This window comes from Podarcis gaigeae (assembly GCF_964106915.1).
Source record: "Podarcis gaigeae genome assembly, chromosome: 13".
NCBI classification, from domain to species: Eukaryota; Metazoa; Chordata; class Lepidosauria; order Squamata; family Lacertidae; genus Podarcis; species Podarcis gaigeae.
The window spans coordinates 44098255-44669349 of NC_139689.1; the positions used below are offsets into that span (position 1 = coordinate 44098255).

At 46.5% G+C, this 571095-nt stretch overlaps 16 protein-coding genes and 2 long non-coding RNA genes across 40 annotated transcripts; 13 read left to right on the forward strand and 5 right to left on the reverse strand.

Annotated features, from left to right (window-relative positions):
- The first annotated feature begins 14533 nt into the window (after positions 1–14533).
- Positions 14534–21162, forward strand: LOC310830080 (glucose-6-phosphatase catalytic subunit 1-like). 2 transcript variants are annotated; one of them, XM_083709617.1, is made up of 5 exons: positions 14534–14896; positions 15911–16020; positions 16997–17102; positions 18638–18753; positions 19785–21162. In XM_083709617.1, exons 1-5 carry the CDS (start codon positions 14595–14597, stop codon positions 20294–20296), a joined length of 1146 nt encoding a protein of 381 aa, XP_083565743.1. In that variant the 5' UTR covers positions 14534–14594; the 3' UTR covers positions 20297–21162. The 2 variants fall into 2 exon arrangements, with proteins under 2 accessions (XP_083565743.1, XP_083565742.1); XM_083709616.1 differs by having other exon boundaries at positions 14588–14896; positions 18638–18778; positions 19754–21162.
- A 16773-nt stretch (positions 21163–37935) lies between these two features.
- On the forward strand, positions 37936–47588 carry LOC310830135 (glucose-6-phosphatase catalytic subunit 1-like). 3 transcript variants are annotated; one of them, XM_083709780.1, is made up of 6 exons: positions 37949–38234; positions 39850–39878; positions 40668–40777; positions 40872–40977; positions 43636–43751; positions 46032–47588. In XM_083709780.1, the coding sequence occupies exons 2-6, from the start codon at positions 39865–39867 to the stop codon at positions 46538–46540; spliced, it is 855 nt and encodes a 284-aa protein (XP_083565906.1). In that variant the 5' UTR covers positions 37949–38234; positions 39850–39864; the 3' UTR covers positions 46541–47588. The 3 variants fall into 3 exon arrangements, with proteins under 3 accessions (XP_083565904.1, XP_083565906.1, XP_083565905.1); XM_083709778.1 differs by lacking the exon at positions 39850–39878 and having other exon boundaries at positions 37936–38234; XM_083709779.1 differs by lacking the exon at positions 37949–38234 and having other exon boundaries at positions 39850–39938.
- Positions 47589–48607: 1019 nt separating this feature from the next.
- On the reverse strand, positions 48608–328826 carry LOC310830103 (putative protein PTGES3L). 6 transcript variants are annotated; one of them, XM_083709675.1, is made up of 17 exons: positions 328786–328826; positions 81387–81500; positions 80755–80821; positions 79331–79429; positions 78062–78151; positions 75240–75293; positions 62717–62845; positions 61666–61825; positions 61506–61563; positions 59207–59363; positions 59019–59135; positions 56557–56687; positions 53440–53506; positions 52853–52944; positions 52070–52124; positions 49990–50084; positions 48608–48831 (listed from the first exon to the last, which is right to left on the reverse strand). In XM_083709675.1, the coding sequence occupies exons 1-17, from the start codon at positions 328815–328817 to the stop codon at positions 48696–48698; spliced, it is 1653 nt and encodes a 550-aa protein (XP_083565801.1). In that variant the 5' UTR covers positions 328818–328826; the 3' UTR covers positions 48608–48695. The 6 variants fall into 6 exon arrangements, with proteins under 6 accessions (XP_083565801.1, XP_083565796.1, XP_083565797.1 ...); XM_083709670.1 differs by lacking the exons at positions 75240–75293; positions 78062–78151; positions 79331–79429; ... (1 more) ...; positions 81387–81500; positions 328786–328826 and adding an exon at positions 65715–65871; XM_083709671.1 differs by lacking the exons at positions 48608–48831; positions 49990–50084; positions 52070–52124; ... (6 more) ...; positions 61666–61825; positions 62717–62845 and adding exons at positions 72933–73295; positions 75011–75040.
- Positions 86105–95186, forward strand: RUNDC1 (RUN domain containing 1). Its single transcript, XM_083709476.1, has 5 exons — positions 86105–86525; positions 89910–90068; positions 90194–90392; positions 91720–91833; positions 92585–95186. Exons 1-5 carry the CDS (start codon positions 86184–86186, stop codon positions 93454–93456), a joined length of 1686 nt encoding a protein of 561 aa, XP_083565602.1. The 5' UTR covers positions 86105–86183; the 3' UTR covers positions 93457–95186.
- Positions 98319–102760, forward strand: RPL27 (ribosomal protein L27). 4 transcript variants are annotated; one of them, XR_014557662.1, is made up of 6 exons: positions 98319–98427; positions 100083–100165; positions 100853–101022; positions 101212–101367; positions 101657–102001; positions 102036–102760. XR_014557662.1 is itself a non-coding variant. In XM_083710438.1 (5 exons), exons 2-4 carry the CDS (start codon positions 100085–100087, stop codon positions 101324–101326), a joined length of 366 nt encoding a protein of 121 aa, XP_083566564.1. In that variant the 5' UTR covers positions 98319–98427; positions 100083–100084; the 3' UTR covers positions 101327–101367; positions 101657–102760. The 4 variants fall into 4 exon arrangements, 3 of the variants coding, with proteins under 3 accessions (XP_083566564.1, XP_083566562.1, XP_083566563.1); XM_083710438.1 differs by having other exon boundaries at positions 101657–102760; XM_083710436.1 differs by lacking the exon at positions 101657–102001 and having other exon boundaries at positions 101212–101322; positions 102672–102760.
- IFI35 (interferon induced protein 35) lies at positions 105952–127064 on the forward strand. The gene is made up of 10 exons (XM_083709706.1): positions 105952–106063; positions 106757–106784; positions 111128–111214; positions 112303–112461; positions 114204–114320; positions 117743–117896; positions 119689–119798; positions 122630–122819; positions 124568–124674; positions 126365–127064. Exons 2-10 carry the CDS (start codon positions 106770–106772, stop codon positions 126566–126568), a joined length of 1143 nt encoding a protein of 380 aa, XP_083565832.1. The 5' UTR covers positions 105952–106063; positions 106757–106769; the 3' UTR covers positions 126569–127064.
- On the forward strand, positions 129151–158217 carry LOC310829944 (uncharacterized protein). Of its 3 annotated transcripts, XM_083709136.1 has the most exons (7): positions 129392–129456; positions 130270–130386; positions 135550–135740; positions 138236–138339; positions 145890–148409; positions 151755–151963; positions 153781–158217. In XM_083709136.1, coding segments are annotated over exons 2-7 (3096 nt in total). In that variant the 5' UTR covers positions 129392–129456; positions 130270–130384; the 3' UTR covers positions 153851–158217. The 3 variants fall into 3 exon arrangements, with proteins under 3 accessions (XP_083565263.1, XP_083565262.1, XP_083565264.1); XM_083709137.1 differs by lacking the exon at positions 130270–130386 and having other exon boundaries at positions 129151–129456; XM_083709138.1 differs by lacking the exons at positions 129392–129456; positions 130270–130386; positions 135550–135740; positions 138236–138339 and adding an exon at positions 141990–142047 and having other exon boundaries at positions 145871–148409.
- On the reverse strand, positions 158503–195355 carry VAT1 (vesicle amine transport 1). 3 transcript variants are annotated; one of them, XR_014557476.1, is made up of 8 exons: positions 194662–195355; positions 172363–172570; positions 171201–171371; positions 170370–170459; positions 166987–167228; positions 161068–162781; positions 160601–161017; positions 158503–160303 (listed from the first exon to the last, which is right to left on the reverse strand). XR_014557476.1 is itself a non-coding variant. In XM_083709669.1 (6 exons), the coding sequence occupies exons 1-6, from the start codon at positions 195079–195081 to the stop codon at positions 162677–162679; spliced, it is 1236 nt and encodes a 411-aa protein (XP_083565795.1). In that variant the 5' UTR covers positions 195082–195355; the 3' UTR covers positions 158503–162676. The 3 variants fall into 3 exon arrangements, 1 of the variants encoding a protein (XP_083565795.1); XR_014557477.1 differs by having other exon boundaries at positions 160601–162781; XM_083709669.1 differs by having other exon boundaries at positions 158503–162781.
- On the forward strand, positions 229230–270056 carry RND2 (Rho family GTPase 2). The gene is made up of 5 exons (XM_083709925.1): positions 229230–229485; positions 230978–231065; positions 260787–260896; positions 263681–263815; positions 266160–270056. The coding sequence occupies exons 1-5, from the start codon at positions 229384–229386 to the stop codon at positions 266406–266408; spliced, it is 684 nt and encodes a 227-aa protein (XP_083566051.1). The 5' UTR covers positions 229230–229383; the 3' UTR covers positions 266409–270056.
- On the reverse strand, positions 299724–354250 carry BRCA1 (BRCA1 DNA repair associated). The gene is made up of 21 exons (XM_083708953.1): positions 354065–354250; positions 352094–352187; positions 346523–346576; positions 345645–345722; positions 344844–344932; positions 343461–343606; positions 340480–340573; positions 339554–339602; positions 334063–334190; positions 330523–333702; positions 329433–329521; positions 326224–326383; positions 314393–314724; positions 312224–312311; positions 310298–310375; positions 308114–308154; positions 306045–306128; positions 304884–304938; positions 303308–303381; positions 302354–302414; positions 299724–300993 (listed from the first exon to the last, which is right to left on the reverse strand). Exons 2-21 carry the CDS (start codon positions 352171–352173, stop codon positions 300884–300886), a joined length of 5070 nt encoding a protein of 1689 aa, XP_083565079.1. The 5' UTR covers positions 352174–352187; positions 354065–354250; the 3' UTR covers positions 299724–300883.
- Positions 354251–356235: 1985 nt separating this feature from the next.
- Positions 356236–383390, forward strand: NBR1 (NBR1 autophagy cargo receptor). Its single transcript, XM_083709199.1, has 21 exons — positions 356236–356408; positions 358599–358709; positions 361293–361355; positions 362472–362490; positions 364099–364121; positions 365642–365845; positions 366345–366401; positions 367127–367335; positions 368281–368442; positions 369367–369573; positions 370750–370906; positions 372091–372378; positions 373845–373997; positions 374229–374304; positions 375654–375815; positions 375917–376057; positions 377021–377351; positions 377639–377733; positions 377980–378058; positions 379576–379681; positions 381425–383390. Exons 2-21 carry the CDS (start codon positions 358608–358610, stop codon positions 381602–381604), a joined length of 2814 nt encoding a protein of 937 aa, XP_083565325.1. The 5' UTR covers positions 356236–356408; positions 358599–358607; the 3' UTR covers positions 381605–383390.
- Positions 377180–387289, reverse strand: LOC310830284. Its single transcript, XR_014557538.1, has 4 exons — positions 386762–387289; positions 384742–384916; positions 383759–383862; positions 377180–380534 (listed from the first exon to the last, which is right to left on the reverse strand). It is a non-coding gene; the product is annotated as an uncharacterized lncRNA (long non-coding RNA).
- On the forward strand, positions 386273–403090 carry TMEM106A (transmembrane protein 106A). 4 transcript variants are annotated; one of them, XM_083709871.1, is made up of 10 exons: positions 386273–386670; positions 390750–390829; positions 392438–392600; positions 395813–396066; positions 396434–396497; positions 396634–396793; positions 398564–398704; positions 398789–398832; positions 400146–400199; positions 402179–403090. In XM_083709871.1, the coding sequence occupies exons 4-10, from the start codon at positions 395829–395831 to the stop codon at positions 402300–402302; spliced, it is 825 nt and encodes a 274-aa protein (XP_083565997.1). In that variant the 5' UTR covers positions 386273–386670; positions 390750–390829; positions 392438–392600; positions 395813–395828; the 3' UTR covers positions 402303–403090. The 4 variants fall into 4 exon arrangements, with proteins under 4 accessions (XP_083565997.1, XP_083565996.1, XP_083565995.1 ...); XM_083709870.1 differs by having other exon boundaries at positions 386273–386623; XM_083709869.1 differs by having other exon boundaries at positions 386640–386658.
- Positions 403091–406545: 3455 nt separating this feature from the next.
- On the reverse strand, positions 406546–415908 carry CCDC200 (coiled-coil domain containing 200; the record flags this gene model as incomplete). The annotated part of the gene is made up of 5 exons (XM_083710706.1): positions 406546–406687; positions 407573–407649; positions 410864–410975; positions 414463–414786; positions 415627–415908. 5 exons carry the CDS (start codon positions 415906–415908, stop codon positions 406661–406663), a joined length of 822 nt encoding a protein of 273 aa, XP_083566832.1. The 3' UTR covers positions 406546–406660.
- On the forward strand, positions 415775–419337 carry ARL4D (ARF like GTPase 4D). 2 transcript variants are annotated; one of them, XM_083709962.1, is made up of 2 exons: positions 415775–416005; positions 417882–419337. In XM_083709962.1, the coding sequence occupies exon 2, from the start codon at positions 417958–417960 to the stop codon at positions 418549–418551; it is 594 nt and encodes a 197-aa protein (XP_083566088.1). In that variant the 5' UTR covers positions 415775–416005; positions 417882–417957; the 3' UTR covers positions 418552–419337. The 2 variants fall into 2 exon arrangements, with proteins under 2 accessions (XP_083566088.1, XP_083566087.1); XM_083709961.1 differs by having other exon boundaries at positions 415777–415913.
- A 59851-nt stretch (positions 419338–479188) lies between these two features.
- Positions 479189–505853, forward strand: LOC310830185 (uncharacterized protein). Its single transcript, XM_083709898.1, has 4 exons — positions 479189–479426; positions 504980–505275; positions 505374–505450; positions 505535–505853. Exons 1-4 carry the CDS (start codon positions 479419–479421, stop codon positions 505589–505591), a joined length of 438 nt encoding a protein of 145 aa, XP_083566024.1. The 5' UTR covers positions 479189–479418; the 3' UTR covers positions 505592–505853.
- On the forward strand, positions 497319–499839 carry LOC310830305. Of its 2 annotated transcripts, none has more exons than XR_014557564.1 (2): positions 497319–497898; positions 499624–499839. It is a non-coding gene; the product is annotated as an uncharacterized lncRNA (long non-coding RNA). The 2 variants fall into 2 exon arrangements; XR_014557565.1 differs by lacking the exon at positions 497319–497898 and adding an exon at positions 498804–498831.
- Positions 505854–532283: 26430 nt separating the features above from the next.
- PLEKHH3 (pleckstrin homology, MyTH4 and FERM domain containing H3) lies at positions 532284–570264 on the forward strand. Of its 3 annotated transcripts, XM_083709449.1 has the most exons (13): positions 532284–532831; positions 533678–533793; positions 550155–550213; positions 555476–555564; positions 556165–556359; positions 558624–558781; positions 562465–562573; positions 563985–564282; positions 566038–566245; positions 567363–567499; positions 568428–568548; positions 568833–569068; positions 569692–570264. In XM_083709449.1, exons 1-12 carry the CDS (start codon positions 532777–532779, stop codon positions 569046–569048), a joined length of 1761 nt encoding a protein of 586 aa, XP_083565575.1. In that variant the 5' UTR covers positions 532284–532776; the 3' UTR covers positions 569049–569068; positions 569692–570264. The 3 variants fall into 3 exon arrangements, with proteins under 3 accessions (XP_083565575.1, XP_083565576.1, XP_083565577.1); XM_083709450.1 differs by lacking the exons at positions 532284–532831; positions 533678–533793 and adding an exon at positions 534224–534601; XM_083709451.1 differs by lacking the exons at positions 532284–532831; positions 533678–533793 and adding an exon at positions 542501–542717.
- Positions 570265–571095: the final 831 nt, after the last annotated feature.

Below are 571095 nucleotides of genomic sequence, written 5' to 3' on the forward strand. Positions count from 1 at the left end.
ATCTGGCGACTGGAAGCACCCTGGGGTTCCCTGCAAAGAGACACTTCAAATGGGCCTTTGGAATAATACTTTTCTACAGAGTAGACACCGTACATTTAAAGTTGTTGTTGTTTAGTCATTTAGTCGTGTCCGACTCTTCATGACCCCCTGGACCAGAGCACGCCAGGCACTCCTGTCTTCCACTGCCTCCCGCAGTTTGGTCAAATTCAATCTGGTAGCTTCGAGAACACTGTCCAACCATCTCGTCCTCTGTCGTCCCCTTCTCCTTGCGCCCTCCATCTTTCCCAACATCAGGGTCTTTTCCAGGGAGTCTTCTCTTCTCATGAGGTGGCCAAAGTATTAGAGCCTCCGCTTCAGGATCTGTCCTTCCAGTGAGCACTCAGGGCTCATTTCCCTAAGAATGGAGAGGTTTGATCTTCTTGCAGTCCATGGGACTCTCAAGAGTCTCCTCCAACACCATAATTCAAAAGCATCAATTCTTCAGTGATCAGCCTTCTTTATGATCCAGCTCTCACTTCCATACATCACTACTGGGAAAACCATATCTTTTACTATACAGAGCTTTGTTGGCAAGGTGATGTCTCTGCTTTTTAAGATGCTGTCTAGAGCATCTTAGAGCAGTGCAAGGTTTCAGGGGTCCCTGGCACTTAGCTAGGATTTGTGTTTCCTGTGGAATGAGGGACAGTGGAAACTGCGGTCTTTATATGGTTTATTTACACAGTGGGTGGCGCTGTGGTCTAAACCACAGAGCCTAGGGCTTGCCAATCGGAAGGTCAGCAGTTCGAATCCCTGCGACGGGGTGAGCTCCCGTTGCTCGGTCGCTGCTCCTGCCAACCTAGCAGTTCAAAAGCACACCAGTGCAAGTAGATAAATAGGTACCGCTCCGGCAGGAAGGTAAACGGCATTTCTGTGCACTGCTCTGGTTCGCCAGAAGTGGCTTAGTCATGCTGGCCACATGACCCGGAAGCTGTCTGTGGGCAAACGCCGGCTCCCTCGGCCTATAGAGCGAGATGAGCGCACAACCCCAGAGTCGTCTGTGACTGGACCTAACGGTCAGGGGTCCCTTTACCTTTACCTTTACAACTTGAGCCTATGATGGAGAGGTTCACGGCATTAACACCCCAAAAGGGTTTTGCTTCTGCCATAGCTACAGCCTTGGATTCAAGCAGAAATCAGGCATGCCTCTGTCTCCCAGCTGCCTAACCTGCCAGCTTCTCACTTCTAGCTCACATAACTCAGATCCATCTCCCAACTCTGGCCTTTGTCCAACGAGCTGAAAGAGGGGGCCCCATCCAGTTGTCATCCAGCACAGAACCACTTCCCTTCTTCCCTTAATTGCCCATACTTAGAGGGCCATAACGGGACGCGGGTGGCACTGTGGGTTAAACCACAGAGCCTAGGACTTGTCAATCAAAAGGTCAACGGTTCGAATCCCTGTGACGAGGTGAGCTCCCGTTGCTCGGTCCCTGCTCCTGCCAACCTAGCAGTTCGAAAGCACGTCAAAGTGCAAGTAGATAAATAGGTACCGCTCCGGAAGCTGTACGCCGGCTCCCTCGGCCAGTAAAGCGAGATGAGCACCGCAACCCCAGAATCGGCCACAACTGGACCTAATGGTCAGGGGTCCCTTTTCCTTTACCTTTAGAGGGCCATAACCTCACCAGGAAGCTAGCCTGACTATTTCAGGAATCGAATCTGTATTGGTTCCAGGAATTAGAAGGGACTCAGGTATACAGCCTACCCAGTCCCCCCCCCCCCAATTTATAACAGTGCCAAATAAGTTAGGTATCTTATTGGATGTTGCCTTGGGCACATTTTTATGGAAAGATGGGGATTTAAACAAATGATGCCATTTCGTAGGTTTTTTGTAAACTAAATTTACACGGTTGGTTATCGTTTGTCCTAAATCTAACAAAAAAAAGCACAAACGGTGCTATTTTTAAAAGTGTTATTTGCCGGTCTCCGTCTTGCAATGTGGAGTATGCCATGGGCAGGAGACTCCATTATTATTATTATTATTATTATTATTATTATTATTATTATTATTATTTAGGTCAAACAGTTCTCTGCAAGAGAAGGAGATTTAGAAAGAGTCGGGTCATTTGGTGATGAACAGGGAACCTCCAGGAAAGAGGCACTTGGTTGAGGGGTGACCTTATATTGAATGGCATGTGGGGTGTTGTGTGTTTTAAATGCTCTATTGCTGTTCCTTTAAGCAAACAAGAACAGAAAGCAAGCAACAAATGGCCTTTGGGGGCAGTGAGTGCCTGAGGATGAGGGACGCCACGTGCACTGGGATTTTTCCTGCAAATGTTCAGTGAACTCAGACCTCCGAAAGAAAGACATTGCCAAGTGAAAAGAGCAGAGTTAATGTGTAACAGCTGGTTTGAATTACGGGTTTTAAGGTGAGGGAGGGAGGCTGCATTGATTGTCCTTGGCTTCAGGAACCCCTTGTCTCGTCACTAGGCCTCCCTGGCACAGGTCTGGCTCATGATCAGGGGTCAACAATACTCCTTCTGTACATGAGCATCTGTGAGGCAGGCGTCAGCAAACTTTTTTAGCAAGGGGCCGGTCCACTGTCCCTCAGACCTCGTGGGGGGCCAGACTATATTTTGAAAAATAAATAAATGAATGAATTCCTATGCCCCACAAATATGCATTTTAAATATAAGGGCACATTCTACTCATGTAAAAACACGCTGCTTCCCGGAATCAGAAGGCGATTGGGCCAGATCCAGCCTCCAGGCCTTAGTTTTCCTACCCATGTGTTAAGGTGTTGTTGTTTTTAATTTATTTATTTGGTTTTTCAGATTAAAGTTTTACAATCATATCTCCCACACACAACATAAAAACAAGATTCCAAAGAACCTCCTAGACTTCCCTCCTCCTCTTTGTGGGTTCCTAGTGTTAATCCTTTCCTCCGGCATCTTTTATGATAATCCAGATCTTTTATGTCACCATTATGTCCGAAATTCACCATTAAGGTACAAGTGTTATTCCAATCCTACTAACAATTTTAGCTGTTTACAATGGTTTTTAAGATAAATTATAAATCTCCCCCATTCCTTATTAAAATTTTGGGCTCCCTGATTTCTGACTCTTCTAGCCATTTCGGCATAGTCCATCAACTTGATCTGTCATTCTTCTCTCGCAGGGACTTCATCTTCTTTCCATCTCTAGGCCAATAACATCCACACAGCTACACAGTCTTTCTGCTCCCTTGGGATTTCGGCACCTAGAATTCCTAAAAGAAAGGCTTTGGAGTTTTTAAATAAAAAGTTATTTTCAACATTTTTTTCCATCTCATTATATATCAGGAGTGATGAGAATGAAGCCTGTTAAGTTTCTAACAGAGATCTCCCTTATAAAACCACTCCAGAGTCTGGGGCCTCAGTGGGGCCCTGATCCTGCTTGAGCCTCTGCTCCCCAAAACCAGGGCATGAGAGCTCCTTGTTGCTTTCGCCCTAATTCCGATACAAGCCATACTGGACCCCAAGCACACTTCTCTCAGGCTGTCGCCAGCCTTGCCTCTCTTCCCACCACCAGCATTTTATTTTTATGCTGCCTTTCCATAGTTAAAGCCATGCTTGCAACATGAGAAGGCTTACAGAACTGCAAACACAGCAAAAGCAGCTGTAAACAGCAAGTTGTTGTTGTTGTTGTTTAGTCATTTAGTCATGTCCGACTCTTCGTGACCCCATGGACCAGAGCACGCCAGGCACTCCTGTCTTCCACTGCCTCCCGCAGTTTGGTCAAACTCACGTTAGTAGCTTTGAGAACACTGTCCAACCATCTCGTCCTCTGTCATCCCCTTCTCCTTGTGCCTTCCATCTTTCCCAACATCAGGGTCTTTTCCAGGCAGTCTTCTCTTCTCATGAGGTGGCCAAAGTATTGGAGCCTCAGCTTCAGGATCTGTCCTTCCAGTGAGCACTCAGGGCTGATTTCCTGCAGAATGGATCGGTTTGATCTTCTTGCAGTCCACGGGACTCCTAAGAGTCTCCTCCATAATTCAAAAGCATCAATTCTTCGGCAATCAGCTTTCTTTATGCTCTCTCTTCCATACATCACTACTGGGAAAACCATAGCTTTAACTATACGGACATTTGTTGGCAAGGTGACTTCTCTGCTTTTTAACATGACCCGGAAGCTGTACGCCGGCTCCCTCAGCCAATAAAGCGAGATGAGCGCTGCAACCCCAGTCAGTCACGACTGGACCTAATGGCAGGGGTCCCTTTACATCATCATCATTATTATTATTATTATTATTATTATTATTATTATTATTTTATTATTATTATTACACCCAACAATGGGTGGGAGAGGCATTGTGCATGGTTCCCCTCCCAAAAGTGCATTTCCGGGCATGGCACGGCACCCAAAAAATGTTTGGGGTATCGTGTGAGAGTGCAGCCCCCCAAAAAGTGTTTTCCCCCCACAGGGAAATTGCACCACAAAGATGGCATCCCGGATTTGGGCTACCAAGTGTTGTATGCTCTTTGGTAAGAAATGAGTTTCTTAAAATCTCAGGGCCAAGCTATGTGTCACTTGGAAGCGTGTCAGGGATTGTGACATTTCAATAGGATCGTAGGTGGGGAGAGAAGGGTTAAGCCTCCCTGGCCTGTGGCACAATCCAAATTTCCCCTTGCCCTCCCTGCGCTTACTATCAAGTGAAAACAACAAACCCCTGACGTGTTTTCGGAGATGCGTTCAGTCCATGTGCCGTTTGACCCTCAGCGTCTCCTCTGCTCATGTGCAAAGCCATGTGGCCTGAATGCTGAGCAGGGGAAGTAGGCCTGGCGGCTGCTGGGTCTCTCTTTCTCTCCTGTTCCTTTGTCCACCTCCCCACCCCCCACCGTGTCCGTCCGTCCCTTTCAGATTAATTATTTGAGTAACTGTGTGGGGATGAAGTCAGGATTTGGTGTCAGATGATAAGCAGAGAGGCCCTGGGAAAGAAACAGGGAACATGCTCTCCTGCGTTGCTGAAATCTGGCCGGGCGTGTTAGTGGGACAAAGGTTGGCCAAAGAGAAAGGGGGAGCGTGGTGGGGCCTGCAGTTTTTTCTTGCATGCCCGTTTCCTAGGAAAGGTGCTGTATAAATAGTCCAAGGACGCCATTTTAGAAGCTCCTCTCAAAAACACAGAGGATTCCTTCTTGGCCCGTTTCTCTCCACGCAGCAGCCTGGTGCCACCCACCAAGTGAGGGGGGCAGCGGAAGGAATGGCACCGGGGAGGGAAAGAACTGCCATTTGGGCGCAGTTCTTGAAGCTGCAGCGCAGGGCACAGCAAAACAAAATGCCTCTTTTTGCATGCTGGCTGTAGCAGGAAACCCCCCCCCCCCAAAAAAAAATTCAGTTTGTACAAACTTCACACACACTCACACTCACACACTACATACGCTACGCTTCTGCTATAAATTCATAGAAAATCAACCATACATCGGATTTGCACTGTTCCACTTTTATTTTACTCCATGAAGGAAGGACTACAAAATGGGGAAGGTTTGATACAGGCCAGCCATAATCCCTTCACCATCCCAGCACATCCACAGGAGCCCTGCCCAGTTGCTATGCCAACCCTGATGGTCCTAGACAGAAGACAATCAAGATCACAAAGAACTTGCATATGGGAGTGGATTCAACACGGACTATAACAAAAGAACAGTGATTGGATTCCCCCTCAGGGGGCAGGAAACTGCGACTACCTTTTGTCTTCTGAAAATGACTCATGGGGAGGGGGGAGAAGGGAATCAGCCAGGTGACAGGACACTCAGGTTACCACCACAACTCCTCCCTCAACCCCTCCTTTCTGTAATGTATGCATGATGTTTCTGGGGGTGGGCTTGACCTACAGGATGGGAATTTCAAAAGTTTTTATAAGGTCTTGCACACCATTTTTCTGTGTCTTTCCTCTCACCTGCAAGTGAGGGGAGCACCCTATTGCAACAGTCAATAAAGGCCAAGCCTACAGGCTGCTGATTTGCTCCAATTTACTCTGGTTGGTGTCTTTACTTTTTGTCCAAGGGAGCCCTTGGATTTTTCCGGTAACATGGCAAACCTGGCAAAGTGCTTCAATCCACAGAAAAAACAAAACAGAAGGAAACCTGTCAAAGGCACTGGGGGAAATGGTGGTTTATGAAATTTGTTTAGAAATTTAACCAATGCAATTGGGGGTGAGGATCAGGAGCTATGAAACCGTCTCCATACTGTAATGGCATGAAGATCCTATCGGTATATACAGTGGTACCTCAGGTTACATACACTTCAGGTTACATACGCTTCAGGTTACATACGCTTCAGGATTCAGACTCCGCTAACCCAGAAATAGTACCTCGGGTTAAGAACTTTGCTTCAGGATGAGAACAGAAATTGTGCTCCGGCGGTGCGGCGGCAGCGGGAGGCCCCATTAGCTAAAGTGGTGCTTCAGGTTAAGACCAGTTTCCCTATACATGGCTGCCTTCAGACTCCATACTCTCCAGCATTTCTCTGATGAAAATAGGGACCTCCTACCATACCCGTATTGGGACGCGGGTGGCGCTGTGGGCAAAAGCCTCAGCGCCTAGGGCTTGCCAATCGAAAGGTCGGCGGTTCGAATCCCCGCGGCGGGGTGCGCTCCCGCTGCTCGGTCCCAGTGCCTGCCAACCTAGCAGTTCGAAAGCACCCTCAGGTGCAAGTAGATAAATAGGGACCGCTTTCTAGCAGGAAGGTAAACGGTGTTTCCGTGTGCAGCTCTGGCTCACCAGAGCAGCGATGTCACACTGGCCATGTGACCCGGAAGTGTCTTCAGACAGCGCTGGCCCCTGGCCTCTTGAGTGAGATGGGCGCACAACCCCAGAGTCTGGCAAGACTGGCCTGTACGGGCAGGGGTACCTTTACCTTTACCTTTACCATACCCTACCACATTTCTCCAGAGAAAATAGGGATGTCCTAAGGAAAAGCGAGACATTATGGGATCAAATCAGAAACCGGGGTGGCTTCTGTAAGAATGGGATTGTCCCTGGAAAATTGGGATGTGTATTGCAAACTGATGCGGAAATGTGGAAAACTGTATTTAGGTTTGGAAAAGTAAAAAACAGAGAGAAACTGAAATAGTCACACACACACACACACACACAAACTGAAATATACTCGGAGTCGAGTGTGAATTTCATGCTCTTTATTCAGCTTGTAGTAGCAATGAATGAAACTTTCCTCAAAACGTCTCGCTATGCATACATTATTTTCACAATGCGCCCTGCGTGAGTGGCTAATTTTGGGATACTCCTGCAGGCCAATCAGGTTGCAGATTCACTTCCTCCAGAGGTCTGATTGGCTGCTCCTGCAGGCCAATCAGGTCACTGATTCACTTCTACCTGGAGCTGGATTGGGTGGCTCCTGCCGTCAATCAGACTGCTGCATTCTGGATCTTATTGATGTAGGATTCAGCTCAGTAACACAATGTAGGATTCAGCTCATAACACAAACGCTGCAGTCAATACCTATTTTGGGCAGGGGGATTTGACACTGTACCTGTTTTTAAAAATGAGAAGCTATAGGAATTATCTGCCCACTGTGACAGTTTATTTTCCCCCTGTAGATATTAAATTGCTAACCACAATAATGCTGTACCCCAATGAACACCAAAGCATGCAATAATCTTTTATCCCGGCAGCTGCTGTGAATTTTCGAAAATTCAAAAAGCAACTCACAGCTTTCTAGGGAAAACAAAATGGCAGCCACTCCAATTCCCTCTGCGCACCAAGGAATTTCATGCTACCCCTGAAATATTGCTGAAACAAAACAGCCGGTTTTGATGCGGGTGACGCTGCTGGAAAATGACCTTTTATGCATGGCCTTGTCATTTTCCCAGGGCTTGAACAGATATTCCCAGTGGAGTATGCCAAAAATACACTAAATTAAAGAGGGATTAAGAGCCAGACTAGATGAGGCATGGGGCAGTTGGGGAATGCAAAGAAATGTAACTTCCGCTGTGATTAGAGTCTCCCACAATTTTTACTTTGTTAATTAACAGCTTAATGGGGCTGGTATGTAAAATTGAGGATGTGGTGATTTGGATGATGGCGTTTAATCTTTTCTTTCCATGCCCTTTGCCTGATTTAAAGCACCCCATACTCTCAAAGCTGCTATTTGCTTGTTTTTAAATACTTGTGTCCCCTCCCCCATGTTTCCAGCAATTCTTACTTTTATCTGTAAGCCACTTTGAGTCCCGTCAGGGGAAAAGGCGGGATTTAAATAAATAAAAAAAATGTAATTAGCAATGTTTTTCTTACAGTTGTAAATCATTGTGCTTTTGCTGTGTGTGTTTTCCATCGAATAAACCACTTTAACCCTCATGTGCCATTGTGGGGTTTTTTAATAACAATTTTCATGAAGTTTTCAATTTTGCATTTCAAAATAAACCTTTTACAAACTTGAAAATATCCAGTGACTTCCCTTCTTCCCCTTCCATGGTTCATTTTACATATCATACATTCCCGCTTATTTTAACTGTAAGCAGTTTCCCACTTTTACATCGATCAAATGTTATTGACACTGCTGAATTTATCTTAATACTGCCAGCGTTTTCAGCTGTGCAGTTATTTTCCGTACGTTCCATAAATGTTTCCCACTCTCCTTTAAATATATGTTCTTCTTGCTCTCTCATTCTATGTGTTAAATCTGCAAGTTCTGCATATTCTGTCAACTTAAGTTGCCAATTCTTTTAGTTGTGTGCCATTGTAATGGATTCCTTTGAAGTCATTTCTGCACCAGGTAAAGTACCGCATTTTTCGCTCTATAAGACGCACCAGACCACAAGACGCACCTAGTTTTTGGAGGAGGAAAACAAGAAAAAATATATTCTGAATCTCAGAAGCCAGAACAGCAAGAGGGTTCGCTGCGCAGTGAAAGCAGCAATCCCTCTTGCTGTTCTGGCTTCTGGGATAGCTGCGCAGCCTGCATTCGCTCCATAAGACGCACAAACATTTCCCCTTACTTTTTAGGAGGGAAAAAGTGAGTCTTATAGAGCAAAAAATACGGTAATTTTTAGCCCCCCAATTCCCACCCACCCTGACGTGTCCCGTATTTTGCCTGACCACAGGTGACAACCCAAGCCCAACAAGAGAAAGACTTTTGCCAGACTTTTGTCTCCCTAACAGGGGGCAGGGGTCATTTCAGGGAAAGAGAATCAAACGATTAGGACATATTGCAACATGTTTGTTTGTGGCCCCAGTATCTTTATTTTTTTAATCTTTATTGCAAAACATACAACACAAACAGACAAAAACAATACCACAATGACAACTAAACTTTAATTGACTACACATCATCTAACATCACATATATTTTTGATTCCGAATCACCTCATTGTGCTTACTAAATATTCTTAACCTATACGCACTTCCTGTTACTGTATATCTATTATATATCAAGAATTTTTTTTACGTTTATAATTTTCTTTAATATTCAAGATGCAATCTATATCTGTCAGCAGATCTGCATTTTCACAATATTGTTATTTTTTTTAACTTTTCAGATTTAGACATTTCACTGATTTTACAATCATTTTGACATTTTAAAGCTTCCTTTTTCTGTGATTCCTTAAATTTATGTTTAATATCTTCTGAATATCCTAATTAACTTTATTTGCTCATTTACTCATCTTCTTTAAATATATACTCATATGTAATAACTGCAGGTTATTGCAATAATCCTGTCAATGTTTTTATCTGTTTATTTTTTTTTAAGAAATATTCTTTATTGATTAAAAAAATTGCATGTCTATACAAATATTATGTACTGTCTCTTAACAGGCAGAAGAAAGAAAATTATATAAAATAGAAAATTTATAAAGAAATAAAAAATAAAGAAGTAACAAAGAAGAAAAAAACAAAAGAAGAAATGTTTTTATCTGTTTAACATTTATCTGTCATTATTCAATAAACCATTTCCATTCTTCTATGGAAAGTTTGATATCTTGATTTCTTATTCTCCTGATAAGTTTAGCCATTTCTGCATAGGCCATAAGTTTTTGTATCCGTTCTTCCTTTGCTGAGACTTCTGCTTCTTTCCATTTTGGGGCGAGTAACATTCTTGCCGCTGTAGTCTCATACATGAACAAGTTTCTATACAGTTTGGGTAGTTCTGTCCCTAGAGAAAAGCTTCTGGTTTGCTTGTTTTACAAACGTTATTTTAAACATCCTTTTCATTTCATTATATGCCATAAATGGGAAATGTGGCCCCAATACCTGGCCTGGTTAAAGTTTGCAACCATTTCTTTCCATGGGTTACAGAGACATCTCTGTTTCTAACAGCTGTTGCATGTTGCGCAGGAACATGCACAGGGCCGTCTTACTCATGGGCACTAGGGGTGCGGGGCAACCGGGGGCTCTCAGGGGCGCCAGGCCGAGAGTCTAGGGTCCGAGAGTTGAGTCCGGGGAAGAGCCCACCCATTGGTTGGAGCGCCATGGCGGGCTCTTCTGCTGCGGGTGGGTCTGCGCTGTGAGTTCGGGGGCAACTGAACCTGCGAGAGGCTGAGGCAGACGCCCAGTTCCGCCCTCCTGCACACCTGGGACTGGGCAACTGGGGGGGCGCTGGGCGGATCTTTACACCCTGGCGTCACATATGCTTTTTTCCCCCAAATTTTTTTTTATTGGTTTTCCACATTTATAACAGATATAACATATAAAACACACAAAAGAAAACACACTACAATACTAAAAAAAACAACAACAAAAATATAAACATTTGTTGCTTCTAAAACACTTTCGTTGTTAACTGACTTCCTCAAATCTCCCCTAACTGAATTTCATTGTATCACCTTGTAACAGTTCTCCAAAATCTTCTTTCTAATAAAATTAACTCCTTCAATTTACTATCTTCTTCTCTTTTCTTAGTAATCAAAATCCATAATGCTGTACAATTCGTTCTTATTTTAATCCTAAGCCTATTTGGTACTTTCAAGTGACTTCTAATTATCTTATATTACAATATTTGGCTAAATAATCTTTGAATTTCTTCCAAACTTCTTTCTGATCGCGGATTCTTCCAGTCAGGTCGGCCAGCTCCAAAAAGTCCAACATCTTCATCTGCCATTCTTCTACTGTTGGTATTTCTTGAGATTTGCAGTTTTTAGCTAATAGCAGTCTTTCTGCTGTAGTGGCATACAAAAACAATCTAACATCTTTTTTGGGCAAGGCGCCAGCATATGCTTAAGACAGCCCTGAACACACAAGTCAGGGGATGGCTGATTTTGGACTCTCCTGAAATTCTAGTTCCACGTCTTCACTGGCCTGCCCTCCAGGCCCATGGCCACTGCCTGCGCAGATTGTCGCGGGTCAAGGGCCCTGAGCCTGGACTTTCGTTGGTGAGTGGAGATAAAGGAGACATTTTCACTGGCCGGCCAGCAATCATTAACCCTGCTCTTCCTGATGGCCCCGAGTGTGGACATCATCGTGATTTGGAGGAGAGCTTGCTTTGTGCTTAGTGTTTCCAGGAACACAAGAAGAACAAACTGCACCGCTGGTAAACAGGAAAACGTGTCTGATTTCCCCCAGTTGGGGAGATGAAAGGCATGGCGTGTCTTCTGTTAACCTAAGGTTTGTTGGCAGGGCGGGGGAAAATAATTTCCTTTTCAACTCTTGGCTCCCAAGTTTCTATTCTACACATTTATATCCCACTCTTCAATACAGATATTTCCAAGACAGGCTAATGGCCACTATCAAAATAAAACAATAGAAGCAATAATAATAAAAAAACAGATGAAAAGAACTTGCAGATGCTAACACACATACATCCTGCTCTGGGCTTGTTCCATAATTTTCTCTGGGTGATTTCCTGCCCCTTCATATGACATTTTCTTGCTCTGCACTTGCGGGCAACTAAAGGCTAAACTACACGTGCTTTCACAAAATGCATGCTTAAAGAGGCAACTTTCATTTTAATGGAAATGCAGCAATTATTTAGGGCGGCCATATTCCTGGAAGTGAAAATCTGGACCAAGTTTGTTGTTTGGGGACTTTTATGGAGTTTTTAAAAGCATTTTTTTAAAAAATAAAATCTGACCTGCTTGTCATATGTCCAGGTTTTCACAGACATTTTTCCGTTTCAGCAAAAATCCGCCATTTTGCAGGCTGATTCCTGAGAAAACCTGGGCGTTTGGCAGCCCTAAATTATTGCCACTGTCAGGTAAGACCTTTCCCATTGAAAGACTCACTTTCAAGGGAATGAAATGCTAAATGTTAATTCTATTACCATCTGATGGTAGAAAAGCAATGCTAAACTCCCCTGACTTCAGAATAGGTAAAGGTAAAGGTACCCCTGCCCGTACGGGCCAGTCGTGACCGACTCTAGGGTTGTGCGCTCATCTCACTCAAGAGGCCGGGAGCCAGCACCGTCCGAAGACACTTCCGGGTCACGTGGCCAGCGTGACGAAGCTGCACTGGTGAGCCAGCACCAGCGCAGCACACGGAAACGCCGTTTACCTTCCCGCTATAAAGCGGTACCTATTTATCTACTTGCACTTTGACGTGCTTTCGAACTGCTAGGTTGGCAGGAGCAGGGACCGAGCAACGGGAGCTCACCCCGTCACAGGGATTCGAACCGTTGACCTTTTGATTGACAAGTCCTAGGCTCTGTGGTTTAACCCACAGTGCCACCCGCGTCCCGTTATGGCCCTCTAAGTATGGGCAATTAAGGGAAGAAGAAGCAACGGGAGCTCACCCCGCCGCGGGGATTCGAACCACCGACCTTGCGATCAGCAAGTCCTAGGCACTGAGGTTTTACCCACAGCGCCACCCGCGTCCCTTAGACTTCAGAATAGGGCGGACCTAAATCTTGAGACTTTTGCAGAGCTGTGCTCATAACCTCCTGCGCTCCTGCCTAATTGGCGATGACAAAAAATGCATTTTCAAAATCGGCACTTCACGTACGCAAAAGAAATAGAAAAGCAAAACATGCTTAGTTAAGTGTTAGAATTTGTACGGCGTGTTCGTTTGTTGGCGTGAGCACAGTGCCCAGCTCTTAAATAGCCTTTATTGAGTGGTTCAGCAGATCACACCAGCTGAGAGAGTCCGAATCTGGCACTTTGCATCGGGAACACAGCGTGACGGCCAAAGTGTCAGGCATTTGAACTGGCTAGTGTCAGCATTCCCTCTTTGCTGTTCACTGCTGCCTAAGATGAACTGCAAGAGAGCCTACAAGGTGGACCCTATTTCAAGAGAAAGGCAAATCCCAGCTGAAGAAATAGGAACCAGAAGAGGCCTCGTGCCCAAAATATTTATTGTCTGTTTAGTTTATTTAGTGCATCTGCATGCACCGCTCTTCAGCCCAAAAGACTCCTGGAGTGGCTTACAGACAAGACAGTCCCTATCTGTAGCCTTACAATCTGGGGGGAAACCAAACAAACCACAACACACAAGAGAAAAGGGATAGAGAGGGAATAAAAGGCTGGCTGTGGAAGCATTGCAGTTAAATAATTTAAAATGGATTGGTGACGTTTTCCTTCAAAATTATAGGATGGGCTTTGTACCCCAGCTTCACCCTTTCCTTCATGCAATGCAGTTATTTTATGTTCAGTATAAACAGGGCTGTTTTTACACCTACACACACCACTTTTAATTGTTCTCCAATACATGGAGGGGATGAAAATGGGAAACAGGGGCATTCTGGATTCAAATCAGAAACCAGGATGGCTTCTGTAATTCTGGGGCTGTCCCTGGAAAATCAGGGCACTTGGAGGGTATGCATTAAGTCTCAGCTTTGCTTCTAAATAAACATGCATAGGATCCAGCCTGCATATAACCTGAAACACTTACTGTACACATGGTTTCTACTTATGCTTATTGCATTATTAGCCATCACGACTGTAAGCATTAAAGGGGTGGCTCAAAGGTGTTGTGGAGTAGCTCATGTGCATTAATTGAGATTAATTGTGTGCATTAATTGAGATTAATTGAGATGCAGCATCCTGAGACAACAGATTTAGGGAGGACTTTGGAGCTGTGATAGGTATGGTCAAAGAAACTTCTAGAATCACTACTGCAAAGTGTGTGCTGCAGTTGGAGAACAGAAGAGGCAAGGATTCTGATGACTGCGCCGTAACAAGTGAGCGAACAAAACATAGCAATTCCACACTAAATGCCTAGTGTGGAAGAACCCTGTGTCTATCTGGTCTCTCTTAAATTTCATTGATTTTTAAAGGCAGAGTTGCTGCAGTTGCCTATTATTGGGGTTTTTTATGCAGGGGGAGGAGTGGGATAATATAAAATGACCTGTCAGGAACCCCTCAGTCAGCAGTACTAAAACCTGGAAAATTTGAACCCAGGGATTCCTGGCAAATTTCCTCCATCCACCCAGAGCTAGGATGCAGGAGAAGCTGTGCCCGAACCAGAGACGCTTCCCTTTACCCAGGGGGACGGGATGAAGATTTAATGTGGCCCTGGAAAGAGTTAACATTTTGGAGTTAACTGTTTTGGAGGGCTTGTTTGTTCCTCTTACATAAGTTTCTCTAAACTTGTTTGTCCCAAGCTAGAGGGGGAAGCACCTTTGATCGGGAAGGTGTTTTTGTACCAAAGTGATTTTAAGTCCAAAGCTCAATCTGCTGCACACGGAGAAGATAAAAGGCGATGAGAGCCGCCCAAGGGTGTAGTGCGGCTTCAGCACGGACCGAAATAGCTGGTCGCTCAACTATCAGCAGAATGGAAGCGGGCATGGACTTTCTCCATCACTCAGGCATCCAAGCCACACACTACCTCCAAACTAGCTACCCGGCAGCCCAGGATTGGTTCCTCTTTGTTTCTTTTGCTGCCGACCTCCGAAACACGTTCTTTGTCTTCTTCCCCATCTGGTTCCACCTCTGCGAAGCAGTGGGGATCAAACTCATCTGGGTGGCTGTGATTGGCGACTGGCTGAACCTCGTCTTCAAGTGGTAAGTGTCCTGCCTACTCTAAGGTGGTCGCCTGAACTCAGGCTTTCTTCATCTGGGCATGTAATGTGGTTAAGTAAAGGTAAAGGGACCCCTGACCGTTAGGTTCAGTTATGGCCGACTCTGGGTTGCAGCATTCATCTCGCTTTATTGGCCGAGGGAGCCGGCGTACAGCTTCCGGGTCATGTGGCCAGCATGACTAAGCCGCTTCTGGTGAACCAGAGCAGCACATGGAAACACCGTTTACCTTCCCGCCGGAGCGGTACCTATTTATCTACTTGCACTTTGACGTGCTTTTGAACTGCTAGGTTGGCAGGAGCAGGGACTGAGCAACGAGAGCTCACCCCGCCGCGGGGATTCGAACTGCCGACCTTCTGATCGGCAAGCCCTAGGCTCTGTGGTTTAACCCACAGCGCCACCTGCATACTTGTTAAGTAGGCACCAAGAATATCCACAGCTAGCTAAATTTGGAATGGGAAGACTTCCTGGCAAGTCCAAACCCCGGCAGCAAACCATTCTGCCCATTCCAGCTGCTCTCTGCTATTCTGTGAAACCAGCTGTTAGGATGGCCTCAATGGAACAAGTCCCTTCCATCTCCCTTCCACTCTTTCTTTCCCTTTCACCAGGTCCTCTCTGCAAGTTCCATGCCAATCTGGCAAGTTATTTTTTTTCTGTTACTCGTGGAATGGGAGGAAATTATTTGGTTGCCCTTGGTTGACATTAATGAGTTGTGTGCATGGCCTATTACTGCCTTTGGTGTTAGCATCTAGGATAAATAGCTATTTGCCATGTGGATGGGCCCAGCCCCCCAGATCTGTTTCTTTCCAGCACCAGACTCCAAAATACTCCACAAAAACATGGGACCCTTCTGGTCTGCTTGCATTGTGATCCTTAACACTCAGGAATTTGTGTGGGCGTCGCAACTCTCTTTCCTTTCGGCCCTAGCTGGTTCTGTTGTCGGCAATCCCTTCCTACAGCAGAGACTCACAGTGCCTCTCATGTTCCTTTTCTCTACAGGATCCTGTTTGGGCAGAGACCTTACTGGTGGGTACGTGAGGCCAGTTTCTACCACAACACCTCGGCCCCTGCAATCCAGCAGTTCCCTGCTACATGTGAAACTGGCCCAGGTGAGATGCCGAAGGAAAGGGTGGCCATGTAACCGGAGGCAGGGCAGGAAGCAAAAGAGGGAATGCATTAACACCAAAAAATATAATCATAAAGACAGTTATTCTGTGAACTGCCCCAAAATCATATGATGATATAAATCTAATAAATAAAATAATAATACAGTGGTACCTCGGGTTAAGTACTTAATTAGTTTCAGAGATCCATACTTAACCTGAAACTGTTCTTAACCTGAAGGACCACTTTAGCTAATGGGGTCTCCTGCTGCTGCTGCGCTGCCGGAGCACCATTTCTGTTCTCATCCTGAAGCAAAGTTCTTAACCTGAAGCACTATTTCTGGGTTAGTGGAGTCTGTAACCTGAAGTGTATGTAACCTGAAGCGTATGTAACCCGAGGTACCACTGTAAACAGGTTTGATAAATCTAGGCCGTGTCTTGAGGTAATCACAATTCCATATGTTTTGTGAGCACCTGCATTTTCTGTACTTTCTTGTACTGGAACACGATATAGCCTTGCAAGATTTAATTTCCTCACCCATGTCTGAAGCTTAATGAAAGATACTTTTTAAGAGCCAAATGGGTTAAGTTAAATGCTAAAAATGAAGTAAATGGTCAATGAAGATCTGCCTTAAACTCCCACCACCAAAACATGGTTCAGTCTCAGATCAAAATCCAGGCTCTCTCTGAATCCGTGTTTATCTCTGGAAAACAGAAAGAGACGCCAACCACAGGACTTGCTCAGCTGTTGCAGAATATGTTGCTTGGGCTCTGAGTGGTGAGCCTTGAAGGGGGCGGGAAATCAATACCTGAAGAGTGGTATTTGGGTATATAAGGCCTGCATCTGATTTTGGATTTTATTTCCCCTCTGCAAAGGTGATGGGTAATATAGATGGCCTGAAAGGGTTTTGTCTTTCGGGCAAGGCTGAGGGTGATACGGAGGTTTTGGAGCCAAGGCATCTGACTTTCCTTTTCACTTTAGGGAGTCCCTCTGGTCACGCGATGGGTTCAGCCGGCGTGTACTATGTGATGGTTACAGCCATTCTCTCCATTGCATTGAAAAAGAAGCAGCCATCTTGGAAACACCGGTAAGCAGCGCCAGCAATATTAACAAAAGGCACTCTATCTGAGCAAGGGAGAGTGCTGGGATGTATTTTCTGCTTCAAGGAGAATTAATATTACAACATGCAACAATGCTTCCGTTGTGGAAGGGAAAATTGGAGGTCCTGCATTTTATCCCTTTGGCAGTAACCTTTTACAAAAGGTACAAAAATACACTTTACAATAAGCCAGAGGTTTGATGCTGATAAGGAAAAGAGACACCAGGAGAGAACAATATTTTCCCTGTGGATATCTTAGGGATGGGTGGATCTGTTAATTTCAGTCCTCTAAGTTTCTCATTTCTCCAATCTTAGCATTCCCAGTTCTCCACATTTCTGCATTAAAAAAAAAAAATCCTCATGAATAGTTGACAGCATTTTAATGCGAATTTCTCCCAATAAGCACATTTTGCTATGGCTATCTGGCTAATTTTTGCAAGCAATTTCCCCAATTATCATGCATGTTAATGGTTCTGTGTACATTCCCCCCCTGCTATTGCATGGGGAACTGCATCACAAAATTCAGAGGAGGACAAATTTTGCAGGATAGCTGCGCTCACACAATGTTCGCACGTTGGTTCGAGAAGTGCAAGTTAGTTAGTTTCTCACTGAATTGCAATGAAGATCAAATTGCCCCTTCACCCCTAGAAGATGTTGTCATTAAAATTGTCTGTAGCAACTGGAAAAGTGAATTATTCTCATTGGGAACCAGGAGAAGGCATATACAATATTTCAAAGTGCAGCAGGGCTACACTGGAAATTCCTTCACTGCGATCAGTACAAGTGCTCCTCTCTCAGCTCATGCTTTGGAAAATACATTCCTGCATGTCTGAACCAGAAGCCAGATGATTGTGCGGATTGACTGCCCCAAGGTGTTGCCAAGGGATTTCTCAATCATCAGACAATGACAGCCTGCCTGAAATCTGTAGGGACAGCATTTGGCAGCTGAGCAGGATTTTGATTGGCTTGTTTGCTCATCTGTCATTTCACTTGTGAAGCCAGAAGGAAATCAGGCTCACACTGCAATCGAACAACCTGTTGTGACCTCTGCTTTCACATTACACCGGTCTTCCCCTGGTGACAGAGGCTGGCCAATGCAAAAAGTGCACAGGAACCCAAAGTCTTTGTTATGTACTGAAGTTCTCACCCTGGGCCAGCAGGGGGATACTGTAGATAGTTATGCAAATGAAGGATTGAAAGTGATGTTCAGTGATTGGATAGTTTTAGAAAGTTGTTACAGTAACGTGGTACTGGAGCTCTATATAAGCAGGCTGACTGAGCCCTTCAGTTCAGTTCTGTTCTGGCCTCTGAATAAACAAGAGCTGTTTGAAGAATCGCTGTGTCGTCTGATACGTTTACCCACAACTTAACAGTCTTAATTCTCCGGAGCTCTTACATTTTTCCTGACAGTGGGTGGGAAAGGATCTGTATAGCATGCAAGTGAGCTCAGGAGATACCCCAGAAAAGTCTGGCTTGCCAGTGTTCACCTCTATTCTCTTCTCATCTCTTGTCTCCTTTTGCAGTTTCTTGCAGGCAGTTCTCTGGGCGGCTTTTGCCATCGTCCAAGTCTGCGTCTGTCTCTCCCGTGTCTTCATCGCTGCCCATTTCCCCCACCAAGTTGTCGCTGGTGTCTTCTCAGGTCAGTGCAGGTTACTCACCGCCTGGTATGATATATTGAGATGTACGGCAAGGCTGCAGCTATGGAATACAGTAGAATTCGTTGCCGTGGACTCAGCGACAGATTCTAATACGCAGAATCCACAGAACAAAATTAGTGTGCTCCCCGAAATGAGGTCTTTTAAAATAATAATCAATTTTATTAAAGGTTTTCAACCTAATATAGCATAATTTTTTTAAAAAATGTATCAAACAGAAGAAAGAGAAAAAGAAAGATACATTAATAATATTTCTCATAAGTAAAGGTAAAGGGACCCTTGACCGTTAGGTCCAGTCGTGACCGACTCTGGGGTTGCGGCGCTCATCTCGCTTTATTGGCCGAGAGAGCTGGCGTACAGCTTCCGGGTCATGTGGCCAGCATGACTAAGCCGCTTTTGGCGAACCAGAGCAGCGCACGGAAATGCTGTTTACCTTCCCACTGGAGCAGTACCTATTTATCTACTTGCACTTTGACGTGCTTTCGAACTGCTAGGTTGGCAGGAGTAGGGACCGAGCAATGGCAGCTCACCCTGTCGTGGGGATTCGAACCGCCGACCTTCTGATCGGCAAGCCCTAGGCTCTGTGGTTTAACCCACAGTGCCACTTGTGTCCCTAATATTTCTCATATGATCCTCATTTTTAAAAAAACTAAGTTATAAATATATCTGTGCAGCCCTCGGCCACCAGTTTATCTTAACCTTCATACATACGGAGAACTGAATTTCCCTCCTCCCACGTGGGAGAGCTTCCCCTTCCACCCTGAGAAAAGCCACTCTGACCTGCCAAAATGAGGTCTTGATGAGGCTGTGAGATACCCATAAAAAAGAATAATTTGTCTTTGAGGTTGTGATGGCAATCCAGGTGTTCCACCTTGTTTAGTTTTCTAAAGACCTGAGTCGCTTTGCCAAGCATACTGCAAAAGATGTCGCTTCATAGCCTTAAGATTGCTTCCAAAAGTTTGGGGGTCTCTGTGTCCTGACCAGCGATGTATCCTTTCCCCCCCCCCCAATCCAGGCATGGTGGTTGCCGAATCTTTCCAGCACATACGCTCCATCTACAACCCCAGCCTGCGGAAGTATGTGGGCACCACCCTGTTCCTCTTCTCCTTCGCTCTGGGCTTCTACCTGCTGCTCAAGGTGCTGGGCGTGGACCTCCTGTGGACTTTGGAAAAGGCCAAGCGGTGGTGCGAAAACCCAGAGTGGGTCCACCTGGACACCACGCCCTTTGCCGGCCTCCTGCGCAACCTGGGGGTCCTCTTTGGGCTGGGACTGGCCCTCAACTCCCCAATGTACGTGGAAAGCTGCAAAGGGAAACAAGGGCAGCAGCTGGCCTTCCGGTTGGCCTCCATCGGCGCTTCGCTCCTCGTCCTGCACCTCTTTGATTCTTTCAAGCCCCCTGCTAAAGTGGAGATGCTCTTCTACCTCCTGTCTTTCTGCAAGAGTGCCGCCGTGCCACTGGCAGCGGTTGCCCTCATCCCATATTGCGTCTCCCAGCTCCTTACCCAACAAGACAAGAAAACTGTGTAGTCGCCATGCCGGTTTTATTTTCTATGAACTTGAGCAGGTGAAGAGCTACGATGCAAGGCCTCAAGGGCAAAAAGGGACAGCGTTCTTGGCGGTCCTCTTAACTGTGTTCTGGGCTCCCGCTGGAGCCAGGATACGGCCGACCCATCTGCCTCCCTAAAATACCAGCCGGGGTCTCCATCCAGTGCTGTCCATAGGTCGTAATTCCAGTGGCGCAGTTGGGTAATTCTTAGATTGTGGACATTATGGTTGAAAGGTAATGTGCGCCGTTCCTCTTATTTCAAAATGTTGCTGATATGCCAGCGCTCCTGCATCTGGGGCCCCTCCAGACCCTAAAGTCTTGGCCCCGGATGCCGTTGCTACGTGAGTCTTCCAGTGCAAGACATTTCTCCAGAAAAGTGTTACCTGCAATTTTGGCCGCCACCAGCAAATACAGTTACCTGCCCAGCCGAGATGACGGGGAAAAACTGGTATCAGCAAGGCGGGGAATGGGGAGAAAGCAGGGGGATTCACTTGGCATAGTTGGGGCAGAAGAGGAATAGAATATATATTTCCACCATTGCTTGTCTTGTGGCAGGAGAGGCAATCTGTCCATCCATGACACCCACCAGCATTGTTCATACTTCAAGGGAGACGCTCCCTAGTGAGCCTGGCTGGTGTTATGAGGTCAAGCAATGAACCCCTGTGTGTGCTACGGGGGGATTTCACATCACTGACGGTCATTTTTGGGATGGGGAGGAAGAAAAGATGGCAAACCCACCCGCGGCCTACCGCAGCCTAGAGATGGCTTTTGTAGATGTCTGCACGCCATATTTCTATATTTGTACCTACACCTTTTTGTTATGAATAAAGCATGTTTTGTTAGCAAATGAATGGTCAGCTTTCTTTTGGGAAAATATTTGAAAACTGAAGTATTAAATGTTGTTTCAAAGCTCCCCGTATCAATTCCCTCTGCCAGTTAACTATAAATGAACTCCTAGCCTTGATTTAGTGATGCAGGTTACAGTACTCCGACAGTGTTGTGCCAGAGCGCTAAACTTCGAGATGAAAATAATAATAATCTGCAGTCATTCTCTAAAGCTCTTCTCCAGTCTCTGCCAGCCCACTTTTTCACCTCTTTTAACTGCTGAAGAATTATTATCCAGTGTTTACGCAGTGGGTGGGCTACTCTGTGCCAAAAAATGATATCCTGAGACTTTGGTGGTGGTTTCTTCACCTGTTGACAGGTAGGAGAAGCAATGTTTGCTGTGCTTAATTTATAAAATGAAGCTGGGGATCTAGCCAGCTTTAGAGTACTGGAACTTCAGACCTGAAATCACTTGCTCCTAATCAAAGCAGGCTACAGTACTCATTGGTGAAAGAAAGGCATTCTGCACGTGGTCAGAGGCACTGTCTCCTCTTATTCACATATTTCAGAACTGAGTCTTGATTTGTTCCAGAGCTAATCCTTGGGGCAAGCTAAACCCTGTTTGCTTCCCTGTCATGCTAAAGACTGTGTCAACAGTTCATTAAACAGAGACTGCAAGGGGAAAGCTGGAGGAAAGGTTAGTGGGTGGGGCACACTGACTGAGCCACACAGCGCCAGTATATGAAGTAACTTAGAGTTCATCTCCATTTATTTTTGTTTGCTGTGTAAACCAACAACAAATGGTGATTACCGCAGACCCTGTTTTCCGGGGACGTCCCTGATTTAGAGAAACCATCCCAGTTTCTGATTTGACCCCAGAATGTCCAAGTTTTCCTTAGGATGTCCCTATTTTCATCGGAGAAATGTTGGAGGGTATGGAATTATCCTGAGCCATCAGAAGGCAAGTTTTTAAAAATGAAATGCTTAATTTTTTTTTAATATGTTGGAAGTTGCCAGAGTGGCTGGGGCAACCCAATAAGATGTGTGGTGTATAAATATTGAAATTATCATTATGGAATGGGACATCCCTATTTTCATCAGAAGAATGTTGGTGGGTATGGTAGGCGGTAGGACCACATGGCTTGCATTTTTTAAAAAAGAAGATTTCAAGTTGATATTCCTCATTACAGATAGCAAGGCTGAGGGAATGACCCTCCATTCTGGGCCAAGGGGGGTGGGATTCACTGCCTGACACACGCCACAGTCACAGTGGATAGATGAACCAATTGTATTAACAAGTTGGCTCGTAATAAAATTTGACGTATTTGCCGGTGGTGCATTTCGGGGGATCAAAATGGTGGGCATTGGGAGAAGCGGTACCGCCATAGGCAGGGGATAAAGAAACGAGTAACGTACAAATGAAGTCACTGCCATGACAGTAAACTTAACACACTCAAATCAACAAAATCCTACCACCAGGAGAAATCCAGAATTTAGAATATCTGTGACTGGGCAGCAGCAATCCACCCACAATGAACAAAGAATGACCAGTAGCAGAAGTTCGTCCTCTTTCTAACTTGGGTCTTATTTTATATGGAAAATGTGATTTATCTCAAATTTGTAAATGTTGTGACGTGGGGTTTGTGATTTCAGCTCTCTTGACATAATATGCTGGAGACAGTTCTCTAATAACACTTCTTTATTAAAGCAAACAAGACTGAGACTTGAGGAGGGGAGAGCTACATTTATAGGGACAGGGAACAAGCTAGAAAGGATACATTTTGGAGGGAACAATATCAGGCAATCACAGTCCTGCCTTTTGGAGGAAACCAATAAGACAGAGGATCCAAATACAGCAGCTTAAATGAACCAATAGTAGCTGTACCCTCTGGAACCAAAAGGCAGTTACTTTACCCTAATGCAATACAGACAATAATAATACAGATATAAAATCCTTTGACTCAATACACAACACCCCTCCCCCCCCCAGTGAGCACAGCAGACGTAATCTCTCACATACTGTGGGGGTCCTACAACTTCTACTTGATCTCCTGACAACAGGTGTTGCCGGTTCTGGATTGGGTGTCACCTGTGGTAGGGGGGGCTGCTATGGGGTTTCGTCAGGAACAGATGGAGTCCCAGACATCTCAGGGTCCCCTACCTGTACCTCGTCATCCTGAGGACCAGCAGACCCTGGTTCATTTGCTGAAGCCCCTCGTGACTGCACCTCTGGGCCATTTTCACCCTGGTCTTGTAGCTCTGCGTCGTTAGCCAGGGATGAATTATCAGACTCCTCTCTGCTGAGCGCCCGGCGCCTCAGCTGATCTATATGTCTCTTCCAAACGTGCCCATTTTCCAAGGTCACATAATAGAACACAGGTTCACTAGCCCGGGTGACCACACCAGCCACCCACCGCGAACCTCGTGAATAGTTCCTCACCCAGACCAGATCTTCAGGGGCGAGATACCTTGTTGTGTCAGTCTCAGCCTGGGGGGTTGCTCTTGCATTACGGTTTGGCATTTTATCCGGGTGGACATAATCCAGCACCGTTACCAGTCTTCTACCCAAGAGCAGCTCAGCTGGCGACTTGCCCGTTGCAGTACACGGCGTCGCATGCTGCAAAAATAACACTCGCGCGATGCGAGCTGACCAGTTACCCTCCATTAAGCGCGCAATGGATTCTTTGGCTGTTCTTACCATGCGCTCCGCCTGCCCATTGGAGGATGGGTGAAAGGGCGCGGATGTGACCCCTCTTATGAAGTTATCAGCCAAGAATGCCCTGAATTCTTGGGATACAAAAGCTGCCCCATTATCTGATACAATGGTCTCAGGTAACCCGTGGGTTGCAAACAGCTGCCTCAACACCTTGATTACGGCAGCTGATGCCATGCTAGGGACCATCGCCACTTCTAACCATTTGGAATATGCATCGACGATAACCAAAAAGACCTTCCCCTGGAATGGCCCAGCAAAATCTAAGTGCAGCCGGCTCCAGGGAGATCTGGACTGCTCCCACCAGTGAACTGGAGCTCTGGCCACTTCTGGCCGCACCTCTTGGCATGCCTTGCATGTTCGTACCCATTGTTCTATGTTCTGGTCCATTCCAGGCCACCACACATAACATCGGGCTAGCGACTTCATCCTGACCATTCCCGGGTGTCCCATGTGAAGCGTCTCAAGAACCCTGTTTCTCAGTGGTGCTGGGATGATCACCCTATCTCCCCACAGGAGACAACCCTTATGCATGGACAACTCGTGCTGCCTTGTCGCATAAGGCCTGAATTTGTCTTCATGCGGACCACCTGGCCACAGCCTCCCCACCCAAGTGAGCACACGGGAGAGAACAGCATCTTTCCTTGTTTTCTCAGCTATATCAGTAGCCGTTACAGGAGCCCCCGGAAGTGTTTCCAGCATCATTATGTGCTCCGCTGGGGCAGGATCCTCATTGCTCCCGCCAGGAAGGGGCAATCGACTCAGCGCATCAGCGTGGCACAACCGCTTCCCCGGCACATGGGTCAAGGTGTACTGGAACCCGTTCAGGAATATAGACCAACGCAACATTCTGGGGGAGAGAATTTGTGGCGTTTGTTTGTTCGGGTTGAACAACCCCAACAGTGGTTTGTGGTCCGTTTCAATGGAGAAATGGCGACCGTACACATAATCATGGAACTTTTTGATTCCTGCCACAATTGCAAGTGCCTCTTTGTCAATTTGAGCATAGTTGCGCTCCGTGGCCGACAACGTACGGGAATAGAAAGAGATGGGCTTTTCCGACCCATCCGGTTCCCTATGACTCAGCACCGCCCCCAGACCGTATTGAGAGGCATCACATGCCAGGACCAGCGACTTCGACTCATCATAATGAGCAAGGACGCTCCTGCTACTCAGCATTCCTCGCAAGGAGTCAAAAGCCTTCTGCTGCTCCTGCCCCCATCGCCACACATTCTTTTTCTGCAACAGTCTATGTAATGGTTCAGCTACCGAAGCTTTCTGGGGTAAGAACGAATGATAAAAGTTAATAAGTCCCAGGAATGACTGCAACTCCGTCTTGTTCTGTGGTCGTGGTGCCTCGATGATGGCCTTAACCTTAGCATCTGTGGGGTGGATGCCTGATGCATCAATTTTAAACCCCAAGAAATCCACAGTTGGCACCCCAAAACTGCATTTTTCCTTTTTTAGTTGCAATCCCACCTCCTTGAACTTGAGCAACACTGCACGGACACGCGCAACCAGTTCCTGTGGGTCTTTTCCAGCAATCAAAACGTCATCAAAAAATGGCAAGACCCCCGGCAGACCTCTTAACAGGCGTTCCATGAGCCCTTGAAAAATCCCTGGGGCCACACAAACTCCAAATTGTAATCTGTTAACTCTGAACGCCCCTTTATGTGTGACAATAGTCTGTGCTTCCGCTGATTGTGGGGTTACTGGCAGCTGTTGGTAAGCTTGTGCCAGGTCAATTTTGGCAAACACCTTGCCCCCAGCCAGTTTAGCCAACAGATGTGATACGACTGGAATGGGGTATGAGTTTCCCCTGAGTGCCTTATTGATAGTACATTTGTAATCAGCACAGATCCTGACTTCCCCATTTGCTTTAAGGGGCGTGACGATTGGAGTCTCCCACTTAGCAGAGTCCACGGGTGAGAGAACTCCCTGCTCGACCAATTTATCCAGCTCTGCTTCGATCTTGGGTTGCAGTGCAAATGGCACTCGCCTTGGTTTGAGTCGGATTGGGGCCACCCCAGGGTCCAATTCGAAGTCAACTGGGGGCCCTTTATAACAACCCAGTTTTCCATTAAAGAGACCAGCAAATTCTTTGCATAATGCCTCGCTCATCTCAGGGCAGGTTTGGATTGAATTAAGCCCTGATATACTCAGTCCCAGGACGGGGAACCAGTCAGTGCCCAGGAGACTGGGGCGACTGCCCTTCGCAATCACCAGTTTGAGTACCGCCTGTTTGTCCTGGAACTGTACTCTCACGGCACACATTCCCATGACATGGATGCGGCCCGCTGAGTATGACTGCAAAGTTGCTGGGAAGGGCTCCAGAGGGGGCAACGTACCCCTGGGGAAGAATGTCCTCGCGGTCTGGTCCGACACGATAGTGAATCCAGATCTGGAGTCCACCTCCATGTTGCACAGCTGACCCTCAATCTTCACCTTGACGTGTGCCTTGCCTTGCGCTGGAAACTGCACGACCCTCCCATTGATCTCCGTTACATAGTGGCAGTCCTGTAGAACGTGGGTTGCTGTGGGCGGTCTGCGATGCTCCAGTCTAGGTGCTCCTGTCACTCCCAATGCCGCCGATCTACAGACCCTGGCGATGTGACCTGTCTTCCCGCACGTCCGGCACATAGCATCCCGGAAACGACAACTCTTCCGCTCATGGTTTCTGCCACAACCAGGGCACCTGCCTTGGTGATCTTTGTGCACTGTGCAGGCCTGACGCACTGACTCGACCCCACGGACTGGGCTCTGGCTCGAAGTAGCCTCTAGCTCGTCCATGGCATGCGCAACTTCTATCTGTGGCTTAGGGACCCTGCGACTGGCATCAAGCTCCTCTCTTTCATAATTCTCCGTGGCGGTGGCCTCCTTCAATGCTGAAGCAAGGGTAACCTCTTCTTTAGCCACGATGCGTCTTCTGGCTTTCTTGCTGCTCAGACCACCGATAAAACGATCCAGGAGAGTCTCTTCCAGATCTTGGAAGTCGCAGTGCTGAGCGAGCTTCCGCAGTTCAGCTAGAAATGCAGATACAGACTCCCCAGCACGCTGCTGCCTCTTATGAAACTCCATCCGCCGGGCCATCTTGGTCTCAGTAGGCGCCAAATGGCTTGTTAGGCAGGCAAGAATATCTTTGAGAGATGTCTCACTTAGCTTCGCTGGAGCAAGCAATGCCTTGGCCAGCGTGAAGATCTCAGGCCCACAGTAGCTCAGGAATGTGGCCCTTCTTTTGCTGGCATTGGTGATCCCTTGAGCCACTGCGAAGAACTCGAAGCATTCGACGTAGTCTTCCCACGTGTGGGGCTCTGATGGCTGGAAGGGCTCCAATACCCTTGGACTCTCCATTGTCCTGTGGGCAGGGTCGTCTTCTCAGCTGGCCAGTGACTCTTGTTTTAGCTTCAATCCGGACTCTGAGGCAGGGCTGCGTTAACCGCTCCTCAGCATTCCGAATCCCATCCTCGTCGCCAGTTGTTGTGACGTGGGGTTTGTGATTTCAGCTCTCTTGACATAATATGCTGGAGACAGTTCTCTAATAACACTTCTTTATTAAAGCAAACAAGACTGAGACTTGAGGAGGGGAGAGCTACATTTATAGGGACAGGGAACAAGCTAGAAAGGATACATTTTGGAGGGAACAATATCAGGCAATCACAGTCCTGCCTTTTGGAGGAAACCAATAAGACAGAGGATCCAAATACAGCAGCTTAAATGAACCAATAGTAGCTGTACCCTCTGGAACCAAAAGGCAGTTACTTTACCCTAATGCAATACACACAATAATAATACAGATATAAAATCCTTTGACTCAATACACAACAGTAAACATGGGGGGGAAATTGCCTTGCCAGTTCTTATATTGCAATAGCAGAAGGTGGGGTCACTCGGATAGCCCTGCAATAGAATAATCCTTTGCAAATACCGTATTTTTTGCTCTATAAGACTCAATTTTTCCCTCCTAAAAAGTAAGGGGAAATGTGTGTGCGTTTTATGGAGCGAATGCAGGCTGCACAGCTATCCCAGAAGCCAGAACAGCAAGAGGGATTGCTGCTTTCGCTGCACAGTGATCCCTCTTGCTGTTCTGGATTCTGGGATTCAGAATATTTTTTTTCTTGTTTTCCTCCTCCAAAAACTAGGCGCGTCTTGTGCATCTTATAGAGCGAAAAATATGGTACTTTACGTTGGGGGTGGGTGGGTTTAGACTGACTTGTTTTCTTTTCAGGGAGAACGTTCCCCGTATAAAACAGCTGGCAGTAAACGTCCGTCTGCTAAAAGCTGCCACATTAGACTCAAGTCCCAGGTCTCCCCGAATTGAACACGGTGTCTGAGTTGCATGTGGAAGCATTGTAAGCAGAGATGTAGCACATAAAAAACAACAACACTGCCCCCCCAAATCCCCCGCCTAAAGTAAGGCTTGAGTTAGAGTATGTAGGACGGTCTTTGCAGCTACTCCTTTTGTGGTGTGCATGTCTGTAAGATCACTGCGAAATCCAGCTAAAATCCCAGAATTCTCCACATTTTTTTTCCCTGTGGCAAGCTATCCCAGCCATCCCAGGGGAGATGTGAAAAATGGAGGAGGCAGCAGAGCAAATACCACAATAAGCAGGGACATGGAGTTCCCAAGAAGGAGGGAGGCAATGTCACAGAGAGGATTTTCAAGACCCAGACGAGGACGTATGTGAGGAAAAATGCATTGCGTCCAGTCTCAGTCCCGTAGCCGGGGAATGCCTTAAAAAGCAGTTGCCGTTGGTGCACAGTCAATATAAATATACTAACTCCCCCCCCCCTTGATTGCCAGAAACATAATAGGTCTTATAAAATGATCAAGCTGAAGGTCAGCAATCCTCATAACTTGCCAAATATACAATGTATTCTTGACCATTTTCAAAACAGGAAAGTGATGTAGGGGTGGAGCAGGGACTATATTTGAAATATTGTAGCACCCTGCTTGTGGTTAACGCTTAGCTGGAATGAAATATTCAACGCAGCAATAGAGAAATTAAAATAATAATTTATTTGTCAGACAAATAAATGAGAGGCTCAGTGGTATATGGTTACCAAGCTCTGGCCTGGCCTCTTGCCATCCTGGCCAGCACTTATATTCCCTTAATCCAGCCCCCTTTGCTCCTCCTGTGGCTGCCTCTGTCCAATCAGCCTGGTTGAAATTCCTATTGGCTGTTTGGTAGAACCAATCACAAAAGATACACCCACAAAAGATACACCCACTTCCTTGCCCTTATAAGGGAGACAAAGAGCTATATATGTGACAAATAAGTAATAATATATCTTACATGGAATCTTAATTACCAGCTCACCTCTTGCCCTCCTTGCCCTATTGCCTTCTAAAACAAATGTTTAATCTTACATTTTTATGTTCAACAGATGTCAAGGATCTTGAGTTTCACATCAATATTGAAAGATTTCCTTCATTTGAAAGTTTCTAAACAAATGCCTGACAACCATATATATCAAGAGTGCTTGGATGGCGTCTTCTGTCTAGCAGGGGGGCTAGGCTGGTGGCTGACTTAATTTCAGGATAAATACAACTCTTACAACCATATGAAATAAGAATCTAGCATTCCTTAAATCCTTTGCATAATTACATTTAAGCCAATATATTTAAGCTAATATATTTCATTCACTTATCATAGGTAGCCTTTTAAAAGAATAAAGCCTTTGTAAAGTAAAAAGGAACTCAGTAAAAAACAGCTTTTAAAAAGAAGCCTCTTCAGTTTACACCTCCCCCCTTTCCCCCTCCTTTCCCAGCCAGCTAGATGCTTCTCCCATTAGCTCTTCCCAACAGCTTAGAAAATTTCCCAAAAATGCTCTCTTTTCTTCTAGCCAAGCCAGTTGCCTTTTTCACTGCTCTTGGCCTTTCAACCTTGGAAAGAAGATCTGGCTCATTTTACTGAGAGGCACATTGGTATTATTTTACTATTTACCCTTGCCTTTAATTGTGTTTTTTCAGCCTTGGGGCAGCATATGTAATTCTCCCTTTTTTATGACTTTGAGAATTGTTTTTCTACTATAAATCAATGGGGCCCCCTTGTCTTAGGAGAAAAACCTCTTGCCAAGGTTCTTTCTGCCTGGCATGAAACATTTGAAAATCCTTTTTTTTTTTAAGCTCATTTTTAAATACAAGCCTTGATTGCAATATATAAGCTTTGATAAAAAATGCAGGCTTATGATTAGATGCCTCAATATAGGAGCCATCTCACCACCCAATAAAATAATTGAAGACACTAGTGTGTGTGTCTTGCACCATGTGATTGATTATGTGGGGCAGGGCCTACCTATTCCCCTCCCAATATTTTATTCAAGTTGGCACCCCGTTTTGAAATCTGAACCGGGCAGCGTCCCCTCACAGGCAATATGTCAGAAGATGCATGCTGGTGGTAGGTATGGCCGAAGCCAGGGGTGAGTTGCAGGGTGCAGCCCTACTATGAGGCAGAGTGAGGCAGCTGCCTCGGGTGGCAAATATTCAAGGGCAACAAGTAGAGTGGGGTTCAGTGTGTGCTATGCAAACTGCCTGGCACCCTCAGGATGTAGTGAAGGATGAGGAAATAAGATTCAATGGGTCTGTTGAACTGTTTGCACCTGGAACGGGACTAGGAGGCGGTGGCGACTTTTCGCTCTTTGCTTCAGGCGGCAAAATGCCTTGGCCCAGCCATAGGTGGGTGGGCCTACCCAAATTGGATGAGGTACCCTTTACCTCTGCCTCTTCTTAAAGCGGGACAGTTGAGGGGTACGAACTCCTTTCCGCCATGTTTCACTTGCATCCAAAGGAGGCTGAAGGCCACAATAAATTAGGGTTCTGTACCTGTGATTCGCGCATCTACTTTTGCACACCAAAGGACACTGTTGCGCTCAGCAACTGAAAATCACTGGGCTGGGCCTTTACCAGCACTTTGCAAGAAAACTCTACTAGGAAATCGATTACATTTCCAGGTCCAAGGGCTGTAAAAACTTCAGATACCATAAACGCTGACACAGGTGTCACCTCAGGTCTCCTCAGGGAGAGGTGGGCAGATGTCAGGGTTGCGAAGATATATTTCGTTTGTGATTGGAAGCCCGACACCCAAATGCAAAAGTAAAGATTTCTGAGTCTAGGAATTTGAATTAAAGACTTCTGAGTCTCGGAATTTGGGTGCCAGAAATGAATGGAGGTCCTCAACCCTCCTGGCGTTGCGGAGCAAAGGAAATTAGAAGCAAAAGTTCCTCGTTTGCTGAATTCTGACTTCATGTTCCTTGAAAGTCCTAAGGACACACATGTTAGATTTCAGCTTGGTTCTTCACCCCTTTCATTACAGAAAAAGGTCAGCAAGTACTGCAAGTTAATGCTTAACTCTATTGTCTTCAACATTTATCTTTTTGCTAGCTACTGAATCAGCTTCAACCACTCCCATTAACTGATGTGTCCTATCGTTACACAATGAAAATATTGCTGACCTGCATTTATTTATGCAGCACTCGATTTTTCCCTCCTTGGTGGTGTCATGTGGTGTGTATTATTCCCGTTTCAGGCAAGGAGGGGCCATGTTATGTAACTCAGGGCTGCCTACAGCAATAATTTTGACGGTTTCAGCCTTGCAGTGATCCCAGTGTGATGCAGTGACTAGGGCACTTCCAGATTGTCATTATTTTGGGTGTTATGATTCATTTCCATACAGGCAAATTCAGGTCTGACAATTAAAGTGTGTACGCTCCAACGTTTCTCCGATGAAAATAGGGACGTCCCATTCCATAAGGATAATTTTTACTATTTATACCCCACGCATCTTTCTGGGTTGCCCCAGCCACTCTAGGCAGTGTCCAACATATATAAAAACATAATAAACATTAAACTTTTTTTTTAAAAAAAACCTTCCCTATACAGGATTGCCTTCAGAAGGCTCAGGGGTCGGATAACTCCATACCCTCCAATGGGACATTCTGAGATCAGATCAGAAACTTCTGTCAATCTGGGACTGTCCCTGGAAAATAGGGGTTCTTGGAGGGTCTGGAATAGTCAACAAACAACCCTCCTTGAAAACTGTGCACAGATGAATCAGGATGTTTCAATGAATAATCAAGGACTAGGAGGACTGAGGAGAACAATATCCCTATAAGGGAAAGGTATCTATCATCTATCTATCATCTATCATCTATCTATCTATCTATCTATCTATCTATCTATCTATCATCTATCTATCATCTCTATCTATCTATCTATCATCTATCTATCTATCTATCTATCTATCTATCTATCTATCTATCATCTATCTATCTCATCTCTATATCTATCTATCTATCTATCTATCTATCTATCTATCTATCTATCCAACTATATATATATACATTGCCTTTTAGGTTTTAAACAGGCCCCCAAAGCAGCATACAAAATTATGGAATACAAATACAATAGGAGAGTTTTAAAATGGAGCCATTAAGCGTTTAGAACAGAACACTTATTTTAAAAATCCCCATAAAAATAATCTGAAGGGCCTCAAGATAAACCAAATGTCTGGCAAAAAAAATAAAAAATCATAGAGTTGTAGAGTCGGAAGGGACCTCAAGGGTCATTTAGTCCAACCCCCTGCAATGTAGGAATCTCAGCTAAAGCATCCATGACTCTTTATTTAGTGGCAGGCAACCAAATCTCTGTAAGGCAGGCATGTCCAAAGTCCGTTTTGGGGGCCTAATCTGACCCACCGGTCGATTTAATCCGGCCCCGTGGCAGTATATGTCCTGTCCTGTGGTAAAATCCTTTACTTTGGGGTAAAATTGTAAAAAAAAAGCCCAACAACTTTGGCCGGCCCTCACACATGTTCACTTCAGCAAATCTGGCCCTGTTTGAAAAAAGTTTGGGCACCCCTGTAAGGAAATTGTTCCACAGCCTGGGTGCCACAACAACAAAGGCTCTGTTTGTCCTTCCCTCCCTGTATTTTTTATCAATGGCTACTGGCAGATGGTGCGAATGCTCTTTCAGTGGAGGGTGGGAAGGCACTGGAAGCATAGCTGTCAACGTTTCCCATTTTTTAAGGGAAATTCCCTTATTCCGAATAGGATTCCTCACAAGAAAAGGGGAAAGTTGACAGCTATGATTGGAAGTGCAACGCAGCAGAGCATCACCAAACAAACTGCCTTCACTCAGACCACAATTCCCATTAGGTAGGTCAGTAACTTGCTGCCGGCTGATATGTAAAAGGCTACTCAGTGCACAACAGGTATTTAAAAATAAGGTGGCAGGGGGAGAGGGACGACAGAAAACACTGGAATGCAATTATTTAGCCATGGTGTTTTCTGAATTAACCATAATAACTGAGTGAACAGAGCATCGCAATTCCAGAAAATAGCCGTATCCTCCATCAATTTATCTAGCCCCTTTTTAAAACTGTTCAAACTGTTGACCATAGATACATGTTTTGGTAGCAAACAAATGGTCAAGGTGCTGTCTGACTACAACTGCTTTTTAAAAGCATGCTTTTAACCCTCTTGGGAGAAGAAAGAAGCCACTGGGTCTCTGATCTAGCTTTGTACTCCTGGTCCAGCTGAGGCCTTTTTTTTCTGTTGAAAATTCCCACCGCAACCACGAACCGAGGGTTTGCCTGGGAGTCCTCCTATTTACCGTATTTTTCGCCCTATAGGACGCACTTTTTCCCCTCCAAAAATGAAGGGGAAATCCGTGTGTGTCCTATGGGGCGAATACAGGCTTTCGCTGAAGCTTGGAGAGCGAGAGGGGTCAGTGCGCACCGAACCCTCTCGCTCTCCAGGCTTCAGGAAGCTAGCAGCAAGCCTGGGGAGCCCACGGGAGTTTCCGCAGGGCTTCCTAGGCTGCAGATAGCAGCCTGCCGCCCTGTGCGCGGGGCGCCCTGAAGCAGAGTGCCCCTCGCGCCAGGCAGACATCCGCAGCCTGGGGAGCCCTGCGGGAACTCCCTGAAGCAGAGCGCCCCTCACGCCGGGCAGATATCCGCAGCCTGGGGAGCCCTGCGGGAGTTCCCGCAGGGCTCCCTAGGCTGCAGATAGCAGCCTGCTGCACGGAGTGCAGGGCATGCTGAAGCAGAGCGCCCCACGCTTCGGGCAGACATTGGCCAGCCCCACAAGCTCAGGGGACAGCAGGGAGGTGCAGCGCCGCCATCCCGCTGTTCCCCGACCTGGTTTGGTTTCCCTGACCTGGTTTTGGGGGGGAAATAAAGGGGGGGAAATTTCCTTTATTTCCCCCCCAAAAAACTAGGTGTGTCCTATGGGACGGAGCGTCCTATGGGACGAAAAATACGGTAATCTTCAGGTGGAGGTGCCTGTCAGAGGAGGGAGATCTTGCTCACCCAAGCTTCCACGCTAGAGGTCACAGCCCTCTTGCAAAGCAGAACACCCTGTTCTCTGTCCGGAAGAACATAGGTGAGCGTACAGGCAGGGGTGAGCTCGAACTCTGACCCCTCTTATTTATCTGCCTTCTCTTCCTGCCTGCCACCTTCCACCTTTCCCAGGAGTTCCATCCTTGACCCCAGCATGCCTATCTGCCAGCTATTGAGCTGTTTTCCCACCACGTGGGATTTCTGGGGTGCCCCCATTCTCAAAACCTACCCCCTGCTTCTTCCAGGACACTTTGGTGTGCCTGTAACAAACCTCCACCACCAGCTGCCTTACCCTCTGTGGCTGATTTCTTTCTCCATGTGGGCCCATTAATACAGTTGTTTGCTTTCTTTTATCACATAATTTGGGAAGCTGCACTTTGGATCTCGTTCACTCAGAAGCTGCGTGCCTTTCTGCTATGTGTTCCTCAAACTCCATGTATGCAAGATCATGCCCTTTGAGTCTTGATTAATTAATTAATTGCCCTGGAAAGATTACTTATCAACTCTTCAGTTTCTGAGCTGGGACAAAAATATATGTATGCTGCGGTGCCCTAGAGATATTGCCCCCAGTTGATATGGGGGAAAGACCGTCAGTGCAGAGTTGTCCAGTGGATCCAACTCTGATCCAATGGATCCAGTAATCTGATTCAGCTTCTTTTGTTCTTATGTACTTGGGGGGACGCGGGTGGCGCTGTGGGTAAAACCACAGAGCCTAGGACTTGCCGATCAGAAAGTCGGTGGTTCGAATCCCTGTGATGGGGTGAGCTCCTGTTGCTCAGTCCTTGCTCCTGCCAACCTAGCAATTCAAAAGAACGTCAAAGTGCAAGTAGATAAATAGGTACCGCTCCGGCGGGAAGGTAAACAGCGTTTCCGTGCACTTTTCTGGTTCTCCAGAAGCGGCTTAGTCATGCTGGCCACATGACCCGGAAGCTGTCAGGCCAGTAAAGCGAGATGAGCGCCGCAACCCCAGAGTTGGCCATGGCTGGACCTAATGGTCAGGGGTCCCTTTACTTTACCTTACCCTGTGCTTTTAAAAAAGAAACCCAACTTCCACCTGAAACACAGCTAAATTCAGCATGCTGCACGAATCATATAAACTCAGTGCTTGTCAGTCTGCATTCTTATTTGGCACATTTTATTATGCTTCCTCACTGAGCCTAGGGCTTGCCAATTGGAAGGTTGGGTTAGGGTTAGCTCCCATTGCTTGGTCCCTGCTCCTGCCAACCTAGCAGTTCGAAAGCACGTCAAAAGTGCAAGTAGATAAATAGGTACCGCTCCAGCAGGAAGGTAAACGGCGTTTCCATGCGCTGCTCTGGTTTCGCCAGAAGCAGCTTAGTCATGCTGGTCACATGACCTGGAAAACCTGTCTGCAGACAAACGTCGGCCTCTTTGGCCAGTAAAGTGAGATGAGCACCGCAACCCCAGAGTAGTTCGCAACTGGACTTAACTTCCAGGGGTCCCTTTACCTTTACCTTTATTATGCTTCCTCTAGAGATGGAGTGGTGTAGTGTAGGGCACACTAGGCAGAAGACTGAAGCCTTGGTCACTACAAAGACCCTATCTGCCTGCGGACTGTCTCACCAGAGTGGTGCATGCTCTGGCTATCTCTCGCTTGGACTACTGCAATGCACTCTATGTGGGGCTACCTTTGAAGGTGACCCGGAAACTACAAGTAATCCAGAATGCGGCAGCTAGACTGGTGACTGGGAGCGGCCGCCGAGACCACATAACACCGGTCAATAATAGTAATAATAATAATAATAATAATAATAATAATAATAATTTATTATTTATACCCCGCCCATCTGGCTGGGTTTCCCCAGCCACTCTGGATGGCTTCCAACAAAATATTAAAATACAGTAATGCATCAAACATTAAAAGCTTCCCTAAACAGGGCTGCCTTCAGATGTCTTCATGAAAGACCTCCACTGGCTCCCAGTACGTTTCCAAGCACAATTCAATGTGTTGGTGCTGACCTTTAAAGCCCTAAACAGCCTCAGCCCAGTATACCTGAAGGAGCTTCTCCATCTCCATCGTTCTACCCGGACACTGAGGTCCAGCGCGGAGGGCCTTCTGGTGTTACCCTCGCTGCGAGAAGCCAAGTTACAGGGAACCAGACAGAGGGCCTTCTTGGTAGTGGCGCCCTCCCTGTGGAACGCCCTCCCACCAGATGTAAAAGAAACAACTACCAGACTTTTAGAAGACAGATGGGCAGGGTATAAATAATAAATTATTATTATTATTATTATTATTATTATTATTATTATTATTATTAAATGCCTCCACACACCACGGATTTCTGAGATCTCATCTTGTATCCCCACATGCTTCCAAACTGGCCCAGTGCACATCTTTACTGGCTCAACACTTACTTTTTCATAAAATGAAAGCAGTGTATCCTCCCAACCTTCTATGGGAAAATTGAGACACGCCTCATATCGCTCTTCCCTGACAAGGCTTCCTGCTTCATCCCATCATATCATTGCGGAAAGATCTGCCCTTCCTCCTGGTAGTCTCATTTATTTATTTCTCCATCTATAATTAAAGAAAGAGAGCTGGGTAAACAGATGAAGAGGAAGATTCCCTGCTTGAAAAAGGGGGCTCACTTTTTTGCAGTTTGGAAGTGGAGAGAGCTGTGAACAACAGCAAAATTCTGCCCATCTTATGAGTGACCACTATGGTAGAGAAGGTGGGATCTATAGGTGGAGAAGTTACTTCATTGTTCGGATGCTGGGCAGCTGCTGCAATAGGGCTCCTTGCTGATTCCTTGCTCTTGTGCTCAACATGCATTCAGGGCAAGCACCACCCCACTCCATCCATTGCCCACCCAAAACGAGGGAAGTATGACAGAGAAAGCATTGCCCTCACTCCGAATCATCTTTATTTACTCTCACTCTGAATGAACTTTATTCACCCTCACTCTGAACTGGCTTTGCCCCAGTGTCAAATCTTGGTCTTGTAACATTGTCAGTGTGAGCAGCTGGGATAATGTTGTGATGAAAAGCCACCGTTGGAAAACAACGATCGCACAGAAGCAGCTAAACAGGCACAAACAGCAAGCTCTCAAGGGTCTTCCGAGCAAAATTTCAACCCTTGCAAAGCTCACCTTTGTGCCAAAAATGTCCACCCATGAAGCCCTTTTATGGACTCAACAAAGAGCAGAGACCTTCGGGCCAACCTACATTACAAACTTAGATTGGTTTTTAAATTGTTATTATTCGTATCATCATCTCCTGTAGGTAGCTGATGGTTTAGACCAGTGATGGCCAAACTTGGCCCTCCAGCTGTTTTGGGACTACAGTTCCCATCATCCCTGACCACCAGTCCTGTTAGCTAGGGATGATGGGAACTGTAGTCGAAAAAAACAGCTGGAGGGCTGAGTTTGGCCATCACTGGCTTAGACCCATGCATTGCACAGAAACTCTACGGCAGTTAAGGTGATTTGTCGGCTCTCGCTGTCTTGCTAATTTCTCCAGAAAGAGACATTATTATATTTAACTGTCATGGCTTTCCCCCCAAAGTCCTGTGAATTGTAATTCAGTGAGTACGCTGAGAATACTATTAAATAAAACTTGGGTTCCAGAGGAAATGACATTTAAGTAGTTCTGAGTGAGTGGTGCAGCAATGCCCTCTAAAACAGGAGCACTGACTCGTGCAAACAAACACACACTTTGCTTCATGTTGCAGCCTCTGTCAATATTTTTTTGGAGAGGGGAGGCAGTTAAGGATCAAAGATCAGGGGTTTCGGATACAATAAAGGCTCAGTGGCTAGGGAAACGAGCAAGAGCGAAGGTGGGAGAAGACAATCCCTGCTGAAGTTGCACCATGGACCTTCTGCACAGCGCAGGGGTCCAGGCCACCAGCTACCTCCAGGAGAACTTCATGGGCTACCAGGACTGGTTTATCTTCATCTCCACAGTCGCTGACCTCAAAACTACTTTCTTTGTCTTCTTCCCCATCTGGTTCCAGCTGAAGGAGGAAGTGGGAATCCGACTCATCTGGGTGGCTGTGATCGGCGATTGGTTGAACCTGGTTTTCAAGTGGTGAGCGCGGAGTCTAAGAATCCTGATCACCCCATTTGGGGGTCAGGAACAAGTTCTCCTCTCAGTCATATTGCCCAGAGACCACAGTTGCTCCCCTCCCCATTCCCGGGTAGTCCTAGTTCTTAACCTGAGCCAGCACTCTGTCCTGGACACTGTTTTCCAGGACTATGCAAAGTAGCAATTTAGGTTTGGTCTGAACATAATGTCAAAGCTTGGCTTGATATTATAAAAAGAACCCCGTTGTCCAGATTTTGACGCTGTTTTTCAGGGCCAGAGCAAACCATAGTTTACTGGTTCAGATGTGATGGCAAACTATGGTTTGACCCAAACTAAGAAGGAGGAAATTAAGCTGAGCTTGTGTGGAAAGGGAAGGGGTAGGAGCAAGCATGCAGGTCTCTTTCCAGACGCATTCTTGTAGTGCTAAATCACAGCTTTGCATTTCATATGAATCCTCTCCCAAAGAATGCCTTTGAGCACTTACAGAATGAATTCCCTGCATTGCTTCCACCCACAGCTATCCCCTGGGGTGTGAGGAGTCATGAAGGAGATAGTCGAATCCTGAAGAGGATTGGGAGGGGCTTGGAGAGTTAGAGCTGGACGACGCCGGGGTGCAGGAGGTAGATTTGGGATCCCGAAAAGTGTATGAGGCTGAGGAGCAGGCTAGCAGTCAAGTGTGTAGAGAGCTAGATCTGGAGAAACTGGAGTCAAGGAGGTTGGCAAAGGAGTGTTCTGCCCTTGTGGCATCAGAAACCGCAAGTCTCACACCTCTATTGACTCCTCCTGTTAGTAAGGAGATTCTGGGGAGGAAACTGAGGGTAAATTGGGTGCTCAGTTGCTTCTGACAAAACCTCTGTCTCCAAGGACACAGAGACGCTGGCATGGGTGTGAACAGACTTCGCAAACTCAACCCATTCCATGCCCATTTGCTTGCCATTCCTAGGACTCCGACTGCTTGCTTCACCAATGCTGTGCCCTTCCTGCTATTCAAAAGGAAGATGCAGGGGGCATCTCGCTTGTTGGATCAACATGTCAACATATTAGCTTGGGTTTAGCCGTCTATCTAGAGCAGGGGTAGGCAACCTAAGGCCCGGGGGCCAGATGCGGCCCAATCGCCTTCTCAATCCGGCCCGTGGATGGTCCGGGCATCAGCGTGTTTTTACATGAGTAGAATGTGTCCTTTTATTTAGGATGCATCTCTGGGTTATTTGTGGGGCCTGCCTGGTGTTTTTACATGAGTAGGATGTGTGCTTTTATTTAAAATGCATCTCTGGGCTAGTTTTGGGGCATAGGAATTTGTTCATTTCCCCCCCAAAAATATAGTCCACCTCCCAAGGTCTGAGGGACGGTGGACCGGCCCATGGCTGAAAAAGGTTCCTGACCCCTGATCTAGAGTTCTTATGTACCTGCTGCATCTTATAAGCTGTGCCTTGCCTAGTTACCGATCTGTTTTATGTTTTAAAACTTTGGTCGGAATCTAGACTGGGAGTTTGACTTCTCCGTCCGGCAGCAAGGGCCAGGCCAGTTGTGGGGGGGCAACCAACCTTTCCTTTTTGGAAAGGAAGCCCTCCTTGGTTCAGTTGCTTGAGTAATATGGAATAATTTATTTGTTCTGTAGGTGCTTTCCCATGGCATGGCCTGGACATTGTAAATGTCTCTGGGGAGAAGTTTTGCCTTTGTGTCAGGAAGGACACTGAATTATCTTTGGTACTTTCAAACACGGTGATTCTATGAATCCTCCATTTCCAGAATTTGCCCTAAAAAAGCAAATCATGGGATTGTGATTAACTTAAGAAGTAGCCAAATGTACATAATTTTATTTGATTTTCCTCCTTTTTCCCTCTCCCTCCCTCCCTCCCTTTTTCTTCCTTTTGCAAAATGTAGTTTTATTTTGTAGAATTAAATGAAAATTGCTTCATCATAGATTGGCGATTCAGATTTCTGATATTTGTTTGATGGTTTTTAAACATGGATAGGCTACCTTTCTATTAAAATACTATTCAAAGGGCTTTCAAAAAAATTAAACAACCATCTAAGGTCAACAAAGAGACGCACAGGCAACTCATAGTAAGGGTATTTTTTAAATTTAAAAGAGCTCAATAAATAAAATCAGGAATTAAAAACTGTAGCAAGGAATTAGAAATGAAAGCAATATTAATTAAATGTGAATGGTTATAAGAGGAAGAGGGAGGGAAAGGAAATGTGGCTGGGAACTAGAAGTCTTGAGTACAAAATAATCACACCAGTCTTTTCCAGTTCCTGAAGCCTTTAACAGTAGGATTCCCTGCAAGTTTGTTATTACTCTGAAAACATGGAGGGCTAGGTTTTTCTTTTTCTTCTGAGATGGATTTACTGAGGCAACTGGAATAGGCAGTGGCTTACATCTTCCGGTTTCTGGGGGCCCAACCACCACTCCTTAATCTTCCCTCCTTACAGGATCCTGTTTGGACAGAGACCCTACTGGTGGGTACACGAGACCGATTACTATGGCACCGCAACACGCCCTGTGATCCAGCAGTTTCCCATCACCTGCGAAACTGGCCCAGGTGAGGTTGAAGCTGCCCCCTCTTCTCCCTGTGCTTTCTTTAAGTGGCTGTAAGACCTCCCCCTTTCATTTACACTTGTGTCTCTCCCCTCCAGGCAGCCCCTCTGGTCACGCCATGGGGTCTTCTGGGGTCTACTATGTCATGGTGACAGCCCTGCTGTCGCAGCTCTTGCCGCTGCAGAAAGAGACCTTGGCTGCCAGGTGAGGCCCCTGCTCTCAACCTGCACCATCACCATCACTCTATAAGACGCACCAGACCACAAGAGACACCTAGGTTTTGGAGGAGAAAAACAAGAATATATTCTGAATCTCAGAAGCCAGAACAGCAAGAGGGATTGCTGCGCAGTGAAAGCAGCAATCCCTCTTGCTGTTCTGGCTTCTGGGATAGCTGCGCAGCATGCATTCGCTCCATAAGACGCACACACATTTCCCCTTACTTTTTAGGAGGGAAAAAGTGAGTCTTATGGAGCAAAAAATACGGTATTTTATTTTTTGTTTTGACTACGACAGACCAACACGGCTACCTACCTGCAACTAGAACCATCAGTATTTGTATTAGTATACCACCCTATACATGCAGGTCTCAGAGGTTCAGAGCAGCTGGGACCTTACTTTTAGGAAGACAATGTCGTGCTATCTCAACAGGAGAGCATCTCAGAACAACTTTGCTCCTCTGTCTCCATACTTCCAAGGAGACAAGAACTGATGCCCCTGGGGTGTAATGACAATCTAGTGCAAATACTGTTAACAGGTGGTTCCCTAGACCAGATGGATGGGAGGTTGCCTGCTCTTGAAGGGGTTACGCTCCCTCTGAAGGAGTGGGTACACAGTTTGGAGATGCTTCTGGAGCCTCTGCTGTCACTTGAGGCTCAGGTGGACTTAGTGGCTCGGAGTGCCTTCCATCAGCTTTGGCTGGTGGCCCAGCTATGCTCCACCTGGACAGGGATAACGTAACGTCTGTGGTCTACGCTCTCGTAACATCAAGGTTAGATTACTGCAAGACGTTATATGCAAGGCTGCCTTTGAAGACGACTCGGAAACTTCAGCTGGTGCAGAATTCAGCAACCAGGTTGCTCACCAAGGCAAGACAGTTTGAGTATATTACACAGATCCTAGGTGGACTGTACTGAATGCCTATTAGTTTCAATTCAAAGTGCTGGTTTTGACCGATAAAGCCTTAAACGGATCAGGACCACAATACCTCAAGGACTGCCTCTCTCCATATGAACCTACCCAGACCTTGAGATCATAATCTTAGGCCCTTGTACATGTGCCTCCTCCATGAGAGATCTAGAGAATGGCAATATGAGAGCAGGACCTTTTCAGTGGTAGCTCCCCATTTGTGGAATGCTCTCCCCTGGGCGGCTCACCTGGTGCCTTCATTACATATCTTTAGCAACCAGGCAAAAAACATCCCTTTAACCCCAATTGAACAATCTATGGCATTTTAAATGTGTTTATGGGAAAGGGGGGGGGGTTGTTGGCTTGTTATTGTTTATATTATGTGTTATGTGTTTTATATTGTATTTGTATGCTGTGAACCACCCTGAGATCTGCGGATTAAGGGTGATATACAAATTTAATCAATAATAACAATAATGTTAATAGCAATACAATATAGAAAAATGGAAAGATATGAAGGCTGTCAGTCTGCCACAGGCTGAATTGGTCAGAGTCCTGATAAGTTAGCATTTAAGACAATTGCAATTAAACATGCCTCAGCAAAAGTAGGGGGATATTTCTTTTTTAATAGCCTCTACATTGCCTTTCTATGCAACATCTCGCTTCAACATGTCTTTGAATTTCAACTTACTGAAATTCTGTCCAGTTTTGGAATATTGGGAATATTTATTGCTGTACCTCTCCTCCCATGAGCTACAGCCAGCATGGACAATGGTGAGGGATGCTGTAGTCCAGCTACATAGAGAGCAATAAGGTCCCCTATACCTGCAGATCATCTTGAAACCATCACATGGTAAATTCACAAATTGTGGGATGCAGCCTTTGACTGCAGTGGTTTTGGAAGACAAGTTCACTGTCAGGGGCTGGACTGGGGAGAAGTGGTGAGGGCTGCCCCCCTTCTCCTGAACCTCCCTGAGAACAGGAGGACAGTATAGATTTAGAACAGTGGTTTGCAGAAGGTCACAGTTCAGAGGCTGCAGAGAGGAGAAGATGGGAAATATTGGGGGAGCAGCAGGAAGCAGCAGCACCAGGGGAGAGACAGCTGACAGACTCAGTGTCCTTGGAAAGCATTCCTGACCCCCCCCCCTCCCGGAACCAGACGAGCATTGAGGGTAGTAGAACAAAAAGCTCAGACGCAGAAAGCTATTAGCCGGCACGGGGTGACGTAGAATAGGAGAGACGTAGGGGGTGGGACTTTACTTGGAGCAATGCCATTATCTAGGGGAGACCGCATTCCTTCGTCTCTCTCTGCGACTTTTGAATATATTACTTGGTAAGAACTCCTGATTTCTCTGCTTCTTGGCTGCCACTGGGGGAGGGACAGAGTTCCCTGAAGCCTGACATTCGCTGACTCTTGCCATTGGGCTGTGGCTACAGAACTGGCTTTCTCAAGCAAGGCAATATTTTCGTCAGCAAGAGAGAGAGAGAGAGAGAGAGGAATCATGGCTCTAGATCTCAAAGATTTAGATCAGCCTTTCTCAACCTGTGGGTCCCCAGATGTTGTTGAACTACAACTCCCACCACCCCTAGCTAGCAAGGCCAGAGCTCAGGGATGATGGGAGCTGTAGTCCAACAACATCTGGGGACCCACAGGTTGAGAACCGCTGATTTAGATGGTGGTGTGGTAAGATAATTCCTGCTTTTGCTCTGGTCTGAACAAGTCCCCCTCACTCCCAGGTGTCTGCGTGGTCTCCTCTGGGCGGGATTCTGGACTGTGCAGGTCTGCGTCTGCTTATCTAGAGTCTTCCTCGCTGCACACTTCCCACACCAAGTAATCTCAGGTGTGATCTCGGGTGAGTTTTTCCTAGGCTTTTAGCTGCACAACGAAATTTCTGTGCACCAGCGAAAAGGCCTTTATTCACTAGAAACAGAAGACGGTTAGGTGGTGTGTGTGTGTGTACTGGCCTCAGTCCAGTATACCTGAAGGAGGATCTCCACCCCCATTGTTCTGAGGTCCAGCACCGAGGGCTTTCTGGCGGTTCCCTCACTGCGAGAAGCCAAGTTATAGGGAACCAGGCAGAGGGCCTTCTCAGTAGTGGCACCTGCCCTGTGGAACGCCCCCCCCCCCACCAGATGTCAAAGAGAACAACAACCAGACTTTAAGAAGACATCTGAAGGCAGCCCTGTTTAGGGAAGCTTTTAATGTTTAACAGACTATTGTATTTTAATATTTTGTTGGAAGCCGCACAGAGTGGCTGGGGAAACTCAGCCGGATGGGCGGGGTATAAATAATAAATTATTATTATTATATTATTATAGAGTCAAACGATATGCAAAGGAGTCGAATGCCCAGCAATGCACGTATATGCAGTTGTCCCATCTGGGGATTGAACCAGAAACCTTGGATCCAGGTTGATCTTTGACTGGAGTCAGGAGGAAATAATTTTGCCCCAGCCAAATTGAATATTGTTGTTGGTGACTTGTAACCTTGCTCTCTGCTGTGATATGTGTGGCATGCTTTGCTTGTAGGAATAATCCGCAACCACTGCTGTATAATGCTCTCCCCAGGGACACCTGCCTGGCGCCATTCCTTTGGCACCACACAAATTATTTTTGTTTTCCTGGGAATTTGGGCAGTGCCAATTACATCACATTGTACTGATAAACCAGCTCTTTATAATGTTTATGTGATTTTATTGTTTTATTGTGTGGTTTTTTCCTTTTGGCAGTAAATTGCCGATAAAGCAAGCCTAACCTTAGTGCAACTGAGTTGGATGTTCCAATATAAAAGGGGCACCAGGTGGGCTATCTTGCCTTGTGACAGGAGTTTGGGTTAAACTCTCCCAACAAAATGAGTCTCTGAAGAGGAATATCCAGTATGGTGATATTCTGGTTAAAAGGATGGCTTATGTGGCAGCCTTGGTGGGCTCTGGCCTCAAGTGCATTGTCAGGGAACCTGGCTAGTGGCTGGGAAGAAAGGGACTTGGTGGAGGCTGGCCAATCTGGGGAATGGGGCACTGGCCCACCCACCTCAGGCTGGCACCAGTCAGCTGCCACGGCCACCCCATCACCTTTCTTCCTTATTGCCAATCCTGGTGTCGGCTGGGGCAGCTTCCTTGGTCTCAGTAATGTGATTGTAGAAGTCATAGAAATGTAGAATTGGAAGGGGACCCGAGGGTCATCTAATCCAACCCCCTGCAACGCAAGAATCTTTCGCCCAATGTGGGGCTTGAACCCACTTCAGGGGTCTCATGCTCTACCAACTGAGCTATGATGAATGTTAGCCAGGAGGAGGAGGTTTGAGGCAAAACTAGAATTAGAGGGCTCTGTCTGCCATTTGGCTCTGGCTACTGTTGGTCTTCCTGACCTCAGGCCTACCAGTACGAGTGGGCACCAGCTAACACTGCTACGGCTGCCCTGGTGTGTGTGTGTGTGTGTGTGTGTGTGTGTGTGTGTGAATATGGACAAGAGAGAAAAAGTAAAACGAGAGGAAGTGAAGTTCTGCTTTTTGATTTATAGAGGAGAGATAGGACCCTTATGGGCACCTCATGTGGGTCGCGGGTGGCGCTGTGGGTTAAACCACAGAGCCTAGGATTTGCCGATCAGAAGGTCGGCAGTTCGAATCCCTGTGACAGGGTGAGCTCCCGTTGCTCGGTCCCTGCTCCTGCCAACCTAGGAGTTCGAAAGCACGTCAAAGTGCAAGTAGATAAATAGGTACCGCTCCGACGGGAAGGTAAACGGCGTTTCCGGGCGCTGCTCTGGTTCGCCAGAAGCGGCTTAGTCATGCTGGCCACATGACCCGGAAGCTGTACGCCGGCTCCCTCGGCCAATAAAGCAAGATGAGTGCCACAACCCCAGAGTCGGCCACGGCTGGACCTAATGGTCAGGGGTCCCTTTACCTTTTTAGGACCTTGTGTGCACCTTGTGTCCAGGTTCAAGGAGACACAGATGGGCCACGCATAGGGTTTGATAACCAGTGCTTTGATGCACTAAATGGCTGACTGCTTATTCTCTAAAGTTCAACTCCCAAACCCTCTCACTCAGCCCTGCGTCAACAACACTGAAGGGAGAGGCGTTGCGTGGATGTGTTTGTGGATATTCCAGCTAAACAGAACGGTTTCCCCCCTCCTCAGGGATGCTGGTGGCAGTGTTCTTTGAGCACGTCCGCTCCATCTACAACGCCAGCCTGAGGAGATACGTGGGCACCACTTTCTTCCTCTTTGGCTTTGCCCTGGGCTTCTACCTGCTGCTCAAGATGCTGGGGGTGGACCTCCTGTGGACGCTGGAGAAGGCCCACAAGTGGTGTGAGCGGCCAGAGTGGGTCCATATCGACACGACGCCCTTTGCCAGCCTGCTTCGCAACCTGGGCATCCTGCTGGGCCTGGGGCTGGGCCTCAACTCTCCAATGTACGCGCAGAGCTGCAAAGGGAAGCAAAGGCCGCAGCTGGCCTTCCGCCTCAGCTGCATCGTTTGCTCCCTGTCCGTCCTGCACCTGTTTGATTCCTTCGAGCTGCCCACCGACAGGGAGATCCTCTTCTACATCCTCTCCTTCTGCAGGAACACCTGCGCTCACATCTGTGCTGTGGCCCTGATCCCCTACTGCATCTCCTGGCTCTTCTGGCAGACAAAGAAAGACGCATAGGGGGGCAGAAAGTTTGGAACACAGCTACCTTGGACGTGGTTCTCCTGTTCCAGCTCTTGCAAGGGCGCTCGGGACTCAGGACTAAAGCTTTACAAAACCTAGGAACATTGCCGACTCTTTTGTGGGAGATGGAACTGAGCTCCTCTGCACATTGATGAATACGAACTTCCCCCAGGTTAGCATCAATAGCATTCTGACATCCAATCAAGAACAGCGGCAAGGACAGGTACAGTGGTACCTCGGGTTACATACGCTTCAGGTTACATACGCTTCAGGTTACAGACTCCACTAACCCAGAAATAATACCTTGGGTTAAGAACTTTGCTTCAGGATGAGAAAAGAAATCGTGCTCCGGCGGCACGGCGGCAGCAGGAGGCCCCATTAGCTAAAGTGGTGCTTCAGGTTAAGAACAGTTTCAGGTTAAGAACGGACCTCCGAAATGAATTAAGTACTTAACCCGAGGTACCACTGTACATAGGAAGCTGCCTTACATCAAACCATACTGTTGGTCTGTCTAGACTGGCAGCGGATCTCCAGGATAACAGGCAAGGTTCTCTCCCAGCCCTACGGTGACAAGTGTAAATGTGTGTTGTGAAAAAAAAAAATCTTCAGAGTCCAAACTTGAACAGAAAGATAGATGAAGTTCCTTTCCGTTTTAAAGCGAGCTGGGGGTATCTTGGGCATTCAATAGTAGTTTTTGCTGCAACCAATTGCTCTTTCTGATCTCCGTTCAGGTGCCTTCTCCTGGTTTCTTCCTGTCTCTCACTATGAATGTATACACGCTTCTCCTTATTTGTCTCCATTCCTCTACCAGCCACAACTCAGTCTTTCCTCTTTGTCATCTCACTTCAGTCTTGGATATCTGCATTTTGCCCTCTGTTCCAATTTAGTCTTGTGGGTTTTGTGGATGATTATTCCTAACATGCCTTCCTTTGGCACAATATAGGTAGAAGACCCAAGTCTCTCTGGTAATGGTGGGTGTGTGGCTTTCTTATGTTAAAGGATGTCTTTTACTAGCAATACAACCCTAAGCAAACTTTCCAGGAAATGAATCAGTGCACTGTCATATTGCTCAAGAAACAAAGTCACGTACAGTGGTACCTCGGATTACAGGCGCTTCAGGTTACAGACTCCGCTAACCCAGAAATAGTACTTTGGGTTAAAAGCTTTGCTTCAGGATGAGAACAGAAATTGTGCAGCGGTGGCGGGAGGCCCCATTAGCTAAAGTGGTACCTCAGGTTCAGAACAGTTTCAGGTTAAGAACGGACCTCCGGAACGAATTAAGTACTTAACCCGAGGTACCACTGTATTCAACAACTTCTAGGTTAGCAAGAAAACTCTGGCGGACAGTGGTAAAGGTAAAGGTAAAGGTAAAGGGACCCTTGACCATTAGGTCCAGTCGTGACCGACTCTGGGGTTGCGGCACTCATCTTGCTTTACTGGCCGAGGGTACAGCTTCCGGGTCATGTGGCCAGCAGGACTAAGCCGCTTCTGGCGAACCAGAGCAGCACATGGAAACGCCATTTACCTTCCCGTCGGAGTGGTACCTATTTATCTACTTGCACTCTGACGTGCTTTCAAATTGCTAGGTTGGCAGGAGCAGGGACCGAGCTGTGCTTAATGCCCAAACATATCTGACTCCCTCCTGACAGTGGGGCAGTCCTTGGTGAGGCTTACTCCTCCATAAGCACATTTTAAGATACAAACATTTAGCAATATCTGCCTTTGGAGCACCTTGGCTGTAGTGTGCAGGGAGTCTCCAGAGGCCCAGCTGAAGTGGTCAAAAAGAGAGAGAAAAGAAGTAGCAAACACCTGCGGGGCTTGATTTGGGATTGAGACCGATTTGGGGACGTGCAAAAATCAGTGCAAGGGCTCAGAGGGACTCTCCAGCATTAACAGGGGGGAGGTTCCTTCTAGGAAAGACAGCATTGGCTTCCAGGAATGCTTTCCCTATCCACCCCTCACTTTTACCCCCCCCCCTTGAAATCTCTCACTTCACTGCTGTTTCCAAATCAGACCCCCGGTCTCCTTTGTTGACACTGCCACACTGAAAGTAAGAACCTAAAGGGGGAGAAATCCTTAGTTTATTACTTTACAGTCCTTAAGAACGGTTGTCATATTCACAGTGCGCCATTTATTCCCGTTGTCTATCCCATCACTGCTCTGTGCTCCGTTCGCTGACAAATGTCCGGAGGAGCGCTTCCACCTCTGGCCGCCGGCTCATCCGCATGGCTTTGCCCTGGTAGCGGCCCCGCTTCCCAGCCCCTTTTCCTTCCAGCAGTTCAGCCACCCTTGGGGGAAGAACAGCAACAAGGTCAGACTAGCTTCTCCTCGCGCCACATTTGCTTGGTTGGTCAATGGGCTCTCATAGAGTACAATGGTACTTCAGGTTACAGACGCTTCAGGTTAAATACACTTCAGGTTACAGACTCTGCTAACCCAGAAATAGTGCTTCAGGTTAAGAACTTTGCTTCAGGATGAGAACAGAAATCGTGCAGCAGCAGCATGGCGGCAGTGGGAGGCCCCATTAGCTAAAGTGGTGCTTCAGGTTAAGAACAGTTTCAGGTTAAGAACGGACCTCCAGAACGAATTAAGTTCTTAGCCAGAGGTACCACTGTACAGTCGTACCTTGGCTGCCAAAAACGCCTTGGTACTCGTGAATTTTGGCTCCCGAACGCCGCAAACCCAGAAGTGAGTGTTCCGGTTTGCGAACGTTCTTTGGAATCCAAACATCCGATGCGGCTTCCGACTGAGTGCAGGAAGCTCCTGCAGCCAATTGGAAGCTGCACCTTGGTTTTCGAACATTTTTGGAAGTCAAACGAATTTCTGGAATATATTCCAAGAGCCACGCCCGGGGCTGGGCAATCTCTGGTTTTCAACATTGCGCTATATCACAAGCTCAGCATTGCGATATAACAAAAGAGCACAATGTTTGAAATAGGGATGGAACTATGTAGAGCAGGCATAGGCAAACTCGGCCCTCCAGATGTTTTTGGGACTACAACTCCCATCACCCCTAGCTAACAGGACCAGTGGTCAGGGATGATGGGAATTGTAGTCTCAAAACATCTAGAGGGCCGAGTTTGCCTACGCCTGATGTGGAGGCATTGGCTGGCTTCATGGTTTTACCCACACTGTGAATTTTGCATAGCAAACACACACACAGACGATTCATGATATATTGCCAGGTCAACAATGATGAAGCCAATATCGTGATATGGCCTTCAAATCTGATATATCGCCCAGCCCTAGCCATGTCCTAGCCTGGCTGATTTGTTTCAGCCCTGCAACTGCTGCATGAATTTGCTTGTCTCTGTCTCTTCTTTCAAAGACCCCCAGAAACCTGTGATTCTTTTCTTCCTGACCGGCCAAAATGAACATCCATGCTCCCTCCCCAACACACACACCAATCCAGGCCTGAATTTATCCAGCTGGCTTGAATGACTCACCTGGGGCCCAGTTTCTCCACAGCGTCTGGGGGTCCCGCGAGGAGAAAAAGCCCAGCTGCTTTTTCATCTCCCACAGATAGGAAAAGGAGGGTTTCCTGCTAGAAGAAGGTTGTTTACAACAACAAAATATTCAACGAAGAACACACACACTTTGCGTGGCGATTCCCGCCTCCTCCCACAGATGGAGTAAATAAAGACACCAGAATTAATGTTAATGGGCGAAAATGGCCACAACTTTATTGATTACAGGTAAGAGGGGTATTGGCTTTAGGCATTGGCCCTAACATACTATCCGGTCTAACCGGGAAGGGTTAAGCACCAACAGGGGGAGCCCCCGAGATGCTCATCCCTAGGCGCTCCCCCAGGGGGTTACCGCTCGGGGGCGCGCTTTAGGCCCTAGCCTCCGTAGGTTTCGGATGAGGCGACGCCCCCCGGAGTCCTTTAACGAACTACCCTTCAAGATGTGGGGGAGGTGATGGCGTTCCTCCCCCCTGACCTCATTTGCATAACATTACCCCTGCCAATGCCTAACCACGAAAACCAGGAGTTGTGACGTTTTGCTACAAGGTAAGCGAAAAAAACCAAATGGCTTTCAAAAACAATGCCAATTAGCCAAGTGGAAAAACTCCTACCAGGCCCCTTGCGGCGACCAGCCGAAGCCCATAACAAAGTCTGGATGCAACCTAGAGGGAGGTTGGGTGGGAAACCGCTGCTGCCGTAGAGAAGAAAAGGGGGCGAGCCAGGGCTGCCTTGACCTTAAGAGCACCTAGGTAAGCCCTGCCCCTACCGCCAGCTGATTGGCTGGCCCGAGGGTGATGAATACTAATGAGACTGGGGAATCCCTGAGTCCCACGGGGCTGCCGCCAGCCCCGCGAGAATGTAGACGGGGGCGTGAGCCTGCAACACACACACCCCGTCCTTAGGTCGGGAGTGGCTTTATAATAATCTGATGCAGAGAGTCAGAATAAAACATAACATATGGAGGTCCACAGGTAAACAGACCGTGCCATAAATGGAAATGTCACCAAGCTAATGAATAAACCTTTTAATCTTTCGGGGTATAAGCAGTAGTCATGGATGCAAGAATCAAACCAAATTTAGCTTATCTGGGGCAGTCAGAATCCTGGGAACTGTAGGTCTGTGGAGGTACACTATGGTTCTCAGGATTCTTTGTGAAAAGTCATCAGCTCTAAATGTATGGTGTGGATTCAGTAATATTTTATAAATTTTGCTGTGATCTCTTTATTCCTAATTGGTATTTGGTAGCGTCACATTAAATAGCAGTATTTTAACCACAAAAGTTAGAACAAAATAGTTTCTATTTTCTAATAGCAGGTGCTCATTGAATCAATTCTATCTCGTCTATATCACATTAGATTTTATAGCTATGCTGCACACTGTGAGCTGCTACTTCTGTAACCAGCTGTCCTAATTTTAATTTCACTTTTGATTTGTCAGCTGCATAATCTGTAAAAACAATTACCATATTTTTCGCCCTATAGGATGCACTTTTCCCCCTCCAAAAATGAAGGGAAATCTGTGTGCGTCCTATGGGGCGAATACAGGCTTTCGCTGAAGCGTAGAGAGCGAGAGGCGTCGGTGCGCACCGACCCCTCTCGCTCTCCAGGCTTTAGGAAGCTATCAGCAAGCCTGGGGAGCCCGAGGGAGTTCCCGCAGGGCTCCCTAGGCTGCGGATAGCAGCCTGCTGCACGGAGCGCGGGGCGCGCTGAAGCAGAGCGCCCCACACTTCGGGCAGACATCGGCCAGCCCCACAAGCTTGGGGGACAGCGGGGAGGCACAGCGCCACCATCCCGCTGTTCCCCGACCTGGTTTTGGGGGGGAAATAAAGGGGGGGAATTTCCTTTATTTCCCCCCCCAAAAAACTAGGTGCGTTCTATGGGACGGAGCGTCCTATGGGACGAAAAATACGGTAAGTTTTTAAAGGCCTGGTTGGATCGGATTTGTGTTGATACGCTGGAGGTGGGAACCTTTCCAGCTCAAAGTAGGGAGCCTTCAGCACCTCTCAAAACCCCACTATATCTGGTGCCAAAGCTCAGAGAAACAAGAGAGAGATACTCACCCCAGCGCCAATCTCATTCGCAATGATGTTCATGAACTCAGAATCACCGTCTTTCCTGCAAGAGAGGGAAAATGAGAACAATCCAGATTGAGGGAGTGAGCCAAGAGGAAGACCTCCGTCTCGTGCCTCCATTTAAATGGGTCCCGGCCATGCCCCCAACAGCCAGCTGAAGTGGAGCAAACTTCCCTATCCCCATCCCAAGTCCTGAGAAAGCAGGATTGAAAATTCCACCTCTGCCGCACCTTTCCCTACAATAGGTCCACCAGCCCTGCGAGAAAGAAACCAGTAATGACTAGACTGACTTAAGCAAAAAAAAAGTATTAATAATTCATTTAGGTTGCATTGATCCACATTGTGTGTGGGTTTTTTTTTTTTAATTAAGAAATATATAACACACAATTTTGCTTTGACGGGCCTCAAAAACCTGTACAGTGGTACCTCGGGTTACATACGCTTCAGGTTACAGACTCCCCTAACCCAGAAACAGTACCTCGGGTTAAGAACTTTGCTTCAGGATGAGAACAGAAATCATGCTCCAGCAGCAGTGGTGCTTCAGGTTAAGAACAGTTTCAGGTTAAGAATGGACCTCCGGAACGAATTAAGTACTTAACCCGAGGTACAGCTGTATAGGTAAGGTGAGTGAGAACAGCAGTTTCTAAATGGGGGTTAAAAATCAGCAGTACCTTTCAAGTGGCAAAGTAGATAGCATCCAGAATTTTCCTATTTTTTCTGGGTATTTAAAACAGTCACCCCATGCAAACCCAACACGACCTTTCCCCTCACCTGTGCAACACCAGAACAGGTTCCTGATCCAGGTTGTTTTTTAAGCTCTGAGCTGTGAGGACGGCTAAATCCCTCAGTAGGTTCAAGTTGCTCTGAAAGAGAAGTAGACGTCGGAAAGTGGACATAGCAGTTGTGCGTGTTTTCATGGTGCCAGGGCAGGGGGAGCCTGTGTGTGCTGGGGCGCGGGGGTGAACAGAGCCTGCCACATGCCGGCCCAGCCCTCGCCGCTGGCAAAACTGGAGTGACACCAGCCCTGAGCTACTTTGCGAGGTGGGATCTGTTCAGATCCTAGCCTCACAAAGTGGGACAGGGCTGACTTGGGGAGGGGGGTGTCCCCTGGAAAAATGTGCCTGGGACAATCACCCTGGCAGCCCACCACCCCTCTGTTCCAATACTCAAGCAAGAGTGGAGGAAGTGCTGCTTCCCACGATCTTTGGAGGCTCCCTGCAATCCAGCTGCCCTTCCACCTCTCGCCTCTGAGCTGATGGCAGTTCCCTGACACCGCCTTTGACCTTTCGGGGACCTGGGATTCCCCGCCATGGCTCCAGAAAAGTTCACGGAGGAAGGTGGCCATTGCTCAACTGTACCTTTTGGAGCAGCTTCAGAGAGTTCTGTAGCCTCTTAACAGCTTCCACGTGCTCTTCAGGGCCAGTCCTAAAACGGGAAGGGTAACAAGAGGCCTTCAGGGAGGGTTGGTACATCATCTAATAAGAGTACAAGCTTGGGGATGAGGGAGGAAAAGGTGGTGGTGGGGAGTGAAACAGCTTGTGTTCAGTGGAGATGCACAACTGAACTGAGGGCCAATACCAACAGCTGTATGGTTTAGAATAGATAAAGGGACCCCTGACCATTAGGTCCAGTCGTGGCCGACTCTGGGGTTGTGGCGCTCATCTCACTTTATTGGCCGAGGGAGCCAGTGTACAGCTTCCGGGTCATGTGGCCAGCATGACTAAGCCGCTTCTGGCAAACCAGAGCAGCGCATGGAAACGCTGTTTACCTTCCCGCCAGAGTGGTACCTATTTATCTACTTGTACTTTGACGTGCTTTCGAACTGCTAGGTTGGCAGGAGCAGGGACCGAGCAACGGGAGCTCACCCCGTCAAGGGGATTCGAACCGCCGACCTTCTGATCGGCAAGTCCTAGGCTCTGTGGTTTAACTCACAGCACCACCCGCATCCCTATAATTGTTTAGAATAGGCATTCCCAAACTCGGCCCTCCCGATGTTTTGGGACTACAGTTCCCACCATCCCTGACCACTGTGTCAGGAACTCGTCCTACACTCGAGTAGGACCCACGCCTGACTGGCATGGGTCTCTCCCTCCTCGTCGATCATTCGGGAGCTTCAAAAGCTTTCTTCAGCCCGAATATCACAGCGACCGATGCCAACAGACATCGGCACACTTAGGGATCTGCAGAGTGTTCACAGTTTGCTTCACAGACCTCCTCAGCAACTCAGCCTTTTGGCTAATCTACTTTATTTACATATATAAACACACACGGAGCACTGCAACATGGCTCCCTCTCTCTCTAGCATCAGACAACAAAGAGAAAGAACAAAGGACAATAGTCCCACTTCATGGAACACAGTAACACAAACATCCTCTCTCCGTCACTTCCCACTCTGTGGAGTCAAAACATACACCATCATGTGAGAAACAACAATCCTATGACTGCAATCACAGAGCAGGAATTCTAACACACTGGTCCTATTAGCTAGGGATGATGGGAGTTGTAGTCCCGAAACATCTGGAGTGCCGAGTTTGGGGGTGCCTGGTTTAGAACATAAGATAGGCCCGCTGGATCAGGCCAATGGCCCACCTAGTCCAAGATCCTCACAGCAGCCACCCAGATGCCTGTGGGAAGCTCTCATGCAGTACGTTTCTGAGCACAATTCAAAGTGTTGGGGCCGACCTTTAAAGCCCTAAATGGTCTCGGTTCTGTATACCTGAAGGAGCGTCTCCACTCCCATCATTCAGCCCGGACACTGAGGTCCAGCTCCGAGGGCCTTTTGGCGGCTCCCTCAATGTGGGACATGAAGTTACAGTGGTGCCCCGCAAGACAAATGCCTCACAAGACGGAAAACCCGCTAGATGAAAGGGTTTTCCGTTTTGGAGGCGCTTCGCAAAACGAATTTCCCTATGGGGTTGCTTCCCAAGACGAAAAAATCTTGCGAGTTCCTGCGGGTTTTTCCCCGCTCCCCCCCCCCTTTCCTAAGCCGCTAAGCCGCTGGAAGCCGCTAGACCGCTGTAGCGCTAATCCACTAAGCTGTCAATGGGCTTGCTTCGCAAGACGAAAAAACGCTAGACGAAGAGAATCGCGGAACGGATTCTTTTCGTCTTGCAAGGCACCACTGTACAGAGAATGAAGCAGAGGATCTTCTGTTATTATTATTATTACAGTGGAACTTTGGTTGTCAAACACCTTGGATGCCGAATGTTTTTGCTTTCAGACGCCAACAACCCAGAAGCGAATGCTTCTGTTTTCGAATGCGCCCCTGAGGTCGAACGGCTTTGGAGGTACATTTCTCCATTTTTCCAATGGATTTTGCTGACCGGCCACTGCGCCTTGGTTGTCAAACGTTTCGTAAGTCGAACAGTCTTCCGGAACGGATTACGTTCGACAACCAAGGTTCCACTGTATTATTATTATTATTATTATTATTATTATTATTATTATTATTATTTGTATACTGCCCTTCATCTGTAGATCTCAGGGCAGTTCCCAACATAAAAACACAATATAAAAAACAGAAAATGCATAATAAAAATACTGAGTGGTCTCCCGCCCTATGGAACGCCCTTCCATCAGATGTCAAGGACATAAACAACTACAGTGGTACCTCTGGATGCGAATGGGATCCGTTCTGGAGCCCCGTTCGCATCCTGAAGTGAACGTAACATGTGACTGCGCGTGCGTGGGTCGCGTTTCGCTGCTTCCGCGCATGCACGTGACGTCATTTTGAGCGTCTGCGCATTCACGAGCGGCGAAACTCGGAAGTAACACGCTTCCACGGAGCGCAACTCGGAAATATTCATCCCGAAGCTACTTCAACTGGAGGTATGACTGTATCCGACTTTTAGAAGATACCTGAAGGCAGCCCTGTATAGAGAAGTTTTTAATGGTTTTAAACATTTAATCTTTTAATGTTTAATGTGTTCTAATGGAAGCTTCCCAGAATGGCTGGGGCAACCCAGTCAAGTGGGTAGCTTATAAATTTATTATTATTATTATTATTATTATTATTATTATTATTATTATTATGGCCCAAGCATAAGAACATTTTCTCCTCCTGTGGTTTCCAGCAACTGGTATTCAGACACAGTGCTGACTTCAGACTGTGCAGGCAGAGCACAGCCCTTGTGGCTTGTAGCCACTGAAAAATTTATCTTCCATGAACTTGTCCCATCCCCTTTTAAAACCATTGTTTGGGAACAGTTATCTTTAAATCCATTTACGGTATGGCTGTTGAAACCCTTCCGCTACTCATCCCGAGCCCTAAGATCAGACCAGAAATAACTGGCCCAACTTCCATAAACAACCGATTTGCCTATACAACTCACAATATCTTGCCTTGAGGGAAAATCCCCACCTTTGTGTGCTTTTCCTTTTGAGAGTTCAAATGAAATGTGAAGGCCGGTGGGTTTCCAGTCACCCTTCTGAGACTTTTGTTTCATTCTCTGGGACAGGGGAATAAAAATACTTGCTTAAGCAGTGATGTGAAGGACTTCTCGGTTGTGTGGCTTCGCTCCAACGTTTTCAGCACTCGGTTCCCAGCGAGGAAAACTAAGTTGGTCTTGTTCTTCTTCCCTTTTTCGGTGCCCAAGAGCTTAACCATCTTCAGAAGACAAACACATTTGTCTTGAGTGGTAAAATACTACATCTGCACACACCTATCCTGTCCCTTATATTGAAAGTGGGAAAAGGTCCAAGCTCAGTAGTAGAACATCTGCCTTGCAAGGTCCCAGATCCATACCCTGGAATCTACCGTAGTTTTCGCTCTATAGGACGCCCTTTTTCCCCTCCAAGAATGAAGGGGAAATGTGTGTGCATCCTATGGAGCGAATGCAGGGGGGAGGCAGGCAGGAAAAGCCCCCAAAAGCGGCATACAAGCTCCGCGCGGCTCTTGTGGGCTTTTCCTCAGGAGGGAGAAGGGACTGATGCGGCCAGTCAGTTCCTTCTCCCTCCTCGTAGAAAAGCCCACAGGAGCAGCGCGCTCCTTAAAGCCCACAGGCCATAGCCGCGTGCTGCCTCTCCCTGCCGGGAGAGGGTGCGCGGGGCTAAAGAAGCCATAGCTCCGGGCTTCCCCGGCAGCCTCGAGAAGCTTGCAGAGCAGCAGGAAGGCTTCGTGCCTTTCCGCTGCTCCCCGACCTGCTCTTTGGGGCTGGTGGTGGGCTTCCCCCCGCCAGCCCCAAAGAGCAGGTAGAAAGGAACCCGAAGCCTGGAGAGCGAGAGGGGTCGGTGCGCACCGACCCCTCTCGCTCTCCAGGCTTCCAAGGTAGCCGCCTGAAGGCGACTGAACGCACCTTGAATGGCACCTTGTTTTAGAGGGGGAGAACGGGGGGGGGGAATTCTCCCCCTCTGCGCAGCGCCTCCTGCCGCTTCACTGAAGGGGGGGCGCTGGGCAGAGAGTGGGAGAATTTTTTTTTCTTGTTCTCCCCCTCTAAAACAAGGTGCGTCCTATGGTCCGGTGCATCCTATAGAGCGAAAAATACGGTATCTCCAGGTGAAGATTTCCACCAGAAACCCTGCAGAGCCTGTGCTGGGCAGTGAAAATAATCCACTGTTTACACATTGGTCTGATCTGGCGAAGAAAACTTCCTATAGTTCTACGCGTCCAGGCGTTTGTTAGAAAAGCACAGGCAGGTAATTTAAAAGAAGGATGGTTCTCCCAATTACTTCACTATCCGAAGGAAGGAATCACTTGTAAAATTTCTGGCTGACTACTGACAAGCAGCAGAGAAGCCTTGTCAGAAAAAAATGGTGTCCAAATTAAGAAGGAGATCTGCTTTGCAATCCCTGGTATTGCTGGGTAGGGCCAGGAGAGAGATCCCTGCCTGAAATCCTGGACACTGAGCTACCTAGACCAATGGTATAGATCACATAGAGAGAATCTTTATTTGCATCAGCCACTAGCCATAGCAATAAAATAGAATGTACTAAAGATAGAGGTAAAAACATAACTATACAAAATACATTTTGGGGGGTTTACATCAATAATCAAATAAAAGATCTTATTCTAATTGCCCCCGCTAAAAACCTTGCAGTTTTTGCTGTCACCTGATCATCTTGAACTACTAAAAGGACTCTGTAGCAATGTTTGAGCAACCCGGCGTGGACAGTATTGGAGGGGTAATAACCTCACTCCTCAAATCTTTATAAAGAGTGCAAGCCAGAAACACATTAGCCGCTGACTCAATACTGTCATCTCCACAGGGACATAACCATTTTCCAGTGGAATGTTTTGAAATCAACCCTGGAATTGTTAAATTTTTCAAATAGGGTGCCAAAGTGTCAAAACGATTAGGTGGAAAATAATCGTACCATGGACAAAATTTCCTTACTGTGGCCAGACTATCCTGTCGCTCAATATCATATAGTAAAGGTAAAGGGACCCCTGACCATTAGGTCCAGTCGTGACCGACTCTGGGGTTGCAGCGCTCATCTCGCTTTATTGGCCGAGGGAGCCGGAGTACAGCTTCCGGGTCATGTGGCCAGCATGACTAAGCCACTTCTGGCAAGTCAGAGCAGCACACGGAAATGCCGTTTACCTTCCTGCTGGAGCGGTCCCTATTTATCTACTTGCACTTTGACGTGCTTTCGAACTGCTAGGTTGGCAGGATCAGGGACCAAACAACGGGAGCTCACCCCATCACGGAGATTCGAACCGCCGACCTTCTGATCGGCAAGTCCTAGGCTCTGTGGTTTAACCCACAGCGCCACCCGCGTCCCCAATATCATATAAGGCGCTGTCTAATTAAATTATTTGCTTTACTGAAGCTCAGAGTTACACCAATGGCAGCTTCTCATGTGTCACGAAGGGGCAGAATGTGTTCTCACAACAGATGTGAGTGGCAAGGCAATCCTGTGCTCATTTGTGAGGGGGTCCAACCTGGCAAAGACCTTGATCCTGGTGCTGCAAGCCACCCCCTGCCCCCATGACTCTCACCTGCAGGTCACCGAGGTTGGAGATGTGTGTGCCACAACACATATTGGCATCGACACCCTCAATGCTTATAATCCGCACGGGCCCCGTATGGTCGTCCGGCAATCCACGGCTCCTCACCTGCAATGCAGTACAAGGTTAAGAAAACCACATGTCGCAGACCTCTCTCCCTCTTCTTGCCTCTTGCTTACCAGCTCAACTTCAGGGTCGCCCACTGCCAGCTCTCGCACCACCACAGGGATCCTGGCTCGGATTCTGTCATTCACGCTCTGCTCAAGGGCTGCCACCTGATCTGCTGTCATTGAGGGGGTGTCCAGCTCTATAGTGCTTCGCTGGCGACCCAGCTCCCTGCCGAGGGTGGGAGAGAGGCAAACAACGTGTTCCCCAAGTCACACCGGAGATAGCTCTGGGTGCACAAGAGAGCTCCCTCTGTCCCCACAGCCCTCCAGCATCATCCTCTGAGGAAGGGTTACTGCACAGAAACTAGGCTAAGCCTGCCATCCTCTGTGTGTTTTCCCTGGGAACAAAGCCCTATTCAAGATACAGTGGTACCTCGGGTTACATACGCTTCAGGTTACAGACTCCGCTAACCCAGAAATAGTACCTCGGGTTAAAAACAGGAATTGTGCAGTGGTGGTGCAGTGGTAGCAGGAAGCCCAATTAGCTAAAGTGGTGCTTCAGGTTAAGAACAGTTTCAGGTTAAGAACAGACCTCCAGAACGAATTAAGTTCTTAACCCAAGGTACCACTGTATCTCCCCAGACTACACATCTTCATGACTACACAATGATTTAATTTTAACCTTTGCTTCTGGGTTAAAGTGACAACAAAATATTCCTTGTCAGTTAACAATATTAAGTCTGTAGGAGATTTGCAGGTGTAGGAAATTGTGGAAGTGACTTCTCAATAGGACTCTGTGGGGAAAGGAACACCAGTGTGGTGTAGTGGTTAAGAGTGGTAGTCTCGTAATCTGGGGAACCGGGTTCACTTCCCTGCTCCTCCACCTGCAGCTGCTGGGTGACCTTGAGCCAGTCACACTTCTCTGAAGTCTCTCAGCCCCACTCACCTCACAGAGTGTTTGTTGTGGGGGAGGAAGGGAAAGGAGATTGTGAGCCGCTTTGAGACTCCTTCGGGTAATGATAAAACGGGATATCAAATCTAAACTCTTCTTCTTCTCTCTCCTTGTAACCTACAAACTCTACCCAGGAAATGTTAAGCTACAGAAACATGCACAGTGCCCATTCATATTCCAATGGCAACTGCTATTGCTGTGTGGAGTACTGGTGATCCGTCTGCATCAGTTTCATTACCGATTAATAACCTAGATATTGTTGTAGGCATCCGCCTGTCTCGAGAGACAATGGAGTGCATCTCTGGGAGAAGTCAAACTGCTACGTTAGCAGCACCTAAGTGACCACCCTGGGCAGTGTGTAGGCAGGTCCTTGGCTGCCCAAACGACAAGACCCCCCTCTCCACCTCGCTGACGTGGTCCAAAGGAAAACAGAGCAAGACATTGGGCGCCAGTTTGGTTGCCGGAGTTGCCAGGAGACAGCCTTCCAACTGTCTTAGGAACTTCACTCTGGATTTGAGTAGGGTTTACAGTGGTACCTCGGGTTACATACGCTTCAGGTTACATACGCTTCAGGTTACACACTCCGCTAACCCAGAAATAGTGCTTCAGGTTAAGAACTTTGCTTCAGGATAAGAACAGAAATTGTGCTCTGGCGGCGCGGCAGCAGGAGGAAGCCCCATTAGCTAAAGCGGTGCTCCAGGTTAAGAACAATTTCAGGTTAAGTACGGACCTCCGGAACGAATTAAGTACTTAACCCGAGGTACCACTGTACTCCTTAGCCCTTACTTCTTGCCAAGACATCCCACAAGGCAGTGGAAGTTAAGGATCAGCTTTCCTTCTCCTAGATGGTCAGGTTGACAAGCCCCAACTGCCCCTCACTTCCCTCTGCAGCATGTACAGAAACCGCCTTCTTGACCGTTGAACTCACTACTGGCCTTGTCAGTCCACCAGAGCCTGTCTTCACATGCAGGGGGAATCCCTAACCCAGTTAATTCTCACATTAAGTATTAGCAAATAGGAAAGGAACTCTGGTCCAAGGTTGATTACAGATCTGTCCTCCTTCCAAGCAGTTCATGAAGTTATTACTACCGTATTTTTCTGTCTATAAGACGCCCCCATGTATAAGACGCCCCCTATTTTTAGGGACTCCAATTTAAGAAAATAGGGGGGAGATTGCCCCGTGTATAAGATGACCCACAGTTTTCCACATAATTTTAAAGTAAAAAAAAAAGTAGTCTTATACACAGAAAAGTACGGTAAATACGGCAATGGTGATCTATGCAGATTCTTGCCACTCTGGGTGCCCCGATTTCTCTTGAGGTTTTGTAGCGCCCCCCCCCCTCTGTCTCTCTCTCTCACACACACACAAATGCTCAAGCAGGGAGAAAAGGAATTAGCCAGAGAGCGTGCCTTGCTCACCATGACGTCGTCTTGAATCCAAACATCAGATCCGCAATAGCTGTGATGAGATGCTGCCCTAAAAGAGACGATTATAAGTGACAGTTTCTCCTTCTCACTAGGAGATTTAAATATATATATATTAAAAATGTGTGGGTATCTCGTTCCATCGGTTTCTTACCTGAATGCTGCTGCATGTGGTCAAAGCGCCGGTCCCAATCCAGCACCAGCTGCACCTCGCTCCCTGGCTCAAGGGGTGTCTGGACGAAGTGTAGAGCATCTGGACCTTGTCGGGTGACCCTTAGTACTGGGATGTCATTAATGAGCCCCCGGTCATCGGGCTGGAAAAAAGAAGTTAAAGTCACCAGCCCAGCTTTGGGGGAATATTCTCCTGCTGCAGCAGACAAAAGCATGTGTAAAATAGCAATGGCTGTGGGTTGTGAAGCTGAGCAAATGCTATACCACCCTCTTTTTAAAAAAAACAACACAAATTTGATTAATGAAGCAATTGCTGTGCAGAGGTTCTCTGAATTATCTTCACAATATTAATTAGCCCAAGTAAAAGTTTTGATTGTTATTATAGAATTTTTTTTTGCATTTTAAATTGCTTTATTGAAATTGTATACAAAAAACAAGAAAACAACATGTAATGAAATATAAAGAATAAAAAATAAAAATATATACTTATTACATTGTATCACATTCTTCTCAGAGGTTTGACTTCCCGTCAACCCCTCGTGCTTCTAAACATTATTTAACCTATCGCACATTTTACTCATTATGTTCATATATATTCTCTTTCCTGATACTCATTGATACGTTAATTGATTGTTATTATAGAGATTATAGGTATAAGGTAACAATCACACACTGAATAAACCCACTGCAATCAATGCACTTCAGTTACCCAAGTCCACTGATTTCAACTCCTCTGAACTTTGACTGAAATAAAAGCCCTGGTAATAAGATTTTATTTGGAAGTAAACTGACGTTTATTCCCCCAGTGTGTTTAGGATTGCAGGCTTAAACATATAAAAGAAGCACAGACAAGATCTGGATTTAAGAGCAAACAGGAGATCACACATTTCTAGTAATTCCGTGGAACAATTCGAGTCTTAGTTTCAAGAAATAGGCCAACAGTAAATCCCTAGTAGCATATTAAGATGTATACAATATGTTAGAACCCCCAAAACAGGTTCCACTTTCTGACCAAGAACCACCATTGTTGGTACCTGCCCTCCACCCTCTGGGAAAAGAATAGTGTCTTCCAAGATGACATGGAATCCCTGAAGTGTCTCCTTCTTTCCACCATTTTCTGTGGACAATTTTGCAGGGCAGCAGGAGACCACCTGCGTGGTGAACTGGGGAGGAAGAAGAAAGGGGGAATATGCATGACTATAGCTTCACTAAAGATCTGGAAGTCTTTAGGTTCAGAGGTAATGAAAGGTATGCACTAAACTTAAGAGATGGAATCTAAAGATGCTGACCAGATGCTTCAGCATGTCTAAAGCCAACGATTTCTAGCAACAGTTTTCTTCAGGGCAAATTCCCTTATGTACTGGGAAGCAGAGCATAGTTTACTATCTTCTAGCTGGCTTTTGCATGAATTTTGTCACAACAATAGGTGATAACCAAAGTTAGTCACATTCAGACTCACTGAAATTAGTGGAGATGACTAACTTAGGTCCACTAATTTCAAGTAGAACATACAATTAGTATTTTCAGTAACTTTAGATTATCTCTTTATTGTATTTATTATTTCTATCTCACCTTATAACATAAATGCTTCCAAATCAACTTAAGCAAAATGGAGTAATTCTTCACTTTTAATACATATTATAAAACATTTTACTAAAGCAATTCAAAAGCGAAACAACTGTAGAAGCATACTTTCAATTCAATCCCAAAATGCCTCACAGAATACTTTCACTTATCTTCAACATTAGACAAGGAACAAGAGACAGTCCCTGCAAGGCTTCTGTTGTAGATGCCAGAGTCACAACTACAAGGCTGTGTTCTTAGCAGAAGTGGGGTTTTTTTGCAATTCATAATCCCCCTTTGCTGGAGCTTCCTTCCTCTCCTGTTGATTTAAGATATGCTGTACCTGTTTTTTTGTATGATGACTTTATTGCACTCTGCAAGAAGCTTTGAGCATCCATTGTACTGTATCAGATTCTGTGAAGCCACATTGAATGACAGCCAATTGCTTGGTCCACTGATGTGCTATGCGCTAGGCAAAACACAGAAATGCAGCCATTCCAGCCCCAGTGGCATGCAACTAGGCTTAAAACTGCAAAATCATCGGGTTGGAAGGAACAACTACCACAAAAGGTCATCAACTCATGGCTGATGCAGAAAAACCCGGTGCTACACCATCTCTTACTGGCAGACATTCAGCCTCATAAGTGTTTAGTCCATGGAAGAACTGTGTGTGGCATAATCAGGGCCGGATTTAGGTTTGATGAGGCCCTAAGCTACTGAAGGTAATGAGGCCCTTTATATGTCCAGCTCTCCTTTGTCAACAAGAAATTGTTGCTGTTTTTTGTGTTGAATACATGCTATATGGTAATTTATGGACCTAATAGATATCTAAAGCCATTTGCACATAACAAAATATGTACTTTATCAGAGTAACTGTTGAAATGAAATACAATTAAGAAGTATATTAATAGTGAAATACAATTAAGAAGAAGTATATTAATAGTGAAATAATTATTAAGCTCTAACTTAAAATGATTTTTTATTCATTACAAACTTAATAATGCAAACACATTTGCATTTGGCAATAACAAAAGTTCCTTTATAAACACAATTTACAAAGTCTCATAATCTAGTCTCTAGAAACTTGCTATAACATGAAATAATAATATGTGTAAATATAACATGAAATAATAATATGTGTAAATATATGATGCAAACTATTTATAAATAAACTAATTATAAATAGCAGAATGTAGGCACCCTACATATAGAAATGAGCAAACTAGTGATATTTTAGGGAGCAGGCTCCATTACTTACATCATAGGAGGCTACACAAACAAAACATGGTTGCTATATGTATGTTTTTTATCTTATATTTTGGAAATGTACATCCAGTTTTTTTCTTTAAATTTTTTTGGGGGCACAAGAGAGTGGAGGCCGTAAGTGGCTGTTGTTTGTGTATCAGAGACTAAAGCCAGTGAGGTGAATCATGGCTATAATACTGGACCAGCAAAGTGTTCAAATTCTCATTCAGCCATGAACCTCACTTAGTGATCTTGGGACAGTAACTGTCTCTCAGCCTAACCTACCCCACAGGGTCATTGCTGAAGAGAAAACAGAGGAAGGGTATGTATGCCACTTTGGAGCTCCTTGCAGGAAAGGTGGGATATAAATATAATAATAAAAAATAACGTCTTTCCTTCTGCAGTGTTGGATGGCAGGTTGAGAGGAGTTCCTTATCAGGACAGAATTTGCTTGAGTGTGCTCAAGACATTGATTCCATAAAACATATTTGCTGCACTGTGCAAAATATGAGCAAGCCAGGGCTGAACTGATATTACCCTTGCTGGTACCTATACCGGGAAAATCAGAGGCTCACTATGTCAAGTTCCTATTGGAAGACCGGACCAACACTAGAACATTAGCAGTGGCGAAGTTTTTTATCGGTGGTTGCAAGAACCAATGACCCCTATCTTTAAGTCTGAACAAAATGCTTGCTTAACCTGGAGGTAGGCTGTCTGAATTGTGCATTGCTTTGTAACAATTTGTTGGGTCTCTGGACCGTAATAAAGATCAATTGATTGATTGAATAAAAAATAAGAATGCTAGGACCTGTAAATAGGGCTACAGAAGAGGAGCGAATCAATTCGATTTGGGCTGGAGGAAAGCACCTTATATGAAGCAAATTTTCTCTTATTATTATTATTATTATTATTATTATTAGCAGTAGTAGTATAGATCTCGGGGCGATTCACAACATAAACATACAATATAAAAAACACAAAATAAAAATACTGATTGATCTCCCATTAAAAGCTTATTGGTGGTTTACTCTGCTGCCAAAGGAGTAAGGAACCATTTTTTCAACCAATGTCTGCACGTCTTCATGGGCAACCTTACAGGAACCAACAATGCGAATTTGCTCTCATCCGCAATGATGCAAATTGGCACGAACTGTAACGGTATATATGCAGTTAACGGAAACGAGCGCCACCCCGCATCCCAAATTCCCTCGGTTCCTTTCACACCTGCCGGACCCAGCTGTCCCGCTGGCACATGAACGCCATGGAGCCACCAGCAGCGTCGGACCCCAGCGACCTCGGAACACGTTGGTCGGCACCTTTAGGCTTCAGTCGCAGCGAAAGAGCAGCTGTGACGGGTCACTTCCGCCCGGCCTAAGGCGAGCGGCGAAGGACAGAACTAGCCCCAAGTTTCCCTTGCGCTTAGCTGACGAAAGGAAAGGGGCGGGGCCTCGGTCTCCTCAGCCTGCCTTTTGCGCTCTTCTGTGAGGGAAAGCGGACCTCGGGGCGGGGCCTTTGCTGGTGCAGCAGAAAAAGACGCCCCCCACCTTGTTGTTGTCTAGTCGTTTAGTCATGTCCGACCCTTCGTGACCCCCTGGAGCAGAGCACGCCAGGCACTCCTGTCTTCCACTGCCTTCTGCAGTTTGGTCAAACTCATGCTGGCAGCTTTGACAACACTGTCCAACCATCTCGTCCTCTGTCGTCCCCTTCTACTTGCGCCCTCCATCTTTCCCAACATCAGGGTCTTTTCCAGGGAGTCTTCTCTTCTCATGAGGTGGCCAAAGTATTGGAGCCTCAGCTTCAGGATCTGGCCTTCCAGTGAGCACTCAGGGCTGATTTCCTACAGAATGGAGAGGTTTGATCTTCTTGCAGTCCATGGGACTCTCCAGAGTCTCCTCCAGCACCATAATTCAAAAGCATCAATTCTTTGGAGATCAGCCTTCTTTATGGTCCAGCTCTCACTTCCATACATCACTACCGGGAAAAGCATGGCTTTAACTATATGGACTTTTGTTGGCAAAGTGCTGTCTCTGCTTTTTAAGATGCTTGCTCTTCTCCCAAGGAGCAGGCGTCTTTTAATTTCGTGACTGCTGTCACCATCTGCAGTGATCATGGAGCCAAAGAAAGTAAAATCTCTCACTGCCTCCATTTCTTCCCCTTCTATTTGCCAGGAGGTGATGGGCCCAGTGGCCATGATCTTCGTGTTTTTTTCTTCGTCTCCCCCCCCCCCGAAAAACAAAAACAAACAAACAAAAACAAAGCCCCCCCTACATTGGTTCAAATGGGCTTATATTTCTGTGTCAAACGAATCCCGAAGCGCCTTACTGGACAATAAAATAAACAATAGACATAACAAGAGCATAACCAAGTTACAAGCAAAAGCCATTCTTTGTTTATTTCTCAAAATTTAGACACCACTTGCTCATAGCTGTCAACTTTCCCCTTTTTTAAAGGGAAATTCCCTTATTCTGAATAGGATTCCTCGCAAGAAAAGGGAAAAGTTGACAGCTATGCATTTGCTTCCCAAAAAAAGAAAAGAACTCTCAAAGCGGTTTACAAAAATATAAAACCGAGAAAAATTCACAAACCCTACTCTACAAAACATGCAAAAGTTTAACCCCCCAAAAAAATGGGATAAAATGACCTCAGCTTTCTAAGCATTTGGGCAGGCTGCTTGTCCAAACAATAATGTTTTATGATCTATAAAAACTATTAGCAAAACAGCAACTGTCGGTTTTTTGGCAGCCGTAGAATAACAGAAAATGTGTATTTTCCAAGCCAATGTAGGAGAGTGTTTGGTAGTTGTTAAAATGTTCCATCTGGAGGTACAGAGCAGGGAAGGCCCTTACATGTTTGTGAAAAGGGATTTTCCTCAGCTGATGCTATTCAAGATGTTCAAACCTTTTCTCACGGAGCCGGCCCCCCCATGAGGGAAGATGATGTGATTGCCTCAGGCAACAGGATCCGCAGAGGCAGCAGATCCCAATGTAGGATCTTTATTCCCCTTCCCCCTTGTTCCTGATGTAGATCTTCATTCACCCCTATTTCCCTGGCTGGGAGGAGGGGGCGCCATTTTGTTGTTGTTCGCCTCAGTTGCCAAAATATCTTGGGCCGGCCCTGCTCTCTCACCATCACCACACAATACGCACACATAAACATCCCTTGGGCAAACCTTTGATCGACTGGGGAGGGGGGGGGTTATTACAGTTGCCGCTGCTCCTTGCAATGGGAAGGCGTGGGGAGGGGGAGCGCCAGTGCTAATTTGCGCATGCTAGTTAACAATGTGGCGGAATTAAAGAACCTTTTAATGAGGGTGAAAGAGGAGAGCGCAAAATATGGTCTGAAGCTCAACATCAAAAAAATGAAGATTATGGCCACTGGTCCCATCACCTCCTGGCAAACAGAAGGGGAAGAAATGGAGACAGTGAGAGGTTTTACTTTCTTGGGCTCCATGATCACTGCAGATGGTGACAGCAGTCATGAAATTAACAGTCGCCTGCTTCTTGGGAGAAAAGCAATGACAAACCTAGACAGCATCTTAAAAAGCAGAGACATCACCTTGCCAACAAAAGTCCGTATAGTTCAAGCTATGGTTTTCCCAGTAGTGATGTATGGAAGTGAGAGCTGGACCATAAAGAAGGCTGATCGCCGAAGAATTGATGCTTTTGAATTATGGTGCTGGTGGAGACTCTTGAGAGTCCCATGGACTGCAAGAAGATCAAACCTCTCCATTCTTAGGGAAATGAGCCCTGAGTGCTCACTGGAAGGACAGATCCGCTGAGGCTCCAATACTTTGGCCACCTCGTGAGAAGAGAAGACTCCCTGGAAAAGACCCTGATGTTGGGAAAGATGGAGGGCGCAAGGAGAAGGGGACGACAGAGGACAAAATGGTTGGATAGTGTTTTCGAAGCTACCAGCATGAGTTTGCCCAAACTGCAGGAGGCAGTGGAAGACAGGAGTGTCTGGTGTGCTCTGGTCCATGGAGTCACGAAGAGTCGGACACGACTAAACGGCTCAACAACAACTACAACAACAACAATTAACAGTGTTACCAAAATTGCTGTTCTTTTGGAAGGAAGCAGGTCTGGAAAAAAGGGGGTGATTGCAGTGTGATCTGAAATTGTTCAGCTGCTGCTGCTGCGAATGAGTAGAGCGATTTGGCGCAAGCAGGGCTGCAAAGCGTTTTGTAATGTGAAAACTAAAAGCAGCAGTGTTGGACCGTAGGAAAAAAACCCCCATATTTGGGCAGTACTTTTATCAGGCCAACCAAATTAGCGTGCAAGCATGGAAGCCGTCAGGCTGCAATGGTAAACAAAGCAAGGGAACGGAAGTGAGTTGGAAGAATGTGTGTGTGTGTGTGTGTGTGTGTGTGTGTGTGTGTGTGTGTTTGGCTGATAGTAAAGCCATTTAGGTCTACATCTGGCAGGAGTCTGAAGCTGGTTTGGAGGGGAAGTTAGCAGATGTTGAAAGAAGGCTCTGCAGGTTTCAGGTTGCACCAGGGCTTACTTGGGAGTTGGAAGCTGATTGGGAAGAAAAAACATAATGCATTTGTAACAGCTGGTTTTTGTACATTCATTGCTAGGCGTTGCATGTTCCTTTTTCCTGATAAGCCTTGACTTCAGCACTAGCCAAATATTGCCGTATTTTTCTGTCCCTCCCCCTTGCTTTTATTTTCAACCTCTAGCCTGATGAAGAGAACTCAAAAGCTCTGTGCACTATTTTGTAATATTTTGGTGAGCCTAATCAAGATACAGATTTTGGAGATTTTGTAATATGGAAGATGCCTTAACAATAATATATCAAATGCCAACAGTGTCCTTCAGCTCTCTATATTGGACAAACAGGCCAGACCTTACGCCAAAGAATAAACGGACATAAATCGGACATCAGGAATCACAAGACAGAGAAACCAGTAGGAGAACACTTCAATCTCCCAGGACATTCTATACAAGATCTCAAAGTAGCTGTTTTACTACAAAGGAATTTCAGAAATAGACTGGAAAGAGAAGCTGCTGAATTACAACTTGTCACCAAACTTAAAACCATGGAGAAACCTGGCCTGAACAAAGACCTTGGATTCTTATCTCATTATACATGACAAAGCCATTTTTCACCTTTTCACCCCTTGCTTCTTCCTGTAAGACCTATTGCAGTCGTTAAGAGTCGTCAACAGGCTCATCACAGCTATTTGCCAATCACCCATTCCCACCACCCTTCTGAGTAATACCCCTCCCCACCTTCTCACTATATAGAAGGGTCTGGAAACTTCTGTTTCAGTGTATCTGAAGAAGTGTGCATGCACACGAAAGCTCATACCAAGAACTGACTTAGTTGGTCTTTAAGGTGCTACTGGAAGGAATTTTTTTTTGTTTTGACTATGGCAGACCAACACGGCTACCTATCTGTAATAATATTTCTGTTCGTGATGAAAAACATGGTTTTCCTAATGTGTAGCTATTGTTTAAATTAAAGGGAAGGCAGCAGGGTAGGATAGACTTGATTTCTCCAAACCCAACCCAGGACAGCATACTGCCGATCTGTTGAGGCATAGCCCACCTGGCAAGATTTCTCTCTCTCTCTCTCTCTCTCTCTCTCTCTCTCTCTCTCTCTCTCTCTTTATTCTTGATCTGCGTGATCACATTTAGAAACCCCTTTTGAATCAAAAGACTCACCTTAAGATGACGATCAGCTATTCAGTTCAGTGACTAAACTGTTGCTTGGAGACTCTGCACTGTGCGTGGCTCATGGTTCCCTCAAGGAATAAATATTACCAGCTAGCAGCAAGGATCCCTAGTGCTGGTAGCTACAGTGGCTTCAGTTTTCTAAAGCTTTGGGTTAACCACACAATGGGCCTCCTATGAAATTCTGGACAGAATATAAAGTACCGGTACTTCTTTGAGCATTCTCATCGTTAAAACTATGGAACTTGTTTCTGCAGGAGACAATGATGGCCACCAACTTGAGCAACTGTAAAAGAGGATAAGAAGTTCATCCATGGCGTCTACCAATGGTGGAAGCTATATTCTGCCTTCATGGTCAGAGGCAGTCATGCTTCTGAACACCAGTTGCTGGAAACTGCGTGAGGGGAGACTGCTGTTGAGCTCAAGACAGGTTTCCCAAAGGCACCTGGTTGTGGTTGCCATTGGCCTGGTTCTTACATTCTCAGATGAGGTGTTCCATTTTTGCCAGCTTCAGGGTGGTGATGACTCTTACTGAAGCAGATACCAACATATGAAGCAAGAAGCCCATCCTGATTGTTGACATTCTATTTGGCTCATGATGGTCTTTTGAAACAGATTGCCAGTGCAATCCTGCATAGAACTACAGTGGTACCTTGGGTTACAGACGCTTCAGGTTACAGACTCTGCTAACCCAGAAATAGTACCTCGGGTTAAGAACTTTGCTTCACGATGAAAACAGAAATCGTGCGGCAGCAGCGGGAGGCCCCATTAGCTAAAGTGGTACCTCAGCTTAAGAACAGTTTCAGGTTAAGAACGAACCTCTGGAACGAATTAAGTTCTTAACTTGAGGTACCACTGTACTTACAATTAAGCCCCATTATAGTTCGAATGGGACTTACCTCCAGGTCAGTGGGCATATACACACACACCTTGTTAAGTTATTAGCCGCTTCATTTCCCCAAGGCCATGTTTAGTGAACTCTTGCAAACTTTGGGCGTGTCATGCTAACTGCATACCTCATTAACTTTCAAATATTACAGTCCTTGCATTTAATAAACAGGTACTTTTGAGCTAGTCGGTGTCATTCTACCTGATTAGGCACCTGATCCCTCCTTTTTAGACTGTATAGTATATTTTATTATTGTTTTTCATAGTGGATCATGCTTTGCTTCTTGGTACTTATGGAACCCCCTTCATGGATCACTGCCTTGCCGTGGCGAAGGGGCTTGAAGAACTCAGAGAAGCTATGAACTATGCCGAGCAGGGCACCCAAGATGAACAGGTCATAGTGGAGAGTTTTGACCAAACGTGATCCACCTGGAGGAGGAACCGGCAAGCCACTCCAGTATCCCTGCCAAGAAAACTCCATGGACAAAGACAACAGGCATATAAAAGATATGACGCTGGAAGATGAGCCCCTCAGGTCGGAAGGCGTCCAACATGCTACTGGGGAAGAGCGGAGGGCAAGTACAAGTAGATCCAGAGCTGATGAAGCGGCTGGGCCAAAGCCGAAAGGACGCTCAGTTGCGGATATGCCTGGAAGCGAAAGGAAAGTCCAATGCTGTAAAGAAAAATATTGCATAGACTCTTGAGAGTCCCATGGACTGCAAGAAGATCAAACCTCTCCATACTGAAGGAAATCAACCCTGAGTGCTCACTGGAAGGACAGATTGTGAAGCTGAGGCTCCAGTACTTTGGCCACCTCATGAGAAGAGAAGACTCCCTGGAGAAGACCCTGATGTTGGGAAAGATGGAGGGCACAAGGAGAAGGGGATGACAGAGGATGAGATGGTGGGACAGTGTTTTCGAGGTTACCAGCATGAGTTTGACCAAACTGCGGGAGGCAGTGGAGGACAGAGGTGCCTGGCGTTCTCTGGTCCATGGGGTCACGAAGAGTCGGACACGACTAAACGACTAAACAACAACAACAACTTATGGAACAGCATGCTTCCAGCTTTTGTATGGTGCATAAGAAGTAACCTGGTGGGGAGGGGCAAGAGCATGGGCAAGAGCATGGGCAGACAATCTGACCTGAAACCCAATTCTTCCATAGTGAACTTGCAATCCTAACCCCATTCAAGCCCTAACTGAATTCAATTACACTTACTTCTTAGTAGACATGGTTAGGCTTGTGTTGTAGGTTCCAAGCTTTTTGTATGTATGCCTACCCCATTTTGCCCACATTTACCAAATTAACAACATGAAATAAGCCTTGGAGATTTGAAATAATGACGGGAATTCTTTCTTTACCTCCCTCTCTTGGCCTTTCACTGCAGACTGTCAGCTTGGTAGACCTACTGTGAGTTTAGCAGTGCTTGGTTTATGCTTGTTTCTGGTGGCTGAGATTGTAGCTGGAAGGATCTAGGCTCAAGTGTTGGGAGACTTTGGTCCTCCAGGCATCCTTGGACTCCAAAACCCATTACCCCTGTCCTCTGGCCAAGTTTGCTGGGGTTGATGGGAGTTGTAGTTCAGCAACATCTGGCAGGCCAAAGGTTCCCCACATTCCATCTAACTTATATTTTTAATCCTTATCTGCAGTCAGGAATTCTGCAGCCACAGTAACCTAGATTTACAGGGAAGAAGACAAATCAAAAGTAGCCTTTCCTATCTGAGGGTACCAGTTCAGCAATTGGCATCTTTTGAGCTTCTTTGCTAGTGTACCTGGCCAAGCATGTTGGATCTCTCCTTCGCAGCCCGGCAACACTCAAGACTAAACAAAAACCATTCCCTCCGCTGCAGCAATGGGTGACGGCCAACAAAAAGCTCAGAACTGTTACCAGTGTTTATTGGCAGAGATTTGAATAGCTTCGAACCTTTATATACAACATTCTTAAGGAACAAAAAACTCTACAGAGAGAAGCTGAGGACATGAGAAAGGGATGGAGGGAGCTGTAGGTCAGAGAGGCTGGAGAGAAAAGCAGAAACAAGGAGGTGTGGTATTGCCCATCTATTAATGAGAGTCTTGGAGGAGAGAGTCCCAGTCTATGGTTCGCAGCTGTCATGCAATCTCTTGGAGCAAAAGTGAAAAGAATGAAAATCCGGGGGAATGAGAGTCCATCAGTGCAGAGTTGCTCCACAACATTGTCTCTCGCTTACCTCTTGTTCAATCCCAGCACTGCTTTTGTACCTGGTGGTGGTGGGGAGAATAATCACAGAATTCACAACATCTCACAAATGGGATGAAGGCGAAGAAGGGATGAGGAATTGTGCATCACAGCAAACAGAGGCTCTTCAGAGCCATCTCCACTTCCAGATGTTCGGGGCTCAAGGCGAGTGTGTCAAGGGCTGGCACATTCCTGGGCACCTGCCCAGGCCCACTGCCAGCCTGCAGGTGTGTTCCTCTTCCTCCCTGACCTGTCAGCATGCTCCCTTGCCCTCCCCCAAGGCATAGCTTGAGAAAGGAGCAGGAGGCTATAATTGTCTTGTTCTCTCCTTCTGGGCTGTGGAGTGTGGACAGTGACAGGTAGGAGGGGGTCCAACTCAGGGTGGAGGGCCCATCAAAGGTCTTTAGGTCAAGGGCTCCATAAAGCTTGGGAACAGATACTATCAGAGCTGGGTGGAGATTCTTTTGACTGCAAAATGGTAAAGGTAAGGTAAAGGTAAAGGACTCCTGGACAGTTAAGTCCAGTCAAAGGCAACTATGGGGTTGCGGCGCTCATCTCGCTTTCAGGTTGAGGGAGCCAGCGTTTGTCTACAGCTTTCCGGGTCATGTGGCCAGCAGGACTAAACCACTTCTGGCGCAACGGAACACCGTGACGGAAACCAGAGTGCACGGAAAACCGTTTACCTTCCCACCGCAGTGGTACCTATTTATCTACTTGCACTGGCGTGCTTTCGAACTGCTAGGTTGGCAGGAGCTGGGACAGAGCAACGGGAGCTCACCCCATCAAGGGGATTCCCATGGCAGAGCAAAGGACTCTTTGTTAGGATTCTGGCTTAAGATTTCGAATTTAGTACACATTTAAAGCAGTATTATACCGCTTTTAACAGTCACGGCTTTCACCAAAGAATCATGGGAAATGTAGTTGGTTAGGGCCACTGAGAGTTGTTAGGAGACCCCTGTTCACCTCACAGAGTGACAATTCCCAGAGTTCCCTGGGAAGAGGGTTGTAACCACTCTGAGAATTGCAACCCTGCGAGAATCAAGGTCTCCTAGCGACTCCCAACACCCTTTAAAGATAAAAAGGTAAAGGACCCCTGACAGTTAAGTCCACTTGCAGACGACTCTGGGGTTGCGGCGCTCATCTCGCTTTACTGGCCGAGGGAGCCGGCGTTTGTCCGCAGACAGCTTCCGGGTCATGTGGCCAGCATGACTAAGCCGCTCCTGGCGAACCAGAGCAGCGCACAGAAACACCGTTTACCCGCTGGAGTGGTACCTATTTATCTACTTGCACTTTGACGTGCTTTCGAACTGCTAGGTTGGCAGGAGCAGGGACCGAGCAACGGGAGCTCACCCCGTCGCGGGGATTCAAACTGCCAACCTTCGATCGGCAAGCCCTAGGCTCTGTGGTTTAGACCACAGCGCCACCAGTGTAATTGTAGTTACAAAACTACAATTCCCAGGATGGGCGAAGCTATATGATACTGATTTAAATTTTAGTGCAGATGGGGCCTTCCATTGAGATGCTGCCCTGACAGTTTAAGATTGGCCTGGAAGCTCAAAGAAAACTGCAGTAGTCTGACATTCTTTTGTGATAGCTATTTCAGAGTTGCCAAGGCGTTTGCTTGTCTGCTTCCATGCCCCAACCCCTTAGGCAACACCCTCCTCTCCCCTTTTTAGGTCCCGCCAGGTGCTTGTCTGCCCACCCCTTCAGACATGGAGAGGGATGCCTTGATGATTACCTTCGAGTCTTGCGCTTTTCAGATGTCGTCCTAGGAAAGATCAGGACAGACAGGGAAAGATCAGTATCTTTGGGGCCCAAAGCATATGCCCTCCCAAGCTTGAAGAGGGGGCACCGTCTGGTAAAGAGAGCCAGTCTGGCGTGGACCTGACAGAGCTGAAAGGGGTTATAGAGATGAGATCTGAACCACATGGCTCTCACTTTCCTGTCATTCCCCCCAAAATACTTACATCAAGGTCATCCATGGCAGGAGGAGGGCCTTTCTTGGTGACCTTCTGCATGAGCTGGACGGAGAGAGGAAAGGAAACGTGAGGACTTCAGCACCGATTTTTGAGAACAAGGAGATTTGCATCTTCTTCTCCTTGCTCCACAGTGACGCACCTCAGCCGCCCTGAGCCCGGTCTCGGTCGGGGAGGGCAGGATACAAATAAAAGTTTGTTATTTTTATTATTTATTTTTAAATTTCTATCCAGTGGTACCTCGGGTTAAGTACTTAATTCGTTCTGGAGGTCCGTTCTTAACCTGAAACAGTTCTTAACCTGAGGTACCACTTTAGCTAATGGGGCCTCCTGCTGCCGCTGTGCCGCCACCGTGCAATTTCTGTTCTCATCCTGAAATAAAGTTCTTAACCCGAGGTACAGTGGTGCCTCGCAAGACGAAAATAATCCGTTCCGCGAGTCTCTTCATCTAGCGGTTTTTTCGTCTTGCGAATCAACCTTATTAGCGGCTTAGCGGATTAGCGCTATTAGCGGCTTAGCGGCTATTAAGGGCTTAGCGGCTTAGAAAAGGGGGGGGGAGACGTTTTCGTCTTGCGAAGCAAGCCCATAGGGAAATTTGTCGTGCGAAGCACATCGAAAAACGGAAAACCCTTTTGTCTAGCGGGTTTTTCGTCTTGCGGGGCACCACTGTACTATTTCTGGGTTAGCGGAGTCTGTAACCTGAAGCGTATGTAACCTGAGGTACCACAGTACTGCTTTATATTTTTAATAACATTCTCAAAGTGGTTTACAGCATATTCAGTCAATAAATCAATAAAACAATAGCCGGGCAATGTTCCTCCAGCCTCAGGAGGAGCTTCTTTTGTAGGGCTGGTTGAGTGTGGGCCCAGCCCCCTAGGCCAGGTGGTAAGGGCCTTGCGGAGAGCAGCCTCCATGCCTCACAGCTGGGCAATGTTCCTCCGGCCTCATGAAGAGCCTCTTCAGTAGAGATGTTGAGCAATGGGGAATGGCTTGGCTTTGTGCTCTGGGCTTATTCACCCCTCTGTTGGCATGTTGTATTGAAATATACTTGGAGTTGAGTGTGGATTTCATGCTCTTTATTCAGCTCAGTAGTGAGGAATGAAAGTTTCCCCAAAATATCTGCTTTATATACATTATTTACACAATGTGTCGCACGTGATTGGCTAATTCTGGGATTCTCCTGTAGGCCAATCAGGTTGCGGATTCGCTTCCACCTGGAGCTGGATTGGTTGGCTCCTGCAGACCAATCATACTGCTGCATTGTTCTAGGACCAATCAGATTGCTGCATTCTGGACCCTATTGTTCTAGGACCAATCAGACTGCTGCTTTTTGGATCCTATTCAACTCAGTACATAACATGTATTATTATTATCATCATCATCATCATCATCATTATGTTTTAACCATTGAAGAGGCAAAATGAAAGCTTGAAAGTACTTGCCCAATGGCTGATTACATCTTGGAAACCAAGAGTTGGTTGGTATGGTTTCTGCTGGTTTGAAAGTGGAGCTTAAGGGCATAAGAAAAGCCTTGCCAAAGGTCCAGCTAATTCGGCATCTTACAATGGACAACTAGGTTTCTGGAAAGCCCACAAGCATAGTTCAATCACTTTAATAGCTCCTTGCCTCTTTCTGTAACAGATAATGTCTGCAGACCGTCAAACTGTATGTACATGATAGGCCAGATGATAGAAAACATTTTGTGCCATGGAATTTTTTTAATGCAACTTATCCAGCATTTGTGCCCCTCCCTCAGCCTGCCTCTTAGCAATTAATGCGAGGACAAATAAGCATTGTGAAACATTTCACTCCCTGAGAAGGAACGGCTATATGTGATGCCTAATAATAATAATAATAATAATACTTTATTATTTATACGCCACCCATCTGGCTGGGTTTCCTCAGCCACTCTGGGCGGCTTCCAACAAAATATTAAAATACAATAGTCTGTTAAACATTAAAAGCATCCCTAAACAGGGCTGCCTTCGGATGTCTTCTAAAAGCCTACGTAATTGTAGCATAATTGTAATGGCAGAAGGTGCATTGGCTATAAAATTGCCAGCTGTTAAGTTGTGGGTGAACATATCAGACGACACATCGATTCTTCAAACAGCTCTTGTTTATTCACAGGCCAGAACAGAACTGAATTGAAGGGTTCAGTCAGCCTGCTTATATAGAGCTCCAGTACAACGTAACTGTAACAATTTTCTAAAACTATCCAATCACTTTTGATCCCTTATTTGCATAACTACAGTATCCCCCTGCTGGCCCAGGGTGAGAACTTCAGTACATAACACCAGCCACATTAACTGCGCTTTGCAGTCCACATCACAGGCTGCCTGGGTGAAAGGGTCTTGCTGTTCCTGCTGTCGTTGCTGGACAAGGAATCCAGACTTGCCACTGACCTACCGCTTGCCCCCCGGGGAAACCCAATCTTTACCACTAAATTGGACAAACCAGGTTTTCACCGGATTGACATTTGCCCTGCATTGCAGGGGGTTGGACTAGATGACCCTGGGGTCCCTTCCACTCTACAGTTCTATGAATCTAATTTTATCATGAAAGATCAAGTTTTCCTGGGGAAAGCAGTGAGGCAAGGACAAAACTGCTCAGACTCGTGCTTTCAAGGCACGTGACAAGTGGGAAAGCCCAAAAATCATAGGACACACAGCCAGCCACTATTGTCTCCTCAGGGTATAGGGCGTTATATAAAATCAATAAATAATAATAATCCTATAAGACGCAGCACTGCTGATCTGACTTGAAGAGAGCTCAAGACTCTGCTTTTTGGTCCCATAGCTGGACAGACTCACCTCCGCATAGTGCTCAACCATGGCCGCCTCCACTTCCTCATCCCCTTCCCAGTCGCGCCAGTTATCGAAGTCCACTGAGAGCCATGCTGGCTGCAAGTAAGATGAAGATTCACAGATTAACCCAGACTCCCTGCTTCTGCTTTTTCACCTGGCTGGAGGAGAAGCTTTGGGGGAACAGCTGGTCACTGAGCCAATCTGACTTCTGGATTTTATCCCTTTTCAACAATAAGACAGAATTGGCCTCTGCCAGAGTCTATTTTGTCCCCAGGTATTTCTTTTTCCAGGGACGCGGGTGGCGCTGTGGGTTAAACCACAGAGCCTAGGACTTGCCGATCAGAAGGCTTGCCAATTTTGGATGTACATTTCCAAAATAAAAGATAAAAAACAAATAAAATAAAACCTACATACAGCAACAGTGTTTTGTGTTGTGTAGGCTCCTACGATGTACGTAATGGGCCCCGCCTGCTAGCCTGCTCCCTAAAATATCACTGGTTTTCTCATTTCTATATATAGGGTAGGGATGCGGTTGGCACTGTGGGTTAAACCACAGAGCCTAGGACTTGCCGATCAGAAGGTCGGTGGTTCGAATCCCTGCAACGGGGTGAGCTTCCGTTGCTCGGTCCCTGCTCCTGCCAACCTAGCAGTTCATAGGCACATCAAAGTGCAAGTAGATAAATAGGTACCACTCTGGCAGGAAGGTAAATGGCGTCTCCGTGTGCTGCTCTGGTTCACCAGAAGTGGTTTAGTCGTGCTGGCCACATGACCCGGAAGCTGTACACCGGCTCCCTCGGCCAATAAAGCGAGATGAGCGCCACAACCCCAGAGTCGGCCACGAGTGGACCTAATGGTCAGGGGGTCCTTTACCTTTACCTTTATTTCTTTTTCCAATGTTTCGATAGCATAATAGGGCCAGATACTAGCCACAGCTGAGAATTCTGGTTTTTCTGACCCCTTTCCAGCAACTCAGTATCTGTTTGGGGGTGGCTGTTATGGGAATCCCTATTAACCAAAAGCTCACTCGTGTGTGTGTGTTTCCACAAACCCTTTTCAGCATGTGGCAAATGCAACTCAGCCTTATTGAGTTCCCTTCTTGAGCTCAGAGAATAGATAGCACTGCACCAAAGATTTCACTCAAAAAAAAGACGCCCCCCCAAGTGAGTCCTTTCAAGGGGTTGGACTAGATGATCCTTGTGGCCCCTTCCAACTCTACAGTTTTATGATCTATGACCTCAGCTCTGTATGGAAAAGAGAACAAGCCACGGGCCCTACCTTAAAGTCCTCCTTGGTGAGACGTGGCCAAGCCACTTTTTCCTTCCACTTGCGTGCAAAGAGGGTGATGGACCTGCCCGACCGTTTGTTCTGGGAATCCTGAAAGCGATGATGTTGGGAGAGAAATATCAGGCATCCAAAGAGGCTAATCTGAACCAGAACCAAGCTTGGGAGAATGTTCTGTACGTTTTATGAAGCAATGAGGGCTGAGCCCAGGTGCACTGGTCTGCAGCAATGACTAGATTATGGGTTTTGGAAACACATATTCCATTTTTTCATGTAATTCCAGGTCAACCAGCAACAAAAATAAGCAGGTAATTAGAACTGATTGCCTTAATCAATTATCTTCATACCAGCCAGATCCCTCCAAGCCAGAATAACTAACACTCAGAACCTACGGTGGGGCTCCTCAATAACACGTTCAGTCCTCTGTGGTTGTGGTCATTTGCAATCTGCAAATTTTCCCAGCAGCCACCTTGCCACCACTGAATTAATCATGGACACCAATAAATAATTGTTAATAATTGGACAAACAGATCAAAAATTAATTGAAGAATGGGACTGTGTAAAGGAGTACATGAAAAAACATTGTTCCGTGACAAATATATTGATATGCAATGAATAAAGTTCACAGGGTAGAAATATTGTGGAAACGGATGGAAGTGGAACAAAAACAATGTAATATTAATAACACAACGAATAAAAGAAGTTTAAGGGAAGGAGGTCAAACATGGGTGGAGGGAAGTCTATGTTTTTATGTGTTTTTTGGTGGTTCTTTTTCTTTTTTTCTTTTGTGTAATTTGTTTTTTTTTCTTTTGATATGGTTTCGTTTTTGTTACTGCAATTCAATAAAGTTAAATAATTTTTTTTGAAAAATTAATAACCCTTGGGGATACAAAGTGTGGCTATTCCACAATAACTGCCGAGTGAGGAAGCATCCCAATTTGTTGACACCGCAAACATGCTACAAATAAGCAGGCACAGAATGAATGAAGTTGATAGGTATGTGTGTTCTGTCAAATGTAATGAAAAAGCCTTGTGCCAACCTGTCTGTTGCCTCCACTTGCTGGAAGCCTCTAAAATTCAGAAGATGGAGTGAGGAGAAGGTCCTGCACAGCTTTTTGGACCTTGCCCTTGATAAGAGCTAAAGCAGTGGCAGCAGAAACTGCTCCTTGGTCATTTTTCAAAAGCGTGCACCATTTAGTCTCTGTGCAGAAGCAGCCACTTTTAACTGGTGGCAGGAGTGCCAATGGCAGCCATCCAAGGGCTCTATATCTACCAGCTGAACGAGACAAAACTTTGCATTATTGTTCATTCTGCTAGTGAAGAGTTCCGTGGCAAGGAGTAAAGGTTGAGGGCAGTTTTGCCCCTGGCAGTTGTAGCACACTCCTTCCAAAATGGCACACCCTTGTTTTGCTGCTCACCTTAGAATTAACCCGGGCATAAAAGGTAATCTCGTTGTACAACTCCACACCATCTGCGTTCTTGCAACTGTGGAAAGACAAAAAGATTACGGTGGGGTTCCTGAGGAGCTATGAAAAACAACTTCTGAATAACGTCCTGTGGTTTTATCAGCGATGAAGCTGCAACCATGATTAATCAGCACTGCAGTTGGCCCAAAAAGAAGTCAAAGGCCAGGCCTTGCTTGCGATCTTCGCAGCAATTGATTGCACAAAATTTGCTCACAGCTAGACGTTTGAAATTATGAAACATGTTTTATCTAAAATGTTCTCCTCACCACAGCAGCTGACCAAGAGATTTCAAAACAATTGGCCCGTCTGTTGGATCTTCATATTGTTTAGGGCAGGGATGGGAACCTTGTGGCTTTCCAGATGTTGCAGGACCAAAACTCCCATCATCTCTGAACAATGGCTTTGCAGGTTGGGATGAATGGGATTAAAATCCAAGAGCATCTGGAAGGCCACAGGTTTCTCGATTCCCCCACTCTTCACCAAATGGTCCAGGGTGAGTTATATAAAATTAAAATAACAACAACCAGCGGCAAAGTAACAAAACAGCAGGACAGAGCAGCCGTGCTAGAAAGGCAACCCCTTACCTGAACACAACTTTGTAATCGTCAAGATCTACTTTCACGTCTGTGCTGTCCTCCACACAGAACTCCAGGAATATCCATCGTGGGCGGTCGTACCACAGAGTTTTGGCTGGTTGCCTTAGGAAACATGCAGAAGATATTAGGATGGCGAAGATACAAGTGCCATTGCCAGTGGAATGAAGGGGGCAGGAGTGATCTCAGCCTACAGTGAGGACCCATTAGCAGTGCTACACATTTTAAACACGGTTGACACTTTAAATGTTTGTGGCTTCTTACCCATAATTAGAACAGCATGCATCCATCTTCCCTCTCAGGTTTATGTGTGGAGGGTTTGCTTGCCTGCACTTAGGACCTTGGCACGGCAAACCATAACTCTGTGATTATTAGTGAACCCACTTTAAAGCAGTGTGATACGTGGTTTCGGAGACAGAGCAACATTTTGGGTAGCCAGGTGCAAAAGAAGACAGGCTCCCAAACTTCTTTTTTGGTATATAATTTTTATAAAGTTTTCTGTTTTACAATTAAAAATACTCATTTTAAATCCACAATGATATCAATAACTTCCCTTCTTCTCTCTCTTTCCATGGTTCATTTTACATATCATAAATCCCTGAATATTTTACAGAAACTATACCATCGAGTATTCCGTTACTCCAGCCATCAAAACTTATTTACACTGTTGAATTGATCTTAATGCTGCCAGCATTTTCAGCTGTACACAATTATTTCCCATATATTCAATAAATGTTTTCCAGTCTTCTTTAAACGTATATTCTTCTCATTCTCTTATTGTAGATGTTAAGTCTGCGAGTTGTACGTATTCCGTCAGCTTAAGTTGACATTCTTCTTTGGTTGGGGCCTCGCTCATTTTCCATTTGGGGGCTAACAAAACACGGGCCGCAGTGGTAGCATACATAAATAACCTTTTTTGACACCTGGGAATTTCAGTCTGGATTATCCCCAACAGATAGGACTTTGGGGGTTTTTTGGGGGAAAGTACTTTTGAACATTTTTTTCAATTCATTATGAATCATATCCCAATACTCTTTTACCCTTTTACAAGTCCACCACATATGAAAGAACATTCTCAGGCTCCCAAACTTTTAATAGTTGGGTAGAAGCAACACAAACCTACGCTGGGCGAATTTTCCTCTTGTGCACAATTGATTAGAGGTCCCCAGGACCCTGTTTCCTTTTCCATCTGGCTTTCCAATCAAAAGTGGCCCTGCTTGGTGTTTGTGCAGCGCTAGCCCAAGACATTTTACTGCCTGTGGAAAGGGACACAGGAGAAAGCTGCCTTCTGCTGAGTCCGACCATTGGTCCATTCAGTGGCGTAGCATGGATTGTCAGCACCCGGGGCAAGGGAAGTAATTTGTACCCCCTAACCCGTGGATTTGCACCCCCTAACCCGTGGATTTGCGCCCCCTAACCCGTGGATTTGCGCCCCCTAACCCTAACCCCCAGATGTTGCGCCCGGTGCGGCCGGCCCCCCCTGTACCCCCCACGCTATGCCACTGGGTCCATTTAGTGCAGCATCATCTAAACTGACTGGCATCAACTCTTGAGGGTTTCAGACAGTCCCTGAAGGTGATGAACCTGGTGCTCCACTGCTGAGCTACGAGCCTTCCCTTTCCCTGACCCATGTACGGAATCTGGCAGGTCTGCCAGTTGACTCTCTTCACCTGGGATGCGACAGCATCGTCTGCTGCAACTTGAGGCCAGCAGGCTAGTTTAGAGGGTCCAGCATAGGAATGTAGCTGCATAGCTCCCTCTGACCTCCCAAGAGAGAGTAAAGGAATGGCTCCGAGCCTTATAAGCAACAGCCTGGGAGCAGCAACGGAGCCATCACTGCCCCCCAGTACCTGCTGCTTGGGATGGTCACCTCCTTTGCCTAAGGATAGGGCTGGCCCTGAGCACACACACCCTCGCTTTGCCTAAAGACTGCACTCTAATGGGGGCACTGTACAACCCTTTCATTGGGCAATCTTTCTAAGATCAGCTGTATTTCTGAGACCCCATAGTCGCCTTTGACATCCAGGGGTCCTTTACCTTTACCATTAGCTATTTCTGAGAGATTTCCTGTGTAGAGCAGGGAGTCCCCATATTTAAGGAGAAGTAAGGACTGTGCTAAGGGACGTGGGTGCTAAGGGACGTGGGTGGCACTGTGGGTTAAACCACAGAGCCTAGGACTTGCTGATCAGAAGGTCGGCGGTTTGAATCCCCGTGTCGGGGTGAGCTCCTGTTGCTCGGTCCCTGCTCCTGCCAACCTAGCAGTTCGAAAGCACGTCAGAGTGCAAGTAGATAAATAGGTACCGCTCCGGTGGGAAGGTAAACGGCATTTCCGGGCGCTGCTCTGGTTCGCCAGAAGCGGCTTAGTCATGCTGGCCACATGACCCAGAAGCTGTATGCCGGCTCCCTCGGCCAATAAAACGAGATGAGCACCGCAACCCCAGAGTTGGCCACGACTGGACCTAATGCTCAGGGGTCCCTTTACCTTTACCTTTTAAGGACTGTGCTAGGGACGCGAGTGATGCTGTGGGTTAAACCACAGAGTCTACGACTTGCCGATCAGAAGGTCGGCGATTCAAATCCCCACGAAGGGGTGAGCTCCTGTTGCTCGGTCCCTGCTCCTGCCAACCTAGCAATTTGAAAGCACGTCAGAGTGCAAGTAGATAAATAGGTACCTCTCTGGCGGGAAGGTAAACGGCATTTCCGGGTGCTGCTCTGGTTTGCCAGAAGCAGCTTAGTCATGCTGGCCACATGACCCAGAAGCTGTATGCCGGCTCCCTCGGCCAATAAAACGAGATGAGCACCGCAACCCCAGAGTCCGCCATGACTGGACCTAATGGTCAAGGGTCCCTTTACCTTTATTTACCTTTAAGGACCGTGCTTCTTTCCTGAAAAGGGGGGGGGGGGTTCTGTATTTCTAGACCAATCTGGAAGCCACCATCCTTCAAACGGGGGGGGGGGCAGAGAGAGACTGCCCCTAATCCCAATTTTAGGAGAGCTATTTGTGGCTGTTCATATGCAGTCACACAACATTAAAACCGATGAGTTGTTGAGCTCTGAGCCTGACACAGAGCATGGCTTCTTTCTAAGGGGGGGGGGGACGACCTCTGGCCAGGAAGGGATATTATTGTTCTATTTCCAGGGAATCCCGGGAATCAAACGATCGTTAGCAGTTGTAGAGGGACACCCACCTTGCCATGGCTTTCTTCCTGATTGCGTCTCAATCCCCGCAGCGTCCAGCCGGGCAGCCTTATTTTGAGTCCCCCTCCGGCCAGGCGGAGCCAAACCCCGAGCCTCCCCCTGCCCCGCTGCCGCTGTCCATCACTGTTCACCTCTTCCCCCATGGGACTGGAAACCAAAACGTTCCCGGTGAGCATTCCCAGGAAAGTCTCTGCAAAAGGTAAAAACTCTGGAACAAACCCGATTTCGCTGGTTAGCCACTTTGAACGTTAGTACCACATTTGCAAAAAATATTAGGCCTCCTGCAGGGTTTTAAAAGTCTGCTTGCTTTGTGAGAAGTACATTAAGTCCAACCATTGATCTAATTGATTATTGGACCACAATTAGCTAAATACACACTGTTGTCCTAAAAACACTCGCCAGGGGGTTAAGGCTCACCGAGCACCGTGACTTTACTTCCGAGTAAACCTGCTTTAGCTCCAACTTCTCTTTTAAGTTACACGGTATTTCTTGCCTGTGAATTTACCGTCGATCTGGCTGTTGCTTTTCAAATTCTCCTATATTGATCTTCTCATGTGTTTTTCTTCTAGATCGACCTCCTAGGGGTTTGGATAAGGGATAATAATTGTGAAGCGATACTGTCTAGCAAGGAACAACTTTAAGGTCCGGACGGTTGTGTTCAGACGACCCACTGGACGCTTGGATCTTAACAAGTTATTTGTTCAAGTGTGTTGTAATATGGGCACATATCCCCCACCCCTTCCCTATTCTGCCGCGCGTTAGAGGAATGTCGAGTTCTTTGGAGCAAACGCATTAAATGCTGCCATTCGATGCTTTTCTGCATCGTCAAAATCTCAAATTAGATTTTCTAGTGGCATAGCCACGCCCCTTCCCCTTCCACATCCACCCCATGGATTTATTTAAAAGGTTATGCATAACACCACATCGCCCAGCTTCCGGGTTTGTCTCTTGAGATTTTAGTTCACGGCTTGCTGCGGGCAAGAGCGTTAACTTCACACCTTTAAACGGCCTGCATTGCAAATGGCAGGAAGGATTTCCTACATGCAACTCGGCGCCGATTCCTTCCGCGCGCTGCCTGCAGCAGCTCACTCGCAGTAAATCATAGCATTGCAGAAGGGTAGACTAGGAAGAATAGCTGTCAACGTCTCCCTTTTTTTAAGGGAAATTCCCTTATTCCGAATAGGATTCCTCGCAAGAAAAGGGAAAAGTTGACAGCTATGCTAGGAAGGGACCTGAAGGTTCACCTAGTCCAACCCCGTGCAATACAGGAATTTGATTCCCATGTGCAACCAATTTAGGAAAGTTCCCAGCGTCCAGCATAACTGCAATTCGAGAAAGCGCCTGCTCCCTAATGTTCCAGGCTGGAGGCGGAGCCGCAGGAGTAGAACGTTCCATAGCTCTGCAACTATTGGCTGCCTGGAGGGGGCACAGGGCAGCCTGCTTAATTAGCATACGTGACGTCGCGCCGCCGCCGTGCCGGAAGTGACGCGCAAACCTTGCCGGTGCGGCCGCTCCTGACAGGAGCTTCCGGTGCGGCTTTGTCAACCCCCCGTTTTTGACCGTTGGCGGCGGCGGCCTCTCGCTGCTGGGATGGAGGCGACGGCGGTGGGGCCCGGCGAGCGCTGGGCGCCGGTGGGAGCGGTGGCCGAGGCCCAGCCCGGGGAGGAGGAGCCCGCGGAGGGGGAAGAGGACGCCACGGCGGAGGCCGAGCCGGGGTCTCCGCGGTCGCTGAGGGCGGAGCGGCGGCGCCTCCACTCGGCGCTCTTGGCGCTGGCCTCGCACTTCGCCCAGGTCCAGTTCCGGCTCCGGCAGGTGGCCCGCGCCGGCCCGGCCCAGCAGCAGCGCCTCCTCCGCGAGCTCGAGGAGTTCGCCTTCCGAGGCTGCCCGGGCTTCGGCTTCGCGGCGGCGGACGGGGTCGGCGGCGACGCCAAGGTGAGCAGGAGCCGCTTCCCTCCTTCGCTCCTTCCTTCCTTCTCGCTTGCGCCTACGTGGCTCAGGTGCCGGTGGCGAGGCTGAGAGGCGGACCCGTGAGGCAGGCGACCCCGAAGCCCCTTCTCCTGCGTCCACAATGCGCGGCGCGGGGGACAACGCCAGACCTGTTCTCAAGCACCGTTCCTATTATTATTATTATTATTATTATTATTATTATTATTATTATTGCAATCGTTCGCTTGTTTGCAGATAGGTCTTGTATATTATTATTATTAGTAGTAGTAGTAGTAGTAGTAGTATTTATTGAATTTATATAGCGCCCTATACCCGGAGGTCTCAGGGCGTTTCATAGAAAAGATCAACATAAAAACCACAATATATATAGATATATGTACCTTGATTCTCAAACGCCTTGGTACTCAAACAACTTGGAACCCAAACACTGCAAACCCGGAAGTAAGTGTTCCAGGTTACGAACTTTTATCGGAAGTTGGAGGTGCTCAGTGCCACACTTCCGTTTTGAGTGTTAAGCTGAGGTCGGTCTGTTTTTGCGGCTCTTTTTTTTTGTGACACTGTGGAACCCAGTTCAGCTACTGATAGACATAGCTGTCAACTTTTTCCTTTTCTTGCAAGAAATCCGATTCAGAATAAGGGAATTTAAAAAAAGGAAAACATTGACAGCTATGCTGATCGACTGATAGTTTGACTGCAGTACATTGTTTATTACTTTCATTTTATGGATCAATGATCTAGTTAGCAAAATTCATGTTAAATTGATGTTTTAGGGGTTGTTTTTAAAAGTCTGGAACAGATTAATCCATTTTGCATTACTTTCTAAAGGACCTTGGTTTTGGAACGGACTTCTGGAACAGATTAAGTTTGAGAACCAAGGTACCATTGTAACAACCCCCCCCCCCCAAAAAAAGAGCCACATTTTAAAAGGGCATAGGATGTCAAACAGATCAACCAAAGGCCTGGTTAAAAAGAAACCTTTTTCCTGGTGCCTAAAGATGTATAATGAACTTCCCTTTGTGGAGAGCATTCCACAAACGGGGAGCCACTGCAGAGAAGGCCCTGTTCTCATGTTGCTGCCCTCTGGACCTCTCATGGAGGAGGCACACAAAGAAGGGCCTCAGAAGATGATCTCAGGGTCCGGGTAGGTTCATTTGGAAAGAGGCAATCCTTGAGGTATTGCGGTCGTAAGCCATATTACATTATTTATATACTGAATTTGTATGTGGCCCTTGATCCGCAGGGGTGCCAACTTGAATAAAATATGGGGGGGGCGTGCAGGTAAGGCCCACCCCGCATAATTGATCACATGACATGGCGCACACACACCATTTGAATGGCAATGCTGATCAACTTTTTTGAGGGGGCCCAACCCCCTCAAATACTTTGTCAGGCCCTTCGGCTCCTAAGAGCTGGTTCCTATCCAAAGATCACAAGGCTGTTTGCAACATAAAAATACAAAATGCAAAATACACATGCGCAGAGGCAAAACAAACACATAATCTCCCCCCACCCATTTTAAAAGGCAATAGAATGTGAATTAGCCAAGTGTCTGGTTGATGAGAAACGTTTTCACTTGACGCCTAAAAATAGGTGTGTATGCAGTTGTATGCTTAATTGATTTTTTAAAAAATGATTGTTTCACCCCAGTGCTTTTGGTGATCATTGTTTTTTCCCCCTGTAAGACTTCCTGTAAATGAAAAATATGGGGTATAAAAAAGTATATAATAATAATGCATGTGAAGCAGATTTGACCACTTAAAACTGCTACACAAAATGCTCCTAGCTTTTGAAACCGTCAAAGGGCAGGTAAGTGGGCTGGGGATAAAGAAAATCCAGAGAAGCTATTTTGAAATACACAATTTTTGGATGGCTTTATACCTGCATAAAGGACTCAATCTTTTAAACGGAGCAGATCTTTTTAGAATCATGTATGATAATTAGAAAGGGAGAAGATGGTGGGGCCTCAGATGTGTGGGTGCACCCAGTGAGTACCTTTGTACCCCTGGATGCCATTGATAAGGGTGATATTGTGGCATCAGTCTTTTTAAGTGCTTTGATCAGATGGTGTTCCTGTGAATTACCAGGGCACACTGTTTTTTGCCCAGTGTTAAATAGCACCCATGTCCCGCTCCATGTTCAAAATGTTGCTATCAACCTTGATTGCATGTAAACAATATTTGAATACACCCAATTGGTTGGTTGTAGATTGTTATCCCATACACACTTATCCAGGAGTAAACATCATTTTGGCAAGTGAGACTTCTGGGGTCCACATGAGTTGAATTAGGCTATGTGAAATGTAAACATACCCCAGAATGTCAAAGTAATATCAGCCGGACTTACCCTGTATTTTGAGGTACGGTATCTTAAATGATCTGAGTGGCTTCCATTTGTGGTTTGTTTTCAGAGAAACTATGAGTGCTGCACTTAATGCAAAGCAAGCCTTTGGTTTGTTTCCTTCCCAGTTTGGTAACAGCAGGCGTGGAGGATGAGAAAATTTGGGTTTGGGTTTTTTTGCATTATGCACTAGTATGGTGCTTGCTCACATTAAGCAGTAGTTTTATTTTTAACCATAGTTTAATCTGCCATTCAAACCCTACCACTGTGGCTGTCCTTTTATCCCTTTGGGTTACAAAACATACACAAGCTGAGTGAGTTTGCGCACCTGAGCAATACCTCTATATCTGTCATGCATACCTTTGCACACCCTTACTTCAGCGATTAGAGCCTGCTGTACAAGAGAGGTTTGTATTTTTAAACTGATAAGCAGGATACGATGTGGTTGTTTTGAGACACGTGGTTCTGAGGAATGTTTCAAAATTTGTGTGTGAGTGAGTACAGTACAGTGGTGCCCCGCAAGACGAATGCCTCACAAAACGAAAAATGCGCAAGACGAAAGGGTTTTTCGGTTTTTGCGTCGCTTCGCTAGACGATTTTCCCTATGGGCTTGCTTTGCAAGACGAAACGTCTTGCGAGTTCTTGCAAGTTTTTTTCCTTTTTCTTAAAGCCGCTAAGCCGTTAATAGCCGCTAAGCCACTAATAGCCGTGCTTCGCAAGACGAAAAAACCGCAAGACGAAGAGACTCACGGAACGGATTAATTTCGTCTTGCGAGGCACCACTGTATATGTAATGTTCATTTATTTGATTTCTTTCCTGTCCATAAGGTCCCAGTGTAGCTTACAGTAAAAGAATATATGTTTATAAAAACAGCTTAAACCATGACAAAAAAACACACAAACTGTTCCACATGTTTTTTTTCTGCAGCAACTGGATACTTGCTGTCTGTGGGGTGAAAATGGCATTTCTCTTTGAGGCCTTGCTCTCTTTTCCAAAGGGGTGCAAGGTAAGATATTATCTCCTTGTTTCAGAGTGAGCACGAGAAGCAGGAACAGCTAGAGGCCCGGAAGGAGAAGCAGCGGGAACTCATACTGCAACTCAAGGCCCAACTGGATGACTTGGAAACTTTTGCCTACCAGGAGGGAAGCTATGATGCACTTCCACAGTCCATGGTTGTGGAGAGACAACGGGTGAGGCCTAGCTTCCCTGTGGAGGGACTCTTTTAGCTGAACCAGCTGGTGTTTTGCTCTTTGGAGTGATCTTCAGAGAGGGAGGGGGAAACACCTCTCAATCTCCTTCCTGTGTGGTTTTACAGGTGATTATTGAGGAGCTGATCAAGAAGCTGGACATGAACTTGAGTGAGGACATTGCCTCACTATCCCCAGAGGAGTTGCGTCAGCAGGTGGATGCTGCTGTGGCCCAAATTGTCAATCCGGCACGTGTGAAGGAGCAGCTGGTAGAGCAGCTGAAAACCCAGATCCGAGACCTCGAGATGTTTATCAATTTCATTCAAGGTCAGCCGGCACATATCTTGCATAATTTGGGCAGTACATGGGGGCACTTGACCTTGGGTATTCAGGGGTCCAAGGTACATATGAAATGTGTGCAGATAACTTGAGAGTAGAGGCATGGGGTAGTTTGTGGCAGACCATGATGCTAAATTCACATTAGCGTTAATTCACTTTGACAAGTTAAGACATCTTATGTCTTGTAATTGGGATTTGAGTAAAAGGAAGGAGTAAACAATAGGATATTCACTAACAAGTTCTAGAGGGATAGTCTTGTTGCTCTAAGTGCCACAAAAATGAGTCTAGCAGCACCTTTTAATACATTTATTACGGCTTAAGCAATCCTAGATCACGTTCACTGAATACATTAAGCGTCATCCCAAGTTGACAGATCCTGTAATAGTGTTGATTGAAAAGATTGACATCTGTGTTTGTTGCAGGGTCCGATCCCTGTGTTTGTGTCTTTTTATGCAGCTTGTTGCTGGCAAGTAAATGTGTTAGGTTAGGGGGCCGTTTGTAAACAAAGACTGGCCTATTACATAAGAATTGGCTTTAGATCCTGATATACTGGAGTGATTTTAGCTGTGAGGTGTTAAAGGACCTAACAGTGTAAACCACAGCATCAAGTCATTGGGCTTGAATTGCAACCATTCATAGATTAAATTATATAACCTGTGATATTCAATCACAATAATTTGTTTTATTCCACTAGAGGTGTCAGTTAGCTTTTCAGTGCTAGGATCCTGGTGGCATTACTCATGGTGAATAGTTACTAATTATTTTTTGTATACTTAAGATTTAACACAATCCTCAGTCTGCATTTTTTTTATTTTCTCTGGTTTCATTGCTTGCACTTTTTCTCTACATCCCATATGTATATATACTTGCTAAGTGAAGATAATGCTTCATGCATCTCTAAAAACACTTGCACGTCCCTGATGAAGTGGACTCTAATCTGTAAGAGCGTATGTCATAGTGAATTTGTGAATCATTAAATTGCCACATTTTTGTCCCCCCCCCCACTCTTTTCTTTAACAAGGGCAGTCCTGGACTAGTTGTTCATATAACCATTATTATAGTACCTCTTTTCAGGGTGCCTGTTGTCTAAAGAATGGCTTCTCTGAATCTGGATTTGGTTTGGTGTGAGAGGGTAGCACAGAAACAAAGTATGTCTGTACCTTGGAAATATTTGTCTTCAAATGAAAATGAAGCTGAGGAGGAAGATTCTTTGCTGGGATAGAGCTGGGGTTTAGAGCATATTGTACATGGATATGAATCAAGGTTGTTCTAGGTTTTACAATACTTAGTAAAATATACTTTCCTGGCTTTACAGAAGAAGTCAGCAGCCCAGGTAATGCAGAGAAGGGGCATTGTGACTGTTCAGGTGGAAAAGCTGGAAGTGGCAACTGCAAACCAAACATCCGGCAGCCTCATGGAAGACACCGAAGTGGGTACCTGGAGAGCCTTCACTGTGCATGGTCAACAGATGGCTTTTTAATTTCATTTTGTTTCATTGTTTTATTTAAGTTATATGCCATCATTTATCAATAATTTATTCCAGAGCAGTTCACAATATTACAAAAAGTACGTCCCCATTAACACTATAAAATACAGATTAAAACTTACAGAAGCACCACAACATAAAATGTTTATTGCTTGGCACCTCTAAAACTATGGGGAGATCTGTGTGTGTTGCAAAGACACTTTGAGTAGCGAATTGGGTCTCTGCCACCTTGTAATTCTTTTCTCCCTGCTAGCCCCATAGAGTAGCTTCCTTCACTAATATAGACCATCCCCGGTGTCTGTACCAATGCCAGCTATTCTTACTCTTCTCACCAATTACCAACCTAAGATAAGGCCAAAGTGGGGCCTACTCCATCACCGAAACACTCACTTTTTGTTGCCACTTGTCTGTCCCTGTCCCAGATAATCTGAGTAAAACTGGTCTCCCATAAGACGTCCCAAGGATACTTAGACCTGCAGTCAAACTCTGCCTCCTCCTACACAGCTTGGCAGGGTTTAATGTGTGGGGCCCACACCTGCAGCTGTGCTACCCATAGCAGGAGATGGGCAGGTGGAGTGAGCTTTGTGTGACTGCCAGTCAAAACCACAACAGGTGTTTGCTTTAACAAGCGGAAACCACTCCAGTCAGTCTGCTCCTCTAAGGAATGTTTCCTTTCCTCTCTCTGATTTTGTAGTGAATCCTGAAGATGCACAGAGGATGCGAGAGACGGGATTACATCTCATGCGCCGAATGCTCGCGGTGCTGCAGATCTTCGCGGTGAGCCAGTTTGGCTGTACAACTGGACAAATACCACACCATCTATGGCAGAAGGACCAGTCTGACAGGGACTATTCACCCTTGGTGAAGAAGTTAGAGGTGGCTGTGGCCCATGTGAGGCAGCTGGCCCAGAAGTACCAGCTGACAGAGCCAGAACATGTCATCAGCTGCTCGGGCTTCCAGGATGCCTCCTTGGGCGGGCGGGATGAGCTGACGCTGGCTGTGCGCAAGGAGCTGACAATAGCTGTGCGGGACTTGCTTGCCCACGGTCTCTACACCCCATCGCCAGGCATGAGCTTGGTTCTAGCCCCCATTGCCTGCTTGCTGCCGGTACTGAGCTCCTCTCCTCAGGCCATGCACCCATGGGAGCTCTTTGTGAAGTATTACAACTCTAAGAACGGCCGTGCCTTTGTGGAATCGCCAGCACGCAAACTTTCCGAGTCTTTTGCCCTCCCGGTGATGGGGGGAGTGCCCGCCACCCCGAAGCAGAGCCTGCTGTCGGCCATCCACACAGTGCTGTCGGAGCACGACCCATTCAAGCGTAGTGCAGACTCGGAGCTGAAGGCGCTGGTGTGCCTGGCCCTCAATGAGCAGCGTCTGGTTTCCTGGCTCAACCTAATCTGCAAGTCAGGGGCCCTGATCCAAGCCCACTACCAGCCCTGGAGTTACATGGCCCAGACAGGCTTCGAGGGGGCCCTCAATCTCCTTAGCCGCCTTAGTAACCTTCGATTCAGCCTCCCTGTGGACCTGGCAGTACGGCAGCTGAAGAACATCAAAGATGCCTTTTGAGTGGCTGAGGAGTCTGGAGTCCATCCTCAGCCACTTTGAGGAAACACTTCTGGCACAGCCCAGCAGGCCACTTCTGTGTGTTCACAAGGGGGGGGGGGAATGCTGCTAGTTGGTGATGGTCTTGTGTTGCTGAGTTGCTACTGGCTGCCTCCATTGCATGCACCAGACCGCATGGAGCTCCTGTTAATTTCCAGGGTCTTTATTGCCGTAGCCTCCTTGGTGCTGTGCAGAAAAGGTCAGTGTGCACAGTTCTTAGCTATTAAGGATAGGCTGTGGTGGAACCAGTCGGTAGGCTTGGCAGGAGGGCATCTCTCCTACCAGAGGGAATTTCTACAGGGCCAATAGGAAGCTATTTATATCCTGAGTCCCATGGAGTCAGGGCTAATCCACAACAGTATAGACAATATTTTGGTTACATCACAGAAGACTCCTTTCTTTCCCAAGGAGGTGTATGTGCCAGGCACACCATTCCAGACCTATAGTTTCATATTATCATATCATATATAAAATGCACTGGCTGAATTACCAAATCTGAGCAGGGTCCTTCCCTGTGTTTGATGGCCTTAAGCTATTTGACCCTCATGCTGCAAGGGACCAGTCACTTGCAGGGAGTTTTTCCTCCCAGTCAGATTATTGTGTGTTGGAAATGGATCCCTCATGTGCTTATTTGTCGGCAACATGCACCCAGTATTTACAACTGGCTCACTGGCCAAGGTATTGTGATGGACAGGTGAACTCTTTACAACTTTCCCCTACTAAGTATTCAGGTGGTATGAGAGGTGATTTCAAGGGAAGTCGGGGAAGAGAAGTGAAGAAAGACAATGCCTTGATCACAGAGAGAGGGTTTGGTCTGGGATCAAGCACCTTGGAGAGTGGGTGGATGTACCTGTTTTTATCTCTAGTGGGAAAGGTGTTGAGCTTACCTGTTCAAATAGCAGTTGCCGCAACTCCCACCTTGAAGGAGAAAGCCATCAGTTATGTGTTCTTTACTGGCACACAAAGTCACCTCTAATTTGTTTTTGGATGGCCAACCCTCAGCTGTTCTTTTGCGAATTAGAACTGCATGACCTCGAACCTTTGGGTTGCCATGTCTGATCTGTGGCAGTAGTAGGGCTAGGAAGAATCCTCATGTGCTGTTCTTCAGTGGAGCAGAACAGTGGTGGAAGATGCATCTAGAGATATTGAGACCAGGAGTAACTCTTCAGCTTGTGGCTCACCCCTTTGGACTCAGGGCACTGTCCTGATAGTCTTCAAAAAGGCTGGGTGCGCATGGTTTGTGAACAATTCCTAGACCCAGATTTGCAACATCTGTAACTCTTACCTGGCGTCTTGTAGACATCCTGCATTTGTGAGATCTGAAGATTAAGGCAAACTGCAGTGTCTTCAAAGCCAAATCTGACAACATCCTCAGAGTGTGCAAAGGAGGTTCAGTGGCAAACAGCACTCTTTTGTGTTAGGTGAAACCTGTGTATTTTTTGCAAGTAAGTTGGCTTGTGACGTGTGTATGTTAAATTGTCCTGCTGAAACTCCTCCGTTTAATGTAGGAGCTCTTCTGTTTTTACTTGTTGATTTATGTGTTGATGCACTTAAGAAAATTCTGTCCTTGGTTCCCGGGTATATCTGTTTAATGCTGTGTGTTTTTGTTCTGACTACATTTCAGTGCAAAAGGAAGAATGTATTTATGCAGAATTGTATCTGTTGTTAATAAATTCAGTCTGTCATCTTTCTTATTTTTGTTTTCTGTATTTTTTATTTTCCCTGCCATTTTTGACAGTTGTGGGGTCTTCCTTCTTGTACCGCATGTGTTTCCAATATGTGCAGAAGCAACTTGGCTCTCTGTGAAATTTCTCTTTAGGACAGAAAGAAATTAACTTATGGCACATCTTAGCTTCTCAAATATTTAGTAAGCAAAAATATTACAGTCCTGTGTGGAGGATAGTTATTTGGGGGCATACCTATAGTTATCATGAGAAAGCTTCATACTTGACCCAGTATATCTGAAAGAGCATCTCTAACCCCATTGCTCAGCCCGGACACTGAGGTCTTCCTCCGAGAGTCTTCTGCTGGTTCCCTCACTGCGAGAAGCGAAGTTACAGGGAACCAGGCACAGGGCTTTCTCGTAGTGGTGCCCTCCCTGTGGAATGCCCTCCCATCAGTTGTCAAGGAAATAAACAACTATTTGACTTTTAGAAGACATCTGAAGGCAGCCCGTTTTAGGGAAGTTTTTAAGGATTGATGTTTTTATTATCTAAAAACATAATAAAAACATCAATCCTTAAAATGTTGTAAGCTGCCCAGAGTTGCTGGGGTAACCCAGCCAGATGGGTGGGGTATAAATAATAAAATTATTATTAAAATAATAATTTTATTTTTTTATTTACTATTATTATTATACAAATAATGTATGCAGCCCTGTATATATTAATGAGGTGAGGATCACTTCCAGTTTTGCAGTGCGAAGAGTTCAGGAGAGACTGACTGATTGTACGGGCAGAAATATGTGGTCTTCCTCTCAGTTTACTTTCTCTCCTAGGGTGGTGCTGTCTGTCGTCTAAACCACTGAGCCTCTTGGGCTTACGGACTGGAAGATCGGCAGTTTGAATCCACATGACTCTGTCCCAGCTTCTGCCAGCCTAGTAATTCAAAAGCATGCCAGTGCAAATAGATAAATAGGTACCACTGCAGCAGGAAGGTAAATGGCATTTCCGTGCACTCTGGCTTCCATCATGGTGTTCCGTTGCGCCAGAAGCGGTTTAGTCATGCTGACCATGACCCGGAAAGCTGTCTGTGGACAAACGCCAGCTTCCTCGCAGTGCATCCTACTGCCACTGCTGCCTCCCAGGGTGTGGTGCTCACTTCATGTTCACCTTTGACCAGTCTCCGTTGGGCCACTAAGGCTGGGGATATCCTCTTCCCAGGCCCCTGTGGGACAGTGTGAGGAGGCACCTCTCTTTGGGGTGGGCGTGGGGCAGCTCAGAGACCAGGGGTGGCAGCAGCAGCTGCCCGGAGGACTTCCCAAGGAGAGGAGGCTGAGGAAACACTCCACAAGGGAGGGTGTTTGAAAAAGGGTGAGAGGATCCCACCCAGCTCTGCTGGCAAGGGGTGACATAACTGGGCTCCTGAGCCCAACAAGGTGAGCAGCAGAAAGAATGCAAGGGAGCCGTGGACTCAAATAGGTTGAAAAACCTCTGTGATAGACCATTTGGGACATTTGTAACTTGCAGTATGTCTTCCCGTGACAAAAATCACACAGAGGACCCTAGATACACTTGCATCTTTTTCGAGGACAAACCACTTCTCTATCACTGTGTTGTTGACAAATTGAAATTATAGTGGAACCTCGGCTGTCAAACATTTCAGAAGTCCAATGTTTCAGGTTTTGAACGCCGGCAAGCCGGAAGTGAATACTTCTGTTTTTGAACGTGCCTCGGAAGTCGAATGGATTTTGCCAACTGGCAATTGCGCCTCGATTGTTGAATGTTTCAGAAGTTGAACAAACGGATTACGTTTGACAACAGAGGTTCCACTGTGGTACAAAAAGGAAAGGCAGTCTTCTCAGCCTTTCACAAGCAGCAGTGGAAGTCTCTCTGCTGGCATCTTGTGGAGAAACTAGCTGTTGCAAGCCTTGTTTACAGACCCTTTGTGTTTTTATTTCCATCTGTTGGGGAAATTGTGGAAGACAAACACCCAATAAGGCTGAAACAATACTTTTGTAAAATAATAAAGTAGTCTCTGCAGCTTGGCTGCCAGCCCCATCATATATTTATCTAAATCTAGATATGAACTACAAATTAAGAACGGAACGAATTAAGTACTTAACCTGAGGTACCACTGTATAAGCTAAACAAGCTATAGCTTAGGGCCCCACTCTCTTGGGGGACCCCAAAAAAAATTAAAGGGGAAAAAACTGGGTGTACATTTCCAAAATATAAGATAAAAAACAAAATAAAACCTACATACAGCAACCGTGTTTTGTGTTGTGTAGACTCCTATGATGTAAGTAATGGGCCCCGCCTGCTAGTCTGCTCCCTAAAATATCACTGGTTTGCTCATTTCTGTATATAGTGGTAACTCGGGTTAAGAACTTAATTCGTTCCGGAGGTCTGATCTTAACCTGAAGAACCACTTTAGCTAATGGGGCCTCCTGCTGCTGCCGTGCCGCTGGAGCACGATTTCTGTTCTCATCCTGAAGCAAAGTTCTTAACCTGAAGTACTATTTCTGGGTTAGCAGAGTCTGTAACCTGAAGCATATGTAACCTAAAGCGTATGTAACCTGAGGTACCACTGTATAGGGTGCCTATATTCTGCATGGACTGGTTGCATTCAACACAAAAAACTGCCACAAATTGTTGTTGACAAAGGACAGCTGGACATATAAAGGGCCACATTACCTTCAGTAGCTTAGGGCCTCATCAAACCTAAATCCGGCTCTGGTTACATCAAATGCAATTTGACTGAAGTTGCCCCATCTCGGTCCCAGCTACACGCAGAAGCCTTGTGATCCGTCCATTAACTGTGCGGTGCTGCTCTGAAATGTTAAAAAACACCCTGTGATCTTCGGATGAAAGACGGAATAGAAATGTAATCTAATTAATAATAATTATTATTAATGATAAATAATAATACAATATATTATTATTATTATTATTATTATTATTATTATTATTAATAGAAGAATTGGAAGCAATGCGTTTGTTGGTGCTATCGGTACCCCACAATCATAAAGCATCTCCGAAACTCCGGATTTCTTCATTGTTTTCTGCTGGCAGCTCTCACTCTCGAGCTGCGGGAGATAAGGAGAAAAAAAATCCCAATTTAAGAACTCGGCGTGTGCTTATCTCTACCTCGCGCAGCTCTCTACGTTCCAGCAGTGCGCATGCGCAACCCAAGCCGCCGGGGCAGCGTGAAAGGCTGGCGGAAGCGAGCTTTCTTTCCTCTTCCGGTGTGGGTGCCATCGCTGCCGCAGCTCCAGTAAGTTGAAGGGAAGCGGGGTCTTCGGCGCAATCCGTCGCCATCCTCTCGGGCCGGTTGGGAAGCCGCAGTGCAGAGGTGTTCGGGGGGCTGCGGTGACTCTGCCCGACCGGGATGGGCTCTGGGGTGACTCGGGGAGTCGCGCAGGGCTCAGCCTTGTCGGTGCTCGTCTTTCTCGGATGGGAAGAATATACTTTAATGCGGGTCTCTGGGGATGGAAGGCCTTTGTCTCCCTCTCTCTCTGCCACCCTTTTTTTTTAAAGCTATATTGTATCTTGTAGCGGGGACAGTTTGCGGGATTTCCCCCCATACAATCAAGCGGCATATAAGGTTTTATGAAAGAAATAAAACGCAGGTCTCTTTTCAAATAAATCTCCCATACTACTGCTGTTCCGTGTGCATTTCGTATAAATGTTATTTATTGAATTTGTATACCGCCCTTCAGCCTAGATCTCAGGGCGGTTCAGAACATAAAAACACAAAATGCATAATAAAAAAAGAACAACCCCCCCCCCAAATAAAACTTCTTCCAATTAATACATTTAAATTGGTAAATATTAAATCTAAACACACAGAGAAGGTCCTGCGTAGCTTTCTCTCCTTACTCCAATTTCGTTGAGTGGGATTGGGGTATTTTAAGACACCCAGGTAATGTGGTGGTTAAGGGTGTGTTGGACATTCTACCTTGGAGATCTGGGTTCAGATCCACCCCTCCCCCCACCCCATAGCCATGAATTTCACTGGGTGGTTTTGGGCCCAGTCGTTGTGTTTCAGCTTGATCCACCTGGCAGGGTTGTGAGGATAAAGTAAGGGAGGAGTAGAATCACGTGTGCCAGCTTGAGTTTCTTGGGAAAGGTGGGCTAAAAGTATTATATAAATATAATTAACAAGACCATAGGGCCTATGCATACACATGTATATAGGACTATATGGAATAGGAGAGGAAACGCTGTCACCACTGCTGAGAGCTTGGTAAGTTAGGAAAAGATTGGCTAGCCCTTTTAAGTCCTTGGTTGCTGCCACCCTAGAGGAAGTCCTACATATTCATTCATTCATGCATTTTTAAAATTGTTATACCGTCTTTCTGTCTTGCAATACTCAAGGCAGTTTACAAGCTGAAGAAACTAAAAACGTACATCTTATAACAATCCAATGCAATACAAAAATGTGGTAATAAAACAACTTTAAAATAGGCAACCTACATCAAAAAGTAATATTCAACAATCATTAGAATAGTATTAAATAATAATAACATAAAAGTTAAACAGAAATCCACTCAACAGTTACAATAAATAGTATTAAATAATAATAATAACATATAAAAGTTAAACAAAAATCCACTCAACTGTTGAATAACTTCTGAACTATAATCAATAAAACAATGGCAAGCCACAGTACATAAAATAATACAATACAGATTGAGAAGCAGAGACTAGAGGGTGGAGCAAAGCATGTGGAAGGAGGCCTTGCTGGACGAAGTCTGTCCCCTCACAGTTCTTCCTCCAGGCACAGCTTCTTTATGAGGAATATCCTATTCTGTGCATACATATTGTACCTGTGTATGAGTTTGGGGGGAATGTTAGATTTTCAAATAGTGATGTGCAGGGATACGCCATGAGTGTGTTTGTTTACATTGTTCTTCACCTCCTTTTCAGAGATGGGCAAGTTTATGAAACCAGGGAAAGTTGTCCTTGTCCTCGCTGGGCGTTACTCCGGACGCAAAGCTGTTATTGTTAAGGTGAGAAAGTTGGACTTTGAGGAAAACGTCTTTTTAGGAGCAGGAAGGTAGAAAATTCTGGCAGACGGAGGAATAAGGTCTAATCTCTCTAGGCCGCTGTGGTTGCTGATGTGGTAGCACAGTGGTACCTCTAGATATGAACGGGATCCGTTCCGGAGCCCCGTTCGCATCTAAAGGTAAACGTAACTAGTGACGGCACATCTGCGCACGCACGCGTTGCTTTTCGCCGCTTCTGCGCATGCGCGCGATGGCATTTTGAGTGTCTGCACATGCGCAAGCAGCGAAACCCGGCAGTAACGCGCTCCATTACTTCTGGGTTGCCGCGGAGCGCAACTCAAACGTGCTCAACTCAAAGTGTATTCAACCCGGGGTATGACTGTAAATTGCTCTGTATCCTTGGGTCCAAAACAGTGGAGAATATTTGGCGTTACCTTTTTAGCCACACAGCTAGAGCTCTTGCAGTGGCTTACAGAATTGTACAAAAGAGGCTGCTATCAGCTAATAAAGTAAGGTCATAAGCCACAAAACAACAGAAGGCAAAAATGGCATAACATTTGGTTGCCAGTCCCACTTACAGCAATGAAGTTGCTTTTGCCCGTTAATCTGCCCCTGAATCTTTGTTGAAGGTAGTTAGTTGCATGCTAACTATACTGCACCTGATCCTTCTAACGAACCTCTTTCATACAGAATATTGATGATGGCACCTCTGACCGCCCCTACAGCCACGCTCTGGTGGCTGGCATCGATCGCTACCCACGCAAAGTGACAGCAAGCATGGGCAAGAAGAAGATTGCCAAGCGTTCCAAGATCAAGTCCTTTGTGAAGGTCTACAATTACAACCACTTGATGCCTACCAGGTGAGTGAGGAGCTTGATAAAGATATACAAGAGGAAAGGAAAGTGAGAGACTTTCCTCTGTCCTTCCGGTACAGTCAGCATTGGCCTTTGTGGGTCCCTGCCTTTGGCCATTTAGGGGAGGCCAGGTGACAGGGCAGAACTGCCTTCAGACCTATAACCCGCCTTACCCCCATTGTGTCTTTTGCCTAGGTACTCCGTTGATATTCCCCTTGACAAGACTGTTGTCAACAAGGATGTCTTTAGGGACCCTGCGCTGAAACGTAAAGCCCGGCGGGAGGCCAAAGTGAAATTTGAGGAGAGGTGAGTCTTCAGGAAAACGCGTCCACTTTGGGGGTGTCGTGAGTTGTGGCCAGATACAGTGGTGCCTCACAAGACGAAAATAATCCATTCCGCGAGTCTCTTCGTCTAGCGGTTTTTTCGTCTTGCGAAGCAACCCGATTAGCGGCTATTAAAGGCTTAGCGGCTAAAAGGCTATTAGCGGCTTAGAAAAACGGGGGGGAGCGAAAAAAATCGCAAGATGTTTTTGTCTTGCAAAGCAAGCCCATAGGGAAATTTGTCTTGTGAAGTGCATCGAAAAACGGAAAACCCTTTCGTCTAGCTGGTTTTTCGTCTTGCGAGGCATTCGTCTTGCGAGGCACCACTGTACTTTTTATTACGTGTGTATCCAGGTGAGCATGGAGAGATGTGCTTTACCTGTAAAGAGCAGCAGACTCTGGGCCTTCATCCCTGGGTTTCCCACATCCTAAGCCTTGTCACCTAGTCCAGTGTTCCTCAGACAGTGGGGCTGGGACCTGCCACCAGGCCCTGAACTGCTCTAGGCTCACTTGTCTGCTCTCCCCCCTAGGCATGTCATGCCTTTTTGCTGAACCAGTGCTAGCATCAGCCACACCTTGCATGCTGAGCAAAGGTGTCTAGAAGACAAAGGGAGGGTGGGTAGGTAGGTAGGTCTCCCTCCTCTGATAGGAGCGAGCGAGAGGAGGTATTTAACAACATTAGAAAGTGAGAAAGTGGAGGCTGGTGCATTAGGGCAACAGAAGCACTGCCCCACCAACCTCAGCTAGCCCCTGCCTTGCCTCCTTTGTTCAGGGGGTGGCACCCCCCCCCCCCGTCTGCTTCCTCCTCCATAGTCCTGGTGTTGCCCATTGCAGAATTCAACAGGAAGGAGGGTGGGCACAAAAGTTGGCTCTGGCAGTGTGAAGTTTCCCTTTCCAATCCCAATGGGTAGTAGCCACTGCTTCCTTTTGAGCCTCCTCTCTGGATACTCAGGTTGATGGAAAGCTGCCTAAAATGGAGCTGAGTTGCCTTAGCTGAAGGGAAACTGAACTGTGGAACTCCTTGCCACAAGGAAAACACTGGCATTTAGCAATTTCCAGAGATGGAAAGAGATGTCAGTCATTGCCAGTTGATCCTGCAAAAATGCACCCGTTTTGTGACTGTAGGGCCTCAGTAATTTTTAGTCTTCTCAAGTGGGCCCTTGTGGAAGAAAGTTTGAAACCCCCTCACCTAGTCCATTGCACACATCAACTGGCAGGGGCCTTGTGGTTTAGGTTATGACATCCTTGTACGTTGGGCAGTTTGTATCTCGTTTGATGCTGGGCTGCTGTTCACATAATGATACTAACAGGAGATCTTTCTTCATTCTCTTTCAGATACAAGACAGGCAAGAACAAGTGGTTTTTCCAGAAGCTCAGATTCTGAGTGGCATGCATTTGCACCAATAAATATTTTTGAAAAGCCCCTTTCCCCTCATTCTTTATTGTAAACACCCTCTCTCTTGTGGATTAATTGGGGGAATGGAGGGAAGAGAAGTAAAACACTATGGGCCTGTGAAAATCTTGTGGCATCATAAGAAGAGCCGCAGGATGAGACTGCTGGCCCATCTTGTCCAGCATTCCCAACCAGATGCATGTGTGAAGCCTCCTTCCTGGGAGGTTTTTAAGCAGAGGTTGGATGGCAATGGATGCTTTAGCTGAGATTCCTGCATCGCAGGGGTTGGGCTAGATGATCCCTGGGGACCCTTACAACTCTATAGTTCTGTGATAAGCATTAGTACAATAGCAGTTATGTGGACGTCACTGCTCAGGAGAAGGCTTTTTAAGGCAACTGCATGAAATAGTATTATTACTCCCCACATAGGAACATTTAACTTAGAGTGATGGTTTAATTGTAGGAATAGTTTTCAGGGTCCCACAATGTGGAAAAAGTATACAACAAATGTAGGTGTTGAGCTCCATACATAACCCACAAAACAGGTTTTGTGTGCTTTGCATTGCTTTTCCTTTGCAACCAGCTTGAACCAGGGTCTCTGCCTATCTAGGTGTAAGGAAGTGTGAGAGCCATGTAAATCTCTTTGGATTTTGAAGTGTTTGGGTTCTGGGGAGCTCACTGCGGTGGATGTGAGCTGGCATGACGGAAAAAGAGAAGGATTCCTTGTGTATTGGGGTCTTTGTGTGCTTTATCCTATTACCCTCTCTGCAACTTTCCCATCTGCTACCTTTAGATTTGAGGGTCTGTGTTAGGCGAGGGGTACTCCCTCTGGTGCGGGACACATGTTCATCCTGGGGCAGTTTGTCCACCTTTGGTGCCCGCCATGCACTCCTCTCTCACCTGTGACTCCTAGAAGCTGTCAGCTTGCGACAGCAGCCACATCCCAGGAACTGCTTCAACTGGCGGATTAAACCAGGATAGGGTAGTTGATGGGTCTCAAACCCTGGGCGAGCTAGGGATTTCCCCTGCATGTGCAGACAGGCTCTGGAGGATTGCATTAAGGCGGTTTCTGCACATTCTGCAGAGGGAAGTGAGGGCAGGTGGGGTTTGGCAGACTTTGGAAAGTAGTCCCAACCGCGAGAAGGAAAACTGATCCTAAACCTCTGCTGCCTTCGGGATATCCTTGGGGTAAGAAAAGGTTTAAGGAGTGCAGTCCCTAAGACTATTGGCCTCCTTCCAGTAACTGCAGTCTAAAGGTAAAGAGACCCCTGAGCATTAGGTCCAGTTGTGGCCAACTGCAGTTGCGGCACTCATCTCGCTTTACTGGCCAAGGGAGCCAACGTACAGCTTCCGGGTCATGTGGCCAGCATGACTAAGCCGCTTCCGGCGAACCAGAGCAGCACACGGAAACACCGTTTACCTTCCTGCCAGAGTGGTACCTCTTTATCTACTTGCACTTTGACGTGCTTTCAAACTGCTAGGTTGGCAGGAGCTGGGACAGAGCAGCGGGAGCTCATCCCGTCGCGCCGACCTGATCGGCAAGTCCTAGGCTCTGGTTTAACCCACAGCGCCACCTGCGTCCCCGCCTAGTTGGTGCCAAACGTACTGCTCTGCTTTCCTTTGGACCACATCAGTGGTATTGTCGTCTGGGCAGCCCAGGACCTCTAGACACACTGCCCAGGCTAGTTCCCTAGGGAGGTCATTTCAGTACAGCTAGTGCAGCCAAAACAACGTGGTTGGCAGTAGTTACCAGTTATGGGTCTCTGCAGTCACAGTATGTACTGTGATTCTCCAGCGATTTTCGGAAGAGCACTCCATTGTCTGAAGACAGATGAATGCCAATAATAATAATATTTATACCCCACCCATCTGGCTGGGTTTCCCCAGCCACTCTGGGCAGCTTCCGACAGAACACTAAAGTTTGGTAGTGATTTTTCTCTTTCACATCTGGTGGGAGGGCGTTCCACAGGGCGGGTGCCACTACCGAGAAGGCCCCCTGCCTGGTTCCCTGTAACTTGGCTTCTCGCAGTGAGGGAACCGCCAGAAGGCCCTCGGCGCTGGACCCCAGTGTCCGGGCAGAAAGATGCGGGATGAGATGCTGCTTCAGGTATACTGGGCCGAGGCCGTTTAGGGCTTTAAAGGTCAGCACCAACACTTTGAATTGTGCTCAGAAACGTACTGGGAGCTAGTGTAGATCTTTCAAGACCGGTGTTATATGGTCTCGGCAGCCGCTCCCAGTCACCAGTCTAGCTGCCGCATTCTGGATTAGTTGTAGTTTCCGGGTCACCTTCAAAGGTAGCCCCACGTAAAGCGCATTGCAGTAGTCCAAGCGAGAGATAACCAGATCATGCAGCACTCTGGCGAGACAATCTGTGGACATGTAGGGTCTCAGCCTGCGTACCAGATGGAGCTGGTAAACAGCTGCCCTGGACACAGAATTGACCTGCGCCTCCATGGACAGCTGGGAGTCCATAATGACTCCCGGGCTGCGCAGCTGGTCCTTCAGGGGCACAGTTAACCCATTCAGGACCAGGGAGTCCAAACCTGCCTATGGACTGTCCCCCCAAAACACTACTTCTGTCTTGTCAGGATTCAACCTCGATCTGTTAGCCGCCATTCGTCCTCCAACCGCCTTCAGACATGGTTGGCATGGAAGTGCAGAACAAATGGAAGCACTTGAGCAAATCCGTTGCTAACACTGTTCTCCAGCGCTTTTCTCTTGTCAAGCTGCTCCTCCGAAATGCTGACAGTGCACCTCTGAGCATGAGCAGAGTATGGCTCTACTCTGGAGTGAAGAAAGCTTGTCAATAGTCCATGAAAATAATAATATGCACACACACACACCCCGCTAGTAAATACATAATTGCTTAGCTGTGGGTGCTGAATTATTTTGTGGTGGGGGCACTTTGCACATGTTCATTGCCATTTAAACACTCCTATGCTGAACTCTGATATTAGACATGCAATCTATATAGCAAGGATAACGGGAAAGGTTTAAAGACAAGGCAATCCGTTATTCCAAAACAATCTCTCCATTGAGAAATCGGAAACTGGAAGGTTGCTCCTCGGAAATCCCAGATTAAACACACAAACTCTGGGGACCAAATAGATCCCTTCTTACCCCACAATTCTATGCTGAGATTCCTGCATGGCAAGGGGCGGGGGGTTGGACTAGATGACCCGGGATCCCTTCCAACGCCACAAAGGCGCGCCCATCCTGCCTGGGAGGCAGACTTCACGCTTCGGGGCGGGGCTTGGCTTGGGGGAGGAGGCTTTTAACAGCTGGAAATCGAAAGTGGAAGCGGCGCAAGGAGGCCAGCAGCTGCTGCGGAAGGTAAGATCGCTAGTTTGGGGGGGTCTTGTGGGCCTGATCCGCATCGGTCCCCAAACCGCAGCACCCAAACGCTCCGCTTTGCGCTTGGATAGAAGTGTCCGTGCGCGCCCTCTGCGCGCCGCCTGCCTTTCGACGCCGGACCGTAGGGCGAGGTCAGGATGAGTCCTCCGTAGGGGCGGCGGGTTGGGGCGGGTCAGCAACCCTTGCATTTGAAGCCTGGGGTTCGGGACCGGGCACTGTGAATTCAGCAAGCAGGGCGGGTTTCATGGGAGAAGCCAAGAGGGGGGAGGCAGGAAGTGGCAGCTGCCCTCCCAAATCAATAATCAATACATGGCAAACTGAGGTTCTGCCCCACAACAAAAATCCGGGCTTCTCCCATGGCGGGTCTCGACTTTTCCGGTGTCAAGTTTCTAGTCCGTATGACCGAGGAAGAGAGGCATGGGAGCGTGCAGGGAAACGGAGGCGAGGAAACAAGGAATCTCTGGATAAAGACGGGAGTTTTAGGGATCTAAGCTCTTTGTGCTGCTCTAGGGTATGTGAAGCAGAATAAATTATGCAAAGCAGACGCATATTTGCATAATAAAACCGAATTACATTCTCTCCCCTCCCCCCCCCCCGCCCTGGGTGGTATTTGGGTTAGCTCTGTTTTGTATTAAAGTGCACTACAAACTCAGCCCTTCTGTTTTCTTCCAGGTGTGTCAACAGGATGGATTCAGATGAGGTAAGCAGGCAACAGACAGGCAACTAAGAATCTGCCTCTGTGTGGCACCCAGAGGATGGATGAGGACTAAGCAGTACATATTTAAAGCAATATCACACCACTTTAAATAATCTTGGCTCCCCCCCCAAAGAATCTTAGGAATTGTAGTTTGCTAAGGGTGCTGCTTTTATATGCCTGTTGTCTTTGTCCATGGAGTTTTCTTGGCAGGGATACTGGAGTGGCTTGCCTCCTCCAGGTAGATCACGTTTGGTCAAAACTCTCCCCTATGACCTGTTCATCTTGGGTGCCCTGCTCGGCATAGTTCATAGCTTCTCTGAGTTCTTCAAGCCCCTTCGCCACGGCAAGGCAGTGATCCATGAAGGGGAATGGTCTGAAGCTCAACATCAAAAAAACGAAGATCATGGCCACTGGTCCCATCACCTCCTGGCAAATAGAAGGAGAAGAAATGGAGGCAGTGAGAGATTTTACTTTCTTGGGCTCCATGATCACTGCAGATGGTGACAGCAGCCACGAAATTAAGAGACGCCTGCTTCTTGGGAGGAAAGCAATGACAAACCTAGACAGCATCTTAAAAAGTAGAGACATCACCTTGCCAACAAAGGTCCGTATAGTAAAAGCTATGGTTTTCCCAGTAGTGATGTATGGAAGTGAGAGCTGGACCATAAAGAAGGCAGATCGCCGAAGAATTGATGCTTTTGAATTATGGTGCTGGTGGAGACTCTTGAGAGTCCCATGGACTGCAAGAAGAACAAACCTATCCATTCTTAAGGAAATCAGCCCTGAGTGCTCACTGGAAGGACAGATCTTGAAGCTGAGACTCCAATACTTTGGCCACCTCATGAGAAGAGAAGACTCCCTGGAAAAGACCCTGATGTTGGGAAAGATGGAGGGCGCAAGGAGAAGGGGACGACAGAGGACGAGATGGTTGGATAGTGTCTTCGAAGCTACAAACATGAGTCTGACCAAACTGCGGGAGGCAGTGGAAGACAGAAGTGCCTGGCGTGCTCTGGTCCAGGGGGTCACGAAGAGTCGGACACGACTAAACGACTAAACAACAACAACAACAACAAGGGTGCTGCTGGGAGTTGTTTGGCACCCCTTATTCCTCTCATGGAACTACAGTTCCCAGAATGATTTAAAAATCAATCCCTCTTCCAAGGGAATTCTGGATATCAAAGCTTTGTAATAGAGGGGTCTACTAACAGCTCTCAGCACCCTTAACAAACTACAGTTCCCAGGATTCTTTTGGGGGAAGCCATGAAGGTTTAAACTGGTATTTTTTTTTAAAAAAAAATGTAAAATATATAGGTCATTTGATTGTAAAAAAAAATCTCTAAGTGGTTTTGAAAAAGATAAAAACAAGGGAATCAAGGAAAAAATACAATAAAAAAATTAAAACAGTAAAACAGATTAAAACTTACACCAGCTTTCCTTAGTGTTTGGGTCATCTTGCTATTTTAAATGTAGTGCAATGAGCCCAGGATCTGCTGGGAAACCTCTGAGCTATTCTCAGTAAAACATCAAGTATTTCTGACGCAGTTGTTTTAAGAACAGCAGCAACAAAATGACCTCCTTAAATTATCCTGCTGAAATTATGAACGCTAAATGTAATCAGGACTGCGTTTTCATGTGGATATCCTTCACCAGCCCTTCCTCAAGCCCCCTAAACCAGTGGCATTTCCACCTTTGGTGGTGGCACATGGACATGAGTTAATTTTATGTTGCGTGAAGAAGAAAATACCCACCCTCTGCTAACTGACCATTAATTTCCTTGGATTCCTTCCAAGGCTGCGTGTTATGTTAATTAGTGCCACTGGTTCCCTTGCTTGGGTGCAAAAGTTGCATCCATATTTAACTTGCCCGTCCGGGGCTAGCAGCAGCTATCCAGTCCTTCCAAACCCCTTGGACTGGCAGCTGAGAGCCTCCAAGGACCCCTGACAGTTAAGTCGCAGACAACACTGGGGTTGCAGCACTCATCTCGCTCTACTGGCCGAGGGAGTCTGCAGACAGTTTTTCCGGGTCATGTGGCCAGCATGACTAAGCCGCTTCTGGCGCAATGGAACACCAAAACCAGAGCAGCACACGGAAATGCTGTTTACCTTCCCGCTGGAGCGGTTCCTATTTATCTACTTGCACTTTGACGTGCTTTCGAACTGCTAGGTTGGCAGGAGCAGGGACCAAGCAACAGGATCTCACCCTGTCGCGGGGATTTGAACAGCCAACCTTCTGATCGGCAAGCTCTAGGCTCAGTGGTTTAGACCACAGCACCACCCGTGTCCCAAGTTAACCTTAAAGGTAAAGGTAAAGGGACTCCTGACCATTAGGTCCAGTCATGACAGACTCTGGAGTTGCGGTGCTCATCTCGCTTTATTGGCCGAGGGACCCGGCGTACAGCTTCCGGGTCATGTGGCCAGCATGACTAAGCCGCTTCTGGCAAACCAGAGCAGCGCACGGAAACGCCGTTTACCTTCCCGCCAGAGTGGTACCTATTTATCTACTTGCACTTTTATGTCCTTTCGAACTGCTAGGTTGGCAGAAGCAGGGACCGAGCAATGGGAGCTCACCCCGTCGCGGGGATTCGAACCGCAGACCTTCTGATCGGCAAGCCTAGGTTCAGTGGTTTGGGCCACCCGCGTCCCCAGTTAACCTTACTTTAGTACTAATAGGGGGTGACACAGTTTGTTGTCCACTGATCTTGTCTTTGGATGAATCCCACGAGGGAATCCTGTGACTCCCTTGGCTTGTTTTGCTCCCCACTATGCATTCCTGTAATCTACTACTCTACGGTTAAGCCGCTGTTGCTGTGTGCTCTTTAGAGAATAGATCCTTTTCCATATCAACACCATATGCCTCTCTGCTAAACATGTTTGTTGCGTCTTCAGAGTGATATGAGAAACCTTGATTCAAGAGTGCCTCTTTCAAGTACAGTGGTACCTTGGGTTACATACACTTCAGGTTACAGACTCCGCTAACCCAGAAATATTACCTTGGGTTAAGAACTTTGCTTCAGGATGAGAACAGAAATTGTGCTCCGGTGGTGCGGCAGCAGCGGGAGGCCCCATTAGCTAAAGTGGTACCTTGGGTTAAGAACAGTTTCAGGTTAAGAATGGACCTCCAGTACGAATTAAGTTCTTAACCCGAGGTACCACTGTACAGTGATACCTCTGGTTGTGAACGTGATCCGTGCGGGAGGCACGTTCGCAGCCTGAAGCGCTGCGCATGCGCATGACGCGATTTGGTGCTTTTCCGCATGTGCGTGATGTTATTTTGTGCTTCTGCGCATGCATAAGTGCCAAAACCTGGAAGTCACCCGTTCTGGTACTTCCGGGTTCGGCGCTGTCCGCAACCCGAAAATGCACAGCCCGCAGCGTTCGCAACCCGAGGTATGACTGTATGCAAGTCGCTGCCTCACATGGCAGTTAGGGCAGCTCTGTGCATTTACTTCAAGAAGTTGATATATTTACCAAGTGATCAATAGTTAGTCCCCTTCTCAAACTGGCCAAGATGTATAAAAAGAACTCAAATGTTTGCTGGAGATGCAAAAAGGGGGTAGGTACCTTCCTGCACATGTGGTGGGACTGCGTGAGGATACGAGAATTCTGGGACTTAATATATAACAAACTCAAAAAGATATTTAAATTCACCTTCAAAGAACGCCCAGAAGCCTTTCTGTTAGGCATGATGTCTACCAAAATACAAAAAAATCTTTAGAAACTTTTTTATGTAAGCAACCATGGCGGCCAGAATTTTAATAGCAAAAAATTGGAAAGGTGACTCAACCCCCACAAAAATTGACTGGCAGGCGAAGATGATAGAATATTTAGAACTTGCGAAAATGACTGGGAGATTAAGAGGAAACTCAAACCAGAAAGCGAGTAAAGATTGGACATTATTCAAAGAATATCTAAAAAAGGATTGTGATAATGAAAATCTCCTGACAGGTCTAGATTGAATCTTGAATAATGAGGAAATTATAAAAGCAAAAATCTCCTTTTGATATGCAACAGTTAAAAAAATAAGGAAGTGTGAATAGACCAATAATGTGTAAAAAGTACAGTGAGGTGAATCAGAAGTCAAAAGTGTGTGTGATGCCAAATGATATGTTGTTCGTTCGTGTTTAGTTGTTATGAGGGTATGGTGTTGGTTGGTTTGTGTTTTTTTTATGTAGTGTGTAAATTGTTCTGCAATAAAGCTTTAATAAAAATAAAAATAATAAAAAGTTAGTCCCCTTCTCCCCGTCCCCACCATGTCTCATAAGTTTTTGAACTCGCCTCTGCGCTCCTGTTGCGTGGAGGCTGGAGGCCCTGGGCTGTGAACGAACATCCTTTTGTTCTGCTCTTCAGGACTCCTTCATCTACCTGCCCAGTCCAAGAATTTCAGCAAGTGAGTCTTTGGAGACACTGGCAGCAGAGCAAACCTTGAAATGGCAGGTACTCTTCTTAGGAAACAGCAGTTGTCTCTCATGTCGAAAGTGAGATGTGTTGGTGTACGGAGGCTTTCCTCAAAGCTCTTTCCTTTATATTTATTTTATTTGTAATTGCTTTTTATTTTAAACAGGATGGATAAGAACCAATGATTTTTTTAAAAATTGAAACCGGATTTTAAAATAAAATGCTTTTGGAATGACAAATCTTTCTAAAGATAGTTTTCTATTTAAGTTACATTCTACTCCAAAGGCTATTCATCAGGAAATAAGGGTTTGTTTTAAGTTTTTCATGTGTGCTAAAACTCAATCTAAGTTTTTCTTTTTTTAAAAAAAAAAAATTGTTTAACCACATCAGAAAAGTTGTCAGAATATAAACAGTTAACTTATTAAACCTCACAATAATTTCATAATTATCTGTCTATGTCTTTCTAATAGTATAACCAAATCAGTAATTTTTGATATAACTGTAAACAACTGCTCTGAAAATTTATTATTCCAAAAATGAAAACTTCCTCTGGTTGTAAATATGCAAGAATGAGTCCTTCTGTAAAAAAATTGATTTAAATCAAGTCTTACTGACTCGCGATTTAAATTGTGATTTAAATCGATTTGATTTGATTTAAATCAAATCCACCCTGGTTTTAAATTTATTCTCTGCATGTTTACTCAGAAGCAAAATCCATTCTGTTTAGTGGGGATCACCCCGAGTTTAGCATGCCTAGAACTGTGGCCCCCAAAGTATAAGCACATTACTTTTGTGCTAGCAAAAATGTAAATATATACCTGGTATTAGAGAGGGAGCTCGCCTTATGCTTCTTAAATATTTGTGTCTGCCACCTGAAAAGCTGAAAGAAACAATAGATAACACAAACTTCGTAGTAAACAAAAGGAAACCTATTATGTCGACAGAAACTTTCTCATATAGTATTAAAGAGCATCACCCTGATTGGAAATTCTCTATTTCCCATTTTGCCTACTGGAAAGTTTAAGAAAAATTCATCGGGATAAAAAAATACACATATTTTCTTCAGATTTCCCCTTTCCTGGTTTTATCCTTTCTGACTGTCACACGTCTACTTGTCACCTTTTTAGGATATGTGCAAAGCATTGGAGGCTGACCGGTTTTCCTTGGAGGCTGGCAGAAAAGAGAGCGAACGAGAGGCGTCAAAACTCGAGAGAGAAACTGAGCTTCTGCATAAAAGACTCCAGGAGCTTGAAGAAGAGTCTCGGCCCCACAAAGCAGGTTTCCAGGTACAGACCTTTTAAGACCAGGGTTGGGTATATTCTATCTTTAAAGCAGAGAAGGGGAAATGTGTTTGTTGTTGAACTCTCCAGCAACAACTGCAGGGCTACAGGTTCCTCAGCCCTTCTTTAAAGAAAAGCAAATTATTCATCAGTGTAACCCCAGTCCTGCACTGAGAGATGTTCAGTTATGCAGTCGTTCTGATGAAACATAAGCACCCATTTTCTTATTTTGCATCCTTTTATTTTGCAAGTCATTGTGAAAGGTCAGGAGGGGAAATACGACCACAGCAAATCGTCCTCCGTGTTTTCCTCCATCTTTCTGATATTTCCCCAGGTGTTGCTGATGTATGTTCATGTTATGTACTGAAGTTCTCACCCTGGGCCAGCAGGGGGATACTGTAGATAGTTATGCAAATAAGGGATCGAAAGTGGCGTTCAGTGATTGGATAGTTTTAGAAAATTGTTACAGTTACATTGTACTGGAGCTCTATATAAGCAGGCTGACTGAACCCTTCAGTTCAGTTCTGTCCTGGCCTGTGAATAAACAAGAGCTGTTTGAAGAATCGCTGTGTCGTCTGATATGTTCACCCACAACTTAACAGTTCAGGCTTTTCTTCCAGCCATGTAGGCCAAACACATGCTTTAAGGAAAGGTAGAGAGCTGAGATTCTCAGAAAATTGGACTCTGGCACCCTACCCCCAGATTAATACATGTACGTAATAAAAAATTATGCAAACTCTGTAACTTATGTGATAAGCCTGTTTTTACTTGTTTGTCAGGGACGCAGGTGGTGCTGTGGTCTAAACCACTGAACCTCTTGGGCTTGCCGATCAGAAGGTCGGCAGTTTGAATCCATGTGACTCTGTCCCAACTTCTGCCAGCCTAGCAGTTCGAAAGCACGCCAGTGCAAGTAGATAAATAGGTACCAGGTAAACAGCGTTTCCATGTGCTCTGGTTTCCATCATGGTGTCCTGTTGTGCCAGAAGCTGTTCAGTCCTGCTGGCCACATGACCTGGAAAGCTGTCTGTGGACAAACACCGACTCCCTCGACCTGAAAGCGAGATGAGCGTCGCAACCCCATAGTCGCCTTTGATTGGACTTAACCGTCCAGGGATCCTTTACCTTTTTAGCTATTTATTTGTTTGCAGTTATTGCACGCCTCCCCCAAACTATGTTCTCTGGGCAGCTTATGGTAAAATATTGAAATGCAATAGGTAAAGGTAAAGGCACCCCTGATCATTAGGTCCAGTCGTGACCGACTCTGGGGTTGCGGCACTCATCTGACTTTATTGGCCAAGGTAGCCGGCGTACAGCTTCCGGGTCATGTGGCCAGCATGACTAAGCCGCTTCTGGCGAACCAGAGCAGCGCACGGAAATGCCGTTTACCTTCCCACTGGAGCGGTACCTATTTATCTACTTGCACTTTGACATGCTTTCGAACTGCTAGGTGGGCAGGAGCAGGGACCGAGCAACGGGAGCTCACCCCGTCGCGGGGATTCGAACCACCGACCTTCTGATCGGCAAGTCATAGGCTCTGTGGTTTAACCCACAGCGCCACCCGCATCCCAATAATCGACCGTAAAAATGTGCCTATGTAGCAAACTCTTGGTTTGACTGCACTTTAAATATCCCATAGATGGGAGATGGAGTCCAAATACATCTTGAGCATATCTTGGGTTTACAGGTTGTCTGCACTGCAGACATCCTTTGTGTTCCCTGTTTAATGGATCACCATCTTTTCCCTGCAGAGAGAGATTCAGTTGGCGCTGACGGAAAAACGCCAATTGCTAGAAGAGAAACTGGCTCTGGAAAACGAACTGGAGCAGCTGGAAAGGTTTCAGGTTGCCCAAGAAGAGCTCCACAAGGTACTGGGTGTGGGGAAGCATGTGGCCTGAGAAATAGGCTAGTTTTCTCATGAAGACAAGCTTGTGTCTTTTCCGGAAGGAGCCATTGAATCCCAGTCATAATTCCTCTTGAGATTCCATCTGGTACGCAGGCTGAGAGCCTACCTGCCTGCAGACTGTTTCGCTAGAGTGGTACATGCTCTGGTTATCTCCCGCTTGGACTACTGCAATGCGCTCTACGTGGGGTTACCTTTGAAGGTGACCCGGAAACTACAACTAATCTAGCAGCTAGACTGGTGACTGGGAGTAGCTGCTGAGACCATATAACACAGGTCTTGAAAGAGCTATAATAATAATAATAATAATTTATTATTTATACCCCGCCCATCTGGCTGAGTTTTCCCCAGCCACTCTGGGCGGCTCCCAATCAGTGTTAAAAACCGTACAGCATTACATATTAAAAACTTCCCTGAACAGGGCTGCCTTAAGATGTCTTCTGAACGTCAGGTAATTCTTTATCTCTTTGACATCTGATGGGAGGGCGTTCCACAGGGCGGGTGCCACTACCGAGAAGGCCCTCTGCCTGGTTCCCTGTAGCCTCACTTCTCGCAATGAGGGAACCGCCAGAAGGCCCTCGGCGCTGGATCTCAGAGTCCGGGCTGAACGATGGGGGTGGAGACGCTCCTTCAGGTATACAGGACCGAGGCCGTTTAGGGCTTTAAAGGTCAGCACCAACACTTTGAATCGTGCTCGGAAACGTACTGGGAGCCAATGCAGATCTCTCAGAACCGGTGTTATGTGGTCCCGGCGGCCACTCCCAGTCACCAGTCTCGCTGCCGCATTCTGGATTAATTGCAGTTTCCGGGTCACCTTCAAAGGTAGCCCCACGTAGAGCGCGTTGCAGTAGTCCAAGCGTGAGATAACTAGAGCATGCACCACTCTGGCGAGACAGTCCGCGGGGAGGTAGGGTCTTAGCCTGCGTACCAGGTGGAGCTGGTAGACAGCTGCCCTGGACACAGAGTTAATCTGCGCCTCCATGGACAGCTGTGAGTCCAAAATGACTCCCAGGCTGCGCACCTGGTCCTTCAGGGGCACAGTTACCCCATTCAGGACCAGGGAATCCTCCACACCTGCCCGCCTCCTGTCCCCCAAAAACAGTACTTCTGTCTTGTCAGGATTCAACCTCAATCTGTTAGCCGCCATCCAACCTCCAACCGCCTCCAGGCACTCACACAGGACCTTCACCGCCTTCACTGGTTCTGATTTAAAGGAGAGGTAGAGCTGGGTGTCATCTGCATACTGATGAACACCCAGTCCAAACCCCCTGATGATCTCTCCCAGCGGCTTCATATAGATATTAAAAAGCATGGGGGAGAGGACAGAACCCTAAGGCACCCCACAAGTGAGAGCCCAGGGGTCTGAACACTCACCCCCCCCCCACCACTTTCTGGACACGGCCCAGGAGGAAGGAGCGGAACCACTGTATGACAGTGCCCCCAGCTCCCAGCCCCTCTAGACGGTCCAGAAGGATGTTATGGTCGATGGTGTCAAAGGCCGCTGAGAGATCCAGCAGAACTAGGAAACAGCTCTCACCTTTGTCCCTAGCCCGCCGGAGGTCATCAACCAGCGCGACTAAGGCAGTTTCAGTCCCATGGTGAGGCCTGAATCCTGATTGGAAGGGATCCAAATGGTCCGTTTCCTCCAGGCGTGCTTGGAGTTGTTCAGCAACCACCCGCTCAATCACCTTGCCCAAGAATGGCAGATTTGAGACTGGGCGATAGTTGGCCAAATTGGCCGGTCTAAAGATGTTTTTTTAAGAAGCGGTTTAATGACCGCCTCTTTCAGCGGGTCTGGGAAGGCTCCCTCACAGAGGGAAGCATTCACCACCCCACAGAGCCCATCGCCCAGCCCTTCCCGGCTTGCTTTTATCAGCCAGGATGGGCAAGGATCAAGGAGACAGGTGGTCGGTTTCACTCGTCCAAGCAGCCTGTCCACATCCTCGGAGGTAACAGATTGGAATTGATCCCATGTAACAGGACCAGACAGAACTCTAGCACTCTCCCGCCCTGGCCCTGCTCCCACAGTGGAGACTACCTCCTTCTGAATCTGAGCGATTTTATCTGCAAAAAACTTTGCAAAAGCATTGCAGGAGATCTTGGGGTCCCTACCAGGCCCCGGTGGTACAGGTGGTTCTGATAGATTGCGAACCACCTGAAAAAGTCTCCTGCTGCTGTTTTCTGCAGATGCAATGGAGGCGGCGAAGAAGGCCCTCTTCGCCGTCGCCATTGCCACTTGGTAGGCTCGACGTTGAGCTCTAACCCGTGTCCGGTCTGATTCAGAATGAGTTTTCCGCCACCGGCGCTCTAGCCGTCTCAACGATTGTTTCATCACCCTCAGCTCCGGGGAAAACCACGGGGCTGTCCGGGCTCCATGCAATTGGAGAGGGCGCTTCGGAGCCAGACAGTCAATAGCCCTGGTTAACTCCGCATTCCAGCGGGCCACCAGGGAATCAGCTGAAAGGCCATCAACTTGGGATAAAGCATCCCCTACCACTCTCTGGAAGCCAATTGGATCCATTAAGTGGCGGGGGCGGACCATCCGAATCGGTCCCACCTCCCTGCGAAGGGAGCTACATTGGCTTGGTACATTTCCGAGCACAATTCAAAGTGTTGGTGCTGACCTTTAAAGCTCTAAATGGCTTCAGCCCAGTATACTTGAAGGAGCTTCTCCACCCCAATTGTTCTGCCCGGACACTGAGGTCCAGCTCTGACGGCCTTCTGCTGCTTCCCTCATTATAAGAAGTGAAGTTACAGGGAACCAGGCAGAGGGCCTTCTCGGTAGTGGCACCCGCCCTGTGGAATGCCCTCCCATCAGATGTCAAGGAAATAAACAACTATCTGACTTTTAGAAGACATCTGACAGCAGCCCTGTTTAGGGAAGTTCTTAATGTTTGATGTTTTATCATGTTTTTAATATTCTGTTGGGAGCCACCCAGAGTGGCTGGGGAAACCCAGCCAGATGGGTGGCATATGTATGTATGTATGTATGTATGTATGTAGAAAGAAAGAAAGAAAGAAAGAAAGAAAGAAAGAAAGAAATTATAATAATTCCTATTATTATTCCTCTTTTCTGCCCTGCAAACCAACTAAGACTAGTGGCGTTTGTTCAGTTGCAAGGCAAAATCTCTGTCTATGCACAGAACTGCTCTGTCCTTTCCTTAACATTTTCCTTAAACTATCTGCTAGCTGAGTTCTACAGTTACTTATTAATTTAAAAGTTTTAATCAGAAGAGGCAATGTGAAATACAAAACAAGAAGAGTATGCGTGGGAGATACATCCAGTTGGAATTCTGACTCACAATAGAGTTTGTTGTAGAGTGCGAAACCTGGCAGGAAAAAAAACCCATTCTCATATCAACCTTCTCTCTCCTGCCAACTCTCCAGGTGCCAACCAACTTACCTGAACGGGCGATGGTGTTTAAAGGCCACGTGGAAGAAGCAAAGGAGGAAACATTGCCTAACCGTTTGACAGCCCGGCCACAGATTCGATACCCTGTGCCTGGGGGATCGGCTCTCATCACTTTTGAAAGCCATAAGGGTAGGAGCAGCTGTTCGGAATGAAATTATGACCCCGAAAAGATGCCACAGGGGTGGCCCTAAGTTGGGGAACCTAAGAGCAGGCAGAGTCTGGCAACTGGAAGCATTTTGGCCCAGGGATATTTCTGGGTCACTTCTGGGTTTGGCGCCATGATGCACATTAATCGGTTGCTGCAATTAATGGCCATGACTAGCTTACACCCGTTCATTGTAATGGATCTACTCTGAGTAATAGTTAGCTGAATACAACCCAAAGGCTCTTTGCAGGTGATTTCAACCAGCCCCTTGCCAGCAGTGGGAATCCTGTATAAATTCCCAACCACTTTTATCTCTAGTGATGGGACTTGCTCCTCCGCTATAGGGAAGGGATCATAACAGATCACCCCACCTCCTGGCCAGGTCCGGAAGTGGCTTTACAGACTCCGCTAACCCGAAAGTAGTACCTCGGGTTAAGAACTTTACCTCAGGATGAGAACAGAAATCACGCGGCGGCAGCAGTGAGAGGCCCCATTAGCTAAAGTGGTACCTCAGGTTGAGAACGGTTTCAGGTTAAGAACGGACCTCTGGAACGAATTATGTTCTTAACCCGAGGTACCACTGTATAGCTATTTATCACCTATCACCTTTACATCTGAAGGAAAGCAGAGCAAGACATTGGTCACCAACTTGGCTGCAGGAGTTGCCAGAAGGAGGCGTACAAGGAGCCATCCAACCACCTTAGGATCCGGATTCCTCTCCGGATCTGTGTAGAGTTTACTCCTTAGCCCAGTGGTTTTCAACCTGTGGGTCCCCAGATGTTGTTGGACTACAACTCCCATCACCCCTGAGCTCTGGCCTTGCTAGCTAGTGATGGGAGTTGTAGTTCAACAACATCTGGGGACCCATGGGTTGGGAAAGGCTGGTAGCCTTTTCTTCTCCTGAAGATATCCTGCAATGCAGCGGAGATTTCGGATCCAAATTTTCCTTCTCCCAGATGGGCTGCCTTCCCAGGCTGATGAGCCCCACCTGCCCCTCACTCCCCTCTATAGCACATGCAAATAATGCTTTCTTCACTTCTGGACCCACCATAGGTCTTGTCCGCTTAATCTGCCAGAGCCTGTCTTTGAATACGGGGAAGTCCCTAAGTCACCCAGGGTTTGAGATCCATTGACTACCCTTGACTCGTTTAACCAGCTAGTCAAAGCCATTCCTGGGGTGCAGAGTAGGGACCAAGCTACTCCAGAAAGAGCATGATGCGCCTTGTCTCTCCCCTAACACTCCACACACCCCTCAATGCAATCACACACGGACAAAAAAAGCATCTTGTTTCCATCTTAAAGGAGGATGGGAACTAATTCTGGGTTGCTGAACTAACAGATGGGGACGCGGGTGGCACTGTGGGTTAAACCACAGAGCCTAAGACTTGCTGATCAGAAGGTTGGCGGTTCGAATCCCCGTGACAGGGTGAGCTCCTGTTGCTCAGTCCCTGCTCCTGCCAACCTAGCAGTTCGAAAGCACGTCAAAGTGCAAGTAGATAAATAGGTACTGCTCCAGCGGGAAGGTAACCGGCGTTTCCGTGCGCTGCTCTGGTTTGCCAGAAGCGGCTTAGTCATGTTGGCCACATGACCCAGAAACTGTACGCCGGCTCCCTCGGCCAATAAAGCGAGGTGAGCGCTGCAACCCCAGAGTTGTCCGTGACTGAACTTAATGGTCAGGGGTCCTTTTACCTTTACGAACTGACAGATAGGAAAACATATGGATGGAAGGAGATAGTTGGAGTTGAATTGACCTCTTTTTCCACTCCTCCCTGTCAGTTGCCTCCAGGATCATTGAAATGGAGCAGCACCAGGTTCAACTGGATGAATTCAGCTATGTGCACGTGAAGGCTGAGCCAATGGTGTTACTCGTGCCCTCTTCCTTGGAGGTGGGTTCTGCATCTGTAAAATTGGACCCACAATACGGATCTGGCGCATCCAAACTTTGGGGTGATTGGGGGTAATTGTAATTGGGAACATTTGAAACAGAAAGTGGGCTGGAACAGGAAAGTTCGGATTCTTTATCGAATCTTAACTCTGTAACTAGAAACCTGTTCTTGGTTTTATTAGTACGGTGGTACCTCGGGTTACAGACGCTTCAGGTTACAGACTCTGCTAACCCAGAAATAGTACATCGGGTTAAGAATTTTACCTCAGGATGAGAACAGAAATCGCGCAGTGGTGGTGCGGCAGCAGCAGCAGCGGGAGGCCCCATTAGCTAAAATGGTACCTCAGGTTAAGAACAGTTTCAGGTTAAGAACAGACCTCCAGAACGAATTAAGTTCTTAACCCGAGGTACCACTGTATTATGGGATGCGGGTGGCGCTGTGGGTAAAACCTCAGTGCCTAGGACTTGCCGATTGTATGGTCGGCGGTTCGAATCCCCGCGGCGGGGTGAACTCCCGTTGCTCGGTCCCTGCTCCTGCCCACCTAGCAGTTCGAAAGCACCCCTAAGTGCAAGTAGATAAATAGGGACCGCTTTATAGCGGGAAGGTAATGGCGTTTCCATGCGCTGCGCTGGTGCTGGCTCGCCAGAGCAGCTTTGTCACGCTGGCCACGTGACCCAGAAGTGTCTTCGGACAGCGCTGGCTCCCATCCTCTTAAGCAAGATGAGCACGCAACCCCAGAGTCGGTCACGACTGGCCCGTACGGGCAGGGGTACCTTTACCTTTACCACTGTATTATTTCAAAAAATGAAAGCTAACATTCCCAGGCAGTTGAATGCTGCACATAGCACCACACTCAGCACATTTTCTGCACCTCTGCAGTAAGGCTACAATCCATGCAACTGTGATAGCACTCTGTCAGGGCCGGAGTCAAGCGTAGGTTAGCAACAAAAACAACAAATCACCCGAGGCCAGTGCAGTTGTTATTGGCCTTCACTGGCATAAGTGTAAACAATAAAACCATACAATGTCCTCCAAATACATTAATAATCCAAACACATATGATATATAAAAGACTAGATAGCCACCACTGAGTCAATCAGGCAACTTTAGATTTAGCTTTAAATATTCCAGAAAACAGACCACAGCTCAGGCCTAGTGGTCTCAGCAACTCTTTTCTAGGAGGCCTTGCACCGATGAAGCAGTTAGGAGGACTGAAAATCCCCGTCTTCCTGGTATCCACTAAGACTCCTCCTCTCCAGTGTCTTTCCAGTAATAATAATAAGAAGAAGCAGAAGAAGAAGAAGAAGAATAGAAAATTTATTATTTATATCCCATCTGGGTGGGTTTCTCTAGCCACTCTGGGTGGCTCCCAACAGAATATTAAAAACACGATCAAACATCAAACATTAAAAACTTCCCTAAACAGGCTGCCTTCAGATGTCTTCTAAAAATCAGGTAGATGTTTATTTCCTTGACATCTGATGGGAGGGCGTTCCAAAGGGCGGGTGCCACTACCGAGAAGGCCCTCTGCCTGGTTCCCTGCAACCTCACTTCTGGCAGGGAGGGAACCGCCAGAAGGCCCTCAGCTCTGAACCTCAGCGTCCGGGCCGAACGATGGGGATGGAGATGCTCCTTCAGGTATACAGAACCGAAGCCATTTAGGGCTTTAAAGGTCAGCACCAACACTTTGAATTGTGCTTGGAAACGTACTGCGAGCCAATGTAGGTCTTTCAGGACCGGTGTTATATGCTGTGTCAGACTGCGTCTGTACACAATCACCCTCTGCTCTGGCTGTTTCGTTTCTCTGTGAGTTCTAGGAGACCAGGGGAGAGAGGGACTGGCCACAGCAGGACGGGGAGAGGCCCTGGGTTCTTTTTTTTAAAATAATATTTATTAAAGTTTTAAAAATTACAGAAAGAGAAAAAAAGAATTAAACATATCAGAACAATACAATAAAATACAAAAAACCCCAAAAATGCTACATATACATAACAAAAACAAAACAAAAACAATTTTAAATAACACAATACTTTCAATGTTATTAACTTTCATTTACTTGTTTCAGCGACCTCCTCACACCTCCCTTTTTTGTATTCTAGTTCAATTAACTATTTCAACAAATCTTTTCCATCCTTCCCAATTTTTATCCTGATACAATGTAACTTTACCTTCTCTCCTTTCATCCATTAATAATCTATTTTTACTTAATCCTTTATAATACTTCTGCTAAAGTCACATAGCTTCATTCCAGCCTCCTTCTAACATTCCTTAATTTTAGAATATTTCTGTAAATAAACTTTAAATTTCTTCCAATCTTCTTCCACCGACTCTTCTCCCTGGTCTCGGATTCTGCCAGTCATTTCCGCCAGTTCCATGTAGTCCATCACCTTCATCTGCCATTCTTCCCGGAGGCCCTGGATTCTTCAGCCGCCTGCCTCTAGGCCAGCCTCCTCTCCAGCCTCCACTTCTGCCTCCAAGTTAGAACTGCTCTCTGGCACAGCTTCTTCTAGCTCACTAAACCCTGTCACCTCTCCTGCTGCTGATGCCTCCTTCCTCCGGTCCACTTCCTCTTCTGCTGCTGACCACTCATCCTTGCCCTGCTCTGAGCCTTCTTCCCCTGGGGCTTCCCTAGGCCTAGGGGGTTCCCCGGCTGTTGCCTCTTCTGCCTCCAGCCAGACCGTCACCACACTACTGTTTGAGGTGGATTGCGTGGAGGGAGGTGGCCTGCACCCAACCCCACATTTTCTTCTTTCCCCGATGGACTTCTTTCCTCAGCTGTGCCATGATGCGGCCGTTCTGGTTTCCTAAGACCTCTTCCCCATCCCGCACAGATCTCCCTGGAAAAGAGTCCGCGGCGGGTCCTGCTGTCTGGCATCGTGGCCTCCTCTCTGCCTGAGGACCGGCTGCTTGAGAAGCTGGAGTTGTTTTTCAGCAAGCGGCAGAACATGGGAGGCGAGGTGTTCAGCGTGGAGCGGCTGAGCGACACTGGCCACGTGGTGCTGACGTTTATGGATGATGGAGGTACAAGGAAAAAAAAAATCCTTCCAGTAGCACCTTAAAGACCAACTAAGTCAGTTCTTGGTATGAGCTTTCGTGTGCATGCACACTTCTTCAGATACACCTGTGCATGCACACGAAAGCTCATACCAAGAACTGACTTAGTTGGTCTTTAAGGTGCTGTAGGAGGTACAAGGAGATAGATCAAGAGGCAGTGGGAAGGGCGAGGTGGCTTGCTTACCTCAAAAATCAGTGAATTATTTTTGTCGCAAGGGAGGTGGTCATCCTGATTTCGCTTTCTTGGACCATCTCCAGCTCATCTACGAATGCTTAAGATTTATTTTAAACCAAAACTGCCATATTTTTGTTTGAGCTGCTGCTCATTTTACAGCCAGGGTGTAAGCAAACACGTCGTTTAATTTCCCTGTGAATGGGCTTGTTTTTTACCACCCCACAATACATGATAATGTTCATTCGGAAGAAACTTTGTGCTAGGTGCTGTACAGAATACAAGAGTCCCTTCTGCCAAATGCCAACTACAGGAGAACCTTGGTTCTCGAACGGCTTAGTTGACGAACAAATCGGAACCCGAATGCTGCAAACCCAGATGTCAGTCTTGCGGTTTGCGAACCTTTTTCAGAAGGTGGGAGGATGGGTGGCGGCTATCAGATTGAGATTGAATCCTGACAAGACAGAAGTACTGTTTCTGGGGGAAAGGAGGCGGGCAGGTGTGGAGGACTCCCTGGTCCTGAATGGGGTAACTGTGCCCCTGAAGGACCAGGTGCGCAGCCTGGGAGTCATTTTGGACTCACAGCTGTCCATGGAGGCACAGGTTAAATCCATGTCCTGGGCAGCTGTGTACCAGCTCCATCTGGTACGCAGGCTGAGACCCTATCTGCCTGCGGACTGTCTCGCCAGAGTGCTGCATGATCTGGTTATCTCCCGCTTGGACTACTGCAATGCGCTCTACGTGGGGCTACCTTTGAAGGTGACCCGGAAACTAATCCAGAATGCAGCAGCCAGACTGGTGACTGGGAGCGGCCGCCAAGACCATATAACACGGGTCTTGAAAGACCTACATTGGCTCCCAGTACGTTTCCGAGCACAATTCAAAGTGTTGGTGCTGACCTTTAAAGCCCTAAACAGCCTCAGTCCAGTATACCTGAAGGAGCGTCTCCACCCCCATCATTCTGCCCGGACACTAAGGTCCAGCGCCGAGGGCCTTCTGGCGGTTCCCTCACTGCGAGAAGCCAAGTTACAGGGAACCAGGTAGAGGGCCTTCTCGGTAGTGGTGCCCTCCCTGTGGAACGCCCTCCCACCAGATGTCAAAGAGAACAACAACTACCAGACTTTTAGAAGACATCTGAAAGCAGCCCTGTTTAGGGAAGCTTTTAATGTTTGATGTATCACAGTATTTTAATATTCTTTTGGAAGCCACCCAGAGTGGCTGGGGAAACCCAGCCAGATGGGCGGGGTATAAATAATAAATTATTATTATTATTATTATTATTATTATTATTATTATTATTATTAGAAGCCAAAAGTCCGATGCTGCTGTCGGCTATTGTTTCTGGGGCACTTGCACCAATCGGAAGCCGCGCCTTGGTTTTCGAACGTTTCGGAAGTCGAATGGACTTCCAGAATGGATTACGTTCAAGAACCAAGGTACCACTGTATTACGCTTTGGGTAGTTAGAGCTGCACCGTTTTTTAAAGGTAGTGAGATGGAAAGTTGCAATGTTGTCCTTTTCTTTGCCTCTCCCCCTTCTACAGTGGCCAAGCGGCTTATCCAAAAAGGTCAGTATCAAGTGCCCATCGGACAGGAGATTCACACAGTCAAGCTGTCACACTATGTTGGCGGAGAAATCGCAGAGCTGCAGGTGAGTTATTTTAAAATGAGGCTGCATTTTAACCTGTATTTTAAATTGGGGTGTTTTTTCTTTCTCCCCCCCTTTCCCCCCTATTATGTTTTTACTGTGATTTTGTTGGTGTTAGCTGCCCTGAGCCTGGCTCTGGCTGGGGAGGGCGGGGTATAAATTATTATTATTATTATTATTATTATTATTATTATTATTATTATTATGTGGCTATGTGCATTGCTTCAGAATGTGGTAAGCTGGGTCAGGGCCTGCTCTCCCATGAGGCAGACGGAGGTGGCCGCTTCGGGCGGCAGGATCCCAAGGGGCAGTGCCACCACCATGGGAAAAGCAGCTGTGGCTTCTCCTCACTTCTCCCTGCTGCCAGAACCAAGAATCTACAACCTCAGTTAAACGAGGGTGTGGCACCTTCCTGTTTCTCCTCAGACGGTGAAATGGGATGGGCAGTCCCTAGGGGTTCTTCATGCTCAAAAGGGTCCTGGCCAACTTACCCCAAGGCTCTACCACAACAGCAGTGCTGACCTCAGGAAACCAAATCATGCAGCAGCATTGCTGTCCAAAATCAGATGCATGTTGGGTTCCTGGATTTTCATGTTTTTCATTGCTGCCGGTGGTGGTAATGTTTGCATTTAGCAAAAGCAACCAGGACTCTTCAGCTCTGGCATCATCATTCATTGTGCGCTAAGGATTTCCGCTGCGTGCAAAGACAGGCTCCGGCAGATTGAGCGGACGATACAAATAGTCCGGAATTTTGTCAGGGATTTAACCAGCGCAGTCTGCTACATCGGCAAAATTCTGAATTTCACTTCTAACCCAAAATAGTGGGTCCAATGATTAAAAAGATGGTTTCAGCACATGACGTGTTAGAATTCCTGATCCATGGTTGCAGTCATGGGATTTTTGTCTATCACACAACGGTGTATGTTTTGACTCCACAGAGTGGGAAGTGACGGAAACAGGATGTTTGTGTTCCATGAAGTGGGACTATTGTCCTTTGTTCTTTTTCTCTTTGCTGTCTTGGTACTAGAGAGAGAGGGAGCCATGTTGCAGTGCTGCATGTGTGTTTATATGTACATAAATGCTGAGTTGCTGAGGTCTGTCACACGCATGATGCGCAAACTCTGCGGATCCCTAAGAGTGCCGGTGTTGGTTGGCATCGGTCGCTGTGATGTTCGGGCAGCAGAAAGCTTTTGAGGCTCCCGAACGAAAGACCAGGAGGGAGGGAACATGCCAGTCGGGCATGTGTCTCTGCCAGGGTCCTACTCGTGTGTAGGCTGAACTCCTGACATGACGTACCTAGGAAGGTAGCCCATCTCTGAGAAAGCTCTGATCGTCAACCTCCACTGCCTTGCAGAATATCTTTGGGAGATGTATAAGGCCAAGGAATGGAGTCCCTAAGACAGTTGGCTGGCGTCTTGTACGCCTCCGTCTAACATCTCCCGCGGCCAAGCTGGTGCCAGACGTATTGCTCTGCTTTCCTTTGGACCCCATCAATGAGGCCGAGAGAGGGGAGGTCTAGCCATCTGGGCAGCCCAGGACCTCCGTCCACACTGCCCAGGCTTGCACCCCAGGGAGGTCACTTCAGTGATGCTAACGCGGTGGTTCGACCACCCCCAGAGGCGGTCCTTCTTTGTCTCCCGAGGCAGACGGACGCCGACAACAAAATCCTCTATTTTCTTTCTCCCCGTTCCAGTTCCGTCCTTCGGTCTGCGCTTGGACTGTCCTGCTGTCGGGGATTCCAGATGTCCTAGATGAGGAATTGATGCGTGAAGCCCTGGAGATTCATTTCCAGAAGCCCAGCAAGGGTGGGGGAGAGGTGGATGTCGTCGCCTACGTCCCGATTGGACAGTGTGCGGTAGCCGTCTTTGAAGCGGAGGAGGAGGAGGAGGAAGACTGAATGTGACCCTGCCTTCCAGAGGCAGAGAAAGCTTTCTTAAATTGATTTCAGCGCAAGTGGCTGCTCAACTCCCATCAAGGAAAGATCCTGCCAAGAATGATGCAAAGCTCTGAACATCTGGGGGAGGGGGAAGTTTTGATAGTCCGAATTATGAATCGCTGCAAGGATGTGGAGACTCTTGGATAAATCTCACTCAGGTATAAAAATGGAATGGATATCCTCGCCAGCGTAATCCTGTATTGAGAAGAACCAGAGGATGGAGTTCTTGCTGTTTGGATTAAAAAAAGAGGCAGTCCCTGGCACACAGTGACACCCCTTTTCTCTGACGTGCGGACTTTTATCTGCATTATTTGGTTTGTGGTTTTTCCTGCTGCCTTGTCCCTGTTCAGTAATTCTGTCTCAAACGCAATTCGCCCAAAGTGAAGGAGAGACTCTCAGAAAAGCAGAATAAAAGAGAACAGCAGACTCTCCCTCCTGCTGTTTGCAAATAATTAAATCATTTTGTGCAGTTGTTACTATGAGAGTGTATTTTGAGGAGCATCACTCCAGGCTTGAAAAGTATTCTGAAAGGTGGCTTAGCAAACACACATTATTAATGGAAGGGGGCCCTAAGGTTTGCAGGGAAGAAAAATGCTTGTGTGTGTCTGCAAACGTCATCTGCAGCTACTCACAAACCAGTCCACAGAATTTAGTTCATTTATGTCCTGCTTTTCCTCAAGGATCTCCAGGCGGTCTACATGGTTTCTTTCCCCTCACCCAATTTTATCTTCATGACACCCCTGTGAGGTAGGTCAGGCTGAGACGCAAGTAAGTTTTGTGGCTGAGTGGGGTTTTGAAGCAGTCTTTTCCCATGCCTAATTAATAATAATTCTATACCACCCTTCACCCAAGGATAACAGGATGCTTTACAATATAAAAACACAAAAATACATATCATAGTAACAAACAATCCCCACACAGTTTAAAAGGCCATAGATTGTTTAATTAGCCAAAGGCCTGGGAGAAGTGTTTTTGCCTGGCAGCTAAACATGTATGACGATGGCCCCTGGCGAGCCTCCTTGGGGAAAGCATTTTGCAAGCGAGGAGCCAGCACAGAAAAGGCCCTGCTCTCGTGTTGCTGCTCTCCGGGCCCCTCTTCTAGGAAGCTCACAAAGAATTAGTTCAGAGGGGCTGAAGAGCATGCTGGGTTTTTAAGCTGCCCTTGCACCCGTACCTGCAGGAGTGCTGCCAAGTGTCTTCCCTTCAGCATGTTGAATCATGAAAAGAGAAGGTCCCAGGGTTGTTTTGAAGATAAAATGGAGCGGGAGAAAACCACATGCTCCACCTTGAGATCCTCGGAGGAAAGGCAGTATGTAAATACATTTGTGATTCCACAACGGCTACCCGCAAACTGCAGGATCTCTGAGCATGAACAAAGTGCATTTCAACTGCTCCGTGAACACTGCTAGCTAGCCTCATGCTTCTGAAAGGGCTTCCAGGGCATAAGTCGGTTTTGACCACTAGGAGCTTCTCAGGCGTGTGACACAGGTGGCGCTGTGGTCTAAACCACTGAGCCTTGGGCTTGCCGATCAGAAGGTTGGCAGTTCGAATCCCCAAGACGGCGTGAGTTCCCGTTGTTCAGTCCCTGCTCCTGCCAACCTAGCAGTTCAAAAGAACGTCAAAGTGCAAGTAGATAAATAGGTACTGCTCTGGCAGGAAGGAAAAGTGTTTCCGTGCGCTGCTCTGGTTTCACCAGAAGCGGCTTAGTCATGCTGGCCACATGACCTGGAAGCTGTACGCCGGCTCCCTCGGCCAATAAAGTGAGATGAGCGCTGCAACCCCAGAATTAAGTGACTGGACTTAACTGTCAGGGGTCTTTTACCCATAGCTTTGGCTGTGAACCAGGCTGCATCGGTTAGCACTGAGGGTGTAAAACAGGCGTCAGCAAACCTTTTGCAGCAGGCAGCCGGTCCACTGTCCCTTAGACCTTGTGGGGGGCCAGACTATATTGGGGGGGGATGAACGAATTCCTATGCCCCACAAATAACCCAGAGATGCATTTTAAATCAAAGGACGCATTCTACTCATGTAAAAACACACTGATTCCTGGATCGTCCGTGGGCCGGATTTAGAAGACAATTGGGCCAGATCCGGCCCCCTGGCCTTAGTTTGCCTATTCATGGTGTAAAATCTTTGCAAGATTGGACGAAACAGGTGCCCCGGGAATTCCCCAAGAAGGAATTCCTCACACCCCTACACACACATAATAACTTAACTAGGAGGTAAGTGACCTCTGCATGGAGGTTACATTGATTGACTGATCCCCCTTGGGTTCTTGTGCTTCGATGCCATCATGGAGTTGGGTGGGATCCCCAGCGGTCATCTAGTCCAACCCCATGAGATGCAGGAATTTCAACTAATGCATCCATGAAAGGTGGCCATCTAACCTCTGTCCAACAGCTCTTAACTGTTGGAACTGGTTGAGGCAGGAACTCGTGATGGAACTGGTGACGTTGTTGCAACTTGGATAAAATATGGGGGGGGGGGGAGAGAGTAAGTCCCGCCCCGCATAGTCAATCACATGACACAGCACATGCACACTATTTGAATAGCTTTGGGGTCGGGCCCCTCAAATATTTTCTTGAGCGGGACCGAAGGATTTGGCTCCTATGGGCTGGTGCGTTTCCGTGCGCTCCAGCAACCCAGAGTAACCTTTGGTGTGCATGCAAATCGTGCGCGTGTGGGGGGACGACGACATTGCACACCCCCCCCACACACACAACTTGTCCGCCCCTCCTCTCCTTCCGGCCTTTCCTTTCGCAAAGTGGGCGGTCTCTGGGACGCGACTTTCGCTTTCGTTTCCCTTTCGTTGCTGTTGTGGATGTTGCCCCGGCCACCCTCCTTCGAAGGTAGGTGCCTTTGCGCGCCCGTCTCCCCATCTTTCCCCCTGCTTCTGCGGCTGCCCTTCCCTCTTCTCCGTCTGAACACCCCCCCCACACACACACCCAGGATTTCTTGCAGAGCACCCCCAGGATAGAGGTGATCGGACTGTTTTCGCCCCTTTCTCCGTCCCTCTGGCTTCCTGCGAATCCGGCGCGCCATCGGATCGACAAAAGCGCTTTCTCCCGCTTCCGTGGCTGCCTTTTAGTCTCGCCTCCCCCCTCCCCCATCGCCCACTAGACCCTCAGCCAGCCCCCTTTTCCTCGGGGCAGATGGGAATGCAAGGGTTTGCAAGCTTTCCGCACTTTTAAAAACCGGGCCCCACATGTTGGTGTGGGGTCTGCTCGGAGCCATCGCTGACCCATTGCTGGTGCAGCTGTGCGCCCTTAGCAAACCCGAAGGCCCAAGAGCAAGTTTCTGCAACCCGGGCGCTTCCGATCCCCGATCCCTTTTGCCGACTGCTTCCCAAGTTCAGATAGTCGCCCAGGGGGCAGCCGCCAGCCAGACCCCCAGCGTTACTGCACGCCGAAGTTTGTGGATGAAATCCCTCAGGCTTCACAAGCAAGGCTTGCCCACCCTTCTGCTCTAGGTCAGCCTCGCCCAACCTGGTGCTCCCCACAGTTTTTGCGCTACAATTCCCATCTGCCCCAAACATCTGGTTGGGGAATCTCCCATCAACTTGGAGGCGGTGCAGTGCTTTGCTACAGAATCCAGAATAACTGTACAGTAGTCTGAATCGTTGCTTGAGTTCACTATAAAGTGTCTCACCATCTGCATTACAGGATTATTTGCAAAGCTTGCAGCCAGCTGTGTATGTGATGGAGGGCTTCCAAAGTGAATTAATTAGCAACAATTCTGCTTTAATGAATTATCATCTGGCTTCGTAGACATTCATTTATGTGAGTTTAAAAACACCAACAACACTTGTGTGCTTTGCATGCGACTTTAAAAGCTATCTGGAAAGTTTACACTGAACAGCCAAGTATACAACTTTTTCAGTAAAACCACGTTTTTCAAAGAAATGGCAACCTTTTCACAAATGGTTAAAAGCTCTGATAAAGCGCAGTGGAACTTCCCCTTTCCTCATATCCCCATGTCGTAGTCCCAGATCTGCTCTGGGGATTTCCCCAGAACAGATTGTGGGGTATAGGGAAAGGTGAGAGAGATTACACCCTATTCTGCAGGTATAAGACTTTGTACCAACAGATCAACTTACTTGGATACAACTCAACAGTTTTGTGGTTTACGTTAAGCTTGCTGGAATCAAAGGGCCTTCCTCAGCTTCTTGAAGGTCATAAATGTAAAGCTGGTTGCATCTCCTTGGATGGGTGCCATGACTGGAAAGGCCCTGCTTTTTGTGCCAGGCAGACTAACTAAATGGTGCTTTCCCGTGAGTACGTTTCCAGGCACAATTCAAAGTGTTGGTGCTGACCTTTAAAGCCCTAAACGGCCTCGGCCCAGTATACCTGAAGGAGCGTCTCCACCCCCATTGTTCTGCCTGGACACTGAGGTTCATCTGCATACTGATGAACACCCAGCCCAAACCTCCTGATGATCTCTCCCAGCGGCTGCATGTAGATGTTGAAAAGCATAAAATTATTGTGAGGTTTAATAAGTTAACTGTTTCTATTTAGACAACTTTTATGCTGTACTCTATTGGAAGGAGAAAAATAATCTGAGGGCCTTCTGGTGATTCCCTCACTGCGAGAAGTGAAGTCACAGGGAACCAGGCACAGGGCCTTCTCGGCAGTGGCGCCTGCCCTGTGGAACGCCCTCCAATCAGATGTCAAAGAAATAAACAACTATGACTTTTACTGGGAGCCAATGTAGGTCTTGCCGGCCGCTCCCAGTCACCAGTCTAGGTGCCGCATTCTGGATTAGTTGTACTTTCTGGGTCACCTTCAAAGCTAGCCCCACGTAGAGCACATTGCAGTAGTCCAAGCGAGAGATAACTAACTGTCTTACCACTCTGGTAAGACAGTCCACGGGCAGGTAGGGTCTCAGCCTGCGTACCACATGGAGCCGGTAGACAGCTGCCCTGGATACAGAATTAACCTGCGCCTCCATGGACCGCTGTGAGTCCAGAATGACTCCCAGGCTGCGCACCTTGTCCTTCAGGGACACAGTTACCCCATTCAGGACCAGGGAGTCCTCCACACCTGCCCGCCTCCTGTCCCCCCAAAACAGTACTTCTGTCTTGTCAGGATTCAACCTCAATCGGTTAGCCGCCATCCATCCTCCAACCGCCTCCAGACACTCACACAGGACCTTCACCGCCTTCACTGGTTCTGATTTGAAAGAGAGGTAGAGCTGAGTATCATCTGCATACTGATGAACACCCAGCTCAAACCTCCTGATGATCTCTCCCAGCGGCTGCATGTAGATGTTGAAAAGCATAAAATTATTGTGAGGTTTAATAAGTTAACTGTTTCTATTTAGACAACTTTTCTGCTGTACTCTATTGGAAGGAGAAAAATAATCATTAGTAACAATCTAAACAATTTATTCAACTAAAACAATAACATTATAGCATATGTATCCATGTTTGTTAACTGATGTGGTTACACTATTTTTAAAAAAAGAAAAACTTAGACTGAGTTTTAGCACACATGGAAAACTTAAAACAAACCCTTATTTCCTGATGAATAGCCTTTGGACTATAATGTAACTAAAATAGAAAACTATCATTAGTTTTTTCCTCCAAAATCATTTTATTTTAAAAATCTGATTTAAATAAAAAAAATCCGATTTAAGTTTTAAAAAAACCCAATTTAAATATTTAAAAAAACTGTTTGAAATTCTGGCTCAGTCATCTTCCGCCATGGAGGTGCTGTGCAATTGTCGGGGTCAAGGTAACCATTGACAGGGGATTTGAAGAACAAAATGAAAGGTCACCTGTTCCTTCTTATTGTTCTGGAAAAACTGTGGCTTTTTTGGTGCTTATAATCCCTTAATGCTGTACAAACATGACCCTGCTTTCTTGACCTTCCTTCTGGGGGTGGGGGACTCAGGTTCGCTGCCCCTGTCACTGTATTCCATTTCGGCTTAATGAGGTCTTTGTTTCTTAAATAATAATAAAGAATATTTGAACGCCCTGAGGCACCATGAATATTTATAGCAGGCGCAAACACCCCCGTTGCATGTTAATGGGCTCTCTGGTGAATAATGCAAGAGCCGAGAGTCAGGCTTGGCACCTGCGCCGGGTCAAGAAGGCCTTTGAGTGAGCTGACAAAATGGCTCCTCGCCTGCAAGATGCAAGGCAAGGCCTTCTCTCGCTGCATTATTCATGCCACCGTCGGCTTTGCAGACAGGCCTGGCTGGGTCAGCTAACAGAGTCCCGTTTGTTTGCCGCCGTGGCGAGCCGACAAAATGTGGCGGACCTCTGGCCGGGGGATAAATTGGGCAGGGAGATGGGAGTAGGCACTTGCCCCTTAGAAGCTGGTGAGGCAAAATTTTAAATTTCCTTCCTTTAAAACACACACACACACACACACACACACACACACACCCAATACCTATTAAACAAGGCTGAGAAGTGTTCTCTCGCACCACAACCAATATCTGAAGATAATTCGCCTCACAGCTGCACATCTTGGCAGCTGGTTGGCAAGGCAAAGGTGATATTATCTCTGCATTTTACGTCTGAGGCTGAAGGGTTATTGGGTTGTTGTTTTTATTTAATTACAGTGGTACCTTGGTTCTCAAACTGAATCTGTTCCAGAACCAAGGTGCGCTTTCCCTTAGAAAGTAATGCAAAATGGATTAATCCGTTCCAGACTTTTAAAAACAACCCCTAAAACATCAATTTAACATGAATTTTGCTATCTAATGAGACCATTGATCCATAAAATGAAAGCAGTAAACTATATGTACTGCAGTCACTCACTCACTCACTCACTCACTCACTCACTCAGTCAGTAGCTGAACTGGGTTCCATACAGTCACAATTTTTTTTAAAAAGCCATAAAACAAAAATGCAAAATAAATGGCAAAAACAGACCTCAGCGTAACACTCAAATCGGAAGCGTAACACTCAAAACGGAGCACGTTCGGCTTCCAAAAAAAGTTTGCAAACCGGAACACTTACTTCCAGGTTTGCAGTGTTTTGGTTCCAAGTTGTTTGAGTACCAAGGCGTTTGAGAACCAAGGTGCCAATGTATATATATTGTGGTTTTTATGTTGATCTTTTCTGTGAACCGCCCTGAGACCTCTGGGTATAGGGCAGTATATAAATTCAATTAATAATAATAATAATAATAAATATTGAACTTTTGGGTGTGCCAAGAAAAGATGGCAAATGCTTCCGTTTTCCCCAAATCGTGCTTCGTTTCCTACAGGAAAAGGTTGAGGGAGAAAGTATTTCCCACCTCCCTGCCTCATCCTCTGTCAACATCCACAAAAAAACATTTGTGGAGGTTGAGTTTTGCAGGTCAGCTGCCTAGAAGTGTCTCTGGAGATTTTATATCTCTTGAACGGGGTGTGAGTTATTTCCACCCCAATGGCGGTCTTCCTCTAGATATCTGTCTTGAAGCTGCCACCACCCAGCAGAGATAATGGAGGGGCTATAGCTCTGTGCTGGTGCATCAGCCTTGAACACAGAAGATTTCATTCCCAGCATCTCCAGGGATAGCTAGCAATGTCCGCTGTCTGAAACCCTGGAGAGCTGGTTGCTGGTCAGACAAGGCTGAGCTAGGTGGATCAATGGTTTGAGTTGTGTAAGGCAGTGTCTTGTGTTCCTAGGACCCAGCACATCCTGGGTTTCATGTAGACAAGACTTGGTTTTTCACAAATGCTGATGATTTTGTTTTGTTTTTATTTTATTTTATTTTATTTTATTTTATTTTATTTTATTTTATTTTATTTTATTTTATTTTATTTTATTTTATTTTATTTTAACCAAGTAATAACCATAAATAAATAAGAATAAAAATGTGCACCCCCCATTATAACTATCCAACCTCCCAAAATTTCAACACCTCTTGCGATGGTTTGACCCCTTCCCGTTTTAACAGTACAGATTCTACAAACACCCCTCATTTCTCCTGCCTATTCCCCACGACACATTTTAATTTATCATTAATAGCTATATCCCACACCTCTTTGGATCATTCTTCCATTTTATATTCAGCTTGCCCCTTCCACTTCCTTGCTATCATAATTCGTGCAGCTGTCAATAAATTTGTGAGCAAGTCCTTCCTAGGCTGCGAACCTTCTACCCCATCGTAAATTGATAATAATGCAACCTCTGGACTTTCGGTCAACTTTAACCTAGCAATTTCTGTTATCTCTTTAAATACCTTTTGCCCCCCCCCCAGGGTACATATTTACACCCCCACGACATGTCAATATAATTCCCTGTTTCCTAGCATCCTCTCCAACATAGCACCGAATAATGCTGCTGATTTCTTTTAAAAAATTAACAATTTCAACATAACAAAATATCAAAACATCTCATATTTATTATTTTTCCCCTTTCCCCCCACCTCCCCATCAAACCATCCCTCCCTCCCCCCGAGACTTCCCTCAGCTCCTCCTCTCAACCCATATTGTCCACTGCATACTGTAAAATTGTATAAATCCTTATATTATCCATCTACTATGTTAACAATAAATAAATTTGTATATGTTTATTCAAAACCTGCCAAGGAGTCCAATTCATTTTGTTGTCTTTTCAAGTAGTTTGTAAAAAGTTCCCATTCTTCTTTGAAGTCACAGTTGTCCTTACCTCACAATTTGTATGTCGGTTTAGCCAGTCCTGCATTGTTCATCAATTTGTCTTGCCACTGTTCTTTTGTCGGGGTTTCCTCATTCTTCCATCCTTGTGCTATCAAGACTCTTGCCGCTGTTGTAGCATACATAAATAAGTTCTTTATTTTCCTGGGCAGGTCTTGTCCTACAATCCCTAACAAAAATGCTTTTGGGTTTTTTACAAATGTCATTTTAAACATTTTCTTCAGTTCATTATATATCATTTCCCAAAATTTCCAGAATAATGCTGATGGTTTCTGAGCCTCCTGCAAATATGGTTAGACTATTGGTTGACGCTTAGGTTTCCTCAACAGGTTTGGCAGCATGTCTACCTGCCGTACCGTTTGCGTCCGAGGCTACCCTGCCGACTTACCGCTGGAGCGTGTGTCCGACAAGCTGATGATCCATTTTTTGCGAGCACGCAATGGAGGTGGAGAAATTGCCAGCATTGAATTTCCACCTGAATCCCCAGGCTGTGCTATGGTTACCTTTGAGGATGCAACAGGTCACTAGACGAGGAGCAAAATTGTTTGGTATACTGGTGGGGCGGGGAGTGGGTAGCTTACAGGTGAAACTCGGATAATTAGAATATTGTGGAAAAGTTCATTTATTTCAGTAATTCAACTTAAAAGGTGAAACTAATATACTGTGCTTCCTTAAGTCCAGGGTCAACGCAGCCATCTACCAGGAGATTTTGGAGCACTTCATGCTTCATTCCGTAGATGAGCTTTATGGGGATGCTGACTTAATTTTCCAGCAGGACTTTGGCACCTCCCCACACTGCCAAAAGTACCAAAACCTGGTTCAATGGACATGGGATTACTGTGCTTGATTGGCCAGCAAACTCACCTGACCTGAACCCCATAGAGAATCTATGGGTCATTGCCAAAAGAAAGATGAGAGACATGAGACCGAGTTATGCAGAAGAGCTGAAGGCTGCTATTGAAGCATCCTGGTCTTCCATAACACCTCAGCAGTGCCACAGGCTGATCGCATCCATGCCATGCCGCATTGAGGCAGTAATTAATGCAAAAGGGGCCCAAACCAAGTACTGAGTACATATGCATGCTTCTACTTCTCAGAGGTCTAATATTGCTCTATTTGCAGTCCTTGTTTTGCTGATTTCATTTAATATTCTAATTTTCTGAGATTGTTAATTTGGGGTTTTCATCAGCTGTACGCCATAAACATCACAATTACAACAAATAATGGCTTGACTTTTCTCGCTTTGCGTGTCATGAGTCTATCTCATATATTAGTTTCACCTTTTAAGTTGAATTACTGAAATAAATGAACTTTTCCACAATATTCTAATTTTCCGAGTTTCACCTATATGTTCATATATAAAACTGAACGTACGAGTGCAGTGGTACCATTAGGAAACTTGTGACCACTTTCACACCATACACTGAAAGAACCATGACACCACTTCAATTGGTGATAGCTTCCCCCACAGAATCCTGGGAACTGAAGTTTGCTAAGGGTGCTGGGAGCTGTTATGAGACCCTCATCCCCCCCCCCCGAGTTACAATTCCCATAGCGATCTAACAATAGTGCCTCTTTACAGAGATTTATTGAGAATTGTAGTTCTGTGAGGGGGAACGGCTTATCCTAAGAACTAATCACAGAAATATAGACACAACACGTAGGCTAATAACTGTTAAATCATATGGAACAGAATAATGACATTCAAAAGGTAGAAATAAATCTATTGGAATTCATATATACAATGTAAAAGGCTAGTGGCACAGAACATCAAGCCATGTGTTCAATATAGGCGTCAAAGGTCATTCTCACAATGGTTATTCAAAGGGTTCAACAAAAGACCTCTAAAAAGTAAGGTTTTCTCAAATGTTTTTCAAAAGTTCCAATGGAAGACGTCCCAAAAGTGTCAAGGGCAGTGTTTCCAGAATGATACTACTGTTTCATGATAGTCTTCCATCACCTGAAAATACAATACAAAGCACACAACCAATGAATGATAACAAAATTGAGCTACCCGCATACACCTTATATATTAAAACAGAATATACAAAACAAAGTGTATAAAGAAAGGTACGTACCCAACATTTCCCACAAAAATATGTAAGTAAGATTCATAAGAACTGCCAGCACCCTTAACAAACTACATCTCCCAGAATTCTTTGGGAGGAAGCCGTGGTTGCTTAAAGTCATCATGCTTTGAATATATGGTGTGTGTGGCCTGTATGTGTCATTTTCCCTAGCACATAGAGATGGTTAAATTTTACATAATGTCTGCAAACCAGTTGAACAGCTCCCAATTTTTCCAGTGTAAATTTCCAGGCGCGAATCCCACATTGCAGAATTTGTAAGATGTTTCCCCCTTAAACGTTGCAAGTTCTTGCTGGAATATTAGTGGATGTTTGAGAAACCCACAAATCTTACATGGCTTCCCTTTTCTCAACAACATAAAAAAGGGGCTTGAAAGATGACAGTGACCCAGAGAGTATCTGCTGGTGGACTGCAGGGAAAATGGATAACTTGGTTTTCAAATCAATTTGAGGGGCCTGAAATGCAAATCTTTCTGAGCAAGCCAAAGCATTGTGCTGACTTTCTCCTTCTTACCAATAGTGCCCCCCCCCCAAGCTAAAATCATAGAAGGGGCCGCAAGGGTCATCTAGTCCAACCCACCTGCAATTCAGAATCTTTTGCCCAGTGTGGAACTTGAACCCACGACTCTTGAGTGTCTCATGCTTTACCGACTGAGCCATTCTGCTCTGGAAATGAAAAATCTGCGCAAGCTGAAAAGATTCAGTTGTATAGACAGAATCTTTAATTTCAGAATTTTGAAATGTGAATTTTGAGTTGAGGATTTCGGGAAGCAACACTGAGAATTTGAGTAAGAATCAAAGGACTGAGAGAGGTGGAACAGAAGTGTGTGGAGAGCAAATGCGATGAGATTTTGCCGCCTCCAAGTTTGTTCGTGAGGGTGTGAGTTGTTGCTAGCTTCTGTTGATTGCTGGTTTTTTCTTCATTCAGTGACTCAGCAGGTACTGAAGGCCAAACAGCATGTCTTGACTGTCAACGGGAACAAGTACCCTTTGGAAGTGACGGCGAGCGCCGCTGAATTGAACCCCAACGAGGTAATAAAGAAGCTGAGAGGCCTGTTGTCAGGGTGGGGGAGCTGGACTTTGCAGATGCATAAAGGTAAAGGGACCCCTGACCGTTAGGTCCAGTCGTGGCCGACTCTGGGGTTGCGGCGCTCATCTCGCTTTATTGGCCGAGGGAGCTGGCATACAGCTTCCAGGTCATGTGGCCAGCATGACTAAGCTGCTTCTGGCGAACCGGAGCAGCGCACGGAAACACCGTTTACCTTCCCGCTGGAGCGGTACCTATTTATCTACTTGCACTTTGACGTGCTTTTGAACTGCTAGGTTGGCAGGAGCAGGGACCGAGCAACGGGAGCTCACCCCATCACGGGGATTCGAACCGCTGACCTTCTGATCGGCAAGTCCTAGGCTCTGTGGTTCAACACACAGCACCACCTGTGTCCCTTGCAGATGCATAGACTGGCACAAAAGAAAAGGCTCATCATGGAAACCCCAGTTCTGCAATCTGATCAGATCATGCAGATTAAACAAGCTTGCATAACGATGTTTTGCTAGCCTTGTGACATAGAAAGCAATAGCGATGAGACCACTTAGCCCGCACATATGCTCTGCGTAACACATGCCCACTCACCATAAGGGCAAGACACTTGTTTTCGTTTCATTTTTAATGTGAACACTGTTATGTAGTAGGTTTCTTGCGTTCTAAACCTTTTAGTTTCTGAGTCATTAGTCTTCATCGCCACACTTTTAAATATATTTTTTATACATTTTTATTAATTTTTTAACATTTCATTTCCAACAATCATTTAACATAACTTCTTATCTTATACAATATTTTAGACTTCCGTCAACAACCTCTGACGATTTTCCGCTCTTTATCACTTATTCTGCATTTCTTAATTTCTCTATTACTCTTAATTACCATTAACTAATAATTCTCCTCATAGCCTTTCGTGCAATATTTCAAATAGTCCTCATTACAAAACTTCTTGCAATCCTACTAGCGTAATCTGTTCATTACAGTTGCTTTTCAAATAATTCATATATTTACTCCAATCTCCTAAGAATCTCTGGTCCTGCAAGTTCCGAATCCTTTCTGTTAATTTATCTAATTCTGCTTAGTCCATTAATTTCATTCACCATTCTTCTTTCGTCGGTAATTCCTCTTGCTTGCATTTTTGTGCCAGCCACACTTTTAAATAGTATCTCTACTGCCACTGCCACCTCCCCCCCCTTTTCTGCATGGAAGGTAGGATTTTCGCTTCGTGGCACATATTCGGGTCATAGCTGTCAACCGTCCCTTAAACCGCCCCATGAGCTTCAACTGTGTTGCTTGGCTGCGTTGCTCACCCAATAAGGAGTCTAAGAACGACTGGGAGGGGTGGAGCTTTCATGCCTTGTGCTGATCAAATCGGCCACGTTGCCTGGGGACTTGCCTTTGCTCAGCGCTTCCCAGCGGAGAGGTGACGGTGGTTTTCCTTGCTGCATCCCCTTTGCTGGTATGCTGAGCTGTGGGAACCACCGCTTGAGGCTTCGTTTGGCTGCTGGCTGGGCTTTCTGCCTTTGGCTTTCGAGGCTGCTGGTCCCTTATTTTCAAATCTGCAAGTTGACAGCTATGATTCGGGTGCCCCAAGCACTTTGCTTGAATCTAGAGTTTTTCTGCCCCACAGAGCTGAATGCTGTATTCTCATAAATACTATGTGCTGAAGTGGTTATCTAAAAAAGGCATAGTTCATAGAAGTAGGATGCACAATGCCTGGTTTCCCTCTTGCAGCGAGGAGGACACTGTTAAGTGTAACATGTGGATGCAGTCTTTGGGCAAGAGCTGTGTTTCCGTTGTACCAAGAGTGCAAAAGTACATGGCCGTGGGGCGAAGAGGAGCTGCATCCCATGCACTTAGGCACTGTTTATCTGCAGCTGGGAGGAGCGGGTGGCGCTGTGGTCTAAACCAGTGAGCCTCTTGGGCTTGCTGATTGGAAGGTGGGCGGTTCGAATCCCTGCGACAGGGTGAGCTCCTGTTGTTCGGTCCCAGCTCCTGCCAACCTAGCAGTTCGAAAGCACGCCAGTGCAAGTAGATAAATAGGTACCTCTGTGGTGGGAAGGTAAACGGTGTTTCCGTGTGCTCTTGTTTCTGTCATGGTGTCCCGTTGTTCCAGAAGCTGTTTAGTCCTGCTGGCCACATGACCTGGAAAGCTGCGGACAAACGCCGGCTCCCTCAGCCTAAAAGCGAGATGAGCGCCGCAACCCCATAGTCGCCTTTGACTGGACTTAACCGTCCAGGGGTCCTTTACCTCTTTTTAAAATCTGCAGTCCACTCCCCTTCTGTGGGAGCTCACAAGGACTCAGCTCTGGAACCTAATTTCTGAATGCCAGAGCCCAGCCTCTGAAACAGGTGGCAGCATCATTACAAATCATTGTGATCCAGAGTTTTATTCAGAACATGTACATTTAAAAAAGGAGTTTTTTGAGTGGAACAAAATGAAGGTCTTTTTAAATGCAAGTGGATGGATCGTGTTTGTGCTGATTTCCCTTGAAAACTCCAGTCTTTGGTGTTCTTCCCTGAATGAAAGACTGCCACCAGCAGCTTTCTTGAGACTGGGGGTGCAGAACTAATCACTACATTATCTTTAAATAACACAACTGAGATATTTCTAAAACTGGGGTGACAGGGGGCTGGCTTTTTCTAAAGCTCACACCAGTGTAGCATCTCCCTTGATGGGGAAATGGATATCCTTGCAACAGAAGCCCAGCCTCTAGGGTAGTGATGGGCAAACTTGGCCCTCCAGCTGTTTTGGGACTACAATTCCCATCATCCCTGACCACTGGTTCTGTTAGCTAGGGATGATGGGAGTTGTAGTCCAAAAAACAGCTGGAGGGCCAAATTTGCCCATCACCGTTCTAGGGACAAAGACTGGAATGTGCGCAACGCATGAGTAATAACTGTTCATTCATTGGCCTGAAAGTTGATTATGTCGACTGGGCCAGTATCCTTCCCTTTGGCAACTTTGGTGGTACCTGTGGTGGAAAAGGAACAGTTTCTGTTGCAGCAGGAAATGCCCCTTTCTCTTGACTCTGCTTGCTGAATAATTGACTGGTATTCACATCCAATGTTTGTCCTGTCTGTCCAAAATCTTCACAAGCATCTGCACTGTGTAAGGATTATCATTGTCTGTATTATTATTTAAAAAGAAAGCTGCCAAACCCATTATTAACAGTTTGGCAGGGTCAGTGGAGACTGCTTTTGGCTGAGCAGCACAATACTTTCAAACAGAGAAAAAGGCCATAACCAGGGGGGGTTTTTAGCCAGAACCTTCCAGCACCTCTCAGGTGAGCGCCATTGTTATTCTAAAAGAACAAGGGAGGTGTTCGTGGTGTGTTATGGTACCTCTTTTTCTAGAAAAATAGCACTGGTTATAACTCTGCAAGAAGAACATTGTTGTTGTTAATAATAATAATAATAATAATAATAATAATAATAATAATTTTTATTTATACCCTACCCTTCCCGACCAGAGCCAGGCTCAGGGTGGCTAACACCAATAAAATCATAGTAAAAACATAATAGGGGGAAAAGAGAGAGTGGGGAACCCAATTTAAAATACAGTTAAAATGCAATTTAAAATACAGTCAAAGAGGGGTTTGGTGACTTTTTGTGTGTTTTTTTTAAAAAAAACCTTACACAGTGCTGAAGTTCTTGCAGTGTTTTGCATGAACATAGAACAGCCTTCATAAGCTCATAGAGTGGGAAGAACTTGTAACGTTTTCTAACTTGACACTGAAACTGAGCCATGAGTTTCTCTCCAGCTGGTTGCATGCATGCAGAGTTATGGTTAGTGTGTGCTAGAAAGCAGGAAAACAACTCCCCCCCCCCTTTTTTTTTTTTTACTGGCAGTGTAAGTTTCATGTCTGCATTACAGGCTTGGGATACACAAAATGTGCTTTCTAAAAGTTCCAGCAGTCAGACTGGCCACAGTTAGAGAGCCAGCGAAGAGCTGGGTGTGCATTATGGAGATCTGCTCAGCCTTGCTGGGTTGAGCTGCTGTTGTTTTCCCCCCTCTCAAAAGTCAGTTCATCTCAAAACCTGGTTCCAGTCTATGAAACTGCAACAGGTTAACCTCCTGTAATCAGCCCCTGAGGAAGAGCAGGGATGCAAAGGAACATTTGAATTCATCTTTAGAAATTTAGTTGTTGGGAAAGTTGCTGTGAGCAGCTCTGTCCACAGAGTGGCAACCAAAGACAAGTTTTGAAAGAATATTATCTTCGTTACGGGGTGGTTGTGTTGGGGAGGAAGCCAATCATTTGTAATACCTTTAAGCACAGACAGAGGGCATTTCTAAGCTCACAAGTTGATTTTACACATCTGGGACTATGGAGCCTGTAAATGCTGTTTAGAGGGAAGGTTCCCTGCTCACATTTTCTGCTATCTGAATTGTTCGGTGTTGATTGATTGGAGTCACTGGACTTTGGAGTGACTATTTACTCAGCAGAGCTGGAAGTGCACTTTGAACATGCTCACGCACAGACACTACGCAATGGGGTTTTTTTATTGTGCGCCCAAAATAGTAACGCATGAATCTTGACATGGGGATCATCCCAGAAGAGGGAAAGGGTAAGGTAAAGGGACCCCTGACCATTAGGTCCAGTCATGACCGACTCTGGGGTTGCGGTGCTCATCTCGCTTTACTGGCCGAGGGAGCCGGCATACAGCTTCCGGGTCATGTGGCCAGCATGACTAAGCCGCTTCTGGCAAACCAGAGCAGCGCACGGAAACGCCATTTACCTTCCCGCCGGAGCGGTACCTATTTATCTACTTGCAGTTTGACGTGCTTTCAAACTGCTAGGTTGGCAGGAGCAGGGACCGAGCAACGGGAGCTCACTCCATCATGGGGATTCGAACCGCCTACCTTCCGATTGACAAATCCTAGGCTCTGTGGTTTAAAATTGAGGGTGAGAAGCATTGGGCCTTCAGGACAATTGCAGCCCTCCAGATTTAAAATGCAGCCTCATTTTAAAACAGCTGATAAATCAAGACCATAAGGGGAGGGAAACATAAGGGTCAGACGGAGTCCAAACCAAAGGCCAGGCAGAACACCTCTGTCTTGCAGGCCCTGTAGAAAGATCTCAAGTCCCGCAGGGCCCTGGTCTCTTGTGACAGAGCATTCCATCAAGTCGGGGCCAGTACTGAAAAGGCCCTGGCCCTAGTTGAAACCAATCTAACCTCTTTGAGGCTCGGGAATATCAAAGTGTTGATATTCGTGGACCTTAAAGTCCTCTGCGGGACATACCAGGAGAGGCGGTCCCGTAGGTATGCGGGTCCTAGGCCACATAGGGCCTATGCCTCCATAGGACCTCCATACTTAGTATGGAGTAGAGGGCTGCTGAAAGTATGAGTTGTGGGTTGTTGGGTAACGTGGTTTGATGTTGTCTGGGCTGGTGTTGGGGTGGGCATCTCTGTGGAGGTGCAGTCTATGGAGATAAAGAGACTCCCCACCCCTGGTTTCAATCAAAAGGGAAACGGAGGAGGCAGATTATCTCACCCAACCTCTCTGCAAACCTGCAACATACATACATATATACGTATGTATGTATGTATGTATGTATGTATGTATGTACATACATACATTCACACACACACACACACACACACACAGAGAGAGAGAGAGAGGTTGGAAAATCAAAGTCATGAGCACCATTGAATCATGACTTGTGGAGTTGGAAGTGCCATCTAGTCTGCCCCCTGCAATGTAGGAATCTCAACTAAAGCATCCATGACAGATGGCCACCCAACTTCTGCTTTAAAATCTCCAATGAAGGAGAGTCCACAACCTCCTGAGGGAGACCGTTCCACTGTCAAACAGCTCTCACTGTCAGAAAGTTCTTCCTATTGGCTTCCAGTATGTTTCCGAGCACAATTCAAAGTGTCGGTGCTGACCTTGAAAGCCCTAAACGGCCTCGGCCCAGTATACCTGAACAGAGGAAAGCTGCAAAGAGCTTTTCTCTGTGAGCGAACTGAGTTAGTTGACAAAGGCGCCTTTTCCCCATTGATGGGCATTCCTGCACCATTTTATGGTCCTCACTCGTTTTCTGATTAACCATGTAAATCCTTTTGTGTTATGCCACACCTCACAGCAGCGACCCCTATTTCTCAGAATTCCAGTCCCCAAAGGTTGGCAGCCCCTGCTTTAGGCTTACCTAAGTGGCCATTTTGTTTATTTCTGTTCTTTCCTGGGCTGGTGTGGATAACCAGCAGCTGAGTTCCTAAAAGAATCAGGTGTTTTGATTTCCTAAAAGAATCAGGTGTTTTGATTCCCCGTGGCTTGGCTTTCTATCCACCTCTTGTTTTGGAAACCCTGATGAAGAGAGAGATTTCTAGCCTATGCTGAAGAAAACTGGGTTTACATAGTTTGTCATTTCTTTTTGTAAACCTGGCGTGAAGTCGGACCTTTGACAAAGGTTTTCTTTAAATAAGCCTTCCAAACAACAGTAAATTTCAACCAAGCTTGGCTGTGCTACCAGAATTGGAATCGGGGCAGGAAAAATGAGTCTTGAGGCAACAAGACTGCAGGTGGGGGGGCATGTTCAATGTAGGACAGGCCGACTCCTTTTGTTGTAAAAGGTGCACCAACACCCCTTTTTAATGTGTGAATGGAACAGACAGGTGACTGCCCTCATCATCCCATTTATTTTGGTCACCAAACATTTTATTACAGGTGTTTTAACAGGTAGCACCTAAAAGTTAACTGTCCAGGAACATAATGTCAGTTTGCATTTATTGATCTGAGGTGTAAAGATCTTTCATATTCTGATTAATTCAAGAGGGTTCTGGAAGCTTCTCTGTGTGAAAGGAACAAGCAGAAGGTTCGTGATGTTTGGGTTATACCTTCAGAGAAGCTGAGTACAGCTGGCTTAAACTGGGTCTGTTACCTCTTTCTGTCAAGGTCATTCTGACTATAAAAGTAGGGACAGAAGGAGCCTGGGTTTCACTTTTCCTTTTCCTTCTGGTGTGGTGTTCTTTACATAGTATGTTATAGTGTTAAGGTTTAGACTTACTATAAGAGCCAGCATGGTGTAGTGGTTAAGAGCGGTAGACTCGTAATCTGGGGAACCGGGTTCGAGTCTCCGCTCCTCCACATGCAGCTGCTGGGTGACCTTGGGCCAGTCACACTTCTCTGAAGTCTCTCAGCCCCACTTACCTCACAGAGTGTTTGTTGTGGGGGAGGAAGGGAAAGGAGAATGTGAGCCGCTTTGAGACTCCTTAGGGTGGTGATAAAGCGGCATATCAAATCCAACTCTTCTTCTTCAGTTAAGTCTTTTGCAACTGGCTTTCTTATGGACAGTGCCAATCCTTAGTGTATTGGATTGGTGACCATTATGCTCATTTGCCTTCAGTAACAGTAACGGTCTGCGGGATAAAATATAATTGCCTCTCGTCTATTTTTTCAGGAATCCTGCAACGCGTTTTAAGTTTCCACTATGCTAACTATACTTTGGAGTTCTCCTCTGGGTCAGTACAGAGTAGAATTCCAAGACACATAATTCCACCCTTGACATGCCACCTAAGCAGCTCTTGCTTTCCTCCTTAGATCTTTGTACGCGTCTGCATGAAGGTAGATTATGGCCGCTTCCCCGATGGGAAAGACACCCTGAACAGTCTGTGCCAGCAGTATGAGGGCATCCATATCAACTTCAACACTCAAGAGATGACCTGCACTGTCAAAGGCTCCTTTGTGGAGTTGCAGGCCTTCAGCTGTGAGCTGCTGAGGTGCCTCAATAGCAAGCAAAGGGCTGGCCTTCTCTTTGCGAACGGAGGCAGATCTGCTGAGAAGGCTGCGGGCGATGGCGTCTCGCACCAGGAGGAGACTCGGGCAGAGAAGAAGAGGAAAAAGAAGAGGGATGAGGAGGAGAAGGCTGCAGCAGGCCCATTACAAGTCCAGGAGTCTTCAGAGAGCCTCATAGAGCCCCTGGAGGACTTCTCCTTAGCGATAGACTCAGACATCTACCTCTACATGCAGAAGTTCTGCAGTGAGGAATTGGGCAACATTTTCCACAAGCAGCAGGTGGGTGTTGTGGACGTCCACAGCGACGGCATCACCACCCTCTACCTGAGAGCAGCAAACGATGGGGCTGGGGGAGTTAGCGCCCTAGTTTCAGCTCACCTGGCACTCTCCCAGCTTTCTCAGCAACTGGAGGGCACCCTGCGGAAAGAGAAGGTCCACAAGCGAGATTTGGGGATCGGTGGGAGTTTTCCAGCAGAGCTGCAGAGCCTCTACCCTCTGCTGCTGATTCAGGAGGAGGAGGGGGGTTTCTGCCTCATTGGGAATTTGGCAGAAGTTTCCCAAGCCAAGCGGCACATCCAGGAACTGATTGCCGCAAGGGGGTCAGCGCAGGATCACCGGAGACCCGGCATTCCCCAGGCAGCGTACCTCCAGGGTCCTAGCTCTCTGCCAGCTCAGCTAGAGTCGCCGGCGGAGTCCATGCCAAAGAAGCTGAGCTCGCCAAAGCCCAACAGCAAAGCCGAGCACAAGCTGGCTGCCAACTTTTCAGGTCGGGGTAGCCTACCGGCATGGCTGCCAGCTGCCAGCTTATTTCCAGCCACAGAACGCCCGGCTCCAGAGAGCGAGCGTTCCCTGCCGTTTTTGTCCGCTGCTACTGAACCAAAGAGCCAGATCAGGCAAGCTCTGGAATTCCGGAAAGCACCGCAAGGGATGAAAGCAGATCACTCGTCGTCCTCACCTGCAGGCACCGTGTCGAGTTCCGAGGGCTGGGCGAGCTTCGGTCTCACAGAGCCTCCATCCCTCCCTGTGGTCACGAGCGCCTTCAGATCCTTGAACCTGCTTGACACCACAGGGGCTGCCGACTTCAGAGTTTCTGAACCGAGGCCCCATCTCAGAAGGTCCAGCAGCCTCTCGCTGCAGAAGTCTCTGAGCGGCAATGAGTCCATGCCTGAGCCCAGGCTAACAGCTCCAGTCAATGCAGCCCATTTGAAGCAAGAGTCTCAGGAATATCACCACCGTATTTTGCAGAAGGAGATCAGAAAGGATGGGGTGACACAGGTGGAGTACAGCCAGGAAATGGAGTCTCCGATTACCAAACAAAGGCACTCTTTGCACACTGTCCAAAGCGATAACGGGAGTCCTTCAGGCATGCAAAAAGCAGAGGCCCTTGGAGAGTCTTGTGCTTATATTTACGACAGCTTTACCTACACTGAGCTGGCCATGGATGGACCAGAGGATGAGGCCCTGAGTGAATTGTGTAGGTACCTGAAAAATTTCGACGACCGCATTGTCGTCAGCCGGGACAGGTACAAGCTGGGCCTTATCTACCCCCGCGAGGAGAAGTTGCAGGTCCTGGAAGTGTTCTGCTTGTTCTCTGCCCGCCGGATGGCTGCCCTGTCCGAGCAGACTCCCTTCCGTGATGGGAAAATTCAGGGCGAGACATCGGCTGCAGGGAACGCTCAGCAGCCGAATGAGAGCAGGAGAGCCAGCCTGCTAGAGAGCTCCCTTGGCCCGGACAGCCTTGCCGGAGACACATCGCCCTCACAGGCTCAGAGACAGGGCAGCGGTTTCCAGCCTGCGCCGGTGCAGGATTTCCCAAGTGACCACAGAGCATGGCAGAGTGAGGCCCTCGACCAAACCCCGGGTGCCAGCAAGCAGGGCCGCTCCAGGAGACTGTTGGCTGAGAGCAGGCAGGGCTTGCCAGACAAGTTCCATTTTGCGAGAGACTGCAATAAGGAGGGGAGCAGCCAGGAAACAGAGAGGACCCCGCTGAGCTCCTTGCCTGACCTGCCACGGCATGCTTCTCCCCCAGCTGCAGAGGGGCTTGCCTTAGATTTGGGCCCGAGAACCACCAGCCTAGGAAGCGAGTCGGAGGCTGAAGAGTGTGTGCTGTGCCAAAACAGCCGCCCCACCCTGTCCCATGCCCCCTGCCCCCACAAGCCTTGCAGGGTGCAAATCCCAGGAGGCAGCGCTTCGCTAACTCACCCCGGCGCCTCCGCTGTCATTCCCGGAACCTTTGGAGCTTCCACCATATCGCAGAGCCTCCCTGGGTATATCCGAGATCCGACACTCAAAATAACATACAACGTTCCTGACGGCGTGCAACAAGTAAGTACCCAGCTGCCTGCTCCCCCTGTTCCGTCCCATCCCATCTTCGATAATTGTCAAGCTGTATTTGAACTCTGCAATGTAGGCTCCATAGTGCATTTTGCAAAGGTTATGGGTCCCACCAACAGGAGGGAAAGTCAGGGGGTCTCATCTAAAGCTGCCACCAGCTTACCTACTTAATAATAATAATAATAATAATAATAATAATAATAATAATTTATTATTTGTACCCCGCCCATCTGGCTGGGTTTCCCCAGCCACCCTGGGCGGCTTCCAACAGAGATGAAAAATAGACTAAAATGTCACATATTAAAAACTTCCCTGAACAGGGCTGCCTTCAGATGTCTTCTGAATGTCAGGTAGTTGTTTATCGCTTTGACATCTGATGGGAGGGCATTCCACAGGGCGGGCGCCACTACCGAGAAGGCCCTCTGCCTAGTTCCCTGTAACTTGGCCTCTCGCAGTGAGGGAACCACCAGAAGGCCCTCGGAGCTGGACCTCAGTGTCCGGGCAGAACGATGGGGGAGGAGACGCTCCTTCAGATATACTGGACCGAGGCCATTTAGGGCTTTAAAGGTCAGCACCAACACTTAACATCTTGCAGACTCTGTATTTAACCTTCCATTTGTGTTGCGTTAACAGATTATATGTGGGAGAATGTGAATTGAATTGGGGAGCGGGTGGCACTGTGGTCTAAACTACTGAGCCGCTTGGGCTTGCCGAATGGAAGATCGGCGGTTCGAATCCACACGACAGGATGAGCTCCTGTTGCTCTGTCCCAGTTCCTGTCAACCTAGCAGTTCGAAAGCACACCAGGTAAATAGCTACCACTGCGGTGGGAAGGTAAATGGCGTTTCTGTGCACTCTGGTTTCCGTCATGGTGTCCCGTTGTGCCAGAAGTGGTTTAGTCATGCTGGCCGCATGACCCAGAAAGCTGTCTGTGGACAAACGCCAGCTCCCTCGGCCTGAAAGCAAGATTAGTGCTGCAACCCCATAGTTACCTTTGACTGGACTTAACCGTCCAGGGGTCCTTTAGCTTTTAGACTCAGTATTTAACCTTTCGTTTGTGTTGCGTTAACAGATTATATATGAGATAATGTGAATTAAATAGCCGTTAGGAATAATGTCAGTTGAACAGTGCACGTGCATAACAACCAACAATTGTGCACATTCTCCAGTCAATGTGCAAAAACCTCCAGCTGGCCTTGAGGAATGTGTTTTATCAGGACAGGGTTTTGTATATTCTTTAGATAATATGCATAATCCCTATGACTCATCAGAGAATCTGCGCATGTTAGCAAAGTAACTTATACCGCCCAGTCAATATACATGGTCTCCAAGAAACAACAGCCTTAGTTTCTGTTGCTCATTAATGTAGTCTTTTCAAGGTTTCACAACTGGGTGTGGGCCAATCAGAAATCTTTCCGCTTGAAATAGATTGTATGCATAGTCTCGGAACTGATGTTAGAGAATGAGGTATTGTAAATATGTAAATATGTACAATGACTGGTTGTTTTGTGCATCAGCTGCTCAGTTCATCTTGCACCTTTTATGTCAGTTTTGGGGCGGTTCCTCTGCATGGGGCACTGAGCTGAGGGGGTGCAAAATTGAGAAGTTCCATAGTTGAGAAGATCCATTTGGGGCCACCAAATTTTCGCCTCACACAGGGTGCCATATTAGGAAAGATTACCCAAGTCCGTCCTTGATTACAGCAAGCTCCAGAATGCCTTTTAAAAAATAAAAGTGTTAAGGTTTATATCCCAGCTTCCCTCAAAGAAGTTCAAGGCTTTCCCATTTGTGAGGTCGGTTAGGCTCAAGACCACCCAGTGGAAATTCACGACCAAGTGGAGATTTGAACCTGTTTCTTCCCAGCCCTGAAGTCTGCATATAATCTGTGTCTCATATAATCTGTGCGTGGCTACCTTCTTCTTGAGTTAGAATTCCCTGCCAGTAATTCTAATTGCTGACTGAATCTCCCACACTCCGATCCTCTGGTTTGAATGAGGTCCTTTGCCAGAAACTTCAAGTGGTGGCAAAACAACAATAGCAATTCTTCTTTTGTACAGAAGACTTTATAGATGCTGCCCTAGATGCAATTTAGATGTTGCAGCCAGGCATAGCAGGATTCCACAGCATCAATAAATTGAACGGTAGCTTGTTTTCACATAAATTTGTTTTGCTAGCTATGAGGAAGGAGTGTTGTAATATTCAGCACCTGCATTCTGCTTTTGATGATATTGCAGAGGGTGGATGGAGGCAGACATTAAAGGTAAAGGGACCCCAGACTGTTAGGTGCAGTCGCCGACGACTCTGGGGTTGCGGCGCTCATCTCGCTTTATTGGCCGAGAGAGCTGGCGTACAGCTTCCGGGTCATGTGGCCAGCATGACTAAGCCGCTTCTGGCGAACCAGAGCAGTGCACAGAAACGCCGTTTACCTTCCCGCCAGAGCGATACCTATTTATCTACTTGCACTTTAACGTGCTTTTGAACTGCTAGGTTGGCAGGAGCAGGGACCAAGTAACGGGAGCTCACCCCGTCTTGGGGATTCAAACCGCCGACCTTCTGATCGGCAAGCCCTAGGCTCTGTGGTTTAACCCACAGCACCACCTGCGTCCCATTACGCCTTGCCTATTGGGCCTGTGTTCATTTCACACCTTTTAGGATTTTTGTTAGGGGGGCAGGCTTTGGGGGGGGGAGAAGCTCAGTTTTGTATTGTTTTGTATTGGTTTTTGATATTTGGGAGGCAACTGCCCCCTCTAGACTACGCCCATGGGAGGGGCACCGGAAGGAAACTAGGTTGGAAGGGGGCCACGGTTGGAAAAGGGTTGTGAAACACTGGTCTATCATACCCTCCCCTCCGTCCTCTTTCTACTCTTACCATGCTCCATCCTGTACCAGTTCAAAATTATCTCTTCTTTGAAAACCGAATACAGTGGTACCTCGGGTTACATACGCTTCAGGTTACACACTCCGCTAACCCAGAAATAGTACCTCGGGTTAAAAACTTTGCTTCAGGATGAGAACAGAAATCGGGTTCTGGCAGCAGCAGCTGGAGGCCCCATTAGCTGAAGTGGTGCTTCAGGTTAAGAACAGTTTCAGGTTAAGAACGGACCTCCAGAACGAATTAGGTACTTAACCCAGGTACCACTGTATTTGCAGAGATAAGGCAGAGCAATGGCATTCCAGCCCCTTAATATGAATGCCCTGGGATTAATCTCAGCTTTTGGGGAGTTCCTTTCCACTACACACAGAGAGAAGAGACAGAGACAAGAGACTTGCAGGTGACGTCGTCATCTTTCTGTTCAAGTATTATTATTATTTTTAAAAACCCTCTTCTTCCCAAAGGCTGGAGACCCTTTCCCAGGACATCTGTACCGAGGGGGCCACTTCGAGGCCTTTCTCCCAGACAACACAGAGGGCCGGCGGTTGATGGTGCTCCTGCACAAAGCATTTGAGCGCGGTCTGACGTTCCGTATCAGATCCTGCGGTTTGGAGGAGAGGGTGACTTGGGGACCCATCCCCCACAAGACCTCCATGGAGGGGGGCAAGGCCAGGTACCGTATTTTTCGCTCCATAAGACGCACCTAGTTTTTAGAGGAGGAAAACAAACAAAAAATATTCTGAACAAAACTGTGGATGTATGATTTTTGTGGTTCATGCTGTGGCCACAGACATGTGATTTGACGGTGAGTTTGTGGTAGCCAAATGCAAAAATCTTGAGAATCCATGTGAATCCGTGCTTTGTAACCACGTTTTTGCGCCATTGCGGCCCCATGAAACAGTGGGTGCGTGGTTTTTTGGGTGCAGGCTGTAGCCATGGACATGCTATGTGATCTGATGGTGAATTTGGGGTGGCCCAATACAGAAATCCTGAGGATCCATGGGCTTTTACTTCCCCCCTTCCCAGGCAGCCTCCTTTATTGCTAGCCTCCCTTATCTCCCTCCCCAATCGCTTACTGATCAGCTGCTTCCTTTCAACACCCCCTTCCCTCTTGTTTGCCTTAGTGTCTTTTCCTTAGCTGGAGCAGTTTTTTGCTCCTCCTTTTCTTCTAATTTCTCTCCTCAATGCTTTAGTCTTCCTGTCTCCTCTCCTTGCAAGTTCACTGTCTTTACCTCCCCCCTCCCAGGCAGCCTCCTTTATCGCTAGCGTCCCTTATCTCCCTCCCCGATCGCTTGCCAATCAGTGGCTTCGTTTCAACACCCGCTTCCCTCTTTCAAAAAAAAAAAAAAAAAGCATGATCTGCTTTTTGCCCCTGGGCAATTCAGCTCCAGGGACCACGCATTCGCTCCATAAGACACACAGACAATTCCCCTTTTTAGGAAGAAAAAAGTGCGTCTTATGGAGCAAAAAATACGGTAGGTGTTCCACGGATGGCCAGGGTAGTGATGTTCAGCAACCTCCCATAAGGCCTCAGGGGTGGCCTTGTGAGGTCGACAGGAAAGGGATGACAAAGTAACTCTGGAATTTGAAGAATGGGATTGCCAGGACAGGAAAGGAGTCAGAGGCCGAGGAGGACGGGTGTTGAGGGGAGAGGATGGCCGTAGGAAGCCTTAAACCAAGGATGGCCAGTGCCAGAACTCTCTCCCTTTCTGGTGTTTCCAGGAGCCGCTGTTCAGAAGAAGCACTGCTGCCTCTAATGATGGAGGTACAGCAGATGTCGATGTGAAAGGAATGCAAAGATCGGCCTTTGTAGTGGGAAAAGGCTTCTAGACGTTACGGCAGGTGCAAAGATATGCTTGGCAGCATGTAGGCAGTTCCTGCTAAAATCCCCAAAGCCAGGGAGGTTGCAGAACAATTCCCTCCCCCCCGCCCCCATTGAGGGATGGGGAGCTTCGGGTTCTGTCTTTTCCTTCCCCTAGCATGAATTATGCAGATTTCCTTAATTTACATAATGCATTGCAGGCCAGGGAAAAGGGATCGGGCCTCTTGTACACAATTTCATTTTATTCCTTAGCACAGAGCAAGCACACAAATTCTTAGTGTTTTTAAGTGCAGTGTGTTTCCAAATTTTCCATCTCATAAATCTTTAGACTGCGGCACTGTGATCCCCTGCTGTACCTTTTTGCAGAGCTCAGCCACTTTCCTCCAGCTGCTAAGCCCTTCATTTCATGGTAGAGAGACACTGGGCAATGCTCGCTTGTCATCTCCCTGATTTCTAGGAATTTCAGCTCTTAAAATTGTGGGGAGGCTGCACTTGCATGGGGCCCCTGTAGTTAAACCATTCCAAACCCTGTTAAGTGTCTTCCATGAGATCCTTCACCGGATAACCCAGTTGGAGCAGTGGAATATATATGCCACGGTTCCGGGAAAAGGGTTGCACTGAATTGCTTCATCCCACAGCCCACACCCGGTTTGCTTCTTTGCTTGCAGAAATGGCTACCCAGACAGCCAGTACCTCCAGCAGCTGAGTCTGAAGCTGAAAGAGCTGAACATCGAATGAAGGCCGACCCTCCTCCAAGCACCTTGGGAGCTCAGCAGCTTCCCCATCTTCTAAAGCCCATGCTTGGCATCTTGAGGAATTTGCCAAAAGACACACCTTAATCAGGATCTTTCCACCATTAACGTCTCCCAGCACTTCTGCCTTTGGTCTTCCGGGCTTCTTGCTACATTCAGAGCACCTGAAGGCCTTTCCACGCAAAGGGATCTTGACACGAGGACTGGCCGTTTCGTTGTTCTTCTGTTGTAAGAGAATGTCAGGAGTGCATGCAGGAGCCGGGCCCTGTGACCAGTAGGGCTTTGCAGGACTGGGGCCTTCTTAAGTTTGCTCTGGAGAGGCAAGGCACGGCCGCACAGGTGAGGCCACTTGGTAACTCACTGCACCTGGTGGCTAGAGCCGGAAGGGATATAAGGTCACCTTTCCCTTTGGCTCTTTACCACAGCAACACATTTCCTGCCTTGCTGCGTTTGGCTTCGTGACTCCCTGCTTCTTGATCCTCGGACCCCTGACTTCCTGACTCCTTGCTTCTGGACTCCCGTTCCTGCTCCCACCCCGCCATCTTGCCCCCGGTCCCGACGTCCCCAGCCGGGCCTTCGATCGCCCGTGAACTGGACTGTGACAGAGAAGCTCTTTGACATGAGGACTGTTCACATGCCTTCTGAAGGGGTACGAGTCACATGAGAGGACTGCTGCACTTGCTTTGGTGGTGTACTCAACCAAGCAGTCATAAGATGCCATGACATTACTAATAGGTCATGCCACAGAGTCTGAGGGAGCTCCCTGTCCTGACTCCTGCCCCAAAACACGCAAGCAGAGTCTCTTACTTGGAAGTAAGAAATAGATTTGTATACGGGCTCAGCAGCAGGGTAAGTAGTTCAGAACTGGATTTAAGTGGCATAGATGTCCCAACAAGTTTCCAGGCCCTGCCCTCCAAGCTTCTAAAGACTAGAGGCTGATGTAAGTGCTCACTTGAAAGGACTTGCGATGCGGAAATGTCAGAATTGCAAACACATGTTCTGTTGGGGTGGGTGGATCTGCTCCTATCTGCAAAGGCAGCAATTGGTTTTGGGGGACAGGGCTGCCCCTACCCTCCCGGGCTACCCAGCCATTCCCAATCTTTGCAGAGGCTCTCTGATCTGCAGGAAGGTCAGGCTGGGGGTGGGAAGAGCCAGAATCCCTCCTTCCCCTTGGGGAAGACAGGAGAGCTCCCACTCCCCACTGGTTTTTTCCTTTTCCTGCATTAGAGCCCACCAGGCAGGCGTTTACGCAAGAGCAATTCTCACACAAGAGGGAAGGGGGATAAAGGCCCCCTTGCAAGCATTGAAAGCAGTAAGTTATTTGCGCATCTGATTCGGTGCCAGGCCTAAAGCTACACTATTACTGGGAGAAGAGGACAAAGGAACGCGGGGAGGCTCTCCCAGGCCTTCAGATCTCGGCATTGTGATCTCGTTCCTAGCCTTGCAGGGAGAATTGTCCTCAGGGAGGGAGGGGTTAAAAAGCAAGCACATACAGTAGACCTGGCACTTACTGGTGCGCATTCAGTTTGACACACCTGGCAAGTTGTGATTCTACTGTAAATAAAAGCTCTTGTCCTGCGTCTCCACTTGTGCCTTGTAGCTTGAGTGTTTTGAGAAACTTGCAAATAAAGCTGTATTAATTCTCCATTCTTGCTTCCTTCTCCATGATGGCCAGGTTGCCCAGTCTGCTGTACATTGCAAGGTTTGCTTATCTTTAAATGCGGCTGTAACTGTAATGGACCCTGTGTTGCACCGATAGACCAAATATACACCTTAGAACAGCACTTCTCAAATGTTTTTCCACAGCTGGTCTGCCTGTTAGAGCAATCATAACACACTGTGCTGGGTGCTGTAGGAATTTGATTGCATTTCCGGTTTTATGTGTTACCGCATTACAATTGCATTCCATAGAATTCAAATTGTAATACAATATGCAAAGAATAAAAGCAATAAGATTACAAATAAAAACCAGTATGAATATGTAACACAGACATGTTGTGGGCCATATGAACAAAGTTTTCTGCCTTAGAAAGTTGCAAGACGAAAAGTTGAACTCCAGAATCTATTCCAGGCTTCCTCAACCTCAGCCCTCCAGATGTTTTGAGACTACAGTTCCCATCATCCCTGACCACTGGGTCCTGCTAGCTAGGGATCATGGGAGTGGTAGGCCAAAAACATCTGGAGGGCCGAGGACGAGAAAGCCTGATATTCTGAATGCAAGGACACAGTACCTAGAAATTGTGAAGTTATAATAAAGAGAAGTTTTATTTTTCTCCTGCCTGCCCAGAGTTTTATAACTCTTCCTTCAGATTGTCTTTTTTTCTGAACCCAAAATGTGCCAAGTCTTTCTTCACATGTAGAGTACCATTATATTATTTTTTTCCCAGTTGGCAGATGTGGTAAGTTACAGCCATGTGAATATCGGTGCACATACTCCTGTACCTCTCCCTGCCAGCTGTGGATCTGGAAACTTTCTGAAACTTCCCAGAAAACACAAATAACAAAGGATTCTCATCCTTGGCTGCACAGCTCAGAGCCAGCAAACACCGAACTGCTTTTGAATGAATGAAAGAGCCGAAGATCACAGGACAACGCTTGTCTTTCTTTTTCGTTATGCTTTTAATGAACACCCAAAAAACACATAAGGCATATGGTAACATTAGGCAGACTAGCATTTCATGTCTGAAATCTGTGTAAACAGCATTGGCACATTTGCGTGGTCGACGCGCACGCACACACACACACACACATACACACACGTGCGCAAGCAGAAAAGAGCGAGCTTCTTTCGAAACACCATACGAGACTTTTAAAGAAGCGCCTTGAACCAGAAGAAAACACACAAGCTGCTCATCACGAACCATCAAAAGAGGAACGAATGGGACATTGTGCCACAGCCTGCAGTGATAGGGACTGCGGCCATGTGCCCTGGCTGCTAACTGCCCTTCGCTCAGCAGAGGCGCCCCAGGCCTTAAGGGTATCTGGCAACATTAATGGTGGCTCCACAGGTGATTTGAGCTGCATCAGGCATACCTGCCGATGACCGTAACGCCTGGAGGCTCCTCACTTGTCACTCAAGACGACACCACACAAAAACACAAACATGCAAATAAAATGTATTGACACAGGCAGGGCCTTCCTTGCATCTTCCTCCCCTCCCTCGACCACCTCGACTCTCGTTTTCCCTTCCACCATCTCTCACGCAATGTTCCTTGTTATCGTTTTCACAAGCCAAGCTCAACCCAATCCACAACTTGTAGAACATTTTGGGGGGAAGAGCGGCACAGATGCAACTCTTCAAATTCTGAAGTGCGTTTACGCCAAGTCTGGTGTGTCCTGCCAATCTGCCTGAGGATCAATGTTCTTTATCGCAGAGTTGAAAAACCGAGTGCTTTTAACCCACCCCCAACTCCCTCCGCCACCAAAAGAGTTACATACGACACTATGAATAGGAACGTCGTAAAAATGTGGATTAGGCAACTGTGATTTTGATATTTTGCAAGGAGGCCCGCCGTCGTGAGGATTTTCTGGATAAAATCTGTGCTCAGTTGAGTTTTACCTCAGGCACCAACACAGGTGCTAGCTTTGGCACATGATGGTTTTATTTTATTTTTAAATCACTCTGAGGCAACTTTGCCTCTCGCATCTATGTTGTGTGAATGGTTCCTTACATGGTGGAAACTGGCGCTGTACATTGCGCACCAAAATGCGTCGAACTGTAGCTCACATGGGGGCCTGTAGCTTAGGAAGGCAGTGAAACTGAGATAGCCTCATTTCCTTCAGTAATAGCTTGGGTGTGGTGTTGTGCTTAAAGTCCACTGAGCTGGAGGGGAGAGGGGGTGAGAAGGCACATTTGCAGTTGAATTGTTCAGACTTTGGCCCTCTATTATAGCCCACCATATCCTAAACAGCAGCCTTCACCTGCCTCGCTTTAGCTCAAAACGCCATTTCATCTTATCTTGAAACAGTGCAACAAAAATCCATACAGAAAACAAGAGTGTTCTTATTGTGACGAGTTTTGCCCTTTGGAGTCAAGAAAACTCAGGTGACAGCTTATCTTTCCCCCCACCCCCACTTTGGTCCTTGAAGTTACGTACATGCAGTTTTAAACAAATTATTATTTTTTTAAAGAGGGCCAAGGGCCTTTATTTAATACCTGTGGCCCGTTAAAAAAACAAACAAAAAAACCAGTTGTCTTAAAACACACACTCAACACTCATACTCTCACACAATTAAGTCACAAAATAAGGGGGCGTTACTATAAAATTCAAGATTACAGTGTTAATCAGCAAGGCAACAAAGAGCAAAGTTATAGTGCTTTAAGATTGGATGTCTCCTGTATTTATTTATTTATTTTTTTAAAAAAACTTTAGGTACTGAGCACTAAGACAAGTCTGTGTTAAATGTCTAGCACAAAGGGGGAGATATTTTACTGTTCAGGAGGAGTGTCTCAGAACTGTCAGGTGTGGGGGGAGCTGCAAAAAAAAAAAACAAAAAGGAAGGGAATAGGATCATCACTTGCTGTTGCTACAGGTTAATGTTTTCTGGTTTTTCTAAGTGTTTTTGCACATGGGACAAATGCCTTTTCACCTCTCTCTTCCCAAGAGCAGTGGGATAACCTTTTAAAAAAAAAAAAAAAAAAAGCTACTGAGCCAGATTCATGCACCTTGTAGCTTCCTGGAGCACATTAATATTCAGAAGTGGTGCTCTGGAAGATTTAAGGCTGCAACCCTCCATATATTTTACCTGGGAGAAAGTCTAATTGAGCATAATAGGTCTTCCTTTTGAGGAGGTGTGTGTAAGGTGGCACAGCAGAAAGACTTTCTCAGCACATCTCTGAAAATGTCCAATGGCTCCCAGCATTTGGGATCTCAGGAGAGCTCAGCTCAAGTTCTCAGAGAGCACCACGGGTTCATGCGCTTGGGCAGAGGCACACTAAAATGTGCCAGCCTCATCGCTGCTTGTGTAAAATACAAGCCATAAATATTTGTGTGTTCACACAAGTTCCCGGAGAGAGGGAGGAGAAATCTTCTAAACAACTCAGATTTTGGCAAAGGCTTCTGGGGTTAGATAGACCTTACTCAATGTCTGAACAAGGCACTGGCGACAGGGTGGGGTGGAGTAACAATGCAGCATAGTTCTTACCAAGGCATGGTTGGTCCCTTGCAGTATTAAACAGGATGAGGTTACAAGAGTTTTGGAATGCCATCTGGAATAAGGCACCAGGCAGCAGCAAGGAGGAAGGCAAGACAGAAGGGAGGCTATATATATATTTTAAAAACACGGAATAGTGAATTTTTGCACCATTTCCCCTCTCTCTGTGGGAGATGGAAGCTACATGTGTTATCTTTTTTTCACTTAGCACACGGCAGAGTTGGGAGTCCTGCCGGCAAATGTTGCAATCCTATGCAAACTTACCTTGGAGTAAGTCCCACTGAACTCAGTGGGGCTTACTACTGGGTGAACACACAAGTGACCTGGACTTAGAGGAGAAGAAAGGACTATGTTGGGAGGTTCGTAGCCTCAGCAAGCCGGCAGGTAATGTTTGTTCTTCAGTATAGCCGCTCTCCACTGACAGCCCATCTTGGCCTGGGTTGCATTTGACTGATCTGTGAGACAGTAGCTAGCCAGCCGACCTTGCCTTGTGAACATACGTTAAGCTGGTTTGTGCCAAGTCAGAATATGGAGCGCCAGTGGCCAGGATTTCACAGCCGGGAGTCTTTTGTGCCATCACTCTTTCCCGACGTCTTTCAACCACAGCCAGCAAGGACTGAACTTGCGACCACCTGCTTGCAGCTCCACTTTTGGCCGCACCCAACTCTAGGGCCCTCTAAGAATTAATCTGACATTTGCAATACCCTTCGCTAAGCATGGCATGGTAGGACGAAGAATGCTCGACCCATGCTAAATGGCCTTAAATCCAAGTTGCTTGAGAAGATGGGACACATACCCCCTAAAATATATATATATATTCCAGCACTTTACGTGGAGGTAATGACTACATCCTGTAACAACAATAAAAGAGGCATAGCAAGGGGGGGGGGGGAATTGTTCCCAGAATCGGCTCTTTGCAACTTTTGGTTAGAATAATCCTCCTGACTTTCGGTTGTTAAGATCAAGTTACCTTCCGTGCTGATGGCGTAAGAAACCTCCTTGCCTAGCTCACTCGCAGAAATTGCTAATGGACCTGTTTGTTGGGTGTGTGGGTAGCTAAAGGGAACGCCTTGAAAAACGTCGGCATCAGCAACTGCTTCAGCAGCCAAATGCTTGGACGGACTGGGAAAGGCTCTTTTTGGCACTCTCACACGCTGAAGGTGCAAGATTCAAAGTGTTGGTGCTGACCTTTAATGCCCTAAACGGCCTCGGTCCTGTATACCTGAAGGAGCGTCTCCACCCTCATCGTTCAGCCCGGACACTGAGATCCAGCGCCGAGGGGCTTCTGGCAGCTCCCTCATTGCGAGAAGTGAGGGAAGCAGTTCGAGGGCCTTCTCAGTAGTGGCCCTGTGGAACGCCCTCCCACCAGATGTCAAGGAAATAAGCAGCTATCTTATTTTTAAAAGATTTCTGAAGGCAGCCCTGTTTAGGGAAGATTTTAATATTTAATGCTGTATTGTTTTTAACACTCGATTGGGAGCCACCCAGAGTGGCTGGGGAAACTCAGCCAGATGGGTGGGGTATAAATAATAAATTATTATTATTATAAGGTGTGAAGTCTCCGTGCCTCCCGCAACAGGGCCTAAAAGGCAGGGGTGAAGAACTCGCATCCCTCTGTATGTTGCTGGGCGACTGGCCATGCTGGCTGTGACTGATGGGAGCTCTAGCGGCCTCAGGTTGTCTGTCCCTTCTTACCACAAGGTTAAGGTGGAAGCATTCCTGCAGGCAATTCCTGGCCCCAATTCCTGGCACGAAGGGTTCACTGTGAGCCAAAACACAGCCCACGGTTGCCTTCCACTCTCACTACGGGGCTGGGAAGAGGGGGAAAGGGAACCAAGGGGAAAATGCCCAGGTTTTACAGCTGCGATTCCCTGTGCTCTTTATCGTTTCTTTACGCCAGGCAAAGGCAAAACGCTACCCTCGGAGGTTTGCTGCCTTCGCCAGGTATAAACATCAAGGAAGTGGACTGGGGAAGTGAGTTGGATCCGTTTGGTTGGACCTAGAGCAACTTCCTGGAAGGTGGGCCAGAGCTGACCCCAAGGCAGATACAGCAGTGCTTGGAGGGGAAACTCAAAACTGGCACAATTTTTACTCCATGTGTCGAGCTACAGAGTGATGCTTTGTGACCCGAGGACTGAAAAGGGTTGAGAGGTTTGCTGAAATGTTAGAGAGGGGAGAAAGAAGGCTCCAAGGAGAGATTAGCACACAAGTGGCACAACACAGCTTAAGGCAGCACAGCGACTCATTTTCCACACAGACCACTAACCAAAAGTGACAGGACCGGAAGCAGAAACTCTCTGCTCGTTGCAGACAACTGCTAAATTTCGCTGCCTGTTCTCCCACAGCCTGACAGGAAATGCAAACGTAAAGGGAACATTTAGCCAGCGTGTAATTCTGCCAGCTGTGTTCTGGAAGGCAATCGTCCTATGCCACACACCTGAAAGTGCTCTTGCTCTCAAAGAAAAACGACGACCAGGAGTTGCAGCAGGGAAGGGTTTCAGTGTCCCTCCCTCCTGCCAGATTGCGTATAGATTGTTTCCCCCATTCAAACATCCAACCACCAAGTCATGTGCCATTTACATGACCAGGACAGCTGATTCTGCAAGCGATAGCACGGTTTTTGAGATTGCCGACAAGTCAGCTGATTGCAGACTAGTCAGCTGCTTGGCACCGTTGTGTATGTGTCTACACAACCCAATTAAAGTGGAAAAAAAACCCAAGGTGTCTCTCAAAGGAAACCTAGGTGCTTTCTGTTGCCTCCTTCACATAACCATTGCAACTGCCAGGGCAGGTTTTTTATTATTATTTAAAAATGGTTTAGATATGCTAAGGTTGCCAGCATAGCAAATGGACATTTGCATACTGGAGGAGGTGACAGAATCAAGGGCATGTCTGCATCAAGATAACGCAGAGGCACAATTCTCTGCCTCTCCTCCATTCTTTGTGTCACAGCTGAGCTGAAAAAGTTGGATGCGGCCTGCTTATTAAATTTGCCCATCGGAAGAGGCAGGTTTGAAGCTCCGTTTCCATGGAGACTTTCGATGGCTGCTGTAATAATAATGTGAGTTTTACGTGCTCTAAAGTTATTAGTCACCAGAGGCAGGGGAGGCACTGGGTGGGAAGAGAAGAGGGCTCAGGAGGTGAATTTGGCATGGATTTTGTGGAGTTGTGGGTAGGTTACAAATAAAGGTAAAAGAAGGACCCAGAAATCAAGAGGAAATTTCAGTGGGTCTGTACTTCACTCAAGCACTTGCAAGTTCACATTGGGCCTTGTTATTCTTTTAATGAAGAGTTAACGCTACAAGAGCAGAGATGCAGGATCAATGCAATTCCTCTCTGTGATTACTTTCTATTTATTTACTTTTGAAAGGAGGCCGGCCAATGCTTTAGAGATGGTGCAAAGCGTTCTGTGAAACCCAGAAGCTTGCATCGCCCCCAGAGGCCACCAACCGACGACAATACATGTGTCTTTTCGGTCCTTACACCACTTATTCCATGAACAGCAGTGAGAGATCTATATGCCCATTCCTACTTCCATCAAAGGGTCAGACATGGGGAGGGGGGACAGGTTTAAAAAATAAAAATAAAAAAAATAACACAACCCAAAATACAACAACATGAGGACCTGAGGTCAGACAATCCACCCACGCCTTTCACTTTAGTTCTCTGCTGCTTTGCTTTCGTCCTTCGGTGGTGCTTCGGGAATCAGCACAACTTTCCCAACGTTTTTCTTCTCTTGCATCTGCTTCATGGCATCTACCACCTGCAGGGGGAGAAGGATGAGGGGCTTCATTTTCTTCCTTAAGGGTCTTTCAGCTGGCACTAGTCCTGTTGCCCCCTCCCCAATACACACACATCAACCCTCTTAGCCGGCAAAGACAATTGTGAAATCTCACGGAACTGGCCCCTTGGAACAGGGTCAAAAATCCATCTGCAATGTTGGTCAGCCAGATACAACACCCAAAGGGAGATTGGCCCTCCCCAACCTCTGAGAAACAGAAGATTTTCAGCCTTGGATTGATGAACGCTTCATGAATTTGTGCAGTCCTTGAATGCTATTCAGATAGCTGTAGCTTTTGCAGCATCCACTACCAACAAACTCAGCCAGTTTGCAATTCAATGAGTGAGCATTTCCTTTTTACCATTGCAGAATTACTGCTAATAAAAAGGTAAAGGACTCCTGGACGGTTAAGTCAAAGGCGACTATGGGGTTGTGGCGCTCATCTCGCTTTCAGGCTGAGGGAGCCGGCGTTTGTCCACAGACAGCTTTCCTGGTCATGTGGCCAGCAGGACTAAACTGCTCCTTGCCCAACGGGACACTGTGACGGAAACCAGAGTGCATGGAAATGCCGTTTACCTTCCCACGGCATTTCCGTGCGCTCTGGTTTCCGTCACTGTGTCCCGTTCATTTCCCAAGCCAGTTTTCAGTGTCAGGTCTTGGAACATGTAAGGCAACAAGGCCAAGAGATCTCTAAACCAAGGATTCAGCGCCTGGGAGCCTCTTTTAAAAGGCTCAGCCCTGCAAGAGGCAAACGCCAAGACTGGGAAGAGTGGTTGTGACAGAGAATCAGACCGTTGGGTCTATCCAACTCAGTGCTGCCTACATCTGAACTAGAGGTTCTTTTGCAGTCCTGCCTGCAAATGCAAAGGATCGAACCTTTTGTGAAAATAAAAACCACACAATGAACTTACTCACTAAAGCCCAGCGCTAGATTTGCTGGGGTTGGGTTTGTCCCTTGTTCCTTCTCTCTCTCAATGAGCAGCAAATACACATGTGATCTAATGACTCAACTTATTTCTTCACTCGCTCCCCACAGCACCCCGCCTCATGACTAAACACAAAGTCATGCAGTGAAAGGCTTTGTTCGAAATCACCCTGCTCACCACACTAGGGCTGAGCGATAACTGGTTATCAGTATCGCACATAGATGTCAACTTCAGATTTGAAAATAAGGGATCAGCAGCCTCGAAAATAAGGGATCAAGAGCCTCACCTGGCCCGGGGACAGTCTACGGGATATCTAACAATCTGGGATAGGCGCGGGAAACGACGCTGGAATAAGGGAATTTCCCGCAAAAAAAAGGGAAGGTTGGCAGCTATGGTATCGCAACATACCACCAGCAGGACATCGCGATATATCGATATCTGACGATATCTGAAATAAGGAACTATACAGAGGCGAACAGGACAATGTCCTGACGACTACTAGTACTTAGGGGTCCAAAATGGTTAAATGACAACATTCTCAATCAACACACACTCCGTTTCATCAGCAGGCAAGGCAAAATGCATCCCAACAGGACTTTGGGTTTTGGACTTGGCTACCAAATTCAGGGGAATCCAAAGTACGGTGTTGAGTCATAGTGAATAAAAATAATCTGGGACTGCCAGGCTGCCAGTAGGCCTGCTAGGAGGCATAAGTGGCAGCAGCCTGGCAGCAGGGGCACAATAATCAGCAGCCTGTGAAGCATTGCCATGGCAGTGGGTGGCAGAGGCAGCCTGCAAGGCCTTGGCATGGCAGTGGCAATAGTGGCGGCCTGTGAGGCCTTGCAGTGGCAGCAGGAGACAGCGGCAGAAGCTGAGGCCTCGCTGAGGCAGGCCGCCACAGCTTCTGCCACCGCCTCCCACTACCGCCAGGAGGACTTGCAGGCCGCTGCCACTCCTGCTACCAGATCCTGCCGCCACTGCAGGGCCTCTCAGGCCAGTGCCGTTACTGCTGCCACTTCCCATCGCCACCGCAAGGCCTCGCAGTCCGCCGCCGCCACTTCCTGCCACTGCTGCGAGTCCTCGCAGGCCGCCGCCGCCACTGCCGCCACTCTCTATCACCGCCGCAAGGCCTCGCAGGCTGTCACTGTTTGTGCTGCTGCTGCGAGGCCTTGCAGGCTGCCACCGCTACTGCCGCCATCTCCCGTCACCGCCGTGAAGCCTCGCAGGCCACCACCTGTGCATAGCTGTCAAGTGTCCCTTATTTGGCGGGACAGTCCCTTATCCCAGCGCCGTGTCCCGCTGCTGTCCCTTATTGATGATGTCCCTTAAATTTCCCGGGTTTCAAAGGAAGCAGCTCCTCTCCCTCCCTCCCTCCCTCCCTGCCGGCCAGGGAGGACGGAGGCTCCAACTGTGTTGCTTGGCTGCGTTGCTCACCCAATAAGGAGTCTAAGAACGACTGGGGGGTGGAGCTTGCATGCCTTGTGCTGATCAAATCGGCCACGTTGCCTAGGGACTCGCCTTTGCTCAGCGCTTCCCAGCGGACAGGTGACGGTGGTTTTCCTTGCTGCATCCTCTTTGCCGGGTTGCTGTGTTGTGGGAACCACCGCTTGAGGCTTCGTTTGGCTGCTGGCTGGGCTTTCTGCCTTTGGCTCGGAGGGGCTCAGAAGTTGAACATATCTGTGCCCGGAAAATCCCTTATTTTGGCTGCTGATCCCTTATTGTTGAGGCTGCTGGTCCCTTATTTTCAAATCTCCAAGTTGACAGCTATGTACCTGTGCCTCCCTGAAGCTAATTTCTCATCCTCTCTCTCCGTGCCTCTCCTGGTTCTAAGAAACCAGGGAGGAGGGGAGCTGGTCGCAGCAACAGACTCTTCCCAGTCTGTTTCATCTCTGACTCCCCCCCCCCCCAGCTTCAGCCTCTACCTCTTATTCTGGACTTCTATCTGCCACAGAGTCTCCCAGCTCACTAAACCCTGTTGCCTCTTCAGCCTCCGACACCTCCTCCTCCCAGTCTTCTCCATCTTCTCCCTCTGTCCCACCACCCATCCCCGGTCTCTGAGTCTTCTTCCCTGGGGGGGGGGGGGTTCCCCAGCTAGTTTCTCCCACCATTCCGCTGCGTTCAACCAGTCCGTAACAGTAAGATGCAATCCCCATAATTCCTTGAGGGAACCAGTGTGTGTTGAAATGCTGTGTGTTGAAATGCTGTGTGTTGAAATGCTGTATTGTGTGGCCGGGACCCTAGTCTACGCCACCTCCTGAAGAAGAATGCTAAAATGCTCCCCCCTTGACTTTCTCATCTCCAGGCTGCACATCCCCCTGCTATTATAACTCTTTCCTCACAAGGCTCTGTTTCCAGCTTCCTCAACATTGTGGTCACCCTCCTCTGGAAACACAACACAGTTTAGCAACGTCTTTTTGTTATATGTGGCACACCCAGATCCACAACGCAACCTGAACAGAGCAGAACCATTGTTCCCCGCGTGATCTGGAGACTGTGCTGCTGTTAAGGTGCTGGTTTTAACCTTTAAAGCCCTATACGGCCTAGGACTCTCGTACCTACGGGACCGCCTCTCCTGGTATGTCCCACAGAGAAACTTACGGTCTTCAAATAAAAACATCTTGAAGGTCCCAGGCCACAGAGAAGTTAGGCTGGCCTCAACTAGAGCCAGGGCTTTTTCGGCTGTGGCTCCGATCTGGTGGAACACTCTATCACAAGAGACTAGGGCCCTGCGGGACTTGACATCTTTCTGCAGGACCTGCAAGACAGAGCTGTTCCACCAGGCCTTTGGCCAGGGCACAGCCTGACTCCCTCCTTCGGCAATCTTCGCGGAGCTCTGGCCCAATGGTTGCCAGTGGTTTGTTTTGAATTAATTTTATAATGAATGATTTTAGAGTGTTGTGTTGTACTGTTGTACTGTTTTATTGTTGTTAGCCGCCCTGAGCCCGGCTTCGGCTGGGGAGGGTGGGATATAAATAAAAAATTTTATTATTATTATTAACGCAGCCTAAGATTGTGTTAGCCTTTTTAGCTGCTGCATCTCGCTGCTGGCTCCTGTTCAGCTTGTGTTCACACCTAAAGCCCCATAATCGCTTTGCATGTGTACCAGCCAGGTCCCAACCACCCCCATCCTATAGGGCCTGCCTGTGATTTCCTGCAGCTAAATGGAGGGCCTCCCTTTTATCTCCAAAGCCCTGGAATCACACCTAGAAACCGATCGCGTTAAGCACGCGAAGAGCCCGTTGCGCTGCCGCCCACACTCACCTGATCAAAGGGCCAAACGGAGTCCACCTTGGGCTTGATTTTGCCTTGGTTGTAGAGGGCAATCAGCTTGTTCACCACACTGGTCAAGAGCTCCACCTCCTCATCTAGGTAGCCCAGGTGGTATCCGCAGACGGCCTTGTTGAGATGCAGGAGCTGCAAGGCATTGATGCTGAACTGGTTCCACCAGGTCTTAGCCATAGCCATTAGGTTCTTCCTCTGCCCCGTTACCAAGTTGGCGACACCTGCCAAGCGGAAAGAGGCATCATTTAGCAACTGCCTGGGTGCTGCTGCACAGCAGCCAGGGTGTCTTGTTTTATATATATATGTAAATTTGTATTAACTTTTCTGTTTTACAATTTAGAATACTCATTTAAACAGCCTTAGAATAATGACTTCCCTTCTTCTCTTTCCATGATTCGTTTTGCAAATCTTAAATCCCTGCATATTTTACATAAATTATTCCATTCAGTATTCCATTATTATATCCATCAAAATTTATTTACCTTAATGCTGCCAACATTTTCAAGTGTACACAATTTCCCCCCATATATTCAATAAACATTTTCCAATCTTTTCTAAACGTATGTTCTTCTTGTTCTCTTATTTAGGTCTGAAAGCTGCACATATTCCGTCAGCTTCAGTTGCCATTCTTCTTTAGTTGGGACTTCGCTCGTTTTACATTTTTGGGCTAACAAAACATGGGCCGCAGTACAGTGGTACCTCGGGTTAAGAACTTAATTCGTTCTGGAGGTCCGTTCTTAACCTGAAGCACCACTTTAGCTAATGGGGCCTCCCGCTGCCGCCACGCAATTTCTGTTCTCATCCTGAAGCAAAGTTCTTAACCCAAGGTACTATTTCTGGATTAGCAGAATCTGTAACCTGAAGAGTCTGTAACCCGAGGTACCGCTGTAGCAGCATACAGCAGCCAGGATGTCTTGGAAGGTTAACTCTATTCTCCTACACAGGCAACCTCAGTCAAGTCTAGCTGAGCAATTAGCCTCTCCCAGACCATGACTTTAAGAACAGGAAAAGCAGCTGGGAAGGGAGGATTTTTTTTAAAAAAAAACAAAAACCACGATTTTATAAATTGTGCATCTTTGTTTCTCAATTTGTTCCTTTTACATGATTCTGCATGTATTGTGGTATTTTATGCATTGTGGCTTGCAGTTATCTTCGTTGGTTATCATTTAGTAATTACCACTGTAATTGTTCTGAGTGAATTTCTGCTTAATTATTATTTGCTGGTGTTTCGAGAGTTAATTTTGTTGTGTGCTATTACACAAGAGTTGCTTAGGGGCAACTGACAAAGTGCTCTGCATGTGCTCAAAACCGCTGTCTCACAGTGGCGTAGTGTGGGGGGTGCAGGGGGGGCCGGCCGCACCGGGCACAACATCTGGGGGTTAGGGTTAGGGGGCGCAAATCCACGGGTTAGGGGGTGCAAATTACTTGCCTTGCCCCGGGTGCTGACAACCCACGCTACGCCACTGGGCAGAGGCTGAAATCTTCAACTAGGAAAAACTAAACCCGTACTTGGAAGAGCATGTGAATGTAAATCCTTTGCATGTATTCTTCCTTAGCTATATGTCCTGCTAGTAAAGGCCTTGGAATATTTTAACAAGTGCTTGGACATGGCCTTAATTTCAAGAAAAGCGTCAGTATTGCACATGATTTGGCTTCCTAGGTGCAATTTAGCTATTCTGCCCAAAGTGGAGGCAGACGATTTCTGCAGCACCCAGGTCCCCAGCCCCACAGGGCTTCAAAGGCCAAGGACCTACACTTCCCCCCTCCAGAACAATGGGGCCCTGAGCTATACCAGTACCTCCCCTGTTTTGCAACTGAGCTTCAGTTTATCGCCCTTATCTAGTTCGTTACTGATAGCGAGGCTTCCTGTGCCTCGCCAGAATTAGATGTCAAGGAGAGATGGAGCGAGGTGACCTGGAGTTTTGAAGGCGGCCGTCATTAGTACCTGCCAACACTCCAGAACCCCAGGTGATCTCACTTGGTGGTTTCATGTGACTGAAAGGCAGCACAAGGAATAAACCACAAGGCACAAATGCCAGGAGGGCCAGAAGGGTAACAGGAGGCTTCTAGTAACATTTCCTGGAAGTGGCCATCCAGGAAGATAGAGCTACTAGAACTCAGTGGCCCTGAACCACAGAAGGATAACATGGGCAATGATGCCCATAGCCACTGAGAGACTTAGCAGTACCAGCTGTGAGGGCCTTGTAGCATTTCCCTCACTGCGAGAAGTGAAGTTACTGGGAACCGGGCAGAGGGCCTTCGTCGGTAGTGGCACCCGCCCTGTGGAATGCCCTCCCGCCAGATGTCAAGGAAATAAATGACTGCAGTCGTAAACTGGAGGTCGAACGGAATCCGTTCCGGAAGTCCGTTCGACTTCCAAAACATTCGAAAAGCAAATCACGGCTTCTGATTGGCTAATCGGGTTCCAAAAAAAACGTTCGCAAACCGGAACAATCACTTCCGGGTTTGCGGCATTCGGGAGCCAAAATGTCCAAGTACCAGGGCGTTCGACAACCAAGGTACAACTGTATTTGGCTTTTAGAAAACATCTGAAGGCAGCCCTGTTCCGCAAAGTCGTATTGTGTTTTTAATATTCTGTTGGGAGCAGCCCAGTCAGATGGGCAGTATACAATTATTGTTATTGTTATTGTTATTGTTATTGTTATTATTCTCCACCCTCCTTCTCCCAATGTAGGCCATTATGTCAAAACCAGGTTCAAAATCAGGCTGAAACAAATTTAGGTTTTGTAATGAATTCATAACCATAAACGGCAGCCTGGTATGTGGGGTCTTTACACTGCAGAACTGGAAATGACAGTGACCTTTTTTGGAACTCCATGTTGGCGTCTGCAAAAGCCTGCAAGTTTCAACTCTGAAACTTCTAGATGGCCACCCCGGGGTTGCAAGATTCTGATCTCCGCTGCCAGTTCGACTGTGTAAAGGCTTTGTCTGCGAGCACAGAATTACAGTGTGCTCTCTGCCGGAAGCAGGGGGAGAGAAGTATTCAACAGCTTTGGTGTTTGACTCCCACATGCCACAAAGCTTCTGTTACAGCTGCAGGGTGCTCAGTTGACTCAGATCAAGGGGGGTGTGCTTCAAAGGCTCTTTTGGAGATAGAAAGATGGGAGCTTTTGGTCTGACCCCAGGAAGCCAGCCCTTGTCCATTTCCATTTCTCAGGCTCTAGAGGCTGAGCCTTGAGAATTGCAAACTAGTTCCAGCGCAGAGCTGAGCTCCACATCTAAAGCGCAGCATTCTGCACATGCGCAGAGGCATTTTCTTATCCGAAGATTTGAATTTTGCGCTTTGGGATTCAAAAGATTCCAGGGCTGGATGGAGCCTCAATTCAATTTTCTTTACTCACCATAGGTGACTAGTTTCCCCATTGGCTTCAGGAGATTAAAGCCTTTTGTGGTATCTGAACCCCCCAGAGGGTCTAAGACGACATCTACACCTAACAAGACAAAGAGAGAAAGTTTCCGTTACAAAAGATTAATAAGGACCTTCCAGTATTCAGGAACAAATGTCCAGTTCCACGTCTGAAATATCAGTTTCTTGACAGTTGTAAACATATTTCCCTTAGGGGAACATTCCAAAAAATGCAGAAGGGAAAATCCTTATCTTTTTTAATATTACAAAGACTATAATGTGCTGTGTTCCCTTGGCCAAATTTAAACAGCACTCTAGCCTAATGAAAGGAAAGAGTGCTTTTCTCTCCAGGCCTCTTGTTTTTAATCAGCAGAATTAATTGCTTAATTTAAATTACTACGATTAATTATCCCTTTAACAGCTTTACAAATCAGAATAATTATTTAAAAAAAACTTGGTGGAGTTTTGCAGCAATTCGGCTGAAAACCACGTCGCAAGCAGAAACCCGGCGATGGAGATAATGACAATTATTGTTAATTTATTATTATTATTATTATTATTATTTATTGAATATGTTGGTTGCTTTATCTTGCCCAGGGTAACCCCAAAGCAACGTTCAACCAATCCAACAGGCAGGCAGGCAGACAGACAATAAACCCCACATAGGTACGTTAAAACCAGGAGGAAGAGAATTTTTTTAAGAACAACCCATACACTTCTAAAAGGCCACAGATAGTTAAGGGGCAAAGGTCTAGTTATATGGAGGAAAGTGCTTGCCTGCTGCTCCCTGGTTCCAGAGCTCTCTGCCTCTGCTCTTGTTACTGACCTTTGGGGGAGATTTTCCGGACTTCTGCCACATAATCAGCTGTCCGGTAGTCAATCGGGTGGGTGACCCCATTCTCCTTGAGCATTTCATGTTTGGAGGCAGAAGCTGTACCAAAAACGGTGACGTTCTCCACGGTTTTGCAGAGCTGGACGGCTGCAGTCCCCACGCCACCTGGAAGGAGGAAACAGCGGCAAGTGAAGCCGCGCATTGTGGCGCCGCTGGCAGCCAAGGGGCCCAGGTCCTCGTTCAACTCCACCCCAACGCGGGAAATATTCTCTCCACTCGCTGCCAAATTCAGTAGACAGTAGCTGCTCTGTTGGCCCATACAGAAGACAACGCGGACAGGCTTATGAAGAGCCAAGGAAAAGTTGGTTTCACAGAAGTGTATCAGCCTTCATTGCTTCCCGAGCCTAAACCTGCCTAAGTTAAGATGCATCAGAGATGTTCTCTCCGGTAATACCAAATGAAAAATGCTTGAAGGGAATATGTATGCCAGGAACTGGATCCTCACAGGGCCCCCACCCCGGAAATTTAGATCAAAAGAAGCATATTTTAGCCAATAGAATAAGTTGCGGGTTGCAGTTGTGGCGCTCACAACCATTTCTCCAGTTTGCAAGCATTCCCACAGGCCCCCAAAGATTGGCGGCCTCTGATCTATGCTATCGAATTAAGCTAGTTTGAGAATCACGGCAATTAAACACTTTGGCAAAGACTAGGAGGTCCCGTTCTATTGCGCAACGGCTGCGCTCACACGTCAACAAGATACATGAGCAGAAGGCATAGCCTGTTTTCACTCCTTCTATGGTGCTACCAGGTCAAGAAGTCAGATCACTGTGATGTCTGAACCTGGAATTGTGGTTTCTTTCTCCGTAACAAGCCAGGATTTCACAAGTCTACAGCAGCTAAGCCTGGGTCGTGATCCCGGCTTGTTAGGGAGAAACAAACCATGACCCCAGCTTTGACCAAGCTGCCTTGTGACATATGGGGAAAAGGTGGGTGGTAAGAAGAGAAGCTTGCGCACTATCTTGGGGAGAAGGGAGGATACAAATGTAATAAATACATTTGTAGTGCAGGAAGAGAATAGGAAGTCAAGGACTGCTCTGTGAGTTCCTCTTTCATTGATCTATAGCTTCCTACTGCAGAGGGGGAAATCCCTGGTTACCTGCTGCCATGTGGACCAGGACGCTCTGGTTGGGTCGCAGGTTGCCGAAGTCAAAGAGGACCATATAGGCGGTGATGTAGTTGACCAAAAAAGCAGCTGCTTCCTCGAAACTCATCCCTTCTGGCATGGGGAATGTCTGGTTGGCTTGGACGGTCACAATTTCCTGCCAGAGCCCCGACCTGGCCATCACCATCACCTTCTCACCTACCTGGGACAGGAGAGAGAAGAGGACAATCAGGGATGCTGGACTCAAGCCCAAATGGAAGACCACCACAAGCTAGTCATGGGATACGGAATCTTCACCTCTCTGGGTGTTGATGGGCTGCACATTAACCCAGACTATTGGCCATGCTGGGACGCGCGTGGCGCTGTGGGTTAAACCACAGAGCCTAGGGCTTGCCAATCAGAAGGTCGGCGGTTTGAATCCCCGCGACGGGATGAGCTCCCGTTGCTCAGTCCCTGCTCCTGCCAACCTAGCAGTTCGAAAGCACGTCAAAGTGCAAGTAGATAAATAGGGACCGCTCCGGCGGGAAGGTAAACGGCGTTCCCATTCTGGCGAACCAGAGCAGCACACGGAAACACCGTTTACCTTCCCGCCAGAGGTAGATAACCTATTTATCTACTTGCACTTTGATGTGCCTTCGAACTGCTAGGTGGGCAGGAGCAGGGACCGAGCAACGGGAGCTCACCCTGTCGCGGGGATTCGAACCGCTGACCTTCTGATCGGCAAGCCCTAGGCTCTGTGGTTTAACCCACAGCGCCACCCGCGTCCCTATGGTAACCTTACACTGACCTGAAAAAAGGTCTGAAAGCAAAGAAGGGAGCACAGTGTTCCCCTCTTTCTCTCTGAAGACCCCTCCACCCATCTGGGCAGTCACAGATGAAAAATACACAATCCAGGAAGAGATTTTTTCCAGCCCGTTCTCCTTGGTTGCCCTTAGCAGGCTTGCAAAGAACTGACCACAAGCTCACGACTGGAGGGAGGAAGTCTGGCTTGCATGGCAGTTGGTGGGCGGAAAGGACCCCACACCTCCTTGTTTACTGCCTCGAGGCGTTGACTTTTGGGGAAGTAGCCATTGCCCTTTTAAACTCTGCACCACCCAAGGGTTCGGGAGTTGCAACTTGCAACCAGCCTTTATTGGCATAAGTTAAAACAGTAAAATCATGCAAAGCCATCCAAATAACATTGATAATCCAAACACATGCAATATACAAAAGACTAAATAACCACCACTGAATAAACCAGGCAACTTTACATTTAGCTTTAAAGATCTCGGCTAAGTACCCCGAAACAATCTTAGTAGTTTCAGGAGTATTATCCCTCAACAAATATCGGATTACAGACCCTGTGCAAATCATTATTTTGATATTTAAGGGAGTCACTAGGAGATCCCTGTGATGGGTGTTGAGAAGAGGGCAATCCAAAATTATGTGATATGTTGTACAGTCAAACCCCGGTTCCCGAACACCTTTGTTATCATATATTTTGGCTCCTGAACGCCAAAAACCCAGAAATAAATGCTCCAGTTTTTGAACGTTTTTCAGAAGTCAACGTCCGACGTGGCTTCCGTTTGAGTGCAGGAAGCTCCTGCAACCAATCAGAAGCTGTGTCTTGGTTGTCGAACGTTTCGGACGTCAAACATAATCCTTCTGGAACGGATTATGTTTGACAACCAAGGTTTGACTATATCTGGTGTTTTCTTATTACAGGAACAGAATCTGCTCTGGAAGCGGATTTTTTTGAAACCTTCCAAACAACAAAGATGAGGGGAATGCATTTAGACGAGCTAGCACAAAAGCTGTGTTGCGATTGAGCTAGCATAAAAGCTCTGTGTTGCGACAGAGTTTCTAAATTATAAAAGTAATTAGGTGTGACTCCATGGTGAGGCTGAGATCCTAAGTAAGAAGATACAAAAGGCAGGGAGGGGTAGAGCTTTTGGATTTCATGATCTAGCAGTCTCTGCTTGATGAGAGAGCTATTGCAATCCCCATTTACCTGAGTTTGAGGGTAATAGCAGAAAACCACGGAGAATTATATGTGTCTCAGCCTTAAGAGTTGTCAGGAGACCCCTATTTGCCCCACTGCGAGCTACAATTACCAGAGTAGTTTCACAGTCAATCCCTCTTCCCAGAGAACTGTGAGAATTAGGGTAAAGTCACTGCACCCTTAACAAACTACAGTTCTGCTTTAAACGTATAGTACAAATGGGTCTCGCCTTACAAGTGAGGGTGGAAACAGCTGCTCATGTTCAGTATAAATTCTACAACTTGTTAAAAAGGATCTTGGCCCTTTGGGTTGTGGAGGGAGCGGGTGAGAGATAAACACCTGCAACATTACGTTTCCTTGCATGCTTCAGAAATACATGAAGCTGCATCATTCTGAAGGGAAGGAAAAATTCTTCGTAATGCATAACCGTTGTTTGGAATGCAACACCACAGAGCTCTGGGTGATATTTTCTGGATTAGAGGGCTAAATTGAAAAGTGGAAAATAAGTCCAGAGAGCCAAGCGCATCGTCTCCACCCGCTAGAAACTGCAGACCAACACTCAAGGTTGAGCACGGTCGCCCATTATGTTAATTTCAGGTATTCTTGTGTTTCTCGATCTGAAACCCAAGATTCCTAGAAACACTTCAAAGCCAAGGCCCAGAAACAGCACATGAACTTCCCTTGTGGGTAGGAGGCCAGGAGAGGGAAGAAACGGATTCTTTCCCTTCTTCAGCAATGTGCAGCAGGAGAAGAGGACTGGGTTGAGCTCTCTAGAACCCTCTCAATTTTCACAGTGTGATGGGGAGGTCGCCATGCAAAGCCCATTTTAACCCTTGGTTCTGTACCACATATACTAGGGCTCCCAAAGACCCTACAAAGACCCCCTGGACGTCCAAAGACCAGTTGCCTCTCCAGGGAAAGCTGCAGATTCCCAGGCTTGTTTGGTTTTAAGTAACTTTCTAGCATTTTTGCAGAAATGAAGATAGGAAGCAAACTCCCACTGCAAGAAACTAGCCTGCTCCCACCTTTAGTTGAGGAATGAAGTCACAGAAATGATTTCAGCATCTGGGAAAGCAGATCTTGGACAAAGAGAAAGCTACAGTGAAACATCCATTGTCCAGGCTCAAAAGGCAGGAATTATTGGTTCATTTTTAAAGCTTTTTTTCTATGCTGGCCTTCCCTGGTGGAGGCTGCCCCACAGAAAACAGCTCAGATATACAGAATTATAGACTCATGGAGCTAGAAGAGACCTGGAAGGGTCATGCAGCCCAACTCGCTGAAATTGCAGGAACGAGAAAGAGCATAGCAGGCTGCGTCGAACCCACAACCGCTCAACCACAGCCATTTTTAGCATCCTTTTAATTGGGGAGCAATGCGCCCATTGCTACCTTCTGTTTTCAAGTCCAGACAGGGGACCCGTACTCGGGTCATATTCCAGTCCCACACTTGTGAGTTTGCACACATTTAAAAATTACTCTGCTTATGCCAATGCAGAGAAAATCCATCACTGGAGCAGTGAGAGACACTTGCGTCATCGTTGTCGTCTTCGGCGATCACTCGTAGCTGAACAAGATTGTCTTCCATTAATACAGTCTTAACAGTGAGTCCATAAGTGACTGTGGAGGCCAATTCTGGATCTACATGTCCTTCCACAGTGGGGACATAGGTTTCTGGGAGGGAGTTGATCACGGTGAGGGTTTGCCAAGTGTGCCTTCCTCTTAGCACATTTCTCCCTTTCGTCCTGAGTTCGAGCATCTTCAAAGCCCATGACACCTTTGGCAAAGTCTGTTCTCCCACTGGGGCGCTTGCAGGCCAGTGTTTCCCAGTTATTGGTGTTTATACTACATTTTTTAAGATTTGACTTGAGAGAGTCTTTAAACCTCTTGTGTTGACCACCAGCATTTCACTTTCCATTTTTAAGTTCAGAATAGAGTAGTTGCTTTGGAAGGCGATCATCAGGCATCTGGACAACATGACCAGCCCAACAAAGCTGATGTTGAAGAATCATTGCTTTGACACTGGTGATCTTTGCTTCTTCCAGTACACTGGCATTAGTTTGCCTGTCAAGTTACTGACCTGGCTACACTCCTTTTGCTGGGGGTTGGGGAGGGAAGAGTGTGTTTGACACCCATAAAGCGTAGTCCAGGGTTGATGTGCTGGTGTTGCCAAGATTTTATTTATATTGTAGAGACATGCAATGGAGGTGGGGTCTGTGAAGTGGACTGCAGAAGATTGGAGATTATGGAAACAATGGAAGGGTAGACTTGGGACACAAGTGTCTCAGAGGCTGGGTCTAACTAGGGTTCTGTTCCCAGCTCCACCAGAAATGATACAGACTTGGTATATTTATTCCCTCCAGCAAAAAAAACCCCAAATTTTCAGAAGCTTGATCTAGCATGGCAATGTTTGCATTAATTCAACTAATAAGATTGCTTCTTGTACCCAGGCTATCTTTTATGGCGACTGGGCTCCCGGAGGGCCCATGGAAACAATGCAACTCCCTGGCGCCATTTCCAGATTTCCCCCGGCCACGTATCTCTCATGCTGAAAGAAAACACAACCATTTCCTTTGGAGAGGGGGAAATCCTGTGTTTATTTGGCTCTGCTCTCAGGAAAGGAGCATAACTGTGGCCCAGCATCCTTCACCTTCGGCGTGAACCTCCCTCTGCAGCAGTCATAAATACTTTGTATGCGTGTGGAAAGCCAAACAGATGAAGCCTTTTGGCCCAAAGTAGCAGAAGGAAGAGAGTTTCCACAGCTGTGGTTTCCACAGCAACATAGGACAAGACAAACCCAGCGCAGTGAGGCAGTTCAATCTCGGGACAGCCAGGTTCAAACTGCATCGCAACCATGGATATATACCGGAGGGCAAGTTCCCCAGACACACACTCAACTCGCAATGCCAATTTGGACAGACGAGCCGCTCAAATCTCGAAGGGCCATAGAGAGGGCAAACGATTCTGACCAAGTAAGAAATCCAATCCTTATGCGACCACGAATGCTCAGGTGTTACTGGACCAGAGATGGACAGAAGATAAAGTTCCTACCAGAGAAGAATAGCAGATAGAAGTTGATGGACTATGCCGAAATGACTAAAATGACCGGAAGAGACAGAAATCAGGAAGACCAACATTTGAATAAGGAATGGGGGGAATTTATGAGTTATCTTAAAGAGCATTGTAAACAGTTAAAATCGTTAGAAGGATTAGGATATCACTTGTAGTTCAAGGCTGAATTCTGGATACAATGGAGATGTAAAAGATTTGGATCATCATAAAAGATGCAGGAGGAAATGATTAATCATAGGACCCACCAAGTCCAGGAGATTCCTTGGAATCTTGTTTCTATGATTTATGCTTGATATACCTCTGTGAAATTTTAATTTGAAAAACCAAATAAAGTAATCTTTATATAAACAAAAAAGAAATCCAATCCGAACACACCATGAATAAGCAGTCTGTGCTCTCATTCCCTCTGCGCTCGTTTCCATCACCGGCAGCACATGCTCACACTACACGCCTGGAACTGAGGGGGACATTTCATGCACCTGAAGAAGTGCACTGAAGTCCTTGAAAGCAGAACCAGTCCAATACATTTGGGAACCTGAGGTGGATATCAAGATGGCACCCCCCCTCCCTGCCAGAGAAGAAACAGGGAGGGAAGATCTACACCAGGAACAAATGAGAAAATAAATAAATAAAAAAATAAATAAATAAATAAATAAATAAATAAATAAATAAATAAATAAATAAATTTATACCCCACCCATCTGGCTGGGTTTCCCCTCTGGGCGGCTTTCAACAAAATATTAAAATACAATAGTGCTTCAAACATTAAAAGCTTCCCTAAACAGGGCTGCCTTCAAATGTCTTCCAAAAGTCTGGTAGTTGTTTTTCCCTTTGACATCTGGTGGGAGGGCGTTCCACAGGGCGGGTGCCACTACCAAGAAGGCCCTCTGTGTGGTTCCCTGTAACTTGGCTTCTCACAGTGAGGGAACTGCCAGAAGGCCCTCGGCGCTGGACCTCAGTGTCCGGGCAGAATGATGGGGGTGGAGATGCTCCTTTAAGTATACTGGGCCGAGGCCGTTTAGGGCTTTAAAGGTCAGCACCAACACTTTGCATTGTGCTTGGAAATGTACTGGGAGCGAATGTAGGTCTTTCAAGACCGGTGTTATGTGGTCTCGGCAGCCGCTTCCAGTCCCCAGTCTGGCTCCCGCATTCTGAATTAGTTTCTGGGTCACCTTCAAAGGTAGCCCCACAAAGATCGGCTGCCCTGAGGCAATCGCCTCACCTCACCTCATGGATGGATGGGGCGGCCCTGCTGGAAAGCTTATGCCACAATCAATGTGTTCACCCAGGTATCCCCAAACTCGGCCCTCCAGCTGGTTTGAGACTACAATTCCTGTCACCCCTCACTAACAGGACTGGTGGTCAGGGATGATGGGAATTGTAGTCCCAAAACAGCTGGAGGGCTGAGTTTGGGATGCCTGTTAAAGATGTCACAGGACTCTCTTAATGTTGGTTTAGTAAGGAGCAAGTCTCGTTGTAGAACTTCTGGGTAGATACAAATGGGTTGCCCTCTTGTGAAAGCTGACTAAAAGTAAAGCAATGGCAAGTGGCGTCGCCATCACTGACGTCACACCGAGTACATTGGGCAAAACATTCCTGCACTAAAGGGAGTTGGACTAGTAGACCCTTCCATGATTCTATAGTACTTTTTATTTTATTTTTTCAAAAATATACATTTATACAACACTCTCTGTTTTGGTTTGTAACAAAAAAGAAAATGATAGCAACTGAAGCAAAGATACTTTGTATATCTCACAATACACATGACACTACAATTTATGAAAAAATAAAAAATGAAAAAATAAAATAAAGGAGAAAAAGTAGTTGAGGTTTTAAAAAGACTTCCAAACATTCTCATTGTACGTTATCTGTTAAATATACTTTTACCACACAGTTACTTATTTCTTCTATTTTTTAATCGTATTTCTATGTAAATTGTTGATTACCTTTACATACTACAAGGCTCAGTCTACGTCTGCCACATTACCCTTTATACCATGGTTCTTCAACTATTTTTTAAATATTCTCCATTCCTTGTGGACTTTTTGTTTTGTTTGGCCCTTAACTCTTCCTGTCACCTTTTGCTAGCTGCAAGTATTCTACCATTAATGTTTGCCAGTCTGCTATATTAGGTGTTTTAGTATTTTTCCAATTCCTTGCCGCTAAAATTCCCGTGATTCTATACTACTGTTGGGTACAAGAGATCTATTCCTCACAGGCTTTTAGTAATGAAACTCTTTGTGTCTGCCTTCTGCCTTCCCAGGTGTTCCCACAGTTGCTGAAGACAAGATGCATGCAAATGTGCGTTATCTAATCCTGGTGTGCAATTTAGTTGCCTCCTGCTGAAATGGTTCAGAATACAGAGAACGTCACCTTTCGCTATCAAATCAAATCAAATTTTATTAAACGGTCACAGACCAGATTGACTCGTACAGCTAGTCAGCGAAACATAACACCGGAAAAAACAAAGGACAATTTCAATACAAATTAGGCCATAACTACAATTTAAAATTGGACAACATGAATAAAATTAAGTATTTGCCTTTCGCTATCAGAGCAGAGCTAATAGCCAGACCCCTCCCCTTAGCGCATTCACATACTGCTAACAAAATTAGCATGGTTTGTTCAGATTCCTAATTCCAGGACCTTAGTGCAAAAATACAAGGCCCCCGTGCGCAGGTGGGTGGAGAAGCTGGCTGTTGCCTAATGCAACTTTTCCCAAACACTGGATGAGTTCCTGCGTGATATTACACAAGGATAAATGTTTTTATCTACTCTGAAAGACTGGTTGTAACAAGCCTTGCAGCTGAATAGCACATGTTCGTTGAAAGTTACCAACCCAATCTTTGGCTGCCGAGGCTGAATATACTGGTTTTGCCCTGTTCCCAAAGCCGTATGATGTCCATGAGAAGCGGATATTAGGAAACATGCATGGGGAAAATGGGATGCAAGAGCTATGAAAGTATGCAGCCACAACTGAACTAGGCCCCTTACTGTGTACATTGACTGCACATGTGGTAAACCAGGCTTCCTCAACTTCGGCCCTCCAGATGTTTTTGGCCTACAACTCCCATGATCCCTAGCTAGCAGGACCAGTGGTCAGGGATGATGGGAATTGTAGTCTCAAAACATCTGGAGGGCCAACGTTGAGGAAGCCTGTGGTAAACAAACAAATCCTATGTATGCATCGAACACGCTACTGCCTCCCCTTTCTTTTTCTTTCAATTATATTTTATTAAGTTTCAGCATTTTAAACATAATCAAAACACAATTCTGTCTCTTCTCTCGTTTTTGACGACTCCCCCCTGCCCCCAATTTATCTCGGAGTTGTTGTTTCTGTTAAATCACGACATTATAGTCTAATTACTTCCGTTGCTCATAGCTCAAACCCAGCTCGCGAGCTCACCACACTGCAATACTTCTTTGAGTAATCCGAAAGAGACACCCGTTCCTCCATAAAACACTTGTTAACATTCTTAAATTCAAGGCAGAAATACGAATTAGAGGAGCCACATGCAAGTGGTGTCTCCCCCTTCTTTTTTAAAGTAAAGAATAGTAGCTATGGAGGGGGAAAACACAGGAAGCTTCGTAACAACAAGTCAGGAGGGCTGTGCAACAGATCCAGCCAAATCCTGGATAACAACCTGAATTGGGTTACAGGTAGGTAGCCGTGTTGGTCTGCCGTAGCTGAAACAAAATAAAAAAAATACCTTCCAGCAGCACCTTAGAGACCAACTAAGTTTGTTATTTCGTGTGGCACGAAAGCTCATACCAATAACAAACTTAGTTGGTCTCTAAGGTGCTACTGGAAGGTATTTTTTTTATTTTGTTTCAAGCTGAATTGGGATGACCCAGGATTCTGCCAGATCAAGTTACGGCAAATCTGAATTGCATGAGGGCCACTTCTCCCTACCACATGTTTAAGTTACAATATTGGGTACAAATATGTACATTGATACAGAGAATTTTGAAGACTGGTTTTTTTTAAAAACTGAAGCCAGAACTCTTCCTGCAGGGACTTATAGATATACAGCGGTACCTCGGGTTACAGACACTTCAGGTTACAGACACTTCAGGTAACAGACTCCGCTAACCCAGAAATAGTACCTCGGGTTAAGAACTTTGCTTCAGGATGAGAACAGAAATCGTGCTCCGGCAGCAGGAGGCCCCATTAGCTAAAGTGGTGCTTCAGGTTAAGGACAGTTTCAGGTTAAGAACAGACCTCCAGAACGAATTAAGTTATTAACCTGAGGTACCATTGTACAGTTAGAAAAGCACATTGGAACTTTGTTACAATGTATGATTACTGCTGCGATACTCTTATATGCACAAAGATGGAAAGAACCGATTGTTACCAACAATCTCTCCCCCCTCCTTTTTTCCTTTATGTTTTTAATGTATTTAGATCAAAGTCTTAATTTGGATAAAAAAGGGGAAAGATATTTGATATTAAGCTTTGCATTTTTCTCTATAAATCCTAATAAAACTTATTTTTTAAAAAAGTAATAACATTGGCAGCCATGGGCATAGCCAGGATTTTTGTGGGGGGGGGGGGCAGAACCTCTGTTTACTATGTATTTTTACTGATTTGTATTGAGTTTGGGGGGGGGAGCTGCCTATGTTGGCAGCAGCTTCCCAGAGTTTCTGACAGATCTTCCCAACCCCACCTGGCAATGCCCGGATTTGAAGCTCCGTCACAGAGCTTACGGTCCTTCCCAACAGAGAAGCAACACATGTGCTGTGTGTATTAATCCTTGCCCTTGCAAACACACAAACCTGGAAACCGAGGAAATTTTTTTTATATATATATATAAATATTTATTAAGATTTTTGTAAAAGAAAAACATAAGTAACAAACAACATTGCTTATATCATAACAGAATTTCATAACTTGTTTAGACTTCCTCACGTCTCCTGCTCCCACTTACAGTGTTAAAAAGTTTTTTCAAGCAAATTATCATCTTGTTTGCAATCTTATATCCACTCGTTTAAATATAATCTAATAGTTCTCCCAAAGGGTTTGTCTTTTCCTTAATCTCATTTATCATCAAATTCCAATCTAGTTTAGTGGTGGCCACTTATTTATGATCAAGCATCCTTCTTAACATTCAATCAAATTACAGTATTTTTGTAAATAAATTTTAAATTTCTTCCAGTCTTCTTCAATCCTTTCTTCTCCCAGGTCACGGATTCTGCCGGTCATCTCTGCCAGTTGCATATAGTCTATCAGCTGCATCTGCCATTCTTCCAGTGTGGGTAGATCTTGAGTCTTCCAGTGGAAACCGAGGAAATTGGCTCCTTTGAGAAATGGTCACAGCAGTGAGGACAGGGTTAAGTCTGCATGCATACCTGAAGGTAAACCTCCATAATTCTGCCCTGACCCTGAGGTCCAGCTCCAAGGGCTTTATGGCGGTTCCCTCACTGAGAGAAGCGAAGTTACAGGGAAGCAAGCAGAGGGCCTTCTTGGTAGTGGCACCCACCCTGTGGAACACCCTCAGATGTCAAGGAAATAAACAACTATCTGACGTTTAGAAGACATTTGAAGGCAAGTTTTTAATGACTGATGTTTTAATGCATTTTAAAACTTTTGTTGGAAGCAGCCCAGAGTGGCTGGGGAAACCCAGCCAGATGGGTGGGGTATAAATAATAAGTTGTTGTTGTTGTCGTCGTCGTCCATGCGCACATACCCCATGCTGCATTTCCATTCTAGATTCCCCCTTCCCCAAAACTGCTTTTCTTCTTTTTTTAAGGAAAGTACCAGGGTGTTCTTACACATGGTCGCTTCTCACGCGCAAACACCTTACAATCAATAATTAAAATCCTTGTAAAACTACCGCCAGATGGGACACAGTCTGCACGCTCCTTTTGAAATATGCGAAGCAGCACACATTGCGCATTCAGGAAGGAAAGATGAAAGGCACTCCAGGGTTATTAATGCGTTCAAGAAAGAGACAGTGTGTTTGCAACGCCAACTCTGGGTGGGTTTGCTTGGTTATGTTTCTAGTTAAAGAATGTGAAGGCCAAGGGAGGCCAAATTTAACTTCCGTGTTGGGAGAAAATACACAAAGTGCGTCTGCTTGTTTAGGCTTCAAATAACAACAACTACTACTACTACTATTATTATTATAAAAAAATGTATACCGCCCTATACCCGCAGCTTTCTGGCAGTTTGCAACATAAAATCACAATATAAAAACACAAAATACATAATAAACCAAAAGACAACGCATGCGCCCCTGGCAACACATTTTAAAAGGGCATTGCATGTAACTCAGCCAAAGGCCTGGTTATTTAGGAACATTTTGCCCGACGCCTAAAGGTGTACAGAGGTACTTCCAGTTGCGGACGGGATCCGTTCTGGAGGTCCCAAGGTTTTCGCAACCAGAGGACAGCTGCTGCGCATGCGGCAAAACCCAGTAAAATACTTCCAGGTTTGCCGCCTACGTAACCCAAAGTTTACGTAACCAGAGGGTTACGTAAGCGGAGGTACTATTGTATAATGAACTCCCCTTCCTATAGCAGCACAGTCCAGAACTACAACTTCCATCAGCCCCAGCCAGTTCTGGAAGGTTGTCCTGCAGATTTTGATAGGCAACGAAGCATCAGCAAACAACACATGCTTTCAACTGCTGCAACAAAGCTGTTGCAGACATTTCGGCAGCTCATTGGCCTCTGCAATGGGCCGCTCACAAGCAGCCTGTTTGCAGGAACATTGTGACTTCCGAAGCAGCTACACACAGAGCATCGCTGCGCACAGAAGGCTGCAGCGGCTACTTCCATAACTGTGTGTGGTTTCCTCCCCAGCCCCCGTTTACTGATTAAAAATACATGCTGCCTTTGAAAACTACCTCTACACACACGTTCCACTTTGCCTCCAAGTTACCAGCGTGAAAGAGGATAAACTTTGTAGGGGAGGGGGGAAAACCCTAATGAACTGGTTTTTTACATACTGATCCAAGACAAACAGTTAACAGGATTTCATATTCAGCATCAAACAAGTGCTTAAGGAGCTTCAAAGAGGCAACTTTAGTAAGAAGAGAACAATTTGGAAAAGCCTCAAAGGTCACCAGCAAATCCTAGAAGTATTGTTAGGTTTTGTGAACTGCCTGGAGATCTAGGGATAGAGGGCAGCATACTAATTTAATTTTTAAAAATAGGAATAATTCACTCCCTCCACATCACTATCTCTTAGGTCCTCCAGAACTTGGAGGGTAAAAGCAGAAACTTTCCTTTCTCCACACAATTTAGGATCCCAATGAAGGGACGCAGGAAGCTGCCACAGGCAGAATCATACCACCAGTCCATCAAGCTCACTACTGTCTAGTCCAGTGTTTCCCAATCCTGGGTCTCCAGTTGGTTTTCGGACTACAGTTCCCACAATCTTTGACCATGGCTAGCAAGGGATGATGGGAGTTGTAGTCCAACAACAGCTGGAGACCCAAGATTGGGAAACACTGATGGGTCTCCAGGGTTTCACACAGAGGACATTCCCAGCTGCTCTATCTTGAACCTTCTGCAAATCCTCTACCACGAAACTATGGCCGCTCCCAGTTTTGCAGGGTTCAGTCTCATGCCAGAAATACGAACGGGGAGAAGAGATTGCCCACTTTAGACTTCACTCTCCAACTACTCCAAGGGAAGAGTGAGGCAGGGACTGAGCTTATTGTAGGATCTACATCAGGCATGTCCAAAGTCCGTTTTGGGGGCCTAATCCGGCCTTCCAGTCAGTTGAATCCAGCCCCTGTGGCAGTTTATTTCCTGGGGTAAAATCCTAAAGAAAACCTTAACAACTTCAATCCTAAAAGAAGCTCAACAACTCCAACCCTAAAAAAAGCTCAAAAACTTTGGTTGGCCCTTCACTTCATCAAATCTGGCCCTCTTTGAAAAAAGTTTGGACACCACTGAGATTCTACATGCAAGCAGGATATCTGAACATGCCTCCAATAGAGCCATGGAGTCATTAGACCAGTCATGGTTCAATGACAGACCACTTGGGTCAGCTTCCAACCTAGCAAGAGCATCTCAGCGCAAATCATAAGGACCACTGCAAAGGCCTCCAGGGCACCCTCTCCTTTTACGTTAGAAGGAACGCCTACTTCAGCCAGGGCCCTAGACCCGCTCAGCCAAGTTTCTCTTGGTGACAATGACCTCATCTCTACAGTTTTCCAATAACCTAAGTCAGAAATCAGGAAGACGTGCTTCAAATAAGAAAGCGTGACGGCGTTTCTGAGTGAAAGTTCTTTCTGGGAGAATTCGAGGACGGCGTCTGCCAAAGCTGCGTCTCTAATAAAATGCAGAAAAACAAAAATGGCCGCCCCAAAGGAGGATATCAAGTATTACCTCATGGCTTTATGCTTATTTCAATTTAATTTATGCTTATTTTATTTAATGCTGTATTGTTTTTAACACTCAATTGGGAGCAGCTCAGAGTGGCTGGGGAAACTCAGCCAGATGGGTGGGATATAAATAATAAATTATTATTTATTATTATTATAATTATTTTTGAAATGTAATACATAGCACGCACTTCTTCTGGCATTAACTGGAATGCATTGACCTAATTCCCGGCTCTTCCTCAGGTCCAGCTATTGCCTTGTGTATTAGTAATTAATTTAAAATAGCCAAGGGTAGCGGGCGGGTTTTGGGGTGGGAAAGATGGCTAGCAGCTGCCACATGCTATAAAGGGACTTCTCTTGCTGCAGCCAGGAAGGAAGATCAGTGCGTGAATAAACAAGATATTCAGGGGAGGAGCAACATAAGATAGGTGAATGATGACAATCCCAAAGGACAACAAGCCATTGTGATGGATGTTACATTCCTCATCCACAGAGCAGTGCCAAAATCAACACAGACTGGATGCACTTCATGACCACAGACGGAGCCATCCCCAAGTTGACAGGTATCAGTTACAGGGCTATTGTCCAAGAACCAACTCATCAGCCTGGCCTCTTTGAGTGGGCCAGGATTTGCAAGATCCGGACTTTATTTGTATCCATGTGTTTTTAAGCTTTCGTCCCTTGTGAGGGGGTTTTGTGAGGGGGTTTTGCCATTGGTTTTACCAGACACCTCCATTTCCCAGGGACAGTCCCCAGATCTACAAATCGGTCCCCATACAAAATCCATTGAATTTGAAGTGTGTCCCCGGATTCATTGAAACAAATTTGGTAACCTTATTTTAGCACCCATACCATTTCTTTTTCTTTCTTTCTTTTTATTAATCTTGTATAGAATGCCCTGGGAGATTGAAGTATTCTGCTGGTTTCTCTGTCTTGTGATTCCTGACATCACAAGATCTCAAAGTAGATTTCATATTACAAAAGAATTTCAGAAATAGACTGGAAAGAGAAGTTGCTGAATTGCAACTTATTACCAAACTTAAAACCATGGAGAGACCTGGTCTGAACAGAGCCATTGGATTCTTATCTCATTATACACGATAAAGCTATTTTTAGCCCTCTCACCCCTTGCTTTTTCCTGTAAGACCAATTGCAGTCGTTAACAGTAGTCAACAGGTTTACCACACCTATCAGCCAATCACCCATTCCCACCTCCCTTCTGAGTAATACCCCTCCCCACCCTCTCACTATATATAAGGGTCTGGTGACTTCTGTTTCAGTGTATCTGAAGAAGTGTGCATGCACACGAAAGCTCATACCAATAACTAACTTAGTTGCTCTCTAAGGTACTACTGGAAGAAATTTTTTATTTTTTATTTTTTTACTATGGCAGACCAACACGGCTACCTACCTGTAGTTTGAAACAGAAGCTGAAACTACAGGCAATGTAAAGAAACAACACACATAAAAACATGGCAAGGGGAAAGAAAACTGTCGATCTTTCCTTGATTACGCAAGGTTCTCAGGTAATCCAACCTGGTGGTCCACACTTACTCTCGACCATTCTGAAAGTGACAGATGAACATGTCCTGTCTCCTGAGGGAATGCACCAAAAACAAAATGCCAGGGCCTACACAGCAACAGTTGCACATACGCTTGAATGAAGCCTATTATTCCAATTGGGGTTCAGGCAAGGATATGGGACTGAATCCGACCTTGGCCACCTGAGAGGGGAGTGTGACCCTGTGGCTTTTACCTGATCTCTCAGTGGCTTTTGATACCATTGACGATGGCCTCCCATGAACCAGTTTTATGAGTTGGGTTATTGAAGGCACTGGTTCCAGTCCTATCTTCCAGTCCTATCTTCCAGGATCAATTTCAGAGAACAGCACTGAGTGATGATATTGGGTGCCTCCCCATCGGAAGCAACCTCTTACAGAGATTTGGGGGCAAAATTTAACCAGCACAGGACTATTTCTCTGGAACGTCTGAATCAGGCGAGGCCACGCAAGCCCTGGAAGGGTGAACTATGACTGCTTACAGGGCCTTATTTGTTTTCTGCTTTGTAAGGGTTTGTTGGGGCTACATGAGCTGGCTCAGAGATCAGTAAAGGCCTAGGAGGATTATTTCATTATCTCGCAATTTTATTCTTCCTGTTTTATGACTGTATTTGAATACAGATAGGGTGAGCCTACAGAATCAGCAGCTAGTGGAATCAGCCCTTTGGCATTTCCTTCTCTGTTACAGCAGCTTACTTATAGGAAAAAGGGCTGGTGCCGCAATGTTTGTATTACAGTGGTACCTCAGGTTACATACACTTCAGGTTACATACACTTCAAGTTACAGACTCCGCTAACCCAGAAATAGTACCCCAGGTTAAGAACTTTGCTTCAGGATGAGAACAGAAATCGTGCTCCGGTGGCTGGCAGCAGCAGGAGGCCCCATTAGCTAAAGTGGTGCTTCAGGTTAAGAACAGTTTCAGGTTAAGGACGGACCTCCAGAACGAATTAAGTACTTAACCTGAGGTACCACTGTACTTGTAAGGAAAGGGCTGGTGCCGCAATGTTTGTATTACAGTGGTACCTCGGTTAACCCACAAATAGTACTTCAGGTTAAGAACTTTGCTTCAGGATGAGAACAGAAGTGGTGCTCTGGCGGCGCGGCGGCAGCGGGAGGCCCCATTAGCTAAAGTGGTGCTTCAGGTTAAGAACAGTTTCAAGTTAAGAATGGACCTCCGGAACGAATTAAGTACTTAACCTGAGGTACCACTCTTTAATGATTTGCATGCAATCTTTTATGTGTATATATGTTAATTCTACTAACGCTGAAAATAATTCCCCCCCTTTTTTTTAAGACTTGCAGTTGAAGGTTTAGAAGTCTTGCAAGGATCAGGCAGGGCAGAGACAGCTATGCCCACCCCCACTAAATCTTCCACTCGTCCTTAAGGATAATGGAGATGCTCTATTCCCCTGGCACCCAACTCACAGGTAAAGAGGCAGAAATAATTAGAGAACACCAGGGGACGTTGTCTAGGAGCTGCTGCCTGTCTGCGTTTTCCCAGCAGGAGGCCCATTTAGGTAGCAAAAAAGCCAGCTGTTGTCTCTTGTGGGAATGGTGGCAGCAAGATTCCCCAATGCCCATAACAGCCCATCTCTGGCAAACACACACACAAAACCACAACACCCCCACTAAGCCTTATTAGGCAGCTGGAACATGAAATCTGCATCCCATTACAGGAGCAGACAAGTGCACTAGACTGACAAACTGTGCGTTGCTGCCTGAGTACCTGGCAACAACCGTAACTCCCATCAGAAATTGGACACAGGGCAAGGGGCAGTTGGGGAACCCCCCCCCCCCAAGCAAAACCGATAAACTCAAAGCCCTTTTGGAAGCCTCACATACTTGAGCAAAACTTTCCCCCTAATTTGCTCCCTCTTCCACGAGTGACACAATGCACAGAGAGCACGGCTTGAACTGAACGGCACCAGAGATTTTTGACCTGGCAATATACAGTGGTACCTTGATTTAAGAACAGCTTAGTTTATGAACAACTTGGATTAAGAACGCTGCAAACCCGAAAGTAGGTGTTTTGGTTTGTGAACTTTGCCTTGGAAGAAAAGCATGTTCTGCTTCCTGTTGAGTGTGTTCCATTTGTAAATTGAGCCCCCCGCTGCTATGGGAAAGCACGCCTTCGTTTAAGAACGGACTTCCGGAACAGATTAAGTTCATAAACCAAGGTACCACTGTATCGGTTTTCCTTCTCAAAGATGGGCTACCTTCACAGGTTGATGAGCCCCACCTGCCCCTCACTTCCCTCTACGGCAGGTGCAGAAACCTCCTTCTTGACCATTGGACCCACAATTGGTCTCGGCCTTTCAATCCTCCAGAGCCTGTCTTCGCATGCAGGGGAAGTCCCTAAGTCACCCAGGGCTTGAAACCTTTGAAGCCATTCCCAGGGTGTGGACACTGTCACATGCTGACAGCTTCTAGGAGCCACAGTTGGGAGCCAAGTGCAGGATGGGGACTGTTAAGTTGTGGGTGAACATATCAGACGACACAGCAATTCTTCAAACAGCTCTTGTTTATTCACAGACCCAGAACAGAACTGAACTGAAGGGTTCAGCCAGCCTGCTTATATAGAGCTCCACTACAATGCAACAGTAACAACTTTCTGTAACTATCCAATCACTGAACGTCACTTTCAATTCCTTATTTGCATATGTGGACCTGAGTGGAAACTATCTACTGTATCCCCCTGCTGGCCCAGGGTGAGAACTTCAGTACATAACAGGGACCAAAGGTGGACAATCTACTCCAAGGTGTACGATTACTCTTCCCCAACACCCATTCACTCCACTACCCACCTGGGTATCCTGGGGGTTGTCCCAGGGACCTTCCGCTTTGCCTGTGAGGTAGTCCTTCCCCATTAACTCAGCAATCCCATAAGCCACTCCATGAATCATCACTGGTCAGAAGTGAAGCTAGCTGGATCAGGTCGGGAAGGAGGCATAGCACAATGAGACTGCAGGACATTCTCTCGACCCCCCAAGTTCATTGGCCACTTCTTCTGGTCCAAAGATGCAGCCTGTGGAACTGTCACCAGGTAGCTAGATCACCTGGTCTCCTCCAAAGATGCTTTCTAGGGCTGCCTCTAAAGACACAGTTGACCAAACAAAGGAACTTGAGGGGCGGTGGCTCGCAGAGGGCAAAAAAGGAAGCAGGTTGGTGGCTGAATTACCCATAATCAGTTTGAAGTAACCAGGCAACTCTCTGCTTGCAAGATAGGCGCCCAGCCAATGAACTTGGTTGCCAAGGTGACTTTCAAGTAGGTTGGCCGCCTTAACTGGTCCAACTGGTGTTTCAATGTTCTGGTCCAATTTATTTTGAACCTATGGGGCCTTTCAGTAAGGACAAAGCCTGCCTAGAAAACCCATGGGTTAGGACTTCTACATATTATTGCAACTATTCAAATTCCAGGCCAGAGTATGCCATAAAGGTAAAGGTTAAAGGGACCCCTGACCATTAGGTCCAGTCGTGGCCGACTCTGGGGTTGCGGTGCTCATCTCGCTTTATTGGCCGAGGGAGCCGGCGTACAGCTTCCGGGTCATGTGGCCAGCATGACTAAGCCGCTTCTGGCAAACCAGAGCAGCGCACAGAAACGCCGGTTACCTTCCCGCCGGAGTGGTACCTATTTATCTACTTGCACTTTGACGTGCTTTTGAACTGCTAGGTTGGCAGGAGCAGGGACCAAGCAACGGGAGCTCACCCCTTCGTGGGGATTCGAACTGCCAACCTTCTGATCGGCAAGTCCTAGGCTCTGTGGTTTCACCCACAGCGCCACCCACGTCCCTTGTGGGTATGCCATAGTTTTATTCAAATTCCAGGCCAGAGTATGCCATAGTTCTTCAACCGGAATAAAACCAGAACATAGGGCTAATTTTACAAAGGCTTGCATATAATTGACTCCGGAAAGCTCTGGTTGCAAAACTGGAGGTTTTTGAGGCATATATCCAATGCTATAGGAATTATACTTCACAAATCTATACATATATGCAGGTCGTGCTGAACCAGAATGATGGAAATCTCATATCCCATGCTGAATTCACCACTGCCTCTAGAATTGTGGTGTTGAATTGGTCATCTTACGTAGGAAGATACCTCATGCCGAAGTTAGACCCTTGGCCCATATTCTAGGTTGTTGTTTTTGTTTTGCAGGTATATTCTGCATCATGTCATTCATGCAACAGTGGCGGAGTTATACTGGACTGTCTGCACATCCACTTCATTATTCCCACTTTATTATTTGTCCCACAATGTGTTATTGCATTATTGCTTTGTACTACAGCACAATGACTGAGGGACGCGCACAGCACACTTGCGGCATAAAAAGATACCACATTTCAGGAAATGAAAAGACTGGAGATGAAGCAGTACGTCTACCGCAAATCCTTCGCAGGTGAAGACAGTATCGAGAGTGGGATCGGGTATAACCATCACGAGGGCAAATCATTATGAACGCAGCATAAAAAGGATGTCTGCAGAGGCCGTCGCTCGGTGTTGCCGCTAAAGTGACTGGCAAGAACTCTCCAGCACTCTTCAGGCTGGCCTGACCTGGAGATGGCAGAGACTGACCGGAGAACCTTCTCCATCCCAACCTTCTGCGCTATGGCCCTTCCCATCTGACCTCTTCTTAGCCTCTTCAAAGAACAACAGAATACAGAATACAGATCTTGTTTCTGGGGTTCTGTTGGAAAGCAGCTAGTCAAACAGGTTCGGAACTGGCTTTTTGTAGTGAAAACCCAGGGACCAAACCCTGTACTTTTCAAGACAGGAAGCAGAAACCAGCATGGCTTTTCATCGCAAGATTAGCTAATTTGAAGAACCAGACTGAAGACACCCGAGTCTTAATTACTACTTATCAAGTGGCAATGATGAAAACGGTTGCACATCAAGTTTATTCAAGAAATCCATGGCAATCCAGCAATCTCTCTGAATTTGCAAAGGAGTCCTGTTCTTCTCAAGCAATGGTATGCAAAGGAAAGCAGGCCTGCCTGATCCTTGCAAAAATAAACCTTGGAGGAAGCTTCAACGTGCTTTGCCTCTAGCTTGAAAGCAATCGATACCAGAAAATATTTGAAATTGCTATGTTTTTATGATTACGCCCACGGAGAGTCTGGCTACAGAAGCTAATGGAATTTGCAGTTATGCCACTGCTCACTGCACACCAAAGGGATGTTCATATTAACAGCCATGACAAGGGTGAGGGAGAGTGAAGTCACAACCAGAGGCCACGCCCCACAACAGATGTTCGGCAAGGTGGAGAACAGGCCCTCTGCAAGTTGGGCTCCTCCATGCAATGGGAGAACCTGGGCCACTTATAATTCTCCCTTGGGTGCAGAGTTCCACATAGATCCATCAGGATGTATGCCTGTGTGGCGCAGTGGTTAACGTGTTGGACTAGGACCTGGGAGACCTGGGTTCAAATCCCCACAGACCCACAAAGCTCATTGGGTAATCCTGGGACCTCCCAAGGTTGTGGTGAGGATTGAATGGGATTTTCTTTGGGGGGGGAACCACTTATGGCACCTCGAGGTTGGGGTGCTGGCGGCGCGGAAGCAGGATAGGAACAAAAATTAATTTTAAAATGTGCAAAGGGCCCCTTTCCATAGCTCCAGGGTTCTTTTAAAGTATTAACAGGGTTCGCCTGAATTCTCCCTCAAGTCTCCGGGAATGCCTTCGAGATGAAGCAGAAGTTGCAGATAAAGCCTCCGCCCTCCTACATGCCCCCCGCAAATCCATGTGAGTTAAGATTTGCTTTATTTTCTCTGTTGCACTCACAGCCTCAAGCCCGCTTTTAAGTCACATGATTAATGAACTGGTTGAGATAACCGGTACACTTAAAATACACACCGCACCTTATAACCGTGTGCCGTACGAACACACAGAAAGGAAGCAGGAACGGGTACAGTCGTACCTCTGGTTACGTACTTAAATCGTTCCGGAGGTCTGTTCTTAACCTGAAACTGTTCTTAACCTGAAGCACTGCTAATGGGGCCTCCTGATGGTGTTGCGTACGATTTCTGTTCTCATCCTGAAGCAAAGGTCTTAACCCAAGGTACTATTTCTTGGTTAGCGGAGTCTGTAACTTGAAGCGTATGTAACCCGAGTTATTGCTATATTTCTTGAATGAGCCTTATCGGTATTATAAAGCTTACTGCCAAAATAGTGGTTGTGGGAAGAGCTGAGGTGACAGAGTGGAGGGGATAAATTAACCCCTCAGATGCAGGGTGGTGGCGGCTGTTATTTAGAAAATAAATACTTAATCTCTCGGAATAACCCTCTGTGGAGACCCTGGAGAAGGGAGGGGCAGCCACCAAAAGAAACTCTGCATCTCTTCCCACTGACATGCAGCTCCCTGCACAACACACAGTGGGGTGTGTGGGTCCATAACCCCAGTCACCAGGGTGTGGTTGTCTCCCTCCGAAGATCGTGACAAACTCCAGCCTCCTTCCCAACCTACGTATGCTGTGCTCCAGGCATGTGCAGAGTGCAACACAGCAGCTGGGACCACCCTCTGTGGCTGCTGCGCCACCCCCAAATCCCAAGGCTGTGGGGAGAAGGTGGGGCCACGCCATTTCCACATTGCATTTCTGGACATCTAGGACAGATGCGAAGGAATGACCCCACCCCACAAGCCCGAGGCAAAGCATGAGATCAGGAACAAAGCCCCGTGCCTCTTGCATAAGCGGGAGGGATGCGTGATCCTGCCCCCCCCCAAAAAAAACCCGAAAGCATTTCGGTCGTCTCCCCAAGCCAGCCAAGACGTAGACACTCCCTGCCCTAGGCAGTCTTCCTGCCCACACCTCCCCCAATCTTCCCCCTTCTGGGTGGGTCCCGGATCGCACCCTCTCGTGGGGGTGGGGGGCTCCTGAGTCCCTTCTCCCTGGGGCGCCCACTTCAGCTGAAGGAGGAGAGGGGGCGCCCCCTCCCACGCACCCCCACCCCACCCTTCCATTGTCTCAGCTCCACGCCCACTTTCCAGACAGGTAGAACGCCTGGGGCGGGAGGGGATCGCGCCCATCTCCCGACCCCCCCCCACCCCTTGCAGGGCAGGATCCTTCGCCTCGCCACGTTCCTTTCTCCTCCCAGCCCCTCCCGTTAGCTCCCTAAGGTTAGGCACCTTCTCCAGCGCCACCCTCGAACCTTCGGGTTCCCCACGGATGAGGGGGGCTGCGCGCCCACGTACCCCCCCCCGCCCACGCATCCAGATGCCCTCCAGGGGGGTCTGCTCCTCCTCCGCTCCCCCTGCCCCGCCACGCCCACCGTTCCCTGCACTGCGGGGGAAAGGAAGCAGAGTCCGCGCCCAGCCGCCGTCGAACCGGAGACGCTTCCCCCCCTCGGCACCCACCTTGGGGCTGGAGACGCCCTCGCCCACGGCCAAGACGGTGCCGGCCGCCTCCATGCCCGGGCTGAAGGGCAGCGGCGGCAGCCTGTCGTACACCCCCTGTCGGGCCAGCAGATCCGCGAAGTTGAGCCCGCAGGCCCGCACCTCGACGCTGACTTGGCCCGCGGCCGGGCTGGGCTCGGCGGCGGGCAGCTGTCGCGTCTGCACCTTCACTTTCTCGTAGCCGCCGAAGCCGCTCAGCACCAGCGCCCGGTACTGGCGCCCGGGAGCAGCGGCAGCAGCCGCCTCCGACGGGGCCCCCGCAGCCTTGCCCTCCTCGGCGGGCTGCGCTGCCGGAGTGGCTTCTTGCTGCTGCTCGGGTGGCGCCGCGGTGGCGCTTTGCGGGGCGCCCGCGTCGCCCCCGGCCGCCTCTTCCCCGGACATGGCAGCTTCGGAGCTGGCAGAGAGCCGTCGGGCGCGCAGATGCTGCTGCTGCTGCTGCGAGGGCGAGAGAGAGAAGGCGAGGAGGGCGCGGCTGGCCAGATGCGTAAAACAGCTGGAGAGGGGAGGCGGCGTGCAAGAGCCGGAGCTGGAAGCGGGCGCGGAGCGGCGGCGGCGGGAAGGAAAACCCGGAGCGCGGAGCACGGAGCGGAGCCGGGGACTGCCTCCCTCCCTCCTTCCGTCCGTCCGTCAATCCTGGACGCCCACTCGGCTTGCCTGCCAGGAAGCGAGGCGGAGACTGGAAGGAGGCGGCTGGGTGCGCCTTTCTGACGCAAAATGCAGCCAGCTTCTCCTCCCATGGCGTTTACTCCCAAGTAAGTGCAGATGCGCGTTTACCTAGGAGTAAGCCGTGCTGCATTGAAAGGGCCTTGCTCCGATGTGAGCATACACGTAGAATTACCATGCAACCACCTGGTCTCCTTGCGAGTAAGCCACCCTGAGTTCAAATGGTCTTAATCCTAAATGCTCTTCCGTTTCGCGTCTATCTTAGCACCCTTCTATGCTTAGCACCCTATTATGCTATTTCTATTTTTCTAAATCCCCTTATCAACTTGTAAACTATAGTCACGTTTGTCTCAACCCATTGCGCTGGTCATAATTTGTCTTCCTTGCATAGATTGGCCTTCTTCTGATCACACCTAATTCTACTGATCTGAATCTCTCACTTCTAAAGTTGTGCTGCTCAACTTGCTTTTTGTACTTGGATTGGACCCAAAAATTGATCAGTGAGTCCAGTTTGAATCCCATGACTCACTAGGGAGTGGACCACTATTCTGTCACCCCCCCAAAAAACAAACCTCAGTTCATCCCTCCCATTCATCCTCATCCTCATCATAACTTAGCTCATCTAACTGGGTTGCCACTCAGGGCAGCTTACAAAAACATAATAAAACATTAAAAACGTCTCTGTAGGTGCCTTCAGGTGTCTTCTAATGGTTGTATAGTTACTTTGTGTGGCCGAATGTTCAGTAGTTTAAATAGTCTGGTGATTTAAAAAGGATTCATAAATTATCCTGATTTATGGGTTAGCACCTAGGTGTCCTAGGTTTGCGCTAAATTGAGCTCCATCTGCGCTATACCTTAAAGCAGTATACCACTTTAAACAGTTGCGGCGTCCCTCAAAGAACCCTGGGAATTGTAGTCCATTAAGGGTCTGATCATTATTAGGAGACCCCCCCCCCCCAATTCCACACACAGAGCAACAGGTCTTGGAGTGGTTTAACAGTCAATCCCTTTTCCCAAGGAACTCTGGACACTGTAGCTCTGTGGCGGGAATAGGGACCTTCCCAGGAACTCTCAGCACCCTTCCCAAACTACATTTCCCAGGATTCATTGGGAAGAAGCCGTGACTTTTTAACAGTGGTAAGGTAAAAGGACCCCTGACCATTAGGTCCAGTCGTGGCCGACTCTGGGGTTGTGGCGCTCATCTCGCTTTATTGGCCGAGGGAGCCGGAGTACAGCTTCCGGGTCATGTGGCCAGCATGACTAAGCCGCTTCTGGCGAACCAGAGCAGCGCATGGAAGCGCCGTTTACCTTCCCGCCGGAGCGGTTCGTATTTATCTACTTGCACTTTGACGTGCTTTCGAACTGCTAGGTTGGCAGGAGAAGGGACCGAGCAACGGGAGCTCACCCCGTCGCAGGGATTCGAACCGCTGACCTTCTGATTGGCAAGCCCTAGGCTCTGTGGTTTAACCCACAGCGCCACACACACCTCTCTTTTAACAGTGGTATGATACTGCTTAAAATGCATTGCGCAGATGGGGCCTGAATTATTTGTGGTGAAAACCCAAGTAGATTGCAAAGAGCTCCGAAAGGATCTCTCCAAACAAAAAGCAGGCAAGAAAATGGAAAATGTGGTCCATTGCAAAGAAATGCAAACCAGAGATGAAGACCTGTGGCAGATATCCCAGATACCATCAGCCTGGCCAACCATCAGAGGCGATGATAGCTGGAGCCCAAAGCAGTTGAAGTGCCATCTTGGCTGCATTTTAAAAAAAACTTTCTATATATCATGATGAGTCTGAACTGGCAGTGACTAATCAGGACAGAGATCTTGAGCTCAGTTGAGATGCTGACATAATGTGCAGCTGTTGTGAAAAGGGCAAATTCCTTGCCATGATTATTAGGAAATGAAACTTTGGACAGTAATAACATTGGAACGGGAGGTGGTGGACTCATTCCTGGGAGGTTTTAAGTGGAGGTTGTGGGTGGTCAGGGGACAGGGTGGCACTGTGGTCTAAACAACTGAGCCTAGGGCTTGCCGATCAGAAGGTCAGTGGTTCGAATCCCTGCAACGGGGTGAGCTCCCATTCCTCGGTCCCTGCTCCTGCCAACCTAGCAGTTCGAAAGCACTTCAAAGTGCAAGTAGATAAATAGGTACCGCTCCAGCGGGAAGGTAAACGGCGTTTCTGTGCGCTCCTCTGGTTCGCCAGAAGCAGCTTAGTCATGCTGGCCACATGACCCGAAAGCTGTACGCCAGCTCACTCAGCCAATAAAGCGAGATGAGCGCCGCAACCCCAGAGTCAGCCACGACTGGACCTAATGGTCAGGGGTCCCTTTACCTTTACTGTAGATGGTCATCTGTCAGGGATGATTTAGTTGAGATTCCTGCATTTGCAGTGGGCTGTACTGGATTTGCCTAGGGGTCCCTTCCATCTCTACAATTCCATGATTCCATGGAAACTGCCAGGGCCGTGGGATCCTTGTATAAAGCTGTGGTGGGACCACGTTTGGAAATGTGTGCAGTTCTGGTTGCCCTGATGTCTCATAGTAGGGCCGGCGTTGTAAACAATGCAACACAGAGGCTTGTAAATCACACGCATGATGGAACTGTTGCAGAAACTGTTCCCTGTCTGCGGGATCTTCTGTGAATCGACTCTGGAGACCCCCAGTGTCCCAAGGAGTGCTTGTGCCACTCTCCTACGAGCTGCCAGCTGGATGCCACACCCAGTTGGCACAGGAAAAGCCAGCAGGAACTGCAGGACACTAGCAGTTAGGTACGCACCTCTTCACTTCTCAGCCTGAAATCTCCCTCTGCTCTTTTTTATCATTTTTTAAAAATAATTTTTATTACATTTACAATTTTTGTAATCACAATATCCATCAATAAACTCAAACCTCGCTCTTACCAGACCTCCTCCCGCCCCTCTTCCTGACTTCCATATATATTTACTTTCATCTTAGCATTTCTATAACCACTTTTTTACCAAAAAAATTCCTTCCAGTAGCACCTTAAAGACCAACTAAGTCAGTTCTTGGTATGAGCTTTCGTGTGCATGCACGAAAGCTCATACCAAGAACTGACTTAGTTGGTCTTTAAGGTGCTACTGGAAGGAATTTTTTTGTTTTGACTATGGCAGACCAACACGGCTACCTATCTGTAATTGGAACTATGGAAGGCACTTTTTACCTTCTCTCTTATTTTTATATTTCCCCTTGTTAAATGTAAATCAGTTCCTTATACTGTCATTACAAAACATTTCAACTCAAAGCTACAAACGTTTTCAGATGTTTAGAATATTCTTTCATATATTATATAAATTTGTTCCAGTCCTTTTGAAACAGTTCGTCGCGCTGATTCTGGATCTTCCCCGTCAGCTTTGCTAACTCAACGTATTCCACCATCTTACTCCGCCAATTCTTCCAGTTTTGAAATCTCCTGTGATTTCCATTTCTGAGCCAGAAGTATCCTTGCGGCCATTGTGGCATATATAAAAAGATTCACATCTTTTTTAAAAATTTCATCTCCAATTAGACCTAGCAAAAATAACACTGGTTTTTTACAGAAATTATATTTAAAGATCTTTTTTAATTCATTGTAAATTATGTCCCAATATGTTTTCACCCTAGTACACGTCCACCACATATGGAGGAAATTCCCCTCCTTCTCCTTACATTTCCAACAATTTTTATATTGGAAATCTCCCTCTGCTCTAAGAAAGGCGAAGCAGCTCACTGTTGAGAATGCCGCTTGGCTTGTTCAAATGCTGCTTCTGATGGGTAGAAACCTCGCTGAAATCTTACAAGATCTGCACACCCCATATAAATGCAGTGAAAATAAACTAGAGTGAACATTCTGAAGCCTGAGCTACAGTTCGGCCTCGGTCTTCCCTTCATGGTAATGGGCTCGTCACTCAGTTTTGCCTCTCTCTGGGTTTCAGGGCCTAAGTCAAGGGTTTCCTCCTCTCTTTGCTTGGTGCTTGAGCGCTGTCAGTAAGGGAAATAAAGGCTGGGGCATGCATGGAATAAACGAAACAGATTCAGGGTAAGATTCTCCCCCGTCCATTCCATCTCTTCCATTCTCGGCTTCCTGGTTGCTTCTAGCCCCTGGCACAAGCTGTGTGTCCTCCTGTCTCAGGTTAAGCGCTATCCTGCTATATTATGAAACTGCTTTTCAAATCCTGTGGGTTGCAGGAGCGCGAGGAGATGGCACCTTTCCGCCATCGCTCCTCAACGCGCCAAGTTGGCTTTTGCTCAGGCATCTCTGCTGAAACAGAGGGACTTCGCACGCTCACAGAGAGGTTTGTTTGCAAACCTCTTGTGCTGCAGCCATGTGGAGCTTTGCGGAGTTTGTGGGTTCATTTACTAAATACCTCCCCCGGGCTGCAGATGGAGACATCTGCGGTGATCAAAGCAGGCTTACAAAACACAAGGGCGCAATCCGCAGGGAATTAGGAGCCGGATCAGGCCGGGCCCTCAAGAGTTTGATGTTTGCAGGGCTGTCGTCCCTGGCTGGCCACCTGATGCCTCTGAACCCCCCCCCCCCCCAAAGCATATTCTGTTTCCCAGGGGAACCGTCATGTGACTAGACCTTATGACGGCAGTTGGATGTTGTCCAGGGTCACTAGAAACAAAACAAATCTCTCTCTCTCTCTCTCTCTCTCTCTCTCTCTCTCTCTTTCTCTCGTTCATTATTAGTAAGCAGCACCAGCATTTTCTAAGGTTCACAGGCAGCAAACTGAGTGGGTGCAGGGGAGGAGAACACAATATCCAGGGCAGCTTATTTCCTGTGCTCCCAGACTAATTTTACACCTGGCGAAAGACCAATTGAGAAGTTTTCCCAAGGTGGTTTAACATGGGCAAGAAACCCACATGCAAAAAGCAACAACTCAGAAAGCGTATGGTCTGCATACACACCATACATTTAAAACAACCTCCCCATCACACACACAAAATCCTGGGGGCTGTAGTTTGCCCCCCTCCACAGCGCTACAGTTCCCAGCACCCTTAACAAACTATAGTTCCCAGGATTTTTTTTGCCACATGCGGTGATTTAAAGCTACAGAGGCTAAGAGCCACGGACTTTAAGTTGTGCTCCATCTCTTTGGTGCTGCTCAAATCAAAGATGAAGATGCCACCGGTAAAATGGGAGCGTATCGTACGCTGCATATGAAACTGCCATGGTGTCCTTTGCAGTGCTTTTTAGTCACAGGGACATGGGTGGAGCTGTGGTCTAAACATAGCTGTCAACCATCCCTTATTGGGCGAGAAAGTCCCTTATCCTAGAGCCGTGTCCCGCTGCTGTCCCTTATTGATGATGTCCCTTAAATTTCCCGGGTTCCAAAGGAAGCAGCTCCTCTCCCTCCCTCCCTCCCTCCCTCCCTGCCGGCCAGGGAGGAGGGAGGCTCCAACTGTGTTGCTTGGCTGCGTTGCTCACCCAATAAAGAGTCTAAGAACGACTGGGGGGTGGAGCTTGCATGCCTTGTGCCAATCAAATTGGCCGCATTGCCTGGGGACTCGCCTTTGCTCAGCGCTTCCCAGCAGAGAGGTGCCGGTGGTTTTCCTTGCTGCATCCCCTTTGCCAGGTTGCTGCGCTGTGGGAACCACCACTTGAGGCTTCGTTTGGCTGCTGGCTGGGCTTTCTGCCTTTGGCTCGGAGGGGCTCAGAAGTTGAACCTACCTGTACCCTAAAAATCCCTTATTTTGGCTGCTGATCCCTTATTTTCGAGGCTGCTGGTTCCTTATTTTCAAATCTGTAAGTTGACAGCTATTGGTCTAAACCACTGAGCCTCTTGGGCTTGCCGATTGGAAGGTCGGTGGTTCAAATCCACATGACTAGATGAGCTCCCGTTGCTCGGTCCCAGCTCCTGCCAACCTAGCAGTTCAAAAGCATACCAGTGCAAGTAGATAAATAGGTACCTCTCCGGCAGGAAGGTAAACGGCGTTTCTGTGCGCTCTGGTTTCTGTCATGGTGTCCTGTTGCGCCAGAAGCAGTTTAGTCCTGCTGGCCACATGACCTGGAAAGCTGTCTGTGGACAAACGCTGGCTCCCTTGGCCTGAAAGTGAGATAAGCACCACAACCCCATAGTTGCCTTTGACTGGACTTAACTGTCCAGGGGTCCTTTACCATTTTAGCTTTTGAGCCTCAGGCCCCCTGGTGCGGGTTATATTGCATAGGAGCACAGCTGGGGCAAGAAACGCCGTGAAGAGCCTTTCCTAGGCAGCATAATATATATTCCAGCTTTTTCCATAGGTGCTTCATGGTAGAGGGAGAGAGGTCTGCGCACATATTGTGTGCCTTTAAAGCATATTTGAAGCATATTTCCCTCCTCAAAGAATTCTGGGCATTGCGATTCCTGAAGGGTTTGCTGTAGCCTCCAACATTTCTCTGATGAAAATAGGGACATCCTATTCAACAACATAGTGACGTATGGAAGTGAGAGCTGGACCATAAAGAAGGCTGATCGCCGAAGAATTGGTGCTTTCTAATTATGGTGCTGGAGGAGACTCTTGAGAGTCCCATGGACTGCAAGAAGATCAAACCTATCCATTCTGAAGGAAATCAGTCCTGAGTGCTCACTGGAAGGACAGATCCTGAAGCTGAGGCTCCAATACTTTGGCCACCTCACGAGAAGAGAAGACTCCCTGGGAAAATGTTGGGAAAGATTGATGGCCCAAGGAGAAGGGGACGACTGAGGACGAGATGGTTGGACAGTGTTCTCGAAGCTACGAACATGAGTTTGACCAAACTGCTTGAGGCAGTGGAAGACAGGAGTGCCTGGTGTGCTCTGGTCCATGGGGTCATGAAGAGTCGACACGACTAAATGACCAAACAACAATTCAACAACAATTTTATGATCTGACTGGGTCAGCCCAGCCACTCTGGGCGGCTTTCAACTTATATAAAAACATAATAAAACATTAAACATTTAAAAAAACAACTTCCCTATACAGAGCTGCCACCAGATGTCTTCTAAAGGTTGTCTAATTACTTATCTCCTTGGCTCGGGGGTCGCATAACTCCATAAGCTCCCAACATTTCTCTGATGAAAATAGGGACATCCTAAGGAAAAGCGGGACATTCCGGGATCAAGTCAGAAACTTGGACGGCTTCCGTAGATGCAGGACTGTCCCTGGAAAATGGGGACACCTGGAGTGTCTGGGCTGGGAATCCTAACTCTGTGAAGTGTAAACTATACAGTGCCCAGAATTCTTTGAGGGGAGGGGAAATGTGCTTTCAATGTGCAGCGTGCACAGAGTTCATTTCTGTGCGCTCTTGCAGCGTGTGACGTGGTCCGGCCTGGTCTGGGCCTCCTCCCTGAAACTTCCTTTCTGCATGTCGGAGAAAGGAATTTACCGGTACTGTCTGAACTTTCATCCCTGAAGGTGGGATACTGTCGAGCCTCTATACAAGATTAGATCCAAAAGCTAACTGAATATGCGGAACGAGAAGGTCTATCAGAAAAAAATAAAGAATAAATCAAAACAGGAATTTGTCTCAAAATGGGAGGTTTTCAAAGAATATTTGAAAAATAAATATAGTAGTTTAAATTCTGTTGCAGCATTTGAGGAACTTCAGTAATAGTTGCAAGGTAGATATAAGAAATTAGATATATTAAGAAAAAGTTTAATTATGATAAAAGTGTGTATTGGCAATAAGTAATATGAAATTGAAATATGGAATAGACGGGAGGTTGGGTTTTTAGTGTTAAGACCAGCTTAGGTTTTATTATTTGTTAAGAAAATTATGTGTCTATGGTTCCTGTGTGTAATTTGGTATTTTTTTCTTTTTTCTTGCTGTATCAATTAAAAAAAAAAAAAGCTCCTCTTGTGCCGTTAACAGTATCCTCAAGTGAAGAAGAAGAAGAAGAAGAAGAACCTAGGCAACTGGAGCTTTTCCATTTATTTTACCACCTTGCCAGGAAAACCCTCACTGGCTGTTCTGCGTGTCAGACTGTTATTAAAGGGAAAAGCATAGGTGATGTTAGTATGAAGTCAACGACCCTATCAGCAATTTTGACCATTGCAAATAATTGCTGTTCTTACCATGTGTGGAAGGGATGCGGGTGATCTTGCCGATCAGAAGGTTGGCGGTTTGAATCCCCGTGACTGGTGACCTCCCATTTCTCGGTCCCTGCTCCTGCCAACCTAGCAGTTCAAAAGAACGTCAAAGTGCAAGTAGATAAATAGGTACCACTCTGGTGGGAAGGTAAACAGCATTTCCGTGCGCTGCTCTGGTTTGCCAGAAGCGGCTTAGTCATGCTGGCCACATGACCCGGAAGCTGTACACCAGCTCCCTCGGCCAATAAAGCGAGATGAGCACCGCAACCCCAGAGTCGGCCACGACTGGACCTAATGGTCAGGGGTCCCTTTACCTTTTACCATGTGTGGAAACTGTCACAGCCATCTCATATGGCCTGTGACTCAGGAGTGTGGCATGTGTTTACGGCCCCAAGACCAGAAGAGGCCCCCTTCTCACAGAGCTTCCCATAAGATCAGACACAGCCTAAAATAATTCTTCGTTTACATGCTGTGCATCTTCCAGATTAGTAAGAGGGTTCTTGTGCCCCCAGACCTTAAAGCGAGCACTGATTCGAGCCCACAGTTTATGATGCAGAAGAGGGCAACCAGGGCAATCCAGGTCTGGAAAGCAAGCCATATGAGGAACGGTTGAAGGAGCTGGGTATGTTTAGCCTGGGGAAGAGTAAGCTGAGGGGAGATGTGGTAGCCATCTTTAAATATCTCAAGGGCTGTGTCCCATGGGTGTCCCATGGCTGTGTCCCAAGCTTGTTTTCTCCTGCTCTGGAGGGTAAGATTCGAACCAAGGGCTTCAGGTTGCTAGGAAGGAGATTCTGACTACAAATCAGGAAGAACTTTCTGACTGGAAGAGCTGTTTTGACAGTGGAATGAGAGGTGATAGACTCTCCTTCCTGGGAGGTTTTTAAGCAGAAGTTGGATGGCCATCTGTCAGGGATGCTTTTAGTTGAGATTCCTATGAAATTAAAAAAAATTAAGGTTATAGATAGATAGATAGATAGATAGATAGATAGATAGATAGATAGATAGATAGATATAGATGATAGATAGATGATAGATAGATAGATAGATAGATAGATAGATAGATGATAGATAGATAGATAGATAGATAGATAGATAGATGATAGATGAGAATGAGATAAATGTTCATAACTGCATATATAAACCACATGTCTGATACCCCACAGAAAAAGTCCTGAAACCATTTTGTCCCTCCCAAATTGACTTTAAATATTTCTCTGCACCGTCGAAGGAAACACAGCACCATCCGTGTCCTATATATATAATAAATGTTCATAAATGTACCAATCAAACCACGTACATAAATATATAAACCACATGTCTGAAGCAGCACAGGAAAACAGCCCTGGAACAACTTTGACTCCCAAACTGACCAAATGATTTCTCTGCAAGGTCAAGGAAAATGGAAAAGCCTCCCCATTGTCTTCTCCTTCACAAATCCTGTCTTAAGGGTATGTGTGTGTATGAATAGGGTGAGCCTGTGACCTGGCTCAGAAGCTAAGTATTTGTCATTACAAAAGACTGACCAGGCTCCCTATGGTATCCAATCAAGTGACCGTTAACAGGTAACCTGTCAGACAGGAGATAAACAACACACTCAGATTTCTGTTGTAGACCGCCTTTTCTGTGATGTATGTATGATGTATGGAGGGGTGGTCTTGAGCTCCAGGGCAGGGAATTTAAAATGTCTATATAAGGCCTTGCGCACCATTGTCTGAGGTCCTCCTCCTTTCCTGCATGTAAGGGGAGCACCCTGTTGCAACAGATCCATAAAGATCAGGCTTACTAGCTGCTTTGCTTCTCAATATTCTCTGGTTGGCCTCTGTTATTTTCTCCTACAAATAGGGAACCCACGTAAGGACTCTATATGGGCTCTTGGATACCCCATAAGGGGAAAAGGGCAGATTTTTATTGTTTACAACACTTCCAACTCTACAATTCTATGATTTTGTGGTCTGTTATTCTCTGTACTGATACGCCCGCTCCGATAACACCTTGTGCATCTGACAAGTGGTGTAAACAAAAATTGCCCTTTTCCCTTATGGGGTATCCAAGAGTCCATATAGAGTCCTTACGTGGGTTCCCTATTTGTAGGAGAAAATAACAGAGGCCAACCAGAGAATATTGAGAAGCAAAGCAGCTAGTAAGCTTGATCTTTATTGATCTGTTGCAACAGGGTGCTCCCCTCACCCGCAGGAGAGGAGAAGGAACCCAGAAAAATGGCGCGCAAGACCAGTGGCATAGCGTGGGGGGTGCAGGGGGGGCTAGCCGCACCGGGCGCAACATCTGGGGGTTAGGGTTAGGGGGTGCAAATCCACGGGTTAGGGGGTGCAAATTACTTGCCTTGCCCCGGGTGCTGACAACCCACGCTACGCCACTGCGCAAGACCTTATAAAGACTTTTGAAATTCCCACCCTGTAGATCAAGACCACCCCCCAGTAACATCATACATACATCACAGAAGGGATGTAACCTAAGACCACCCCTCAGATACATCATACCTACATAACAAAAAAGGCGGTCTAAAACAGAAATTTGAATATTGTTTTTCTCCTGTTGTTGTTTATCTCCTGTCTGGCAGGTTACCTGTTAATGGTCACTTGATTGGATTGCCTGGGGAGCCTGGCCATTCTTTTGTAGTGATAAATACTTAGTTCCTGGGCCATGTCACAGGCTCACACCCTATACATATCTTAAATGTGCCCTTAAGACAGGATTTGTGAGGAAAGAGACAATGGGGAGGTTTCCCACTTTGACCTTGCAGAGAAAACATTTGGTCAGTTTAGGAATCAAAATGGTTCCAGGTTGGCCTTCCTGTGCTGATCGATGTACGTGCTTGGTTGGTACACTTAGGAACATTACCATATCTCTAAGACCTCAAAATTCCTATCACACAAGTAGTTTCCTGGCTGCAGCAGTTCATGCTGGCAATAAAAGTCAGATCAGCTTGTTTCCCAAAGGCTGTTGTTTTCACTGTCACAAAACTACCGCTCTGCCATTTTACGTTGCTGTTTACCACACTTGGGTGTCGCTCTGGGGAAGATAAAAGCCTTCATTTGCAAGGGGCAAAGTTGGGGTCAGGAACTGACTCTCGACTTGGCAACAAGCCCATTGAGCAGAGGAAATGCCTGACTTTTAAGTCATCTTTCCAATACGGTGAAACTTGATCTCTGAACGGGCAGCTTCTTTCTCACCAGTTTCAGCTTCTCAAGTCAGCTTCGCTCTCTGCAAACAGATTCTGCAAGCCTTGCGAATCCTAAACTGCAGTTCCTACTTTTTTTCCGCCTACTCAGGCTGCCTACACACTCCCTTTGCAACCAGAGCCCACCACAACCTTGGCCACAACCCATATCTATCCTGTATCTTTCCTATCGCGTCTTTTGAAATACTGCTTTTTGATGCCTCCTCCCCTTGCAGATCTTTGAACCGACTTGAGAAAAAGAATGACCTACACAAAACATACGTAAGGAGGCATCGTTGGTGCATAAGGAAAAAGAAAAAAATCCAAAATCTGAGCAATACTTGTGTTAAGCCAACCAGAATGTCATAAAACACTGTACAAGCTTTCAGATTCTCCAAAACACTTAAAAATTCAAACATTTTCACAATAATCTTCCTATCAAATAATAACATTGTTTCATAAGTTGACTTCCCACCCCCACTCCCGCAGTGGTTTTGCTCAAACTGCATTATGTTTTTTATTTATTACACAAATCTTCTTTGTTACAATTAGCGTTTTTCTTCTGTTGCTTTTATCTCAAAACCTGCCCTCGATTTCATTCAACTGTAGTATTTTTTTTTTAAAAAAAACAAATTACTTTTTTATTGGCTTTAAATAAAAGTTATACACCATAAACATAATATTTTCACACATTAAGAAAAGGGTTCTTTCGAACTTTGAGACCTCCTTCCATCCCTCCATGGATTCCAATTCTAAATTTTATTCCTGCACCTTTTACTGTAATCTATCTGTTATATAATCATAGTATCCGAAATCCATGTTACAAGTGTCATTGTATTCCTGCCTATGGTTTCATCTTTTTACAGTGATCTCTCTTTCAGATGTGTTAGAAAGTTATTCCAGTCTTTTAAAAATAATTGGTCTTCCTGATTTCTGATCTTTCCCGTCAGTCTTGCCATTTCTGCAAATTCCATCAGCTTGATCTGCCACTCTTCTCTGGTCCGTACTATTTCTTCTTCCCATCTCCGTATTTTAAAATAGTCCTGGAAAAGCTTCCATTCTCCTACAAAAAGTTCATCATTTTGACCTCTTAATTTCAGCGGGGTTTTGTTTGTGTGTCAAGGGCCACATTTCTTCCTTGACAATTTTCCGGGAACCTCATGCCGAGGGTGGGGGCGGGGCAAAGGCAAAAGTGGTCGGGGCAAAGGCAAAAGTGGTCGGGGCAATGGAGTGATTATTCATACAGTAGGCTATAGTTCAGCAAGGCAAAAGCCAGGTGTTCCTTTGATGGAGCTTGTAGTAAGGTTAAGGCTTACTGGGAAATGATATGCAATGCAATGCAATGAAAAGGATGTTTAAAATAATGTTTGTTAAAAAAAACAAAAACCAGAAGCCTTTCTCTTGGGAATTATAGGGACAGAACTACCTAAATTGTATAGAAATTTATTCCTGTATGCGACTACAGTGGCAAGAATGCTACTTGCCCCAAAATGGAAAGAAGAAGAAGTCCCAGCAAAGCAAGAATGGATACAAAAACTTACGGAATATCCAGAAATGGAGAAACTTAAGAAATCAAGACAACAATTTTTTTACAAAAGAATGGAAATGGTTTATTGAATATTTACAGATCAATTGCAAACAGATAAAAACACTGGCCGGATTATTGTAACAACCTTGCATAAGAGTCTATATTTAAAGAAGATAAATAAATGAGTAAATTAAGTTAATTTGGGTATGCAGAAGATATTGAGAATAGATTTAAGGAACTGCAGAAAGAGGGGGAAGGAAGTCGAGTTTTAAAATGTCGAAATGATTGTAAAATCAGTGAAATGTATATGTCTGAAAAGTATAAATACAATTTTTAAAAGCCAGCTGTTCCTACGTTTTGGAATTTGACTTCATTTCACGGCTAACGGGTGGCTTTTTGCAGAATCATTTGTGTGTTGTGGGAAGAGGACCAAGGTTATGTACACATTTAGCGGCCTCAAAGGCAGCGAGGTCATTCCCAGCCCATGGCTATGCTTCAAGAGTGTGTGGTTTTTTGGGGTTTTATGTGCACACTAGCCAGAGCCGCCTCAGTATTCCAACCTCAACTTCACCACGGCATCCCTTCCCTAAACCGATGGAAGATGGCTCAAGACAGGAGTCAGCAAGCTTTTTCAGCAGGGGGCCGGTCCACTGTCCCTCAGACCTGGTGGGGGGCCAGACTATATTTCGAAGGAAAAAAAAGAACAAATTCCTATGCCCCACAAATAACCCAGAGATGCATTTCAAATAAAAGCACATATTCTACTCATGTAAAAACACCAGGCAGGCCCCACAAATAACCCAGAGACGCATTGTAAATAAAAGGACACATTCTACTCATGTAAAAACACGCTGATTCCTGGACCGTCCGTGGGCTGGATTGAGAAGGCGATTGGGCCAGATCCAGCCCCCAAGCCTTAGTTTGCCTACCCATGGCTTAAGCGAATCACAGAAGCATAGAACTGCAAGGAGCCGTGAGTGTCATCTTCTAGTCCAACGTCCTGCAAGGCAGGAATGTTTTGCCCAATGTGAGATTCGAACCCACAGCCCTGGGAAAACACATCGAACTGGAATGTTGCCCGAGAAGCTATGGCGTCTCTATGGACAGCAGCTAACACCCAGTGCATGAATCCGCTGCACAAATTTTAATAGCCAAAAAGTGGAAAACACAAGAACTACCAACTTTGGAAGAATGGCAGACGAAGATGATGGACTTTATGGAGCTGGCTGATCTTACCGGGAGAATCCGTGACCAGAAAGAAGAGGAATATCAAGAAGACTGGAAGAAATTTAAAGAATATTTGGATAAATATTGTAATATTAAAGATTAGTAGTTACTTGAAGGCACTAAATAGGCCTAGGATTAAATTAGGATTAAATAAATAAATGAGACATAGATGTTAAGAAAAGTTAAGAAATTTGATTATAATTGGAATATTGTATTTTTGAATAATGATATTGGAAAACTGCTACATTCAGTTACAAGGAAATTCAGATGGAAGAGATTAGAGGAAGTCAAGTAATATGTTTAAGAAGTTGGATGTTTAATTAATTAACCTTTATTGTTTATGTGTTTGTGGTTGTATTTTTGGTTATCATTTGCTATATTTGTTTTATTTCTTTTTTCTTTTTCTTTTATTCTTGTTTCATTGATTTTATAGTATGTGTTGTATTTGTATGAAACTTAATAAATATTATTGGGGGGGGGGGGAAACACCCAGTGTCCTCAGCATCAAACACCAGCAGTGGGAACGCACTGGAGCCCGAGGAAGTAGTAATGTGCATACAACCTGTAATGGTTATATGGGGTTACTCGTGCGTAAGTTGCCGCCACTCCTGGCTAGGTAGCCTGGTTAAACCTTTCCTGGCTGGACAGCCCTTCAGTTCGTGGCTGTCTCAGTCGCTGGCAGAATCCGTCAGTGGGCGTTTCTTGAACTTCTTCCAGCAAAGAAGTTCTTTGACGCCAAGTCTACGCCTACTTTCCCTGCGCGGAAGTCTTCTGCACAGGGTGGGTGTGGGTAGCGGAGGACCTGTGCTCTCCCCGCTGGTCTCCAGCGAAGAGTCCTGGAGCCCCCTTGCCAATTCCCCCATCTGCCCCCCTTTATCCCTGGTGTTACGCTGATTTCCTTCCCCAGCCGATGAGCTCCCTCTCTCCCTGCTGGGCCCTTCTCCGGCATCGCTTGGGAGCCCTGCCTCCACCTCTGGCTCCGATGTCAGTTCCCTGACACAACCCAACCAGGCTGCACTCGGGATGCTAAATGTCAGGGCCCTTCAGTGAGGTTTAAGCAAACTCCCTCCAAGCAGAATTGCAAGCCCAAACTTTGTGTCTGCACCCAGGAAAGGAAGACCTTCTACTGTTCTGGTCGGGAGACTTGCAGAACTAGCTCCTTAACATGTTGATAGGTTGCCTGCAGAGTGGATAAAAATCAATGATTTTTGAAAATAACAATAATAAAAATCAGATTTTTTTGATAAAATGCTTTTGGAGGAAAAATCTTTCTAAAGATAGTTTTCTATTTAAGTTACATTATACAGTGGTACCTCGGGTTAAGTACTTAATTCGTTCCGGAAGTCCGTTCTTAACCTGAAACTGTTCTTAATCTGAAGCACCACTTTAGCTAATGGGGCCTCCCGCTGCTGCCACGCTGCCGGAGCCCGATTTCTGTTCTCATCCTGAAGCAAAGTTCTGAACCTGAGGTAATATTTCTGGGTTAGTGGAGTCTGTAACCTGAAACGTATGTAACCTGAAGCGTATGGAACCCGTGGTACCACTGTAGTTCAAAGGCTATTCATCAGGAAATAAGGATTTGTGTTAAGTATTTCATGTGTGCTAAGTCTAAGGTTTTTTAAAAAAATTGTTTAACTACATCAGTTAACAAAAAATGGATACATATGCTATAATGTTACTGTTTTAGTTAAATAAATTGTTTAAATTGTTATTAAGGAAATGATTATTTTTCTCCTTCCAATAAAGTACAGCAGAAAAGTTGTCCAAATATAAACGATCATTTCAAAATTACCTCTCTTTGGATTTCTAATAGTATAACCAAATCAGTAATTTGTGATATAACTGTAAAAACTACTCTCAGAATTTATTATTCCGAAAAATGAAGCCTTCATCTGGTTGTAAATGTTAAGATTATACCAGCAAGAATGAGTCTTTCTGTTAAGTTGTGAGTTGACATAGCAGACGACACAGCGATTTCTCCAAAGCAGCTCTTTATTTTGTAAGCTGGAACAGAACTAAGCTGAGGAGCTCAGTCAGCCTGCTTATATAGAGCTACAGAACAATGTAACTGTTGCCATTTTCTAAAACTATCCAATCACTGAACGTCACTTTTTGATCCTTCATTTGCATAACTATCTACAGTATCCCCCTGCTGGCCCAAGGTGAGAACTTCAGTACATAACACTTTCTGTGAAAAAAGTCTTACTGGCTATTGATTTAAATTTAAATTCAAATCCACCCTGGTTGCCTGCATAATCAATAGCACATTTAAGATCCCTCTTCTTTTTCTCCCCACCATGGAGAACGACAGCATTGCCTCTTCATTTCTCCTGCACAGGGTGAGTTCCGGTTCTGCGTCTTATCTGGAGGCACGATGGAAGCAAAGTGTCTTGCTGGAACTCCGAGGCTGCTGGAACGAATTCCAAGATTTTGGCTGCTTGCCAGAGGAGGGCCTCAGCGCTGCTGCTGCTGTTTCAGAGGCGTTTCCTCGTGAGCTTAGAGGCCTGGGGATCCGCATGACTGTGGAAGCAGGGGAACACACATCTGAAGGGTGGGGTTGCTCTGGAAAAGAACCAATCTGCTGACCCATCCGGTTCAGCCTTAAAGCAAGAATGTGCGGTCGCAAGGAGTTTTGGAGCAGGAAGGGAGCGGCGGTATTCCGTCTGGAGAACAAGGCTGCAAGCCTAAACCGGCTTACTAAGAAGTAAGCCCCATTGAATTCAATAGGGCTTCCTTCTCTGAGTAGACATGGGTCAAGATTGCACTGTAAGTAAACCAAGAAGTGGAACTTCTGCAAGAAAAGGTGCCAGGACTCAAAACTGCTTGCAAACAGCGGCATCTAACCCCAAAGCCCTTCTTTCCAACCCCAGACATGTGAGGAAGGATGCTTGTTCTTGCTCTTTGGCAGTTAAGTGTCTTGCTTTGCTGCTGTTCTTTGGTCACAGAAACGCCCATCTGCCATTCTCCCAGCTGTCCCAGGGAACACCATACCCCCCAACATTTCTCTGATGATAATAGGGACATCCTATAGGGAAGTTGTGGGACGCGGGTGGCGCTGTGGGTTAAACCACAGAGCCTAGGACTTGCCGATCAGAAGGTTGGTGGCTCAAATCCCCGTGACGGGGTGAGCTCCCGTTACTTGGTCCCTGCTCCTGTCAACCTAGCAGTTTGAAAGCACATCAAAGTGCAAGTAGATAAATAGGTACCACTCCAGCGGGAAGGTAAATGGCATTTCCGTGCGCTGCTCTGGTTCGCCAGAAGCAGCTTAGTCATGCTGGCCACATGACCCGGAAGCTGTACGCCGGCTCCCTCGGCCAATAAAGCGAGATGAGCGCCGCAACCCCAGAGTCGGCCACAACTGGACCTAATGGTCAGGAGTCCCTTTACCTTTACCTTTATAGGAAAGTAGTAGTAGTAGTAGTAATCATAATCATAACAGTAATAATAATATTTGTACCCTGCTCATCTGACTGGGTTGCCGCAGCCACTCTGGGTGGCTTCTAATGCATATAAAAACATAAGAAAACATTAAATATTTTTTAAAAAACTTTCCTGCCTTCAGATGTCTTCTAAAGGTATATACAGTCAAACCTCGGCTCCCAAACAACTCCGTTTTTGAGCATTTTGGCTCCTGAATGCCGAAAACCTGGAAGTAAATGCTCCGGTTTTCAAACGTTTTTCGGAAGCCAAACGTCCAACGCAGCTTCCACTTGAACACAGGAAGCTATTGCAACCAATTGGAAGCCGCGCCTTGGTTTTGGAACGGTTTTGGGAGTTGAACAGACTTCCGGAGCGAATTACATTCGACAGTTGAGATTTGACTGTAGTTACTTGGCTGAGGGGGTCGCATAACTCCATACCCTCCAACGTTTCTCTGAAGAAAATAGGGACGTCCCAAGGAAAAGTGGAACATTCCAGGATCAAGTCAGAAACCAAGATGGCTTCTGTAAATCCAGAACTGTTCCTGGAAAACAGGGACACTTGGAGGGTCTGTGACCTCCTCCTTCAAGCAGAAATGCGGAACCTCTGGCCTGTAGGCCAAATTTGGCCCACCAAGCCATTACCCCAAACCACAGCCCCCTGCTCCTCACGAGGCTTTGTATGTGACATCAGATGTGGAACATATAGAATGCATGGAAAGCAGGATTGAACGGTGCACAGTGATAACATCGCAGTGTTCAGCTGGTGAGTTATCGCAATGTTTAGCTGGGGAGTTATCGCGATGTTGAAAACCAGATATCGCCTAGCCCTTACACACATTGTGATTCGCGGTTAATTATTGCCAGCTGAAGTATGAAACAATTATCACAATGTGAACTTCAAACCGGTTTTGGAAGATACAGTGGTACCTCGGGTTACAGACACTTCAGGTTACAGATGCTTCAGGTTACAAGCTCCTCTAACCCAGAAATAGTACCTTGGGTTAAGAACTTTGCTTCAGGATGAGAACAGAAATTGTGCGGCGGCAGTGGGAGGCCCCATTAGTTAACGTGGTACCTCAGGTTAAGAACAGTTTCAGGTTAAGAATGGACTTCCGGAACGAATTAAGTACTTAATCCGAGATACAACTGTATATCGATCTATTGCCCAGCCCTAGTTGTGGGGTGACAAGTTCAAGCCTGCTTGGTTCCTGTGCACCGGCAAATTATGCTCAGAGAACTTGTCGGCACACCCAAACCCTGAAAAAAGCAGGAGTGAGCTCCCCATGCCGTCAGCTGACGGATAGAGAGTTCAGTCCTGCTTGGTTCAGGCGTGGGAATGCCTAGACAGTCTTATGTTTGGGCAGATGGCTTAAATATTGCTAGATGGTTTGGGTTCCTTATAGAGTTGTTCCAGCTCACCTGCCTGCCTTCCTCCTTGCTGCTTGGATTGCACAGGCGACAGAAACAAACGTGATGGCATGCGTTAATTCAACCTTTCTCCGATGGAAACATTCCCCTTCTTGTGCACAGATGCTCCGTAAAGGCGGCACTGACAACAGCGTCAGTGTCTTTCCACCTCCAGATATTATTAATTTATTAATTTATTAATTTATTAATTTATTAATTTATTAATTTATTAATTTATTAATTTATTATTTGTACCCCGCCCATCTGGCTGGGTTTCCCCAGCCACTCTGGGCAGCTTCCAACAAAGATTAAAAATGCATTAAAATGTCACACAATAAAAACTTCCCTAAACAGGGCTGCCTTCAGGTGTCTTCTAAATGTCAGGTAGTTGTTTATTTCCTTGATATCTGATATTCCACAGGGCGGGTGCCTGGTTCCCTGTAGCTTTGCTTCTCGCAGTGAGGGAACTGCCAGAAGGCCATCGGAGCTGGACCTCAATGTCCGGGCAAAACGATGGGGGTGGAGATGCTCCTTCAGGTATACTGGACCAAGGCTGTTTTGGGCTTTAAAGGTCAGCACCAACACTTTGAATTGTGCTCAGAAACGTACTGGGAGCCAATGGAGGTCTTTCAGTGTTATATGGTCTCGGCGGTCGCCCCCAGTCACCAGTCTAGTTGGTGCAATGTTTTCTACCCAAAATATTGAGTTCTGTGTTAATCCTAAAAAGAAAAGGCAACACTTGGGTTACAAGACTGGTGTATAACAGCAGCATTGGGCCGCAGAATTGGCTGAGGAAGTGACTAATCAGCTGAGGATATCCAGAAAGTCAGTGCTTGCAGATGATTTTTATACACCGTGAAATTGTCTGATTGCATATGTAAACAGCCGCTCAGAGACAGACTCCTCTAGCAACTCGTGGTTCTATATGGTTGAACCTATTAGGAAAATCGGCGTCGTGTATACGACTAGCAAACTGATCCGTATTGCAAAGTCCAGGAGTCTTTAAGTACAGAGATTGCCTGGCATTTAAGTCTGTACTTAGGAGGTCTGAATTGGTTCTGAATTATAGGTCAACGTGCGAATGAACTAAACTTTTTGTTATTGTTGTTGTCTTTTAAAATGAACATGGGTTGGTTTCATCAAAATGAAGGGCTGTGATTTAATGCAGATCAGCTACTGTGCAATTTTAAATCCGAATTAAGTATCCCATCCAAAGTAAGTGTAACTTTTTCTACAAACAGTATTTTTTTAAAAAAGAACATTAAGCCTGCGGGGGGGGGGGAGAGACACATCTGGAATATAAAAAACACTGAAAAAATGCTTTTTTAAAAAACGTTTTGAATTTGTTAAAGGAGTGGAATGTGAATGGACAAAGAACAATGGCAATAAATTATGTCTACACACCAGGTCTGGGAACAGAGTCATGGAAGGGTTGCACACTTGAAATGGATATTTGTTGGGAAACAACAAAGGTGCTGATTGCAAGGAAACAAGAAAGGCCAGCTATGAAAATGGACTAAAATTAATAGAAGGATGAGAAGGTGATTAAAGAAGAATGAAGTGACAACATCAAGAAGCAATGGACATATTTTTGAAACAGAAGCAGGAAACCTAATTATCTTTTTTAAAAAATTGTATTAAATTTAAATAATTTGGATCGATTTGTTAAAGTTTGGAAAACGAATAAAAATTAATATATATAAAAAAAGAAATATATATTGAATTTGCCATAAGCTCACCATCGCCACCTAGTGTCACATTTTTATAGCGCTCTTAAAACGTTATATTTGCAGCTGTGTAGCTGAGTCTCCACTGAGAGGGAAAAGATCTCGCAGGAACAGCGCTCCGTTTTGAATGTTACACTTCTGATTTGAGTGCCACACTTCTGTTTTGAGTGTTATGCTGAGGTCTATCTGTTTTTGCTATTTATTTTGTGTTTTTTGTTTTTGTGGCTCTTTTTGTTTTGTTTTTGTGACTGTGGAACCCAGTTCAGCTACTGATTGATTGATTGATTATGTGACTGCAGTACATTGTTTATCGCTTTCATTTTATGGATCAGTGGTCTCATTAGATAGTAAAATTCATGTTAAATTGCTGTTTTAGGGGTTGTTTTTAAAAGTCTGGAATGGATTAATCCATTTTGCATTACTTTCTATGGGAAAGCACGCCTTGGTTTTGGAACGCTTTGGTTTTGGAATGGACGTCTGGAATGAATTAAGTTTGAGAACCAAGGTACCACTGTATTAACATGCATATGGGTCGCACAAATCTGATTCCCCCCCCAAAAAAAATGTTTTTGTGCACATTAGTGCTTTCAATTGAACTCTCTCATCACGGCAAATCCACACTAAACATTGAAAGAAAGCACATTTGATAAACATTTAAAGTACCCACCAAGATTCCTGGAAACTATAGTTTACCTCTCACCAAAGTATAATAACCAGTTAACATACTACAGTTCCCATGATTCTATGGTGCTGAGGAAAGGTGCTTTAAAGGTGCTTTATGGTGTGTTCAGAGCCTACAGTTGTGTTGACAATAAAACTTAAAGGTGTTTCCTTTGCCTTGAGGAATTCTGGGCACTCAAAGAGTTAAGAATTCCCAGCAATCCTTAAACTACAAGGGCCATATTTTTTTCTTTTTTTTCTTTTTGCAATATACAAATTAAAGGTAAAGGTCCAGTCACTGACAACTCGGGTTGCAGCACTCATCTCGCTTTACTGGCCGAGGGAGCAGGCGTTTGTCTGCAGACAGTTTTTTTGGGTCATGCTAGGTTGGCAGGAGCAGGGACCCAACAATGGGAGTCGCGGAGATTCGAACCGCTGACCTTCTGATCAGCAAGCCCTAGGCTCTGTGGTTTAGACCACAGTGCCACCCGTGTCCCAATATACATATTAAGGTAAAGGTACCCCTGACCATTAGGTCCAGTCGTGACTGACTCTGGGGTTGCGGCGCTCATCTCTCTTTATTGGCCGAGGGAGCCGGCGTACAGCTTCCGGGTCATGTGGCCAGCATGACTAAGCTGCTTCTAGCGAACCAAAGCAGCGCATGGAAACGCCGTTTACCTTCCCGCCGGAGCGATACCTATTTATCTACTTGCACTTTGACGTGCTTTCGAACTGCTAGGTTGGCAGGAGCAGGGACCGAGCTCCGGGAGCTCACCCTGTCACGGGGATTCGAACTTCCGACCTTCTATCTGCTGTCCAGGTGCTACCTCTTGACGGTCAGATTCAAGGCGCACCTGCCCTCGTTTCGGAGGGTGCTTTCTCTTTAAGCCAGACGGCCCTTCAGTGAGTGGAGCATCCCTTAATTTCTCTCTCTCCCCCCCCCAATGCATGACTGTAGGAAAAACCCCAAAAAGCTTTTTTTCAGAGGAATTTAATAAATTTGAACTGAAGGCTTAATAAGAAATTTGAAGCAGGAAGAGAGGAAATAGGGTTGGGGGGGGTTGGGGTTTGTTGTTGTTTTTAAACCACTAATAAAGGGGGGAATATACAACAATGCTCTGGGAAATAAATATTAATTAATTCCACAAGATACACTGTAAATTAAGGTAAGGAGTTGAAAAACAAGCAGAACTAGAACGAAATATTTTGAAATGTTCTCCTTTTTTGCATTAAAGGTTTTTTTCTTTTATTTTCTCAATTGTGCAATCTTATATCTCAATATCTATCTATGGCACTATGTTATGAATCGCAGTTATTCTCCAACCGGTAATTAAAAACAACACACTATGTAATTTGCATGACCGAAGAAGCAGCTCTTGGCTCAAACTCGGATCTGGAGAAAACCGCAGCTTCGCCCTCTTGTGGCTGCAGCTGGTAACTGTTTTCTCCCGGCTTCTGGGATGGCCTGCCCTCTTCTGGTGAAACAGGGAACTTTGCGAAATGACTCGAGGAAAGAGGTTATTAAATTCAGCCTCAACAAGGAAGTGACCAAACATTGCCAGCAAAACAAATACTGCAAATAAAAAGGACTGGCTGTTGGGGCCTCGTGTGTCTCCTGAAGCAGCCCACTGGATTTCTTTGCTGCTGAACATAGAGAGCTACTTAACCTACTCAATTTCAGCTAGCTCACGCTAGGGCTGGCAGATATATTCATATATAATCCAAAACCGGTTTGAAGTTCACATTATGATAATTGTTTCATAATATTTGAGCTGGCAATGTATCACGAATCACAATGTGTGTAATCAGTGCCGGATTTACGTATAAGTAAACAAGCTATAGCTTAGGAACCCACTCTCTTGGGGGGGCCCTCAAAAAATTAAAAAGAAAGAAACTGGATGTACATTTCCAAAATATAAGATAAGTTCAACAATTACGTTGATAAAATACATATTTTGTTATGTGCAAATGGCTTTAGATACCCATTAGGTCCATAAATTGCCATATAGCATATATTCAACACAAAAAACAGTGACAATTTGTTGTTGACAAAGGACAGCTGGACATATAAAGGGCCCCATTACCTTCAGTAGCTTAGGGGACCCCTGACCATTAGGTCCAGTTGTGACCGACTCTGGGGTTGCGGTGCTCATCTCACTTTATTGGCTGAGGGAGCCGGCGTACAGCTTCCGGGTCATGTGGCCAGCAGGACTAAGCCACTTCTGGCGAACCAGAGCAGTGCACGGAAACACCGTTTGCCTTCCTGCTGGAGCGGTACCTGTTTATCTACTTGCACTCTGACATGCTTTCGAACTGCTTGGTGGGCAGGAGCAGGGACCGAGGAATGGGAGCTCACCCCGTCACAGGGATTCAAACCGCCAACCTTCTGATCAGCAAGTCCTAGGCTCTTGCTGGTTTAACCCACAGCGCCACCCACATCCCCTTCAGTAGCTTAGGCCCTCATCAAACCGAAATCCTGCCCTGTATGTAAAGGCCAGGCAATATCTGGTTTTCAACATTGGGATAACTCCCCAGCTAAGCACTGCGATGTTATCAGCAACTACCGTATTTTTCGCTCTATAGGACGCACTTTTTCCCCTTCAAAAATGAAGGGGAAATGTGTGTGTGTCCTATGGAGCGAAGACGCCATAGCCCCGCGACCCTCTCCCGGCTGGAGAGGTGACGCGCGGCTATGGCAGGAACCTCTATAGCTGCGCGTCGCCTCTCCAGCCGGGAGAGAGTGCGCGGGGCTAAAGAAGCCATAGCAGTGCGACCCTCTCCCAGCTGGAGAGGTGACGCGCGACTATGAGAGCAGCCTCTCCGCTGCGCCTTTCTGCTGCTCCCTGACCTGCTCTTTGGGGCTGGTGGTGGGCTTCCCCCCGCCAGCCCCAAAGAACAGGTTGAAAGGAACCTGAAGCCTGGAGAGCGAGAGGGGTTGGTGTGCACCGACCCCTCTCGCTCTCCAGGCTTCCAAGGTAGCCGCCTGAACACACCTTAAATGGCACCTTGTTTTAGAGCGGGAAAACAAGAGGGGGGAAATCTCTGCGCAGCTCCTCCTGCCGCTTCGCTGAAGGGGCGCTGGGCAGAGAGGGGGAGATTGTTTTTTTCTTGTTCTCCCCCTCTAAAACAAGGTGCGTCCTATTGTCCAGTGCGTCCTATGGTGCGAAAAATACGGTAAACCTCACACTATCCCCTGCTAAACGCTGCAATGTTGTCACCAGCAGAACATTGCAATCTACCACAATATTTCAGACAGAACTACTGTATACAGAGACAAACAGGACAATGTCCTGATGACTACTAGTATACTTAGGGGTCTAAAATGGTTACATGACAACATTATCAAACATCACACACTCAGTTTCATCAGCAGGCAAGCCAGAATGCATCCCAACATGGAGTTTCAGTTTTGGGCTTGGCTACCTAAAAGTAGTATTCAGTAGAATCCAAAGTACGGCAATGAGTCATTGTGAATACAAATAATGTGGGACTGCCAGCAGGAATGATAGAGGCAGAAGCAGCAGTGGCAGAAACAGCTTCCCATGACCACAGCACTGTCATACATCATGTTACATCTGCTTCATGTTACGTTTTTTCAGGTTGCGTCCCGCGGCGACCTGGAAGTACCAGAAGGGGTTACTTCCGGGTTTTGCCACTTGTACATGCGCAGATGCGCAAAATGACGTCATGCGCAGAAGCGGCAAATCACAACCTGCATGTGCGCAGACGTGCAGCTGCGGGTTGCGTCCTATTCATGTTGCGAACGGGCCTCTGGAACGGATCCCGTTCACAACGAGAGGTACCACTGTATGTGTCGGCAGTAGGGGCAACAACCACGACAACCTGCAAGGACTTGCGGTGGTGGCTCAAACAGCGGTAGCCTGTGAGTCTTTGTGGCAGTGACGGGAGGGGGCAGAGGCGGCCTGCTAGGCATTGTGGCGGCGGAAAAATCAGTGGCGACTTGCAAAGCCTCGCACCGGCAACAGGAACTGGCGGCAGTAGCAGTGGCAGCCTGCAAGGCCTTGTGGCGGTGATAGAGAGTGATGGCAGTATCAGCAGCAACCTGTCACTCACAGCAGTGACGGGAGGTGGCGGCAGTAGCGATGGTGGCCTGCAAGGCCTTGTGGCTGCAACGAGAGGGGGCGGCAGTAATGGCAGCAGCCTGCAAGGTCCCGCGGCAGTGAGTAACGGCGGCAGCGGCAGAGTGTGTGGCTTTGCAGCAGCAACGGGATGTGGCGGCAGTAGCAGTGGCGGCTTGTGAGGCCTCAGGCAGCGACAAAAAAGTGGCGGCAGTAAGGGCGGCAGCCTGCCAGGCGGTGACAGAGTGACAGCAGTGGCGGTGGGCTGCGAGGCCTCACAGCCATGACAGGGAGTAACTGTTAAGTTGTGGGTGAACATATCAGACGACACAGCAATTCTTCAAACAGCTCTTGTTTATTCACAGGTCAGAACAGAACTGAACTGAAGGGTTCAGCCAACCTGCTTATATAGAGCTCCACTACAAGGCAACAGTAACAACTTTCTGTAACTGTCCAATCACTGAACGTCTCTTTCAATCCCTTATTTGCATATGTGGACCTGAGTGGAAACTATCTACAGTCTCCCCCTGCTGGCCCAGGGTGAGAAACTTCAGTACATAACAGTAACGGCAGTAATAGCACCCTGCAAGGCTTCACAGCGGTGACAGGAGGTGCCATCAGTATGGCGACAGCCTGCAAGGCCTTGCCGCGATGACAAAACAGTGGTGGCCTGCGAGGCCTTTCAGTGGTGATAGAGAGTGATGGCAGTAGCGGCGGTTGACTGCAAGGACTCACAGCAGTGACGGGAGGTGGCAGCAGTAGCGGTGGCGGCTGCGAGACCTCATGGTGGTGACGGAAAGTGGTGGCAGTAATGGCAGCGGGCCGTGAGGCCTTGTGGTGGTGATGGGAAGTGGCAGCAGTCATGGCATTGGCCTGTGAGGCCTAGCAGTGGCAACAGGATTTGGCAGCAGAAACGGTGGTGGCCTGCGAGTCCTTGTGGCAGCAGCCTGAGGGGATTCGTGGCACTGACAGGAGGTGATGGCAGTAGAGGCCTCCTACGAGGCCTTGACTGCGAGGGTCATCTAGTCCAACCCCCTGAACATAGCTGTCAACTTACAGATTTGAAAATAAGGGACCAGCAGCCTCAAAAATAAGGGATCAGCAGCCAAAATAAGGGATTTTCCAAGCACAGGTATGTTCAACTTCTGAGCCCCTCTGAGCCAAAGGCAGAAAGCCCAGCCAGCAGCCAAACGAAGCCTCAAGCGGTGGTTCCCACAGCGCAGCAACCTGGCAAAGGGGATGCAACAAGGAAAACCACGGTCACCTCTCCGCTGGGAAGCGCTGAGCAAAGGCGAGTCCCCAGGCAACGCGGCTGATTTGATTGGCACAAGGCGTGCAAGCTCCACCCTCCAGTCGTTCTTAGACTCCTTATTGGGTGAGCAATGCAGCCGAGCAACACAGTTGGAGCCTCCCTCCTCCCTGCCCGGCAGGGAGGGAGGTAGAGGAGCTGCTTCCTTTGAAACCCGGGAAATTTAAGGGACATCATCAATAAGGGACAGCAGCGGGACACGGCGCTGGGATAAGGGACTTTCCCGCCAAATAAGGGACGGTTGACAGCTATGCCCCTGAAATGCAGACAACTTTTGCCCAACATGGGGTTCCAACCCATGAACCTGAGATTAAGAACTGCATGTTCTAATGACTGAGTTATGCAACATGCCCACGTTTAGATACATACGCATGATTAGAGGCACTCTAGCCAAAGCTACAAAGACATAATAATAATAATAATAATAATAATAATAATAATAATAATAATAATAATTTATTATTTATACCCCGCCCACTCTGGGCGGCTTCCATAGAAACCAAAAATACAGTAAAATATCACACGTTAAAAACTTCCCTGAACAGGGCTGCCTTAAAATGTCGTCTGAATGTCAGGTAGTTGTTTATCGCTTTGACATCTGCTGGAAGGGCGTTCCACAGGGCGGGCGCCACTACCGAGAAGGCCCTCTGCCTGGTTCCCTGTAGCTTTGCTTCTCTCAATGAGGGAACCGCCAGAATGCCCTCAGCGCTGGACCTCAGAGTCCGGGCAGAACAATGGGGGTGGAGACGCTCCTTCAGGTATACTGGACCGAGGCCAGAATATTTCTAGAATATTTCTGTGGATGGTGACAATTGTCTGTCCTCATGTATATGTGCTATAACCTGCAATTTGGATTTTTCTATCTGGGGCACAGCTGTAGTTTCATTGAGCAAATCTGCACATCCTTATCTCACTTTGCACTGGTGATAAATTTTGCAGGGGCTGTTTGCATGGGGACCAATGCCAGGAGATGTCTCTGCTTCCAGTTGGGAAAACGCTAACATTTATTCATGAAAGATGAACCTGCTTGGAGAAATAAGAAACTAGACCCCAACTGCTCGTCCATTAATAAATGTCTCAGTGACACTGCCAACAACATTTTAATCTCCACTGCGTCTCTCTCTCTCTCTCTCTCTCTCTCTCTCTCTCTCTCTCTCTTATATTTTGTCCCATTCTTGACAAATTAAATTTTCCCATTACAGTAAATCTTTGGAGTTCTCTTGTCTTTGGCTCCACGACTCAGGCTGCCGGATATTAGCTGAGAGCTCTGTTCCAATAAATAAATAAATAACTCGGCTAATTGAAATGGCGAGGTGTCACAGATAGACATTTTTAGGACATTAGAGTGGCAAGGCTGACACGATGCATCCCTCTTGACATGGAGCGGCAGCTTCCAGAGGAGAGAGAGAGAGAAACTGAGATCTGGCTTTAAGTGGAAACGTGTCTAAGGCTGACACAGGTGTCTCCATCCTGCGCAGGTTGTGAGGACCTCTGACCCCGAGGAGTAGAAATGCATTAGCCTGCGCTCATCGCTCGAGTTCCCAAAGCTTGCCATTGCATCTGAGCTATGAACCCAGCCCCTCTCATCTTGTAAATTGGCTGTGCCTTTTTCAGAGCAGGTAGTCTGCCTTCCTGGGACACGGGCGGTGCTGTGGTGTAAACCACAGAGCCTAGGGCTTGCTGATCAGAAGGTCGGCGGTTCGAATCCCTGCGACGGGGTGAGTCCCAGCTCCTGCTCACCTAGCTGTTCGAAAGCACGTCAAAGTGCAAGTAGATAAATAGGTACCACTCCGGCAGGAAGGTAAACAATGTTTCCATGTGCTGCTCTGGTTCGCCAGAAGTGGCTTAGTCATGCCGGCCACATGACCCGAAAAAACTGGCTCCCTCAGCCTATAGAGTGAGATGAGCGTGTAACTCCAGAGTCATCCGCGACTGGACCTAATGGTCAGGGGTCCCTTTACCTTTTTAGTCTGCTTTCCTAGCTGCAGAGGTGAAGGGCTGTGGGGACGAATTTTCAGAAAATACTCAAAAACACATTTGCTTATAATTGCTACCGCCCAGAGGCAAAGGCCCATAATTTAATAAATAATAATAAAATATATCTGTGACCTGTTATATTGAGTTGGGTGGGTTTCGGTTTGTTATTATGACATGTATTTTGTGTTTTCATATTGTAAACCATCCTGTGATCTTTGGTTGGATATGCATACTCTCCGACATTTCTCAGATGAAAAGCGACGTCCTATTCCATAATAATAATACAGTGGTACTTCGGGTTAAGAACTTAATTCGTTCTGGAGGTCCGTTCTTAACCTGAAACTGTTCTTAACCCGAGGTACCACTTTAGCTAATGGGGCCTCCCACTGCCGCCGCACAATTTCTGTTCTCATCCTGAAGCAAGGTACTTAACCTGAGGTACTATTTCTGGGTTAGCAGAGTCTGTAATCTGAAGCGTATGTAACCCGAGGTACCACTGTAATAATAATTTATACCCCACCCATCTGACTGGGTTGCTACAGCCACCCTGGGCATCTTCCAACCTATATAAAAACATAACAAAACACCAAACATTTAATAACTTCCCTGTACAGGGCTGCCTTCAGATGTCTTCTAAAGGCTGCATAATTACTTATCTCCTTGGGTCGCATAAATGCACACCCTCAACATTTCTCTGATGGAAACAGTGACATCCTAAGGAAAAGCAGGACATTCTGGGATCAAACCAGAAACTGGGACGGCTTCTGTAAATCTGGGACTCTCCCTGGAATATAGGGACCCTGACCTGTTTTCCAGGCTGCGAAATGCAGTAAACAGCAGCATCCCAGCAGAAGGCTGTTGGAAGGGTGAAAACCACAGAGGGCGAGAGATAGGAGCAGACCAGCGGTAAATCACACCAAGCAAGTTGGAGTTAACCCTTTATTAGCAAAAATGGGGATCTGCACAGGAGTGTCAGGCTAAATGAGCACAGCACCTTGTCTATGGCAGGTCTTGCCCCCATGAAGGTGTTGCGGAGGCTGAATTCCTGCTCCATGGTTGCAGTCATGGGATTTTTGTCTATCACACAATGGTGTGTGTTCCACAGAGTGGGAAGTGATGGAGACAGGATGTTTGTGTTATGTGTTCCGTGAAATGGGACTATTGTCCTGTGTCTCTGTGCTGTCTGATGCTAGAGAGAGAGGGAGCCATGTTGCAGTACTCCGTGTGTGTTTATATGTAAATAAAGTAGATTAGCCAAAATGCTGAGGTCTGTCACGCAAACTGCGAAGACTCTGTGGATCCCTAAGTGTGCCGGTGTCTGTTGGCATTGGTTGCTGTGACGTTCGGGCTGAAGAAAGCTCTTGAAGCTCCCGAACGATCGACCAGGAGGGAGAGAACATGCCATTCAGGCATGTGTCTCTGCCAGGGTCCTACTCGAGTGTAGGACGAGCTCCTAACAGGTTCCTGCCTCACCACAGCTGCTGAGGTTCCCTCCTCTCCAGGGTTTATCCCAAGCAATCGGAGACTGTGCCTGCATGGAGCCAACGTCTCCTCTGCCCTTTTTCTGCCTCTTCTGGTCCTGGAGACCAGGGCAAAGGGGAGCTTGTCACAGCAGAAGGGGGAGACACCCTGGCTTCTTCACCAGCCTGACTTCTATATGCCTCTCGGCCTCCCTCCTCTCCTCCTTCTGCTTCTGCCTCCGATTCTCAACTGCTCTCTGCCACAGATTCTCCCAGCTCACTCAGCCCTGTTACGCCCTTCCACTTCTGACACCGCTTCTCCCTTGGACCACAACTCCGCAGGATCTGAGCCTTCTTCCTCTGGGGGTCCCCCAGCTGGTTCCTCCTACTGTTCCTCTGCGTCCAACCGGTGCGTAGCAGCGAGGCATGCTGGGAATTTAAAAGTGTTGGAAAAACAAAACTCTCTGCATGGGGACAGGAACACCCCTACCATCCCCCCTTCCTTCTCTACGTATCCCAGTAGGAATAGCTCTTTGGCACTAGGTTGGGTTTTTTTAAGCAGTTATTTGTGACCATAATGCATCCGGCTGCACTTAGAGTGCTTTTAAAGAGGGTGATTAGCAGCAAACGCTGCACTTCCTTAATGATCACCATTACAAAGCACTGAAAGGAGGCCAGTTCTGGCAGACATCTAGGCTTCACTCTGCGGGAACATGGCCCCCTTTTGACTTCTATGGGGCAGGTTAAGTTGAGAAGTCAAAGCTGTTCCCAGGGTGTGGCTGCTGTCACATGCTGACAGCTTCCAGGAGCCGCAGGTGAGACCTGAGTACAGCGCAGGGACCAAAGGTGGAAAAAGTTTACCTGAAGGAGCGTCTCCACCCCTATCGTTCTGCCTGGACATTGAGGTCCAGCACTGAGGGCCTTCTGTCAGTTCCCTCACTGCGAGAAGCCAAGTTACAGAGAACCAGGCAGAGGGCCTTCTTGGTAGTGGCACCCGCCCTGTGGAACGCCCTCCCACTAGATGTCAAAGAGAACAACAACCAGACTTTTAGAAGACATCTGAAGGCAGCCCTGTTTAGGGAAGCTTTTAATGTTTTATGTATTACGGGATTTTAATATTTTGTTGGAAGCCGCCCAGAGTTGCTGGGGAAGCCCAGCCAGATGTAAAGGTAAAGGGACCCCTGAACATTAGGTCCAGTCGTGGCCGACTCTGGGGTTGCGGCGCTCATCTCGCTTTATTGGCCGAGGGAGCCGGCGTACAGCTTCCGGGTCATGTGGCCAGCATGACTAAGCCGCTTCTGGCGAACCAGAGCAGCGCACGGAAAAGCCGTTTACCTCCCCGCTGGAGCGGTACCTATTTATCTACTCGCATTTTGACGTGCTTTCGAACTGCTAGGTTGGCATGAGCAGGGACTGAGCAGTGGGAGCTCACCCCGTCGCAGGGATTCGAGCCACTGACCTTCTGATAGGCAAGTCCTAGGCTCTGTGGTTTAACCCACAGTGCCACCTGTGTCCCAGGCAGATGGGCGGGGTATAAATAATAAATATTATTATTATTACTATTATTATTAGCACCCCAGAAGGAGCAGGATGTGTCCCCCCATCAAGGGACTACCCCTCCACTAGCACCCCACCCCACCCCAGGAACCTGAGTACTACCAAGATACCAGTAGCCACTTTTAAAGATCTCTCCTCCTGCTTTCCCCACATTTCTGACAGCCGAGGCAGACTCCCCAACCCAACCGATGCTAGAACAGTTACTCGTTCAGAGAGGCACCGGGCAGTTTCTTTTGAGGGCTGGCGATTCTGCACTGCGTTCTTTGACCATGCCCAGTGTCATGAGCGATGCAATAAAACTACCCACCTCCTCCTGGCAAGAGAGGAAGAGGCACAACCAGAGCAGCGACTCATGCAGAGACACAGCTGGCAGCCTCCTTTGAGATACAGATGTCCTCAGCAGCCTATCATTACCATTCGAAGCAGAGCAATAGGACAGCTTCCGCACCATCATGTTTCCTATACCTATTGTTGTTGTTTAGTCGTTTAGTCGTGTCCAACCCTTTGTGACCCTGTGGACCAGAGCACGCCAGGCACTCCTGTCTTCCACTGCCTCCCGCAGTTTGGTCAAACTCATGCTGGTAGCTTCGACAACACTGTCCAACCATCTCGTCCTCTGTCGTCCCCTTCTCCTTGTGCCCTCCATCTTTCCCGACATCAGGGTCTTTCCCAGGGAGTCTTCTCTTCCCATGAGGTGGCCAAAGTATTGGAGCCTCAGCTTCAGGATCTGTCCTTCCAGTGAGCACTCAAGGCTGATTTCCTTAAGAATGGATAGGTTTGATCTTCTTGCAGTCCATGGGACTCTCCAGAGTCTCCTCCAGCACCATAATTCAAAAGCATCAATTCTTTGGCAATCAGCCTTCTTTATGGTCCAGCTCTCACTTCCATACATCACTACTGGGAAAACCATAGCTTGAACTATACAGACCTTTGTTGGCAAGGTGGTGTCTCTGCTTTTTAAGATGCTGTCTAGGTAATGTCTTGTTTTTCTCTCCAACAGCAGTCTTGAGTGCTAATGGCAGCAAAAGGGGTTGTGAATTTTCAGATAATGCTCTAAATTAATCCCAATCAGAAAAGAAGGGTAACATTTTCTGCGGGGGGCGAGGGCCTGCCGAGCGAGCACAATATATAGGATAATTAAATATTTTTAGGCTCGCCCAGCTCTCATGATTAGTTGCGTTAATTAGAACCGTTTCCTCCCCCTCCTCCTTCGCCCAACGCTTGAGGGAAGAACAGCGCCCCCCGGTGGCCAAAGAAGGAAACAAACGATGACGCCGCCGACCGGGAGCCAAGCGCGTGTGCTGCTCTTTTATTTCTGCAAATGTTTTGAGAATTTCTCTCTCTCTCTCTCTCTGCATCACTACGGCATCTCTGTCTTGGGAGTGGCATCTCCCCCTTCCTTTTTTTCTTTAAACACTCCACCCAAATTCGGTGCTAGGGGGGGAAAAAATCTACTTTGCATCTTAATTTCTCATTTCAGGGGGGGAAAGGAAGCACGTTGAGAGAGAAAACACTTATGGGGGGGGCGGTAAAACAACAGGATTTTTTTTTATTTTTAAAGTGGGATTTAGCAATAAATCCCCACAAATGCTGGGGAGCAAGAAACTGATCTGCGTTTGCCCGTCCAAGCAATTGCATTTTTTCTTTTCCCCACGTGGTGGCCCCGAACGGGGAGATACTGGGGGCAAAAAGACAGAAGGAAAGGACCTTGCAAGTTTTCCCCCTTCTTCTTTCCATGATCAAGAAGGGGGCTTTTTAAAAATAGGGGGGCATGGCGATTTTTTTTTGCGGGGGGGGGTGTCGCCGTTCTGCACCATGGACGGAAGCCCCTGCGGGATGATTCCTAAAAGGGGGCTGTCGAAGAAGCCTCGTTATCCGAGATGCATCGAGGCAGATGGAGTTTGGGGGGGGGGGCGCGGAGAGGTAGGAGCAACTCATCAGCGCCCCCCTAAAATATTTGAGGGTCCGCCTCCCCCATTGATGGACATTGCCATTCAAAGTGCGTTTTGTGATCAATTGCTTGGGGTCCGCCACCCCCATTATTTTATTCCAATAAAATAAAATAAAATAAAATAAAATAAAATATTGGCATGGGGGGGGGGAGAGAGCTAAACCCGCCCCGCCCCCGGTTGCGCATCAGCAAAAGGGACCCTCCGGACGCGCCGGCGAGGCTGGTCTGGGGGCCGCCTGCTCCAGGGCGCCGCCTGCTGGCGACGGGAGGGTAGGAGCGCCGCGAGGGGGCCGGCGGCGAGACAGGGGCTCGGGAGGGCGGAGCAGGGGGTGCGGCATCGGGAGCCGGGGAGCCGCGGCAGGAGCCTGTCTGCCAGCGCGGAGAGGCGGACGGAGGCGGCGGCGATGTTGCTCCTGCTCTTTTCTCGGCGCGGGGACTGAGCGGCGTCCCGCGCCGTCTTGCCTGCCGGCCTCGGAAGGCGCCATGGAGAGCCAGCTGGCCCGCTGCAAGATCGTGGTGGTGGGCGACAGCCAGTGCGGCAAGACGGCGCTGCTCCACGTCTTCGCCAAGGACACCTACCCCGAGGTACGGGGCGCGGGGGGGGGCAGCCTCCCGCAGAGGGGGCCACATCCGACGGGGCGGGGAAGCCGGAGGGGACGGAAGGGACCCCCGACGGTCGCGGTGGGTGGGTATTGGTGGGTGGGGGGTTCGGGAGATGCAGCCGGAGAGGGGCGTCCAGGCAAGGCGAGCAGGGCTGCCGGTTGGCCAGCGGGGTCTCCGGTTCCTCCGAGGGGGCGGCCGGCCGGTCTCAGGACGTCGAAGAACCGCAGCTCGGTGGGGTTAGCGCCCGCTTTGCGCTTGCGGGAGGTCCCAGGTCTTGGATCCCCGACGGCAGCATCGTCCCAAGAGGGCGGAGAGCCCGTGTTTTTAGACGGTGCCCACTGGGTAGGGTGTTCCCTCGGATGTGGCCGGAGACTGCGGGATTTGGGGGGCGGTCTTAGGAAGGGATACGGCTTGTGTCACCTGTTGGGAGAGCCAGGGGCGAGATGGGAGCAGCGAGAGGCAAAACACACAGAACTGAAATAATATGGAAGTGGAGGGTCAAAATGCAAGGGTTTGTGTGTGTCATGTGGGGTGTAAAGTAGGTTTTTGGGGGGGGGGCTGAAGGGACCTAGAAGGGACTCTCCGCACAGGGGGGCTTCCCCCGTTCTGCCATAATCGATTCCTTCATCTTCCAAGGTGCCACAAAAATCCTCTTTTTCGGTTAGACTGACTTAGCAGGTTAGGTTAGAGAGTTTGGGTGTCTGGGTGTGGGGGGCAATTTTGAGAGGGGTGAAAGAGATGGAGGAGGTTCAATTGAGGAGTCTGGTTCAGGGCAAGCTGGGAGGGAGATTTAGGGTTCTGTAGGGGAACTATGGAACTGAGGAACTGCTGGAACATCAGGCGGAATGTCAGAAACCCGGAACAACCTGCCTGCCTTTGTGTTGCAGCTGGATTTAGGGCAGAGCATCTAGTTCCCTCTAGCTGAGGGCCATAATAATAATAATAATAATAATAATAATATACAGGTAGCTACTAAGAGGCTAGTAAGAAAGCAACTCTACCAAAAGGAATTATTGTGAAAATAAGAAATATTCTTTTTTTGCGGGGGCACCAAATTTTGTCCTTGCACAAAGTCGGCCTCTGCTGGGACCGAGGGTTGCAGAACTCAGTAAAAGACCTAGAGCCTCTTTTCAGTGCCTTGGCTGAGTCCTGGGACAGAACATCCTCTAAGCAACTAGGGAGAACCTCTCTTTTGCTTTTACTGGAACATGGCCAGGATCCCACACGAACCACAAATTAGGACGAAAGGCCTTCCAGAGGCAGAGGCGTGCACCGTAAATGTTTGCTTTCAGAAACGGAGTGTTGCTTTTGGGTTGTGGGGTCTGGCCGCGAGTGTGTCAGGGACCCAGGCGTGCGAGATCTGGGTTGGGGGTGCTTGCAGTGTGTGGGGGGGGATGTTTCTCCCAGTCGGCGGCATGGCCCCCGATTCTGTGGTTTCATGTATTCTGTTGTCTCTGCTGCCCCTCCCTTGCAGAACTATGTCCCCACGGTGTTCGAGAACTACACGGCCAGTTTTGAGATCGAAAAGCAGCGCATCGAACTCAACATGTGGGACACATCAGGTGAGTGAGGAGCAGGAGCGAGGGATTTGCGCTTGGGAAAGTCTGGGTTGAAACTTGGGTTGGGGGCAGGGAGCGCTCTGGAACTGGTAACTGGGCTGAATTTTGCCTGTCCCAGTTGAGGGTTTTGGCGACATATTCCTGTTTACCTAAATGAACGTGCCCTCTGAGTGATTCCAGGAGTTTTAGCACCACTGCTATCTAAGGGACAGTTTATTTGTTTCCTTTTTTTTCTTGACCATTCCTAACCTTGCTTGGAAAATCTTTCTTTCCTGGCTGCAGCTGCCTGGTTTGGAAGTTTTGTGCTTTGCATATGTTCGGGTGGATACTTTCCTCCCTTATAGTTTTAACTTGGAGCATTAGTTAAACCAGAGTTTCCCAAACTTAGGTCTCCTGCTGTTTTCTGACTACAACTCCTATCATCCTTGCTAGCTAGGGATGATGGGAGTTGTAGTACGAAAACAGCTGGACACCCAAGTTTGGGAAACACTCTGCGTTAAACCACCGCCAGGCTTTAAATTTCTCCCACTGACTTCCACAAAGGATTATCAGGTTCCCTTTTTCTCTTCGCTCCAGAAATTGCCGTCAACACTCGCGCAGTGTTTTCCAGCATTCTCCTTGCATGCGTTCTTGGGATTATTATAATTTTACCCCAAGGCTCAAGCCTGTGCTGTTCTCTGGAAAACCCTTTCCCTTAATCTAAAAATGCAGTAAGGGGAAAATCTCTCTTTCATATTTTTTGGCTAAGCACTGGTACATGCATTTTGGTGCTGAGCTCTAGTAAAACCTAGTTACACATCAAGCCCTTCGTGGCGGGGGAGCAGTTGTGATGAACTGGTGGTGAGAGAAAGACTCTTTGTATATGCTCAGAGTTTGCTTCTCCCAGAGCTGGGCATCAGCATTACAAGGTGATTCTGCTGCTGAGACCTGCTTCAAATCCCATCTCGGATATCCCTTATATAAAATTTCCCCCCTCAACTATAACACCGCTCATAACCCTCTCTGGATTACATGGCCTGCTCTACCTACTTTTTTGAAAAGGTTATAGGGGGGTAACATGATCTGGCTAAAATTGGGTGGGGGTGGAAATCATGATGCTGGAGTTTTCCAATTTCATTTAAGGACCCCTCCCTGCTTCTTCCACCACCACCCCTCCGCCCCCACCTGCAGTAATTAAAGTACTGCCTTCCTATCCACTCTGTGGCCTCTTTATTTTTGGTGTCCTGTTTCCTGGTAGCACCTGCCTAGGAGTACCTGTGAGAAGGTACAGAATGAATGCTGAGATTCAGGGTGAGGCCAAGAATGAATGAGGCACGAAAAGCTCCGGATCCGAGGGCAGACCTCGCCCCTGGAAGGAATGTAAGGGGAGAAGGGCCCGTTTTCGTACTTTCTTTGCCTGCAAAGAGGGAACGTTGAGTTCTTGCCAGCATTTTAGAAGCAGCTGGATCCTGGAAGCAATTCTGGGGATTGTCTGGCTCAGCCTGGCTGCCTTTTATGCCTTTTGCCTTTTATTTGTAACCCCTTCCCTCCCCCCCCAAAATACCCCATTTTTTGTGGTTTTCCATATGCGAGAGAAGGGGCGATGTTGTGCTTCAGGCTTGATGCTACAGAGGAGGAGCAGAAGAAGATGCAATGCTTTGGCCATGATGTGTAGGATAAATGTCCCCATTTTTTGTTTTGTTTTGAGAGAAGGCTCATCCAAACTACCGGGGCTTCTTCTTTCCTCTGCCTCGGCTCCAGCTTTTGCATTTATTAACTTCGCAGCCTCGCGATTGGCACGGCCAGAGCCTTCGCTTGGCACGGCACCTCCCGCCTGCTTTTGTCGAGTTGCGTAAAGGGCTCTCCTGTGTGCAGTGCAGCTGTGGCGAAATTGCCGGTGGCTCCTTGGGAGGCTGCAGAAAGGCTCTTCTGTCTGGGTAGAGAAAAGAGCGTCTCTTCCTTGGGCTGTGGGAGGAGGAAGCGAGCAAAGAATCCTCCTGCTGTGGGAGGCCGGAGCACGGTGCACAAAACAATCACAAAGCTAACGGTGCAGAGACGCGAGCGTTGTTTGGAGCTGGCAAATGTTCCGTGGCTAACAGGAGAACGAGCTGCAGCCACTGACTCTGCAGTCTGGCCAAGGGAGGAGAGTTGCAGAAATGCTTCGTAACGGATCATCTAGGCTCATGGCAAATTGGTGGAGGGTTGGTCTATCGGTGTCCTATTAAGCCATGTGTGCTAATGACGAAAACTGCACTGGGAGATGAGAGGCTTTTAGGGATGGTGTCCACCATCAGCTTGGAAAGGTGTGGACAACCTGTGGCACACCGGACATCGATAGATTCCCAAGTCCTAGCCGGTAGGCTGGGATGTTGCTCCTAGCAACATGTGGCTGGCCCCAGGTTCCCCATCCCTCAGATATAAGCCAGGATAGAAAGGGCTTCTTAATGTCACAGGAGGGGTGGCGATGTGGTCCAAAACACTGAGCCTCTTGGACTTGCTGATCAGAAGGTCAGCAGTTTGAATCCCCACAGCAGAGTGAGCTCCCGTTGCTCTGTCCCAGCTCCTGCCAACCTAGCAGTTTGAAAGCACGCCAACACAAGTAGATAAATAGGTGCCACTGCGGCGGGAAGGCAAACAGCGTTTCCGTGCACTCTGGCATCTTTCACTGCGTCCCCGTTGCACCAGAAGTGGTTTAGTCATGCTGGCCACATGACCCGGAATGCTGTCTGCGGACAAATGCCAGCTCCCCTGGCCTGAAAGCAAGATGAATGCCGCAACCCCAGAGTCGCCTTTGACTAGACTTAACCATCCAGGGGTCCTTTACCTTACTTCTATAGAGGGATTTTTGCCTCTGAACACTGACTGACACCCCAGACCCTCCAAGTATCCCTATTTACCAGGGACAGTCCCAGATTTACAGAAGCCACCTTGGTTTCTGATTAGATCCTGGAATGTCCCACTTTTCCTTAGGACGTCCCTGTTTTCATCAGAGAAATGTTGGAGGGTATCGAGTTATGTGCCCCCCCCCCCCCGAGCCAAGGAGATAAGGAACTATACAACCTTTAGAAGACATCTGAAGGCAGCCCGGTATAAGGAAGTTTTTCAATGTTTAATGATGTTTTTATAGATGTTGGAAGTTGCCCAGAGTGGCTGGAACGGCCCAGTCAGATGGGCAGGGTATAAATAATAAAATTGTTGTTGTTGTTATCATTATTATAATCATGGAATAAAGGAAAAGGTAAAGGGACCCCTGACCGTTAGGTCCAGTCGCAGACAACTCTGGGGTTGCGGCGCTCATCTCGCTCTATAGGCCGAGGGAGCCGGCGTACAGCTTCCAGGTCATGTGGCCAGCATGACTAAGCCACTTCTGGCGAACCAGAGCAGCGCACGGAAATGCAGTTTACCTTCCCACTGGAGCGGTACCTATTTATCTACTTGCACGGGCGTGCTTTCAAACTGCTAGGTTGGCAGGAGCAGGGACCGAGCAACGGGAGCTCACTCCATAACGGGGATTCAAACCGCCGACCTTCTGATCGGCAAGCCCTAGGCTCTGTGGTTTAGACCACAGAGCCGCCCGCGTCCCAATCATGGAATAGGACGCCCCTATTTTCATCAGAGAAATGTTGTGGGATATGACACCCGCGTTTGCCACATCCCAAAGGACTTTTGAAATTAGCCGTCCTGTTTCATATGCGCTTTGCCATGCAGCAAGGGAAGGTGTTATGTTACTGGCGAGATAAATGAAGCCTCTTGTTCCACCCAGGGCTCAAACATTCGTTCTACAGCCCCTGCAATCCTACTCCAGAATGGGTGGGTTTTCAGTCTGGTCCGGCAAAGCAGCTTTGAATGCTCTTGGAAGGATATGCCTGCCCTTGGCTGGCTTGGAGCAGAAACCCTCCGAGATTTGAGCACTTGGGTGGTGGTGCTCACATGCCCAAAGTAATTGATTAGGAACATTTCTGAGCACAGAAACTGTCTGCAAGGGAGAATAGGAGTTACAGCTGCTTAATTTAGTGCATTGCAAGTGCTGCAAGTCTGGAGGGAGGGTGGCGAGAATGTAAAGGAACGTTAAGCCTTCCTGATAGGAACAGCAGTGGATGTTCTAATTCATGGGTGGGCAAACTAAGGCCCGGGGCCCGGATCCGGCCCAATCTGGCCTTCTAAATCTGGCCCATGGACAGTCTGGGAATCAGCGTGTTTTTACATGAGTAGAATGTGTCCTTTTATTTAAAATGCATCTTTGAGTTATTTGTGGGGCATAGCAATTCGTTCATCCCCCCCCAAAAAAAAATAGTCCGGCCCCCCCCAAGGTCTGAGGGAGAGTGGACCGGCCCCCTGCTGTAAAAGTTTGCTGACGCCTGTTCTGATTCTCTCCCACTGTCTCTTGTTAGTTTTTTTTAAAAAACCAGGGTTCTTGGTTACATCGCTGCTTTTATCCTGAAACTATTTTAAAGCTAATAACGAGGAAGAAACAGGTGTAACCATTCAAATCCTGCACCTCTTGGTGTTAGTTTTTCAACCCTTCATTCCCAAATGCTTCCTTTGAGAAATGTGGTGTGTTTTTATTTCGAAGCGAGAAACTCCGGTCTGTTTGGAAGTTGCAGCGAATCCATAATCCCCAATATCGCAGGGGTCAATTGCTGCTGCCTAGAGGCTTTCTCTTTCGTTAATGCTTAGGTTATTTCCGTGTTGAGTCCTGGAAACTGCAGTCAAGTTTCATGGCTCACCTCAAGCCCCCCCATTCGTTCCATCTTAAAATCTTGTTCCAGAGGCAAAGCTGAGGACCGTGAATAGCCTACCTCAAGTGAAGCCCTTCTGGGCTTGGGTCTCCACAAAAGCCCTCTCCCAGCCTTTATAAACAACAACACCACAACTCTCACTATTTTCATAAGGAAACTTTGATTGCCTTCTTCCTTCCCTGGCAATATGTAATTTGACATCCTTTATTATGTTTGTTTGTTGTGTGTGTGTGTTATCTCACTGCATTACAGATAGGGATGAGGGGGGATTTTGTTTGGTCTGCATTTTTAAGCAAGCCCACCTAATTCGTGTCTCCCAGGCTAAAATCCACTGATCGGAACATAATTATTCTCCCACTTCTGCGCTTCTCTGAATTTTATTTCTTTATTCGCCCCTTTTTTCAGCCGAGAAGTGTATTTTAGGATAAAATGCATTTAGAAATGTGTGCTTTGAGATAAAAGATGAATTTAAATACGGTGGGGTTTTCTTGGCACCGATTTTAAAATGTGAGCATTAAAGTGGAAATGGGATGGAACAGGCATCCAGCATGAACTCATGCAAACTAGACCGATCCACCTGTCCGTAATTGCAGGTGGTGGAAGCCATTGGTCACTTTCTAATTAAAATCACCCCTCCAACTCCTGGTGGCATGTTATCTCTCCAAAGGCCTTGCTCTTCTGGGAAGTGGCTTGCAGAGGTTTTCTCCCCCACCCCCCAAAATCCCTGACCATATAAAGAACTGATGAGTATCTTTGAATAGGTACCCATGGTTTTTCCTTCCTCGCAAAGGAGGAATGCCATCTGTACTGTTGTTCTGTTCCGTTTGTTTTCTTCCTCCTTTACAGCCATCCTTCTCTAGAGACTCTGGTGAACAGTAGTCCCTTGGGGGAGGCGGGAGGGAGGGAATGACAGTGCTGCTGGGACTACAAATGGTTTCAGAGTCTTAAGTGGGTTGTCTTGTACCAGTGCAACCACTCTTGCACCTCTTTCGGTCTAGCTTGGGTCTCGTGAGCTGCTGTATGTGAGGCGAAGGTTGGTTCCTGGTTCAGCACACCAGCCTGAATAAGGGACTGATGTTCACATGCCCCTGTACCCCAAAATAAGCTGAAGACCACCCCATATCATGCACCCTCCCTTTGATACACACACACTAGGGCTGAGCGATATCTGGTTTTCAGCATCGTAATACAGTGGTACCTCGGGTTAAGAACTTAATTCGTTCCGGAATAGCTGAAACTGTTCTTAACCTGAGGTACCACTTTAGCTAATGGGGCCTCCCACTGCCGCCACACAATTTCTGTTCTCATCCTGAAGCAAAGTTCTTAACCCGAGGTACTATTTCTGGGTTAGCGGAGTCAGTAACCTGAAGCGTCTATAACCTGAAGCGTCTGTAACCTGAGGTACCACTGTATAGTAAAGGTAAAGGGACCCCTCACCATTAGGTCCAGTCGTGACTGACTCTGGGGTTGCAGCGCTCATCTTGCTTTGCTGGATGAGGGAGCCGGCGTACAGCATGGCTAAGCCGCTTCTGGCGAACCAGAGCAGCGCATGGACATGCTGTTTACCTTCCCGCTGGAGTGGTACCTATTTATCTACTTGCACTTTGACGAGCTTTTGAACTGCTAGGTGGGCAGGAGCAGGGACCGAGCAACAGGAGCTCACCCCGTCACAGGGATTCGAACCGCCGACCTTCTGATCTGCAAGTCCTAGGCTCTGTGGTTTAACCCACAGCGCCACCCGTGTCCCTTCACCACTGTGTATCACCAGCTAAAAAATGCAATATACTGCTATATCACAGTGTCTGAAATAAGGATTGAGCTATGTAGACAGGCATCGGCTGGCTTCACAGTTTTTCCCACATTGTGATTTTTGCCGGCGCCTGCTCTTGTGATTTGCTGCCCCCCTGCATGAGGCAAGAGAGAGCTGAGCCGGCAGAGTTAACACGGCCTGCAGGAATCGAGAGAAGCACTGGCTTGCTTCACGGTTTCCCCCATATTGTGATTTTTGCATAGCGCACATACTGTATATACCATGATTCGCGATATATTGCCAGGTCAAAACTTATGAAACAGATTATCACGATATGAACCAGTTTTGGACGATATATTGCCCAGCCCTAACATGCATGATGATTTGCGATATATTGCCAGGTCAAAAATTACAAAACTGATATCACGCTATGAACTTCAAACCGGTTTTGGGTGATATATTGATATATGGACCAGCCCTAACGCATGTGTGTGTGTGTGTGTGTGTGTGAGTACACACACACACACACACACACACACACACTGTCCTAAAGGACTGCATTGAAGCACGTTTCTCAAATGCATCATGCCCCTAGGCCACACTGAGGAATAAGGGAATGTTTGCACCCTGAAATAAAGTATTGGCCCACCCAAAATTTGACATCCCTCCCTCCAGAATACAATGGTACATCTGGATAGGAATGGGATCCATTCCGGAACCCCGTTTGCATCCTGAGTAGAACACAATCTGCAACTGCGCATGCGCGGGTTGCGATTCGCCGCTTCTGCACATGTGCATGACATCATTTTGAGTGTCTGCGCATGCGCGAGCGGCGAAACCCGGAAGTAACGTGTTCTGCTACTTCTGGGTTGCCACGGAGCGTAACCTGTGTCCATGCACAATGAATGAAGTAGAGGACTTCATACATTTCTTTTTCTAATGCCCTATTTATGAGCAAATAAGAACTAAGCTCCTCCGCTTGATCCCGTCCACCATTACATCTAAGGAAGACTGTTTGAAATCGCTTCTTGTGGATGCAAATCCCCAAGTTTCACGTGGGGTGGCAATCTTTATAGTGTAGGCCTTGAAACTCAGGGCTACTCTGACTGGGTAGTGTGTCCTAGACCTGGACCTGTTTTAATTCTTTCATTACCTTTTTAACCTAACGTGCCGAGCCTATTTTGGGGTCATTATTTGCTTTATATACATCCGCATCCTAGATTCCCGGCCCCGGCAACTAAATCTTTACATTATCGTCTTAGGGTAATTTAAATGTCATAACCCCAGTAATATCGCTTTGAATTTTGTTTGGTTGCTTGTCTATAGCATTTTTTGTTTTATCCTGCTATGGCTGTTTGCTAATGCAATAAAGGTTTGATTGTAACCTGAGAATGCTCAACCTGAAGCATATTTAACCCGAGGTGTGACAGTACTGCTTCCGGCAAGGCTACCCAGTGTCACGTCCAGACCAGTGCTTTGATTTTGCCCAGGTTCCTGCCAGCTATGCTGCTCATGTGCTGACAGTATGCCTATAAACGAATAAAGGATCGGTGTCTCTCCCCCCTCCAAACAGGCTTTGGGCTGTCCTGAATCATGCAGGCTTCTCCCAGATGCCTGGCCCAGAGCTTCATTTTTGCAAGTCACTTGCGATGTCCCCTGCCATTTATTTCTTCTCCTCGCAAGCGCACTGACAAATGCGTCCCTCCAGGAGCAAGGCTCTCCTCCAGCTGCCGCCGCTGCCTCTGGCAGCAGCCTCCGTTTAAGCAGTGAAAGGCAGCGCTTCCTTCGGATATCACAGCAGGCAGCCGTTTTAAAATCCAAAAGAGAAAGGGGGTGTATGGAAGCCATTGTGGTGAGCATTCCCCCCCCCCCCAAACCAATCCATCAGCTGCAAATGGGGTGGAGATTGGGAGTGTGGGCATTTTCCTATACAGTGGTACCTCGGGTTACAGACACTTCAGGTTATAGACTCTGCTAACCCAGAAATAGTACCAGGTTAAGAACTTTGCTTCAGGATGAGAACAGACATTGTGCAGCGGCGGCAGCGGGAGGCCCCATTAGCTAAAGTGGCGCTTCAGGTTAAGAACAGTTTCAGGTTAAGAACGGACCTCCTGAACAAATTAACCCGAGGTACTACTGTACAGTGGTACCTCGTGTTACGTACCGCCCCCCTTGCGAACGCTGCGGGTTACTAGCTCCGCTAACCCGGAAGTAGATGCTCCGGGTTTCGACCTTTGCCCTGGGATGCGAGTGGAAGTTGAGCGCTGGCAGCAGTGGGAGGCGCCATTAGCGAAAGCACGCCTCATGTTAAGAGCGGTTTCAGGTTGAGAACAGACCTCCGGAACGAATTAAGTTCGTAACCAGAGGTACCACTGTATGTCTAGAACAGGGTTTCGCCAAACTTGGGTCTCGAACTACAGTTCCCATCATTCCTGACCACTGGTCCTGCTGGCTAGAGAAGATGGGAGTTGTAGTCCAAAAACAGCGGGAGACTCAAGTTTGGGAAACCCTGGTCTAGAATGTAAAAGCCTATTTCATTTGTTGTGGTGGTGGTTTTTAACCAAAACCCAGTTCCACTATAAGAGACCCACTTAAAGAGTTGAGTTGCTACAGGTTTTCCGTGTGACGAGTGTTTCTGTTCCATAGCTGGATTTCATGGCAACGATGGGAAAGTGCATTTCAGTTCGCCATTGCTGTGTATTTGCCTCCATCTCACTATGCAATGCTTTATAACAGGAGCGGGAAACCTGAGGTCCTCCAGACCAGGTCTGACTCCCTCTCCCATCAGCCCCAAACATAGTGATCAGGACCCCAGGTTCTCCACCCACCCCACTTACAAAACGATAATACGGTACGATAATCTTTATTGTCATTGTCCCATACAGAACAACGAAATTGAAAAAATCTACATCAGACATTCAAAAACCAACAAGCCTGCTATCCCAACTATCCCAGCCTGGTTGACCCCCTAAAAACTCTGATACCCCATAATTAAATACAGTACACTCCCATAGAGACTACCTTACACTGCGTTTAAAACCAAAATCGCCTTTGGATAGAAACTGTTTCTCAGGCGGCTAGTCCTAGTCTTTATAACCCTGTACCTTCTTCCAGAAGGCAGAAGCTGAAAGAGATCACAAACTTCACAAATGGAGATTAATAATAAGAATAATAATAATAATAATAATAATAATTTATTTATACCCCGCCCATCTGGCTGGGTCCCCCCAGCCACTCTGGGTGGCTTCCAACACAGTGGCGTGGTGTGGGGGGTGCAGGGGGGGCCGGCCGCACCGGGCGCAACATCTGGGGGTTAGGGTTAGGGGGCGCAAATCCACGGGTTAGGGGGCTCAAATTACTTGCCTTGCCCCGGGTGCTGACAACCCACGCTACGCCACTGTTCCAACAAAACACTAAAATACAATAACCTATTAAACATTAAAAGCTTCCCTAAACAGGGCTGCCTTTAGATGTCTTCTAAACGTTATTTTTCTCTTTGACATCTGGTGGGAGGGCGTTCCACAGGGCAGGTGCCATTACCGAGAAGGCCCCCTGCCTGGTTCCCTGTAACTTGGCTTCTCGCAGCGAGGGAACCGCCAGAAGGCCCTCGGAGCTGGACCTCAGTGTCCGGGCAGAACGACAGATGTTGTAGCTGCATCACTGTTGGGTTTGGTCGGGTATTGTTTTGGGGAGCTGTGGGTTTAAGCGAAAGGAACATTGTGGTTGAGTTTCCGGAAGGATGTGGAGGATGACAGAGGACCAAACTAGATGAAATCTTGAAGGTAGCCGTGTGGTTGCACTTCACAGCCACAGAGGGCAGTTGGGAAATGTGGGGTGTGGGGAGGGGTTTTTCCATCCTGCCCCTCTAAGCTGACACTTGTCTCCAGAGGGAAGTTTCCGAAGGAAGCTGAACCCTTGCCCGACTCCACTGCACACCAATGTACCCATCAATATCCTCTTATTTTCTTAGCAGCTTAAATTTAGAAGGGGGTGGGGATGGGAACTGGACACATTAAACGCTCACACCTTTAGCTTGTCTACTCTGGCCCTCTGTGTGTGTGTTTTATTGTCATTTCCCCCAAAGCACTGGAAATACAAAGCAGGTAAAAGATGCTTTTTACCGGAACAACATAGCTTGGTATACGATTATGCAAGCTTTCAAGTTATAAAAAAAAAACACTTCCTCGGGCATGAATTGATAATTCTACTTCCATGGTTCTGGTTTCTTTCCCTGGTTTGTGGAAAGTGCTGGAGGAAAAGTAGGGCTAACCTTTGCCTCTTTTCTTGGGCTGCTGCTTCTGTGTTCTGTTTTGCAGAGTCAACAAACACCCGTTCCCTTGGACCCCGGCAGATTTGACCCCAAATTTCTATTTTCTTTTCTTTCTTTTTTTAAAAAAGCATTGTGCGAGCTGCCGGCTCGGCGAGAGATAAAGCACTTGCTAGTCTCTGTTTTTCTTGGTGCTCTTCCCGAAGCGAGGGAAACGGCTTATCGATTTTTCTCTTCCTCTTTCCCCAGAGAATGTGCGCGGCTGCTGAAATTGCTTGGATAAGGTCTGTGCTGATGGATGGATGCAAATCTTGGTGTGTGGAGAGCAGAGGGGAAGGGGGGGTGCCGTTCCCCTTGGGCGATGCAGTGATCCTGAAAACGACTTTCACAGGGACAGGACTGGTGAGGGAAGCATCACAAGGAGATAGCAAATTTGTCAGTGTGCCGTTTTGAATCTGAGGCTGTGAATATGTGAAATACCCTGAGAGTTATCTAGTCCAACCCCCCCACAATGGAGGAATCTCAGCTAAAGCATCCATGACGGATAGCCACCCAACCTCTGTTTAAAAACCTCCAAGGAAGGAAAGTCCACAACCTTCTGGGGGAATCCGTTCCACTGTCGAACAGCTCTTCCCGCCAGAAAGTTCTTCCTGGTGTTTAGTTGGAATCTCATTTTTCTTGTAATCCATTGGTTCGGTTCTGGCCCTCCAGAGCAAGAAAAAACAAGCTTGCTCCATCTTCCATCTTTAGAATTTGAAGATAACATTGGGAGATCATAGAGGAGAATGTATCTGAGGATGTGCAGAGTGCCAGCCTCTAACTACCAGAGACCAACAGCTAGCTCCCAAGGGCAGATAATAATAATAATAAATTTTATTTATACCCTGCCCTCCCCGGCCAAAGGTGGGCTCAGGGTGGCTAACACCAATAAAATCACAGTAATAACATAATACGGGGGAAAGAGAAAGAAAAAAACAAAAAACCCCACCAATTTAAAATACAGGTTAAAATGCAATTTAATATGCAGCCTCATTTTAAAAGTCAAAACCATGAAGGGGAGGGAAACATAAGGGTCAGACTGAGTCCAAACCAAAGGCCAGGCGGAACAGCTCTGTCTTGCAGGCCTTGCGGAAAGATGTCAAGTCCCGCAGGGCCCAATCTCTTGTGACAGAGCGTTCCACCACGTCGGGGCCAGTGCTGAAAAGGCCCTGGCCCTAGTTGAGACCAATCTAACCACCTTGCGACCTGGGACCCCCAAAATGTTGTCATTTGTGGACCTTAAAGTTCTCAGCGGGGCATACCAGGAGAGGCGGTCCCATAGGTACGTGGGTCCTAGGCCACATAGGGCTTTAAAGGTCAAAACCAGTACCTTAAACCTGACCCTGTACTGGGAGCCAGTGCAGTTGGTAAAGCACTGGATGAATGTTAGCCTTAGGTAACACTTCATAACTTTTCAGAAACCAGTTGCTGGCCCAGTGGGGTAATGAAATAAAATTGTCTAGAGAAAGAAACCTAATGCCTTTTGGAGAGTTGTGGGTTAAATGAAATGAGAGCTTGCATGAGTTGAGTGAGCCATAAAAGGCTTCTTGGGCTACTTAGCGGTGAGCAAAAAAAAAAAAAACAAAACACTTGGCACATGGTCCGATGTGCTCAATCATTACTTAGAATCAGAGTTGGAAGGGAACCTGGGGGTCATCTAGTCGAACCCCCTGCAATGTAGGAATCTTTTGCCCAGCGTAGGACTTGAACCCATGACCCTGTGATTACTGAATGATCTACCTCAGTGGTGCTCAGGCTTGTGCACGGAGTTTACCTACTCGTGAGGTTTGTTGTGCACAGAAAGTGTGACTGGTGCAAGGTGAGAGCAGTGCCTCAAACCTGGGTCTCTCTGGCCATAGTGCAATCTGTAAGCCAGGATGCCACCCTGGCTCTCTGTGGAACTGAGTCCTGGCGCTGAAAACATGCCTGACTGAGGATGCTAAAGCTTTGCCTTTGCCCAAGAACACACAGCAATCAGTGGGTGTATACAGTGGTACCTCGGGTTAAGAACTTAATTCGTTCCAGAAGTCCATTCTTTCCCCCCCCCCAATTTTTTTCCCCTCATTTTATAACACAAATAAAATACACAAACAGAAAAGACAAACAATACAAACAAATTCTTGTCATGTCCTTATTTTTCTAAGCATTGTTAAGTGGGCTTCCCCAAGTCCCACCTATCTGATTTTCATTTTACTTCATCTTTAGCAGTTTACATATATCATAATTTCTAACCATCTCCCCCCCCCCCCCCACTTACTTTAACCATAAAAACTTCACATTTTACTGGAGGTCCGTTCTTAACCCGAAACTGTTCTTAACATGAGGTACCACTTTAGCTAATGAGGCTTCCCGCTGCCGCTGTGTAACCTGAGGTACCACTGTACAGTGGTACCTTGGGTTACAGACGCTTCAGGTTACAGATGGTTCAGGTTACAGATTCCACTAACCCAGAAATAGTACCTCGGGTTAAGAACTTTGCTTCAGGATGAAAACAGAAATCGCGCAGCTTCAGCAGGAGGCCCCATTAGCTAAAGTGGTACCCCAGGTTAAGAACAGTTTCAGATTAATAACAGACCTCCGGAACGAATTAAGTTTGTAACCTGAGGTACCACTGTATTTCAGTTTTGGAAGCTTTCATTTGGATCAAGACGGGGCTTGTTTAGTTTGAGCCAGGCTTTCCTTCGCCCGGGACTCTGGTGTGCTTGTGCGCGAGATGTGACACTTTGGTGTTGGAATATGGGAAGTAGCAAGAAGACTGCTTTTCCCTTACCAAACATCTCATGTGGGATTGGGTGATGGCAGGTCAGAATCCTGGTTCCCAGGCAGGCTTGGACCCCAGCACCTTTCTCAAGGAAACTGAGCGCTGCCTAGAGCATCTTTATTTAGAAAGGCATCTTGCATCCTTTTTTTGAAAAACTCCAAACATGGAGAAAAGACTTTGGCTGTGGAATTCTCCTGTGCTGCCGGCCTTCCCACCATCCATCCAGCGAGCCTTTAGCTCAGAGAGGAGTGTGGGAACCTGCGGCTCCTGATAAAGATCCCCCGCTTTGCGGAAGGGGGGACATAAAGAATGTGGAGGAATGTTGATGAGATTAAGGAGACAAATAGGCAGCTGGAGAGTTGGGACGGGCGGTGGGGGGCGGGAGAGAAGGAGGGTACCCCTCTGTGTTGTTGCTCACTCCTCACTTCACAGCTAAGGACTAGAGAGTAGGGTGTCAGGAGTACCGCATCACTTCAGAACAGGAGTGGTGTTAACAGAGCATCATATACCCAAGTGCTTTTTTTCTGAGGGGAAAGTTGCTTTTCTCTCTTTCCATTCTCCAGTACGCGGCAGGGGAACTCACCACAAAGTTTGTTTGTTTATTGCGGGCCCAGTCATAGTGCCACACACGGGCAGCAGTTAAATGTAAAAAGGTAAAGGGACCCCTGAGCATTAGGTCCAGTCGTGGCCAACTCTGGGGTTGCGGCGTTCATCTCGCTTTATTGGCCGAGGGAGCCGGCGTACAGCTTCCGGGTCATGTGGCCATCATGACTAAGCCGCTTCTGGTGAACCAGAGCAGCGAACGGAAACGCCATTTACGTTCCCGCCGGAGTGGTACCTATTTATCTACTTGCACTTTGACGTGCTTTTGAACTGCTAGGTTGGCAGGAGCTGGGACTGAGCAACGGGAGCTCACCCCGTCGCAGGGATTCGAACCGCCGACCTTCTGATCGGCAAGTCCTAGGCTCTGTAGTTTAACCCCACAGCACCACCCGTGTCCCCTGGTTAAATGTAAGATGTGATTAATAAACTCGAGCAGACGATGGTCTGGATGAGAGATGGCCACAATTTTATTGATTACAGATCTAGGTGGATTTTGGGGCTTCCCCAGGCACGGTTCCCCCGAGTTCCTGCTAAAGAACTAACAACATGCCTATACCTCTTCTGTTCTCAAAATAGGCATTGCAGGGGATTCGACAAGATGAAGCTTGGGGCGCCTTCCAGTTCATGTATTCACAGCCTCAGATTCAAAACAGGGGCGGTTAAATTTGAACTCTGCGCTTTGGGGCTTAGAAATGGCACCAGACTACATTTGCTGTCTTGTTATGATAAAGGAGAGGCATTGGATGGTATGTTGCTAACACGCCAGGGGCTGCAAAGAAACGTAAAGGTGGCCACACCCTGCTTGGAGAATGGGCCATATTTCAAATTCTGGCCCTTCCGTTCCTAACATTTTCAGGCTAATGGAAGGAACCAGGTGTTCGCATACGTGTCCCAAGGATTCATTGAGTTCTTGTTTACTTGCATTGCTTTCTCATTTCTCTCCCTCCTCCGATGAGGAGAAACTGGGGTCTCAAATCTGCTGTGGTTTTGCACAGTCGGCGACGTTCCTTGCTGGTTGGCACAAGAAGGAGACACTCTTGCAAAGCACCTCAAGGCGTGCGATAAAAACATGACAAGGGCGGGAAGACAATGCGGTCTTTTGCAGAAGGGTCCCCCCCCCCTTCTCGGGGCCCGTTTCTGCGAGGATGCTGGTGCCATGGCGGAGGGCAAACTGGGCTCCAGAATGTCGTTGGCGGTTGCAGAGTTTGTCCGTGTCTCAGCGGGGGCTGCTCTTGGTTGCCTGCTCAGAAGATAAATGGAAGTCTTCGCTCCCCACCCCCAGCAATTTGAAATTTGCATGTGGCGTTGCCATGACATCACATGGGGAATCCTGAAATGGCTGCTGGAGCACAACCAAGTGAATGGTAGCTTGTGGGAAAGCGATCGACTCTGCCACAATGCTTCCTCTGTGGAGCGTACCAGGGCTCTAAGTACATCCCCAGTTCCCATTCTCTTTGGCAGGGTGGGGGAGAGTCTGGAAGGATTCTCAACTCCTCCCCCCCCCCCCGGTCAGGGCCTGAACAATTGTATGACAGGCAGAAACCCAACAGGTGAAGTTTCACCCCACTCCACCCCACTGTGCTTCCATGCTAGGGAAATCTTGCCTTCCAATTTCTGCCCTGTTAAGCAGCTGTCGGAGGCTCCTGATCTGTTTCTGCACTTATTTATTGTTTAATAGTCATCTTTAGGAAGACCTTGCTGCTTAAATGCTCCCTGTCCTTCTGGTTCTTTGCTCCCCTTTTAGGGCACCTGGCATTGTAGGAGCTAAGTAGCTGCTCAGTCAAGCCTGATTCTGCAAAAGGTTTCTCTCTCCTGCCCTTTGCTGACAGCCAGATCTCAAGAATCTCGCTTTCTAAGGGAACATTCAGCACCCTAGGAGTCCAATGCCTTGCATTTTTGGAGTATGTTAAATTTCTAGCCCCTATGGCTGCAGGGTGGGGGGCATCAGGGCAAAGCATCTGGGCAATGTCTTGTGAAAATGCTTCAAGGTGGGAGGGACGCAATGCAAATGGCTTCAACTGGTCTTGGGAGCTGGGGCAGAAGAAGACTAAATTATGGAAGAAATGTACTTGGTTTGATTAACTTACTCAGGTTGTAGAATAGTGTTGTCATGGTGCATAATTTAGATACTTTTTCACTTGTTATTGCTAGGTAGAGGTAAAGGTACCCCTGATCGTTAGGTCCAGTCGCAGACGACTCTGGGGTTGTGCGCTCATCTTGCTCTATAGGCCGAGGGAGCTGGCGTTTGTCCACAGACAGCTTCTGGGTCATGTGGCCAGCATGACTAAGCCGCTTCTGGCGAACCAGAGTAGCACACAGAAATGCCATTTACCTATTGATCTACTTGCACTTTGTGCTTTGAAACTGCTAGGTTGGCAGGAGCAGGGACCGAGCAACTGGAGCTCACCCTATCGTGGGGATTTGAACCTCCGACCTTCTGATCAGCAAGCCCTGGACTCTGTGGTTTAACCCACAGCGCCACCCACGTTAGTTACTAGGGTGCTTATTGCCCGATCAAGTGAAATTTCCATGGCAAGGTGAAAAACTCTGTGCTTTAAGCGTTTGAGAGAATCTCCCTGCTAAGGTGTCTCTGAAGAGGCAGCCTTTCCTTAATGTGGATTTGAGGTATCTCACATTTTATGTTGTGGCGCACAGCCCTCGTTCCTTATGGGGACAGTATAACTGATGGTGACTTTTGCACGCACAAAAAAGAAAAGAAAAGAAAAAGGATAAAATGAGGTATTCGGCCAGGCATGAAAAGGTGTGTTGCAGGGAGCAGGCGTGCCATTTTGGGTCGCCCAGAGCGCATTTGACCAGCACCAAGAGAAATCATTGGAAACCAATTCCAGCCTTGTGGAAGGAATTGGGAAGCAATCGTTGGGAGTTGATGAGGTGTTCATTTCTTGGCTTTAGTCTCCCAGGAGGAGGTGTTTTTGTGTGTCTGATTTTATACTTCCCTTGCGTGGCAGAAATGCCAGCAGGGGTCTTGGTGAAAACAGAGGGGAGCAAGTTGGTCCAGTGGGGGGAAAGCTATCTGAATGGTAACTCTGATACATTCATGGAGGACCTTGCTTCTGCTGAAATGAGGAGCGATTCCAGATCATTAGGGAACTGTTACTGCGGGTTTTGTGGCTGCTCTGTAATGAAGCAGCTCCAAAAGCTCTTGTGAAAACAGCATCTGTCGGGAGAGAGGGATGAGTGGAATTTTTTTATTATTAAAAAAAGGGGGGGAGACCTTAGCACAAGTACAGATTGCCTCCTTTGCATGCAAAAGTTCCCAGTTTCAGTCCTGCAGCATCTCTGAGTAGGGCTGGGAGAGAGTCCCTAACTTAGAGCACAGGAGCCCCTGACAGCTGCAGAAGACATTACTGAGCTCGCTGGAACCAGTGGTCCATTCTGTTTTCTTTCTGGGTGGGTGAATGGACCTCTGTGTGTTGAGAAGCAAAAGGAGAAAATCCCCAAATCACAGACACTTGGGATTTGCGTGAAATTCCATTTTAGTGCATGCTCCCTTCCACAACATTTGCGTGCGCAGCCTGATACCATTTTTGCACATTCCTCACTTCTTGGTGTCCCTGTGCACAGAGAAGAGCCTTGGAGGCATTCTGAACCTTGTGAGCTACGAAGAGCCACCTGCCACTGACTTTGTTGCAAGCTCCCAAGCAGACTCCAGTGGAGCGATCGTGCCATTTATTTATTGGGTCTCATTTCTCTAAGCTTTTGGCTTGGTTGCATGCTGATTCATAGCCCGCTGGCAGACGTGCAGCTTTTGCAGACAAACCCTAATCTGAAACATGCGCTGCCTGGCCGTAGGGGTCATGGTTTGCTCCATTTGGTTCTATGGGATGCAACTGTGTTGTGGCTTCACTTGCAGCCGCAGTTAAAAGCCGGTTTGAATGCTGCTGCTGTTAGTGACTGAGCGGAAACCTTGCTGACTGGATCAGGTTAGTCTGGGTAAGTGACGCCTGCAAACAAGGGGTGTGCGGAAATCTCACTCTGTGTTCCTGATCATTCCCCCCTTGCTTGCCTTTCTGCCCCAGATTTGCTCCACCCCTGAGAACTATGGTCGGACTAGGATGCTTGGAACACTTGATGGTCTCTGTACCAGCCTCTTCCATCGTCATGTTCTGGTCTCTGGTCATTGCTGTTTGTGCATCCGTGGTCATTTTTTTGTTTTCGAAACACTGCACTTAGAAAACATACACAATTCCTTTCTCTCTCCTTTCCACCCGAAGCTGGATCACAGGGGGGATGCAGGAGGGCTCAAATTAGTGCCCTAACCACATGTTGCTTATTAGTATACAGACTGAGTAATCCAGGCTAAAAGAGAGTGATTTGGAAGAGAGATGTTTTCATTCTGCAGTGCTCTCTCTCTCTCTGGCAAGGTTTTAGCTGCTGCTCCTTAGTGAACTGGCCAGACCTTCACAGCGATTTTAATTGGCTTTTGGAGGTGTTCGCACTCCAGGCCACTTCTGGTAAATCCAGGCTGACTGCATTTCTTAGATAATGGGGTGGTGGATTTCTCCGGCTTGAGCCTGGGGACCAGTCTAGATTCTATTGACCCAAAGCCTGCTGGTTCTGCTTTTCCTTTGGCAGGCCCTGGCATGGGGACAATTGATCGGCTATTTCTCGTGCAGTTTTGGTTTTTTGGGAGTGGGGGATAAACTTGGTACATCCCTTTCTAAGGCTAAAGGAGCTGGGCATGTTTAGCCTGGAGAAGAGGAGGTTAAGGGGTGATATGATAGCCATGTTCAAATATATAAAAGGATGTCACATAGAGGAGGGAGAAAGGTTGTTTTCTGCTGCTCCAGTGAAGCCGACACGGAGCAATGGATCCAAACTACAAGAAAGAAGATTCCACCTAAACATTAGGAAGAACTTCCTGACAGTAAGAGCTGTTTGACAGTGGAATTTGCTGCCAAGAAGTGTGGTGGAGTTTCCTTCTTTGGAGGTCTTTAAGCAGAGGCTTGACAACCATATGTCAGGAATGCTCTGATGGTGTTTCCTGCTTGGCAGGGGGTTGGACTCGGTGGCCCTTGTGGTCTCTTCCAACTCTATGATTCTATGATTCTTTCTGCTGGGTGGTGGGGTGTTCAAGGCTGGGGAGGGGGATGTGGACCGAAAAAGTGTTTCGGTGTTGTTGTTTAGTCGTTTAGTTGTGTCCGACTCTTCGTGACCCCATGGACCAGAGCATGCCAGGCACTCCTGTCTTCCACGGCCTCCTGCAGTTTGGTCAAACTCATGCTGGTAGCTTCGAGAACACTGTCCAACCATCTCATCCTCTGTCGTCCCCTTCTCCTTGGGCCCTCCATCTTTCCCAACATCAGGGTCTTTCCCAGGGAGTCTTCTCTTCTCATGAGGTGGCCAAAGTCATGGAGCCTCAGCTTCAGGATCTGTCCTTCCAGTGAGCACTCAGGGCTGATCTCCTTCAGAATGGATAGGTTTGATCTTCTTGCAGTCCATGGGACTCTCAAGAGTCTCCTCCAGCACCATAATTCAAAACCATCGATTCTTCGGCGATCAGCCTTCTTTATGGTCCAGCTCTCACCTCCATACATCACTACTGGGAAAAGAAACTGCACAATGGTTCTTCAGTTGCACTGGATTTTTATAGGGACATCGGGTTCAGTACATTGCTTTCCCTCGGCCTGATACGAAGTAGGTTCTCTCCCCACCCCACCCCAATCTGGAATGGAGGGTAGTGTTCAAAATTAGCCAGGCGTATTTTGCACCTGGCTATCAGCCACTCGCGACCAAGTGAAGATGCCTGGGCCCCAGGATAGTGCCTGACATCTCCACCATCTGGGGATCATTGGATCTGGACTGTTTTGACACACTTAATACCCCACCCAGTAGAATTCTATCAGTTATATTTTATCTGCACAATCAGAATGGATTTCTGGAACCAAAATGCTTTTTCTGAGCAGGAGCAGTCATCAGTCAGCAGGAGCAGAAAAAGAGGTCAGAATAGACCAATATACCGTATTTTTTGCTCTATAAGACTCACTTTTTCCCTCCTAAAAAGTAAGGGGAAATGTTTGTGCGTCTTATGGAGCGAATGCAGGCTGCGCAGCTATCCCAGAAGCCAGAACAGCAAGAGGGATTGCTGCTTTCACTGCGCAGCGATCCCTCTTGCTGTTCTGGCTTCTGAGATTCAGAATATTTTTTTTCTTGTTTTCCTCCTCCAAAAACTTGGTGCGTCTTATGGTCTGGTGCGTCTTATAGAGCGAAAAATACGGTATATATGGATTGTCCCTGGATCAAGTGACTTTTCTTCCTTAAGTTCTCAAAGTTCCTAACCCAGCTCAAGGTTGTCATTTGAACCAGCCAGATGTTTAACTGAGAATCAACCAGTCAGTCCATCATTTGAAAAATAAGTCTTTAGAGCTGTCTTGCCCCCAGACGGCAACTGGACATTCCGTTTTGGCGACTGTAACCTTGGTTTAAGGAGTCATTTGGCCCCTAGCTTACATACTTGAATTTCTAACAGGGGGGCAAGAGCTTCAGAGGCAGAGACCGAGCACAGTTTTGAAGCAGGCGTGAGTCCCTCTTTCCCCCCAGGACATTAAGTGACGCCTGGGCTCAGATCCCAAGCCACTTGCGTAGCTCATGCAGAGCGGCTGTGAGCGAGTTGTTCTGCAGCAGCCTGGCGATCTCGCAGTGGAGGCAGAATGTGAAAACCATTCAGTAGCTAAAATGTGCGGTTGAAATGAGAGCGATTGCTGGTAATGGACATAAAGGCCGGAGGAAAAGAATCCAATTCTTCAGAGGCAGCAACGTATATTCAGTGCCCAGGTGCTTGAGGTTTGATCAGCACGGTGTCACCTTGGTTTTGACAGATTATACAGCTTTCATCTGGAGGAACCGATTCCTCACGTTATTAGAGCAGCTTTGAAAATGCACCTTTGGGCACCATCCAAGCCCTCTTATTCCTCCTGGACTATTCTGTGATGGATAGAGTTGCGCTGGTACAAGGAGGCAGGCTGCTTGGCTTTTCTCTGATTTGCAACAGCTTCTCTTTACCCGCAAAGTACTTGGGGGGGGGGAAATAAATATTTTTATACCACGAAATGCTTTTAAAGATATCAAGACCATGAGCAGCGTAAAAACTGCCAGTAAATTTACACCAGTTAAAAAACCCACACATATTGTTTAGTCGTGTCCGACTCTTCGTGACCCCATGGACCAGAGCACACCAGGCACTCCTGTCTTCCACTGCCTCCCGCAGTTTGGTCAAACTCATGCTGGTAGCTTCGAGAACACTGTCCAACCATCTCATCCTCTGTCGTCCCCTTCTTCTTGTACCCTCCATCTTTCCAAACATCAGGGTCTTTTCCAGGGAGTCTTCTCTTCTCATGAGGTGGCCAAAGTCATGGAGCCTCAGCTTCAGGATCTGTCCTTCCAGTGAGCACTCAGGACTGATTTCCTTAAGAATGGATAGGTTTGATCTTCTTGCAGTCCATGGGACTCTCAAGAGTCTCCTCCAGCACCATAATTAGAAAGCATCAATTCTTCGGCAATCAGCCTTCTTTATGGTCCAGCTCTCACTTCCATACATCCTACGGGGAAAACCATAGCTTTAACTATATGGACCTTTGTCGGCAAGGGGATATCTCTGCTTTTTAAGAATAACAACACAGAGAATAACAAATCAACAAATCAAATAAACTTTACCGGATCACCTGTTGGAGTAAGGCTAGCTGAACAAACCTGTTTTAAGCAGGTGCTTAAATTCCAGTGGTGTTGACGCCTGCCTGATAATTTACCGGGAGAACATTCCAAAGGGCAGGTGCCACAACACTAAAAGCCCTGGGGAGTTTTCTTTGTAGATGCAAGGAGCTTGTGACACAGCTAGCAGTGCCTATTTCAAGGTATGCAGCAACCAGGCAGGGGTATGTAAGGTTAGGTGATCCTGAAGATAATCAGATCCCAAGTTGCTCAGGGCCTTGTCTGCTGAAAGCAGGATCTTAAACTTGTTCTGGTAGCATATTAGCAGCCCGTGCGCTTCTTTCAGCAATGGTGTTGCATGTTATAAAGGAAACCCAACCCCAAGCCTGCCGTCAGCAACCTTGCTGCAGCATTCCTTATCGGTTGCAGCTTCTGGACCAGCCTTAAGGGAAAGCACTATGTTTTCCTTGCACCAGGAAAACGAAAGACGTCCGATATACGTAGGGAGAAAACACGAAGATGCTGCTCCTTTCCAGAGGGATTGGGGCCTTTGGGAGGCCTTTTGGAACCAGAGAACCACAGCCTTTTCACAGCTCTGTTGTTTGAGCTTCCATGCCAACATTTCCTGCAGCTTTCCAGTTCAACTTTCGCCAGGAGAAGCTGCAGTTCCACCCCGCAATGTTAGAAATTTGCCAGGCGCCAGGCGCGTTTTGCCGCCGGTGCAGTTCCAATTGCAACGGTGCGGAGATCTCTGCATGCCAGACTGGGGGAAGCAAAATGTCACTTAAGAGAAGGATCTGAAATGTTTCCCTTGAAGCTTGGATTTTGGGGGTTTTCCTGGATTGTTTTATTTGATGTTTTAATGTGTTGTAAACGTTGAGATTTTTTCCTTGGAATATAAAGCGGTATATAAATGAAATGAACCATCCTCATCCCAAAAAAGTGCCAAGATATTCCATGGGGGTGGGGGGGACTCCCTGGTCCTGAATGGGGCAACTGTGCCCCTGAAGGACCAGGTGCGCAGCCTGGGAGTCATTTTGGACTCACAGCTGTCCATGGAGGCGCAGGTCAATTCTGTGTCCAGGGCAGCTATTTATCAGCTCCATCTGCTACGCAGCCTGAGACCCTACCTGCCCGCGGACTGTCTCGCCAGAGTGGTGCATGCTCTAGTTATCTCCCGCATGAACTACTGCAATGCACTCTACGTGGGACTACCTTTGAAGGTGAGCTGGAAACTGCAATTAATCCAGAATTCGGCAGCTAGACTGGTGACTGGGACTGGCCGCCGGGACCACATAACACCGGTCCTGAGAGATCTGCATTGGCTCCCAGTACGTTTCCGAGCACAATTCAAAGTGTTGGTGCTGACCTTTAAAGCCCTAAATGGCCTCGGTCCAGTATACCTGAAGGAGCGTCTCCACCCACATCGTTCAGCCCGGACACTGAGATCCAGCACCAAGGGCCTTCTGGTGGTCCCCTCATTGCGAAAAGTGAGGTTACAGGGAACCAGGCAGAGGGCCTTCTCGGTAGTGGCGCCCACCCTGTGGAACACCCTCCCTTCAGAAGTGAAGGAAATAAGCAGCTATCCTATCTTTAAAAGACATCTGAAGGCAGCCCTGTTTAGGGAAGTTTTTAATATTTAATGCTGTACTGTTTTTAACGTTTGACTGGGAGCCGCCCAGGGTGGCTGGGGAAACTCAGCCAGATGGGTGGGGTATAAATAAATTATTATTATTATTATTATTATTATTATTATTATTATTATTATTATGACCTGGGCCATTTGGTGATTAGATTATATATCTGAGTTTCTGACACTGCTTTCTGATACCACTTGTTGGTCTCCTTAAGTCGCGGGAGACATGTGGTGCTGTGTGAAGAATATTGCTTGTTGTTAATGCTCCTGTCACTGTGTGCAGTGCTTCAGAGGTGACTCATTGCAAAAGCAATTAGGGCTCCCTCTTTGTGTCAGACTGGCACTGTGCGTCTAGATCTCTTCTCTGCAGCGTTGCCCTGTTTGCTTGGAAGACACAGCAGAATCTTTCCCTTGCTCCTGTTTCCCCAACCCCAGGCTTGGGCTCTTCCCGGACTTGGATTTGAACATTAGGTAAAGGTAAAGGGACCCCTGACCATTAGGTCCAGTTGTGACCGACTCTGGGGATGCGGCGCTCATCTCGCTTTACTGGCCAAGGGAGCCAGCGTACAGCTTCCGGGTCATGTGGCCAGCAGGACTAAGCCGCTTCTGGCAAACCAGAGCAGCGCACGGAAACGCCGTTTACCTTCCCGCCACAGTGGTACCTATTTATCTACTTGCACTTTGATGTGCTTTCAAACTGCTAGGTTGGCAGGAGCAGGGACCGAACAACAGGAGCTCATCCCGCCGCGGGGATTCGAACCGCCAACCTTCTGATCGGAAAGCCCTAGGCTCTGTGGTTTAACCCACAGCGCCGTCTTTTAAAAGCAGCTACAGCGAACGGGGCTGTGCCTTCGGCAGCACGTGTGCAGAGCGCCCAGCCCTCCTGATAGTGGCACGTTGAGCTCTGGGTAGATATGTCTGGGGCTAGTCCTATCATGCAGCAGGGGAATTGGGAGAGATGAGCTTCTGTGTCCCACCCACCTTTGTAATGCTTGGATTTTGTCGATTTGGCTCAGCGTGCGCAGTGGCCCCACAGTCAAATTCTCTCTCTGATATTCTGGCACTTTGGCTGCCGTGATCAGGTCCTGGCACAGCGTAGAGCTACAAGATGCCAAGAGCAAAATTGGGCATCGCTGCTTCTGAACCGGAGCGGGCTACTGTCCCTGTGCAACGAATGTCACTATCTGCCAGAGCAGATGATGGATTGGCTCCGTTCTGGGTGCAGAGTGCAGCTGTTTGTTGCAGTCCTTGGCATGGCAAGAGAGTAGCAACTTGGATGATTTGGGACTTTGCAGGCAGCTCCGGGTGAGGGCAAAAGTAGACATTACGAGATGCACTCGCAGCTGCTCCCGAAAACAGCCGCTGCCTTTTGACTTCTCCCCTTTCCCTGCCTGTGGCATGAAGTACAGCTGTGTCCCATTCCTTAGTGCCACACGATTCCACATTAACCCCCCCTCTCAGTGGTGGCTGGCCGAGATAAAGGTAAAGGGACCCCTGACCATTAGGTCCAGTCGTGGCCAACTCTGGGGTTGCGGCGCTCATCTTGCTTTATTGGCCGAGGGAGCCAGCGTACAGCTTCCGGGTCATGTGGCCAGCATGACTAAGCCGCTTCTGGCGAACCAGAGCAGTGCACGGATACGCCATTTACCTTCCCGCCAGGTACCCCTGCCTGTACGGGCCAGTCGTGACCAACTCTAGGGTTGTGCGCTCATCTCACTCAAGAGGCCGGGAGCCAGCGCCGTCCGAAGACACTTCCGGGTTACGTGGCCAGCGTGACGAAGCTGCACTGGCAAGCCAGCACCAGTGCTGCACACGGAAACACCGTTTACCGTCCCGCTATAAAGCGGTACCTATTTATCTACTTGCACTTAAGGGTGCTTTCAAACTGCTAGGTGGGCAGGAGCTGGGACCGAACGACGGGAGCTCACCCCGCCGCAGGGATTCGAACCACCGACCTTACGATCAGCAAGTCCTAGGCACTGAGGTTTTACCCACAGCGCCACCCGTGTCCCACACACCTTTCCTGCCTATTTATCTACTTGCACTTTGACGTGCTTTCAGACTGTTAGGTTGGCAGTAGCAGGGACTGAGCAACGGGAGCTCACTCCGTCACGGGGATTTGAACCGCCGACCTTCTGATCAGCAAGCCCTAGGCTCTGTGGTTTAGACCACAGCGCCATCCGCGTCCCTACCAGCTGAGATGGGGATCTGCAAAAACCCAGGTGGTCATGGATGTTGTCCTAGACGTTAGAGCAGGGGTAGTCAACCTGGTCCCTACTGCCCGCTAGTGGGTGTTTCAGGATTCCAGCTGGACGGTGGGGGTTCTACGCCACATGATACTGCAGCACTGGTGGGTGGTAACGAAATTTTACCATCAAGAAAAATGCATTAGTGGGCAGTAGGTATAAAAAGGTTGACTACCCCTGTGTTAGAGAATGTCAGGAGTGAGCCAGCAATAAATCACACGGAGTAAGTGGCGTTAACTCCTTATTAGCAGAAACAAGGCCAGCTCAGGAGTGCCAGGCCTAAGGAGCACAACAACTCTTCTTGGTAGGTCTTTCCCCCATGAGGCAGTTGTGGAGGTGGAAGGTCCCTGCCTTCCCATGGCTGCCTAAGACTCCTGCTCTCCTGGGTCCTTCCCAAGCAATATGAGACTCCGCCAGCACACCTGCCTCTGCTCCTCTCACTTCACACCTTTCCTGGTCCTGGGAGACCAGGGCGAAAGGGAGCTTGTCACAGCAGAAGGGGGAGACACCCTGGCTTCTTCACCAGCCTGACTCATCTCTGCCTCTTGGCCTCCCTCCTCTTCTGCTTCAGCTTCTGTCTCTGATTTTGACTGCTCTCTGCCACAATCTCTTCCTGCTCACTAAACCCTGATACCTCTTCAGCTTCCGGCACCTCCTCCTCCCAGTCTTCTCCCTCATCTCCCTCTGACCACTTATCATCATCCCACCACCAATCCCCAGACTCTGAGCCTTCTTCCCAGGAGGGTCTCCCACCATTCACTTGCATCCAGCCGGTCCATGACATTGAAGGGGAGATGAGAGCTGGGCACGTAGCTGCTGGTTTATTGGCGGCAGCCACACGCATCTCATGACACCTTGCTTCACCCTGCACACTTTGATCTGGTGTGGGAAGAAGGGCTCGGTGCTCCAGCACTGGAAATAGTAATAGAGTGCATCTCAGCGCTTGGAGCATGCCTCTCCCTCGCCACCGAGTCAGCGCAGTCATTCGAGATATAATTGAGATTGCAGGTCAGAGATCACATCCAGCTAGCTCATCTCCAGCCTTGGAAATGAAGGACCGGTCATTTCTTGCTGGTAGTAGTAGCTGCTATCCAGGAGGGGCAATTCCTCAGCTGTGAAGTAGCAAGTGCTCCTGTCCCTAAGGACTAATCCAGAAGAGGACATTTCTTGCTAAGATAAGGGGAGGTTCAGAACGGGTCCAGTCTGGGCGGTGAGGTATCGCCCGTTGGTTTGTCCCTCCCTCCCTTCGTCCATTATAAGCAAGCACCTGTTCCTTCTTCCCTCCCAAGAAGCTGGACTCTTCTCGCGCAGCTGAACCGAAACCTCCGAAAATGTCGTGCCACAGACCATTGCTGTCTAGTGAGGCATTGGCAATTTGTGCCTCAAATCAAAGTGTTTGCTCCCATTTGCATTTTGGAGGGGCATGTGCTGTTGTGGATTCGGCTTCGGCAGAATGTATAATTGCAGCCTGCTAATTTATGGCCTGGGATGCGGGTGGCGCTGTGGTCTAAACCACAGAGCCTGGGGCAGGGGTAGGCAGCCTAAGGCCTGGGGGCCGGATGCGGCCCAATCGCCATCTCAATTCGGCCTGCGGACGGTCCAGGAATCAGCGTGTTTTTACATGAGTAGAATGTGTGCTTTTATTTAAAATGCATCTCTGGGTTATTTGTGGGGCCAGCCTGGTGTTTTTACATGAGTAGAATGTGTGCTTTTATTTAAAATGCATCTCTGGGTTATTTGTGGGGCATAGGAATTCGTTCATTCCCTCCCCCCCCTCCCCAAAAATAGTCTGGCCCACCACATGGTCTGAGGGACGGTGGACCGGCCCATGGCTGAAAAAGTTTGCTGACCCCTGGCCTAGGGCTTGCTGATCAGAAGGTTCGAATCCCTGCGATGGGGTGAGCTTCTAAACCACAGGGCCTAGGACAGCGGTTCAAATCCCTGCGACGGGGTGAGCTCCCATTGCTCGGTCCCTGCTCCTGCCCACCTAGCAGTTCGAAAGCACATCAAAGTGCAAGTAGATAAATAGGTACCGCTCTGGCGGGAAGGTAAACGGCGTTTCCATGCACTGCTCTGGTTCGCCAGAAGCAGCTTAGTCATGCTGGCCACATGACCTAGAAAGCTCAGCCAGTAAAGTGAGATGAGTGCCGCAACCCCAGAGTCGTCTGTAACTGGACTTAACAGTCAGGGGTCCCTTTACCTTTAATTTATGGTCTCTGCTGCGCTGGTATCCTGGCACCACTTCTACGTGATGAAAGCAAGGTGGGGGAATTTACTTCAGGCTACCTATTCTAAACAGAAGGGATGTTAGTTCCCTGGCTTCCAGTCCACGGCCACATGAAATTTCCTGCATGGCACTTCAAAAGTACAAAGCAATATACAGCATCTGTTTATAATTGCCACCACAGCCAATGTTTGATATAGAAGCTAGGTGCCAAATGGCTCCTTAAACCCAGGTTACATTCGCCAAAACGGAATGTCTAGTTGCCGTTTGGGGCAAGTCTTATTTTTCAAATGATGGGCTGACTGTGGTTGATTCTCAGTTAAACATCTGGCTGGTTCAAATGACAACCTCCTTGATCTAGCTTAAGAACTTTGAGAGCTTAAGGAGGAAAAGTCATTTGATCCCGGGACAGTCCACATATATATAGGGCTATTCCTAGCTCTTTTTCTTAATGGTGACCTGGACCATTCATAACGTAGGAACATTCTTCAGAACTGTGTGCAGGGCAGTGGGGTGGGTTAAGGGAAGACAAGCTGCTATATAGTTTACTATAATGTTATTGACTGCTCAGGCTGCACAGAAAAAGCATTTTGGTTCCAGAAATCATTGTGATTGAGCAGATAAAATATAACTGGTATAATTCTACAGGGTGGGGTATTTGTGTGTGAAAACAGTCCCGATCCTCAGATGTCAGGCACCATCCTGGAGCCCAGGCATCTTGACTTGGTTGTTAGTGCCGATAGCCAGGTGTAAAATGTGCCTGGCGTCTGGCTAATTTTGAACACTGCTCACAGCCCTCTAAGACCAGTTGTTGTTCCCATTTTACAGATGGGAACTGGGAAGCTATAATTTGCCCATGGACACCCAATGGGTAATGATGACGGAATTGGGACTTGGAAATAGATATTCAGGAAATATCTACCGGGGCTTTGGAGACTCTTAGACAGGGAGAGGGATAATTTTGTTGCGTGGCGATTCTTACCTTATTATCCTTGGTCTGCTTTGGTGGTCAAACGCCAGTTGCTAGACCCACAATCTTTTCTTAAGTGCTGGGTCAACAATGCTTTTTTATTCCTGGTCTCCTGGATTTCTCCTCTGCTGGGCTCTGAAACTTAAAGCAATTCTGGCTGGAGGGAAAGCAACCATTGGAAAACAATTTGGCGGGGAAAGGGGTTAAGCCTTCTGCACTCGCATTACTTCTGCAAACCGGGGTTTTTAGAAACTGTGTGTAGTTCTGTCTTTTTTTAAAAAAAAAAAAAAAAGGTGTTGCCTCATTTTGCAGGTTGAGAACCTTCTGGGCCTCCAAACTGGATAGATTGTGTTTTGTATCTTGTAGTTTTTTATGTTGGGAACCTCCCTGAAATCAACAAATGAAAGGTGGTATACAAATTAATTAAATTAATCTAAATTAGGAGGGCATTCAGGTTTGCACGCACCCCAGGAAAGTTGAAATGAACTGGGAGGGGGAATGCTTGACCAAACCGCATGCAAAAGTACTTAAATGCACGTTTCCCAAATCTGATAGACACTCTTTTAAACAGTTTCTTAATTATGAGTTGAGGAGCTTTAAAACAACCATAATATAAACCAGGGGGTGTGGAGTTGTGCATAGGTCACTTACCATCTACTGGAAGCCATTTATCATTCAGTCCTGCAAATTTGAAATTTCCGGATTTTAATTTCAAAAAATGTGTCGGCTCTGTGTGGAATTCTGTTTCAGCTGTTAGGGGATAAGCCCTCTGAGTTAAAAGGCCAAATGCCATGTATAATCTTAATACAAACAAGCTAATGTTATGTGTGTTTCTCACACAGGCTCAACATACTATGACAACGTGCGTCCCCTTGCCTATCCTGACTCGGATGCTGTTCTCATCTGCTTTGACATTAGCCGCCCAGAGACCTTGGACAGCGTCCTTAAAAAGGTGAGCCAGCTAGAATATCCTGGGGAGTTTGGGATGGGGCAGGGGATGATCTTTCAGTTTGGGGAGAGCTGACATCTTAGAAGATACAGCGGGACTCCAGAATCACAGTTGTGCTCTAAGCTGGCTTTGAAGACACTCAAACTCAGGATGCAAGGGAGAAACTTGCTAAGAGGAAGGCATGCTTGGCAAATCCACACCGTGATCAACTCCCGCCCGGAAACCAATGTCCCCCCTGTGGAAGGACGTGTGGGTCCAGAATTGGCCTCCACAGTCACTTACGGACTTGTTGTTAAAACCGTGTTTATGGAAGACAGTCTTACTCGGCTACAAGTGATGCCAAAGAAGAAGAAAAAGAACAGGCTCTAAGCTTTGGTTCTGACATAGTTTCCCTTCTAGAGCTTGCGTTCTGGGAATTTGGGGATGGGACTCCAGGGGAAAGACTCTAGTCCTCCTGCCTAGAATATCTCTGACAACTTGCCGGCAAATGCTGCTATCCGGGGAGCGCTGTCCACGTGCGAAAACAGGAGACTGCAAATGGAACAGCGATGCTGTTCTTGCATGCTGTTCTTCTCACATCTATTTGCGGAATATTCTGTGCCAGCTGTGGATTACGGCCAGCATAACCGAGAGCCCCAAATGTGCCTGGCAACATTGCATATTTAGCTTCTTCGTTCTTTAAATCAGAACGGCTGGAGCCAAGAGCTGTTTCTGTTACGTGACACTGTGAGTGAGGCTTTAACTTTATATTATTTTAGTTAAAAGTTCCCAGAAGTCGATGCCTCAGGACTCGGAACCCACCTAGTCCCAACTGCATGCTCAGTGACTTTGAGTTCTGGACTTCTGGGTGGGGGAAAAACTAAGAGGGTTTTGAAATGGGCTATCTCTCTGCATTCCGGCAAATTGTTCCTGTTCCCATCTATACCCTTCACTGCTCACCTTCGGTCTCTCTCTGCAGCAACCCTCCCAAAGGCTTTGAGAGGAACGTGTTGAGTGTTTTTTGAAGCTTAGAACAAATGGGTGTCCCATAGGACTTCTTTTCCGAACAGCTTTCTGCTTCCCTCCAGTGAACACTGCACAGGCTTGTGTGGCAGAAATTGTTCCTCAGGTGCTGCGAAGCAGAAATCAGGGGGTGTAGCTTTTTGATACTGATATAAATATGGGAGGTTTTGAAAGCGGAGTGTTGTGCCCCCAGGCTGAAATGTGAATGCATCGGGGAGGGGGGGGAGCCCTTGTAATTGCTGCCCGTTGGGTGCAAAACTGGAGTTGGCTGCAAAATAGGAACCGGCTTTTGATTTCCCACTGAGCTTTGGCTCCACACAGCTTGTAAGGCCAGAGGGGAAGGGAAGCCATTTGATGCTCTTTGAATAAACAACTTTGTAGAGACTTGATTTCTACTGAGCTGAGGCTCGGTGGAGCCACTAAGGTGACCCAAATTCTGTGCCAGAAATCTGTATGAACAATGCAAATAATCCTGAATTTTCCCATTTGTGCTTCTGTTATTTGCTGGTAGGGAAAAAACCCCTCCAAAGATTTATTCAAGGCTGTGTAGCAGTCCCCATCACTGACGGAACCGTTCTCAGCCCAGCCCCATAACACTGGAGACTTTCCCACACTTTGAAGTGTTTTCAGCCTCACAGGCTAGAAACTTGCTTTTATAGCTGATGTTTGAAGCAGAGATTCTTGGAATACTGAAGTACATTGGCCAATACCAATTTCTGTTCCTGGGGTGGGGTGACAATGAAGTCATGGAATGGACACAGCAGCGAAAAGAAAAGGAAGCCTTGGAGTTTATGCAGAGAACAGAGCCATCATCACTGAGCAAAATAAGACAGACTCTACCAATATATTATTTAGATGCCCAAGCAGCCCAGGCATTGTGCAAAAACTGTTGAAAGAGAACATGTCAGAACCTGAAAGCTTTACAACAGAAATCTTCAGCTTGTAATCTAAATTTTGCAAAGGGGTAGTGTATCATTTTTATGTGCTGAATATCGGCAAGCAACACCCTTTCCTTTCCTGGAATGCTGCTTTTCAGTATTGGTGCTGATTTATGGAATGTGGCATCGCATGAAAAAACATTACTGGTTGTATTTTGTTGCTCGTCTAAATAGCAACAAGTGTTGCGGCAGAGAGCGCTTTTAAAAAATGGCAAATGGAAAATGGCAAAAGTAGCATAATGGAGGTGAGAGGTGTCAGGGACTGGCTGGACCGAAGAGGGGTGGTGGGAGCCCCAAGGGAAACCCCAGAGGAGGAAGGATCAGAGCCCGGGGATTGGTGGTGGGAAACTGAGGGGAGGTCAGAGGGAGAATTGGATGCTGAAGGGGCAACGGGGTTTAGTGAGCAGGAAGAGCCGGTGACAGGGAGCAGTTCAGACTCAGAGGATGAAGCAGAGGAGGGGGGTTCAAGAGGCTGATGAAGAATCCAGGGAGTCTCGCTCTTCAGCTGCGACAAGCTCCCCTCCCCGCTGGTCTCCAAGAACACGCAGGATAATGAGAGCAGAATGGAGGCCAGAGGTGCACAGACGCAGTTTGAGACTGCTTGGGAAACATCTGGGAGAGGAGGATCCTTAGACGGGGTGGAGGGCAGGGGTCTTCAGTCCTGGCACTGCTCCATAGGGGCAAGACCTGCCGAGAAGTGTTGCTGGGTTGTATGCCGTTTCCTTGAATAAAGAATTAACTTCATTGACAACGGAGCCTTGCGTCTGACTCCAGCCCTGACAGCAGGCGATTGAGCCAGTTTTTCTAACCCCACTGTTCTTTATTTCCCGATTTTGTTCCCCCGCAGTGGCAGGGGGAGACACAGGAGTTCTGCCCCAGTGCCAAGGTGGTTCTGGTGGGCTGCAAACTGGACATGCGCACCGACCTGAACACCTTACGGGAACTTTCCAAACAGCGCCTTATCCCCGTCACACATGAGCAGGTATGTTGTTGTTGTCGTCGTCATTGTTGTTTTACTTATAGCCTGGGCTCACCATGCGTAACTCAGTGTTAGGCCTCGATTTTAAGATATGCTAATAAAAACAGAGACTGGCTCTGAGCAGGCGAAAGGTGCATTTCAAGTAAGTGAGATAGGAAGTCTTTGGTGCCAGAAGATGCGGATATGAGGCAGACTTGAGCCTGCCACCCCCTGTAGCACCTCTGCTTTTAAAAACTGATCATTGGCCTTGAGATGATAATGATGATGATGATGATGATGATGATGATAATAATTTTTTATTTATACCCCGCCCTCCCCAGCCAAGACTGGGCTCAGGGCGGCTAACAGCCAATAATAAAAACAAGTTGATTGAAATACAATTTAAAAGATTAAGATATAACATTAAAACATTAGGATGCAAGCTCTTCACAGGAGGAGAAAAGAAAAAGAAAGAGGGAGGGAATCAAATTGGCTCCAAGCCAAAGGCCAGGTGGAACAACTCTGTCTTACAGGCCCTGCGGAAAGAAATCAGATCCTGCAGGGCCCTGGTCTCATGAGGCAGAGCGTTCCACCAGGCTGGAGCCAGTGTTGAAAAGGCCCTGGCTCTGGTTGAAGCCAATCTAACTTCCTTAGGGCCCGGGACCTCTAGGGTGTTGCTATATATGGACCTTAAGGTCCTCTGTGGGGCAGACCAGGAGAGGCGGTCCCGTAGGTACGAGGGTCCTAGGCCGTGAAGGGCTTTAAAGGTCAAAACTAGCACCTTAAATCTGACCCTGTACTCCACCGGGAGCCAGTGCAGCTGGAAAAGCACTGGGTGAATGTGCTCCCATGGCAGAGACCCTGTGAGGAGCCTCGCTGCAGCATTCTGCACCCGCTGGAGTTTCTGGGACAGCTTCAAGGGCAGCCCTGCATAGAGCGAATTACAGTAGTCAAGCCTGGAGGTGACCGTCGCATGGATCACATTAAAAACTTAGGGTTCAGAAGTCTGAAGGATGCATAGATTCTTGCACCTGACATGTGCAGGAGCCAAACACATGTATTGCCCCAGTTGACTACAAGCACCAAGTGCATGTTAGCTACATTTATCTTCTCTCGTTTATGCACTGTGTGTGTGTGTGTGTGTGTGTGTGTGTGTGTGTGTGTGTGTGAACTCCCTACCCCCAGAAGTGTTTTCTGGCAGGAAATAAGTGGAAGGCAGCAAAAAAAAAAAAAAAGGACCGCAGGTAATTGCAGGTGATGCGAGCTAACGAGCCAGCCCATGTTCTCAGGGCTGCTAATTAATCTGCAAAATGGGGGGGGGGTGTGCTTTCCCAACCCATATATGGTCACGTTTTTAAATAATTCCTCTCTATCCTATCTGTACTGCAACCCACCCTGTGGCCAATGAAATGAGCAAGACAGAAACTAAGGTGAATAAAACCCCAACTCCGTATGTTCAGAGGCAAGTGCATCTGAAATACCAGGCAGGAAGGGACAAGGTGCCAGAGGCAGCGCACTCTGTGATGCTCCTTTTGCACATTCCCCCCCCGGGGGGGGGCGGCAGGGGGCAGAGGGGAGCCGAATGGCAGCTGAGAGCATTAGTCTCTGCACACGGCTTTCGTGCCAACCCAGCAAAGCGAGTGCTTAACATTGCTTTGCACTCCGGCACTCACAAACCCCAGCCTTTTTCTCACACCTCCCTAGTTTTACACACCAGCCCTTCCTCCCTTGCTCGTTTTGTGATATATATATATATATATATATATATATATATATATATATATATATTAAAAGAAGCACCTTGCACTCTTTCTACCTTCTAGGGAAAAAACTAAAATTAACTGCTAGCTGTGATGTTAAAGAAACACATGGAGTTAGCAGCGTCTAGGAAAGGTGGTGAGCCGAGAGTATCTGGTGGGGGCTCCGTATTAGTGCTAGGAGTACGGATTAGAGCCAGTGTGGTGTAGTGGTTAAGAGCGGTAGACTCGTAATCTGGGGAACCGGTTTCGATTCCCCGCTCCTCCACCTGCAGCTGCTGGGTGACCTTGGGCCAGTCACACTTCTCTGAAGTCTCTCAGCCCCACTCACCTCACAGAGTGTGTGTTGTGGGGGAGGAAGGGAAAGGAGAATGTTAGCCGCTTTGAGACTCCTTCGGGTAGTGATAAAGCGGGATATCAAATCCAAACTCTACTGCGCGTTGTTTTTTTAGGGGACGGAAGGGAGCAGGTCTTGGCAAAATCAAGGGGGAGGCTTATGAAACCAAGGTGAGAGAGAGAGAGGGGGGAAAAGCAGAAGAATAAATACGGGGGCCAAATTCTGGCGTAATGTTTTGGTGCTTTTCTCCCCCCCCCCCCCCCCCCCTGCACAGGGCAGCATTTTGGCCAGGCAGCTGGGAGCCGTGGCGTACGTGGAATGCTCTTCCAAGGTTTCGGAGAACAGCGTGCGTGACGTTTTCCACGTGACCACCCTGGCGTCCGTCAACCGCATCCACAAGCACCTCAAGCGCAACAACTCAAAGCGAGGGCTGAAGCGGGCGGCGCAGTTGCCCGCTCGGACGGACCTGTTGACTGACCCCGAGATCCGCAAAGACCGGGCAAAGAGCTGCTCGGTGATGTGAGAGGAGATGGAGGAGACCCCCCCCCCCAGGGGCTGAAGCAGAGCACTGCCTGTCTTGTTCATATCTCTTTGTACAGTATTTGGTCAGGGGGAGGTCTCTGCGCCGTTCCCCGGGATGTAGGCCTGAGGGAAAACAGGCAGCCTTCCCCCGGAAAAACGTTTCTGCCTGAAGCCGCGAAATGCTATGCATACATTGACAATGTCTGGATGTGGGGCTAGTATTGCACAGGACACAGAAAATGCTCAGGTAGCGGATGACCTCCGAGGAAAAGGAGCGCATCTCTGCGTGAGGCACAGATATCAGGGGGGTGGGGGGTGGGCAGAAATCTTCTTATTCTCTTCAGAGCAATTATTTTGGAGCTAGCGTATGATGTGTAGGTTGCCCAGGCCACTGGCCTCTTCGTACAGCCATGGCGTGGGGCAGTCAAGCCATGCCTTTAGCATGTGTACATGTGTGTGCGTGCGTGTTTGTGAATTGTATGCGCACGGCGAAGTGCAGGGCTAGCGCTCCCGCACAGGTCCGGTCACGGAATAAAGAGCTGCGGATGGGTTGGCAGAAAAAAGGTGGTCATTTGAGAAGACAAAATGGCGGCGGGTGTGGGTAGGGTGCGCGTTGTTTTGGGAAAGGCGGGGGAAAGATGGTAGCGGAGGCTGGGGGGGGTGAAACGCTTTGTAGGGGAATGGTAAACAGAAGTGCATTTAAGGCCTTGGACCATGGGGTAGCTTCACTACTGAACAGGTGAGGCACAGCCAGGTAGGTGGCTGGCAGGAAAGTTGGAGAGGTCAGGAGCTGTGTCGTCAGGAGCCATCTTTCCTCACAGCATCCTCTCAGTCACACCCTCTAGTGCCTTCAATTGCAGGACATCCGTGCCTCTCTCATTTGCTTCGTATGATTCAAGAGATGAGAGAGGGACAACTGAACCTCTCAGAGCCACTCCAGCGTCACGGGAGGAGCCCATTTCCCCTCTGTTGCCGTGCCTTCACACTCTCTCGTTGCTTGAAATGCTTTTGACCACTGCATTGAGGTTGATTCCAAAGCAGAGTTTGGGTGGGAGTTTTTTCGTCATATCTTTTCCCTGGGGAAAAAGGAGGGGAGGAGGAGGAAGGACAGCTCCACTTCTGTGCCACGGGTAGTAAATTAACCAGGACATTGTTTTGGCAATTTATTGCTGCTGTTGGCTTCCAGTTCCGCGGCGCTGCATGGTTTTGGTTTGCGCCAAAGAGAAGTCATTCTTTCGTTTTCCCTCAAAGCGCATTTGTGTCTGAAGTCTCTCCTTCTCACGTTGTATCTGGACGATGCCGCTTTGGGGCAGCGGGAACCCAGGCACGTTTATCGGGAGGTATGGAAATGCCGCCATGCAAATTCCCTCTCGAGAGGATTTGGAGAAATGGGCTTGATAGACAGGAGCGCAGCGTACGTGTGTGTCAAGAGGCCAGGAAGTATTGTCGCATTAGCATTCATTAAGGGCCCTGGCAGAGAGTGAGGTTGAGCCACGGATTGTTGCCAATGGACAAATCTGCAATGATTGGAGGAGGAGAGGGAGAAGGCTGCTGACCTTTGGCCCTGGACCAGAGAAGGGAACAGAGGTGGCCGTGTGTGTCAAGCAACTTCTTCTTGCAAATCAAAATAATAACTCCATGCTCCCTAATATATCTGGGAATCCAGCACTGGGGTTGGGTACCGTTTTAGGTTCTTGATGGGTGTAAAGCTCGTTCTTCCTAAAACACAAACCAATTTAATTTTCACCGCCACCATTAACTTTTTCCACCCTCTGGTGCCATCGAAGGACTTTTCTCTGGATCAAATGCTTGCAAAACTCTAAGGGGATGCGGTGGCTCTGGGGTCCAAGCCTGCCTGCAAAGTGTGATTTGGTTGTGTGGGAAACCACTTCTGCATATGGTCAGGTGTTCTAGGACTAAGAAAAAATAAAACAAAATATGGAGTGGTCATGTGCTTCTAACTAAGGGGAGCAAAGGGATTTTGGGGACAGAGCCCCCCGAGTTGGGCAAATGTCTTGTAGGCTGATCTCATACTCTCCAACATTTCTCTGATGAAATTAGGGGAAACACTGAACATTTTTTTAAAAAAAACTTCTCTATACAGGGCTGCCTTCAGATGTCTTCTAAAGTTTCCCTAGTTACTTATCTCCTTGGCTTTGGGGTCGCTTAACTCCATACCCACCAACATTTCTCCAGTGAAAACGAGGATGTTCTAAAGAAAAGTGGGACATTCTGGGATCAAATCAGAAACCGGGAGAGCTTCTGTAAATCCCTGGAAAATGGGGGCATTTAGAGGGTCTGTGATCTACCATGGCAGCGCCCACTGAGATCAGGGTGTGGCTAACCTATAACCCTCCAGATTTTGGGGGCACCTGGCAGAATTCAGGCCACAACCTTGCCAACCCTGCTTATAGGTCTTGGTTTGAGCTAGGCCTCAGGTGTATCTCTGCATATGTCGAAGAAGGGGGGGGGGTCTCCATTTTCTACCTCTCCTCTGAGCAGCCAGTGCCTTGTCCACACACCAGGACTTCAGGACTCTTGAGATTTCAGTGGCTGCTTTCTACGCTTGGTAGCCAACCCTTCTCCCTTTCGAGTTAGCGGACTGAGTGCCGCAGTTGCGCTGGCACCAAGGGATCTATTCACAGGCAGGATTAGCCGAGGCTGCCTGTTCATCCTCTCTGCCAAAATGAAATAAAAAAGGCACAATTGTTAACCGCGCTGGGTTTGAGGACAGCGGCTCCATTGTCCTTGCTGGGCAGCAGCTGGTGTTCCAGGATCTCCCTTCCAGCCTCTGCTTGGTCTGGGATTTCGACATGGGGTTATCTCAGGCCACGGTCGTCCATGAGGCCCAAACCCCACACATCCAGGCCTTCATTGGTAAAAAGTGCATGCCTATGTATGCACAAGAGAGGGGAGGGTATCCGGATGGAAGATATGGAACCTTTTATCCCTATATATTTTGCCAGAATCGAGAATCTACAGAAGGAAGGAAACCACAACGATCGCCCAAAGATTTTGAATTTGATAGAAAAATAATAATAATAAATTTTCGGGCTGAGGTGTTTAATTCCGTTTCTCTTCCTCCTCCCCGACCCCCCGCTCACTCCCGCATCCCCAAATGCAAAATGTTTGGGCTAATTTGGCAGTTAGCAAGTTTTGTTTTGTGTGAGGGACAAAAGTCGGTCAGTCGCTTAGCATGACCTGCCCGCTAAGCCAAATCATTCCTTGGAGCTTAGGTATTTTGCCGTCAGCGTGTGATTATTATTAGGCTTCTAATACATAAATTGTCTCCCCTGATGAGATGAAAACCTTATTAAGAGAACAATTCTTCCTCACAGAGTTGTGTTTTTCCTCCTCTCCCTCCTCAATAGCTCCTTTTGCTGCTCCATATTTGGTCTGCACTGGGAAGCATGGATGCTGAAGGAGACGTTTGCCAAATATTCGGGGTTGATGTTGTATTTCGTCACTAGATTACTGGATGCCATTCCTTTGTCCGGTGTGTTCAGCTGTGTTTTGTAATGCAAGGCCTTGGCACAAGGGCCCTTTAAGAAGCCGGAGTGCCTCTGAGCATGGGCAAATGTACCTATGATTGTGTGCTAGGGGTTCTGGAAGGTGCCTGTCCTGAATAAAATAATAATGGCTGCCTTTCTTCTCCTTGCCCATGGCTGATAATGAACTATTAAGTGATGGGCACCTTGGAAGTTAAGAGTAATACATTGCTGCAGTGATTTTCCCTGTCAGGAATGGGAGCCTTCATAATTTATTAATCCTATTTTTAGCATAATAGTTCTGACCATAAATGAACCTCACTAAAGCAAATTTTCGAGGTCTTTATTAATCATTAAATAGCATCCTCTCAGTAAGCTGCTTGAATAAAAGCTTCATAAACTCCCAAATTAACTAGCAGTGGGGCCCTGGCCATGGGTTGAAATTCAAAGGCTCCTTTTTGCAAACAAAAAACAAAAAAAAACCCCAACTTCTCAGTGCCAAGTTTGTCAAAGCTGGGAAGACAGGCAAGGCATTTGTAAAAACAAAACAAAAAAATTCCTTCCAGTAGCACCTTAAAGACCAACTAAGTCAGTTCTTGGTATGAGCTTTCGTGTGCATGCACACTTCTTCAGATACACCCATCACTGATGTACACTGATACACTGATGGTGTATCTGAAGAAGTGTGCATGCACACGAAAGCTCATACCAAGAACTGACTTAGTTGGTCTTTAAGGTGCTACTGGAAGGATTTTTTTATATATTTTTTTTACTATGGCAGACCAACACGGCTACCTATCTGTAAAAGGCATTTGTAGTCATTGAAAGGAGATTCAGCCATCTTTGATGGTAATCTACCTCAGGGATTATCCTGAAATGTGTTTGAACGATATAGGTAACCTATGACTCTCCCAATGTTCCTGGACTACAACTCCCATAATCCCTGGCCGTTGGCTTGATGGGGCTTTAATTCAGCAACACCTGGAGAGCAAAAGTCTGGGGCCACCTTCCTCAGAATAGTCTACCCTGGACTCTGCTTCTATGTTTACCTCACTTCCACCTGGTTTGTAAAGCCAGCAAAAGTCATTGGAGTCTGGTGGGTGGAAAGGAAGAGCTTGTTTTCATCTATGAAGTGGGCATGTTTTTAATTCCTGAAGATGTTCCTGGAACGTGTCCAAAATAATCAAGGGCCTGGAAACCAAGCCTTATGAGGAACAGTTGAAGGAGCTGGGTATGCTTAGCCTGGAAAAGAGGAGGCTGGGAGGAGATGTGATGGCCTGGGAATCTGATTCAGAGGCTGAACCGGAGGAACCCCAGCCTGCACAGGAGTCCCCGCCTTCAGGGCCGGCTGAACTGGGGCAGGGCCTTGCATCTGAAGCGCCTGCACCTGTGCCGGATCCTCAGGAGCAGGCACCAGGTGAATCCACTCTGGCTCCGGAGGTGATTGAGGACACAGTGCCTACAGGTGCTCCTCTCCCAGCCCTGTCAGGGGAAGGCGAGTCTCCCCCTGGGCTCAGTAACCCTTCGGCCTCTCCTGAACTGCAGAGGCTCAGGGCAGAGAGGCGGAGGGAACTGGTTTCTCCCAGGAGGAGTGCTTGCCTTAAGGCCAGGAGAGGCGGGTCTCCTGGGGGCCGGGACCGCCCCTGGCCTCAGAGAAGATAAAGGCCAGTCAGCCCGGTCCCAGGTTGCAGGAGCAACGTCATTGTAGAGCTGTTTCAACCAGCACCCAGACCTGCACCTTCAGAGTTCCTGTCCTTGCCCAGTTCCTCGCTTCCGACCCCGCTCCACCCTTGGAGGCCAATCTACAGACCCTCGACCCAGGACCCTGACCTCGCCTCTCGGTAACCTTTCCCCCGGGACCAGCACAGGAGATATGATAGCCATCTTCAAATATCTCAAGGGCTGTTCCATGGGAGAGGGAACAAGCTTGTTTTCTCCTGCTCTGGAGGGTAGGACTTGAACCAAGGGCTTCAAGTTACAAGAATGGAGATTCCGATTAAACATCAGGAAGAACTTTCTGACAGGAAGAGCAGTGAGACAGTGGAACTGTCTCCCTCAGGAGGTTGTGGACTCTCCTTCCTTGGAGGCTTTTAAGCAGAAGTAAGGTGGCCATCTGTCACGGATGCTTCAGTTGAGATTCCTGAATTGCAGGGGGTTGGACTGGATGACCCTCGGGGTCCCTCCCAACTCTACAATTCTATGATTCTAAGCAGTAGTGGGCTTGAAGTCTACCTGCCATGACGCTATGGCTGCTGCCTTGGTGGCAACCCTCAAGTGTGTGGCTGTAGCTACTTGGCAGTGAAGGGAAACCCACTAAGGTTCATAGCTGTCAACTTACAGATTTGAAAATAAGGGACCAGCAGCCTCAAAAATAAGGGATCAGCAGCCAAAATAAGGGATTTTCCATGCACAGGTATGTTCAACTTCTGAGCCCCTCCGAGCCAAAGGCAGAAAGCCCAGCCAGCAGCCAAACGAAGCCTCAAGCGGTGGTTCCCACAGTGCAGCAACCCAGCAAAGGGGATGCAGCAAGGAAAACCACCGTCACCTCTCCGCTGGGAAGCGCTGAGCAAAGGCAAGTCCCCAAGCAACGCGGCCGATTTGATTGGCACAAGGCATGCAAGCTCTACCACCCAGTCGTTCTTAGACTCCTTATTGGGTGAGCAATGCAGCCAAGCAACACAGTTGGAGCCTCCCTGGCCGGCAGGGAGGGAGGGAGAGGAGCTGCTTCCTTTGAAACCCGAGAAATGTAAGGGACATCATCAATAAGGGACAGCAGTGGGACATGGCGCTGGGATAAGGGACTTTCCCGCCAAATAAGAGACAGTTGACAGCTATGCACAGGTTCAGTGTCCTTCTCTCCAAGCAACATTGCAAGGTCCAGGCAGGAGCCCTGCTTCCAGAGTTGGAGAGTGAACAGATCTTGTTTATGAGCTTTTGCTTTCTCGGGGTTTGTTGCTACTTGAACGATACATAACGCTCCGCTCCCAAGTTTTATCTGCCTGTCGTTGCTAGGCATTGCCCCGAGGTGCGGAAGGAGTTGGCTGGGGATCAGATGGCTTCCTTCAACCCTGCTCTATAATCCCCAACAGAGAAGTTTTTGGGGATCAGGTTTATGGAACTGGAAGGGAGACGAAAGCCTCTTCCAGGACTTAACACCCACATAGGCTAGTCCACAAAAGCCAGAAGCCGTGTGCTACAAGTCGAGAGTAGGGATCCTCTTCTTAAAAATGCTGATATCTCCAGCAGTTTTCTTATTCATGTGGCTTATTGCTTATCTAGACAAAAACAAGCTGTTGACATAATTCCCAAGTGGACTTTCTACCTTTGCAGCTGCAGGGAAAGCTGAGCAGGCTTTTTGCAGGTTGGGGTTAAAGCATCAGAAGGAAGGCTGTCCTCATTCACTGCCTATTGGCATACCTTACAACATCTCTTCGATGAAAATAGGGACGTCCTATTCAATAATTATAGTTTTATTATTTATACCCTGCCCATCTGACTGGGTTGCCCCAGCCACTCTGGGCAGCTTCCAATATATATAAAAACATAATAAAACATTAAACATTTTTTTAAAAACTTACCTATACAGGGCTGCTTTCAGATGTCTTCTAAAGGTTGTCTAGTAACTTAGCTCCTTAGCTTGGGAGTCATATAACTACATACTCTCCACCTATTTCTCCAATAAATAAGGGAAAGTGGGGCATTCCGGGATCGAATCTGAAAGTGGGATGGCCTCTGTACATCTGGGACTGTGCCTGGAAAATAGGGATACTTGGAGTGTCGGTATTGGTGGAGGTTGGACCATGCCCAACAAAATTTGCTTCTCCTTTGCAAAAATTTCTTACGCTGGTGATTCACAGCATTAACAGCCAGCTCTTCAGAAGAGTTCAACCAAAGCAGAAACTTGTGGCCGTCACAAGCTGTGGCTGCCATTTTCTTTTGGGAACCAAAGAACCCAAAATGAAAGACTTCTAAGGAGTAGCAGTTGCCAGGACATTACCCTGTTTAGCTCCACGTTTCAGACATTGTGATATATATATATATTGGTATATCACGATGTTTAGCTAGTGATATATCACAATGTTGAAAACCAGACACCGTTCGGCCCTGCTCTCCATCCCATTGGGGTATTAGGACCTAGGGAGAAGTTAATAATGGTTTGCTAGAGGGCATAGTGGTGAGCAGAACGACTACCTTCTGGGAGCCACAGGAAATGAGAATTTATGATCAGAAAGTCCGTTTTCTCCTGGGCTCCTGCAGGACATTCCATAACCTTTGGGGATGTAGCAGAGCAGTACCATTCCCAACCAAACCTCTCAACAGACACGATTCACTGTCGGCAGAGCCTTCCATCAAAGGCTGTGGCTGCAGACAAACATGCCAACTGTATATTATTTAACACAGGATCTTGGCTGGACTCCCGTTTCCAACCATCACTGACAGTTGGCCATACTGGGTGGAGGTGATGGGATTTGGGAGTCCATCAACATCTGAAGGACAACCACGGTAGCTATCTGCTGGTTTAGCAGATGTATGTAGACAGGGACATGTGGATAATCCATAAGGGTCTAAACACTGAGCCTCTTGGTCTTGCCGATCAGAAGGTCAGCGGTTCAAATCCCCATGACAAGGTGAACTCGCATTGCTCTGTCCCTGCTCCTGCCAACCTAGCAGTTCAAGAGCATGCCAGTGCAAGTAGATAAATAGGTATGGCTGTGGAGGGAAGGTAAACGGCGTTTCTGTGCACTGTGGCTTCCATCACGGTGTCCCGTTGCGCCAGAAGCGGTTTAGTCCTGCTGGCCACATGATCTGGAAAACTGTCTGTGGACAAATGCCAGCTCCCTCAGCCTGAAAGCGAGACGAGTGCCGGAATCCCATAGTTGCCTTTGACTGGACTTAACCGTCCAGGGGTCCTTTACCTTTTTACCTTGTGTTAAGTTGTGGGTGAACATATCAGACGACACAGCGATTCTTCAAGCAGCTCTTGTTTATTCACAGGCCAGAACAGAACTGAACTGAAGAGTTCAGCCAGCCTGCATATATAGAGCTCCACTACAACGCAACGGTAACAACTTTCTGTAACTATCCAATCACTGAACGTCACTTTCAATTCCTTATTTGCATATGTGGACCTGAGCGAAAACTATCTACAGTATCCCCCTGCTGGCCCAGGGTGAGAACTTCAGTACATAACACCTTGCATACTCCAAAAATGTATTCTATGGGTGCGCATCCACTCCTGGCAGACATAGCCAAGAGAGAGTGTCCACTGATGTCCAAAGCAAAGCATCTTTCTTAAGATGCTCAAACCACATGTTGTCCCAGCCAGCATGAAATAGGAGCTACAGACACCCTTTCCCCTCCCTCCCCACGCCAAATGCTTTGTGCTGTGAAAGGAAACAAACAGGGCCTGTGTGTTCCCGACTGAAGCAGTTTTATCTAAATAAAAGTAGAGAGCCCCACATGTTTGTCAGGCTTGCGCCAGCCTTTTTCCAATGGATGCTCTGGAATGATGGCCTATGAAAGACTGAGCTCTGAGCCAGATTGGTCCAAAGTGCCACCTGGTGTCAAAAGCAGTGCTTGTGTGCTCTGGATGGTAGCAACTCCAACCAAAACGTATCATTTTAAGACTGAAAGGTTTTAAGAGAGCATTTGGCCAACAGCTCAAATGGGGCACCTAATTTAGGTCCCGCGAGCAGTGGGGGAGGGGATTAAAGAGAGGCCCTCCCTCCCCAAAAAAGCCTACAATGCGTTTTCTTTCTTGATGTACTGCAACACCTACAAAATACCATAGCAGGACGAAAGGACTTCGAAGTTGAGGGTCAGGTGGTGTCTTTTTAAGAAAGGGGGGAGGAAAGCAGAGGAGAGCCCTTGCTGGCATATTTGAAAACAGGAGCAGGGATGGAGTAAGAATGGAAAGCAGCAGCTGTGGATGCCATCTGTATGTTTTATAAACTGCCTCTGGAAGTTGCCCAGGCAGTTAATCCGTCGCATGGAGGCAACAGTGAATGCTCTTCGCTGAGCAAGCCTGGTGCAATTTTGCAAGAAGTTGTCATCTCCCACTCCCAATTTAGTAAATCCTCAAGACCTCAGTCACGGTGGTTTTGGACAAAACAATGGTGCCCTGTTACTAAAACAGATTAAGAAACAAAACGAGGGTCCAGTTAGCACTCAAAATGCAGGTTTGCAAGTTTCTGAGGCGCAGATGGGCACAAAAAGAGAGAGGAATATTTGTAGACTTCTTCCGTCTTAAGATGGTGGCAGAAAGTTTGAAGATGATGCTTAAAAGTATTGCCGCTCTATAGGCAAATACGTGCTGGTAGAATAAAGGACTGAAATGGATCTTCCCCACTTCCAAAGTCTCCGTAGCCAGTATGGGGTTCATTTCTGCCACTAACTCTTTTCAAGGATACCTCCGGAAGAAAAGTTTGGAGAGGCTACTGAGGTTAGCAGTATCCGGCCAAGAACCGAGTAAAAACCAAGTCCTAATAGCAAGAGCCCTGCCTTTTGGTGAGCTCACCCATGTTAAACCAACGAAAATATGGATACTAAACACCCAGACTTAGAGTAAAATATTTGTGGGTGCCCAGGCACCCAGGGCCCCCTGGAGTTGGCGCCAGTGGTAAACAGGCACAGGCGAAATCCGTCAGATGCAGAGGGACACTGTCTATATCAGTGGTGGCCTACTTTGGCCTGCCAGCTGTTTTGGGACTGCAATTCCCATCATCCCACTGGTCCTGTTAGCTAGGGATGATGGGAGTTGTAGTCCCCAAACAGCTGGAAGGCCGCGTCTGGCCACCACTGGTCTATATATAATCTATCATTCTTTTTGTTGCTTCAGGTGTTCTGGGGCAATTGAGAGGTCTAGCCACCTCTATCTCTCACCTGGCTGTTGTTGTTGTTGTTGTTGTTGTTGTGTGTGTTTTTAATGGGATGTTACAAGTTCCACCAACATTCTCTGACCCTGGAGCAGAAGCCAGAGAGCTTTCCCTCTGCTGCCAACCACTCCACAGAGAAAATACTCATTAACCAGAGCCTGGAGGAAAAAGAAGAAGAAAAGGATTCTACCAACCTGGCATGCAACAGCCCCCTTTCTCCTGTCTCCCACCTGGGAGTGGGGTGGGGGACCCGATCCATGACTGCAGGCTTGCACCCTGAAGTGTGAAACAACTTCTGTTCTGCCTCTGCCACCATACCCTCCAACATTTATCCGATGAAAATAGGGTCTCCCTTTTCAATGATAATAATAATAATAATAATAATAATAATAATAATAATAATAATATTTATACCCTGCCCTGGGTTACCCCAGCAACTCTGGGTGGCTTACAACATACAGTGGTACCTTGGGTTACAAACACCTCAGGTTACAAACACTTCAGGTTAAGAACGGATTCTGATAACGCAAAAGTAGTACCTCAGGTTAAGAACTTTACCTCAGGATGAGAACAGAAATTGCATTCTGGTGGTGGCACGGCGGCAGTGGGAGGCCCCTTTAGCTAAAGTGGTACCTCAGGTTAAGAATGGTTTCAGGTTAAGAACGGACCTCTGGAACAATTTAAGTTTGTAACCAGAGGTACCACTGTATATAAAAACATAACAAAACATTATACAATAAAAAAACTTCCCTATACAGGGCTGCCTTCAGATGCCTTCTAAAGGTTGTATAGTTACTTATCTCCTCGGCTCGGGGTGTGTGTGTGGGTGTGTGGGTGTGTGTCGCACAACCCCATACCATCCAGCATTTCTCTGATAAAAACAGGGACGTCCTAAGGAACAGCGCCACCCGGGTCCCAAGGAAAAGCAGGATATTCTGGGATCAAATCAGAACCTGGGATGGCTTTGTAAATCCGGGTCTGTCCCTGGAAAAAAGGAACACTTGGAGGGTCTGTGCTAATGCCCTCCTCATGGTGACCCCAGGTTGTAGCACTGCTGCACTGTTAGTTGGATTTATTTGGTTTGGTTTGGTTCAATGGGCCCAGTCCTGCAAAGCACTGCAAATGCCCAGAGCTTCCTTTATAGCCTTTCCAAGGTACTGGCCTTTGCTGCAGGTGTTTCTCAGCTAAGCAAGCAAGGTTATGCAGAGCAGGGAGGGCAGGCGTCCTTTTTTTAGAAAAGCATAATGATGGGAGTTGTGTTTCAGCAACATCTGGAGGACCACGAGTTCCCCACCTCTGGCAGAAAGTGGTGTCATGTTGCAGGAGACAATGGAGATCAGCTTCCAGGCGCAGTAGGCAAGGCTGAAAAAGATGGACTAAGTCTGCCTGAGGACAAGGCAGCTTAATGTGTTCAGTGTAGAAAAAGGTGGGGGTGACCTGGCAAATGGAAAGGGGGAGCAGGAAGCAAAGGGGGGGGGAGTTTAATGTCCTGTGAGTTTTGCATCACTCAGGCCCTGCATCTACAAAAGAATTACAAATTGCAAATATTTTTGTAATTACAAAATTTTGGCAACAAATCCCAAAACTCTGCAAACACTGTGTTTTTCGATCACAGCAGATTTTTTAATCAGATTTTTAAAAGTATGTATTTCTCATACATACTGTATTTCTCATACATACATACTGGTCCCATCATCTCCTGGCAAACAGAAGGGGAAGAAATGGAGGCAGTGAGAGATTTTAGTTTCTTGGGCTCCATGATCACTGCAGATGGTGACACAAGTCATGAAATTAAAAGACGCCTGCTCCTTGGGAGAAAAGCGATGACAAACCTAGACAGCATCTTAAAAAGCAGAGACATCACCTTGCCAACAAAGATCCGTATAGTTAAAGCCATGGTTTTCCCAGTAGTGATGTATGGAAGTGAGAGCTGGACCATAAAGAAGGTTGATCACCGAAGAATTGATGCTTTTGAATTGTGGTGCTGGAGGAGACTCTGGCAAGTCCCATGGACTGCAAGAAGATCAAACCTATCCATTCTTAAGGAAATCAGCCCTGAGTGCTCACTGGAAGGACACATCCTGAAGCTGAGGTTCCAATACTTTGGCCACCTCATGAGAAGAGAAGACTCCCTGGAAAAGACCGTGGTGTTGGGAAAGATTGAGGGCACAAGGAGAAGGGGACGACAGACAAGATGGCTGGACAGTGTTCTCAAAGCTGCCAGCATGAGTTTGACCAAACTGTGGGAGGCCGTGGAAGACAGGAGTGCCTGGTGTGCTCTGGTCCATGGGGTCACGAAGGGTCGGACACGACTAAACGACTAAACAACAACAACAATTTCTCATAATAGTTTTTAAACTTTTAAAGTTGTATATTAAACATTCCCTCCTACCTCTTTGCTTCCAAGCTTAATACAGTCACCTTAACGAACTATATAAAAAGATCTACCTGAATTGTAGCTAATTCCACAACACTTAGCTATCAAAAAGTCTTCCATTCCAAGCACAAGAGCTGAAATTAAAGATGATCTCTTTTTAGTTTGTGATGACCTATCAGAGCAGGTTGTCTGGCCAGTTGACAAGACTTGTACTGAAAGTGTCAGCCATTTACTGTAGCTTACCACTCCTTACAGGGATGCGGGTGGTGCTGTTGGTTAAACCACAGAGCCTAGGGCTTGCCAATCAGAAGGTCGGCAGTTCAAATCCCCATGATGGGGTGAGCTCTCGTTCCTTGGTCCCTGCTCCTGCCAGCCTAGCAGTTCGAAAGCATGAAGTGCAAGTAGATAAATAGGTACCACTCCAGCGGGAAGGTAAACAGCATTACTGTGCACTGCTGGCCACATGACCCGGAAGCTGTACGCCGGCTCCCTCAGCCAGTAAAGCAAGATGAGTGCTGCAACCTCAGAGTCATCCGAGACTGGACCTAACGGTCAAGAGTCCCTTTACCTTTACCTTTACCACCCCCTTGGCGCAAGGCTCCTCGCTGCTCGGCAGCTGCACGACAGCACAAAGTTCAACAGGTGCAGCTGTCTCCCATCGCACCACTTCTGTGGTCTTGCTATGAATAAAAGCCATTGATTGATGATGAAGCTACAGAGAGATGAACTCTCTCACACACAGAGAGAGACACAAGAACAGAACAAGAGGTAAAAGCGAGTGACAGATTTGTTTGGCTGGCTAATGACACGGGTGAAACACAATTCATGCAACCCACCCCATCTATCCTGCCATTGTTGGGCCCCAAATCCTTACACAGCCTTGCCACCCAGACACTCAGCCGGCTTCTGCTGCCGTATAAAGGGTGACGTAATGTGGAACAAGTGCAGCTAACCAGGCCTTGCATCTGACGGCCGCCTGCATTGCACCGTTTTCCTAACCTTCACTGCTGCAAGCCCAACATTTCCCAGGGAGGGTGCGCACAAGAGCATTTATTTAGTGCACGGAGTTCATTAGCAGCTGTGGCTGAGAGAGCAGGAACAGCACGGCGGCTGCAGCAACAGCAGCAACAGCTGCTTAAGACACACTGAGCTATTTCCACGCAATGTATTGCTTCTATCTCCATGGCACGCTGCAGAATACTGTACTCTGCTTAGCCATTTCTGCGTGCAGCCTGCTCCAAGATGTTCCATCTAACCTCTTTACCATTCTGAGAATTGCCTCTGTGCTTATTTAACAGACCAAGACTTCCCGGGGTTCGAGCCTTCCTGGGTTCCCTGCCTAGTCCTGTGTTTGATCCTCAGCGTGGCTTTCCTGCTGCGTACTGGCAGGAGGATCCCCTACAAAATATGCCTTCTGCAAAATATGCCTTTGCATATGAAGATCGCATACTTTTCAGATCCTCAGAAGCACAGGCTGGGAATGGCTTTGGGTGCAAAATGCCGTGCAGAGCACCAGCAAGGACGCATGGGTAGGCTGGAACCCTTGAGAAATAGAAATAAAAAATAAACTCCAAACAATTCCCCAATTCAGGGAGCCTATGGATTTATATATTTGCTTGCTTGCTGTGTTTTCATCCTGCTTTCCTGACCATGATTGGCTCCCAGAGCATCTCACATCAATTGAGGGAGGCAGAGACAAGTCCTTGCAAACCAAAAAAACAAGAGAGACACAAGGAGTGGGGAAGAGGCAGAGGAGAGCAACCAGGACAAAGTGGAGAGCTACAAAGATGGCTATCCAGTTCAGGCTGGGCCAATCACCTTCCTTTGCTAATGTTCTTGCTTGAACCAGCACTCACTAACCGATAGATAGGGCTGGAGTGTCCCTTCTTCGTCTTGGTTCTGCAGTCCTGGAAGAACAGGCATCTGGAACAGAACAGTTTCTGGCACAGAGGGGAAGGGGAAAGCATATTTGGCTGTGGTCTCCTACTGGCTGTAATGGTCTTCCTGGGAGGCAGTGGGTGCAGCCTTCCTTCCGCCCCAGGTCCCCTGGCCTGATGTTAGCTTTTGTGTCGTCACTGTATTTTAAACAGAAGCTTGCAAGCAGTCTTCAAAGGCAGACCCATGTCATCGAATCAAGGTGTTACCAGACTACCTGTCCAGGAGGGATGGGATTTAATGCACCAGCCTCACCTGGTGAGATATACTGTTGCATGTCACCCCAATCACTGAGCAGTGCAAGATTGCAGAGGGTTCTTGTTTCCTTTTGAAAACAAGGCGCAATGGAGACTGTGGTGTCTTTATGATACATGGTTTATTTACACACATATATAACCTGAACGGAGGGACGCAGGTGGCGCTGTGGGTTAAACCACAGAGCCTAGGACTTGCCGATCAGAAGGTCAGTGGTTCAAATCCCCGCGATGGGGTGAGCTCCCGTTGTTCAGTTCCAGCTCCTGCCAACCTAGCAGTTCGAAAGCACGTCAAAGTGCAAGTAGATAAATAGGTAAGGTAAACGGCATTTCCGTGCGCTGCTCTGGTTCGCCAGAAGCGGCTTAGTCATGCTGGCCCCATGACCCGGAAGCTGTATGCCGGCTCCCTTGGCCAATAAAGCGAGATGAGCGTCGCAACCCCAGAGTCGGTCACGACTGGACCTAATGCTCAGGGGTCCCTTTACCTTTACGTAAGGGTAAGTAGCTCTAATGGTCACTTGTCCTTATTTTTAAGGGCTGCTGCTCTGTGCTTTGAACAGCAGTAGCACAGACAGGTGTCAGCAGGTGAACATCCCTCCTCCCCCTTGCTCCCAGGCATTGAGATATCGCGGTGGGAAAGGCTACGGTTGTTGATTTCTTCCTGTTGTGCAAGGAAGTTCTTCCATGAAAAAGCAACGAGCAGCCGAGTTGCTAGGAAGCATCTCTTTTTAACATGCCACTGGGCTAATACACCAGTTGCTTACTACCTCACCCAGGTCCAGCTGCTCCCTAGCTTGCTTAACACAGCACTGTGATGGGCTGCTCTGCCAAATGCCAGAGGGCCCAAAACAGAGGTGGTTTTAATGGGCAGACTCACCCTAGGAGGGGAAATGTGCTAGTTCCGTGGCACAGCAACCGTCCGTTAGAGATTACATGATTCTGGCACATGCCGGCTCTCAGAAGCGGAGAGTCAAAAAACATTGGCCAACTCAGCCAAGGGTTGGGTGAGGACCTGGGGAGGCAGGGATGTGCACCTCTGTTTTTATTTTTTTTATTTTTTTTCTCATTCTTTTTTATTAGTTATTTTCAAAAAGAACACAAGGTAACACACAAATACAAAGAAAATACACAGAAAAGAAAAATTAAAAATAATAAACAGCAATTATCATTTCCATATCATCCATATAACATAGTTGTCTCTTACGGGGCTTCCTTCAGCCTGTCCGTAAATCATTCGAAGCAATAAATAAAATTACACGTTTCATTACTTATATTGTCATTATACCGATTCCTAATTCCTGTTTGTTTTGCACAATAACTCTTAGTCTTTCACAGTGCGTCTCTAAATCCCTTTAGCGTTATTTGCCCTTCACTAATACATTCCAGATAATCTACATACTTTTCCCAATCTTTGGTGAACACTTGGTCTCTTATGTATCTAACTTTTCCTGTTAATCTATCCAACTCTGCGTAATCTGACAACTTAGATCTCCACTCCTCCACCGTTGGGGTTTCCCGTAGTTTCCACTTCTGGGCTAATACTACCCTTGCTGCCGTAACCGCATAGTATACCAATCTGAGATCTTCCTTTTTTTATCTCTTGTCCTAATATCCCTAGAAGAAAGATTTCTGGTTTCTTTATGAACGTGTACTTTAATATCTTCTTCAATTCAGTGTGTACTTTCTCCCAAAATTGTTTCACCCTTCTGCACTCCCACCACATATGGTAGAAGGTGTGCACCTCTCTTTTTAAGAAGAAAAAACAATGCTACTACTTAATTCTCCTCCAGTGTATATATACAATTTCACAGTACTTGCATGGATGGGTCACAGCATTCACGGACAGCTCCATGTGTACTTAGCAAAGCCCAGATGAGTTGTGGAGTTCAGAACAGCCTTTCTAGAACCTTACCATAAAGGTAAAGTTAAAGGGACCCCTGACCATTAGGTCCAGTCGTGACCGATTCTGGGGTTGCGGCGCTCATCTCGATTTATTGGCCGAGGGAGCAGGCGTACAGCTTCCAGGTCATGGGGCCAGCATGACTAAGCCGCTTCTGGCGAACCAGAGCAGCGCACGGAAACGCCGTTTACCTTCCCACCAGAGCGGTACCTATTTATCTACTTGCACTTTGACATGCTTTCGAACTGCTAGGTGGGCAGGAGCAGGGACCGAGCAATGGGAGCTCACCCCATCACAGGGATTTGAACCGCTGTCCTAGGCCCTGTGGTTTAGACCACAGTGCCACCCATGTCCCAGAACTTTACCATACTCAGAGTCATATGCAGAAGTTTGGGGAAATTCTGAGTGGAACTTGACAGTTCTGGCCATATGATCTCCAATGGGTGGTGTAGCAGTTGCTATTGGCTGTGCTTGCTAGGGCTGATGGGAGTTGTAGTTCAACAACATGCACTAACTTATTAATAGGTATGGTTGTTATTGGGGACAAGGGTGGCAATGTGGTCTAAACCACTGAGCCTCTTGGGCTTGCTGATTGGAAGATCGGCGGTTTGAATCCCTGTGATGGAGTGAGCTCCCGTTGCTCTGTCCCAGCTCCTGCCAACCTAGCAGTTCAAAAGTAGATCAATAGGTACCACTGTGGCGGGAAGGTAAACAGCATTTCCATGTGCTCTGGTTTCCGTCACGGTGTCCCATTGCACCAGAAGCGGTTTAGTCCTGCTGGCCACATGACTCGGAAATCTGTCTGTGGAGAAACCCTGGCTCCCTCGGCCTGAAAGTGAGATGAGCGCCGCAACCCCATAGTCGCCTTTGACTGTACTTAACCATCCAGGGCTCCTTTACCTTTTGCTATACAGTGGTATCTCGGGTTACGTACGCTTCAGGTTACATACGCTTCAGGTTACAGACTCTGCTAACCCAGAAATAGTACCTCGGGTTAAGAACTTTGCTTCAGGATGAGAACAGAAATCGTGTGGCAGCAGCGGGAGGCCCCATTAGCTAAAGGGGTACCTCAGGTTAAGAACAGTTTCATGTTAAGAACGGACTTCCGGAATGAATTAAGTACGTAACCAGAGGTACCACTGTACTGGACCGAAGTGACAGGGAATGCAAAGGAGTCTTGTTAACAGACCAGCTTAAGGAGTATGCCATCAGCTTTCACAGAACTCTGAATAAAGAGTTCTTTAAAACTCAAAAGCTTCCACCCTTAGATAAATGTACGTTGGTCCAACAAAACATGTTGGCAAAAGAAGGGGGGTAATCAAGGAGAGTTGCTGAAGGGCAGACACACCCTCCCTCCCTAATTCCCGAAGTTTCTGCCCCACCTCTGCTGGCTGGAAGCCTGGTACATCTGTACCCCCTTGAGCACTTCTGCCCACGCAACCCCTCCTCGTGGCACATGCTGCCGGGGCAGGATGCCCAGGTGGCAGTCACTCACGGAGAGATGGGACTGTTTCATTACTTGCTGCTAGTCTGGCGCACGCACTCTGGCTGGCGCTGAGTGCCCAGAGGCTGGGTGGGCCGCCAAAGCCAGCCCCAATGTGACAGAATGCAGCTTACCTATCCATGTGTTAGGGGTGGAGAGGAAATCTAGAAGCTGTTTTGTAGAGCTATTTTTACACCCTTCTGCTACTCCTGGCAAATTACTTTTGAGGATAAGGCAGGAGTAAAGGTAAAGGGACCCCTGACCATTAGGTCCAGTCGTGACCGACTCTGGGGTTGCAGCGCTCATCTCGCTTTACTGGCCGAGGGAGCCGGCGTACAGCTTCCGGGTCATGTGGCCAGCATGACTAAGCCGCTTTTGGCGAACCAGAGCAGCACACAGAAACGCCGTTTACCTTCCCGCCAGAGCGGTACCTATCTATCTATTTGCACTTTGATGTGCTTTCAAACTGCTAGGTTGGCTGGAGCAGGGACCAAGCAACGGGAGCTCACCCTGTCATGGGGATTTGAACTGCCGACCTTCTGATCGGCAAGCCCTAGGCTCTGTGGTTTTATCCACAGTGTCACCTGCGTCCCCAGGAGTTGGTTACTCGCCCTTTATTCCTAGTTCCTAGATGTGGGTGGCACTGTGACCTAAACCACTGAGTCTCTTGGGCTTGCTGATCAGAAGGTTAGCAGTTCAAATCCCCGCGACAGGGTGAGCTCCCATTGCTCTGTCCCAGCTCCTGACAGCCTAGCAGTTTGAAGGCACGCCATTGCAAGTAGATAAATAGGTACTGCTGTAGTGGGAAGGTAAACGGCGTTTCTGTGTGCTGTGGCTTCCATCATGGTGTCCCGTTGCTCCAGAAGCAGTTTAGTCATGCTGGCCACATGACCTGGAAAGCTGTCTGTGGACAAATGCCGGCTTCCTCGGCCTGAAAGCGAGATGAGTGCCGGAATCCCATAGTCACCTTTGACTGGACTTACGGTAACTGTCCAGGGGTCCTTTACCTTTTTTTAACCTTAGTTTATTGTAGTTGTGTATGTGTGTTTTTAACCTTCCTAGTTCCTTATTGTGTATAGCTTGAACGTATGGGGAACCATGTATGTAAGGAGCTGCATAAACTCAATATCCTTATCCAGACTAGGAGTTGATACGGAAGGGGGGGGGCATGTCTTCTTCACCTTCTTCTTCGCTACAATATATCAATTTATTTCCAATTGTCAATGTCAAAAGGGACTAAAATCTATAAAATTCATAGAAAATCAACGGGCCAGTTTGCTCAATTTCTCTAGGACTCCATCACACCTCCCCTGTCCAGCATAATCCCTCCAGCAAGGTGTTAAGACCCTAATCCTGTCAAATGGCTCTGATCAGCCTTTCCTCCAGGCAATGTCAGGTGGCAGACTATGCATATTTGGGACCATTGTTTTCTCATCTCCGGCTCTGCATATCCCCCCTCCCTCCTCCATATGTTAATCTGTGTAACCCAACCTCCCTTTAATATATTCATGATGTAATCTGTGTAACCAAACCTCTCTTTAATGTATTCATGACGTGTTTTGCACTGTATTCTGGGACATGGAGGGAGTTTCAAAAACTCATGTCACCCCTTTCTCGCTGTTCAGTCTCGCCTTGAACCTGTTGCGCAATAAACTTGGATCTTCTGCAGTTTGCTCCTGTCTACGGCTGAGCTCATTTTCCTCCGCAGGGACCCACGGACTTAGTCCGATGAGCTGGGTGGCAGAGCAGCCTCACACCCAGATTTTAGCCGTAACAGAGTTAAATCTTATTTCAACACGGATGGATGAGGCAGTATCCTCCACAGCACCTGAGATTAGCTTAGTGAGCAGAAGTTACTGCTCTGTGCCCCAAAATGTCTACTGCCTGAGGTGCCCATCTCACAGCTGGAACCCCTGGGATCTTGCCCCGCTCAGAGACTGATGTGGTAAAGGTAAAGGACCCCTGGGTGGTTTAGTTCAGTCAAAGGTAGCTATGGGGTTGCGGTTCTCATCTCGCTTTCAGGCCGAGGGAGCCAGCCTTTGTCCACAGACAGCTTTCTGGGTCATGTGGCCAGCGTGACTAAACCACTTCTGGCACAATGGGACATCGTGGTGGAAACCAGAGCGCACGGAAAAGCCATTTACCTTCCCGCTGGAGCGGTACCTATTTATCTACTTGCACTGGCGTGGTTTCGAACTGCTAGGTTGGCAGGAGCTGGGACGGAGCGACAGGAGCTCACCCCATTGCGGGGATTTGAACTGCCGACCTTCCGACTGTTAGGCCCAAGAGGCTCAGTGGTTTAGACCACAGCACATGCAACAATAACCATTGTGGCTAGTAGCCTGACCGTAGCTATCAGGAACAACACCCACAGCCATGCCCCCAAGGAGAGTCGACAAACACACACAGCAGCGATATACAGCATAATACCGAATTTATTAGGATCAGCCTGATTGCAACCCGTTAAATGGTTTCCTGGGAGCAAGCACCATTGAATCCAGTTCTGCTGACTTCCGACTAAAAGGGTTCAACTTGTGAAACACGGAGAACTTTAACAAATCAATCTAAGGCAGCCTGAAATGCATCTTTTAACTTTTAATTGGAAATGCTAACCATCTTGCAAAGAAGTGTTACTAATCACACCATCAAGAATTAGAAGCCCCATCAAAGGAAAGGAAAAGAGACTTTGCTCAGACGATGTTCCACATTCTCCGCCTTCCTCTGTTCTAATCTGTCACAAACAAATTTGAAAGCTTCATTAACATCACTTCATTTACTTGCCAGAGCAGGGAGATTCTGTCAATTACCCCCTGCTCTTAAAAAAAGAGAGAGAGAGAAAGTCCTGGAGCTCCATTCCTCCTCCACTAAAGCTTTGCAAATTAACAGATCTTTACATTCAAAACTGTAATGCTAGAAAAATGAATTGGAAGAACCCAGAGGCCATCTAATTTACCAGCTGAATTGCACAACCACTTTCCCCCCCAGCTACCTGACCGTAACATTTACGGTCAGACTTTTACTGAGGCTTCCGAGTATTCCTGGGTAAGCAAACACAATCCTGTGCTTCCAGCTTTTAATCCGTTTACTGTTTTATATTGCATTTTAATTGATGCGTTTGTTTTGTGAGCCGCCCACAGAGCTTATGCTGTGGGGTGGCTACATAAATCCAGTTAATAAAATAAAATAAAAATAATGAATAATACATCCTTCCCAGAAGACTGAGCAGCGAGGGCTCCATCTGGGAATTCTGCTTTCCCTGGTTTGTGAGACAATTCACACACTCAGTAGAGACAGTCCCTGCTTCCCAGAGCTTCATGTCTTAGAAGAACCGTGCTGGGACTCGAGGGTGCCTGCCAGGCATATTGCCTAGGGCTGAAATCTCCACCCTTTGGCTCAAATATTTGAAAACAGCGTTCCCAAGCGGAAAAGCAGCTGGGAGGTGACACTGACTGCACACACATCACACATGTAAATCACATTTTCCACCCAAATAATATTGGGAATTGTCAGTGGCGTAGCGTGGGTTGTCAAGGCAAGTAATTTGCGGCCCCTAACCCGTGGATTTGCGCCCCCAAACCCTAAAACCCAGATGTTGCGCCCGGTGCGGCCGGCCCCCCCTGACCCCCCACGCTACGCCACTGGGAATTGTAGTTTGTTAAGGGTGCTGTGAACTGTAGCTCTGTGAGGGGGTAAACTATAGATCTGATGATTTTTTTGGGGGGGGGGGTGTCTACACTGTCCAAGTGCATAGTCAGAAGCTGACTTTGTTATCATTGCTTCAAAGGTGTCAGAAATGGTTCATTGGCACTGGTTTTTTAAGGTGGGGGGGCAGTGTTGTGGCTCTGATGGACCTTTGGCAAGAAAGACATACAAACAACATAACCATTTGTTATTTTTTTGGATCTAGAGACAGAAGGAATCCTACCAAGCATCTGACTCGGTCGCCCCAGCTACTCTGGGCGGCTTCCATAATGTATAAAAACATAACAAAACATTAGACCAGGGTTACCGGACCCAGAGGCAACCTCAGCTTCCTCTGACGGGGCTGAGAGTGGAGCACCTGCAGGCAATGGGTCCTCCATCACCTCAGGAGCCAGAGCAGACTCAGCTGGTGCCTGCACCTGAGGATCCAGCACAGGTGAGGACCCTTCAGGTTCATGCCCCAGCCCCGGCTCAGCCGGCCATGGAGGTGGGGACTCCTGTGCAGGCTGGGATTCCTCAGGTTCAGCCTCTGAATCAGATTCCCAGGCCCTCACACCAGGAATTTGTTCATCCCCCCCCCAAAAAAAACTCCAAACAAACATGGTCTGAGGGACGGTGGACCGGCCCACAGCTGAAAAAGGCTGCTGACTCCTGCATTAGATCTTAAAAAGCTTCCGTATACAGGACTGCCTTCAGATGTCTCTTAAAAGTTAGCTATGCATTTCCTTGATATCTGATGGGAGAGCGTTCCAGAGGGAGGGTGCCAGAAGGCCCTCTGCCTGGTTCCCTGTAGCTTCACATCTAGCTCAGGCTCTGCATCAAGATACCCCACCAACCCTAAAGGTACCCATGCTTCTCATTTCCTTTCAAGGCAATTTCTTAACTTTTCCCAACCCAGCATAAAGCTAGGTGTTCTCCCAAGCCAAGTAGCCAAGGCTCTGCTATTTAGTACCTCTAACTTGCCACCAGTAACATAATGGGTCGGCAAACTAAGGTCCGCAGGGTGGATCAGGCCCAATTGCCTTCTAGATCCGGCCCGCGAACGGTCCAGGAATCGCCGTGTGGATCGCCAGCGCGCATGCTCTTTCCCTCTCCCTCACACGGCGGCACTTTTCTCCTCAGGGATGGAGCAATCTTGTTCCACGGCAGGTGTCGTCGACGCCAGGAGTCAGCTCACCCACCTGCCCACCTGCCTCCTTCCTTCCTCCCATGGTGTTCAGGCAGCTTGTTGTGGTGGCTTGCGGATTGGCAGGGGGCTCTGTCTTCTCTTTTTTTTTCAAAAAACATTATTGGTTTTCCAAAATTTTAAACAAACAAACATACATACATCTTAACTGTACTTGATCCAGTTTTAGTAACATTCTTAAGTGCCTTCCTCAAATCCCCCTGGCCGAATTTCAGTGTATATCATTGTAACAGTTTTCCAAAACCATTTTTCTCATAAAATTAACTTAATCACTTAACATCTTACTTTGTTTTCATTTTGACTTTAAACATATTATTCTCTAACATCACATGATTAAATCCTATGCCAATCTGGTATTTGCAAGTTTTTCCAGTTAAGTTATCTTAGCATATTTAAGTAAATATTCTTTGAATTTCATCCATTCCTCCTGGTAGTCCTCCTCCTTCTGGTCGCGGACTCTTCCAGTCAAGTCGGCTAGCTCCAAAAAGTCCATCATCTTCATCTGCCATTCCTCCACTGTTGGGACTTCTTGTGATTTCCAATTCTTAGCTAACAAAATTCTAGCTGCAGTTGTGGCATACAAAAACAATCTTTTGGGGGCAATTCCAAACCTATTATTCCAAGAAGAAAGGCCTCTGGTTTCTTAATACTCTTTCTTCTTCTCTGTGGTGCCTCTCAGGAAGCAGCAGCAGGTGGTGGGTAAAAACTCTGTTGGCCCCCCCCCCCGGTTCCCCTCCCTCCCTCCCTCTGTGGTCCTCCACTGGGGCTGCTGCCAATGGCGTAGCGTGGGTTGTCAGCACCCGGGGCAAGGCAAGTAATTTGCGCCCCCTAACCCATGGATTTGCGTCCCCCTAACCCGTGGATTTGCGCCCCCTAACCCTAACCCCCAGATGTTGCGCCCGGTGCGGCCGGCCCCCCCTGCACCCCCCACGCTATGCCACTGGCTGCTGCTTCTGTCTTCGCCAGCCAACACGGCCTCCTACCCCATCATGGCGCTGGCTGACTGGAGAAGCCCAACTGCGGCTATTGGGGCGACAACTGGGACAGGTAAAGCAAAGCATCTTTAGGCCTCTTTGTGGGTGGGCGAAAATTGTTGATTTTTCTCTCTCTTCAAAATATAGTCCGGATTAATTTCGGACTTTGGTCGGGTGGCGGGATTTAAGTTGAACAAGCAAAAAACTAAGGTTCTAGCAAAAAAATTGACAATTACAGAAACAGATGAGTTCGTGAAAGAAACAGAATTAAATGTGGTTAAAAAAGTAAAATACCTAGGGGTGTATCTGACCTCCAAAAATTTGAATCTGTTTAAAGACAACTACGAGAAATCTTGGTCAGAAATCAAAAGAGATTTGGAAACGTGGTCAAGATTGAAACTTTCCTTGTTGGGCCGAATAGCAGCTATAAAGATGAATGTATTGCCAAAAATGTTATTTTTGTTTCAGGCCCTACAGATCGTGGACAAGGTGGAATGCTTTGGAAGGTGGCAGAAGGATATCTCTAAGTTTGTTTGGCAGGGCAAAAAGCCCCGAATAAAGTTTAAGATATTAACTGATGCGAAAGAAAGAGGGGGATTTGCCCTGCCAGACTTGAGGTTATATTACGAATCCGCAGCCTTCTGCTGGTTGAAAGATTGGATCTTACTGGAAAACACTGATGTCCTAGATCTGGAAGGGTTTGACAACGCTTTTGGGTGGCATGCATATTTGTGGTATGACAAGGTTAAAGTGCACAAATTGTTTAAAAACCACATTGTCAGGAGAGCAATTTTAATGGTCTGTACAAAATATAAAGACTTATTGGAGAGTAAGACTCCGAGGTGGCTCTCACCGGTGGAGGCCAAGGCACGTAAGAGACCTAATATGGAAGCCAATTGGCCTAAATATGAGGAAATTATTGAAAAAATTGGAGACAACTGGAGGTTGCAGAGCTTGGAAAAACTAAAAAACAAGGTGCGAGATTGGTTGCATTATGCACAAATTCAAGAGGTCTTTAAAGTAGATAAGAAGGTTGGATTCCAGGTGGAAAAATCGAAACTAGAGACAGAACTGTTAGAACCAAAAAGTAAACTACTTTCGAGAATGTATAACCTGCTGCTTAAATGGAATACTCAGGATGAGACAGTCAAATCCGCCATGATAAAGTGGGCGCAGGATTTGGGGCATAACATTATGTTTGAAGACTGGGAAAGGTTATGGAACACCGGAATGAAATTTACGGCATGTAGTGCCTTGAAGGAAAACATTATGAAAATGATATACCGGTGGTACATGACCCCAGTCAAGCTTGCTAAGATATATCACCTGTCTGATAATAAATGCTGGAAATGTAAAGAGGCGGAAGGGACATTCTTTCACCTCTGGTGGACCTGCCCGAAAGTGAAGGCCTTTTGGGAAATGATTCATAATGAACTAAAAAAGGTACTTAGATTTACCTTACCTAAGAAACCAGAGGCCTTCCTCCTGGGCATGGTGGACCAGAGAGTGCTTAAGAAGGACAGAACCTTTTTTATGTACACTACTACAGCAGCAAGGATCCTGATTGCAAAATATTGGAAGACACAAGATTTACCCACACTGGAGGAATGGCACACGCAGTTGATGGACTACATGGAACTGGCCGAAATGACTGGCAGAATCCGAGACTTGGGAGAAGAAACAATCGAGGAGGACTGGAAAAAAATTAAAGACTATTTGGAAAAACATTATAAGTTGTATGAATGTTAAAAAACGCACCTTTCAGGAAATTCTAGCTTCAGTAATGTTAAATTAAAGAAATGGAAATTAAGGTACAAGAAGTCAGAGATAGAATAACGAAACAACTTTATTGTGTTAAAATGAAAAAGTACATGATTTGGGTCATAAGATATTTGAAATTGGGTAACATGATAAAATGGAAGATACAATAAGTATTGAAACAAGTTAACAAATTGCAGATGTTATGTATTACAGAGAATGCAGGGTTGGGAGGACGTGGGGAAGTCCAGTAGATTTGGAAAAAAGAATAAGAAAAATTTGTAACTTTCTTTTTTTACTTTTATAATATGCTCTTTATTCTTTTTTCTGTATTTCATAAAACTAATAAAAAATATTTAAAAAAAACACACAAAATATAGTCCGGCCCCCCACAAGGTCTGAGGGACAGTGGACCGGCCCTCTGCTGAAAAAGTCTGCTGACCCCTGAGCAAGATGCTTATACAGTGGTACCTCTGGTTATGTACTTAATTCATTCCGGAGGTCCGTTCTTAACCTGAAACTGTTCTTAACCTGAAGCACCACTTTAGCTAATGGGACCTCCTGCTGCCGCCGCGCCGCCGGAGCACGATTTCTGTTCTCATCCTGAAGCAAAGTTCTTAACCTGAAGCACTATTTCTGGGTTAGCGGAGTCTGTAACCTGAAGCCTATGTAAGCTGAAGTGTATGTAGCCCGAGGTACCACTTTACTATGCAATGTAGCATCGTATGTTACTCAAAGCAGCAAAGCAATTTCTTGTGGCTCTGTTATCTTTGGAGGCGTGAACACTCCCAGCATCCTGGCCATTATCTGACCCAAGGAAATAGGTTTTTCTTTTCTTTTTTTTCTTTTTTAAGGTAATATTCATTAAAGTTTTAAAGGTTACAAAAATAGAAAAGAGAAAACACCAAATTAAGCAAAAACAAGACAACACATCACAATAAGAAAAAAGGGGGGGAAAGAAAAAAAGAAAAAACACAAAAACAGAAACAATTAAAAACACATCAAACCTTCCCATAACTTATCTTTCATTTGCTTGTTTCCTTGACCTCCTCACACCTCCCTTTTTTTGTATTCTAGTTCGGTTAGCTATTTCAGCAAATCCTTTCCATCTTTCCCAGTTTTTGTCCTATAATTTATCCAGCATGGTGTAGTGGTTAAGAGCGGTAGTCTCGTAATCTGGGGAACCGGGTTCGATTCCCCGCTCCTCCACATGCAGCTGCTGGGTGACCTTGGGCCAGTCACACTTCTCAGAAGTCTCTCAGCCCCACTCACCTCACAGAGTGTTTGTTGTGGGGGAGGAAGGGAAAGGAGAATGTGAGCCGCTTTGAGACTCCTTCGGGTAGTGATAAAGCGGGATATCAAATCCAAATCCAAACTCTTCTTAATATAATGTAACTTTACATTCTCTCCTTTCACCAATTAACAATCTATTTTTACTTAATCCTTTATAACATTTCTGCTAAAACCACATAACTTCATTCCAACATCCTTCTAACATTCCTTAATTTTACAATGTTTCTGTAAATAAACTTTATTTTTTTCCCAATCTTCTTCCACCGACTCTTCTCCCTGGTCTCGGATTCTGCCAGTCATTTCCGCCAGGAAAAGGGATTTCCCCCCTACCTACTGCCCCTGCTTCTGCAACGTGGATTAGCATGCAAGCCCTGCTGCAGGAATCAGTCACTTTGACTCCTTGATTTAACTCTCTTCCTCCTTAGAGCTGCCATAAATCCCTAATCTAAGGTTTAAAACTGTAGCCACCAAAGCCTTGCCTGGAGGGGTGGGGTGAGGAAGCAGAGAGGCTCTTTTGGAGACACCCCACTGGCCCCTCTGGGCTCCCAGATTCAGAGCAACTTTCCAAGGGATGCATGCCAGCGGTGAGTGGAGACAGAGAGGAAAGTGGGTGGAGCAATAAATGCAAATTTTGTATGTGTACTGTAGGCTAGTTTCTACACACATTCCCTTCCAGGGGTGCCAACTTGAATATGGGGGGGGGGGCAGATAAGCCCCACCCTGCACAATCAATCACATGACACAGCACACACATACCAATTGAATGGCAATGCCCATTAACTTTTTTTTGGGGGGGTTGCCCCCTCAAATATTTTATGTTTGAAGTATCAGCCCCTAGGAGTTGGCTCCTATATTCCCTTCTCTTTTTTATATATATATTATTTCTATTAAACTTTCTGTTTTACACTTTAAAGTACTCATTTTTCACATCCTTAAGCTACCAATGACTTCTCTTCTTCTTTCCATGGTTCATTTTGCATATCATAAATCCCTGCACATTTTACAAAAACTATACCATTCAGTATTCCATTATTACACCCTTCAAAACTTATTTACACTGTTGAATTTATCTTAATGTTGCCAGCATTTTCAGTTGTACACAGTTATTTCACATATATTCAACAAACGTTTTCCAATCTTCTCTAAAAGTATGTTCTTCTTGTTCTCTTATTTTATACGTTAAGTCTGCAAGCTGCTCATATTCTGTCAACTTAAGCTGCCATTCTTCTTTGGTTAGGACTTCGCTCGCTTTCCATTTTTGGGCTAACAAAACACGAGCCTCAAGGAGGTTGGATTGGTCTCAACTAGGGCCAGGGCCTTTTCAGCACTGGCCCCGACTTGGTGGAACACTGTCACAAGAGACCAGGGCCCTGCGGGATTTGACATCTTTCTGCAGGGCCTGCAAGATGGAGCTGTTTCTCCTGGCATTCAGCTTAGACTCACTCTGACCCCTTATATGGGATTTGGTATATAAATTTTCCCTTGGCTTTTTTGCTGGCCCATGTAGGACCAGCATGGATAGCTGGCTCGGGTGAATATCTGATGTTTCTTCCCTTTATGGTGTTGATTTATGGGCTGCTACTACTAAGATGAGATGGCAAGAATAAATACTGAGATCCTGGGCATCAGTGAACTAAAATGGACGGGAATGGGCAAATTCAGTTTGGATGACCATCATATCGACTCAAACCTCTCCATTCTTAAGGAAATCAGCCCTGAGTGCTCACTGGAAGGACAGATCCTGAAGCTGAGGCTCCAAGACTTTGGCCACCTCATGAGAAGAGAAGACTCCCTGGAAAAGACCCTGATGTTGGGAAAGGTGGAGGGCACAAGGAGAAGGGGACGACAGAGGACGAGATGGTTGGACAGTGTTCTCGAAGCTACAAATATGACTCTGATCAAACTGGGGAGGCAGTGGAAGACAGGAGTGCCTGGCGTGCTCTGGTCCAGGGGGTCACGAAGAGTCGGACATGACTAAACGACTAAACAACAACAACAAACTAAGATGAGGCTGCATTTTAAGTTGTATTTTAAGCCGTCTTTTAATTAACTGTGGGGTTTTTTCTATTACGTTTTATTCCAATTTAGTATTTGGTGTTAGCTGCCCTGAGCTCGGCCCTGGCTAGGGAGGGCGGGATATAAATAGAATTATTTGATGATGGTGATGAAGTGCCATGCAATGATCTTTTTTTGTTCCCCTTCACAGCCTTGGCTGCAACTACCTTTCCAAAGGCCCTGCATCTCTGCTCACCTCTCCAGAGAGATAATTTCACAGTGCCTCCTATGGGGACATGTTGGCAGCTTCCTCATGTTACCTGGGTAACATTTCCCAGATAGCTATAATCTCCTGGAAGGCAGATAACGGAAGCCAATGTGGACTTTGAAGATAAGCAAGCTGTCAGTCAGAAGGTGAGGTTGACTTGACAGTTAAAAATGTTGTTGCAGCTCTTGGCAGTGGATGGGGACAATCTTGATGCAATCGGGCTTCGGATTCTGCTGCTTGCTAATGAGTTCTTGTGAGGCAGTATCTGCCTTCATTATGCGGGCGTCAAACACACAACGATGCATCTGCTTCTCGTTCCAATGGAACCAATGGCAGACAAATCCATCACCGCAAGTGCCATTTTACATTTACAAAATGGGCACTTCACATCTCTTTCCCCTTCCACGGGAAACATTGGAGAACAGTTGCACTTGCAACCTGAAGCGTAACGGAACAGTCTAGGGCAGCGCGGCTCAACTTTTCATACCAAAAGGGCTGCAGGAGTACTTTGGCATGGCACCCGGGGGCCGCACATTGCCTTTCCATGCCCAGGGTGTCTGGCTTTGAGAAGTAGATGGAAGGACTCTAGGACTCTGTCAGAGCCTTCAGACAGACAGTGTTCCTCTATCCCAAAACCCAGCGCCTCGCTTACCTGGCTTTGGGAAGGCAGTGTGAGGGCGTCAAATGTTGCCAAGGGCCACCCCAAAAGGCACTGAGGGCCGCATGCAACCCTCAGCCACACATTTAATAATAATAATAATAATTTATTATTTATACCCCGCCCATCTGGCTGGGTTTCCCCAGCCACTCTGGGCAGCTTCCAACAGAATATTAAAATACAATAGTCTATTAAACATTAAAAGCTTCCCTAAACAGGGTTGCCTTCAGATGTCTTCTAAAAGTCTGGTAGTTGCTTTTCTTTTTGACATCTGGTGGGAGGGCGTTCCACAGGGCGGGCGCCACCACCGAGAAGGCCCTCTGCCTGGTTCCCTGTAACCTTACTTCTCGCAGTGAGGGAACCGCCAGAAGGCCCTCAGAGCTGGACCTCAGTGTCCGGGCAGAACGATGTGGGTGGAGACGCTCCTCCAGGTATACTGGACCAAGGCTGTTGTTGTTTAGTCGTGTCCGACTCTTCGTGACCCAATGGACGCCAGGCACCAAGGCTATTTAGGGCTTTAAAGGTCAGCACCAACACTTTGAATTGTACCCGGAAACATACTGGGAACCAGTGTAGGTCTTTCAAGACCGGTGTTATGTGGTCTCAGTGGCCGCCCCCAGTCACCAGTCTAGCTGCCACATTCTGGACCAACCTGGTCTAGGGGCAGGATACATGACTGTGGCTTTGGTGCGGGGGGTTACTTTCATTTCTTTTAAATAACTGCTGGCTATGTTGGCTGGAGTTGATGGGAGTCCCATATGTGAATGGCTACAGGTGAGGAACCTCCTTAAAGGTTTGTGGTTCAAATCAATGGTGGTGCAATGGTTAAAGAAGGAAAGCAATTAACAGAGAAAAATAAATCAATGAGCTTTTGCAATGTAATTGTGTATTATTTTCCAATCACTGTTTGTACACTAAGCCCCACTACATATTGCATGTTAAGGCCACCATCTAGTTAAACAAATCTGTTGTCTTGAATGGCACCTAACTCCCAAGAAAGTGTCCACAGAGCAGCCATCTTAGTTGATCAATTAATGCTGTATCTATGTGTGTATGGGTAAACATAATGCTCCTGAGGCAAGAAGTGTACATAAGCAATAACAGACATAATATCTTTAAGACAGGAATGGGAAACCTGCAGTTCTCCAGATATCAGTCTCCCATCAGTCCCAAGCAACATGGCCAGTGGTCAAGGCGATATTGTCCAACAGCATCTCCAGGACCATAGGTTTCCCATCCCTGAGAGAAGATAACTTCCACAATGCCTGCTTACCTGTACAGGGAAAGCACAAGGCAGGAACTAGGAGAGAAGCCAATAAGGGGATATGCTCCAGGCTCTAGGCCTGTCCCTTTAAGGACTGCCAGACCTCATCCATGAAGGTTAGAGCATGAGAAGGATAGTCAGAGCCAATGTGGAGCCACCTGGAACTAAGGCTCCATTTGTGTTCCTTTAATAATAATAATAATAATAATTTATTATTTATACCCTGCCCATCTGGCTGAGTTTTCCCAATCACTCTGGGCGGCTCCCCCAGACAAACAGTACAGCATTAAATATTAAAAACTTCCCTGAACAGGGCTGCCTTCAGATGTCTTTTAAAGATAGGATAGCTGCTTATTTCCTTCACATCTGAAGGGAGGGCGTTCCACAGGGTGGGCACCACTACTGAGAAGGCCCTTTGTCTGGTTCCCTGTAACCTCACTTCTCGCAATGAGGGAACCGCCAGAAGGCCCTTGGCGCTGGATTTGTGTCCGGGCTGAATGATGGGGGTGGAGACGCTCCTTCAGGTATACTGGGCTGATGCCGTTTAGGGCTTTAAAGGTCAGCAGCAACACTTTGAATTGTGCTCGGAAACATACTGGGAGCCAATGCAGATCTCTCAGAACCGGTGTTATGTGGTCCCGGCGGCCACTCCCAGTCACCAGTCTAGCTGCCGCATTCTGGATTAATTGCAGTTTTCGGGTCACCTTCAAAGGTAGCCCCACATAGAGCGCGTTGTAGTAGTCCAAGCGGGAGATAACTAGAGCATGCACCACTCTGGCGAGACAGTCCGCAGGCAGGTAGGGTCGTAGCCTGCGTACCAGGTGGAGCTGGTAGACAGCTGCCCTGGACACAGAATTAACCTGCGCATCCATGGACAGCTGTGAGTCCAAAATGACCCTTTACAGTGATCTGTCTACAATGGGCACTCTCTGCTTTCAGTTATCATACTGGGCATGTCCTCACTGATCCCAGACAGCTAGCTGGACCTTCCACCTCCCAGGCCTTGAGTGGACTCTGCCACCTCAGAAAAAAAGTGCTTGCCATGTGACTTTCTAAAAATATAAACACACGCATTAAAAATTACATTAAAAAAACCATCTGCCTAATTAAAACGTGCACCATTTTAGCCAATCCACCAAACTTGTTTATCAATTAAATACCACACCCCTACTCTGTAGCCTGTGTCTATGCACATAGAGATCTATTAAAAAAAGATTATTGGGCCTAAGTGATTGATACTGAAATGGTACAGTGCAGGCAGATTCATTGTGTTTTTGTAAGGTTGCCCCCAAGGCTCTTTTGCTATAGGAGGCTTAAACGTTGTGTTGCTTCTTCAGGATTGGATGTGGAGGGAGCAGCAATCCCAAGCATGCTTCCATGCTGGCAGAATGCAAGCTTCCTTTGCTCACATTATTTGAAAACATAAAACCGCTGGATCCAGAGCCTCAGGGTAGCTGGCAAACTTAGCAAAAACAGAATGCCAATAAAAAGCTACCATGAAATATTTAAAATATTAAAACAAACAACACGCTGTAAAATATGCTTCTGAGCGAGCCCATTCTCATCCGTGGAAGGAAAGAAACGAGAGTCAGCTAGCAAGGTGAGGACCCAGCTAGCAAGTCTTTCTTCCATCATCACTGTCCTGTCCCCTTCTAGGGAGGAGGAGGGAAGGCAGGGCTCTCATTCTGCTTAGACCTGAGCAAGTGGGAACTGTCTTTTCTGTAGATGACTTCTCCTGCTGCACAGGGTGGGTAAGCAAATGTTTGGATCTCATGGCAGTGTCTTTACCTTTAAGAATCCCACCCTCCTCTCAAGAAGGAGACCTGCTCTACACAGATCTTACATGCCAGATAAAACCTGTGCAGGAATGGAGTGGTGACTTTTCATTAAAAAAAAATCCTGCTACTTTCTTCCACTGGAACCATTTTTATTTCTTGCTGTGGTCTGTTTTGTCATAGGTTTATGGCACTCTGTACAATGTGCTGTTTTACAGTTTTAGAATATTTTTTGTTCTTCTACTAAGCCATATTTGTAGGTATTGGTGAAATACAAATTCCAAAAGGGAAAACTACAGCTCTGTGTCGGAACTGACTCTCACAGAAGTGTGTGAGTGAGCAAAACCTGCCCCTGACTTATTTGCTTTTAGAATTGCAGAACATCGAAAGATTGCTCCAAATGCATTATGCAATGTAACTCTTTCAAAGCTAACTCGGCGGGGCGGGAATTGAAAAAGAAAATAACATGATAGGTTCTACCCTTCTTTTAACTGTAAACAAGCAAATTTTATTTATGGATCTCAGTTTGCTTGACAATAAGAAGTGGTAAATATTCTGTTGTTTCAAAGGCACTTTTCCATACTTGTGGGAACTAAGCTAGCAAGTTTTTTTAAAAAATTGGTGCTTTGTCCCATGGTACATGGAAGAAGTAGGCTGATCATATATCCTAATCCAAAAATAATGGCTGGGTCTTCTGTGGACCCAGGAATATAATGATCAAAACCTGTTTGCATTTAACTTGCTAGAGAGATGCTAGATTTATTTACTTTGAGCAAACAAATATTTGACATACTTCCTTATGATGCAGGGGCCCATTGAAGTGTTTTTTTGTGTGTGCCATCTCCAGTCTGACTGTGCTTCTTATTAGAAGATGTTGCTATGCCAGTATCCCAGCATAAGTGCATCTTTGTACGTGAACACCCTACCCCATTAAACAAGCAGATAAAATACTGCCATCCTCTTGAGTTAATTGAAGCTCTCAGATCCATATAACTCTTTCAAACGATTACATCTCCAAGACATGAAGAGAAAAGTCTCCCAAACAAGGCAGCAATTGGATAGTAAATAATGCATCTGCAACAGCACAGAAGAGCACATTATTGCTTGGCTCACGACGGCAAAGATAGAAGTATCACAGTTTTAAGTTCTGCCTTTGGCAGGCGATGGGGTGTTTTCATGCCAACTGAAATATTTATCTCGCAAGTGAAACCACAGTGTCTGTGAGGAAGCCTTTCACAAGAGTTCCGCAGAAATCCTTTCCTGAAGATTCTGTGTTCAAAAGGCCGTCCTTTCACACCTGCTGCATGATGTATTCATCAAATGCCTGACGTTGATAGCATGCAATACTGTCCAGCATCCACTCTCGTGAGACTACAGTAGCACTGCATTGCGGTGGGATCCCTGCAATACAAGATCAATTGTGAGAATTTTAATGTCCACACTCTCTTGTTCCCCTTCTCTCTACCCAGAGGGCTCAGGAATGCACTTTCTTTCAGAGCATCTTTGATGGATGACCTTTCAAAATGCCAGACGCACAAAAACTGCAAATGACAAGGGGCAGATCGTGTGAGCGGGTTTGAAGTGTTACTGCAACATCCCTTGACATTACTTGTTAGCTATTTGTTTAGCTATCAAGCAACTTTGAGTGATAGTGTGCATGTGTGGGTAAGGATGGGCCAAGCCCATGACCTAATCTAAGTCACTAATCCACATCCCTTGCCCTTCATGTTGGGGAAAGAGAGGCAGGTATACGTGAGCCAGTGAAGGAGGAAGTTTTCTTCTCCTTCGTGTAACCTTGCTGTGTCTCCCTCCAAAGCCATTTTAGGAAGTACAAGCAGAAAACAAATGGGAAACTAGGAAGCTAGGGGGCACAACCAGCTCTCACCACTACATAACATCAATGTGAGACTTTAGAGTTGCACCAGGAAGTATCCACAAATAGGCTTGCCAGCCTACTGGCACCAAATGACTCTAGCTCTCTGGGGAACAGGATTCCTGCAGTACACAGACCCTTTCCCTGCCTGGAGCTGTCACTTGAGATCCCAGTCTGGAGAAAGTAAAACACAGGCATCTCTTCTGAGCAATGGCAAGAGGGAGCACTGCTTCAGTTTCTTACCTTCCTCATGGTAAAGGTAAAGGGACCCCTGACCATTAGGTCCAGTCGTGGCTGACTCTGGGGTTGCGGCGTTCACCTCGCTTTATTGGCCAAGGGAGCTGGCATACATCTTCTGGGTCATGTGGACAGCATGACTAAGCCACTTTTGGCAAACCAGAGCAGCGCACGGAAACGCCGTTTACCTTCCCGCCAGAGCGGTACCTATTTATCTACTTGCACTTTGTGCTTTTGAACTGCTAGGTTGGCAGGAGCAGGGACCGAGCAACGGGAGCTCACCCCGTCACGGGGATTCGAACCGCCGACCTTCTGATTGACAAGCCCTAGACTCTGTGGTTTAACCCACAGCGCCACCCGCATCCCTTCCGCATATACTAGTGCAAATGAGAGAAGCCAGCACCTCTTCCCCAAACCCCTTTGTGTGTACTACAGGGCTATGGGGGTTGGTGTTAGGCATTATTTATTACCGACTAGTAAAGTCAAGCTAACAAATGTGAACTCCTGATCCAGAGCCTTCCACAGCTAATTCTGCTTCCTCTAGACATTTATTCTGTCATGGCTGGTATTTATTATTGCAAACCAGTACACAATCGGACACTTTGTAACCTATGTTTATCTTGGGAGACATGGGCAGCACGATAATCTCACCTTGGCAGGCAGTGTCTTCGCTCCAAGCTTCGGGCTGAACGACCACCACAGCAGTAGAGTTCTAGGGGTTGCAAGATAAAAGAGAAGAATGAGGAGGAGGAGACATACACTGGATCAAATTTGCCTGCCTGTCTGCAGCCAGAGATACTGTTGGGACAGGTTGTTCTTCACTTTGCTGCAGCATTGCAACTCGACAGGGAGTTGAGGAGAAACCTTCCCCCTACCTTCCCAACTACACAAAAATTAAGCAAATATGTTAGGAGCCTAAGACAGTGCCAGAGAAACTAGGCTTGAAGCTAAGGGTGGCACAGGGGTGGTCTAAGGGCACACTGAAAATTGCACTCCCCCAACACATGCCCATGAATGCATGTCCTCTCAGCATCAAATTGTCCATAGCTCTTTGCTCGGACAGCAAGTGAGATGTCACGGTCCTATATAGTGTCAGGTGTGTGTGACTTGTGAAAAGCAAAAATCAGCAGGTCACATTCTGCCACTGAACTACACATGCCTGATATACACAACGTTTCAGATTAAAACGTTCCTGGCAGCAGCGCTAGGAAACAAACTGCTATCTGACTGATGTTTGGAGCAAAGGTGGGGAGCTTTCTTCAGGTCAGGGGTTAAATTTCCTTGTGACCAGGCTTTAGGGGCTGCACAGGTGTGGCCAAAGTATGGCATGACCACATTTGGTGCAGCTGCCCAACTCTCTCTCTCACATACTCTGCACAGTACTGAGCTAGATGCTGGTCTGACTCTGTATGCAATTAGAACCCCCATACATACACCCTTGCTCAACACAGGCCATGGGTCGATAAAGTTGAATAAAAAACAAGGCAAGCCAAATTCATCAGTGCTTCCAAGGAATTAAAAGGGACAAATGGAAATGCTCTCCCTCTGTCTGTCTTGTTTCTCACACACACTCAGATTGGCCCACAATATTAAATCCACACTTACTGTTGAATGTGAGAATAAGTGAGGTTCTTTCACAACAGAGGCACCGGACAGCTCTACCATCCACTCCAATTGTTCTAATTTCCACCCAGAGGGAAAGAGAGACACAACATCAATATACAATGGTAGAACAGGTTACCCCAACCAACATCAGACATACACACACTCCAAGCCCCAAATAGCTCCTCACCTCTGTTAGGAGATATACAGACATTTTATTTTTATCAAACTCTGGGAGATTCAGGAGTTGTATTCCAAAGACGTGACTGCTTAAATGAATCTGGAAAGGTGTGGGCTGTGACACCTTATCTTGCCATTCCTTATGACAGTGGTGGGGAACCTCCGCAGGCCAAATCAGGCCCAGCAGTTGTCTTAATCTGGCTTGTGAGGCAGCTTTGCCCCAATTTGCCACAAAGGAAGAATCAGGAACCTTAAAGTGCCCTCTCTAGCAAGGTTTGTTGCAAGCACTCATTAGCTGGCTGCTGGTGATGGCAAGCTCCTTTCGGATCAGCTGCATTACAGAGTTCCCAGTCAGGTAATGCAGTTAATTCCTGCTTAAAGCAGGGCTTACAGTGATGCTGCTTGCAGCAAGTCTCATAAGGAAAAGCTACCTTTGTGCCACCCCCCGTTTGATTTCAAACCACACAAGCAGCTTTGCTTGAATTCATGTTGGTCTCCAAAGGAAGATACTTTCATGATGCCATTGTGATGGCAGGTGGCCGCCTGTCAAAGTCACCTGCTGGGGCTGGGAGACATCAAGATCTGATCACTGGTCAGATCCAGTCTGCCCCCCACCCCCCGCCTGATAAAACCAGAAGCAGAAGAAGTTATACAAAATAAGGAAAGAGATGCAGATTAATTTGCAAAACTTATTCGGGACACAAAATCATTTTTTCCTGGGGCACAATATGAGCAGAGAGCATACATTTGCCCAGCGTTCCAAAACAATGACTGATCAAGCAAGGAAATCTCAGAGTGCTGTGGTCCGGTCCATCTTTCGACAATATTGGACAATTTCATCGGTGACTGAGCATGATCAAAGATAATAGTAATCCTGCTTCACTTTACAAGATTCCTTGTCTTTGAACAATGAAAAGGAACTAAAGAAGAGGGATTAACAGATCAATCTATTTCTGAACCATATCAATTTTACAGGTGTTTACTCATGTTTGTTCCATTCCATTTCTGGATTAATCTTCAGATATATTTTTTTAAAATCCATACCAGAATTTGTATGCACTAAAATATGTATTTTATCACAAAATAAATATTTAAATGTGGAATTCATCTCACTGCATATATTTCTAAAATTATTTTATCCTGAAATACTTTTTTAAATGCTTTTGGGTACTTTTGTTGAGACAAGAACTATCAAAACAGTCAGATATGTGTGACACCTGAAAGATAATTAACTTTCCAATCTGTATTTTAGTCTGAGAAGTGCAGATTAGACCCATTTGCTTAAATGTAAACCAAACACAATTCTTCTCCATCCCCAGTAAGGATTCTCAGTGGCTTCTATCGTCTGGGTTGTTTTCAAGCTCTTATCAACCTCTCTCCCTTATCGCAATCTCCTCACCTGGGAGCATGTCAGTGAATGGCCCGTAGCAGCATATTTCTAAGCCTTGGAAAAGCTGGAAAGGAAAGCAAAAGTGTCAGAAGGGGTGTGCAATGAACTCCCAAACTAAGGAGCTCAATATGGGTATGAACTATGTTATAGGGGTCTGCTCAGACCTGAGTATGTACAGCTAATACTATCCGAGTTAAAAACAACACCAGGCATTTAGATAAAAGATGAGCGCTTAACTAAACTTTGTCTCCATCTAAAAGTGCAGCATTTTTCTTCCCATCCCAATCAGTCTTTACGGTGACAAGGCAATGCAGAACAACAACAAAAAATAATACAGGCCGAACTGGCAGGCCACTACATCTTCAGGTCGGGGGTGGGAGGCAAAATAAACAATTCAAATCAAAGCTTTGCAGCAGGATCGTAAACACAATTTGCATCAGTTCCTAATTATAACCCTCCTTCGCTCCTTGAAGAACTAGAAATTAACTTTCTCTCTATAGCAACAGGGCAACATGACTTTTTATATTCTGCCAGCCTCTTCCTTATTAGTTTTTAATAGTAAGAAGTAGTCAGAGGGTTCTGAATATAACTATTTTTTAAAAAAGATAAGAGCCACCATACATGCTTATCAATGGTATTTCATTTTCAGGAATTACAAAGTGTCAATCACACACTCATAGGCAAGCACCGTTAAGCATTTCTGTAAGGGTTACTCAGGAGGGTATAATCTACCTGTTTGCACTTACCTTACAGCCATAGATTCTTCATATTTCTCCCCCTTATTTACATCATTATAAACCACCCACCATTCAAAAATATTGTTGCAGTGTACAAAAATTAATAAAAACAAAACACTAAGTTAAATCAATATGTTAAATCCACATGTAAAACTAGCATAGACAAGATCCAACAACGCTGTCCTGAAAAACCTTGTTGAATTTTAAAAAGTATTGAAAGAGGTACAAATTGAAAGAACAAATTGTTGGCACTATCCTATTCTGCAGAGGGAGGATATTCCAAAGAGTGGGTGCCACCACACTAAAAGCTCTGCTGGGTGGGGAGGACCTTAGGAGGAGCTGGAGAGAGGCATAGTCTCAAGACATTCCTGTGAACTGTACAGGCCTGATACATATTCCCTTGTATAAATGATAATGGTTAATGGATGCACACCTTTCCAACGGGAGATTCCCTTGCTCTTTTGGGTCCTTGATGGTTTCTCCCATTGATCATGTCTCCTCTAACTTCAAAGTCCTCCTGGAAAACAAAACACATGAAATGAAATGACAATGAAACTCTGGTTGGTTTGGCCAGTTCTGAAGCAGGAAAGGAATGCTTGCACTATAGGTGGAAGCCTCTCTGTGAAAATCGAGACAGAAGGAGAGGGTTTTTTGGAGGGTGGGGGCTATAGAGACAACAGCTCTCATTGCACACTTAAAATCAAATAAACGTTCCTTTAAAAAGGAGACACAAAAAAGACACAACTGGAATGAATAACTTGATCTTCACAGAAAGCGAAACTCTGAACTGTTTACAATGTTCACAGGAATCTTGAAAAGTAGAAGTTCAAGAGCTTAGAGAGGAATGGAACAAATTCAGAACATGCTATACAGTCTAAACAAGTGGTTCCCAACCTTTTTTTGGCCATGCCCCACCTAAGCATCTCTAAAATCCTGATGCCCCCGCCCCCCCCCCCGTGACATATAATTCTTATTATTCAAAAAGTGAACTGCTATTCACATGGAGGAAGCCTAAAAGGTCATTAACTGTTAATAACTCATTCTCGAATTGGCCCCCTTAAAAATCAAATTGCCCCCCTGTGGAGCGTGTGCCCTATGTTGGGAACCACAGGTCTAAACAACTTTAGAATCTAAATTGCTTTAGAATCTAGACAGATTCACCAAAAACTGGTGTTTCAAGTGCAGTAAGCCCCTGTAACTTGTACGCATTCAGCTTTACGCGCACGGCAAAAACATAAAAAGTGGTGGAAAGAAGGCAGGGTTCTGGGGGGAAATGAATTTGGAACCCTACTTGCCATTCAACCCAATGGGTTTTGACTATACGCGATTTTGGCTTCAGGCGCAATCCCTGGAACGTAACCCCTGCGTACGTTGTGGGAAGGCATTGTGTAATTCACACAGATGCTGGAGGTATAATGTTGGAAATGCCTTTTCCAACATAGAACCATAGAATCGTAGTTGGAAGGGACCCAAGGGACATCTAGTCCAACCCCCTGCAATGAAGGAATCTCAGCTAAAGCACCCAATAAATTATTTATAAGTACAGTGGTGCCCCGCAAGACGAACGCCTCGCAAGACGGAAAACCCGCTAGACGAAAGGGTTTTCCGTTTTGGAGGCGCTTCGCAAAACGAATTTCCCTATGGGCTTGCTTCGCAAGACAAAATGTCTTGCGAGTTTTTCCGACTTTTTTCCCTCCTCCCCCCCCCTTTCAAAGCCGCTAAGCCGCTTATCAGCTGATCCGCTAAGCCGCTAAAAGCCGCTAAGCTGCTAATAGTGCTAATCCGCTAAGCCGTCAATGGGCTTCCTTCGCAAGACGAAAAAACCGCTAGACGAAGAGAATCGCGGAACGGATTCTTTTCATCTTGCGAGGCACCACTGTATTAGCATTTAAATAACGTATTTTTCGCTCTATAAGACGCACTTTTCCCCTCCTAAAAAGTAAGGGGAAATGTGTGTGCGTCTTATGGAGCGAATGCAGGCTGCGCAGCTATCACAGAAGCCAGAACAGCAAGAGGGATTGGTGCGCACCGATCCCTCTTGCTCTCCTGGCTTCAGGGATAGTCATGCAAAGCCTCTTGAGAGCAGTGGGAGCGCTCCTGCCTCTTCGCTCAGGAGGCTTTAGGTTGAGGCTTCCGTCTTGCTGTCCTGGCTTCTGGCTTAGCCGTGGGCAGCCACTTCCAGGCAGGGGGAGCCTTCATCCCGCTGCCCTGAAGAGGCTTCGTGTGGCTATCCCAGAAGCCAGAACAGCAAGAGTCTACCCCAGCAGCCAGATCCCTCTTGCTGTTCTGGCTTCTGGGATTCAGAATATTTTTTTTCTTGTTTTCCTCCTCCAAAACATAGGTGCGTCTTATGGTCTGGTGTGTCTTATAGAGCAAACAATACGGTGAACAGAAGGCAAAAGGCCACCTTCGGTAGTGGCCCTTCCTCCTGCTCCCCCATTCTAAGTACTCTGCAAAATGCTCACATATAAAAAATAGCAAAAGAGCAGACACCAGACATACCTCATTAAGAACTCTTCTTTCCTTCAGTGACTGTACAACCCCTAGGACAGATCAGGCAGAAGCATACTATTAATTATAATGATACAGTAAATAGCTCTTTTTAGCACCTGCCACACAATCTTCAGTTCTTACCTCAAGATACAAAATAAATAAATAAATACTGCATCAATGCGGTGCAAAAGAGCAAGCCCATGTTTAAATAATACTGCCTGCTGGCAGTATTACTGTACACTGCTGGAAACCTTATCCTCCCCACTCCTTTGAGATTTCAAATCCATTTCCTTCACGAGTACGAATGCTGAACTAACTGAAACAGTTTATGGCTTATTTCCAGAGAACAAGGGCTGGCCCTGCCAAGAGCAACTCTAGGTGGGTTGATGCTTTAAAGAAATTCAAAGGGTCGGGGGGGGGGTGAGAATTCAATGACCTGTATGAATTAGGCAAAACTAAATCAAATTTACATCTCTTTGCTTGTTTCCCATGGTTCATTCTTTTGGAGAAGTGCACTGAATCTCTAACTTCATTAATAATAATAATAAGAGCAACAACAACAATAATAATAATGATTTTTATTTATACCCCGCCCTCCCCAGCCAAGGCTGGGCTCAGGGTGGCTAACAAGCAACAAGCAATAATAAAAACAAGTTGAATGATTACAACTTAAAAACAAAATTAAAATACATTAAAATATTGAAACATTAAAATATTAAAATGTAGCCTCATCGCAGGAGGAGAAAGGAAAAGAAAAAAGAAAGAGAGGGAGGGAGAGAATCAAATTGGCTCCAAGCCAAAGGCCAGGCGGAACAACCCTGTCTTACAGGCCCTGCGGAAAAAAATCAGATCCTGCAGGGCCCTGGTCTCATGAGGCAGAGCGCTCCACCAGGCTGGAGCCAGAGTCGAAAAGGCCCTGGTTCTGGTTGAATCCAATCTAACTTCCTTAGGCCCCGGGACCACTAGGGTGTTGCTATTTATGGACCTTGAGGCTCTCCGTGGGGTATACCGGGTGAGGCGGTCCCGTATGTATGAGGGTGCTAGGCCGTGAAGGGCTTTAAAGGTCAAAAGCAGCACCTTAAATCTGACCCTGTACTCCACCGGGAGCCAGTGCAGTTTGAAAAGCACTGGGTGAATATGCTCCCATGGCAGAGACCCTGTGAGGAGCCTCGCTGCAGCATTCTGCACCCGCTGGAGTTTCTGGGACAGCTTCAAGGGCAGCCCCGAGTAGAGCAAATTACAGGAGTCAAGCCTGGAGTCAAGCATGAATCACTGTGGCCAGCATCTTTTCTCCTTGATTTCACCACTGTCCATATTTACTGACTACATCTGCTAAAAGTGGACATTCTCAGGATGGTGAATTCTTTGCCCGGTGCCAAACTCCACACTTGGATGATGCAAGTGGGGTGGGAAATACAGAGCCTACACTTTGCATAAAGAGACAGACAGACTAAAAACACTGAAAAGGTAGCTTATGTTTTGGGGCCTAGCTAGATAAAATGTGGGCAAATTCAAAACATGCAGTCCCCTCCAGAGCTTGTTGGACTCCTCAGATGCAGCCAATGGTCAGGGATGACAGGAGTTGGCAACCCAACAATTTTCAGAGGGCCACAAAGATACCAGAAGCTTTATGGCACTTGTATGTTTCCACCCTCCCTCGGCCACATCATGCAAACAGCCAGTGGCGTAGCATGGGTTGTCAGCACCCGGGGCAAGGCAAGTAATTTGCACCCCCTAACCCGTGGATTTGCACCCCCTAACCCGTGGATTTGCGCCCCCTAACCCTAACCCCCAGATGTTGCACCTGGTGCGGCCGGGCCCCCCTACACCCCCCACACTACGCTACTGCAAACAGCAGCCGGGGGGGGGGGGGGACGGGACGACAGAAATTTAGATTAGGAAAACAGTTCCTGTGGTGTGGAGAACGATTGCCGCTGCTCCCCCATTTGGCCTCTCAATGACCGCTTTGAACTTTTAAAAACCCCTCAAAAATGTGGGATATCGCCAAATATCTAGTTTGGCTTTTGCATCCTAAACATTAAATTCCCTGTGGCAGTACCCGGGCTGAGGAACACCCTGTCCTGAGCGGACTGATAGCCAAGAGCCTGTTACCTCTGCCTGATTATTCCGCTGAACTTTGCCAAGAGTGCAAGGGGAGAGAATAGAGATATTTCAATGAATGTTCACACTTACAATGGTAGCTCACCACCCACTTCCGTCCAGCAATACCTAGGAAGTATTTCAGGGTCCGCTCGCAAACCAGATCCTCATCTGAAGATTAAGCAGAGAGATCTCAATTAGTACTTAGGCCCGGCCCTGCCTTTGGAAACCTTGTAAGAAGCTTTTGCAAGAGAGGGGCTGTGAGCAACACCGTGGGAGATGTGTTTCTAGGACTAAGGTGAAACTGTGAAGCTCCCTTGTTAATTTTGCTAGTGGATGCTGCATGTTGTTTAAGTAATCTTGTTCTACTTATAGTATTGAAATGTGGTGGGTTGTTTGGCATGTTATTATATTTGCTATTGTTTTGCTATGTTATCATGAAACTGTTTTTGTAGTGTTTGTTTGAAATGCATACCTGTTTTCTTTGTTGTAAGCTGTTTTGAGCAGGATCTCCTTTGAGGAAAAGTGGCATTCAAATAAAATTATTTGGGCATACCCAAGGGCATGGGGGTAGGTCCAATGGGATTTTTAAAAATGGTTTTTCCTTTGACAGCAGATCCTCCTGCTGAGTAGTACCTTCAAAAGATTGCTAGGTGACAGGGGAAAGGGTGCCAGAGGGAGGGAAGATGGCATGTGGAATCAAGGACCCAATTCTTTGGATCATGCCCAAGTACCGTATTGTTTGCTCTATAAGACGCACCAGACCACAAGACGCACCTAGTTTTTGGAGGAGGAAAACAAGAAAAAAAATATCCTGAATCTCAGAAGCCAGAACACCAAGAGGGATCGCTGCGCAGTGAAAGCAGCAATCCCTCTTGCTGTTCTGGCTTCTGGGATAGCTGCGCAGCCTGCATTCGCTCCATAAGACGCACACACATTTCCCCTTACTTTTTAGGAGGGGGAAAAGTGAGTCTTATAGAGCAAAAAATACGGTGGTCTGACAGGCAAGCAACCCTTAGAAAGTTCTGCCAGGTACATGCCAGGATGTTGTGCAGATTCACAGGATGCATCAAGCAGGCTATAGCAGCGTTTCCCAACCTTGGGCCTCCAGCTGCTTTTGGACTACAACTCCCATCATCCTTAGCTAGCAAGACCAGTGGTCAAAGATGATGGGAATTGTAGTCCAAAAGCAGCTGGAAGCCCAAGGTTGGGAAACACTGGGCTATAGCACCTTTCAAGATCTAAACTGCTTTTTGGAAAGCGGAGGAGAGACATTAGTCTCCCTCTCTTTTTGTTTTCCAGGAATTACCTGGTTGATCCATTACTATCACCTTCTCAGTGGTGATACAAAACCAAATTATGCGCCAAGGAAAGCTACCCTTGGCAATCTGAAAAAATGAAGAAATGAAACAGCATGCGTGTTTGTTTTTGAGACATAATGTATTTTGTTAGCCACAGGATAAGACAAGAAACTATACTACTAGAAAGCTGCTCAGCTTATTTTCCTATCCATGAGTTTCCTATAACTTGTCGGCGTTTGCAGTTTATCTCTGCAAGCCACGTGGGATAGAAACTTGCATTTAATAATAATAATAATAACCACCACCTAAAAAGCTGAATTACCAAAGCAAAGAGTATGCAGCCCTCTCTATCTACAAGGAACAGGAAACAAAACTATAGCAGGAAAGGTCAAGTTTGGATTTTGACTCAGAACTTTCAAAGCCCCATTCAACACTTCCTCAACATTGCTGTGCTAGCTCAGGCCAGGGGGCATCTAATACAGCATTCTGTGTTCAACAGTGGCTAGCCACATGTATCTTGGAAGCTCAGTATTTGGTAATCAGAAAAAAACCATCTCTGAGCTCGTGAGTTTCAATAAGCAATCATAATTAACAGTTGTTGGTTCTCTTCATGCAATTATTAAATTGAACTCTGGCAGTCTTGACGGCATACCTACCTATTCATCTACTTTATGTGGCAATGCAGATGGGAAAGTTCTCCTCTGGGTTCTCAACTCACCTGTTTTCATTACTACATGAGTTGTTTCATAAGAAATCTTATTAGACCACGTGCTCTCATTTTTCCTGGCAAACATCTGTACTAGTCGCTAGAAATAAAGCAAATATTGGAGTTAGAAATTATTGATTTTATCAACACATTAGATATTGCTGTCTTCTCAATAGAGCCTCTAAGAACTTTTAAAAGAACATACCTTTTCCCGTAACAATGTCCAAGGTAGCTTACAACATTAAAACAACCACAGTAAAACAATAATTAAAACTAAGATTACCTAGACTCTGCGCCATGACTGCTACTTGGGTAACCAGGTTCATGGCCAGATCCAGAAGTACCCTCACACTATAAACCTGACTTTTCAAGGAGAGTGCTACCCAGTTCAAGAGAGATTGAGCTGCTCTTCCCAGATCAGAAGTCCTATGGATCAGGGTCGCCTCTCTGTTGTTTGGATTAAGCTTCCATTATTATCTCTCTCAACCATATTCACATATAAATAAATGCTAAATATTTTTTTATTTATACCTGCCCTTCCTGGTTCAGAAAACCGGGCTCAGGGCGGCTAACAACAAATTTAAAATACTTAATTGTAGAAGCAGAATAAAATACAGTATAAAAACATGAATAACAATAAAATCCAAAGTTCAAAAAATCAATTTGGAGGAAATCCATCTAATAAGCATTAGATAGTCACCAGGGCTAGCTGGCTGAATTAGTCCTACTTGGGCCAGTGAGGAGGACAGGGGAGAATTAGCTGTGGGGTCTCAGAGCAGGTAATCTTCATAAAAGGAGAGGGAAGAGAAGGGAAGGGAAGGGAAATAAAAGATCAGGCTGAATTCAAATTAAAAGCCAGTGGGAACAGCTCTCTCTTACAGGCCCAACGGAAGGAGGTTAAATCCTGAAGGGCCCTAGTCTCATGGGATAGAGCATTCCACCAGGTCGGAGCCATAACTGAAAAGGCCCTAGCCCTCTAAACTATGGTTATTCATGGACCTTAAGGTCCTCTGTGGGGCATACCAGGAGAGGCGGTCCTTTTACTGACTACAGGCCATAGTTTAGAACAGCATTGGGGAACCTGTGATCCCTCAGGTATGGTTAGACAACAGCTTCCATCATCCCTGACGCTTGACCATGTTGGATGGGGCTGTTGGGTGGAGTCCAACAATACCTGGGGAGAGACAGTCTACCCGTTCCTGGTATGTAACTACAACAGTCCCCCCGGAATGTGGTGGAATGGGGGAGGGGGGAAATGGAAAGGGAGAGACTATTCAGTGCCGTCCATATATTGGTGACATCACTTCCAAAACATCTCCAGCAGTTTCATGTCAATGTTAAATAGCATAGGGGACAAGATGGAACCCTAATGTCAGGATGATATGCATCTAGATCAGGCTTCCTCAACCTCAGCCCTCCAGATGTTTTGGGACTACAACTCCCATGATCCCTAGCTAGCAGGACCAGTGGTCAAGGATGGTGGGAATTGTAGTCTCAAAACATCTGGAGGGCCGAGGCTGAGGAAGCCTGATCTAGATAATCCATACCGTCTGGGAAAGCTGAAGTTGAGATGCTACTGTACTCAAGAATGCTGCTGAAGAATGGAACATTAGAGACTGGCCAGAAATTATTGAATAAAGTGAGATTAAGCACTTTAAAAAATAAAGGTCTCGCTAATGTCTCTTTCAGTAGTTGGTTCTTGGAAATGACACTCTCCCATAAGTTTACCACTCTCATTACCCAGGTAGGCCACTTCTGTTGGACCTAATAAAAAGTATTATGCTACTCTTTCATAGTCGAAGTAGTGGCAATTCCCTTCCCTAAAACAAGGAAAGAAAACCCAAAAGCCCTGTTTACTACAGCAATTTTAGATTGGAGTCTAAAAGTTTTACATAACTTTTCTGTACTGCCAAAGCTGGCTAAGAAATATTTTGATTATGGCTTCTTTAACTATCAATTTTTTTACAGACCTGCTTAAAAATAAGAATGGACTGAGAGTTTGTCAATAGTATTTCTCAAAGCAGGCTGCATGGTCTCTCAGCACCAGATCCTAGATACTAATTCCATGGTTTTGAGTAGTTTTTTAGATGGAAACTGAGAAAGATCAGGATTTGAATTGCAGCCTCTGAGCCTTGCCCTAAATATGAATCATACTGATTTTACCATTGAAGGAGTGCTTACCAACTCGCCCTGGTTCAGACCCGAGGCCACCAGAGACATATTCTTCTTGCTTGTCAGAAATGGCCTCTCTGAATTCCCTTTGCTTGTGCTACAATGTGTGATTCGTGACAAGGGGAAGACTGGACTTCCTTGCGCACTATGCCTCAATGCACTTTGTCTTCCTGCATCATGTGTGGCAGCAGGAGGCCCCATTGCTGTCTCTGTGGCCAAAAGGCTGGAAATCTGCTCTTTAGACATTGAGGACCCTGGAGTCCCTTGCATGTTTCTCACAGGGGTAGAAAAGGCACCTTGGAGGCCTTGTTTACTTTCAGAACTCAAACCTGCTTTACTTCCTGAAAAAGAAGAAAATATATCCATTAGAAAAGCATTTCCTTCCGTTTTTGGAATGGATTAAAGATCCATCACTTAGACCAGTCATTATCAGCCTAACATACTTCCAAGGTCCCATGGATGCCAGAAGTACACTTCCTTTCTTTACCATACCTAAATTTACTGCAATGCTCTCAGAATATGAAATATTATCATGAAGTATTAGCTGACAGTTTGTATTGTCTAGGTACTTATGAAATTTGTAGAGCATAAGTGCCTGCATTTTATTTTAAGAAACACAAATATACCAAGCATTATAGAGGAGCTGCAAGCAAAGCTTTATTAATTGGTCATCAGAAGTAGTATGTAGACCTCAACATTATCTTACAGAAACTTAAGAAGCTTTAGAGAAAAAGCTCAGAAAATAAATGTGCTTAAATGTAATTTAAGGAACAGCGATATCTTCTCTACATTCTATTCCTGATAGTTTCACCCTTGAGGAGTTAAAATGTTTGTGAACATTCTTGGCAGCTCTGCAGAAGGCTGAGTGGGTGGAAGGGAGCCTGCACTTGTCTGTCACTGATGGACATGTTTTTAACCCTATTATATACTTATCATTATCACAGATTTCTTAATTGCCTTATAGACAACCACTCCAAAGGTGATGAACATTGAGAATAAAGAAGAAAGTTAAACACACAAAAACAACAAATACATTAACAACAAAAGTGAAACCATACAAAGTGGACTCCCCTGGTAAAAACCCATTTATCCAGCCAGGAAAGTCTGTTGGAACAAAAATGTTTCCAGAAAATGCAGATAGTGGGCATCTGCTGGATCGTAACAGGAAAGATATTACACAGAAACAGGGGCAGCCATACTAAAAGAAAGCCTTGCTCTGGGTTACTGAGGAATAGGCTTCTGAGATCTTTGGAACTTTTACTGAGAAACTATCCCACAGCTATTTATGAAGTGTATAAGGGTGAATAAGAGATAGACTTAGTATAGGGTACTCTGTTTTTAGGTGAGTTGGTCTAGATTCTAGACCAATGCCTCAACCCTCCAGGTTTGAAAAAAAATAAAATGTTAGTGACACAGTTCTCAGCCAGTAACTTGAAGTGACATCAGTCTCTAAAGCAGCTTTAGTATTTTGCTGATTTATTGTGAAATATTCATCATAAAATGTAGAACCGTATTAGTTCCTGACTCTGGAGAGTAGCTGCATCTTTAACGGTCTATAAAACACTCACAGTCCTACATCAGTATATAATACACCACCGACTCAATACTCAAATTATACTTTGAATATTCAATCACATTGGAAAAAACACAAGGTGTCAAGTGATGCGTTTGGTGGAACTAATGATAAAACAGCAGAAGAAACATGGAAAGAGCAGAACAGGCCTGAGGCAACGTTCTCTTCACTACTTTTTTTTAAAGCTTCTTATTTATGGTGTCTCAAAAGAGCTTTAATATATCTCTTCTCCCCAGAAAGTGATTAGAAAGAGGCAAAAGGTTTTTTTTTAATAGCCAGGAGAGACGCTGTAATTTGTAATCAAGCCATCAATAAATGTAATCAGGTTGAAGCTTTTATGAGGCGCCCCAAAATACTTTATACTGGCCTGAAAGCCCAAACAAGGGCTCTGTTAATTAAGTTGTCTTCAGTCTGTTTCCGAGCCCAGAGGAAGCTAATTAATCGATTTCACCGACTTAAAACTCAAACGTGCTATTTATAGCTATCTAAGGATTTGGCTTTGATTGGATTTGAAATTGCTGCAAAAACATTCGCCTGCAAACCAGTTCCATCAGGAACAGCATATTATTCTCACACTAAGATAAGGTTCTGTTTATGTCTAAATGCAGTGGGCTTCTAAACCCAGAAAGACTGTCCCTAGAATCACTGGGGGATTGGGATGAAAATAAACTAGAAAAGCACAGCAGACTCATGACTGCCATTCGAGAAGTTGCTAATCACTTTTGCGATTTATGTTAAAGATACTGGGTGGTATTCAGTTCAGTTTTACTCAGAGTTGTTGTTGTTGTTGGGGTTTTTTGGCATCCATCTGTCACGAGAGAAAATGGAGTATGCCTCCAGGGGTGAAGCCAAACCTCTTCATTAGTTTGGCTAAGCCTGGGTGGTGTGTATAAAGGTCCTGGGCTGCCCAGACAACGTCCCTCCTCTCAGTCTCACTAATGTCGTCCAAAGGAAAGTAGAGCAATACATTTGGCACAGCTTGGCTGCAGGGGTTGCTGAAGGAGGTGTACAAGGGACCAGCCATCAGTCTTATGGGTTTACTCCTTAGCGTTTTCTTCTCCCAAGGATACCCCACAGGACATCAGAGGTTTTGTTTTTTTTTTTTTAATAAAATTTTTATTAGGGGTTTTTACAGAATAGAGTACAAAGACAATAAACAACCTTGCTTTTATCTCAACAGAGTTTCATAACTTCTTTGGACTTCCTCACATCTCCCGCTGCCATTTTCATCATCATAAATTTTTTCCATGCAATTTATCATCTAGTTTGCAAATTTTATAACCGCTTATTTAAATATAGTCCTCTGCAAATTTATTTCTCTTAATCTCACTTTACATCCCATTCCAATCCGATTTTGTGGTGGCCAATTATTTATGATCAAACATCCTACTTAACTTTCCACCAAATCACAATATTTTTGTAAATAAGTCTTAAATTTCCTCCAATCTTCTTCAACCCTCTCTTCTCCCAGGTCTCGAATTCTGCCAGTCATCTCAGCCAGTAGGACATCAGAGGTTTTGGATCAGAGTTTTCCATCTCCTAGATGGGCTATCTTCCCAGGCCGAGCCCCTGACTCCCCTCTATAGCATGTACAAAAATTGCCTTCCTGACCACTGGACCCACTATTGGTGTCGACCGCTCAATCCACCAGAGACCGTCTTTGCATGCAGGGGAAGTCCCTAACTCACCCAGAGTTTGAGACCCTCACCTGGTTTAGTCAGCCAGTCGAAAAAGTTTCCTGGAGGGTGGCCACTGTTGTTTGTTGACAGCTTCTAGGAGCCACAGGCGAGAGCTGAGTGCAGGGTGGGGACCAAAGGTGGACAAACTGCCCCAGGAGGAGCATAATGTACTACCAGAGGTACTACCCTTGCCTAACAACCCATACATCCACTGAAATTAATGAATAGGATTAAGTGAGGTCCATTAACTTAAGGTCTACTCTGAATAAAAGTTGGACACCACCAATTGTATCAAAGATTGAAAGGTAAATCCCACATATTGCTCCTACAAACTCATAGCTGTCCTTCACACTCAAAAGCTGTCCCTTTTTTTAAAGGGAAATTCCCTTATTCCGAATAGGGTTCCTCGCAAGAAAAGGGAAAAGTTGACAGCTGTGCAAACAGTCGTGGGGAGCACAGACCTTGAACTGTGTTCAAGACAGCTCTAGATAGCCTTGCAGATGAATCTACAAAATCTGCTAGCCCACAAAAACTTTCACTAGCATGACTGGCCACACGTAACAAAATCACCTGTTGCATATCAAGAGCATGAATTAGATAAAGGAACAGCTCCTCCAGTTTACAGAAACAGCCATGCCCGGTCAGCTGAAAAATATTCTTATTTGCCATTAAGTGAGAAGGCAAATTAACATTTACAAGCCTGCGAATATTTTGTAATCCACATTTAAAAGAGAGATGGGACGGTAATTCTTGAGTTGTGTCTTTTCCGTTTCCAATTTGGGTATCAATGTGATAAAAGCCTCTTTCCACGATTCCGGCGCCTTCTTTCCTTCCAAAATTTCGTTGCCTACCTCCATCAATGGTTGTATCAAATAATCTTTCAATGTCTTATAATACTTGGAGGTAAGCCCGTCTGGCCCTGGAGATTTGCCCAATTGCATGTTCTGAATGGCTTGTTCAATCTCTTGTCGTGTTATTTTGCAATTCAGGATTGATCTATTTTCTTGTGACAGTTTTGGTAGTCCATTCTTTATCAAAAATTGTTCTATCTCAGCCTCATCTTGCGGCCCTTGAGTATACAGTTGCTTAAAATATCTCTGGAAGCACTTTCTAATCTCCATGGGGTTCTGTATATTTCTTCCTTCAATCTCTAAATTTGTAACTGTGTTCATTTTTTGTCTCTTCTTCAACTGCCATGCTAGCAGTTTCCCACATTTATTCGCCAATTCAAATGTTCTTTGTTTCATTAATTTGACTTTCCACTCTATTTCCTGATTTATCAATTTGGAATATTGTGCTTGGTAAAGTTTAATTTCTCTCAGGATCGGCTGTGACTTCGGTTTTAATCTTAATTTCTTCTCACATTCTTTAATTTTCTCCAAAATCACATCTTTTTTCTCGTTTTGTATCCTTTTCTTTACAGCATTCTGTTGTATCAAGAACCCCCTCATCACGGCCTTGCTTGCGTCCCAGATAATTCTTTTTTCCACCGTAGTGTTCAAATTTATCTCGAAATAGTCTTTCAAAGCTTTTTGGGCCTTCTTAGTAATCTCCTGATCTCGAAACAAATTGTCATTCATTTTCCATCTAAAGGAGCCGGTTGGTAGTAGTCTCATGTCCATCTTTACAGCATTATGGTCGGAGCAGGTCTTTGGGCAGATTTCCACCTTTCTAATCTTGGGTGCCAGACCTCTAGATATCCATGTTTGGTCGATTCTTGTCAATATTTGGTCGATTCTTTAGCAAGTAGATTCAAAAAAGTTTTAAATGAAATAATTCACAAGGATCAGGCAGGTTTTCTCCCAGGCAGACATTTGTTTGCTAATACAAGGATCATTATTGACATTTTGGAACTCTTGCAAACAAACATTAATACAAGAGCCGTGTTAATTTTTATAGATGCGGAGAAGGCCTTTGACAATATTTCCTGGAAATTCATGAAGAAAAATTTGGAAGGGATGGGAGTGGGACGGGGTTTTGAAAATGGGATAGACGCAATTTATTCAGAACGAAAGGCCAAATTGATAGTTAACAATGTGGTCACAGAAGAGTTTAAAATTGAAAAGGGAACACGACAAGGCTGCCCTATTTCCCCATTGTTATTTATTTCGGTCCTGGAGGTGCTCTTGAATATGATTAGAGGAGACCAGTTGGTTGAAGGAATCCAGGTCGGAGCGAAACAGTACAAACTTAAAGCCTTCGCAGATGACCTAGTTTTGACCCTACAGGAGCCAGAATCTAGTACGAAAAGAGTATTACAATTGATTCAAGAGTTTGGTTGGGTGGCGGGTTTTAAATTAAATAAGCAAAAAACTAAGGTATTGGAAAAGAACTTGACAGTTACAGAGTCAGAAAGGTTTCAGAAGGAGACAGAGTTAAACGTGGTTAAAAAGGTAAAATACCTAGGGGTGAATATAACTGCAAAAAATTTGAGTCTATTTAAGGACAATTATGAGAAATGTTGGTCAGAAATTAAGAGAGACTTAGAAAGTTGGACAAGACTGAAGCTTTCCTTGTTAGGCCGAATCGCCGCGATAAAGATGAATGTATTGCCAAAAATGTTATTTTTGTTTCAAACTTTGCAGATTGTGGACAAAACTGAGTGCTTTCGGAAGTGGCAGAGAGATATCTCCAAATTTGTCTGGCAGGGCAAAAAGCCCAGAATTAAGTTTAAGATATTAACGGATGCGAAAGAAAGAGGGGGCTTTGCCCTGCCAGACTTAAGGTTGTACTATGAATCAGCAGCTTTCTGCTGGTTAAAAGACTGGCTGCTTCACGAGAACACTGATGTATTAGATTTGGAAGGTTTTAATAATGCTTTTGGTTGGCATGCATATTTATGGTATGACAAGGTTAAGATTAACAAGACTTTCAAGAACCATATTGTCAGAAAAGCAGTGTTTAATGTCTGGACAAAATACAAAGACTTATTGGAAAATAAAACTCCAAGGTGGCTGTCACCATTGGAAGCTAAGGCCCGAAAAAAACTCAATATGGAGGCCGAATGGCCGAAGTATTGGGAAATATTAGAAAAAGATGGAGATAATTGGAAATTGCAGAGTCAGGAGAAAATGAAAGACAAAGTGCGAGACTGGCTACATTATGCTCAGATTAAAGAAGTTTTTAAACTTGACAAAAAGTTAGGATTCCAGGTGGAAAAATCGAAGCTAGAAACGGAATTGTTAGAGCCTAAGACTAAGGTACTTTCAAGAATGTATAACTTGCTGTTAAAATGGAATACACAAGATGAAACGGTTAAATCGGCTATGATAGAGTGGGCACAGGACATTGGATATAACATCATGTTTGAGGACTGGGAGAGGTTGTGGACTACGGGGCTGAATTTTACTGCATGTAATGCTTTGAAAGAGAATGCTATGAAAATGATATATAGATGGTATATGACCCCAGTCAAACTTGCAAAAATGTACCGCTTGTCTGATAACAAATGTTGGAAATGTAAAGAAAATGAAGGAACATTCTTTCACCTCTGGTGGACTTGTCCTAGAGTGAAGGCTTTCTGGGAAATGATATATAATGAGCTGAAAAAGGTGTTTAAGTATACCTTTCCTAAGAAACCAGAGGCCTTCCTTCTGGGCATTGTCGGCCAGAAGGTGTTAAAGAAGGACCGAACATTATTTATGTATGCAACAACAGCAGCAAGGATACTTGTCGCTAAGCATTGGAAAACTCAAGATCTACCCACACTGGAAGAATGGCAGATGCAACTGATAGACTATATGGAACTGGCCGAGGTGACTGGCAGAATCCGAGACCTGGGAGAAGAGACAGTGGAGGAAGATTGGAAGAAATTTAAGACTTATTTACAAAAATATTGTAAACTGTATGAATGTTAAGAAGGATGCCAGAGTATAAAAAACTTGGCACCATTAAGCTAGGTGGAGTGAAATATGAAGAGAAGCTAAATTTAAGAAAAGGCAAAGTTTGGGAAATTTTAGGTTATATTTTAATTTTTGAGATTTGAATTAAAGTTACCTAAATTAGAGAAACAACATCAGAAAATAGATAATAAGAATAGAAAAAAGGGGATAAATTTGCTGGATAGAAATTTATTGTCAGGAATGCAGGAGCGGGAGATGTGAGGGAGTCCAAGAAGTTGAGAAAATTATGTTAAAAGATGTGTTATATTATATTGTTTCTTTGGTATTGTAATTAAGATAAAAATTATCAATAAATATTATATTAAAAAAAAAATTTACAAGCCTGAGCTAGTCTTGGGGTAGGTGGGGAGTTAATTAATCAACTTTTTCCCTTATTGTAGAATTAGGAAAAGCCCACCCTTCTCCCAATTTCCTCCATGAATTTGTCCAATCTGCTTTTAAGCCATCCACGTTGGTGGCCTTTACTGCCTTCTGTGTGAGTTTCATAGTTTAACTATGTGTTGTGTGAAGAAGTACTTTATTTTAACTATCCCGGATCTTCCTGTGTTCAGCTTCACTGAATGTCCACAAGTTCTAGTGTTATGACAGAGGCAGAAAAACTTCCACTTTCTCCATGCTGTACGTAATTTTGTAAACCCCAATCATGTCATCTCTTTCAGGCCTTTTCTCTGAATTACAAAGTCCCAAATACTGCCACTTTTCTTTATGGGGGGTCACTCCAACTGCCTGATCACTTTGCTTGCCCTTTTCTGAACCCTTTCCAAATCTGTAATATCCTTTTTGATGTGAGGCAACCAGAATTGGGCACAATACTCCAAATGCGGTCACACTCCAAATTTGTATAACAGCATTACGATGTTGGCATTTTATTTCCGATTCCTTTCCCAATGCTTCCTAGCATGGAGTTTGCTTTTTCCACAGCTGCTGTACACTGGATCGACATCTTTATCAAGCTATCCACTACAACCCCAACGTTAGCTTCTTGTTGTGTGATGCTCTTTCAAAGCAAAGCAATGACAAGTTTTGAATCTTTGTCCTGATTTGAGTCCTCATTGGCTATTATGAGTGTGGGTGGAACTAAAGGAGGCAAAATCTTAAGGACTTTTGAGAAGTCAACTTACAGTGAACTCAGCAATCACCGCTGTCCACCCCCAATTGTTACAGCCATATAACCAAGTCTGAAGGAGCCATATTTGCAAATAAAAAGGTAAAGGGACCCCTGACCATTAGGTCCAGTCGTGACCGACCCTGGGGTTGCGGTGCTCATCTCACTTTATTGGCCGAGGGAGCCGGCGTACAGCTTCCAGATCATGTGGCCAGCATGACTAAGCCACTTCTGGTGAACCAGAGCAGCGCACGGAAACGCCATTTACCTTCCTGCCAGAGCGGTACCCATTTATCTACTTGCACTTTGATGTGCTTTCGAACTGCTAAGTTGGCAGGAGCAGGGACTGAGCAATGGGAGCTCACCCCGTCGCGAGGATTTGAACTGCCGACCTTCTGATCGGCAAGCCCTAGACTCTGTGGTTTAACCCACAGCGCCACCCACATCCCATATTTGCAAATAGGGGATTGAAAAATGCAAATAGATCAGACATGCAAAGATGAGCATACTCTACAGAATCACTGGCACTGAATGCAGATCGCAATGCCCTTTGGCAGTCAGCTCATTAAGGCGACAGTTACTCTGAACTTTTAAAAACGTTTCAGCTGCCTTAAAATTCTGGGTCATCTTGCTCATTTGGCATGGGCCTCATTCTTCCTCTTGGAAGTAGCTCTGTTGCTTTCTACTGCTGGTGTTTTACAGCTGGCTCCCCCACAGGCCTCCCAAGAGAACCTTTGACCTGAAGCCTGGTGGAGATTAGCATTGCTCTGTTTCGCTTGCCCACCCTTTTGCAGAAGGCAATGATGCCTACTAGCCATAGCCCTTGTTTGCCTCCATAGGGTGTCAAAAGATTAAGCACCTGGGACCCTGCAACACCAAAAGGTTATGAAGTTAGTCTAAGAGAGGGACCCGGCTGTGTTGTTGATGCAGCAATTAAACTGGCCTTCCTTGCCCAGAGGAACAATTTGAGTAGCAAATAAAAGCCCTGAATGAATGTGTACACTTTCTTGGAGTAGCATTTCTATTACAAATTTTATCAGTACACCAGGTCACAGTTCCAAAAGAAGGGCATCCCCTGCAAAGCCAAGGTAGCTTCTGGGCTTTATCTAGCTAAAGAAAACAAGTTAATGTGATACACTGTCACAACAATATGGGGATGGCAATGCATTTTAAAACCAATGCCATGGCAACAGAGCTCAAACTGATGCATAAACTCCTCTGTAAAAATGCAAAATTAACTCTGTATTGCATCATCAGCAGAAACTATAGCGTGGTGCTTTAACAGAGAGAAGAAACATTTGTTTCTGGAATTAAAGAGGAAGGATAAACAGATCAGAAGAGGGCAAACAACACTGGACTTGCTGCGAAGGTTCCTTCTCATCTTAACTGTGAATGGAGATTACTCCTCTTACTCATTCCAAAGGAAGAACTAAGAAAATCTTGGTGCTGTCCTTTCTGCTGAGACAAGGACCCCCAACTCAGTTTCAGGACTTGGTACGGCCAATACATTAACAACCACCATAACTGTAAAAACACTACAGTACTAGAAGAAAGGGGGGGAAGAAAGAGGAGGAAAGGAGAGAAAAGGATCCCCAGACTCAAACCAAGCTGAACTGTATGCCTCGGAAGCCAAATGCATCATCCCTCATCTACCCTATGACCAGCAGGGGAACTTGAAGGTGAGCCTGAGTACGACTGGATATCCTTCCACGTACTGATGAGAAGAAATATCCATGGTAAGTTCAGCGCTCTGTTCTCTATTAGTGGAGGAAGATACCTAAACTGGAATGTTCAACTGTTGTACCAATATCCTGGTCTTTCCCCTCACTACTCAGGGTCTAAGGTCAAAGGGTCTGTAGGGACACCATTCTTACAAAAGCCACATTAGCAGAAGCAATTATGTTGAACTGGTAATGCTTAACAAAATAAGAGGCCGAGGTCCAGGTGGCCCTGCTAAAACTCTTCCAATGGAGCATTTGTGCTGCATGCTGAAGTCGCATCACTGTTGTGGAATGAACTGTGACCCTTGAGGGGCCATGTGCTGTACATTGTAGGCTAGAGATACAGGGTTTACTCCACGTACCTATGTTAGCTTTGGAAACTTTCCTGCTTGTTGTGGAAAGCTAATAGGCTGTTAAGCTGTTTGATTACAACAGATTCATGTTTGTTGCATGTCAGGCTTGTACCACTCCTCTTTGGGGGTTGGGAAGAGGGGAAGTTTGAGCCTAGGAAAGGTGGCAGGAAGCAGAACCATGTGACAAATGGAACTGATCTCATTAAAGCAGAGTCGGCTGTAGGCCTTGCTGCAAACTTGGAACTGCAAAGGTATGCACCAATGACCAGACATATCTCCTCCAGCAATGCTCTCTCTCAGAAAGCAACCGTGTAGCAAGACAGCACTGCCAACAAGAGTCAGCCAGGATACTCTCTGGGATCTGAATGTTGCTGGAAGACTGAACTAGGACTAACATTCCCAGGGCCATTTGACTGAGGAAGCCAGGGACAGCCTCCTCTCAAGGCCTAATTTATTGAAAGGACACAAAGAGGAATCTGTGTCGATGCAGGGACTTGGTTCTGACAATATAAAACTTGAAGGTCTGGCAGTGACCAGTGCAAACTGGTCCAGTTCAAGGGGCATGGTTGGATGAGAATAGGAAGAATGAAGGCAGGATGGGTTCCTGAATCTTGTGAAAACAGAGTTGATTTTTTAACTAAAAGCTGGATCTATATTGAGGACTTGGTGGAAGATGCACAATTCACCTTCCGCTAGAAGAACTCCCAGTTCCAGTACTGCATGCAGAGGTATCCGTCATGAGAGTGGCACTAAAACAAATAGTTGCACATTGCTAGAACAATGTGAACAATGTGATTAGTTCCCTCTCCTCCCCTATGCTGCGCCAAATCTGCTCTGCATCCCCAGAACAAATTCAGGGGAGGGAGCACAGGGGAGGGGAGGAGAAGCAGAGATTGTTTTGTTGTGCACTCGGAAATCCTTGTGCTAATGGAACAACCTGCTTAATGCTACGTTGACTACAACCCAGTCTTTAAAGTGAGAACTTTAAGTCAAAGTGTGGTCCAGTCAGAACTTTCAAAACATTGTAAGTATTCAGGTGGACACTTGATGCAATGAAGGATTGACAGGAGAGGCAGCTCTCATGAATCTGCAGTGTGCGGGTGAGTGCCCTGTGAGCTGCAACCTGAGCCATCAACGTGCTCCTCTTGTGCAGCTTCCTAGCCTTCCTGAGAGAAGCTCACTCCCTTTACCCTCATTCTAGCTATCCCTCAGCAGGGCCTAACAACAGAGTATGTGTGTGGCAATGGTGGAGAATGGTAGTTCAATGTTATCTCCTATTCAAAGTAGCTTGTTAGCAAAGTCAGCTGCTGGCAAGAGTAATTAACTTAGGTTCAGCATCTCTTTGTGTCAGTAGCTTATGACTTTTACAATGAAAATCATAATGCAATATTTGAAAATAGAAAATAAGACACAGGTCTATTTCAAGGTGTTTGATAAGAAGTAGGAAAGCATTCTTAATACCCAGGCAATCTTCCTGAGAAAAAATAGAAGGGACTGCATTGCTTACCCCTTGCTGATTTTGTCTGTCCTCCAGTGAAATCACCTTCCTCACCAGGAAGCAGTGATCCTTCACGGACAGCACTCTGGCTTCCCTGTTTGAGAACTGCTTCAAGAATAGCCATCTTCTGCTGGAGTTTCTTTAAGCTGTTTTGCATGGCATTTTTTTGCTGCAGACGAGAGAACAGAACACCGGATTTGCCCATGATAAATTATCTCTTTTCAGTGAAGAGAGAGTATCCTTGCATCCCATCTAAGGCAACGTTGTAGTGCAATACAAAGGTGTAAGCAAGGGCACAGAGAAGTTCGATGGGGAAAAGAAGAGAAAAGGACACCCTCAGTGCTCAATTTATTCTGACTGAAAGCCCTGGGAGTCTCTCGCAGCCTGACCACAAGCAGTGAAACAACCATACCTGGGTGAGTAGGACACTGATACCAATATCCACTAAAGCAGGCATAGGGCAAACCTGGCCCTCCAGATGTTTTGGGACTACAACTCCCATCATCCCTAGCTAACAGTACCAGTGGTCAGGGATGATGGGGATTGTAGTCCCAAAACATCTGGAGGGCCGAGTTTTCCTATGCCTGCACTAAAGAGAATGAACATATCATGGTAAGAGCAATATTATTTTCTCCTTCCATGAAGGAGTCCTATAGCAACCCATGTGGTGCCTTCTAGATCAGGGCAGTCCAATGTGTTGCCTGAGGATCACATGCGACCCTCAATGCTTTTTTTGCCTTTAGCAACACTGGATGCCTCCCTCTCCCACAGCCTTCCAAAAGCCAGTTAAGCAAGGTGCTGGGCTTTGGGAAGGAGGCATGAGGGCTCTGACAGGGTCCTAAGGTCCTCCTACCTCCTTCCCAAAGCCCAGTTAGCATTTTCCCAGCTTTGGGAAGGAGGTGGGAGGGCTCTAGGACCCTGTCAGAGCCTCATACTTCCTTCCCAAAGCCCAGCACCTCACTTACCCGGTTTCTAGAAGGCAGTGCAAGGGGACTGGGGGAGTGTGCGCATCAAATGTTGGCCTCTTCTCCCCACCCCCCACCACCAATAGGTTTCGTGTCAAAGTACTCTTGTGGCCCACTTGGTATGAAAAGTTTGACTGGCATGTTCTAGATATTGCTGGACTCCCAATTTCCAGATCATTGTCCATCCTAGCAAACTGATAGGATTTGGGAGTCCAACATTTGGAGGGCATCATATTGGCTACCTTGTTCTCAATGTTCTTGTGCTCCTCCCTTTCATGTCCTTCACCAAAGCTAGTTTGATGCCAGCCAAAATAGTTCCCTTGTATGTCTCTTTTATTATAATAAAGACCTCCCCTCCACAGTGGACTTTTCCCATTGAACCGGTGGTGGCTGGAGGAGGCACCCTTCTTGTGACTCAAACCACATTCTAGCTGCTTCCCAAAGATCCACGAGGGCAGCATGGAGCACAGCCAGTTTTATGATGTTCTGACTTCCTTTTGTACCATTATAATTCAGAAAGCATGGTGGGGGGAGAAGAGAACCTTCAGAAGCTTAAGGTAAAAAAACAGAATAGGAATAGAGCTTTAATGAAGACTTGTTGTATCAGAGCAGGACGTTTTAGGACTAGGAGGAGTTCCTTCTACTTGAGAAGAGCAGGCAAACTTAATGAGAGCAAAAACCTTGACTAGAGTTAGCAGGAGGAGTAAGCCACACAAGGATACCCTCCTCAGCTGAAGGAGAAAGGTTTGCAGCACTGGGAAATTTCTCTTTCGTACATAAGTCAGCTTGCTGAATGCATGCAGAAGTACACATTACAATTGCAGCAGTTGCAACGGAGCTGGTAGCAGAAATCTTATTGAAATATTTCTGTAAAAGAACTTTATTGCAGGCTTTTTGCTAGCAACGCCCCACCCCCCAGCAGTAGCAACTATCACTGGCTCCGTTCTTTCCCTTCTGCAGGAGTAGGAGTGGGACAATGCTTCATGCCCAGTGAAGGAGAGGAAGGAGATTCATCCCCCTCTTCTGCCCACCACATGAGAGAAGGAAGCCAGCGGGGTTCCCAAGCACCTGCTGCTGAGCAAAACGCCACAAAGAAGTTCTTTCTGGTGCCTCCCACAGCAGCACTAGGGATTTTGAAAGGTGGGCTGCCCTTGAAGATGATCCAGAGGCTGCTGCCAATGCAGAATGTGGTTGCTAAGCACAGCACTGGCTGCAAGTGAGCTACAAGGCCCAATTCAATGTGTTAGTAAGTAGCTTATGAAGCCCGAAATGGCTTGGGGCCCAAGTATCCCAAAAAACACCTCCCCCCATATAAACCAACTCAGGCCCTACAATCAGCAGATAAGGCCTTGTTGGTGGTGCCACCACTGGAAACTGACCTATGACAGGGCCTTTTCAGTAGCGGTTCCCCATTTGTGGAATGCCTACTCTGGTGAGGAAGGGACGTGGGTGGTGCTGTGGGTTAAACCACAGAGCCTAGGACTCGCCGATCAGAAGGTTGACGGTATGAATCCCCGTGACAGGGTGAGCTCCTGTTGCTCGGTCCCTGCTCCTGCCAGCCTAGCAGTTCGAAAGCACATCAAAGTGCAAGTAGATAAATAGGTACCGCTCCGGCAGGAAGGTAAACGGCATTTCCATGCACTGCTCTGGTTCGCCAGAAGCGGCTTAGTCATGCTGGCCACATGAACCGGAAGCTGTACGCCGGCTCCCTCGGCCAGTAAAGCGAGATGAGCGCCACAACCCCAGAGTCTGTCACGACTGGACCTAATGGCCAGGGGTCCCTTTACCTTTACTTTACCCTAGTGAGAAGCACCCACCTCCAACATTAACTTTGAAAACATTCCTATCCACCATGTATTTGGTGGCTGAAAAATACTATTCCTGGCAACCCAAAGATCATTGGATGAAATAATGTTACTAATGGTAACGTAAAATGCTTTAAACTGTTTTAGAATGCTTTTTAAAAAAAAAGTGGATGTGCTTGCCACCTATGGCACCATTGGGAGGAAGAATGAGTTATGAAACAAACAATAAATAACATGGATTGATTCTAGCTCATTAATCCATGCTGGTCCAAGCAGCTCTTAAAGGCCTCCAGTGACAAAGGTTCAACCATGTTCCCAGTATGACATGTGGTTCCTTTATACCACTAGCTTTCCAAGACTTCTCTCCTCCCAAGATCTTATCCTCCCTTGCTGCAGCTTGTCTGCGTTAGTCCTTCACAGCCATGCCTGAAACTGCACCATTTCATACCTGTGTGGTGAGAATCTCACTCTGGAAAGATAGGCCTGATGAATCTCCCAAGCAGCTAGCTTCACTGTCATAGTCCAAGGTCTCTTCACCTTCAAAAGACAAGAAGCCTGTTTCTCATACAAAATATTGGAGAGCATACGGAGATAATTCCCAGGCAAGGCTTCTTATTTATTGATACAAAGATGTGCCCAACATACCACCCCCAGAAAGGAAGAGGGGAGCTTTGGCTGAAAGAACAAGAAGGAACGGAGAAGGTTAGGAAAGCTTCCTACAAAATCACAGCCTGGGTTCAAAGCATGCAGTTAAGATACAGTGACAGGGCTGGAGAAATATTTCAAATTCCTAGGTGCCAGGGACAAATATTTATGCACCCAGGATTATTCAATGTTAGGCACTGAGAACACTGAATATATATGAACAGTACATGGAGGTTAACCCTTACCTCAACAGCTTCAACCATCACTGAAAATTGCTCGCCACGCCCTCCATGCAACAATTAAGCTTTTAAAAAATTTTCTATTGTCACCAATGGAAGATTTTTTTAAAAACCACATAATACAGGAGGGCAGGGTGACAAGTACAGGCTGAATAGACGAGTATCACCAGAGGTTTCCCATCTTACCCATCCCTGTTGTAAAAGGTCTAAGGGCCAATTTATACTTTATTCAGCACTATAGGCATACTGGTGACTGCAGTAGTGAATATTAAAAATGTCTGGTATGTGCATCTCCTCTCTGTATTCAGAAAACCCAGGAGAGGGGCAATAGTGTAATGTAAACACACTTACGGGGGGACGGACGGACAAGAACCTCCATTTCAGTTAGCATTTAAAATGCAATATGAAGACTTCCAAGTGAAACAGGATTCTTCCTTAAACTGGATGTATCAAAAGAGGTACCATCGCCTCCTTAGCTGTTTCTATATATGGGCCTATGGCTTGCAGACACAAGATAACTCATAAAACAGTACACTGTAGTGTAGAAACACCTCATTTTCAGCTGAACTGGTAATAAGAGGCAAAAGGGAGAGGATTCAATATGACGGTAGGGGATTCAAAATAGCATAAATTTTAAATATCATATATTCGTACCTAAATTGAATTCTGAATCCACTTGTTCTTGCTGTTCATCTTTCTGTTGTCCAGCATCTTTTGAGACTTCATCCCTGGGCTGAGTGGCTTTTTTATTCCCGCTAAGACTTTCCAGATTTTCTCTAGAAGTGGGCGCTGGAGTTAAGTGTCTTGAGTCATGAGGCCTGCTGCGGAAATCCTCAGCTGTGTGTGACTGGGAGGAAAAGAGCTTCATAGAGCACTCTGAATCCTGACTTGGACAGACATGCTCATCTTTGGTTTCTACATTACATTTGTTGCTGCTCTTCAGCGCTGGCATCCCTCCCAATGTCTTTTTCTTTTTCAATGGTTCTAGCGGTGTGCTTGCCGATTTACCAAATATCAGTGCCTGAAAAGATGGCAACTCTTCATCTTCACTAGAATCTTCCTCCGAGGATGGCAGCTTCCGTGCCCATCTCTGCTGTGTGCGAACGAGGCCTTTTTGGCTCAGCCTGGAACTTCTTCTGTTGCCACTACCCAGGTCTCCCTTAAGTGGGGTTCGCTCGTCTGTGCCAGGAGACATGGCCAAGCTATCACTCCTCTCTATTTCCCCAAGGTTAGGTGAGCCCTCTATGCTTCTGATGACAGGGCCTAGCAAGCCCTCTGGTGTCTCCGAGGACACCTCAAAGCCATGGTACTCCTCCTCAGCGCACTGTTCCAAATTATTACTGTGAACCAAGCACTTAGGAGTGCCTGTATTGCAATTATTGGTTGCTTCTTCTGTGTCACTATGCAGTTGCTTTTGTTCCATGGGGCTATTCTTTCCACCATGGACGCCACTGAATTCAGAATGTGGTAGCTGACAAATTACAGGACATGGCTCCATGAATTCTGGCTGAGAGTTTAATGCCAGCCCTTTGTTTTTAGTGCTTTCAGATTCTGCATCTTCAGAGTTGTTTATACTAGAATGGGTCTCATTAATGACGCTTAAACTGGTGCTGTGGATGATGACATTTCTCCAGACATTTGGGCTTCCACTGCTGCTGCTGTTATTTGAGTTTGCAACTTCTCCCCTAATTTGAGGGGACATACTCTTTTCAGTTACTGGCTTTTGACTTTGCTGGGGACTGTCTGGATTCTTGGTGGCTAATTGATCTGGTGTGGATGGATGATCTGGGAACGCAGTTTGTGAGGCAAGCTGGGGATGCTCAGTTCTCCTCTCATGATCAGGGAAACCAGGAGCACAAGATGCCAGACATTGGACAGAGCTGTTCACCTCACAGGCAACAGCATCTCTTCTCTCCTCACAAAATTTATCGATGCAAGTTGATTTCTTCAAACAGTCAACCTTGCCATCTTCCCCCAAGCCAAGGCGTGTCCCTTTTTGAATTTCTGCAGCAGATTCCTTTACTGGATGCAACAAGAATGACTGGCGTTTGCAGCCATTGAATATCTTCTGCATGAAATTTGTATCCAGTTCACTGTCCTCAGTTTCTGAGTTCAGCTCCAAAGTTCCTGCAGCTTCATCATTTGTTTCAGGGGGTTTACAGCCTCTCATCATATCCCCTGTGCAAAACTCATCGCCCTCTAGTTTCTGGGTACATAACACATTCTTCTCCGTCTGGTGTGCTACTGTGAGATGTTTGTCCTCAGAAGTGTTTTGCTCCACCTCTGGAGAAGCAAAATGCAGAAGTGAGCTGCTGTCCTGGGAACTTGCACTGGGAACAATGCAACAAGGACTGCTGCCCTCTGTGGTTTGTTCAACACCTACCTGAGGAGAAGCTGGAGGGTTAGCACAAGCTCTACTTGCATCCCCTTCCACGTCCATCAGGCTGGTATCTGACAAAGACAGGCCCTTTTGGAGCCTGCCCTGCAACACACTGGGGTAATTTTCTGCTATGGAAGGCGTTGGCGTGTTTTCTTCATAAGACCACCTACGCTTCTTTGTTTCTCTCTTATCCAACTGTTTCCTTCCTCGCTTTACTGGCTCACTTCTCCTCCAGGCGTCTTCTGTCGACAACTGAAGCCTTCTGCTCCGTCTGACTTGCACCTGGCCTGTGCCAACTTCCCTTAACTGATCATTAGTCTGTATCTTTGCCTTCTCAGGGGACCTGGAGCCTCTGTCCATCATTAACTGCAATTCGCCAACAGGCTTGATTAATTGTCTACGTATCTTGCTCAAAGTGTTACTTTTCTTCTTTAGATGGTTAAGGTTTGATTCTGGCGATTTCTGGCATATACTCTGAGATGGTGCATTTAAATCAGTTTCCAAAACAGACAGCCCTTCCTTGACAGGAAATTCAGTCGGCAGCTCAACTTCCTTTTGATCTGCCACAGGGCTATTATCTACAAGAGCAGGAGCTTGGCCACCTTCTTCCAATGCAGTATCTTCATCTCCACCAGGCCTCCTACTATTTACTTCCACATCTTGCCTCCTAATGAAGTCATCTGGCAGCAGTTCTGATGTGGCCTTCCTCTTTCGTGATAATCTTTTTACAGGTGCATCACAGGATTCTGTATTCATACCAATGCCTTCCTTTGCTTGGATACAAACTGTTTCCCTCTTATTCCAAAGAGGGGTTGATTTGCGTTTCCTCTTGTATGTTCTCCCAAATAGTTTATCCTCAACTTTAGAGGTAACTGGTTTGGGCAAAGACCTGTCACCTTCACATTCCACTGTGAAGACTTTCTGGTATCCAATCTGTTCAGTCTTCTGAGAGACCAGAGAGTCTCCATCTGACAAGTCTGGATCTTGATCCACCTCCTGTGTGTGAGTATCTTGCAGGGATCTTGGAGAAAGACCCTCCTTGCTTTTAGACAGCCATGCTTTGACTTTCTGGATGCTCCGCATCAGTTTCTTCCCAGAGACTTGACTCAGAGGACGTTCAGGGGAAGTTTGTGACTGCAGTAGCTGTTCCTCATTTTCACACAGGACATGTTTATTTCCAGAAGGCAGCCCCGTATTAACATTTCCTGCATCATGCCCAGCCTGTTCATCTGCAGTGGGCTTTGTGGCTTCATCAGCCAATTGTGCCATATTGAGTAAAGAGCAAGAACCACCCTCTGGCATGGAATTGGAGTTCCTGTCATGTTTATGCAGGCAGGGATCTGGAGAAGACAAACCCTGACTCTTTTCCACAGTAGCATTCTTCTCAGGAATTTCTAACTTTCCAATGCTGGCTCCTTCTGTGTTTCCAAGTTCTTCCAAATAATCACATACACCTGAAAATAGAAAAGTTTATAAATGGGATTGGCTTGCCTCTTACACCAGCTACCTTTCTCAACTGCTGCCTTTCCTCACCACCAATTAAGCTAGTCCAAGCCTGCCACCACTCTCTTAGGAACCGAGTTCCTGGTTGAGCTCCCCAGAAGGGAGGCTATTTCTTTGAGAAGTGAGTTGTGGTCAGACGCTGGGACTCCCTGTGAGAATGCAGCAAGTCGTAAAACTCAGGCCCAAGAAAAGAGTGCTAGCTGAATTTCACAAGACATAAGTAAAACCCCCCAGAGTGGTGAACTGAGCCCGCATGATGCCTAGGCATTTGGATTCTTATTTCAGGTGCCATCGAGAGAAAATCCTCATACCTAGGATATTTAATGGTGTCTCATCTTCAGCACTCAGCTCAGAAAACTCCATGTGAAAAGGGCTTGGGCTTTCATTCTTGGCACACCCTTCATCACCTCGAGCTGGATAATTACATCTTAAACTCACACTGTGAAGAAGAAGAATGAAACAAGAATGCCCAGGTGACCAAATGATGAACTGCAAACAACCTCTTAAAACCAAGTTCCTGCCATTAGGGTTTACAACCCCAGTACAGGGGTTCAGGGAAATAAGGACAGGAAAGAACAAACCCTTCAAAGTGCTCACATTATTATCCAAAGTCTTAAAATTAGGCCTCAGATATGTGAAAGACCACTTCCTTCCCTGCAGACACTTGTTAAGATCATCAGAGGAGGCAGAAGAGGACTTTCTCTGTGAGAGTTCCCAAGTTATTGAATGCCCTCCCCCCAAATATGAATCTGGCACCTTCATTATGTAGCTTTCACTGCATGCTGAAGACGCATCTCTCTATCCTAGCCTTTGACACTCAAGATATATATAGTTTACGACCTGTCCTTTTCTTTTGATTGTATTTATTTTAAACTATAAAGTTGTGTCTTAAATTGCTGTACAGCATCCTAGGACCTTGTGAAGGGCAAGTAAAAAATTCAATAAATAAATTCTAATCACAATGCCTCTATACTGTGTCCATACTTCATGCACACACACCCGCCCCATTCTTCCAATTTGTTTCAGGAAATCCAGAAGTGAGGAAAGATGGACAACAGAAGGTGGGAATGACATATGGCATCTCCCAAGCAACTACAGCTGTTTCACTGGGTACCAGGATTTCTGTAACCAATTAAGAGCTGGCAAGAGTTGCTCTCCTTGGCCCATCCCTTTTAAATTTCCAATAATACAGCTGTTGGATGAACCAGGCACCATGCAGTTGACCCATCTTCCATGACATGATGGTCATCTAAAGAAGTCTTGAGGCAGATGCCAACTAAGCACAGGAACAAAGAAGTGGGAAAAGGAACTCTACTCGTTCCAAGCTCTGGCATATCTCTCCTGTTGCATCTGAGAAGACCAGCTGACACACAAGACAACTTGCCTGAAGCCCAGTGAGTGGCCCAGGCTGTAGTTCCTTCACCCTCTCAATTCAGATGTGTGTCATAAATGCTGCAGGCTAAGCTATAAATTAACAGTTATGACCAGAATCCATTGCTCCTTTTAACATGCTACTTGGAGAAGTAGTGAGAAATGTATCTCCTTTTTTCCTACTCTCTTTCTAAACTGTGGTCAGTGGGCCATTTTTTTATTTATTTTTTGAGAGGTATGAGAGCTCTATTGTGCTGTAGTAAACTGTATGTGCCTGGTAAAAGGCTGGTCCTCTTTTAGCTTTGTTGGTTTTAGGGTGAATTTGGTTGCTTTTATGATACGCCACAAAATTTTGATATATTGGCTGCTTGCGTGGGGAGAGTTTATTTGTGACCAAAGCAGAGGTGGATAAGCTATGGGTCTCCTAGGTTATTGGGCTACTCCTCCCATCAGCCTCAATCAGCATGCCCAATAGTCAGCCACAGGTTAGCCACACCTGGGCTAAAGTGTGCATTATCCTTTGACATCCCTGACTATTAAAAGATTTTTTTCTAGCATAGGAATATATTGATCTGGTGTTTATGAATTTTGTATAGCTATGCAACTACCCCCACTGAGTGTCAAAGAAAAGATGTTAAAGATTAATGCACAGCACCAACAACAGTGGCAAAAAAGAAAAGTAAAAAATCCACTAAAACACTTCAGCAGGGAGAGACAGTAGCAAAGGTCTCACTGACTAGAGCTGCAACTGCAAAGTCTGACCTTGCTACAATGAGACAAGCTACTGTAGAATAACTTGTGCATTGCAGAACTGGATTTGTGTGGCTCTGATCTTTATTCACAAGCCATGGGAGCAACAGAGTCCAATTCTAATCCTCAACGGGAACAAGATAGCCATAAGAAGCACATGCAGCCCTGTTATCCTTCACAAATTGACCCTGTTAGAGCAAATCAGCATGACACGTTCAGTCCTCTCACAATGACACTCTAAATTTCCCACCCAGTCACCTGCCTATTTTCGGCGATCAACCCTTGGCCATGTCCACAAGGTTCTCTGATGGCCACTTGCTCCATTGCCTCCTTTGGAGAGGCAATGGAGAGCCAGTGTGGTGTAGTGGTTGAGAGCGGTAGTCTCGTAATCTGGTGAACCGGGTTGGCTTCCCTGCTCCTCCACATGCAGCTGCTGGGTGACCTTGGGCCAGTCACACTTCTCAGAAGTCTCTCAGCCCCACTCACCTCACAGAGTGTTTGTTGTGGGGGAGGAAGGGAAAGGAGAATGTTAGCCCTTTGAGACTCCTTAAGGCGGGATATCAAATCCAAACTCTTCTTCTTCTTCTTCTTCTTCTTCTTCTTCTTCTTCTTCTTCTTCTTCTTCTTCTTTTTCAGTTCCCTTCCTGTTCCACCTACATTTTTTCCTTGCCTCCGTCTTCTCCACCCAATCTTCCTTCACGTCAGGTGCGCCAACTCTATGGGGCTGAGGCTTCTACAGACCCCCCCCCAAAAAAAATGCCTGCTGCGATGGGGCTCAGCCCCCATAATTTTAAGGGGGCAGAGGAGGCCTGGCGGGAAGTCACTGCGCAGCATCTCCCAAAGCTGTGCCGCCTGGCAGGCGACTGTCGCAACGGGAGGTGGTCTGGTTGGCCTCTCCCAATGTGATAATCATCACACATGTGACGGCTACAACTAAGCACCTGTGCTTCAGGTACTAGTTTCTGAACTCAGTGCCCCTTTTTTCATCATTTTGCCACTGGACCCTTTCTCCAATGCAGATGTAATTCCCACACAAGCAAATAACAGGTGACAGTGAGATAGTATTTTGATTTTTTTAGCCTATAAAGCTGTGCTTCTCAAACTTGGACCCCCAGCTGTTGTTGGACTACAACTCCCACCAACCCTCACCACTGGTCCTGCTAGCTAGAGATGATGGGAGTTGTAGTCCAACAACAGCTGGGGACCCAAGTTTGAGAAACACTGCATAACAGATAAACTCCTGGAAGGTGAGCAAGTAGCTCTCTCTCAACCTACCACCCCCAAACCAAGGGTTGGATCCAGAGTAAGTTAACTGTACTTAGGTTCCATAGATTCAATGGGAACCAAGCACAGCAAGAGAAGAGTCCCTGTGAAAAGGCCACAATTACTACATTTCTTGTTAAGTACAAGGAACGATGGCAGAGATAGCGTATGCAGTGCATTCCAGTGTTCTGAACTATAACTCCCATGATCCAGGACCACTGACCATGCTTATTGGGCTGATGGGAGTTGCAGTCTAAAATTTATGGAGGGCACCATGTTGAGTACCTCTGTATTATGGGATAGCCACTACATTTCTATTCAGCATCTGAGGGGGAAAGGAAAGAGATAAACTTCCTTTACAGCAACAGCTCCATTGCTCCAACGAAAAGCACCAACGAAAAAATTCTGTAAAGGTCTATCTGTTTAGACAATCAGGCAGAGGGAGATTTAATTAAAGTTAGTTGCAACTCGAGACACCTCAGGTCAATTGAGTTCCAGTGCCTCCTCAGAGCCCCTTCCAGCCCAAATTCAGTGTTCAACTGCTTGCAGGAGCCTTGTGCTTCATTGAGTTGCATGCAAACATGTTGCAATTTTAAATATTTATAATTCAATTTAAAAACACATTTTTACATAAAAGCAGGGCATTTATATACTTAGCAAAAAAGGCATACTATTCAAATTAGGCTTCCCAGATTTGTAGATCTGGACAAGGCAACCCTATTATGCCTCAGATTAAAGCAAGGAAGATTAATGCAAAAGTTTAAATTGCACTAAAGCGTAGAAGTAGTAAGAAAGGGAAGAACAGTCGCAAGTGTGGAGCTTTTTTAAGGTAGCCTTTAAATGGTTTCTCCCTCCTGCACTATTGTGAGTAGAACTTATGGTTCAAAGATGGTGGCCTGAAATATAATGTATTTGGTACTTTCCCTTTGAATTCTGCATTCCCCTTCACACAACTCCTGAAACGAGCAGAGCAAGGAACAAACAACTGATGGGCAGCAGGGTCTGCACTGGCCCTATTTTTCCTTTGTGAGCAACCCCAGATGTGTGTCCAGTGGTGGTCTTTGCTTTGCACCATGAAACTTAAAATTACAAAGTGAATTTATTATGGCATGAGTTTTCATATGTAAGACTGATTCACCAGATGCATGGTTAAACAGCACAGTTTCATCCTCAAAAGGCTCTAAACTGGATGGAAAACTAAATATATAAAATGATACATAATTCATATTGAGAACAGATGTCTGCTTTCCTTGGCCCAGAGTACTGGGGGGGGGGTGTCATTCATATAGTACACAAAATCCTATTTATGTTCTATCATGAGTTTGACCAAAAGAGTTTGACCAAAAGAGCCCTGTTGAGGATTAAAAAAATCTCAAAGACAAATAGACCAAATTCACTTGCAACAAACCATAGTTTGTTACAAGCACAGGGAGCAGGATGCCAACACTTGTGTGTAAGAGAAGACTTAATGCTTCGGTTCCTGGTTAAGTACAAACCATTGTTTGTTGCTTGCTCTGAATGAAAAACGGTGGTTTGTTCAAACCAAAATTTGTTAGCAAGGCATGTAATCACACAAATAACACCCTGCCTTGTTGTGACAAACTGTCTTGAACAAATCAGCATTTGTTTAAGTTGAGCCAAAGCAGTAACTATGCTTTGTTCCTAACAATAAATGGAAGCTTTAAATCTCCTCCCCTCATATGAGGCCAAGGTTCACTGATATAAGAACAAACTATTTTTTAACATGTCTAAACTGGGTCAAACAGAAACACCCCCAGGAGCTGCTCCACTGCACTGGGGATTCAGCAGAGGCAGTTTAAAACCTTGCACTGAACAAGTAGTTGTGATTAAGCAAGTACATGCTATCTATTATTATTTTTTTGCCATTTATAATTAACTTAGTGCCATCTTCTGAGCCCTAGATATAAGTGCAGATTAGAACAATAAATTTATTAAAAATCTACTTCACAGGTTCTGGGTCTTCAAAATAAACTAGAAGTCAATAGCCAGTTGTCCCTGGGCTGAAACAAGCTTTCTGAAAAATACCAGCCTGTACCCTGTCACCTTTCCTTCTATTCACATATCGATAAAGAACCCAGAGAATAGGAGGTGGAGGAACAGTAAACATTCCACACACAAAATGTAAGCACTCAGCAGAGAGAAGACCAAGAAACAGCCATTGCAGAACACTTATCTTCATAGGATGCTACAGAGTAACAAGGCATGAGAGTTGTTTTTTCCTCTTACCTGTACTGCACAGCTGCAATTCACAGATCCAGAGGGCCATAAGCACTACTAAGTATTAAAGGAACATCTGCAAAGCATGGTAGTGTACCACCCCCAAGATGCAGCAGGGGGGGGGGAATGAATACTGTAAACAAAAAGGTACTGACAATTTAAATTGATGGCGCTACTCACCATCTGATTGTATCTGTCTTCTTAAATGCATCTTCAGAAGAGTCTGATCCTTAAATGCACAATGTTTACTATTATAATTTTGACAAAAAGGGGATTCAAAAACCACAATTAGCATTGCTGGCTAAGGTTTAGCAGGATCGTAGCCACTCTGTGCAGAACCTTTCCCTCAAATATTCCGTAAAATCCAGGTTGACTGAATCAGCAATACAGCTCATAGAAACATTTAAATAAAATATATATGCTGGCAGGCAGTCCACTGGAATGTGAACAGTGTACCTGGATTAGGGCCCAGAAAGTTAAGTTTGGGCAGGATTTGGTCTTGGGAAACCAAGGCAGAGAGCTGGCTTGCATGCCACAATAAGCAATAAACCATGGCTTCCTCTGAGCAAGCATCACCCTTCTTTGCACTAGACCTGCCTAGAACAGGAACGAACATCAGAGGTTATGGTTTAGTTTCTCCCCAAACAAACCACAAGTGGAAGCCAAGGTTTGTTGTTGGCTTACCACTCAAGAGATGTTGGAGAGAAACGAATCATGAGTCCCGGTTCACACATACTGTTATGCCAAGCCTCACTGTTTTCCCCAGCTCCAGGCAAAGCCACCAATGTGGGAGCAATTAAGCAGCATGCAGGAGCATGCTTGTTTACAGTATGTTTGCATTTCAAACCCTGTTCAGCTATGTCCACTAGGCGATCTGGGACAAGTTAGAGCAGTAAGCAATTCTTCTATTAGGATGCACCAAGATTCACCATTCCTTATCGTAATTACCAAAGAGGGGACACTATTAAAGAAAAAGTAGTAAAACCAAAAAAAAAACCAGGCACATTTAGGGATACAAAGATGCTACTTTCAGCAGATGACAACAGGTAAGTATTATTGTTCCAACTCCTGCTATTCTGACTGACCCCATTTGTTGAAACACTTACCAATTTCAAACACAGCAGCTTTACTGGAATTGCTTTTCTTTCTCAGGGAGCGCCTTGTTCCACCATCTAATGGCAAGTTGGAGGTCTCACCTTCCTAAGGGAAGCACAGAAGATGTGTTAGGGGCCTACAGACATTAACATGCAATCCAGATGCAGTCTAGTCTTTAGGTCCATCACAAAACTGAGTCTCCCCTGTACTTTTCAACATCTATATGAAGCCGCTGTGAGAGATCACCAGGGGGTTTGGGCTGGATGGTCACCAGTATGTGGCTGATACCCAGCTCTACCTCTCTTTTAAATCAGATCCAGTGGAGGCAGTGAATGTCCTGTGGTAGTGTCTGGAGGCGGTTGGAGGCTAACGGATTGAGGTTGAATCTTGACTGACAGAAGTACTGTTTTGGGAGAACAGGCAGGTGTGAGGGACTCCCTGGTCCTGAATGGGGTAACCATGCCCCTGAAGGACCAGGTGCGCAGCCTAGGAGCCTTCTTGGACTCACAGCTATTCATGGAGGCACAGGCCAAATCTGTGTCCAGGGCAGCTGTCTACCAGCTCCATCTGTTATGCCAGCTGAGACTCTACCTGCCTGTGCACTGTCTAACAAGAGTGGTGCATGCTCTAGTTATCTCCCTCTTAGACTACTGCAATGTGCTCTACGTGGGACTACCTTTGAAGGTGAGCCGGAAACTGCAACTAATCCGGAATGCGGCAGTTAGACTGGTGACTGGGAGCGGCCACAGAGTCCATATAACACTGGTCCTGAAAGACCTACATTGGCTCCCAGTACGTCTCTGAGCACAATTCAAAGTGTTGGTATTGACCTTTAAAGCCCTAAACAGCCTCAGCCCAGTGTACCTGAAGGACCGTCTCCACCCAGATCATTCAGCCTGGACACTGAGGTCCAACTCCGAGGGCCTTCTGGCAGTTCCCTCCCTGAGAGAAGTGAGGTTACAGGGAACCTGGCAGAGGGCCTACTCAGTAGTGGTGCCTGCCCTATGGAACACCGTCCCATCAGATGTCAAGGAAATAACTGACTTCTAGAAGACATCTGAAGGCAGCCCTGTTTCAGTAAATTTTTAATGACTGATGTTTTACAATTTTTTATATATGGTGTACGCCGCCCAGAGTGGCTGGGGAAACCCAGCCAGATGGGTGAGGTATAAATAATAAAATTATAATTATTTTAACCATAGAACTCTTAAAATCTGATGTTGAAGAAACTCTAGCTCTCTTGAGGCATTTACTCCTCTACGCATAAAAAGATCCCCTTCTGACTTGAGCAGGAGCACTGTCAGCACATGGGGCATCACTGAGGACTTGAGTGAGCCCCACCTGTTCCCACAGGCCCCTTTGCAAGTTTGGCAGTGAATGCTTGAGGAGGGTTTCCCTCTCACACACAAGTTATACTGATACAAGTTTGTAGAAGATCTTGAATGAAAACTTTAATGTAGAACACCAGTGTTGGCCTCCTTAGGGTTGGGATAAACATTTTCCACTCATCAAAAAGAAAAACACTGCAATCTATACTAAAGTCAATAGCTATATTAAATTACCAAACCTGGTTGGATGAGACCTCCAAAATATTCCTTGACTAGAGGATTGCAGATGGCTAGACAAATACAGAATTGGTCTAGGCCTGGCAGCACAAGGGAAATAAGCTGCATCAATCCAATAAGTTTGCCAAGTTTCCTTCCTCCTTGTCAAGTGTTGCTGGTGCCCAAAGGTCCAAAAGAGAATTAGTGTGCCTCAGACGTCCTTTGGCTCCACCTTGCACAGCTCCTCTACTTATTTCTCAGGTCTTAATAGGATTCTAGGCCAGCTTTCTGAAGTTCACATATAAGCTTACCTCTATTGGATATTTAGTTGACCAGCTGTTCACCTGAGTACTCTTCCCTTGGCTTGCCAGACTATTTTACTTCCCTTACCCATCTACACCAGTGTTCCCTTTCATTTTGTTATGGGCTAATCAGCCTACTCAAACCATTGCAATTTTCTTATATTTCCTTGGTCAGCTGCCTCGATGTGGATTGGGTTCCTCCCCTTTAACTGATGTGCCCACCTTTAAGATAATGGCACTCATGATTAGCCACCAACAAGATCTGACTTTAAGGCAGGTCAGGAGCCAGAGAAAGGCAGAGTGGGAAAACAAAAAGGGAAATTTAATTGTGGTGACCAGTTAACTTTTATCTCCCAGTTTCTTGAAGGTTACTGCAATGCCAAAACCATTTGGTTATAACAAACCTCTGCTTTAGTCTGCGGTGTCCCTTTTTAACAGTTACTCTTTGAAGCTTCCCTGAAACACATTAGCATGGAAAAATATCCCTCACAGCGGTAATTTCAATGACAATTAAAATGCATTATAGCTTCAATACTCCAAAGCAATAAAAACAGCTTTCATTCAGATGCTTTTTAAAAATAAATAGTTATTCTAAAGGGAGTGATTATATACTAGCACTTTTCACAGCCTTGGAGTCCAACTCAAGTGCTGTTTATAATTTTATAGTCTAAGCAAATCAATTTGAAGCCATCTTGCTAAAGCTAAGCAGGTCTGTATTTGGTCAACACCCAGAAGGGAGTCCATCGGATAACCCCAAGTACGCTGCACTCAGCCACATGATGGGGGGGGGAAGGAAGGAAAATCCTCTTTGCTACATGAGCAATCAGGCTGCCACAATGAAGAGGACTGGATCAGGTCTCTTGCTATCACATAATGGCAACAGAGCCAGCTCAGGATTCAGCAAATATTGTGCCAGTCCAGGTCTGCCCCCAGAATGCCTGTTCTGGGGGTTTCCACTGGCTACTGCCAGTCATAGTTTCCACATACCCACCATTTGGGTGGGCACATCAGGGCATTCCTCACCAGCAGTGCCACGGAGAGGCACCTCTATCTCACCAAACCTTCTCCAACATAGTGGTTCAAGGGCTTGGATAGCTCTTTAAATATCATTAGGATAGCAGGCAAAAGGAGAGAAAACACTGTTACCAAGCTAGCATTTCTCTTTTTCACTTCCTTCACTCTCTTCAGTCTGTCCCTGTAGCCTTTGCAATCAATGACTTGTTTTTCTTTCCATGAAACAGAAGCAGAAGCATCTTCTAAAGCTTTCTTAGGGAAACACAGATCATCTGAAACTGAGAAGATTAAGATAATCAAGAAGCAAACCCTTCATCTCAAAAACCTGGGACATGAAGTCAACCTCTTAATAAGAGGTGAGCTTTGCAGCACAAAGCAAGCCAAGATGCACATAAAACATTATGGTTCAGGAATTCTGCTGCCTTTGGACTTGGATTTGGGGAAGGGGGGCATTTCCACTGGGGGCAAGCAATATGTAACATTTGCAGAATGCAAGCTTCATTTACCATAATTTTACATAGATTTTTAAAAGACTCCTGTTTCTAAAACACTGCAAAACCAAAATGCTTACTCACTCCTAGTTATCATACAGTTGTCCAAATACAAAGGTACTACAGTGGTCAGTGGTACCTCGGGTTACATAAGCTTCAGGTTACAGACTCCGCTAACCCAGAAATATTACCTTGGGTTAAGAACTTTGCTTCAGGATGAGAACAGAAATCGTGCTCTGGCGGCGCGGCAGCAGCAGGAGGCCCCATTAGCTAAAGTGGTGCTTCAGGTTAAGAACAGTTTCAGGTTAAGAACAGACCTCCGGAACGAATTAAGTTCTTAACACGAGGTACCACTGTATATCATCTCTGGAAGGCACCCAGGCTCAAACTTTGCTCTACTTCAAGAGGAAGGGCTCCAAGGTTGTAGACTAATGTCTTTTTCTCCCACAACAAGCAGCAACCATTTCACATGGGGGTTCCATTCCCGGCCCCTGTACATGTCAGCGGAGAGCATATAAGTACACCCTGCCCCCGTTCTCCCTTCTTCCAGGTCCACAAGGACTCATGTGTCAGCAATTGTGTGTCAATTGGACACACCTAAAATGGTCGCATCCTGTATTCAATCTGGTTCTATGAAGCCAAGGTAAGAAATATGCATTTCAAAGGGTACTGTTTGACACCTTAGAGCAGGGAGTGGTCCTCTAAATGTTGTTGGGACTACAACTCCCATCATCCCTGACCATTTGCCTTGCTGGCAGGGCTGATGGGAATTCAAGTTGAGACAGTTTCCCCACCTGTCTTAGAGGTTGAGATAGGATGCCAGAAGATGAACTAGTATAGACCAAATCATTTAGAACTTTATAAGACAAAACTATCATCTTGGGATTTATTTAAGGATGCAGAAAATAGTTGTGCAGTTCTGCACCACAAGAAGACCGGGGGGAGGGCGGAATTCTAACTGACCCAGCTTGTCCTCCCCCAGCCTAGCAAGTCTCAGACGTTCATGGAGATACATAATACCTACACTTGAGCCCTGTATCATGTTCAAAAGCACGGATGGCTTCCAGCACCACTTTGATTACTTGCTTAAATCGGACATCTTCCCATAGACTTCTGAAAAAAATAAAGACAACAAAGATATGTAGTCAAGAAGATGAAATAGACATTTTTATCTACAGTCACCTGAGACAGCGCTCAGGGGACTGGATTGGGAAAGTGGAATAAGTAATAAGAAAGGTTTCCAAGCAGTAGATGCTTGAATTTCTAAGATGCTGCAGGCTTTTGTCTAATTACAGAATTACTCACTTTATAATAACCCAAGAGACAGTAGGTATTGCACTTGCTGTTTCATACCCGTTTACTCCAAGAGTCCTTTGGTGTGAAAACAGCAAGCCATAATAAAAACAACAGGGTTCTGATCAAAATTTAGGTAGAGATGCAGAACTGTTTTCAGCCCAAGAGACACATGTAGCTGGTGGGTGGAGCCAATGCAAAAATGGGGAGGGCCACCCTGTTTATCCACACTCCCCCCCCCCACATTAACAAAACTCATTTGCCAAGGCATTTATACACTCACAACGGCAGTAATTAGATTTGAAAAATGTACAGGAGCAGTTTTCGAGCTTAATTGCCATGGGTTGGGGAGATAACCATAGCCGTGCCTCTCTTCAGACATTAAAAGTTCTTCCACAGGTGTGTTCTCATTGCAGAAGGCTCTAGTTATCTGCCTATTGCTGAAACTGTTATCCTGGGTCTGCACTGCAGTGTGCTTAGTTGCATAGTTGTTTCATTCTGTTCTAATTAAATTTGGTCATGAGGAATTTACCTTTTGGTGACTTTGGCATTGCAAAGTGGACACCGTACCGCACCCTTCTTCTGTTTAAGGAGCTTAAACATGCAGAAACTAGAAAAGAAAAAGGAAAGTCTAGGTGTGAATACTGGTCTTTATCTGAAGTGTGGGGCACCCTACTAAGCCCTTGTTGGCTTGACCACCATGTACACACACCTCTGTCAAGATCAGTTACCACCACTGCTTTCTTTTGCTAGTTTGAGCCAAAACAAACTGCTTACTTACAACAGTTTCAGAGGCATGTGATCCTCTATACTCTGCCTCAACTGGACCCCAAGGAAGGAAAAGAATCAATATACCAGCTTCCCATGCTTACCAGTGTAGTAAAATGTTGCCTCCTTTACACAATTTCTTAGCTTTTGCTTATCTCAAGTCCTTCCCTCAGGAAGTACTGTAGAAATGATTCTATGACTTTTTGCTTCATCCTTTTAAAAAAATTATTACTATTCAAAGTTTGTGCAGTAATTTACAGGCACAACATAAACATAACAAGGACTCACAGTGAATTATAGGTAGTATGAATCAGAAATAACAATAATAATTTTTCAGTATGGTAGCTGAGATTAAGATATAACAAGCTTGTTCCAAAATAATTTTTGGAGAGGAAGTGGTTTGTATAGGGTCCGGAGAGGAGTAATGATTATTATATTGTTGGAAGAGATCGAAGTACCACACAGAGTGAAAGGAATCTGGCTTGACTCAACTTTTAGATAAGCATGTTTAATGACTTAACCTTTCTAGGAGGAAAGTATGTTGCCAAAAACATTTGTACCATGTAAGCAACATGGTTCTAGTAATTTCCATACAACTATTTCTTGAAACTTCTACATACAAAATCTGAAAAAAGGGCTTACCTGCAGAAGATGTGGGCACAGTTTGTTGAGACTGGCTCCTTCATTACCTCCAGGCTAGGAAAAATATATATAAAGAATCAAAACTAGAAAACAAATGCAATTCACTTTATGTCCTCAAATAATAAAAGGGCCAATAGGCAAATTTTATAGAATAATAGCAGGTTTCAAAGATAAATCTGGCACATTTATAAGGAAATGAGGGAGAGATATAGGCCAGGAACCAGAAAGAGATTAATAGAGATGGCTATGAACTAAAATGCCACCTAAACTAATATCAGTGGATTCTAAAGAAATTGCTTTTAATATCCAATATCAATGTTACCCAGCACTACATAAATACATATATGTACACACAATTCAAAATGTAAGTAACAACTCACAATAATTGCTGGAGATGCAAAGGCTCAAAATCAGATTTTATGTATATCTTTTGGGAATGACCAAAAATAGTCATTTTGGAATACAATTCACATTGCAATCAATAAAATTACAGGATACTCATTATTATACGACCCTAAATCTTGTCAAGAAGAAACTGAGCTGAATTTGTTGACAGCCATTTTGTTGCAAAAAATGGAATAAAAGCAACTCTTCATCAATAGCAGACTGATTTGACATAATCTAGTCAAGTATAACTATTATTAAAATGAAGTGTTTTAGATAAGTTTATAATGAACAACCAAACAAGGTTTTAGAACAATGGTCATTTCTCATTTTTTAGAATGATAGGCATCAAAATAATATACAAACAAAAAAATACTTTTTCTTTATTGTAATTGTATACTTCTACACAAGCCAAACATGTAAAATTACTATATTAATATTTTGTTTTAAAAAGTAAAATGTAAAGCCATAGTATATTTTTGCATTTGATTAAGCAGAGTAAAAAAATAAAGCACCCAAACTACCCATTTCAAATATGGTATCCTCAATGCAATGTCTGTATAGGAACAGACTGTGCTCTATCATATTAACATGGAATCGGTTCTCTGCAAACACAAAAGAATCTTGCAGCACCTTAAAACATAACAGATGCATGAATTGTATCCTCAGTTGCTGTCCTTGCATAGAGATAGCCACCTAACCTCATATAGCTGCTCATTAACAGAGACATAAACCATGGGATTGTATCCAACTAAGACCAACGGCTGTACTCCGAGTAGAACTATTATGTGATACAACCCTGGGATTAGGCCCTACAATAAATCTAGATGCCAATTCTGTCCCCATATTTACCCAGGCAACAGTCTACCAGCAGAAGATCATAAATTCAAAAACTAATCAACACATTACTATCATGAAACATGCCATTACCTGCCAACAATACTGTACATTCCTGGATGCCACGTTGGTGACTGGAGAAAGCAAAATGTCACTTAGAGAAGCATCTGGTATATTTTCCTTGAAGCTTGAATTTGATTAGTCTAGATTGTTTTATTTGATATTTTAATGTGTTGTAAATCACTCTGAGATTTGTTCTTTAAGTTTCTAGCACTACCTATGTGGTAGGGTCTGCAGACCACCAATTAGGAACCCCTCTCCTAGACCACTCTGATACTGTCTTGAAAGCCAGTTCTTTAACACACACAAAAAGCATGAAATTTCTGAACACCTGTCAGCAAGTTTGATTCTATCCATTTAGAACACAACTGAAGTTAAGGTTCTCTCTCCCGCTACATGAGGAAATCAGTATAGCAAATTTAGATTGAGTTTTATGCCGCATATTGCTATTGATGTCACCCTGTTTATCTTGTATATATGTTTGAGCTTTGAATAGATGTCAAAGAGATAAACAACTACCTGACATTTAGAAGACATCTGAAGGCAGCCCTATTTAGAGACGTTTTTAATATGTGACATTTTAATGTATTTTAAATCTTTGTTGGAAGCCGCCCAGAGTGGTTGGGGAAACCCGGCCAGATGGGCGGGGTACAAATAACACATCATCATCATCATCATCATTATTATTATTATTATTATTTCACAGGCTGTATTTTTTTTTTTTCATTTCATGACCTTTTGGGCTCACTGTTTGCCTGCCCCCACCTCCTATAACAATTTATATACACTGGTACCTTGGGTTAAGGACTTAATTCATGCTCGAGGTCCGTTCTTAACCTGAAACTGTTCTTAACCTGGGACACCACTTTAGCTAATGGGGCCTCCCACTGCCGCCGCGTGATTTCTATTCTCATCCTGAAGCAAAGTTCTTAACCCGAGGTACTATTTCTGGGTTAGCGGAGACTGTAACCTGAAGCGTCTGTAATACAAGGTACCACTGTATATACTTCTGCTAACTAAACACCTGATGAAGTGGACTGAAGTCCACAAAAGTTCATATCTGTTAATATTTAAAGTGCCATAAGGTTATTACTTTAAGGGAGCTTGTAAGTGTAATACATCTGTGGACAACCCCCACCACCCCATCACAGTTGGTTCGGAATTAACTATTACCTCAGGCTCTTAAGAAAGATATTAGAAACACTGCCCATGATGATTTTTCGCTCTTTTGAAACAACCCAGCTTTAATAATAAATACCCATTTCAGGAACCATCTGCTCTTTTAGCAAAATGCTTAACACACACATCCCACACACTTCCAGGTCATACTTACAAATTCCCCAATTTGGTACTACTGCTGTATTTTTTGGTACTGTATTGAATTCTCTCTTTTTGCAGTTGTCTGATAAAGGATAACAGAATGTCTTCTTGCTTTGATATAAAAATCAAGGGTATGGCTCAATTGTGACATCACAGCCCAATCATAATTTAGCCATCAGGAATGTGCTATAAAGTCATGTGCCCCATCCTCTCCTTGCATACACCAATTCCCACTTCCATTTCATGTTTTGTGTTATCTAGCATTTACTGTAATGTAACTGCAATAACCAGAATTTGACACGTTCACTTCAAACCAGTTTTTGAAATCTGACTTGGAGATAACTCTGGTTATCAGTGACCACAGTCTGCTTGATTTGAAAATCATGGAAAACTGTGGTTATTGCAAATCAGGAAGTGACCGGGTTTACCACACCTCAGTCTGATGCTCAGTCTATGGTTTCTCCACAACATCTGAACTGAGCTTAATTGAACATCTTTGACAAGCTGCGGTGATTCTCAAAATCATCAAAATAATATACAGTAATAATAATGATTTATTATTTATACCCCACCCATCTGGCTGGGTTTCCCCAGCCACTCTGGGTGGCTCCCAACAGAATTAAAAACACAATAAAACATCAAACATTAAAAACCTCCCTAAACAGGGCTGCCTTCAGATGTCTTCTAAAAGTCAGGTAGTTGTTTATTTCCTTGACATCTGATGGGAGGGCATTCCATGGGGAATGTGCCATTACTGAGAAGGCCCTCTGCCTGGTTCCCTGTAACCTCACTTCTCTCAGGGAGGGAACTGCCAGAAGGCCCTTGGAGATGGACCTCAGTATCCAGGCTGAATGATGGGGGTGGAGATGCTCCTTCAGGTACACTGGGCCGAGGCTGTTTAGGGCTTTAAAGGTCAGCACCAACACTTTGAATTGTGCTCAGAAATGTACTGGGAGCCAATGTAGGTCTTTCAGGACCAGTCTTATATGGTTTCTGTGGCCGCTCCCAGTCACCAATCTAGCTGCCGCATTCTGGATTAGCTGCAGTTTCCAGCTCACCTTCAAATGTAGCCCCACGTAGAGTGCATTGCAGTAGTCCAAGCGGGAGATAACTAGAGCATGCAGCACTCTGGTGAGACAGTCCACGGGCAGGTAGGGTCTCAACTTGCATAAAAGATAGAGCTGGTAGACAGCTGCCCTGGACACAGAATTGGCCTGTGCCTCCATGGACAGCTGTGAGTCCAAAAAGACTCCCAGGCTGCGCCCCTGGTCCTTCAGGGACATAGTTGCCCTATTCAGGACCAGGGATTCCTCCACACCCGCTCTCCCCCGTCCCCCAAAACAGTACTTCTGTCTTGTCAGGATGACAAGTATCTGCTTGGTTTTATAAAACATTCTGGAACAAAATGATCTTCATTCAAAGATCCCATGAGAATACAGTACACATAATAAAACAAGCATGAAGCATATTAGAGTGGTCTGATGCTAGGACTGCATTTTCTAGTGTAACACTTATGTCCTTGATTTTGGTGCCCCCAAGTGTTTGCTGCCATGACAACAAGTATTTAGCACCACCATAGTGTTGCATGTCACCCCGTTCTCCCAGCAGTGTGAGGTGCCAGGGTTTCCAGCTGCTCACCCAGGATTTAGTTTTCTTGGAATGAGGGGTGGTGGAGACTGTAGTGCCTTTGTGATATATGGTTTATTTACACACACCTGTGACCTGAGCCCAAGATTGAGGGGCTCACAGCATTAACACTCCAAGAGCTATTGCTTCTCCCTGTCACAACCTTGGACTCAAGTAGAAATCAACCATGACTCTCTCTAGCTGCTGTATGCTTCTAGCCCATTTCTCTCATACACCACCCTGGGAATTGTCCCTCTCATCACCAGCCAGGTAAAGGAGAGAGCTCACTCATTTGTCCTCTGATACAAAGCCACTTCCTTTGTTACACAAACAACCATGCTTAGGCCCATTCACTCACCAAGAAGCTGGTCTGGCTACTTCAACAATCAAATCCCCCATTAGATTTTAACCCTTGCTGGGTCCAGGCCCCTAGCAATTGCAAGGGACTCAAGCATCATGCAAGCTGACCCCCTCAAACTCAAAGCAATGGGGGGGGGGAGGAAATCACCAAAGACCCAGACACCATTCTACAATGCAAAAATAGCAAACCCAACTCTTAGCTATGTACATCACTATGAATGCATATAGTATTTAACCATAGCTTTATATTCTACCTGACCAAAGCCTGCTATGGCACATCTATACTAGAATCCTAAATGATTTTCAAGCTTATTTAACTGCTGCAAATTCCAATGCAAGGAATCCTAGTAATTCTTTAAAGCAATTAGAGATCTCCAATAAAAAAATTCCTAGCATCTTCAGTGATATTTACAGCAATCCTCAGAGGACTCCTATGACAATTCAGCTGGTTCAAACCAATACTGCAAATGTGCCATAAGGAGATACAGGAGGACAGAGACTGAAATAAGCCAAAGGAGGAACACATTCATATAAGGTCAATTTTGAACAATGTGGCACAAATACAGCAAGCTGGCAGGAGCATTCTATGAAAAAGCACTTCACACATACTATAAACTTTCAGATAAAAAGCTTGATTGGGCAATGGAGATGTTCCTTCCCTGCTTCTTACTCATTTGCAACTGACAGAAGGCTTACTGTGTTTTTTGTGTTGTTTGGATGTCATATATAAAACTAATAAAGAGTAATTGAGAAAAAAGAATCTGAAAGATACAGGCTCAGTTGAAACCTAACAGGAAATCATGAAGTTCACATTCTCTCATTTTCGCAGTCCTCTTTCACAAGATCGAAAGCTTCTGCTTTAGATGTTAAACTAACCATAGTTCCCTGTCACACCCACGTTCAAAGAACAGTAGCTCTAATGATAGTCTTTAGATATTGTATTTTGAATCAGAAACCAAGGGGACACTAATTTTTTTCCCATACCATATTGGGCATTCCAAGTTCTTCTGCATAGCCAGCAATATGCCACGAACCTCCGCAATGCTTGGAATGGAGGAATCCATAATGTCTTCTACACCTTCAAAAATTAAAAGGCTTCATGTTAAAATAGTCTAGTATTCTAGGCCTAAGCTACAGTTTCAGACCTAAGATTCTATTAAATGGGTAGCCCAGACTGATTTGGAAATAAGGCCTATTGAGTTCAGAGGACTTTTACATCCACTGTAAGTGTGCAGATGAACCAGTAAGAATGACTTTTATTCTGCAAATCCAATAACATTTCAGTTCAACCCAGTGACTACTTTTTTTAAAGTTACTCTCAGCTAAGTAGACAGACAACTGAAACCTTACAACCTGATCATATGCATGTTTTACTCACAGCATAATTACTTGCTATGTAGATAGGATCACTGGACACTTTTTCTCACAGAAGGATTATTGTTGCTATCAACAAACCCTGAATGTTACTAACAGCTTTTAACATCCTGATTAAATGAATGATAATAAACGTATAAATTTGTTCCTATATAGTAGAAACCATGTAGCACTGAAATACTCATCTTCAATAGAGGTGTGTTGCACTACAGGCTACTCTTTCCTTATAACTCCCACTCCTTTCTCTTATAAATGGATGAAGGGGTGGGGCAATGGCATCATTTTAAGCAGGGGTCAGCAAACCTTTTCAGCAGGGGGCCGGTCCACATCCCTCAGACCTTGTGGGGGGCCAGACTATATTTTGAAGGGGGAAAATGAACGAATTCCTGTGCTCCACAAATAACCCAGAGATGCATTTTAAATAAAAGGACACATTCTACTCGTGTAAAAACACCAGGCAGGCCCCACAAATAACTCAGAGATGCATTTTAAATAAAAGGACACATTCTACTCATGTAAAAACATGCTGATTCCTGGACTGTCCGCGGGCCGGATTTAGAAGGTGATTGGGCCGGATCCGGCCCCCGGGCCTTAGTTTGCCTACCCATGATGGTCAGGGATCCCCTTACCTTTAAGGATGCAGCAGGAAAGCCTGAGGAAGGCCACAAATACACCTAACCAGTTGCAGGGTGGTGGCAAAGGCATGAATGCTGGCTGGAAGAAACTATGCGCCCCAGACCCCACCCTGTCTCACCTGTTTGAGAAAACTGAAGAGAGAAAAACTTGGCTACTCACCATAAACAGAAGAGAAGATAACACCCACTGATTCGGGAATCTATTGCTTGCCTGTCGCCTCCATTTAGCTTTAGGCACCAGGCAAAGACTTTCCTTTTTAACCTTTAACTCTCCGTGGCCTTTTAGGAGTGGGTGGGATGTTTTTAATGCACTGCAAGGGATTGCAGTAGATTACCCTCGGGGGTCCCTTCCCAAACTCTACAATTCTATGGTTAATACACTTCTTCCCCCCAAAAAAAACCCCTGGGCTTTAATGTTGGTTTGTTTTGTTGCCCCGGGGGCGAGATAAAGCGGCTAACAAAAGTTATAAATATAAATCTATTATTTATTTATTTATTCAGTTTATATACCGCCCTATAGCCGAAGGTCTCAGGGCGATTCATAGAACAAAATCAGAATGTACAAACACAAAATAATCAAAATCAAAAACAGCAACCCAATAGCAACCCACCCAAAAAAGAAACACGTTTTAAAATAAATAAAATAGCCGCCGTTTGACCGACATTGCTTCATGAAGCGAGTCCTTGGTTTTAATTTAGGAAAACACCGCTGGGCCCCCCACCTTCTTTTAAAAACTGGGCGGAATTCCGAGTCTTCAAGACACACACAAGACCCGCAACTCGCCCTTCCCATTTCACAAGCTTTCCCCGTCCGGTCAGATAACTCTCTTTTTCAAGCCACCTTGACTAACTGCGCCCCGAAAGGAATTTCCCCCGCCGGCTACCCGGACGCTGCTAGCCTTCTCTCGCCGCCGCCCCCCCCCCAAAAAAAACCATTTAAAGTTACCTCAAGAGAAACGCCAAAGCCCGTTTCGCTCTCTTCCCTCACGCATATGTCCCCTCAGTCAGTCGTCACGCGCGCGCGCGCTCTCTCTCTCTGGTCCTCTAACCGTCTCTCTGGCCCTTTTTCGCGCCTTCTTTCAGAACCGTCCCCTAGGCAACCTGTTCGCCAACCAATCATCTCCTCGCTTCCGCATCCGCCGCGATCACGTGAACCAGAACGCCACTCTTCTCCCTCACCCACCCACTCTCTCTCTCTCTCCCCCCAATTGGCCGCCCGGGGAATGACAGCGGAGGGAATCGCGCTGTGTTTAACCTCAATTTCTGAGGCTAAGCTACTTTATCGGCTCAGTACTGTCTACGCCAGGGGTCAGCAAACTTTTTCAGCAGGGGGCTGGTCCACTGTCCCTCAGACCTTGTGGGGGGCGGACTATATTTTGGGGGGTGAGACTGAACAAATTCCTATGCCCCACAAATAACCCAGAGATGCCTTTTAAATAAAAGCACACATTCTACTCATGTAAAAACACACTGATTCCAGGACCGTCCGTGGGCCAGATTTAGAAGGCGATTGGGCTGGATCCGGATCCCCAGACCTTGGTTTGCCTACCCATGGTCTACACTGACTGGCAGCCGCTCTCTCAGCCGTATCCTTGCCAAGAAAACTCCATGGACAAAGACAACAGGCATATTTATTTTTACTTATTAATGTTTACGATTTGAATGGAGGCCGAGAGGGAGCACTGGTATAAGCTTTCCTCTCCACCCCCCCCCCCGCCGCCAAAAAAAGCGGAAAAATTATTTCTGGTTCACCCCTATTAATTCTTCGTCCACCTTCGGGGTGTTAAGTTTTAAGAGGATGAGAGGAACAAGCTGTCACTTCCGGCTCTTTGGGCGAGACTACAACTCCCATGATGCCCATCCCTCATTGTTGGGACGGGAAATAGACGCCTCCCTTACAGAAGTGTCGCGTTGGAAGGGATCCTCTGGGTCATCTAGTCCAACCCGCTGTAATGCAGGAATATAACCCACTTGTTGGTATTGTCTGCCCGTTCTTTATTGTTTCTGTCTGTGTAGCCTGCCTTAGTTGAACTACGAAAAGGAAAGGAAACTCCAGTGAAAACACTGTGAAAGTGGTGGTGGGAAGTCAGTTTCTTTCTGAAGGTGCGTCTCCACCCCCATCGTTCAGCCCAGACACTGAGGTCCAGCACCGAGGGCCTTCTGGCGGTTCCCTCACTGCGAGAAACCAAGTTACAGGGAACCAGGCAGAGGGCCTTCTCGGTAGTGGCACCCGCCCTGTGGAACGCCCTCCCACCAGATGTCAAAGAGAAAAATAACTACCAAACTTTTAGAAGACATCTGAAGGCAGCCCTGTTTAGGGAAGCTTTTAATGTTTAATAGGTTATTGTAAAAAGGGACGCGGGTGGCGCTCTGGGTTAAACCACAGAGCCTAGGGCTTGCCGATCAGAAGGTCAGCGGTTCGAATCCCCATGATGGGGTGAGCTCCCGTTGCTCGGTCCCTGCTCCTGCCAACCTAGCAGTTTGAAAGCACATCAAAGTGCAAGTAGATAAATAGATACCGCTCTATGTGCTGCTCTGGCTTGCCAGAAGCGGCTTAGTCATGCTGGCCACATGACCTGGAAGCTGTACACCGGCTCCCTCAGCCAATAAAGCGAGATGAGCGCTGCAACCCCAGAGTCGGCCACGACTGGACCTAATGGTCAGGGGTCCCTTTATCTTTACCTTATGTTATTGTATGGGCGTGGGTATAAATAATAAATCATTATTATTATAAAATTATTAATAATAAATATTATATTGTTATATTATACTAATACAAATAATAATTAAATAATTAATACTATTTATTGTTGTTGTTATTGCTATTAGCCCCGCCTTCTTCCCTAAGGGCTCCAGGCCGCTTTTACGTCACCCCCCCCCCCGAAACGCACTTGAAGGCGCGCGGGCGGGGCGGGGGGGGGAAGAAAAATGGCATCTTCCCTCGCAAACCCGGAAATGCCTACTCGGGGCGATCGAATGCGTCACGCCCCCTTCTGCCGCCGCCGCTGTTGTGGTTCCCAGGCCCTCCCCCTGCCCACCAACCCCGCCTACCCGGGCCGCCCAATGGAATGAAGAGAGCGGCGTGAGCGGCGCTCGGCGGCGTCCAATCACCTCCCGGCAGCCGCTGTTGCGAAGGCCTCAGCCTCGGCTGGAGCCGCCATGTTTTTTCCTCACGTCACAGCGCGGGGCGGGCGCGAGGAGGTGCGAAGAGAAGGGGCCGCCGGAGCGTTCGCTGCCGAGACAGCTGCGGGCGGGCGCGCGCAGCTCCCAGGGGACCCGGCGGCGCGACGGTAAGGGCCGCTCTGTCGTGAGGCGGCGGCGCGACTCGAAGGAGGCAGGGTCGCTTCGGTGGGCTGGGGACTGCGGAGGGGAGAGCAGTCTATGCTCCCCCCCCTTCTGTAAACAACAACAACCACCATACTATTGTCTTTGTGGTTATTATGGAGTTAGTTTCTCTCTCGTGCCCTGTGGCGAGTAAAATAAATTACCTCTCTGAGGCGACGGCGGGGTGGGGGGAGCCCAAGTTGCTTCCCTGCCTTTATTTCTGCACCCTTTTAAATATGTTGTTGGGGGGGGGAGTTGTTTTTATTTGTGTTTCGATATCGTGTTTTTATTCTGTGAACCACCCCGAGATCTACGAACGAAGGGCAGTATACGAATTTAGATATTATTATTATTATTATTAATAAAATTTCACAGCTGGGTGAGTATTCTAGCATCGCCTCTCCAGCTGCCTGCCAACCTATTTCAAATGCAGCCCAGAAACACCATGGAAGCCCAAAGGGATGTTTAGTGGTAGTAGACTAGATAGATAGATAGATATAGATATATATAGATATATATGTGTGTGTAATGTATGTATATGTGTGCATATATATATGTGTGTGAATGAATATGTTTGTATATATATATATACATATATATGTATTTGCTTTATACATACATATACATATATATGTATGTATATATTCCTATACATACATATATATATATGTGTGTGTGTATGTGTGTGTATATATATATATATATATACACACACACACACCCAAAAAATATATCTCCCATTTCCTAATACGTGGCTAATGCTGCTTGATCCCAATGCCCCCAAGCGCTGCTTGTCTCAGTTATGGTCTTGGAGTTTTCTCCCATCAGGCAAGTATAGTGTGTGGCAGTTGCGGCCTTTAAACTTAGGGTTGTTGGTGTTGTTTTCGCTTCAGGGCAATCTCTCGCCAACACAGGCAACTAGGTCAGATGGGTAGCCGAGTTTCCGGTATGCACCCTGTAAGAATGCAATTTCCTGTGCTCAGGGATTTACTCCCAAGATGGTTCCCCCTCAGGAATCTTTGTAGTGTTCCAGTTAAAACATTATCTGTACCTGCATTGTTGTATCTGTATTTCAGCTATTGCAGGACTTCTCCCCACCCCTTTTATCTTAGCTGTGTCATTTGTTTAACAGGTTGGGCTTCAGTCTGTGGCTCATATAACCTGTAATTGGGTTGTGTATGAACTAAGTAGTACAGTCTGTGCTCAACAAGGTTGAGGGGAGGGCAAAGAAGAGATCAATACCATTGTCGAAACAGAAGATATGAAGAGAAAAACAATAGCAAGAACGTCAACAGAGGTAGATGTACATAAACCCCAATGAAATTTGGTGTTAGAGAGTGTTTAAATAGTGGGTTGGTGGCTGGAGTAAAAGGCATTTCTGATCTTGAAAACTGTTGGCATAACATTAGTATTTTACAAAATGTTAATTATTTGCATTAGCAAGACACGGCTCTTGTTGTTGAAATCCCTGTTTTTCAGTTGTCATTAATCTGAATTTCTTAAAAGTGTAGTTGGATTTGTTTATTTTTAAATAAGATGAGGTCCTGGGTGGACATGATTACAGGAGTAAGAAATGTTAGTGGGTGGTGTTTAGTAAACTACTGTATATGGTCTAGTTTGTTTATGACGTTAGGAGAATTAGAGTCAGGTGACTGGAAGCACTAAATCATGCAAACAGCTGTTGAGAGATTATCTAGAATGAATCTGGGCGGTGTCTGTAAAAACAGAAAATAAATTGAGTGAGTGGCAATACCTAAATATTGGGCTGTTTAAAACCAAATAGCTTAGTGTAAAACCAACTTTTTCTCTTGATAGCCTCACTTGAGACAGAATAAGTGTGTTACTTTATTATTTTACACTACAGGCAGCTTTTCAAAAGTTATTTACAAGTAAATCAGCCCAGTCAAAGTTCACTGTTGTAATATTAAAAGAGAAGCTGTGAGCAGGTACGAAGTGTTATTGCCTAAGCACTGGGGAGTCATGGTGCTTGGCTGGCTGGCAGGGGGGACAGGTTGGAACTGGGAGGGCTTCAGGAGCAGTAAGAAAAACATTCAAGTAAACCAGAGCCCCAGCCCCTCTTTTTCTGGAGGTGGTTGCATTCACTTCAAAGTATCCAAGCTGTTTAGATTTTAATTGCTTTCATTTTCTTTCCATAGTCCTGCAGCATGGATCCACAGGTAAATCTCAGTGTGACCTTCCAAGGTGACACACAGAGCTTCCTTGTGTCAGATTCGTCTAATACCACATGGGCTGATGTGGAAGCCATGGTGAGTTGGATCTTTGATCGTTGAAATACACTGAACAACGCAGGAAAAAAAGTAGATGAATTTTCAAAATTTATATATAGAATGAAAGTTAACTCTGGTTATCAGACTTCCACATTTTTGCTTGCCATGATTAGGGCTGGATGATTATATTGATATAGCATATCATTATATTGGGTTCATATTTTTGACCTGGCAATATATTGCAAATCATGTTGTGTGTGTCTGCTATGCAAAATTAAGTGGGGGAAACTGTGAAGCTAGCCAATGCTTCTACATGGCTCCACCCTTATTTTAGGCATTGTGATATATTGGTATATCATTATGTTTAGCTGGTGATATATAGTGATATTGAAAACCAGATATCACCCACCCCCATGATAAGCTTGCCACTGCCTTCTGGCAAGCATGATATAAACCCCAGCCCTTCTTCCCAGTTAGGATCTGCAGAGGTGAGTGGGAATTGTCTGGCTCTTGCACAGCCCTTACCAACTCTTGAGATAGGAAAGAATACTAAAGGCTGTTTGGCTGCTGCCCTGCTGACATGGCTGAAGTGCCTCGGCCACACAGTGGCCAACCTAGCAACCCCTCATCAAAACTTTCCCATTTCAAACCTAATGTAGCAGATTGTCCCTGACCTTGTGTGGAGACTCAGTGACAAGGAAGGGGCAACCACCACTTTCAGTTTCTTACCAAGGTTTGCCAAAGATGGTGAGTCCCTGGTGATGGTAGCCATAAATGTAAGTTGAGTTCCCATTTAACTTTCTGAGTGTCATTTGTGTTCTGTAAGCTCCATGGGAACAAACAAATGAGGCCTGGCACACGGGAACTTGGTAGGAGCTTCATCAGGAGCTAGATGAGGATTGAGCTACAATCCAACAGGATGGACTTTTATTTGAAGGGAGAACTTGCTAGAAAACAGAGCTCATTACTCAGATCTGCTTGAAATACAGTGGTTCCTTGGTTTAAGAGCAGCTTAGTTTATAAACAACTTGGGTTAAGAATGCTGCAAACCCGGAAGTAGGTGTTTTGTTTTGTGAACTTTGCCTCGGAAGCAGAACATGTTCCGCTTCCTGTTGAGTGTGTTCCATTTGTAAATTGAGTCCCCCGCTACTATGGGAAAGCACACCTTGGTTTAAGAACGGACTTCCGGAACGGATTAAGTTCGTAAACCAAAGTACCACTGTAGATGAGCAACTAGTACTGAAAGTGGCAGGAAGTGCACAGATCTCTGCAGTTCTACTGCTGAAAGAGAAGCCTGGCTGAATGTAAATCCAGTGTTCCTGTCTGCCACAAAGTAAAAGAAATGCCCACTTACTCTTACTCTTGGCGGAGGGATAGTTTGGCTGGATTTTATCATGAGCTTGCTTTGCCCTTTGTACACAGGTGTTTACCTTGCTTGTACACTACTGGCTTGCAGTGAGTGGAGCATTACATGATTGGTGCAAGGTACATTTTCTCTGGAGAGTCTGGCAAATATTTTTGGAATATTACTTAGTCCTCAGATTCTCTGGAATTTCATACTGGGTGCAGAATTAAGCACTCTTGAGAATCTACTATTATTTCTATTGCCTTGCTTCTAATGGCTGCAAGGATAGGCTTAAAAACATGTGAGCAGCATCTGATGAAATCCTGGGCGCTGGGGGCACTGCTAAGCAAACTGTCCAGTGGTCAGCTCAGCCTCTTTCTCCCGTCACCGGGCAGCCAAGCTGGCAGGCGCTGCCGCCGCCATGCAGCCCTGCACCAGCGACACGCCTCCTTCACACACCTTTGCTTGCTTACTTACCCTGAGATCGTTAATATTATTAGTATTATTAGTGTTTGTATTGTTTTGTGCCCCCAGAAGCTGAGCGCGCACGTGGAGGTAGATGGTGGAAGGACAAAAATCCTCTTCCCTCTCTTTCTCTCTGCTTTCCCACCAACGTTTCTCCTCTTGTTCTCCCTCCAAGTCAGGCCATTGGGGAAATAGTTGTAATAATAATAATCTTCCTCCTGTCACCGCCGCCCCGGGGCCGCTGTGGGCCAGAGAGCAGAGCAGACATGTTTGCTCTGCCTGCCCGCTTCACGAAAAGCGGTGGCGGCTCTTTGTCTAGGCAGGGAGGAAGCCTGTTTCGCACCACCGGTGCCAGCCCTTCGGCAAATGAGGCAGGCGGCAAACCGAGAAGGGGGTGGGGTGGGGTGGGGAGGAGGACTACTTTCCCCCCTCGCCTCTTCTTCCAGTCCCGTCCCCCCCCCGGTGCTGCTTCTCTAGAGCCGCCATCGGCCGTTCTCTGCATATTGAACTTGCTGCCCTTTTCTCCATGGGGCGATTGTGGGTCTATGTGTGTGTGTGTTTTGGGGGGTGGCAGAAGGATGAGCAGCTTGGTGGTATGTGAGCTTGTCTGTTGAGGAGCCTTCCCCACCCCGCTTTAATGCACACTCTTTTATTTTATTATGCCTGCCCTTCCCCCACCCCATTCTTCCCAGTGTGCGTAGGAATTCGTTCATCCCTCCCCAAAAATATAGTCTTGCCCCCTACAAGGTCTGAAAAAGTTTGCTGACCCCAGGCATAGCAGCCTAGTTCATTGCACTTCCATTCTCTTGCAGGTGAAAGTCTCATTTGAACTGAATGATATCCAGATCAAGTACCTAGATGAGGATCAAGACGAGGTACATTATCTCCACAGTTCCTGTGTAGGGTCTGTTTTAAATGTGAAAGTTTGGGGAGGAAGGTTTACGGAGTCTGACACCGTCAATTCCCTATAAAGAAACTTGCATCTCTTACAAAATAGTTTCCTTTCTCAATCAGTGAACGCTTGTTCTGTATTGGGTAATATTTAGTCTTTGGGTTTTCTCAGTCGTGAAGCCTGTTTTAACAGAATGGGGATTCAAAGGAGTCTGAGAATAATTATCCTGAAACAAAATCTGCCTGCAGCAGGAATGGGGAACATGTAGCTCTCCAGATGCAGTTGAACCACAACTCCCATCGGCCCTGGAACATAATGTCCAGTGGTTGGGGATGATGAGAGTTGTAGTCTTAAAACATCTGCTGTGATATTCCTGTTGCATAAGGTGTACTGGCTCTTTTCCACTGTATGACGTTTTCTGTCTACATTGGATCAGTTGCGCGTCACAAACTGAACACCACCCTCTAATGCCAATAGGCCTGGTCTTGCTTATCCCAAGAGAAGGGAGATGAGTTCTTCATTTTTACCGCAAGTCAGTCTTTATGCGTTCAGTTCATTCTGGTACCTGCCTCTCCACATTTCTCCCGTTGCTGAGAACTGACATGCTAAGATTCCAAAATGAGGAAATCTTGCTGGGCTGAGGAGAGGCTGGGTCTCCTATTGTAACTTATTAGGCTAATTGGTGTCATTGTCATTGTGCAGAGAACTTCAGAAGTGAAGTCTGTAACAGTCCTGCCCCTAGAAGAGTGTTGTGGATTATGAAAAGCTTTTGTGTTAGTGGGAGATTTGCAGCGTATAAAACTTGAATAAAGTCTGTCTTGTGTGTATCTGTTGCCCTGGGTCTAATCTCCTGAATCGTAGCCTGGGTGGAGTTACTGGGCTGGGCAGTGCCTTAAAGTATGAACCTGCTTAGTGGGGTGGTAAGGAGAAGGGAAGCAAGCTAATGATATGAAGGAGAGTGGCTAGAAACAATGTGAGTGGTGACAGAAGCCAGGCAACTGCTCTGAAATCCTGGATGAGAAATCCCCTTTTAATTTTAGGGTGGTGAATGTGACCAACAGGGAATAAGCCTTCATTTGTGCTTGATTTCTTTTCACAGGTGTCTGTCAATACCGCAGGTGAGTTTCTGTTGCTTGCTTGTAACATCTGATGAGGATTATCAGCTGCATTTCTCTGAATAAAACCTGCATTTTTATATCCTGTAGGGGGGAATTTGGGTACAAATAGCATTGCACTTTTTATGCACAGGAGAACATGCCTCACTTTCACCACATAAAGAAGTCTGCATTCAGTGAAGTTACAGGGTTTTCCTAGCAGTTCTCCTGTACACATAGGAAGTAGCCTTTCTCACTGCAGTGTTCCTGGTTCCCTTTATGTAATTATACTTAAGACTAGCAACCAAAGATTTAACTGGCTCGCTCAAATTAAAATGTCATCCAGTTCCTGCTCTACCACTTTGGGCTCTCCACACAGCCTTTTTTATTACTGCCTGTCTTTCCTATACCCTTCCTTGCTGACTTTGCATCTCTGACTCCACTCCACTCATACAAAATAGTTGATTCCTTTCTGTTCAATGACATCACAGCAGCACAGCCAATAGCAAATGAGATCAGGACTCTCAGGCAGTAGGCAAGTGTCAGTTTTTTTGTTTTTTGTTTAGTCTCTTAGCATCCTATAAAAAAATTTATGCCCTTGTGAGTCAGTTAGGCTCAAGTATTTACACTGTTTAAGGTCTGAGAGTACCAAATGCTTGGCTTTTAATAAACATTAGAATTGAATTAGAGCTGGAGACCGGAAATGGCCAGACCCAAGTATGTATTAGCAATAGTGGGAGGTGTGACATACTCGCTTATAAGCACCAGTAGTTAGCATAGGTAAACACTAATTAAATTAGGCAGATTTATGAAGCTGGCTAGGATTACTGTCCTAATACACAATCAGCAAGTGTTAATTGAAACGTCTAATTCTACCGGCTGCCAGTTTAAAGCATCGAAAGGTATATTGTTGCTGCTGCTGCTGCTATGGAATAACCTGGCATGTTCTGCTGCTGCTGCTGCTGCTGCTGCTGCTGCTGCTGCTGCTGCTGCTGCTGCTGCTGCTGCTGCAAACTTCCTCCATTGTAGACTCCAGCTTGTATATATGCGTAAACAAACCATGTATCATAAAGACACCACAGACTGCTCTATGTCTTATTCCCAAAAGGAAACATGGACCCTGGTTAAGCTCCTGGAACCCCTGAAGTCTCGTGTCATTTGGCAGAAATAGGGGTGGCATGTAATAATATATATTTGGGCCTCACTGACTCAAAGGCTATAAAACCCGAATACTTCCCAAACTGGAGGAAAGCTGAAATGTGATGTACTCACACAATCCAGGACACTGCAATAGTTATTTTCTTTTCAAGTTGGAAACTTTTTTGCATATAGCATTTGAAACCGAGGACGTGGGTTGTGCTTTCATGATAGCAGTCAGCATTAAATAAGTACCTACGTTCATGCATTGCAGAATAACTGTAGGAATTTCCCTTTCACATCCTTGAATGGGCCTTGAATTGGGGGGGAAAGGGGGTTTAACACAGCGGCCAGAAGGAAACGTAGTGAGTAGCGTACAATACATTCATGTAGCATAGGGCTAATGTAGATGTTGATTTATAAAATGTGAAAATGTGACTTTTATTGCAAGTCTGAATACAAGAGAGCTCACTGTGGCTTTCTCTCTCTTTGCAGAGGAATATGAAGAAGCTCTTAAGGTAATGGATGTGATCAGCATTTATGGCTATTTTTGAAACAGTACAGCTACAAAATCCTGGGCATTCTTTGGTGTGGGAAGAATCTGTGGAAATCTCTTCCTTCCACATTTCTCAGGGTTATCAGGTTTTACTAGTGGTTCTCTTAACACCCTGTGCCTTAAACCCATTGGGAGTGATGTTGTTATCTCTCGGTTGTAGGAGCATTGCTCCCACATAAATTTCATATCTGAAGCAGAATGGAGGCGGGGGCAAAGTTTTAAGGCCTCCTTCACTGGTATGTCTGCTTGTGACACACTCTTGCTGCTGTCAAAAAGCAAAAAGCCAAAGCTTAGTGTAATGCTAATAGGCCTACCTTGCATGAAATCTGCAGGGGGTGGGACCCAGGCGTGACATCTAGTGCACTCATTTTTTTGGCACAAGGATTTCTGTTTGCACCAACAAATTTAGCAAAGGAGGAGGAGGCAGGGACAGCCAAAAGTCCTTGCACTGAAGGTTGCATATAACCCCCCCCCTCAATTTTGTAGATCAAATATTTGCTCTGTGTCTGTCATGTTAAGCCTCGCAGGACTGTTCCTGTAATATTAAGCATGCTTGAGAAGATGGTGCTTGAGTCACGATGTTACTTGTACTTCAGTGTAGGTAAAAGCGGCTACACTTAACACACACTGATGCATTCCAGGGTGCTGTAAAGTTCTTGCGAATCCACACTACACTTTCGTGATCACTTGTCTGTGCACTGATCTCCTCTTAGCTGGACTGCTGTAACTCCACTCCCAGTTGGCTCTCCAATTGGCTCAGGACACATCCGCTAAGCTCCTCTTTTTCTCATATAACTGATCACATCACCTTTCCCGACATTCTTATGCGGGTTGCCTGTCGTGCCTCAAGGTTCAAGGCCTCTCTCTTACCTATAACACTTGGATTTGCAGAGTACATTGAAGCTAATTTTTTGTGGGTGGGTGTTTTACCCTCCAGGCCACCCTGTGTGAGAGATCCTTTTTACTGTTTCCATTTTACAGGCTGGCAGAATTAAAGCCGAGAAAAGTGAATTGGCCAAGGCAATGTGCATCAAGGCAGAATTGTTGGCTTGTCAATTTGCCCCATAAAGAGACTTGTGGTCTTGTGGGTGCGCTGTCTGAATTTTGCCTTTCTCTTCTAGAAGTTAACCTTAGTTTGATCCTGGCCCCTGCTTTTGATGGATATTTTTCATTTCCTGACACTGTTCCTAGGGTTCATTTCTACATGTTGACTTTACCAGCTACCTTTGGAAACAAACCAAGGCAGCATTCCTCAGCCTCAGATTCAGAACTTCTTGTTTGCTCTGTTTCTGAGGTTGTGTGCTTGTGCGTTTTATTCTAACTCCAAACAGCTGTGTTTCCCCTGAACAATAAGATTGACTGATTCCAGGTTCGCATGTGATTTTCATTTTTGGCTTTGCCTCTTTAAGAAAGCCCTGCACAGGATTCATGGGGGAGTGTGAGTGCATGTAAAAGTATATTTATTGCAAGCTCTTTCTTTAGATTGCAGTGAAACAAGGCAATCGGCTACAGATGAATGTTTATCAAATAAGCGCTCCTCTGGGCATGCCTACACAGCAAGCCCCCGAGAAGGCTGAGAAAACCCAGAGCCCCAGAGATGGGAGGAAGCCCCTTTCCCACTATTCCCTGCTTGCTCGGACCTTGGCTCAGGACAGAGATACTGGAAGAGAGAATGAGAGGAGACAGGTAGGAACAAAAGATGTGTGTCCCTTGGGCCGCTGGAGCCATCCCGTTTACCTGATGCGCTAGAAGCATATCAACATGTTATGCGCTTCCAACAGATAGTTATAACACAGCTCCACATTGCACCCTCGCCAGCAGTGGCAAGCAGATATTCTGCTTTCTGTAAACTCGAAGCTGTGGTATTGAGAAGTAGTGGGAGATGCTTGCTTGCCTCTGGCTTTTCCACAGCTAAGGCAACCGAACACACGAGACAAATGCTCAGGAACTGCTCTCCACAAGTAGAAAGGTGCTGCTTACATTCTGCTTTGCCAGAAGAACGAAACTCCTATTCCTAACATGGAGTTGGTGTGCATCTTTCTTTTGGAGGAAAAACACTCTGTCCTGCTTCAAGGGATGCATGTCGCTGTTTGCTCAGTCTCAAATTAATTGTGAACTGTGTACAAGGAAGTTGTGTGATAAGTTGTCTGGCTGCATTCCCCCCCCCCCTCTTTTGTCTCCCCAGAGTGAGCAGCATCCCAGTGAGGCCCCTCCTGAGTGGTTCACCAGCTATTTGGAAAGGGTGAGTTCCTCTCCGCTCTTAGATTTCTGTTTGTCTTTTTAGACCTTGGGGAAGGGGTTATTGGAGGGTTTCTCAAGCAGACCATGAGAACCACAGATTTCCACACGCAAACACACACTTGTGCTTCCTTAACATAATGGAGCTTGGCCCGCAAGTTGAAATTTGACACCACACTACATCAAATTGCAGTCTGGATAAATATCCAATGCTTGGCTCATATTGTTAACAGGGCACTTAGTTGATCTTAAGTGTTGCAATGGGTGGAGGAGTGCACTTGGTAATCAAAAGCATATAAATACAGTCCTACCTTGGGTTGAAGTAGCTTCAGGATGAGTATTTTCGGGTTGCGTTCCGCGGCGACCTGGAAGTAATGGAGCGTGTTACTTCCAGGTTTCGCCGCTCGCGCATACGCAGATGCTCAAAATGATGTCATGCTCAGAAGCAGTGAATTGCGGGCATGGGTTGCGTTCGCTTCAGGATGCGAACGGGGCTCCGGAATGGATCCCGTTCGCATCCAGAGGTACCACTGTATGGTGATTGTCCTGGGTTCCATAACAGTGTGTGTTTGTGGCCAACACTGTTTTGTTGTCATCACCCTACGTATTGCTTCCCAATCCTAGCGTATCTCTGCATGCACCTGTTCTGGGACAGGGGAGTGGAGCAGAAGTACCTTTTAGAGAAAATATAGGAGACTTTGCTTATGGCACACCTCTTCCCCTTTCCAGTTCCGGGAGCAAGTGGTTCAAGAGACCGTTGAAATGCTTGAACAGAAGCTGAGCGAGAAGCTCCTCCTTTCTGGCCAGCTCCCCAGCTCCTTGAGCAGCGCCACGCCCCACACCCCTGCAAGCCCCTCTATGCAAGGAAACCCCTTTGACTGGCTTCTCTCCTGCAGTAACTGTCAGGCCTCTATCGTGGGTATTCGCTACCAGTGCAGGTAGGCAGAAGGGTGAAAATGCAAATTGTACAGCTGTGTTGGTTCTTTGTGTCCAGAATGTCCCAATTTGCCATCCAGAGACTCCAAGGGGAAAGCAAGGGAGGGTGTGTGTGTGTGTGTGTGTGTGTAGTTATGTAAAATGTCAGAGTTCTAGTCCTTATGACTAAAATGATCTAAAATAAATATTGGAAGCATGTTCTATGGACTGGGAGGGGAATCCAGTGACCTTTAAATCCCCTTTTTCATTGGCACTTCTGCCCTTTTTAAAAATTTGTTGTCTTCACCTGTTTGCCTTTCTTAGTTTTTTTATACTTTTTTTAAAAATCTGCATTAAGAAAGGCAAATCAAGCTACATCAGCAAGTTGAGGAATTCTCTTACTGATGTCTGTCTTTTCCTGATGCTTCTTCATTTTGGCAACCATGAAAGGGAAATGTAGACGACAACGGAGCTCAGCTGCAGGGCTACTAAAAGTCAAGAGCTTTGCTGTTTGCCTCCACCACCATTGTCTGGTAGTAAAATTGGTTATCCTTCAGGGGTTAGTTTCTCTTCACTTTCTGGGTCCTTTACCCACTCAGTTTCCCAGCCACCAGCCTCCCATCCAAATTTATATTTCAGTCCCCTTTCAAAAGCTGCAGTGTTTTCAGAATCCTGTCGCTGGCACCTTCACACTAAGCTGTTAGAATGTTTGTGAACATGTCACGGCAATGCAAAAGCTCAGCCAATTGGGGGCGGGAAGGATGGTGGAATAGCCCACAAGCAAGGTAACGTTCTATGAGAAGTGAAATCTTTTAGCCTGCATGCTAACAGAATTGAAATTTCTTTTGTTTTATTTCAGGCTTTTCTCACATTTGTAATCGCATCTTAACACAAATTGATTTAACCAGTTCAGTTAGTAAAAGATGAAAAAGCTGTTGGGTATCTCATAGCCTTTCCTCTCTTGACAGTGTGTGCCCATCCTATAGCATCTGTGAATCATGTGAAACGGGGACATATGCCCACGACCCTAACCATGTACTTTTGAAGTTGAGGAAGCCAGTATTGTGTATCTCAGAGACGTATAATCTTGGGCAGTTCGCTCCTCGCTTCGCCACTCTGGAACAAGCCAGGTATGTAGCCCATGCTCTGCAAACTGTGTGCAAACATGTTGTGCAAACCTTGGATCTGCCTACATATTTGGGGTGTGTGCTGGTAGTGGATAAGCACACAAGAAAACCAATAGAGGGATCCCCAGAGACCTGCAGAAAAGGATTTGGTTCTAAGTTCAATGTAAAATTCTGTTTCCCCCTGGCATCCTGTGTTCTGTGGCTTTTTTGTCTTCAAGCTTCTTTTGCCTACCTGCGTACAATATGCAAGGAATGCAACGTGTTGGGTTTTTTTAAGGCTCCCAGAGCAACTTAGAAATGTCAGTGACAAAGACAATTCCTGTCTTCAGACTTGCAGTCCAAACTGCCCAGCACAAAAGGAATAGGGAGGCAGGAGGATGCAGAACAATCAGCTGGAATTGAGAGATTTTTAACTGAGAGGGGGAACCAAACATTGCTTGTCTTCCAGCATTTCCTGCTGAAATGGCTGCTAAGTTGAGGGTAGGAGCCTGATGGAGCTGATATTACAACAGTGTTTGGAGAGGCACGGCAGTTCTTTCTCTTCCTCTGTCCAGTAGGCACCCAGGAGCCTACTGTGTAGAGCAGGCATGGTAAACCTGTAGCCCTCCAGAGATTATTGGACTCCCAACTCTCATCATCCCTAACCACTGGCCTTGCTGGCTGGGGCTGATGGGAGTTGAAGTCCTACAAACATCTCAAGGGCCACAGGTTCCTTACCTTTTCGCGTAGAATCTTCATGTCCCCATTTGCAATGAGATGCCCCACTGGCACCCGAGGGGCTTTTGGATGTGACACTCAGCCCAGCTGAAGGAAATGGCCTCGACAGCCACCGCCTCTCCCCCCCCCCCCCACCAACAGCCTCGGTCTGGCTTTAGGTGTGCAGATCCTCCTGTAAGCAAACCAAGTCTCCGCTTTCGACCTGCACAGGCTTCAGAAACAGATGGACAAGCGCTTTCTGAAGGCGGAGAAGCAGCGCTTGCGAGCAGAGAAGAAGCAACGCAAAGCTGAGGTGCGGGAACTCAAGAAGCAGCTGAAGCTGCACCGGAAGATCCATCTGTGGAACTCTGTCCATGCTCTAGAAAACGCTGGCTTGACAGCTGCCCAATCGGAGAGCCTGCAGCCCAACACACTTCTGTAAGCAATCTGAGGACTGGGCTGCATGGGGGAGGCAATTTTATCTGCATGTTTGGAGCACTTCTAGGGGGTGCTGCGCCCTAGCCAAGCTATGGGCTATTGTGAATCTCTGCAATGTTTCCAGCATTATTTGACTCCCTGAACCCTGGGGTTATATGCAAAGCAGCGCCAGCAGAGTTCTGCTAGCACAGTGGTGTTTCTGTTTCCTCTCCTTCCCCCAACCCCCCCCCCCCAGTCTTGTGGAGCTGATCTTCAAGGTACTCACGGGGCTGCAGCAGAGAGGAGGGGAAAGTTACTGTATTTTTCGCTCCATAGGTTTTTAGAGGGGGAAAGCAAGAAAAAAAATATTCTGCACAGAGCATGTAAGCGGCTCTCGCTTTTCTTGCTTTACATGGCTTCTGTCCCGCTTTGTGCAGCTCTCATTTGCTTGCCCATCCCTCCTCCCGCTTCACTGTAAAGCGCGGCGAGCAAAAGGAGGAGGAGACACTGGGACAGGTGCTTTGCTCGCTTTACAGCGAGGTGGAAGGAGGGGTGGGCAAGCAAAGTGAGAGCTGTGCAAAGCGGGACAGAAGCCATGTAAGCGGCTCTCTCCATCCCTCCTCCTTTTGCAGGCAGCAGAGCAAGAGGCGCTGGGCAGCTCTTGCTGAAGCCAGTAGAGCAAGAACGATAGCTGTTCAGCGGCTTTTGCTCTGCTGGCTTCACAGCGAGGGACGGGAGCCATGGCTCCAGCTGCGGAGGCATCCCTCAGCTCACAACTGCAGCAGTAGTAGCCGAGGTATCCCTCTGCCAACCAGTGCATTCGCTCCATAAGACGCACAGACATTTCCCCTTACTTTTTAGGAGGAAAAGGGTGTGTCTTATGGAGCGAAAAATACGTTACATTCCACTAGCACAAGTTGCTTGCACTTGCGGAGCAGATGCATTGGATAGCGCCCCCGGGATTTATAAGTTGGGCTGCTGAGGATCCTTTGTTCAAGATCCCCAGTCCCTTCTTAGACCTACCTCTCCAGAACACTCCGCTTGGGAGAGTCGGCGGTAGATTGCAGCTTAGAACGTCTGTTAAATGCAGGTCCTTTAAACTTTACTGTAGATCTGCCTCCCATAAGCGGACGGAGTGAACTTTCCTTCTCTCAGCTTGAGATCAGCAACTGTACTGACTTTCCCCTCTCTTTGCAGTCCCCTCCAGGGCTGCCCAGTCATTGTCCCAACGCTGAGCGCTGCCTTCGTGGATGAGAACCTTCCTGACGGAACTCGCCTGCACCCAAGGACGACCTTCATCAAACATTGGCGCATGAGGAACACTGGCAACATGGAGTGGAGCTCTGACACTAAGGTGCGTTCCAGTGCTTAAGGTATGTGCTGGAGCTGAGATCTCCCTGCAAGCGATGCCCTAGTCCCCACACTTTCTTCAGCCCAGATATGTAGATTTTTTGGTTACTCAGCAGCAACAGAAAGACACCCTGCAGAAGCACAACATACAGTGGACCCTCCGGATATGAACTTAATTCATTCCAGGGGTCCGTACGTACCCCGAAAAGTCCGCAACATGAGGCGCTGCTTCTGCGCATGCACGCGGCGCACAGAGTGCTCCTGCGCAAGGTGTTCAGAGCGCTTTTGTGCATGCGTGTGCAGCGAAACCTGGAAGTATACGCTTCCGGGTTTGCTGCCTTCGCAACCCGAAAGTTACGTAACCCAAAGGTTACTGTACTGCTTTTTTATTATTTCACAGGCTTCAGTACAGAGCCCTGTTGCCATCCTTTGCCTATCACCACCTGTAAATTATTTGGGTGAGGAGTTGGTTTTGATTCTCAGCCAGCCAACAACCGACATGGGGCATTGGCGAGACTCCTAAAGGTGCAAAGCCTAAAGTTCCATTGTGTTCAGGGCTGGGGAACCTTTGTCCATCCCCTCCCCCCGATGTTGCTGGACTACAACTCCATCATCCCTGACAATTGGCCATGATGGATGGGGCTGGAGGGTATTCTAGCCTAACAGCTACAGTTTTCCCATCCCTCCCATAGTTGTTCATTTTTGCTGCTGAGCAAATCCAAAGCCACAGGATTGATTTAAGAAACACAGTGAAGCATTGACAAGCAAATTTTTTGCTTTTTTGTGTGGAAGGCGCAGTAGGAGACCATGTGTCTGTCAGATAAAATTGCTCTAACTGTGCCCCACAGCGCACACATTGCTTCTGAATTCGTTCCAAACTTTAGCCTGCCCTAGGTTGGGACACCATTAATTTAAAAGATATTTATCATTTATCAAGTTAACCCAAAACAATACAGGAACAGCCTTGGTCCCTCTGCCACCTTAGTTTGCTAGCCTTTAGGATTTTTGTCTCCAAAGCTGTCTAGTTAATTCCTTAGAAAAGACTTGGGGGGAAGCTAGGTTTTTTTTAAAAAAAGCTTTTTTGTTGCCGAAAGATACTTACGGTGAATGAGGCTCCCTTCACATGCTTGGTTGGGACGAGGAAGAAGTTAATGGCCTTTTGTTTTTTTCTCTGTCTCCATCCTTCAGCTGAAATTCATGTGGGGGAACTTAACTCTGGTGTCCTCGGACAAGAAGGATGTCCTTGTGCCCTCCCTGCTGCCTGGGCAAGAGGGTGTTGTCTCTGTGGAGTTTGTAGCTCCTCCAATGGAAGGAACCTACACATCTCATTGGCGGTTATCGCACAGAGGGGAGCAGTTTGGGCCCCGGATCTGGTGCAGCATTGTTGTAGACCCCTCCTGCAACACAGAGTGCCCAGAGAATAGCAAACTGGTGTCCAGTTTCTTCCAGAAGGGCAGTTCCCATTGTAAGAAAGAGGTGAGGCCCTTATTTTATATCCCTGAGCCTGTGTAAGTTGTTTTCCCCCCAGCTCTGCATTCTGCTTACCACCTTCCCTTAGATCTTTATCCTCAGGCCTCTGCTTCTCTGCTTTCTGCATATACAGTATATTTCCCCTCCCCTTCCTTCAGCAACAAGGTTTATTCAAGTTCCTCAGCTAAATTAGCTCACTTTTCTCTTAAGATTTTTTTGAATTATTGCCAACAAATCACTGTTGAAAGGGTCATTTGTATTTGCACTAATAATAGTATGTGGTGCAATATAACATTGGTAGCACTGTGTATATCATAAACTTCCATGTAACTACCTTCCTTCAGCCACCATGCCTCCAGGCACCCCTATTCCTCTCTCTTCTCTCTCTCTCTCTCTCTTATTTCAAATTAAACTTTTACAAACTTTAAAATATCCAATGCCTTCTCTTCTTCTCCTTCCATACTTCATATATTTAAAGAAGAATGGAAAAATATTTATTGAATACAGAGATACCTCGGGTTACAGACGCTTCGGGTTACAACGTCTGCTAACCAGGAAGTGGTTGCTCCAGGTTAAGAACTTTGCCCCATGATAAGAACAGAAATCAGCAGGAGGCCACATTAGCAAAAGCACGCCTCAGGTTAAGAACCGTTTCAGGTTAAGAACGGACCTCTGGAACGAATTAAGTTCTTAACCCGAGGTACCACTGTATATGGAAAATAAGATTAGAAAGTCTGAGTCAAGTCAGTGATGTCATAGCAGTTTAGCCAATGGCAAGTTGGGCCTCCCAAGCAGCAGAGATAAGGCTTGTGACATCCATTTAGTAACTGTGTTCATACGTATACATGTCTGTGTTGCTTTTTCTTGGTCTCCCTTCTTCGTCGAATTAAAAAACTCTCTTTGAGCAAAGAGTAGCTAACAGTGGTGTCCACTGGCCCCACAAGGTTTTGTTCCTGTTGCCTGCAGGTGGGGCTGGGAATGATTTCTATTGCATACCCTGATGCCTGCCTGTGTAGGCAGCACTGCGGTAGTTAGACACCTTCCCGTGTTCCTAAGTGGAGCATGAATGTAATTGAACAGATGTGAAAGATGCATCTTTTTCTGTGGGAAAAGAACAAACACTCTGTATCTTGCTTTCTATATGGCATTTATTCCACCAATAGGATTTTACAAGATCCTGCAAACTTTCTGTGCGGTCAGCTATAGAGAATTGAGAGGAAGGTCGTTAGTCCCCATGATTCCTTTGGTCTCTTGGCACAGCCCATAATTAAGCATTTCCTATTTTTTTTCACTGCACCCCTTTTGCCAGGAAGCTTAAGCAACAAAATGGAACTCTAGTGCCCAAGAAACCGTCCTATATGTTGATGGCACAGTAAAAAGATGGAGTTTTTGCTTGCCCTAAGTTAGGATGAGGCTGCTTGCCTTAAGAGTCCCCTCCGTGGTCCTTTCACTGTTTCTCTTTCTCCTTGTAGGAAAGACCCTCAAAGTTCAAGGGGCAAACTCTGCAAACTGCTGATGGTGCCATGACGGGAGGTGTGGCTGGTCGGGCTGCTCCACCAAAGCTGAAGAGCATCCTCAGCGCTAGAGAGTTCTACATCCCATCAGTCGACCTGCTCACAGCTCAGGTAAAATGTCAGGTGCAAGCCAAGCTTAGAGGCAGGGAGGGTTCACAGAAAATCTCTAATTCCGCATTTGTTCTGCCCTTCAACATCAAAGTTTCTGCAGAGAGGCAAGGCTGTTTTCTCTTAAACTTAATAAAACTTGGTGTCTAGCTGACTTGGCGTGGCAGAGAGATGGACTGTTGCTCTCTTTTTATCCCCTAACTTGAATGCTTTCGTTTCCTCCCTCCCTCCTAGGATTTGCTCTCCTTTGAACTGCTGGACATTAACATAGTGCAGGAACTGGAGCAGGTTCCACACAACACTCCTGGAGGTAAGCATCACTCCAACCCCAGGAGGTCTTTGCGTGGTTGTTGTGATGGCCACATCCTTGCCCGTCTCCCCTAGAGATGCAGGTCTAGCACTCCATCCAGGGCCAGTAGGAGGAGCTGACATCGTTGGGCACCTGTCGGGACCCGTGCTTCAGTAGGAACCCCTCTGTCAGTCCCCAGAGACTCCTGGATCTGCTCCTCCTCCTTACGGTTCTTGCTTGTTACCTGCCCCTTTCAGTGGTAGAGAAGAGGCAGGCAAGGCTGGTCCACTCAGAGCTTTTCACCAGTAGGTCCCAAGCTTCCACCAACCTGGAACTGGCACTAGCTCCTCTGCAGACCAGGGCAGGTTCTTTTGGCAATTCCCTCTTGTATTGCCACAGCTGCATCTGAGGTCGTCTGTGCTGCTTTGAAGCTGTGCTGAGGACTGTACCCCGATTTTGGCTTGCCTGTGGGCCATCATTTGCTTGCCTTGGACTCCCTGATTGCTTTGCCTGAGCAGATACCATTTACCATATAGTTCTGTCCGAGACTGCCGGCCAGTCGAATCATGGGCGCCCAAAGGCGATGAATTTGTAACCCCTTCTGGCTTCAATCTGAGCTGTGTTGCCATACCGAGCATGTGTGGTGCATTTCGTTTGCCAATAAGTAATTAAAGGACACCCCTAGCACTTTCAGCCTGTTTGGAACAGTTTCAGGCAGGTTTTAGTTCCTGCACCTTCACAACACTTGAGGCAGTCCACAAAAATAGTTTTGGGAATCCTGTTCCTTCAGGTGGCATCTTGCTCTTCCAGACATGAAGCCTGCTGGTGCATGTCACTGCTGCCCCATGACAGTTCCTTGCTGGAGAAGGCTGGCTGGGACCAGATACAGGAAGAGAGCAGGGGGAGAACATGTAAATTTGAAGCCTGAAAGGTTGTGTTACATTTCTTCTAGTTACAGGAAGGGACAATAAGCTACGCTTCATCCACTGCCAGACTAGAAGGTCTTACTTAGCCTGTCTTGTGTCTCTGAAATTTCACCAGGCTCAAGTAATTTGAAGCCTATTTCAGCTCTTCCATAAGTCCTAAGAGCATATATATTTTTCAAAAATGAAAGCTGAGATTCTTAGAATGCTGACATCCGCACCCAGTAATAAATTGTGCCCTTGCTTAGTTGCCTTCATATGTTATTTTGAAATAATGGACCTTCCCAATTATCTGGTGATCTGAACTGCATTGGGCTCCCATTGTTTCAAGTCTCTGTATAATAATTTGGGTTGGTTACTGAGGATGAAGATCAAGCCCCCAGCTTCTAGGGCTGCTTGAGTTCTAAAACTTGCGGCGAGTGCTAATGAGAACTTTGCATCCTACAGATGCCCAGGCAGGGAAAGGGAAGGCTGAGAATCCGGCTAACTCCGAGGAAGGAGAGGAAGACATGAGTGGGACCCAGTTTGTTTGTGAAACAGTAATTCGTTCTCTCACCTTGGATGCTGCGCCTGACCACAGTCCCCCACAGAGGAAGGAATCGTTGCAGAGTGAGTGTTTAAATTGTCATCTTGCTGAGCGCATTACATGTACAGAAAAAGCTTAAGCCGACCTCGCATTTTGATCGGCTCCTGTGTTTTTGTTAATTTAGGTTCTCTACAAGCACTACAGGACAATGCCCACTGCAGCCCAAACAAGGACCCTGTTAGGATAGAAAATGTTCCTTCTCCAACACTACAGGAACCAGAGTCCAAGAATCAAGGCATGGAGGTGGCCCAAGAACCTGAGTTTGGTAAGGAGAAGTGGCTAGAGTTTGCTTCTTTGAAAGAGAGACCAGGACTGGCAGTATCAGTCTCTCTGCCCCATGGGTGGAAAAAGCTTATAATAGATCCCCATGCTCAAGAAGGATAAATTCAAACTGGAATAAGTTCAAAGCAGAGCATGATAGTGGGGGTGGTGAAACCTTTCTTAGGAGCCAAGATTAAGAGCTCTTCCATTAAACCTGGATCAGGTTTAAGGTGCTGGTTTTAACCTTTAAAGCCCTATACCGCCTAGGACCCTCGTACCTATGGGACCGCCTCTCCTGGTATGTCCCATGGAGGACCTTACGGTCTTCAAACAAAAACATATTGGAGGTCCCGGGCCACAGGGAGGCTAGGCTGGCCTCAACCAGAGCCAGGGCTTTTTCGGCTGTGGCTCTGATCTGGTGGAACGCTCTGTCACAAGAGACAAGGGCCCTGCGGGACTTGACATCTTTCCGCAGGGCCTGCAAGACAGAGCTGTTCCACCAAGCCTTTGGCCAGGGCACAACCTGACCCCCTCCTTTGGTAATCCTCACAGAACTCTAGCCCAATGATTGCCATTAATTTGATTTGAACTGATTTTATAATGAACTGATTTTAGAATGCTGTATTATTTTACTGTTGTTAGCCGCTCTGAGCCCAGCTTCAGCTGGGGAGGGTGGCATATAAATAAAATTTTATTATTATTATTATTTTATTTCTCGCAGCTTCTGTTTGCAGCTGTGCATTGCTTAGGCTGATCTATGGAAGTGAGCTATAGGGGACAGGACTGTACTTTTTATTGTTTTTCAGCCGCATGAAAAGGCTTTTGTGGAGAATATCTTAGTTTTATGGTGCCCAATAGGGCAAAACAAATTACATTGAGGAAAAGATTCCTGCATTGCAGGGGGCTGGATCAATAGAAAGGGGCTGCAGTAGTCTTTGTAATCAAATTGTTCCGCTGCTTCTCCTAGAGGAACTTCTGCTGCAAGACGGGGTGGAATCGAGTGATGGAGAGGCCGAGGATGATGCCAAGGATGAAGTCTGCAGCCAAGCATCCTCTACCTCCTCTGAGGATTACATCATCATCCTCCCTGAGTGTTTTGACACCAGTCGCCCTCTAGGCGAGTCTATGTACAGTTCTGCGCTCTCTCAGCCCAGCTTGGAAAAAGTGGCCGAGGCCTCGGCAAGTCCTGCGGGAGAGAACCAACCCTCAGCTCACAGTATCAACGACATGCTAACCACCTCGCAGACACTGGACGAGGTGCCTCTGACCCCTCAGATCCTGGAACCACAGCCTGCAAGGTACCAAGTGGACCCGGAGCCAAAGTGTGCTAAGACTTCTTTATCTGTGTAGTCATAAGCAACCTTCAGAAGGAGATATAAAAGGGGTCGGCTGCTGAGTTTGGGCCTAGTGTGCCAGCCAACCAAAGCACAGAAATCGAAACGCAAGCGAAACTAAGTAGGGTGTGTTACTAGGGAAATGGCTTGAATGTGTAGCGTAGCTCAGGTTTGGTGGGTGTGCTTTTTCTCCAGTTTCTGGCTACTACACCTTCCCACATGCCTGCTTTTCTTCCATTTTTTAACAATAGATCTCTGGCCCCACCCCAAAGCAACAGCTCCCAAGAAACAAGTGTTCCCAGTGGAGAGGATGCCTCTTGGTGGGTTCCAGACCAAACCAGAGAAGGTACTGTGCTATGATTTACAGGCTGATAATTGGTTAGCAACTGCTCTTAACTCAAATCATTAGTTTTACAGCCCACCCTCTTCCAGAGCCTCAAGGTGGGTGGTGGCAAATCAATGAAAGGTGCTGCTTTCATTAAATAGATTCAATGAAGGGTAATGCTGTTTCCCATTAAATTTCTCTGATAGTCGCTATTTGGTTCTTTCCTGCCAGTTCCTGCTCTCAAGCTCCCAAATATTTCTCTTCTAGTGGTCCAAGGAGCAGATGTTCCTGAACCTCCGCCTGCAGGGAATGTAAATAGCACACCAACATGTCCAGAGTTCTCCAGGTAACAGAAGCTGGGTCAGACTGGGATTTTGTTGTGATCTGGTTGGCAAGTGGTATCTGTCCTATTTGTCCTATTTCTCACTGAAAAATAAGTGTCTGTTTCTGTATGCTTTGAGATCGCCTCCCACTCCTACCCAAAATGCCTACTGACAGCTGTGTAAACTTAATTTATGCTAGGCAAGGTGTGCTTATTGAGTTGCAAACTGCACTGTGCAAGTACGTAGGCTGGCAGTGACATTTTTATGAGAGATGTCTGTAGCAAATAGATTGGTATTATCTGATTATCTTTTTTGGTTTTACCTGCCTTGTTTCTTTCCTTGCATCTTATCACTGTTGTATTTGTATTATTGTGGTTAGTCTCCCCTGAACACCATTTTGGTAGAAAGGCAGGATTGAAATTTAACAAAAATTTGGCCCATAGTGGGAATTCAGCAACTTGAACACAATAGTTTTTGTTTTTTTAATAAGGGGCAAGCTTCTAGCTAATATGGCTGCTAGGATGGGCATGAAAATGAATGGGAAATGCCTTGTGAAATCTCAGAGAGGACGATTACTTCTTTTCATTTAATATCCAACCCCTTTTCTCTAGAACTTTGAATCTGGCATGCAAAGGGTTCCTGGGCACTTGTTCCATCCAGACATAAAACCTTCAGCAAGGTTTCTGTATTGCATTCATTCTGTGGAATTTCCATGTAAAAGAGGCTTGATTATCAGGGTTGGAGATCTGCTGCCATTCTAAGTACAATGGAACCTCGTGTTACAGACGGGATCCATTCCAGAAGCCCGTCTGTAACACGGAACTGACGCAAGCCGAAGAGCTGTGTCTGTGCATGTGCATGGCATGATTTAGCGCTTCTGCACGAGCGGCGAAACCCAGAAATAACCTGTTCCAGTACTTCTGGGTTGCCGCGGGACGCAACACAAAAACACGTAACCTGAAGTGGACGCAACATGAGGTATGACTGTAGATTATATCGATCTAGATGAACCACCTGCCCACCTAGCAATTTGAAAGCACGTCAAAATGCAAGTAGATAAATAGTTTACCTTCCTGGCGGGAAGGTAAACAGTTTTCCATGCGCTGCTCTGGTTTGCCAAAAGCGGCTTAGTCACGCTGGCCACATGACCCGGAAGCTGTACGCTGGCTCCCTCGGCCAATAAAGCAAGATGAGCACCGCAACCCCAGAGTCGTTTGCGACTGGAACTAACGGTCAGGGTAGCTTTACCTTTACCTTTAGATGAACCACTAGGCTTATTTGGTATAACACACTGTCAAATGCTGGTCAAGTCACAGGATCGTGGTTTTCTTAGTACAGAATATTTATTTATTTAGGCTTAGGCACAGAAGACAGAAATCCTCCCTTTTAGCATTCTCTTTTCCTGAAAGGTTTGGCCCAAGCAGTGCATCCCATTTTCCTTACCGTTAAGACAAACCCTAGCATGTGCCCCGTTAAGACACCCTGCTCGGTTCTTTTACTTTTGTTATTTATGTCCTTTACTTGCAATTTAACTCTGCAGGCACACCCATGGGAACAGCCTCGCTGGTGACCTCGTGAAAGGGGCCTTGTCAGTGGCTGCCTCTGCTTACAAAGCGCTGTTCGCTGGACCACCCACCGTGGAACAGGTAGGCAGCTCCTTGGGATGATAATGCTCCCCCAGGAATGGGCAAGAAAGGGATCGGAGCAGAGTTTGCATATTTTGTCTCTCCACAGTCGCACTGCAAGTACAAATTTGGTGTTACGTGCACGTGAAAACAGGGTTCTAGCTTTTGTGGCCGCAAAATGAACTTGATAACATGTGGCACCAGGGATTGCTATGTCCAGGAGCTGGATGCTGGCCACCAGATAAATATTTCCACGTTTAAATGTTGCTTTAAGAAGGCGTATGTCCCCGTAGTCAGATTAGACTTCCTCTGATGGAAACCTGGACAGAAAATAGGGAAGTTTGATTTGGGGCAGGTAGGCGAAGAGGTCAATTGCTGGTGTCTCAAATCAGCACTGGATGGCTCAAAAGACTCCGGGTTTGATGCTCTGATCTCCAGAATGTTGAAAGCTCAACCTTGTAGTTGTGGATTCCTTGGAAGCCGTGGGCTATCAGGAAAAGCAAGGAGGAGGGTAGCTTCCTAAAACAAGGATTGGGATCTTGCGCTCCCTTGAATGCTAACATGCTCCTTGCCCATCTGGAGAAGCCATTTTGAAATGGTTTCAGAAGACCTGCAGCATCACACAGATGGCCCTTGGCTCCAGCAAGTTGGTGCTGTATCATTTCATTGGGACAGTCACCTGCCTTGTTCTGTCAGACTGCGGCCATGAGCTGCTTTGTTCTTTGGACTGGTTGCCACTAGCCTCCTGTATCTCACCATGCTCCAGAACCAGAGTGGAAAACTTTACTCGCTCCCATTGCATTCTGGTTGCATTCTCTCTTCCCTTTGACGACAGCTGGGCAGTGGGAGAAGCAAGCACACGCAGTGCTCCGTCCTGTTAAAAATTAATAGATAGCAATTGGGAAAGGAACTTGGCCGTGTGAGCAAAAGTGGAGCTACCTTCCCACCTGCTCTATGCAGAGAGGAGAAGAGATGGGGATGGTTGCACCTGTAGTTGGCAGCAAGTATTCCAGAAATCCTTTAAATCGCAAAGGTAAAGGACCCCTGACAGTTAAGTCCAGTTGCAGATGACTCTGGGGTTGCAGCGCTCATCTCGCTATACAGGCTAAGGGAGCCAGCGTTTGTCCGCAGACAGTTTTTCCAGGTCATGTGGCTAGCATGACTAAACCGCTTCTGGCGCAGTGGAACACCAAAACCAGAGCAGCGCACAGAAACGCCATTTACCTTCCCGCCAGAGTGGTACCTATTTATCTACTTGCACTTTTTGGCATGATTTTGAACTGCTAGGTTAGCAGGAGCTGGGACCAAGTAACAGGAACTCACCCCGTCACAGGGATTCAAACTCCCAACCTTCTGATCGGCAAGCCCAGGAGGCTCAGTGGTATAGACTACAGCGCCACCTGCGTCCCTCATAGTGCTGCAGAAATAGGCAGGATCAAAATGGGGGTGGTAGCTTCACCCACCAGAGTGATGTGAAAGCCTTCTGTTATTGAAATGCCGCTGACACTGGAGTGCGTGGGAAGAGTAACCCGTATATTTTGTCTGTTATGAAGATAAAATAATGGGGGGGGGGGGAATGGGTTTCCTGAAGGAAAGGTGGGATATGAATATAATTAATAATTGCCAAGATAACATCCTCTCCTGTGGAAGGTGGAGATTTATTTCATTCATACAGATTGGGAAAAGCATTGGCAGAGAACCCTAGATGTAAGCAAGCATGCACATTTCCTGGTTTTGATCGTTCTCCTCCTTCCATCCTTCAAGGCTCTTCCTGTGGCCACCGAGGAGCAAATGAACCCCTTCCTAGCCAACCTGAGCGAGATGGGCTTCTGCGACAGGCACCTTAACCTCAGGCTGCTACGGAAACACAACTGTGATATGTCCCAAGTTGTCACTGAGTTGCTGCAACTGAGTCCCAGCGATTGGTACGAAAACCAGTATTGAACCTTTTCCCTCACCGTGCTCATTAAAACCTGAGCAGTAAATGGCACCAGCAGCTCCCAGCTCCCTTCTGTTCCAGCACAGCAGAGATGGCTTGGCTTCTGTTTCCCATTGCATCATGGTTCATCACCAGCACTACCACCAGTATCCAATGACTCGGGCGCTAGGATTTCTTTAAAACACTAAGGGTTGTTCCTTCCCCAAACTGGCATAATACCAGATTTTGTTGTAGTAAAAAGAGGTGAATGTACACACGAAATACAAGTGAGCTGTGTTCCTAAGAATTTTAGGGCTTTCGTTCATGAGCGGCAAGCAAGCAAGAACTTGAGGGGCCTTCCTGTATTGTTCCTGCCCATCTGGTGGTGGCAGCGGTGGAGCTAAACTTAAAGACCAGCTCTTTCAGATTCTGTCCTCTCATGAAGGCGGTGGTGGAGCCGTTTGTCCTCTAGTTTTGGAATCATCCTGCATTTTGTTGGAGCAATAATTCCACCAGCATTTTCATGTTGTGTTTTGCAGATGCTACCTTAAAATGCATTCGTCATAGTCTAGCTGTTGGCGTTCTTGGCCAATCCCATCAAAACCTAAATGCTGCTGTTTGCTGTTAGTTACTGGGAGTGAAATAGACTATGAAAGGAGCAAAGTCGGTAGCAAGACTGGGTGGGTGGTTCGCCATAAAAATACCAAAACAAAGAGCAGTTGCTCCTCTTGTGTGAATCTTTACAGGTATTATTAATAGCTATCATAACTTAAGTATTTGATTGACAGATGGTCAAGACATGCTTGGTGGGGGAAATGACACAAAACTATTTTTGTAGACCCATTCCTCTTGTTTAGATGAATAGACTCTCACATCCAAGATTTCTGACCCACCCTGCCCAGCCAATGGACCAATTTTTTTTAGGGGGGGGGGAATGCACATTTTTAAACAAATGTTGATTCAATTTAAACATGTTAATAAAGCCCTTAAATATGCATTTGCATAATTTTCAGCATAAAAGAACACGAGGAATTGCTGGATCAGAGATGGCATTAAGGGAGGAAGATTCCCCCATCCCATCAGGGAAAAGAGACAGAAGGAAGTTCTGCCCAAACCCCATTGAATAAACAGGATGTGTGCCCATTCCAACTGGATTATTTAGCTCTCAGGTGCTCCTTTGACTTTTCAAACAATATAAAAAGAATGGCTGCTATCATTTAAAAAAGACACACCTACCCTTGGAGATGTGGCTGAACCCATACCTGTTTTTTGTGTGTTGGGGTAAACACAGGTCTGTTTTTTTCCTGCAACTTTGGGCAGGAAAATATGATTGGGAGGGAAAATTCAGAAATGATGGAAGCGATTCAGACCCCTTTTTGCTTTAGAAGAGGGAAAACGAAACGAAACACCTACTTCTGCAGTGCACTGCCTTTCCTCACCCTCATTTAACTTGTGCATGGAAAGCTACATATCTCTGATCAGAGATCTCCAGATTAGGACTTATTTTGCTTTGGGTTGATGGGTGAGAATCTTGGTATTCCTAGGTAGATCATATTGTTTGACTTGAATTAGTTCTGTTGCTACCAATCCTATTGGCAAACCTCTTGTTAACCCTGGTAGAGAGATATTTCTTTTTAGGTTTCATAAAAGCTGAACTTTTCTTTTGTTGGCTTCATATATTTTATGAGAGGGGTGCATGGATGATAATTTTAAAAAGTGCAAATATTAAGATCTTTGTATATTGCTTAGAATAAACACTTTGAACAGTCTTTGGGGTGTGACAAATGTTAAAATAAAGTATACATTAAATAAGCATCCTTGCGTTTATGAAAATAAAACCAGCCCACCAAACATTCCTTGCTGGGTGGGGTTTGTGAGGGAAACCATTCTTAACCTTATTTCGAGAAAAGTAACTTCCACTGAAATGAAACATTTCAAGTAAAATTGGGGTGGCAGGGCTTCTCGAGTGAGGCACACTTGTTTATATTCAATGGCAGTATGTCTAGTGCTTTTTTTCAGCTGGGACACATTTCTGGCACCTCTCCGGTGGGTGCCATTGAGGACTGGCACACCCCCCCCCCCAATTCTCCTTCTAAGAAGTCCAAAAAACAAACATTTCAAATCAAAATGGAAGCTGGCCAGCATGGGCGAGTCTACAATTTTTTTATCTATGACTTTACCTAGCTCCTAGCTGCATTTGGTCAAGCTACATGGCAGAGCCAATTCGAATTTCCTTTTCTTCAGACAAGGGTCCTTCCAAGCTGCCCTAGCTATCCGTCTGAACCTAAGAGGAGAGAGGCGGGGGAACATTTGACCAGCACCAGAACCAGAGGCAACCTCTAAACCAATTAAAGGGACAGCTTGCATTGGTTTTTAGCACCTCCCCGGGCGCTGAATGCAGCTGTTCTCAAACTGGCATTTGTTCGGGGCTGTCCTGAGTTGCCCATCAACTTACTGTAGTAGTAGTAATAATAATAATGATAATAATAATAATTTTATTATTTATACCCTGCCCATCTGTCTGGCTTTCCCATAACAACTTCACAGTGAGTTCTGGCATCTATTTTTCTTTGGGGGGGGCACATGGAGGAGGTCTGAGGATTTGCTTACAAGAAAACAACATTACACTGAACAAGCTTTGTATAAAAGGTTGCCTCTCCCCTTGCCACCAGAGGTGCTAAGATAATTTAAGTGCTGCATGGCACCCTTTTTTTTGCTGAAGCCCAGCACACCTGAACCCAGAGCCAGAGGTCTGTGGAAGCTCTGTAAGTGTACATGTGTCTCGGGAAACAGCAGTGGGAATACTTTTTAAGTGATGTATCCCTGGGTTTTTAAGAGAGCTTCTGAAACTTCTCTTTAAAAAAAAAAACCACACAAAAACTCAGCAGATTGTTTGCTAGATGCACAATCCACTGTTGAAAAGAAGTGGGGAAAGCACAACAGTCAACAAACTAAGCAAACTGCTTCAAATATCCTCAAGGGTTGACTTAAGGCATGGCCAAACCTGGCCCTCCAGATATTTTGGGGACTACAATTATCCCTGGCCACTGGCCCTGTTAGCTAGATATGGTGTCTCAAAACATCTGGAGGGCCACGTTTGGCCATGCCTGACTGTCTTAAGCAAACCAGGTGAGTTTTTATAGGACAAGTGTTTAATAATTACCTGGCTTTTTGATGGGGAGAACAGAGACTTAACCACATAAAGAGCTTCTTATATTTCTGTCGGTGGCAGCAAAGGAACCAGATGCACACAACTGGAAGAACTTGGGCAGTTTACCAATAGAAACGATAAATTTGGCCCATTGCTCCGATGGAGAAACTTGCCAAACGAACGCAGGCTTCAAAGGGACAACAAAAGCAATTATTTTATTGAGATTTGGTACATGTTTATTGGTAAGCCTAGTTTACAACTGCCAGGCACACATAGTAATATTTGGCAAAATGTTATTAACTCTTGCATTATTATTATTTTCAGGAGCAGGGTAGGGTGGGGGAGACCTTACCCTTTTTTTGTCAGTATTATTTACTTGTAATAAAATTACAAAACATAATTGGGTGCTGTTTTGACCTTTGAAAGCCCTCAATAGCCTGGACTTGGGCAATTGTCAGAACAAGCAGTTCTCATAAGCATTTGTGTCTGGTGAGATGAATTTGCTTCCCAAGATCAGGACTGGACAGGTTTGGGGACTTCTCTGCCATAGCATGCCCTGCAATTTCTCCCACCTAGCTTGTGTCTGAATGAATGTTGTTTATAGTGGTTTTAGAAGTATTGGCACAAAGAACAAGATGTAATCAAGATATTAAAGGTAGATGAGTGGGACAGAGACAATATAAATTAAAAGCATTTGCAGATGATGTGATGATTATCGGTAGAAGAACCAAGAGTCAATCACGAAAGTATTACAAGGGATAAAAAATTTTGGTGAGGCAACAGGTCTTAAGATTAATAAAGATAAAACCAAAGTCTTGGTTAAGAATATGAATGATGTGAGTAAAAATAAATCCAGATGCGTCTGGATTAAAGATTGAAAGGAAGGCTAAGTATTTAGGCATATGGGTAACAGCAAATAATATAAATCTGTATAAAGATAAGTATTTAAAAAGCTGGGAAATTATTTGGAACAGAATGAATCTTTCACTATTAGGCAGTATCGAGTCTGTCGACCATAAAAATGAATGTATTATTTAGAATGTTATTTTTCTTTCAAACAATTCCGGTGATTGGCAAGGTGTTTCAAAACATGGCAAAAAGATATTTCTAAATATATTTGGCAAGGGGAAAAACCCAAGAATAAAATGTAAAACATTGAGAGATGCAAAAGAGAGAGGTTTCTCCCTGCCAGATATGAGATTATACTATGAAGCATCTTGTCTTTGTTGTCTGAAAGAATGGATGATATTGGAGAATTCACATATTCTAGACTTAGGTCATGATAATATTTTTGGTTGGCACACTTATTTATGGTATGAAAAGGTAAAAGTACCGCATGAATGTTATGGATGTGGTGAAGGAAACCACGTCGTCCTTGGCAAACCTTTCCAATTTTTGGACTCCTTGATTGCATTTCTATAAAAAAAAATTTAGCTCTTTTTCCAAGGCATGCGAAGAAGAAGAAGAAGAAGAAGAAGAAGAAGAAGAAGAAGAAGAAGAAGAAGAAGAAGAAGAAGAAACAAATAGAGCTACTGTCCTTGGCACACTTTCCTGGGTGTAACCCCAATTCGACAAAGTAGGATTTCTCAATAAGTCGGTGACCAATTTCACTAAGTTCTGTGGCAGAAGGGATCTCTGGTGGAAAGTTGGGCTGCTGGTGTTTCATCGCCTTAAATCTAGATATTGTAAAAGTATGCTTCAGTGGTATGGTCATGGGAAACAGGTTGTGCTTTTTTCACCATAGGGAGAACAATGGGGATCTTGGTTTGTGGCTGAGGAGGCGCAGACATAATGAGGAAATTCCATGGAAAAGCCTGGATTGCTCAATTTCCTCTCAGAGCAGTGAGAGCAACTGGAAGGACGGCTTTGCCCAGTTGTCATGGCTGCCCTCCAGGTGAAAAAGAGGACTTTGGAAGGAGCATAAATGGAGCGAGCAAAGGGGTTTATGTTCTGAATTGAGCGCAAAAAAGAAAATAAATAGTAGCAAAGTGGGCGAGTGAAAAACTAAACCTGGAACACTTCAGGCCATTACCTCACTTACAAGTTGAGAAGCGAATCTCAAATGCCTTAAAACAAAAGACGGTTTAAAAACCGAGTATAGGCATTTTCGGAACGCGCCAACCTTCACGCAGCCTAGGGCCGCTGGCAGATGCTGGCCAACCATGACGTGGGAAAGGGCAACAACACGCATCTTCGAAACCCCGAAGGCGACTTATTCGAAGCCGTGGGGCGATTCACCCACGAAGCTGCGGCCGTCGCCATTTATGGACCAGGGGAGAATATAACGCTATGACGCCTTTTGCGGGACCTTTTGAGGGAGGCTTTACTTTCGAGTAAAGCGCGTCGAGAGCCCCATTCCCCACGCTTACTCGCGAGTAAATGCCAGCGGCGTGGCCGGACTAGCCGTGCTTTTTTCGGGGCGCGCGGCTTCTGGCCGGGTCCGAGCTCGGCTCCCCCCCCCCCAATCTATTTGAAATTAAGCACCGGCTAAAATCAGTCGCTGAGGGGAAAGCCGAGAGCGGGCCGCCGCCATCGCCCCTTTCTCGGGCGGGAAATGCCCGCCGGGGGTGGAGCCGCTCGGCTGTCTCCCTCTCGGTGGCCGGAGGAGGGCGAGGCGCCGCCGGTTTTCGCTTTCGTTTCGTTCCGGAGTCCGCCGGACGCTGCAGCAGCCTGGCCGCTCTCCTCAGGCGGGGCGCGGTGAGAAGGTGTCCCCCTTGGGTCTCCTCTGAGGGGCCGCGTGCGACCACCGGCCCCTCGCCCCTCGCTTCCTTCCCCTGCTGCCACTTTCTCCCCTTCTTCTTTGCTGCGACTGCCCTGCCATTTCCTCTTTCTGGCTCTCGTTTTCTCGGCGCCTCGACAACCGGATCGTCAAATTTAAACCCTTGAAACCGCCGCCTGCCTGGCGGGTCTGGGGAAAGGATCCCCGATCCCTCCCCCAAACAGGCACCCAAGAGCCCCCTTCCCTGCAGCACAGTCGGGCTCGCCGGGGAAGCGCGTGTCAGCCTCGCCTTCCTTGGCCCTAAGGTGGCATTTTGCGAGGAAGAGGAACAATGGCCATTTTGCAAAGTAATTAACTGGCAACAACATGGCCTGGTTGAGCAAAATGGGAAAGCAAGCAGGGAGTGGAGCAGTGAAGGTGATTGTCTGGATGCGGTTGGAGGATGGATGGCGGGTCACAGATTGAGGTTGAATCAGTGGCGTAGCGTGGGTTGTCAGCACCCGGGGCAAGGCAAGTAATTTGTGCCCCCTAACCCGTGGATTGGGACGCAGGTGGCGCTGTGGGTTAAAGCCTCAGCGCCTAGGACTTGCCGATCGAAAGGTCGGCGGTTCGAATCCCTGCGGCGGGGTGCGCTCCCGCTGCTCGGTCCCAGCGCCTGCCAACCTAGCAGTTCGAAAGCACCTCCGGGTGCAAGTAGATAAATAGGGACCGCTTACCAGCGGGAAGGTAAACGGCGTTTCCGTGTGCGGCTCTGGCTCGCCAGAGCAGCGATGTCACGCTGGCCACGTGACCCGGAAGTGTCTCCGGACAGCGCTGGCCCCTGGCCTCTTGAGTGAGATGGGCGCACAACCCCAGAGTCTGTCAAGACTGGCCCGTATGGGCAGGGGTACCTTTACCTTTACCTTTAACCCGTGGATTTGCGCACCCTAACCCCCAGATGTTGCGCCCGGTGCAGCCGCCCCCCCCCCTGCACCCCCCACGCTATGCCACTGGGTTGAATCCTGACAAGACAGAAGGATTGTTTCTGGGCTTAGGGGACTACCTGGTCATGAATGGGGCAACTGTGCCCCAGAAGGACCAGGGGCGCAGCCTGGGCATATCTGTCAACTTTCAGATTTGAAAATAAGGGATCAGCAGCCTCGAAAATAAGGGATCAGCAGCCTCACCTGTCCCAGGGACAGTCTACAGGATATCTAACAATCCGGTATAGCAGCGAGAAACGGTGCTGGAATAAGGGAATTTCCCGCAAAAAAAGGAAAGGTTGACAGCTATGAGCCTGGGAGTCATTTTGTGCTCAAAGCTGTCCATGGAGGCGCAGGTCAATTCTATGTCCAGGGCAGCTGTCAACCAGCTTCATCTGGTACGCAGGCTGAGACCCTACCTGCCCGCGCACTGTCTCGCCAGAGTGGTGCATGCTCTGGTTATCTCCCGCATGGACTACTGCAAGGTGCTCTACGTGGGGCTACCTTTGAAGGTGACCCAGAAACTACCAGTAATGCAGAATGCGGCAGCTAGACTGGTGACTAGGAGCGGCCGCCAAGACCACATAGCACCAGTCTTGAAAGATGTTTCCGAGAGGGACAAGAGTGGCGCTGTGGTCTAAACCACTGAGCCTCTCAGGCTTGCCAGTCAGAATGTCGGCGGTTCAAATCCCCGCGAGGGGTGAGCTCTCGTTGCTCAGTCCCAGCTCCAGCCAACCTAGCAGTTCGAAAGCACGGCAAAAGTGCAAGTAGATTAATAGGTACCGCTCCGGCAGGAAGGTAAACGGCGTTTCCGTTCGCTGCTCTGGTTGCGCCAGAAGTGGCTTAGTCATGCTGGCCACATGATCCAGAAAAACTGTATGCGGACAAACGCCGGCTACCCTCAGCCTGTAAAGCAAGATGAGCGCCGCAACCCCAGAGTTGTCAGCGACAGGACTTAACTGTCAGGGGTCCTTTACCTTTACCTTTTTACGTTTCCGAGCACAATTCAAAGTGTTGGTACTGACCTTTGAAGCCCTAAACGACCTCGGCCCAATATACCCGAAGGAGTGTCTCCACCCCCATCGTTCAGCCCAGACACTGAGGTCCAGCTCTGAGGGCCTTCTGGCTGTTCCCTCATTGCGATAAGTGAGGTTACCAGGAACCAGACAGGGGGCCTTCTCGATAGTGGTGCCCACCCTGTGGAATGCCCTCCCATCAGATGTCAAGGAGATTAGTAACTAACTTTAAGAAGACATCTGAAGGCAGCCCTGTATATGGAAGCCTTTTAATGTATTAATATGTGTGTGTGTGTGTGTGTGTGTGTGTGAAGACCCACAGAGTGGCTGGGGCAACTCAGTCAAATGGGTTGGATTTATTATCATCATCATCATCATCATCATCATCATCATCATTGGTGTTATGGAGCCCTAGGCCTTCTCTTTTACAGGGTACTGTGCAATACTTCAAAATGTAGTAAGCCAGCTTTCTTTATTTGGGTGTTGGTCTCCTGAGTGGGGCTTCAGCCAGTTGAGATTCCTGCATTACAGGGGGTTGGACTAGATGACCCTTAGAGCCCCTTCCAACTACAGTGGTACTTCGGGTTACAGATGCTTCAGGTTGCAGACCCAAAAATAGTACCTCGGGTTAAGAACTTTGCTTCAGGATGAGAACAGAAATTGTGCTCCCGTGGCACGGCAGCAGCAGGAGGCCCCATTAGCTAAAGTGGTATCTCAGGTTAAGAACAGTTTCAGGTTAAGAACAGACCTCCAGAACGAATTAAGTCCTTAACCTGAGGTACCACTGTACATTTCTATGGTTTTATACTACTACAGTCAGGAAGGTAATCCCAGTCCCATCTAAAGCTACTTTTGCCAGCCAAAACTCCTTAATCTTTCCAAACAAGCTTCAAACTTGGTCACTCTTTGCTTTTCTGTCCACGTTTAGCTCCCCGCCATCTGCTCCCAGTATATAGAAAAGGCAGTGATCTACCCATTGGCATTTTTGGGGGGAGGGTTGACCAGAGTTGTCCACTGCTGACAATAGCACACAGCGCTACAGCAGCCAGTAGACAAATGAGCCCATCTCTTTGCCCTCCTTGCTGGGGAGGAAATAAACGTCAACGTGCCACACCTCCTAATATGGGTCCCGCGATCAACCTGTTGGACATGCCTGGTATATATCTTCCCAAGTAGGGTTGCCAATTCATCAGCCTGGGATGTTCCTGGGCTTTATTTACAGCAGCTAATCTAAATTGTAGTGAAATCAGTAGTTAAAACTCTTCACAATTTGAGGATGAAGTGTTACCACCTGCTAATGTTTTGTTAATCTGCTTGTTAAAGGCACAGTGACAGAGGTTGACTGAAGAGTTGGCAGCACTACTCCCAAGCCTTCATGCTGCTTTCAGTGCTCATCCTGTGAGGTATGTGCAACCTGTATTTCTGGGTTACCTTTCTAGGTGATCTTGAGTTTTTGAATAGAAAGAACAGCTCAGCCCATTGAAACACAAAGAAGGGGATAAGTCTCCTTTGTGTGTGAACGAAGCCTGCCCCTTTTAAAAGAGCTGAATCTCTCCTGTAGTCAGTTTATAAAAAGAGTGTGTTTATCTAGAATTTCTCCTTTTCTAATCCCAGATATGCAGTACTTGTTCTGGCTGCTAAATCCTGCTCTCAGCTAGGCAGAGGTATTGAGAATCCATCCTGTTTTAAAATAGAATAGATCGGCACAAGTTTGGAACTGGGGGAAAGCTTTGCATAGGTTGAGAAATACTTTTCTGAATTGTGATGTTTTGTGGGCTGTGGCTCATACTGAGTCTGCAGTTTTTCCTTTTCGTTCTTTATAAAAGGCTGAGGAAACCACAGGTCAGCTAGGTTATGGAGCAGAACTATCTTGTCTAAGCCTTGTTATCACTGAACCTGATTCAAAGCAAATGCTTCAATCAGCCCAGGTCAAAATCAGATTAACAGTTTAATATCTGAAGTTGTAAAAGCTATGAAAGATAAACACTGCTAATTAATGTTAAAGTCAAAAGTTATAGTTCACTAAGTCAAAAGTCAACACTTTGTAGTTTCCAACACTGTGTATCTAGTAGCCTCCACGATTGGGAATGTTTGTAAAATATTTGAATCGGTAGAATATGCGTTTATTTTGTTGGTAAATTTGAGTTAGCAGGAGGACTTGCTGGAAAATGTTCTCTCTCCCTTTTTACCCTGTTGAACTCCTCTCTATTTCTTTGAGTACACATGTGACCCTACCCAGCAGAAATCCACGATTCCTCCTCCTCCTCCTCCTCTTCTTCTTCTTCTTCTTCTTCTTCTTCTTCTTCTTCTTCTTCTTCTTCTTCTTCTTAAATATTTTCTTGATTTACAAAAGTGTGTGCAATGTCTCTCTCTCGTATTTCCCCCCATGTAACGTTTTTACAAAGCAGTTTCATTTGTTGAGACATTAGGAAGAAAAGCGGGAAAGAAGTGGAGGAGAAAAGATGGGGGGGGTCAGGTGGTGATGTTTCTATTTTACTTACTATATGTAGGGTTTGGTGTCAGCATTGCTTGTGCAGGTTCTTTGCTGTTCACTTATGTTCCTTTGGTGCTGAGAGAGGTTGGGGTTTGCCTAGGGTGTGGTTGTTCATTTGTGGCTGGCTGTGAGGGTCTTTGTTTTCATGTGTGAGTGGGATGGGTGGGTGTTTTGGATCAGGTTAACCATATTGACTTCTATGCTGTTGGTGGATTTTTGTCCTTGTCTTGTTGGGCTGTGTATGTGATAAAGGGGAGCCATACCGGGGTGAAGGTGTCTTCTTCTATTGGTCCCCGTGTCAGTAGTTTCAGTTTATTGGTTAATTTTTCTAGTAGGGCTGTTTCCCATACTATTTGGTACCACGATTCCTCTTCTGAGGGTAGGTGGGAATTCAACAGCAGTGTTTGAAACCTGGTGATAAATGATTTCTCAGATTTGTATCTCCCCTTTCTCTCCCCCTGCAACCCAATTTTCTTTTCTCCTCCTCCCCCAATCATTCCTACTTTGCCTCCCCTAGATATGATTCCTGGCATTGAAAGGACTTCCTTAGAGGAAATGTTAAACATCTGACACTGGTTGGGGCCTGTTCTAGGAGTCTGCTAGTATTTACCTCTGATACTTGTCCTAAGTAGGGACTTCTGGGAGTGATTTTTCCTTGCTTCTGGCTCCCCAACTCCCAGGTAAGAACTGTGCCCGCCTCAAGCTCCTTCCAATAAGTTAGATTGATTATCCCTTCACACAGTTGCTGAAAGAAACCAGCCATGGGTTTAGCCAATGGGGCAGTGCGGAGGGGGCAGCTGCCCCTCCTTATCAAGTAAAACAATACAAATATCAATCACATCAGTTCTGCACCCCAACAAAGTCCTGTCCCCGCCCCCCATAAAAATCCTGGCCATGCCCATAAAGCCAGCTGTTTTTAAGCCATATCTCCAGAATTTGCTGCTGAAAACAACTATTGGTTATTGGCTTGTTTTGTTAGTGCTTTTATTACATATGTTGTTTTTTAACCTTGTGTTTTTTATGCTCTGAGATCTATGGATGAAGGGCGGTATACAAATTTTATAAATAACAATAACAATAAATAAGAAGTGCCTATCTCTGCAAACTCAGGTGGCAAGCAATGACAGAAATTGAGAAACAAGAGGGATGAATTACGGTAACATGTTTTAGGGGGAACCTCAGTGTTTGCAGAACTACAAAAAAAAAAAAAGTTTTTAAAAAGCCTAATGTGAAAACTGAGCATACTCAGGCGCAATGAAACGTTAAATGTCAGTTGAAGAAGAAAAGCAGAAGATTGTGGAAGCCCTGCTTGAACTTCTTACAGTTTATGGTTTCCTGAAGGGAGGGTTGGCTACCTGGCTGGCTGGCTGGCTGGCTGGCTGGCTGGCTAGCACCCTGAACAGGAACACTCCACGTTGGGCAAAAGATTTCTGCATTGCATTGCATTGCATTGCATTGCATTGCATTGCATTGCATTGCATGGGTTTGGACTAGTGACCGTTGGATATCCCTTCCAACTCTGCAATTCTGTGATGCTGTATCTAACTAGAGGCAAATGTGGTATGAGTCTATGCCCTAGGGGTGGGGAGCCTCAGGCCCATTGGCCAAATGTGGCCCTCTAAGCCTTCGTCTCTGGCCCTTGAGATTCTCCCCAGGCCACACCCCCTATTGGCCCTGCTTCTCACCCTCCTTAAGTGTTTCTCCATCACTGGAACATGAACTATAATATTGCCTCTTGCAATAAATAGAGGGTGAATTGAATGGGTGGAGGGTTGGAGGAGAGGCAGAAATAAGAGCTCATTTGACTGTGTCTAGGGGGCGCAATCTGGACGGTTCTTTCAGGGGCGCAAGATCACCTAACTACGGCTCTGGTTTCAAACTGCTTTCAGTTCTCTGAAGCATTGCTTTTGAACTTACAAGGCTGGAGGAAATGGGAGAAAAGGGGAGAAGGAGGAGACAAGTTTGAATGGCAGAAGGAGATGAGTTTGAATATGACAGAGTAGGGCATGTTGAATTTTTCAAACTCCAAAAATGAGGGGTGCTCAAAAGTTGTAACATGACATGGGAATTCAAGGTGTATTTTGGTTAAATTAATATAATTCAGTTTTGCTTGGTGAGTGAAATGTGTGTGAAATTGCATAGAAAATTGTTAAAATGATTGCCTGATTGCCAAGTACTTCCAGTTACATATATTTGTTATTTTTATTATTTAGCGTTACCTGACTTTTTCAGAAGGTGAAATTATAATTATTTGGTTTTCCCAAAGAACTTTATGTGCTTCTTCATCAAATGTAGACTTGCAAATCTAAATGTTGTCCATTCACAAAAATAATAGCAGGTTCAAGTTCCTCACTCTCAAAAACTTATGTTTAAGACCCCCTCACTGAAAAAAAAAAATGCAAAAATTTTCACCCCCCTAAAATAGCACAGAGGGAAAATGCAAATGTTAATACATTCCTCTTTACCCAAGCCTTTGACCATTAAATAATCTGCTAAATAGGGGCGGAGAGGCTGTTGTTGTGGTTATTTTACTATCATTATGTGTAAATTATGTTCTTAAGGTTGTAATAATAATAAAAAATTTATTATTTATACCCCCGCCCATCTGACTGAGGCTGGATCTAGACATGTCTAAGAGGCGATTCAGATCTAGACATGTCTAAGAGGCGATTCAGTTAAACACGTTGTAAACTCATACAGGGAAATTGGGTAGGGGGAAAATGGGACTCTACACCGCCATCTGGCGTCACAGTGTTATATCGCATATACAACACATACAAAACACTTTTTCTTTACCAATTTAGCTGAGTCCTGGGCAGTGGCGTAGCGTGGGTTGTCAGCACCCGGGGCAAGGCAAGTAATTTGCGCCCCCCTAACCCTAACCCCCAGATGTTGCGGCCGGCCCCCCCTGCACCCCCCACGCTACGCCACTGGTCCTGGGTTGCCTCAGCCACACCTCCCTGGGATTCAAATTGAATAAATAAATAAATAAATAAATATAACAACAACAGCAGTTCAAATATGGTAACCAAAAGAGCCAAGCACGTTTGAATGTATATCACTGATGGGGAACATGTGGCTCTTTAGACATGGCTAGACCACAGCTCCCATCATCCCTGACCCCTGACTACGCTAGCTGGGAATGGTGGGAGTCCAACAACATCTGAACGACCACAGGTTCCCCATCCCTGAGGTAAACCATTCCAACAGCCTTCTGGTGGTTCCCTCCCTGAGACAAGTGAAGCTACAGGGAACCAGGCAGAGGGCCTTCTCTGCAGCAGCGTCCTACTTGTGGAACACCCTCCCAGCAGATGTCAAGGAGATAAATAAGTATACAACTTTTAGAAGACATCTGAAGGCAACCTTGTATCGGGAAGTTTTAACGTTTGACATTTTATTATGTGTTGAAAGCTGCCTAGAGTGGGTGGGGCATAAATAATAAAATTAGTACTACTACTATTAGTAGTAGTAGTAGTCACAAAGGGGAAAAGGTATTGCTGGGGAATGTAATTTTGTTGTGCCAGGTGTGCCTTCCAGGTGTCCTTGATCCTTAGGCTCATTTAAGAAATCAAGTACTGCCTTTGGGGACCCACAAGACCATGGGTAGGCAAACTAAGACCCGGGGGCCGGATCCGGCCCAATCACCTTCTAAATCTGGCCCGCAGATGGTCCGGGAATCAGCGTGTTTTTACATGAGTAGAATGTGTGCTTTTATTTAAAATGCATCCCTGGGTTATTTGTGGGGCATAGGAATTTGTTCATCCCCCCCCCAAAAAAATAGTCTGGTCCCCCCGCAAGGTCTGAGGGACAGTGGACCGGCTGCCTGCTGAAAAAGTTTGCTGACACCTGCACAAGACCCTTAGATCTTCATTTATCAAAGTCTCTTTGTCAGACAGCATCCCTGAACAATGGACAGAGTCCTCTCGTGGCTGAGGAAACTCTGCGGCAAGGAAGAGGCCGAAGAAGAAAAAGGAGAACGCGACTCGCTACGGGAGAAAAGTTCGGGTGATGAGGATGAAGCACCCTACTATGGTACCATCAACGGAGGCAATGCTGCAGAGGCGTCCTGTGCTCCTTGTGTTGGCGCTGCCAGCCGTGGCTCCGTCACCTGCCCTACGTGCCAGGGCACCGGGAGGATCCCCCGGGGTAAGTTTCAGCTCCAGACCTTGTGTTGCCCAGGTTCTTCCAAAGCTAAGCCAGCCAGATCTTTCCAAGAAGCCGACAAGCAGCTCTTGAAGGCACCAGCCTGTACAACTAGCTGATCCAGACATACTTAAAACAGTTGGTGTGTTTTTTTAAACAGACACATGAATGTCTTCACAAGTTCTGCTACATCTTGCTTAAGAAGGAAATGGCCCAAATTACATGCAATGTTCTGCATTGAGATGTACATACTGTTCTCTTCATTGGACCAGATCTGTGCCCCCTTGCATTGAGGGGCGTTTTCCAGACCTTTGCTTATTCTCTCTCTCTCTTTTTCTCTCTCTCCCTTCCTCCTCCACTCCCATTCCAGAGCAAGAACAGCAGCTGGTGGCCCTCATTCCATACGGAGACCAGCGGCTCAAGCCCAGGCGAACGTAAGTTCACTATGTCTTTGTTGATGGTGCTCCCTGCCCTTCTTCCCACCGTCTCTTTCCTAACTTTGCTGCCAGCAATCTGATTCTTTTGTGGCGGTTCAGCTACTGCTAATCTGCCTTCCTCCTGTTTTTGCAGGAAGCTGTACGTAAGTCTCACAGTGGCCATCTGCCTGCTGATGACAGGCCTCATGATGTATTTCCTGTTTCCACGCTCCATTGCAGTGGTCCCTGCCGGACTGAATTTCTCATCTATATCCTTTGACAATTCTACTTACAGCATCACCCTTAATATGACTGTGAGTCCCTGGGGGTTGGATCGTATTGATGTCACAAAATCTCTCTATTTTCTTCTTAAATTGAGATTGTGATTAATGTAATGTGTGGGTTCTTATGGGGTTGTTGTTGTTGTTAATACAATTACTGGGCTCAGAGCTGCCTGGAAGATGCATCTTCTTGAGTTAGAGGGGCTTCTTGATCATGGATCTCAGCAGCTTGGTTGTAACTGCAGAGGAAAAATCCATTATGCCTATGAAAAGAGGCATCCTTTATCACCGCACATGTTCCAAGGCTGAGAAGTGACGTTCAAAGCAGGTTGTGGGACTCAACTTTGCCCCAAATTTAAGGCTTTATCTATGGAACAAAGGAGCAGGTGACTAAAGGAGCCTGTTGTAAATGAGATTAGGAAAAATTAAAACCGCCTTTTTGTCTAGTCCAGGGGTCAGCAAACGTTTTCAGCAGGGGGCCGGTCCACTGTCCCTCAGACATTGGGGGGGGGGGGGGCTGGACTATATTTTGAAGAAGAAAAACGAACAAATTCCTATGCCCCACAAATAACCCAGAGATACATTTTAATTAAAAGGACACATTCTACTCATGTAAAAACACCAGGCAGGCCCCACAAATAATCCAGAGATGCATTTTAAATAAAAGGACACATTCTACTCATGTAAAAACATGCCGATTCCCGGACCGTCCGTGGGCCAGATTTAGAAGGCGATTGGGCCGGATCCGGCCCCTGGGCTGTAGTTTGCCTACCCATGGTCTAGTCCTTATACTGTACTCAGCACATTACACTCAAACGCACATGGCACACCATACAGGCGTGGGCAGAAGCAAGCAACATCCTATGGGCAAACACATTTCCATTTTTGCTTGTATCAATCTGTGCTGGATGAGTACAAGACACCCAGAGGGCACCAGATTGGTTTATACAAAAAGAGTGAAGTTTATTACACCTGAAATTGTTTCTGATCTAGACTTGTCATTGACTCTCCCTCCTGCCATTCATTCCTTAGGATCAGGGATCTCAAGTAGTACCTAACAGGAATCTTCTACTGGGCTTAACCTAGTCCAAATATCAAGGCCAGTTCCATGTTCTGTACAGAGCTTTGTACTGCACAGAGATGGTTCATGTTGGTCTCACGCATGGGTAGGCAAACTAAGGCCCGGGGGCCGGATCCGGCCCAATCGCCTTCTAAATCCGGCCCATGGACGGTCCGGGAATCAGCATGTTTTTACATGAGTAGAATATGCCCTTTTATTTAAAATGCATCTCTGGGTTATTTGTGGGGCATAGGAATTCGTTCATTCCCCCCTAAATATATATATATAGTCTGCCCCCCCCACAAGGTCTGAGGGACAGTGGACCAGCCCCCTGCTGAAAAAGTTTGCTAACCCCTGGTCTCATGGAACAGGTGAGACCGAATCAGATGGATCGCCTGATCTTTAGCATCTTCCTTTTCAATGTGTCCAAAATACTTTCTGGATCCATTGTGAAAGCCCTCCTCCATGCCTTAGTCATATTTCATCCAGACTTCCCTTTGCTCCAGGCCTCAATTCCTGCTGTATTCTCCTTCTCTGCCCCTGTGTGTTTATCTAATGTACAGACTGGGCATTCCACTTTTTCTATGGCATCATATATTTGGATAGGGCAGCAGCAGCAGCAGGGTGCTAATTATGGGATAAATATTCAGTTGCGGAACAGATGGACACACATGTACCAAGATGTCAAATATATCAACTCATCCCACATAACTCATACTGCCTGCCTGTCCTTCTCTCTCTAGAATATGCTGAATGTGACAAACAACAACTTTTACACTGTGCATGTGTCTCAGCTTGCTCTCGAAGTCTTGCACAAGGCACTGGTGATTGGGAAAAACACTGTGACGACACAGCTGGACATCAGACCTTTACATGGGGCTCAGGTGAGGACCATGCTAACGTGTGTGTAACGGAGAAGCAGTAGACAAGCAGCCCAAATTAACTCGCTCTTTCTTATTTATTTGTAGATGCATTACAGCGTCTCGAGTAAAATCATGGATAATAACACTTAGTAAGTATGTCTGTGAAGTCTATCCCTGCACTTGGGGGGGGGGGGTCTCAATTCAAGTTATGCTGTCAATTGATGGATTTTTTTTAATAATGACTTTAACCAATTATGGCTGGCAAATTTATATGTTTCAGACCTAAGGGAGATCCCTTTGTTTAAAAAAATCATTGAACAAATTGACTGCTTTTAAGTATGAGCAAGTTACAATTTCTTAAACAAATGTTTCAACTTTAGAAGGAAATATCAGCATCATTTTTTTTAAATTGAGTTATATAATGCATAGTGTCCCCATTGCAGTAATGCAGCACAGCTAAAATGGACTTTCAAATTAAGCCAGTTGAAGCCTGTCAGTACTGCCCAAGATCCAGACAGATGGCCTACTATCTGTTTAGTGGGTTACAGTGAAGGAAGAGGCACAGTGAGACTAAGTAGATGCTTAGGCATCTATATCTATACAAGAGAGCTAGGATAGTTGTTAGAGAAGCTACAACAGACACACTTAAGATCACACCTGCATTATGCATAGCACCTCAAAGAGTCACAGCTTGTCCCAGAGAATCCTGGGAACTGTAGTTTGTTAAGGGTTCTCCTGAGAGTTGCGAAGAGACCCCCAGTTCCCCTCACAGACCCAGAGCTCCTTGGAGAGAGTGCAGATGGGAGAGGGGGGAGCTAAGGCAGAAAATTAGAACGGCAAAGAACAATGCATCTATCGCTTGTCTGTGTTGCTTAGTGTGCTCTTCAATTAAACAAATATCCCAGCTTCAGAACTTGAGTTGTGGTCTTTATGCAGTAACCGAGGGACTGACTTTTAATGTCAACCTGGAGACAGACCATTGCGAGGGACTCTGGGAACTTGTGTTACCTTTATAGCGAATACATCCAGTCCAGCCCTGACTGGCAGCAGCTCCTACTTCCTAATATATTTTTAAACTGGGGGTGCTGAGGACTGTTGGTTGGCATCTGCCCGTCTCAAGACACAATGGAGTGTGCCTCCAGGGGTGAAGTCTAACCACTGGAGAGTCACAGTGTCTGCTGTGGCTGCAGACCAGCAACGTTTAACTGCTGCCTCCTGCATTGTTCTTGCCACATTTCTAATCAATACCACGTGGATTTAGCTTTGGGGTGTCAGTATTTCTTTCCAACCACCTGTTTGCTGAGGACTGGACCTGTGAAATTCAGCATGCAGAACAGGGGCTCCGCCCCAGAGCTATGGGCCTGTTTGTGACAAGAGACAGAAAACCCCATCCCCATTAAGTTCTGCATGCAAAGTGTTGGCATAAGCAGCCGGAAACTAATTATCTTCCCTTCTCTTTCAGCAACATTTGCACGTGGTCCAAAATAAAAGTTCACAATGTTCTCCTGCACATACAGTAAGCGTCATTTCCTTGACAGTAATCTGACGAGTTTCTGCTCTTCCTCTCCCGCCCTGCTCCCTGCTCCAGCCTCAGTGCTTTCCTCCAGCCAGTAGCATAGATTTCCCCATGACAGTCCCCTTCACCTGGCTGGGCATTTTCTTCCCGCCACCAGTCAATTCATGACATCTTTTAAGCTCCACTTTCTCCCTCTCGGTCCCGAGATCATGTCACCCTTCCCCAGAAGTCCTTGCACTAGCTCTACCAGCTTTCAATCTTTTAACATTCTCCTCCTTGGCATCCTGATTCGTTCTTCTCCCCCTCTTTTCAATCCCACCATGCACAGCCTCGCTTTTCCACATACCTCTCGCAGTCTTCAGCAGTCTTACTCTCCGTGAATCTGGGCCCATAACCTGTTGTTGGGATACTGCCAGGGAGACGAAGGCAGCAGGCAGGCCTCCAGTCGTCTCCGGACAATCACCGGTCTCCCGTGGAACAGCATCAGTCAATTAGCGACACGAGCCTCAGAGACATTCCAAGACTCGTGCACACCATTTCAGCAGAGTCTCCACAACGAAAGATGCAGACAGGAGAGCATATTTATAGCTTTATTCAACGTAGATCAGAACAAAGGAAAAACATGACTGCTTGCTTCCGTGTCCAGGAAAACAGCTAGAACAAAAGCTACAGTGGTGCCTCGCAAGACGAAATTAATTCGTTCCACAAGTCTTTTCGTCTTGCGAGTTTTTCGTCTTGCGAAGCACAGTTTCCCATAGGAATGCATTAAAAATCAATTAATGTGTTCCTATGGAAACCGCCTTCAGACCAGGTCCGGGGACAGTCTGTCCCCCGACCTCTTCTGAAGGCCGGTGGGGGGCAAAAGTCTTTGCTTCCCCCCCGCCTGCCTTCCCGGGAGAGCGGAGAAACGCAGCGCTGCGTTTCTCCGCTCTCCCGGAAGGCAGGCAGGGGGGAGCAAAGACTTTTGCCCCCCGACAGCCTTCAGAAGAGGTCCAGGACCTCTTCCGAAGGCGGGCGGGGGGCAAAAGTCTTTGTCCCCCCTGCCTGCCTTCCCGGGGGCTTTTAAATCGTCCCGGGGTGATTTAAAAGCCTCCGGACGGCTTTTGAAGGCAGGCGGGGGGGAGCAAAGACAGGCAGGGGGGGGAAAGGCTTTGCTCCCCACCGCTAGCATTTAAAAGAGGTCCCCCGGAGATTTCCCTATGGGCTTTCTTCTTGCGAAGCAAGCCCATAGGGAAATTCGTTTTGCGAAGCGCCTCCAAAACGGAAAACCCTTTCGTCTAGCGGGTTTTTCGTCTTGCAAGGCGTTCGTCTTGCGGGGCACCACTGTATATACAAAACGGAAGTTCCCAGCCAGAACTGGAAGTAAACAGGCGTGTGATACACAACAATCATGCCTGACCCTTTAAGGTGGAATGGAACTATCCTAACACAAACCCCGTTTGCTGCACTCCAGCCCCTTGGCCATCGGGCCCCCGTTTTGTTCATTTTAAAGTATTTATACGGTGCCTTTCAGCCCAAAGTGAAAAAAAATTGCAGCTCCTCCCAGTTAATCTGCCCGTTGATCCAGCACTGTTTGAGGACCCCGTTGAGCTTGAAGGCCAGCCCCATCCCTGACTCTCCTCTTCCCAGAACAAACCTATCTACCCCTTTGCTTGCTCTTGTGTTGCCTGCCAGCTGGCTTTCCCCCTTACTGCTCATTGTCAGTCTCTTGCATTTGACTCCCATCTCTTCCTTGCTTGTCTAATGTAGATTCTAAGCCCAAAGGGCAAAGGCTGGAATCATTTATGTATCTTGTACAGTCCTGGGCCTGAAATCTAGACTTGAATTAAGCTGTGGTTGGAAAGATGGAGGCGGTGAAGAGGAGGGGAGAGCTTCGTATGTCTTTGGTGGGTTGCGTCAGGTTGGGAACTAGACTTGGGGAAGTCATCACAGCTGTCAATTTGCAAACATTTTGAGCTGGCCTTTCTCTCCCTCTCCAGGGGTACTGTAACTTGCTCATACCTTGCTCACTCGGAGCAGTTGGCCTTTGAAAACTACCAGTATGTGGACTGCAGAGGTAATGTCATGCTTCCTGGGATGTCCGGCTCCTCCTGTTCCCCATAGCTGCTGTGAACTCCCGGAGGAGAAACTGTCTGCCACATCTTCCGCCCTCTGCAATGAAATCGCAGCAGCAGCAACATTTTCATCCCTCCTGTAAACTGTGGGGTCAGGAAGGGAAAGGTGTTTCATTCAGTGTTGCTAGTTCTGCTGCTAAGACGAGGGGCAGCCTCATCAGGATATAGAGATTTGGGTGATGCTGTTTGACAACATATATCTTGAGGGACCAGCAGAAATGCATCTGATTGTGGAAGATAGAATCCAAGAAAAGCATGCTGGAGCTTTGGGATTTTGCGCTGGAATTTGCATAGCTTTGGGCTGTGCGCGTCCAACACCGACTGGCCAGATTGAATTGATCTTCTACAAATGTTTTCTGGCCTGAAGAAGTGCCAAGTGTGTGCTTTATGGGAAGGCTGAAGTTTACCTTTGATGTTGTCGTGTTCAAAACAATCTTCCCTCGCTAAGCAGCAGAGAACTATGGACTTTGCACTCTTTACTTGCACAGGCAAACACTGCTTCTAAATGAGGCTGTATGTTTACTCATCTCTCATCCCACTGGCCTCCTCCTGACCATTGGATCAGCCCTTTGCAATGTGTAGCGGAGGAAGAGTACACAAAGGTTTTGGAAGTCACAAATGTATTATTCCATGTTCAAATCCTGTCTTTCTAAATGCACCCCTCTCTCTTCTGGGCAGAGTCGGGGAGATAATAAAATCATGCTGACCTCCATTTTCTGCCAGATTGCACAATTCTCAAAAAAAGGACTCCAGAATAAATAGTCTCATGCATTGTTATTGGAGGCGGTGTGCTGTTGCTTCTTTGCTTACACATTGTGATGGGAGATTTTTTTTTTGCTGCGTGTGTGCAGTGCTGCCTGGTGGTGAGTTGAAATTATTGCACAAGAGAACTTTGTAGACGAGGAAGAAAGATGTCTGATACTCTTAAGGCTGTGTGCACACCAGGGCAGGCATAGGCAAACTCGGCCCTCCAGATGTTTTTTGGGACTACAACTCCCATCATCCCTGACCACTGGTCCTGTTAGCTAGGGATGATGGGAGTTGTAGTTCCAAAACATCTGGAGGGCCAAGTTTGCCAGGGCAGTGAATGTGCATGTGAGTTGCATAGATCTGATTTTTCAGTGTGCTTTTTTTTAGTGTACTTTTGCCCACAAATTTAAATCTCTCTGTGTTTCCCTTCCACATTGGGCAGAGCTTGACTGGATGCATTTGTGCTGTGTGGTGTTGCCTCCTTCCTTCAATTGGAACTTTCCTGATTCCTGCAAGTTCTGGAAATCTGAGACCCATTGTAGGTGTGCGTGCAGGCATTTGTTTACCTGTTTTGCCTCTAATTGCATGACAACAAACTTCCAGCCTAGCCAATGTTTCGTAGCAAACGAGCCAGATTTTAATTTTAATGTTATTTGAAATACAAGTTGTTTTTTGTTCCACCAGATTTGTGCAAGATAGCAGCTCTCCCATCCCTCCTAAAGTGTTTTTGAGGTAGAGAACCAGCAGCCCACCACCTCATGAGGCTTAATAATGACCAGGCAGGTGAAAGTACTGGTGCCCCCGATCTGCAGACCCTCCCAATAGAGCGCTGTGAAGTCAGCTCAGAGAAGAGCATAAAACTGTGCATTTAACACACAAGCACAACACACTATGGCAGGACAGAGAGAGTGATTTGTGCAAGCCTGTCCGTCCCCTCCGCCGCCCACTTTTCCTTACCTGCCTCCTGTGCCTGCAAAGGCAATTTTTATTTTAATACATCGTGGTTTTTTGAATGAGTGTTTTGAAAACAACAAATACTGCAAACGTGCCTTCAGCAGCGATGGATGGAGGTAGACACCCTAGAGCCTTTACTGTGAGCTGGTGGGGAAATGGCCAGGGCTGTGTTCAGCTGATGAGCAAAACAGAAGTGGGCATTTTGTCCTAAGAGTGCACTTAGTGTGGCAAGTCCCCACATTTGTTGCTTCGGTGCATCCCCGTTCAAGTAGGAAGTCATTTTACGTTGGATTGTTTTCTTTCACCGAATTATCCAGATTGGAAAAATCCAAATTAGTTGGAGCGGAAAGTGCAGGTTAGCCACTTGAACGAGGATGATACATGGATAGTGTGGAAGTTTGCATACATGGGATGCCCTGAGTCCACTTTAAACTGCCACGTGTACATGCCCTAAGAAAGCTTCCTTCCACACCAGCCCTTTTCTGTGAAATGGCTTTTGCTATGTTACATTTTACAGAGAGTCCAGAGGTGCAAATCTCTGCAACCCTGTGTTTTTTCAGCCATGATTTGCAACAGATTCTATTTACTTTTGCAATAAAATGTGCAACTGCAGCACTGTCCTATGTGGAGTGGCAAAGATTTGAGGAAGCTTTTGGGGGGGCTCTTACTCTTTTAATTAAAAAGTTTCCTTTCTGCAGGTCCTACCTGTTTTATTAAAAGGATGTGGGTAGCGCTGTGGGTTAAACCACAGAGCCTAGGACTTGCTGATCAGAAGATCGGCGGTTCGAATCCCCGTGACGGGGTGAGCTCCCGTTGCTCGGTCCCAGCTCCTGCCAACCTAGCAGTTCGAAAGCACGTCAAAGTGCAAGTAGATAAATAGGTACTGCTCCGGCGGGAAGGTAAACGGCGTTTCCGTGCGCTGCTCTGGTTCACCACCAGCAGCTTAGTCATGCTAGCCACATGACCCAGAAGCTGTACACCGGCTCCTTCGGCCAATAAAGCGAGATGAGCACCGCAACCTCAGATTCGGTCACGACTGGACCTAATGGTCAGGGGTCCCTTTACCTTTACGTGTTTTATTGCTTCTGGTTTATCAAGGCTGCAGGATTGGTGAAGAATAGCCCCTTAATGCCCTCAATGTCTGTTTCTGCTCCTGTGGCTGAAAGTGGGGTGATTCTTTTAACACCAAAATGAGGCTATTTTTTAAGGTTAAAATGAGGAACTCAATCATCAAAGCTACCCCCAACCACTAAAAGTGACATTGGAGGAATTGAGGGACTATTCATTGTTAATCCCCCAGCTTCAATCAACCAGAAGCAACTGAAACAGGAGGGCTTCCCAACAGGAAACTCTTCATTAATGTTGCAGAGAACCTTTCATAAATGGGAACTAGTTGTAAGTAAATACAGAAGAACCCTTGTCATGGGGAATGAGTATCGCTGGGTTACTAGCATTACCTTAAGGAATGTGCAGAACCTGCATTTCAAAATCACAGACAAGCAATGCCACAGCAACCTAAATTCCTGCCCTAAGCAGCGACACCCACATTCTACCAAATTGTGTCCACCAGATTCCTCTCTAATCCTTTCTTCAAACCTCCCAAGGAAGGAGGACAGTTGGCTCTTGTTCTGCCGGTGATATTTCCCCCTATTTAAATCTAGTTTCCTTTCAGATAGTGCTGGGCAACTGTTTGGCCACAATTAGCTGCAGTGGTCTGCATTTTTAGGAATAATGTGATCCACCCCAATTTAAGGTTGTGCAGCGGCTCAAAGTTTCAAGAGGAACAAACGTTTTTGAGAAAGCCATGGAACAGGCATAGGCAAACTCCAGCCCTTCAGATGTATGGCTCCCAGTACGTTTCCGAGCACAATTCAAAGTGTTGGTGCTGACCTTTAAAGTCCTAAACGGCCTCGGTCCAGTGTATCTGAAGGAGCATCTCCATCCCCATCATTCTGCCTGGACACTGAGGTCCAGCGCTGAGGGCCTTCTGGCGGTTCCCTCACTGCGAGAAGCCAAGTTACAGGGAACCAGACAGAGGGCCTTCTTGGTAGTGGCACCCACCCTGTGGAATGCCCTCCCACCAGATGTCAAAGAGAACAACTACCAGACTTTTAGGAGACATCTGAAGGCAGCCCTGTTTAGGGAAGCTTTTAATGTTTAACAGACCTCTGTATTTTAATACTTTGTTGGAAGCTGCCCAGGGTGGCTGGGGAGACCCAGCCAGATGGGTGGGGTATAAATAAATTATTTTTATTTTATTTTATTATTGGGACTACAATTCCCATCATCCCTGACCACTGGTCCTGTTAGCTAGGGATGATGGGAATTGTAGTCCCAAACATCTGGAGGGCCAGAGTTTGCCTATGCTTGCCATAGAATGACAGAAATGTAGAAGAGATCCCTGGGTGATCTAGTCCAACCCTCTGCAATAACTTTAGTTATGCTCAGTTCTACATAAAGGAGTGTGGTTTCGGTCTATGACTCTGGAAAGCTTTCATTTTATGGTTAGGGAGGGTGGGAGAACCCTCCGTGTTTTGCCCCGGGAAAAGTGCTTTTACAGCACATACAATGGACACCATTCTTCCTTCCAGGTCCAAGTTGCAGAGGAAGCTTTTCTCCCTGCTGCTGCCAGCAGCTCAGTTGTTACCACTGCTGTATGTACTCTGTAGTCTAAAAGAGAAAAGAGAGGACATCAGTATTGGATCGAATCCAACAACAACAAAGCCACGCATTTCACAATGTTTCCTCCTCCATTCCAACAGGCTGGTTCTGGCAAAACATTTGAGAACTTCATTGTCCGGTTCTACCCAGACATAACTCAGTTGGTGCTGATAATGCCAAGGTTGCAGATTGGATCGCCTGTGATCTTCAGGCGCCCTTCCAGCTCAATGATTCTACGTAGAATGCCGATGCATGTTTTATTTAAATCTATGTAGTTGAGGAATTCACTGCTAATATGCCGGTGTTAAAACCATTAGGAAGGAGATATCTGAAGGGGGAGCGAGGATGGGAATGAGCAGAACGGGAACGGCCATTCGAGGCATACAGAAGACCACAAAGTTCAGTGAGCAGAACAACGTGGGTAAGAGAGAGATTCACTGCCGGCTGCACTCAAAACAGGCTGCCCTGCCCAAAGGTTGCAGCCTAGAGGTCATTGATTCATAAAAGGTAAAGGGACCCCTGACCATTAGGTCCAGTCGTGACCGACTCTGGGGTTGCAGCGCTCATCTCGCTTTATTGGCCGAGGAAACCAGTTTATAGCTTCCAGGTCATGTGGCCAGCATGACTAAGCCGCTTCTGGCGAACCAGAGCAGTGCACAGAAATACCATTTACCTTCCCGCTGGAGTGGTACCTATTTATCTACTTGAACTCTGACGTGCTTTTGAACTGCTAGGTTGGCAGGAGCAGGGACTGAGCAACAGGAGCTCACCCCGTCGTGGGAACTCGAACCGCCGACCTTCTGATTGGCAAGTCCTAGGCTCTGTGGTTTAACCCACAGCGCCACCCGCATCCCCACTGATTCCTAACTCCCCGCTTTTCCCTTTTGGACTCACCGAGTATCTTTTCAACAGCTTGCCACTCTGATTTGGCACATGGTCTGTTCTGCACAGGCAACAGTCAGCCTGGACCCCTGCGAGAAATTAAAAGGGGAAAACCAAGTTGTATACATTTGAACTTAAAAGGATCCAGGGCCCAAGCTCTGAGACATGTTATGACGGCACAGACTCCCAATCTCTCAGGACCAAGCAACCACAAGCTGGTTAGGATGGAAGGAAGGCATTCTGGATTGCAGCCAAGTTTGAGCCTCTCTTAGGAAGGAAGACCTAGCAACTGCATACTCAGATCAGCTTCCCTGTATTCCATAAAGTGATGACATCTACCTCACAGGGCTGTTGTAAAGAACCATGCAATGGGTCTGTGCATCTGGCTACTAAACAAAAGGTTGGTGGTTCAAGCCTACCCAAGGATGGCTGTGGGCAGGATTAAAACACTGCAGCGAGTTTAACTAGATACCTGAAGAAGCGTCTCCACTCCCATTGTTCTGCCCGGACACTGAGGTCCAGCACCGAGGGCCTTCTGGCGGTTCCCTCACTGCGAGAAGCCAAGTTACAGGGAACCAGCCAGAGGGCCTTCTCGGTGGTGACACCCACCCTGTGGAATGCCCTCCCATCAGATATCAAAGGAAAAATCAACTAGCAGACTTTTAGGAGACATCTGAAGGCAGCCCTGTTTAGGGAAGCTTTTAATATCTGAAGGATTGCTGTATTTTAATATTTTGTTGGAAGCCGCCCAGAGTGGCTGGGGAAACCCAGCCAGATGGGCGGGATATAATTTATAAATGGTTGTTGTTGTTGTTATTATAGATCAGTGTTTCCCAACCTTGTGCCTCCAGCTGTTTTTGGACTACAATTCCCATCATCCCTTGCCACTGGTCTTGCTAGTCAGGGATGATGGGAGTTGTAGTTCAAAAACAGCTGGAGGCACAAGGTTGGGAAACACTGTAATATAGATGACTCTTGGGTTCCCTTCCAGTTCTACAATTCTATGATCTTATGAATGTCTGCAGGAAGCACTTTGGGCACCTGAAACCTATAAATGGCAAAGTGTCTTGCAATACCTTCTGAGATTTAAAGCAGTGATGGGAAGCCTGCAGATCTCATGATGTTGGACTCCATTTCCCATCAGCTCCACCCAGAAGGACCAATGGTCAGGGTTAACGGGAACTGTAGTTCACCACCAGGAGGCCCACAAGCTCTCTACTCTTGATTTAAGGACAAGGGTACCTGCACCTGATGAGCTTGGTACGACTCGCACACTTTTAATTTCAGTCTACTCTCAAACCAAAGTATCATGCCCATGGTCCACAAGCTTCATTCAGATGGTCCATGGCATGTCTGGATTTGTGGCTAAAGATGGAAGGTGGTAAATAGCGATACTGAATTTTATTTGTATTTTTACTGCTTCTGGTATTGTACTGTCTTGTATTACAACTTGAATTTTATGGATTTTTTACAAGTTGAATTTCATAAAATTCAAGTTGCAATACAGCTAAAAACAGTACATAATGAATAAAATAAGCAATAACAATACCCAGTGCTTTTTTTCTAGAAAAATAGGTGCCGATACTCACCATGAAGTTGTTAAAGTAAGTGTCACACTTTGTTCCCCCCCCCCACCCCCTGGGAAAAACAGCACTGGCAATACAATTAAAAACCATACAGCATTTGGCGTTGTGCATTACAATTGCTACAACAGGCTGAAACATCTGTAATTGGTCTTCCAAGATGTACAGCAAGTTCCGTGGCGAAATGAGTTTGGGAGCCACTGTCCCAACCCATTTTGGCATCTCGCTTTAGCTCCGACAGGTTGGATGTTTGCAGGAAGAGCTCGTTTCGTTTACGAGATATTTTGTTGGTTTCGCTTGGCAACATATGAATTTGCAGAAGAAGCTGCCATCCCTAAACCACAAGCAGTGCTTCTAGTGGAACTTGATTGAGCGCCCTCATCCCCCGAATCATGTTGAAATTGTAGCCGGACCTGTGGAGACCACCCATGCTGCAATCCTGGGCACACTTGCTTGCGCAAGTCCCACTGAACGCCTGTTTTCTAGCGCGACAAACCCTTGTAATTTGACCCATGTCTTTCAAGGGAGGGTACACGGCTAGGTTAGCCTACACCTGATTTTCCAATACCTTCAGTTCATGAATATTTCAAAGCTCAAGCTCAGTTGCAATGGGGGCTGAGGATCTGTTAACAGCTCATCTTCTGTGTGTGGAAGCCAGGTTAGTTTCCAAGTAAGGAAAGGCATAAGGGGTTAATTCCAGGCAGAATGAACTCTATTCTTTGAAGTTGCAATGGGGGCTGAGGATCTGTTAACAGCTCATCTTCTGTGTGTGGAAGCAGGTTAGTTTCCAAGTAAGGAAAGGCATAAGGGGTTAATTCCGGGCAGAATGAACTCTATTCTTTGAAGAATGGTTATCAGATGGAAGGCACTGAATAATTCTTTCCCGTGGCAGAAGAGTACCCAAATTAAGGTGCTAATTTACACACCCCAAACACATTCGAAGTGTGCTGCAGTATATAAGAATCACATTCCTACTTCTGTTATAAAAAGGTAAAGGGACCCCTGACCGTTAGGTCCAGTCATGGACGACTCTGGGGTTATGGCGCTCATCTTGTTTTACTGGCTGAGGGAGCCAGCGTACAACTTCCGGGTCATGTGGCCAGCATGACTAAGCCGCTTCAAGATGATAGACTATGCCAAAATGGCAAAATTAACTGGGAAGCTCAGAAATCAAGAAGACAAGAACTTTAAGGAAAAAAATGGGAAAAGTTTATAATTTATATACGAGACCACTGCAAGCAGGTTAAAACACTGGCAGGATTTCAATCACATTTGTAAAGTAACAGAAACTATGGACAATTCAGAAAGAAAAAATATTTCGATAAATATTGACACGCAGAGTAATCTCAGTTTTGGGATTTTGAATTGATGTTTGTTGTGTGTTTATAAAAATGAAATAAAAAAATATTTTTTAAAGAGAGGTTTCCTTCTCCTAGATGGGCTGCCTTCCCAGGTTGACCAGCCTCACCTGTCCCTCACTTCCCTCTGCAGCAGGTACAGAAACCACCTTCTTGGGCCTACGATAGGTCTTGTCCGCTCAATTTGCCAGAGCCTGCCTTTGCATACAGGGGAAGCCCCTAACTCACCGAGGGTTTGAGATACCGTAGATATTCCTTTCCGGAGACTGGGTCCAGGGGCCAGCCTAGGTAGGTGATGTTCATAGGCAAGGAATCTCTGAACACCCCCTTCTCTTGTAACAGCTTCCCACCCTTCCCCTTACCTTGGGAGACTGGAGTCTGAGACACGGTGTTGGAGGGCAGCGGGATTGAGCATTTTGCTTGGATATCCCTCAAAACATGGTCATGCTGCTGTCCTCCATAGGCGCCTCTCGCCTGCATGCAACCACAGACACGCAAAGTGAAAACTGCCATGTTACTTTTCCCTGGCTAATACCTGCCCATCCTGTACCAGGTGTGCATTTTCCTGTTCCTTCTCCTTCTGCAACATCCCTTTGGATTTCTCCCTTTTCAGCCTGGGTAACTGTCTAATTAAGGGGGACTGGGTGGCGCTGTGGGTTAAACCACAGAGCCTAGGACTTGCCGATCAGAAGGTTGGCGGTTCGAATCCCCGCGACGGGGTGAGCTCCTGTTGCTCGGTCCCTGCTCCTGCCAACCTAGCAGTTCGAAAACTCGTCAAAGTGCAAGTAGATAAATAGGTACCGCTCTGGCAGGAAGGTAAACGGCGTGTCCGTGCGCTGCTCTGGTTTGCCAGAAGCGGCTTAGTCATGCTGGCCACATGACCCGGAAGCTGTACGTCGGCTCCCTTGGCCAATAAAGTGAGATGAGCGCCGCAACCCCAGAGTCGGCCACGACTGGACCTAATGGTCAAGGGTCCCTTTACCTTTACCTGTCGTCGTCTTCTTCTGCTGCTTATTATTATTATTATTATTATTATTATTATTATTATTATTATTAATTTGTACCCTGCCCATTTAATTGGGTTGCCCCTGGGGAGGGTGGGGTATAAATAAACTATTATTATTATTATTAAAATAATTAAACATTAAAAAGCTTCTCTATACAAGGCTCCCTTTCTGTTCTGCTTTCTCATCTGCTTCCGCTTTTTATGTTGCCTTAGTTTTGACGGGAATGTGGCTTCACCATTTATGCAGCGATTGCTGATATATGGACAAAATTTCCCTTGCCAATCCTTCCGAACCCCTTCCCTTCCCCTCTGACTTCTGCACCCCACAAATTTAGTTCCTTATTCCTCAATTCCCATCTTCTGCTATGCTCCACTTGCACGCTCCAAAGCTACACTGACTGGCAGCAGCCCTCCTGGTTTTCAGACGAGAGTCATTCGCAGTCCGATCTGAAGACTATTCAAGGATTGGACCTGAAAAACCTCTGCAGACAAAGCTATGGGCCTCCCCACTTTTCCCTCACATGCATGCACAAGGTGTTAGTATTCCTGATTCATGATTGCAGTCATGGGATTTTTGTCTTTCACATGACGGTATATGTTTTGACTCCACAAAGTGGGAAGTGACGGAGACAGGATGTTTGTGTTACTGTGTTCCATGAACAAAAAAAACAAAAATCCTTCCAGTAGCACCTTAAAGACCAACTAAGTTAGTTCTTGGTATGAGCTTTCGTGTGCATGCACACTTCTTCAGATACACTGAAACAGAAGTTTCCAGACCCTTCTATATAGTGAGAAGGTGGGGAGGGGTATTACTCAGAAGGGTGGTGGGAATGGGTGATTGGCAGATAGCTGTGATGAGCCTGTTGACGACTCTTAACGACTGCAATAGGTCTTACAGGAAAAAGCAAGGGGTGAGAAGGTGAAAAATGGCTTTGTCATGTATAATGAGATAAGAATTCAATGTCTTTGTTCAGACCAGGTCTCTCCATGGTTTTAAGTTTGGTGATAAGTTGCAATTCAGCAGCTTCTCTTTCCTATCTGTAACTGTGTTCCATGAAGTGGGACTATTGTCCTTTTTCTCTTTGCCGTCTGATGCTAGAGAGAGAGGGAGCCATGTTGCAGTGCTCCGTGTGTGTTTATATGTAAATAAAGTAGATTAGCCAAAATGCTGAGTTGCTGAGGTCTGTCATGAGCAAGTTGGGCAAACTCTGCAGATCGCCAAGTGTGCCGGGGTCGGTTGGCATCAGTCACTGTGATGTTCGGGCTGAAGAAAGCTTTTGAGGCTCCCAAACGATCGACCAGGAGGGAGGGAACATGCCAGTCAGGCATGTGTCTCTGCCAGGGTCCTACTCGAGTGTAGGCTGAATTCCTGACACAAGGTCCTCTAGCCAATCCCTTGGCCTCTCTAGTTGTTTTTGTTATTTATTCAATTTATCCACTGCCCTTCATCCAAGATTACAGGGCAGTTTATAGTATAAAAACACAAAAATACATAACATAATAACAAACAAAACAATACTCACCCCAGTTTAAAAGGCCACAGATGGTTAAATTGGCCAAAGGCCTGGGAGAAGAGGAATGCTTTTACCTGGAGCCTAAAGATATGTAATGTAATGCAAACCTTCCTGGGGAGAACAGCCCACAAGTGGGGAGCCACCACAGAAAAGGCCCCGCTCTCATGCTGCCACCCTACGGACCTCTCGTGCAGGAGGCACATAAGAAGTGCCTCAGGTGGTGATTGCAGGGTCTGGGCTGGTTCATATGAGAGAGGCTGTCCTTGAGGTACTGAAAGGATCAAGTGGCTGTGGAGGCTGAAGCCTTGTAGATCTTGGGCAGCTGCTGGTGGTCAGAGAAGACAACTAGACACAGAATCCAACTCCTAGGGGCCAAGGTCCCTTCATCACATTCCTAAAATATTTGAGGGGGGCCGCTTTCCCAAGTTGCCGTTCAAATGGTGTGCATGTGCCATGTCTTGTGATCGATTATGTGGGGCTGGGCTTAGCTGAAGGAGCATCTGCACCCCCATCGTTCTGCCCGGACACAGAGGTCCAGCGCTGAGGGCCTTCTCAGTAGTGGCACCCGCCCTGTGGAACGCCCTCCCACCAGATGTCAAAGAGAACAAGAACTACCAGACTTTTAAAAGACATCTGAAGGCAGCCCTGTTTAGGGAACTTTTAATGTTTGAGGCATTATTGTATTTTAATATTTTGTTGGAAGCCACCCAGAGTGGCCAGGGAAGCCCGGGTATAAATAAATTATTATTATTATTATTATTATTATTATTATTATTATTATTATTATTATTACAATACCCCCCCCAAAAAATTACAGTGGTACCTCAGGTTACAGACGCTTCAGGTTACAGACTCCGCTAACCCAGAAATAGTACCTCGGGTTAAGAACTTTGCTTCAGGATGAGAACAGAAATTGTGCGGTGGCAGCGGGAGGCCCCATTAGCTAAAGTGGTACCTCAGGTTAAGAACAGTTTCTGGTTAAGAACAGGTACCTCGGGTTCAGGTTCTGAACCCGAGGTACCACTGTACAGTCGTACCTCTGGTTACGTACTTAATTCGTTCTGGAGGTGCGTTCTTAACCTGAAACTGTTCTTAACCTGAAGCACCACTTTAGCTAATGGGGCCTCCGGCTGCCGCTGCGCCGCCGGAGCACGATTTCTGTTCTCATGCTGAAGCAAAGTGCTTCACCTGAAGCAGAGTTAGCGGAGTCTGTAACCTGAAGCGTATGTTACCCGAGGTACCACTGTATTCAAGTTGGCATGCCTGCAACTAGATGAACCAAGCAACAACCAACTCAAGATAACGCAGCGCTTTGTGACTCCCATCATATTCTCTCCTGTGCCCCACATTTCCCCACCCTCTGGTGGGAAACCTTTTGCCCTCCCCCTTTAAACGGCTCTCCTGGACCTGAGGTTTCCCCTCGTCTCCCTTGCCCAGGTACCTGCATTTGCCAGCATCTGCGCTCCAGCTGCATCTGCCTGCGCCGCGCTTCCCAGTGGTAGGCGCCCGCCATTGTGCTGCCCGTAGGACCGCCTGCAGCCGCGGGCAGCCGCGGTGGCACCGTCGCCGAGGCCCGTCGGGTCACACAATGCCGCGATGCCCGGGCAACTGGGAAGACGCCGCCGCCCCACCTGCCGCCCGCTGCCGCACCTGGCCGCCAGGGGGCGGCAGAAACCAGGCGCTGCTTCTCCCAGTCCTTGCCTGGCAGAGGCGCGTCCTGGGAGCGCGCGACTGATTTAGCATCCCGGGGTGCGTGCCAGGCGCTCTGCACCCAGGCAGGGGAAAGCTTTTTTTTTTTTTTTTTTTGCAAGATCTCGCCCAGAAAGAGCGGGAGAGCAGGCAAACGATGACCCAGAAAAGCTGCAAACGAAAGCCCGGGGATGGAGGGAAGCGGGAATCTGGGAAGTTTGCAAGCAAAATGCAAAAGTCGGTTGCAAAATTGCTGGTTGCAATTATCCTGTGCGCGAACGATCGCCGTAAAAAAGCAAAAAAAATAGGGGAAGAGGGAACAGCACGTGCTCGTGTTTGTTACTTCTTGGATCTCAAAGCTGCAGGACCGAAAACCAGGCTCCGGGGAAAAAATTAGAATTTTGCCTTTGCATGTCCCCGCGCGGAGAAAGCTAGCTTGTAAAGGAGACGTTCCCTTCTCCCTTGCTTTCTACATGCAAACAAATGTGTATTTATTTATATCCAGCCTTTCCCTCCCCCGACAAGGACTCAAAAGGCGGCCTTTGGCTGGTTGACATCCCATGTCCTTTTCAATGTGTTCGTGGTTTCTTTTGCATAGAATCGTAGAGCTGGAAGGGAGGCTCTTCTAGCCTGGTCCAACCCTCTGCAACACGGGGATCTTTTTGCCCTCGACGCCGAGATTAAGCGTCTCGCGTCCACGGACCGAGCTCGTTCTTGTTTTATCCACGACGCATTTTGCGCTCTGTGTTGTGAGCCGCCAGGGACGGGAAGCATGCAAATCTATAACAAATCATAATAATAATTTTTTTAAAAATGCCTACAGATTGCTGCAAGCCCGGCTGCCTTTTTGCAAAAAAGAAAAGTCCTGGATCGCAGCTCGCGCGCTCAAAACTCCGTGCCCAGGGAGCGAGCGCACCGCGCGCCTTTGGAGAAGAAAGCGCTTGCAGTTCCGAGGCGGAGGCGGCGCTGTCGAGCGCGCGCTCCCGATTGGCCCGTTCCAGGAAGCCTCCCCCGTAGCCCTATCTCGGACGCTGGTTGGCTTCGGGGGCGCTGACGCCGCCCAGCTGGCCTCGCCTTTCCTCTCCCCGGGAGGAGAGAGGCATCCGCGGGCGAGCTGGGCGCGTGGAGAGCCCGAGCTGCGCACGGCTTCTCGGCGAAGGTGCTGCTGCTGCTGTTGCTGCGGCGGCGGAATCCCCATGGAAGGTAATCTCTCTCCCGATCTCTGGAATCTGCGATCCCTTCTAGGCCTCCCCGGTTCTTAATTCGGCCCGCTTTCGCCGCAGACGCGGAACTCGGTAGGAGAGGGTGTCCCTGAGCATGTACAGAGTCCGTTTCCCTCTCCCGCGAATCTCTGCGATCCCTTCTAGGCTTCCCCGGTTCTCAGTTCGGCCCGCTTTCGGCGCAGACGCGGAACTCGGTAGGAGAGGGTGTCCCTGAGCATGTACAGAGTGCGTTTCCCTCTCCCGCGAATCTCTGCGATCCCTTCTAGGCTTCCCCGGTTCTCAGTTCGGCCCGCTTTCGGTGCAGACGCGGAACTCGGTAGGAGAGGGTGTCCCTGAGCATGTACAGAGTGCACTTTTTTAATCTCCCGGGACTGGAGGATTTGGGCGGGCGCGTCCGCTTGCTTGGAAAAAAAACGGCTTTCCGAATCGGAGGGTGGCTTTTCCCCGCCTCTCTTTCTACAGACTCTGCACCGTCTGCCCTTGCTTGCTCCCCTTTTTCAAAAACAACAACAGCTTAGTTGAAATAAGGTGAATTAAAAGTTTGCCTGTTCTGGTACATCCACCTCATGTTGTCGCTCTGTTACCGTTTTATTAATTGGATTGTTTTGATACTTCTTTATTTTTGTTTTGCTTATTGCATTTCTTATGTGCTGTTGGAAGCAACTCTTGATATTGTGTTGGCGGAAAGGGTGGTCTGCACACTTGGAGGAATAATAAATATATCCTTCAAGGGCATCCATCTCAAGCGCCAAAATCTGTTTACAAGGTATAGGCCAGTCTAGAAGGGACAACATGCAAGAGTCCTCAGAATATATTCAATTATCTTTTCCCCCCTGTAACCTCCAGCCATAACTTGACTTGAGTACGACTGAATCTCATGTTTAGAAACTGCGCTCAGCCCAGCACTTTTTTGTGTATACCTTTCAGTAAACATTCAGTTGATATTGCGGCATTCGAGAGGGTTGTGTTTTGGGAGGCTGCTTCTTCCTGAGATAGAGTCCCATGTTCGGAGAGTTTTTGAGCACAGATCCTGGCCAAAGGACCTCTTTAGGCTCTGTCTGCCACAGTCATGGTGCCTATTTAAAGTAATACTGCTTCTATCCTTGGCCAGTAATCCAAAGGTATTGAGGGGGAGGACTGTAAGTCTTTGAGGGGGAGGTTAGTTCCCTCCCCACACTTAAAATCTAATAATAAATTATTATTTTTTTTAAATCACTGCTTCAGATTCCTTCTTACTTTGAGGCTACATGAGCGCCGGAGACTTCTCTGTAGTGGCCCCAGTGTTTTAAAAACACACACACAAAAAGCACCTCTCTACAGCTTCCTCACTTCTTACTTAAAACTACAACAAAAAACTTTTTAGTCTTTTAAACTTAGTGTCTTTCTCTTGTCCTTTATAGAGATGTTGTCATTGTGCTATTCCTTGCTGTTACAGGCTGTGGTGGTGTTGTTGTTGATGTATTATTTTACAGTGTTATTTTTTTAGTGTGTTAACTATTTTTGAAACGAATATAGAAAAAGTAGCAAGTAAATGTTTCAAAATAAACTAAGGGAAAGGAAAGTTACCAGCTAATGTGGATCTGCAAATAGGCACGATTCAGCTTCTCTGAAAACCAGTTTCTCCGGATCGATTGTCCTCTGTGTGAATTCAGCTTTTCTGCGAAGGAGGTTTCTTTAGGGTTTGTGAAAGTGTTGCTTGAATCGAGGAATTTGAGATGTTTAGCTGAGGGATTACTTTGGCATTTGAAGAGTTGACTCAAAAGCGTTACGGATAGTTCACAAAAAAACATTAAATGTTCCAATTTCCCGTTTATTTGATTAGCACATATTTAACAATACCTGCCCCCCCAAAATGCTTCTTCTTCAAGTATTGCCCATAGTGACGCGAAGTATGTGCGCATGGGTTTGTGTTTTGCATTAACTGCATCTCTGTGTCTTGTTGCCACAGTTCCACAACTGCTGTGAGCGGAAAAATCACCCGGCCACCGGCAACGCTTCAAAGTTTGGCTGTGCCCCGGAGGACTATGGGGAACCAGCTGGCCCCCGTGCCCCCATTCATGCCGCACTTGCAGGCTTTGCACGTGGTGGTGGTTGGGCTGGACGCAGCCGGCAAAACATCGCTGCTGTACCGCTTGAAGTTCCAGGAGTTTGTCAAGAGCGCGCCCACGAAGGGCTTCAACATGGAGAAGATCCGGGTGCCCCTGGGCGGTTCGCGCGCCATCACTTTCCAGGTGTGGGATGTGGGCGGACAGGAGAAGCTGCGCCCCCTCTGGAAATCCTACATGCGCCGCACAGATGGCGTCGTGTTTGTGGTGGACTCTTCGGAGGCCGAGCGGCTGGAGGAGGCCCGCGTGGAGTTGCACAAGATCGTCCGCTCTTCGGAAAACCAGGGCGTCCCCATGTTGGTGCTGGCCAACAAACAGGATGTGGTCCAGGCCCTCTCGGTAGCCGAGGTGGAGAAGTTCCTGGGTCTGCCCGAACTCTGCGCCTCCACCTCGAACCACATCCAGGGTTGCAGCGCTGTCAGCGGACAGGGCCTTCAGCAAGGCCTGGAAAAACTCTACGAAATGATTCTCAAGCGCAAAAAAGCCCTTCGCACCAGCAAGAAGAAGCGCTGAGAAACTGGGGTGTGAGATTATCTCTGGGGGATTCAGACATTTTGCACCCGGACCACAGTTTTTTGCCACCCCGGGACATTGTTTCGGAGCGATGCGAGGTTGCAAATCAGACAATTTCCTCTTTGGTGACACTGCTTTTTGGACTTCTGAACTGTGGAGCATTTGTGCTCTCGTTTTTGTATTTTTATGTTGTGAACCGCCCTGTGATCTTCGGGCGATGGGTAGTATACAAATTGAATACCGTGTTTTTCGCTCTGTAAGACACACCAGACCACAAGACGCACCTAGTTTTTGGAGGAAGAAAACAAGAAAAAAAATATTCTTAATCTCGGAAGCCAGAACAGCAAGAGGGATCGCTGCACAGTGAAAACAGCGATCCCTTTTGCTGTTCTGGCTTCTGGGATAGCTGTGCAGCCTGCATTCACTCCATAAGACGCACACACATCTCCCCTTACTTTTTAGGAGGGAAAAAGTGAGTCTTATAGAGCAAAAAATACGATAAATAATAGGGATAATGCCTCCCATGGGCAGTAAGAAAGCATCTTGGCAGCCTGTCCTGCCCTGGATTCCCCGGGAGGCTAGTAGTTTGGGGAGAAAGGGGGAAATTTCCAAAGAGTTGGAGGTCCGTCATGCGCCAACCACATTATTGGTTTATATCTTTTCAAAAAGAAAGCGTAATGTTTTCTGGGCTCCCCACCCCTGTTTTTCTGTTGTTGTTTTTTGTAGAAAACAAACCTTAAATTATTAAAAAAACACACAATTCTTTTCAGAGTTGGGGATGAGGCATTTATGTCATCTTTTGTGCACAGGGACGAGGGAGGGTTTTGGCATGCTAAGGGGATGGACCAGATGATAAACGGGAAGAACTCCGAGCTGCTTGCATGCAGTGTTAGAAACTGAGATGGGAAAGTGAGGAGCTAAAGGGCACCTTGAAACCTAGGTTATGGGTGCAACAACGGAATGTCTTGCAACAAGAATACAAAGCTGAAAATGAATGGACTGCAGCTAAAATATTATGTTCATTTTTCACATGGTCTAGTCCTTCCCCTGCCCACCCCCCTAATATTCTTAAGAGGGTCTCTTCTATAGTCTTCAGGGAGTAGCTGGAAGTGGGGAGGCAGAAAAGTCCTCCTTCCACACTGCAGTTTCAATCTGAAATCTTAGGCTCGGCAACTGCTCACGCTAATGAAATTCCCTGTCGCAAAATGCACCCAGAACAATGGGAGTTTCGAATGCTGCTTACATGATGTTTATAAAGATTATTTGTAAACATCATGCCTTCCTGGAACGGAAGGTAATGCTTAATAATAATAATAATAAAAATAATTTATTATTTATACCCTGCCCATCTGGCTGGGTTTCCCCAGCCACTCAGGGCGGCTTCCAACAGAATATTAAAATACAATAACCTACTAAACATTAAAAGCTTCCCTAAACAGGGCTGCCTTCAGATGTCTTCTAAAAGTCTGGTAGTTGTTTTTCTCTTTGACATCTGGTGGGAAGGCGTTCCACAAGGCGGGCGCCGCCACCGAGAAGGCCCTCTGCCTGGTTGCCTGTAACCTCTGCAGAAAAGAGGCTGGAGCTCAGGGCTTTTCAGGGCCTTTAGCTTTCTATCCACAAACCTCTGGACACATTCCCATCAGTTGTGGCTGCTCAGTAGTGAAGACAGGCTTATGCTGAAAGACGAGGACTTGTGAGTTCTTTTACATGTCCCAGTGCTTATCATCATTAGGTACCCACAGCTAGCTCCTCAGCATCTGGGAACAGAGACACCCAGGTTATCACTTCTAGGGAGGCTCTGGGCTAAGCACTATTCATTTTGGAGATGAAGGACTGGTTGCCACGCTCCCAGGTTCCTCTTCTGGTGCTAGAGACTGCCTGTGTTGACTTGGAGGGGAGGGGTGCGTTTGACGTGAGGGGCTTTGCCTCGCTGTCAAATTCCATCTGCTTTTGCGCTGACTGTTTCCTCCACCCCAGTTTTCCATGAGCCTTATAAAGGCCCGATCAACATTGTTCGCTCAGGCTTTGTTTAGATCAGAAACAATTTCCAGCTCTAGGGTTTGGAGCTTTCTCAATAAGGACGTCTCTGAGCATGCAAATCTTTATTTGAAGATAACCAGAGGTAATGGTTGCAAACATTGCAGCTGAACATTTATCAATACACTAGTCGGTGCAATAAGGTGTCCGGTGATGATAGAAAAGAAAACCATTCGCTGGTTTTCCTTTTTGCATTTTCCTTCGCTTCTAAAGCAGCGTTTTGCTCCAGACATGCGCATGCATTGTGCTTTTCTTGCCATCTGCTCCTCTTAACCCAGACCCCACATATCTAGGCTTAGGGGCACAGATCAGAGCATTTAGGCAGACCAGAGCACCCAGCAGTTCTTGCCCCTTGTGGGTCTAACCTCCGCCAACAAAATCAAACCCGTAACACGTTTGGGTATCAGCTGTTGTGTCTCTGGGGTGGGGTGGAGGCGGGGGGGGGACGGACTTGGTGCTGGCTCAGACACGCTGCTGGAAAAGAGGACAACTGTTTTTAGCCTGGCAGACATGCTCAGCGAAAACACCAGATTTCTGGACGGTCTGGCACCCCAAGCTTGTGTTTGTATGGTTAAGATTTCTTCTGTTCTTATTTTACATGTCGGCCCCTGCATGTTCCCATTGGGGAAGAGATCGCTCCTTTGTTGGTGGATGAGGAGGAATTAAGTGTCGGCTTCCTTCGACATGCAATGGGGCAGCACCGTGTTTCTAGAGTCTGCTAATCCTAATGTTCTGGCTGGAATTTGGCAAGGAAGTCCACATTTGTGGACATGAGAACACAGAGACAGACAGTTATTTTTTTCCTGGTATCCATTGGTGAAAAGGGCTAATGCTTGCCAATCCTCTCCTACAAATCCCGCCCCCCTCCCGGGCTATTTTCTCTTTAGCTGGAAGTACTTCCAATTTTTGGCTGGGTTTTTTGGGGGGTGGGAATACGCTGTGGACATTGTCAAGAGGAGACGCTTAATTCATCTGCATTTAATGCCTACATTTGAACACATCAGTTGCACAGAGCTGCTGAGGAAATGTGTCGGACCCATGAATGTTCAGAGTGCTGGAATGGAGCTTTTCATAGAATCAGAACCACAGAATTGTTGGAAGGGACTACAAGGGTCATCTAATCCAACCCCCTGCGAGGCAAGAATCTTTTTGCCCACTGTAGGACTCGAACCCATGTCTCTGAGATTAAGCTTCTCATGCTCTACCGACTGATGCACAGAACTTTTAATCAACACCGCTTGACCTTCTAAAGTAAAATGATGGGGTTCATGCGTTTTGGGGATACCTGTAATGTTTTCTGGCGCAAAATCAAGGCTGTTGTTTTCCCTGTGACGGGGGAGGCCTGTGCCACAACATCCCTACTGGGGCAAGCAGTTGTTGGGGAGGAATTTTGACTGGGAAAACACTAGCAGCAGGAAGGACAATCAGACACCCACAGCGCCACTCCAGTCAAATATATATGTCACCCAACCAAAAGAAAGCATTTGAAACTTAAAAGTAAAAAAATTAAAAAGTCAGGATAGCAACTTCCAGGACTGCCATGTAATGTGTGGTTTGCCCTTGGATCCGCCCCGGGTAGAGGAAGGAGCAGCAGCTCAGATTACTCAGAGTTGAGGAGAAAGTCACTCTGCTGGTCTTCTGCCTTCTTGGGTGTTTTCACATTCAAGAACTAAATTCTGGCACTCAAAACACATCCTGTGGCTGAAGTCCTTTCTCGGATCAAGCCCTTGGGTACGGCTGACTCCTTGGCCTACTAAATGAGAATTCATCTGTTACCTTCCTGGACAAAAGCCACAGCAGCCAAACCGGCTGGGAACTGGTTTTAGGTTTGCAATTTAAACATAGCTCAAAGCAATTATTGTGAGAGCAACCGGTACGAGAGGTACCAGAGTTCATGCTTTGCCTAGAAACCGCATCCTCTTACTTTCAAGTCGTTCTCCCACCTGATGCAAATGTGTTTTGTCCCTCAGAGAACGTGTGTTATGAAGCAACTAATAAAGAACGAAAGGGAGAGGTTGAGATTAGGAAAGAACAGTCACTGTTGTGTGCCAAATAGACTGTTTTCATGCCCTTGCTTCTGATATTCTTGGGCTGGGCCCAGTGAAGTCTCTCTAATGCCTGGTTCTGGTACCTGATTCTTGGCACTGGTAATATTCCTCCACAGCACATGTTCCAGGCGCTTGCGAGGAAATGTAAAGCTTCAAACAGTGTTAGAAACTCAGATATATAAGCCAGGAATCAAATGGTTCCTTAAACCAGAGTTACATGTCCCAAAACGGCATGTCCGGTTGCCGTTTTGGGGCCAGGCAGCTTGAAAGCCGTATTTTTCAATACAACTTTTTGGTTCCTGAAATGAGCGGTTCCCAACCTGTGGGTCCCCAGATGTTGAAGGACTACAACTCCCACCATCCCTGAGCTCTGGACTTGCTAGCTAGGGGTGATAGGAGTTGTAGTTAAACAACATCTGGGGACCCACAGGTTGAGAAAGGCTGGATTAGGCAAATAAAATATAATGGCTAGACAGGATGTGGGATTAAGTGTGCGGAAACAGTCGAGGTCCAAGGATCCCCAGGCCTGCACCTCCAGATGGTGGAGGCGTCAGGCGACAAAATCCTGGCACCCGGACAGCTTCACTTGGTCACAAGGGGCTGATAGCCAGGTGAAAAATGCGCCTAGCAAATTTGCAACGCTGGTTTCACACCCTAAGATCATAGCGTGGCCACATACATATCACTAAAAGAGAAGAAAATGCATCCTGAGGAAAGGGACCAGCTCCATCTGGTACGCAGGCTGAGACCCTACCTGCCCGCTTGGACTACTGCAATGCGCTCTACGTGGGGCTACCTTTGAAGGTGACCCAGAAACCTCAATTAATTCAGAATGTGGCAGCTAGACTGGTGACTGGGACTTGGCGCCGGGACCACATAACACCGGTCCTGAGAGATCTGCATTGGCTCCCAGTATGTTTCCGAGCACAATTCAAAGTGTTGGTGCTGACCTTTAAAGCCCTAAACGGCCTTGGTCCTGTATACGTGAAGGAGCATCTCCACCCCCATCGTTCTGCCCGGACACTGAGGTCCAGCTCCGAGGGCCTTCTGGCGGTTCCCTCATTGCAAGAAGTGAGGTTACAGGGAACCAGACAGAGGGCCTTCTCGGTAGTGGCGCCCACCCTGTGGAACACCCTTCAGATGTGAAGGAAATAAGCAGCTATCCTATCTTTAAAAGACATCTGAAGGCAGCCCTGTTCAGGGAAGTTTTTAATATTTAATGCTGTACTCTTTTTAACATTTGATGGGAGCTGCCCAGAGTGGCTGGGGAAACTAAGCCAGATGGGTGGGATATAAATAAATAATTATTATTATTATGTAAAATTTCCCTATGCTGATAATAGGTATACTGTACTTAAAATTAATTCTGATAACTTAAATGGAAACAGTGCGTCGTACCAAAGTGGGATGTGACCAGAGGGGTGATCTGTCTACCTGTTCGCCAGGTGCTGTTAATGAGCAACTTCAAGGACTCTATATGGTGCTTGATGTTTAAACTGGATTTAGACCAGAAAGCCCTTCAAACTGATGCCATCAGCTCCCAAGCTGATCAGGGGTCTGTGTGACCACGTAGCAGCGGCCTTGCATTACTTCATGCCTGCTGAACTCTGAATCTGGAGGATAAGCGCCCAGGCTGTCCTTGCTCAGAGTGTGCTTGGACACTAATGCCTTCTTTTATGTAAGAGATTTGAGGGCAACGGGTTTAAATCGCCTTTGGAGCTGTTATATAAGGCTTTCCAAATCTGTCGACCTCTCCTGCTCCTGCACCACTCCCAGGATTAGTGGTGCTGACTCATTATCTTTCTCAGAGGCTCAGTCCCTCGCAGGCAATCTGTTCTGTTCAGAGGTGCTGCCCTCACTTGTTTTACACGGCCAAACAATAAAACCCTGTCTTTGAAAGCAGGTTTGGGGACTTGCCACATGTGAAGGTGCCGATGTTTATTTCAGAATCCATGCTCCCTGGCTCACCTGGTCAGCTCCAGATTTTGAAACTACTAGTACAGTGGTACCTCAGGTTACATATGCTTCAGGTTACAGACTCCGCTAACCCAGAAATAGTGCTTCAGGTTAAGAACTTTGCTTCAGGATGAGAACAGAAATCGTGCTCTCGCAGCAGCGGGAGGCCCCATTAGCTAAAGTGGTACCTCAGGTTAAGAACAGTTTTAGGTTAAGAACAGACCTCCAGAACGAATTAAGTTCTTAAACTGAGGTACCACTGTACTGCAAAGAAACAACAGCTTCCAATCTCTGAGCAGCTCCTCTGCCCGCTGCGGTGCTAGTAAGAGCAGCATTCTGCACATGCTCTGGTGTGTTCTCTCGGTCACTTATCTCACATATTCCAGGCCAACGGCAAGAAAAACATGTGGCTGAGTCCTGGCTCAGCCCCTGGGTGTCTGTCTGCATCTCGGCAAGGCAGCAATCTTGACTCCAGCTGTAAGTAGAGAGGACTTGCTCCATAAAGTAGTTTCTTCTTAATTAAGTTCCTGGCCTGGGATGTTCTTGAAACAGGTGTCTCACCCACCCACATTTTGCTTTCCTGGGGCCCCTTTCAGTTTTCATAATGAAGGCAGCCTTAGCCACACTATTGCTGTGTTGGCAAAGGAGGAGCTTCTCCTGGAAGAAACTTTGGTTAAAGGCTTAGCTTCCCCACAACTATGTAGGAAATTGGAAACGTGTACAGTGGTACCGCAAATAAAATTTACATTATTAACAGAGATCGAGGATAGAGGAGACTTCACAGTTCCGGATCTCAAACTATACTATGAAGTGTCAAGCTTGATCTGGATTATAGATTGGATGATGTTAAAAAAAAACGGGAATGTTAGATATAGAGGGATGGGATAACATTTTGGGATGGCACGGTTATTTAGGACATGACAAAGTAAGAAACCACAGAGGATTCTTAAAACATATACAGTTGTAACCTTGGGTTAAGAACTTAATTCATTCCAGAGGTCCGTTCTTAACCTGAAACTGTTCTTAACCTGTGGTACCACTTTAGCTAATGGGGCCTCCCGCTGCCGCCACACGATTTCTGTTCTCATCCTGAAGCAGAGTTCTTAACCCAAGGTACTATTTCTGGGTTAGTGGAGTCTGTAACCTGAAGCGTCTTTAACCCGAGGTACCACTATACTTCAGTTGTAGCCCTCCAGAATGCTGGCGGAGTCTCAAACAACCCCATGCTCTACTGTACAAAATAAAAATTAAAACCCATCAAAATGCCAACCGTAACACGCAGAAAATGCGAGAAGGCAATGTCAGCACTCTTCTCCCTGATCTGATAGTCTTCTATGTGGGAGGAGAGGAAATCACGTGAGCCCCGATCCGAAATGGTACCAGGCAGACACAAGTTTGCCACCTTGTCTTCCGCGAGTGAGAAGAGCCACGTGTAAGTTTTGATAACATTTTAGGCCTCAGATGCAGGGAGGTCAAACGCACTGAGCTTCAGAAATGCAAATGCTCTCGTGAGCCATGCTCTTCTTCAAGGGCCATTTGAATAAGTACCGTACTTTTCGCTCTATAAGACGCACCAGACCACAAGACGCACCTAGTTTTTGGAAGAGGAAAACAAGAAAATAAATATTCTGAATCTCAGAAGCCAGAACAGCAAGAGGGATCGCTGTGCAGTGAAAGCAGCTGTTCTGGCTTCTGTGATAGCTGCGCAGCCTGCATTCGCTTCATAAGATGCACACACATTTCTCCTTACTTTTTAGGAGGGAAAAGGTGAGTCTTATAGAACAAAAAATACGGTATTTAAAACAAAACATAAGAATAGCCTGCTGGGTAAGGCCAGTCACCCACATAGTTCAGCATCCTGCTTTTCCAGTGGCCAGCTAGATGCCTGTGGGAAGTCCCTCCGGCAGGACCTGAGTGCGAGAGCAGTCTCCTCCTGCAATTTCCAGCAACTGGTATTTGGAATCAGAGTGCCGCCAATCAGCTATGGAGGCACATCTTTTAAAGCTATCCAAGTTGGTCATCACGGCCTCTTCTGAGAGCTAATTCCAAAGTTTGACTACGCGTTGTGCAGAGAAGCACTTTTTTTGCGCCTGCCCTATTATTATCATTATTATTATTAAATTTATTTAATCATTTTTTTAAATACAAACAACAACCGCAAAAGACACTACAACAAAAACCATAATAACAATAATAACACAATTTGACAATTCAGATTTAAATACACTGATATACCTCTGACTGCACCTTTTTAACAATATTTTCCCACCTCTCTCTCTTCCCCCCACTATCCGCCTTATCGCTTAAATATTCATTCCAGATTTCTTCATATTTATCCATTCTTAATTTGTGGCGACATGCAATGCGTTCATATGTAGGTAATCTGTCCATATTATCAATCTATGTGCTCAATGGAATCTTTTTGCGGCTCGTCCAATTCATCAAAACAAGTTTTTTTGCTTCTAATATAGCATGGTACATCCATATTTTTTTACCCTATCTTTCAATGTTCGGTTTCTTTTGCTATCCACAAATTCTAGTGCTGTTAAAGAGGGCAAATTAGTTTTTTCCCTATCACATTGTCTCTTGGTCACCTTTTCACTAAACAAAAAAGCCACTTGGACTAGATCACCCTTGGAGCTCCCTTTCAGCGCTACAATTCTATGATTCTATGAAACTCTCCTCAGAGAGGAATTGCTCCATCCCGTTATCACATTTGTGAACCTAAACGTTTAAGCACATCCATGCTACAAATACAGATTTATTGCCATCTTCCCTGCCACGATTTTAAAATAGCATACTCAAAGCATGTTTGATTAAAACTGTTGCCAGTACTATACAAATTGCAAATGTTGATATTGGGGTGGGGGGATTCCCCCTGGGCAGAAGAGATAAAGTTATTTGCCAGAGATAGCGTTAGACACTTTCATCTGAATTTACTGGCTTTGTTAGCTGTGACTAGAAAATTTCAACCCGCTCACATCAAGAGAGGGGCAAGGAAATTCTGGGGCATTCAAGGATTTTCTTTCCCATCTGCTCGCACACAAAGATCGATTTCCTTCTCTCTCTCATCCAGTCTGAACCAAACTGTTAAGTCCAGTGTTACAACACAGGGATAATTATTTTTGACCCGATCGTTGAGCCACGACAGATGAGATTTGGGCTGAGGGCCTTATGCAAGAATTTGCAGCTGAAGCGATGGCTGCCTGCCATTTTCGGAGGCAAATGTGTAGGTGGGGAAGATAATACGGGCTGGTTTGTACTCCCCGTTTCTGGGTCACGCACTTGTGCAATTTGCATGCTCCAACCCTGAAGACCCGGATTCCCCCTAAACAGCCCATGTCATATGTCTGCTGACTGACCAGGACACCAATACACCCAGCTACCTATAGACACATGATCAAATTAATATACCCCACAAAAAAATAGACCCCCGCTCCCCTGCTTTTGCATATACATGCACTGGAGTGCCTAAGGCTATACGAAAAAGTATACCGTATTTTTCCGTCTATAAGACGCCTCCATGCATAAGAAACCCCCCTCCCCCATTTTGGGGGAGTCAGTTTTAAGAAAATGAGGGGAGATGGCCCAAGGTTGTTGAGTTTCTCTCCCCACACAGCTGCGAGCAGGAAACACTCCTTAGATCATTTCCCGCGCACAGCAGCATTGGGGGAAATTGCGCTACCACCAACTGGTGGGCGGGCACACTGCTTCTCCCCCCCCCCCCACATGCCGTTATCTGTCTATTGGACGACCCCAGTTTTTTGACACAGTTTTTGAGTGAAAAACCTTGTCTAATACATGGGAAAATATGGTAATAAAAGGACAGAGCTAGTGCAAGGGATAGTTGTTCAAGAAGAATCTTGGCAGAGGGAAATGGCATTGTAGAATAAGCCATGGCAGATAGGTAACATCATTTTCTTTCTTTGGCGATCACTCATAGCCGAGTAAAATTGTCTTCCATAAACACGGTTTTAACAGTGAGTCTGTAAGTGACTGTGGTGGCCAATTCTGGATCCACACGTCCTTCCGCAGCGGAGACATAGGTTTCCGGGTAGGAGTTGATCACGTTGAGGGTTTGCCAAGTGTGCCTTCCTCTTAGCACGTTTCTCCCTTTTGTCCTGAGTTCAAGCATCTTCAAAGCTCATGACTCCTTTGGCAAAGGCTGTTCTCCCACCGGAGTGCTCGCAGGCAAGTGTTTCCCAATTGTTGGTGTTTATACTACATTTTAGGGATGCGGGTGGCGCTGTGGGTTAAACCACAGAGCCTAGGACTTGCTGGTCAGAAGGTTAGCGGTTCGAATCCCCGCGACAGCGTGAGCTCCCGTTGCTCGGTCCCTGCTCCTGCCAACCTAGCAGTTCGAAAGCACATCGAAGTGCAAGTAGATAAATAGGTACCGCTCCGGCGGGAAGGTAAACGCCATTTCCGTGCGCTGCTCTGGTTGGCCAGAAGCGGCTTAGTCATGCTGGCCACATGACCTGGAAGCTGTACGCTGGCTCCCTCAGCCAATAAAGCGAGATGAGCACCGCAATCCCCACTGGACCTAATGGTCAGGGGTCCCTTTACATTTACCATTCTACTTCATTTAAAAAAATAAATTGCCTTGAGACAGTCTTTAAACCTCTTTTGTTGACCACCAGCATTACGCTTTCCATTTTTAAGTTTGGCATAGAGAGGGGTAAGCAACCTCAGGCCCATGGGTCACAAGCAGCCCACGGGGGTCATTTAACCAGCCCACAAGCCACCCCTAAACCGAGTCACCTGCTCAGCGAGCCCCCCCCCCCACGCTGCGCTAAACTGGTGCAGGGCGGTACGGGGACCTGCTTCTGCGGCGCCGGAAATCACATCTGCGCAGATGCCAGAAAGCGCCCGATCCGGCCCACAGAAGGATCTTCGCTGGAGTAAACCAGCCCAGGCGAGGTAAACCTTGCTGACCCCTGGAATAGAGTGAGAAACAGTGCAACATCGTCTCAAATGACCGCTTCACCACTGCGAGGGACGCTCTGAAACTAGCTGAAAAAGTAAGAAGCCGTGATTGGGAAAACTGAGAATGCTAGTAGGGGCACCCTGCGGCACCCTGTTTTGTTCGGTGACTAGCTTGGGGGTTTATCAATGCCACTCGCAATGTCAATGCCACTCGCAGGAAGGAGGAAAAACAGAGAGTGCACCAGATCACCTCACTAGGTAATTGCAACCAGCCCACACATACAATCTTGGATTAGGGAACAGAACAGGGAATCCTGTTCAGAGGGTGGCAATTGGCAGGCAGACTTCAGCTCTCCTTATATCAGACTTGCATCTTCTCTCTGGGCGTGCGTGTGGTTGAAACTTGCATAATTCCTTGACATGAGCAGCGGCTGCTGCAGCCGAAGCATGTTGAGCACATATCTAAGGCCATCTTTGGGTGTGTGCAGTTAAGATCTTCCACGTGGTGTGAACCTGGAAGGGCTTGCACAGGAAACGTCTGAATTGCAAACTTGCAAAGGGTGATGGGGGCAGGGAGGAAGGTTTGTTCTCCTCCGCCAAATGCGAAGCCTGATCTGTTAAGTTGTAGGTGAACATATCAGACGGCACAGCAATTCTTCAAACAGCTCTTGTTTATTCACAGGCCAGAACAGAACTGAACTGAAGGGTTCAGCCAGCCTGCTTATATAGAGCTCCACTACAACACAACAGTAACCATTTCCTGCAACTATCCAATCACTGAACGTCACTTTCAATCCCTTATTTGCATATGTGGACCTGAGTGAAAACTATCTACAGTATCCCTCTGCTGGGGATACTAGGGTGAGAACTTCAGTACATAACATGATCCTTTTTTTCCCCCAGAAGTCCAGCTGCACAGCAGACTTCTGCCATTCCTTACCAACATAATTTAGGAAGCCACCAGAGCTGTAGCCAGTCCTGGTCCGAGCATTAGAAACAGCTGAGATATTATTCCAAATCTTGCAGCGGAAGGGACCATCAGCTGCCAGAGAACATTCTGCATCTGCTGTCCAGCAAAACCTCAGATCCCAAACCCAGAGCCTCCTAGACTACCTAGAACAGGGGCTGGCAACCTAAGGCCTATAGGCCACAAGTGGCCCACAAGGGTCGTTTAACCAGCCCACGAGCCACCCTCGAACTGAGCAGCCCGCTCGGCGAGTCCCCACACGCTGCACTAAACCGGTGCAGCACAGTGCGGGGACTCGCTTCTGTGGCGCCGGAAATTGCATCTGCACATATGCCAGAAATTCGGGCACGTGCGCAATACGGCCCACAGTGGGACCTCTGCTGGAGTGAACCGGCCCAGGAGAGGTAAAACTTGCTGAGCCCAGACCTAGAACGTAGCAGGGATGGAGGCAGCAGCAGGATATCCAAGCATCACCCCAGCACAAGCCAAGCATCATCAGGGCTAATGCCCATCACCGCAACATCGTTTTGTTCTTATGCCTACATTTACTTTTTTAAAAAAGTTACGTCAGCGGCTGAGCCCCCAGGCTAATGGTTATAGATGCTTCTTTTATTTTATTTTCTCTTTAAAAATACATTATTATTTTCTACAAAGAATAACGTGCTTATTCCTGCATAAATGTGTTTAGTGTTGGGAAAGCACACCCCATTTTATACCTGTAATCATGGTGACGCAAGAATTCAAGTGAGTTTAAAATGTGAAATTGCACGTGCTCTCAGTGTATTTCTTTTTTGTTTAATCATGGTTGCCAAACTGGTTTTTTGTTTTGCTTGCTTGCTTGCTTGCTCCTTGTTCTAACACACCAGGAATGAAGAAGCTGTTGTTAAAGGATGGGATCTGAGAGAAGTCAAATGTTAATGGTGTGCTTCACAACTGACGTAATACAATTGGACTCTGCACGACCGGTATGGCCAGGGTCTAAAATTACTTAGCTGTAACACCATGTTCCCCGAATGCAGTTCCAGGCCTGAGCATAGGGCAATTGTGGATAAAGCTCATGTTTTGGATCTGAATATAGAAAACTGACTTAACTACAACATTCAAAGAGGCCCGTTTGGCTCTGTATGAAGTAGGAGTAACTGTGGAACTCTAAGGCCTTCTTCTAAGAAGGTGGACCCTCGCAGATATTATGGGACACCCAAAACATTACTGCAAACAGTGGCTCCTCCGAGGCCATCATTAAGGACCCAGGAAACAGGGTGATCTAAATGTACAGCCAAAATTTGGAGGTGTTCTGGAGCCTGCTGGAATAATGGGGTGATAAAACAGGGTGGTGATACAATGACTACTGGAACCGACGCAAGATAATTTCACCAAGGCAACTATCTGCAAATAAACAATAATTAACGTCCATAAAAATGGCAAAAGTAGTTTCTTTCCCAAATCAGTTTTATCTTAAACAATAGCAAACTCAGTAAATAAAGAGTTCCTTTGTAATATGTCAGTGGTTCTTCTCTTTCCAAAATAGATTTTATCTTGAACAACTGCAAACACGTTAATAAAAGGTCCACTTGCGACAAACCAGTGGTTCGGTGCTTGGATGCCGTTCCGGTAATCTGATGTTCTAAATCCCTTAGTCATCAAGCTGCCAAAATCTATTGTAACAGAATTGCACTGAATTAATAAGCAGAATAAAGAAAATATTAATTTAAAATACAGGTACGTGGAGAATGCATAATTAAGGCATGTCTTTGTAGTAAATGATATACAAGGGAAGACAGTATGTAAACAGCTCAAAGCAGGGGTATATCTTCAAGAATAAAAGCAAGACAATAACTAGTCTATTCGTACATGGGGCGGACAGGTGTAATCTTAATTAAAATGCAAGGAGAAACAAACTGAAACACAAAGCTATAAATATGTGCCTTGCTTTCTGTTAACCTAACAGGGGTCAAAGGTTGAATACAGAGACCCCAATATCACAATATCAAGGCATGTAGGCGCCACCCTTTAAAATAACTAAGCAGGGTCCTCCATCCCCAAGTTAGAGCCCTGTGGTGGAGGCGTCATGAATTATGTTATAAGAATTTTAAGGTCATATATATGTGTATATGTGTGTGTGTGTGTGTGTGTGTGTGTGTGTGTATAATGTTGTTGTTGTTTTGTCGTTTAGTCGTGTCTGACTCTTCGTGACCCCATGGACCAGAGCACGCCAGGCACTCCTGTCTTCCACTGCCTCCCGCAGTTTGGTCAAACTCATGTTAGTTGCTTTGAGAACACTGTCCCACCATCTCGTCCTCTGTCGTCCCCTTCTCCTTGTGCCCTCCATCTTTCCCAACATCGGGGTCTTTTCCAGGGAGTCTTCTCTTCTCATGAGGTGGCCAAAGTATTGGAGCTTCAGCAGATGTTCATAAATGTACGAAGCAAACACATGCAAATATGTAAACCACATGTCTGAAACCCACAGAAAACCCACATTTTCTCCCTCCCAAATTGACCTCAAATATTTCTCTGCAAGGTCGAAGGAAACGGGGAGCCTCCCCATTGTCTCTTTGCTCACAAATCCTCTCTTAAGGGGCACATTTAAGATATGAATAGGGTATGCCCCTGTGACCTGGATTCAGGAGTTGAGTAGTTATCATAACGAAAGAGTCGCCAGGATGCCCAGGTAATCCAATCAGGTAACCTAGAAGATGGGAGAAAAAACAACGCACAAATTTCTGTTGTAGTCCACCCCTTCCCTGATGTATGTATGATGTATCTGGGGCGTGGTCTTGAGCTACAGGGTGGGCAATTTCAAAGTCTATACAGTGGTACCTCGGGTTAAGAACTTAATTCGTTCCGGAGGTCCGTTCTTAACCTGAAACTGTTCTTAACCTGAAGCACCACTTTAGCTAATGGGGCCTCCCTCTGCCACCGTGCGATTTCTCTTCTCATCCTGAAGCAAAGTTCTTAACCCGAGGTACTATTTCTGGGTTAGCCGAGTCTGTAACCTGAAGGGTCTGTAACCTAAAGCATCTGTAACCCGAGGTACCACTGTATAAGGGCTTGCACACCTTTTTCCTGCCCCCCCTTCTTGTGTGTGTGGGGGGGGGAGAGCACCCTGCTGCAACAGCTTTAATAAAGATCAGGCTTACTAGCTGCTTTGCTTCTCAATATTCTCTGGTTGGTCTCTGTTATTTTCTCCCACTGATAGAAAACCTACAAAAGGACTCTATATGGGCTCTTGGGTACCCCAAAAGGGAAAAGGAGCAGTTTTTTTCTCTCATAACAATGAAAGATGCTCAGGTAAGGATGCCTTCAGGAGTGAGACTGACACACACTCATTTGTCTGGAGATGGAGGAAAGGTGAGCAAAGATGAGGCAGGAATGCAGCAGCAAGTGGTTATTAGTGGGCGGTTAGGCCGGTAGCAGTTTCGCGTGTGTGGTTTGTGTCACCATCGGATGTCTCCAAGTTGTGCGGAGGAAAATCCACACCCATGAATCTCCAGAAAGGCAGGCTCTTGCAGTGCCATTAATGGCTTGGCCATTAAACTCGCCATCCGTGTCAACAAGGATCTGTCCTGGGGTGTGTGAGTTACAGAAAGCCATATCTGTGAGAGCGGCATTCTCTGAACCAGTACTATTTTTCTAGGAAAAGAAAACCAGCAGCCCAAGCAAGTCCAGGTTATTATGAAAGCCTTCCAGGCCGGAGGGAAAGACTCCCAGATGATGGTTTCAGTTGATGCAACACTCTTTTTAGAAACGAAACACTCTCTGGGTGCCTTGATGCTCCCAAGGCAGTGAATTTCTGGCAGATCCCACAACTAGGGGCTTAACCACACTTACCTTTCATCTGTGCTTTCCAGGGTCCTGTGCCCCTTTTTTCTGCTCCAGAGCTTTCCCTACAAAACCCACTACAGTGGTACCTCGGGTTAACTACTTAATTCGTTTCGGAGGTCCGTTCTTAACCTGAATCTGCTCTTAACCTGAAGCACATCTTTAGTTAATGGGGCCTCCCACTGCCGCCGCAAGATTTCTGTTCTCATCCTGAGGTATAGTTCTTAACCTCTTAACCTACTATTTCTGGGTTAGTGGAGTCTGTAACCTGAAGCGTATGTAACCTGAAGTGTATGTAACCCAAGGTACCATTGTACAGTGGTACCTCAGGTTACAGAAGCTTCAGGTTACAGACTCCACTAACCCAGATATAGTACCACGGGTTAAGAACTTTGCTTCAGGATGAGAACAAAAATTGTGCTGCGGCGGCGGCACGGTGGCAGCGGGAGGCCCCATTAGCTAAAGTGGTACCTCATGTTAAGAACAGTTTCAGGTTAACAACGGACCACCAGAACAAATTACGTTCTTAACCTGAGGTACCACTGTATTTAAAGCTGAAATGGAGCAAATGTCAATCTACAAAAAAAAACCTGAATTGCCATTTGTTGCACTTCAGCTTTCAAAGAGAGGGGTTTTGTAGGGAAAGCTCCAGGGCAAAAGTGCTGGAACACAAAGCTTTAAAGCCCGAAACCTGTGTCTGGAAAGAGCAGGGAAAAGGTTAAGTGTGGCTAAGCCCTGGCTCAGGGTGCGCTTGTTAGGCTTGCCAACTTCTCAATAGGCCGCTCGGCCAGCCAGTGCCTTTGACAGAAGCCTGACACACAGGCGATGATGTCAAGCTCCTTGCTGCAAAAATCTTCACCTCCTCCTTTCCACGCGGCAACATCAAGCCACAAGAGTGGACCAACCAAGCTCCTGCTCTGGCATGAAACAGAGGCAGAATTAGTAGCGGTCTGAACAGAGACACCGACTGCTTGGCACAACGGAAGCTTTCGTCTCAGAGAAACAGCAGCTATGTGCGTGATATAAATTATTCTAAGGAATACGTCAGACAAAAAAAATACAAGAGAAGATAAAGAATTTAGAAATGAACGTATTGCGGCACTGACAAAATAGGATTTGTATTTTGTACATACTGGACTTGGTGGTCAACTGAATAAGCTACATTTTAAAATATTATGTCACGATGTTGATTTTGACACTATAAGAAGCTGTATCTAATTTTTGAGAAGTAGTTTCTAGTAAATAACTTGCAGTTGTTATCATATAGCCTATTACATTTATGTGTGTTTTTCAACTGGATTTGCGTAATGTAGGCATTCTAGTGTTTTTAATGTGTGTGATACACACACACACACACACACACACACACACACACACTTTCATCAGGACCACAGAAGAGGAGGAAATATTTTTTTAATTAAAAAAAAACCCTACATATGAACCATGGTCCCAATCCTGGTCTGCTTCCCCCCCGCCCCAGCTGCTATTTGTAAAAACACACGTGCTTAGTAGCAGTGCACACAGTTACTCATTTGTAGCGCAAAAATGTAGTTTTTCACAAACCAGAATTGTTCCCGCTTTCCCCCCAACATGCTGCTTGCAATCTAGATTGGTTCTAGATTTTAGGAGAACATAGGAAACTGCCTTATGCTAAGTCAGACCATCAATTGACCTAGCTCAGAATTTTCCACCTGACTGGAATCAGCTCCTCAAAGTTTTAGCTGGGGGTGGAACTTGGAGAGTTTTGCACACAAAGTAAATGCTCTATAAAACTGAGCAGGGTGAGCCAATACTCTGACTCAAGAGGGAGGAAGTTTATTCAGTTCCTCACTTGCCTCCAGTGCTCTGGGCTGGGAAAGCCATTTCCGACCTGGGAGGAGAGGGGGTTGCGGGCTAACCCCTCCCACACACGCGGGGGCTGGCCTTTTGCCCCCGCATGAACAGGGAATCCCCGGGCGTGTCTTCGACCCTGCCCGCCAATCAGCGGGCCGGGGAGGTGGGGCCTCGCCTATTTAAGGCCAGGCACGGCCGGGGACCGCCCTCTTTCCCCTTTCCAGCCGAGAGGTTTTTTTCCCATCCCACCCACCCTTTAGGCTTAGCTAGCTATGACCTTGCTATGGACTTCGGTTGGTCGCCGCAAGGGGCCTGGTAGGAATTTTTCCAATTTGGCGCACTTCTAGCCTTTGGGTTTTTTCGCCTACCTCGTAGCAAACGTCACAATTTCCGTGGTTTCGGCGGTTAGGCATTGGCAGGGGTTAATTGTTATGCAAATGAATGGGGGGGAAGGAAGCGCCATCACCTTCCCCCAATGGAAAGGGTAGTCCGGTAGAGGACTCCGGGGGGCGTTGCCTTGTCCGAAACCTAGGGAGGTAAGGGCCTCCGGCACGCCCCCGAGCGGTGACACCCATGGGATCCTAGTTGGCGTACTTCAACAGGACTCCCACGGCTTGTAGACAACCCTTCCCGGTCTCCATGCCGGGTAGTCGATAGGAGCCAATGCCTAAGGCCAATACCTTTCAATTCTGTAATCAATAAAGTTGTGGCCTTTTTATTCCCATTAACCTTAAATAATGTGTCCAGTGTCTTCATTTCACATGGGGGAGGGGACTTGCCACACAAATATTTAAAGCAGTCTGGGTGGGGGAAAAGGGTGCTTGGGTTCAGGGGATGCATGCTGCAAATCGGGTCCTCCCTTAAATAGGGCACATATTGCAGTGAGACCTGGATAACCGACACCCTGTCTTGTGGGTGGGTTCTATTGGTCAGCCACAACACCCGATTGGTAGGTCCCTCAAAGCTGGGTGCAATTTGGCCAATGGAACGCAGTTCTAACAGTTCGAGGGACCTATTTAAGCCCATGCACGTGACCCAGAGCTTCCTCTTTCGGTGCGTGCATTTGGAACCCCCACCCACCTCTCCCTATTTTTAGGGCTTTGCACTTGACCTTGCCATGTCGTCGTGTGTCTTTGGGACAGGGGCACGGCAGGAATTTTCCCCAATTGGCTGATTGGCTGTTGCCATTTGGGTTTCGCCTGCCACGTAGCAAATCATCACAACTTGTAAGGTTGCGGATAGGCTCTGGTTCAGGGATGGGGGAGCCATCTCGCCAACCCTATGCGGGATCACATTCACCCAGTGCTATACCAGCTGCACTGGCTCCCGGTGAAGTACAGGATCAGGTTTAAGGTGCTGGTTTTAACCTTTAAAGACCTATACGGCTTAGGACCCTCATATCTACGGGACTGCCTCTCCTGGTATGTCCCACAGAGGATCTTACGGTCTTCAAACAAAAACATCTTGGAGGTCCCGGGCCACAGGGAGGTTAGGCTGGCCTCAACCAGAGCTGGGGCCTTTTGGCCGTGGCCCCGATCTGGTGGAACACAAGAGACTAGGGCCCTGCAGGACTTGACATCTTTCCGCAGGGCCTGCAAGACAGAGCTGTTCCACCAGGCCTTTGGCCAAGGCACAGCCTGACCCCCTCCTTTGGTAATCCTCACAGAACTCTAGCCCAATGGTTGCCATTAATCTGATTTTGAACTGATTTTAGAATGAATTGATTTTAGAATTCTGTATTACTTTTACTGTTGTTAGCCGCTCTGAGCCCGGCTTCGGCTGGGGAGGGCGGGATGTAAATAAAAAATTATTATTAATTATAATTATTATTATGTGAAGGGTATTCTATTAAAGGAATCCAGGGACTCGATGGTTTGGTCAACCCCTGAGAGGGGGTTGTGTCCGTGCCTGAGTCCAGGGGGACATTTGGGTGGCGGAGTTAGCCCGTGCCTGGCTTTCTGCTTATCCAGGTGTTCCCCCTTGGCTGACCTATGCTGGAACCCTGGGTCAGCACTTCCTGCATGGCAGGGAGATAGTCGAGCCAGAGCCTGCAATCAAAAAAGTTTTTTTTATTGGTTTTCACAATATTATAAACAAACAAACCAACAAACAAACACACACACACAAGACAAACAAACAGAACAAACATAAATCATAGCCTTATTAATTACAGTTATTAACTTTGTTAAGTGACTTCCTCGCATCCCTTGGTTGAATTTCATTGCATGTCCTTTTAATGGTTTTCCAAATCCCAATTTTTATGAAATTTAACTTAAACATTAACATCCTTAAATCTTCACCTTATAGAATTAAACATATTAATTCATCACTTAACATGAATAAAAGCCTAAGCCCATTAAGTATCTGCAAGCGATTTCCAGTTAGTTTAACTTAACAAATTTAACTAAATAATCATTAAATTTATTCCATTCTTCCTGCAATCAATAAAGCTTTCCAAAAACCAAACCAAAATTTGAGTCATGTGTGAATTTATTTAGGGGGGAGGTTTCTGGGTCTGAACACGCAATGAGCCCAGGTTTCAAAACCGAAAACACACGCACACATGTGCGCACACTCGTTCCAGCAATGTTATTGCAATGCCAAGGGCTTTATCTGTTCTGCGGCACAACAGAAACCTGTTCCTTCCTCTCTGAAGCAGGGCTTCCTATAATTAATAGCCTCTTAAAAAGGAGAACTGGGTTCCCCTCTCCCTGGAGGAGTTTTTGGGGTTGTCCTAACGCCAGTCTTCCTTCCTGCTCAGGGTTCATTTCCAGGAAAGCTTTTATTTTCACTCCGGCTGCCGTGGGTTTCCCCCAGAGCAGAAAATGAAGGAAGAAAGTTTGCAAGCCTTCATGCTGCCACTCCTTTGATCATTATAACACTGCAGCCGGCGACTGGATAATTTGAGAGAAGATAAAGGCGAATTTCTGAGGATGCACAGATTGGAAACGGGCTTAACTGTCTTCCCTGAAAGAAACCCAAGAATAGCAGCTTGATCAGGCTGTTTGGAGTTTTCTTTCAGATGATCTTCGCTCATGGGTAGGAAACCTAAGGCTTGGGGGCCGGATCTGGTCCAAACGCCTTCTAAAGCCGGCCCATGGACGGTCCGGGAATCAATGTGTTTTTACATGAGTAGAATGTGTCCTTTTATTTAAAGTGCACCTCTGGGTTATGTGTGGGGCATAGGAATTTGTTCATTTCCCCCCACAAAATATAGTCTGGCCCACCACATGGTCTGAGGGATGGTGGACCGGCCCACGGCCGAAAAAGATTGCAGAAATAGTACCTCGGGTTAAGAACTTTGCTTCAGGATGAGAACAGAAATCGCGCGGTGGCGGTGCGGCAGCAGCAGGAGGCCCCATAAGCCAAAGTGGTACCTCAGGTTAAGAACAGTCTCAGGTTAAGAACGGACCTCCAGAAGGAAATAAGTTCTTAACCCGAGGTACCACTGTACTATTTCTGGGTTAGCGGACTCTGTAACTTGAAGCATCTGTAACCTGAAGCATCTGTAACCCAAGGTACCAATGTACAGTGGTACCTCGGTTTAAGAACTTAATTCGTTCTGGAGATCCGTTCTTAACCTGAGACTGTTCTTAACCTGAAGTACCACTTTAGCTAATGGGGCCTCCCGCTGCCGCTGCGCTGCCGGAGCACGATTTCTGTACTTAACCTGAAGCAAAGTACTTAACCCGAGGTACTATTTCTAGGTTAGCGGAGTCTGTAACCTGAAGCGTATGTAACCTGAAGCGTACGTAACCCGAGGTACCACTGCACAAGACACACAACTGCCCCCCCCCCTTTTAACATGGTAGTTCATTTGCCCCACAAATTTCCTCCCCTAACGCAGCAGGAGCGCTCTCTAAACCCCTCAAATTGACATTGTGGCACCAAAGCCGAGTGGACCCAGAGTGCAACAGGAAATGTGTGTCAGACATCTTGCCTCCTCAGAGACTGCAGCCTGCCCCGGCTGGTTCAAGACAACTTCCTGGGGTGCCAACCTGTTGTTGTGAAACATGCCCTTGCTCTGCCTGGTGCGCACTGAAATGGGCATGCCAATCAGACGCAGACAAGAAAGCCTGACAAGGCAAATTGAATGTCTTGCTTGGAGCAAACAAGCAGCAGCTGTTTGGCACGGAACGCAGACTTGGCAGGTTGCTCTTTGAAAAACACTCCTTGGCACGAGGACTTTCCAGCTCTTGTGAGTGGCACTGGAAACTCTGAAAATATGGTCGTCCGTGGCAAGGTTGCAAAAGTCTGGCCAAAATGATGTTAGAATGACGTTGGTCTAGAAATTATGTGGTTTTCAGCTGTAATGAATATGTAAAAAGAAAAGAAAAGCCAAAAATTAAATGAAAATTAAGGGAAAGGATTTGCTGAATTAATAAATTAGAAATTGGAATACAGAAAGGGGAGGTACGAGGAAGTCGGGGAAGTAAGTGATAAGAAAATAAGGGAATGAAATTATACCTGTTTTTAATCTTATCTGTTTGTATTATTGTTTTGTTTTGTTTCTATATAATCTTTGAAAACTTAATAATATTTAAAAAAAAAAAAGTCTGGCCAAAATGCATGAAGCCGCCTTTCGGGAAGGGACTATGTGTTTGATGCACCTCCTCACAGGGGCAACATTTGTTATCAGGAGCAAGGTGTCGCATCCTGGGAAAAAGTCAGCTTTCATTTGCAAATGCTTCCTGCCTGGGCAATGGGTGTGAAACTCTTCACAGGCCGGGCCAGACGCCACAGGGAAATCCCCCTTCCAGTGGGAGTTGGACTTAATTGTTGAGCATATTTTCTTAAGCCTCCTCACAGCCCTGAGCTAGCAGAAGAAGAATAAATTATGCAAAATCAGCAAAGAGGGACATATTTGCATAATTTATTCCAGTAATAAAATATGCCTTTTTCTTGATGTAGAGTAAAAAAAACAACAGAAGAACACCTTATTCCAGCCACAGTCCTGTTATGGGAGGATTGGCAGCAGTAGGCTAGAGCTCCTCTCACAAGAATGATCAAGACAAGGTTGGCTTAACGCAGGGGTAGGCAACCTAAGGCCCGTGGGCCAGATCCAGCCCAACTGCCTTCTCAATCCGGCCCATGGACAGTCCGAAAATCAGTGTGTTTTTACATGAGTAGAATGTGTCCTTTTATTTAAAATGCATCTCTGGGTTATTTGTGGGGCATAGGAATTCGTTCATTTCCCCCCCAAAAAATATAGTCCAGCCCACCACATGGTCTGAGGGACGGTGGACCGGCCCACGGCTGAAAAAGGTTGCTGACTCCTGCCTTAACGCATCAGCTCTGCCTTACCACATTGGACTATAGGACCACTAACATTGAAGAGTTCACGTTTAGCATTGCTGCATCGGTGCCTTTAACACCAGATAGATCAGCACCTATTATATACTGGCAGGGAAGCTCCGATTTTGTTGTTGTTTAGTCGTTTAGTCGTGTCCGACACTTCGTGACCCCATGGACCAGAGAACGCCAGGCACCTCTGTCCTCCACTGCCTCCCGCAGTTTGGTCAAACTCATGCTGGTAGCTTCGAGAACACTGTCCAACCATCTCGTCCTCTGCCGTCCCCTTCTCCTTGTGCCCTCCATCTTTCCCAACATCAGGGTCTTCTCCAGGGAGCCTTCTCTTCTCATGAGGTGGCCAAAGTACTGGAGCCTCAGCTTCACAATCTGTCCTTCTGAAGGAGTGAGGACCAAGGGTCCACCTGGGTCCTCTTTGGAGAGCCAGGCTGGAGCCATTTTATAAGCTGAAAGCCATCTTAGAAAGCAAACTAAAAGCTAAAAAGACATTTCTCTCTCCCCTGCTTGCCCCTGCTCTTTGCAAGAGGATGCGGCCAGGGGATTTTGCTAGTGGTTGAGCCCTTTCTGAGAAACTGTCCGTTTGCTCAGGATGTTTAGCCCACCCCAAAGTTCTAAACCGAGCAACCTGTTAAAAACCACAGAAAGAGGCGGGGGTCAAGGAGCATTTACGGGAAACCAGTAAATAGGTCAGAAAGATTTTAAACTTGCAGCGCCACCTAGTGGATAATGCAACTTGGAACCGAAAGGCCACCATCAATTCTTTAATTGGTAGAGCTTTTAATGAATATGTATAAAGAGGAATGTGTAAGGGGTGGGTCAAGGGCTGAACTGTGCTTTTGCCAAAAGGTATAAAAGTTGTCTGCATCTGACTGACGGTGGGCATTCTCTCATTTTTCCTGAATGCACCCCTTTGCTTTATTTGTCTGACAAATTAAACCAAAGTCAATAAAACTTGTGTTTTAAAAATATTGCTGCCTGGATTTTTCCATTCTGGTCTAGATTCTGAAGTCTCTAACATTTCTGGTGCCACAGGTGACTCGGATCAAGGACCTTAAGTCCTCAAAAAGACCAGAAGGCAGCTCCCTTGTCCTTTTCTAGGCAGGACGCAGGGGAAGAGCCAATAGGCCGCTTTCCTGGCGCCACCGAGGTTTTTCTTCGGAGGAGGGCGAAGCCAATTTGACCCTTCTGCTGGATCCTGTGAGAGGAGACAATGGATTGAAGGACCGAGGTTGACAGGGCAGGAGGAACCAGCCGGCTGGGGTGAGTACATGGCAAAGGGCCCTGAGGACATAGGAAGCCTCCTTATTTTAAGGAGAAGGGAGATCCTGATCACATCTCCAACGTGGCCAGTGGCATTAAGGGGAAAAGGATTGTCCCCTGATAACCACCCACGTTAAGGTATTAGGAAGAAGGAAATGGGGCAGAGGGAATTGGTGTTGGTGTTTGTGTGTTGTGTGTTGTGTGTCAGATACTCCGGTGACTGAATTGTGAATGAGCGGTCAGGGTTTAGCATCCCTTTGGCCAAGCGAGTGCAGGGTTGTGCAGTTCCTAGTAGGGCGACCTCACCTAGGTCACAACCTGAAGTGTCTGGAGAGTGGAAGGAATTTTGAAACCCGGTTAGGAGCGGAGTATCTGAAAAAAAAAGGGGGGGGGTCTGAAGCAAGCCAATGTAGTCCTTTTGAATGCTTTTGATTTGGCCCAAACTGCTTGCAATCAGAGAGAGGAGGCCTCAAAGGAATAACCACCCCCAAATTTTTCTGATGCCTGTTCCTCAGTCATCAGGCATCAAATCTTTCAGAAGCATAGGGGCCCTAGCTGGGACAGGGCAACAAGGAGTATCTCTTTGAGGCTGAGTATCTACTTAGGGAAGAGTTTCAGACTCAGATGCAGCTCTGGGAGCGATGGAGGGGATCGCTCCAGAGATCCCTTAGGTTATCCAAGTTAGTATACAGAACTAGAATGCATACAAAGGTTTCAGATCTCTGGACCTCAATGAAGGCAAGAGTTCAGCCAGGCAGAGCTGGAGAATTCTCTGCTGAGCTGTGGCTTTGGTAGTAAGGCAAGCCTCCTAGTTTCTCCAAAGCCCATTACTGAACTGGGAAGCACATGAGCCTTGCAGACCTCCAATAGTTTTGATCCCTATAGTAACTACAGCTTGACCAGGGAGGCCAACCTAAATCCCAGAACTTAGTTAGGGAAGAGCTGGGTACCTCTGTGACCAGCGGCAGTTTGGAACACATCAGGGAAACCACCAGCAGCCCCCTAGCTTCTCTGATGACCAGTGAGAGGTGGTCTATGGCTAGGAAATACAAAATGGTTTCAGACCTATAGCAGTTACAGTTGAGACAGGGAGGGCAATTTAATTGGTGTCCTTAACCAGGCACCAGCTGGATGGCTCAGTGTTTAGGTGTGTCTCAGAGAACACTGCAATAGACCCCTAGTTTGAGGCTCAGGCAGAGGAGCCTCATGAGAGGACCTGCATCTTTGTGGCCACCACAGTTGACAAGTTAGTTGCCACAGAAAAAGATGAAGGAAGGCATGAAGAAACAAGCCGGACACCTGAAGCTGACACAGGGTGTGAGCAGCCATGTGGCAGGTGTCTGTTGGAAGAAATATTAGAAGTTAAAAAACAAACAAACAAAAAAACTGCACAGAACCAAAAGAGGAAGAAGAGCTTTCTCCATTTAACTTGGATGAGTTTGTGAACATGGATGAAGTTCTAGAGGTTCACGTGATAATAGAGAACCCCCCCAACCCCCTGGCTGAAGAAATATAAGACTGATCAATGCAAAATTAAGGAGCACAGGCAGGAAAACGCCTCAAGAAGCCCATTTACCAGGGATCCGAGGCAAAAGTCCTGGCCCCACCCCCATATGATCCAAGTGCCGTGGTGGCCCCCCTTGGGAGGACAGGGACAGCCCCATATCCTCAAAGCTCCACCGCTGCCCCGATATGCGGCCCCAGGAGCCGAAGTAGGAAAGGGGGGGCTGCCAGACACCCCAGAAGTAGACGAGGCAGAGCCCAGCGACCAGGTCCTGGATGAATTATACCCCAGTCTTAAAGAATTGAGGAAAAAGATGAGCAAATACAGAAGTTCGACCACTATGTATCGAGATGCTGCAGACGCTTATCACAGGGGTCGAGAAAAAGCCTTTGGAAAGTACCTAAAACAGTGCAGATTCAATCAGCCCACGTCCAGTGTAGAGGCAGGGACAGCAGTCCTGACCCCCCTTCGCGTGGTTTTTGACAATCCACCACCTCCACCCCCTGCACCTCCGGCAGGGCAAGACGGTACTCAAAATGTCCCTGCCCCACCTGCCCCGCCACCGCAGCCTAGGACATTCACCCTTCAATATGTCCCCTTCACCACCATTGATTTGATGAATTGGAAGACCAGACCCACACCCCTGCGTTTGCTGAGAAGCCCCAGGCAGTGGTGGACTTGCTGTCCTCTATATTTGCAGCACATGAGCCTACCTGGACAGACTGTCAACAATTGCTGAACACTCTCTTTACTTCAGAGGAAAGGAGGAGAATTAATACACAGGCTCTAGAACACCTAAAAGAACAGCAGGTTCAGGAGGCAGAGTGGCCTCAACGATATCCCTTAACCAACCCACAGTGGGACCCAAATAATGTGGACAATCGCAATGCTCTAAGTACCTATCATAGGACAATGTGCAAAGGACATTAGAACCAAAATCCAAAAACAGCCTGGGTTCCAGGGCATGTCCAGATCTCAGATCATGACCATCGCCCAGAAGGTGTTTGAACAAAGAGGAGAGGCTGAGAAGAGGGAGAAAAAGCAGTGGAGGAAAGAAAAGGCAGCAGTTTTAGGCACGGCAATGGCTCACAGCCCAGGGATCCGAGGGGTCCGCCGTAGCCATTCAGAGACCCGCAGCCAAGGGGGAGGAAGATGCCTGCTCAGCAACAGCAAGGCCATAAGAGTTACCCCTGTGAAAGGCTGCATGGAGCCAATTGGGAAGTCTGGTCAAAACGCATGTATTACTGGCTGGCAGAAAAGCAGCTATGGGAAAGTACACAGGCTGAAACAGGCTTTGCCCAGCCCATTAAGAAGTTTACAGGCGCAGTGGAGGCTTGTGAAGCAGACGTGGCTGATGCTCTAGAGAAGCCCTGGGTTGCGTGGCAGGGACTGAAGACGGCATGTCAGGCCGCAGTAGAAGCCAGACCAGAGGGATCTGGAAGCCCAGAAGGGTCTGTGGGACGCCCAGAAAGCCCAGAGGGGCCTAGAGGATGCCCAGAAAGAGTACCAAGCCCAGAGGGGTCCCACAGGGTCTAGATTCTGAAGTCTCTAACACTTCCAGTGAGCACTCAGGGCTGATTTCCTTCAGGATGGAGAGGTTTGATCTTCTTGCAGTCCATGGGACTCTCGAGAGTCTCCTCCAGCACCATAATTCAAAAGCATCAATTCTTTGGCGATCAGCCTTCTTTATGGTCCAGCTCTCACTTCCATACATCACTACTGGGAAAACCAAAGTTCCGATTAAAGCCCATTAATTTAATAGCACCAAACAAAGTACCCCCTGCATAAATGCGCACACTTAGCTTTGCACTGTTTACACTGCACAGTTTTATTTTCCTGTGATTTATATATCCTTGCTTTGGTAGTGTTTCTTACTATACATAAGTCTCTTACAAGTCCCCAGATGCGTTTCAAATGCATGGGTTAGACTAGAAACAGGGATGATGAAAGTGGAGGCTTATATCTGCCTAAAATCAAGTTACAAATGGCTGACATTGAATCTGCTCCCCTGAGGAATAGCCCCACTGCTCCTCTGTGACCAGTTCCAGTTCTAAACACCCTTCAGAAACTGAGTTTTGCCCCTCAAGCCCTTCTGAGTCTGGGGTTTGGCCAGGCAAAAGCTACAGTCAGGCAAAGAATCATAAACACCGAGAGACAACAGGACTGCTCAAGGTGCCCCGACTATAAAACTGGAGAAATCAAGAGATATATAGCCGCACTGGCAGCATATCTCTTCTTTCTCATATCCAAAAATGCTAGAAGGGCCTTTACACTCGCCAGAAGCTCGGCTCTGCCCTCGCCGGTCCTGGAAGGAGCCTTTTAAAAAGTCCCATATGCTCAGAGACTCTGTGCCTGTTCATTGAGGGATATAGGAAGCCCAGAGCCCTTGTTCTTTAGATGTCCCTTTTATGAAGAGGCACGTAGTAAGACCACGGATCTGGTCGCCAAATTCTGTGTACGGATCTGTAGGCGCAGACCACCCCCTGACTCAAACTAGTTCGTGAAGAAAATCCCCAAACTCGTTTCCATGGGTGACTCTGGGTCATATCTATGCGGTAGCTTGTAAAAAAAAACTTAAAAGTTTTAAGTGTCTATATGCTTATCACATTTATAAATTTTAAATTTATTGTTGTACATTGTTTTAACTGTTTGTTTTCTTTCTGGGATTATGCCCCCAAGTGTGTTTTATAAACTGGTCTCCGACCGTAATAAATTATCTATCTCTGTCTCTCACAAAATACCCTGGCTTTCTCCCATGAAGGCTGCAGGTGCACAATTGGCCGAGGGGCCCACCGGCCTGCTCAGCTCTTCCTTGGGAGAATTGAATTAGAAGTGTCACTTGCTTTCAGCCGGGAATCAGCCATAGTAGCCGTTTCCCTGCCCCCTCCCCAACCCCACCTCTCACCCCCACTTCTTATGCCTTCCCAGCTGTCTGTCTGGCGAGGTGGCTCATCTAATAGCTAATCTCACAGGGCAGAAACAAAGATCTCTGCTCCTTCTGCGGTTCTTCCAACTCTGCCTGGGTCACAAGGGGTCTTGTGGGGAAGGAGTGGAGCAAGCCACTCTTGACAGCTGCTGTCGTGGGTCTGGGGGCAACCCCAGCCTTGCAACCTGCCCACACAATCTCTTTGCAGCACCCTCTCTCTGTCAAAACTATAGACATAAGAACATAGAGATCCTCCAGAGTGTTTTGGTTTTTCTTGTTACTTGTAGCTGTATTACAGTGGACGCTGAGGCTGAGAACATGATAATTGTGGGATGCATGTTCGCAACCTGCAGCGGTGCATCTGTGCACGCGCAGGATGCGATTCGGCACTTCTGCACATGTGCAAAGCGCAATTTAGCACTTCTGCGCATGCGCGCCCCCCAAAACCCAGAGGTAACCCGTTCCAGTACTTCCGGGTTTCGGCGGGTCCGTAACCTAAAAAAACGCAACCAGTGTCTGTAACACGAGGTATGACTGTATTCTGCAACGTGTCCTTGATGTTATAACAGTGAGCCAGAGACGCGGGTGGTGCTGTGGTCTAAACCACTGAGCCTCTTGGGCTTGCTTATCAGAAGGTTAGTGGTTCGAAATCGTGCGACAGGGTGAGCTCCCGTTGCTCTATCCCAGCTCCTGCCAACCTAGCACTTGGAAAGCACACCAGTACAAGTAGATAAATAGGTATCCCTCCGGCAGGAAGGTAAACAGCATTTCCGTGCGCTCTGGTTTCCGTCACGGTGTTCCTTTGCACCAGAAGTGGTTTAGTACTGCTGGCCATATGACCCAGAAAGCTGTCTGTGGACCATCCACACATCAGATGATGCCACAATCGCTTTGTGAATGATACCACATTGCTGCCTTTTGGACTCTTGAGCCACAAAGCCAGGACAGCCAGCAGTCCCCTTTGTGAGAAGTTACCGGATTTAATCAGGAAAGCTATGGGGCACGCACTGATTGGACGCAAAGCAGCCTGAAACGTTGGCAACTTCAAAAGGTATTGAAAGTGTGGTCACCTACCACAGGCCCAACACAACAATGGGCACAAATAATCATGAATACACATTAAGAACTTCTGGAGGAGCCCCTTGTCTCTGAAAAAGAAAAGTGCAGGGACTAAAATATATATTGGAAAGTAAAATATTGTGACCTGGAAGCTTTTTGCCCTACTCCCAGCAGATGTATGTGTTGGGCCTGTTATAGTTTCTCAGTAGCAAAGAGCCCCTTTGCACATGCACAGAGTCACTCTGGTTCTCATTATAATTATTTCGCATTGTTCCAGACTAGAGCTCAGACTGGCACTGAAAACAAAAGCTAAGCCCTTTCTGAGGTGGGATCCTGCAGGCAGGCACACATGCTCAGAGGACCTCTTGTCCAGTATTACTTAACTTGGATTATATGCGGAGGTTTTTCCCCCCTTATGCTTATACCATACCTTATCATAAATCGAAATGCCCAAGGGAGCTAACATTAAAATCTAATACATAAACAATATCACAAAGAATATAACAATAAAGTCATATAACCGCTCCATTGTTCAGCGAACGAGGTCTGATGCTGGCACCCAAGGCAGATTTCCTGGGCTGAGCCCTGCTCCAAATTATACTGGAGCAGAAAGAGTATTATTTTAATAGACTCATTTCCTCCCCGCCCCTCACTCCCCACCCCCCTGGTCTAATTATCGCTAAACGGCTGCCATTTGATCATAACTCACTCGCATCTGTATCCCCCACCCCTCTTTTAATTGCTGCAATTTGTTGATGAATGCAATTTGCATCAGGGTCCCTGCTGTGTGGCAAGGATCAATTAAAGCGCATCAATCTGGGGCATTTGGGGAGGGGAGGCTTTTGAGGGGGGCGCCAGCTGTCATCTCGGCCGCTCCTACTCCCTAACAAGGAAAAGGGGGCTTGGTGTGTGCGGTGAAAATGTCCCAGCAGAGAGGATAAAAGTACAAATTTTGCCTTGCATCGTGAACATGCACATACTAATATGTAGCACTCCTATAACATGTTTTATTAGTGTTCAAAGCGCTTCATCTTGGTAATTCACGTGCCCTGTAATATAGGGCAACATTATTTTTCTCGTGGGCTTGGTAGTCGTTCCGGAGCTGCATTTGAGCAGCTTAGCTTTCTTGTCTCAGCTGGTCTGTTATTATAGGTCTATTATTATACTCATTTTTAATTGTCTGGTGGGGGGGTGATTACCTTCCTCTTTGCTGTTTGTATGTTTTGCCGAGGATTGCATAACCTCCAACATTTCTCCGATTAAAATAGGGGCATCCCATTCCATACCCTCCAACATTTCTCTGATGAAAATAGGGATGTCCTAAGGAAAAGCGGGACATTCCAGGATCAAATCTGATACAGAAAAATAGGGGTGGTTGGCTTTTGCTGCCCAGCTCCCCAAAGGACTGAGTCCTCTAAGTCCATGATGGGTCAGAGATGAATGGATGGAGGCAGGATGAAGTGAAAGCAAGGCAGATTTTTATTTTTCTGTTGCAACAGAGTTCCCTCCCCTTCTTGCAAGGAGGCAAGAGAGACCCAGAACCAAGAAGAAACATCTCTTTTAAGGGTTTGCATTTTGACGTGGAGGAGGAGGAGATCCACTCTACAAAAAGTCAGAAATTACATCACACATAAGGTGGGGTTAATGTGGCTCAGGCAGGCCAAGGTATATTCCTGAGGATTTAGCAAGTTTTACATAGTTCCAGACACAGTTTACACAAAACATTTGCATTTGATAAGACAATCAGGATCCCTCAATGCAGAGCATCTGGGCAAACAATGACAATTAATACAAAGGAGGCTCATAGGAGAGGAATCCCTTCAGGAACTTCCCCTGATTGCTCTCTGCCTACCTGTTCTCAGGCAAGGGGGATGAAGGAGGCAGAGGAAATATTGAGAGTCTTTAGAAGAGCCAAGATGGCTTTTGGATTGCTCTCCTGTACTATTTTAGACATGTGGTTTATATATACTTATGTATAGGGATGCGGGTGGCACTGTGGTCTAAACCACTGAGCCTCTTGGGCTTGCCGATCGGAAGATCCGCAGTTTGAATCCCTGCGACGGATGAGCTCCTGTGGCTCTGTCCCAGCTCCTGCCAACCTAGCATTTCGAAAGCACGCCAGTGCAAGTAGATAAATAGGTATCGCTGCAGCAGGAAGGTAAACGGTGTTTCAGTGCGCTCTGGCACTCATCACGGTCCTCCGTGCGCCAGTAGCAGTTTAGTCATGCTGGCCACATGACCTGGAAAGCTGTCTGTGGACAAACACCGGCTCCCTTGGCCTGAAAGCGAGATGAGCGGCGCAACCCCATACAGTGGTACCTCGCGTTACACACGCTTCAGGTTACAGACCCCGCTCACCCAGAAATAGTACCTTGGGTTAAGAACTTTGCTTCAGGATGCGAACAGAAATCACATGCCGGCGGCGTGGCGGCAGCGGGAGGCCCCATTAGCTAAAGTGGTACCTCAGGTTAAGAACAGTTTCAGGTTAAGAACGGACTTCCAGAACAAAATAAGTTATTAGCCCAAGGTACCACTGTAGTCGCCTTTGACTGGACTTAACCATCCAGGGGTCCTTTACCTTTTACCTATACTTATGTGTGTGTGTTTACCTTGTGCAATTATCGGCATTCATTCTCTATTTGAGATCTTAGAATTTCTATAATAAATCACAGCTTCTGTAACTCTGGGACTGGAAAATAGGGGCCCTTTGAGGATCTGGTATTGCCATTGCTGCTGTTTGAGGTGAGGGCCGGAGTATGTCTGTTGAATTGTGGCCAGTACCCTCTTAATGCGGCTTGCAGGAGGACTAATAATAATAATAATAATAATAATAATAATAATAATAATAAATTATATTTATATCCTGCCCTCCTCAGCGGAAGCCGGGCTCAGGGCGGCTAACAACAATAAAACAGTACAAATGTACAGCACAAACAACACTCTAAAATCATTCATTATAAAATTAATAATAATAATAATAATAATAATAATAATAATAATAATAAATTTTATTTATATCCCGCCCTCCCCAGCCGAAGCCAGGCTCAGGGCGGCTAACAACAATCAACAATCAAACAATCAGATATTCACACATTCTAAAAATATTTCATTATAAAAATCAATTAAAATCAAATTAATGGCAACTAATTAAGCAGGATTCTAAGCAGGTTGCCAGAGGAGGGAGTCAGGTTGCGCCCTGACCAAAGGCCTGGTGGAACAACTCTGTCTTGCAGGCCCTGCGGAAGGATGTCAGGTCCCGCAGGGGCCTAGTCTCTTGTGACAGAGCATTCCACCAGATTGGAGCCGCAGCCGAGAAGGCCCTGGCTCTAGTTGAGGCCAGCCTAACCTCTCTGAGGCCTGGGACCTTGAGGATGTTATTATTTGCAGACCGTAGGTTTCTCTGTGGGGCATACCAGGAGAGGCGGTCCCGTAGGTACGAGGGTCCTAGGCCGTATAGGGCTTTAAAGGTTAAAACCAGCACCTTAAACCTGATCCTGTACTCCACCGGGAGCCAGTGCAGCTGGTATAGTACCGGATGAATGTGATCTCGCAGCGAAGACCCCATAAGGAGTCTCGCCGCGGCATTCTGCACCCGCTGGAGTTTCTGGGTCAGTCTTAAGGGCAGCCCCACGTAGAGCGAGTTACAATAATCCAGTCTGGAGGTGACCGTCGCATGGATCACAGTGGCTAGGTCAGGGCGAGAGAGATAAGGGGCCAACTGCTTAGCTTGGCGGAGATGAAAAAATGCCGCCTTTGTTATATAGCTGTAATCTGCACCTCCATAGAGAGGGAGGTATCGAAGATTACACCCAAACTCTTAACGGACGGTGCTGGCACTAATTGCACCCCCGCAAGAGATGGGAGTTGCCCCCTCAATCCCATATCGTCCCGCCCCAGCCAGAGGACCTCTGTCTTCGAAGGATTTAACTTCAACCGGCTCCCACGTAACCATCCAGCCACAGCTTCCAGACATCTCGCCAGTGTATCGGGCGCCGAGTCAGGATGGCCATCCATCAACAGATAGAGTTGGGTGTCATCGGCATACTGATGGCAACCCAGCCCAAAACTCTGGACAAGCTGGGCGAGGGGGCGCATAAAGATGTTAAAAAGCATCGGGGAGAGAATCGCACCCTGAGGCACTCCACACACCAAGGAGTGGCGCGATGACAATTCCCCCCCGAGCGCCACCCTCTGTCCCCGACCAGAGAGAAACGAGCGCAGCCATTGAAGGACTGTGCCCTGGATCCCCACGTCGGCAAGGCGGTGGTCCAGGAGTTCGTGATCGACCATGTCGAAGGCTGCTGACAGATCTAGAAGAATTAATTAAATTCAAGCCACTGTTCACCATTGGGCCAGAGCTCCGTGAAGATTGCCAAGGGAGGGGGTCAGACTGTGCCCTGGCCAAAGGCCTGGCGGAACAGCTCTGTCTTGCAGGCCCTGTGGAAAGATGTCAAGTCCCGCAGGGCCCTGGTCTCTTGTGACAGAGTGTTCCACCAGATCGGGGCCACAGCCGAAAAAGCCCTGGCTCTAGTTGAGGCCAGCCTAACTTCTCTGTGGCCTGGGACCTTCAAGATGTTAAGATGTTTTTATTTGAAGACCGTATGATGGGAGAAGTATGCCACCAGCATACGGAACAGAGAACAGTCATTTTGAATCTCTTCTCCCAGCCAACAGTTTCCTGGTTGTCTTGGCAACAGCTCTCCAAGTATTAGAATGTTTCTGCTAAACTCCAGGTCGATGGGCAGTAGAGAACCTGAGAACTTCCCGTTGCATGAAGCGTGGCCTACCAGCAACGTCAATAAGTACATAATTAAAAAGTGACAAGACTTCTGTGGTCCAGGATTCCATCCCGCATGAGTATACTCTCAGGATCCATGTCAAGGAATCCATTGACAGTGCCCAGAGACATATATCCACAGCAGTGACCAGAAGAGGGATGACCGTTGGAAGGAGTGTAGAAGGAAGAAACACCATGATGTATCTGCAGGAGCGTAACTGGATGCCTTCATCTTCCCCATATTGGTCCCATACAGCCACGGCAGGCGCTGTAACTTTCCAATGGCTTGACTTCACCCCCAAAGGCGCACTCCTCATTTGTCTCCTGAGGCAGTTGGATGTCAACCAATCGTCTGGTTGTGGTGAGTTTGAAATGGCTCCTTTATCATGGACAACGTCTAGTGGCTAGGGTTGAGATTCACTCGGGTTCCTTAACTCTGCAGCGGTGGAGGGCCCACATAATCTGATGGATCTGGAGTAATCCCTGGCCATTCTGATGGGTTTTCCGGTTGCTCCATATGGCAGTCCTTTCGAAGCCCTGCTCCACCTTTGGAACGGGGGAAATGATCCAGGTCGTTGACATGATCCCTCCTAAACGCTCTCTTTCGTTTCCATTTGCTGGAGACCATGTTGTTTGGTTTTCTGACGATTTAAGGGGCGAGTAAGTGGCTGGAGGAAGACTCATGAAATATGCGGCTGAACATGGGGTTGAGCACATTAGAAAAATTACCTCTCTGCCAGCATTGCGTCAACACATTGTCATCCAGTGGAAATAGAATAGAATAGAATTTATTATTTATACCCCGCCCATCTGGCTGGGTTTCCCCAGCCACTTTGGGCGGCTTCCAACAAAGTATTAAAATACAATAGTCTGTTAAACATTAAAAGCTTCCTTAAAGAGGGCTGCCTTCAGATGTCTTCTAAAAATCTGGTAGTTGTTCTTCTCTTTGACATCTGGTGGGAGGGTGTTCCACATGGCTGGTGCCACTACCGAGAAGGCCCTCTGCCTGGTTCCCTGTAACTTGGCTTCTCACAGTGAGGGAACCGCCAGAAGGCCCTCGGCGCTGGACCTCAGTGTCCAGGCTGAACGATGGGGGTGGAGACGCTCCTTCAGGTATACTGGACCAAGACCGTTCAGGGAGATGACTGAATCCAGGAGGAGAGAGAATCCAGGAACAAAATGACAAAAAAACCACATGGCAACTTAAAGACTAGCCAATTTTATTCTGCCACAAGCTTTTGTGGACTTTTACCCACTTCACCTGTTAGTCTTAATTCATTAGCCTTTAAGATGCCTCAGAACTTTGATGTTTTTTGCTGCAGCATGGCTACCTAGGTCTCTCAGGAAATTCAAGGATAAGTGGAAAGGCTTCTCTGGGTATTTAGATGTGAAAATGACCTAGAGTGCCTTCACACAGTTTTGGCTGGTGTGCTAGCCGTGCTTTTTTTCCTAGAGAAGACATATCTAACCACTGTCTCACATACCTCGATTCCATCCAGATTTGATGATTGCAATGTACTCTACCTGGAAGTATATATTGACACAATGCTGCAGCAGAAGACTGCAACAAAGGAACCCCTAGCAAGACAGATAAAGCTGTCTGTCACATTAAACCGAGGCAGATAAATGGTTCTACAGCTGGTGCCAAACAGATAAGAGACTGTCCCTGTTTGGGGTGAGATTCAATCATATACTGACAAACTCAGGTTGCACAATTACATTGATTTGGAGCTTTTGCATGACAAACCCACTTTCCCGAAAGATCAGACTTTTTGTGATAAGGAAAGCGACAGGAAGATGCACTAGAAAATGTGGGATAACACTTGCTCAATGCAATGTCATCTGGAAAAATGTGAGAACCAAAACACAGCCATCCTTTAAAATTCACATGCACCTGAATTTTGTACATCAGGGGAAAGTGTGCATAAAAAACCCATATTAGTGAAAATACAACCAGCAAACAATATATATATATAATTAAGTCTATATTGCCATCTAAGGATCACAGGGCTGTTTAAAAATTTAAAAGCACAACATACTACTAATTAAAACAGCAATGGTCAAAACAAGGATGTGTTAATTAGAGAAATTTGCAGTGAAATGCTTAAGATTTTTTTTTAATTCAAATTGCAGTAGAAATGTGAATTTAAGAAATGAGTAACTGCGAGAACAGTTTATCTAACTTCCATCCCTACTAGTTTTAAAGGTGAGGGCAGGTTCATATGCAAAGAGACAGCCCATGAGTGTGTTCTTCCAGGATGCAGTGGTGGGCTGGCCAAGAGCCAAGAAGTTAAAACTGGACCCGAACAAGATGGAGGTGGTTGCCAAGTCCAGGAATAAGCCAGGTGGCCTGTTCTGGATGGAACTGTTGTTGTTGTTGTTGTTGTTGTTTAGTCGTTTAGTCATGTCCGACTCTTCGTGACCCCATGGACCAGAGAACGCCAGGCACCTCTGTCCTCCACTGCCTCCCACAGTTTGGTCAAACTCATGCAGGTAACCTCAAAAACACTATCCAACCATCTCGTCCTCTGTCGTCCCCTTCTCCTTGTGCCCTCCATCTTTCCCAACATCAGGGTCTTCTCCAAGGAGTCTTCTCTTCTCATGAGGTGGCCAAAGTACTGGAGCCTCAGCTTCACAATCTGTCCTTCCAGTGAGCACTCAGGGTTGATTTCCTTCAGTATGGAGAGGTTTGATCTTCTTGCAGTCCATGGGACTCTCAAGAGTCTCCTCCAGCACCATAATTAAAAAGCATCAATTCTTCGGCGATCAGACTTCTTTATGGTCCAGCTCTCACTTCCATACATCACTACTGGGAAAACCATAGCTTTAACTATACGAACCTTTGTTGGCAAGGTGATGTCTCTACTTCTCAAGATGCTGTCTAGGCCTGTCATTGCCCTTCTCCCAAGAAGCAGGCGTCTTTTAATTTCGTGGCTGCTGTCACCATCTGCAGTGATCATTGAGCCCAAGAAAGTAAAATCTCTCACTACCTCCATTTCTTCCCCTTCTATTTGCCAGGAGGTGATGGGACCAGTGGCCATGATCTTAGTTTTTTTTGATGTTGGGATGGAACTGTACTCCCTATGAAAATACAGGTGCATAGTCTGGAAGATTTGTGTGCCTATTTGTGCTGCGAGGGGGACACATATGGCCTCCGGCAAGGACACTTTCCTAATATAAGGGGAAATGGCAGGTCCCTGCCCATGAGGAATTTGCAATGTAAATTTCAGCAGTGGGAGAAGTCAGAGGGTAACTAAGAGAGAAGGAATGGGGAATTCAAAGACAAGGCTGTATGAAAGGGAGCAACTACAGCCAGTTGCGTGCATTGGAATCGTTTTTGCTGGGGGGGGGCATTAAGGAATCGAACCACATTCTGTTGTGGGTTTTGATAAAGGATTTTGAATAACCTAAGAGAGGTTGGAGCACGAAGGAGTTCTGGGCTCTGTATGTGGATCTGCCCTTCTTGGAATTCAAAACACCTTTTTCAGGGAGAGACCATAGGTGGCATCGAGCAGTACAGGTGCAAAACATCACCTGAACCCCACAGCTTTCCTATATTGGTGTGGCGGAACCCGATTGCTTATATATATGCACTGCCTTGTTATAAATATTTTAAGGTCCTGTATATAAAAAATAAATGTTCATAAATGTACCAAGCAAGCACATACATAAATGTATAAACCCCACAGAAAAAACTCCAGAAACCGTTTCGTCTCTCCCCAAATTGACCTCAAATATTTCTCTGCAAGGTCGAAGGAAATGGGGAGCCTCCCCACTGTCTGTTTGCTCACAAATCCTGTCTCAAGGGCACATTTAAGATATGAATAGGGGGAGCCTGTGACCTGGATTCAGGAACTGAGTAGTTATCATAACAAAAGAGTGGCCAGGATGCCCAGGATATCCAATTAGGTAACCTGGCAAACAGGATAAAAACAAGGCACTCAGATTTCTGTTGTAGTCTGCCCCTTCTCTGATGTATATATGATGTACTGGGGGGTGGTCTTGGGTTACACCCCTTCTGTGATGTATCTATGATGTATGGAGGGGTGGGTCTTGGGCTCCAGGGTGGGCAGTTCAAAAGTCTATATAAGGGCTTGCGCGCACGGTTTGGGGTCCTCCTCCTTTCTCCTGCATGTGGGGGGAGCACCCTGTTGCAACAGCTTTAATAAAGATCAGGCTTACTAGCTGCTTTGCTTCTCAATATTCTCTGGTTGGCCTCTGTCATTTTCTCCGACCGATGGAGAAGGGCTCTTGTGTACCTGTGATAGGAATTTTGAGGTCTTAGATATATGGTAATGTTCCTAAGTGTACCAACCAAGCACGTACATAGATCAGCACAGGAAGGCCAACCTGGAACCATTTTGATTCCCAAACTGACCAAATGTTTTCCCCGCAAGGTCAGGGAGCCTTCCCATTTTCTCAGGAATTGAGTAATCAGCATTTTAATGGGTGACAGACTATCAGGAAAGACAACCAGGAAAGGCAATTAGATAACCTGGCAAACAGGAAAAACAACATTCAAATTTCTGTTTTATTTTCTCCTACAAATAGGGAACCCACGTAAGGACTCTATATGGGCTCTTGGATACCCCATAAGGGGAAAAGGGCAGATTTTGTTTACAACATACCGCATAAGGGAAAGGGAGTAGTTTTTGTTTATAACAGCCTTCTCCTCTTCCTATGGGTCCTCAGATCGAAATGCATGCTGGGCTCTAATGTAGAAATAACGGAGGACAGCATGGGAGTTGGTAATGCAGGTGAGCTGTGCAGAAGCAAGCTAGCAAGCATGCTCCAAGCAAGCTGCCACCTTCTCTGCAGAGGCTCCTTTTATTAGCAGGTCAACAATTGGAAACAGTAGTGAAATCACCCTGAACTTAACGTATTTCTATCTAAGCACATTTCCAGCGTTAGCAAATACATGTGTTGGCAGGTGTTTCCCTCAGATGTTCCCCCCGATACTTGATTACGTCTGTGTCCCCCGTCATGCTCCAGCCAAGCGATATGTCTAAGCAAACTAATTGTGAAAGGACAAAAGGTCAGGGGGGAAACCCTGTATTCTAGCCAAGAAGGCAAAAGGTCAAGGAAAGCAGGCATAATGCTCCTTGACATACTGTTGCACGTCTGGTGCGAGGTTTGCCTTCGCAAAGCGGAGTGTTACCTTCACACTCCAACAGTAGGCAACATAGGGCACAGGTTGACAACCCATGCCCTCAGCAGGGTGTGCCAACTGTCCTCCTGCCTTCCAGGAGCCCCCCAATGTGGTGAGCCTGTAAAAAGACATCTTGGCACCTGAGGTGGATCCTGTGATGAATTTTGATGTCTTAGATAATGTTAATGTTCATAAGTGTACCAACCAAGCATGTACATAGATCAGCACAGGAAGACCGACCTGAAACCATTTTGATTCCCAAACTGAGCAAATGATTTCTCTGCAAGGTCAAAGTGGGAAACCTCCCCATTGTCTCTTTTCTCACAAATCTTAAGGGCACATTTAAGATATGAACAGGGTGTGAGCCTGTGACATGGCCCAGGAACTAAGTACCGCATTAATCATTACAAAAGACTGGCCAGGCTCTCCAGGTAATCCTATCAAGAAAGCAGGGTATCCAATCGAGTAACCTGCCAGACAGGAGATAAACAAGGACAGGAGAAAAACAACATTCAAATTTCTGTTTTAGACTGCCTTTCCTGTGATGTAGATAGGATGTATCTGGGGGGTGGTCCTAGGTTACACCCCTTCTGTGATGTATGTATGATGTTTCTGGGGGTGGTCTTGATCTAGAGGGTGGCAATTTCAAAAGTCTATATAACTCCTCGCGCGCCATTGTTCGGGGTTCCTCCTCCTTTCCTGCGGGTGAGGGGAGCACCCTGTTGCAACAGATCCATAAAGATCAGGCTTACTAGCTGCTTTGCTTCTCAGTATTCTCTGGTTGGCCTGTGTTATTTTCTCCTACCAATAGGGAACCTATGTAAGGACTCTATATGGGCTCTTGGATACCCCATAAGGGTAAAGGGCAATTTTTGTTTACAACAATCCTAACATGGTATCCCCCTCTGCACCAGGGAAGAAGGGTTGAGGGAAGATCTACATCAGGAACAAGGGGGCTGGGCAAGAAACATTGACGTTGGGATCTGCTGTGCCAGTGAATTCTGGAGCCTGAGGTGGTCGCCTCCCATTGCCTCATGGGTGAGGCGGCCATGGTCTGTGAGCAAGCCTCCGGCTCCCATGCAGCTGCCTGTAAAATGGACCTGGAATCGCTTGAAAGTCTCAAGGTGCCAGCATCATCACCTGCCTGTAAATTTGCCTATGGTTGTAAATTACAGGGCTGTAAATGCCTCTCCTTTGTCCAGGCTGGCGGGGTGGGGGCTCAAGCCAGAAAGATCTAAAAGAATAGAGATAAACAGCCTGCGGCTGTTTTTCACTTTTTTCAAGCAGGGCAAATAACTGGTGGTTTAAAAAAACAACTGTGTCTTGCTATCTGCTTGTTTTGTGTGTGTAATGGGGGTGGAAATACTGCAATTGCCACTGGTTTTTTAAATGCTTGGATTTGCAGAAATAATTTGAGAAGCCTTGTTTAGCAATCCCCATCCCCATGGAAGAAATCAGATTAAAAAATAATTGTCTGTAATGTTATTTTCTATTATTATTATTATTATTATTATTATTATTATTATTATTATCCCATCTAACTGCTTGATGAGTTTCCTTCCTTGATATTTTTAAGTCACACTGAGTTATTTTTCTAAAAAAATGACTTAGAAGTGCAGGAAAAAATATAAAAAGAAACCTCCTGCATTAACTGCTGGTGTTAAGGAAACATTTTTGTAAGGGATTTGCCAAATGTTGTGTTGTTTTCGCATTCAGAAACCAGTTAAGCTTCTCTTCCTGGATGTTTACCTAACTATGCCTATGTATAGTTGGAAGTTGGCCGTGAGACTTGAGCTACCTGTTGTTTTGTCTCTGGCCAAGGTAGCTGGAGAGCCTGCCTCCTAAGTTTGTCCCCTGTCCCCTCTTCCCTTTTCCTTCCACTTGCCCATCACATGTTTTGCACTGGAAACATAAGGCTCATAATCTCCTTTAATGGGGGCATATCTGTCTTCTAAAGCCTTTATTTCAGCAGCCGTCACACACTGAAAAACAACACCAATATTTCTTGGCTTCAGAGTATCTGACAAAGTGTGTATTACACATGAAAGCTCATACCTTGAAAGTTTATATTTAGTTGATCTTTAAGGTGCCACTGGAATTATTAAAAAAAGTTTTTTCATCTTATTATTTATTATTTCTTGGTCAATGTAGCTTCCTGCTGGTCAGAAACTGTATATTGGACTGTTGACCTGAAAATGTTCAGACTTGGATTCTACATGAAGAAACTGATTTGTAAAGTAGGTGTTGAGATTCTAAAAGAATCCAATTTTTATTTATTTTTTTGATTCCAAAGAACACCACCTCTTTTTAAAAAAAACTTCAGAAAACTGGCGGTATTTTCATTCATAGTGTTTCTAGTTCCTTCAGTTTCAGTACCTACATTGTTGTCAAAAAAAGAACTAATTTTCAGGAGGGATTCTTACAGTGCTAGACTGGAGATAGTTTGTTATTCTGGGTATTTTAAAAGTACCATTGATTTCTCTCTCTCTCTTTCTCTTAATTCAGTATTTGTTCTTGCAAGTTCTGTACGTTGTGAAAGTACAGAACTCAATATCTGGGAAGAAAATGTGGAGAAACTGTGTTAATATTGTTTTGAAAGAAATACATGTTGTTTGAATAGGAAGTCAAAAAGAAAAGGAAAAAAGGACTCCCTCTCTGGTCCAGAATTATATCGCGGAAATGTAAAAGGTTTGCAGTGGGTTTTTGTGCAGAAGGATTGAGCTCGATTTAGTTCTGGTACCCAAAAGCGAATTTCTGTGCCAACCATTCTTCCATTCCCATTAAAAACAACAAAAAGTCCTATGACACATTAAAGACCAACAATTTTGCTATGGCAGAAATTTTCATGGACTCCAGCCCACCTGTCAGATGCTGTAAATCTTGGTTTACAGGTATATAAAGGAGAAAATTATGAGAGTTGAATGGCATTTGTATTCCAAAAGATAGTGAAAGCTTAACAACATGTGCCATTTTCAGTAGCACATTGGTGGTAATTTCTAGGGACAAGAAAGATGGGTTTCTGCTTTGAGAAGGGAAGAGCCAAGAAACCCATGTTTACTCTGGGTTCGAGGGCCCCTATTAACTTGGAGTCAGTCTTGACAGAGGGATCTATCTTTACTGTGTACCTTCCTTGGTGGTGTGTTTAGTTTTTATGAATATTCAGTTGCCATTTTTTTTGTATTGAAAGGGTTTAAAATTTTACATTTACCAGAGATCTTCATGTCTAGGTGAGGGATTTGATCCCTGGTCTCCCACTCTAACCACACTGATTCTGTCCTTATAGTTAAAGCTATGGTTTTCCCAGTAGTGATGTATGGAAGTGAGAGCTGGACCATAAAGGATGATCACCGAAGAATTGATGCTTTTGAATTATGGTGCTGGAGGAGACTCTTGAGAGTCCCGTGGACTGCAAAAAGATCAAACCTCTCCATTCTGAAGGAAATCAGCCCTGAGTGCTCACTGGAAGGACAGATCCTGAAACTGAGGCTCCAATACTGTGGCCACCTCATGAGAAGAAAAGACTCCCTGGAAAAGTCCCTGATGTTGGGAAAGATGGAGGGCACAAGGAGAAGGGGACGACAGAGGATGAGATGGTTGGACAGTGTTCTCGAAGCTGCCAGCATGAGTTTAACCAAACTGTGGGAGGCAGTGGAAGACAGGAGTGCCTGGCGTGTTCTGGTCCATGGAGTCATGAAGAGTCGGACACGACTAAACGATTAAACAACAACAAAAACAGTAACAACAACAAAAAAGTCACCACTTTTTATTTAGCTCAGGGCAGCCCAACTTTTCATACCAAGTGGGCCACAAGAGCACTTTGACATGGACTCATGGCTGCACACTGCTTTGTCGCGTAGGGCGAGGCCAAAATTTGACACCCCCAACCAGCGGCGGAGCAAGCCGATCAGGTGTCTGGGGCAGCCCATGTGGCCTGCACCCAGGTGCAGGGCCTGCAGCCCATGGCGCAAGCCAGGACAGGACGCTCTGTGGAGCCTCTGAGGAGTCTGCCTGCCTCCTGCCACTCAGCTATCCTACAGCTGGAGGGGAGGCGGCGGGCTGACTGTTTGGGGCAGCACAGAGCCTGTGGGCGTCTAAGCTACTGTGTCACTCCCAGGAGTGACGCGTGGCTTAGGGCACTGCAGGCCCTGCTGTGAGTGCCACCCGGCATTTTGTCACCCCCCTAAGTGGTGACACCCGGGGTGGCCCGCCCCCACCGCACCCCCTTCCTCCTCCAATGCCCCCGACCTGGCCCTCATGCTGCCTTCCCAAAGCTGGATAAGAAAGGTGTCAGGCTTTGGGAACAAGGCATAAGGCTTCTCCCCAAAGCCTGGTTACTGTTTTCCCCCAGCTTTGGGAAGGTTCTAGGACCTTGTCAGATCACCCTCGGTGGTTTGGTTGTTGTTGTTGTTGTTTAGTTGTTTAGTCGTGTCCGACTCTTCGTGACCCCATGGACCAGAGCACGCCAAGCACTTTGGTCTTCCACTACCTCCCGCAGTTTGGTCAAACTCATGCTGGTAGCTTCGAGAACACTATCCAACCATCCAAACTGTGGTTTGGTAGTATGGCATCAAATGTCGCCCCCAAAAAGACCTCATGCCCTTGCAGCACACATTGGTCTATCCTGATTCAGATCCCAACAAAACTTGCTTTCTACCTGCTTAGAAGTGGTTAAGAGCAGTGGTGTGATGGCCTGGGATTCCGATTCAGAGGATGAACCAGAGGAATCCCAGCCTGCACAGGAGTCCCCGCCTCCAGGGCCGGCTGAACTGGGGCAAGGCCTAGATGCTGAAGAGCCTGCACCTGTGGCAGAGCACCAGGAGCTGGCCCCAGGTGAAACCCTTCTGGCCCCAGAGGTGCTTGAGGACTCAGTGGCGTCAGGTGAGCCTCCTCCAGGGCCCAGTAACCCTTCGGCCTCTCCTGATCTGCAGAGGCTTAGGGCAGAGAGGCGAAGGGAACTGGTTGCTCCCAGGAGGAGTGCTCGCCTTAAGGCCAGAGGAGGCGGGGCTCCTGGGGGCCGGGACCGCCCCCGGCCTTAGAAGAGGATAAAAGCCTAGTCAGCCCGGTCCCAGGTTGCAGGAGCAACGTCGTTGTTGGCTTCGGACCTTCTTGTGTTCCTGACCCCTGCTCGGCCTCCTGTTCCTGACCATCCGGTACTCCTGTTCCCTGCCCGGCCTCCTGTTCCTGACCGTCCGGTGCTCCTGTTCCCTGCTCGGCCTCCTGTTCCTGATCATCCGGTGTTCCTGTTCCCTGCTCGGTCTCCTGTTCCAGCGTTCCTGTTCCCCGCCCGGCTCTCCGCCTCGGACCTCTCCCCTCTTCGTGTGGACTCTGCTTACGCCCACGGTACCTTACCCCCGGGACCAGCACAAGTAGACTCGTAACCTGGTGAACCGGGTTCGCTTCCCCACTCCTCCACATGCAGCTGCTGGATAACCTTGGGCCAGTCACACTTCTTTGAAGTCTCTTAGCCTCACTCACCTCACAGAGTGTTTGTTGTGGGGGAGGAATGGAAAGGAGAATGTTAGCCCCTTTGAGATTCCTTCGGGTAGAGATAAAGTGGGATATCAAATCCAAACTCTTCTTATTCCCAGTGGTGTTAGTGCTTTACATCACCTTCCTGCCCCAGTGCCAAGCCGTGATAGTTTTCCTTCTCACTGACAAATTGGAGCATATCCTATTCTTGCTCCCTACGCTGACATCCATACAAATGTGCTTATCAGCCAGTACTGCTGGGGCTGCTCTCGGCCTTCCCAGAAATAAAGATGAAAGTTATTGATTTTTGCTGCTCACAACTGGGATCTCATTAAGATAGAGGATCTAGCAAATGGGGACAGCGAAGGACTTTTGTTGCGGCTTCCCCTCCTGCCCCTCTTCCTCCCAGATGTCAAGGCTGAATTAATATATTTTTTGGGATGAGGGTGGGGAGAACCAGTGCAGCTGGAAAACATGATCAACAGGTCAATTTAGCAACTTCAACACTAATTCTTCTTAAACAACTCCTAACCCACAATAATACTACAACCAGACCTAACACGGACACTGGCACCAGAGCCTGCAATAAACCCAGATGCCAACTTTGCTGCCACATACACCCGGACAACACCATTACTGGCCCCAACAACATCACACATACCATCTCGGGACTATTTAATTGCTCATCGTCTAACATTGTGTATGCCATCAAATGCCAACAGTGTCCTTCAGCTCTCTATATTGGACAAACAGGCCAGACCTTACGCCAAAGAATAAACGGACATAAATCGGACATCAGGAGTCACAAGACAGAGAAACCAGTAGGAGAACACTTCAATCTCCCAGGACATTCTATACAAGATCTCAAAGTAGCTGTTTTACTACAAAGGAATTTCAGAAATAGAATGGAAACAGAAACTGCTGAATTACAACTTATCACCAAACTTAAAACCATGGAGAAACCTGGCCTGAACAAAGACCTTGGATTCTTATCTCATTATACACGACAAAGCCATTTTTCACCTTTTCACCCCTTGCTTCTTCCTGTAAGACCTATTGCAGTCGTTAAGAGTCGTCAACAGGCTCATCACAGCTATCTGCCAATCACCCATTCCCACCACCCTTCTGAGTAATACCCCTCCCCACCTTCTCACTATATAGAAGGGTCTGGAAACTTCTGTTTCAGTGTATCTGAAGAAGTGTGCATGCACACGAAAGCTCATACCAATAACTGACTTAGTTGGTCTTTAAGGTGCTACTGGAAGGAATTTTTTTTGTTTTGACTAATTCTTCTTGAACAGCCGGTAAGAAGAATCCTGTCTCCCGGAGACAACAAAAAGTGAACATAGTTCAGTGGTACAGAACATGGACCTTGCACTCAGAAGGTTGTCCAGTATGTTCACATTAGCATCTTGAGAGGCAGTGAAGTCATTGTGCTTCAAGCACAATTTTGTTCACATCAGAGAGGCAGGGTGGGGATGTCTTCACCCATTGTGCATGCTTTTTTTGTTGTTTTCCCCCACCCCTGCAAACCCCATTGGAACTCCAATTCACAAAGTTGTCCTTTGCACACGCACAATGGCGATCTCAGATGTTGACATTTGGTACAGTTTTCTAATTGGATTGAACCTTGTTTTGAGAGAAAAATGTATCAAGCAGGAGTATTTGTTATGTCCCCAGCTCCTAGCTAACAGGGTGGCTTAATTTGTAAGTGTGTATGGGACGTGGGTGGCGCTGTGGGTTAAACCACTGAGCCTCTCGGGCTTGCCGATCAGAAGGTCGGTGGTTCGAATCCCCGTGACGGGGTGAGCTCCCATTGCTTGGTGCCTGCTCCTGCTAACCTAGCAGTTCAAAAGCACGTCAAAGTGCAAGTAGATAGGTACTGCTCCGGCGGGAAGGTAAACGGCATTTCCGTGCGCTGCTCTGGTTCGCCAGAGTCAGCCACGACTAATGGTCAGGGGTCCCTTTACCATTACCTTATGTGTGTATCCATATACAAAATTTGCATATGCACAGCACATTGTATGCAATTTGTGGCATAGGCCTATGCCGCAAATCATTTAGCAACACCCCTGGCTAGTTGGACAAATGGTTTGTCCTGGTGATGTAAAGCAGTCTCCTATCTTCTTTTGTGTGTCATAGAAATGGCATTCATTATGGGTAGCATTAATCTAAGTTTTACTCAAAATAGAATTTCTGAAATGAAGGGCCCTAACATAGTCATAGTCATTAATTTCATTGTGATTACTCCCTGTGAAATTTAGTTGAACACCGCCCTGGGTGTTTAATTTAATTATGCATTGAGTGGTGGTGCATTGTATTTCTGCTTCCTTTGGAAGAAAAAGCGCAATAAACATTGAGAATTTCTTTGTAAAATGAAAACAAATGCTCTCAATATTTATATTTTGAGCAGGCTATTCTGCTTTTCAGTCTTGCTCAGTTTTGTAGGTATTTATGCCAAACTGTATCACCCAAGCATAGCCAAATATTTTAGGAATGGATGCCCATAAGGCTTCTGACAACCAGATGCCGCAGACAAGCTTTGGCTGATGAGCCAACTGTCCCTCATATGCCACAAAACAGTTTCCCAAAAAGAAAGGGGACCCAACTTTGATCCACCTCTGATGCTTTAGTTAATAGCTTACGAATGAACAGAATCACCCAGCTGGAAGAGGCAATATTCTGTGCCTGCCATGTAGCCGGTCTGATGGCAGCGATGTATTGTGACCTGATGGATCTAATGCAGGGGTAGGAAACCTAAGGCCCATGGGCTGGATCCGACCCAATCGCCTTCTCAATCCGGCCCGCGGACGGTCTGGGAATCAGCATGTTTTTACATGAGTAGAATGTGTGCTTTTATTTAAAATGCATCTGGGTTATTTGTGGGGCTTGCCTGGCTTTTTTACATGAGCAGAATGTGTGCTTTTATTTAAAATGCAACTCTGGGTTATTTGTGGGGCATAGGAATTCATTCATATTTTTTTTCCAAAATATAGTCTGGCCTACCACATGGTCTGAGGGACGGTGGACCTGCCCACAGCTGAAAAATGTTGCTGACCCCTGATCTAATGGCAGCTATCGCCCCTCAACTGATTCCCCCAATCTGTGAAAATTGTGTATGTGTGATTCATGCCTCATCATAAGTGGAAACTTCCTCTTAAAATGCTGTAAGAAAGTAGAGGCTGTTTTGACCCATGGTGGCGCTTCAATCCATCCAGCACCCCACTCTCCCCACCCATTCTGAAAATGTCCTCACCCTAAAAGTATTCCCCCCACCATCATTTTCTGCCACAACAACATAAGGGACTAAAAAGTGCTTCTGTCTTTGACCCTGCAGGAGCCAGAATCTAGTACGAAAAGAGTATTACAATTGATTCAAGACTTTGGTCGGGTGGCGGGATTTAAATTAAACAAACAAAAAAACAAGGTATTGGAAAAAAACTTGACAGATACAGAGTCAGAACGGTTTCAGAGAGAGACAGAATTAAATGTGGTTAAAAAAGTAAAGTACCTAGGGGTAAACATAACAGCAAAAAATCTGAGTCTATTTAAGGACAACTATGAAAAATGTTGGTCAGAAATTAAGAGAGACTTAGACAGTTGGACAAAATTGAAACTTTGTTAGGCCAAATTGCTGCTATCAAGATGAATGTATTGCCAAAAATGTTGTTTCTGTTCCAAACACTACAGATTGTGGACAAGGCGGAGTGCTTCCGGAAGTGGCAGAGAGACATCTCTAAGTTCGTCTGGCAGGGCAAAAAGCCCAGAATTAAGTTTAAGATATTAACTGATGCGAAAGAAAGAGGAGGCTTTGCCCTGCCAGACCTAAAGTTGTACTATGAGGCCGCAGCTTTCTGCTGGCTAAAAGATTGGCTACTTCTCGAAGACACTGACGTACTGGATCTGGAAGGTTTTAACAATGCTTTTGGTTGGCATGCATACTTATGGTATGACAAGGTTAAGATCAATAAGGCCTTTAAGAACCATATTGTCAGAAAAGCAGTGTTTAATGTCTGGACAAAATATAAAGACTTATTGGAAAACAAAACTCCAAGGTGGCTTTCACCGCTGGAAGCTAAGGCCCGAGAAAGACCCAATATGGAGGCCAAATGGCCAAAATATTGGGAAATATTAGAAAAAGATGGAGACAATTGGAAATTGCAGAGTTTGGAGAAAATGAAGGATAAAGTGCGAGACTGGTTACACTACGCTCAGATTAAAGAAGTCTTTAAAAATGACAAAAAGTTAGGGTTCCAGGTGGAGAAATCGAAATTGGAAACAGAACTGTTAGAACCTAAGACTAAGGTACTTTCAAGAATGTATAACTTGCTGTTAAAATGGAATACACAAGATGAAATGGTTAAATCGGCTATGATAAAGTGGGCATATTATATTGGGTATAATATCATGTTTGAGGACTGGGAAAGGTTGTGGACCACTGGGTTGAACTTCACTGCATGTAATGCTTTGAAGGAAAATGTAATGAAAATGATATATAGATGGTACATGACCCCAGTCAAACTTGCCAAAATATACCATTTGTCTGATAACAAATGCTGGAAATGTAAAGGAAATGAAGGAACATTCTTTCACCTCTGGTGGACGTGCCCTAGAGTGAAGGCCTTCTGGGAAATGATATATAATGAGTTGAAAAAGGTATTTAAGTATACCTTCCCTAAGAAACCAGAGGCCTTCCTCTTGGGTATTGTCGGCCAGAGGGTGATAAAGAAGGACAGAACTTTTTTCCTGTATGCAACAACAGCAGCAAGGATACTCATCGCCAAGCATTGGAAAACTCAAGATCTTCCCACACTGGAAGAATGGCAGATGCAACTGATAGACTATATGGAACTGGCCGAGATGACCGGCAGAATCCGAGACCTGGGAGAAGAGAGGGTTGAAGAAGACTGGAAGAAATTCAAGATTTATCTACAAAAATACTGTAATTTGGTTGAATGTTAAGAAGGATGCTAGATCATAAATAATTGAGCACCATTAAATTAGATGGAATTAGGACGATAAGTGAGACTGAGGAAAATATAAACCTTTTGGAGAATCATTAGATTATATTCAAATGAACGGGAAGTAAGATTGTAAACAAGATGATAAATTGCTGGCAAAAGTTTGTAATGATGCAAGTGGAAGCGGGAGACGCGAGGGAGTCCAAAGAAGTTATGAAACTATGTTATGATATATGTTATATTGTTTATTATCTTTGCACTTATATTTAAAAATTTTAATAAATATTTATAAATAAATAAAAATAATAAAAAGTGCTTCTGTCATGTTTTTGGTTTTTGGTTTAAACTCTCTCGGGAAGCCTTAGGATTGTGAAAATATTGATGTTCCTTTTTTGTCACGGAGATATAATTGCGTTGTCTGTTATCAAGTAAGATAGATGGTCTTCTCCCTAGGCTTTGGTATAGCTTGATTGTTTGCTTAGCAACCTCTGATTACTTGTTCAGACTTGTCCAGGCTAATGTCATTTACAGGTCACAGCTACCAGCCAAGATGGGGGTCGAGACCAATGTTTTGCACATGTGCAGGCTTGGCAGGAGCCGTGGGGGAGATGGGATGGAAATGCATGCTGAATACAGGCAAGGAAAAGAAAGAAATATTCTGCAGCTCATTCCCTCCCTTATCCAGGATCCCTAATTTTGGACACACTTGGGATATAGGGGTTGAGGTGGAAGCAGGGCTTAAAGTTCTAAATTAGACACATGTATGAAATGAATGCCTAGGAATATTACTACTACTAATACTACTACTAATACTACTTGCCAGCAAGTTTGGAAAACTCTGCAGTGGCCAGAGGATTGGAGAAGATCAGTCTACATCCCAATCCCAAAGAAGGGCAGTGCCAAAGAATGCTCCAACTACCGAACAATTGCGCTCATTTCACATGCTAGCAAGGTTATGCTTAAAATTCTACAAGGCAGGCTGAAGCAGTATGTGGACCGAGAACTCCCAGAAGTGCAAGCTGGATTTCGAAGGGGCAGAGGAACCAGAGACCAAATTGCAAACATGTGCTGGATTATGGAGTAAGCTAGAGAGCACCAGAAAAACATCTACTTCTGCTTCACCGACTACACAAAAGCCTTTGACTATGTCAACCACCCTATGGCAAGTTCTTAAAGAAATGGGAGGGCCTGATCACCTCATCTATCTCCTGAGAAATGTCTATGTGGGACAAGAAGCTACAGTTAGAACTGGATATGGAACAACTGATTGGTTCAAAATTGGGAAAGAAGTACGACAAGGCTGTACATTGTCTCCCTGCTTATTTAACTTATATGCAGAATTCATCATGCGAATTCATCATGCAAAAGGCTGGACTGGATGAATCCCAAGCCGGAATTAAGATTGCCGGAAGAAATATCAACAACCTCAGATATGCAGATGACACAACCTTGATGGCAGTGATGGAGGAGGAATTAAAGAGCCTTTTAATGAGGGTGAAAGAGGAGAGCGCAAAATATGGTCTGAAGCTCAACATTAAAAAAACTAAGATCATGGCCACTGGTCCCATCACCTCCTGGCAAATAGAAGGGGAAGAAATGGAGGCAGCGAGAGATTTTACTTTCTTGGGTTCCATGATCACTGCAGATGGTGACAGCAGTTACGAAATTAAAAGATGCCTGCTTCTTGGGAGAAAAGCGATGACAAACCTAGATAGCATCTTAAAAAGCAGAGACATCACCTTGCTGACAAAGGTCCGTATAGTCAAAGCTATGGTTTTCCAAATAGTGATGTATGGAAGTAAAAGCTAGACCATAAAGAAGGCTGATCACCGAAAAATTGATGCTTTTGAATTATGGTGCTGGAGGAGACTCTTAAGAGTCCCATGGACTGCAAGAAGATCAAACCTCTCCATTCTGAAGGAAATCAGCCCTGAGTGCTCACGGGAAGGACAGATCCTGAAGCTGAGGCTCCAATACTTTGGCTACCTCATGAGAAGAGAAGACTCCCTGGAAAAGACCCTGATGTTGGGAAAGATGGAGGGCACATGGAGAAGGGGATGACAAAGGACGAGATGGTTGGACAGTGTTCTCGAAGCTACTAACGTGAGGGAGGTAGTGGAAGACAGGACTGCCTGGCGTACTCTGGTCCATGGGGTCACGAAGAGTCAGACATGACTAAATGACTAAACAACAACCCTACTACTACCCCACCCACTCGGGGTGGCTTCCAACACATAGAAGAACTTTCAGATGTCTTCTAAAAGTTGTATAGTTTTTTATCTCCTTGATATCTGATGGGAGGGTTTCAGAATCAGAAGAATCTTTATTTGTATCAGCCACTAGCCATAGCAATAAAATAAAATAAAATGTACTGAAGATAGAGGTAAAAACTTAACCACAGAAAATACATTTTGGGGGTTTACATCAATGATCAAATAATAGATCTTATTCTAATTGCCCCCGCTAAAAACCTTGGGAGGCTGTCCTCTACTAGGTTCCCTGCAACCTCATTTTTCACAGGGAGGGAACTGTCAAATGGTCCTCGAAGCTAGATCTTTGTGTCCGGGCTGAATGACGGAGGTGGAGACTAGGGCCCAAACCGTTAAGGGCTTTAAATGAATTAGGAAGCTTTAACATGCAGCTGGCATGGTCAGAATAATGTTTAAAAGATCAGATTTCAAAAACACGACATTTCAAAAGTTTCCACTTGGATATTTCCCCAAATTTCGAACAGATTCATTTATTATTATGTTGTGCTATAGATCTGATCCGGTCTTAATTTGAGTCACATCTTTCTGTATCAGGATTGGGATTAGGAGAATTTGAAGTATTCAGGAAGATTCTGGGCAGCAGAATTATGTCTGAGCCCTGGCAAGTTGCTTCTTGGAATCCTTTGCCCCAACTGCATCTCTCTCTTTTTCCCACAAAGAGAAGCTGAACATGAGTGACGCACCAGTGGGAAAGTTCAGCTTTCACCACAGCATCCATGATTCATTTCCGGACTCTGCCCTAGCCTACAGCAAGGTACAGAGCCTAGGATGCCTCGTTTTCCCTATCTAAACTGGCAGCAAGGTACAAGTGCTGACCCAGTAGCATAGAATGAAGCCAGCGGGAATGGAAACACAATCCACTCCAAGTGGCAGTTTTCAGGCTTGTCCGCATGTGAGCATCATTTAGCTGTAAACCGACTTGCCTGCCATTTGGATTAGGCCAAAGTGGTCCACACCCTCACATTTCTGAATTTGTATAACTAGAGCTTGCCAACGAAGGTCCGAATAGTTAATGCTATGGTTTTCCCAGTAGTGATGTATGGAACTACCGGTAGTTACAGGTAGGTAGCTGTGTTGGTCTGCCGTAGTCGAAATAAAAAAAAATCCTTCCAGTAGCACCTTAGAGACCAACTAAGTTTGTAATTGGTATAAGCTTTCGTGTGCGTGCACACTTCTTCAGATACCTTCAGATATCTGAAGAAGTAAGCATGCACACAAAAGCTCATACCAATAACAAACTTAGTTGGTCTCTAAGGTGCTACTGGAAGAAAAAAATGTTATTTTGTGATGTATGGAAGTAGAGCTGGATCATAAAGAAGGCTGATCACTGAAGAATTGATGCTTTTGAATTATGGTGCTGGAGGAGACTCTTGAGAGTCCCATGGACTGCAAGAAGATCAAGCCTATCCATTCTGAAGGAAATCAGCCCTGAGTGCTCACTGGAAGGACAGATCCTGGAGCTGAGGCTCCAATACTTGGGCCACCTCATGAGAAGAGAAGACTTCCTGGAAAAGATCCTGATGTTGGGAAAGATTGAGGGCGCAAGGATAAGGGGACAACAGAGGACAAGATGGCTGGACAGTGTTCTCGAAGCTACCAGCATGCGTTTGACCAAACTGCGGGAGGCAGTGGAAGACAGGAGTGCCAGCGTGCTCTGGTCCATGGGGTCACGAAGAGTCGGACACGACTAAACAACAAATAACCAGAGCCTTTCCCATTCATGTCACTAGTTATTCCCTTTTGTGTTTGCTGTAGGGCAAGACTTAACAGCTGGCACAGCATTGCCCCTTTTCTCTCAGGTTGCTTCCAGTCAAGAGTATATTTGAAGCTTCCACAGTGCGTAGGTGACAAAAAAAGGCAGCCCACATGTTTTTTTGAAAAGCATTTAATGTGGATTTCCCATAACTGAAGAAAATCTGGTGTAAAAATAACCTGTTCTACACCTGCAGTCACTGCGTTATATATCTCCTGAGGCTAGCAACACAATCCTGTGCTCAGTTACTAGCAAGTAAATATCACTGAACTCAGTGCGACTGATTTCTACATAAACACGCATAGGTTCAGGTTTCACAAACTGCTGTAAGGTGGTCCATTGTGTAATATCAGAACAGCAACCATTTCACTATACAGTGGTACCTTGGGTTAAGTACTGAATTCGTTCCGGAGGTCCGTTCTTAACCTGAAACTGTTCTTAACCTGAAGCACCACTTTAGCTAATGGGGCCTCCTGCTGCTGCCGCCACACGATTTCTGTTTTCATCCTGAAGCAAAGTTTTTAACCTGAAGCACTATTTCTGGGTTAGCGGAGTGTGTAACCTGAAGCGTATGTAACCTGAGGTATCACTGAAAAAAGGAAAAGGGAAAAGGAAATAGTGTGAGGAAACCAGTAATTAAAGTTCCCTCCTTTCAGTTGTTTCCCCGTCATGATCAACAGGAAGTGATGTAACAGGCAGGATTTCTGCACAGGAAGCTTTTAATTAATATTGAGAAGGACCTTTGCTGATTGGGGTGTGAGTTAACGTTGTCAAAGATGTTGGCCCTGTGAAGGTCACTTCTGGATGACACCTCTCCATATTAAATGTTGCATATGGGGTTCTAACGTAGAAGCACCGCAGCCTGGTTCTGTTGTGCTGTTGTTGTGTATATTGGTGCTTGCTGCCCTAGATTTCCAGAAGCGCAGCTTCCCTGTCTGGAGCCAAGATCATCTCTAATTGCCAGGTTTGAGGGGCTGATGACAAGGAATGGATATTCCCACCTTGCCCTGCCTGGGATTCTCCTTGGCATCCCGTTCACCACCTGAAGGAGCATCTCTACCTCCATTGTTCTGCTCTGACACTGAGGTCCAGCTCCGAGGGCCTTCTGGCAGTTCCCTCACTGTGAGAAGTAAAGTTAGAGGGAACCAGGCAGAGGGCCTTCTCGGTAGTGGCACCTGTCCTGTGGAACGCCCTCCCATCAGATGTCAAGGAAATAAACAACTATAGTATCTGACTTTTAGAAGACATCTGAAGGCAACCCTCTAGCAAGACAGATAAAGCTGTCTGTCACATTAAACCTAGGCAGATAAATGGTTCTGCAGCTGGTGCCAAACAGATAAGAGACTGTCCCTGTTTGAGGTGAGATTCAATCATATACTGACAAACTCAGGTTGCACAATTACATTGATTTGAAGCTTTTGCACGACAAACCCACTTTCCCGAAAGATCAGATTTTTGATGATAAGGAAAGCGACAGGAAGATGCACTAGAAAATGTGGGATAACGCTTGCAATGTCGTCTAAGCTCCCAGCAAACAAATAAGAATGAATGGTTTTCGGATGTAAAAATGTTGCCATTGGGAATTTTTTAATCTCTAATGCTTTACAATTTTTTATGTAAGCTGCCCAGAGTGGCTGGGGAAACCCAGCCAGATGGGTGGGGTATAAATAATAAAATTATTATTATTATTGGTAGATAAGGCACCATGCTAAAAGGAAACACTGACTACCCCCATCAAAGCAAAATGTGAGGTACTTTTGATAGTTCTGACACTACAGTGCCAATGTAATGGCAATTGGGATGTACTGATGAGACTGCAATATGGTTGAGTTGGTGGAGAGGGGGACAGGAAGAATTTCAGCCTGGAGAGAAGAAACCCGGAGAAAACAGAGTGGGAAAAGTTCCTTGAAATTGCCTCCTATACATAGGGAGTCAACAGGACAGGAAGGAAGAACATTCAGCTCATAACAATGAATGTGTGGTTGCCTCAGGAAGTGACAGGACTCTGTTACCTTGTCCACACCTCCTAAATAACAGGGCTTTCCCCAAAGACATTGCTGTGATCTCACACCCCGAATGACAGGCCGGCATGAAATGGCACAAAGTCAGGACGGAATTTGCAATGGGGCGGAAAGACATTCAGCTCAGCTTCCTTGGGATGACTCAAGGCTCCTTCTCACATTTTATACCCAAGCACAAAACAGGCACACCTCCTGTCAGTTCAGAATCTACAGTGAAATCTGTTTTCCTCTGCAAAAGGAAAAAAGAAACAAACAGATACTTTCCTGGTTGCTACTGGGGTGGATTTTGCCAGAAGATGCCGTGTACATCTGTCCTGGTTGTGAATAAAAGAATCTTGCCCTTTGCTCCTTTTAGAAGACATCTGAAGGCAACCATGTATTGGGATTTTTTTTGTCTAAATTATTATTATTATTATTATTATTATTATTATTATTATTATTATGTCACTTTACTAGCTGCTATGCTTCTCAATATGATCTGGTTGGCTCTGGTTGGAATTGTAAGTCTGTGAAAGGGAAGCCCCAATGCCCAGGATCATTTGGTGGATGTCATGTACTTTAAATGCTCATTGGATGCACTTTAAATCACAGGATCATAGAAATGTAGAGTTGGGAGGGACCCTGAGGGTCGTCTAGTCCAGCCGCCTGCAATGTAGGAATCTCAGCTAAAGCATCCATGGCAGATGGCCATCCCACCTCTGCTGAAAAACCTCCAAGGAAGGAGTCTACTGCCTCCTGAGGGATTTCTTCCCACTGTCAAACAGCTCTTGCTGTCAGAAAGTTCTTCCTGAAGTTGAGTTGGAACCTCCTTTTTGTAGCTTGAAGCCATGGCTTCAGGTCCTAAGGGCCTCTGGAGCAGGAGAAAGCAAGCTTCCTCCCTGTGACGGCCCTTGAGATATGGTCAGGGCTGCATGGTGTGGCTCCCATATCCATGTCCAGAGGGACACAGAGCAAAACGTTTCTCTCTCCCCTTTCTCCAGCCCAGGCAGAATTGCAAGGGGTCAGTGCATTTGGCTGGTAAGGAGATGGTCGGAGTTTGGAGCCCAGCCAGGGCTGGCTGTGGGCAGGATCCTGGCATTGCCGGGGGTTGGACTAGATGACCCTTGGCATCTCTTCCAACTCTACCATCAAGCAGCCAAAGGAAGGGGCGGGGGAGCAAGATGCAGAACCAGGGGAGGCACAACAGCACACCCAACAGCACCCTCTGGCCTGACCCATGGTGGCCTCATCCCAGCACACTTTGACCCCGCTGATTTTATTTCTCTTAATTCATCTGCCTGACAACCCAGCAGCCTGGTCCGTTTACCAGCTGATGTCACAAAGTGCTGCTTTGCAAGCAAACTAGCAATAAGTGTTCTGTACAAGTAGTGTATGATAAAGCACACTTAAATGGAATTAAGCCCTATAGAAATAAATAGGACTCCTTTTCTAAGTAACTATATTATATAGACAGCTTGGAACTATAGCTGACCACAGGAAGAGCTCAGTATCAGTAAATATAATTAATTTGCCCCAACAGTTTCTACCAGATTATTGCATAAATATGAAGATAAACCCTCAGGCTCTAATTGATATGAAAGCCAATCTGTGTTCCAAAGTTCTCATGAGAATAGAATTTATCAGGGCAACATGATGTACAGACATCTTGGTTCTGGTCTGTCACAGAATCAACCTGTATGTGCCGAGGCAGAACCCCCCCAGTTTCTAGAAGAATACTAATATAGTACAGGGAAAAAAGGGAAGGTGGATTATTAAGTTATTACATGGTAGTTATTATATATACACAAGCTATTACTTCTAATATCTCAGGGTTAAAATATTTTCATATGGCACTAAGCCCCAAGACCTTCTTCCGCATATATTTAAAATTGGGAAGCTCTGATTTATAGGATGGGGATCATAAAGATAACATGTAACCTTAAATATGTAATATGGGAGATTATACAGTGGTGGCTGTAGAATAGTGGGTAGACATGGCAGACGACACAGCGATTTCTCCAAGCAGCTCTTTATTTTGTAAGCTGGAACAGAAGACTGAACAGCAAACAGCTCAGCCGGCCTGCTTTTATAGGCAGCCAGCTGTCAACATTGTAGCAACAACAACCCAGAGTTTCCTGCCTAAAATAACTGACGTGGACCTGAGTGAAAACTATCTACAGACCTGAGTGAAAACTATCTACAGTATCCCCCTGCTGGCCCAGGGTGAACTTCACTACATAACAGTGGCCTTTGGCTTCTTCCAAAAACATCCCCAAATGTGGCAAAGGGGTGCATTGCTCCTCACTACCAGAGAGGCCAAGATTAAATGCTGACCACCAATCATGGCTCAGCCAGTAGAACCTGACTTTTAATCTTGGGATCGTGGGTTTGAGCCCCACTTTGGTTGAAATATTCCTGCATTGCAGGGGGCTGGATTATCCTTGTGGTCCCTCTATGATGCTAAAGGAAGAGTTAAGAGCCTAAGCCCTGCCACAAACTCCACAGCAGCGGCAGCACCCCTTCTGCTCTGCTTTCGTTGGGACTCCTAAGTGGTGGACATACTATCAAAGGATCATTGGCATGGATAGCCAAGGCCATCCCTACCAACAACGCTCTTTGGAAAACAGGACAGTGGAAGGGAAAGGCCTACTTAGAGGGCCGTACGGTAAACTGGGTGCAGATAGTACAGACAGTCAGAATTGGCCCTTGGATGCACATCTGATTAAACCTGTGGGGCCTGATTCAGCCGAGTGAAAGGAAAGTAGAAGGCTGCTTCTGTGGGGAAAGAGATGGGCAGGGAGACAAAAAGCCCTACCCTCTTCTTCTTCCGCAAGGGGAATAACTAACAAAAAGGGAGCAAAACACACAGAATGATTTTTTCCACAGCCCCAAAGTTCTTGTTGTTGTTTGAGTTTATTTATTGAATTATTTAAGCATGCAAAATAGGGCACAGATGTAAGGGCTGATGGGTCCAAGTAGGCATGATGGAAGCAACGGTATTTGTTCTTTAAGTGTGTCTGCCACATTTATATGTGAGGAAGTCAGAAACTAGCAAACAAGCAAGAGAATAAGAAAGCTAGCCACTATGGTCTGCATTGCTGACACACATCTAAAGAAGCAGGTAAATGTTGTCACTTTTAAGTCACTGGTTTTTATTAACACAATGTTCCCAGTTGCACCTCAGCTGTGTCATATCTACAAGAAACTGCCAAGAATAGACCCACATCCCATGTCATTCTGGCCTCCTTCGGGAGAAAGGGTGCGATATAAATTCAACAAATAAAATAATTATGAGTGTTCCAGCTTGCGAACATTCTTTGGAAGCCGAACGTCTGACGTGGCTTCCGGCTGAGTGCAGGAAGCTTCTGCAGCCAATCGGAAGCCGCCCTTGCCCCCCCTTCTAAAACCCACCACTCTCAACAAACTCTCAACTGCCTCCCCCGCAACATTCAGACTTGCTCTAATAGCCTGAAAGGACACTGCACTCTTTCTACAACTATGGCTGAGTTTCGCAAAGGTGAGAGCCTGGAAGCTACAATGCACAGGATCATTTGGGGGGCATCATGTGCTTTAAATGCTTGTTAGATGCACTTTAAATCACTGGATTATAGAATTGTAGAATTGGGAGGGACCCTGAGGGTCGTCTAGTCCAACACCCTGCAATGTAGGAATCTCAGCTAAAGCATCCATGGCAGATGGCCATCCAACTTCTGCTGAAAAACCTCCAAGGAAGGAGAGTCTACCGCCTCGTGAGGAATTTCTTCCCCCTGTCAAACAGCTCTTCCTGACAGAAAGTTCTTCCTGAAGTTGAGTTGGAATCTCCTTTTTGTAGCTTGAAGCCATGGCTTCAGGTCCTAAGGGCCTCTGGAGCAGGAGAAAACAAGCTTCCTCCCTGTGACAGCCCTTGAGATATGGTCAGGGCTGCATGGTGTGGCTCCCATATCCATGTCCTGAGGGACAGAGAGCAAAACGTTTCTCTCTCCCCTTTCTCCAGCCCAGGCAGAATTGCAAGGGGTCTGTGCATCTGGCTGGTAAGGAGATGGTCGGAGTTTGGAGCCCAGCCAGGGCTGGCTGTGGGCAGGATCCTGGCATTGCCGGGGGTTGGACTAGATGACCCTTGGCATCCCTTCCAACTCTACCATCAAGCAGCCAAAGGAAGGGGTGGGGGAGCAAGATGCAGAACCAGGGGAGGCACAACCACACACCCAACAGCACCCTCTGGCCTGACCCATGGTGGCCTCATCCCAGCACACTTTGACTCCCAAATTTATTTTTCTTAATTCAGCTGCCTGACAATCCAGCAGCCCGGCCCCTGTTTGCCAGCTGATGTCACAAAGTGCTGCTTTGCAAGCAAGCCTTATAATGCCCTGCAAGAGGGATGCCTGTCAGATGACGGTGAGAGAAATGGATTCTGAAGGTAGGAGGCCCAGAGGCTTCACAAAGAAATGAAAGAAGGGGAAGCCACCATGTATAAAAATGGCAACTTGGACGTCGTGGTATGTTAATTCCATGGGGAATCCAATCCCCACATGTGCCAGGAGGTCGTAGCGCCAACCCTAGTGAAACGGAGCTTGGGGGGGGAGCAGGCCTGTCTTGCCTCAGCCCCTCACCCCCCTCCTTCCAAGCCAGGGTTCAGGCCGTCGTGTGCCCAGGCAGGAGCAGCAAGCGAGGGGGCTGTGCCCCAGAAGAAAAGCACTGGGAAGGGCCAACGGGAGCCCTGTCCCCTAGATTGGATGCCTATGTCAACAAATACAATGTCCTTCTTTCTTTGCAGGGCCATGGTTTGGGAGAGCGGCATAAGGCCAAGAAGCAGCAGCCTAGCGGTGCAAGGGGGAAACTCCAAATGTGCAGGTATGCTGTGACCTTCTGTGGCAGGGGAAGTTGCCCCCCAAACTTTGAGGAAGGGAGGGAACTGGGAAGGCATACAGGAGGGGGTGAAAAAGAAAATATTGAGGGCGCTGTGCCCCAGAAGAAAATTATTGGGGACCTCTGTCCCCTAGAGCAGTGTTCCCCAACCTTGCGCCTTCAGCTGTTTTTGGACTACAACTCCCATAATCCTTGACCACTGGTCTTGCTAGCGAGGGATGATGGGAGTTGTAGTCCAAAAACAGCTGGAGGCCCAAGGTTGGGGAACACTGCCCTAGAGAGTGCAATGTCCTTCTTCCTTCGCAGGGCGGTGTTTGGGAAGACCTCCAGAAGCTCAGCAGCAGCCTAGCAGTGCCACAAAACCAACCAAAATGTGGAGGTATGCTGTGACTTTGTGTGGCAGGGAAGTGTTTCACAGTCATCTTGCCAGCTGGAAGAGGAAGTTCTGGTTTAGATATTCCTATAGTTTTATGTGAAGTGTTTGTCTGTGGTCCACCTGGGCAGGACACGGAGCATGATCCTCTCCCATGCCAACACCACATCCCAAGGTTGGGAAAGGGTGCAATATAAATTCAACAGACAAAATAATTATGAGTGAGTGTTACAGCTTGCGAACGTTCTTTGGAAGCCGAACGTCCAACACGGCTTCCGACTGAGTACAGGAAGCTCCTGCAGCCAATCGGAAGCCGCCCCTTGCTCCCTCTTCTAGAACACACCACTGTCAACAAACTCTCTTTTTTTTTTTCAAAATGATTTTTATTTAGTTTTCCATCCATAACAAAAGAGACAAGACAATAAAGAAAACATACAACACGTATAGTTTCAGGCTCTTAATTTCATGGTCCTTACTCTCCCGACTTCCTCGTACCTCCCCTTTCTGCATTCTCATGTCGAAATAGTTAATTAGCAAATCCCTCCCTTTTTTTTCAAATTGATTATACAAATTGTTCAGATTCTTCCACTTAACCATTATCGCTATTAACCCCTATTTTTCTCATTCAACATCAATCTAGCATTCACTGATTTTAGAATATTTCTTTAAATAGTCTTTAAATTTTTTCCAATCTTCTTCCGCCGTTGCTCTTCCCTGGTCTCGAATTCTGCTCGTCATCTCTGCCAAGCCCATGTAGTCCATCACTTTCATCTGCCACTCTTCCACGGTGGGTAAATCTTGTGTCTTCCAGTACTTTGCTATAAGAATTCTTGCTGCTGTTGTGGCATACATAAAAAAGGTTCTATCTTTCTTTACAACCAATTGGCCAACTATGCCCAGGAGAAAGGCCTCTGGTTTCTTAGGGAAAGTGTACCTAAGTACTTTTTTCAGTTCATTATAGATCAGTTCCCAGAAAGCCTTAATCCTTGGGCACGTCCACCAAAGGTGGAAGAATGTTCCCTCCCTTTCTTTACACTTCCAACATTTGTTCTCGGGCGAATGATAAATTTTTGCAAGCTTGACTAGGGTTATGTACCACCTATAAATCATTTTCATAATATTTTCTCTCAAGGCACTACATGCCGTAAATTTCATCCCGGTGGTCCATAACTTTTCCCAGTCAGCAAACATTATGTCATGGCCAATATCCTGCGCCCATTTAATCATTGCAGATTTAACCATTTCATCTTGTGTATTCCATTTCAACAACAAGTTATACATTTTTGACAAGTTCTTAGTACTAGGTTCTAGCAATTCAGTTTCTAGTTTTGATTTTTCCACCTGGAAGCCAACTTTCCTGTCTAGTTTAAAAGCTTCCATTATCTGATAATAATGCAGCCAATCTCTCACTTTCCCTTTTAACTTCTCAAAACTTTGCAATTTCAGTCTGTCTCCTTCTTGTTCCAAAATTTCCCAATATCTCGGCCAGTTAACCTCCATGTTTAGTTTTTTAATAGCTTTTGCCTCCATTGGCGACAACCACCTTGGAGTTTTACTTTCCAACAAATCTTTATATCTAATCCAGACATTATATAATGCTTTTCTGACAATATGATTTTTAAAACCTTTATGAACTTTTGCCTTGTCGTACCACAGGTATGCATGCCATCCAAAAAGATTGTCATAACCTTCTAAATCCAAAACATCAGAATTTTCTAGAAGTAGCCATTCTTTCAACCAGCAAAAACTGCTGATTCATAATACAATTTAAGGTCTGGCAGGGCAAATCCGCCCCTTTCTTTCGAATCAGTTAATATCTTAAATTTTATTCTAGGCTTCTTGCCCTGCCAGACAAACTTAGAAATATCTTTCTGCCATTTCTTAAAACAATCCATCTTATCCACTATTTGCAATGTTTGGAACAAAAACAACATTCTAGGCAATACATTCATTTTTATAACTGAAATTCGACCCAACAAGGAAAGCTTCATATTTGACCAAATTTCTAAGTCTTTTTTTACTTCCGCCCAGGTTTTCTCATAATTATCTTTAAATAAATTCAGATTTTTAGATGACATATTTATCCCCAAATATTTCACTTTCTTAACCACAGTTAGCCCTGTCTCACTCTGAAACTTTACTTTCTCCAATGTTGTTAAATTTTTCTCCAAAACCTTCGTTTTAAACTTATTTAATTTAAATCCTGCTACTTGACCAAACTCTTGAATTAGTTCTAATACTCTTTTGGTACTAGATTCCGGCTCTTGCAATGTAAGTACTAAATCATCTGCAAAAGCTCTCAGTTTATATTGTTTGGCTCTGACCTGTATTCCTTTGACCAGCTGGTCCTTTCTGATCATGTTCAACAGGACCTCCAGGACCGATATAAAAAGTAATGGAGAGATTGGGCATCCCTGACGTGTCCCTTTTTCAATAGGAATTTCTTCTGTAACCACATTATTCACAATTAGTTTTGCTTTTTGTTCAGAGTATATCGCACTTATACCATTTTCAAACTCTTGGCCTACCCCCATCCCCCGAAGGTTTTTTATCATAAAACTCCATGAAATATTATCAAAGGCTTTCTCAGCGTCCACAAATATCAAAACAGCTTTAGTGTTAGTATTCACTTCCAATTTTTCCAATATATCAACTATATTTCTTACATTATCTGACAAATGTCTTCTCGGAAGAAAGCCTGCTTGGTCCCTATGTATCTCCTCCATCAAGACTACTTTCAGTCTTTTCGCTAAAATATCAGCAAAAATTTTGTAATCCACATTTAATAAGGAGATTGGGCGGTAGTTTTTGAGTTGAGTCTTTTATGTCTCAGTCTTTGGTATAAGAGTGATAAAAGCCTCTTTCCACGTATCTGGTGCCTTCTTTCCCTCCAAAATTTCGTTACAAACTTCTTTCAAAGGTTGTATTAGCCATTCTTTCAAGATCTTATAATATTTAGAAGTCAATCCGTCCGGTCCTGGAGATTTGCCCAGTGCCATATTTTGGATGGCACCTTCTATTTCTTGCTCTGTTATTTTCTGGTTCAAAATCCTTTTACTTTCCTGAGAGATCTTTTTCAGTCCATTTTTCTCCAAAAACTGTTCCACTGTCAACAAACTCTCAACTGCCTCCCCCACAACATTCAAACTCGCTTTCAAAGCCTGAAAGGACCCTACTGTACTGCTGTACTCTTTCTATAACAGTCTCCACTATGAGTGAGTTTCGCAAAGGTGAGAGCCTGGAAGCTACAATGCACAGGATCATCTTGGGGACATCATGTGCTTTAAATGCTCATTAGATGCACTTTAAATCATAGGATTATAGAACTGTAGAATGAGGAGGGACCCTGAGGGTCATCTAGACCAACCCGCTGCAATGCAGGAATCTCAGCTAAAGTATCCATGGCAGTTGGCCATCCCACCTTTGCTGAAAAACCTCCAAGGAAGGAGAGTCTACTGCCTCCTGAGGGATTTCTTCCCACTGTCAAACAGCTCGTGCTGTCAGAAAGTTCTTCCTGACGTTGAGTTGGAATCTCCTTTCTTGTAGCCTGAAACCACGGCTTCAAGTCCTAAGGGCTTCTGGAGCAGGAGAAAACAAGCTTCCTCCCTGTGACGGCCCTTGAGATATTGTCAGGGCTGCACAGTGTGGCTCTCATATCCATGTCTCCCTGGCTCCCTGGCTTGCCTTGTCCACAACTGTCGATAGCTTGGCAAGTCCTCAGCTGTGGTCCCCAGATGAGATTTTTTGTTATGAATAACTGGTTGGTAACTTCCTCTGTTTTTATTTTCCTTCCTGTCTCACAGCTTCTCAAAAAGGAAGGCCAATGCAGCGGCTGTGGTGCCAGGAAGCACTGCAAGTCGTGGTATGTTAATTCCATGGGGAATCCATTCCTCACGTGTGCCATATAGGGCTGGGGTGTGGAGCAGGCCCGCCTCACTCCAGCCCCAAATAATTGGGGAGGGCCCAGGGGACCCCAGTGCCCTAGAGTGGATGCTTATGCCAGGAAAATACAATGTCCTTCATCTCTCCCAGGGCCATGGTTTGGGAGAGCGGCTTAAGGCCAAGAAGCAGCAGCCGAGCGGTGCCATGGGGAAACCAGAATTTGAAGGTATGCTGTGACCTTCTGTGGCCGGGGAAGTTGCCCCCCAAACATTGAGGAAGGGAGGGAACTGGGAAGGCAGACAGGAGGGGGTGAAAGAAAAAATATTGAGGGTGCTGTGCCCCAGAAGAAGATTATTGGGGACGTCCCACGGCACCCCTGTCGCCTAGGAGTACAATGTCCTTCTTCCTTCACAGGGTCGTGGTTTGGGAAAACCTCCAGATGCCCAGCAGCGGTGCCATGAAACCAACCAAAATGTGGAGATATGCTGTGACCTTGTGTGGCAGGGGAAGTTTTTCACAGTCATCTTGCCAGCTGGAGAAGGAAGGCCTGATTTAGATATTCCTATAGTTTACTTGAAGTGTTTGTCTGTCGTCCACCTGGGCAGGACACGGAGCGTGATCCTCTCCCATGCCAACACCACATCCCAAGGTTGGGCCTGGGCCGTTTTAGGTTGGCATGACCAGTGTGCTTACACTGGGCACCATGCTGCAGAGGGTGCCAAAACAATGCTGAAGAACAAGAGGGAGGGGTGCCAAATTTGAGAGCCCAATGTCTACCCTGGTTGGGAATGCTTCTGTGGAGATGAATCCCAGAATTCTCCCCACCCACATCCTTCCTAGAAAAAAGCAAAATATATCAATCTTTGGTCCAGAACCTAGGTACTACACCCTCACTAAAGGAGATTGTATGGATGATTCACTAAATGATGACGTGTGTACCTGAGCTTATGGCCTCAAATTCTCTTTAACTCATATGCTGCTTTATTACAAAAATGGTGACTAGACTAATAATAAATAATACATTTTATTTATACCCCTCCCTTCCCAGCCAAGACCGGGCTCAGGGTGGCTAACACCAGGTATGAAAACAATTGAAAACAATTGATTAAAATACAACTTAAAACCAATATTAAAACACAACATTAAAATGCAGCCTCATTTCAGTAGAAACTCAAATCAAAAACTTTTTGACTACTGATCCTAAACTGAATAGTTATTTGCCCCACCACCCCCTCCAGAACCCACTGCTCTCAACTGACTCTCAACTGCCTCGCATTCAAACTCCTTTTCAAATCCTCATCTAATCATCACTCACCACCAGAATTCCACACTCTCCCTTTCCCCCTCCCTCCTTAACATTCCCATAATAATTCTAATACAATTACCTTAATAACCCTATTGCATTCAATATTTTATAGACGCTGCTCCCTATAACCATACTGTTAGAAGCACTTGAGTTCCTGGTTCCTAGGAAATGGGGGTGAGGAAACTGCAGGTTCTTCATCGCTGTTCTAAAAAGCAGATGTCTTCCCCCAAATGATCCTGGGAATGGCAGTTTATTAGGGGTTCTGGGGGTTGTAGGTCTGTGAGAGGGAAGCCGCAATGCCCAGGATCATTCAGGGGAAAGTCATGTGCTTTAAAGGAACATTGGATGCTCTTTAAAACATAGCATCATAGAATTGTAGAGTTGGAAGGGACCCCGAGGGTCATCTAGCCCAACCCCCTGCAATGTAGGAATCTCAACTAGATGATCCATGGCTGATGGGCATCCAAGCGCTGCTTAAAGACCTCCAAGGAAAGAGAGTCACTGTTTCGGGCCCTAAGGGCCTCTGGAGCAAGAGAAAACAAGCTTGCACCATCCTCCTTGTGATGGCCCTTTAGACTTTGCTTATTGAAAGGGCTGCATGGTGTGGCTCTCATATCAGTGTTATGAGAGTGTAAGCAACACATTTCTCTCTCCCCTTTCTCCACACCATGCAGAATTGCAATGGTAACCAGAAGGTTGGAGTTTGGAGCCCAGCCAGGGCTGGCTGTGGGCAGGATCCTTGCATTGCCCGGGGTTGGACTAGATGACCCCTGGGATCCCCTCCAGCCCTGCCATGCTATGATTATATCAAGCAGCTAAAGGAACAAAAAGATGCTTCTGAAACATTTGGGAATCATAGGAAGACTCTCCGCACCAGTGGATTCCAGCAAGAGCTTGTATCTTCTTTAGGAGAGAGGCAGGCCAGAACAAGGGGGGAAATACTCCAACTTCAGGCAAGTGGAAATGCCAGTTGAGTGCCCCATATTATAGGAATGCTTCCTTCTCATGTCTCCCACCCTCATGTGCCAGACTGGTGCTAGCATGGCTGGGAGCCAGGCGCTTGCTGATTGCTCTGTTTTCTTTGCTCTGTTTTCTTTCTTTCCCCAACGTTTACTTCATTCTGGCCAAATCCCTGGAGAGATGTGACAACCCTCAGGTATTGGGGCAGAAGGAAGGAAGGGGTCCTTGTGAAACACATTTGGGGAGTCTGTGGCTTCCAGCAAGTGCATTTCAGAAGCATTGCTCCCTCCAACCGGGAGGCTGAGCATAGGCCTCTCCTCCATGCAATTGTCTAACCCTCTTTGAAAGCCACCCTATCCAAGATGCTCTTGTGGTGCATCTGATTCTCCCATGTTTCCTTGTTCCTGCAAGGAGATGACTATCGTGAGCTCCTTTGGTTAACATCTATCTGGGCTGGGAAATATTAAAGAGTCAGAGGACTGGTGAGCTTCCCTTGAAGCACAACTGATCAAAGGCAGGCAGATCTGTTAGCATCTTGATAAAGATGCTCCAATGACAAAGGATGCTATCGTACCCAGCAAGTGTCTCAGAAAAAGGTCCCAAGCTGATGGAGAAGAGAGCAGGTTAAGTGGTCAGCGGGGCTCCAGGTTGCCATTTCTGGATCCCACCACAGCCCTTCCAAGTTGCCCAATAAATCAGTGTCACAACAGTTTTCCCCTCGCCACCTCCTCCCCATGATCACCTCATGGGGCCTTCTCAGACATACCCTGTGTCTGAACCAGCAAATCCTACCCAGTCAGAAAAGGAGTGTGAGCAGAAATAAGCAAAATAACTAAACAGGTACCCGAAGTCACCCCAGAACTGGCCCTACTGAACATATTACAAGATAACAATGCCCACTCACACTAGAAAGAAATACTGCACGCAGTATTTCTTTTTAAATTGGCTTCAAGTGCATCTAATATAGGAGTGAAGAAAAGAGGTGTGGTGATATATGCAAAGGAGAGCCTGTCACCGAAATTCTTATTTAAAGATGAACACGGCAGAATTTTGGCGATTGAAATTCAGACACAAGGAGAAAAATTTCTGATATTAGGAATATATGCCCCAAATGAAGGAAAATCGGAATTTTTTAGGAAGCTGCATGAGATTATGCTGGATTACTTAGATTATAACAACATCATCATGATGGGTGACATGAATGGGGTTGTGTCTGTAAATATGGATAAGTCGCAAAGTGCTAACATAACGAAAGATGGCAGACTACCTAAAACTTTTTTTGAAATGACTGACAATGTGGATTTAATTGACATATGGAGGGTTAAGAACCCCCTAGGAAAAGAAGGGACTTTCTTTTCTGAAGCTCATCTGACATGGACACGAATCGACCAAATATGGATAACTAGAGGACTGGCACCCAAGACTAGAAAGGTGGAAATCTGCCCAAAAACCTGCTCCGACCATAATGCTTTGAAAATGGAATTGAGACTAAATACAACCGGATCCTTCAGATGGAAAATGAATGACACCTTATTAAGGGACGAGAAGATTGTTAAGAAGGCCCAAAAAACTTTAAAGGACTATTTTGAGATAAATTTAAATACCACTGTGGAAAAAAGAATAATCTGGGACGCAAGTAAAGCAGTCATGAGAGGGTTTCTAATACAACAAAATACGATCAAGAAAAAATTCTGGAATGAAAAGAAGGAGAAGATTTTGGAAAAAATAAGAGATGGAGAGAAAAAACTAAGATCCAGGCCAAAGTCGAAGGAGGTGCTGAGAGAAGTGAAATTTTTCCAAGCACAATATTTGAAACTGATAAATCAAGAGGTGGAATGGAAAATTAAACAAATGAAACAAAGATCCTTTGAATCAGCAAATAAGTGTGGGAAACTGCTAGCATGGCAGTTGAAAAAGAGACAAAAACTTAATACTGTTACAAATCTAGAGATTGAAGGGAGAATGGTTCAGAAACCCGAGGAAATTAGAAAGTGCTTCCAGAGATATTTCAAAGAACTTTATTCACAAGGGCCACAGAAAGATTCGGAGGTGGACCAATTTCTTAAAACTAACGGATTACAGAAAATACCTCAGGAAATGAGAACAACCCTGAATAGTGATATCACACAGCAAGAAATTGAAAGCGCCATTCAGAACCTCCAATTAGGCAAGTCTCCAGGCCCCACGAGCTTACCTCCAAATACTATAAGGTTTTGAAAGACTATTTGATACAACCTTTGTTGGAGGTTTGTAACCAGATTATGGAGGGGAGGAAGGCACTGGAAATGTGGAAAGAAGCCTTCATCACATTGATACCCAAACTAGAAACTGAAAAGACTCAGCTGAAGAACTACCGCCCCATCTCACTCCTAAATGTGGATTACAAAATTTTTGCAGACATTTTGGCAAGTAGGTTTAAAAAAGTGCTTAATGAAGTGATCCATAAAGACCAGGCTGGCTTTCTCCCTGGTAGGCATTTGTTTGGCAACACAAGAAACATTATCGACATTTTGGAACTTTTACAAACAAAACTAAACACTAGAGCGGTGTTAATTTTTATTGATGCGGAGAAAGCCTTTGACAATATTTCCTGGATGTTTATGAAGAAAAACTTGGAAGGGATGGGAGTGGGGCGGGGGTTTGAAAATGGAATAGAAGCAATATATTCAGAACAAAAAGCGAAATTGATAGTAAACAATGTGGTGACAGAGGAGTTTAAAATTGAAAAAGGGACACGGCAGGGGTGCCCCCTATCCCCCCTATTGTTTATTTCAGTTCTGGAGGTGCTATTGAACATGATTAGAAAGGACCGGTTGGTACAGGGAATTGAGGTCGGAGTGAAACAATATAAATTGAAAGCATTTGCAGATGACCTGGTATTAACATTGCAGGAGCCTGTCTCTAGTACTAAAAGAGTGTTAGAACTAATTTCGGACTTTGGTCGGGTGGCGGGATTTAAGCTGAACAAGCAAAAAACTAAGGTTATAGTAAAAAATTTGACAAGTACAGAAACAGATGAGTTTGTGAAAGAAACAGAATTAAATGTGGTTAAAAAAGTAAAATACCTAGGGGTGTATCTGACCTCCAAAAATTTGAATCTGTTTAAGGACAACTACGAGAAATGTTGGTTAGAAATCAAAAGAGATTTGGAAACATGGTCAAGATTGAAACTTTCCTTGTTGGGCTGAATAGCAGCTATAAAGATGAATGTATTGCCAAAAATGCTATTTTTGTTTCAGACCCTACAGGTCGTGGACAAGGTGGAATGCTTTGGAAAGTGGCAGAGGGATATTTCTAAGTTTGTTTGGCAGGGCAAAAAGCCCCGAATAAAGTTTAAGATACTAACTGATGCGAAAGAAAGAGGGGGATTTGCCCTGCCAGACTTGAGGTTATATTACGAAGCTGCAGCCTTCTGCTGGTTGAAAGATTGGATTTCACTGGAAAACACTGATGTCCTAGATCTGGAAGGGTTTGACAATGCTTTTGGGTGGCATGCATATTTGTGGTATGACAAGGTTAAAGTGCACAAATTGTTTAAAAACCACATTGTCAGGAGAGCAATTTTAATGGTCTGGACAAAATATAAAGACTTATTGGAGAGTAAGACTCCGAGGTGGCTCTCACCGGTGGAGGCCAAGGCACGTAAGAGACCTAATATGGAAGCCAATTGGCCTAAATATGGGGAAATTATTGAAAAGATTGGAAACAATTGGAGGTTGCAGAGCTTGGAAAAACTAAAAAACAAGGTGCGAGATTGGTTGCATTATGCACAAATTCAAGAGGTCTTTAAAGTAGATAAGAAGGTTGGATTCCAGGTGGAAAAATCGAAACTAGAGACAGAATTGTTAGAACCAAAAAGCAAACTACTTTCGAGAATGTATAACCTGCTGCTTAAATGGAATACTCAGGATGAGACAGTCAAATCCGCCATGATAAAGTGGGCGCAGGATTTGGGGCATAACATTATGTTTGAAGACTGGGAAAGGTTATGGAACACCGGAATGAAATTTACGGCATGTAGTGCCTTGAAGGAAAACATTATGAAAATGGTATACCGGTGGTACATGACCCCAGTCAAGCTTGCTAAGATATATCACCTGTCTGATAATAAATGCTGGAAATGTAAAGAGGCGGAAGGGACATTCTTTCACCTCTGGTGGACCTGCCCGAAAGTGAAGGCCTTCTGGGAAATGATCCATAATGAACTAAAAAAGGTACTGAGATTTACCTTACCTAAGAAACCAGAGGCCTTCCTTCTGGGCATGGTGGACCGGAGAGTGTTTAAGAAGGACAGAACTTTTTTAAGGAGACAATTAAGAGGATGAAACCAGGGAAAGCACCAGGCCCTGATGGATTATCCCAAAAGTACTACAAGGTGTTAGAAGAACTTCTGACACTGATCCTTTGTAAAGTAATGAATAATATTTTGCAAGGAGGTCCGGTGCCGGACTCTTGGAGGGAGGCGCACATCACCTTAATCCCCAAATCAGAACTTGACAAGCTGGACATAAGCAATTATAGGCCGATATCACTACTCAATAATGACTATAAAGTATTTGCAGGAATAATGGCAAATAGGCTTAAGAATTATCTATCGAAATCCATTCACAAAGACCAAGCTGGATTTCTTCCTAATAGGTATTTAAAGGACAACATAAGACATATAATAAATATTATCGAATACCTAGAACTTAAGATCGATATCCCAGCAGCTCTAATTTTTCTTGATGCCGAAAAAGCATTTGATAATGTGTCATGGAGGTTTCTACTAAAAGGTTTGGAGAGAGTTGGTATAGAGGGCCCCTTCTTGGAAGGTATAAAAGCGATATACGCAGAACAAAAGGCCAAACTGATCATCAATAATAATTTAACTAGGTCATTTGAGATATCGAAAGGCACAAGACAGAGGTGCCCTCTATCCCCCCTCCTATTTATTATGGTATTGGAAGTGATTACAAACAAGATCAGAGAAACCTCCGAAATAAAGGGAATTAGATTAGGGGATAAAGAATACAAACTAAAAGCCTACGCCAATGATTTGATGATATCGCTAGGTGACCCAGTAGTTAGCATCGGTAAAGTTATGGAGGTGCTGGAGGAGTTTGGAAGTCTGTCCGGCTTCAGAATAAACAAAGTTAAAACCAAAATGTTGACAAAGAACTTAACTGAAGAGCAAAGAAATCTATTAGAGTCGAAAACGGGAATTAAGGTGGTGAAAAAGGCGAAATATTTGGGTATTTGGATCTCCACAAAAAATATAAACTTAGTAGAGGACAATTACACAAGGATTTGGAAAGAGATCAAAAAAGATATGGACACCTGGGGGAGGCTTAGATTGTCCTGGTCGGGCAGAATGGCCGCAGTCAAAATGAGTATTCTCCCAAGACTGCTGTTCCTATTTCAGAACATTCCCGTGATAAGGGGCATGACATCGTTCAAAGACTGGCAGAGACCCCTGTCCAGATTCATTTGGCAGGGTAAGAGAGCAAGGATTAAGTTTAGATTACTTACGGATCGCTGTGATAGGGGAGGGTTTGCTGTTCCCAATCTGAAATTATATTATGAAGCCGCGTCTTTGTGTTGGATCAAGGACTGGATTGCTTTGAAGAATGCAGATTTATTGGACCTGGAGGGGTTCAATGCTAGATTCGGTTGGCACGCGTACCTATGGCAAGATAAGGAGAGGACCCATAAAGGTTTCTCCAATCACATAATTAGAGGTGCGCTACTTGAGGTATGGAACAGAAATAAGAAACTCCTAGAGAAAGGCACCCCATGGTGGTTATCCCCAGTTGACATTTTAGCAACTAAAAAGCCTAATATGGAAGGACAAAGATGGACCTATGAGGACCTATTAGTAAAATCAGAAAAAGGGTGGAAGCTTAAACCCTATGAAGAACTGAAGGATAAATTAACAACTTGGTTGCAATTCTACCAAATAAACTCCCTATGGAACGAGCATAAAAAAACAGGGATGAGCGAGAAAAAATCCAGATTTCAGGTGGAAATAATAGAAGGAAACTCCAAACTCCTATCTAGAATGTATAGTCAATTATTGGATTGGGACATGAAAGATGAGGAGGTTAAGGAGGTTATGACCAAATGGGCTATAGATCTTGGATATAATCTGGATTTTGATAGGTGGGAGAAACTCTGGAATAAGGACATAAAATTCACAGCATGTGTTGACCTCCGAGAGAACTTACAAAAAATGATGTACAGGTGGTATCTTACCCCTGTGAAACTAGGAAAGATGTACAGGACGGGGGATAAAACCTGCTGGAAGTGCAAGGTAAAAGAAGGAGACTTCCATCACATGTGGCGGACCTGTGAAAAAGTAAAAGGGTTCTGGGGACTTATTTATGACGAACTAAAAAAAATTATGAGATACACCTTCCCCAAAAAACCTGAAGCCTTTCTATTAGGGATGATCGGGAAGGAGATTAGGCAGGAGGATCATACTATGTTCCAATATGCAACGGTAGCGGCCAGGATACTGCTGGCACAGAACTGGAAAACTCCTAATATTCCATCTATTAGAGACTGGCAATCCAAGTTATTTGATTATATAGAGTTAGCAAGGATGACACAGAGGATCAGGCAGCAGAAAAATGCAAAATTTATTAATGACTGGAGTAAATTTCTCACATATATGGAATCAAACTTAGGAAATATCAAAATTACAGTAGGTGATGTATAATGTTTGAGAGGTGTAAACAAAGGAGATAAGAACCACTCCGCAGGAAGATGACGTGGGACCACAACTCAGACCGTTCTGAAGGGAAGTCAATCACTGTGGGTGATGGGTGGGTGTGTTGCTTTTTGTTGCTTTTTGTATGTTTCTTTTTTTTGTGTTTGGCTTTTTTTTTCTGTATGAGAAATAATTTAATAAAAAGATTTAAAAAAAGAAAAAAGAAGGACAGAACTTTTTTTATGTATGCTACTACAGCAGCAAGGATTCTGATTGCAAAACATTGGAAGACACAAGATTTACCCACACTGGAGGAATGGCACACGCAGTTGATGGACTATATGGAACTGGCCGAAATGACTGGCAGAATCCGAGACTTGGGAGAAGAAACATTCGAGGAGGATTGGAGAAAATTTAAAGACTATTTGGAAAAACATTATAAGTTGTATGAATGTTAAAAAACGCACCTTTTAGGAAATTTTAGCTTCAGTAATGTTAAATTAAAGAAATGGAAATTAAGGTACAAGGAGTCAGAGATAGAATAATGAAACAACTTTATTGTGTTAAAATGAAAATGTACATGATTTGGGTTATAATACATTTGAAATTGGGTAACATGATAAAAAGGAAGATACAATAAGTATTGAAATAAGTTAACAAATTGCAGACGTTATGCATTACAGAGAATGCAGGGTTGGGAGGACGTGGGGAAGTCCAACAGATTTGGAAAAAAGAGTAAGAAAAATTTGTAACCTTTATTTTTTACTTTTATAATACGTTCTTTATTCTTTTTTCTGTATTTTATAAAACTAATAAAAAATATTATAAAAAAAAACAAGTGCATCTAATATAGGAATAAAGGATTTTATCCTAAATTTATCTCTTGAAGAAAGTGCATCTAAGGCATCAGGTGCACTTCTGTCATTTCTTTGCCGTTCCCTCACTCTTTGTCTCGTTTTGTAGTTAACATTTGGCAAGGTGGCTTTTGCTTGTTTCTCAAGCTCATCAAAATATTCCCTTTCAAAAATCCAGAAGTGAACTGTACAAACTTGCACAAGAACTCAATAACAGGTCTGATTTCTGAAGGGCTTTGCTGACCTTGTGAAAACGACCTAGCACACGGATATATATCTCTAAGATTCTGTAGACTTTGGCTGTGAACTGGGGCCCTACAAAAAAATAATAATAATCAAGTTGCGCCCCACTGCTTCAAATTGGGCCCCACTGGCTGGCCCTGAGTCTCATAGTTGCTGGGCCTGAATTGCCCTGCCCTCGCATGAAGTCTTGGGTTTGCAATTTTGGGAGAGGGGAGGCTGCCCGCTGGGGGGGGGGGCAGGCTGGGGAGGCCCCATAGATTTAGAAGCCCTAGGCTTCAGCCTACTTAGCCTATGCAAAAATCTGACACTGCCCCCCTCTTTTCTTCCCAACCCTGTACTGCATGTTAACACCAATGTCTCACAACAAATGTAACTGAAGAACCTGAAGAAAGAGACAATGCATGTGTTTTTGAGGGGAAATGATTTTATTTTTAAAAAGAAAAGGTGTGTGGCAGCCCCCAGTATTTAAAGAGCCCCCACCCCTATTACATCATTAGAACCAGAGCATAAACCTATGAAACTAGAAAAGAGCAAAAAAAATCAATGTTTGATCCAGAATCTAGGTACTACACCCTCACTAAAGGAGACTATAGGGATGATTCACTAAATGATTGTAGGATGACGTGTGTACCTTAGCTTATAGCCTCAAATTCTCTTTAACTCATATGCTGCTTTATTACAAAAATGGTGACTAGACTAATAATAAATAATAAATTTTATTTATACCCCTCCCTTCCTTGCCAAGACCTGGCTAAGGGCGGCTAACACCAGGTATGAAAACAATTGATTAAAATACAACTTAAAACCAATATTAAAACACAACATTAAAATGCAGCCTCATTTCAGTAGAAACTCAAATCAAAAACTTTTTGACTACTGATCCTAAACTGAATAGTTATTTGCCCCACCACCCCCTCCAGAACCCACTGCTCTCAACTGACTCTCAACTGCCTCGCATTCAAACTCCTTTTCAAATCCTCATCCAATCATCACTCACCACCAGAATTCCACACTCTCCCTTTCCCCCTCCCTCCTTAACATTCCCATAATAATTCTAATACAATTACCTTAATAACCCTATTGCATTCAATATTTTATACACCCTGCTCCCTATAACCATACTGTTAGAAGCACTTGAGTTCCTGGTTCCTAGGAAATGGGGGTGAGGAAACTGCAGGTTCTTCATCGCTGTTCTAAAAAGCAGATGTCTTCCCCTAAACAATCCCAGGAATTGTAGTTTGTTTTTTGTTTTCTTAAATAATATTTATTGAAGTTTCAACAAAATTACAAAAATAAAGAAAAATAAAACAAAAAATACAAAATACAAAAAAACAACAATTAAAAACAAATCAATTTTTCCATATCATATCTTTCATTTACTTGTTTCCTTGACCTCCTCACACCTCCCTATTTTGTATTCTAGTTCAGTTGGTTAATTCAGCAAATCCTTTCCATCTTTGTTTTTATCTTAATAATTTATCTTAATATATTATAACTTTACATTCTCACCCGTTAACAATCCATTTTTACATACTCCTTTGTAACATTACTGCTAAAACCACATAATTTCATTCCAGCATCCTTCTAACATTCCTTAATTTTACAATATTTCTGTAGATAATCTTTAAATTTCTTCCAATCTTCTTCCACCGACTCTTCTCCCTGGTCTCGGATTCTGCCAATCATTTCCGCCAGTTCCATGTAGTCCATCAACTTCATCTGCCATTCTTCCCGGGTGGGTAGATCTTGTGTCTTCCAATACTTTGCGATAAGTATTCTTGCTGCTGTTGTTGCATATATAAAAAAAGTTCTGTCCCTCTTTAGCACCAATTGGCCGACCATGCCCAGGAGAAAGGCCTCTGGTTTCTTCAGAAAGGTATATTTAAATACCTTTTTCATTTCATTATAGATCATCTCCCAGAAAGCCTTAATCCTTGGGCACGTCCACCAAAGGTGAAAGAATGTACCTTCAGTCTCTTTACATTTCCAGCATTTATTATCAGGCAAATGATATATTTTCGCAAGCTTGACTGGTGTCATGTACCACCTGTATATCATTTTCATAATATTCTCTCTTAAGGCATTACATGCCGTAAACTTCATACCTGTGGTCCATAACTGTTCCCAGTCAGCCAACAAATTATTGTGTCCAACATCTTGTGCCCATTTAATCATAGCAGATTTCACCGTTTCATCCTGTTTCAGCAGCAAGTTATACATCCTTGACAGGGTCTTAGTTTTGGGATCTAACAATTCTGTTTCCAATTTTGATTTTTCCACCTGGAAGCCAATTTTATTGTCCAAATTGTATGCCTCCCAGGAATTGTAGTTTGTTAGGAGTTCTGGAGATCGTAGATCTGTGAGAGGGAAGCCGCAATGCCCAGGATCATTCAGGGGAAAGTCATGTGCTTTAAAGGCACATTGGATGCTCTTTAAAACATAGCATCACAGAATTGTAGAGATGGAAGGGACCCTGAGGGTCATCTAGCCCAACCCCCTGCAATGCAATTCCTCCCTCCTCCCTGGGACGGCCCTAGAGAGCTCCCCTTTCTCCACCCCATGTAGAATTGCAAGGGGTCAGTGCATCTGCTTGGTAAGAAAATGGTTGGAGTCTGGAACCCAGCCAGGCCTGGCTGTGGGCAGGATCCTGGCATTGCCAGGAGTTGGACTAGATGACCCTTGCGATCCCTTCCAACTCTACCAACTCTGGTGACGGGGGCAGCCTCCAAGACCACATAACACCGGTCTTGAAAGACCACATTGGCTCCCAGTACATTTCCGAGCACAATGCAAAATATTGGTGTTGACCTTTAAAGCCCTAAACAGGCTCAAGGGCCCAGTATACCTGAAGGAGCGTCTTCACCTCCATCATTCAGCCCAGACACTGAGGTCCAGCTCCGAGGGCCTTCTGGCAGTTCCCTCACTGTGAGATGCCAAGTTACAGGGAACCAGGCAGAGGGCCTTCTTGGTGGTGGCGCCCTCCCTGTGGAACGCCCTCCCATCAGATGTCAAAGAGATAAACTACCTGACATTTAGAAGACATCTGAAGGCAGCCCTGTTTAGGGAAGTTTTTAATGTTTGACATTTTAATGTATTTTTAATCTTTGTTGGAAGCTGCCCAGAGTGACTGGGGAGACACAGCCAGATGGGCTGGATACAAATAATAAATTATTATTATTATTATTATTATTATTATTATACAATGCTGTGATTCTATATAAGCAGCTAAAGGAAGGGGCGGGGGAGCAAGATGCAGAACCAAGGGAGGCACAACCACACACCATGGCCTCATCCCAGCACACTTTGACCCCCCTGGTTTTATTTTTCTTTATTCAGCTGCCTGACAACCCCGCAGCCTGGCCCCTGTTTGCCAGCTGATGTCACAAAGTGCCGTTTTGCAAGCAAGGGGTCCTTCTGAAACATTTGGGAGTCGTAGGAACACTCCCCCCCCCCCCAGTGGCTTCCAGCAAGAACTTGCTTTGCAGCGAGGGAAAGACTCAGCCTAGGAGCTACCACATCTTGAGAGGGACTGGAGCCCAGACGAAGGACTCTTTCCTCAGAGGTAATGGGACAGGGGGACAGACGGTTGCCTTAGGAAACGCACAAGAAAGGCCTGCAGGATCAGACCAAGGGCCTGTCTGGTCCAGCCTCCTCTTCTCCCAGGGACCACCCAGATGCGAGTGGGAATGCCGCAAACAGGATCCAAGCCCAAGAGCCCTCTTCCCACCTGGGACTTCCTGCAACAGCTTTTCTGAAGCATTGTTTCCTCCATCAGGACTAGTAGCCTTTTACCGCCCCCTCCTCCGTTCAGTCACCTAATCCTATTTTAAAGCCATGCAGTTAGAGATGCTCTTCTGCTGCATCTCCTGGTCATCTGATGGTTCCTGACAAAAGGCAGCTCTTGTGAGCTCCGCAGTGGGATCTGCTTTCAGTTCCTGGGGTGGGTGTGACAGCTGAATGGGGGTCTGAGGGGACGTTCTGTCCCTGGCATTCGGTCTGTGAAAGACCATTCACATGTTCAGGGATTCTTCCCTCGAAGCAGTGCATAGCATTGAGTTCTCCCCTGCTTCAAAGATCCCTTCTTTCTTCCAAGATCTCCTGTTTGTACCGCTGTGGCTGCTGCCAAAGCCACCATGTAAATAGAACAGGTAAGTTGAGAGTAGAGAGTATGTGTTCATGCTGTGGAGGCACATCTGAAAAAAGGCTGACACTATTAAGACAGATTTGGGAACTGGGGGACAACTCTCATTTTCCTTGACAAGAGTACAACTGTGAAGATTACAAAACTCCCCCCCTCAGTGATTTTATCTCCTGCAAATTTGCACAGCAGCATGGTGGGACAAGGCGATGATTGGGGAATCCACTGACAGTGAGAGCCCATTCACATGAGAGCCCATATGATATCCTACTTCCTCCACAGAGTCATGACTCCAGGGATGAGGCTCCAACTCCAGCTCCCAGGATAAAGGACCAGAGGACATCCCTGCGGTTCCTGGTTGCCATCCCTCGTGCCTCTTCCCCACTGCCCCTTCTCCATGCATGCATGGCTCAGTCTCTGTCCTGTCTGGCGCAGAAGAAGCAGCCAAAGCTTCCTCCAATTAAGACAGCTACTCAGCTAATTTCTGTGAGAGAGGAGACTTTGGCTGCTGCTTCTGAGCTAGGCCAGCCGGGATGGAGCCCAGACGCCCGTACGGAGGCCAAGTGGGGAAAGCTTCTAAGATGAGGTAGGAGAAAATGCTTCCCTCCCATGTCCTTGGCCCTCATGCCTCAGACTGGTGCTATCTTGGAGGGGAGCCAGGCACCTGCTGATGTCTTCGTTTGCTTTGCAGCGAGAGAAAGCAGCAGCCTGGGAACCACCTCCCTGAAGGGAATGTAGCCCAGGAAAAGGACAGATGAGTCGCAGGTACAGGGGCAGGGGGAAGGGGGGGCCTTATGAAACACCTAAGATCGGTCTGCTGGATAAGACCAAGGGCTCAACCTTTGCAGCAGCAGCATTGGAGGGGCAGGCACAGCCAACCACATCCCTTACGCAGTAGGCAAACCCAAGCTACCATGCCCAAGCCACCATGTAAATAGAACAGGTAAGAGGAAGGGAAAAATTGCATGGGGCAGGGAGAACACCCTACAAGTTGAACGTACGTGTTCATGCTGTGGATGCATTTCTGGGAAATGGCTCACACTAATAAGACGGGTTTGGGAACCGCAGCTCTCCTACAAGTGATGCTTGATTACAACTCCCATTGTCCTTGACCATTGTCCTTTTTCTCTTGCTTTTCAGCTTAAAAGGACAAAAAAAAATGTTCTTGTTCCTTACGGGAGACAGAGAGCTCGCTTGTAATACAGAAGTCAGAGTAAAACAGAATACAACCGAAGCAATGAGAAGCAAAGTGGCAGAGACGCCTGATCGTGGGGGCACCTTTTGCCCATCGCCTGCACTCCTCCGCCACCTGCTGGGGTCGGCTTTGCTCAGGGCTGGTGTGGCTGCTCTCCGCGGCTTTGGCACTGCCCCATGTACGCCCACATTGAGGACTACGGGGGTGTTCACCTCTGCAGGATAGCATACGTCACAGTGGCCATCAGCCTGGCACAAGTGGCCTTGGGTTTTGTGCTCCTGTTCACAGTCATGGCAGCCTGCTACACGGCGATCACCCGCGCTCTCCTGGCCTCTCCATGTGCCCAGTCTCTCAAGGCCCTGCACTTGATTTTGGCCCTGGTCTTGGTCTTCTTGGCTTTGCAGTTGCCCTATGCACTGCTTACCGCACTGGACACGGCCGATTTGATGGGACACCAGGCGTCGAGCTGCAAAGTCATCCTCCGCCGGGACTTGGCCCTCCTCATCACTAGTGCCTTGGCCTTCTTCTCCTGCTTTTCAGCCAAACACCCAGGTGGCCACGCTGCAAGTGGACGTTCTGCAGCTTCTGGGGTCCATCTGGCAGCCCTCAGGGGAGATGCGATGGGCCTCGCCTGGATGATGCCATGGCGCAGCTCTCAGAGAAATGCAGTGATGCGCAATCTCGCCCTGGCCCGCCCTGGCTACCCATAGAATAGAATCCTATTATTATAAATAAAATCCTCATAGATTCTTATTATGTTGGCTCCACAGGCTCTCTTTCCACTTGGTGACCTGTTACTTATTTTAGCACCCTCTTTGGAGGGGTCAGATGAGCTGTTACATCAGTACAGGGACTGGCATTACTTAACAGCTGGGGGATAAGCTGGCCGGATAAAAACAATTGATTTTGCTAATTCTGGAGACTGGATCGCCCTGATGGTGACATGGTGCAGCTCTCAGGGAAAAGGCAGCAATGCAAAATCTTGCACTGGCGCTCCCTGGCTACTCATACATGAACTGCATCCAAAAAACTAGCCCATCAGCATTTCTTGAATTAGCAGGGTTTAGTCCCAGAACCTATTTTGAAATTCTGGCATTCATCCCTGGAACAATAATAAAGAACTGAGCACTTCTGAGCATGTACAGAGTGTCTTTCCCCAAGAGTTGGGTAAAGATAGCTAGCCTTGACCCACCTGAATTATGGGCAGCAGAGGGATAAGTGGAAAATAATAATAATTATTATTATTATTATTAGCGTCACCTGTCACTGATGTATGTGGCCTGACTCCCTGGCTTGACTTGTCCACAGCGGTTGATAGTTTGGCAAGTCCTCAGCTGTGGTCCCCATATTATATTTTCTGTTGTGAATATGTGGTTGAGTATAATGTTGAACCATACGGCCTTTCCATGCCTCTCTTTTCTTAACTCTAAGGCTGCGTATACATCACACCTTCAAGTCATGATGTCATTCCATTATAATGGCAACCTACACACTCATTGTTCCTAAACATGTTCTTAAAGGTAAAGGGACCCCGACAGTTAAGTCCAGTCGGAACGACTCTGGGGTTGTGGCGCTCATCTCGCTTTACTGGCTGAGGGAGCCGACGTTTGTCTGCAGACAGTTTTTCTGGGTCATGTGGCCAGCATGACTAAGCTACTTCTGGCGAAACCAGAGCAACGCACGGAAACACTGTTTACCTTCCCACCAGAGTGGTACCTATTTATCTACTTGCACTTTGACGTGCTTTCGAACTGCTAGGTTGGCAGGAGCAGGGACCGAGCAACGGGAGCTCACCCCATCACGGGGATTTGAACCACCGATCTTCCGACTGGCAAGCCCTAGGCTCATTTTAAAGAGAATTTCCCAAAGTTTCACGATCTTGTTACTTTGTAGGATGGGTCTGGGGGTACAGCTAAACCTTTAGTCTCAGAGTATATGGACATCGAAAAAATCACACAATTGTGGAGTTGGAAGCAACCTTGAGGACATCTAGCCCAACCCCCTGCAATGCAGGAATCATTTTGCCCCACATGGGGCTTGAACCCAGAGCCCAGAGATTAAGAGTCTCGTGCTCTACTGACTGAGCTATCCAGGATTATTGTTCCGGTAATGCTGAAAATGGAGCTCGGCACATGTCCAGGTAAATTTTTTATTTAACATAATCCAAGGCTGGTATTGATAGATCCCCAACACAAATTCAACCCTGCTTCTTGCCCTTCTATAGCCTTCCAAATGACAAGTATTCATTTAGTTAATGTATGTAAGGATGTAACGCAGATGCTTTAAAAAACTGTATTTTGCTGCCCCCACGTGGCCAGAGCTGGATTCAGCTATTGCGTCCCTTGAATTCAGCTTTCCGAATTGACGCTTCTGAGATTTTGACTCCCTGATCCAAGAAGCTATGCTACTCACCTCAGTGATTTTTTGAAAGCAGCTCAGTGTCCAGAAAGAACGCGGCTTGATAATAACACGTCAGGTGATGCGTGTTCTTTTGGCATACTTATAATGCATGTATTCTCTTCAACAATAATGCATTATCCAGACTCGGGAGGCAACCCAACGGGTCCCAGCACAACCTCCTTAACTCCTTGAAGTCCCCTCTTCCTTCCGAATCCTTGATCTCTCTTCCCCTCCCTGCTCTCCTGACTTGGCTTCTCGCTGTTGATGTTACTTGGATGTCAAGACGGATGAATGATGCAGCGAGAAAACAACTTAAAAGGTGGCGCAGAATGCTAGCTGGTGGAGACGCATGTATCTGTCATGGCTGCACCTAACTCACTGCAAATAAGGATTGAATCGAGGCCCTTCTGTCTGCAAGGGAGACGCTCCACCACGGAGCCACTTATAAAGGAGGAACATAGGAGTTAGGTTCCCTGTGAGGTGGCAGCATGAGGCATGCCTCTCCCCTATGGCTACAGTTCCCCCCAAATGTAGGAACCGTCGCCTTCACAATAGGTAAAGGTAAAGGGACCCCTGACCATTAGGTCCAGTCGTGGCCGACTCTGGGGTTGCGCCGCTCACCTCGCTTTATTGGCTGAGGGAGCCGGCGTACAGCTTCCGGGTCATGTGGCCAGCATGACTAAGCCGCTTCTGGCGAACCAGAGCAGTGCCCGGAAACGGCGTTTACCTTCCCGCTGGAGCGGTACCTATTTATCTACTTGCACTTTGACGTGCTTTCGAACTGCTAGGTTGGCAGGGGCAGGGACCGAAGAACAGGAGCTCACCCCGTCACGGGGATTCGAACCGCTGACCTTCCAGTCGGCAAGTCCTAGGCTCTGTGGTTTGACCCACAGTGAGGGGTGTGTGGGTGTGTAGTTGTTATGAGGTACACTCACACCCTTGACATTATGGCTTGGAACACAGTTTGATAAAACTGCAAGGTTCTTTTCCTTCTTTTTTAAGTGGAGAAATAGGATTTAAAATAATTTTGAGGAAACTGCTGCTGCCGCCAAAGCCCCCCTCGTGAAGAGAACAGGTAAGAGGAAGGAAAGATTTAAGAAGGGAGCAAATCTGTTAACACCTGAGCTCGCTTGACACATCGCCCAAGGGGAAGTGGGGATGAGCCCCAAAGGTATGGTGGGTACACAGCCTATGTGAAGGAGGTGAGGACAGGTGCCCCACCTAGGCCTGAAGTCACCTAGGCCTCAAAACTGTCCAAAATTCCTTTTGTCTTCTAAAAATCCACAGCTAAAGTTTTCCTCTGTTTTCTCACAAGATGCTGTTGCAAAGGCAAACCGGTACTTTTATCAGTACGAGAGAGCTTCAAAAAAGCTAATGAATAGGCTCTGTCAGAGCAAGCCTGAGAACTGACTCTTATCCCATTCGGTTGTAACATATCTTTGGACACGCTGAACGCAAGGCTTCTCATTCCCCTTTCCTGGGAAGGGCGCCAAGAGTCCCAAGAGTCCCAAGACAGGAGCTTTCTGTTCATGCTCAGGGGAACTCATGGGGCAGGACTCTTGAGGAGGAGGAGAAGGGGGAGGGAACTGGAAGGGGAATATATGCTCTGTGCAAATGACTGTGAACCCGTGCTTGTTTGTGAATCTATCACACTTGCTCCTTCTACCAGTTCATGGATGGTAGAAATAAAGCTTTTTCTCCGAAACTATTCCTTGAGTGTCTGCTGACTCCCATTTTCCCCTTCCCGGGCACAATACTCTTCCCAACCCAATGGCAAAGCCTAATAAGGCTACATATGGTTTCTTTCTTTCTTTCTTTCTTTCTTTCTTTCTTTCTTTCTTTCTTTTTTTTTTTAAATTTTATTTTCAATGCATAATGACAATATAAGATTCAAAAATAAAGCATAAATAAGAAAAACCAAAGAAAAAAGAAAAATAAAGAAAAACAACATCAACAACAAACCATATTAAAACAGACATACATTTTGACTTCCTTCCACCCTTTTTAAACTTCAAATTTCCCATTTATCTTATTTTTTTGTGTCATTTTATTTACATATATGCTACTTCTGGTTTTATGCCTTTTATAGCCGTTTCTTCATTTCACTAACCCTGCAAAACTCATTCATTACATATTGATATATTTATTCCAGAACCATGTTTTTTCATGTACTCTTTAACACAGTCCCATTCTTTTATTAATTTTTGATCTGATTGCCCCCTCAAGACTGCCGTTAACCTTGCTGACTCTCCCATTCACATGAGAGCCCATACTGGATCCTGCTTCCTCCACAGGGCCACGCTCCAGGGACGAGGCTCCAGCTCCAGCTCCCAGGATGGAGGGCGAGAGAACATCCTGGCAGTTCCTGGCTGCCATCCCTCGCGCCCCTTCTCCGTGTGGGCAAGGCTCCTTCCCTGCCCTGTTTGGCGCAGAAGCAGCAGCCAAAGTTTCCTCCCATTAAAACCGCATCTAGAGTTATTTCGGAGAGGGAAAAGACTTTGGCTGCTGCTTCTGAGCTAGGCCGGCCAGGACCAAGCCAATGTTTTGGGAAATAGATAGTACAGGGCAGCTGTTTACCAGCTCCATCTGGTACGTAGGCTGAGACCCTATCTGCCTGCAGACTGTCTCGCCAGAGTGGTACATGCTCTGGTTATCTCCCGCTTGGACTACTGCAATGCGCTCTACGTGGGGCTACCTTTGAAGGTGACCCGGAAACTACAACTAATCCAGAATGCAGCAGCTAGACTGGTGACTGGGAGCGGCCGCCGAGACCATATAACACCGGTCTTGAAAGACCTACATTGGCTCCCAGTACATTTCCAAGCACAATTCAAAGTGTTGGTGCTGACCTTTAAAGCCCTAAATGGCCTCGGTCCAGTATATCTGAAGGAGCGTCTCCTCCCCCATCGTTCTGCCCGGACACTGAGGTCCAGTTCTGAGGGCCTTCTGGCGGTTCCCTCACTGCGAGAGGCCAAGTTACAGGGAACCAGGCAGAGGGCCTTCTCGGTAGTGGCGCCCGCCCTGTGGAATGCCCTCCCACCAGATGTCAAAGCGATAAACAACTACCTGACATTCAGAAGACATCTGAAGGCAGCCCTGTTCAGGGAAGTTTTTAATATGTGACATTTTTGTGTATTTTTCATCTCTGTTGGAAGCTGCCCAGAGTGGCTGGGGAAACCCAGCCAAATGGGCGGGGTACAAATAATAAATTATTTATTATTATTATTATTATTATTATTATTATTATTATTATTATTATTATTATTCTCCATGTTTAGGCTTCAGTTTAGGCATACAGCTGTCCAGGACCACCTAGATCTCAAACAAGGTTGTGTTGTCCTTATTCTTGCCATCTTCTTCTTCTTTAGAAATGCTGCCCAAAAAACACCAGAGCTAGGTTGAGAAATGTTATGAAATCTCAAAAGTTGGCAGAAATATATTGCATTTCAGGTTCTTTCTTTGCCTTCTTAGCCCATATTTCTCCTAATTTCTCCAGGGATGAGGCTTCAGATCCGGCTCCCGGGATGAAGAGCAAGATACCATCCCATTGGTTCCCGGCTGAGGACCCTCACGCCGGTTCCCCACTGCCCCGTCTCCGTGCAGGCATGGCTCCTCCCCGGCCCTGCCTGCCACAGAAGCAGCAGACAAGGTTTCCTCCAATTCGAAGAACATCTCGAGTTATTTTAGAGAGGGAGGAAACCTTGGCTGCTGCTTCCGAGCTAGGCCAGCTGGGACGGAGCCAAGATGCCCACACGGAGGCGGAGGCAAGGCTGTGGGAACTTGTAAGATCAGGTAGGAGGAAATGCCCCCTTCCCAGGTCCCCACCCTCTTGCCCCAGACTGGGGCTAGCCTGGCTGGGAGCGCCAGCTGATGTCTCCTTTGCTTTGCAGCGAGGGAACAACTCAGCCTGGGAGCTGCCGCATCCCGAGAGGGACTGAAGCCCAGGTGGAGGATACCTGCCTCGGAGGTAATGGGACAGGGGGAAGCAATCTTCAGCATTTAAAGATCCCTTTAAAGATCCTCTGCTTTAAAGATCCCTTCTTTCTTGCAGAATCTTCCCCCTGCACCGCTGTGGCTGCTGCCCAAGCCTCCTCCCAGAAAACCGTAGGATGTTCCGGCGGAACCATAATAAATGGATGCATTTAGCTGAAGTTGCTAATGTCTCTCATTTTTGTCTGAGTGAAACATATGATATGCACACTTACCTTAAGAAATTGTCTGATCCCAGTTTGTACACAGCCTTTCCATATGGCACATGCCACACACATGGGAAAGTGGTTTTCTAAATGGATTCCTGAAGGTATCATTGGTTATACCAATCTCCATGACTGGGGACAGGTGAAACAGAAGTTACCTCTGGATAAAATATCATTATATTTTACGCTTGGAAACCCAAAACTCACCAGGGGCCCTCGGAGCCTGTGCAAAGGGCATATCCTTCACCCACGAGGGCTGTCTTTCCGCATAGAACCCTGCCTAAGCGTGATACTCCTGAGCAGTGCACTGGCAAGGCAGGATTTTATTGCTTTATTTGATCTATGCTTTGCCGCTCGCAATTTGCAGGTTTGGGGGTCGCAGGCCAGGGGGGCGCCGAAATGTCATCCTCCTTCAGGATGGCACCCGAGGCGACCCGCCAGTACGCCCCTAGCCACTAACAGGATTTGAGCCCAAGAGCCCTCTGCCCACCTGGGACTGCTGCTGCCAAAACCACCACACAAATAGAATAGGTAAGAGGAAGAAGAGGAAAGTTGCATGGAGCAGGGAGAACACTCTATAAGCTAACATGCTGTGTTTACATGCAAAGTTCTTAATTGGTGTTGACAAAAGAGAGGAAGGTTGTGGGTGACTGTTAACGCTATTTCTCAGCCCATCCTGTCCGCCCTACTGCTGTCTCTCTGTTTTTGATTTTTTGATTACAGGGTGAAGCTGGGTGGCTGGGTGATTGTTTTCCCCTTTTGTCCTGAGTTCGAGTGTCCAAAGTCCATGACATCATTGGTAAAGGCTGTTCTCCATTTGGAGTGCTCAGCCTTTCCCGATTGTTTACACAACATTTCTTTTAGATTTGCCTTGAGTCTTTTAACCTCTTTTGTTGACCAGCAGCATTACGCTTTCCATTAGTAAGTTGCTTGGGAAGACGAGAATCAGGCATAGCGCAGGTCTGTAAGCTGCTTCCCAGGCGCTTGGAGGGGGTGGTGCGAGGCACCTGGGCCTTAGCAGAACAAGCCAAGCCCTGGCTTTGTGGCTCACCTAAACTGAGGGAATTTGGTTTCTGGGCAGGTGGCAGGGCCCCTCTTCGCTGGGCATGGGACTGCAGTGTGCCCCGGCCTCCACAGGAGACTCACAGTCCCTCTCTGCGTCTCTGTTCCTTTTGGGCCACCTTCAAACGAGGGCAATGGCGGCTGGACTTGTGATCCTAATCTGAAGAGCTGCCCAGCCCAGCTTCAGGTCCTTCACCAAGTGCCCCTTTCTAGACCCACCGCTCTCAACTGCCTCCCCCCCCCAACATTCACTCTCCCTTTCGAAGCCTCCTCCAATCTTCTCTCTCCTCCATAATTCCTCTCTCTCTCTTCCCCCCTCCCTCCCGGCTTGATATTCCCTTGAGAATTCTAACAGCATCACCTTATAAGAATCCACTTAATTACACACAATATCGTTATAGATCTAGAGGGGACCCCACTAAACCCAATAATAATATTTATACCCCACCCATCTGGCTGAGTTTCCCCAGCCACCCTGCTCCCTGAAACCAGCCTGTTACAAGTACTTGAGCTTTCAGTTCTTGGTTCCTACGAAACCAGGCAAAGAAAGCTGCAGGTTCCTCATCCCTGTTAAAAAAAGCAGGTTTCTTCCCCCAAACGATCCTGGGAATTGTAGTTTGTCAGGGGTTCTGGGAATTGTAGGTCCATGAGAGGGAAGCTGCAATGCCCCAGATCGTTTGTGGAACATCATGGGCTTTAAAAGCTCATTGGATGCCCTTTTCAACATAGAATTGTAGAGTTGGGAGGGACCCCAAGGGTCATCTAGACCAACCCCCTGCAATGCTGGAATCTCAGCTAAAGCATCTGAAATATACTCAGAGTCGAGTGTGGATTCAGCTCATAGTAATGAGGAATGGGAGTTTCCCCGAACTGTCTGCTTCATATACATTATTTACACAATGGGCCCCACGACAGCATCCATAGCAGACGGCCATCCAACCTCTGCTGAAAAACCTCCAAGGAAGGAGAGTCTACTGCTTCCTGAGGGATTTCTTCCCACTGTCAAGCAGCTCTTGCTGTCAGAAAGTTCTTCCTGAAGTTGAGTCGGAATCTCCTCTTTTTTTTTTTCTTTTAAAGCTTTATTTAACTTTCAAGACATACCAAAAAAAACATACAAAAAACAAAGGATATAAAATACAAAAGAGGAAAATAAAAAGGGAAAAAAGAAAAAGATAGGAAAGAACGAGCCGTATACAAAAAAGTCTTGTTTGGCGCAACAGATCATTATTCCCTTCGGTTCCGTCAATCAGCCTTTCAGTGCCTCCCTCATCTTGGTATCAGGGATCCTTTCTTTTGCAGTATCAATAGCCAGATCTTTGTTGGTGAGCCCTTACCCCTCAAATAATTATTTAGATAATCCCATTCTTCTTTTACTATCATTTTAGGTTTATCTCTAATTACATCTGTCAGCTTAGCAAGCTCCAAGTACTCGCCTCCCCCCGATGAAATAAAGACACAGGACACAAGAATTCAGGTTAATGGGTCAAATCAGGCCACAACTTTATTGATTACAGGAATTGAATGGTATTGGCTTAGGCATTGGTCCTAACTACTAAACCGGCTAGAGGCCGGAAGGGTTAATCACCAGAGGGAGGAGTCCTGCTGAGGCACGTCAACCAGGACCTCCCCCGGGCATCACCGCGTGGGGGCGTGCCATGGGCTTAGGGCAAGGCCACACCTCCCGGAATCCTTTACCGGACAACCCTTGCTTGGGGGAAGGTGATGGCGCTCCTTCCTCTTCATTTGCATAACAATAGGACAGTACCCCCTACCAATGCCTAACTGCCACTCGAGCCCAGACTCACTGCCTTAAAGAAAACCCCGAATCCTAGTGAACCTGTGGCATCGGACTGCACCTGAAAATCGGCGTGAAGCAGCATGGTGTCTTGCCACAGAGATATACCATTATAATTGTCCAGGAAATGAAGCCATACTTCTAAGTCGGCTTTAACCACCTTGGAAAGGCATACCCTGTGCTGAGGAGCGCGTAGGCCCGCAGACAATCTAGCTAGGCGGGCACAAAAGGGGCACCCAGGAGGTACTACCCGGTAGGCGAAATTCAGGTGACCTAATAGAGACTGGATCTGTTTGAGGGTGACTTTTCTCAATGGAAGAAGCTGTTGAATCAATTATCTAAGGGCGACTAATTTTTCCTTTGGCAACCTGGAAGTCTGTGCAATTGTATCCAATTCAATGCCTAGGTACACCATTTTGGTGGCGGGCCCCTCGGTTTTGTCCGCTGCCAACGGGACTCTGAGCTCCTCAGCTAAAGAGATAAATGACGTCAGCAAAGAGGTGCACTGGGGAGCTGTAGCTGCAACAAGAATAGAGTCATTGAAGTAATGTGAGACCCCGATGGAGCCGGTTTTAAATTGAAGCGCCCAATCCAGGAATGTACTGAAAGCTTTGAGGGGCTGCACAACCCACCGAACAGCCCATAGGCATAGCTTTGTCGACAAAGTAAGACCCTTCAAATCTAAAGCCTAACCAATGAAAACCCTCAGGGTGCACTGGGAGGAGGCAGAAGGCTGATTCTATATCGTATTTTGCGAGCAGCGCCCCCTTTCCAAATTTACGAATCAGATTAACTGATCAAATTACGCGTATTTCACAGAGCAGAGTTCTTGGGGAATGGCATCATTGACGGAACCTCCCCTTGGGTATGAAAGATTGTGTATCATACGGAACTCGCCAGGGGCTTTTTTTGGGAACAATACCCAGGGAGGAGATGTGCAAGCCTTTGATAGGGGGTTGGCTAAAGGGACCTGCCACCCTCCCAGCTGCAATTTCTTTTTGAATTTTCTTTCTGGCTATCTCTGGCATTTCCCTCACTGATTTTTGGTTGGGTGGATCGCCCGGGGAAAACCCTTCCCAAAGGTATCTCGCTGCTATTTTATTGGGGTATAGATCTAACAGGGCTTTTAACGGGTGCAATTTGATAGGTGTGTGAGCTAGCCCAAGGGCCACATTACTGGCAGTTCCCGGAGGTCCCCTGTGGGTGTCCGAAGGTACCCCATGGACCTTGGTGGGAGCACCCCCTGCCGCTTCGAAAGGGCTGCTTTCCTTTGGGGCAGGCAGAGCCCGGGTGATTACCGAGGCACCTTTCGCATTCGTGTGCATACTTACATGCGGGTCGGGAACAGACCCCCCTGTTGAAATCCCAACATTGCCGACGTCGTTTTGGCTCCATCTTTCTCACCTTTGGAGAATCCTGGGATTTCTTCTTAACATATGGAGCTACATGATCCATCCAATAGTTCTCGTCCCTCAATTCCCAGCGAGTAGATGGCAGAAGTGACGCGTTTCTACGGAATTCCTCGTCATAATTTAAGGCGGCATTCTCCCCTGCTAGCCTAAAGGCCCTTCTAACGTGTGCCATGTGTGCTATGAGATGCATAGCGCGTTTTAGATAAGCTGCGGAAACTACCCCCATGAAGACTTGGTAGCCATCTAACCAATTTTCAAAACTACGCTCCGCCTGCGGGGTTCTGTATCTCCACTTCCCATAAATGCGTTTTTTCTCCCCTTTACCTGTCAGGGGGACGAGCGTAAATATGTCGATGTAGTGCCCATTGAGTATTTTGGTCCTCTTTTTCTTAGATAAATGATATCCCAATATAAAATTAGCCGACACTTCGGTGGATGTTTTTACGTCTTCCACCAATGCCCCCTCTTTCCACTCCAGGGACCCGTTAAAGGACTTACGGTGGGAGTTAGCCCTCCTTTCATGCACCCACAAAGGAAGCCCAGAATTATCCTCGCCCAAGCCCCAGTAAGCCTCCATGGGGGTGTCGCTATCTGAATCGGAAGAAGAGGTACCTGACCCATCCTCGGAATCCGACTTCCTACTTTTCTTGCCTTTTTTCGAAGTGTGTTTCTTCTTGGACTTCCTTTTCCCACCCTGCTGCTCAGCGTCAGCAACAGTCTGGGCAGCAGCCAGGAGGTCATCATGGCGTCCCTGTTGTTCCTCTTCGTACGATGATCCAGAATCTCCTTCCACCGACGTGAGCTGCTGTGCTGCTTCCTGAAAGAAACTGGGCACACCTATGTCCTGATGAGAATTAGTATTGCTAGACCTCTCAGGGGGCGCTCTGCCACCAGAGGAACCTGAAGTAGACCCAAGGGAGCGAGCAGATTGAAAGCGAGTTATACATGGTGACCCAGCGGCGGGTCCCGGTGGGGCTATGCCCGAACTAGAGGCAGAGGTACTTGGTTGTTCCTGATAACTGGGCAGGGTGTCAGGAATGTAATCTTGGGAGGCCGGCGGTGGCGCTGAGAGTGGTATGGCCCCTGGCCAACACTGCCTATAAAAGGTTTCAAATGCCGCAAAGAACTGAGCAAATGCTTGCGGGTTACACGGCATAACAGGCACCAGTGAATTAGTTTGAGTGGCTTCCTTGTTTTCCTTGCGGGAAGATGCCCGTTGTTTTTTACAAGAAGGCATGCTGGAAGGAGCGTACACCACCAGCACCTGGCTAGGTGACCTGGTCTGGGAAGAACTAATACGCAACCGTGCCCCTGCTAATTCTAATCCCAATTTTTTATTTTATTATTTATTTATTGTTTTAAAGGAAAATAAAATTAATTTTTAATTTATTATTATTGTTTTAATTATTTTATTATTATTGTTGTTTTTTATTTGTTAATTGTGTAATTTAATAATTTATATAATGCGTGTGTCACTAGACCACTAAAGCTTAGTTCAGTATTTCCTAAGATGACTGACCAAAAGTATGGTTAGACCAGCTCCGCACTGTTCAGTATTAACTACGCCAGCAGGAGGAAACCCAATTTGGACAAAGGGTATCCCACGATCTTACTGCACTATATGCACTCAATATGAGTAATGAATCATGCTAAATGGAATGAATTGAGTTGTATAAGATGACTATGCAATAAGTATATACTATGAATATAATGGGCTGTGTATGAATATACCCTTTGCCAGGCGTTTGATTACAATGGTAAAACGCAGTAATTCCTGTAAACCTGCAGTCCTACACTCTATGTGATATAAAAGGAGGAAGTGAGCCACTATCAGCCTGCGTGTAAGATTGAGGGAATATCCAAGAAGGTTTAATTAAAAAGCCCCTTAACTGCCACTGTGAATAAAAGCTTAAAGAGGCAGTCCTCAATTGCCAGGACCAACTGCAGTGTAAGCAAGTCCTTTAGTTTATGAGTTAAGGCTTTTAAAAGCAGAACTGAAATAACATATAAGCCACAGTGATTGCCAATTGCACCACTCAATCAATTGCACCACTCAATTCTACAAGCAGCCAGCAGACAGCACTTTAAAAACCAGCACTCAGCACCTCCAAAGACCTTTAATTGCCTCTATAAGTTGAGGCTTTTAAAAGCAGAGCTGAAATAACATATAAGCCACAGCGTTTGCTAATTGCACCAATTAATTTCAAAAGCTGTCAGCACTTTGAAACCAGTACTCAGCACTTCCAAAGACTCTTATTATAATATATATTTTTTAAAGTATTTCCTCCAATAAACCGCCCTTTAAAAGCCTGTCATTCAGCAACTTGCTACAATAATAGATTCTCCTCTGCAGACCAGAGCCAGCCAAGGGAATCACAACAATGTAGCAACCCAAGCACGGAGAAGTTTAGCCTGTGCTGGCAATTTAGAAGAAGCGTCAGAGCTGCTGCTAAGAAGGGAGGGTAAAACAAAGTTGCAAATACTAGAAGGAGACCGCTTTATTTAAAGGTAACTGACCCTGCGGAGCGTGAATGCCTCTCCTAAGATGGCGGCTGCCTTTTTTGACCACGTGGTTGAGTTAAAATGGCGCCGGGTAGCAGCGGTAACCAAGGCAACCGGAAAACAATTTTCTTGGTAAAGCACCCTGCGATCACTGCCTCCCGCCTTTCCTTTAAAACTGACCCCGTTTTAAAGCTGCCCCCCTTTCACTCGTGCAAGGAAAATTTAGAATAAATGGCACAATCAAGGTTAAAACCCTGGCCCCCTTTTACAAGCTGCCTCCCCTTTCACTCATGCAAGGAAAATTCTGAATAAACACCACACACAATGTTAAAAAAATACCCAGTCACCAACCTCACAGCCACCCGCGTTACAGAAGCCACTGTATAATCCGCAAGTAAGATAGAGCCTTTGAATTGAGGGCTTAAAAAACCCGAAGATTGATCTAAAGTCCGCTCTTCGAACTCGCTGCAGAAGGAGTAAACCTAAAAAGGAGAGGGGAAAGAAGCCAAGCAAAGACCAAAGAAACAAGCTACAGAACCTAAAATACCAAGCGCATACAAAACCGGGTCGGCTGCAACAGCAGCGGAGGAAAAGAGGAGGAGCCTCGACTGCAGCAGGTTTAAATAGCCGAGGCCCCGCCCCCGGAACCAGCCGATTGGATGGTCCGGGGTTTGACACGGGCGGGGATTCCCTTAGGTATCGCGGGGGCTTGAGCCAGCCCCCCATGAATGTGGGGAAGGGGCGTGCCGCCCGCAACCCCACCTCCTTGTTAACTGCGGAAGGGGCTTTAGCTAACCATTCTTCTTTAGTAGGTGCATGTACATCTTTCCAATGTTTTGCCACAATAATCCTTGCTGCTGCCGTCGCATACATAAATAACCTGAATTTGTTTTTAGGGATGTTATTTGAAGCAATTCCTAGTAGAAATTCATCCGGTTTCTTGCTGAATGTAATTTTTATCAATCTTTTTATCTCTTCGTAAATCATATTCCAATTTTTTTGTATCATTGAGCAACACCACAACCTGTGGTAGTATGTTCCTACATGTTCCTTGCACCTCCAGCACTTATTTTTATATGATTTGTTTATTTTCGCCAATTTTACAGGAGTCAAATACCATCTATAATATGTTTTCATAAGATTTTCTCTTATAAGATAGCAAGCCGTAAATTTTATATTTTTACTCCATGATTCCTTCCATTTATCGGATTCAATCATATGCCCCAGATCTGTCTCCCATTTTGTTATAACTTTTTAAATATCTTCTTCTTTCCTTTGCCAATTCAATAATCATTTATAGATTTTTAAAAAGGGTCTTCTGGTTACTATATAAAATGTCTTTCTCTAAATAAGATATATATCTATTTATCAAATCCCTTAGTCCTTTTATCCTTTTCAAATGTGGCTTTTAACTGATAATATCCCAACCATGTTTTTTCTTTTTCAATTCTCCTAGGTCCTTTAATTTTGGGTCACTACTTATTTCCTCTACTAAGTCCCTATATGTTAACCAGTCCCTGTTCATATTTTTCCTATGTACAGTTAGAGATTCCATCAGTGAAAGCCACCAGGGTGTTTTAGTGATTACTGACTTTTTGCCCCTCTTCCAAACCTCATATAATGATTTTTTCACAATGTGATTTAAGAACCTTTTGTGAGATTTAACCTTATCATGGCCTAGATAGCCATGCCACCCATACATGTTATTCCCAGGATAAGGAAAGTCTACTGGCTCCTAAGGGATTTCTTCCCCCTGTCAAACAGCTCTTGCTGTCAGAAAGTTCTTCCTGAAGTTGAGTCGGAATCTCCTTTTTGTAGCTTGAAACCACTGTTGCAAAACCGCATTTGCTCTTTCCGCCTGCCCATTGTTTTATCTTTTCTTTATTATGTTTATGTTGAGATGTACAATTTGTAATTTTTGATAATAATGAGTTAATTAACAAGGTTTGTATCAGCAAAATAAAATGCATTTTAAAAAGGAAAAAAAATAAAAAGAGAGAGAAAAAAGTGGAAGTTCCCTTTAATATAGTCCAATACCTTTGGAGAAATGGAACACTGTACAGAGTGCGTTTGACGATACTTAGATTAGATTGCCGTGTTGTAGACAGCATACTGTATACAAAAGGACTGAGGCAGATTCTTGTTTTTTCTGATGTTTACTAATGGCTATGGAAGTGAAAGCTGGACCATAAAGAAGGCTGACTGCCAAAGAATTGATGCTTTTGAATTATGATGCTTTTGAATTATGATGCTTTTGAATTATGATGCTGGAGGAGACTCTGGAGAGTCCCATGGACTGCAAGAAGATCAAACCTATCCATTCTGGAGGAAATCAGCCCTGAGTGCTCACTGGAAGGACAGATCCTGAAGCTGAGGCTCCAATACTTGGGCCACCTCATGAGAAGAGAAGACTCCCTGGAAAAGACCCTGATGTTGGGAAAGATTGAGGGCACAAGGAGAAGGGGACGACAGAGGACGAGATGGTTGGACAGTGTTCTCGAAGCTACAAACATGAGTCTGATCAAACTGCGGGAGGCAGTGGAAGACAGGAGTGCCTGGCGTGCTCTGGTCCATGGGGTCACAAAGACTCGGACACGACTAAATGACTAAACAACAACATGTATTGTTTGTTTTCTGATTTTCAGGAAGGCTTTGAGTGATGCCTGGGGGCAGATCGATAAGAGAGGAAATGAAGACAGGATTTTGGGTCTTTTTCCTCTACTTTGCATATATAGGTGCGATTGTCTGTATAGCCATGCTTTTGAATAAAGTCATTTGAACTTATGAATTGGTGTGTGTATACTGTAGACTCAGTAGATGGCGATGTGTAGCCACGGACAGCTATATCATTTCTCATTCATAGCCCTCAACTCGAGATTCTTATTGCAATAGCAGAAATGATGCAGGTACATTGGTACAAGTAAAGATAAAATTAATACAACATAAGATAAAAACAATAATAAAACAGAAGGGAGCCGGCCTTTGTCCACAGACAGCTTTCTGGGTCATGTGGCCAGCATGACTAAACTGCTTCTGGCACAATGGAACACCGTGACAAAAACCAGAGCGCACAGAAACGCCGTTTACCTTCCCGCCGGAGCGGTACCTATTTATCTACTTGCACTGGTGTGCTTTCGAACTGCTAGGTTGCCAGGAGCTGGGACCAAGCAACGGGAGCTCACCCCGTCATGGGGATTCGAACCGCCAACCTTCTGATCAGCAAGCCCAAGAGGTTCAGTGGTTTAGACCACAGCACCACCCGCATCTCCATTTCTCTGCCACAGGGAGTGGCAAAAGCTGTTTTTCCTTTCTCCCTCCCATCGAGGTCAATGAGAGGGAAATTTCTCATGCTAGGCCTGGACCTGGTCCAAAGTCTTGTCAACAGGGGTGTGCCTGGGGAATGAAGCGCCATAGGATTTGGCATTAGTGTGCTCCGCCTATATCCTGTCCATACCACCACCCTGTTTTTGATTGGTTTACTGGATTATTTTCATCAGTGGCGTTTAATATCAGTGCATCATGGATGTTCCACTGGTGTGCATGCCATGTCCATTGGGCAACATAGCTCTGGTTCTCCTGAGCTCACTCCATCTTCTAAATCACGGTTTCTCAAACTTGGGTGTCCAGCTGTTTTGGAACTACAAATCCCATCTTCCCTGACCACTGGTCCTACTAGGTAGTGTTATAAGAATTTTTCGGTCTTATATATAGAAAACAAAAGTTCATAAATGTACCAAGCAAGCACATACATAAATGTATAAACCACATGTCTGAAACCCCACAGTAGTTATCATAACAAAAGAGTGGCCAGGATGCCCAGGTAATCCAATCAGGTAACCTGGCAGACAGGATAAAAAAAACGCACTCAGATTTCTGTTGTAGTCCGCCCCTTCTCATATATATGATGTACTGGGGGGTGGTCTTGGGCTACACCCCTTCTGTGATGTATGTATGATGTATGGAGGGGTGGTCTTGAGCTCCAGGGTGGGCAGTTCAAAAGTCTATATGAAGGCTTGCGCGCACGGTTCGGGGTCCTCCTCCTCTCTCCTGCGTGTGGGGGGAGCACCCTGTTGCAACAGCTTTAATAAAAATCAGGCTTACTAGCTGCTTTGCTTTTCAATATTCTCTGGTTGGCCTCTGTTATTTTCTCCTACTGATGGAGAACCTACAAAGTACTCTATAAGGGCTCTTGTGTACCCCATAAGGGAAAGGGAGTAGTTTTTGTTTACAACACTAGGGATGATGAGAGTTGTAGTCCAAAAACTGTTGGACGCCGAAGTTTGGGAAACACTGTTCTAAAACCTCTCAGTCCATAGATCTGAGGTATAGGATCGTACCCATGAAATTTAATTTGAAAGGCAGAAGTACTAATAAGAATTCATGTACTTGTGCACCATAGTATTACAGTGGTACCTCGGGTTACATACGCTTCAGCTTACATACGCTTCAGGTTACAGACTCCGCTAACCCAAAAATAGTACCTCGAGTTAAGAACTTTATCTCAGGATGAGAACAGAATCGTGCAGCGGCAGCAGGAGGCCCCATTAGCTAAAATGGTGCTTCAGGTTAAGAACAGTTTCAGGCTAAGAACTGACCTCCGGAACGAATTAAGTACTTAACCCGAGGTAACACTGTACTTTTGACAGGTTTGGATAACAGAGAGAGAAGGGGAGAGAGAACACTTCTTTCGTTTTTCTTATTATTTCTTCCTCTCTTTTTTAGTAGTATTTTATTCCAATTTGAAAATATAATTCCTGGCTCGGTCTGAAAATTTAAGCTGATCGGGTTATGATTCACACTGACTTAAGTACCTGTTCCTGAATTATCATATGCAAGGCACCTGCAAAAATAAAAAGGACGTGAAACACAGTGTACACAAGAGAGGAACTTGTGACTCAGGCTCGGCTGATGGGCAGAGGAAGCTTTGTAAAGAATGGGTGACCAACTTCTGCATTCTCAGGGGCCTCTCTGTTCCCCACAACCAGGTCCCATCGTGACACTGGCAACATCCTACAAATAAACAGGGCCGGTCCTACTGTTAGGCAGAGTAAGGCAGCTGCCCTCCCTGGGAGGGAGGGAGTGGCCAGATATTGGAGGCCTGTCCTGTGCCCTCTAAGCCAGCCAGCCTTCCAGCATAGCGGAGAACATTGCTCTGTCACCAACACTGAATTAAGGCTGCATGCACACTATATAGCACATTTGTTTTTTGTTTTTTTCCAAAAAAAAAGTATTGGTTTTCACAATATTATAAACAAACAAACACACAAGACCAACAAACATAAATCATAGCCTTATTGAAAATTACACTTATTAACTTTGTTAAGTGACTTCCTCGCTTCCCCTTGGTTGAATTTCATTGCATGTCCTTTTAACGGTTTTCCAAATCCCAATTCTTAAAACTTAACTTAAACATTAGCATCCTTAAATCTTCACATTATGGAATTAAACATATTAATTCATCACTTAACATAAATAAAATCCTCAGCCAATTAAGTATCTGCAAGCTGTTTTCAGTTAATTTAACTTAACATATTTAACTAAATAATCATTAAATTTGATCTACTCTTCCTGATACTCCTCCTCCTCCTGGTCGCGGACTCTTCCGGTTAGGTCAGCTAGCTCCGAAAAATCCATCATCTTCATCTGCCATTCTTCTATCATTGGTTTTCCACTTTTTAGCTAACAAAATACGAGCAGCAGTTGGGGCATACAAAAATAATTTAACATCTTTCTTGGGCAATTCCAAACCTGTTATTCCAAGAAGAAAGGGCTCTGGTTTCTTTATAAATGTATATTTCATTATAAATCTTTCCCCATAAATCTTTCACCTTGGGACAGGTCCACCACATATGCTAAAAGGTTCCTTCCTTTTCTTTACATTTCCAACATGGATTGCCACATATATCTTTGCTAATTTTACAGGAGTTAAATACCATCTGTAGAAAGAAGCTACCGTATTTTTTGCACCATAACACTCACTTCTTTCCTCCTAGAAAGTAAGGGGAAATGTCTGTGTGTGTTATGGAGGGAATGCCTATGGGTGGCGGGGGGGATCTGCTGCAGTCGTGATCCATGGTTCCCCTTCCTTCCCTCCTCCGTGGCTTGCTTTGAAACAGCAAAGCGGGAGAAGAGCCGCTGAGTGGGGTGGAGAGAGGGACAGAGAGACTGCTTCTTTAAAGGAGCAAAGCAGGAGAGGAGACTGTAGGGTTGCGGAGCTCATCTCACTTTATTGGCCCAGGGAGCTGGTGTACAGCTTCCAGATCATGTGGCCAGCATGACTAAGCCGCTTCTGGCGAACCAGAGCAGCGCACGGAAACACCATTTACCTTCCCGCCAGAGCGGTACCTATTTATCTACTTGCACTTTGACGTGCTTTCAAACTGCTAGGTTGGCAGGAGCTGGGACAGAGCAACGGGAGCTCACCCCGTCGCGGGGATTAGAACCACCAACCTTCTGATCGGCAAGCCTGAGAGGCTCAGTGGTTTAGACCACAGCGCCACCCGCGTCCCTTTTGCTCACTTGTTGTTGTTGTTGTTTAGTCGTTTAGTCGTGTCCGACTCTTCGTGACCCCATGGACCAGAGCATGCCAAGCACTTCTGTCTTCCACTTTGCTCACTTACTAGAAGTCAAATGCCACTATGGAAGGGACCACTCAGATCATCTAGTACAGTGGTACCTTGGGTTACAGACGCTTCAGGTTACAGACTCTGCTAACCCTTAAATAGTACCTCGGGTTAAGAACTTTGCTTCAGGATGAGAACAGAAATTGCGCGCCAGCGGCACAGCAGCAGTGGGAGGCCCCATTAGCTAAAGTGGTACCTCAGGTTAAGAACAGTTTCAGGTTAAGAACGGATCTCCAGAACAAATTAAGTTCTCAACCCGAGGTACCACTGTGGTCCAATCCCCTGCAATGCAGCAATCTTTTCACCAACATAATACTTTGAACCCACAACCCAGATATTAAGAACCTCATGCTCTGTGCTGAAAAGAAACCACTCCAGAGCCCTTCTCAAAGTTGGAAAGGCTGGCCAGGACCTCCACCATCGGGCAGTTTTTCATGCCGCAGAAAAGAGCCAATAATTTGAACTCTGGGTTTTTGCACGACATGACCCAGGCTTCGCCATGCTGCAACGGTTTGCCCCCTTGCTCCCCTACTTTTCGCCGTAGTATAAAAGTTTGGACCTTTTGTAAAACTGCCGGATGTGACTCACTTTTTACATTCTCACAATAACATCTATCTACGGCCAGATGTTCCTACGCTCTCTGCTTCTAATTTAGCCCTTGACTAAATTTTTACAGGCAGCCTTGTGGTTTTCTGCTTGTCATTTTTATTAGGGAAAGGTTTCTGGAATTTTGCTGGGGTGGAGGGTGGGGTGCGGAGGCGGATACCATCTCTTCCCTCTGGCATCACCCTTATTCTCCAGCTCCTTGTTTATTTGAAATGGCCGGCTGCCTCTCGGGGCAAAACCCTCTCATGGCGGCTCACATAAAAACAAAACAGCACTACGTAAATCCTCATGCGTCAATAAAAGCAAACTCCAACACCCAAAATGCGAAAACGGCAGCAGTTAAAAAGATGTAGAGTACCACATTTATCAGTGATGCGGGTGGCGCTGTGGGTTAAGCCACAGAGCCTAGTACTTGCTGATCAGAAGGTTGGCGGTTTGAATCCCCGTGACGGGGTGAGCTCCTGTTGCTCAGTCCCTGCTCCTGCCCACCTAGCAGTTCAAAAGCATGTCAAAGTAGATAAATAGGTACCGCTCTGGCGGGAAGGTAAATGGCGTTTCCATGCACTGCTCTGGTTCGCCAGAAGCGGCTTAGTCATGCTGGCCACATGACCCGGAAGCTGTACGCCGGCTCCCTTAGCCAATTAAGCGAGATGACCACCGCAACCTCAGAATCAGTCACGACTGGACCTAATGGTCAGGGGTCCCTTTACCTTTACCTTTACCATATTTATCAGGTCTTGAAAAAGTCTGTACCTTCCTTCTAGTGCTCCTCAAACCCTTCTCCTCCTCCCCGCTTGGTGAGTCCACCCTTCCTCTCGGCAAAACCCAACTTCTCCCACCTGCATCAACACCCGAGTCACAGTTAGTCCCATTGTGCTGATAGGACAACTGAGCTGGAGGAGTAAAGTTACTTAGGGGTGAATTCCCAGTGAGGGATTAATTTGCAAGCGCATTGTCGAGATGTTGCTACCGGGACACTGGTAACAGAGTGGTTTGTTTCACATTTCCTCTGGAAAGGGTAACTCCAGATTAAATGTCAGTGGGGGCATGGGCACTCTGATGCCAACCACATCATGTGGGTGCTGCAAAAAATATACATGCATAGATGAGGGGCACCACCCCCACAATAAACACCCATCCTTGCTCTAAGGCAGGCATCCCCAAACTTGGCCCTCCAGATGTTTTGGGACCACAACTCCCATCATCCCTAGCTAACAGGACCAGTGGTCAGGGATTATGGGAACTGTAGTCCCAAAACATCTGGAGGGCTGAGTTTGGGGGTGCCTGCTCTAAGGCATTCAGTTAATACAGTGGTACCTTGGTTCTGAAACGCCTTGGTACTCAAACGCCTTGGTTCCCAAACGCCAAAAAACCAGAAATAAGCGTTCTGGTTTTCGAATGTTTTTTGGAAGCTGAACGTCTGATCAGCTATTGTTTCTGGGGCGCCTGCACCAATCGGAAGCCGCGCCTCAGTTTTCGAACATTAGAGAAGTCAGACTTCTGGAACAGATTGTTTGGCACTTTTGTTTTTGGTATTTATTTTGGGCTTTTGTTTCTGTGACTGTGTGGAACCCAGTTCAGCTACTGATTAAATGAATGACTGTGTGACTGCGGAAATGGATAAAAACAAACAATGGCTATTATCAGTGCAAGTAAGAAAAAACGTTATTTTTAATTTTTATCATCTACAACACTGTCTTATTCTTGCTTTCATCTGATGGATCAATTGTCTCGTTAGAGAGCAAAATTCATGTTAAATTACTGTTTTAGGGGTTGCTTTTAAAAGTCCATTTTGCATTACTTTCTATGGGAAAGCGTGCCTTGGTTTTGGAACGCTTTGGTTTTGGAACGGACTTCCGGAACGGATTAAGTTTAAGAACCAAGGTACCACTGTATAGTATTTTCCATGGGATCCTGCTGCCTTTACTGCTCCAATACCTTGCAATGTTATTTTCTGTTTGCTTGCATTTGTGTGTATGTGTCGGTTTCTGCTTTTCCATTGTTTTCTTCATATGGAGGTCAGGATAGAGATTAGTTCCAGGCAGGGCTCTTTTATCTTTTGCAACAGCTGCATGGCAGGCATAATTTCAACCAGCACTTCGGCCTGATGTTGCAGGCGCATGAGGCAAGCCAAAGTGGCTAACAGATTGAGATTGAATCCTGACAAGACAGAAGTACTGTTTTTGGGGGACAGGAGGCGGGCAGGTGTGGAGGATTCCCTGGTCCTGAATGGGGTAACTGTGCCCCTGAAGGACCAGGTGCACAGCCTGGGAATCATTTTGGACTCACAGCTGTCCATGGAGGCACAGGTCAAATCTGTGTCCAGGGCAGCTGTCTACCAGCTCCATCTGTATGCAGGCTGAGACCCTACATGTCCACAGACTGCCTTGCCAGAGTGGCGCATACTCTGGTTATCTCCTGCTTGGACTACTACAATGCGCTCTACGTGGGGCTACCTTTGAAGGTGACCTGGAAACTACAACTAATCCAGTACGCGGCAGCTAGACTGGTGACTGGGAGTGGCCGCCGAGACCATATAACACTGGTCTTGAAAGACCTACATTGGCTCCCAATATGTTTCTGAGCACACTTCAAAGTGTTGGTGCTGACCTTTAAAGCCCTAAATGGCCTCGGTCCAGTATATCTGAAGGAGCGTCTCCTCCCCCATCGTTCTTCCTGGACACTGAGGTCCAGCACCGAGGGCCTTCTGGCGGTTCCCTCACTGTGAGAAGCCAATTACAGATAGGTAGCCGTGTTGGTCTGCCATAGTCGAAAAAAATTCCTTCCAGTAGCACCTTAAAGACCAACTAAGTTAGTTCTTGGTATGAGCTTTCGTGTGCATGCACACTTCTTCAGCCAAGTTACAGGGAACCAGGCAGAGGGCCTTCTTGGTAGTCGCACCCACCCTATGGAACGCCCTCCCACCAGATGTCAAAGAGAACAACAACTACCAGACTTTTAGAAGACATCTGAAGGCATCCTTGTTTAGGGAAGCTTTTAATGTTTGATGTATTACAGTATTTTAATATTTTTTTGGAAGCTGCCCAGAGTGGCTGGGGAAGCCCAGCCAGATGGGCAGGGTATAAATAATAAATTATTATTATTATTATTATTATTATTATTATTATTATTATTATTATTTAGGCAAGCAAAAGCTGCACCTGTTGAACTTCGGCTTGCCGTACAGCTGCCCAAAAGCACAGGGCCCCAGCCACCCCAAGGCGGGGCGATGGGCCAGTAAGCCACTGCTCACAGCCGTCCCCATGCTGCGTTTCTGCCTCTTTCAACCCATCTGAACGCTCCAGGCGACCTTGTGTTGACAGCAAAGCAGCCAAGCCAGTTTGGCTGCTCCTAAGCGAGAGAAGATGGAGTAGGCCTGAAGCTGCCCTGCCTTCGCCTGCAGGGTTTGTCTTTGTCCCCTACCGACCAGCATGGCAGCTATGGGAGCAGAGAATCCAACAGAATCCCTGATCTAAGCCTGCAGAGTGAGGGATGGGGGCCTGCCAGCGTTTAAAGGCCAGCAGGATGCGAAGGGGGAAAGGGGAACGGGGAACAGGAACTTGTGCGGAGCCTCCCTCCGTTGATAAAGCTGCGGCAAAGGAAAAGTCAAGTCAAGGCAGCCCCGCTGAGGCAATTCCCGGCACACTCCCCACCTTCCGTGGTGCTTCTGCTAAGGGTGAACTGCTGTTGTAGAGGAAAGGGGTTAAGTTCACTGCATGTACAGTGTTAAAGGGAAATATTATGAAAATGATGTCTAGATGGTACCTAACTCCTGGGACGCGAGTGGCGCTGTGGGTTAAACCACAGAGCCTAGGACTTGCAGATCAGAAGGTCAGCGGTTCGAATCCCCGGGACGGGGTGAGCTCCCATTGCTCGGTTCCTGCTCCTGCCAACCAAGCAGTTCGAAAGCACATCAAAGTGCAAGTAGACAAATAGGTGCCACTCTGGCGGGAAGGTAAACGGCATTTCCGTGGGCTGCTGTGGTTCGCCAGAAGCGGCTTACTCATGCTGGCCACATGACCCAGAAGCTGTACGCCGGCTCCCTCAGCCAATAAAGCAAGATGAGCGCCACAACCCCAGAGTCGGTCACGACTGGACTTAACGGTCAGGGGTCCCTTTACCTCTACCTTAACTCCTGTAAAATTAGCAAAGATATATCATAATAGTGATAACTTATGTTGGAAATGTAAAGAAAAAGAGGGTACCTTTCATCATATGTGGTGGACCTGCCCCAAGGTGAAAGACTTCTGGGAGAAGATTTATAATGAACTGAAAAAAATATTGACATATACATTTATTAAGAAACCAGAGGCCTTTCTTCCTGGAATAATAGGTTTGGAATCGCCCCCAAAAAGATGTTAGATTGTTTTTGTATGCCACAACTGCAGCTAGAATTTTGTTAGCTAAGAATTGGAAATCACAAGAAGTCCCAGCAGTGGAGGAATGGCAGATGAAGACGATGGACTTTTCAGAGCTAGCTGACCTGACTGGAAGAGTCCGTGAACAGGAGGAGGAGGAGTACCAGGAGGAATGGATGAAATTCAAAGAATATTTAGTCAAATATGCTAAGATAACTTAATTGGAAAAACTTGCAAATAACAGATAGGCTTAGGATTTAATTATGTGATGTTATAGAATAATATGTTTAAAGTTAAAATGAAAAGAAAGAAATATGTTAAGTGATTAAGTTAATTTTATGAGAAATCTGTTTTGGAAAACTGTTAAAATGATATAAGTGGTACCTCAGGTTACATACACTTCAGTTACAGACTCCGCTAACCCAGAAATAGTGCTTCAGGTTAAGAACTTTGCTTCAGGATGAGAACAGAAATCGTGCTCTGGCAGCGCGGCGGCAGCAGGAGGCTCCATTAGCTAAAGTGGTGCTTCAGGTTAAGAACAGTTTCAGGTTAAGAACGGACCTCTGGAACGAATTAAGTACTTAATCTGAGGTACCACTGTACACTGAAATTCAGCCAGGGGAATTTGAGGAAGTCACTTAACAATGTTACTAAGATTGGATTAAGTACAGTTAAGATTTGTTTGTTTGTTTGTTTGTTTGTTTGTGCCTTCTTCCGAATCTTACATTGGCTGTCAAAAGTTATTTAGTGCCTAAGAACGTAAGAGCATGTCCTCCAACATTAAAATAGGGACGTCTTAAGGGAAAGCGGGACATTTCAGGGTCAAATCAGAAACTGGGACGGCTTCCATAAATCTGGGACTGTCCCTGGAAAATAGAGATATTTGGAGGGTCCAGACCAATGGCCCACCTAGTCCAGTACCCCGTTCTTACAGTGGCCAACCAGATGCCTGTGGGAAGTGTTGTAAACAAAATCTGCCCTTCTTCCCTTATGGGGTATCCAAGAGCCCGTATAGAGTCCTTAAGTGGGTTCCCTATTGGTAGGAGAAAATAACAGAGGCCAACCAAAGTATATTGAGAAGCAAAGCAGCTAGTAAGCCTGATATTTATTAAAGCTGTTGCAACAGGGTGCTCCCCTCAGAAGCAGGAGAGAGGAGGAGGACCCCGAACCAAGGTGTGCCTGCCCTTATATAAAGGTAAAGGGACCCCTGACCATTAGGTCCAGTCGTGACCGACTCTGGGGTTGCGGTGCTCATCTCGCTTTACTGGCCGAGGGAGCCGGCGTACAGCTTCCGGGTCATGTGGCCAGCATGATTAAGCCGCTTCTGGCAAACCAGAGCAGCGCACGGAAACGCCGTTTACCTTCCTGCCAGAGCGGTACCTATTTATCTACTTGCACTTTGATGTGCTTTTGAACTGCTAGGTTGGCAGGAGCAGGGACCAAGCAACGGGAGCTCACCGCGTCACGGAGATTCGAACCGCCGACCTTCTGATCGGCAAGTCCTTGGCTCTGTGGTTTAACCCACATCACCACCCGCGCTGACATTTGAAATTCCCTGCCCTGGAGTTCAAGACCACTCCTCCATACATCTTACATACATCACAGAAGGGGTGTAACCCAAGACCACGCCCCACAAACATCATACCTACATCACAGAAAAGGTGGTCTACAACAGAAATTTGAATGTTGTTTTTCCTGTCTGCCAGGTTATCTGATAATGCCTTATCTGATTGTCTTTCCAGGTAGTCTGCCCATTCCTTTGAAATGGTAATTTTACACTTTTTCCCCAGTTCATTATATATCATTCCCCAGAAAGTCTTTATTACCTTACACAGCCACCACATATGATAAAAGGTACCTCCTTTTTCTTTACAGGTATTTGTACTTGTTCTATACATTTTTGCTAACTTACTAAGCGTCAAATACCACGGGTGCAACATTTTCATCTAATTTTCTTCCAGTGTACAACATGCCGTGAATTTCAAATTTGTTTTCCACAGCCTTTCCCAATCTGCAGTCTGAATGTTACACTCCAAATCCTTTGCCCAGTGTTATCATTACACATGTAATGTATCCTTGCAGGCACCAGGCAGAGTGGTGGGGTGTGAGGGTGCCCTTTCCCCAGCACGGCACAAAGACCCAGCCATCCATCCTGTTGGCTTCCGAACGAGAAATGGGGTGTCTGCGTGAGGTGTCCTCCTCCTTCACCTCTCACAGGAAAACGTCCTTGTGGCTGGCGTTGAAAACAGGTGCTGGGCGTGAGCGATGGCTTTCACGCGCAGCTTCCTCTTTCCACAAAATCCCCGCCTGAGGAACGTCCCCACCGTTGTGGGGAAGCGGCCTTCCTAAGGGGGGACTTCTCTTTTGATTCATTTCCTGTGGAAGACTAGACTCAAGTTCCCAGGCTTGCCGCTTCCCCAAAAAGGGGAAGTGGCAAGTGACAAGAACTAGCATGGTGTAGCACCAGCAGATAGACTTCTCTTTTCCCAGAGGGGACGTCAGGGGCTGGGCCTGCTTTGCGAAGTCAGATAGTAGGCCCCCTTGGGAAACTAGGTAAAGGTAAAGGGACCCCTTATCATTAGGTCCAGTCGCGGGCGACTCTGGGGTTGCGCTCTCATCTCACTCTATAGGCCGAGGGAGCCGGTGTTTGTCCGCAGACAGCTTACGGGTCATGTGGCCAGCATGACTAAGCTGCTTCTGGCAAACCAGAGCAGCGCACAGAAACACCGTTTATCTTCCCGCCGGTGCGGTACCTATTTATCTGCTTGCACTTTGATGTGCTTTCGAACTGCTAGGTTGGCAGGAGCTGGGACCAAACAAAGAAGAAGAAGAAGAGTTTGGATTTGATACCCCGCTTTATCACTACCCGAAGGAGTCTCAAAGCGGCTAACATCCTCCTTTCCCTTCCTCCCCCACAACGAACACTCTGTGAGGTGAGTGGGGCCGAGAGACTTCAAAGAAGTGTGACTAGCCCAAGGTCACCCAGCAGCTGCATGTGGAGGAGCGGAGACGTGAACCCGGTTCACCAGATTACGAGTCTACCGCTCTTAACCACTACACCACAAAGGGAGCTCACCCCATCACGGGGATTTAAGCCACTGACCTTCTGATCGGCAAGCCCTTGGCTCTGTGGTTTAGACCACAGCGCCACATGCGTCCCAGGTCTTGGGAGATGGGAAGTCCTAAATATCAGAGTACAGTAATGTTTCCTCTGGGCTGGAACACTGTGGCCATCGGACTATTAACCACCTCAGGTTGGTCAATCCCTCTCCGCTCAGTATAATAAGCCAAGAAGGCAAGGCTTGAGCATACATTAGGTGTGTCCCCATTTGTCCAGTCACCTTGGTTACATCCTCAGGCCTTGGCAACTGAAATCCACCCAACGGAAACTAGCGCGGGTGAAACTATGGAGACCTCCAAATACGGATTCAACGGTTGCGTCTGAGTCAGGGCAGACATGGGTTGTTGTTTTCTAATCCTCTGTGAGCTTTGAGAACATGTCACAAGAGAGCCCTCTAGGGCTCTGCAACGTCCCCAGGCAGGCCAGATTGCAAAAAGCCCTGAAGGAACCCCAAAAGTTCTGCTGGGGGTGGCACTGCAAGGACGCGATAGCGCTGGAAAATAACTGCTTGTTCCTTGACACCACGGCCACCGAAGAGGCTCCCACTAGCGTCTTCAGTCAGACTTCTTGTGCTGCAGCTATCTTTCTGTGTGAGCCAGTGTGGTGTAGTGGCTAAGAGCAGTGGACTTGTAATCTGGTGAACCGGGTTCGCTTCCCCGCTCCTCCACATGCAGCTGCTGGGTGACCTTGGGCCAGTCACACTTCTCTGAAGTCTCTCAGCCCCACTCACCTCACAGACTGTTTGTTGTGGGGGAGGAAGGGGGAGGAGAATGTGAGCCGCTTTGAGACTCCTTAAAAGGGAGTGAAAGGCGGGATATCAAATCCAAACTCCTCCTCCTCCTCCTCCTCTTCTTCTTCTTCTTCTTAAGGGGTGATATGATAGCCATGTTCAAATATATAAAAGGATGTCACATAGAGGAGGGAGAAAGGTTGTTTTCTGCTGCTCCAGAGAAGCGGACACGGAGCAATGGATCCAAACTACAAGAAAGAATATTCCACCTAAACATTAGGATGAACCTCCTGACAGTAAGAGCTGTTTGACAGTGGAATTTGCTGCCAAGGAGTGTGGTGGAGTCTCCTTCTTTGGAGGTCTTTAAGCAGAGGCTTGACAACCATATGTCAGGAGTGCTCTGATGGTGTTTCCTGCTTGGCAGGGGGTTGGACTCGATGGCCCTTGTGGTCTCTTCCAACTCTATGATTCTATGATTCTTCCTTCCTGCTTGGTTGCCCTTTGCTCCCTAAATTACCGAGGAGCCAGTTAGGATAAGCTAAGCAGAAAAGGGTGCTGAGGAGGAAGGGGGTCAGAAGGCCTGACTCATCTTCAGATTCTGCAGAGTAACCTGTGCCAGCTGCAGCAACTGGAAATTCCCCACGGCTGTCTGGACTCCTGGGGATTCCATGAGCCTCTTGGGATGGACCAGCAGATCCATCCCAGCAGAGGGGACTAGATGCAGAGAGACTAAGAGCGCCTCCGGACATGCAAACCACGTGTAGGAAACTTGTGCAGCAAGCAAATCAGGATTAGCGCGAGGCAAACGCTCGTTGTCAACCACCCCATAAACTAGTCAGAAGGAATGCTCGATAAAGCCAGATATGATCTAAGTACCTGTGTTAACTTTTGGGCAAGCAAATCAGGATGAACGCTCAGTGAACAGGCAATATGGAAGAGCCCTAAATCTCAACAGGAAGCAATTAGATCAGGGGTTGGCAAGGTTTACCTCGCCTGGGCCGGTTCACTCCAGTGGTGATCCCTTCGTGGTGCCTGCATTTGCGCAGATGCGATTTACGGCACCGCGGAAGCGAGTCCCTGTGCCGCTCCGGTTTAGCGCAGTGTCCAGGGACTCAGCGAGCGGGCAGCTCAGTTTGGGGGTAGCTCATGGGCCGGTTAAATGACCCCTATGACCTCTTGTGGCCCATGGGCCTTAGGTTGCCGACTCCTGAATTAGGTTGACAGAGGGAGGATTTGTTTGGCTATAGACACGCTATGGACAAATACGAAAGAAGAAGAATATACAAAATGGATGAAGACAATGCGAAAAATTTAGATGTGATGGAAAAAGCCAGAAGATGGGAGTCGGCTCTTAGGAGCAAATATAAATGTAAAATGTAATACAATATGTGCATGTGGAGTACATTAATGAAAATCAATAAAGAATATTATGAAGGGGGGGAAAGAATTAGATTGACGGAGATGTCAGAACAGTGGCGTAGCGTGGGGGGTGCAGGGGGGCCGGCCGCACCGGGCGCAACATCTGGGGGTTAGGGTTAGGGGGCGCAAATCCACGGGTTAGGGAGCGCAAATTACTTGCCTTGCCCCGGGTGCTGACAACCCACGCTACGCCACTGTGTCAGAATACCCCACTCCCCACCCCCCTTCAGAAGTAAAATGTGTGACGAGTTGGTTTTTATTTTTGTTTTATCAGGGATGTTGGAAGCCCCCTCTAGTACGTATCTTTTTTTTAAAAGTGGGGTGCACACCTTTGAAATAAGTCAGTATGCTCGGATGGCTGTAAGCTAACCACAGATGCACCTGTTCGGAAGGGTGCATCACCTGCGAGACACGATGCGCGCACCAAACTTCAAGCGCGTTTTAATGCTTGCAGGTGCTATTTGAAAGGGCGTTTCTCGATCTTGCAGTCTGCGTGTGTGGAGCTATGCGACTTTTCACGGCTGCAAAAGTAACAGGGTTTACATGCAAAGGGGGGAAAAGAGAACATGCGACGGTTAAAATTCCACTGGGAGGAGAGTCTCCAGCCCAGCCAGACAAGTGTGGGAGTGAATTTGGCAGGCCTTCATTTCCTCCGTCCAGAGCTCAGCCCGAACCCACCCAGTTGTTCTGAGATGCTGCTTGACCCAGCATTTACGCCAAGGCGGGGGCAAGCGTGTTTAACCCCTGCTAAACCTCAACAGTGGGAGATGTTGGGAATCAGAAAAAACTGAGGGAAAACTAGGCACTGAGCCCAACAAGCTCATGCTTATTACTGCTCACATTTTATCAACAGGTCTGAAGGCTTAGAATCTTTCAAAATCCAGTGGTAAAAAAATAAGAAATTTGAAAGCTTTGTTCGTGTATGTATCTAAAAGCAGTGCTTTTTTCTGGGGGAACGCAGGAGTATGTATAGCCCTAAATGTTTTTGAATCTTTGTACTTTTGTCCCTTTACTGTATTTATTTTGCCCAATTTGAACTATAATTTGGTGGTTTTCTTGAATCAAAGTGAGAGAACCCCTAAACATTTTTTAAGAAAAAAAGCACTGTCTAAAAGTATGTGTGTTTCAGTTTTACTAAGTAAAAACAGGTGGTTTCCAGCCAGAAGTGGCATTAATGAAAAATATGGTATTTTTCAAAAGTGTCAGGGAGCAGTGAACAAGAGTCTGCAACAAAATGTTGCAGTTTGCCCTGGTTTGCATATGTGAATCTGATCCTGTGGCTGAATTGGTTGGGCAAGGGGGAGAGTTAGTATCAAAGGAAGAAGTCTTTGTTCTAACTTGGGTCTTTTCATGTTTGTATGTGTGTTTTAAGGTTTTGAACGTTTAAAAATGCAACCAGTCTGCATGCAAGTCACTGGAACAGGAGTTCAGCATGTGACTGAGTGACTGGTTCCGCCTGGAAGTGCAAAGAGGCAATTTAAGTAGACTGACCTTTGCTGCAACCTGAGAGGTGTGGGGAATTTTTTGAGTGGGGAACCAAACTAATCTCAACCTCACCTGCAAAATTAACAGTACGCTATAGAGGCAGGGCTGTTGTAGACTATTCTCAGTGAAGCCCTCCAACCTGCAATACATGTATAGCAATGAACGCAGGTGGCGCTGTAGGTTAAACCACAGAGCCTAGGGCTTGCCAATCAGAAGGTTGGCGTTTCGAATCCCTGCGATGGGGTGAGCTCCCGCTGTTTGGTCCCTGCTCTTGCCCAACCTAGCAGTTTGAAAGCATGTCAAAGTGCAAGTAGATAAATAGGTACCGCTCCGGCAGGAAGGTAAACGGCGTTTCTGTGCGCTGCTCTGGTTCGCCAGAAGTGGCTTAGTCATGCTGGCCACATGACCCAGAAGCTGTACGCCGGCTCCCTCGGCCAATAAAGCGAGATGAGCGCCGCAACCCCAGAGTCGGTCAGGACTGGGCCTAATGGTGAGGGGTCCCTTTACCTATTTATGCTGCAGAATTGCTGTGTGCAGTTCAACCCGCAATATGGGGATAGAAAGAAGAGTTTTCTTCCCTCCCCCTGCCCAAAAACAGGCAGCATCCTGTGCCCACCGAGTCCTCACCCCAAAGATACTGCAGACTTGGCGTTCCCTTCTGCCTGCTAACACCTCCCTCTCATGCTTTTCTGACATCCTTCCCTGAAGATTGGATCTGTAAAGATTTTGAGAGATACCAAAAGCTCTGATCCCTGCAAAGCAGATACGCATCCAAACCAGGGATGGTGGTGGAATCTCGGGGCATAATTCTTTCAGAAATCCTTTCAGAGTCAGCTGTCTTGGATAAACTGACCAGGCAAGAAATGCCATTCCAGGAATCTACTTGGCAGTAGCCTGGGCAGCAGCGATGCCATCAGGGGAGCACTGCGGGAGGCTGAAGTCCAAGCTGAATTAGCAACAAGGCCCACAAATGCAGCAGGGTTATCTTACTACATTTTGAAGCCCTTACTTACTGTCTAAATAGTGTGTGGGGGGGGGGGTGTCCTTAGGACCGTACAACTAAAACGACCAATTGCACCTTAGCTGTCTGGCGCAACTTAACACAGTTTAGCTACCTATCAATATCATTTCACCCTCCCCTCATGCATAGTTGCAAAAATTCTGAAATATGATTCAGGAGAGCCATGACAGGGTTTGTCTATATATTTCTTTTAATGTTTCCCAATTAAAAGCAGCTATGGAGGCTTCAGATTTTGACTGCAGCAGGATAGATTTCAGTTCCCCCCTAAAAAAAAAAGCCCACCTGAGCCCCCTAAATTGGGTAGGGGCATGGAAGGGGCACCAGATGCCCCTCTCATGCCAGTCTTTTACCTGAAAAATGGCAAGGGGGGAGATATAAAAACCAGGCTCCCTGCAGCTGTTTGAAAGCAAAACCACAAACCGCAATTTGAAATCTTCCTAGCTATTTTAGATCAGTCTGCAACAAGCAGCTAGAAAAATGTACAGTGTCAAAATTCCATGCTGTTCTGCTTTCTTTTCAACATGAGTAACGTGTAGTATAAACAGAGCAAGAGGAACATTCAGAAACACATTTTTAACATCAAATGTGAAAATGGTTGTTTTGAATATGGCAGAATAACAAAGACTTTGCACAGTGCTGTGTTGGAATTTGTCCTCCAGTTACTTGAGTTTTCATCCCCTGCAAAAAACCTAAAAATTGCTACTTTATTTTTTGCATCATTCTCAGGGTTCTTTAGAAATTCAGTGGCTGCGAGGTTTTGAGCCTTCCTTACTGTTGAGAGGTGGAGAAGGGTGGTGTATGTTTTTCTTTCTGGTAAACATTTCTCAAGCACATGTACAGCCTCCTTGGTTCCTTACACTTCCTTACCCTCTCACAAGAAAGATTGCTTCATAAAGGTTTCCCCTGAGCTCTAGCTGAAACTTGGGCACCTGGGGAGGCTGCAAAGTGCAGACTGCTGGTGAGATGATTTGTCGACTGAAGGAACTGTCATACACGAATATCCTTGGCCTCCTCAGAAGTAAGGTAAGTGCAACAAAAACCACGAAATTCACTAAAAAACAACAACCTCAGATGCAACTTGTTTTCTCATTAGCTGATGGGAAAAGCTGATGGGTGAAGGAAGAAGCAGTTGCAGACCTGCTGCCACCGCCTTTGAAAGCCTAATAAGAGCCCTGTGGGATCAGGCCAAGGAAACCATCTAATCCACATCCTGTTTCCCACAGTGGCTAACTAAACGCCTCCAGGGAAACTCAAGAGCAGGAGGTGAAGTCAACAGCCACCCTTCCCTACTGCTGGCTAGCCTAGTATTTAATCACATAGCACCTCCCAAAACGGAGGCTAATTAATAGTTGGGTGATTGATAGCTGTTGATGGACTTGTCTTCCCCAGTCGAATGTTTCGCAGCTTCTCTGGAGCTACCGCAAAGAACCTGACGTGCCTAAGAGTTCTTAATTTCTGTCATGCAAAAGGATTTTTAAAAATGAAAATTGTCAGGCCTTTGGCTGCCCTACATATAACACATTCTCTGCCCTGGGAATAGAGAAAAAGTGAGTCTGCCCATTCTCAGAACAACTCTCCTTTTTTATTATGTTCCACATCTTTCAGACCCTCCAAGTGTCCCTATTTTCCAGGGAGTTCCAGATTCATAGATGCCGTCCCGGTTTCTGATTTGATCCTGGAATGTCCCGCTTTTCCTTAGGACGTCCCTGTTTTCATAGGAGAAATGTAGGAGGGTATGGCGTTAGGCGACCTCCGAGCCAAGGAGATAAGTAACTATACAACCTTTAGGTGACATCTCAAGGCAGCCCTACATAAGGAAGTTTTTATGTTTAACGTTTCATTATGTTTCTATCTATGTTGGAAGCTGCCCAGTTGACGGCAGCTTCTCTCCATCGGGGAATGTTGGAGGCTATTCGGCGTGCGAAACCTGCCTTCCGAGTTCGCCAGGAAATCACATATTACCCTCCATTACAACTCCAGGTGTGTACCTAAGAGGGCGGACGGGGAGCCGGTTAACGCCACTGCAGCCGAGGAACGAAAACCTCTGCATATGCTCAGGAGAACTGCGCTTCTCGAGCAGAAGCCTCCCTGCCGCCTTACCAGAGGCTTCAGATACCTCGGATCGAGACCCCTCCCCAACTCGTCCCTGCGCTTTCCCTTCTCCGGCCGAAGTCGGGAAAAGGCGCAGCCCCGTCCCGGCGGCGCTTTCTGAGCCGCCCCGATCGCTCCACCCGGCCCCGATCCTTGAGTTTTGGCACCAGACCGGAGCCCGCCCGCCTGCTTTGCCTCCGGGGCAGCAGGAAGCCGAGCGCGCCCCGGGCCTGTCTCCCTCTCCCAGCCGGTCCGCGTGACGCATTCGGCTGCCGGCCCCCCGGAAAGGGCGGCTCCTCCCGGGGCAATCGGCGGGGCTGGGCCGGGACGCGCTGCTCCTCCTCCTCTTCCCCAGCTCGGGCGCGGGGGCGGGGAGAGCCGGGGCGGGGCGAGAGCGGGCTGAGCGAGCGCGCCAGACGGCCGGGGAGCTGCGCGCCGGGAGGGTCGCTCTTTGGCGTCTCCAAACGCGCCCTGGGCGCACCGTACCGTCCTTTCCTTGGCTCGCCTTGCGCGCGCGGATCGAGGCTCCTGCGGCGAGCTTAGGCGCCGGATGCCGTTCCCCGGCGGCTTGTGGTGGTTGCTGTGCTGCAGGCAAGGCTTCACCTTGCTCCGACGCGACTATGGCGAGGCAGGCAAAGGGGGGGCGGACGACGACGAAGCCGAGGAGTCCTTCGAATTGCGCAGCAAAGGCGACGAGGTGAGTTGGGCAGCTCCCGGAGTTACTTGCTGCGTCCTATTCCCGCCCGGGGGCTGCAGCTTCTGCAGAGCTGGCCGGCAGATCTCACTTTTATTTTTTTAATACCTTGCGCTTTTGCGACCCTAGAGGAGCCCGCGTGCCTTAACTCGTCCCCGCGCCCCCGATACCCGGGGGGGGGGGGACCAGTAGGATAAAGTGTTCTGAACGCGCCTGGGACGTAAATTCGCGCAGGTTAACTGCGGCTTCGCCTTTGGAAGCTCTGTCCTGTGCGCCGGGGGCGGGGGGAGAGAATTGCTGGCTTTACTCAGTGTAAAGGAATTCGCTTGAAACGTGTTCGGAGGCTTTACTGAGCCTTGACTCATGCAGCCCTGGACCTGCGTTCTTGATTTGCAAAGGAGCACATGAAGGTGGAACAAGGAGGGCTGGCGCGATAGATATCCGTGCATAAACTTCTTCAGGCGCTTTTGCACCTAGTATATATGCTCTTTGGGGCCGCCGATCTAACCAGCAGGATAGCACCCCCGGCCCCATCAGCTTGTCTCCATCCTGTAAGCAGTTTGGGAGCCATCCCCAGGGCAGCACTGCCCGTCTCCTCATCCTCCTAATTTCGGGGGGGGGGGGTGGATGAGCTTCCTCCGGATAGGTAGCATGAACTAAGTGGCAGGAATGATTTGCTGGCAACGTGAGTTGGGGAGCGGGTGTCTCCTCATAATCCTTATGTAATTCTACGGCCATGAATTATGCAGAATGAACTGTTGTCTTGGCTGCTTGGCCACCTCTTGCTCCCAGCCCATTTCCTTTTCACCGTGGGCAAAAGGAAGTCATGGAGAGCTGAAACCTGGCCAGCTTCAAGAGTGACAGAGAGCAGGGCTGCCTTTTGGCTGGGACACAGGGCCCTTCCTGGGACGCAGGTGGCGCTGTGGGTTAAAGCCTCAGCGCCTAGGACTTGCCGATCGAAAGGTCGGCGGTTCGAATCCCTGCGGCGGGGTGCGCTCCCGCTGCTCGGTCCCAGCGCCTGCCAACCTAGCAGTTCGAAAGCACCTCCGGGTGCAAGTAGATAAATAGGGACCGCTTACCAGCGGGAAGGTAAACGGCGTTTCCGTGTGCGGCTCTGGCTCACCAGAGCAGCGATGTCACGCTGGCCACGTGACCCGGAAGTGTCTCCGGACAGCGCTGGCCCCTGGCCTCTTGAGTGAGATGGGCGCACAACCCCAGAGTCTGTCAAGACTGGCCCCTACGGGCAGGGGTACCTTTACCTTTACCTTTACAGGGCCCTTCACAGCGCGACCGGAGTTCAGAAAGAAGCCATTCATCTTCCCTCTGCTTTCTCCCTGGGGAGCAAAAGGTGTACTGCCAATTGCCCACCCAACCACCTCTTCCAGAATAGGACCCAGACCAGCTCTAAAGGATGAATTTCTTGACATCAGCTGAAGCCGTAGATTTGTGCCAGTTGTTTTTTTACAGGAATAATGATGCTTACTCTAGGGTAGAATGAGCCTGTTCGCTCTAATAAAATATTTCCTTTCTCTGACCTAGCACTTTGGATACTAGGCAGACCTTTGCACTTGTGGGCTTCCTCTGCAAGAGACCTGGAGAGCAGCAACACGAGAGCAGGGACTTTTCTCTGGTGGCTTCCCACTTGTGGAATGCTCTCTCCAGGGATGCTTACTCTGGCGCCTTCATTACCTATCATTAGGCACTGGGCAAAAACATTCCTCTTCTCCCAGGCCTTTGGCTAATTAAGCATTCTATGGCCTTTTAAACAGTGTGCGGGGGTTATTGTTTGTTACGATGGTATGTATTTATGTATTTTTACATTGTAAACCGCCCTGTGATCCTTGGACAAAGTGTGGTACAGTGGTACCTCTGGTTACAGTCTCCGCTAACCCAGAAATAGTACCTCAGGTTAAGAACTTTGCTTCAGGATGAGAACAGAAATCGTGCTCCAGTGGCATGGTGGCAGCAGCAGGAGGCCCCATTAGCTAAAGTTGTACCTCAGGTTAAGAACAGTTTCAGGTTAAGAACGGACCTCCGAAACGAATTTAGTTCTTAACCAGAGGTACCACTGTACAGGCAAAACATTGTAGAGAAGCGGATTGCAGTCTGGCTGGCCAAGGGACTTGAAAAGGTTTAGCTTAACCCGAAGCTGGATCTGCTGGGAAAATTGGGAGTCTCTTTCTCTCTCACACACACGCACACCTTTCTGCTCTGAAACTTCTCCAGTCAGAAAGGCAGGTCCTGTCAAGAGGAACGGGATGTGACATGTTGGAGTCGATGCATCACCGCAGCCTGGAAGGAACAGGTTTGGGGTTCTCCAGATCTCTGCAGAGGTGTTATTAGACGTCCACGGAAGAGGAAGCGCTAGCCCTGGGATCGGAGGAGGGGGAATGGATCTCCAAGCTGGACTGCCCAGCGAGTTGTAGCCTTGGTTTGCCAACACATTGCTGCCTCTGGCTGCATTTGTAGGCCCTGTTGCCCTTCCAAGAGGAAACAAAATTTGGGGCTGTAGATGATTTGGCTGAAGGCATGAAAAGGCTGCATCACAAATCCTGGAGACCAAATTAGGTCCAGTCGTGACTGACTCTGGGGTTGCGGCGTTCATCTCACTTTATTGGCCGAGGGAGCCGGTGTACAGCTTCCGGGTCATGTGGCCAGCATGACTAAGCCGCTTCTGGCGAACCAGAGCAGCGCACGGAAACGCCATTTACTTTCCCGCCGGAACGGTACCTATTTTTCTACTTGCACTTTGACGTGCTTTCGAACTGCTAGGTTGGCAGGAGCAGGGAGCTCACCCCGTCGCGGGGATTTGAACTGCCAACCTTCCGATCGGCAAGCCGTAGGCTCTGTGGTTTAACCCACAGAGCCACCAAGAGACCAAATTATTGGAGACCAAGTTATTGGGGGCTACATATACACAAGCTGCTTTGAGCCACCCAGAACTTTTTATTGCACTAGCCATAGGCCATGGCATCATTCAGAAGGAGAACAGCAAACAACAACAACAATAACAATAATCATAACAATCATCGGGCACCACACATACAATAAAACCACTAAAATTATTTGATGCATTAAATATAATAGAGTAGCAGAAGATACTCAGGTAAGATGTGCCAAATTAAATATCCGAATCCCCTTTGCAGTTGACCGCTATTTTGTCTAGTTCCTTCCTCCTGATCATCTCAGCTGCCGGCCCATAGAGTGCTACTTTATAAGTAACAAAGTCATCGGTGTCGCTCAGCAGCCATTTCACCCTTTCCACCCTATTCAGATGTATTCCATTCGTAAACGGGTCCGTCTCTTGGGTCTATATATAATGGCACTGCAATAAATACAGTGGTACCTCTGGTTATGTACATAATTCGTTCTGGAGGTCCATTCTTAACCTGAAACTGTTCTTAACCTGAAGCACCACTTTAGCTAATGGGGCCTCCCGCTGCTGCGCCGCCGGAGGACAATTTCTGTTCTCATCCTGAAGCAAAGTTCTTAACCTGAGGTAATATTTCTGGGTTAGCGGAGTCTGTAACCTGAAACGTATGTAACCTGAAGCGTATGTAACCTGAGGTACCACTGTAATGGCACAGCTCCTCGACGCAGGGTTGTCCACACAGAGAGAGTCTCTGTGAGTACTTTGAGCACCTCCTATTTAATCCTGGTTAGTAGTAAATTGGAAGCGGGTGGCGCTGTAGGTTAAACCACTGAGCCTAGGGCTTGCAGATCAGAAGGTCAGTGGTTCGAATCCCCGCGATGGGGTGAGCGCCCGTTGCTCAGTCCCTGCTCCTGCCAACCTAGCAGTTTGAAAGCACGTCAAAGTGCAAGTAGATAAATAGGTACCGCTCCGGTGGGAAGGTAAACGGTGTTTCTGTGCGCTGCTCTGGTTCGCCAGAAGCGGCTTAGTCATGCTGGCCACATGACCCGGAAGCTGTATGCCGGCTCCCTCGGCCAATAAAGGGAGATGAGCGTCGCAACCCCAGAGTCGGCCATGACTGGACCTAATGGTCAGGGGTCCCTTTACCTTAATGTCCAGCTAAAGTAGGACTGGAGAAGCTGTGGCCCTCTATATGCTGTTGGACTACAGTTCCTATCTTCCATCACCAGTGGCCATGTTGCCTGGAGCTGATGGGAGATGGAGTCCATCAACAGCTCCCCCGCCCCCCGGCTGAATTAGTTGGTTCTGGGAAGCCCACAGCAGGGCTTGAATCCAACAGCCCTCTCCATGGCTAATACCTATCAATAGGCCCATTTATAGAGGATAGGTCCAATCCCATTTTAGAGCCATGTAAGCCCATGGCCCTGCAAGAAGATCAAACCTATCCATTCTTAAGGAAATCAACCCTGAGTCTCACTGGAAGGACAGATCCTGAAGCTGAGGCTCCAATACTTTGGCCACCTCATGAGAAGAGAAGACTCCCTGGAAAAGACCCTGATGTTGGGAAAGATGGAGGGTACAAGGAGAAGGGGACGACAGAGGACGCGATGGTTGGATAGTGTCTTCGAAGCTACAAACTTGAGTCTGACCAAACTGCGGGAGGCAGTGGAAGACAGAAGTGCCTGGCGTGCTGTGGTCCATGGGGTCACGAAGAGTCGGACACGACTAAATGACTAAACAACAACAACAAAGCCCATGGCCATTGCCTCTTGTGGCTGTAAGTTCAATACAGTGGTACCTCAGGTTACATACGCTTCAGGTTACAGACTCCACTAACCCAGGAATAGTGCTTGAGGTTAAGAACTTTGCCTCAGGATGAGAACAGAAATCGTGCTCCGGCGGCGCAGCAGCAGCAGGAGGCCTCATTAGCTAAAGTGGTGCTTCAGGTTAAGAACAGTTTCAGGTTAAGTACAGACCTCTGGAACAAATTAAGTACTTAACCTGAGGTACCACTGTACGTTGTGTCAGGGCGGGGAACCTGTGGTCCTTCAGCTGTTCCTGGACTCCAGCTCCCATCAGCCCTAGCCAATGTGGCCAATGTTTAGGGATGATGGGAATTGTGGTCTAGCAATGCATTGTGTGACTTTCTTTTGTCTGTCCCCAGTCTGCTGGCCAACCAATTTAACAGGGTGACCCTCAGTTTTAGCACTGAAAGGGGTGGGGATATTCCCCCTCCCCAATACCATGCCTGATTTTGTGCACCCGTGTCTTAACCATCCTTGTCTGGATAGCTCAGTTGTTTAGAACGTGATGCTGATAGCGGCAAGGTTGCAGGTTTGATCCCCGTATAGGTTAGCTGCATATTCTTGCATTGCATGGACTTGGACAAAATGATGATATAATTAAAAAAATAAAAAATAAAAATATTATTTGTACCCCGTCCACTCTGGGTGGCTTCCAACAGATATTAAAAATACATTAAAATACATTTAATAAAGGTAAAGGGACCCCTGACCATTCGGTCCAGTCGTGGCCGACTCTGGGGTTGCGGAGCTCATCTCGCTTTATTAGCCGAGGGAGCCACCGTACAGCTTCCTGATCATGTGGCAGGCATGTGGTGAACCAGAACAGTGCACGGAAACACTGTTTACCTTCCCCCCGGAGTGGTACCTATTTATCTACTTGCACTTTATGTGCTTTTGAACTGCTAGGTTGGCAGGAGCTGGGACTGAACAATGGGAGCTCACCCCGTCACGCAGATTCGAACCGCTGACCTTCTGATCAGCAAGTCCTAGGCTCTGTGGTTTAACCCACAGCGCCACCCGTGTCCCAAAATACATTTAATATAAAGATTAAAAATAAACCACGGCAAAGCTAAACTGGTTCTATTTGTTTATCCTCAGGGTCTAACTTTTTTTTTTTTTGGACAGGGGAAATGCTCTAGCTACTTCATCATGTCTTTTAACTATAGGCTTTGTGCGATGCTGCCAGAACCTGTTTTCCCCAGTGGGGTGCTACTCCAAAGCAGCGCTGGGGTGGGCGTGAGCTCACTTACCACCACAAAAGCAGCTTAGCTGGAGAGACCAGATCCTGAACCTGGTCATCTAATAGGTGTTAACTGGGCGTGCCGTAGTGTCACGAACGCCTGGCACTCCTTACCTTGACCCCTTAGGAAATTTAAGGATTTGGCATCCCCAAACTCGGCCCTCCAGATGTTTTGGGACTACAATTCCCATCATCCCTGACCACCGGTCCTGTTAGCTAGGGATGATGGGAGTTGTAGTCCCAAAACAGCTGGAGGGCCGGGTTTGGGGGTACCTGATTTGGAGGATGCTATCCAGCTTGGGGGGACGCAGGTGGCGCTGTGGGTTAAAGCCTCAGCGCCTAGGGCTTGCCGATCGAAAGGTCGGCGGTTCGAATCCCTGCGGCGGGGTGCGCTCCCGTTGCTCGGTCCCAGCGCCTGCCAACCTAGCAGTTCGAAAGCACCTCTGGGTGCAAGTAGATAAATAGGGACCGCTTACCAGCGGGAAGGTAAACGGTGTTTCCGTGTGCGGCTCTGGCTCGCCAGAGCAGCGATGTCACGCTGGCCACGTGACCCGGAAGTGTCTCCGGACAGCGCTGGCCCCTGGCCTCTTAAGTGAGATGGGCGCACAACCCCAGAGTCTGTCAAGACTGGCCCGTACAGGCAGGGGTACCTTTACCTTTACCTTTATCCAGCTTGGGACGTGGGTGGTGCTGTGGGTTAAACCACAGAGCCTAGGACTTGCCGATCAGAAGGTCGGCGGTTCAAATCCCCGTGACGGGGTGAGCTCCCGTTGCTCGGTCCCTGCTCCTGCCAACCTAGCAGTTCGAAAGCACGTCAAAGTGCAAGTAGAAAAATAGGTACCGCTCTGGCCGGAAGGTAAACGGCATTTCCGTGCGCTGCTCTGGTTCGCCAGAAGCGGCTTAGTCATGCTGGCCACATGACCCGGAAGCTGTACGCCAGCTCCCTCGGCCAATAAAGCGAGATGAGCGCCACAACCCGAGTCGGCCACGACCGGACCTAAAGGTCAGGGGTCCCTTTACCTTTACCTATCCATCTTAGGTTGGCTGGGGTTAGGATGGTCCCCAGGAACATCGCCGATGGTCAGGGAAGAAGGGAGTTGAAGTTTGCCAATATCTGGAAGGGCACAGCTTCCTCACCCCACCCCACCCCACCCAGCATTTGAAATTAGCCAGGTGCCATGCACGTTTTGTGACTGGCATGGGTTCAATTGCGACCACTTGGAGATCTTTGAATGCCAGGTTGGCGCCTGTCATTTCCACCTGGCTGGCTCCTCCGGCTTTCTTAAGCAGCTAAGCAGTTAATCGTTACAATGATCCTATGAGATAGGCTGTGACTGGCCCATGGTCACCCAGTCAGGTTCATGACCGAATGCATATTTGAACTGTGATCTCCCAGGTCCTAGTCTGACACTCTAACCCATGGGTGGGCAAACTAAGGCCCGGGGGCCGGATCCGTCCCAGTCGCCTTCTAAATCCGGCCCACGGACGGTCCAGGAATCAGTGTGTTTTTTACCTGAGTAGAATGGGTCCTTTTATTTAAAATGCATCTCTGGGTTATTTGTGGGGCAAAGGAATTTGTTCATTATTTTTCCTTCAAAATATAGTCCGGCCCCCCACAAGGTCTGAGGGACAGTGGACCGCCCCCCCGCTGAAAACGTTTGCTGACCCTGCTCTAACCAATACATCACCTTGGCTTCCTAGGGTACTTCTGCTGTGCTATGAGCTAAATTAAGTAGGCAAATAAATATGGGGGGGGGGGAGCAAAAAGAGAAGGATCTGAAATATTTTCCTTGCTGCGTGAATTTGTTTTATTCTGGATTTCTTTATTTGATGTTTTAATGGGTTGTAAAGCGCTTTGAGATTTCTTCTTCTTCGAGATATAAAGCAGTATAGAAATGAACTGAAGAAAAGGAAAAAGAAATCTCATTAGGGGGGCGGAATGGCGCCTAGACATTCTGTTGTGGCGACCGTAACCTAGGTTTTAAACTGCCATTTGGCAGTGACCTTATATGTCTCGAGTTTCCTAACATGGCTCATCCCTGGTTTATGGAACAGCAATTGAAGAACTTCTAGCCCCACATTCCCCTTTTTAGTGGCTTATCTCCAAGTCCAGTGCCTTTGCCCTGCCAAGGCTTTCTGAAAGAGGAATGCAGAATTTATTTTTCAGTCATGCAAGTTCCTTCATTTCGGGCCCTCAGAATGGTAGGGAAAAGTGTTCAGTTCTCTTCTCCATCAGGTTGTGGTGAAAAGTGATCAGACACAACCGTGTTTTCACCCGCAGACCCCACTTTGCCAAAGTGAGAAAATCCATGATTTGTCATTTATGTGGATTGTCGTCCAAAGAGTTCCATAAGCCAAAACAGTTTTCTTTTTAAGGGAGTAGAGTTCTCTCTTTCGAAGGAGGAGTGAAAGCTGCTGTAGTCAATGGGTAAACTCTTACAAAGAGTTTACTACAGTATTTCAGAACACTTTACAGTGGTACCTCTGGATACGACCAGGATCCGTTCCGGAGCCCCGTTCGCATCCAGAAGTCAACGCAACCCACGTCTGCGCGGGTCATGATTCGCTGCTTCTGCGCATGCGCGTGACATCATTTTGACCGTATGCGCGAGTGGCGGAACCCGGAAGTAACACATTCTATTACTTCCGGGTCACTGCAGAGCACAATCCGAAAGCGCTCAACCTGAAGCAACTTCAACTGTATTTCTAAAGTATTACAGTGGTACCTCGGGTTACAGACACTTCAGGTTACAGACTCTGCAAAACCAGAAATAGTACCTCGGGTTAAGAACTTTGCTTCAGGATGAGAACAGAAATCGCATGGCAGCAGCAGGAGGCCCCATTAGTTAAAGTGGCACCTCAGGTTAAGAACGGACCTCCAGAACGAATTTAAGTTCTTAACCCGAGGTCCCACTGTACTCTGTTCACCTCAACCAGAACCCTACCAAAGAAAGCAAAGAGAATTACCTGACTTCTTTTTGCTCCCTCTCCCCACCAGTCCCTCACTGTTCAGACTGCTAATCTGAAATATTTCAAGTAAAGGTGCTTTTTCGGTGAGTACAAGGGCTTGCAGACTCAAAGAGGGCCCTTCCTTACCATGCAAATTTGAGATAATTGCTACAAACAACCATTAAACTTTAAAAAGCCTTCCTGAGCCTGGTCATTATAGTATGGCGTCATTCCCTTCTCCTGGAGAAGGAGGAAGGGACACCTGTCAGAACAGGGGAGGGATGTTTAATTTTCATTTTTCATTTCACATTTAATTTGTATACCACCTTTCTATTTCACTATACCCAAGGCGGTTTACAAGCTGAAGAGGCAAAGAATGTACACCATATAACAATCCAATCCAAAAATGTGATAATAAAACATAACTTTGAAATAAGCAACTTATATCAAATAAAGTCAGATTCAACAATCCACTAGAATAGTATAGAATATTAAATATCAGCGTAGAAAAATGAAACAGAAATCCACTCTTAACAATTACAATAAATAATTTCTAAAGTATAATAAATAAAAACAACGGCAAGTCACAGTGTATAAAATAATACAATACAAATTGAGAAGCCATGAAGGAAGGAAGGAAGGATAACAACAGGAAGATTTAAAGAAGGAACTATTGGAAACTCAAGGCAGTAGAAACATAAGATGATTGGAACCCCACTGAACTTGAAGCATGGGAAGCCCCAACAAAAAATTATAATTTGGCAGAATATTTGGATTATATGAGATGTATTTGTATAATTTGGAATATGCAATGTGATCTGATTGGATTGTTAAAATGGAAAACTTAATACAAATTATTATTAAAAAAAAGAGAGAAGCAGAGATTGGAGGGTGGGGCAAGGCAGGCGGAAAGGTCTTGCCTGATAGACAGCTGGAAGTCTCTCTCCTTGAGGAGACCTTGAGGAGTTCTGCCCAGGGTTCTCCTTGCCGGAAGCAAATTAGTGCCTTCTCCCACAAAGACTCTGGACCTGCAGTTTCCAGCTCTGGTAGCTTAATCCTGCTAGGAAGTCATCTGAGAAGGGTTCTAGGAGAGCAGTCTCAACTCCTGGTGGGCTCATCATGCAACGGATGAGTGTTGGACTAAGACCTGGGAGACCAGGGTCCATGTTTCCACTCAGCCATGAAGCTCACCACCACTGACCCCAACCTGCCTCACAGGCTTGTTGTGAGGATAATACGGAAAGGGGAAGAGCCACAGACATCATCTTCAATTTTTGAAATTAGCTAAGTCAAGATGCCTGGGCTCCAGGATGGTTTCTGACATGTCTATCATCTGGGGACCATTGGATCTGGACTGTTTTCACACACTAGTGCCATGTCCTGTAGAATTATATCCATTCTATTTTATCTGCACAATCAGAATGCATTTCTGGAACCAAATTGTTGTTTCTTCTTCTTCTGTGCAGCCTGAGTAGGAGCAGTCACTGTTAAGAAAAAGAGGGGCAAATAGGTCATTATATGTGTGGATTGTCCCTGGATAAGTTCTCAAAGTTCTTAAGCTAGTCCAAGGTTGTCAACTGAACTAGACAGATGTTTAACAGAATCACAGTCAGTCCATCATTTGAAAAATAAGATTTTAGTGCTTGCCTCGGCAGCACATACACTAAAATTGGAGCATGGAAAATAAGACTTTAGAGCCTTCTTGCCCCAAAATGGCAACCGGGCATTCCTTTTTGGCGACTGTAACCTTGGTTTAAGGAACCATTTGGCCCCTAGCTTATATATCTGAGTTTCTAACGCTGGTTGGAGCGCTTTGGAGGAAAGCTGGGACAAGAAAGCTAATTAATATACAGTGGTACATCGGGTTAAGAACTTAATTCGTTCTGGAGGTCCATTCTTAACCTGAAACTGTTCTTAACCAGAAGCACCACTTTAGCTAATGGGGCCTCCTGCTGCCACTGTGCCACCGGCATGTGATTTCTGTTCTCATCCTGAAGTAAAGTTCTTAACTCGAGGTACTACTTCCGGGTTAGCGGAGTCTGTAACCTGAAGCATCTGTAACCCGAGGTACCACTATAATATACTATACTATAATATAATATACCGTATTTTTTGCTCTATAAGACTCACTTTTTCCCTCCTCAAAAGTAAGGGGAAATGTGTGTGCGTCTTAGGGAGTGAATGCAGGCTGCGCAGCTATCCCAGAAGCCAGAACAGCAAGAGGGATCGCTGCTTTCACTGCGCAGCGATCCCTCTTGCTGTTCTGGCATCTGAGATTCAGAATATTTTTTTTCTTGTTTTCCTCCTCCAAAAACTAGGTGCGTCTTGTGGTCTGGTGAGTCTTATAGAGCAAAAAATACAGTAATATAATATAATATAATATAATATAATATAATATAATATAATATAATATAATATAATATAATATAATATAATATATAATAAGCATTGTTCTGGAAGCACCCTGTCTGTGTGCCATTACTGCTGATCAGCCATGATGAAACTGTAGGCTCTGGGTTGCCCTCAACTCCACAAAGGAGCTCAGTCTCTGGAACGGGACTGTGGCATTTATTCACCAGCCCTTGCACGGGTACCCACTGGAAAGCTGCAAAAACAAGGGCCGGGCCTCTTGCACTTTGAATAATTGTGCAGAAGAAGGCATTCCAAGAGTTGTCGCTTGCATGACCACCTTGCTTGGGATGAAGATGGCCCCATCGGTGCTGCAAACCTTGCCGCTTAGTGCTTTGGGGAAATCGTGGCTTCCGGAAGCTGGCATTCCCCACCCCCACCCCCCGTAACATGAGGATAGGTAAAGGTAAAGGGACCCTTGACCATTAGGTCCAGTCGTGACCAACTCTGGGGTTGCGGCGCTCATCTCGCTTTATTGGCCAAGAGAGCAGGCGTACAGCTTCCGGGTCATGTGGCCAGCAGGACTAAGCCGCTTCTGGCGAACCAGAGCAGTGCACGGAAACGCCATTTACCTTCCCGCCGGAGCGATACCTATTTATCTACTTGCACTTTGACGTGCTTTCAAACTGCTAGGTTGGCAGGAGCAGGGACCGGGCAACGGGAGCTCACCCCATTGCAGGGATTTGAACCGCCGACCTTCTGATCAGCAAGTCCTAGGCTCTGTGGTTTAACCCACAGCGCCACCCGCATCCCTTTAACATGAGGATAGTTGAGAGCTAAGGGAATCACAGCGGTCTTAAAGTGTTGGGGGATGTAATGGGATGGCTGCCAGACAGTGCTTTCTTCTACTGGTCCTCTGTTGCAAGCCCCCTTCTTCCTCTCTGTGTGCCCAGTGCTTGCCCTCTGGGCAGATAAATATAGTGCTGTTAAATATGTGCTGAGCAACAGTGCCAAAGTGCAGGCATACTGTGATTTTTTAAAGATACAATGCAGCCTGACATATTACAATGGCACTCACGAAATCAAGACAGCTTTTCCTTATGTCTTGGCCTCCACATACTCGTCGTTTCTTGCCGTCTTTTCAGCCATGCTCATCTTCCTCTGCAGGTTGGGACAACGTTGAAGCGAGGGCTAGCTTGGTGCATGAATTTTAATATGCTTGTAAACGCTATAATCTGAATTATGACATCTGATTTTAAGCTGAAGAGAGCAAGATGGTGCATGTTGCCGAACCAAAAGGGAACCCAGCAAAGTTTTGCATTTTCGAGCATTATCAGAACATCCCACTTCTTCTGCTTTGCTGATAATTTTCTGAACGGCGAATTCATTTTAAACACAGCCTACGTGCCGGAAAGGCTGATTTTATGCATGCTGAGTGAGTCATAAATCAGGATTCGCTTCTTCTTTTCCATTGCTAGTTCCACCTTGTGATGGCAAAGGCATTTGTCCTTCTCCTTGTCTTGTATCCTTCTCCATAGCCTTGGTCAACATTTTGATCTCCCAGTTCTCCTATATGACCCACCATTATTAGCTTCTGCCACTTCCTCTAATTCAGATGAAATCACCAGCAATGGCAGCGCATGATGCTGTTCTGTATGGATGTAGTCATTGCATAGCATGGATGTAAAGCAAGGATGGATGGCGGCTAACAGACTGAGGTTGAATCCTGTCAATACAGAAGTACTGTTTTGGGGGGACAGGAGGCGGGTGGGTATGGAGGACTTCCTGATCCTGAATGGGGTAACTGTGCTCCTGAAGGACCAGGTGCACAGCCTGGGAGTCATTTTGGACTCACAGCTGTCCATGGAGGCGCAGGTCAATTCTGTGTCCAGGCGGCTGTCTACCAGCTCCATCTGGTATGCAGGCTGAGACCCTACCTGCCTGCATACTGTTTCCCTAGAGTGGTGCATGCTCTAGTTATCTCTCACTTGGACTACTGCAATGCACTCTATGTGGGGCTACCTTTGAAGGTGACCCGGAAACTACAACAAATCCAGAATGCGGCAGCTAGACTGGTGACTGGGAGTGGCTGCCGAGACAATATAACACCGGTCTTGAAAGACCTCCACTGGCTCCCAGTACGTTTCCGAGCACAATTCAAAATGTTGGTGCTGACCTTTAAAGCCCTAAACAGCCTCAGACCAGTATACCTGAAGGAGCGTCTCCACCTCCATCGTTCTGCCCAGACACTGAGGTCCAGTGCCGAGGGCCTTCTGGCGGTTCCCTCGCTATGAGAAGCCAAGTTACAGGGAACCAGGCAGAGGGCCTTCTCGGTAGTGGCACCCGCCCTGTGGAACGCCCTCCCACCAGATGTCAAGGAGAAAAACAACTACCAAATTTTTAGAAGACATCTGAAGGCAGCCCTGTTTAGGGAAGCTTTTAATGTTTAATAGGTTATTGTATTTTAGTGTTTTGTTGGAAGCCGCCCAGAGTGGCTGGGGAAACCCAGCCAGATGGACGGGGTATAAATAATAAATTATTATTATTATTATTATTATTATTATTATTACTACTACTACTATTATTATTATTATTACATCTAGCACCAATAGCAGCCTTTTGTAGGCATTATTTCGGCTCCACAACGTTTGGGGTGTCCTGGTTTTTACTTTCTGAAATATGACAAACCCTAGGCCTTTGGCGCATACCTGAATTTATACATCCCTCAGCTCGCCACTTCAAATCAGTGGTTTTGATCTTAAAATCCGGCAGCATTTATGATATGGGTGGGGATAATTAACTGAGCTAGGAGAAAGAGGGTTCTACTTTTCTTTTTTTTTTGATAAGCATTTGAAGGTGTACGATGGTCTCCCCACCAGTTCCAGCTCTGCTTCTTCTGCAGAATAATCCTTCCACACTCTCTTGGCGCCTGCTGCCAGCCCGCCTGCCCCTGCAAGGATTATGGCAGCCCTTGCAAACTTGATCTGATTTATAACAGGTGTTCTAATGCCAGAGGACAGTTGGTGCCCCGTCTATAACAGGCTACCTGTTGCAGCAGCTCCCTGGCTTTATATTTCGTCTCTCCCGTTTTTTCCACCTGGCCTTTGCTCTGGCAGGGAGAGGGGGCCTGGAGGAGCGCATTGGCCTATGTCGAAACCGGACCTGGCTGTGTGTCCTGCACTGCCCCCGTCCCCTCTAACTGTGCCAAAAATCTCCTTGCAGATTTTGGCGCCTGCCAACACCACCGAGCCCCTTTGAATAAGGTGCACCAAGCCAGGTTTCCCTCTTGCCCTCTGCTGGGGACTTTTCTGCTCTCCCGGCCTGCCCATCCCCCTTTGCAGAGGAAGGAAGCCTTGGCCACAATAGGACTTTGTTTGCCTATATCTTACTCAGCAATGTGCTTGTGCAATTCTGCACAGCCCCGGAGCCCAGTGCCAAGGTCGGCTGAGGATACAGGAACCCGTTCAGCTGCTGCAGCTTGCGGTGTGTGCAGTGGGGAGGGTGGGGGGTGGATAGCCAGACAGACTGTGGCCTGGGAGGGGCAGCAGCCCAGACGAGGCAGCCTGGGAAAATTGCAGATTAATAATTCGCTCCCATGTGTGGTTGAGGAAATGGGAAGGGCAACGTTACTGTGCATTTTCCCCCAATCTCTCTCTGGACCGGCCTCTTGCTTTTGTGTGAGAACACACACACACACAATATAATAATGTGCAGCAGAGAGTGTTGTTCTGGCTTTTGAAACCCCCCCAGTCTTCAAAGCCTTCCAACCTGTCTTCTAACGCAGGTGGCGCTGTGGGTTAAACCACAGAGCCTAGGACTTGCCGATCAGAAGGTCGGCGGTTCGAATCCCCGCGACGGGGTGAGCTCCCGTTGCTCGGTCCCTGCTCCTGCCAACCTAGTGTGGCAAGGCCACCTGGAAGTTTTACCTTTACATTTTCTGTATAACCATGTATCCCAATAATGCTTAAATTGTTAAGGCTAGAATCTTAGGATTCTAAATCTTAGGAATGCAAAAATCTTAGGAATCCAAAGTCTCTCTCTGCCCTGTTTGAAAGCACGTCAAAGTGCAAGTAGATAAATAGGTACCACTCTGGCGGGAAGGTAAACGGCGTTTCCGTGCGATGCTCTGGTTCGCCAGAAGCGGCTTAGTCATGCTGTACGCCGGCTCCCTTGGCCAATAAAGCGAGATGAGCACCACAACCCCAGAGTTGGCCATGACTGGACCTAATGGTCAGGGGTCCCTTTACCTTTAACACGTCTCCTTATCCAAATCACCTGCAAAGCGTAGTTTTGTTTTCTTGTGTCCTGATCAGTGTCTCCCTCCCCCCCCTTGCTTTTCAGGGAGCTCCCTTGCAGGTGAACGTCACTCAGCCCAGTCGGACCAGCAGCGGTTCCGAAAGGTGAGCATTGAGGGGTCGTGGGGCAGCTTGGTCGGTAGAGCACAAGGCTCTGAATCTCGGTTGCAGGTTCAATTTCCACGTTGGTCAAAAGATTACTGCATTGCATGGGATTGGGCCTGTAATAAACAAAAATCTGCCCTTTTCCCCCATAAGGGAATAAGGGCAGATTTTTATGACCCTATCCACTCTACAATTTTGATTCAGTTTGGGGCGTGGCACTCAAATAGGCAAATGTGTTATTGGGGGTGGGGTATCTGTTCAGGTCAGAATTCTGGCTCCTGTCAGCAGAAACCTGTAGGATCCTGCAACTAATGTGATTGGCTTAGGCCCTGACACTTAATCTTTTTAAAAATAATAATAATAATAAAGATCTATTTGGTCAACTAGATCTTTTCCGCACTCCTGTGCCTGCAATCTAAATAAGAACTCCTGCCCATCAGAGGCCAATGACTGCCTGTCCCTTCTGTTTGTTGCCAACTTATTCCCTTCTTCTTCAATGCTGTCATCAGGCTCCACCTTTGGCCAAAAGCAAAATACTGGATAGGTATTAGTGAATAGAGTTTTTTAAAAAATCCCTACGGCTGAATTCTGCCTCCGTGACAAGCCACCTTGCTTCGAAGTCCTACCTTCTGATTTGGGATGCGCAGTGGTTTGCAATAGTAGCTACGTGCTAAGGGAGGATCACGCACTGCATGTGATTTTCTTGTTGCATGTTAAAAAAATACCAGTCCTGGGACTTCCAACTCAAATTAGCATATGACTGGGGGTTCCTACTGACTTAGATTGCAGGCATAGGAGTGGGGGAAAGATCGTTCTAGCTGCCCAAATAGGTCTTTAATTTTTTAAAAAGAATAAGTGGCAGGGCCTAAGCTTGCCTAGAAAACCAGCCCTCTCCCCTGAAAGTATTCCCTCTGATTTCAGATATCTGGGGGCGGCTGTGTGGGGAGAACACTTTGTACATGTTCAGATGCAGTCTGCTAGCATTGGACTACCTGATCCTCTGCAATCCGCTGCAATTCTGTGGTTCTCTGTTTTAGAACAGAGAGGAGCCATAGTTCAGTGGCAGAAGCACCTTCTTTGCAAATAAAATATCCCAGGTTTAGTTGGACTAGGGAGAGAAATCCCATCTGAAACTCTGGAAAACCACTGCAAGTCATTGTAGATGATGATGATGATGATGATGATGATGATTCATTTATTTCATTTTTATACTGCTTTATATTTTAAAGAAAAATCTCAAAGCGGTTTACTTCATATTAAACATCAATAGCACAATCCAGAACCAAACATTTCTGAAGAAAGTACACATTCGAAGCAACACAATTAACAGGATACCAAAATACCATCTCAGAGATTTCAAAATAAAACATCACAAAGGAGGTCAACTACAGAATACATATTTAACACAAAGTTAATGAAAACAAAACAAAAATCTTAAACATTTCAAAAGAAAATGTTGCTGAGTGAAGTCAAATATAAAATGCACATTTAAAACATCATAATTAACAAGAGAATAAAATATTATCATAAGCGTGACACGGCTGCTGGGCAGGCACAAAAAAATGGGGCAAAAGAACCCAATAATTAGGATTTGTTGTCAGGCATCACCATAGATGATGCTGAGCTACACAGACCAGTTTCCTGACACTGAAAACCTAGAGAGTTCAGCCCCAATTTGGGGGGCATTCCTCCTGGGTCTCAGACTAATACGTCCCAAGTGCGCCTTGTTTTGTTCCTTTTTGGAAGATTTGTCAATTCTTTCTCAACTAGAGAGCAACTGGGAGAGAGAGAGAGAGAGAGAGAGAGAGAGAGAGAGAGGAGAAGCGATTGTGGGAAGAATTCTGTCTGGTGACCCACACTCCTCCCGCCCTGCTTGCAAGCTAATGGTTCCCAGCTGGGGTCAGGCCTAGCGAGGGCGCCTGGAGGAAAGGGACTCCAGCATCTTCCTCTGTTGCAAGACAGGGCCTGGGAAAAGGCCGAGGGGAACAGAGGCCCGTGTGCGAAGCTGAGGGCTCTGGGGTTCGTCCTCCGCAGAGCGAGCGTCTGAACATTGCTGTGGCTGAGCGCCTGGGGAAAGTAGAAAGGAAAAGGGGCGAGTGATGCCTTTTGGGAGGGGGGTTGAAAACATCTAGGTGGCAGTGGACGGTCACACACACACACACACACACACATATATATCCAGAATGCGGCAGCTAGACTGGTGACTGGGAGCAGCCGCCGAGACCATATAACACCGGTCTTGAAAGACCTACATTGGCTCCCAGTACATTTCTGAACACAATTCAAAGTCTTGGTGCTGACCTTTAAAGCCCTAAACGACCTCGGTCCAGTATATCTGAAGGAGCATCTCCACCTCCATCGTTCTACCCAGACACTGAGGTCCAGCTCTGAGGGCCTTCTGGTGTTTCCCTCATTTCGAGAAGTAAGGTTACAGGGAACCAGGCAGAGGGCCTTCTTGGTGGTGGCCCTCCCACCAGATGTCAAGGCAACAAACAACTGATTTACTTTTAAAAGACAACTGAAGGCGGCGCTGTTTAGGGAAGTTTTAAATGTCTGACGCTGTATTGTTTTAAATATTCGGTTGGAAGCCGCCCAGAGTGGCTGGGGAAACCCAACCAGATGGGCGGAGTATAAGCAATAAATTATTATTATCTTAGGTGGGGCCAAGGGACGCAGGTGGCGCTGTGGGTTAAAGCCTCAGCGCCTAGGACTTGCCGATCGAAAGGTCGGCGGTTCGAATCCCTGCGGCGGGGTGCGCTCCCGCTGCTCGGTCCCAGCGCCTGCCAACCTAGCAGTTCGAAAGCACCTCCGGGTGCAAGTAGATAAATAGGGACCGCTTACCAGCGGGAAGGTAAACGGCGTTTCCGTGTGCGGCTCTGGCTCGCCAGAGCAGCGATGTCACGCTGGCCACGTGACCCGGAAGTGTCTCCGGACAGCGCTGGCCCCTGGCCTCTTGAGTGAGATGGGCGCACAACCCCAGAGTCTGTCAAGACTGGCCCGTACGGGCAGGGGTACCTTTACCTTTACCTTTAGGTGGGGCCAAAGCCAGCAGTGGATGTGGCCAGGACCAAAACGTAGATGGGGCCTCTCTCTTTCCCTCTTATTCCCCATTCCATTATGGGAGGGACGGGTCACTCTTGCCAGAAGCCTTAAACTGGCCTTCAAAGTTAGTCCGACGCCTGCTATTTGCCTGCCCTTGTCTTGGAGTAACTAGGAGTCTTGGTTTGCCTGTTTTCCATCTTCCTTGTGGGGTGTGGGGGGACCCCCAATCTACCTCCCTCTGGAAGGCCCTCCCCCTAAGCCCCAAATGGATAATAAGTGCTCATTCCATAGTAACTAATGATAGTACCCCTGAGCACCTAAAATGGAGTTTAGAGTCACCAACCAAAAGGAGAATATTGTATATCCCGGATCCATGGAAGTGTACAAATGGGAAATAGCACTTGCAAGTGGACCCTATGCATGGGATGGAGTCAAAATTCAGAGATGGCGGTGGGCGGATAAGGCCGGAAATCGCTGAACTATTTTGCACATTTTGGAGCAGTTCTAGCAACACTGGGGGGGGTGGATGGACAATGCAAATATGCAAGTCAGAAGCAAAAATAAGTAAAATAAATGTGGGGCTGGACTCCCTTCATAGAGAGGGTTGCAGAATTTAGGAGTAGGGTGGGGGGCAAGCCCTTCCCTTCCTCTTTTGTCGTCCCCCCCCCCTTGCCCAAATGCACACACTGTTCCCTCGGACAATCCAGCCGGCATCCTCTCCTCTCCTGAGCTCCTTCGTTTCCCAAATTCTTGGCAGCCTTTCTATATAAACAGCTTATTTTTAGCCGGAGGTTAACAGTGCAAGAGCTGGCGGCCCACTTTCCCACAGCCGTGGAGGGAAGTGGGTGTGGGGCCGCGTCCGAGGAAGGGGAGGAAAAGCAGTGGGGACAAGTGCTGGAATGTGTGTAGGCCGCAGTTTGGGGTTCTGTGGGGAGCGAGGTGAGGAAACTTGGGAGCATGCAGTTTCCAAACCCTGAGCCCCACCTTTAGCAATTGTGGGGCTGTGTTTTAATTTTTGACCGTATACTGTATTTTTCACTCCATAAGACACACTTTTTTCCTCTCTAAATCTAAGGGGAAATGTCTGTGCGTCTTATGGAGCGAATGTGTGGTCCTTGGGGCTGGGAGGGGGGGAACCCGGGCTTTCCTCGCCAGCCCCGACCTGCTCTTTGGAGCAGTTTTTTTGACTCCCAACCCACCGGTTGGAGACCAGGCCTTCGGGGATGGGTCACACTCAGGGTGGATTTGATTTAAATCAAATTGATTTAAATCACGATTTAAATCACTAGTCAGTAAGACTTGATTTAAATTATATATTTTTTATAAAAAGACTCATTATTTCTGGTATAATATTAATATTTATAACCAGATGGAGGTTTCATTTTTGGAAGAATAAATTTACAGAGTAGTTTTTGCAGTTGCATCAAAAATTACTGATGTGGTTATGCTATTAGAAATACGTAGATAATTATGACATTATTGTGAGGTTTAATAAGTTAACTGTGTGGACAACTTTTCTGCTGTACTTTATTGGAAGAAGGAAAACAATCATTTCCTTAACAACAATTTAAACAATTTATTTAACTAAAACAATAACATTATAGCATATGTATCCATGTTTGTTAACTGATGTGGTTAAACAATAAAAACAGACTGAGTTTTAGCACACATGAAAACCTTAAAAACAAATCCTTATTTCCTGATGAATAGCCTTTGGAATATAAAGTAGCTTAAATAGAAAACTAGAAAGATTTTTTTCTCCAAAAGCATTTTATTTTTAAAAAATCCAATTTAAATAAAAATAATCCAATTTAAATTTTAAAAATCTGATTTTTAAAGTTGATTTTTATTCACCCTGGTCACACTAGGGCCTCAGGTTGATGCTTCCATCTCTTTAGCTCGGAGGTGCATAAAGCCCTGAAGTAAAGCAAATGTGGCCCTTCAAGGCTCTCTGTTTGGCCCTCAGCACCTCCCCCTTGCAGCCACACCCTGTCTCTCCAGACCGCAGCCCTCACCAGCTCCAGAATATTGCCTGACTAGAATATTTCCTTGCACTCAGAGAGGCATAGAAACTAGCCTACGTAGAAAGGTTGGAGCGTTTGCATTTGTTGCTCCACCCACTTTTGCCTGTGGCCCCCAGAAGCTTGCTGAGAGGGGAATGTGGCCCTCGGGCTCAGTGAGGTTCCCCGGCCCTGCTTGACCCAATCTGTTGTCCCGCAGGTCTCTGCCAGTGTCCGAAGAAACGCACAGTCTTATCACGGAGAAGAAGAGCGGGAGACTGCAAGGAGAACCCGATGCTATCGTGAAAGGTGGGGTCTTAACGCAGCGCGACTCCCTGAGCGTGGTACTTGCATTGCAAGTTGCGCTAAATTAAAGAGCAGCCACAAAGCGTTTAGGGGACGCGGGTGGCGCTGTGGGTTAAACCACAGAGCCTAGGACTTGCCAATCAGAAGGTCGGAGGTTCGAATCCCCTTGATGGGGTGAGCTCCCGTTGCTCGGTCCCTGCTCCTGCCAACCTAGCAGTTCGAAAGCATGTCAAAGTGCAAGTAGATAAATAGGTACTGCTCTGGCGGGAAGGTAAATGGCGTTTCCATGCGCTGCTCTGATTCGCCAGAAGTGGCTTAGTCATGCTGGCCACATGACCCGGAAGCTGTACGCCGGCTCCCTCGGCCAGTAAAGCGAGATGAGCGCTGCAACCCCAGAGTCGGCCACGAGTGGACCTAATGGTCAGGGGTACCTTTACGTTTTTACTATTCCTTCTCCTACATAGATGGGCTACCTTCCCAGGATGACCAGCCCTATCTGCCCCACCTGTAGAAGCAGAAAGAGAGCCAATGTGTTCTTGGGGTGGGGTGGGGGTCAACCTGAGCACAGGCTCCACCTCACCATCTTTCTATTGCCTCTTCCAGGCTGGCTGCAACGGGAGGTCCGGGGAGGTATAAAGACCCCTTGGCTGCGTCCTCGCAAGTACTGGTTTGTGCTGACGGAGGATTCCCTCGACTACTATAGCGGGTGTGAGGTGACGGCCCGGTGCCTTGGTTCGCTCGTCCTCACCAGTCTCTGTTCTGTGCTGTGGCCTGACAAGCAGACCTACAAGGAGACAGGTAAACAATGTGCCTGGCTGTGGAGTGGGAGCCCGGGAGCCAGAGCGCCCTTGCTTGGGTATTGAGCCTTTTAGCACAGCGTTGGAGAACCTCAGATTCAAATGTGGCCCTCTGAACCCTTTCCTCTGGCCCTTGGGATTCTCCTCAGACCACACCCTCTTCAACTTGGGGGGTGGGGTAGGAACCAACAAGGTTTCTGTCTGGATTTTCACTTTTTGAAATATGGCAAACCAACTGGAACGTCACCTTGTAACTTGTTTGGGTGGAGGTGTGTGTTGTGTGTAGAAACTGGCTTTCTGTGTGCATTTTGTGCGGCTGGAGTGCAGCCTTTAGTACAAAGGGAAGAATCGGGCCTATTTCTCTGCCCGTGTTTGTGTCTGCCCTGCCCATTGCTGGCACCCCTGGCCCATGAGGAAATGTGGCCTTTGGGGCGAAGAACGTTCCCACCTCCTGTTTCAGCTTTCTTTGATTGATTGATTGATTGATTGATTGATTGATTATATGCCGCCCATCAGACCGGGTTACCGCAGCCACTCTGGGCGGCTTCCGGCAAATGAAAACATCAAACACAGTAAAACGTCAAACATTAAAAACTTCCCTGTGCAGCTGCCTTTGCATGCTTCCTAAAAGTCGGATAGTCGTTTATTTCCTTGACATTTGAGGGCATCGCGTTCCACAGGGTGGGCACAACGACCAAGAAGGCCCTTCTGCTTTTTGCTACCTCGGTCTCAAAGCTGCTTTTTTGCAATAGAAACACATTGCATGTAAAATGTAAATGCATAAATTAAAACCGCAAAAACTTGGGAATTCTTAAAATATGGAAAAACTTAAAGGGAAAGCATCAGGAAATTTTAAACTTTGGAGAAGTGTTAATGAGAGAAAGGTCTCCTAGGTTCGAAAGGATAGATATAGATATAAAAGCATAGCCTCTCTATGACCTGTGTGTGGCTGTCATGGGGAATCAAAAGCCTTTTCTCTTCCTACTTCCCGCATTTCTGTGTTCCTTTCAGGGCTATATCTGCTACTAATACTAATAGATATAGATCTATAGCTATACATCTATATGCTGTGTAAGTTAAGGCCTGTACACTTCCTGCTTCATCCTAGGGTGTGTGTATATTTTTGGGTTGCCATATGCCCGGAATTTTTCAGACGTTGCTGGGATTCAGCCATTGGAAAGTGTCCGGGTGGAAATTGCTTAAATGTCCGGGAAAGTCCGGGCTTATGGCAACCCATGAAAATCGCAATTTCCAGTGTCTGGGCATGAGCAGAAGCGATTTCCAGAGCCGTGGAAGAGAGTCCCCATGCTGCGCCGCGCCGGTTTAGCACAGCACGCGGGGACTCACCAACTGGGCAGCTCAGTTCGTGCACGGCTCATGAGCCAGTTAAGCGACCCTCATGGGCCGCTTCCAGCCCATGGGCCTTAGGTTGCTGACCTCTGGTGTAGATTCTGGCCAATTTCCTTAAAAATAGCTCAAAATCATCTTTTTCTGTTTTTTTTTTAGATCTTACAAAAAAAATTAAATAGGAGCTGAGAAACTTTAGTGTCCAGATTTTCACTTTTTTAAATATGGCAACCCTAGTATAGGGACGTGGGTAGCGCTGTGGTCTAAACCACAGAGCATAGGGCTTGCTGTTCGGAAGGTCGGTGGTTCGAATCCCCATGCCGGGGTGAGCTCCCGTTTCTCAGTCCTGCTCCTGCCAACCTAGCAGTTCAAAAGCACGTCAAGTGCAAGTAGATAAATAGGTACCGCTCCAGCGGGAAGGTAAACGGCGTTTCCGTGCACTGCTCTGGTTTTCCAGAAGCGGCTTAGTCATGCTGGCCACATGACCCAGAAGCTCTCTGTGGACAAACGCCGGCTCCCTCGGCATATAGAGCGAGATGAGCACACAACCCCAGAGTCGTCTGCGACTGGACCTAAACGGTCAGGGGTCCCTTTACCTTTACTAGTACCGTATTTTTTGCTCTATAAGATTCACTTTTTCCCTCCTAAGAAGTAAGGGGAAATGTGTGTGCGTCTTATGGAGTGAATGCAGGCTGCGCAGCTATCCCAGAAGCCAGAACAGCTGCTTTCACTGCACAGTGATCCCTCTTGCTGTTCTGGCTTCTGAGATTCAGAACATTTTTTTTTCTTGTTTTCCTCCTCCAAAAACTAGCTGCGTCTTATAGAGTGAAAAATACGGTATATTATACCTGTGTATACGCGTGTGTGTGTTTCTATTAATCACATGCTGGTACTCACTTCTGTCTCCCTCCTCCGCAGGATACTGGGCAGTGACTGTTTTTGGCAGAAAGCACTGCTACCGCCTCTATACAGAGCACTTAAACGAAGCTGTGCATTGGGTTTGCGCCCTACAGAAGGTCATCATCAGCAAGCCCCCCGTGCAGACCCCAACGCAGCTCCTCATGTGTGACATTGAGGTGAGTGGGGCATGGGCCCGGAAGGAAATGGGTGTGATGCGAGGGCCAGGACACACCTGCTGAAGCTGCGAATGGGCCAAGCCACACTCCCGTCATTCAGCAAAGGAGCTGGGAAACCCTTGGAGCTGAGAGGGCAGTTGCAGAAATGCATAATGAGCGCACCCGGCGGTTTTCTCCCTTAAATGAAGGGAGCGGCACCTGCACACACAGCATTTCTTACTCATGCTGCTGGTTTGGACTGTCATTTTTGCACGCTTTAATTCTTATTCATAACTGCTTTAAGAGCGTCTGCAATGTTACGGGTTTGACGGGTTGTTTAAACCAGTGTTTCCCAACCTTGGGCCTCCAGCTGTTTTTGAACTATAATTCCCATCATCCCTGACCACTAGTCTTGCTCGCTAGGGATGATGGGAGTTGTAGTCCAAAAACAGCTGGAGGCCCAAGGTTGGGAAACACTCATCGTTTGTAATTATTATTTTTCCTGCCGGCTCACCTCTGTTGTAAAATAGTTTTTATTTGATTTTAGAAAATATATGAAAGTCAATTAAAAATCCATATACAGTGGTACCTCGGGTTACATACGCTTCAGGTTACATACGCTTCAGGTTACAGACTCCGCTAACCCAGAAATAGTGCTTCACGTTAAGAACTTTGCTTCAGGATGAGAACAGAAATCATGCTCCGGTGGCACGGCGGCAGCAGGAGGCCCCATTAGCTAAAGTGGTGCTTCAGGTTAAGAACAGTTTCAGGTTAAGTACAGACCTCCGGAACTAATTAAGTACTTAACCTGAGTTACCACTGTAAAGGGGTTGCTCTAAATCTCACGACTCTCCCTCCATCATCCCCTCCATGGGTCCTAATGCCAATATTTACAACTGCATATCCATTATCCACATTTTTTATCCATCTAAATCAGGCATCCTCAACCTTCGGCCCTCCAGATGTTTTGGACTACAATTCCCATCATCCCTGACCATTGTTCCTATTAGTTAGTGATCATGGGAATTGTAGACCAAAACATCTGGAGGGCCGAAGATTGAGGATGCCTGATCTAAATTGTCCATAGTTTCTGTTGCCTTTCAAGTGTGATTAAAATCCTGCTAATGTTTTCATCTGCGTTCCTAAATAATTTATAAATTTTCCCCATTCTTTTTTAAAGTTTTTGTCCTCTTGGTTCCTGAGCTTTCCATTTAATTTTGCTATTTCAGCTTAGTCCCATCAACTGCTTGCCCTGGTCAGGATTGTTTCTTCTTTCCATCTGTGGGCTAATAACATAAACATAGTATTATTATTATTATTATTATTATTATTATTATTATTATTATTACAGTGGTACCCCGCAAGACGAACGCCTCGCAAGACGGAAAACCCGCTAGACGAAAGGGTTTTCCGTTTTGGAGGCGCTTCGCAAAACAAATTTCCCTATGGGCTTGCTTTGCAAGACGAAAATGTCTTGTGAGTTCCTGCGGGGTTTTTTCCCCTTTTCCCCCCCTTTTCCTAAGCCCTAAGCCGCTTATCAGTTGATCCGCTGATAAGCCGCTTAACAGCTGATCCGCTAAAAGCCGCTAAACCGCTAATAGCGCTAATCCGCTAAGCTGTCAATGGGCTTGCTTCGCAAGACGAAAAAACCGCTATACGAAGAGCCTCACGGAACGGATTAATTTCGTCTTGCGAGGCACCACTGTAGTATTATTACTACTACTATTGAAATATTATTATAACAACAACAACAACAACAACAACAACAATAATAATAATAATATAATCATAATTTATACCCCACCCATCTGGCTGGGTTTCTCCAGCCACTCTGGTCTGCTTCCAACCGAATATTAAAAACAATACAGTGTCAGACATTAAAAACTTCCCTGAACAGGCCCTAAATGTAATGATCTAAGCCTTGGGGCAGGGGGCTGGTTTCATAGGCGAGGCCTATGCTAATTAAACAAACAACCAATTAATATTGTTGCGGGTAGGGGTGGACAGCTAGGCCCGTTCCTTAATGCTGACGTGCCCAAAAGTGTTAAGTTGCACCATCTGCCCTGAGGATTTGCAATGTGAAATGCAAACGGGTTTCGTGCCCGGAGCCCACGCGCACATGGTTAGCCACCTTTGCCAAGGGCAGCCCCTTCATGGTGGCAGCAGGTATTTGCATGCCGGTTTCCTAAAGCGGCTCTTCTGGGAAGGTGCTCTTGTCGACACCGCAGCAGTTCCCAGACTTGAATCAATAGCTCTAGAAATTCTGCAGGCAGCGAAATGGCTCAACTGACAAATAGGTTAGGGGGAAATACAAAACAACCATTTACTCAAAAAAGGGATGTGTTCAAGAAATACCTACAAAAATATGATAACGATATAACATCTATATGGCAGCGATACGTTATAAGAAAGTATTAGAAAATATATTAAGAGTAAGCTAATAAGTATAAGTACATTCAGTATTGTAAATGTAAAGTACATCAGGAAATGATGGGAAGTCTGTCTTAACATTGGGACACAGGTGGTACTGTGGGTTAAACCACAGAGCCTAGGACTTGCCGATCAGAAAGTCAGCGGTTCGAATCCCCGCGATGGGGTGAGCTCCCATTGCTCGGTCCCTGCTCCTGCCAACCTAGGAGTTCGAAATCACATCAAAGTGCAAGTAGATAAATAGGTACCGCTCCGGCGGGAAGGTAAACAGCATTTCTGTGCGCTGCTCTGGTTTTCCAGAAGCGGCTTAGTCGTTCTGGCCACATGACCCGGAAGCTGTACGCCGCCTCCCTCGGCCAATAAAGCGAGATGAGCGCCGCAACCCCAGAGTCGGTCACGACTGGACCTAATGGTCAGGGGTCCCTTTAACTTTACCTGTCTTAACATAGTTTAGTTTATTTGATTCTACTTTGGTTTATTTTTGTTTAGTTAGAAAATATAAGAAAAGAGCATGTATAAGTATAAATATTTAATGGTAAAATCATTTAAGATTATTTATTATTATTATCATCATCACTTATACCTTTGTATGTGAATATTAGATCATATATGATATCCATGGATTTCAGTAAAGAAGATAATAATAATAAAAAGAAATTCTTCAGGCAGGGTGGACCTGTAACTCAGCAAAAGCCTTCTGGGAAATTATTTATAGTGAGCTAAAAAATTGTTTAAAATAACTTTTGTTAAAAAACCAGAGGCTTTTCCATTAGGTATAATATTAGAAGAGATAGTGAAAGAGGGAAAAGGTCCTATTTATGTATGTGACAACAGCGGCAAGAATGTTGTATGCCCAGGGATGGAAGGAAGAAAGAAAGAACCCCATCAAAGGAAGAATGGATATTGAAACTGATGGATTATGCCAAAATGGCGAAACTGACCAGGAAGATTATATACACCAAGAGGACAAAAAAAATTAGAAATGAATGGATTAACTTTATAAGAATATATGAAGGAGCATTACAAACATTTAAAAACGTTAGCAGGATTGGATTAGCACTTGTAATATAATTTGATAAAGGGTATTGAAAAAGGAGACTTAATAGATTGGATAAAAGTACTTAGTCACAGAAAAGAGAAGAGATAATTACTGGAAACCGGGGAGAGGAGTGGGGGGAAGTCCAGGGGTCAGAAGAACCCCTATAAAAATATTGAATTTGTTATGGATTAGTGCAATTTGTTTTTGTTTTTTTTCTTTCTCCTCCCCATCCCAGGAGAACCGTAACAGCCCAGAAATCCTGGATCAGATTTATCAAAATAACCCCATCCTGTGCTACACGGCTGGCCCAATCTACGCGCCTCTGCTACCCTTCCCGTATGCAGGTGGGTGACCGCTTCCTTGCACATGGGTCAGCATCGTCCTAAAATTGTTGGCTTCAGTCCTTGGGCAGCATGTGCCGTTGGCTGTACAGTACCAAACAGTTCAGCAACTTGGTGGTACGTGTCTCAGGGCCGCAATACCTCAAGGACCGCCTCTTCCCATAGGAACCTACCCAATCCCTGAGTTCATCTTCTGAGGCCCTCCTTCGTGTGTCTCCTCCTCGAGAGGTCCAGAGCGTGGCAACACGAGAACGGGGCCTTCTCAGCAGTGGCTCCCCACCTGTGGAATGCTCTCCCCAGGAAAGTTCGTCTGGCACCTTCATTATACGCCTTTAGGTGCCAGGCAAAAACGTTCCTTTTTAACCAGGTCTTTGGTTGATCTTGGGACGCGGGTGGCTCTGTGGGTTAAACCACAGAGCCTAGGACTTGCCAATAAGAAGGTCAGCGGTTCAAATCCCCGCGATGGGGTGAGCTCCCGTTGCTCAGTCCCTGCTCCTGCTAACCTAGCAGTTCAAAAGCACGTCAAAGTGCAAGTAGATAAATAGGTACCGCTCCAGCAGGAAGGTAAACGGCATTTCCCTGCACTGCTCTGGTTCGCCAGAAGCGGCTTAGTCATGCTGGCCACATGACCCGGAAGCTGTACGCCGGTCAGTAAAGCGAGATGAGCGCTGCAACCCCAGAGTCGGCCATGACTGGACCTAACGGTCAGGGGTCCCTTTACCTTTACCTTTTTTGGTTGATCTTATTGACATCCAATACCCTTTTAGAATGTGGCTCTTTTGGGGGGTGGGTATTGGGCTATGGTTTTTAATTTGCTTTTATATACAGTGGTACCTTGGTTCTCAAAGTTAATCCATTCCGGAAGTCTGTTCCAAAACCAAAGCGCACTTTCCCATAGAAAGTAAGGCAAAATGGATTAATCCGTTCTAGACTTTTAAAAACAACGCCGGAAACAGCAATTTAACATTAATTTTATTCTCTGATGAGACCCTTGATTCATGAAATGAAAGCAGTAAACAATGTACTGCAGTCACACAATCAATCAGTAGCTAAACTGGGTTCCACACAGTCACATAAAAAACAAAACAAAAAGAGCTGCAAAAACAGAAACGCAAAATAAATAGCAAAAACAGACAGACCTCAGCGTAACACTCAAAACGGAAGTGTGCCCCTCGAATCGGAAGTGTAACACTCAAAACGGAGCACGTTCAGCTTCCGAAAAAAGTTCACAAACCGGAACACTTACTTCTGGGTTTGCAGTGTTTGAGTACCAAGGCGTTTGAGAACCAAGGTACCACTGTATTATGATTTTCTTTGTGAACCGCCCTGAGACCTCCGGGTATAGGGCGGTGTCTAAATCCAATTAACGATAATGGATCCTGAGCGCACAGCTTATTTCTCCGCGTCTCTGCAGCTCCCGGTGGCCAGGGCTACGCGGGGATCCGTGACGAAGCTGTCAAGCTGTTCCACTCGCTGCAGCAGCTGGAGGGGCTGCAGGAGCCAGCCCTTCTCATGCAGGGGGTGCTGCAGACGTGCCATGACCTCCCCGCCCTGGTGGACGAAATCTACTGCCAGCTGGTGAAGCAGACCACAGAGCCCCCAGCGCCGGGTGCAGCCGCGGACCTGCGCTACTGGCAGCTGCTTGCTTGCATGAGCTGCACGTTCAGGCCGTCGCTTCCTGTCCTCTGCTACTTGCAGCTACATCTTCAGCGGTGAGCCCTGGGGGAAAGGGAAATCAGGGTGCGTGAATGTACGGGGTGCATGTATTGCCTGCCAGCAGGCGGAGAGGCCAGAGATGATGGAATTGTGGAGTTGGAAAGGACCGCAAGGTTCACCTAACTCAACCCCCTGCGAGGCAGGAAACTTTTTCCCCCAATTTTTTTTTTTGATTTTCCAAAAAATTTAAACAAACAAACATACATTTTAATTGTACTTAACCCAGTCTTAGTAACATTGTTGAGTGACTTCCTCCAATCCCCCTGGCTGAATTTCATTGTATATCATTGTAACAGTTTTCCAAAACCAATTTTCTCATTGTTGTTGTTTAGTCGTGTCTGACTCTTCGTGACCCCATGGACCAGAGTACGCCAGGCACTCCTGTCTTCCACTGCCTCCCGCAGTTTTGTCAAACTCATGCTGGTAGCTTCGAGAACACTATCCAACCATCTCGTCCTCTGTTGTCCCTTTCTCCTTGTGCCCTCCATCTTTCCCAACATCAGGGTCTTTTCCAGGGAGTCTTCTCTTCTCAGGAGGTGGCCCAAGTATTGGAGCCTCAGTTTCAGGATCTGTCCTTCCAGTGAGCACTCAGGGCTGATTTCCTTCAGTATGGAGAGGTTTGATCTTCTTGCAGTCCATGGGACTCTCAAGAGTCTCCTCCAGCATCATAATTCAAAAGCAGCAATTCTTTGGCGGTCAGCCTTCTTTATGGTCCAGCTCTCACTTAACATCTTTCTTTCTTTTCATTTTAACTTTAAACATGTTATTCTCTAACATTACATATTTAAATCCTAAGCCTATCTGGTATTTGCAAGTTTTCCCCCAATTAAGTTATCTTAACGTATTTAACTAAATAGTATTTGAATTTCATCCATTCCTCCTGGTAGTCTTCCTCCCTCTGGTCGTGGACTCTTCCAGTCAGGTCGGCTAGCTCCGAAAAGTCCATCACCTTCATCTGCAACGCAGGAAACCTGTGCCGAACGTGGGGCGCGAACCCACAGCCCTGAGATGAAGAGTCTCATGCTCTGTTAGCTAAGCTATCAGTTGGCAGAAGCTTCTCTGCTACTCTTAAGCAAAGGCAGTCCTGTTCTCCCTCTGCACCGACTCTTGTTGATAGGACGGTCAGGAAAGGGGCCCCTGTTTTCTCTATCTCCTTGCTTTGAGGTGGAATGCAAAAAATTGGAAAGAAAAATTGTCCCAACTAAGGATCAGTGGTTGGATAAATTAATAGAGTTTGCAGAGTTAGCAAGTCTGGCGGCCAAAAGAAGGAATACCAATGGGGGGGGGGGGAGTGAATGGGAATGCCTTGAAGAGTATTTAAAGAAAGTTGGCATTAAGGTAAACAGGCAAGTAGAATGAGCCTATGATCAGCAGTGGAGAATATAAGTGATGGGGAAAAGGGTGCTAAAATAAAGGCGTAGCAAAATAACGTGAATTGGATGTCAGGATAGGTTGGGAAGTCCATATAAGAGGATGACAAAATGACAAATGTATGTAAAATATAATCTGGAAAAAATGTAGAAATAAATCTCTGTGCTTGGAGGTGGGATTAAACCTGCCAAGAGGAAGTAGACATTCTTCATGCCCTCCTGTCTCTGCCACTGCCAGAGCGGGGAAATCGTGTATTTAATGCACGACAGCAATTTGCAGGTCCTTTCCTCGGAATCTTGTTTGTGGCTAGGGGCGTGGAGTGCTGAGCACCGTTCTCGGGTGTGGGTTCCCTAATGCCGGTGTTTCCCCGGTCCCAGCAGGACAGAGAACCAGTTCCCAGGCTCGGAGGCGACTTGGTACGGACGCTTCATTGCAGAGGCCCTGCACAAGACCAAGGGGCAAGAGTGCGTGCCTTCGCTGGAGGAGATTGCGGGGCTGATGGGGCGCCAGGAGACCGAGTGCGGTGTGCATTGCCCTAGCATCGCCACCTGCCATGTGGCCGTCACCTCCCAGACCACAGTCCAGGAGGTGAGCAGGGGCTGAATGGCGAGGGTGGGTGGTGGGCAGGGGCGAAGCCAGCTGGGGCAAAATTCCTACCCATGGGGCTTGCAGGTTGCCAACAAGAAGGTGCAGCTGAACTTGCGGATGATATTGGTGGCGTTTACTTGGGAGAGGGCGTTTGCGGGTGGCGCTGTGGGTTAAACCACTGAGCCTAGGGCTTGCTGATCAGGAGGTCGGCGGTTCAAATCCCTGCAATGAGGTAAGCTCCGGTTGCTCGGTCCCTGCTCCTGCCAACCTAGCAGTTCGAAAGCACGTCAAAGTGCAAGTAGATAAATAGGTACCGCTCCAGCGGGAAGGTAAATGGCGTTTCCTTGTGCTGCTCTGGTTTGCCAGAAGCGGCTTAGTCATGCTGGCCACTAATAATAATAATTATTATTTTTATTATTATTAATAATAATTTATACCCTGCCCATCTGGCTGGGCTTCCCAAGCCACTCTGGGCGGCTTCCAGAAAAATATTAAAATAATGCAGTACATCAAACATTAAAAGCTTCCCTAAACAGGGCTGCCTTCAGATGTCTTCTAAAAGTCTGGTAGTTGTTGTTCTCTTTGACATCTGATGGTAGGGCGTTCCACAGGGAGGGCGCCACTACCAAGAAGGCCCTCTGCCTGGTTCCCTGTAATATTACCCAGAAGCTGTACGCCGGCCCCCTCGGCCTATAGAGCAAGATGAGTGCCGCAACCCCAGAGTCGTCAACGACTGGACCTAATGGTCAGGGGTCCCTTTACCTTTTACCCTTTACCTTACTTGGGAGAGAGGAGGGAGGAAGGGAAAGAAGACTTGCCTCCTTCTTTGCCAAAAGGCCCAAGCAGCCAGGATTTTGTCTTGCATTGTGGCGCTGGCTGCTTCCATTCCGCGGTGCAATTGGTGAGAGATGAGGCAAGCTTCTTTTCCCTTTTCCTCCCACCACTGTGCACCAGTTGGGTCTCTGTGCCCCTACCCTTCCACCCCTACCCTGCCCCCCTCTCCGCCCCTCTGCATGCTTGACACTGTCTGTCTGTGTGTGTCCCCTTTGCAGCACTGAGTGCCCTCCTGCTGGACCTGCCCAGGCCTCCTGTCACCCCCTTTGTCTCCTCGTCCCAGGTGGCCGTGGAGCTGATGTTGCGCCTGGGCCTGGCGCATAGCCCCAACTCATTTGCCCTCTACGAGGAGAGCTGGCAGCACGTGCGCCCCCTGCCAGAGCATGCCCTGGTGGCAGATGTTCTCACGAGGTTCGAAAGGTAAATGACCTCCCCTCAACCCAGTACAATTTAACTTGGGTCACAGCTGGACACACAGGAGCCAGGAGGAGTTAAAAAGAGTTGGCAGCACGTTGAAAATCCCAACTCAAAGCGACATCCTAGCCTTTGCGGCTCCAGAGAGGATCTTGCAAATATACGGGGGGAGTGGCTTGGGAAATGCTGGGTTGCCGGAGGAGGAATGTGCATGTGATTGCAGAGGCGGGGTCTATTTCAGCTAGCGGGAGCAGAACTCTGCAAAAAAAATAATTTTTTAAAAAACCCCTAGTTATGCAGGGCACACTTCGGAGTTGAGTACAAGATGTATCTGTGGGGCAGACGGATACAGTAAAACCTCGGTTGTCGAATGTACAGTGGTACCTCTGGTTAAGAACTTACTTCGTTCTGGAGGTCCATTCTTAACCTGAAACTTTAGCTAATGGGGCCTCCCGCTGGTGCCACGCCACCACCACCCGATTTCTGTTCTCATCCTTAAGCAAAGTTCTTAACCCGATGTACTATTTCTGTGTTAGCGGAGTCTGTAACTTGAAGCGTCTGTAACCCAAGGTACCACTGTAACCCGTTCCGGAAGCCCGTACGGCTTCCGAATGTTCAGTGACCAAGGCGCGGCTTCCAATTGGTTGCAAGAGCTTCCCACACTCAAGCGGTAGCTGCATCGGATGTTCGGCTTCCAAAAAACGTTCAAAAACCAGAGCATTTACTACCAGGTTTTTGGCGTTCGGGAGCCGAAACGTTCCAAAACGGAGGTGTTCGGGAACCGAGGTTTGACTGTTATCGAGCTAGCAGGAAAGTTTCAGTCTTTTTCGTTTGCCCCGGTATCCGTGCCGTATGCAGTCAGAACATTGGATCAGGTTAGGGCGTTTTTGCTTGTCCCAGAACTGATGGGATGTATTTGGTTGCCTTGTTGTAGCTCAGCTGGGGAAGAGCCACCCAGGAAGTCCCCTGCCAGACTCTGGTTCAGGCATTATGGGTGTCTGAACCTGGACTGCGTCCCCTGCAACAGCCAGGAGTTTGCAGTGCTATTTGAACAGGTAAGAGGTCACACTGACCAAGAGAACAAGCTTGCAGGTGTGCGGAGTGCTGTTGTTCCAAGCGACACACCCTCTCCCTACAATGCCCATTAGGGTTCATCTACGGCCGTATTGCCCATTTGAGATGTTTCCAGCCTTGGGCTGCGTCACACTTGCAGAACCAGAATGGAGGCTTCTCCACCCACACCTACCTCCCTTGCTTAGACCAGCTTTTCCTTATTGATCTGCTGTCCACCTGCCTTAGTTGCCTGCTCTCTAATTCCAAGATCTTCCTTACCCACCAGGGGATCTCTCGCTGGAGCATTGTCAGCTGGGCTGTGGGCTCTCCTGCCCGCGGTCAAGCTGCGAACGGAGTGGAAGCAGCTCCCGTGCAGCCATTTCCTGGAGACAGCCTCTCTGACGGGAGTTGCTGTGTGCGAACGGAAACAGATACAGGGGACGAGGCAGCCAGAGATCAGCCTGGCGGGCACGTGGTCGGCCTTTGGGTCTGTCCTCTGTGACGCAGAGGTTTATTTATCAGGTAAGTCGTCCCCCCCTGCACTTCCGTATTTCCGGGCACGACTTGAGAAGGTACATGATGGAGAGAACGAGGAGAGACCAGTGGCACACACTTGAATAGTGGGCAGGCACTGCTCTTTGGCAAAGCAGGATCCGACCATTATTGTGGAGGGAGGATTTTCCAACACATGTAGCACACTCCAGAATCAAAACAGATTTGGGTATATTTGCAGGTGGCGCTGTGAGTTAAACCACAGAGCCTAGGACTTGCCGATCAGAAGGTTGGTGGTTCGAATCCCCGCGACGGGGTGAGCTCCTGTTGCTCGGTCCCTGCTCCTGCCAAACTAGCAGTTTGAAAGCACATCAAAGTGCAAGAAGATAAATAGGTACCGCTCCGGCGGGAAGGTAAACGGCGTTTCCGTGCGCTGCTCTGGTTCACCAGAATCGGCTTAGTCATGCTGGCCACATGACCCGGAAGCTGTATGCCGGCTCCCTTGGCCAATAAAGCGAGATGAGCACCGCAACCCCAGAGTCAGCCATGACTGGACCTAATGGTCAAGGGTCCCTTTACCTTTACCTTAGAGGGGCAGGAAACGGCATGGGAGGGGTAGGCCGAGCTCTGACCTTCCCCCATTTTCTTCTCAGGCAAAGGAGGCGATTCAGCAGGCCCAGCGTATTCCGCACAGACCTGCAGGAGGAGACTCTCACGGTGACCGCCACCAACAGACAAAGGACTGCACTTAACCAAACAGCCAGCGATGGGGACCATGCCTGCGCCGACTGTTCGCCCTGGCAGCAGCCTTGAAGGCCAGGGAGATCTCGTGCCTTCCCCAGCCAGACACTTGCAGTGACAATACCGTGGTACTTTATGCTCCTAAGGAGCTGGAAACATATGTCCTCTCCTGTGTAGAGGGATTCCCTTCCCTTCCCCAACGCGTGTAAAAAATTATTTATATTGATAGATCTCCTTTCCTCCATTCGGTCTCTCGGAACAAGTAGTTGGCACGCTTCTCTCTTCTGCCCGTAAAGCTGCAGGCAGCTTGACACTGTGCCTATCGTCTGGTCTGTGCAGACAGTGCCGTGTTTTCACTCGCACATGAAGAGATGGTGAAAAACAGCAGAGGACTTGGGAGTGCTGGGTAGCATCTCCTCCTATGGCTCTCTCTTGCAAAGCTGTTTTTTTTAAAAAACCAAACAAAATAAATGTAGTAAACACAAGCCAGTGGCTGCTTAGCTTTGAGCTGGATGAAGCGTGTCTTGTGAGAGGGATTACCAGTTTCCCCCCGGAGTTTCTTGTCTCTTTTCCCACCACAAAGGCCTCTGGCCAAGCTGTTCTGAGCCCAGCTGATAGCATCGTGATTATCAGTGAGAATCGTTTTTTTAAAGGCAGGGTGTAAATCTATAAATACTATACGGTAACAGGGTGCCTCTAAAACAGCTGGTGCTCATGTTGCATCGCATGGCCTCTTGCCTTTTTGTGCCGAATCTCTAATATTGCAGCTCGTTTTTCTGATCTCTCTCACTGCATGGCGAATGGCTTGCAATCTGCACCATATGAACAGCGTTCATGTGAACAGAGGCTTGTTCAGCCGCAAATTTGTGCACATGGAGTTTCCACTCCTTCTACACAACGCCCAAAGAAAAGGATTTCACAAGAGTCTTGAGTAAATGAAGTCCAGGGGCCTGCTGGACCAGGGTGAGAGAGCCCACGTCACGCTACAAGCATTTTGGCAAATAGTTTTGTTTTCTTTGAAGTCCACAAATTGTGTCAAGACCCGATAGGCAGCAGGGAACTACGGAAAGCTGCTTTGAAGCACACACAGAATGACTTTCACTTATCCACTGAGCAAGTGTGTTGAGCCCGAACCCACAAGAATCTGAAGTGGCCTTCAGCCCTTGCTGAAATCAGAACTCAAAGAAGCAGGTTACTCTTGTCTCCCCAGCTGCAACCTCCAGGATGATCTTAACACACACCAGTTTAGGCCTGGAAAACATTTTGCAAGCCTAACCAATATGGGGGAAAGAGAGGCAGTAAATGTGAGGTAGGTT

Bases quoted from the DNA above. Each gene is read 5' to 3' on its own strand.
- LOC310830080 (XM_083709616.1), top strand. From the start codon at position 14,595: ATGAGAGCCGCCCAAGGGTGTAGTGCGGCTTCAGCACGGACCGAAATA. The intron at 17,103-18,637 runs GTAAGCAGCGCC...CTCCTTTTGCAG, and splicing joins CAGCCATCTTGGAAACACCG to TTTCTTGCAGGCAGTTCTCT. The intron at 18,779-19,753 runs GTATGATATATT...TGTCCTGACCAG, and splicing joins TGCAGGTTACTCACCGCCTG to CGATGTATCCTTTCCCCCCC.
- LOC310830135 (XM_083709778.1), top strand. From the start codon at position 38,017: ATGGACCTTCTGCACAGCGCAGGGGTCCAGGCCACCAGCTACCTCCAG. The intron at 40,778-40,871 runs GTGAGGTTGAAG...TCTCCCCTCCAG, and splicing joins CACCTGCGAAACTGGCCCAG to GCAGCCCCTCTGGTCACGCC. The intron at 43,752-46,031 runs GTGAGTTTTTCC...CCCCCTCCTCAG, and splicing joins AATCTCAGGTGTGATCTCGG to GGATGCTGGTGGCAGTGTTC.
- RUNDC1 (XM_083709476.1), top strand. From the start codon at position 86,184: ATGGAGGCGACGGCGGTGGGGCCCGGCGAGCGCTGGGCGCCGGTGGGA. The intron at 90,069-90,193 runs GTGAGGCCTAGC...GTGGTTTTACAG, and splicing joins TGGTTGTGGAGAGACAACGG to GTGATTATTGAGGAGCTGAT. The intron at 91,834-92,584 runs GTGGGTACCTGG...CTGATTTTGTAG, and splicing joins GCCTCATGGAAGACACCGAA to TGAATCCTGAAGATGCACAG.
- RPL27 (XM_083710436.1), top strand. From the start codon at position 100,085: ATGGGCAAGTTTATGAAACCAGGGAAAGTTGTCCTTGTCCTCGCTGGG. The intron at 101,023-101,211 runs GTGAGTGAGGAG...TCTTTTGCCTAG, and splicing joins AACCACTTGATGCCTACCAG to GTACTCCGTTGATATTCCCC. The intron at 101,323-102,671 runs GTGAGTCTTCAG...ATTCTCTTTCAG, and splicing joins AAAGTGAAATTTGAGGAGAG to ATACAAGACAGGCAAGAACA.
- IFI35 (XM_083709706.1), top strand. The intron at 112,462-114,203 runs GTACAGACCTTT...TTTTCCCTGCAG, and splicing joins CCCACAAAGCAGGTTTCCAG to AGAGAGATTCAGTTGGCGCT. The intron at 119,799-122,629 runs GTGGGTTCTGCA...CATCCCGCACAG, and splicing joins TCGTGCCCTCTTCCTTGGAG to ATCTCCCTGGAAAAGAGTCC.
- LOC310829944 (XM_083709136.1), top strand. The intron at 135,741-138,235 runs GTCACTAGACGA...TTCTTCATTCAG, and splicing joins TACCTTTGAGGATGCAACAG to TGACTCAGCAGGTACTGAAG. The intron at 148,410-151,754 runs GTAAGTACCCAG...TTCTTCCCAAAG, and splicing joins TTCCTGACGGCGTGCAACAA to GCTGGAGACCCTTTCCCAGG.
- VAT1 (XM_083709669.1), bottom strand. From the start codon at position 195,081: ATGTCCGGGGAAGAGGCGGCCGGGGGCGACGCGGGCGCCCCGCAAAGC. The intron at 172,571-194,661 runs GTGGGTGCCGAG...CTCCTGTCCCAG, and splicing joins AGGGCGTCTCCAGCCCCAAG to GTAGGTGAGAAGGTGATGGT. The intron at 170,460-171,200 runs GTCAGTAACAAG...TTGTCTTGTTAG, and splicing joins CCGGAAAATCTCCCCCAAAG to GTGTAGATGTCGTCTTAGAC.
- RND2 (XM_083709925.1), top strand. From the start codon at position 229,384: ATGGAGAGCCAGCTGGCCCGCTGCAAGATCGTGGTGGTGGGCGACAGC. The intron at 229,486-230,977 runs GTACGGGGCGCG...CCTCCCTTGCAG, and splicing joins CCAAGGACACCTACCCCGAG to AACTATGTCCCCACGGTGTT. The intron at 260,897-263,680 runs GTGAGCCAGCTA...GTTCCCCCGCAG, and splicing joins TGGACAGCGTCCTTAAAAAG to TGGCAGGGGGAGACACAGGA.
- LOC310830103 (XM_083709675.1), bottom strand. From the start codon at position 328,817: ATGGAAATGCCGTTTACCTTCCTGCCGGAGCG. The intron at 80,822-81,386 runs GTAAGGGGTTGC...GTCTTTCCACAG, and splicing joins GATTACAAAGTTGTGTTCAG to TTGCAAGAACGCAGATGGTG. The intron at 62,846-75,239 runs GTAAGTATTTTG...CTTCCTCCCCAG, and splicing joins CTGCCATGGATGACCTTGAT to TTCACCACGCAGGTGGTCTC.
- BRCA1 (XM_083708953.1), bottom strand. From the start codon at position 352,173: ATGGATTCCTCCATTCCAAGCATTGCGGAGGTTCGTGGCATATTGCTG. The intron at 308,155-310,297 runs GTAAGTGTGAAC...GATCTGTCCTAG, and splicing joins GTGGGTGGTGAGCTACCATT to GGGTTGTACAGTCACTGAAG. The intron at 302,415-303,307 runs GTAAGTGTGGAT...TGCAACCCCTAG, and splicing joins ACTTATTCTCACATTCAACA to AACTCTACTGCTGTGGTGGT.
- NBR1 (XM_083709199.1), top strand. From the start codon at position 358,608: ATGGATCCACAGGTAAATCTCAGTGTGACCTTCCAAGGTGACACACAG. The intron at 358,710-361,292 runs GTGAGTTGGATC...ATTCTCTTGCAG, and splicing joins GGGCTGATGTGGAAGCCATG to GTGAAAGTCTCATTTGAACT. The intron at 366,402-367,126 runs GTGAGTTCCTCT...TCCCCTTTCCAG, and splicing joins TCACCAGCTATTTGGAAAGG to TTCCGGGAGCAAGTGGTTCA.
- TMEM106A (XM_083709871.1), top strand. From the start codon at position 395,829: ATGGACAGAGTCCTCTCGTGGCTGAGGAAACTCTGCGGCAAGGAAGAG. The intron at 396,067-396,433 runs GTAAGTTTCAGC...CTCCCATTCCAG, and splicing joins CACCGGGAGGATCCCCCGGG to AGCAAGAACAGCAGCTGGTG. The intron at 400,200-402,178 runs GTAAGCGTCATT...CTCCCTCTCCAG, and splicing joins AATGTTCTCCTGCACATACA to GGGTACTGTAACTTGCTCAT.
- ARL4D (XM_083709962.1), top strand. From the start codon at position 417,958: ATGGGGAACCAGCTGGCCCCCGTGCCCCCATTCATGCCGCACTTGCAG.
- LOC310830185 (XM_083709898.1), top strand. The intron at 505,276-505,373 runs GTAGGAGGAAAT...TTTGCTTTGCAG, and splicing joins GTGGGAACTTGTAAGATCAG to CGAGGGAACAACTCAGCCTG. The intron at 505,451-505,534 runs GTAATGGGACAG...TCTTTCTTGCAG, and splicing joins GGAGGATACCTGCCTCGGAG to AATCTTCCCCCTGCACCGCT.
- PLEKHH3 (XM_083709449.1), top strand. From the start codon at position 532,777: ATGATTTGTCGACTGAAGGAACTGTCATACACGAATATCCTTGGCCTC. The intron at 550,214-555,475 runs GTGAGCATTGAG...GTTGTCCCGCAG, and splicing joins ACCAGCAGCGGTTCCGAAAG to GTCTCTGCCAGTGTCCGAAG. The intron at 556,360-558,623 runs GTAAACAATGTG...CCTCCTCCGCAG, and splicing joins GCAGACCTACAAGGAGACAG to GATACTGGGCAGTGACTGTT.